The following is a 476,036-nucleotide window of genomic DNA, read 5'->3' on the forward strand; positions in this document are numbered from 1 at the left end:
GTGTCCTCTTGGCCATTCTTGTTAGGCTCCCTCCTAGGCCTGGAATCCAAACGGAGGTGAGAAATAGCCACCCACCTCCATGCTACTTCCCTTCTACTACTTTTCCAGGGGACTTCTGAGTCAACAGGCCCACAGGATACACAAAAAGAGTCCAAATGGAAACATTTTAATGGGTTTATGGGTTCTGAAGTGCCTTCTACACATCCGCCCGGTGACTGCTGATTTTGCGTGTGCTTGTGCTATAAGGTGCCTTTCTTTAATCCCCCCCCCCCCCAGAGTACTGGGATTATCAAGAGCCCCCTCCCTCTTGGCCTGAGGTGGTATCCTGGGTTTAAGGGACAGACTGGAGGAATGGGCAACAGGACTGGCTACCTCAGAGGCTCTGGAATAGGCGGACCCCAAACCCACCAACGGAAGGAAAGGTCAGGCACAGGCTGAAGGTGGTGGTGCCTCTTTAGCTGTGAGTCCAGAGGAGCAAGAAGAGGCCCACTTCAGCCCAAGTGACAATATTAGATCCTGTCCCCACCCTGATCACTGCCTCTTGGCACGGTGCCTCTTCCCAGTTCCTATATGATGGCAGCAGTGGCGGAGGCAGAAGCAGACTTATTTCTGATTGCAGTACAGATACATGGACACAATCATGGCAGCCAACTGGTAAGGAAAGAACAAGGAGAGATGTGGAGACATGATCAGGGTCCTGAGGATTTAGTCTCCTGCCCTACAGACACCCAGCTTGAAGCTCTTCCAGAGAGGCCTCAGAGATAGCCCTGACCCAGTGGGGATTTCCTGCCCCAACCTCCTCCTCAACCCCTTACCTCCAAGGCCCCAATTCCAGCTGCCACACCACCCACAGTGACTGCATTGGTTCTGATCTCATACAGAAGCTGATGGAAGCAGCCCTTGGGGGAGGAGAGACAGCATCTATAGTCAGCAGCTGCTCCCACCCTCATTCAGTGCTCTGAGGCCATTAAAGCAGCCCCCAAACTTCCAGGCCAGCCCATACCTCTACATTCATGTACTCAGCCTTCTCTCTGGTGCAGGATTCCATGACCGTGAAAGTTCTGTTAAAGCAACAGTATGGGGGAAAGGCGTCGTTCTCTGTTACATAGGGAGAGCCCTCAAAATCCGTGTAGTTGTTGAAGCCACAGCACTTGAGCTGCAGATGAGGAGAAGAGGGGGAGTCAGTGGGGCCTCGCTTCTTTCTCCTTGCCTCCGAAATCTCCCCAGCCCACCTTACCCCATCCATGGTGGAATTCCACACTTGGGTGAAGTCCTTCTGGGAACCATAGTCCTTCTTGATGGTGGGCACTATCAGCAGCGTCAGGAAGTTCTCAGCCTGGGTGGGGAAGGCTAGTGTTTAGGGCCTGGCAGAAAAGTGTGCTTGGGCCACAGCACACTTCTAGGGCTTTGCCCAGTTGTCCCCCTATCCCATCCCTACTCCTCACCATTGTGGTGTACACCAAAGCGACCACAGCAGCTGCAACCTCAGCAATGAAGATGAGGAGGAGGATGAAGAAGAACTGAGTGGGGAAGAGGGATCTGAGTTTTAGAGAGAGACAGTCCCTCATGCCTTCCTTGCCCTAACCCATCCCCCCATGAAAACAAGGCAGGGGCTCCCTTTGCTGAGGCCCCTGGAGTCTAGAGCAGGGTTTGGGGATCCCCAGGGCCTGGCATCAAGGGTAAGGGAATCCTGGGCCTTGATTACAGGCTTGTGGAGCTGGATTTGACATACCAACATGAGCGCACATTTGCTCTCAGTATGGGCGCCATAGCAGCCCAGGAAGCCAAGAGCAAAGAGCACAGCGCCAGCTGCAATGAGGAAGTAGCCCACGTTGACAAACTGCATGGCACTGGATGACAGTGGCCCGAAGATCTTCAGGAAGGATGATCCATCGACTGACACCCAAATGCCCACTGCCAACAGGGCCGCACCACACAGCTGGGGACAGACAGGCAGACTCTGAAACAGTGCTGTAAAGCAGCTCCCTACCACACAGTTAAGTCAGGAAGATGGGAGATGAGAAACTTCCCCCTAATTGGCTATGGAGTTTAAAAACTCATCCTGTAGGGAGAAAAAACAACCTTTAGAGTCAGAAAGGTGGGAGCTGGGACATCTATAGCCAGCACCAGGCTGCACACCTAGGCAGATATAAATGGGATCAGGGATTCTAGAAATAGCCACAGAGTAGGGGGAGGGGCACAGCTGCCAGGGTCCTGCCACATAGCTAGGAGTGAAAACAAGCAGGTGAACACCTCCCAGCCCCCCCATTTCTTTTCTGGGCTACAGGTGCCTGGAACACCTCTGTCCTCCGATAGGCAGAAACAGGGGTGTGGTAGCATTGAGCAAGCTCAACAGTCACCATAGCAACAGAGGTGTGGCTGAGGTTTACACCTCCTCCCAACCTTGGAGAGGGCGGTGGTAAGAAGGGATATCCACCCTAAGGCCCCATTTGGCTCCCCGCCATGACCAGCCTAGCCCTCTCCTTGCCACACAAGTGGAAACTGAGGCACGAGGCATCAGAGAGGGAGTACAGCCAGAGCTCTTAGAGGCTCCCTGGCCCAACCAACCCCTACCTCAGAGGAACTCCTGAGACCTAGACTGGGGATGAGGGTACTGCCCAGTTCCCACAGCTCTCAGAGCAAAGCCTTGCAGATCCAGAGCTTCAGTGGATGAATCAGACTGACCCCCACTCTGGTGCCCAGTCCCCACTCTGGCTACAGAAACTGAGGCTGTAATCAGCAGTGAGGTGGCAGACTGTGGCTGGATCCCAGGCATGTTTGCCCAAGGACAGACAACTGGGCTTCTAGCCTACAGGGTCAGATTTCAAGGAGTCTGAGGATTGCCCTGCCCAGTCTGGCCAGGCCTGGGCAACAGAGGCCAGAAACCTAACCGGATTTGCCTTTAACCCTCTCAGGCCACAGCCCCTGCTCTTCAAGTCTCTGGGATCTGGTTGCCTTCCTAAAATACCTGGATAAAGGCTAGTTCTCTGAAGCCAGAGGCAGCCCGAGGCACAGACCACATCAGAGTCACAGAGTTTACTCACCCCCAGCCCAATTTCTCCAAATTCATCTACACTTCATGTCTCCACTTCCTCACCTTTCATTCACTCCAACCGACTCTCATGTGGCTCTAAGGTCTCTGGTGACATCCTGTGCTTGGTCACGGGCCATATCCTCCTCGACTTCTCTGACATCTCGCTCTCATGGTTTGCTTCCTCCTGCTCTTTCTCCATTTGCTTCCTGGTGGCCATTCCTGCATAACCCTTATAAGCTGGGTTTCCTGGAGTTCACTCTTCCTGAGTGCTCTCACCCCTCCCATAGCTTCAGTGACCATCTATGGGCACATGACTGTTAAATACCCATGTCCGACCTGAGCAGCAACCCCAGTGGGTACACAGCTGCCTGTGGGAAATCCCTCAGGTTGCTCCTGCCAGAGACCTGGTCACCATCTCCAAGACCTCTGTCTCCCTTGCCCCTCCTTCGATCACTCAGCTGCCATCCAAAGGCTTTGTTCTTTGTCTACTTTGTCCATTTCTCCCCGTCTCTACCACCATCTCCAGGGTTCATGCCTCATTGCTCAGCTTCCTGAAACACGCCATATACATTCTGTTCCGGGTTTTCTGAACAATATCTGATTTCACTGCCTCTGGGCCTTTCTGCATGCTTTACAACGCCCTCACCCAGTGCAAATTCCCAGCCTCAGCTATTTCCTCCAAGACGTTTTCTCTGACCAGGAAGGGTTCAGGCTCCTCCTATGGGCTCCTATAGCCCCTATGTTAAGACCACATATACTTTGTCACAACTCTCTGCCTCTCTGGCCTTCTGGACCTGAGATCCCTGAGGTCAAAGAAAGGGCTTACTCGCCTGTGACCCTAGCCCTCAGCACAGAGCCTTAAGCGTTTGTTGAATGAATAAAGGCTGCTTGCAGCTGACCCTCTGGTCTAATGTCTCTGGGCCTTCTCTCCATTTGGCTCCCCACCATACAGAGACCACTGAATTTCCTTCTACACTAGGTGACCTTGGGCAAACCCCTTTTCCTCACTGGGGTCCCAGTGCCTGTTAGCTTACCCTGCCCTGCTCTAAGCCTGAGTTGAAGCTTCCTGGAAGGGAAGGGATGGTGTGGCAGCCAGGCTGCTACTGGGGTGAGGAGTCAGCATTTGGGGAGACATCAGTACCACACCTCATCGTAAGGGGAAGGTTGCAGGACAGAGTCTGGGCATAGCAATCTCCTATTCCCCAATTTGAGCTCTGCTCAGATTGAGACCCACTCCTATAGGGAATCCCCAAAGAGCCCAAACCCCTGTACTTACAAAGATGAGCATATTGAAGATGATCATGATGGTCTTAATGAAGCTGAAGCACTGCATGGTGGCTCCTGGGAGGCAAACATGTATGAGTTAGGACCTAGGCCCCCACACCACCTGCCTTCAACCTGAGCTGGCTCTGGTATTTGCAGACTGGTACACCAGACTCCAGCATCCTGGCCTCAGATCACCAAGTTTCCCTGCATCTGGACTCTGATACCTAAGGACTTTTCCCAGTTCCGATGCTGACACCCCTATCCCTCTGTGCTGCCCAGGTCCTCTACCAACACCTGACACTCTGAAATCCTAACACCCCAGATTCCTCCACTGGCACCCCAAGCCTGACTCCCACACAAAAGCGTCACTCAATGCCCTTCCCTGAAACCTGTATATCCTGGACACCCCCCGACCCCAAACCAGTCCTAGACATTTCCAGGATCCTCCCCATGGCCCTTCCAGCTCCTGAAACCTGTTTCCAGATTGATTTCACTTCACAGGATAGTTTCTACACTGTGCCATCACCTGTTCAGGGCTCTCAGTAGTGAGTTCTGAAAGAAGGATCTGCTGAGGCTCCAGAGGGGGCAACAGCTCCAGGGAACTGCCACTGAGTGGGCAGGCAGGGAGACGGAGCTGGCGCTCACAGCACTGCTCACCTGTGGGCGGGGCAGGCGCTTTAAAGGCCTTCTTCAGCCCGCCCGGCCCGCCCCCCCCCGCCCCACCCACAGCCAGTCAGCCTCCTCCTGCCCCTGCTGCCCTCTGCTGCCTGGTGCTCCATCCCCCACAGACACCGCTGCAGCTGGCCATCACCTGGCAACGCCAACCTAGGGTGACGCCCTTCCTGGTCTGAAGGAGAGAGAGGCCTGGGGGGTGAGCCAGGTGACCCCCAAGAACCGTGTGCCCATCACCACAGTAATGTGCAGATGCTTCTTCCCTTGCATCTGCTGATACATTCACACACACCCTATGTGCTCACAGGCACACACATCTGCCCAAGCTACACATTCACACACAGACACACACATAAACACCTCCTAGTGCTCACTAATACACACACACACACACACACACACTGAACTCTGTTTACAGCAATAGACAACAGAGCAACATCTGAGGTACATAAAGTCTCTTTCTCTCTCACACACACACACTCACACACACTTACACAAGCATGCCCACACATGCTTTCAAGGAAATGGCCAATGCTTGGCAGTTTCTGCCCCCTCCTCGGAGTAGCAAACGACTCCTACCTAGTCTTTTTCCCTCCACAAAACTTCTACTTCCCTGGGGGGAGGGTATAGCTCAGTGGTAGAGTGCATGCCTGGCATGCACGAGGTTCTGAGCTCATTCCCAAGTACTTCCACTAAAAATAAGTAAATAAACCTAATTACCTCCCCCTAAAAACCTTCAAATGCCCCATCTTTCTCCTCTCTGTGTTTTTCTCCCTCCCTACTCTCCTTTCTCTCCTGTCTTCCCTCAGCACTCTGTAGCCACCTCTTCCCTTCCTGCCAGCAGGGGGCACCATGGTCCCACAAAAGCACCACCCTCCCCCTCCCTCCAAAGCCCTGCAGCTCTGTAATCCCCATCATCACTAATCCTTCCGGGGCTGCTGGTCCTAGTTCCCATTCCAACACTCCTGATGTCAAGGTGCTGGGAAAGTTCTGCCTTTGAGTCACTCAGACCAAATGCTTGAATCTTGCTTCTGTTGCTTATTAACTGTGTGAACCTGGGGGCGTTTCTTAGACTTGGTTTTAAGCTGCTTTCCTGGTCTGTATAACAGAATAGTTATTGGGTTTCTGGGGTTTATTGGGTTTTAAAATGAGATTTTTCTCCCCATTCTGGGACATGAGAGAACGATCACAGAGTGAGGAGGTCAGAATAGGGAGAGTTACAGCTGGAGGGGATGTGGGATAGAAGAAGTAGATTTTTAAACAAGTTTTGCTTTTAGAAATGGAGGGAGGCAGCTGAAGAGACAGGAGAGAGAAGAAGGCTGTTAACACTAATATTTGTACAAATCATGTTTTAAATGCGTAACATATATTACAAGTTCTTTTCCCTCTTCACAACAATCCTGAGATAGATTCTCTTTTCATCTGCTTTTTTAAATATGGGGAAAAAGAGGCACAGAAGGTTAAGTGCCCATTTCTGAATGACTGAATGAATTCAATGGGCTTTGGACCTTCGCCATCCCACATCTGAATCCCAGCCGGCCTCTAATTGTGTGACTTCACCTAACTGAGCCTCAGTTTCCTTATACAGTTGATGGATATGTGCAGAACTGCAGAAGATTTGAGTCATCCAAGATGCACATTCTCAGCTGAGGCTGAACAAGAAACGCCCTGCCTTCATACGTGTGTTAGATAAACTTCACTCAGGCAAATGTTATGGTGCTATTGGCTGTGAATTCAATTTTTTTAAAAAGTTTTTTGGGAGGGATTCAGTTTACTTTTAGAGGCAGTACTGGGGATTGAACCCAGGACCCTTTGCATGCTAAGCGTGTGCTCTACCACTTGAGCTATACCCTCCCCCAGTGAACTCAATGTTAATGACAATAGTATATTTTCAATTAGGTGCCTTTAACAGAAACACCTAGAAAACTAGGTTATTGTTCAGTTGGTGAAAATGTGACCAGAGGCTAGTAGGAATCAACCCTGTATTTCTCTCCTAGGAGCACTGACTCAATATTTGCTAATTGAGTGTTTGTGGTGACTTTATTAGAACATAACTACCATGAATAATGAGAATCGACTGTATGTGAAAGAGAAATAGGATAGAATCTCCTTGTAGGGTTGTTGTGGGGTTAGATGAGATAATATTTGTAAAGTATTTGGCACTGTGTTTGGCTCATAGTAAGTACCCAACATTGTTAATACTGTGAATGTGGATGAGTGGGAGAGTGAGGGACTGATATTTCCCTACTCAGAATTCCTTTTCCCAAGGGGCCAAGCTGAGGTTTTTCTGGCTTTTGGGCTGGACCCATGGAGAGAATTGTGAGGCAGCCTGACCCCTGGGGAGGGGCTGAGGACCAGGACATGTAACAAAGAGCACCACCCTGTGTCAGACTCCATATGTCATAGAGGCCTCAGCTGCCTGGCCAGTAGCACCTTCAGGCAACTTACAGAAGCTCCCTGTGTCCATGGGGCCATCTCAGCTCATTCGTGCCCCTCGGCCCCGGGGCTTAAGTTCCTCCCACCGCAGGCCAGGTGTAGGTTGGCCTCGGCCCCGGTTTCCCAGGATGTTCAAGTGTAGCCGCAGAAAGTACCGGCAGAAACCCCAAGGCCCAGCTGCCACCACAACAGCGACCAATCTTGCCACCATGGCCACGGGTACTAACAGAACCCACACTGTCACCACCAGGGTGTGGATCCTTCCATCACAAGGTTAGCTGGGGTCCCTGAGCTGGGGGGGGTGCTGGAAGAACGGGGTCAGTGAAGGTTTCCCCACTGTAGTCCTGCACAGGCGCTCTAGGGGACATGCATCCTGTGAAATATCACCCCAAAGGCATAGTGGGCTCTTGGTGGCAGGCATCCCAAAGGCTGAGAGCCTTACTAAAGGGCGTACTGGCTGGGAGCAGAGGGCCTGGGGGAATGGGTAAATCTAAGAGCAGTGGAGCTTCCAGAACTGCTGCCTTCCTCACACTCTTCCTTCCCTCCTCAGTTCTCAGACACCTCTGTCAACCTGGCAGCTTTCTGATCCTTTAGAAATGCCCAGAAACCAGTCCAGAAGCTTGGCTGGCTCCGAACCTGCATCTCCTAGGGGCCATGGGTGGTGAACAGCAGACAAATACAATCATTTCTGCTCCAACTGCCTTACTCCACTCCAAGGTATTTCTAGCTGACTATGCAGGGTAGGAGGGCAGGGTTGGGGCTGAATGCTCCCAGGGACAGGCTTCAGTGACAGCAGCAGGCATCACAGTCAGACAGTAGAAGGACAGAACAAGGTCAGCAACACACACCATCTCTCCATCTTTGGCCTCAGCTTTTGAGCTGCCGTGTGAGGTAGGGGACTGTCCTGCCTTGCACACCCATCTGCATGGGGAAAAGGGTCTCTGTAGACATCTTGTGAGGTATAGGGGGCCAGGTCCTTGGGAGGGAGGTAGAAGCACAGATCAGCAAAGGATAGTGTGAAAGATTTCACTGATTCAGTGCAACCCATGAGTGCCGGAATGTGAGGTGTATGTGACTGTGTACCTGTGAGGTCAGTGTGTGAGAGACCAGGAATGGGAGTCTAAGCAGACAGGGGGCTGAGTGTGCCTCTGCAATCGAATGTGCCTCCATGGCCAGCTGTGTGTGTCAAGGTGTGTTTTGAGAGTATGAGTGGGCCAGAGAGAGAGGCCTCGGCTCCACAGAGAGGCATGAAGGTCAGGAGAGGGATGGGGGTGGCCTGAAGAGGAGAGGGTTAGCTTCTGAGGGGGGTGTACCACCATCAGTCCCTCAGCCGCTCTCCGAGGTCAGGATTTTTTCCCCAAGACTAACAGCTGAGCTGGGGTGTAGGGGTGAGGCGAGACTGAGTTAGAGTCCAGAAAGGGGGAGGGTGCTAAGCACTCAGGCCTGGGGATTTTCCATTTGGATTTCTGAGTGTGCGCCATGTGTCATCGGGTGTAACTGTGTTTCTGTGGGGTGTGTCTCCATGGAGTTGTGTCTAAGGGCAGGAAACATTGTGAGGGACTTTGTCTCTAAGGTGTCACTTTATGCATGAGTTAGTGTGTGTCCCAATGTCCCAAGATCTGGCTCCAGTTCCAGGGCTCACTTCCTTGAGGGGTGGGGGTGGGAGTGGATGCTGAGACCTGTGGCCTGGCCCCCTGGGGTCCAGGAAGCCTGTGAGGAGAAAATGAATTGTGTCTGCGTTTGTCTACTCCAAGGCTTGCCAAAGACTGGGACCTGAGAAGAAGGGGGAGTAGAGAATTCACGGACACATCGTGCCCAGTGCTGGTGGAGGATGAGCTGCCTCAGGGCAGGGGGAGTGCTTAACCTCAGTCAGAGCTGGAAGCTGGCTGGGCTAGTGCCCAAGGCCCATGGTGGGGCGGGGGTGCACGTATATGAAGACCCATGTCACAGTCCACAAACACACACAGATGTATAAATATAAGTGGACTCACATATAAATACACACATGCATACAAGTACATGCCTGTAACTAGAGATATGCACTGACACAAACGCACATAAACCTCCCCACATGACCCATGTAACAACACACATATGTGCCTACGAATGAACACGCACGGACACAAGCAGGCATGCACCTAGACACAGCACACAAGCAATACAGACAGACACATGCAATCATATTCACACAGACACACACACATGCAGACACACTCACCAGACTTCCCTGCCCCTGCAGCCCTGGGACCCAGAAGCCTCCCTCCCCTATATGAGTGAGTGTGTGTGTGTGTGTGTGTGTGTGTGTGTGTGTGTGTAGGCATGCACGCCCACAGTTGTGTCTGTGTGTTATCTGTGTGCGAGTGTGTGTGCATTTGTGTGTGTGTATGTGTGTGAGTGAGGGGGGTGCTAAGCTGTGGGAACCAGATGACATCATCTCTTCTGGCTATTTTTAGCTCCCTCTGCAATGACGGCTCCTCCACTGCCCCTCCCCCTCTAGGTTCCTAACTCTCCTCCCCCTTCAGGCTCCTAGAGGCAGCTGCAGCCAGGGGGCACCACTCCAGTCTAGGTGACCCTCTGGATGACTGAGTACAGTTCACTCTCTCCCACCCCAGCCAGAGCTCCCTGGAGGCTGAGAACACAGGGCTCCCAGGCTACAGGAGGGGGCTTGGGCTGTGTGGCAGCCCGGAGAAGGGGCCTGAGCTAGGTGAGCTGACCTGGCTGGTCTCCAGCTCCTAGGGTGCCTCTCCTTCTGCTTTTCACTGGGAAACTATGTCTCTGTCAGTAGTGCCTGCTATGCGCCAGAGAGGGTGCCAAGTTCTGGAGACAGAGCAGTGAGCAAGACAGTGGGAGTCCTTCCTGGGGGGCATTACAGCTCGGTGGGAGATAGACTTTACAAAGGTCCCCCAGGCACTGCACTCAATGGCGGCAGGGAGGGCTCTGATCGCTGGTAACGAGGGGACTTAGTCTGGAATGATGTTCTCTGTCTGTCTCCCATAGAGGTGACCTGAGGAAACCAGAGGGACATAGCCTCTTTACCTTGCACCTCTCGCCCCAACATCCACACCTCCGGAATTCCACAGAGCAGTGCCTCCTTGTCACACCCCATGCTGTGCTCCCAACCCAGAGCCAACCCACTACTGCTATTGAGGCCCACTGCTATTAGTGTCTCCCTTTTTTTGGAGCCTCCCCACAATTGATCCCTGTGAGGCCATCCAGTGTTTCGCATCCATAGATGAGAAAACTGAGGCCCACAGAGGGGGCAGTGCTGGACCACACCTCCCAGTGCTCAGGGAGCAGCCCGGGGGAGATGGCAGGCAGGTGGAGGAGGAAGTGGCAGTGGCACTGCTGCAGGAGGAAGAGGAGTGAGGTCAGGAGGAGGGCGGTGGCGGTAGGGGGGTGGCCTGAGAGGCTCATGTTAGGAGGATGGCTTCCTCTCTAGCCAGCCTTGGGCAACCACTGGAAAATCGGGTTTGGCAGCTTCAGCCAAGCTGCAGGGCCTGAGGAGGGGTCCAGACAGCACCTGGGAGGTGGCCTGGGGGCGGGCCCATCCTCTAGCAGACAGTCTGGCTGTTGGGGGAGCATTTTATAATACTGGCACCCTTTGGAGTGTGGGGAGAATAGCTCTGGGCTGAAGGCAGGAGCCTGGAGTTACAGTCCTGGTTCTGCCCCAAACCCTAGTGTGATCCTCGGAAAGTCCTGCCCCCTTTCTTGCCCTCAGTGGGCCCTCCCAGGAGGTGCTCTGGAAGATCAAGTTCCCCCGCCCCAACTCCTGCCCTCCATGTTTTCCTGGGAGTCTGACTGGGGCACGGGAACACAAAGTCAGTGGGTAGGGGCCACCCAGACAGCCCCTGGGGCGCCAGGCTGGAGGCCCCTTGTTACCGGTGGGTCAATGGCCGGAAGCCCAGCTCCAGCCCTACAATGCAGTACTGGTCACCCCGCCCTTGCCAGTGTGCCCTCACCCACACCCCCACTTCCTGCCTCTGTTCCTTCCTCACCTTCAGGGGAAGCTGCAGGGCTCCCTAGGGAGGCTCCCATATCTCCTCCACTGGCTCCCTGCCCCATGCTTAGCCCTCCCCCTTTTCTCATTTGGCCAGGCCAGTCTCCCAGTAAACTTTCTTTTCCGGGACCCTCAGGCAGGCCAGGGAGGAAAGGAAGCTGGGTGGGAGGGCTGTAAAGGAGCCTGCTTTTCCTGCTACCCCTACACACTGGAGCCCAAATGAGAGACTTGGGGGAGGTGGATGGACTGAATGCAGGGGCCTAGGACTGGGCTGCCCGGGCATATCCCACCCCTGGCAGCCCCAGGGGAGGTAAGAATGCTATCCTTCACTTATTCAGCCATCTTCTTCCTCTGCCTTCAGCAAATTCAGAGACAAGAGCCGAGACTTGCATCCTCTGGAAAACAAACGCAGAAACCCAGGCCAAGTGAATCCTGGTTGTTGTCACCATGTCAACGATAAATCCATGAAGCACAAAAATCATAAAATTCTAGATGCACACAATCCATGGTCACAGAATCTTAGCATCACAGAATTCTAGCATGGTGCAATTTGGATCGCAGAATCTTAGAAACATGGAATTCTGACATTACTGAGTTCAGATCACAAGGTTAGAGTATCTTTGAGTTGGAAGTCAAATTGGCTTGAGACGTCAATTGGTAAAAGGTGGATGTGTAAACCAGGGGATTCCCCACTGGGGACGGGCACGGAAGTTCTTACATAAACATGAAGGAGGAGGCAGAGCCTAAGACACATGAGCTTAGTTAGGGTGAGGTAGCACACTTGCAATAAACCAGACAGGAGACAGACCTCTTCCATAAGGACATATTCCTGGTTCCTGAAGATGAGGGGAGTGGGATGACAGTGGGGAGAGAAGGGGGAATTACATAAACAAAGAAAATATAACCTAAAAAAAAAAATCACTGAATAGCATAATACACTGGCCCCAATGACTCCAACTCCCCTGTGATTGGGGTTAACATCAGCCCAGGACATTTTCAAAGGCTAGTATGACTCCTTATCATATTGGAATGGCAGCCCATGGCTGGCTTTCTTTTTTTTTAATTGATCAGAAAGGTACCAAGCAAAATTGTCCATATACTACACTTTTCTCGGGGCTTCTGGGAGGAGCAGACTCTCTCCAAAGGGATGCTGAACCTTGAGCAACATGGTATACACCAAAACCTTCCTGTGGGGTAGGATTCAGGGCTTCCAGCAAGGTGGTGGTAGGCGACCTTGTGGAGGGCATCTGTCTGGGGTGGTGCCTACTGGGGGCAGGCATCTCCATGGAAGGAGCCAAGCTTGAGGCAGCACTTTGTATAGGGACCCTTGTCTGATTATGGGGTTGGTTACTCAGTAAACAACAGGGATATTTACTCAGCATTTCTGGGAAACTACTGCAAACTCAGGAACCCAGAAGAGGCAGCCCCTGAGAAAGGCAAATGCCAGGCCCTGCTGGGCATGGGAAATGGGTCAGTGTCAGCTAGAGATCCTCTTGCTTAGTTGCTTATCCTTGGACTCAGCCCTGACCTCTACCCACACTTCCACTTGCCTCCCTCTCCCTACTTGCCTGCTGTCGTACCTACCTGCACCTGCTGTGTGATCTTTGGCAAATTCTGTCCCCTCTCTAGGCCCCAAATTTCCTTTGCTCTCTTTTGAAATCTATCATTGGGTCCTAAGTGCAGCTTTTAGTATTTTGTAGTTCTGGTTTTGTCCCAATCAGTTCTAACTTAAGATATCTCTATTCTCAGCTTTCAGACAAAGTGTCTGGCAGCTTCAGGGAAGAATGTAGGGATTAGGGAAGAGAAATGATGCTCATACTTGGCATCCTGTACTTGTCAATGCCCACAACAGGTGTTTTTGTAAATCTTATACAATGCCCCCAACCACCCTGTGTATATAAATCATTGCTCCCATTTTATAGATGAAGGAACTGAGGCTCAGGGAGGGTAAGTGATGTGCCTAAGGTCACTCAGCTAGGGAGAAACAGACCTACAATCTCAACCAGGTCTGTCTTAATTCTGATGGCTGCGGTTTCGGATTAGCATTATTCTGTGTGACTTCAATGAGGAAAATGAAAGCCCAAGAATGGGAGTTTCAGGGAGAAGTGGTCCCTCTGGCCAGCTCTGAGAGGTGAGGAGTTCTACCTAGGGAGATTTGCAGTAAGGACTCACAGCCCATGTTGTGAAAAAAAAAGCTCAACTGAGGCGCCTTCCCTTGGGAATTCTGGGTATTTTCAGCTCAGATTGGAGATAGCTGGGCTGGGTTGGGTGTAAGGAGGCTGGACTGGAGAGTGGGGAGGTCCTGGTCTGGTCTTTAGAGTGTTGAGATGCTGCTGCCACTGTTCCTGGAGACAGTGTGTGTATGCTGGGGAGGGGCTGTGAATGAGACCTTCTTCACTTTCTAGAATGAGCTAGCCTCTGCCCCTTGAAGCTGGAGCTGTTGTCAGGCCTCTGGGACCTGGGGGAGGGGACCTTCCAGCTGGGAAAGTATTATGGTATGTTGGCACTTGACTCACTGCCTTGAGGTTCCCAGCAACTTTTGGATCCCTAACACTCAGCAACCTTGCACAACTGCCTCAGTAACCTGACTCAAAGGAGGGGGAAGGATTTCAGATGGACACCTGATCCTGGCCTGTCCAAGGCTGGGTCATCCTAGAAGGCTGGGAAATCAGGAAGTCACCGACTCACAGGGTCAAGACTGGAGGCACCACTTGGAAGGTCATCTCATCCAGATCCTTTACTATAAGGGTGAGGAAAGAGTTTGAGGTCCAGAGAGAAAACAAAACTTGCTAAAAATCTCACAGCAGTCACTGCTGTAACCAGCAAGTGCCAGGCACTCCACTTGACATGAGGTACACAGAGTTGAACTAGTCCTGGTCCTTGTTCTGGACAGCTTGCAGCCCAATGGGAAAAACAGGGTTGGTAGATGCACCAAGATAGGTGTCAGGGCTAATAAGAGAGATTCAGACTTTGTACACTCAGAGCTTAGAGAGGCAGGGGCACAGACCTCTACAGGCTTCATGCAAAATGTATAGGTGGAGTTAAAGCTGAACTTAAAGAAAGGAAAACATTTTAGCTGATGCAAAAAGGTAAGTCTTCCCTCACAGAGAAACAGCATGAGCAGCGGCCCAGAGGGGACAATGATTGGCTTTGTGGGATGAATGAGTAAGGCCGGCCCATGTGGCTGGAGTAGAAATCTGATGGGCAATAGTATAAACCAGGGTCAGGACTTGAGGTCAGGATTGTCTGTGCTCTGGGAATACTTAACAGTCACAGAAGTACAGGCCACAGGGACACGAGGGCCCAGAGGTGGCTGGTAGGGGGATCTGAGGAGACCATGGCTGGGAGATTCTTAGCAGTAGGGGTGGGGGCTGCCGCACTCCCACCACCCCAGGGCCCAGGCTGTTTCCTTTAACTCTAGACACACATATGCATTTAAAGCCTCTGTCCCCACCTCTCTCGACAGGACCCAGTCCCAGCCTGAGGTCGGGCCCAGCCAGGGAGGAGATTACACCCAGCTAGCTGCCTTCCCGCCCGGGTCTCCCAGCCAGTGCACACACCTCCTCCCTTCAGCAGCTTCCTTCGCACTCTCCTACTGCCCCCAACCCCGAACTGGGCGGGGACGGGAGAGGAACTTCCTCAACTTTGGGGTCTCGGCAGCTGCGAGCCCTCTCGGTGCTGTGATTCAAATAGGCTCCAGATTTATTCCCGGACGTCCTTCCCGTAAAGCGGGACGCACCCGGCGCCAGCGCTTGGCTGGATGTGCCTCCCCCAGCCTTGGCCGGAGGGCGCCGGGGCCTAAAACCCTTGGGGGTGGGGGTAGGGGTGGGGTGTGTGCCTTCCCCGCTATGGGGAGGGTGGAAGCCACCGAGAGCCCAACTAGGAGTGTGGTGGGTAGGAAGCACCTTGACCAGGTGGAACTCTGGTCTCGAGGTTTTTTGGTGGGGAGATTTGAAGGCTGGGGTAGGGAGCATGCTAAGCGCTGGAGACAGTGGGGTGGAAGACGAGGGGGAATACCCGGGCCTATGCGGGACAGCCCCAAGCCTGAGCGCGGCTTGGTCTCTGGACAGACCTGATTTGGACACTAAGAGCGAATTCAACCAATTACTCTGCTCGCTTGGCAGGGAAACCAAGCTGGAATTACACTTCGGAGGTCTGAGAGCCTCACTCACATCTAGTACTGGGGAGAGGACCGGGGATGGAGCCGAGCGGGAGAGGACATGAGGGAGTGGGGATGCTGTGTGCACTCCCAAGGTCTCCGGCTTCAGGAAATGCAACTGCAGGAATGGTGTGCAGCTATAGGAAATGTTGTCCAAATCAGCATATATATGTAGGCATAGGGAGATGGCATTTATTGAGTGCCTACTGTATGCCAGATCAAGGGTATTCAATAAACTGACAAAAAGAAGAGCGTGTCTTTGCTTTTTTCTTGTTACTTTTATAAACAGAAAAGGACAATAAGGCTCTTCTTATTGAAAAAAAAGTAAATAAACCTGGTTTTCAGTGCTGCTAGGCTACTCACTGTTTGGCCTTGGAAAATTTGCTTTAACTTCTACAAGCCTCAGTTTTATCTGTAAAACAAGAATAATAGGAGAACCTAGACCCAGGGATTGTTGTGAGGATTAAATGAGTTAAAAGAGCAAAGGTGCTGGAGCCGTGTTCAGCAAGTGGCAGCACTTAGCCTAGTCTGGGCGAGGGGGTGGGGGTGGGGAGCAGAAAGTCTTCTCGAAGAGTGGGAATCTGAGCTGAGTCTTAGACTGTGAGTGGCAGCTAGTCAGTGGAAGAGGGAAAAGAGAAGGCTGTTAATGACAGAGAGGACAGCATGAGTAAAAGCAGGCAGGTGAGAAACAAGACAGTGAATCCGGGGGAAACTACAAGGCAGGAGGCAGGGAGTGGAAAGAGATGAGGTTGGATGGGTAAGCTGGGGCCAGACTGGGGCAAGGTGGGGGTTCAAAGTTATTGAGGCTGGTTTCCTTTCTGAGAGCTGTTGAGGGGTTTTCAGCAAAGGCAGGAGGATACAGACCCTCTGGAAGGCAGTGTGGAGGCAAGGAGCTGTGAGGAGGATGACAATGGCATGAACTACACAGCACAGCAGCTGTGGGATGGAAAGAAATGGATGGATTTGGGAGGGGTAAGAGCGACAGAACTTGATGATAGATTGAATGGGAGGCATATCTTGATCTCCAACTGGGGTCTCTGGGGTGGTGTTATTCTCTGAGATGGGGATCAGGAAAAGTAACACATTTGAGGGGAACTTGAGTACGGTTTTGGACATGCCTGTGACCACACCCCTACACAGACCCTCAATAATTGGGGTCCTCTCGTCCCACCTGGCAATTACTTTGTCCATAAGATGGGAGGGGTATCATTAGCCACTGCTGGCTGTCTGTTCCCTGGCTGCGGCTGGCTGGAGGTCTGGGTGGGGAGGCTGGGGTGAGGGGGCTGCCACCACTGGGCTGGGCCTGGTGAGTGCTTCTTTGTGGTTCTGGGCTGCTAGGCAGTTTCTTTGGGCACAATCGTGTTATAGGAGCCTGAGGATTGGGTTGTCAGATTGTTCCCAAAGAGAATCACGGGATGGGGGCAGTGCTCTGTGCTGTGGAGATTACAGTGTCCATTTTACAGCTCAGGAAAATGAGGCTCAGGAATTGAGTAGCAGAACCTGGAAATGAATGAAGATTGCTGTGATGTCTTCTCATAATACCAACTACCACAACAACAGTGGTGACATTTGCTCTAAGAAGTGCAGGGAAAGCAGCAGAATCATGGCTTCTTGGGGGAGAAATGCAGTCTGGAGAGGTCATGGGGATTGGGGAAGGAGGCAGGGAAACCTTCCTGGAGGTGGTGCCATTTGTGTTGTCATAGCGGCATAATTTTGCTTTCTGTCTTCTCAGCCAGCAATCATTGCCAATCAGCCATTGCCTATAGTGAGGGAGACCTTTTCATCTGTGGGCCTCTAGGCAGAATGTGTCCACAGAGCCCAGAAAGTGGCAGCCTGGAATTCCTGCAGGCATTTCAGGCCTGAAATGGAGGCACTTCTGCCTCAGTCTCTGGCATCCATCAGCCTGAGCATCCCTTCTGCCCTGGCACTTCACTGGCAGCTGGAATCCCAGTGCCTATTCATTTTCATATCAGGGTTCAGCACGAGTTTATGTTCTGTTCCCTCATTTTGTTTTACTTAAAAAAAAAGTCATGTGATGAAGTGATGGATTCTTTCTCAGGGAGGAATGACAATTACAAGAAAAATTGATCTTTCTGTGGATCATTGGGGAAAAGTTATAAGGCATGAAAAACATTACTAACCTTCATCTGTCACTCATCAAGTGTTTTTACCCAGGTGTCCAAATTACTGACATGGGTGAAGGGGTGGCCACATTCTTAGGAGCTGAAAAGGGGTGACTTTCAAAAAAAAGTTTAAGTAGTATTTGCTCATTGTGGAAAATACAAGCAAGCAAAAAGGAAAAATAAAGCATCCATTAAGAGAAACACTGCTAACATTTTAATGGGCATATGTGGTTTTCTTCTACATGATTAATATACTGCATAGACAATTTTGTGTCTTGCTTTCTTATCCAACAAAATTATAAGGACTAGCCCATATATCATTTTAAAGTGTGTAAAAAAATTTTTAATGACTGAATAATCTTCTAGTATATGAGTTGCCATATTTTATTTTACCACCCCCCTCATCCTTAGATATATAGATTCCTTTCTCCCTTTTTTCTTTTTCTTTCTCTTTCTCTCTTTCTTTCTTTCTATGTTATAAAAATGATGAGATGAAAATCTTTGCATATACATCTTGATTCATATTTTGGGTTAGTTTCTTATAATTTTTTCTGGAAGTGGAATTACTGGATCAGAGGATCCAAATATTTTTAAGGATCTTGATATGTATTGCCAAAATACTTTTCAGAAATGTAGTGCCAATTACACTCCATCACTCTGATATAAATGTACCTGTCTTACAGCATAGCACTGAGTATTAATATAATTTGATAGGCAAAAACTGGAATCTCTCTTTCTGTTATTGTTGCTGAGAAGCTTCTTGGAGGCCATGACCTTGGAGACATGGGTCAAAGATTTGGTCCAATCTGACTGGTAAACTGCTCTACTGATCAGACTGTCTCCTTTACTACATTGGTGGTGTTTGGCCATTGTTGTGGATATCTATTGTTTTTAATTGCCTGGAATTCTCTCCTACTTTTGGTTATAGTCTCCCTATTTTCCTTTGGGAAAATTCCCCCCTCTGCTTTGGTCCCTGTGGTTCAAGTGGGCCTGCCCCACCCCCAAATTCCAGGGATGGGCATTGAGACCCTGGCCTGGACAATTGTCACAGTGATTGGTTTAGATGGGCATTTCACCCAAGTGGGGCAATGACAGCCTTTTGCTGGAACAACAGGGACATGGCCCTCTCTCCTTTTAGGGGGTCGGGAGTAGAAAGAGTGAAACTAAAGAATGTAGGCCTGGAGCTGGCTGGTAGCTGTCTTTGCCACTCAAGGGCAGAGCCCGCCTAAGACAGAAGTCAACTCTGGATAAGTGGTGCCAAGAAACAGAGAAAATGTACCTGGAGACTTTGAGCCTGGCTTTTCATTTACACAAGGCAACAAATCTTCCCCCCACCCCCTTTAAAGCCAGTTAGAACTAGATTTCTGTTATACGCGACTGAAAATGTCCTATGGTTTTGCATGATATTCAGAAAAGGCAAAAGTGCCTGAACTGTTACAGAATTATAGATTCTGAAGGTTGAAGGATCTTCACTATGTTTTCCATTCATGTTTCCATACATGCAAACCTCCAAGCATATTAGTTAGATATTAGCCAAGCCTCTGCTTGCATAATTCCAGGAATGGGGTACTCACTACTTTCAGAGGTAATCTGTCCCATCATTGGTGAGTCAACATCGAAGGAAAGTTTTTCTCCTCATGGACTGGAAGAACCAAATTACACCCCATGACTGAAACTAAGGCAAAGGATGGGAAGAATCTAATCTGATGACCCAAGTATTTTGGCCAAATCCTTGGCTTTAGAAAGAGAGAAGTTAAAGAGAGCTGAATTTGGGGGCAGAGCTTAAATGGTTTGAATAAGATAATGGATGTTTGTTTTTGCTTTCGATAATTTGGGGCCAGGAAGAGAGGGCTGGAGAGAAAGAAGAGAAAGGAAAGTCAAATAATACGTGGTAGTAGCAGAATAGCTTTTAAGAACACTAATGTCTAATGCTAAATTTGAGAGGTTTTCTGTGGTTATACTGTTACCTGAGAACAGATTCCTGCCTCATGCAGGAAAGAATTCAAGTGTGAGGCATAGTAAGGTGAAAGTAAGTTTATTCAGGGAGGTACACACTCCATAGACTGAGTGTGGTCTGTCTCATTCAGAAGGGAGAGTGGCTTAGGAGATACACATTCCATAGGCAGAATGTGGGCCATCTCAAAAGGCAAGAGGGAGAGGCCACAAGGTGTGGGATTGTTAGTTTTTATGAGCCTGGTAATTTCATATGCTAACGAGTGGGAGAATTATTCTATGTTGGAGAGGGGGCAGGGACTTCCAGGAATTGGGCCCTGCCTACCCTTTTGACCTTTTACAGTCAGCCTGGGAACTGTCATGGCACCTATGGGTGGGCCACGAGGCTCAAGTTCTACTGGAAGTTGAATCTTCCGCCATCTTAATGCTAACTAGTTTGTCCTGTCCTCAATGGCTGTGTCATTCCTTCAGTGGTTGTGCCCTGCCCCCTTCCCTCCTGTCTCAATACTAAGTTCCCTTGGTCCCATGAATTTTCAGTAAAGTCTGGTAACAAAGCCTCTGGTAAGCGATTATTTTTTATGTGTGTATGGTGGTTATGGAAAGGGTTGAGGACCAGGTGCAGGACAGGGATAATACACATGAGATGTAAGGCATTCTGATAAGCTAAATTCAGATAGTGGAAGCAGGGATTCAGAGACAGAGGTCATTAGGACAACATAATTTCCCTGGGGATTTTCAATAATCTTTGGGAATGGAGGTTTTGACCAATATTACCTGGTTCTTAAGAGGCAGAGAGAACTCCAGCTAACAACTGGATTGTACACATATTAACATGAGCTCAGCCTCCCTAATGCTTCCCCCATGATCAAAAGTATTTGCCTTTGAGGGCTATGAAGAGCAAGTGTATTTCCTTTGATCCATAAGACTATTAACTTTGTCATCTGGCTATGGAGTCAGAACTGGGTTTGAATCTGGGCTTTGCCCCTGACCAGCTGTGTGACTGTGGAATATATCATTTAGTGGGAAGAGACTGAAAATAAATAAATAAATACAATATGAGTATGACAGATAGAGATAAGTGCTACGGAGATAAAGCAAGTGAGAGGGAGATGAAATGCCACAGGGTTGGTTGGTTGCCATTTTATTTAAGGTGGACAGAGAAGGCCTAATTGACAATATGATATTTGATCAGAGACCCACTAGAAGGGAGGAAGCAAGCCCTGCCTATACTTTGGGGAAGAGTTTCAGGCAGAAGGTAGAGGCAGTGTAAAGGCTCTGAGGTGAGAGTATGTAAGACGTGTTTAAAGACCAACAAGGAGGCCAATGGCTGAAACAATGAATTTACCCTCTGAGCCTCAGTTTCTCCTTGAACAGACGCAGATGATAATAGTACCTGTATCACAGAATGTATACGATGAGTAAATGTGATAACGCTTAGCACAAGGCCCAGGCCTTGTAAGCTATTGTTATTAAAATGACAGCTAAGTCTTCCACCCTGTTGACCGTTCTTTTTTAAAATTTTTTTTAAATTAAAAAAATTGGGGGGTAGTTATTATGTTTATTTATTAATTTATTATTTTTTTTTAATGGAGGCACTGGAGATTGAACCCAGGGACCTTGTGCATGTGAAGCATGCATTCTACCACTGAGCTATACCCTCCCCACCTTGACCACTCTTTTTTGATAATGATTTGTGATTCTCTCTCCATCCCAGTTCTCTTCCTCTGATTCATGCTCTTGTTAAACTATAACCTATCTGCTGCAGTTTGCACATCAGACACTAATGATTACCAGCATTTACTATATGCCGCATACCAGGTTATAGGACTTTCTTAAGATGCTTTCTGTCCTATGGGACAGAGTAAATCTGTATATTAACAGCCACCATAAAAAGCAGAGCAGGCTCAAGAGAATAACCATCGAAGTGCTCTGGGAGTTTAAAGGTGGGAGTAGACCTCCCGGTGGAGGTGGCATTTGGGCTGACTTTTGAGGAAAGGATGGCGATGAGGTGGAGAGGCCATTCCAGGAAGAAAAAAAAGGTGTGAGCATGGGCACAGAGGCTGGCTTGCCAAAGTTACAGGTAGGGAAGGGGAAATTGCTTGGTATGGTACAAGCATAATGTGTTGGGAGTGGGGACCAGATTTTGTAGGGACTTGATTATCAAGTTGGGGATTTTGGACTTACTCTATAAATGACAGTGAGCCATCAAATACTTTTAGGCAGGAAATGATATCATCCACAATTGTGTTTTTGAATGATCTGTCTGGTTGCAGAGGAGGGTCAATAGGGACATGGGGGATGATGGGGGTACCGAGAGAGAACACTGTAACAGCTGCCCTGATAAGGCCTTAGGAATGAAGATGGAGAGAAAGGATGACCAAGATGCAGGGAGAAACAAGATGCTCTAACTGCTCTCTAAGGATCATTAGGGAGCATTTGGGAATTGCCCAAATACGGCTACAAGGAAACTGTGCTCTCAACTCTTCTGAAATTGGGCTTTGGGAGATTGAGGTCAGCTATTTTCAGTCCCACTCCACGGAAATACCTTTCAGAAAGGGGAGATGGACAGGGTAACATGTGTCTGCCCTGGGCACCTTCCTGTTTTGGCATTTGATAACTGCACGAAACTTCAACAGCTTGGGGCACTCTAGCTATCACTCTGTCCTTCAGGGATCAACTTTCTGAACAGGGATTTCTCCTGGCTCCCAGAGTGGCTTGCACTGAGAGATAGAGAATTATGGAGAACTGAGTTTTGGCCCTGAGGATGTCAGGTTTAAAGCTCTGTAAACCTGGAACAAATAATGCTGTGATTCCCACATAATCTTTTCAAAAGGCTGTTTTGACTTTCTAAGTGGTCTATCTAGCTGATGAAAGAAATCAAAGATCATTCAAAAGTTGATAATTTAGGGGAACCCAGAGATCTGCCATGCTGCCAATTCCTTTAAAAGAAGACAGCCAATCCAGAGACTAGGTTTCAGGATTTATGATACTAGTTGGCTGAATCCACAGCATTAGGAGGCAGGTGGCGGGGGAGGGGTTTTGGCCATAAACATGAGTGACCAGGAGCTTTCCCATTGACAGACAGCAAGGAATCCTGTGGGCTGACTTTGAGGTGGCGGGAAATGGAGGGAGAGGGCCCAGCAGATGATTATCATAAAAGCCCAGCTGAGCATTTTTCAGCTTCAAGCATTTTTACCCACATTGGCTAATTAACTGACAGTTTGTCCAAGTGGAGATGAGGGATGGTAGGAGACAGGGAGCTCATGCCTGATCACGCTTCCAGGGTCTGGAGGGGACTGATAACAAGACTGCAGTACTAGGGCCAGAGCGTTTGAGTGTTTGGACAGGGACTAATGGACAGGAGTTAATTGACAGGCTCTCGGGCCCATGTGCATGATGGTCAGCTGGTTTGTCTGAGACAGTGTGATAAATGCTCCATTCAGTCCAGGGGCAGTCACGGTCAGAGAAACCCAGTCAGACCCCGTTACTGATCTGATGACAAGTGCACGGGGTATTAGCTGCTTCACCACAGATGTCTTCTCTGGAGAACTGTCTCTGTGTCTCGGAGACTGAATCAGATTCTTCACGGTCAGAGATGTTACATATGACTTTTTTTAACAGGAAATTTTCACATCAGAACCCAGCTAGTGATTAATTCCTATTATTTACTATTTATTTTCTATAGGGAAAAACAGAAAGGACACACACATTTACAGAAATGGGTATGTTTTAACATAGCTCATAGTAATTCAGTGTACACATCTATAAGTTCACAGTTAAAAAATCACCTTAAAAATTTACATAAGTAAAATGTACTATTTGTGGTGTACATTTCTATGGGTTTAAACTTAATTGTAAATATATATAAGCACATATATATTTTAGGTTTTCTGGACATACAGTCTCTGTCTTAACTCTGCCTTTGGGATGCCAGAACATCCACAGATAATGCATAAATGAATAAGCATGACTTTATTTATGGACAGTGAAATTTGAATTTATATAATTTTCATGAAATGTTCTTTTTCCTTAATTCCATTTACAGCAATATGGATGGACCTAGAGATTATTATACTAAATGAAGTAAGTCAGACAAAGACAAATATCGTATAATATCACTCATATGTGGAATCTTAAAAAAATGACACAAATAAACTTCTTTACAAAACAGAAACAGACCCACAGACATAGAAAACAAACTTAAGGTTACCAAAGGGGAAAGGGAGGGAAAGGAGAGATAAATTAGGAGTTTGGGATTAGCAGATACAAACTACTATATATAGAATAGAAAAACAACAAAGTCCTACTGTATAACACAGGGAACTATGTCAATATGAAAAAGGATATATAGATATATCTATGTATAACTGAATCACTATGCTGTACACTAGAAACTAACACAAATAAACTATACTTCAATTAAAAAAATGTTTTCTTTTGATTTTTTTCTGCAATCATGAAAAAAATCTAAAAAACATTCTTAGCTTGTGGGCAATACACAGATAGGTGATGGGCTGAATTTTGCCCTTAGGCTGTCGTTTTCTGACCTCTGGTTTGTACCAGGGTTTCTCAACCTAGAACTATTGACATTTGGAGGCAGATAATTCTTTGCTGGGGGGTGCTGTCCTGTTGCACTGTAAAATGTTTAGCAGCATCCCTGGCCTCTTCTCACTAGATGCTGTTAGCATCCCCTTTCCCTTTGTGCTGTGACAACCAAAAATGTCTGCCATTGCCTAATATCCTATAGGGAACAGAATCACACCCAGTTAAGAACCACTGGCTTAGACGAATGCATACAGTCATTTCACCACCACAATCAAGATATAGAATAGTTTCATTATCCAAAAAAAAATTCCTCATACTACAGACTTCTAGTCCGCACCTCCCTCCATCCCAATCCCTGGCAGTCACTGTTTTCTATTCCTGTAATTTTGTATCTTCCAGAATAATATGTAAATGAAATCATAAAGCATGTAGCCTTTTGAGTTCAGGTTCTTTTGCTTAGCATAATGCATCAGAGATTCATTCATGTTGCATGTTGTTGAGTGTATCAGTAATTCATTCCTTTTTATTGCTGGGTAGTATTCAATTATATGGATATACCACAGTTTACCCATTCACCAGCAAAAGATATTTGTGTTGTTTCCAGTTTTTTTTGTGATTACAGATGTAATTGAATGTTTGTGTGCAGGTTTTTGTCTGAACATAAATCCTCATTTTTTATTAGGTAAATACATAGGAGTGGAATTTAGGGATCATATGGTGATTGTATGTTTAATTTTAAAATACATTGCCAAAAAGCATTCCATAGTGACTGATTATACAATTTTAAATTCCCACCAGCCATGTATGAGAGTTTCATTTGTTCCACATTCTCACCATCATGTGGTATTGTCAGGTTTTTTCAGGCATTGTAATAGGTATGTAGTAGTGTTTCACTGTGGTTTTAATTTGAATTTCCTTAATGATTAATGGTGTTGAGCATATTTTTATGTGCTATCTGTACATCATCTTTGGTGAAGTGTCTATATTTTCTTCCCATTTTTTATGAGGTGATTTGTTTTATTACTACTAAGTCCTTTATAAATTCTGGATGCAAGTCCTTCACTGGAGATGTAGTACTACAACTGCCAGTGACTGCTATACATGAGGACTTCGTGGTACAGATGAAAGCCCTAATGATGACCTTATAGGTTTAGGGAAATAAGTATGAGGGGAGACATTTCTGAGCCCCTAAAGGCAGAACACTGGAGGAAGCTGGGGGTGAGAGGGTTCCTGGCCAAGAAGAAATCCCAGCTATAGCTTTCCTAAGGTTGAAGAGCACCAGGGAAAGAGGGAATGGAGATGGGCCTGGAGTTTGAGCTGATTTTGACCCTCATAAGAGGAGCCCCAGCCAGGCAAAGAGCCCATCTTTGTCTTGTGGAGGGAGAATTCCAGAAAGAGAAGCAACCAAGAAAAGCACCAAGTACTACGCACTGCTTGATGGTGAACTCACAAGGAGCAAGCACCCAGGCCACTCTCCATGACAAAAATAGAATGGATCAGATGTGGTTTTGTTCTAGTACTGATTGTAAGGCTTGAGTTTCCTACAGGGCTTGTGGAGGTGATAGAAGAGGTGAAAAATCTGTGGTTATATGTTGGACCCTGGCAGTGTTCAGGAGAGGTAGGTACATCATAGGGGACAAGTCCAGACTCCTTAAAGTGTTTATTGGAAGCATGCAGGGGTGTTCTACCCTTAACCAGGTATGGAAGCCACAGGAAAATCAAGGCAAGGAAGAACCAAAAATTCCCATCCTTCCTGTTTCCATTCTGGGTCCCCTAAGTTAAAGCTTCAATTTGGAGGACTCCCAAAATTCAAAACATGGAAATAGAATATGTCTTGTGAAGGACCAAACTAGGAATAGTTTTCTCTCTCTACAAATGGGGTGTGACTTTGGGTAAGTAGCACAAGCTTGAAGTTGAAAACCAAGACCCTTTATAAAATAGTGCAGGAAGTCTATATTGTCTGAGAGTGATGATTTTTTTAGATCACCTTAAACACCTACTGATTAACTATCATCACTGGGTTCCATATCCCATAGATTCCCTTTTGCAATAGGGAAGGAAAAAAACAATCAGGTAAAATCTGAGTTTGTGTGGATTTCCTGGCTCTGAATGGGCAATCCAAAATAGTACAGCACACTGTGTTCCTTATACAGGATGGCTTAGCCACTTCCTATGGAGTGAATTGTTTCCAGAATTGGACGTCAGAGCAGGTATTATAAAATCCCTAAAAGCCCTATAAAATCCAGAGGATATAAACAATGTGGATTTTATCTGTCTTGTGTAGGTCTACCGATATGAAGGAACTGGGGTTTCAGGAACCCTTGTTACTACTGTTCAGGGGTTACTGGAGAAATGATTGGTCATTTGAGTTTATCTGAAGGTGTTTAGTTATTCATTTATATACAACATTTAAATATTCACTATGTATATATATTCACTATGCATTTATTCGTATTCTCTAAAACCTTGGAAAAGCATGAACAAGGGCTTTCAAGAACAGTGAACATATTTTTGTCTGTGCAGATTTTCTTTGGGAAACTGCCTTCTCCAGTTCTCAATCTATGTATCTTGGGTGCAGCTGACACTATACTCTGCTTCCAGGGGTGCCACATGACCTAGGCCCATCCAATTAGAGTGTTCTATCTAACTGGATTCAGTGATTGGTTCAGGGGTGAGTATGTGATCTGACCTAGGCCAATGAGAATCAACCCTCAGAATTTTTCTCTAATACGTGGAAAAACATCTAGCACTTTGCTAGATGGAGTTGCTAAGCAGGTGGAATGCAGGCCTGGGGCTGCTGGAATGCTCTCCTTGTTACCACTTGGTGAAACATCAGAGGGAAGAACTGAGAATGAATCTGGTTCCTGCTAGCTAAGCATTTCTACTTAGGTATGTTTATTTGGCTTAAGCTAGTTTTCTGTCACTTACAACTGAAAAAGTCATGCTAATACAATAGCGATACTAGACCACTTGGGAGGCTTTACAACTTGAGTAATTTTTTTGATCTTAGTTAAAGAGGATGAGAAGTAATGTCACATAGGAGGTAAGCACAGGCCATGAGAAGATCTCCATTATTAACAACTAGTCCCACCCACCAACTGTGAAAATCTAGAAACATTCATAATGTTTATGTTTATGAAAAACTCTTCCAAGATTGTAAAAGTTTCTTGTGTTCTAACCTGGCATTATTAGGATAGACTCAGAGCACCAATTCATAAGTTAGCTTAAAATCCGTAAGGAGTCAAGTCCCTTACTCCCTTGACCCTTTTTGGGAGTTTAAGGCCTTGGTAACTTTGCTGGGCTACTTAGTTCAGGATTGTCCTAGCAACTGCTGACCCACACTGATGTCAGTTTTGAGGGCATCAAAGTAGGTACTATGTTAGAAAAATGAAGAGAGTTTCTGTTACCTCAAGTCTGTCTGATAGTGAGATGCAACACTAGTACAAAAACAGAGTTCCTGGATCAAAAGTGGGAAATAACAGGTATGTTCTGAGAGAGAGTGTAGGTGTGTCTGGTGCTAGACTACATCTCACTTGCTCATGTGTTTCCCAGTGCTAGGCTGGTGGCTTCTGCTGACTGCCTGTTATCAATCTGTGAATGTGCTGATGGTTTCTCTTCACTAACTGTACTTAAAGGCCACAGAGAATCAGGCTCTGAGGTAGGTCTAGCAGGAAGCCTTGGATACCATGCTTATAGTCGCATTTGACTGTGTGGTCCAGGGCAGATCATTACTATCCTAAGTGTGAGTGTAGAGTTGGAGAGAAGAGTGATGGGCAGGACTGGAGCCAAATGTGTAGAGGGGTGTCTCCAAAGAAAATACCCAAAGCTTCCCAAGGGAGAAGACCAGAGCATCCTCCAAGAGAGATATGGCTTCAAGACTTGATTAATGAGGTTGTACAGAACATTTGACATTTTTGGCTCCCTAGCATCTGAACACCCTTCCTGTGTTGGAGGACTCCCAAATCAGATGGGAGGCAGGGCCCATAAATCCTGATATGATGTTGAGTATGGTGCCAGAAGATGCAAGAATGAAATAAAATGGTATTTGAGGATTTAGGGCTGCCCATGAACCTCAAAGCAGCTAACTGGAGATACAATACATAGGCTGAGAGTGGGAGATGAAAGTCACAGTGATTTACCACTGATGGGGAAGCCCATGAGAAAAGTTGCCTCCTTTCTTCTGGTCCACTTGGTAGGTATTAGGGTTCAAGAGGAAGCCTTCTCCAAGGCACTATTAGAGGCCCTCTGGGAAACAGAGAAAATTGGACAGTGGATCAGAGGATAAAGACAGCAGCCTTAGTTAGGATTCTTGGGTTGCAAGTAACAGAACCCAGTTGGGGCCTACTTAAATAAGCAAGGAATTCATATAAACAGTCTCTATTAGACCTGAGAAAGAGGGGCTCAAAACAGGGCCTAGAGGGCCCTGAGCCCACCTTTCCTCATAGAATGAGAAATCAGTGGAACCAAGGGAACTTACCCATTTAGAGTCTTCTCTTCCTTCTTTTAGACCATGTTCTTGGAATTCCTCACCCAAGTGACCTCAAACATGTTTCCAGGACCTGCACTGGGCTTTTACCCTGGATCTGTTAGTCTAAGAACAGACAGCATTGTCAATGTCAGTACCTTTACACACAAAGGGTGGTCAAAGACAGCTATTTGTAGAGGGGTGGATGGAAGAGGCTTGGACATGTGCACAAGGCTTCACAGCGCACGATGAAGCCAGAGGTGAGAAGAGATGGGAGTTAGAACTCTAAGGATCCATGAATTCTAAGTTTTAACCTAGTCTTCCAGCTTTGCATGAAAGTATACTTGGCAAGATAGAAGGATTGAATATATCATATTTAATGGTTTTTTCATTTGATTTATAACTTTTAAGTATTTTGACACATGGTATGTGGGCTTCCATTTATATTCTTGTCCTGGGCCTTACAAATGTTAGAGGTGGGGCTGACCTTAGAGCAGGGACAAAGCTGGGCACTAGGAGGCTATCAACTCAAGAAATTGACTACAGCTTGAGTCCTTTCCATTCTCTGCCCATACTGCTTTCAGGGCATTTTCTTCATACTTCTTTGGTCTTCTGAACACTGGCTTCCTTTGCAACTTGGCTCTCATGGTGGATGGGGGCCACAGCCAGCTCCAGAGATTCCATGCTATAAGTCCAAACACCTGGAGAGACCAGTTCTTGTTTTGGTTACTCTTTGCAAATATTTGTGAAAGAAATTTAGCTCAGCCTGTGTCCCATCAACTATGGCCGGGGCAAGGTCATGTACAAATTGAGAAGAGGAATGTCATGGTGAACTGGACAGAGGTATTAAAAGGTGTTCACTACAGTGGGGCAATTGACCAACCAGCTGGGTCATTGGTCCTTAACCCATAAACAGTACTCTTGTGGCTGGATAATCCACCCAGTGAGGTCCAGGGAATGAGTGAATCACCTGGAAAAGTAGAGGAGAAAAATGCTATCAATAAAGAGAAAATTTTCAGCCAGAAATGTTGTAATCTCTCTCATTTTGAAGTAAGCTGTGTTTTAGGGTGAGAATGTGCTGGTTACTTAACCTTTTGTACCTCCTAAACAACTCTCAGATCTACACAGGGCTCTCCATCTTTTGCCCATATTGTTCAGCAATGTTTTGTCTTCAAGTGTCTTTAGAGTTTGTCCCTTCAATTCACTCTGCAATTTCTAATGATTCTCAATACAAATCTGCCCCCGTTGCTCTGAGCATAAAGTATGCATTCTTTATCTTGGCTTACAAGGCTCTTCATGCTTACCTTGCAGCTTTATCCTTCACCATCCTTTATCTCCTTCAATCTTAGACCACTTGGCACTGTTTTCAGTGCCCCCAAGAGACACATGCTCTCCTCTGGGCCTTTGCACATGCTATTCTCTCTGTGGGCTTATATTCCCATCTGGTCCTGTCACCTAACTAGAAAAGGAAGCAGCTTAGTTACGATGATATTGAGGTGTTTTGAGGCTATCTAGTACGCATTTAGATAGACAGAAGGGATACTTTAAGAGGCTGATGAGGGTGCTACCCAGAGGTCAGAATGGGTGATCAGCTTTCAATTAGAGGAAAGATATGCTTCCTCAGAGAGGAAGGCAAGGAAGCAAGGATGGTACAAGTTTATAGGCTCTGGAGGGGATATAAGGAAGGGGGCGTTATGCCTGTTGGTCTCTGTGAAGTAAAAGGCAAAGTTACATTTACTGATCTGAGGGTGGAAGGTAGTCATTTGAGATAAGTGGTGAAGGTTTGGAATGTCAGAGGAAGCACATTTAGGATAAGTAACAGGAATCTCAATTATGACCAGGGACCAGGCCAGAGTGAAATTAGTAAACTTGGTTTTTCTTAACCTAAGCCCAGCTGCCTGAGTGTAAGAGCAAAAGGCACTTGTTTTGGTCTGGGATTTGGCTTTGGTAGGGTGAATTTTTTGGAAGAAGAAGACAGAGACAAAGTTCAAGGGAATAGGGAGAAAATTGTTAAAAAGACATACTTCGGGATAAGCCTGTGGTTCCTAGTACTGGTGCTAGTCTATGACAAAGTTTCAACAGTTCCAGCATCATATTTAAAGTGACTTACAGTCATTCCTTGGCAAGGAATGTCCTTTACTTTGAAGTTATATTCTGTCTATATCTTGATATTAAAATGTCTTTAAAATAAATTATGAGAAATGTGTTAGAACTGCCATAATGAATTACCACAAATGGGGTGAGTTAAAACAACAGAAATTTGTTCTCTCACAATTTTGGAGTTTAGAAATCCAAAGTCAAGTTGTTGGCAGGACTGATTCTTTCCAAAGACTCTGAGGGAGATTCTGCTCTATGCCCTTCTTGTAGCTTTTGGTGGCTGTAGGCAACTCTTGATGTTCTTTGGCTTGTACATGCAACACTCAAATTTCTGCCTCTGTCTTCACACTGCTGTCTCCTCTGTGTGTCTCAAATCTCCCTCTGCCTTTTTCCATAAAGACACCTATCTTTGGATCTAAGACTCACCCTAAATCCAGGATGATCTCATTTTAAGATCTTAATATTTGTAAAGACCACTTTCCCAAATAAAAGTCACATTCAGAGCTTCTGAAGGGTTAGGACTTAGACATATCTTTTAGGGGGACCACTATTCACTACAATGACGTTAGATGGTAATCATGTGATCATTTTCCCCCAATGCCTATGCTTCGGGAAAAAAAAAGTATGGGAGTGTTAGAGAGAGCTCTCTATTTGAGCTGAGATTTCAGAGTGGGAGCAATTCATGAGTATAGTATTATCTAGTTCTTGTCTTCAGAGTCCTGAGAGAATTCAGGAGAAACTTCAACCACAAGGCCCTGTATCAGGGTAGGACACTGAGCTAGATTTCTCCATTGCCCTGAAAAAGATGACAAGGGACACATTTGTGTTCATGGAACACAGCTAGGAGTCAGTCCTCCAAGAACAGAATCAGTGAGGAGTGTGAGGTTAAGACAGCAGTCTAGGAAGTCAGGAAGAGGCTAAGAAACAGAGCAAAGCTATTGGAGAAGATGGAGAGGGTAAACAGAGGGTGCTGTCTTGTCCCGATCTTTTGGCCTTAGGAGAGTCAGTCAGTCTAGAAGCACAACGGTCAGTGAAACTCTTATTACTCGTTCACATGAGTCTCCCTTACCGGATCATGGGCTCATCAAGGACAGAAATAGGGTCTTACTGAGTACTCAGCATAAACTCTAGACTATGAAAGGGGTTCAACTGAATGGAAAGAGCTTGTCATTTTGGATTGTTCTTTCCTTCGACCTTTAACATTTAATAAATCTACTCTAAGTGCAATTATCATATTATGTACTTGGTATATGTGATGATCAATTACATTTTTTTTGCTCACAATATGAAAAATATATTGCTTTTGAACTCTTAGTTCCTTATACTGGGAATACCTAAGGTGCCTTTACCTACACTTCCAGGACCTTAGGTGCCTTTACTTTGCCCTAACATTGCATAATTTAGAATTTCACATGTTGGTACTGAGATGGGAGAGATGGGATCCTAAGTGAAGTCTGTGGAATAATAGTGATTTTTCACTGAGTGCCTCTTTTGCAAGAAGCATAAGATGAGCAGGACACAAGGTAGTCCCTACCCTTGAATTAAAAGAAGGTCACTGTGGTTATATCATTTTTCAATCAAGTTCTCAGATCTGAAGACATAAATGACCAGGATTTTACACTCCATGCTTGAATTTCCTTACTCAAATGGTGATCTTTAAGCCCTAGAAGTTACATCATTTCCCCAGATTTCAAGGATGATGCCCATGCAGAGGTGTCTGGGGAGGCTGTAAAAGGCCTTTTCTTTTAGTATATAGATTTTATAAAAATATTTCTAAAGGATGCTTGTGATTTTATTGTTCATAGAAGGAAAGAAAATTGCTACTGGATTTTTTTTTAAACCAAAATTGTCCAATATGGGAACTGGACTGATTTTGCCCTCTAACAATGAAACATACTGGACAGTTTTTAGATTTGAGATGAGTGGAATTACAGGGAGATTACTGTACATTCCAGAAAGCAGGCATGAACTACAAATTGTTCCAAACTACTGAAATAATGACCACAGGAAGTAAGCATACTTTAAAGCCCTATATGGTGTTACATTTCAGAAATGAGCTGGGCTGGAAAATGAAACCAGCTTCTCTCCTCACTGCTGAGTTTTTCTGAATTTCCTACAAGCTGCTTGGAATTTTGCAAACAATTCACAGCTGATAAAATAAAAGGGCAGCAGAACTGAGTGTCTGTGGTGAAGACCTTAGAGGCGCCCAGCAGGAGAGAAGGATCACCGTCTGCCCCTTACAGTTCTGTAACTAAAAACTGTACAATTAAAATTTTTCTTTTTGTCCTTTTAAATAAATGGGAATCAGTTGAAGAACTACAGAAAGGATTATCAGGGTAACCTGAACTTAGGCTGCCCCAGAGCCTTCTTGGCAAGTTTAGTTTCTTCTTGTGACTTTTGTTTATTCACTCAAAGAACATTCCCTGGCTACCCACTGTGCACCAGGCCTGATGCTGGGCACTGATGATTTGAGGACACGCTCTCCACCTATGAGGAACTCCAAGAGCAAGAGGGGAAAGACAGACCTGGAAACAGACACTTTGAACACGGTGTGCTACATACAGGCTGTACAGAGGCTGGTACGGGGGCTGAGCGAGCACGGTCTCAGTGATTGGATGCACATACGTGGGGGTTTGTCACTTTATAGTGGAGGGTGTTGTGTGGAGAAATTTTCTACTGTTCTGAGAACTGCAGTCTTTCAGTATAGCTAGTTCTCAGGAGTGACAGGAAATACTGTGTGAGAAAAGACTGGAAAAGGAGGCAGGGGTTAAATCACCAAAGCCTTGAATGCCAGGCTAAGAGACTGAAACCCTACCCTGAGGGCAAATGGAAATACTGTGTGGTTTATACAAGGGAGTGACAATGTTCAGATTGCATATTTAGAACCATCACTCTAACTCTGTAGAATACGGATTGGAAGAGGCAAGGCAGGGAGATGATGAGGAGGCTGTTGCAGTCTCATTAAAAATAATGAGGGATGCTTTGGTGGTCTGATCTTTGTGGCAGCTTTCCATGAAACTTTTTCAGGCTTGGAGCTAATCATATGGATTGGAGAAACTGAGATGTAGAGACCATATGCAGAGAAATTTGGGGCAGCCCAAATATCACCTCCTCCAGGAAGCCTTTATTCAGCTGCATTGGGCAGAGATCATCCTGTCTTTGGGGCTCATGTAGTACTTTGTCAGTTTCTCTATTATAGCACTTATCACATGCTTGTAATTATTTATTCTTTTGTTGACCTCTCCTCTATCGACTCTGGACTCGATGTTAGGTACTTTGTCTTATTCATTTTTGTATCCCCAGTATTTGGAAGCATCAATAAACACTCACTAAGTGGATGAAGGGGAGAGGAAAGCTGCGTGGTGTAGTGGGAAAGGCACTGAACCGGCTGTTGGGACACAGGGCTCTAGTCCTGGCTCTGCTACTAAGTGGCTGCGTGACTTTGAATAAGTCTCCTCACTGCTCTGGATCTCAATTTCCTCATGTGTAAAATGAGAATAAAAATACAACCCTCCTCAGGGTTATAGAGATTAAATGAGGTAACAGAGCTCACCGGCTGCCTGCCCAGTTTGTGCCCTGCCCTCGGGAAACAGCCTCAACTATTGTTCCTGCCATTCAGCTCTCATTTGCTCTCTCTGTCCTGGTGAGAGCTGAGCTGAAAGCTGTTGCCCTGATGGAAGGGAAATTTGTGGCAGTGGCATAACCTACCGACCAGGTAGCCCCTGTGTTACTAGAAAGGCAGACATGAAAAAGAGGGCATCATGTTAAGCTAGAGAGAGACCTGCTTTTTTGGTGATCCCCAAAGCTGAAGGAGGACCCCAAGTGGGGAGATTTATATCATGTGCTGATGGGTAAGAGGAAGCCCTCAAACAGTGCCGCCTAAGCACAGGAATGCAACAGCATCTGGAGAAATGCCACTTCTATGAAAACCGCTCATTCATCTAATGTCGTAATTTCTCAGTGACTTGGGCTGATATAATTAACTCTACCGTAGTTTTCCAAGTTTTAAGAAAGATGTAGAGGAGAGGTAAAAATTGCAGATGATAAATAAAGGGAATATTATTCTGAAAAAAAAAAAAAAAAAGGAAAACCAAGATGTTTGACACTGCTATCTCAAAAAATACCTATCAATTCCCAGAGGAGTTGTCTTTCTAGAAGATCCACTAGCACTGCTCCTTTTTACATTGTAAAGGCAAACTTTTCCATCAAAACTTGATAAATCACCCAACTTATAAGGCATGTGGCTCCTAAACTCTGCAACTGATAATTTGTAGAGTTTTCTTGGAATCCCATTTATTAAGTGAGTTTATTTAGCTGCATGGACTTAGCCTTATCACAAGACAAGTGGTCAAGAGCAGATAATGAGAGAGGAAAAAAGAGGGGTATTGAGTTCACTGATCCTTACCCAAAGGCTAAAGCCAGTCCTGATGTTATAGCTAGTGACCTTAAAAAAATAATAAAAGTATGTTTCCATTTTGCAAGGCATTTGAAAAAAAATATTGTGCGCTCAGATGGCACCTTTAATCACGAAGAACTTCTGGCTGAGTTCCAGGCTGATTCTGCTGGCACAGAGAGCTCTGAGATCATACCCTATATTCAGTGCACAGAAGAAATATTTCATCCATCTCTAAAATAAAGAGGGGGAAATGGAGCATATTTGAACTGTTTCATAGCGAGACCAAACTAGGGTGAAAGTGAAGGACATCCTGTCCATTTGGAGTTACAGAAAAGTACTATTAATTCTAAGTACTTAAGTGCTTTTTTTTTCATTCTTAGAGTCTTTCACAATAAACTAAGAAGCTTTCATAAATATGAAGGCAATCTCCTATTTCACAGATACATAAATGAAGACAGATTTTGTGATTTACCTAAGGCTACTTTAAATTAAAAAAAGAAAGGAGGGAGACAAAGGGGGAAAAAAAACAACTCCCAGAGAAGCAGGTTGTGACCCAGGAGTTTGAGCTCTTAGAGCTGAATTTAATCCACGCCCAGGCCAAATATAATTCTCCAGGATGGAAATGATCCAGGGCACCAAAGCTAACATTCTCTACCTTTGCCAAAGAGCCTGAGGCGGTTTGGTGACAGGGAGTCAGAACTTCACTTCTCTTTCTCAACTGAAAGAAAGTGAGGCCAACATCCTATGACAGGCGCTTCTCATCATGGCAGGGCACTGGTTCAAGCCCATCTGAAGGAAGTGTGCTTCTCCTTGATTCATCGTTGCCTCTTGCATCACTGTTATTCTTTGGAGGCTTCCTATTCAAAGGTTTATTTGTTGGACAGTTGGGTCATACGATTTTAGGTGGCAAGGTTGAATCACACAGCTTTACTCCATGTGTCAGTCTCAAGCACTCTTTATATACTGAGCTGCTTCTTCACTACATTTCCTAAGGCCTTAGCGGTGGGAAAGGCCTGGGTGATTGCTCCATGTATTGGAAATTGAATTCCCACCACTAAATCATGAAAAGTGGTCCAAGCAAAAGCTGCTGTGGAAATCTGAAAGCCATTATCTTTTCCACACTTCCTCTCTTCACCTTCATTTTGTTTGGGAATGCACTGGGACTCCGGTGAACAAAAATAAACCAACTTGCCCTTGACTGTTCTGCTTTTTGAGTTATCAAATGTGAGTACTTCTGCCTCCCAGATACGGTAAAGTAAAGAGACTGCTGGGAAGCCAGCCACAAATTAGAGTTGTTCATCCAGCATCTTCGACCTAGAGGGATGGTTCAGGACATTCAAATTAATGTGCCCTGCCCCAAGTTGATTTGGCTTCTGAATCACACTTGGATTTCAAAAATGTGAGAAAGCAAGCATATAGGAATACTGATGTATTTTCTCAGCTCAACTCAGTCCATTCACTCTTCCTGGCTCTTTTTAATCTATGACTTTATATCTAGTTCGTACACATTTTGACTGTCTGCCCTCAGGAACTCTCAGCTCAGTCAGAGCACCTTTAAGGAAGGCAGAACCACTTTGGGAGGTGGAGGGTGAAACGTGGCAATTCTTCCATAGGTAGGTCAATACAGTAGAGCCACTGAGGGTAGGAGGTTTTGCTAGGGCTTAATCAAGGTTGTCAAGCCAAACACAATGGGCTTTGTTACTCCTGTGTAAAGAGGAAATGGAGCAGTTTTTGGCTTCCCCAGATTGTATTGTAGGGCATGCAGAATGGCAATTCCAGGCACAAACTTCATGAGACAGAAATCTGCTTTGGGCTATTCAGTGTCCCCCAGCAAGTTAATTATCAGTTTCTGAAATGCGTGGAAATATCCAGCATTTTCATATGGGAGTCTATCGTAGTTTTAAGCTGGGGCGGGGGAGGGACTGGGTGTTAACGTGTAAGGGGGTCTGTCAAGGAAACGGAATAGAGCTCTTTTGGCGAGGGAAACCAACACCTGTGATTCATCTCAGAAATCACACGCACACTGTAGTTGCAAGACATTTTCTTCTGGCTTGAGCACTGGAGCTGAGGGGCCTGCTGTGGCGCGCCACTGTTTATTTCAGGTGTGGGGAGTTCCTCTGGTTTCAGAAGTCCTGGGGTGGGACGCACAGAGGAACTGCGAAATGCCTCCTTAAGAAGTGCCTCACTGCTCAAGGGGAGAAGCCGCAACTGGGCTCAGGTAGCGGTCGGGGAAGGTTGCACGGGGGCATGGGCACATTCGCTCACTGAGCAGTAACGGTCCAGCAAGTCTGTTTGGGGACCTTTGCTTTATTTGACAACTTATCATGGGGGAGGAGGGTGGGGAGGGTTGTCCCAGCACTGGGAAGAGGTCTGCGGGGAAGGACTCTGAACGGGAACCTCCTATGGACCAGAATAGCGCGCGTCCCGCCAAGTGACAGCACGCGCCCCTCTTCCTCCCTCCCCTCCCCCGCGGCCAGTCTCCGGGCAGAGGTGTCTCGCGCCAGCCCGTCCTCCCCATCTCCTACACGACCGGGCGGACCGAGCTTCAGTGGGAGCCCCGCCTGTCTCCGGGCAGCTTGAGCCCCCGAGCGCTTGCCCAGCCTGTCAGTAACCGCCGTTTGCGCTTTCTTTCTTTCTTTCTTTTTTTTTTTTTTCCCTCTTCTTTTCTTTCCCCCTTCTGCCTTTGTCCCGCTTAGTAACTGGGCTCCGACCAATCGCTGCCTCACCGGCCGGCGCCGGCTGGCTCCTGATTGGCTCGCTTGGAGCGCGCAGCCGTCTCCCGCTCCTCCGCCGAAGCAAGGCAGACAAAAGACGCAGGCTCCAGGCTCCGGCAACCGGGCTCAGCCAATCACCAGCCACCTCATCCTCCTTTTTTTTTTTTTTCCCCCTCCTCCCACCTCGCTTCTGCCTCCCCGCCCCACTCGCGTGCTCCCGGCACTGACTCCTGGCGAGCGGCCAGCGCCCGGGCTTTACCATTCTGATTGAGGCTGGGGGGAGAAAGGATGGAGGGTTAGGAAACTGAGGACTAGGGAGCGGTGAGGAGAGTTGATAGCTGAGGTGTAGGACGGCTTTTTGCACAAACTCTCAGGCACCTGACAGAAGTCCCAACACTTCGAGGCGGAATAGAGCGGAAGGGGCAGTGGCGATGATGACTGTCCCCTCTGCCCGGCGCGGTTGGGTGGCGCCTCAGCAGGGGAGCGTGGGGGCGGGGAAGGGTGTCCCCCTCCGCGCCGTTAAAATGAAACTCTAGTGGCTGGAGTCAGGGCAGAGCGTGAGGGGAGCCGGCGCTGGCGCGTTTGCATACAGCTTGTCGGGAGCGCCCGGCCAAGCAGAGCTAACTGGACTCTCAGACGGGCCCCCCCATCCCGAGGCTGCAGCAGCTTCGGTTCCGAGCCCGACCGGAACGGAGCCCGAGTCCCAGCCCCTGAGGGGATCGCTCTCTGCTGACCAGTGGGACCCCGAAACTTGAACGCAATACCCAACCCCTTTTTTATGCTTTCCTTTGTCACTTCCCCACCTTTCTCCCAGCGCATTCTTTTTTTCTCCCTCTCCATTCTACCCCCGTCGAAGGACACAAAAGTGGCTTCCGCGGAAAGATTTGGAGGCGGTGGGAGTTTTTCTCTGGAGAGCTGCTGTGTCGAAGGGATTTTGGGGAAGCCGCTTTTAACACCTCTGCTCTCCGCCCCGCAAGCCTCTCTGTACCTCTCCGAGGGGAAAAGCCGGTAGATTGAACGTCCCGGGGGCATTTTGCTGGGTTCCGTAGGAGGAGCGGGGTGGACGACTCCGTCCTCGTCCTGCTAGTTGGCTGGACTTGTACCGGCCGTTGGAAACCCCGGAGTACATTTCTGAGTGGGACTTTTACAGATATATATTTTTAGATTTTCAAATAGCAGATAAAAAATATATATGCTTTCTATATATTTCCTGACGACCTGCCCCTGACAGCGCGATGTACAATACGGTGTGGAGTATGGACCGCGATGACGCAGACTGGCGGGAGGTGATGATGCCCTATTCGACAGAACTGATATTTTATATTGAAATGGATCCTCCAGGTACTTGGGGAAAAAAAAGAATCTTGTGATGGGTCTGATTTGTGTTTAACAACACCTTGGTGATGTTTTCAGGGCAGAAGTATTCTTGGATGCGCTAGGTTCGAGATGAGAGGCAGATTTGCAGTTAGAGCTGCAGTAAAACTGCTTCTGGTTTACACGTTTAAAGTTTGCAGTTAGGACCCCGATCCTATTGTCCTGTGAGGGTGGGGGTGGGAGCTGCGGTGGGGGTGGGAGGAGAGATCCGGTTTTTTTTTGTTTTTGTTTTTGTTTTTACTTCTTCGCCTTTGCTTGTCGTTCAGGTTTTTGTTGTGCCATGCACCCCCCCCCCCTTTTTTCTTTTTCAATTAAAGATTTTTCTACCAGCAAAGGATGCTTTTTATCCCAGTCTTGAAGTCTTTCTTTTGGGGGGAATTCTTTAAAGCTTGTCGTTTTATACGTTTGTCTGGTTTGGTTCGCTGTGTTTTACCTTCGTTAACTTCTGAAACTGGGTTGCCTGTGTGGTTATTCGTTTTAAGACCCCCTTTTTCTCTCACGGAAACCAAATGCCGGTTAGTGGTTTTCAGGGGTTGGGTGTTTTTATTCAGTCATGGCCTTAGTCTTAGATTTTTCTCCGAATAAAGTCGTTCAGAGAGATCTATGTGCACTATTTTATTACTCTTTAATTTATAGTGATTTAACTCAATTTATGGGATAGGGTTTAATGTAGCTTCAATTCTTATAGTAAAAAAGGAGGAACCTTTCTTTTTTGTGTGTGAATATATGTGATGTATACGTATATGTGATAGGTTTTCATACACATAATGTAAAGTATACATACACTGTATTTCTACTTTAGAGCTTTGTCTGAGACCCTTACAGACATTTTGTATATCTGATAGGAAAGGAAAAGGAAGGGAAAATGGAAAAGTTGGGTAATTTTTTTTCTTTAAGTCTACACCATTTTATGATTATTAGCTGTCCGATTTTCAAATCCTTTTTGCAATTATAGACAGTGATTTATGTAATGATTTTGAATAAGTAGAGGGCCTTTGTGACTTCTTATTTTTGTTGAGGATGAATTCGTTATGTCTTTTAAAAATGTGTTATAGCTAAGCGTACAGAATAAATTGTGTGTCATTGGGGAATCTCAGTTATCATAAGACTATGTATTTTTGGAAACGTTTGAAAGGATTTGAGCCCATGGAAGTGTAATGAACTATAACTGTCTCATAGAATATATGCAGAAATTATTTCCTGTGTCCTTGTGAGCGGTGAATTATCCTTTGTTTTTTTTTTCAATTAATCATAGAGTGTTAAATGATGCTGTATTAAAAACTAATACTAATATTGAATCAACCTTTTTCACTTTGAATGATCACTTCGAATTTTTTCTTTTCCCTTAATTTTGGAGCTTGCTTTATTTGCTTTTATAATCGTGCAATCCAGATGCAGCTTTTCTGTATTTCGCAAAGTTTGTTAAGATTTGCCACCCATCTATTGTGTGTATTTCCCCCTTTGTTTCCCCCTAATGGTAAAGCATCATTTCTATTAGATGCATTTGTCATTCATGTAAATGGAAATTTAGTACATCATTGGTTCCTCTCCTGTAAAAATTAAGGTTAATAATTCTAGATTTCTGTTACTATATGAATAGAATTATTTATATGCAAACTGCCTTAGAATCATACTGTATCATATAGTATCTTGCCTTGCAGACATACAAAGGGAATTTGTTGGGCGGTGAGGTGAGTGGGGAGGAGGGGAGAAAATGAAGGCACTAATGTTTGAAAAATATGGGCCTAGTAGAAATATTGGCCAAGTTGAGTTGAGTTGTCCAAAAATGATTTTAAGAAAAGTCGACTATTATAATTATGCAGTGATGTGAGTCTTAAAAGGTTGTACAGAAAATTCTGATCAAAACTTTGTGTGTTCCACTGAAATAAACTTTTGAGTTTAAAATGTTCATCCTTGAATGAAATTTTGCATACTGAGATTCTATTCAGAATATTGAAAGTATGCCTGTGCTGTTCTTTATTATCCATTTTGTGGCTTAATTTAGAATACAGTTAGCTATTCCTAACAGCTTTTTAAAAAGGAAGCACACTTGAGTATGCTGTGAAATTGTCTATGAAGTGAATAGTTTTTAATGTAAATAATGTGGAACAACAACCTTGTGTGATAAGTTTTGAACCATTTAAAACTAAGTAATTTATTAGTGAAGAGGTTGCAGGATATCTTGTATCTGTTTTTCCTAGTTCCTATCCCTTCAAGCTCTTATTATTTCTTGCCTGGATTGGTTTGATAGTGCACTAACTGTTCTCCCCTGTTTCTCCTCTGTCCAACCCACAGTATTATTAAAGTATCATCTGATGATTTACCTTATCATGACTTTAAAAAGTTTCCAATGGCTTCCGTTTGCCTACTGAAAAAAGCTTACCCTGTCATGTAAGTCCCTCTATTTTTCCAACCTTATTTTCCAGTCTTTCTTCCTCCTGGAGTCCATTACAAGTTCCTTGGAAGCTATTTTGTACTTGCTGTTCCTTGACTGTGTGCTTTTTCCTCTTCCTGCGATGCTTTTCACTTTGGATTGAAATCTTATATATATGTTAATGGCCCTGGTTAGATGCCTTCTTTGCCAGAATGTGTGTTCCCTGATCCTTTCTGTTAGAAGACGTCCTTCCTTCCTTTTCTCTTCCTCTTCTAGCACTTCTTAGATAGAACTTCTTCCATTATGTCTGGAGTAGCCTCTGCATTTATATACGTATACGTCCACCTTTGGAATTATCTTCCCACTAGATTATGAGCTTCTTAGCTTGCTTAGGGTCTTACAAGTAGTAGACAATTTAATAAATATTTGTTGAATTAATAAATACCTAAGGAGCATTGTTTCTTTCTAGCCTTTAAGTGCTTTTCTACTCACAATCCTTGGTCACCTCACTCCTTGACTATTGCGATAGCCTAGGACTGAATAACTTCTGTATTAGACAGTTGTTGTCTTAGGGTCCTTAACTGTAATATTAATGTTACAGTTTTAAAAATATGACTTTCATCTCAATTTTAGATTGAACTATAAATGCAAAGTTGTTGTCTATTATTGTTTTCAGCAGCTTCAAAAACTGTTTTTCAAAGGGGTTTTCCTCCAGCCTGTATTTTCAAAAACTACCATTACCATGCATCTTGAACGTTTCTAAAAACTGCATGGATTGCTACATCTATTGTAACTTACTGACAATGTAAGGATTGGATTCAGATGGGACTTTGATGTCTTAACTTTATGTATTTCCCAGAGATTTTGAAACTGTTTAGGTGAAACACAAACCTTTTTATTTTGGAAATGTTAAGATTATGGTACAGAGAATTGCTTATAAGCATCTTGATTAGTTCTGTTGTGATTTGGAAATCAGGATTATTCCATAACAGAACAGTTGCTGGATAAGCCTCTCAAAGAGCCCTGCCTTGGTATAGGAGCTGTTGGAGGATTATTAATGTACAACTGATCATAAACTCATGCCCAAAGCTTACAGATAGTGATCTCTTAGCTTGCATTTTAGTTTTGACATTGTTATTGTTTTTCTTTTGGAAAGATATAAGAAATGATTTCTTTTTTAATCTAATGGACTCAATTCTTTTCAAGATTGTAGACTTTTTTTGTTCTTATCAAGGCAAATTTCTGAAATTATCTGTAGGACAGTAACATCTCTTCAATGGTAATTAGAAAAATAAAAAATGTAATTGGCAAAACATACGTATAGGAAGGTCTAGAAAAGTGGCTCTCATTTTTTTTTTTTTTGGTCTCAGTACCCCTTTTATACTTATAAAAACTATTGAGTATCCCAATGAATTTCTGTTTAAGTGGGCTATATTTATTGATATTAACTATATTAGAATAAAACTGAGAAATTAAAAAATATTTAATTCACTTAGAAATAAACATTACATGTTAACATAACTTTTTCAAAGAAGAAAATAGCTATATTTTCTAAAAAAAAGTGAGAAGAATGACATCATTTTATGTTTTTGCAAGTAACTTTAATATCTGGCTTAATAGAAGACATAAATTGCCATGTCTGCTCCTGCATTCAGTCTGTTGAATCACAGGTCATACATAACCTCTGGAAAACTCCACCACACAGTTGTGAGAGAGTGGTAGTATAGAAGGCAAATAATGACTTAGTAACATTCTGAAAATATTTTTGACCTCCTGGACCCTCCGAAAAGGTCTTGGGGACCCTCAGGGGTCTCCTGGACTACACTTTGAGAGCTACTAGTTAAGTAGTTACCTGCTACATAGTTTGATGGCCAACTTAGTAGAGCATCTTCTGACTTTTTTGAAGCCAGATGAAAATGTTGTTTTGGGAAACTTACTTGCTTTGGCATACTTGGTATTTTCATCCTGGTAAAACTTAGATTAACATTGTAGTGGAGAAGTAGCATACTACCCTGTGGTTGGGGAAAATGTCTGTTGAGAAACACACTGAAGAAATAGGTCACCTGCCACTGTGTGGTCCTCACTGTTAGCAGGTTGGGCATTTTGCTTCTGTGGTTGAATTTTTCTTTATAACTTAACATCTGATGGGTTCATCTTATATAAATGCTTCTCCTGTGAATAGTAAGATATTTCTTTTATGAGCTAGGTGTCACTTTTTAATGATATTGTCGTATGGGACAAATGTGAATGTAATCAAGTGATGTAAAAGCCAAGCCAACCTTTTTCTGTATCTTATTGAAAAAGATTAGTCATTGCTTTCATTTAATATATTATAGTTTATAGTATATCCAACTATGTTTCATTAGAAGTATGGTGAGTCTTCACTTGATACTGCTTTTAAAATTTATTTTCATTATTGTTTTCATGCTGAATACCTTTATATTTTTCTTAGAATGTAGAAAAGATTGGACATGTTTATGATTGCCATACTTAACAAGGTAGATAGAAAATAATTACAAATATGTCTATGTGATATGATACAGTTTTTATTGATTTTAAAGGGGGATGCAGCCTAAATGTGGTACAAAGAGCACAGGCTTTGGAAACAGATGGTATGGATTCCAGAGCTAGCTTTGCTTCTTACCCTGCCCAAGGTTATATTGTTAGTACTTAAACCTCAGTGAGCATTTATTTTCTCTTTTGTAAATCTGGAACTAATACGTATGTTTCACAGTTGTTCTGGGCATAAGAAGTACTATATCAGTGTCTAGCACAGTGTTTGGCACATGGCGTGTATCCAGTTCACTGTAGCTTACATCTTAAAGCATATTGATAATATATAATTATATCAACTCTACTTCTTTGGATATTACTGCAGTCAAAACCTTTTGAGCTATCTTGCCCCGTTCTTTTCTTCATCCCTGACATTTAAACTGGGGCCATTCTGTTTTTGGAAGAGTTCTCTAGGGTCTTTTCTAGTTATAACACCTCATGAGTTTATGGAAATACCAATCTGAGTCATCTTTTCTTTTTAGTTTCTATTGCCCATGTTCCTCATCACCTCACATTTGAAGTGATTTGTAATGAAGATAATAGTTGCTAATATTTGTTTGAGTAGTTATTATAGACCAAGCACTATATTAGATGCTTTCATATGTACTGTTTCTTTTAGCCACACAGCAGCCTTATAAAATAGGCACTGTTATTACCCCACTTTACAGACAGGAAACTGAGACTTAAATGTGTTTAGTAGCTTATTCAGTGCCTCACAGCTAGCAAGCAGCAAAGCAGGTCTGGCTGCCTAACTCTAATGCCCAAGTTCTTAACCAGTCCCTCCTAACTGGTTGCTGTGTTTCTAATTTCTTCTTCCCCTCCCCCATAATTTTACCCTGAATTCTTCAGCCAGATTAATCCTACTAAAATGTTATTTTCATTGTCTTACCACTCTATTTAGAAATAATCAGCTTTCCATTTCTTTTAAGCAGAGGCCATATTCTTACATTTGACATACATGATCTTTAGTAATATGGTAATATGGTACCAGCATACATTTCCAGCCTAATTACTAATCTTCTATTCTCATTTCTCTTCTTGTCCAGTTCCTCAATATACTATGCTTATTTCTATCTCCAACTTTTTGCTAATGCTACTTCCTATGTTATATTAGGCCCATCTTACCCCTATCTTCAAATCAGGATGCTTTGCAAGTCCCCCTTCCTTCTTTTTTTCCTCTAAAAATTCTAGCACTGAGCATCCTAATTATCTAGGAGTATGGTGTGTTATTTTGACACAAAATCATATTATATTATGGCATTAATTATTTCATAAATAGAATTTATCTCCTCAACAAGAGAAGCTTCTTGGGGTCAAGCTATCATATTTCTTTTGTGGTTTTTTTTCCCTCTAAACACCCAGTGTCCAAATATTTTGTTAAATTTTAGGCCTGTGGACCCAAACAGCTTCATTTTGTGACTTGCTTCAAAATGTTGATATTATTTATTATTAATATGTGACCTTTAAACTTAGAAAGATAATATTCTAACAAAAGAAATAATGAAAACTGCAATAAATGTTATCAGCAAAATTCTGTGGTTTTGGGTAAAAGTCATTTTTGAAATTTTGAAGAATTAAAAGTAAGTAGTAAGTTTTTGAAAGTTTGTTAGGCTAGTTTTACACAGAATTGGGTTAAATGTATATTTAAGTTACCTAATGTGTTACTTTATGAATTAAATTTAGATTGCGTAGGGCTTGACTTGGGATAACAAGGTAAGGTCAGGCCATTTGAGCCTTATAAGATCAGTTTCTAAACTATTTGCCCATATATGGTATATTTTTTGTTCCTTGTGCATATTTGTAAGTTCATATAAAATGAGAGGGTTTAAAATTTTTTTAAATTTTTTTTTAAATAAAAGAGGTGGTAGGCCTGGTCCAGCCAGATTATACCATTTTGCACGTCTCATGTCAATATAAAAACTGCCCTGTGCCCTATGAATATGAGCCAACACAAAGCCAAAGTCAACATCATGATGTCATACCATCCACCATTATCTAGCCTTGGATTTCCTGTCTGATGTTCTGTTTGTGGACCAGACTACTTCTCTACTCCTGTGTAAGAGTATAGGGCAACAAGTTCAGAGCATGTACCTATTAATCTTAAATACTTACTGTTATAGTTTCTTTTTTTTAACTTATGAAAAAATAAATGCAATCATGAGTCAAAACTTAAAATTTGTATATGGATTGTTTTGGAGAAGTCCTTTTTGAAATGATTGTGCTAGAAAAATATTGCTGTAGAGTTTGTTCTTTTGTATGTATCCTTTTTAACTTTCTAGCTCTTCAACAGTCATTCAGTATGGTATAATTCAGGTTGAACTTCTAACATGTATTTGTAGAATTTACCACAAACTTTTTTTTTTGAGGTTAGTTCTGGGATATGTTTCATTAAAAAGTATGTAGTTAGTATGTCTTCAGCTGTAAGCAGCAGAACTTAATTCAAAATGGCTTAAGAAATAAGAAATTTTATCTTCTCATATAATAGGCTTCAGGGTTCGTTGATTATAGCAGTTCAACAAAGTCAGTAAAAACCTGTATTCTTTCCATTGCTCAATTCTGCTCTCTTTGGGATTAGCTTCCAGGCATCACATCTGTACACGACTTCTTAAAAAAAGAAGGTGTCTCTTCCTGTGCCGCGGTTTTCAGAAAAAGGAAACTTTCTCCAAAAACCTCTAGCAGACTTCTTTCACATCTTTTTGGCCAGAATTGTGTCATATGCCCATTCCTGAACCAATCACTAGTGTTTGCTATTGAACTGACCGTGTTCATGCCTGAATCTCAAATGGTGTTGACCTCTCCTGAGGCATTATATTGGGGAAGGATTCTATTAGGAAGGAAAAAGGAGGGGATGAATTCTAGGTAGACAAGCAACAGTGACCACTATGGAAAGTAATTTGGAGAACCATAGCTCTTTTCAAAATTTTTGTCTTTCTGTTTGGGAATAAAAAGAATTAGCGAGTTAATTTTTTTTCATTTGTAAAACTAAAATCTAATTAGTACAGTGATATATTATGAAACCCATTTTCATTTTCTAAATTAGAATTCACAGGGTCATATAGTGTTGAGAGTTAAATCTAAGAAGGCGCTTTCCTGTCTTTCTTATTGGTTGCTTATTAGGTGAGGAAGCTAACCTCTCGTTGACAGTTCCCTTATTTGAAGCATACATATAGGTGGTAAATGAGTGTGAGAGAACATTTTGCAAAACTATGAATTCCACATTTCAAAATTTAGTAAATTAAGTAAGTTTAGTAAATTAAACCTCAAACTTGTAGAATGATTTTGATTTGAATGGCTAGCCTTAAAAATTAGAACATTTAAAGCAACTTATAGATCATGTCTTTTAATTAAAATGTATTAAGTGTTTAGAAATTTACAGGCAATATAGTGGTGTTGTTAATAGAGGGGGCTCTGGAATCAGATTGCCTGAGTTCAGATTGTGCCTCTGCCACTTCCTAGCATATATCCTTGGGCAGTTTATTTATCTTTTCTATGTTTTGATTTCCTCACCTAAAAAATGGGGATGATGATTGTCCCTACTTCAGTAGGACTGCTGTGAGAATTTAGTAAATTAACAACTGTAAAGAACTTAACATGGTGCCCAGACCATGTTAAACACCCATAAATGTTTTTATTCATGTATATTAATTCATATTTTTCAGCAAATATATTATTGCCAGGCACTCTTCTGGGTATAGCACTGAGCAGACAGCAAAACTCCCTGTGTTCATGGAGTATACATTTTTATGGGAGGGGAGAGAGCAAAGAATAAACAAACACAAAAGTGAAATACATAGTGATAGTGGTAAACCATGTGGAGAAAAAGCAGAGAACAAAAATAGAGTGCTGGGTGAGGGAACTACTATTTTAAATAGGAGGACAGGGAGGGCCTGACCTAAAGCCTTTTAGACACGTGGGAGGTGTGAGGGCAGGGGAGTGTGCTTGGTAGAGGGAGTACTAGATGACTTACTCTGAGGCAGGAACATCTGTGTCTTGTACTGAGGGATCATCTAGGAGGCCAATGTGGCTGGAGTAGAGTGAGGGGAAAGTAGTAAGAAATGAAGACAAGTAATGGTGTGGATGGTGGGGAAACCATGTAGGACATTGTAAGAACTCTGGCTTTTGAAAGTTGACTGAGGAATGTAGCCAATATTTTGTAATAACTTAAATGGAGTATAACCTTTAAAAATTGTGAATCACTATGCGGTACACCTGTAACTTGTATACTACTGTATATCAACTCTACTTCAATTTAAAAAAAGAAAACTTGGCTGGGATGAGAAGCCATCTAAGTGTATTGAGCAGTGATGTATTATGATTCCTGGCTTAAAAGGATGTTTCTGGCTGCTGGTGGAAGTGGAGAGGTTAGGAGGCTACTGCAGTATACAAGCTGAGGGATGGTGGTGACTTGGACAAGAGTGGAAGCTGTGGAGGTGGTGAAGAGTGGTTGATTCTGAATATTATTACTGGTTATGTAGCCTGTCATTTCTACACTGACTCAATAATTTTATTTTCTAATTTCTTAGCTTCAAATATGCTTTAGTAATTGAAAGAGTTAACTTTTAAAATGATGTCAAAATATTTTTTGATGAATTTTTCTTTTTTGAAGTTATGATTTCTAATCTCTGACATCTGAGTGAAAGGCAGCATAATATGTGGCCTTAGTTATTTGATCAAGGCATATTCACGAGTTTCTTTGGTGAACATTATTGTATAAGTCTAGACTGTACTACAGTTTACTTCCAGAAGTAACTTCGAAAAGTATCGTAAGATTCTTAGTTTCTATGGTGGGCCATGAAGGGGAGAATGAATTAAAGAGAAGGAAGCCATGCGATATATGTTTCACTTTATGTGCTAAAGTTGTTGGTATTTTAGAATAATTAAAATATATTTGTGTTTTTGCTTATTAGTGGAGTGCTTAAGTGCTTGAGACATCGCTCTGAGATAGGGAAGTGTTTCTCACCTTTTAGGAGCTCTAGACCCAGGCTGCTTGGACCCTATCTACTTCTAGCTTGTGACCCTGGACGGTTTCCTGTCTGCAGAGCAGGGAGAAGAATATTAACCCCATTTTAGGGTTATTGTGAGAATTTCGTGAACTAGTACATGTAAGACACTTAGAGCAGATATCTGTTGTTGTCATTTTTATTATTATTTAGCTGAGATGCTTTGTGACATATCTCCTCTCTTCCATTCAAAGGAAGCACCAGTCTAACTTTTAAATTAAATTGGAAAGTAATTTAAATCTTTATTCCAGCTTCTCAAAAATGCCAAAGGGAATTATACTCATACCATATTGCGTTACTACTGAAAATCTGATTTCTTCATTTTTGATCAGTATCTTTGCATGGTTAATCCAAAACTTCCATCTCTCTTTCAAAACTTGCCAAACTCTCATAACAATTTGAACAGTGTCAGTGTTTTTATTTCTTTCCTCTCTTTCTCAAACTGATTAATTTCTCTTCCAGGAGTACCTGTTTCCCTTTAAACTCTCTTCTTTGCCAGTGTCACTACCCTGATATATATAATAAGGGCCAGGAACCAAGGGAGTAAAGAAACAAAGCTGTGAATACTCATACAGCAACGTATTTGATTTTGTCACACTTATCTGCCATAGAGGGTATATCATGTTTAGCTTTTAGGAAGAAGTCTGCTTAGGACAGTCAGGTGGTTCAGATCTGGTGTGGGACATTAGTTTAGGACTTGGGGTTAGTCTTTCTCCTGATAGTCATGAGCTCTAAGAGCAGCTGTCACATCTGTCTGACTGAGATTAACCTGGGCCTCTCTTTTGATTCCTAGGGGTCAATCTTGGGCATTTAGAGTAGAGTTGCCAGATGAAATGCCAGATAATATGTCCCATGAAATATTCTGGACATATTTATACTAAAAATTATTCATTGTTTATCTGAAATTCAGTTTTAACTGGATGTCTTGTATTTTTTATTTGCTAAATCTGGCGACCCTGACGTAGAGAATCTAGGCAGCTGACACTATTTCCTAGTCCATTCTCCCTATGGAGATGGATGTTTAGGGACAGAGGTGTGACTTGATGTAGCGGGTATCAGGATACCTTCTGTTTTGATAACAAAAAGTCCAACTCAAATTGGTTTAAACAAAGCATAATTTGATCAAGACTATGAGGCTTTGGCCCTATTTTTCTGCATTTTTTCTTGGCTCTCCACTATATCAGCTTTTTTTTTGCCCTGGCTTCCCTAGTAGTACAAGTGCCTTTGGCTCCTGGGACTACATGTTTCCTCAGTTGTAGGGGAGAAGAAGGATGCTTCTCACAGACATAATACAAAAATCCTGAGCTTGACTCTTAATTAGACTATTCCTGTGTTCCAAAGGATCACTGTCTTAAAATCTGGATTCCTTGAACTATTAATTGTAGTTTTCTCTGTCTAGACCAGTGGCTCATAAACTTGAGAGTGCATCAGAACCACCTGGAGGACTTGTAAAAACATAGTTTGCTAGGCATTAGGTTTTGGGTTGGGTTCTAAGAATTTGTAACAAGTTTCCAGATGTTACTGATTTGGCTGGTCAGCAAACCACATTTTGGGAACCACTGCTGTGTCAAATCAGGGCCTACTCTTGGAAGTGGGGAGAGGTCAGTCCGACATAAACTCCTTACCAGTGTGGGGAAGGAACAAGATATGTTTTCAGGAGATAATTACAGTGTCCACTGAAGAGAGTACTGCTTGCTGTTTTTTCGCTCGTCCAGCTTCCCTTCTCTCTTATTTAGGTAACAGCTTCCTGATTTTTCTCTTGGAACCATTTCTCCCCTTTTGCAGTTAGCGTGGGCTTAGGTAGAGTTGATCTAACCCATTGGCTTTAAGGGTAGGCACATGACCCAGGCCTGGCCAACAAGATCACTGCATTCACTTGGCCAGAGTGTTAATAGGGCAGTGATCTTTGTAATATAGTCAATGCACATTACTATACATTACTATTTATTGCCCTGGCTGGTGATATAAAGATGGCATAATCCCTGTCATTAGGAGCTAGACTATAATTAAGGAATACCCACATGTAAACAAATGTAGTACTTTATCACTCTCTCCCTTTCTCGTGGCTGTCGTCTAATAATCATCCATTATTTATTGTATCATCCCCCCTTATAATCCTTAACTACACTTATTAGTTGTTTAGTATCTGTAGTCCTCATTAGATTATAAATTCCATCAGGATAAGGACTGAATCCATAATTCACTGCTGGGTTTTAGTACCTAGCACTGTCTCTGGCACATAGGGGTACTCAGTAAATATTGGTTGAATAAATGTTTTAAGTATAGGAATAGAAAACTGTATAAACAGAAGAGGGAATGATTGGTTTACTGGTGGAGTCGTGGAGAGGTAACATCCTGGGTAAGTGCTCAGAGTTGGTAAAGCACCTTGGTGTATTTTGGGAACTTTAAGTAATTCAGTTTTGTTGAAAAATAGTTTGTGAGGTGGGAAGTGGTGGTGGATGAGTCTGGAGAGGGAGGTGAGGGCCAATTCATGAAAGACCCTGAATTCTACACTTATAGGTTGGATTTTATCCTATGAGCAGTTGGGGAGTCACTGACTGATTGGTTCCAAGTAGGGAAAAGAGTATATTGGCTGCAAAGTGAAAAATAGATTGGAGGAAAGCCAGATTGGAGAAGGTAAACTCGCTAGGAGGCTATTTCAGTACAGATGAAAGACGTTATGAAAGCCTGAGGTAAGGGGAAAAAAAAAGAAACATGGGGTTGGAGGTGAGACCCTGAGCAGAGAATTCATGTGGACTCATGGAGATTTTTACTACAAATTTAATTTTGTTTTAGCAACAGAGACATTGTATTAGCCAATCTTAACTACTAACTCACAGTTCTGTATCTATACTCACTTAATATTTATAACAGGAGATTGTATTTTTCTAATCGTTTAAAAATAAGTGAAAATGAATAAGACAGTTACTTAAAAAATAGAGTTGGTGGGACTTAGAGACTATCCTGAGAAAAATGAAAGAATCTAGAGTGACTTTTAGTTTTCTGACTTAGAAGGTGGTGGTACTGTAAACTAAGAGATGCAACTTAAGGAGGAAGGAAGATCAGGTTTGGATCATATTGAGAAAAGTATAAAGGTGTATTTTATTCTAGATACTCTTCTGATGGCTGGGAATATAGCAGTGAACAAAACAGTCCTTTATGCAGGAGGAGATACAACAATTAACAAATTAAGAAGTAAATATATAGTTACGTTAGGTGAAGATAAGGGCTATAGAGGAAAAAAACTACTAGCTCAGGGGGATGGCAGGCAGAGAAGGAATTGCTGTTTGACTTTGGGTAGTCAGAGGCAGCCTCACTGAGCTGGTGATTTAACCTTATTATTATAAAATAAAATACATGCTAATCAGTATATAAAACATAAATGTACAGTTTACTGTCTTCATATAAAGTGAACAACCTTGTTACCACCACCTAGAAAAAGATATTGAAGACAGCTAGCTTCCGAGAAACCAAAAGCATACCTCTTTCCAGTTATATCCCTCTTCTTCCTGTCAAGGTAACCATTGACTTGACTTTTATTGTAATTATGTCATCATTTTTCTCTATAGTTGTATTCTTAAATGATATATTTTAGTCTTGCCCCCTTTTTTGAATTTGAGATATATGGAATTATACCATATGTATTCTCTTGTATTTTTTGATCAGCATCAAGAGTCATCTATACTGTTTTCACCTAGCTGTAGTTTCTTCTTTTTTTTTGTTATTATATATTTCATTCTGTATCACAGTTTATTTCTACTGTTGATAGATATTTGGGTAGTTTCTATTTTGGCTGTTATGGACAATGCCACTATGAACATTTCTGCACACATGCCCTGTTTTACATCAGTGCATTTCTGAGTATATCTAGGATTCAGATTTCTGGTTTATAGAATATGTATATCTCAGCCCTTCCAGAGAATGCCATAGTATTTCTTTCTGTAACAGTATATAAGTTACTATACATGTACAACAACCCAAGGTATTGTCAGACATGTACATTTTTGCAAATCTCATAAGTTTGTAGTGGTACTTGTTGTTTAAATTTATTTACATTTCATTATTCCTGATGATACTGATCACCTTTTCATATGTTGGCCATTTGGTTATCCTCTTATAAAAAGCCTCTCTCTTTTGCCTATTTTTCTATTGGCTTGTTTATTTTTCTTTTTCTTATTGGTTTGTAGGATTACAGATTGTGGATGTCAGTCCTTGTCTTTTACATGTATTGCAAATATTCTCTCTTAAGGTGACATTTTGAGTAGAGATCTAAAGGAAGTGAAGGAGTGAGCTGTGGGGATAGCTGAATGAAGGTTATACAGGTAGAGGGAACAGCAGTGACATACAGATACCTTGAGGCAGGAGTATTTTTGAAATGTTGCAGAAGCAGCAAAGGTGCTTACCTGAGGTTGGAAAGGAGAAGGGAAAGACAATCTCAGAAAAAATGAAGCAAAATGAAAAAAACCTCATGGAGTAAGTGTTACTGGTAAAAATGTAGATTATAAAATCCACTCCTTGCTATTACTACAAATACATAAAAATAGAATATGGTGAAGGAAAAGAACTAGAATATGATCAAACTAAAACAATAATTTGATGAGATTGTGAATAATTTTTGTCCTAGATTTGTTATTATATATCAAAAACAATGTTAAAAGTACATTTTAAAAGAGAAAAGATTTATGAGTAGATACTACAGTTAAGTTTTAAAAAAATTAATATTCAGAAAGACAATCTTGGAGCTGCCTCTTACTCTCAGGCATTGATTAGTAGATACTCTCTGTTAGTTTCCTGTTGCTACCGTAACCAATTATCATAAATTTAGTGGCTTAAAACATTATTATCTCACAGTTCTGGAGGTCAAAAGGTCTTAAATCAAGGTGTTGACAGGTTGTATTCCTTTTGGAAGCACTAGAAAAGAATCCATTTTCTAGCCTTTTCCACCTTCTATAAGCTGCCTGCCTTCCTTGGCTCCTGGAACCTTACTTCATTTCAAAGCCAGTAGCATTGCATCTTCAAAACTCTCTCTCTCTCTCCCTGACCTCTGTCTCTGTTGTCATATCACCTTCTCTTGACTCTGATGTTCTTCCCTTCCTCTTATAGGGACCTTTGTGATTTCTTTAGCTCACTTGGATAATCCAAGATAATCTTCCCATGTCAATGTTCTTAACTTAATTACATCTACGTGTCCCTTTTGCCATGTAATGTAATATATTCACTGGTTCCAAGGATTGGGATGTTAGCATCCTTGGAGGGCCATAATTCTATCTACTGCAGACTCCAAATTTGAGAATAAAAATTTCACTAACCCTGTTTCTTAGGGTTTGATTAATGAAGAATTTGAAGTACAGATAAAAGGGAGAAGGCCCTTACTACTATCAGTGAAGGAGCTTGGTGAATGTCTTGTCTTAATTTTGAATATTCTACATCTGCAATAGAGGGCTAGCTTAGAGTTAGCCTTACCTGTAATGTGAGGAGTACCTGAAAGATTGCTGGAAAGTTTTACATCATATCTTCATATGATAGTTGATGCCTTGAGAGCAAAGAGGATAGTACTTTATTAGAAGATTGGTTTGAGTTTGGTCTGGTTAACAACCATGTGACACTGAACAGTCCTCATCTATAAAATGGGAGTAGTAATACTTAATTCACAAAGATTTTTTATAAAAATTATGAAATATATATATATATACACACATATACAAAAGTATACATATACATATAATGGAATAATTAGTATCTGGCATATATATAGCAGGTACTCACTTTTCTTGAAGGTCAGTGCTTTTGTGATACAATGACAGGGAGATGTTAGAGGCATTTAAGGTGAGAGGCTTGTGCTAGAGTTTTTGTTAGAGGCAGCTGCAACTGTCACTTTTTGGAAGCTACCTGACTCTAGTGTGTGCTTAGCTTTAAGGTCATGACGGGTAAAATTTGGGGAGAGAAACAATGGGTCAATATTTATAGCAATTGTGGCTGATCATCATTCTTTTTTATGGCTCATTTTACCTTCTTTGGGATATTTCAAAAAAGTTTTCTGTCTTAAGGCTTTTTTTTTCTTCCCTGCCTTCAATAAAATTCTGCTGCTGCTATTTCAGCATAATTATTCTTGGCTCTTCACTTCTTCTCTATGGTAAGCCTAAATGCTGATCATCTCATGCGTTAACAAATATTTATTGAGTGCCTTCTATCTGTGAGACACTCAGAACTGGAGACACAAAGATAAATAAGAAAATGTGTGTCTTCAAGGAGCTCACAGTTTTGGTACAGACAGGTCCACAGCTACACTGTAATGAATAAGCTTTGTATTAGAAGGTTGAGCAAAACTCTATGGAATCAGAGGAGGTAATGCTTACCTGGGCCTAAAAATGTGAGAGGAGGTTTCATGGAAAAAACTATGCATGACTTGAGTCTTAAAAAAATGTAGCTGGATAAGGGAATGTGGTGGGGGAGAGAGAGACAGACAGAGATGGGGGAGGGAGAGAGAGAGGGAGAGAAGGGAAAGGAAGGGAGAGGGTGGAAGCAAGGAAGGGAAAGAGAAAGAGAGGAATGACATTCTATGAGGTACAGGAAGCCACGTGTACAAAGGCAGGAGAGAGTGTTGTGTTTTTGAATGAGCTGCAGGTATTTTTGTGTGGCTAGGGTGAAAGGTGCCTGTGGAAGAGTAATAGGACAGTGAATTTTGTTAGAAGAGTCAGCAGGGACCAGACCTTAAAGGGCGTTGTATGCCTTACTGAAGAATTTGGACTTTATCCTATAGGTAGTGAACTCCTGTAACATAGTATGCTACAACACTGAGGTTAGATTCAAAACTCAAAAGCAGCAGGAAAGGTAGGAAAAGAAGGAGGTTGGTCTCTGGAAAGCCGAAGGGGAGATTTTCAAAAAGGGAAAAATGGCTATCAGTGTAAAACCTAAAGTGATTGTATGAAATAAAGATGGAAAAGTTTCTTCTGGACCTTGTTGAGAATATCTTAACAAGACATATATCTAGTGAATGAGGTAGAAATCAAATTACGGTAGATTGAACAGTGGATGAGAGGTGAGACTATAGAGATTACAAGCATAGACCGTTCTTAAAAAACTTGCTATGATGGAAATGTGAGACATAGCGAGAGATGTAGATCTGAGAAGCAATTTTTTTTAAGGATAGGAGAGTTGAATGTGTATTATATTTTGGTGGAGAAGATAAAGTAGAGATAAGGTTGAATATATGGGAGTGTGTGGTTTGATGGAACAGGAAAGTGGTGTGTTTGGAGGTGAGAGGGATTATTATTACCCCAGGGAAGGAGGAAAGATACCATTGTCTAAATAACACTGAGACGGGTTTGAAGAAGAATGTAAATTGGAAAATTAGGTGACATCAGATTTCTTTTTTCTGGTAGAGGGTAGTTTTGAGTTGGAGTAGCGACTGATCGCTGTGTGGGATGAAAAAGGTCACTGATCAGAGGCATATAAATGAGTTACTAATAGGGTAGTTAATGTCAGTTAAGATGGAGACTTACAAATTTGTAGTGGCACAAATTCCCAGCTCGTTGTGATTTTCTTCAGCGGAACACAGCAGTTGTGGTGTGGAAACAGAGGAAGCGGGTGGCTGGATAGATTCCCCATGGTTGAGAGATTTACTGGGCTGGTGTGGGCTACAAAAGATCAACAGGGAGCTGGGTAGAGATAATTGATAACAGAGTAGTTGATGCCCAACACTGAGGGAATAGTTGAGTAAATCCTGACACATTTGTATAAAAACTATTTTGTAGCTATTAAAACTTATGTTTATAAAATGCTTATTTTATAGTGTTAAGGTAATAAAAGTTCTGTATGTTGTACAAAGATTTAGTAATGATCAGCTAACAATCTAGGGATTGTCTTAGGCATAATGATGAAAAAATACTCTCAAAACCAAAAGAATATTGGTTATGTCTATTCACACATAGACAGTCAGTGAGATTACTATCTATCTCTGCTTTACAGGTAAAGAAAATGAGATTTCACAAAGGTGACTGTTCAGTCATAACTTTGGTGAATGGCAGAGAGATAACTATTATAGTACACATTGAATAGTTATTATGATAGGCATTGTTTTATTTAAGCAGTCTTATTTAATATTTTCTTCATATTTTTGCTCTAATTTTCATTTTTCAGTTAAGAAAACAGACTCAAGGAGAATAATATAGCAATAGATAACTATCAAAATGTGATACCAACAAGTGCTTTAAAAGTTCAAGAGAAGGGTGTGTGTTGTAGGCTAGGGTGGAAGAAGGTTATTTTGGAGTTGATGATATTTGAACTTGAACTGTGAAGGATAGTAGGATAGTTTTTTTTTAGATGGGGTGAGGGTCTCTTTGATTTACATTTTCCGTATAAAAAAAGGCTATGATAGTCTGGTCTATCATGTTTCTGGAGCCTTTTGCTCAGATAAGAAAAAATTATTATTTCTTATTTTTAATGAAAAGACCAAAGCTATCTGTAGATGTCATAAAGGGACTCAACACAATTTCTAGATCTCAAGTGCATCACATCTGAGATTGCTTTGGAAGGAATGGAAGAAATAATGGCTTACAACCAACTTTGCTACTTGATTAGTGAACACTTCCATAGGCCTTCTAGAATAGATTTCAAATATAGATATAAATCCGTCTATCTGTGTATCTGTCATAAGTTATTTTTTCCCTTACATAACCATTTGCATTTGAATATTATTTTTACTGTGGTTAATAGAAGAAAACACTTCATTTAAAACAACAATAGAAAGGCCACTGAAAATTAGTTTTTTAATGTTGAACTGAAGTGGTCAAAAGTAGGGACTTTTTAAGGGTAGTAGTTTAAATTTCCACTTATCTTTTTCTCCAGTCTAGATATTTTCCTGCTGTGGTTAATGGAAGAAACATTTGAATATAGAATGTTTTACATTAAGAAATCTTCAGGAACATATCAGAAAGGATTTAATAGGAATGACCTCATGTTACTCATAGTTAAAGTAGGGGTTGCGATGTGTGGATTTATTATTTATCAGTTTTTATATTTGGAGATGCCTGTAGATTTACAGACAGTAGATAACTACTGTCTGTAAATTTCTGTAAGAAGTAGTCGTCATTGTAATCTGTCTCATTTGTAGATCAAGTCGATATGTAATAGATTTTGGCTTCAAGTGAGTACCTGATTGTTTTTAACAGGGCTCATCTGGTAACTACAAAGAAGTAAAGATAAAACAGACAGTTTCATGAGCTATGGAAAGGTAGCTTAAATATGAAAGCACATTTTAAAAACTAAGAAAAACTTAACCAAAACTGACTTGAGAAGAAATTAAAAATCTTTATAGTCTTTTAACCATATAAGAAATTGAATTAGCGATTAAAAAAATCTACCTACCAAAACAATTCCAGGCCCATATAGTTTTTTTAAATCATGATTAAAAAAAAAGAACAAAATTTACCAGCTTAACCATTTTTAAGTGTATAGTTCAGTACGGTTAAACATACATTGTTGTAGAACGTATCTCTGGAACTTTTTCATCTTGCCAGTCTGAAATACAGTACCCATTAAACAAGAACCCCCTTTAACCTCCTCTCAGCACCTGGTGACCACCATTCTTTCTGTTTCTATGAATTTGACTGCTTTAGGTATCTCATATAAGTAGTAGTCATACAGTGTTTGTCTTTTTGTGACTGCATATTTCACTTAATATAATATCCTAAGGTTCATCTATGTTGTAACCTGTGACAGGTTTTCCTTCTTTTTTAAGGCTAATATTCCATGGCATGTATATGCCACATTTTGTTTGTCCATTTATCTGTCCTTGGACATTTGGGTTGCTTCTACTAGTGGTATTGTGAATAGTGCTGCTGTGAACCTGGATATCCAAATGTCTCTGTGAGACCTTGTTTTCAGTTCTTTTGGATATATACTCAAATTGGGATTGTTGGATCAAATGGTATTTTTAGTTTTATTTTTTTGAGGCACCTCCATACTGTTTTCCATAGTTGTTGGACCATTTTCCAATCCTACCAACAGTGCGCCAGGGTTCCAACTTCTCTAGATCCTCGCCAACACTTGTTATTTTATGTTTTTTTTAATAGTAGCCACGCCTAATCAGGCTCATGTAGTTTTGTCAGTGAGTTCTATCAAACATTCATGGATAATCATAACTTTAGATAAACTTCTTGAGTCTAGAAAAATAATTACAAATTTTTCTTTCTGGATATTTCATGTAAGTGGAATAATAAATTTTTGTCCCTTTGTGTCTGGCTTATTTCACTTAGCATAATGCTTTAAAATGTATCCATTTTTCAGAACTTCATTGTGTTTTATGGCTGAATAATATTTCATTATATATATATATATATTACTTTTTATATATCCATTGATCTGTTGGTGGACACGGGTTGTTTTCACAACAAATGTAATTTTAAAAAGATATAATTTATAATAGCAGCAGCAATAGCAACAACAACTTAAAAAGTACTTAGGAATAAAATCAACACAAGATGCACATGAGCTTTTATGGAGATTATAAAATTTTATTAAAAGACATTAGAGAAGATCTAAATAAATTGGGATACTGTATTGATGGACAGGAAGACTCAGTATCATATGTTAGTTCTTTCCAAATTAATTTATAAGTTCAATACAATTCTATTTAATATATTGATAGGATATTTCATATAACTTGACAAGCTTTGTCCAAAATTTATATAGGAGAGCAAACTGCCAATAAAAATTAGGAGAATTTACTCTTTCAGATAGCATGATTTATGAAGCCATAGTCATTAACAGTGTGATATTGGCACAGGATAGACCACAATGGAGCAGAATAGAGAGGCCAAAAACTGAACCCCTTCACATAAAGAAACTTAATATATGACAGTGAGAGCTTTGCAGATGAGTGAGGAAATATAAACTGACTAAACAATAAATGATAGTGGGACAATTGGATATCTAGATGGTACATAATAAAATGGAAATTCTATTTGCACCATATGTACAAGTAAGCGCCTAGCAATTAAAGATATAAACATGAAAAGCAAAAGTTTTAGAAAAAGTTTTGAAAGTTTTCCTTATTATAAAGGAAAATATAGATAAATATGTCTAGATCAAAATAAAAAAAATACAGTTATCAAAAGAAAACAGAAAATGAAAAATACCCTGTTATCTAGGAGAAAATGTTTGCAGAACATGTAACTAAAAAGAATTAACATCCAGATATAGAAAGAATATTTTACAAACCAATAACAATAATAGTAATAGAAAGATAGTGGATTGGTAAGTCAGAAGAAGAAACACAAATGAACTATTGACATGAAAAAGCCTTCAATATTCTTAGTTGTCATGGAAATGCAAATTAAAACCTCAATTAAATAATATACTCACCATTTTGGTGAGGATGTGGAATAATGGGAACTCTCACATACTGCTCTCATATACTGTGGAGAGTGGAGTATCCGTTGGGACTCCACTTTAGAGGATAATTTAGCAGTATCTGGTAGAGTATGTGCCCTAGGGAAACTTGAGTAGGCAGGCAAGAGATTGTACCTGCGTCAGTACAAGGAAGTTCATAACAACATTATTTGTTAAAGCAAAAAACTAGAAACTGCTCAAAAGCCTATCAATAATAGAATGAAAAAATTGTAGAATATTTATATAATGGTAGAGAACAGTGAAAATAACCATAGCTACACATATCAATATAAATGAATCTTAAAGACAATGCAGAGTAAAATGCTATGGAATGTTTCCTCCTTATGAAAGTCATAAAGAGACAAAATATTTAGGAGATGGAGCCCCTGGGGAAAGTAGTAAGGGAATTTGGGAGGGATGAAAAGCAGTGGCAGAAGAGGAAAAGTTTGTCAAGGAGCCAAAAGTGGAGAAGCCAGACATACAACTAAACATATCAGAACCAGGTAGTTTTTCTGTCATATATAAAATTGTGGTACCGGGTTGAAGGTAAGCCTTGAATTGAAACACATTATTCTCTCTGTGATTGGTCTCTGTGTGTATGTATTTTTATATTTCCTTTGCTATGAGGTTACAAAAGTTCTGATAAAAGTCTGTTTTAAATTGGGTGGAATTTAAAAAGTATCCTTGTTTGCCTTTTTCTCTTTTTTATTGAGGTATAATTCACATGCTATAATAGTCATCCTTTTAAAATATATAATTCATTGGCTTTTGGTATATTCACAAAGTTGTATGACCATCTAATCCCAGAACATTTTTATTATCCTTAAAAAAAAAACAAACCTTATAGCCATTAGCATTCTCCTTACTCCATTCTGCTTACTCCAGCCTGTGGCAACCACTGTTTACTTTCTGTCTCTGAATTTGCCTGTTCTGGACATTTCATATGAATGGCCTTTTGTGTTTGGCTTCTTTCGTATAGCAAAATGTTTTCGAGGTTTATCCATTTGTAGCATATGTCACTGCTTCATTTCTTTTTATGGCTGAATAATATTCCACTTTATGGAAATACCACATTTATTTATATGTTCATCGATTGATAGACATTTTTTCAGCTATTATGAAGAATGGTGCTATAAACATTCATGTGCAAAAATTTCAATTTTCAATTCTCTAGAGTGTATACCCAGGAGTGGAATTGCTGGGTCATATGGTAATTTTATGTTTAACTTTTTGAGGAACTACCAAACTGTTTTTCACAGTGGTTGCTGTAGGATTTTACATCCTTGCCAGCAGTGTATGAAGGTTTCACTTTTTCTACATCCTCACCAACATTTTTTGTTACCTGTCATTTTTAGTATAGCCATCCTATATGAAGGTAGTATCTCATTGTGGTTTTCATTTGCATTTCCTTAAGGACTAATGATGTTGAGCATTTTTCATGTGCTTATTGGACATTTGTAAATCTTCTTTGCTGAAATGTCTATTCAGTATTTAATTCTCTATGGGGGCTATTGTAAATAGAATTATTTTCTTAATTTCATTTTTTATTGTTAATTGCTAGGGCATAGGAATTCAGTTGACTTTTGTATATTGATCTTGTCTCCTGCAATTTTGCTGGGCTTGTTTTTTAGCTCTAATAGATTTTTGGTGTGTATATTCTTATAATCTTCTATATGCAAATAGAGATACAGTTTTACTTCTTCCTTTCCAGTCTGGATGCCTTTTATTTATTTCACTTCTTTAGATGCTCTGGCTAGAACCTCCTGTAGTGTTGAGCAGAAGTGACAAGAGAAAACATCCTTGTATTGTTTCTGTTCTTAGGGGAAAGCATCAGTCTTTCACCATTAAGTATCATGTTAGCTGTAGGTTTTTCATAGATGCCCTTTATCAAGTTGAGGAAAATCCCTTCTATTACTAGTTTGTTGAGTGTTTTTAACTTGAAAAAGTGATTTCGTCAGATACTTTTTCAGCATCTGTTGTGATGAACAAACCTTTGTTCTGTTAATTCTGTTAATGTGGTGTATTACATTGACCGATTTTTGTATGTTGACCCAACGTTGCATTCCCTGAATAAATCTCACTTGGTCACAGTGTATAATCTTTTGTATGGGTTGCTGGAGTTGGTTTGCTAGTATTTAGTTGAAGATTTTTATATCCATATTCCTAAAGAATATTGGTCTATAGTTTTCTTCTCTTGGGTTGTCTTTTTCTAATATTGGTATCAGGGTAATATTAGCCTCATAATGTGTTGGAAAGAGTTCCCTCCTTTGTTTTGCTACTCCCTTCAATGTCTAATCCTAGTTTTCTTCAGTTTTGTTGTCCACTTAAAAATATTAATGTTTTTTTTTGGTTCTGGTTATTTTTATGAACATCTAGAAATACTTTATGGTCTTCATAATTGCATTTAGCTTACTGATTGAGAATATGACTCATGGTACACAGGAAACTTAATGAAATATGCCTAGGATACTGTCTCTTGGAAGGCCAAATACAACAATAGGAGGAACTTTTAGATGTAATCATACATTTTATAGATAAGAAGACAAGAGAGTTTAAGAAGATTGTGCAAAGTTACATTGCTAGATTATGATCAAACCAGATTTTATTTTTGATCAGTAGCTTTCATTCATTAATGATTAATAATCTGTGAAAAGGATAGGTTTAAAAAAACTATTTCAGTTCCCTCTGTGTGTTTGTGAGCAGTACTAAAAAACAGTGTTCTATTTACTTGAATATGTCTAAAAGTTAACACATCATAATCACTTTCATAATCATAATGTCACAATCATTTTCCAACTGGAGAAGTTCTTGAAAATATAATGAACTCATTGCTATCAGGAGAATGATATTATTATTATTATTATTATTATTATTATTATTATTATTATTATTATTATTATCATTTTTTGAATCTTCAAAGCAGTTTAACTGAAGAAACTGCTGTTTACCTAAATTATATTGTATGAGTAGACAAAAAAAGGCAGTGTCAAATTGAAATCTGAAAGAACTCTGTCTCTATCTTGGGGGAAAGGCACAAAGGGAGGGGTAATCACATTACTATTTCAACCTAAATGTTTTAATTTTTAATTATTAATAAATGTTATTTCTCCTTATGAGTGATAAGGGGTTAATATTCAATGTATATAAACAGCTTATACAACTTGACATCAAATAAACAAACAACCCAATTAAAAAATGGACAGGGGTAGGGGAGTGGGAGACACAAACTATTGGGTGGAGGAAGATGGGCTATAAGGATGTATTGTGCAACACTGAGAATATAGTTGATATTTTGTAATAACTGTAAATGAAGTGTAACCTTTAAAAATTGTGTAACAAAATTTAAACATTAAAAGAATTAAGTGAATTAAGCCAGAAAGAGAAAGAAAAATACCATATGAGATTGCTCATATGTGGAATCTAAAAAAAAAGAACATAAATACAAAACAGAAACAGACTCATAGACATAGAATACAAACTTGTGGTTGCCAAGGGGGTAGACGGTGGAAAGGGACAGACTGGGATTTCAAAATTTGTAGATACTGACAGGCATATGCAGACTAGGTAAACAAGATTATACTGTATAGCACAGGGAAATACATACAAGATCTTGTGGTAGCTCACAGTGAAAAAAAATGCAACAATGAATATATGTATGTTCATGTGTAACAAAAATTTTGCTCTACACTGGAAATTGACACAACATTGTAAAATGACTATAATTCAATAAAAAAAATATAAAAAAACTCTTACTTCTCCCAGTTGTTGAAATCATTTTTTTTTTTTTTTGGTTGTGAGACATTCTTTTAGGAAAACATATTTTCAAAGGAAAAAATCAGCAATATAATTTTAGTGTTATTTAATAACATATATGTCTCCAAAGATAAGATCATAACTTCAATTTTGTTCAGCCAAGAAGCTCAACTAAAACTATCTGCTGGAAATTGCAGTTTTCTGTCTCAAAGTCAGTAACATACGATCCAAATTCTGTGTTATGATTGGCTGTTTTACTGTTCTCATTTAGAGATTAGTTTTGCCAGTAACATCTGATTTGGGATTGGGATTTAGCTCACAAAGCAGGTTGGTTTTTGGGACATAGGAAAGGGTCAGTGTTACTAATGAGCATGCTACAGAGAATCATTTCAGTGGAGAAAAATCATATTTGTCCATGCTTGAGCAAAATTGTTCTGTAATTCAGTGTTGCATGCAATAGTCTGTGAAGTCTGGATTTGAATGTGGCATCACACTGGTGCTGGGGGAAATTTTGTTTAATTACCATCTTTTAAAAAGAAGTTGGTTAAAGGTGTCAGTTGTTTTTCTTTTTTGAAAGACAAAATGGTTTTGTTTCTTTCTCTCTTCCTATATCCATAATTTTATTTTTAGGCTTTTTAAAAGCTGAAGATTTAATTTAAATAAAAATTTTTTCCTTTCCTCTGAAGATAGTTGTTTTTTCCCTCTGGATAGCCAGATCAACCAGTCATTTTTTTCTAGGCATTTTTCTGTATCTAAGGTTGTATCAACATCCAGGGTAGTTCTATTTCTTATTATTTTTATTTTTCTAAATTGAAATAGATTTGTGAGTTTAGGAACTGTATTTTAATAGAATTTAGTTTTATTACTTTTGTATTTAAAATCTTGTATAATTTCTTATTCACAAGTATATGCATCAGGAATTTTTCTCTTGATCCCTGGTTCCTTAGCAGTGGTTAGTAAAAATTGGTTTAATGTTTCCAGAAACTCAGAATACCTTTTTAATAAAATGGTCAATTAGAGTACCATGGTTAAAACTTTCTATTCGGGTAGTCAGAATTTATTACCAATGAGATATTTCAGGTTTGTCATGTGTCATTGATAAAATTGTTTGCCTTTTTATAACACTTAGGATTATGTATTTACTTACTATATAAACACAGTACCCTCAATACCATACAGCAAAAGTTTATATGAATGAAGCTTTTTTTAAACTGAGAATTTTTATGTCAAGGATATTTGTAGTAGATAGTATTTACTGTTTGGAGGGAAAATATTGAGAATTTTTTTTAAATGTGAGAGGTTGATGAAGATTTTAAGAGAGCATTGCACATTCCATTTTTACTTTTCAGTTGATTGATCAAAACCAGTATCTAGATTAAATGAACTAACTGTAAAAAGGAAACATGAGTTAGTAGTAGTTTCTTTATTTCTTCTTTTTCTTTACGAAATTAAAGATAGTTTCTGATGTACTAGTTCACCATCTCTAGTTATACTAAATTACCACAAGCAGCTGACTTAAACTAGAGGTGCTAGGAACTTTTTCCGTAATACAGAGATGATTGCTATTATGTTTCCCTTTTGGTTCTACCTATGTTACTTAGGTCTGGTTTAGTGATAACTGAAATATCTTGGGAATGCCTAATAAATATTTTTGGTGCCTACAAATGTCACTTTGGGGGGGGTACTTTTTTTCTCTACCCTCATAGTTTCAGTTGCTTGGAACTGCAAATTAAACTGACAAATGCAGATTAACAGGAGAAAAGATTTACTCATATATACGTAGGAGCGTCACAAAAGTGAAAACCCAAAGAAGCACTTAGGCTTGGGAGCTCGTATGCCATATTTCTTCTTTTCTTTTCTTTCCTTTTAAATTGAGCTATAATCGGCATGTAACATATTAGTTTCAGGTGTACAATATAGTGATTCAATATATATGTATATTGTAAAGTGATCACTATAATAAGTCTAGTTAAAATCTATCAACATATATAATTACAATTATTTTTCTCTTGATGGCTTTTAAAAACTATAGTCACCTTGCTGTACATTACATACCCAAGACTTATTTATTTTATAACTGCAAGTTTGTTCCTTTTCATACCTTCACTCACTTCACCCACCCTCCACCCCCTGCTTCTGGCCACCACCAGTCTATTCTCTGTATCTGGGAATTTTTTTTTCCAAGATTCTACATATAAGTGAGATCATATGTTATTTATCTTTCTCTGTCTTATTTCACTTAGCATAACACCCTCAAGGTCCATCCATGTTGTTGCAAATGGCAGGATTATCTTCTCTTTATGAGTGAATAATATTTCATTGTATATGTTTTCTATATCTATTCATTCATCAGTGGACACTTAGGTTGTTTCCATGTCTTGGCTATTGTAAACAATGCTACAATGAACGTGGGGGGCATATATCTTTTTGAGTTAGTGTCATTTTCTTTGGCTGTATACCCAGAAGTGTAGTTGCTGGTTCATACAGCAATTCTATTTTAATTCTTTAAGGAAGTTTCATATTGTTTTCCATAGTTGCTGTACCAATTTACATTCCCATCAACAGTGCCAAGGGTTTTCTTTTTTCCATATCCTCACCAACACTTGTTATTTCTTGTCTTTTTGATAATAGCCATTCTGACTGGTGTGAGGTGATGTCTCATAGTTTTGATCTGCATTTCCATGATAATTAGTGATGTTGAGCATCTTTTCATTTGGAAAAATGCCTATTCAGATCCTCTGCCCATTTTTTTTTTTTTTGGCTAGTGACTTGAATAAGTTCTTTATATATTTTGGATATTAACCTCTTATCAGATATATGATTTGCAAGTGTTTTCTCCCATTTGGTTGGTTGCATTTTCATTTTGTTGATGGTTTCCTTTGCTGTGCAAAAGCTTTTTAGTTTGATGTTATGCCACTTGTTTATTTTTGCTTTTGCTTTGGTATCAAATCCAAAAAATCATTGTCAAGACTGAGGTCAAGGAGCTTAGTTTCTGGTTCTTCTAGGAATTTTATGGTTTCAGCTCTTACATTCAAGTGTTTAATCCATTTTGAGTTGATTTTTGTGTATGGTGTAAAATGGTGTTCCAGTTTTATTCTTTTACATGTGGCTGTCCAGTTTTCTCAGCATCATTTATAGGAGAGACCGTATTTTTCCCTTTGTATGTTTTTGGTTCTTTAGTCATAAATTAATTGACCATATATGCATGGGTTTCTGTCTACGTTCTATATTTTGTTCCATTGATCTTTATGTCTGTTTTTATGCCAGTACCATACTGTTTTGATTACAGTAGTTTCAATGCAAGTTTTAGGATTGTTTGTTCTGTTTCTGTGAAAAACACCATTGGAATTTTGATAGGGATTGCATTGAACTGTAGATTGCTTTGGGTAGTATGAAAATTTTAGCAGTATGTTTTCCAGTCCATGACCATGGAATATCTTTCCACTTATTTGTGTCTTCTTTAATTTCTTTCATCAGTGCTTTATAGTTTTCAATGTAGAGATCTTTCATCTCATTGGTTAGTCTTATTCTTAGGTATTTTATTCTTTTCAATTCAGTTGTAATGGGATTGCTTTCTTAATTTTTCCTTCTAATGGTTTGTTATTAGTGTATAGAAGTACAACTGATTTTTGTATACTGATTTTGTATCTTGTAACTTTACTGAATTTGTTTATTGTAAGAGTTTTTTTGTGGGGAGTCTTTTTTTTTTAATGGAAGTGCTGAGGATTGAACTCAAGACCTTGTACATGGCACTCTTCCACCGAGCTATACCCACCCCCTCAGTTTTTAGGGTTTTCTATATGTAATATATTGTTAACTGCAAACAGAGACAGTTTTACTCCTTCCTGTCCAATTTGGATGCCTTTTATTTCTTTTTCTTGCCTAACTGCTCTGGCTAGGACTTTCAATACTATGTTGAGTAAAAATGATTAATAAAAGTTGTCTTGTCCCTGAGAAAACCTTTCAGTTTTTTAAGGGAAGTCTGAAATTAAGATTTTGATAATGGAATTCCATAATTTTTAAGTGTTGGCAAAATCAAAACACTATGGGAGTGGAGTTGGAGGGGAAATACTAATTGTAAGTTGAAAAACTACACAGTTCTGACAACTAAAATCAGCCTCGTGGACTGCCAGTTTGTGATGTCTTTGGTCTAGAGTGGTGGAATGAAGAAGCAACTGACCTGGGAAAATGAGTTTATAACAGATTTAGAAAGAATGGCCAGAGAGGTAGAAAAGGTATAGAGAAGTGTAGGATCTCAGATGCTGAGTAAAGAGGGTATTTCAAAAAGGAAGGACTTATTAACAGTATCAGATGCTGCAGATAAAGACTGAAGTGTCTACTGAATTTAGCAATGGGGTTACTGCCCTTGGCAAAAGCTGTTTTAGTGGAATTGTGAGGTTGGGAGGCAGGATTGCAGTGAATTCAGGAGGGAATTTAAGTGGAAACAAATGGTGTACAACTCTTTGAAAAAGCTTGGATATGAAGGAGAAAAGAGAACAGAAGTTATAGGATATGAGTTCTTAATCTGGGATTTATGGAACCCCTCATCAATATGATGTGCAGACTGTATGTGTATGTACATTTTTTCTGGAGAAAAGCTTTAAAGCTTTCATCACCTCTTCAAAAGAGTTTATAATCCCAAAGAACCACTTCTGTCAGGAGACGTGTAGTTTAGTGATTTGGGCATATTTACGAGCTTGTAGGAGAGGAGCCAGTAAAGCAGGAGAGAAGACTAGAAAGTAGGAATTAGGAATAGGGTATTGGGGAACTGTAGACCCTCCAGTGGTAAAAGTAGATGACAGCTAGGGCATTTGGTAGAGGGACTAATTTAGATAAGAAAGAAAAAGATGGGTTATAGATGCGTATATATTTATAGGTGAATGGCAGGAAACAGAAGTAGCTCTGTCTACAATATTTATTTTCTCTGTTATGCAGTAGGTGAAAAGGAGTCTACCAAAAAATGAGTGAAGAGAGGTGGAATATGATGTTTGAGGAAGGTGGAGAAGGTTTGAAATAGCCCTAGTGAAGGATGGGAAAGAGGGAAATCTAGGGAAAGATATTCGGATTGCATTGAAAGGTCTATATGTGATTGGAGATCATTACTAGTGAAACCAAACTGAAGATGGTGTCGCTTTTTTTCTCCTCTTGCAGCCTAAGGGCAGAGCAGAAAAAGCACAAAAATGGATTGAGCTATGGTTGGGGTCTTGCCAGGGAGGTGCAGTTAGGAGAATAAGAGGGACAAAAAAATGAAGGTATTGGTCGAGACAGAGAGTGAAGACCAATACTGGATAGAAAATAATGAGTTTGAGGAATTGGAAGTCTCATAGAGGTGAGAGAACAGGGGGAGTATTGGAGTAAGTGGGAAAGTTGTTGAGATAGAGGTCAGAGTATTTGTAGGATTAGGACTGGGGTCCTCATCCTAGTTTTTTTTAAAATCGGAATTACCAGTTGTGTTTAAAAAAGCACAGATGCCCAGGTCTCATTCTGGATTAACTGAATCAGAATCTCTAGGGAGTTGAACTGAGGCTTCTTCATTTAAAAAGTTCTACATATGATTTAAAGAAATTTACATATAGTAGAATTTACTCTTTTGGTGTATAATTCTATGAGTTTTGACAATGTATAGTGATGCCCTTTATTAGGATAGAGTAGATAAGAGGAGCAGGTTTGGCAGGGAAGGTACATTTGTTTTTGAACAGCATGTAATTTCTTCTTACACTAAAGATGCAGCTGTAGAGTTAAGATTATTACACTGAATTAACATTTTTTCCATCACTTTCTTAAGTCTAGATCAGGGACAGATATACTTTTTCTATAAAGAATCAGATAATAAATACTTTAGGCCTTGTAAGCCACATATGGTCTCTGTTGCTTGTTCTTTTTGTGTATATGTTTGTTTCTAACTATTTAAAAAATATAAACACCATTCTTTGTACTATACAAAAATATGCAGAGGGCCATAGTTTACTGACCCCCTGTTAGATAATCAGTGCAGCAATAAATCAAGCTCTGATTTGTAGTGTTTGCTGATTCTGGAAGTGTAAAAACTTCTGGAGCTGATTTCAAGCTACCAATGTAATATACTGAATGCAGGGTTTGAAAGAGATGTACAGTAGCACAAAGTATTTCTACTATATAGATAAAATAGATGTAAGTAACTTTAAACACATAATTAAATGAAATATTAATGAAATGTTGAATTTTGAGTTAAAATGTTAATATAATTTATTTAATTGTACATTTTTATGATTTAAATTTTAATAATGACTGTGCATAACAGTGGCTTGCAAAATCCCTGGAAATGTAACAGTCAGCTTTTGCTAACCTGTACAAGTTGGCTTTAACATGTCGTTGAACCTAAGGCTTAGAGAGGTAAGATAATTACCGTATCTAGTTTAAGTAGCAGAACCAGAATAAACTCTAGGTTTCTTTTAATTTAATTTTTATTTTTATTGAAGCAATTCAAGTTCATAGTTTAAAAAGTCAAAAGGTACTTCAAGCAGTTCTCTGCCTTACCCTCTCCATCCCCAATTTCTAATCTACAGAGGCAACACTTAACTCACAAACGTTTTCTTCTTGTTTTTACCTCCCTGTTTTTCATAATATGCTTATAGTACTATTTTACATTAAATTTTTTTGATAGTATTTATTCCCTGTAAGGAAGATGGGCATTTAGTTCTCTTATGCCACACACACTTTCCATATACCCATTTTCCAATATGTTTATATCACAATTATCATTGTTTCTTAAATTATCTTTTAGTATTTGCACTATTATGACTATGTAAATAGTGTTCAAGTCATTGGTATATTATGATTGTATTTCCTTTATTATATAATTTTTTAGAATTATTTGTTGCTTCAGTTTTTTAAACATTTGCTGGATTTTTTTTAATGTGCTTATGACAGTGTTATCTCCATATTCCTTTGACAGAACTTATAAAACTCATCTCAGTATGGTTAAACATCAGATAACCTATAATTTTCATTTTTTCCCCTTCAACATACCCCCTAAGTCACCCTTCATTCTCTTGCTAGAATCCCAGCTATATATTGTTTTCAGCTGTCATCCTGGTACTCCGGTAATCCTAGGGGTTGCTTTTGCTTCTTTCCTGTGTTGACATCCTTTTTTCTGAGTGTTACAGTGTCTCCTTTTCTAGGTTTATTTCGTTTTGGTAGAAGACATTGTTCAGGAGCTTCCTCAGAAAGGGTACTAAGAGATAAGTTGTCAGTTCTATCCTCATAATGTAATTGATAATTTGGCAAGATATATAATTCTATGTTGAAAAACCATTTTCCATCAGAACTTGAAGGTTCTTCTCCAATGTTGTTAATTTCTAGTATTGCTATTGAGGAATCCAAAGACATTCCAGGCCTTAGTCCTTTGTGGTGTCTTTTTTCCCCTCACTATGATAGATTTTAAGAACTTCTCTTTATTCCTGATGTGAAATTCCACAGAGACGTACCTTTGTGTGGGTCTTTTTATTTGTTGTTTTACATAGTCTGTGGGCACTTCTATTCTGGAAATGTATATTTTTCATTTCTGAGAATTTTTTCATGTATTATTTTGACTGTTCCTCTCTGCTTTCTGGAACTTGTGTTAACTCAGTGTTGTATCTTCTGGGTTTATCCTCTAATTTTCTTGTCTTTTCTCCTGTTTTTCATTGTTTTTTCTTTCTGTTCTGCTTCTCGAAAGATTTCCTCTGCTTTATCTGCCAGTTTATCAATTGAGTTTTTTTTTTAAAAAAAACCTTTATCATAGTTTAAATATGGGCTCTTGCCCTTTAATGTTACTTTATTATAAATCTTGGTGCTTCATAGATGCAGTATTTCCTTTTATATTTCTGATGTACTCTTTTGGTGTGTCTGTGAAATTTTCTTGAATTCTTTGCTTACTCCTAAGTTCCTTTTATTTGTTTGTGGTCTTCTTTCAATGTTGATGGCTTTCCTCATATGTCTCATGGTTTTTTGCTTTTGGTTTTTAAAATTGTGGTAAGTATACATAACATAAAATTTATCACTTTAACCACTTTTAAAGTTCTGTGACATTAAGTACATTCACATTGTTGTGCAACCATCCATCTCCAGAAGTTTTTCATTTTACCTAACTGAAATTCTGTATCCATTAAATACTAACTCCCCATTCCCCCTTCTACCTACCAGCCCCTGGCAACCATCATTCTACTTTTTGTTTCTATGAATATGAAAACTCTAGGTACCTTATATAAGAGGAATCATACGACATTTGTCCTTTTGTGACTGCCTTCTTTCTTTAAGTTTCTTCATGTCTTACTAATATGTCTTCAAGATTTGTCCATGTTATACCATGTCAGAATTTTCTTCCTTTTTTAAGGGTTTGTTTTTATTTAAGAATGAGACACTGAAAAGCTGATTTGAAGCTCCATGTAAGTGGGCAGGACATGTTAACTGGAGGCCTGCACTGAAAGGTGGTAAGATGATGAATATGTTTTTCATTGGTAACCCCCAAATATCCATATTTTGGGTCTTTATTTGGATCTTACCAGTTTCTCCAGAAAAGTCTCCCTTAATCCTGCCTAGGGGTGTAAGGTTGGTGGCTCAGTGTCACTGGGGTAGGGAAGTGGGTTGGGAAGTCTACTTGTTAGTAGACTTTTCTTTAATTCTGCTGTCTTAAATCAGGGACGTTCCCCTGGTCCCAGCTGTGCTTGGTGTTCCCTGAGCCCGTAGCCTCTGTGACTGTTTCTGTGGATTGATGAGTTGGCAGGCAGCCTTTGTCTAGGGTCGGGAACAGGTAGTTGTCCGGTTGCTTGAGGGCTAGGGGGAACTGGGGATCTTTCTATAGACTTTCAGCCAGTTCTCCTGTTTTGGCCGCATCCCTCAACCCTCCCTTCAGAGATACACTGTGCCTCCGAGTCTTGGTCTTTCCAGGGTATCATGTGTGAATCAGATTGCTTTTTACTTGACCTTCTCTCTTCAGGCTGAGGTTTCAGTTTTTGCACTCTGCCAAGACGCATTCATCTGGTTGCTCTTCCTGTATTAAAGTTTTGTTGCTGTCATCTGCTGTTGTTTTCTCTCTGATCTCTTTTGCCATTGTGTGTTTAGACCTGTAAAATACATATTTTATTGCAAATTTGAAGTGATTTATAGAGGGAGAGAAGAATCACATGTATGTAGCCTACTGTATTTTAGCTACTGCACTCTACTTGCCTAATTTTTTTTTAAACCCCATAGAAGCTTTTCAAAGAGAGACATCTGTAAGCTCCTTGCTACTCAGAGTTGGACCAGCAGCATTCGCATTACCTGGGAACTTGTTAGGAATGCAGAATTCCAGGCCCGAACCTATACCTAACAAAACATAGTCTACATTTTACAAGATCTGTAGGTGATTTACAAGCCCATTAAAGTGTGAAAAAAGCACTAGTCTAATTTCACTGTACTTGCTACAGTGCTTGACACATATTAGGTGTCTTCTGTTGGGCAATCAGAAATTAAGAAAAGACCCTGTGGTTAGAAATATATTTTGGGGGGATCAGAATATAGGTATTATTTGAATCTATGGGAGTAGATGAGAATATACATTAAAAAGAAGGCCAAGGAAATATCAGTTGTAAGGAATAGAAGGTTTTCTAGGAAAACTGAGAGCTAAGGAAGAACAGAGGCCTTGAGTACATGAGGTGTGGGAAAGTGAACAACCTTTCAGAGAGAGGCTACAAGGTTAGCTGTGTCCTTTAGGGAAAGCCAGATTTCAGAGAAGGCTTGCAAGAGGGAAAACACACTTTCTGGGAAGATATTCAAGTTGTAAAATAGTTTATTTAATTAGAATGTGGGGAATAATGATCTGGGGGGAAGCTCCAGAGTACTTACTGAAATGATCAGCAGTGAGAAGATGGTGTAATGGGGAGGCATCTCAGAGTAATATTGGAGTGAGAACACAGGAGATGACAGGTGGCTAAAATGAACTTCCACTGTTCCCACCTCATACTCCCATGTGCCAGGCATTAGAAAATTTTCTCTCTTGGACTTTCTTTCTTCTTCTCCCTCTTCCTCTTCTCCCCTTCCTCTTCTCCCCTTCCTCTTCTCCCTCTTCCTCTTCTCCCTCTTCCTTTTCACCCTCTTCCTTTTCTTCCTCTTCCTCCTCCTCTTCTTCCTCTTCCTCCTTTTCTTCTTTTTTTTGATATGCATGCTGTTCCTTTAGTTTGGGACACCACGTATCTTGTCTTCCTTGACTCTCTGGATTCAGTGCCCTTATTTTGTGCTCCATGGAACCTTATTCTTTCAGTCTCTCTTTTAAAAATTGAGTTATTAATCATATACCATAATATTCGCCCTTTTAAATATACTTTAAAATACTTTATCTTTTACTGTGTTTATCCACATTATAGTAATTGTATGTTTTATTTATTTGAATTGCTCACGGGACTGTCTTTTTTTTATTGAAGTATAGTCAGTTTACAATGTTGTATCAGTTTCTAGTGTACAGCACAATGCTTCAGTCAAATAGGAACATACATATATTCGTTTTCATATTCTTGGACTGACTGTCTTGCTACTAATCTAGCTTAGCACCTATAGCTAAAGCTAGTACTTACTGATTGCTGTGTGTCGTATGCTGTTTTAAGTTTATACATGTTAACTCATTTAATCCACGTAGGATGTAGACACTATTGTAACCTCATTTTATGGATGGAAGAAACAAAATCCTAGAATAAGTAGTTGCTCAGTCAGTATTTGTTGAATGAACACACTTTACTGAATGTGTACTGTGTCTAAGCACTGGGTTATATGTCTGGGTTACAGAATGAAGAAACTTTGTTCAGGGTTTCAGACAGATATTGGTTAAAACTTGACCTTGAAATGAGGGAAAGATAGCTGGCTCCTGGTTGTATGGTACATGGGATCAAAAGGCTTGAAGGCCCCTGACTCTGCTTGTATAAATAGAAGTTCCTCTTCTTATCCCAGTATAGACTGGAAACATACATTCAGGTATTGTTTTAGCTTTTTTTCCTTCTATTCTTATTTAAAGTCATCTTTCATAAAGTCAAATCCTAGCATAGACTGTGAGGGCTAATATCTGTCATTCTTCCCTGGTTTTAGTAAGTACCTGACTCTGATTCTTAATTTTAAAAATTAAATACTTTATTTGGAAATAATTTCAAACTTACAGAAAAGTTACAAAAATAAGAACCTCATGTATGTCCTTTACTTGAGTTCATTTGTTAACATTTTACTTTATTTGCTTTATCATTCATGCTCTCTTTATATAAAATAATACTGCTTTTTTCTGAACTATTTGAGAGTAAGTTACATTCATCTTGACCCTTTACCCCTGAATACCTCCATATGTATCTCCTCAGCGTAGTATTCCTGTACATACCACAGTACACTACAGTTATCAACTTCCATACATTTAACTTTGATATAATACTTTAATCTGCTCTTTGTACACTATTTGTAGATTATGACCAAAGAAATAATTTTTTACAGTGATGTAGTCCCTGAATACTTTTAGTTAAAAAAAATCAAAGTGAATTTTTGAAAGTTTTTGAAGTCTGAAAACATAACAGATTAAAATGAAAAAAGACTCATAAGCAATCATTTTTGTTGTTAAAACATACATAAAGGAAACATACATATATAAAGTGCTCTCCTGCGCTGCTCCCCACATTCCTGTTATATATACTATTGACACTTTGTGTATTCTTCCAGATGTTTTTATGCATATACATATACACACAAGCATATACCTATATACGTTTGTTCATATGTCTACATATTAATTAAAACTGAATTTAAAACACCGAATTTCTGTATAGCTAGTATTTTACAACTTGTAGTATAGTTTCTCAAAAATGGGAAGGGAAATACTGTTCATCACCTACTAAATAGAAGTAAATGTGATAGGTATTTATGGATACTTATTTAGGAAGTTATTTTCTCAGGTGCATTTATCACTCAGCACTGCAGTACTTATCCAGTTCAGGAGCTACTTTGTCATAGTAACCTATAAAGAAGAAGAATATGAAAACAAATATATGTATGTATATGTATGACTGAAACATTATGGTGTATACTAGAAATTGGCACAACACTGTAAACTGACTGTACTTCAATAAAAAAAGAACTACTTTGTCAAGGGGTCGAATGATAATTAATGTACCCTAATTAGCTTCTCCCTCAATATGTTCTACTTGACTTACTTAAAATGTATGTGACTTGTAATTTTTTTCCTTTATAATATCATAATCCAAAAGCAACATAGAGATACAAATCTGCTTATCTCCATGTAATAAGGAGGTTATGTAAGGTAAATTTTTACTTACTTTTGACCAGTAAATTCTATAATTTACACTTGGAGGGGGATCAACTGCTAGAGAAAGTAAAACATTTAGTTTGAAGACTCAGGTTAGTTTAAGTGAACTAAACTTGAACATGCTCATGATTTTAGGAATAATGAATTATCCTGAAATTTATCATTTTGGATTATATAGTCCATAAGAATAAAGACTGTGTCTGTTTAGTTCATTGCTATATTCCCAGTTTTTAGAACATAGGAGGTACTCAGTAAGTATTTGTTTGATATATGTATGGAGTAATGATAAGAATGTAGAAATAGGCCAGTATTTCATTCATTCTTGTGTTCTTTTAGCAACTTTGTGTAGGAACTGTTTGTAGTCATTTCATTCTTCTTGTATTTCTGCAGAGAAGAAAAGCAGGATACAAGGAGGTTCTGGGCAGTGTTCTGTAATAGATGTGAAATGGTCATTATATGTTTGTTGGTGGTAGAGCTGTCAGTGAACTATCATTTTCCATAAATAGCAGCTTCTGCATGCAGCCTGGTCAACTCAATTCAGTACAGAGCTCCTCCAAAGAAGGAATATAGACAGCAGCAAGTCTCTGTAGCTCCTTCTGGTGATTAGGGTGTAACCCTCCTGCTGATTCAAGGAGGCAAATTGGTTCTTGTTGGGCCCTGCTGGTCATGGCATTCAGTTCAGTAAGGAGCAGTTCTGAGAAGCTTAGTGGTTGAACTTTAAGTTTCCCCAGGAGGGGATCAGTCAGTCCTTTTGCTAGATTTCCATTACACTTTGCTTTTACTTTTATTATAGTATTTACCTCATTCTGCTGAGAATTATGGTCAGGTGTTTCTGTGCGTCCCTCTAGATTTCTTCTTATGAGTGCCTTGTCTTTGTATCTTCCATAGTTATAGCACAGTGCTTTTGTACAGGACAAGTTTAAACTGTTACTCTTCAAAAGTAAATAAGTAGAAGAGTTTTAAATTTTGCAAAATTGCAGTTCCAAGTGTAGCTACTTTTATAAGCCACATCAAATCCTCTTCAAACAAGATAGGTATAAATAAGTAGCCACTTAGGAAAAAAGCGTGGATTATAGCAAGCTTTCCCCCATCTAGGAATTTCAAAAGTCTGATGTTTGTTTTTTTCAAATAACAGCTTTATTGAGATACAACTCTTATACTATACAAGTCACCCACTTAAAGTGTATAATTCAATAGTTTATAGTATAATCACAGAGTTGTGCAACCACCACTACAGGCAATTTTGGAAGATTTTCATTACCCCCAAGAGAAACCCTGCATACATTAGCTGTCATTCCTTTTTCTTTTTTTAATTTGCCAACCCTAGGCAACCATTATTCTACTTTCTGTTCCTAGTTATTCCTGTTCTGGACAATGGAATCATATAATGTGTGGTCTTTCATGACTGGCTTCTTTCATTTAACCAGTATTTTCAAGGTTCATCTATGTTATAATGTATTTTATTCCTTTTTACTGCCTTGTAATATTCCATTGTAAAATATACCACATTTTATTTATTCATTCATCTTTGATGGATATTTGAGTTGTTTCCACTTTTTGAGTATTATAAATAATGCAGCTATGAACATTTATATACAAATTTTTGTATAGTTGTATGTTTTATTTCTCTTGAATATATAGTTAGGATTAAAATTGTTAGGATTAAAATATGGTGACTCTACATTTAACGTTTTGAGGAACTGCTAGACTTTTCCAAACAGTTGCATCATTTTACATTTCCATCAGCAGTGTGTAAGAGTTCCAATTTCTCCACATCCTCACCAACACTTGTTATTATCTGTCTTTTTGATTATAGTCATCCTTGTGGGTGTGCAGTGGTATCTCATTGTGGTTTTGCTTTTCATTTCCCTGATGGCTAATGATACTGAATATCTTTTCATGTGCTTTTTGGACATTTGTATATGTTCTTTGGAGAAATGTCTATTCAGATCCTTTGTCCATTTTTAAGTTGAGTAATTTGTCTTTTTGTTCTTAAGTTGCAAATGATCTTTATGTGTTCTAGATACAATTTTTTAAATCAGCTATATCATTTACAAATATTTTCTCCCATTCTGTGAGTTGGTCTTTTCACTTTCTTGATGCCGTCCTTTGAAGCACAAAAATTTTTAATTTTGATAAAATTCAAGTTTCTATTTCTTCTTTAGTTGTTTGTGCTTTTGGTGTCATGTCTAAGAAACCATTGCCTAATCCAAAGTCATGAAGATTTAAGTCTGTTTTCTTCTAAAAGTTTTATAGTTTGACTCTTAACGTTTAGGTCTTTGATCCATTTTGAGTTAATTTTTACATATGGTGTGAGATAGGGGTCCAACTACATTTTTATAATCACATTGTTTCCCCTTTTCCTGCAATATTATCTCTAATTTTTTGTTAATTAAAAACAAGTTTTTGAAACAATCTCAAACTTATAGAAAAGTTGCAAGTATAGTACAAATAACTTGATTTCTTGAACCATTGAGAAAGTAGGTTGCCAAAATGGCAGTCCGTGATGGCCATGTTTGTGTGTATTTCCCACAAACAAGAACATTCTCCTGCATAACCAGAATATCAGAAATACAACCATCAATATCAGAAAATTAACACTGATGAATTATTACCATCTTATTCTCAGATCCCATTCATGTTCTGTGCATTGTCCCAATAATGTCCTTTGTGACAAAAGGATCCAGTCCAGACTCACACATTGTATTTAATTGTCACAATTCTCTAGTCTTCTTCAAGCTGGAACAGTTCCTTAGTCTTTCTTGACTTTTATGACCTTGACATTTTTGGAGATTCCAAGCCTGTTATTTTGTAGAATGTCTCTAAGTTGTGATTTGTCTGATGTTTCCTCATGATTAGGTTCAGTTTCTGCATATTTGGCAGGTATGTCACAGAAGTGATGTTGTGTCCTTGGTGCATCCCTGTGGGGGCCCATGATTTCACCATTACTGTTGGTAGTAACTTTGATTACTTGATTAAGGTATGTTTGCTAGGTTTCTCCACTATTAGTCTTTTTACTTTTGTGAATTAATAAGCATTTTGTGGGAAGGTCTTTGAGATTATAATAAATCTTCCTCCCCAATAATGTTTCAGTTTTTTCATTTATTTGTTTATATCTGCACAGGCACATAGATTCCTGTTTTATTTAAGGGCTTATATTCCTCTCTTACTGTTGCTATTTGTATTGATGTTCTAATTGTTCCACATTTGGTAGTGGGAGCCCCTTCAAGCTGGCCTCTTTGTTTTTTTGTCATGACCCCTCATTCTTTGAGTACTTGCTTGCTTTTTGGCACAACATGATGTTCCAGGTTCATTTGGTACTTGCCCTACTTCACCCTCCCCATTTTCCCAAAGAGCCCTGGTTCCTTTTAGTAGAGAATGGCATTAGAAACCAAGATCTGGGTGCTAGGTGTGCATATTAGGACATTGCTGATCCCAGGACCTCTCAGGGGACAGAGCTAGGGAATAGTTGTATTTTCCATACGTACAGACATTTATATCCATCTGTCTGCCTATATGTTGAGTTTCATGAGTCAACGTCAGTAGCTGCAGTTGCAGTCCAAACCAGAGGGGTCGGTCCATTCTACTCTTTTTTTTAACCTTTCCATATTTGTAACTTCCTTCTTAGATTACGAGAAACGTAGCCCCTACTATCTGTAGTAGTTATACTTATTTGATCTGTCTCTCCGATATTTACCCAATCTGTTATAGTTATTGCTGCATTCCCTCTGCCCCCTCCCATCCCTACCCGATTAGGAAGTCTTTTCACCCTTATCTGGCTTTGCCCCACTGTGTTGGGATGCCCACTTCCTAGGACTGTGTCCTTGTTAGCTTGGTCTCCGACACTCCGTGCCACCTGGGCCGGGACCACTGCCCTTCCTCCTTCACTCAGCTTCACACCCCACACCAGGCTGCCCTCATGAAGAACCCCTCCTCATCCTGCTGGAGCTCTGAGATCCTTGCTGTGCTGCTACTTTTGTATCTGGACGTAGTCCTGCCTCACCTGCTTCGGGCTCTTATACTAACTCTTGGCCATCATGACCAGCCCCCACTTAGTGGCCTTTGGACTTAATTATTTGTGAAGGGGCTTCATGTTGTCTTTTGAGAGAAGTCTTTTTTCAAAATTAAAAGTTATAAGAGGGAAAAAACTCAAATAGCTTGAATATTTCATTTTTTTCAGGCATTTATTTGTAGAGGTCTAAAAGGATTCTTTCTTTGGCTAATATTTAACATTTAACATAAATAACACTTAATTTGATTTATAATTACTTGAATCTGAGTGTACATTCTTTAATGAGCTGTTCCTGACTGAGGAAATTAGAAAACAAATAATAATTCACATCTACAAAATAATATTCATTTCTCTTCTAGCTCTTCCACCAAAGCCACCTAAGCCAATGACTTCAGCTGTTACAAATGGAATGAAGGAGAGTTCTGTTTCTCTTCAGGATGCAGAATGGTACTGGGGGGATATTTCAAGGTAACTAGAATGCTATTATAATTGACTGCAGTTTTTAAAAAATTATGTTTGATATTAGTGGTTAAATGAAACGTATAAAATGCCCCACTAGTTGTTGATTAAAGATTACCATTTTAAAAATTGTGTATGAAAACCTTTCAAAAGTTTCTAAATGCTTTTAATCCCACAAAAAAGTGACAAGAAAATCTTTAAATTATGGTTGTGATTATTACTTTTAATACTGAGTAAATGAAAGTTGTACTTTGAAGATAGGTTTTAGGATAGTAATACTTATCAGTACTTAATTTCTTTACCTTTCTGTTTCAAAGGCAATGATTCTACAATCTTTGCATGCACAAGAATCAATAGGGTAAGGCCTAAGGATCTGCATTTATAATCTCCCCAGGTGATTTTTATGCACTCTTCACATACCTCATTTTGAGAAACAATGCTAGGACAGATTTGTTTCTTACGAGGTGGTTTTGGAAAATTTTGAACTAAAGAAGGAAAAAAATATATATGTAAATTTGAACATTGTATTTTCTTACTTTTAAAAGATCCTATTCATTTCTGCCAAATCAAATTCCAGGTTGATGCTGTATTCCTCAATATGCTTGTCCTTCTCTTTCTCTTACCTATTTTCTCTCATTAGTAAAGTAGCACTCATTTCTTTTTTTTCTTACCATTTTAACCATCTTTAAATGTACAGTTCAATGGCATAAAGTCTCATTTTCACATTGTTTTTCGTTCAGTTATCACTACCATCCATCTCTGGAACTCTTCCATCTTCCCAAAGTGAAGCTCTGTACCTATTTAACACTAACTCCCCTTTCCTTCTGTTCTCCCAGCCCCTGGCAACCACCATTCTACCTTCTCTTTTTATGAATTTAACTACTCTAGGCACCTCATATGAGTGGAATCATAGAATATTTGTCCTTTTGTTTGGCTTATTTCACTCAGCATAGTCTTCAAGGTTCATCCATGCTGTAGCATGTGTCATAATCTCCTTCCTTTTTAAAGCTGAATAATATTTCATTATATGTATATACCACATTTTTATTTATTCATTCATCTTGGACATTGGCTTTGATGAACATTTGGATTGTTTCCAGCTTTTGGCTATTGTGAACAGTGCTGTTTCGAATATTGGTGTGTAAATGTTTGTTCAAGTCCCTACTTTCAGTTCTTCAGGTATATACTCAGAAGTGGAATTTCTGGATCATACAGTAATTCTGTTTTAAATTTTTTGATGAAGACTTAATACATTTTATATAAAAATTGATCAGAAAATTTTTATTTTAACATTGTACAATAAAAGTATCTGTTATATTTAAATCCTACTTAAATTTATCTTTTAAGACCGTGTGGTTCTATAATTCAAGGTTCTTTTATACCCTACCATTTTCTTTGAGTATTCCAGTGTTATTCCTTAAAGTCCTAAACCAGCTCTGCAGAAGGAATTTGTTATCAGTGTAAATTCAAATTGGAGAGTTTTATATTGAAAGGTTGTGAACTGAGTGAATTATCCCCACTCTGATCTGACACAGCTGCCACTGTTGCTTAAACTTAATCTTTCTAAACAGCTGCTGTTTTTCCCTGAAACTCTGCAAGTTCATACCTGCCTAAGGAAGCCCTAAAGGCTTAGTGGAAACACTGTCCCCTACAGATAGTTGAAATCTGGAAGAGTTTAAAAATCAAATACCCTTCCTTAGATTACGTAACACTGAAAATCAAAACAGAAAGAATGTATCTAGAGGGAGGAACTAAATGCCTCTGATGGCCCCCATGATTCTGTAACCTTAGACGTACCCACCTCCCAACTAGTCTTAGTAATAATGTGTGAAGACAACACCCAACACTATGTTTTCTCATTTTTCCTATAATTCTGTTCTTCAGGGAGGAGGTAAATGACAAATTACGTGACATGCCAGATGGTACCTTCTTGGTCAGAGATGCCTCAACAAAAATGCAGGGAGATTATACTTTGACTTTGAGGTGAGTATATTTCAGCATTTTGGCTAGTAAGCATTATTATTTCTGGATATATAAAGATTCCTATCTTTTATTTAAATCTTTCAATATACATTTTTCATATTTTTATTTAATTTAGATACATAATTTTTAGTTGTTTGGCTAACTATACTTTTTCTATACATTAAGTATTTAAATGCCATATAAAAAGGCAACAGTTTTTATTTTTATGTGGCAGTAAAATGAAAAGGCTTAAAATCCCTAAATGTAAGGAAGTAAGAAGTATACTATTGACCTTTTAGTGCCGTAGAAGCCATGGGCACAGCATAAGATTATTAATGATATGTTAGGAATCTACCCTGTAATAACTCTGTTACTTTCCTCAATGTAGACCTCAGAGAGTAAAACTCAATGTAATTTAGGCTGATGAGGATATGTAGAAGATAAAGCAATTCTCAGCCTGTATCATGCCATCCATGTGTGTGTATTAGAATCTCCTAAGTGGTGGATGTATCACTTTTTATAAATTTACAAAGATGGGACATACACTTAAAATAGATTAGGAAAATTGCATTAGATATTTTCACATTTAATTTTAACAATTAACATAGCCTTTAGTACAATAAAGTCTTGTTATTTTTTTTAAAAAGAGACTATCTAAAGAAAAGAGTAATGATAACAGCAATAAAAACAACTTCCTTGTGCTAGGCATTTTACATGCAAGCTCTATTTACTCCTCACAACATCCTTATAAGGTATGTATTATTAATATTTTCATTTTATAAATGAGGCAACTGAAGCTTAACTTAGTTAAGAAACTTGTCCCGAAGTCATATAGCTAGTGAGTGGCAGAAGATGGCTTCAAATCCAGATTTAGCTGTCTCTTTGCTGCCTTTCAAGCCTAGTATCTTTAGGAAAAATAACCCCATATTTTATGCTAGAAATTTGGAGTTACTATATTAGTTTCTGGTAAAGACATTAAGAAGTTAATACCTTAGGACTTCAGTTGTACTGAGCAGTAATCAATGTTCTACAATGATTCATTCAACATAATTTTTTCCCATTCTAGTCAGGCTTCCATCTCTAGCATTCCACAGGGACTGCTAAACCAATGGCCTCCTCTCTCTCCTTACCTTACCTGACCTCTTAGCAGCATTAGTCATAGACACTTCTTTTTAGAAACAGTCTTCTCTTCTCTGTATTCATTGTCCCAAGGTGAGCTTGTCCTGTCCCATGACTTTAATAAATGACTAGATGGTGATGATTCATGAACCTCATCTCCAGCTCTCACCTCCCCAACTCCAGAGGCATCTATCCAGTCGCTGCTTAGATGACTAGAGGACATACTAATTTTAATACAGTCAGAGCAGAATTCTTGATTTCTAACCCTCACCCACCCAAACTGTTTCTCTTCTAGTCTTTCCTTTTTTCAGAAATAAAACCACCATCTCTACAGTTATTAAAGTCACAAATCTTTTTTCCTCTCTTTCCCTCACCCTCTGCCAACTCTACCTCCAAATCTACATTTGTAATCTCTTCATACTTCTCTGCCATCCAGATCTAAGCCACCGTCTTCTTGCTTGATCTTTCACAGTTACCTCCTAACAGTTTGGGGTGTGTAGAAAGTGGAGAGGAGGTTGCAGGATTAGGTAGCAGTAGGAACCAAGATATGGGGTGAGAAGGTATAGAACCCTGTTCTGTGAGATGCAGTCCCATTTGGCTAGAGGGTAACATTTGTAAGGAGGAAAAAGTGGTAGGGAATAGACGGTGGGAAAAGGGTCATGTTCAAGAGGGCCTTGAATTCTAAAATTTGGGATTTATATTTAATATTGTAGGTAGCCAGGGGAAACCATTGCATTTTATCAACAGGGAAGTTATATGATCAGACTATATTTGACTAGACAGAATAGAAGAGGATAGATACTAGTGAAGAATTAGAAGGCTATTATGACTTGAGAGCTAATGGTGATGCAGAATTGAATTTGTTCTTTTATCATTTATATGTATTGAGTGCCCACAGTGTCCTAGGAAAAGGAGATGAACAAGCCAGATGTGGTCTCTTGTCTATAGTATTTGTATTGGGGGGGGGTAGTAGTGAGGGAGAGGGAGACAAAATAAATACATGAAAAAAAATGAGGTAACTTCACAAAGTATGAAGTGCTATATAGGGAATACATAAGGTTATATGATAACAGAGTATTAGGAAAGGGAATTTCACATAGTTTTGAGAAAGAGGGCCTCTCTGACAATATGATCTCTGAGAACTGAAGGATTAGAAAGAGCCAGCCAGAAAAGTGTTTCAGGGACAGGTAAGAGAAATGCAAAGACACTGATTTTGGAAAGATTTGGTGGATCCAGTGAATACAGAGACTACTGTGGCTGGCTTACAGTGTGAACCACTGAGTGGTAGGAGGTGACGTTGAAAGTGGGAAGGAGACAGATGCAGAGAGCCTCATGAGCCATGGTGAGGAATCTGTGCAAAAAAAATTAATAAAGGGTTTTAAGCAGGGGAATGACTTATCAAAAGATTGAATACACTATTACCTAGGGAAGTGGCTCTAGGCACAAGATGAGGAATCAAAATAAGAGGCAATGTGGAGCTGAGAGCTAAGGGGAATTGATAACAGAATAGGTATGAGGTTGAGGGAGAGTTAAAAGTGACTGTGGTTTGAGCCTGCTGGCCTTAGAATGAATGTGCCACTTAGAGAAATAGGAGAGTCAGGAACAGTTGATTTTTAGCTGCTCCAGAACTTCTAGGTAAAAATATATCTAGAATACGGCAAAAAAAAAAAAAAAAAAAAAAAAAAAAAAAAAAGTAGGTTTAATGCTTAGGAAAGAGTACAGGGCCAGAAGAACATTCAGGTACCATCTACACAGAATAACTGGGACTTTAAGGGAAGAGTATATAGAGGGGAGAAAAGGATAGAGGCTGAAGGCAGAGCTTTTTAGGGAACTTGAAAACTGTGTTTAGCAGCAGGATGATGGCAGAGAAAGAGTGGTCTAAGAGGAAAAAGTAATGTCATACAAGCCATGGAGGATGAAATATTAAGAAGGAAGCAGGGGCAGGGGGAAAGAAGGGAGAGTGGACATTTCAGTCACTGCAAAGAATCTGAGTCTGGGATAGAAGGCAGAGTCTGAATTTGGTAAAAGTCATTGGTGACCCTCAAATGAGAGGAATGAGAGTGAAATTAGATTGCAGAGAATGGGTGATGAGGAAGTAGAGGTTTTTCAATTCAGTAACCATTTTTAAAATCAGTAAATAGTATTCATTGTAGAAAATCTGGATAGTTAACAAATCTTTAGGAATCTGATATATGCCAGGTATTGGGCCAGGTGCAAGGATATAAGAAGGAATAGCATGAGTCTTCTGTTCAAGAAGATTACAAGGAGGGAGGGTATAAATATGTAAATAAATAAACCGAATTTACTCCCCCCGAAGACAAAAAAACAAACTAAATAAATAAATAAATAAAATATTTTTTAAAAAGATTACAGGGAGGGAGAGACATAATTAAAAATTCAGCATTCTTCAGTTTCTTCATATCTTTACTTCCCTTTCTGCTCTGCTTAGAGTCCGTGGTCCTCTATTAAAATTACCCTTGTGAATGTATCCTCAACAAACTTGCTCCTCTCTCCCTTCATTGTAGTAACCTAACTATGTTCCAGCACTTACTAAATTCAACTCTCCATCTGTTTCTCACCCGTACCTGGGCAGCTGAATGTGGAGAAAAACACACCATGCTGACTGGCCTCACATTAAATTCGTGACTGCTAAGCTTAAATGGACATTTAGTATTGCCCAGCCGAATCTCTGCGTTTCTGCAATTCATTTGCTCTTTCACTTTTCCCAAGTGACAATTTCACATATTCTTTTTTTCTCTTCAAATCAACAACCTGTCTTCCCCCTTATAACTAAAGAAGTTGCTTCCTATTTCTCTGAGGACATGGTAGCAATTAGAAGAGATCTAATTCCCTCTTGCTGCTGTTGCTACAGCTGTCAATGTATTTGCACCTGAATGTGACTACTTTGCCTTTTCTCCTGTTCCAGTGGATGACTGGTCATGTCCTTGTGCAGGATCCACCTCTCTACTTGTGGACTGGATCCCATCCCATCCCTCTAACCTACTCAAGGACATCATTCTAGGAATTATCTTGTCCTTTCTTTGAGATGAACAGTTTTTGTCTCTCTACTGAGCCATTCCTATCAGTATATAAATATACTGTACTGTCTCCCATTTAAGAATAATACATAAGGAGAATTCCCTTGATGCTCTCTTTCCAGCTGCTTCCCTATTTCTCTGCTCCTGATTGCAGCAATATTCCTCTAGACAGTTGTCTGCAGGCATTTCTTCTTTTTCTTTTCTCATTCTCGTTAATCCATTCCAGTCAGCCTTCCATCCGTACCATTCCACTGAAACCATTTTGTCAAGATCACCTAGTGATCTCTACTTAGCCAAGCCCCAAGATCACTCTCCTGGTTGATCACTTCCTCTTTGTGAAATGCTTCTTAAAAAAGTTGTTTTTTAGGATACCACCCTCTTAGTTCTTTTACTTCATTACTTGCTCTCCATTGGTTTCCTTTGCTGGTTCTTCCTCATCTCCGTGATCACTAAACATTGGTGTACCCCAGGGCTTAGACCTTGGACCTCTTCTCTTGTTCAGCTATGCTCATCTTCAGATAACATCTGTAGGCTGACAACTCCTGATTTTATACATCTAGCCCAGACCTTTCTCCTGAACTTTAGACTCTCCAGGTAGGCTGCAGGATCATCTGCTCTTGGATGTTCACTAGGCATTTCAAACCTAACTTGTCTAAAACCAAAATGTTTTTTCCCCTTTAAACATGTTCTTTTTATATTTCCTTCTCCATTTCAATAAATGACAATTTCATTTTTCTAATTGCTTAAGATAAAAACCTTGAAATCATCTTTATCTTGTCTCTTTCTCTCACACCCATATCCAGGCCATCAGCACATCCTGTCAGCTCTCTCTTCAAAATATATTCAAGATCCACCATTTCTCAGTATCTTCACTGCTACTGCCCTTGTCTAAGACACCATCATGTCTTGCCTAGATTATTTTAAAAGTCTCCTAACTGATCTTTCTACTTCTATCCCTGCCCATTTTGAATGGTCTTATCTCAACCTAGCAGCTAGAATTAGCCTTTTAAATAACAGGATAAAGGGTATCATTCTGCTCTTGTATTGCCCCATCTTACTCTGTAAAAGCCAAAGCCATTACAGTGGCCTACAGGCTGTTGCATGATCTAAACTTTTGCATCTCTTTGTCTTCTGCTACTCTCCTTTTTGCTCCTTTAGCCCCAGCATCACTGGCCTCCTTGCTCTTCCTGGAACATACCACACATGCTTTTGTCTTAGGGGTTTGCACGTACTTTCCCCCTTCTGTCTAGAAAACTTTTCCTGAAGCTATCTGGTGTGCTAGCTCCCTCACTTTGTTTAGGGCTCTGCTAAGTGTCACCTGAACAGAGTGGTTTTCCTTGTGGTGCAACATACATAGAACAGTAATTTCTCCACCCCCAGAACTGTCTTGTCTTTCTACTCTGCTTTGTTTTTTTTTTCCCATAGGACTGATTACCATTTGATATATCTAGTTGTTTATTTTTATGTTTTATCTTGATGAGAATTCTTCATCCTCTTTATAAACTTTAAGACGGAGATATGTTCCCATGCTCCTAAACTGGAAGTTCCATGAGAGCATGGACTGTGCTTGGCTTGTTTATCACTATGTCCATTTGCCTCGTACAGTTCCTGGCACATAGTAGATGTTCAGTAAGTGTTTTTGAATGAATGAGTGCATTTTAGTTTTTCTTCAGCAGAGAGACCAGCTTGCATTTATTGTGAGTATATGTGTGGGTATACACATCTACAGAAACTGCATATGATTAGGTGTCCTTTCAATGTGCATTTTATAGGAATAGTTCTTCATCCATCTGCATGCTGACCATCTAAGCATTAAATTTAAATCAATCCATAGATTGAAACCTATTATGTTTGACCTTTCACAAATCCCAGTGTCTCATTTATCACGTGTAACGGCATGGCATAAAGAGATATAGAAGCATATTTTTCCCCCATTAAGTCTGCATGCTGCTATAAGAACAATTGAGTGGGAATGGTGCAGTATTTTTCTATTCTACAATGAATCAACCTGCTGTGGTTTTAGATTACACCTTATGGGACTTGCAAAACATTGCCATCTTAAGCTTTGGTTATAAATTATCTTTTAAGGGACCATTGGATGTGACTCAGTAAACAAAAGTGGTCTAAACTATTCAATCATCAAATTACATTCCATCTAATATAAACAGCTCTTCAAAAGCTGTACTTCGTAAAGAAGTTGAATGACAGTTGAGTGATTTAAATATTGTGATAGCTAAATAGTCATTTCCAAGAATTATAAGCAAATATAAATGAGAAAATAATGTAAGGTACTAAATTAATTACTCAGTTACAAATCATTCAGGAAGCTTAATTATGTTTGTACATTAACAATAAAACCTTGAGTGTTAAATGGATGTATGTGTGACAGATGTTTATCATATCCCATAGAGGTGGCTTCTGCATCCCTCCAAGGACACACAGCCATGTCTTTAGACCCTAAAGAGATTGTCTCTGTTCTTCCTGAAAAAGTGGATATAGAATTTAAATTAGGAAATTCATTTAGAAAATAAACAAAAGATACAGTTTGCTTCTGTTTTAGTTGTTTTTTTCAGTGATTATTTTTGCTAAATATTGTTGGTACTGAATGCTGTGTATATCTATAATAACCAAGATATTTTACAGGCAAAAGAAATAGTTGTAGAAATAATGTGATATTATATATACTTTTATACATATAATATATGCCTTTTCACCCAGTCTCATTAATATAGTTAAACTTGTTTATTATGTGACACTAAGCTTTCATCTCTCCATAGTGAAAGTACTACTTTAATAGAATTTTTTTGGGAAAAAAATCTATAGTTGTTGTCTTGTTGTTTACAGGAAGGGAGGCAATAATAAGCTAATAAAGATCTATCATCGAGATGGTAAATACGGCTTTTCTGATCCTCTGACATTTAATTCTGTGGTGGAGCTCATTAACCACTATCACCATGAATCTCTTGCTCAGTACAATCCCAAACTTGATGTGAAGCTGATGTACCCAGTGTCCAGATACCAACAGGTATGATTACAGAAGTTCTTGATGGTTCAGCAGCAAGTCATTATTTTATAACATCATTTGATTCTAATTTATGAGGTTATCAGTTAAAAAAAAAGAAATCTGGACTTTTAAAATTTCCTACTTAAAGATATTTTTGGAACTTATTTTGTGGCTAGTATTTCTTAATAGCTAGTTGCATATATTTATTAACTTAGTATAAAAATACTTCTGTGTATGTTTTCTATTTATACTTTATTATTAAATTTTTGAAGTATTCACTATTTTGATGTGATCTAAAGGTTTATCTTAGTGTTAACAAAAGGACTTAGTGCTATGTCTATGAGTCTATTTCTGTTCTGTATTTATGGTTTGTATGTTTGTTTTTTTAATTTTTTTTAGACGTAGAATACAGACTTGTGGTTGCCAAGGGGTGGGAAGAGATAGACTGGGATTTCAAAATTGTAGAATAGATAAACAAGATTATACTGTATAGCACAGGAAAATATACACAAGATCTTATGGTAGCTCACAGAGAAAGGAATGTGACAATGAATATATATGTTCATGTATAATTGAAAAATTGTGCTCTACACTGGAATTTGACACAACATTGTAAAACGATTATAAATTAATAAAAAAGTTTAAAAAAAAAAGGACTTAGTGCTTTTGCATGCTTGGTATTAATACAGTGGCTTAAGCTTACAGTAGAAATACAATTTAAAAATAAATGGATGTGGAAAAATCTCTGTTTCAGAATTGTTAACGTTCTTTATTTCTTTTGTTTACCTGTATAGGATCAATTGGTAAAAGAAGATAACATTGATGCAGTAGGTAAAAAACTGCAAGAATACCACTCTCAGTATCAGGAAAAGAGTAAAGAATATGACAGGCTATATGAAGAATACACCAGAACATCCCAGGTTAGTATATTTTTGTTGTTTGGGCCAATAAGTATGCAATAAGTATTACAGTTACATCAGATGTTCTATAATTTTATAATTTTCTATGATTCAGCTGACAATCTTTAGCTGTCTTAATATCTTAAACAGCCTTTTTGAGACTTTAATGATATAAATTCCTTTTGCATTCTAAGTGACTTTTTTATTGGTTAAGGATATAATTTATATCAGTAAGTATTAACTAAGATAAGATTTGACTGAAAGTGACAAATAATAAAACAACAAAGTCTTCAGTTAGAAATTTTTCTTTTATGCATAGGCAGTGAAGAGGTGTTATTTTAATTACACAATCATTAGGGTCTAGGGTTCTTCTGTCCTATGCTTTTTTATCTGTGGTAGTTGGTTTACTCCAGTATCAGCCATTACAGCCATATTCTAGCAAACAGGAAAGAATAGGAAGGAGAAAGGAACATGCCCTATTTTAAGGCTACTTCCTAGAAGAAGTATACACTGCTTCCATTTTCGTCCCGCCGGCTAGACAACCACAGATTACAACTAGCTGCAGAGGAGGCTGAGGAAACTAGTCTTTACTTGGTCAGGTTTGCTGAGCTAACATTTGGAAGTTTACTGAGGAAGAAGGAACAATAGTAATGGAAGTTGTGGGACCACTAGTAGTCTCAGTTACATAGTTTTTAGATCATAAACCTTAATGATCAATAATATTTTAAAAGTCACATTTGTGATGTAGAGCAAATTCTGAAGAATAATTTGGTTCTTTTCATAAAAGTGATTTTTCTTGGTTCTTTCCCTAGAACTGCTTTGATTCTTTTTTACTTATACTTGGATTGGTTTAAATTGCCCTGAGCTGTTACATAGTATATAAAAGGTGCTAAGAATTTTTATGAAGTTGCACATCTTCAGGAAATATTGTCTGTTGCAATATTTGGGTCAGTTGTGGCCTGAGAATGTATATTTAACTGGGTTTCTCATGTACATTCTTTGGAAACACAGATTATTACTTTAAATATCAAATGGTTTATAGAAGCATTAGTTTGTGTTGATTAGTCCTTGTTATAGTAGCATTAATCCGTTTTACTAAGTTCAAAGTGAATTCTCTGTGCAACAGCAACTTGCCTGAATTCTTTCTAGGAGGTAACAGTAATGGGTTTTTTTCCTGGTATTTGTTTTCTGTTGCATAAATTTCTCCTTTTCTCTTCAGTATATACTTTCTTTTGCTTCCTTTCAATTTAATTTGCTCTTCCTTTTCTAGCTTTTTTAAGGTAGAAATTTTGTTCATTGTTTTTAAAATTTCTTATTTTGCTTTCTCTTTCTGGCTTACTTTTACTTAGAATGACGATCTCCAGGTCCATCCATATTGCTGCAAATGGCATTATTTTACTCTTGTTTATGGCTGAGTAGTATTCCGTTGTATAAATATACCACATCTTCTTTATCCAGTTATCTGTTGATGGACATTTAGGTTGCTTCCATGTCTTGGCTATATTGTATATAGTGCTGCTATGAACATTGCGGTGCACGTATCTTTTTGAATTAGAGTTCCCTCCAGATATGCCCTAGAGTGGGATTGCTGGATCATATGGTAATTCTATTTTTAGTTATTTTGAGGATCTCCATACTGTTTTCCACAATGGCTGCACCAAACTACATGCCCACGAACAGTGTAGGAGGTTTCCCTTTTCCCCAAGCCTCTCCAGCATTTATCGTTTGTGGACTTTTGAATGATGGCCATTCTGCCTGGTGTGAGGTGATATCTCATTGTAGTTTTGATTTGCATTTCTCTGATAATTAGTGATACTGAGCATTTTTTCATGTGCCTATTGCTGTGTGTGTCTTCATTGGAGAATTGCTTGTTTAGGTCTTCTGCCCATTTTTGGGTTGGATTATTTTTTTGTTGTTAAGTTGTATGAGCTGTTTATATATTCTGGAAATTAAACCTTTGTCAGTCACATGATTTGCAGATTTTTTCTTCCACATCCTAGGGTATCATTTTGTTTTGCGTAGGTTATTGATTTTAGATCTTTTTTTTCCCCCCAATATAATTGTTTGCAGCTATAAATTTCCCTCAAGTATTGTTTTTACTATATCTCATGGACTTCAGTATGCTGTGTTTTAGTTCTTATTTATCTCAAGATATTTTCTAATTTCTCTTGTCATTTCTTCTTTGACCGTTGGTTAAGAACGTGTTGTTTAATTTCCACACATTTGTGGATTTTTTTTCGGTTTTCCTTCTGTTATTTATTTCTAGTTTCATTCCATTGTGATTTGAAAGTATATTTTGTACAACTTCAGTCTTTTAAAATGTATTATGATTTGTTTTGTGGCCTAATATGATCTGTCCTAGAGAATATTTCATATGTGCTTGAAAAGAATGTGTATTCTGTTGTTGTTGGGTAGTGTTCTGTATACGTTAGGTCTAACTGATTTATAGAGTTGTTCATATCCTCTATTTTCTTATTCATCTTTCGTCTGGTCATTTTAACCATTACTGAATGTGAGGTATTGAAGTCTACAACTGTTATTGTAGAACTGTTGAACTGTCTATTCCACTTTCAGTTCCATCAATTTTTACTTGATTTATTTTGAGGCTCTCTCATATATGTTTCTCTTTTTCTTCTTGTATTCCCATTGCATGTATGCTATACCTTTTGCAATTGTCCCAAAGTTCTTGGATATTCTGTTATTTTTTTTCAGTCTTCATTCTCTTTATTTTTCAGTTTTGGAGGTTTCTGTTGAGATACCCTTAAGCTCAGGGGTTGTTTCCTTAGCCATGTCAAGGTAGTAGTATTTCCATCTCTCTATATGTTGCCCATATGTTCTTGCATTCAGTCTGAGTTACCTATTAGAGTCCTTAGCATATTAGTCATAGTTATTTTAAATTCCTGTTCTGATAATTTCAACATCCCTGCCATGTTGTTTCTGATGCTTGATATGTCTCTTCAAATTGGTTTTTTGTGTGTGTGTGTGAGGGGGGTGGCTTTCAGTTGCTTTATGATTTTTTCTTTTTTTTAATTTTTTAATTTATTTTATTTATTTATTATTTTTTTAAATGGAAGTACTGGGGATTAAACCCAGGACCTGGTACATGCTAAGCATACACTCTAGCACTGAGCTATTACCCTCCCCCACCTATAATTTTTTCTTGATAGCTGGAAAGGGTGTACTGGGTAAAAAGAACTGCTGTAAACAGGCTTTTAGTAATGTGGTGTTGAGGTATTGGGGTGGGGAAGCATCCTATAGCCCTATTATTAGGTCTCAATCTTTTAGAGTCCTGTGCCTCTGGACTCTGAACTTCACAATGTTTCTCAGATTTTTTTCCTCCACCCTTAAGTGAGAGAGGATGGCTAGAGTTGGCTGGAGTTGGGTTATTTCCCTTTTCCCAGGTCAGCGAGGCTCTGATAGTACTGAAGGAGGCTAGGCTGTGGTTAACTAGCTTCTTCTGAGGTGAGGCCTTATTATGAAAGACAGAGTGCTCTGGCATACTTCAGAATGGTTCCTTTTCTCTTCTCACTGCTGGAAGCAAGAGGGGATTTTTCTTTGGAATTTGCTATGAGAACTTAGTTGAGCTCCTAGAAGTAAATCTCATAAAATTTGGGGAAACCCTCTATGACTGGGTCCCCTGGAGATTTTAACTGTCAGAGTTGTCTACACTGAGCCTCCAGCAGCCATTTGTCAGTTACAGTTAAATTTTCTGCCCTATTCTGGTTCCTGCAGAGGTTTCTGCTTTTGCATCTCTGCCATGTTGTAAGCCATGGTAATATGTATTCATCTGTCTGCCTCTCCAGCCTTGGGGACATCAGTTTGTCCTGTGTCCTAACCTCTCCTACAGATGCTGGAAGAGTAGTTGCTTTTTCAGTCTGTTCAGCTTTTTACTTGTTTTTTGGATGGAGTGGTGACTGCCAAGCTCCTACATGCAGATTTGGAAACAAGAAGTCTTGGCACATATGCTTATGATTGTTTTGTCTTCTTGATGTATTGAATCTTTATCAATAGGTAATGTCCTTATTTGTCTCTTTTAACCTCTTTTGACTTAAAATCTGTTTTGATAATAATATAGCCACCACAGTTCTCTTTAGGTTCCTATTTGCATGGGATATTTTTTCCATCCTTTTACTTTCAATGTTTTATGTCTTTGCATTTGAAGTGAGTCTTTTGTAGACAGCATATGGGTGGATCATGGTTTTGTTTTTTTTTTAATCTACCTGTGAGTTTCTCCCTTTTAGTTGGAGAGTTTAATCCATTTACAATTAAAATAATTACTGATTACTGATAAGAAAGGACTGACATCTGGCATTTATCTATGAGTTTTCTGTGTCTTATGTGTTTTTTATTCTTCAGTTCTTCCATTACTGGCTTTTTAAAATTCAGTTGATTTTTTTGGTAATGTACCTTTTTGATTTCCCACTTCTTTCCTTTTCTGTGTATTTTTTAGTTTTTTTAGTAGATGCCTTAGAGATTACAAGTAGCATCTCTTTTTTAGTATTTTTGAATATCTACTAATATCAAATAACCTAATTTGAGTAATACCAACTTACTATAAATAGGTTTTCAGTAGGGTATAAACACTGCTCCTGTGTGTCTTTATTCCTCCCCCCTTATATTTTTCTTGCCACTGATTACATTTTTACACATTGTATACCCATTAACACATATTTATAATTATTGTTTTATGCATTTGTGCTTTAAATCATCTAGAAAAAAAGGGGAGTTACAAACCAAAAGTACAGAAATACTGGTTTTTGTATTTACTTTTGCAGTTACCTTTACTTTTATTCTTCGTGTGGCTTTGAGTTACTGTCTAGTGTCCTCTTCATTTCTCACTGCTGGAGTCTCTCTAGCATTTCTTGTAGGGCAGGTCTGGTGATAACAGACTCCCTCAACTTTTGTTTATCCAGGCATACCTTAATTTTCCCTTCTTCATTCTTGAAGGATGGTACTGCTGGGTATAGAATTCTTGGCTGACGGGTTTTTTTTTTTTTTTTTCCTTTCAGGGCTTTAAATATGCCCACTGCCTTCTGGCCTCTATGGTTTCTGATGGGAAATCAGCTATTTTATTGAGGGTCTTCTGTATATGATGAGTTGTTTCTCTTTTTCTGCTTTCAAGATTGTCTTTGTGTTTTGACAATTTGACTGTAATATGAAATACTTGTTTTTTTTTTTAATGTCTTTGTCTGTAGTTTATAATTGTTATCTGTGAAAGGGTTAGTTGCTATGAGCTATTCCAGTATTTCTGTTCCTCTTGGTATCTTGTTTTGACCCTAGTATTTATGTTCTTGATTTTCCCAGCCCCAAAGCCCTTGATCTTACTTCTAGGCTAGTGTCTGTGGTGGGCAGTGTAAAGGTAGAGACTGCACAAGGAACCTCAGGACTGGAGGAGTTCATTAGAGGATATTGGCCTGTGAGGATTACAGGTTAGATATGAGATGTAGTGCTGATTGGGAAAAGGTTGGAGTTACAGTGGCCAGAGTGCTGTACTGGTCATTTTTCCTATGTGAGATTTTGATATCATTTTATTTTCAGGTTTTCTTTTATTCAGAATGATTTCAATAACCCTTTTTGATATTTATGCTGTGTCTGTAGGGTGCCTGTGTGTGTGTGCTTTTTTTTTTTTCCCACACATTTCAGTTTCTCTGTACTTCTTTACCTTGTCCAGATGAATTATCTGTGATGAGGCTAGTGTTTGAGGTAGACTGGGGAAAAAGTTACTGAGACTTCTTCAGATTGAATCAACATAAGTGGTCAACCTTGAGGGGGTGAAATTATCATACATACAGAGAAAATTATATAACTAATAAATAATTTTCAGAAATTATTTCAAAACTTTTTGATTTTTTTAAAGTGGAAAAGTTATATAAATATGTATTTTAAATTAAATGTAAATTATTGCTGAATTCTATATGAATTATGTCATACAAAGTAAAAGCCCCCATTCTCCAGAGGCAACTGCTGTTATTAAGTGCTTCTTAGGAATTCCTGACAAGCCCAGAAATGCTAGTGATGTAGTTTCAGGTAAAGAAGACAGCATTTAGAGTTGTGTGTGCAGCATGATTTCAGCTTTGGGTGGGCCCGCTCACCTGAAGGGAGAAGACTTTATAAAAATGTGCTGGGGAAAAAATATGCTGGGATGTTTTGGGTGATAGAATTAGAGAGATCTCGGAAAAATACAGTTAAAATAGAAAGAAGGAGGTACTAACAGAAATAATAATATGCATATATTATTCTAAAATAAAAATGGCCTTTTCTTTTTAACAAAATGGAATGAAATTATTCTATAACCATCAAAAAGACTAGGCAGTCTATATTTACTGATTTTTTAGTGATTTTTAAGGTATCTAAGTAAAAAAGTGAGGTAGCAAAATTTTATATGGTCATTTATGGTTAAAAAGAAAGAACTTGGGAGGTGATATGTTTATATGTCCTCAGAATATCTCTGGTGAGAAACTGATATAACCTCTGGGGAGGATAATTAAGGCAGTGAAAGTCCGGGAGTAGGGAATTTAATCTTCACTATTCTTTTATATTGTTTGATGTATTTTTTTTCCCCTCTATGTATGTATTACCTTCTTTAAAAATACAAAATTAACGGAATTGGAATTTAAGAGATTTATTTTCTAATCCTGGTTATGCTAAAAACTGGTTATGTCCCCTGAGAGAGTGTCTGTGCTTTAAGTTCCCATCTGTAAGATGGAGATACTAGCAACCACAGCTGTATTTGAGAGAGAGAGTGTGTGTGTGAGTGTGTGAGAGAGGGAGAGGGAGAGAGGGAGGAGGGAGAATCGGGTGAAAAAAGTTAGTACAACCGTCCAAAAACAATTATTGAATACCTACTGTAGGTTTGATACTTACTATGCCTGACTCTAGAAACACAGACGGAGAGATGAGGCCCTATTTTGCAAAAGCATGAAGTACTCTGGCAATATTTGTTAAATACAATGTGCATTAGTCAGAAAAGCATACTTTAATCCCTTTCCTCTGCATCAGATAAAACAATGATGGATGTCTGTAATTGTATGTGTATATTTATTTAAAGGGCAAGATATAACACTGTTTAATCTCACAAAGAATATTGAGTAAAAGATTCAAGAGTATATATATATGTGTGTATGTGTATAATGCGAGTCTGTTCATATAAGGTAAGAAAACCAAGTAAGTGTTAAACTTTTTTATTTTGGCTAGGAGCATCAAGTGGCCAAACCGTAAAGAGTAACAAGAAAATGATCATCGTAAAGGGCAGGACAGTGTTATTATCAAGGCAGGGGAGACGGAGGGGGAAAAGGCAGGGAGTTGTGATCCAGTAAAGATACGCAGGGGGTTTTTCTAAGTTTCTAGGGTGCTGGTAGTGAGTGTTCATTTTATAATAATTTGTTAAGCTGTGTATTTTTTATGCACTTACTATATTTCATGCTAAAAATGATACACATTAAAAGCCCATGGCTGTATGCAAAAACAGTATGAATATTTCTGTAGATCAGAGGTGGAAGTGAAGCCTATAATAATCATCATAAATGGAACTTCCAGATCTGGAAATAAGCAGAGACAGCTGATAGCTTGACCTCCCTGGTAGCTCCTTCTTAGCCTTTGCTGGTTTCTCCTCTTCGACTGTGATCCTCTTCTCTTTTCTAGTTAGTCTTTCGCTCTCTGGTGTCTCAGACAATCTTGTGACTTTACATACCATCTGTATTGCCAGTAACTCCCAAACTTATGTCTGGTTCTTCTAACTTCTTTTAACTCTAGACTCATACATCCAATGGCCTGTTCTTCAGCGTCACTTGGATGTTTAAATAGATATCTCAAACTTAACGTATTGAAAATAGAACTCTGATATTCCATCTCAGGGCTGTTCTACCTTCTCCTTCCCCATCTCAGTCGAGAGTTACCATGTCCCTTCTTCTTGCTCAGGCTAAAAGCTTTGAAGTCATTCTAGGCTCGCTTTTTTATACCTTGCGTCCAATCCATCAGGAACTCCTGTTAACTTTACCTTTAGAATACACCCAGAACCTACCCCTTCTTACCACCGTTAATGCCTTGATCTAAGCCGCTGTCGTTTTGTGCCTTGATTTGCCGCAGAAGCCTCCTAACTGGTCTGCTTGCCCTTATCCATGCTCCCCTCCTCTTGAGCAGTTCTCAGCATAGCAGCTGGGTGATGCTTGTGAAACGTAAGTAAGATCATAGCACTGTTTTGTTTCAAACCTATCTCTGGTTTCGCGTTTTACACAAAGTCAGAGTCCTTTCTACAATGCCCAGTGTGGTCTGTGCCCCTCTTCTTCTCTGACCTCATTCTTAGAACTCTTGTCCTCACTGTACTCCAGCCACACTAGCTTCCTTGCTGTTCCTCAAGTACATTTGACCTGTTTCCTACTTTTGAGTATTTGCACTAATTCCTTGCCTGAAACACTCACCTGCCCCAGATAATCACCTGGCTAACCCCCTCATCTCCTTCAGGGCTTTGCTCAAGTGTTGTCATCTCAGCAAGGCCTACCTGACAACTTCATTTAAAATTTCAACTCGTATTTCACTTCTCCTTCTCCATTCTACTTTTCTTTTTTCCATAATGTCTTACCTTCTAACAAACTATGTAATTTATTTGCTATTACTTTATATGTTATACCTGTTATTTATAGTCTACATAACCCCCTAAACTATAAATTCCAGGAGGGCAGAAATCTTTATTTTAAGCTTGTTCGCTTACGTTTCCCAAGTGCTTCAAATAATGCCTGGCATATAGTTAGTGTTCAGTTGTTTGTTGAATGAATTTTTACAAGATAATGAACCAAAGCACTCCACCCTTGTCAAGGGCCTTCTGAAGTCAGACTCATGGTATGAACTGAAAGCTCAGGGAGGGCTAACCCTCCTGTGAATAGAGGCTAGGAAAAATAGCCAAAGTTGCATATGGCTTTGGCTCATGTAGGGCTGCATTTCTGCTTTCTTGCCATGGCTGGAGAAAGCAGAGAAAGCTGCACATGCTGCAAACATGCTTCATAATACTGGGGACTTAACAGCAGAATACTAGTTCTGAGCAGCTGATATGAGACTGGGTTCTGGACTTGGAATCCCTGGTTGGGGAGCAGGGAATGGGGGTGAATAGAAGCAACCAAAAAAGCTAGAAGAGGACTAATTTCTCTGTGTGAGAATTGAGAGCAAGACTTGAGATGGGGCTGAGCAGAGAAGAGCCTTGGAGGCTTAAAGCTTTGGGAGGTGGGGGACAAGAGGAGGGATCCAGAGGGACCCAGTGATTAGCAGTGTAGGAGAGTTGCTGGGACTATAAGTGTTGAGGGGAAATTAAAGAATGGACCTCCTCTATTTCTGAGTGTTAGAGACCTCTGGTTTTTTTTTTTTTCCTGTGAAATCTTAGATAAAAATCTTGATTGGTTTGATGCAGTCAAATTCTTCCCAGAGAATGGGAAGAGATGGTGTATCCTGAGTCAGAGTTGGCACAGGGTGAGAACAGACTGCAAGTGGGGATATTTGACATCTGGATTACATTAATTAGGAGGAAAAGTGATAGGATTTAGTGATGGCTTGGAATTAGAGGCAGGAATTTGGCAATGAAATCCTTGGTGACCTTGGAAAGAGCAGTCTCTATGGAATGGAGAGTACAGAAGCCAGAATAGAGTGAGCTGCAGTACGAATGAGATACAAGGAAAGAGAGCTCATATAAACTCTTTTAACACTTAACTGTGACTGGAAGAGGATTTAGGGTTAAGGGGTATTTTTTCAAATGGTGTTACTAGAACTTGTTTGTACACTGATGAGAAAGAACCATTAGCCTGGGAGCGTGAATGAAGAGGGGCTAGCTGATGTGATGGAATGAAGTACCTGAGAAAGGAAGAAGAGGTGTGACCCAGAGCACATGGAGATAAAAGGGAAGAGAAAGGAGGGAAGGGGTGTAAAGACACGTAGGTTTATAGTTTTGGTGGTAGGTATAGTGGCATTATTTATGGGGGAGCAGCTGCTTTGGCAGTGATACCAAATACTTTTCCCTTTGCTGCCCTACCTACTGACACGTATACCAGTGTAAGTAAAGTCCAATTATTGGTGTTTTCTTTGATGATACAGGCCAGAACTTTGTTGGTAATTTCTAACCTTGCCAAGGGAGCTAAGACCCTCCACTCTAATTTGAGAGTTGTAGAATTTATAGCTTGATATTTAGATATGTGCATTCCAATAAAGCTTATAGGGCTCTTTGAGATATGTATGCTGTAACCTCAATTATATAACATCACAAGGTTCTAGTGTCCCTCATCTACTGGTGTCCCTTATGTTCCAGACCTACTGAGCTGTTGCTGATCCTGAACATCCACTGTTATTTCATGTAGATGCCTTGCCATCCGTGTGCAATGCTGAATTTTCTCCTCCTACCCCAGTTCTTTGAGATCTAGCTCAGATGTCGCCACCCCCTTGAAGCCTCTGTAAAGCAGTAACCAATTCAGCCCACTTTATTGCCAGTATCATGACATGAAACAAAGCCTTACTAGAGTTCAGAAATCTGTTTCACCTGTGTATTCTGAATCCTGGAGGGAAGGCTCCATGTCTTATGAATCTTTTACCACCAGGTGGTACTTTCTATATAGTAGATTCTCAGTAATCATTTGTTGAAATTAACCAGTGCTAAATAGTTGAGGAATTATCCCATAAGCACCAAAACTTTAAAAATTGTAAACATTCAGGATAGTAATCTTTCTAGACCTTTATACGTATTTCTTGACTTTCTGAAGTATACTGAACAAAATTTAACCCTCTCTGAAGATTTTAGGGGACTCTTGATTCAGTGCTAAAGTGCACAGATGCCCTCAGAGCTCACTGAAACGTGGAGGGCTGCTTACCTGGCGCTGACTGGCCTAGCCTCCTGGGCTTCTGCTTTGTGGAGTTTTTAGTGTTTCATCTTATTCGGCAACTGATGTTAGCCGTTATTCTTCCCCTTTTCACTTTCTGCTTATAATCAGATTAATCTACTGATGGATCTGTTTGGAAAATGACATGCTTTAGAAATGAAAGTAAGAGTAAATAGACTCTACAGGGCTCTTCTGGGAATAAGGGTTTGCACGCTGGCGCGTGGACTCCTCTGTGCTTTCTCTTCACTCCCTCAGTGCCTTTTGCGGGTCAGCACTACAGTAGTTACACAGGCAGAACTTTATCCTCGTCTTCAGGGTTCATCTCTCTTAGTAACTCAGAGGACTTTCTGGGGTTCTCAGCTATATTGCAGGTAATAGTTATTTTTCTTTTATTTTAGAGTTTGAATGATGTCTTTTGCAAAAAAGTAATAAGGGTAAGAGTTTAATAAAGGGCCTCATTTTAGCCCTCTTAATTTGATCTTATATGGAATTATAACTAGAACTGTAAGATTTGTTTTAAAAGATTAAGGTTTCAAAAAATAATGAAGTACATGTTTTTGTTTTTTCTCCTATAGGAAATCCAGATGAAGAGGACTGCAATTGAAGCTTTTAATGAAACAATTAAAATATTTGAAGAGCAGTGTCACACACAAGAACAACATAGCAAAGAATATATTGAGCGATTTCGGAGAGAGGGGAATGAAAAGGAAATTGAACGGTAAATCTACCTAATACCTCCAAGTGCATCAGTAAGACAAGACGTCTTTTCTTCTCCAGTGATCTCTGTCATGTCTGCTTTTACCCCGCCTCAAACTGCTGTATGGAATTACTTGCTGTTCACACTTAAAGCACCAAACTGACCCTCCTCACTTGTGCATTCTTTCTCCATCCTTAACTGTTGACCCCTGCTCATCTTTTGGGACTCAGCTGTAGATGTGACTTTTTCTCGAAAAATCTTCTCTGATTCCCTGGAGTAGTTTAGAAGCTTTTTGTCCCTACCTTCATAGTATCTGGTCCTGATCCCTCTTGTGACATTTACTGAGGGTCACACCCACGAAGTGCAAGCTTGTTGAGAGTAAGAATGCTGGCTTATTTTCCCTGATAGTTCCAGCACATATTATGGTGCCTGAGAGCACATAGTGCTCATGGAATAGTTGTTGAACTGAAAACCAACAACAGCAGTCTGAGAATAAATTGAAGGCAGAACAAGAGCATAGGCAGGAAGACTAGCCTGCTTGTTGCAGGTGACTGACTGCATCTTTGTGGTCATCAGGTTAAAAGATGGTAAAGGCCTGAACCAGAGCAATGGCAGGAAAGGAGACGGAGTTAACAGAAATGCTGAAGACTTGATGCCTGACAAGATATGGCAGGTGTGGGAGAAGCCAAAGATTATTCGTAGATTTCTGAAATGAGTGACTAAGCGATGGTATTATTCCCCAAAATGGGAAGTACATGAGGGGAGTTTGGAGTTGGTCCCAGTAAGTGTGAGGCTCCTGTGAGAACCCAGATAGACTTATCTGTGGGGCAGGCAGCTGGTTGTTTGGAACTCAGGGTACAGACAGGATCTGGGAAGCACATGTGTGTAGGTGATGGTAGATACTAAGGATGAGATTACATTGCACAGAGAGTGCGAGAGTGAGAAGCATGAGAAGTATTGGATCTCACAACTAAAGAGCCTTTATCAAAGCAAATTTAGTGAGGTATTAGAAGACTGAGCCAAATAACAGTGGGCTGAGAAGTAAAAAAAAGTACATAATAAAAATGAATCATATGTGTATGGAAAGCAAAATTATTTCTCATATTAGCACCAAAGTATTAGTGTACTTCTGTGTGCATAAGAATAGGATTAAGTGTAGTATAAGCAGTATGGCTTAAGGGTTAACCATTTACTAGCTGTGTGTCCTTGGGTGAGTTACTTAACTGGGCCTGTTTCTTCCTCCATAAAACTATGGATAAAACCTTGTTGAAATGCTGTGAGAATGAAGTAATACACACACACACATTCATGGTACAGAAAGGCATGTGTTTGTATCTTGACATATGAAATCAATAAATGACAATTATTAATAGTGAAGAAATAGAAAAGAACTTGTAGTTTAGTTGCAAAAGGAGGTAAAGCAGCATGATGAAATTTTAATAGTAATATAAAAACTATATATTATTGAGTGACAAATGAGTAATGTGGACACTTGTTGCCTTGGGGTTCAGAACACAGCAAAACTTGGTGTGCTGGGGAAGTTAGGGTCATCATCTCCTGAGGGCTTACCAAGATGTCCCAGACATTGTTTATTCCTTTTACATGTGTTACCACATTTAATTCACACAGTAACCCAGCTTTACTTGTTCAGTCATGGCTGAATCCAGGGCCCAAACAAGATCACCAGGATTCTCCTCATTCTCTGTCTTTTGTCTCAGTTTTTCTCTGTGTTGGTTTTGTCCTCAGGCAGGCTTTTCCTGTGAGGTAGTGGTACTGACTGCTGGGAGTGCTAGAATCACATGTTCATAATTTACCAATCCCAGTGGAAAGAGAGAATCTGTTTGCAATATTTCTAGCAAGAGTCCTAGAACTGACCCTCACTGGGTCAGTTTGGGTATTATTCCCATTCTTGAACAAGTTCCTGTGGCCTAAGGTAGGGATAGGAGGGAACGGAATGCTCTTACTGGCCAGCGTAGGCTGTGTATGTCTGTGATGGGGGCAGGACCCTCACCTGCAGGGAGCGTCAGGGTGCAGTACCAGGAGACTGGGAGTGGGTGTGCGCTGGGCAAAAACAACAGGTGTCCGCCACACTTAAGGAATTAGGACTATGTTCACACTAGAGAACGCTTCTGCTTGGTTCCTATGTTAGCCTTAATATGTCACATATTTTCACAGAATTATGATGAATTATGACAAATTGAAATCACGTCTGGGTGAGATTCATGATAGCAAAATGCGTCTAGAGCAGGATTTGAAGAAACAAGCTTTGGACAACCGGGAAATAGATAAAAAAATGAACAGTATCAAACCTGACCTGATCCAGCTGCGCAAGATCCGAGATCAGCACCTCGTGTGAGTGTTCTGGGCCTGTGTGGGAGGGAACCACCACCACCAATTTGTGCTGGCACCAGAGACGCTAGAGGTAGAAGAAGAGATTTGTAATTGAGAACTGGCCAATAAGATTGTAAGAGTTTAGGGAAGCAGTCTTGTTAGCTGCAGGGGTACCAGAGTCCACCTGAAGTCAAGTGTGGGGCCAATCAGAAGGTAGGACTGTAATCATATAGATGAACAAAGTGATAGAGCTTAAAAAGTACAGGTTAATGTTTGCCTAAAACACAAAACCTAGAATCTTTGCTACAGAGAAGCATAGAAACAGAAATTACCCCTCATGGGCACAGGCAAGGACACTGAGAATGGGGCCTACAAATAAGTACAGAGAACAAGCCATTAGAAGGGTTTTTATATTTAAGAAATAAAATCCTCCACTTAAGTAACAGGAATGTGTCTATAGCAGGTATGAAAGGTGGCGTACTGAGGAGTGATGGAAAACTATGTGATTTGGCTAGATATAATGATATATATAATATATATTACAAATAGATTGAAAAATATGTTATCAGAACAAGATGTGTGGATTCGATTTTTAAAAGGCTGGATGACTGCTTCATAGAAGGAGAGAATCCACAAGAAAGGAAAATATATTAGGTTTAGTTCTAGTGATGAATGGATGAAATATGTTTATGCCTGACTTTCATGCATGTAACACACTTAATTCAAACTCCTGGCAGGAGGAGACAGAGTGAAGACTTTGACGGGGTTTTCCATAGACTTCAGGGTTTCTTTGTGTGAGAAAGGAGGAAGGGATAAAGTAGAAGCTATGGGGTTGAAACAGTGACTGTTGTCAGTAAAGGAATTTAAGGTACAGTTTTGGGGCAAACAATTATAACTACACTATGCTGAGTAGTTTTTAGTAATCCTCTTCTCTAGAGATCTTTCAGTTTGCTATTGTGGCCAAAAAAAGTCAAGCAAGTACACAAAGCATACAGAAGAGCTTTGGAAACAAGGGAAGGAGGTGCCCTTGTCTAAAAGCAGGGTGTGTCTGCTCTTGGAATGCTTACGTGGTTCTGGTCACATAATGAAGCTGAAGAAAGGCCCCAGGAGGCTATACCACGGACCAAAGGAGTGAATGGAAGTACTCCTTTGCCTTGGGAAGCAATGAGATATTAAGAAACATATCATCCCAAGGTGCATGACTAAGTGGCAAACCAGACCTTGAAACTTCTTTAACAAGTTATGTGAGCTAAATAGAAGAGAGGTTAGGTAACATCATGGATGGTAAGCCATGACCTGCTCGTATCCTGCCAGGATGTTTAGGGAGACACAGAAAACCGTTACCTCTTTTGGAAGGGTTGCTTCAGGGAGGATTGTCCAGTGTCCCAGCGTCCGTGCTTTGGTGTTTCTAACAAAGACAGCGCTAGGACTGGTGGGCTTAGTCTGCTCTAATGCTGAAACTGTACAGTCGGTCCTGAAGGACAGAGGTTGTAAAATGTGTGCTACGTATGAACAGTGCTGTATGATACAGCATATGAGCCCTCTTTGGTCCTGTTTTGGACTTGGAATTGGTTGGAATTCTGCAGCACCAAACTGGAGATTGTCATTAGTTCCATCAAGCCCCCTTTGCTTGTAGATGTTCCCCTGACTTCTCACCGCAGAGCCCGTAAGGATTTTTTGAGATTCTCTTCTGAGATCCCAATGTGCTATTTTCTAGAATATCCTTAAATGCTTAGAGAATTTCATTTCTTAAATATAAAACCCCTTAAAATTCCTTTTCAAAAAAGGAATTTGGTTGTTCATTTGCAGTTCTTTTTCATCAGGAGTAGTGTTCATGATTACCCTTTTGGTTACAGATTCCCCAGTACATATTACTCAAAACTCATCATTAATACCCCTACCGTTTACTTTTATTGGTATTCATAAACCTAAATTTATAAGTTCAAAATAAAGAATAACTTGCCATAATAATATAGGGGTATTAATAATGAGTTTTGAGTAATATGTACTGGGAAATTTGTAAGCAAAGGGTTCTGTAGAGCGTGGTGTGTTCTGTTTTTTAAAACAACTTTATTGAGAGACAGTTTACATCCCATCACAATTCACCTATTTAAAGTGTATAATTCAGTATTTTTCAGTATATTCATAGATATATGTAACCATCAACATAGTCAATTTTGGAACATTTTCATCACCTTAAAAAGCAACCATGTACCCTTTTACCTGTCATCCCCCATCACCCTATTCCCTCCAGCCCTAAGCAGCCACTATTCTATTTTCTGTATTTATGGGTTTGCCTCTTCTGAACGTTTCATGTACATGGAATCATATGATACGCAATCTTTTAGGAGTAGCTTTTTTCACTCAGCATGTTTTCAAGGGTCATCCATGTATAGCCATATATCAGTACCTTATTCCTTTTTATGGCCAAATAATATTCCATTGTATGGATATACACTACATATTGTTTAACTCTCCATCAATTGATGGGCAGTTAGGTTGTTTCTGAATTTTGGATATTGTGAATAAGGCTGCTCTGAACGTTCATGTATAAGTTTTTGTATGGCCATAGATTTTCAGTTCTCCTGAGTATGTCAAGGAGTAGAATTGTTGCAGGGTCATGTGGTAACTCTGTTTAACTGTGGAACTGCCAGACTTTTACACAGTGGCTGCCCTATTTTACTTTTCCATCAGTGATGGTCTGGGTTTTTAGAGTAGTTAATCACTCTGTAATTTATCTCTTACAGCTTTACATTTTTCACAGTGAATTTTTTATTCAAAATGTCTTAGATTATCTCAATTTTATATAGGGAGTGTGAAGTTCTGTCCGTAAAACTTAATGCAAGACAAGTTGTAATCCTCTTTTTCTTTAAATTAAAATTAATTTATTCCCAGTTCCCACCTGCCTGGTTATAAAGGAAATATTTTATCTCGGTTTTAACTAAGACTTTCCTACCTTCTGTGAGCACACGCTTGCGCGCACGTGCACACACACTCACAGATCGTATAAGAATGTCATCCTGATGTAGTGCCAGGAACTAGTCTGTGGGGAGTACAGGTTTCTTGTCCCTCATCACTGCCATCATTGGGTGCTTCCTCTACCCCTAATCACTGGGTCCTGCCATCTGGTTAAATACCACTGTTCCATAAAATTCAGAGGTGCTCTTCAAAGTCATCTCCTTACTGGCTCCCAATGGACTCTGCTTCTTAAAACTTTGCCTTCCATCCAGGGTGCCTTGTGCTTGGGAACCCTTGTGCTAAAGAACCCCACCTAATTCTTTAGCCATGCTTTAGGGAAGCATAAATTCTCTTTCAGGACTGCCTCAGCTTCAAAGTGTTATTTTCTTATCCCTCTCTCTCAGGGACTGCCCAGTGTAATTCTTATTCTTGGACTGAAACACAAACTTTTTTTCTCTTGGAGGGGAGTAGTTGGGTTGAAGGACACCATATGTACATATTTTCCCCTCCTACATGCTGAGGTGGGGACTAGGTAAGGATATGCTAACACCAGCTAATTTTTTTCTCATATTTTTCTTAAGATAACTTTAATAAAGCTACAGGAGTAGTAGGTTTCCTATTTTTTAGAAGAGAATACTGAAGCATAAAGGAAGGCTGGTCAAGACCACACAATTTGTGTGTGACTGCAGCATGACTTAGTCTGGCCTGACTAATATGCTCTGAATTATTGCCATCCTAGAGTAGTCTGAGGTAGTGTGCCTTGGGAGTCCATCCATAGCCATGCCCTAAAATGTTATTATCAATGATTGGATGATCTTTAACAGCTGATCATTTTAGGATGACAAAAAGCTAGGAGGAGCAGCTGATAAGATAGATGATAAAATATCCAGGTCCAGAAAGATCCCAGGAGACTGAAACTGTGATCCAAACTGAATATCATAAAACTTAATTTGAATAAATGTTATCTTACAGCTCCAAAAAGTCAACTTTCCAAACGCAGAATTGGAGAAGCAGGATGGGGCAGCAGTGTGTATGAGGAATTCTGAAGGACATTACCATGTCAATAAATGTTAAGTGAAGGTACACATTGTGACTACAAAAGTTAGTTTAATCTTACATTAAAACATGTCCTAAATAAGCCACTAAAAGTCCTATTCTCTTATTCTGGCCAAACACTCCTTGAGTATAGAAGCCATCTTCTTTACCTGAGGATAATAGGTCCTGGAAAAAAGTCCACTTAAAGTTCATCCATTTCAAAGGATGGAATTTTCCATTTGCCCACACAATTTCTACTCTTCATCTTTTCCCCACCCTGCTCTGTGGCTAAGAAAATGAATCTATTTGCACTCTGACTTCTAATTAGTTGTGGCTATTTGGAGGCACTGGCAGGAGATGAGAGGGCAGAAGGGTGAAGTAAGAGTATTTGTTTTCCGGCTTCCTCCCTGGATGATGACTGTGAGGTGGCTGTGTCCCGTTCTCCACCAACGGTGGCACTCTCCATGTAGTACTCTCTGAGTTCAGGTCGCTGCTCTCTCCAGCTGACTGATTCCTCAATCCTAGGAGAGGTTATGGCTTCCCACTATTGCTAGACCCAGGGTATTGTATAATCCCTTGAGAGTTTCTCCAAAACCTCTCCAGACCTTTGTAAACAGTCAGCTCTCCTCAACTACCAGTTTGACTGTGCCGTCTGCTTCTAGCCAAGACCCTGACTGATAGAAATTAAGTAAAATGTCATAGTATGTAGTAAACAAAAAGACAGTTTGATTAGGGATTTTATTTTGAAAAATGAAACTGAACATAAGGAAAATAATTGTATCTTTTATGCACTGAATTTATGTTGTAACTTCAACTTTGTAACTTTTCTAGAATGAAATTAAAAAAAAAAAAAGACCACACAATTAGTAACAGAAGGAGAACTGGATGTTAGGTCTTTGATGCTTTGTTCAGGTTTTTCCCATAGAAGCTACTTCCATATGATCTAGGCATTACTCAATAGTAGTAAGTTAAATATGAATTAACATACTCACTAAAATTACTTGAGCGTTTTAAAAATTATTTTTAAAAGCCAGCCAGTTCCTAGCATTGCTAATAGATGTTTAAGGACTCAGAACTCTATAGTGGTAGATGAAGTTGCCTGTGTCAGAAGGCAGAGGCCATCGGAGATAAAGGGTGAACCAAAACATTCTTCTCTTTCTCCTGGCTTTCCCCGGGTGTCCCCACATCCCTTGTGGCAGGAGGGGAAGCTCAGTGTAAAGAGGTTAGTGGCTAAAAGAAAACGGGGACTTGAGAGAAAATGTGGTTGCAGTTTGTTTATTTTTCACCCAGTGTGCTTGTCTCTTTATTTAATAAAGGAAAGATCAGTTCTTCAAGGAGAGAAAATTTTGAATGATAAGAACGTTTAGATGAGGGTGTCTGGATATTTTGCTAAGAGAAGTGATGGTGTAGGAGGGGGTTTGTTATTAAATGAATTCTATCAAGATTGTATGTTAGCTGTTTTCCAGTTTCTGTAAACATAAAAATGAAATCCAGGTTAACTGAAGAACATGTCTTACTGAGAAAGGCTGTGTAACCTGTCTAGAAGAACAGACAGAAATTAGGTGTAATGCCAAGTTATCTAGTGTACTTTTGGGTCAGAGAGAAACAATGTGACCTTGGAGTTGACCCTGAAGATTTTGTTATAAGCACTCACCTACAAATATTTACTGACTACTTTCTGACTGACAGTAGATACTGACTGTTGAGTATCTACTATGTGCTGGCACTGATTCTAGCATTCGGAATAGCCAGGAACAGGACAGATGCCTTTCTTTAAAGCAGCTTATGTTTTAGTGGGGGTGGCAAACATAAACAAGTGAAAATATAAAACAATGAATTTTGTGCAAGTGCTGGGAAGATGATAAATTAAGGTAAAGTACAGACAGTGTGACTGGTGGACTGCCTAAGCAGGGAGAGTTAGGGTAGCCCTCCCTGAGGAGGTGCTGTTTCTGATGAGATCTGAACCTATCAAGAGCCTGGTTGGCAGACAGTGATGAGAGTTTTTATAACTTCACTCAAGTTTCAGACCATCGTCCATCTCAGTGGAACTAAATGTAATGATTTATATCATTTTACATCTAAATGTTGGTATATTTTAAAATACGATGATTTGCCTGGTGATGAAGTAAGTTTGTATTAATTATACAGGTTGCCACCCTGAATTTCTTGTGGTTTGCTTAGGTACGAAAGTAGACCTTGAAATTCTGTTTTAGAATTTTGAACTCAGTGTAGTAGGCCACAGAGGAGTTGCGTCTTCTGGGTGAGTAGAGATTGCAGATGTGACACCATGCTCACCTAACTAATGATTTCAGAAACAAGTGTCCCGTTGTATTTGAGTGCATATGGATGTGTGTGCTTGCAGTGATAGAACTTCCAGAAAAGGACAGTGAAGAGTGCGAGATGCCTGATTTCAGGTAGCTCTGTGTTTCTGCCTTTCTTCAGAAAGCTGAAGGAAAAGTAATGGAGAAACTAGTTTAGGGAAATCTCTGGCCACTCTTGGTGGGACTGTGGAAAATAAGAGGTTCCTGAACTTTGGAAGTTTGGTTAGCTTGGACGGGTCTACTTTGTCCAGGCAGAGTTTGCACGGATAGTGACATTGGTGTCTTCCCTCTGGCAGGTGGCTCAATCACAAAGGAGTGAGGCAGAAGCGTCTAAATGCCTGGCTGGGAATCAAGAATGAAGATGCTGATGAGTAAGTTCTTCTCTATACCTTTCTGTCAGAGGGCTTTGTTCCCAGTATAAGACGTGGGCCTTCTTAATACTGCTAAATGTTGGTTCTCTTTGTTACTGGAGGACATTGAATCAAGAACTTTGCATCTCTTTAAATTGAATTGCCTCAGGAGTTACCCAAAGGCACTTGAGCTCAGAGACCTCCTGCACTGGATGAAGCCTGGACACATAATAAGCATTGCTCATTCAGACGTTCATGTGTCAGCTTATTGTATGGGACATGTGAATTCTGTGCGTTCTGCATGATAGCAAATGATGAAGTTGTTAAAAAATATCCAAGTAATTGCAATTTCACTTTGTCATTTTGTAGTTAAGGATTTAGAAGAGAGTTTTATTCATGAATTTACTTTTAGATGTAAGCAACCTGATTCTTAGAATAATGTTTTAACATTTAATTTTTAGGACCTATTTTATCAATGAGGAAGATGAAAACCTGCCCCACTATGATGAGAAAACCTGGTTTGTTGAGGATATCAACCGAGTACAAGCAGAGGACTTGCTTTACGGGAAACCTGATGGTGCATTCTTAATTCGAGAGAGTAGCAAGAAAGGATGTTACGCTTGCTCTGTGGTGTAAGTATTCTCTGGGGCTATGACCTTTTGGAAACTGCCACATTGGTTAATAAGAAATCGACCCTCGTAAAATTCAGATCAAATCAATTGAAGTGCAGTGAAATGAGGACCCATGACTTTCTTAGACCATTAATATTTGTACAAAGAAAACAGTTACTTTAGGAGAAATATCATCTGAAATTATTTGGGGGATTGTAATTTAAATGGTAAGCAGATTAGGCCCTGCATTGTTGCTATTGGATTTCAGGTATCTGTGAAAAGTAATTTGAGGTCTTCAATTGAATCTTAATTCTTTAGTAGTCTCCTGCATGCCTAACTTGGCCTTCATTGTCAGATTAAGGAAGGCTCGATTAGAAGTAGAACTGTTTTTACTTCAGAAGGCAAACTATCTCAATTTTGTAAATAGTATTCTGTTGGGGTAGTGATAGAAGATGTTGGATGTTTTCGGTAAGAAGATCTTATAACTTTGTTTGGAAAAGTCTTATTTTCCTTTTTATTGGAAAGTGAAATTCTGGGGAAAACTAATCATTCCTCAGTCAGCTTTTGCCTAAGTGTTATGTGTATTTCCTTAAAAATGCAACTGTTTTCATTGACAAAGACCATGCTTAGAGTAGAGGTGTAGGAGGATGGTTATGAGAGCAAGCTTAGGTGCCAGATATACTGGATTCAAATCCTGACTCTACTACTCACCAAATGTGTCACCTAGGGTAAGTCACTTAACCTTTCTTTGCCTAGTTTTCTTATCTGTAAAATAAGGTTAATAATAATACTGTCTATTGCATGAGTTAATATATGTAATGTAATAGGCTTTGATCAGCACTGGAACGTGGAACGTGGTAAGTAAGTGTTATCTACTAATATTATGATAATGATGCTACTGATGGGCGTGGCAGGAGGCAAACAAAGATGACAGGATAATTTTGCCCTCAAAGAGGGCAAGTTGGTGAGGTCTGACAAAAGACATGCATATTAACAGAGTGCTCAGTGCTTTACATGGTCGTCTTGTCCTTAGTGGTCTATCTCTGTCATGCTGCAATCAGAGTTTGAACCCAACTTTACCTGGTTTCAAAGCCCATGTTTGTCTATTGCACCATGCTTTCTTCATTTCACAATTAATTATCCAAGGTAAATAGAATCACTGTGACATAGGTATCATTAGTAGGCTGTGTGCATGAAGAGCTAATTCTGATGGAGAAAGAGTGTTGGGAGACTTGGTGGATGAGGTGGCATTTGAGCTGGATTTTGAAAGGATGAGTAGTGGGGTATCTATGGGCAAAAACTGGGGGAGGAGTTGAAAAAGTACATTGGATTACTGTTATCCAAAGATAGAGCTACTTGAAACATTTCATTTCTCTCTGACCTGGGCTCAGATACTCAAGTTATCTGAATGGAAATGGCAGGAGGGAATGGTTCTTGCAGGATTTGAGATCTTTTTTTAAGAACAATAAAAAAGAAAGAAGGCAATAAGCCCGGTTCATTAGTCCCTCACTCTCATCCAGGTCATTGGGTGGCAGCCTGTGGGTTAAGGACTTGGCTGATTGTAGGAGCTGCCCAGCAGCTCAGCTAATTTCTGGGAGACCAAGGAGCAGCTTGAGTATCTTGGGGAGCTGTATTTTTATGTACATATATATGAATGTATGTGTAGTCGGTTTACAATGTTGTGTTAATGTCTAGAGTACAGCATAGTATCTGTTTTCTCCTTCCTTTAGCCACAGACTTTACCAGACTCAAGTCCAAAGCAGTGTGGATTTCTTTTGCCTATGAAAGCCAGCTGCAGTCATATATCATATTGGGGTTCACTTGGAGGATGGTTGAAAGCAAAAGAGCCTGGCATCACAAAGACTGCCACTTGTTTTCTAGTCACTCTAGCTACAAAAAGGCTGCCTACAGTGATTTCCCAATTTACTTAAGACATTTTCTGAAGTATAGATATGAATGAATAAGTTCAGTTTTTTAGGAGACTCTCATAGCAAAATTAAAATGATATGTAGCAGGAAGTCAAGGCATGGAACTCATTTGCTTTTCCATTTTAATTTCTGTTAATGATATCATAAAGAAGCCTCAGAAGAAATTGCTGAAGTCTACAGCCTTTTCTACAGCCAGCAATGCATGTATTCCATTAGGTTAGGGAGTCAGGTAGTGAGCACTGTGATCCTTATTGTTGTTGCCATTTGGGATAAGAAATTTGATTAGGGATAGAACAATTTAGACAAATCAACAAGGAAACAGAAGACTTGAACAACACTATAAAACAGCTATACCTAACAGACATGTCTAGGATACTCCATCTAACAACAGCAGAATAAACATTATTTTCAAGTGTACATGAAACATTATCCAGGATAGACCTCAGGTTAGGCCACAAGTCTCAATACATTTAAAAGTGTTGAAATCATATAAAATATGTTCTCTATAACCACAATGTAAAGACATTAGAAATTAAAAACAGAAGGAAATTTAGGAAATTCACAAATGTGGACAGTAAACAACACATTCCTAAATAACCAGTGGATCAAAAAAAGAAAACAAGGGAAATTAGAAAATACTTTTAGATGAGTTAAAAAAGTGAAACACAAAATGTCAAAACTTAACGGAATGCAGCTAAAGCAGTGCTAAGAAGGCCATTTATAACTGTAAACATTTATATTAAAAAAGAAGATCTCATATCAATAACCTAATCTTCTTCCACCTTAAGAAATTAGAAAAAGAAGAGCAAACTAAATCCAAGCAGGGAGAAGGAAGGGAACAGTAAATATTAGAACAGAAGTAAATAAAATAGAGATAAGGAAACAGTTGAGAAAATCGATGAAACCAGAATTTGAGATGAACAAAATTGACAGCTTCTGGCTGGACTCACACACACATTCCACACATATGAGAGAGAGAAGACACAAATTGCTAAAATCAGGATGAAAGAGGAGACACTACTCGTAATCCTTATGGAAATAAAAAAAGATAATGAGAGAATACTATAAATAATTACATGCCAACAAGTAAACAACCTAGATGAAATGGACAAATTCCTGGAAGCATGCAAACTACCAAAACCGACTTAAGGGGAACTAGAAAATCTGAATAGAACTATAACAAGTAAAGAAATTGAATTATTAATTTAAAAAACTACCTGCAAAGAAAAGCCCAGGTCCAGTCAGCTTCACTGGTGAATTCTACCAAATATTGTAAAAAGAATTAACACAAGTCCTTCACAAACTCTTCCAAAAAATAGGAGAGAACACTTCCCAATACATTTTATGAGGGTATATTTCTTATGACTGTAGACATAAAAATCTTTTAACAAAACACTAGCAGAGCAACTCCAGCAGCATATAAGAAGGATTTAAACCATGAGTAAGTAGAATTCATCCCAGGAACGCATGAGAAGTAGAATGTTAAAAAATTAATCAATGTAATACACCGTATTAATAGAATTAAGGACAAAAATCAGCTGACAATAATCTACTGGTTATTTCAGTAGATTCACAAAAAGTATTTGACAAAATTGAACACTCTTACATGTTAAAAGACACTGAACAAACTAGGTCTAGGAGGGCATTTCCGGCATTTCCTCAACCTGATAAAGGGTGTCTGTGAAAAACCCACAGCTAATATACTTGGTGGTAAAACATTGAATGCTTTCTCTTAAGATCAGGAAGAAAACAAGGATGTCTGCCCTCACCACTTCTAATCATTGTACAGAAGGTTCTGGCTAGGGCATTTAGGCAAGAAAAAGATATAAAAGGCATCCAGATTGGAAAGGAGGAAGTAAACTATTAGAGCTAGTAAATGAGTTCAGCAAGGTTGCAGGTTAGAAGATTAGGATACAAAAATCAGTTGTATTTCTATGTACTAGCAATAAACAATCTGAAAATGAGATGAAGAACACATGCTATTTATAATAGCATAAAAATGATTTTAAAATTTTAGGTTTAAAATAAAAGAAGTACAAGAGCTACAGTGAAAACTGTGAAATATCACTGAAAGAACTTAAAGAAAACCTAAATAAGTGGAAAGACATTCTGTGTTCATGGATCAAAAGACTTAATGTTAAGATGTTAGCACTTCCCAAATTGATCTACATGTTTGGTGTAATCCCTATCAAAAATTCCAGCTGGCTTTTTACAAAAATTGACAAGATGATCCTAAAATTCATATAAAAATGCAAGGGATCCAGAACAGCTAAAATAATCTTGAAAGAACAGAAAAAAGTTGAAATATACCTCCCAGTGAAAAAACTTCCAAGCAAGCTAGTAATCAAAATTGTGAGGTACTGACATAGATTAAACATGTAGATCAATGAATAGAATTGAGAGCCAAGAAATAAACCTTTACATTTACAGTTAGTTGGTTTTCAGCAAGGGTCTCAAGACCATTCAATGAGGAAAAAAATAGTTATTTTGACACATGGTGCTGGGACAGCTGGTGAGCCACATGCAAAAGAATGAGGTTAGACCCCTACCTCACACCATATATAAAAAATTAACTCAAAATGTATCATAGAACTAACATAAGAGCTAAAAGATAAAATACTTAGAGAAAACATAGGCATAAATCTTTGTGACTTTGGACTAGGCAGCATTCTTTTATACATGAAAAGCACAAATGACAGAATAAAAAATAGATAAATTGGACTTACTTGTCCCAAAGACTTGTCTGCATCAAAGGACACTATAAAAAAAGTGAAAAGGCAACCTCCAGAATGGGAGAAAATATTTGCAATCAAATATCTAAGCTACTAGTGTTTAATACATAAAGAACTCTTAACAGTAAAAAGGCAATTTAAAAATGGGCAAAGGATTCAAATAGACATTTGCTTAAAGAAGATATGTAAATGGTCAATAAGCATATGAAAAGATGCTCAACATCATTAGTCATTAGGGAACTCTAAATCAGAACCACAATGAGATACCAGAAGGATGACTATAATCCAAAAAGATGGACAATAGTAAGTGTGGCCAAGAATGTGGAAAAATTGGAATCCTCTAAACACCACTGGCAGGAATTTAAAATGGTGCAGCCACTTCAGAAAACAGTTTGGCAGTTTCTCAAAAAGTTAAACCATTTTACCATATGACTCAGCAGTTCCACACCTAGATACACATCCAAGAGAACTGAAACCATGTGTCCATACAAAAACTTGTTTATAAATATTCAGAGTAGCATTATTCATCATAGCCAAAAACTGGAAACAACCCAAGTGTCCATCAGTTGATGAATGGATAACCAAATTGTGGTATACCCATACAATGGAATATTGTTACTCAGTGGTGAGAAGAAATAAAGTATCAGTACATGCCTCCACACAGAAGAACTTTGAAAATGGTGTGCTAAGTGAAAGAAGCCAGACGGAAAAGATGGATCCTGTATGATTCCATGTGTGTGAAATGCCCAGAATAGACCGTTGAGACAGGAAGTAGGTTAGTTGTTGCCAGGGTCTAGAGGGAGGGACTGTTAACGGGTACCTTGTTTCTTTTTAGAGCGACGAAAATATTCTGGAATTAAATAGTGGTGATTGTTGCACAACCTTGTGAATGTTCTAAAAACCACTGATTTGTACACTTAAAAACTTTTTTTTTTGGTTTGTTCTGCCCCTCTCCAGTGCCTTCTGCCTAATGAAGACCCAGAGCTGAGTGATTAAAACACAGTCATCCATTTTAGCTCCACCAGGTTTTGGTGGGAGATGAAGCATATCCCTGTGACGAGTCTAAAAGTCTGTAAGGGGTGGGGGGACACAGGGGTGGGACATATATGAGCTTTGGTCGCCAGGAGACTTCTGCTTCTCTTTTGCAGAACATGGGGTCCATGCGTCTGCCGCCCTCCACCTTAACCCCTGTGCGTGTGTGTTGTGTTGTTGCAGCGCCGACGGGGAAGTGAAGCACTGTGTGATCTACAGCACTGCTCGGGGCTACGGCTTCGCGGAGCCCTACAACCTGTACGGCTCTCTGAAGGAGCTGGTGCTGCACTACCAGCACACGTCCCTGGTCCAGCACAACGACTCCCTCAACGTCAGGCTGGCCTACCCCGTCCACGCACAGATGCCCTCGCTCTGCAGATAAAGAGGGAGTGGGAAGAGAGGTGGCTCTCTAGCGTCTTTTCTACAGTTTTTATTAGACTATGAGGGCATTCTTTCTACGTAGACTGCTTGTTTTGCACAAGAAGTGATTCTGTGAATGTGAAGTGGAGAGGCCGAGCAGCAGCCGGCCAGGACGGGGCGCCAGGGGCCTGAGGCTCTCTGGGACTCAGCCGGGCCGCTGCGCTGACATAGGGAGCTGGAAGCAGAAGCGGTTTTTTTGAAAGCCTGTTTAATTGGGGTTTTTGTTTCGTTTAGCCAAGCACCCTCTACAGAACACATTAGGCCTGATGGGGGTGGGGGTTGTGTCTGGAAGCCTCTGAAGACTCCATGTCCTCTTTCCTGAGAGGTCGTGTTCCTTGGGGAGTGTGGTGGGCCGGGGCTCTGTCGGGAGCTCTGTTTTGATCTGGCAGTCTCTCCTAACATCCTCCCCAAAAGAAGGCAGATTCGGTTCTGTGGTAGAATGGCATCTGGTAAAAAAGACAACCAAAGGAAAATGGGGAGGCTTGGGACTTCATGTAAAGAATCTTAGTCAGGGGGATTAAAAAACTTTCAACTGAAGGTACTTAATTTCTTAACCAACGTAATTTAGGCATCAGCATCTCAGTAGCTCCTGCCTCTAAAGAAGCATTATGTTTAGAAACCAAATTGATCCCAGCAAAACAGTGATTGTTGCCAGACTAAGGTCTGATGGAACAAGGTGGCACTAGTATCTGAATGCACACTTCTGTACCAAAACTTGAAAATAAAAGGAAATTAGAATGTTAGTTTTAGCGAACACTAAAATTGGTCAGTGTAACTCCTTTTGCCCTGCCCTTGTTTCTCGGAGATAAGGACTAGTGTTCTTTTTGTGGGCTGGTGAGCTTTGAATCATAAAATGAAGTTGGTGCTTGTGTGGTGTTTCCATAGCCTAAAGAATGATCTGTTGTTTGAAACCTTTGTAACTTGTTTGTATGAGTAAAGAAAAGGTGCAATCCAGTGCTTTTAGATGGCTTGATATACCAAATAATGACATAGAACAACATTCTTATATGTGCTTCCCCAAGTTTAAAGGCCCTGCAAAAATAGTCAAGATGGTTTAATTACCCATCATCTCCTGTCGTTTCTGGGTAGGGCCCAGGGGAGCCGTAGGCGGCTAAGGCTGTAGCTGGAAGGGAGCCAGAGTGTGGCCAGGGACTTCAGTAAATCACAGACCCAGGGGCTCTGGTGTCCAGGGCAGGGGTCACACCGCATTACCCACGTGCTTCCATACAGTGGTTTTTGAAACTTTTGCAAGGAAAGGAAACGATGGCTTGGAGTTTAGACTGTTAGTTGAAGCCATTTGGAAGCTTTTCTCTTTGCCTTTTTTTGTGATCCTGCCATTAAGATGATGTGCACAGACTGTCCTCATGCTCCAGTGGCCCTGATTTTAGGCCAGGAATCTTCTGCTCCATGTAGTTTAAGCCTTCCAGCTGAGTGAAGCTAGGCGAATGGAGTTGGAGGCAGTATCTACTCCTACCTCCGTTATGCCCCACCCCCATCAGTCAACACTCATTTGACAAATAGAGTCCAGCTGCCTCTGAGCCAATCCTAGAACCATAATAGGCTCAGGGTGAGTCAGCTGTTTTGAGCCCAAAGCGGTGCAGTCAGGCATCCTGGCTGAGCTAGAGAAGCCAATAAGGTTTACAGCTGGGAAAGCTCTCGTTTGGGGGATGAAAGAAACACATTTTGCTTTCCCTGAGCACTTATCTTGGTGACAGGGTCTAGAATGGACCATGACATAGAAATAGTTGTAGATTTAAAAAATTGGGGAAAAACCTCCCGAGTTACTAACCCTGAGACTAGGAAGGGACGGGGCATATCTTTGGCTTTTCCTTGGTTACATTGCAGTTTCAGGATTGAGGCAGACAAATGAATCCCCCTCCAGCGTCACTGTTCGTTCCTAAGTCCTTAATTGATATTCAGCCAGCTGGATATCCCTTCCCCAAATTGCCAGGTTGAAATGTTGAACATTTTTCTGAATGATGCCAGACTGATTGCTACTAGGAACACCTGACGGCTTTGCACCTGGTGTTGAACCTGCTTAAGCAGCTAGATGCTCAAGATTGGGTGCGAGGAATCCCTTTTCTGGTACTAAAATTTAGTGTGTTCTGAATGTCTCTTTTAAAATAAGTGAAAATGAGAATGAGGACACACGCCTGTAACGTTGAGCTGGGTGTTGCTGTGGCAAGCAGGCATTGAGGGTGTGGAGGGAAAGAGCGAGCACCGTCTGCCATCCGCACTTGGGCTGGCTTGTGGAGAAGGGCTACTCTTAAGTCCTACATTCCTTTACTTTTATGTTTCTTTCCTATTTTTCGTTCTTGAATTTGTTGTTTTGTGGGAACTAAGACCTAGGGATCATTTGAGAAGTTGGAAAGTGTCTTTTCTGACTAGTTGCCCCATGATTTGCTTGATCCTGAGCCAGTGGAAATGGTATGGGGACCAGTCTACTAACCACTTGGAGGGGTATCCTGCAGCTCCTTTACTCCAGTCTTGGCAGTGAGTCTTGGCCTCCTTCGTCAGAATCTAGCTCTGTGTCCTATTCTGTAATCTGGGCCCTGGGATTCTCTCTTGGCATCTTAACTGCAGCCTCACTGAGGCAGGTAAAGGGACAGACCAAGACTAGAGGGGCTCATTGTTTTCCTGGCTAGAGAAGCTGACCACCAACATGGAAGTAGCTTGGAGCTGGATGGACACCGGTCCTAGGCCTATCTTTTCCAGGTTGAGCTTTCTTCACAGAACAATGCTCTGTCTCCATCTGGCCATAGATGTTAAACCTTGGCCATGGCTCAGGCCTGTATAGGCTAGCTGTGTCCCCACCACTGATTTGGCCAAGGTTGAGGACTTCCCAATAACACCCCTACCCTGTCTCCAAGCCCTGATGAGACCTTCCACTTACTTTGGACCTCATGTGCTTCGAAGAAGCTTTGAGTGCCAATGTGGCGTCTTCCATGGGTCTCCTCTTCTTGCGGCAAGGAACCAGCCTCATGGTCCTCTTCGGCCAAGAACTGCATCTGGAAAATTCCTGGTTTTTCAAGGTGGTTTCTGTTGCCAGTTAAGACTCCACAGTAGGTCTCTGTGAGGCTTCAGTGGCCTCAAAGCAGAGGGTCCAGATGGGGACCTGGCTGGGCCCTCTGCTATCAATTGCTCAGCCTTGCTCTCGCTCTAGCCACTTGTGACAACCTTGTTTCCTTAAAAATTCCAGCATGTGACTTTGGTGCCCTGTTGTTACTCGTGAAAAACCTATTCTTCTGTTGTCTTTGATGTAGTCAAAAAAATTCATGTAGTTACGTAAAATATCTGATTCACAAGGAAGCCAACTATATGTCTTGTGTTGGGACAGTTCATAATGTAGTTCCTAGACTACTTTTGCAAATTGTTCTTGTCACCAGATGTGTTCAGACATTGCTGTGCAGTTGTGGGGGAGGGTGGGGGGAAGGTGAGGGGAGATACTCTTTGGTCTTTTTGTTTTTTACCTTCCCCAAGAGGGGACAGTCTGGCCAACTTGCTCCAGTAATGCAATAAAGACATTGCAATAAAGCACTTTTTTTGTCCTCATGCTTTGGAGGGCTGGGCTGGGGGTTGGGGGTGGGGTGCAGAAGGAAGAGGAGTTGGGTGTTGAAAAGTCCTGAAACTCCCAAAGCACCAAAAGCTCAGTCCTGGGGCTGAATTGGGGCCATTAGAGGCTCTTTTCTGCCCCTGGAGAAGAAGCCAACCCTGTCACGCATGGTGCCAGCATCCTATCCACCAACACACAACACAGGGAGACTCAGAAACGATAACCCTGAGGCAGTTAAATCTGAGAGCTGTTTCCTCCTCACCCCATTCCTATTAGAAAGCTCAGTTTATTGAATCTCATCACATCTGTCTGCCTAGAAATGTGTTTGCACGTTCTGTTGTGGCAGTAAGGGAAGTGGGCTCAGGCTTATGGTCCATCCTCTTGTTGCCCCAGGCCCTCGTCACCCTCCAGCCACAGCACTCTGTTGAGGTTCCCAGGTGTTGGGAACATAATCAGCAAACGTGACCACCCCTGTGGGCACAGGGCATAGTGGTTCTCATCCTGGTGGTTCAGGCCCCACCCATGTGTGCACGGACTTACAAATCAGACTGGAGGCCAATAACCTATTGTTCTAAATGACCTTGCTTACGCCCTTCCTCTCCACTGTACTTTAGCTGCATAGCACCCCCAAGGCCACTGTTAGGAAGCATAGATAATGTCCCCTAATCCCAAGAGTTGTCTCCACTCTGCATGGGATGCTCAAACGCTTATCTCAGCCCATTCCTCTCTCCTGAATGCCACCTGGCTGGGTGTCTCCACTGAGGCCCTGGGTGTCCCCATAGGTACTACATGTTTTACTTTACAGAGAAAACATATGTTTGGCTATGAATTCCCTTATCTTTCTGTCACCAAACCTAAAACTGCCCTGTATTCACATAACTCCTCTCCCTCTCACCTGTTAAATTTCAAAAGGTAGCCCTCTTCCAACCAGAAGCCAGTCTTCCCGTCCACGAGCGTTTTGGATCCTATTTTCTCCCACCTTCTGTGAGTTTTTTGACTATAGTCTCCACTCAACTGGATGGTCCGCTGACATTGGAACGTGGTTGGATGTCTCACTCCACCTGCCCAATCTCTACTCAATCCTTTCTTCAAAGCCAAGCCCTTTGGAAAAACCATAAAGTTTGTATTTCCTTACATCCCAAGCATTTCAGTACAGGCCCCACCACTGCCTGAAGCTGCTCCCCTTGATGTGTTCAGTAACCAGCACTGTGACTGCTCTTCTCCACAAAAAGACTCTGCCACGGACTCCCTGACTCACTCACCTAGTCTCCTCCTACACCTCTGACTGCTCCTTTGCATTCTCCTGGACTCCTCTGGCCACCTTTTCACTTAGCCTTTTTCCCTGACAGCTTTATCCACATCCATGAATTCACCTACTATCTCTAGGCCAGTTAGATCCATCTTTGCTTTTCTTGCCCACACCTGTATTGGGAGGTACCTCATATTCAGCATATTGAATGCAGGGTCATTACCCAGCCCTGGTTCCCTTCCATTATTTCGTATTTCAGTGAACGGAAACACGTAATTCAACTGGTTATGTAAGTCAGAAATGCAGGCATCATTCTTGATACTTTTGGTTTCTGTCTACATAAAACCTACCACCAACCCACATCAATTTTACTTTCTAAGTATCAAAGACATCTCTTCTCTCCAACTTCAGTTTCACTATCTCTAACCGTAATCCTGAAAGGCCTCCCTTCTTTCATTCTTGCCCCCTCAAACCCATTTCATTATAGCAACCAGAGTCATCTTTTTAAAATGCAAATCTGAACTTGTGTAAAACCATTAAATAACTTTCAATTGCTCTTAATGGTAAATTAAAAAATACTTAAAATGGCCTGGCTTCTCCCAAGTTCAGGATCTCTTCCCCTACTTCAGTTACTCTTTAGTTGACTCTCTCCTCTCAACTAACCCCAGTATCTTGGACCTTTTCCTTTTTCCTTCTGCACATGTCCTCTGTACAATCCCCATCTATCCTCTGGCTTTAATTACCACGTACTTGCTGATGGCTGCCAGATCTGTGTCCAACTGCCTACACTTCCCCCTCTTCTGGGAAAACCTCCTCACTGCTGTCATCGTAGTTTAGACCACTATAATGGGTCACTACATCATGTTCCCTCTGGTCTGCTTACTCCACTTGAGCCTCCCTACACTGCAGCCACCGATCTTGCTAAAACATAAATCTGACTCTACCACTTCCCTGTAGACACTCCTTGCTCTGGTCAGGCTAATCTGGCAGTGTTTCTCACAGGAAGCACCACTGGTACCTGGGGCAGTGGCCCAGCATTACCGGGTGCTTAGCAGCTCTGTGCCTATTCCTCCCAACCTCCTAGGGGGGCACTTCCTCCCTCCCATGAACCGTTGCAAGATGTGCCCGCCCCTCCCCTTCACCTAAGTATGGTGCTTCCAACCAGATCCTGACATACATACGGGGCTCCCCCAGGAAACTAGTTAGTTACCTGTGTCCCAGTGTCCAGTACAGGCTGGCCAAGGATCTGCCTTCAGTGACTGAAGGAAGGAGGAAGTGAGTTCAAGAGGGGACTGCAAGGCTGAGGAGCCAGACATCCTGCTGGTTGGCTTTGCCACCATGGGGATGGCGCGCCCTCTGGTGGCCACAGCCTTCCCCATGCTGGGTGACGAAGAGCTGCAGGGTGCATGACATGCCCAGCCAGTGGCCCAGAGGCATTTCCATCTCTAGGCCTCTGGACACCTCTCCTTTGGACCTAGGCATTGGATCATGGGACAATTAGTGCAAGAGAACAGTTTGGCAAGTCCTGCATCACCATGGAGACACTCCACCCTACTCTGCTCCTGTGATGCCATCGCCTGATTCCTCCAGCAATGGTCCCCCAGGTGTCCTGCCCTCCCTTCCACATCACCTACCCACCCACCAAGGGCAGTTCCACCCAGTGGGGGCTGCCCACCTCAGCAATGTCCGTCTCCAGCACCAAGGCTTACCTGACAATAGACCAAGACAGGCTCACTGGCTACAAACATTAAGAAGTTATGATTAATACAGAAGGTAGTTCTCTATTTTCACTTCACCTGGCCTCTCAGTATTTTACCAAGTAACTTCTCCATTTAACTGTACTCTTGGATTTTTACTCTTCTGGTTGCTTCTTCTAAGTCTTCGTTCTTTGCTTTAAATGCTAGGGCTCCTCAATGTATTACTATTGATACACTGATGGCTCTCAAATTTCTATCTTCAGTCTAGATTTCCCTACTGAGTTCCAGACCCATGCACCCAGTCACCATCTGGATGTCCTACAAGCACCTCAAATTAAATACCCAAGTTCAACTCTTCACGTCCCTTTACCTCTTTTGCTCATTTTCTGGGTAAGAGGCACTCTAAGTTAGGAGAGAAATGTGGGTTCTGGAGGTAAGAGAAACCTAAATCCTAATCCTAGCTCTTCTCAAGCTGTATGACCTTGAGCATGTTAATATCTGAAAACCCGAGTTCCCTTATCCATAAAGCAGGAATATTAGTTGCTACATGGCCTCCTCTGATTCCCCATTACCTACAGAAAGTCTAAACTCCTGGAAGGTTATTAGATATGGCCCTCGTCTAACTCACTGGACCCATTTCCACTTTGAATCATTTTCGGCTCTGTGAATAAATCAGGTATGTGGTAAGTGCTGTACTCTTTGCCTGGGCATGCCCTTCTCACACTAATCCCCACTCCTGGAACCTAGCAAACTACTACGTATCCAGGTCCAAGCTCAGATGTCACAGTCTCTGAGAAGCCTGGCTGGCTTAGGTACCTTTCCCGTGACAGTGGAAACTGTCTTATCCTCAGCAGCAACACGGGACCTTGAGTTACATTTGTATTGACTGAAGGAAAGACGCAAGCAAGACACATTAAAGATGGTTTCCAAGAGCGTGTATTACACAGGTCTGAGTGCAAGAAATGGCAAACAACTGCTATGTTTGCTTTAAAAACTCATCGGGTGCCAATGCCAAGTCCTGATGCTTCTGAGGGCCCCCTGGGTCTCGGCCCTTCTGGAGTAGGCTGGGCCCAGACTCCTGGGTGAGGGGGCAGCTTTTGCATGGAACGTCCTGCCTCCTGTCACCTGAGGCATCAGGCACTTTGGTGATGCCCAGGGCTGGCTCCTCTTTCTCTCTTTGTGCACACTGAGGCTCCCATAGCCAGCTTTGGCTGGGAACCTCACAAAGTGGATGGGCCAGTCCAGGGGCACTGGGTGGCCATGACTTCCCCTCCTGTCTGGGAGACAGGTTTGTAGGGTGGACTGAAGTTGTGGCTTCCAAATCCTGGGAGCTGGCCAGCCCACCTTCTGCTGTTGCTCTTCTGCTTGGGGATGCCCTCTCAGGGCCCTTGATAAGGAATTTCCAGGACCATGGGCCCAGCTCTCCAGAAGTAGAGGCAGCGGAGCAACTGGTGGGGATGAGTCCTGAAGAGCTCGGACAAAGTGCTGTTAGTGCCTGGGTGTGGAGGTGCTGGGCCTTCCAGCAGCCTTCAGCGGGGATGGGGTCTGTGGGTCCAGCCCTACCCAGGCTGGGGGCTGATGACGAGGGGCTAGCAGCCTCTTCAAAGGCCTGTAGGATCCCAAGCCTCTTCTGGGGGACACTAGGGCCTTCCATTTTGGAAGATCCCAGTGTGACCCCTGTCAATAGGCCTGGGTCCCCTGGGCCCTGGCTCCTGCGGTCCCTGGGCAAGAAGGCATCCTCTTCCTCACCCTCTCTGGCTCCTCTGAGGGGTGGATCCTGGCCCACTTCTGGGTTAGGTACCAAGCTTGGCTCCTGTACACCTTGACTGTTCTCAGGCCCCTCATCAGTGTCATCCTCAGAAGAGTCGACCTCTCGGATGGCTTCTTGTTTCTGCAGTGACTCTCGCCGTTCAGCCCGGTCTTGGCGGAGGGTGCCTAGGGCCCACGAGGCAGCAGGCTGCAGCACTCCCTTCCCCGGCAGCGCCCCCTTCCCAGACAGCACACTCCTGGTCCCAACTACCTCCAGAGGGCTGACTTCCCTGGGTGGCAGTTCCTTCTTTAGCTCAGGGTGGGGCAGGTCAAGGCTATGTTTCCGAGAAGTGGCAAGCTTCTTCTCAGAAGCAGCAAGTGCAGCTGCTAGTTTCTCAGCTGACTGTACCCTCTTAAGTAGTGGTGAGCGGGGTGGCTCCGCGCTCTTGGGTCGGGAGAGTTGCCGGCCTAAGGGAGGCGACAAGTGAAGCTTGGTGGGGAAGGCCTGGGCTCCATGGCCAGACAGGGGTGATGGGGAACGCTGGGGTGAGGCTGCTGGTGGTGGAGAAGGGGTGTGGGCCAGGGGTGACAGCGGGATACTGCCCGCTGACTTGCGCCGTGGAGAGCGGTACTGGCGCTGGAGCTTGGGTGCCAGACCGTGCAGGGAGCTGGGCCGTGCGTGCCCGGAGCCGGCTGGAGAACTGGGCACGCTGGAGCTGGGGGAGCTGCTCTGTGATGAATTCCCCCCCACTATGCACAGACAGACAGACACACAGACAGAGGCAGAGCAGTTAGCTCTTAGAAGTAACTGAGGTACAAGACAGGGCTTAGCCCTGGAATGTCCCAGGATCATCAAGGTCACCCTATCAGTGAACCAGAGCCCAGGCTACAGAAATGAAGTCACCCTCCGCCCCTGTCACCTCCTCCCCAAGACTGCTGGACTTTCGGGGGTGGTTGGATGGGAGCTTCAACGTGGGACCAGTGGGAAGTACAAGGGCCCAGGACTTTCCTGTCTCCCAGGGGTTATCTCTGTGACCTGCAGGGAGCCCTTCGTACCTGAATGCACAGCATCAGGGGTCACCCGGTAGCCCTGAGTGGGAGATCGGGGGGAAAGGCTGTGGCTGTGTGTGGGAGAGCCTGGCCCACTCTCCCCTGATGACAAAGAACGGTTAAGGGAAGAAAGGCTGCGGCTGGTGTGGAGCAGGGAGGCCTGCTTGGTGATCTTCCGGAATAGGGAGCTCCTTTTTCTGCTGCAGAGATGAGAATCAAAGGCTGTCTGAGTTGGTGCCCAGGGCACAGGACACACTGGGCCCAGGGCCATGGTCCTCAGCACACACTAGCACCTAGGTGGCTCAGAGCTGAATCTGGCTCACCTTTCTTGCCCATCCTTGCCCCGGCTCCGCTTGCTCCTTCGGGCCATCTTAGCCTTGTAGCTGCCCTTCCGAGCTGGCCCCACTTTAATGGATGTGTTCTCCAGGGGAGTTGTTGAAATAGACACCTTGTTTCCACTCTGGGGAAAAGAACATGAGCCCAGGATAAGGCAGCTGCCATATTCTTGCCCCTGCCCCTCTCTCTGGGCATGGCTACCCTATAGCTCTAGCTTTTACCCCTGCCTCACCATATCTGAACCACAGACCTGTTTTCCCTCCTCAGATTAGGAAATGGCTCCAGCTGGAGCCCAAGTGGTTTGGGCTACAGACATCAGAGAAGAGACTCACATGCCTCCAGTCCTGCCCACAGCTCAGGGAGATCCCTGGGCCTCGGTCAGTGAGGGTGCTGCCTTCCAGTGAAAACCCTATGCTATGGCCACACCCAAGTTGTGTGTGTATGTGCCGTGTGAGTGCATCCAACTCACCCACTGCCCCATGGCCAGTCACAGACCCAGCAAGGCTGGGGTCATTCAGGGACAGGTGGCACACCCAGCACTGACCTTCAGGATTAGCTCCACCACCTCTGTGTGCACCAGCCCGTGCACAGGCTCCCCATTGACGTGGGTGATGAGGTCCCCCTGACGAAGCCCTGCATCACTGGCTGGACCTCCGTCCTCCACGTGCTGTCCCAGGGAAACAACAGTCCTCAGCTTGGAGCCTGAGCATGAAGTGTTGGGCCTAGTTCTGCTCATCAAGCTGTGACCCCACCCCCCATCTCCCACTCTTTGCCCCCTGAGGGTAATGTGGGCAGGGACAGACAGGCCCGAGTAATGGGAAGGAAGAGGAGTAATGAAGCTGGGAGACAATAGGTCTAGATGGCCAGACATACCCACACCATGTGGTGCACAGTGTAGACGTCTGAGTCACCCATGTAGACACGGATGGCCCTCAGGGTGAAGCCATACTTCTTGCCAGCTCGGTGGATGATGATGGGGGGCCTTGAGCTGCTGAGGGCTGGCAAGAAGTCTCTGCTTGGAGAAGAGTCCCTGGATGACGGGTTGGACGACTGGGAATGTGGGGACATGGGGCTGGCCAGTGGAGAGCAGGTGTGGTGCTCTGGAGAAGGAGAAGCCAGGTCTTAGTGGTGCTCCAGCCCAGCCCCAGTCTCGGCTGTTGACCCCACACAGCTCTAGTCACAGAGCCTTCCCAATGGCCTCTGAGCAGCAAAGCCCTCTCATGTGCCCAGACCCGCACAGGCCCCAGGAGGTGAGGGGATGGCAGCGTTTACTGTGTGTTTACGTCTATGTATCAGGGACCACATAAGCTCTTCATATGTGTTTAAATGTCACAATTATCCTATGAGCTACCATTATTAATATGCACATTTTCTGGTGAGGAACTTGAGTTTCAGAGGGGTTATGCAACTTCCTCAAGGTCAAAGGCCCTTTAGTGATGGAGACAGGATCTGAATATAGCCCTCTGCCTCTGAGCCTACACTCGTTACACAGTGCTGTCTGCCTTCCGGTGCACGCACCCACAACCTCAGACCCCAGTGCATGCCATTAGAGACTTCTAGTCTCTTACAGGGCCGCAGTGACACACTGTCTCCCGGACACCTGCTCAACACACAACACACAGACACACCTGCACGTGTAGCCCCCTGCCACAGGCCCACAGAGATTTCAAGGCTGTTCCTGTGGGTTTTATCTTAGTTCCCCGGGGGGCCTCACCCACAGGAATGAGGAGGGACAGGGCTGTGGCCGAGGCGGACTTGATCACTTTGTTGACGGGGCGAGCGGTGCGCTTTTCTATAGAGTCCCCAGAGAGCAGCCGGTGGCGGGCCCTGCGTACCGCCAGGTCACTGATGGCCTTGGCTGTGGCTCCCTCAGCCAGCTGTGGGGTCCCACGGCCTCCTTGAGTCTCCACAGCTGTGGGCCAAGTGAGCAGTGAGACCTGCAGTGCAGCTGAGCCTCCCCTCCCCGCTGTGTCCTCCAGCCTAGGCCCTCTGGGCACCTGCTGGTTCACACCTGGGCTGGAAGCACCGCTCTGGCCAAAAGGCTCTGCATCCAGCTTCAGCCGCCGCTCCACCAGCTGTTCAGGGGCAGGCGCGGGTCCCCTTTCTCCAGACGGGGGTGTCAGAAGCCATGCGCCCTCCTGCTGCTGCCTCCTGGGGGTGCCGCTGGCCTCCTCGGTGCCCTCAGGGAAGCGAGGTGCATCCAGGAGGCCTGAGCAGTGGCGTCGCACAGTCAGTGGAGGGCTCGAGTCACTCTCCGTGTGGGACGACTCTGACACCGACAGCCGCTTCCGTAAGCTGTGAGGCACAAGCCCAGGGGTGAGCTGGCCCGGCAGCCTCCCTCCTCCAGCCCAGGCTTCCTCAGGGGCTCACAGAGTTCTCCGTCCCAGAACCTTTCCCCTCAGACATCTCTCCAGGAGCCGGCCTCTCCCCACCACCTTCCTCCCGCCTGTCTGTGCTGCCCACCCTGGCCGAGCTCTGGGTGCTCACATCTCCGGGGAACCAATCACCCAGCCTCGGTCTCGGCCCCTCAGCCCTGCCAGGCCATCCGAGCGGTCCTCCTTCTCCTCGCTCAGGCTGCGCTTGGTGGGGGGCTGCGTCCGGCGCTCCTCGAGCAGGGAGAGCCGCTCCATGCTGCTGTACACCTGCCGGCACAGAAGACCTGCCAGGACGCCAATGACCACACCACCCGGGAGCGAAAAGGATCCTCGGCACCCGAAACCCACACATATGAGCTGGCTTTCCTCTTTTCTCCCCCATACGTACCAGTTGAATATTCCAGGAAACAGCTATTCCATGGGTCTGACCTGGCCTCTGCCCTGGCAACTCGTATGTCAGGGCCCTGAGTGATTCTAGAAGCATCTGTCATACGCAGGCCCAGCCCTTTTCTCCTCCTTCCCTAGAAGCAGCCCCATCACTTCCTCCGCAGGCGTGCCCCCAGCACATCCCTCAACAGTTCCTCTTCTCCCAATTCTCCAGCGGGGCCTGCCTCAGTCTCACCTTGCTGAACCTTGGGGAGCAGGAAGAAAACTGGCGGATCTCAAGGCAGCCATCCTCACTCACTTCCTCCTCGTCCTCCGAGTCCACATGGTGGTATCGCTCTGAGCGGGCTGGGTCAGACATACAGGACAGTCCCTTTTCAGAGGCCCTGATGGTGGCCTCCTTTGCCCCTACCAGACCTCAGAAGGGCCTGGAGAAGTTGTTCCCGATACCAAGTGCGGGGTGCACAGGTATTTATGGGCTCCTCCCCGTCCCACCACTGGCCTTACTGTCAAAGTAGCTGGTATCATCCTCCGACTCCAGCTGAGGAATAAATTCGGCCTTCTGGCGAAGAAGTCCTGTCCAGTCCAGACCAGTAAAGAATGGGTGCTGCTTCACCTCACAGGCACTGCCTGTGGACAGGGACGGTGTGGGAAAGGGGGGTGGGATGAGCTACAAGGAGTCCAGGCCAGCACGCCCAGTGAGAAACTAGGCCTCGAGGGCTGGGCCTGGGGGCCTCAGCTCCAGTATCTTCCTCTTCTGCCCAGGGAGCAGGGCCGAGTTTCAGGATCCAGAGGCACTGTCACACCGGGAGGTTATATGGACTCAGCCCTCCTCCTCCCTCTTCTAAGTGGTGAGAAAGGTGAGTGGGGCCTGTCCTACCTGTACCCAGTCTCTCCAGAGGGTTCTGGTGGAGCAGTTTAGACGTGAGGTCCTGAGCGTCCGGAGGCAGGGCATCATCCCCCTCGGGCCATACAATCTCATCTGAAGAGTCATTGGGGCAACAAGGAAAGGAGTAGGTGAAGGAAGGGTCTCAGAAGTTGTGGGCAGAGTGGGAAGATGGAGAAGAGGGTCCTACGATGTAAGAGTGGGGAAGCATAATGGGCCCAGCCCAGAGCCCATGAAAGCCTTGCCTGGGACCCACTCCGTTAAGTGGTATAGTTTCCTGTCCTTTTAGGGGGACCTCATACACCCTAGACCATGGCTTGCTCTTTGATCCAGGCTGGGTGCTGCAAAGCAGTGACCTCCCCTACTCTGATATCCAGCTCAACCTGCCATTATACTCCAGACACACGCACACTCACACATACACAGGGGATGCACATAAACACCACAGGTCCCCCCATGCACACATGCGGGACCATGAACACAGATCGAACAAGCACTACATGTGCACACATCTAAGAGGCGAGCAAATCAAACACACACACACGAATTCAGAAGAAGAGCTCATAAGCCTCATGGGTGCATGAGCAAATTATATATGTGGATCCAGATTCTGTCTCTCCAGTGGGCCAGAGGGATGGTACTTACCACTGATCACTTGCCCAAAGAGCTCCTCCGGAGTGTCTCCAAAGAAAGGGACGCAACCCACGAGGAACTCATACAGGATTATGCCCATGGCCCACCAGTCAACCGGCTTCCCATAGCCCTGACGCAGGATCACCTCAGGCGCGATGTACTCCGGGGTCCCGCATACCTGGGCAGAGATGTGGGCTGGCTCAGTATCCTGAGGCAGCGCACTGGCAAGGCGGAGGGAGGGGTAGGGCTGTTCCCACTTTGGAAGTAGAAAAGTCTCTGAGTGAAGACTCAGCTCACTCTGGTTAAAGAGCAGGAGCAACAGGAGCCCCAGGGTACCAGAGTTGGAACTGTTGGTGGGGTGACTTCAAGTACTTCCTAATTAACCGAGACATCTAATTCTAGCCTGGAGCCACCACTCTCTGAGCCTTCAATGCCTCCTGGCATCTGGTCCCCATTATTGGCCTCCGGCCTCCAGCCTCCTTAAGAACAAGCCCTACAGTCACATGACTACCGCAAGGACTTGTGAACTGTCACAATCTGAAACGGCAAATCGGGGAATGTCCAGAGGCTACTCTCAGGAAGCTGGGCCGCAGTCCAGTGGAAACTTGGGGCTGTGTTCCAAAGACAGGAGGCACTGGGAGAGCCGACAGTTATATGACCTATTTTCTCCAAACCCTGAGGAGGCAGATGATTTTGGATTTTATGGTCATGTGATTCTCATGGTCCACCCTACTTTGCAAATGTGCTGCCTATCTCAGTGTCTCTTTTGCCTGGAACCAAAAGGTGGAAAAGACAGGCACTCCCAGTCTTAACATCTAGCTGCAAGGTAAGCATGTGGCCCCTAGTCCTTATTCTGAGGCCTGGAATTCAACCCCCAAGGTCTCAACCATCCTTCTTACCTGCTTGTCCAGGAACTCCCGAGCATCCTTTTCAATGTGGCCCTCATATAAGTTTGTAGTCAGACTCATGAGGCCAATTTTAGAAAGGCCAAAGTCAGTGAGCTTGATGTGCCCCATGGATGTAATCAGCAGGCTGGAAAAACAGAGAAACAAAAGTATGGAGTTATTTCCTGGTTTTCCAAATGTGCTGATTTTAGTATATGCCCAATTTTTCCACTCAGGCATCTATCTACAGGGTGGGACAGAGACTGGGTAGCTTCATTAGGGAGAAAGGCAGCTATGAAGGAATAATAGCTCTGGCTGTGTGAGTACTGCATTCTGCACAAGCAACTAACCTGCCTTTTGCCCACCCCCCATTCATGTTTGTTTATTGCCCTCAACTGTGTTCTGCATGGGGGGGCAGGTGTCAGCTGGCTGAGGACAGACTTTCTTCCACAGAGCAATCAGCCTCATCCCAAGGCTCCAGCCACTCCCAGTCCCCTCTCCTCACCCGGGTGGCTCACAACACCCCAACTCAGGGAGAGGGGAAAGGGCACAGCAATCTTATTCCATGTTCATGGCTGGTCTTGGGAGGCTTGGCTGGGAGAAACTAGAAATGAGTTCTCATGGAGAAGGTCTCCTCCTTTTCACATACTCTGCCTCAGCCACTTCATTTTTGTGCTGAAGGTTTCACCCTGCCTTTATTCTGTGATTCCCAAACCAGTATCTCTGGCTCTGACGTCTTTTAGGAGCTCCACGCCTACTAACTGCCAGATGTCTTACAGGCCCCATGAACTCAATCTGTCCAGAACAGGGTCATGCCTCCTAACTGGTCCTCTTCTCAGTGAAAAGCAGTGATTTCTGTTACCTACTGAGCTCTGTGAGAAGTGCCTTACTGATTATTTATAAAAATACTCTGGCTCATGAAAGGTCTTACAGAGTAACTAACACAACAAAGGTAGGTATTATCGCCAAGAGGAGGAACACAGGCTCGGAGAGGTTTACTTAACAGACCCGAGCTCACAGAGTTAACGAGTGGTCCTCAGAACTCAGGTCTGTCTAATACCAAAGCCGCGTTCCATTTCAGAGGCTTATCACCACCAGCCCCAAGCTGGAAATCTGGAAGTTATCCCAGATTCCTGCTTCCCCAGCCCAACCTTATCGTTTCCTTTCCACTTCCTGAGACTATCCCTCTTGTCTCCATTCTGACTGTGTTCCGGTGCAAGCCTTACGATGCCCCTGCCAGACCTTGCTGGCAACGTTCTTCGCATTTGGGGTGGTCAGGGGCTAGAGGACCAAGCCTAGATGGACACCCACATGAGCACTGTTTCCTAGCAGCCATTCTGGGATAGATTCAAACATGCTGTGTCTGGCTCCATTCATCTAGAGACCTAGGAGGGAGACCTTGGACAAGGGACCAGAGAGTAGGCCTACTTGTCAGGCTTGAGGTCACGGTGCACGATGCCATAGTTGTGTAAGTACTCCAGGGCGAGCACGGTTTCTGCAAAGTACAGGCGCACCATGTCCACAGGCAGGGCCCCGATGTTCTTCAGCAGAGTGGCACAGTCCCCTCCTGCAACAAGCCCAGGCCACCATGAAGGAAGGACCCAGAGCCCTGCTGTAGATGCTCTAAGGGGCCCAGGGGAGACAGCCTCCCAGGATACCCTGGTTCTACAGACTGTGATCCAAGCCCCTTTGCTGCTGCTGTGGGTGGGACACACAGAGTGGAGGGAAGTAGGAGGGGAGGGGGCCTATCAGTGGCTCTCAGAGAGGGAGGGAACCCAGGCCTCCATGCCTGTAAGCTGACTTACAGGGATAGGACTGTTATTTTAGGATGGGAAGCCTGCTTATTGTAAACACATCTGGCTGAGACTTCAGAATTTGTTCATTTATTTCCTTCCTGTTGGCTCTTCTTCAGTTTTTCAGTAAAGTAACATTGTATACTCCCCACAGGTACCCAAAGAATTTAAAGGGGAGTTTTGTTCAGCTTCAACTTCAAGACTTAGGCAAAATATCCCTGGAAGCTGTACACAGCGCTGAGAAGGGGACAGGGAAGGACACTGGCAAAGCTGCTGCCCTCTCCAGAGCTGTGTCCAATGATACTCTTCTACTCCATCCCCAGAGCATCTTGTGTGGTCCTAAGGGCTGTCTCCTTCAAAAGCCATCAGCCAGGGCAATGGCTTTTCTTTCTTCTGAGGGCCTAAATGCAATCCTCTCAGCATCCATCCCTTGGCTTTGGTGGCTCTGCCACCTCCTTTGTTTCTGCCTGGCACCAGCAGTGGAAGCTATGCAGGCTTTGGGGTACAGGAATTACAGCTGTGGGACTGATGCACCCTGTCCCAGAGTGCCTCTCTCATTGCACCTGACAGGGGCAGCCTCATGGCAGCTCCTGCTCCAGAAGCCTTATCATAGGAGGGGCAGGGAGGCCTGTGCCCACTGCAGCCAAGTGGTCTCTGAGATCCTAAGGCAGAAACCAATGACAAAGACAGATTGGGAAGCTGGGCCCTGAAACTTCACCCCTATACAAAGCTGTAGGCCTCTGCTCAGACTGGGCCTTGGCCTCCATGGTAGGCCACGTTTCCCCTGGTACCTTCGACATACTCCATCACCATGCACAGGTGGCGCTTGGTCTCAAAGGAGCAGAACATGCTGACCACAAAGGGGTTCTCAGCAAAAGTCAGTATGTCTCGCTCCACGAAGGCCTGCTGGATCTGGTTCCGCAGGATCAGGTTCTGCTTGTTGATCTTTTTCATGGCAAAGCGCTGCCGGGTGGACTTGTGCCGCACCAGGAATACAGCCCTGGAAAACACAGCCCATCCCGCCCCACCACGGCCCTCAGTGCCTGAGTGGTCTCTACCATCCTGAGCCTGGATGGTCAAACTGCCTCTTCTCACACCTTATAAACGCACAGAACAAAGGAGCAGGGGGTACTTGTCAACGAGAGGGATCTGAGCCCCCTGCCCAGAGAGCTCTTCAATTTTCTGATATACAAGTCCTGAGGACACAGCTCAGCCCTTCCTCAGAGCTTAGAGAGAGGAGGAGTGCCACCAAGAGGAGAGGGACCCTGTCTGGGAAAGAGCTGTGCTCACATGTCAGAGGGAACTCAACTCTTGCCTCTCTAGGAGGCTTTGGGGAGGGAGAGGGTCCACCCTGAGGCATCTGCAGCCTGGAGGATCGGGCATCAGACATTTCTAGAAGGAAGAGCCCAAAGGCTGACTTGGCTCTAGTCTTGGCCACACCCTGGACCCTGCCTTTACCCATAAGCGCCATTGCTGATGAGCTTAATGGTTTCGAAGTCCTCTTCAGAGGGTGTCTTCTTAGATGTCAGAGAAGCCCCACGGCCCTAGGAGACACGGGAAAAGGCAGGAGGCAGGAATGCTTCTCAGAGCCCATGTGCTTAGGGAAGATATGACCCCAGCATCCGCTCAGCTCTTCGCCCTGCCGCAGCCTCCTGCTCATTCTTCCCCAGCAGCTGAATGAGTTCTCAGACAGTGTATGCAGCCACCCACTCCCCCATCCCTCCTTCAGACACACACAGGCCTCACAGCCCTCTGCCTCATAGGGCCCAGGCCCAGGACTTGGGCAGGAGCTCAGGATCTTACCTCAACTGAATCATCTGTCTCCGGTGTGTCAGGACTGTCATAGCTGCTTAACTGGGCCATTTCTAGAAACAAAGCAAGGACACAAGAGAAAAGCGAGCATGGCAATGTCAGACATCTCAGCAGTCCACTCGTATCACATGACAGGTGTGTGTAAGGTAGGCATTAATGCTTTCCGCATCAGTCTGGGAGGCAAACCCAGTCCTGCAGCTCTAGCCTTGGTGCAGGCACAGCTTTTGGGCTTATTTGCCAAGTAATATTGCCACTTCTATTTCTAGAAGTCCAGTGCCATTCAGAAGGTCTGGCAAATTCTATAAAGCTTCTCTCAAACTTGGGACAATGGAAAATAGGGCCTAAAGCTGGGCTATTGGTCCCCACCCTGCAGGCCAAGACACTGCTTTGCCAGATGGCGTCAGGAAGCAGGAAAGGCAGGAGTGGGACGCTAGAGACTAGGGACTTGGAAGCCCACCACTCATGAGGGGCTCAGTGTGAAGCCCCAAAGAATGGAGAGATCTTCTAAAGCCCTGAACAGGGACCACCCCAAAGACACAGGAAGACTTGTAAGGCGGCAGCAGGAGAAGCAAGCATGCAGAGGAGGGGACCATTTTTGAAAATGCGATTGTGGTCCTTTGTGTTGATCTCTTTTGACCTTAGGCTCTAAATCCAACCGAACTGGGCCCAAGGCAATCCAGTTTGGGTTATCTAAGGAGCGGCGGTTTTGTGACAGAGAACACAGAGTTCCACCATAACCCACAGGCTCCCGATGCTGTGTTGTATCCATGCCCAACTAAGCCTCTTCTCCAAGTGGCGTCCCTGCTGTTAGGGCTTGTAGGCTGTGGGGCCTCTTTGCAGCACCAGGCCGCATGCTCACCCTCTAGTGGATCCCGTGTGAGGCCCAGCTGGCTAACGATGTAGCGGGGAATGTCACATTTAATCCCTTGTCCCTCTTTGGCGTGGCCCTCAGCTGCTTCTAACAGGTGGTAGAACTCTTCAGGGTCAAACTCCTGTACCAGGGAGAGAGGTAGTCAGTGGTGAGAGCTATAAGCAAAGGCTGCTGGCCTCTCTGGTTTTACAGCATATACCCAGAGTGCGATGAACAAGACAACTTCCTCTTTGTGATGGACACCCCTACCCCTGAATCCTAAGAAACATCATGATACAGGGATCAGGAGAATGGGGACAAAGCTGCCTCACAGGTCACTTCCAGACTGGACATCCCAAGCATCTGCTGTCTTTATAGCAATAAGAGCCAGAGCTTTTGGTTTCAAGAGAGCTCAGCCTATTCACCTGGTCCAAAACCTTCCGCCAGACAGACATGGTACCGTCAGGTATGTCCCCGCACCCAGCACAGAAGGGCAGTCCTGGCGCAACCTCAATCACGTTTCACAGCCCTGGCGGTACACACACGCCTTCAGATATCTGCTGTGTGCTGGGGCTGGAGAGCCATGTGAACACAGCACAGAAGTCCTTGTCCGCTGGAGCAGGTAATAATGAGGGACCCACTTACTGAGTGTCTACTAAGTGACACACTCTGGGCTGAACCCTGATAATACCTGTGACCCTGGTGAGGAAATCAAGGCTCACAGATGCATGGACCTGTCCATGGCCACAGAGGTAGGAAGGAAAACGAGCACTCAAACCCAGGCCTGACTCCAAGCCCCTACTGAACAACAGACTTCACGTCTTGTGGGAGAGGACCCTGCTCAGCACAACCCCAGCCTCCTCTGCGTTCTTCACCTCTGGTCTCACTGTTTTGGAGAACTCTACCAATGTCTATTTGGATAAAATCTAAGCCAGACTGGAAGTCCTTTTACCTTCTTCTTCTTGTCTCTCAGTCTCTGCCTAGTCAGAATGTCTACCTCATAGCCCCGCTACCCACCTCCTCTTCTCTGCTCTCCCATCACTGTCCTAGCTTGGGGCGCTCGTCTCTCTCACGGGGGTCATGTTAAGCGCCTCTGCACTGATTTCCTGGCTCACCCTGCCTTCTTTTCCAATTCACTATGCAGGCTGCAGCCAGAGTATCTTCTTTAGGACTAAATCTGATGGAGTATTTACTACTCAGAAAGAAACAGGAACAAATTAGACACATGCAATAACATAATAATAACATGAATTACATGAACCTCAAGAAAATTATGCTGAGTGAAAGAAGTCAGAACATACTATGTGATTTAATTTATATGAAACTGTACAAAAGGCAAACTTATCCATTGTGAAAGAGCAGATACGTGGTTGCCCGGGAGTGGGAGGCAAGGTGGGAAGGGGAAAGGGACTGACTGAAAAGGCACTCAAGGGAACTTTTTGAGGTAAGAAAACGTTTTCCATCTCCACTGTGTGGTGATTATACAGGTGTCTATTTGTTAAAACTCATGGAACTGTATACTCAAAAGGGGTATATTTTATTATATGTAAATTATACCTTAATAAAGTTAGTTTAAAAAAGGTAAATCTGACCATGCCACATTCTCACCTAAACTTTCTGTCGGCTACAAGTGGCCAAAGATACATGCAAACTCCTGAGACAAGGGCCCAGCACTCCCCACGATCTCGCATGGCCTACCCCTACACCCGGGGTTTATCCCTCCTAACTCCTCAAACAGCCCCAGTACTCTATCAAACGCCGTTTCTCATGGCCCTCCCCTGGCAAACTCATAGTCATCCTTCAAATCACTGAATCAGCTTCACGTTCCCCAGGGCACGGAACGTCCGCCCTGAGGAGACTAGAGCACCTCCTTCACCACGTCCCTGTTGCACCTTGTACTTTCCTCAGCTGCAACACTTCTTGCAATATTGTAATTATTATTTACACATTTCCATGCCTTACACCTACAGCACTAAAAGACAAAAACCTAACTCTGCTACAGAGGTGGCATCGGGCCCCTGCTTTGTTCACATCTGGGTCTCCAGTGTCCAGCATGAAGTAGGTACTCAGTACAGTGTCGCTGAATGATCAACTGAAGAGAGGACTCAACCTGTGCGAATGAAACCGGCCTGTGCTCCTAACACGCAGGGCCCTCACTGGCCTGGGGCCTGCCCAGTGCGGCGTGGGCAGACTAATTCTGGTCCCTGACACCCGCCTCAGGGGCACCCACTTTTCCTCCCAGGGCCTCCTTGGTCTCCTGGTGTTGCGTGTCATATTTAAATAAGGACTTCAGCAGCAGAAATGGCCGTTTGGCTGTGGCAGAGTACTTCCTCCAGAACCCCCCATCCCCCCGCTCCCTGGCCTTCAGCACCCCCACCAATCTTCGCAGAGCCCACTCACCAGGCACTCCAGGAGGCGTGCTGGGCGGGCAATGACAATCATCAGCTTTTTCACCAGCTGCATCACAAAAGCCACTTCTGAACTCTCTGAGCGCTCGTGAGCCTGTAGAGAAGACAAAGGCTGCTTAAGCCATCCACGGCCCAGTGTGGCTGAGAGAAGCAGGACCGAGCTGGGCAGAGCTGACTCTAAGGACAGACACTGGAAGCACAGAGAGCTCTACAAAGCGAAGACTTTGGAGAGGGCCAGTGGCTGTGCGAGGGAGGAGGCTGCTCCACTTTAGAACACTACCTGACACCACGGGACGTCACACGGAGGCACAGCTTCACCTGCTCCTCCATCCAGCAGGCCACACTTACCCTCCGGGCCCCAGCTCAATGCGTGGCTCTCAGTGGAGCCTTCATGGACGTCACTTTCCACCACAAACAGACTGCAAGGGACAGAAAGACCTCAAAGCAAGGAGACTGATGCGACCAGAAGGGATTCGGAAAGATCACTCCAGCTGCAGTGTGGATGGAGCACTAGAGAGGGCAAGCCTAAAAGCAGGAAAACCCACGAACAAGCTACTGCAACAGTGCAGATGGGAAAGGCATAAATCAAGGCAGTAAGAATGGAGAGAAGTGAACAGACGGGGCCATTTCAGGGTAGCCCTGAGGGGTGAAAGAGGCAGGAGGAGAAGGATAAGTGCAACTACAATTTTAGGGAAATTTCATTTAAGCCATAAATGAAATAGGAAATTAAGAAGATAAGCAGTTGAGGTGAGGATAGGCAGAGAACATATTCCCTTTGGTTTTAAAGAAAAAGCAGGTAGGTGAAAAAGATAAGTTCCATTTTGGACTCACAGAGTTTGAGGTACCTATGCTAGATACTTTCTCAGGTATCTGCTCAGCCCAAGAGTCTTTCTCTTTTTTATAGAAACTGCTCTTGACTTCTGGAGCCACATTTGTATTGTGTGGCTGAACTTACCCCCCCACCTCCAATAGCTGACCAGAGTGGATTATTTTCCTAGGAACTTAAAAATGGATTGAAAGACAACTGTTAATATCAATGTGACAGGACTGTATAAGCCATCCTTGGGTGAAAAGGATGGTCTACCAAAGAGACAAAAGAAGCACAGAGGAAAACACCGATCAGAGAAGGCAGGCGAAGGCTTCCTGGGCCTTCCTGGGCTTTCTAGCTCTGGTCCCTTCTTAAAGCCTGGTTGCATTTCTGTCTTCAATTCTCTAAGACCCATCTTTTCAATTTTTATAATTAGTTTCACTTTCCTGCTTAAACTGCTCTGAGTTGGCTCTTTACTACTTGCAACAAGGAATACTAACCAAGGTGGGAAGTGGAGAAGGAGTCCAGTAAACAGCTGGGGGCACTGAACTCAGGAGAACAGGGCAGGAGGTGGAGGGGAAGCAGCCACAGGCAGGACCCTTAGTGGATGGATGACAACTGAAGACACGGGACCTCATGAGGCTGATCAGAGACCATGAAGAAAAGAGAAAAAGGGGCACAGATGCTCAGGAGGGTGCCCTGGGGAACACCAGCATTTACGAAAAGGAATTTGTGAAGGGTCAGCAAGACGGCAAGGCTGGAGAGAAGTGCCATGACAACCGGAGAAAACAGGTCAAGGAGAGGTACTCACTGTGTAAACCTCTGATAAGAGGTGAAGAAAGATGAGGACTGAAAGAAGTCAGAGGATTTGGCAACTTTGGCCTGAAACAGTTTTAGTGCAATAATGGGAGGGGAAAGTAGAAGGCAGAAGACTGATTAGTGAATAGGTTGTAAGGAAAGAAAAGTAGCAAATGAGGATCATTTAAAAAAATTGGTTGTCAAATGGAGAGGGGCTGGGCACTTGGTGTAATCTTGTTTATTCTTTTAAAACTTAGCCCGAATATCAACTCTGTGAAGCCCGTCTAAGTCCCCTGTCCCCAACACACACCACACACACACACAGACACACACACACACACACACACGAAGAACAAGAAAAAAGGGCTCCCTTGTCTACGTTCTCCTGGCTATTTGCTCACAGCACATGGTCCCAGCACGTCGTTTTATAACTGTCTGTCTCTACAGCTACACTGTAGGGCCTTGTAAGGCTATGTCTTTCCTTTTCTCTTCCCTCACGTACTACACCTAGTGTAGGTGCCTCTCACATAGCAGGCGTCAGTGTTTGTTGATTAAGCGTTTGAAAGTGTATGTTAGGCTCTTGAATAAGAAACCTGGGTATGGGTTCTAGCTCTGCTACTCAAGAAATGAGTTACCTTGGACTAACTTAGCCCCTTTAAGGTTTGGTTTCATCATCTGTTTATTTATAGAGTAAAATAACCATACCTTCCTAACAGTGTTGTTGTAAAGATTAAATTAGATAATGAGATAACACAGTGTCTAGCACGTATTAAGTGCTCTATAATTGATGTTTATTATTTTAAATGTAAATCTTACACCATTTTAAAATTTAAAACCATTCAATAATTCCCTATTGCCTTCATGATAAAATCTAACCTCCTCACAAGGCCCTCAGCCTTTGAGTCCTGAGCCCCACCCCAGGTCTAACTCTTCAAATTCACCTACCAATGTTTCCCTGCAGCCATTCTTCACTCTAGTCATGACACACTAATTCACCTGCAATTCCTGGAATGTACCAAGTTCCTCTGCACCGCTGAGAGGTTGCTCACATTGCTCCCTAGGTCTAGTGAACTCCTCCTACTCGTCAAGACAACTTTCCCTGAACTCTCCATGCAGAGTCAGCACATCCTCCTCTGTGCTCAGAACTGACCTCTATTTAGTGCTCATCAATTACACTTCTGTAATAAACAGAAGTGAGATCATTCATACAGAGTGCTCAGTGTGGGGTCTGGCACATGGCACACTTCAACGATAGCTGTTATTTTTACTTTAATACGTGTTGATGGGTCTGTAACTTCAGGAGTCAATAGCAAGTTCCTTGAGTCAGAACCTGCACTGACCTTTTTTTCTGCATTCCCAGGGCCAAGGAAATTAGGCAACAGAGGAATGCACTGGCTTCATGCTCAGTACTCTTCCTGCTGTGCCAAGTACCCTACCTAGGCAATGCCTCTGGGAAAATCCTGAAGGTTTTGGGGAAGGCTCTGATTTCAGTATTTCAGATCAATCTGAGAAATGCAAGCACTGCTGAAAGTCACTCTGGTTGATCCTTCACCTGCCTCAACCCTTGACTCCTATCCATTGTTGAACTGTTAAGAAAGTTATTCTTGAACAGAGGCAAACAGCTGTCAGTGATTTTCATAGGACTTTAGCTTTTTAAACTCATACTTCTACAATGTTTGAATTTAAGTATTACTTTTGAAATCAGAGAAAAACATTTTTGAGGAAGGAAGTAATTTTTCATCTGTAAATCAAAACCTTTCTCATTGTAACTCTTGTCCGCTGGGCTAGTACGCCTTTTAGGGGACAGAGAACAAGCTGCTACCTATTACATGAGAAATCTTCCAATATTTGACAGCAATAAACATTGTCACCTTTAGCTATTCCTTTGCTAGATTCAACTGTTTCCTAAATTAAAAAACAAAAGAAAACAAAAAAACCTTTCTGCTCCTAATTTCTAGACTGATACCCTGAGGCCCTGTTTGATCAGTAGCCTGGGCTCTCAGCTCACTTGGTCCCACACCAGTGTGAAGTCGTGAGTCTGGAGGCAACAGGGGTCTGGACTGGGAACTACTCTAGTGACACGCAGAGCCCTGGGGGAGACAACACGTCTCCTCTCCCCTAAACTGCGCTAGTGGTGTGATATGGGCAACTGTGATCCAAGTGGGAAGGCAAATGAACACTTTATTGGAGAGGCGGGAGGAAAGCCAACACTGGAGCACGAAGTGGTATGAAGCACTTGACCACCCCTAGATTACTCTGCCCGGAGATGTGTCACACTGGGGAGGATCAGGTCTCCAAGCACATCAGTCCCTACTAGGGAACTTCTCACCAGCAAACAGATAAGCCCGGAGTGCGATCCTTGGGCCTGCTTTCCCTTGGCTGAAGAGAAGCAGTCTGAAGGTTCTGCTTCCACCAAGCTTCTACTAGAAGAGAGCCCACTACAGCCACTGGGGCTACCTTCTGGCTTTGGGTTATAACTCTCCTAGTTATATATTTATGAATACTACTAATGTTGGCACCTCAGACAGAGTAACTGGACTTAGAAAAAGAAGGACCCACAGCACTGAGTTCTTCTGATACCAATCAGGCTTCTCTCAGTAATGCAGGGGCCTGAGGAAAAACCGACATCCACCAGCACCACACATGGGGTGTGCCCCACACCCCAGCAAGGAGGTGGCCAGCAGGCTAAGAAGGCTGGGAACACCATGAATGCCTTACTCTTAGCTTGGGACTCAAACCCCACCACTGTGTGGAGGATTCACCGGAGTTCCATCAGACACTCACATCTTGCAGAAGTTTTTCTAAATTCTCTTGAAGCTCGTAGAAGTAGTGTGAGGTAATGAGGCCACTCCGAGATTTATCCAGGCAGTCTCGGGCCATCTCAATCACCTGATGATGGATAAAGCTCAAGGTTCCATCTGCCAAGGGCAACACACTGTCTGGAGTGTTGGAGGAAATGAACTCTGCTAGATGCTCTTCCATTTGTGCGGTGGCCTGTGAATCAAAGTAGGACAAGTGACTCTTCCCCTCTAATCCAGCTCAGCTGGAGCTAAGCCTGAGGGCCTGGTAATAGCTTAAGGATGGGCTCCGTGATCCTCATTTCCTGATGCTGCATTTGGGGAACCTGATGACTGGAGATGTGAAAGATCACCTTCAATCAAGTTAAGACATTATAATCAAGGCCCCCTCTCTCCCAGCCTCGTCCACCTCCCCACTGCTGAAGGGGCACACTCTCCTGCTCTGCGCACAATGAGGTTCTGTTCCCGGCCTTCATCACGTGGCCTCACATCTCTGTCTGTTTATGCTGTTCCCTGTGTGTAGCTTTTTCACTCTGCCAAGCATGCCTGGCAAATTCCTCCAGATATCCTTTCTCTGGGGAGTGGAGAAACAGAGGATCTGTAAATATAGTCCCCAGACTCAAAGTCCTCTGCTGCCCCCCTCTTCTCCAGCAGTCTGGAAGCCCCTGTGCTGTATCCTTCTCCTCCTCCTCCCCTCCTAAATTGCCTCTCCACTGCCCCCACCCCCACCTCCGCCTCCGCCCTGTGCAGCTCCTGGCTTCCCACATGGGATGGCTGCAAGCAGCAACCTCAGAGGCATTACTAGTCTCCTTTAAAATGGACCCTTACCTTGGGGAATCTTTCTTTGTATACATGATTCATCATTATTATTTCACTGTCAAAGGAAACTGGTGACCGTCCAGGACTAAGTAAGAAAGAAACAATTGTGTTACATTAGTGCCATGGAACCACAGAGGAGAAAGATGCCCATCTCAGAGCCCCTGCCCGCCCGCTGTCTGCAGCAGCCACACACTTCCACCTTAAGGAGTGCTAAGTTCCAGAGCTCTCCTTGTTCCTGAAGCTGCCACCACACCTTGTTCTGCTCAAAATGGTGCCATCTTGAGCTAGGCTACCTTCCTGTAAGAGGCCTGGCCTTCACCAAGACCTCTGCCAGGGCCTGAAAAGGCCTAGAAAGGAGGAGACCATTCCTGAGGCCACTGGTGGCTCTTCCAGGATCACCTCCCTCAGAATAGGACTCTCTGGTCTTCTTTGTTTTTGGCCAGTGGGGTTGGGCATACCCTAGCACGTTCCAGGAATCAAATTATATCAAACCACCAATAAACAACCGAAGGGAAACGGTGTATATCTAACTTTTTCCAAACAAGCTACAGCCAATGAAGCTAACTTAGGCTCTCAACTGGGGGATGAAGGAGGCCAGTCCATTCTGTAGTGAATTATAAACCTGGGTCATCTAAATCTTCCCCTTTGGCCCATGTGTGGTTACATCCTCTTAACGGATTTCAAAGTTTGAGCCGCACAGCTGAATGGCTGTTTGGGTCCTGCCCAGGGTGGTGCCCTGACACGTGATTCCAGCTGAGCTAAGTTCGCACTGTTCCTCTCTGCCCCTTCTCCCTGCAGCGGGCCATGGTCTGCCTGCTGCATTAATGCACATCACCAACCATTTCAAGAGTAATCTTCAGGGAGTTCCCTGAGGTACTGTAGTCCTCTCAACCTCAAATGGCCTAAAAGGTGCCCCTGTTTCTGTGTGGACTGAGGGCACCAAGATTAGGCATTCCTCTATGTGAGACAAAGGCACTGGGCGCCATTCTCACTCATGTGTATGTCTGACCCTTTGACCTGCAGTCCCAGTCATTATCTTCATCAGTCTGAACTTGAACCAGTCTTTGTTGTCTGGCTCCATTCACTCCCTGACACTCAACAGTGCCAACATTACCTTGAGGGATTTCTTTCTAGGAGGCACCGTTCCTCTGGGCTCCCACCCTGAACATATTAGCCAACTTATTATTTCCCAGGGACCCTGGAAAGCTGAGCTCAGTTGTTAAAGCCATCCTCGTTTAAATCTTTACCTATTCCTTAACCTGGAATTTTGGCACAGATTTACCACCCAATGCCAAAGAGAAGAGCTGGTTTACTCTATGGAATCCACAGATAAATCAGCTGTTAAGGTTTGTATGGTTTGATGAGCCCAGGTGATTCAGGGAAATGAGACAGATTCAGATGGGCATATAGTTCTGCTTCTGAAATGGGCTTCGTCCCCGAGTCATCCACAAGTGTCTTCAGCAGCAACTTTTTAGTTGGCCTAGTTCACGTATCCTGGGCCTCCAGGTTCTCCAGCCAGGGAGCCATTAGAATGGATGGTACTATCCCTCTCCTTTCACTGAATGGAGTCCAAAGTACATTTCTACTGCCGACTACTTTCAAAGGGAAAAAACGTGACCACTTGACAGCACCTATCTCCTGGGGTGGCAGGTTGAGCTGTACTTGAAGCCAAAGGGCTTGAGCTTCACTGGGCTTGACTCATTCAAGCTATGCCCATGTGCCAGGCCAGGGGTTGGCAAACTGGCCCACAGACCAAATCTGGCCTGCTGCCTGCTTTGATAAATAATGTTTACATAATGTCTGCAGATGATTTTGGACAGAGTAAGTAGCTGCCAGAGATGGTATGGCCTACAAAGCCTAAATTATTCACTACCCTGCCCTTTATGGAGTAAGTTTGCTGACTCCCATGCTGTGCAGACAAGCTGAGCTCCACGGGTCCGGGGCTGTGCGCAGAGAGCACCCTCACCTGAGGCTGCGGGAGCGGGGCCGCAGGGCTGGGGACTGCCGGCCCTCCTCATCGGGCACACTCTCTGTGCTGAAATGCTTCGTCAGGAAGTGCAGCTCATCAGCTGTAGGCTGGAAGGGCAACTGGTGCAGCTTTTCCTGCGAGGAGCATGATGACTAGAGGGGACAAAGTTAAAGAGAGCAGTAAAGACACTCCGAGGCAGTCCAGGAGCGGAGAAGTTCTAAAAATGGTCAGCGGCTCCCCAGTCAGCACAAACCTGGCCAGCCCACAGCAGGCACCTTCCTCGCTCCCCCTTAAGCCTCCACTGTGCACCATCCCATTCATCTCCACCTTTCAGAGCCCTCAGTCCCAGCGAAGCCAAGATAATCTTGTCCTTCACAAGTCTTGCAGGGGGTCAGACCCAGACGTTCAGGAGGTGTGAGAGCTGCCTAATACCTAGAGAGCCTCCTTACATGGCAAGACACAGACGCTCTGCACGGACCCTTTGCCCTCAGTGAAGCTCTGGGCTAGTTGGAATGGCAATAATTAATAAATGACGCTTCCTGGCTTATTAGGAAATGTTCTAGGTATGCCCATCCTACAAATGACATCCCCGTAAGCTGTCCCTGCTACAACCTTGGGAGAGCCCCCGGGGTGGCTCAGCAATGTTTTCTTTTGGCTGTCACCCAGAGGGCCCCTGTGCTGAGGCTGTGAAGCCTGTGCCCAGGCACACGTGAAAGAAGAAAATCCAGCAGGGAAGAAAATTACTGTTAGCTCTGGAACCCAAAGATCAGATGCCCTGAAAACAATTAAGAATTCTAAACATGGCCCAGTGGCTGTGACTCCAGACAAGGGCCCACTGGAATCAAAAGAGAGCGTGTGAGGGAGTGAGCTACACTGGCATCCCACCATGGCCACCGCTGTGGCAGCCCGGCCAGCACCAGGATCGGTGAGTTCCCACTGCCCCGGACAAGATGGACAAGACGGGCTATGGCAGCAGGAGACCTAACATCACAGGCTCAATTTCTGTTCAGTAACGGAGGAAGGATCTGGGGTTTAAATATCTAAATCCATTTACAGTCAAAGCTGCAGTGCCACACTGAGAGAACTCTGTTGCCACTCATAAGTCTCAATACTAAGAAAGAATCAGAATTCTTTTTGACTAACAGTGCACTCTTCTCTCATGCAATGTTATGACACATAAAGTTGGAAATAGCTAGTGGAAGATTTCCACAGGGCTCTGCCTTGGTCACATTTTTATAAATGATTTCGGTGGAAATTACAAAAAAGTATCCTCACCCAACTCCAACTAACATGAAGAAAAATTGGTATTTTAAGATATTCCAATAAAATAAGCTGGAGCAATGTGTTGAGTCTATTAAAACTTACAGAACAGGAACATACACACATATCACAAAATATATGACTCTTACCTTGGGTCTGAAAAAAAATCACCTGTTGAGTAAAAGATTATGGGGAGGGGGTATTTACTAGGGAAAGACCGGAAGCTTAAGAGCTGCCAAAAACACCAGTGAGATCTTTGAATTAATTTAAGAGTAATATCTAGGTCAAGGGAGGAAATGATATTCCTCTACCTGCTTGGGATTTATGAATAAAGAGAAACTGAGCTGAGAAGCCCTGGAGAGGTGGAAGACAGGGGAATGCAGCCTGATTTTACATGGCTTGCAAAGCCTAAAATATGTACTATTTGGCCCTTTACAGAAAAAGTTTGCCATCCCTGTCATTCTGGCTTCATAAAAGCTGCTCAATGAGGAAAACTCATTTTAGGGTCAACTGTACATAGTGAATATTAGGACATCCATTGTGTTTTAGGCTAAAATCTCCTCTAAAAGAGACATAACTGGAAGCTTTAGAGACAGGCCCAAGTGTTTTGCTGATATACATCAAACTTGAATATCAAATAACACAAATCCTTCCCTTCTTTTTTTGAAAGGGAAAAAATGAAAGAGGAGGAGGAAGGTCTACCAGGTCTTTGGGACATGGGATGGGTTATCTGCTCTTGGCTGCAGTTCTAGAAATAAAATAGGAGAGCAAGGGAGCCATGCTTAGCCCAGTGCCCGGCCTCACTGGCAAAGCAGAATTCCATCCTCAAGGCCCTCCTCTGACTCCACTAGGACTAACTGATGCCCAGAAACATGCTGGTTAATTCTTTCCAAAGCTGTTAAGAGCCACCAGCTCCTTGCCCGACTCAGCCTCATCCTCAAGCAACCTCTTTGAGTTTAGCTTTGGAGGAAAAGTTGAGAACCATTTTGCAACACTGTAGGGACAGGGAGCAATAGCCTGTAGGGAAGTATTTCCTCAGGGTGAGGGAGGTATGGACACAGGTTTGGCTACTTACTGAGACGGTAGAGCTGGGAGTGTTGGTTCCATAGCCTGAAGAAGGCAAAGAGGCCAAAGACCAGCGCCGTCCATCAGTCCTACGTAAGACAAGAATGTTAGGCAGTTTCTACTGGGCCCCACCCTGAGCCCAGGACCTGCCTGTCTTCCCATCAGCTTTTTGGGGGGGCAGTTGGTTCACTGGTAGGCTCTTCCTTGTCTGAAGACAGAACTGCTTGGTCCAGAACATACTTTCACATCTCTCTCCTAAATGGGGCCTATTGCTGTGTGCTTTCCACGCAAAGAAAGACATCTCTGACTATAAAGGAGTCCATGACTTCAAATAAGAACATCTGCTACACAATACTATGGTTTTGGAATAAAAATCTTTATACTCTGAACTTATTCACTTTTAGCGATGACAGAGAACTCCAGCTAAAGGCATCATCACAAAGAGAGAACTGCCACTGAACTGCCATTTCCTTTTTTGAAGGCTCCATGTGAAGAGCCCTTTGGTGTTCCCCAGGCTACTGGATTGATAACCAGGAAGAAGTGGAACTACCATCTGATTCTGAGCGGGAATCAACAGATAGCAAATAGTCAAAGGCTACCCAGATCCACCAGGAACCATAAGTCCAGTCTTTGAGAATGTTTGCCGAAGAGTGACAGTGACCTTATGAAAGAGGAGTGAGGCGGCACAGCTGGAGCTGGACATGAGACTCTGGGGCAGGCTTCCTGATGCTTGTGAGAAGATACACCCTAAAGCTCTCATCCAAAATACCAGAGTTATCTGCTTTGCTACAGAGAAGAAAGGTCAAACATGTATCTGGTCACATGAATAAGTGATTCTTTCCTGGACTGTGGGATGTGTTATAACATAAGTGTTCTTTCTTGTGGAGCTTGGGGATATAGCCTGCTCTGGTTGAAATTAAAGAAAATACTCTCATGGGACCCACAGAACCTCAGATCATTAGCAATGGAAGACCTTTGGACATTAAGTTCAAAATTCTCAATCTTCAGGGAAAAAATCAAGACCCAGAGATCTGAGTGAATTGTTCCAGGCTTCACAGTTAAAGGGGGTGGGGGTGGCGGGCAAGGCAGGGAGAGGAAGAAGGAAAAAGAGGAGTCAATCTTGCCAGGGCTTCTCTTTTTGACGCACTCCTCCCCACCCCCACCAATACAAAGCAACCCTTCCTGCCATGTTCCGTAAGGGGACAGCCGGGGGTTCCATGCCACATGCACATGACTCAAACTTCATGCCACCCAGGCAGCCACTTCTGCTGGAACCTAGTCTCTGAGGCAAGAGATACCCAGGAGGCTGCTCAAACATGACAGACTCTCTGATCTGTTTGCTGGGTCCTGAGAGCCTGAGAGCTCTACACAAGAAAGCAAGTCAATCCCAGGAAAACAGAGTTCAGCAAAGATGGGACTAGTTTAACTCAGGGAGGCATTCCCCAAACCCTTGTCAAATAGGCTTTTCCGCAGGTGAGTCCTTCTCCTTTCTATAGTGATGGAAACCAATTGTGTCACAGCCATTTTTCCTTAAACTGAAGAGCGGGGGCTACTAGAGTCAGTAATGCTCCTATAGGATGCTTTGTTTCCTCTGCCTGGTCATCTCACTGGGCAACTGAGGAAAGTTGTGGGAATGAGGGTGACTTGTCCCTATACTCAGAAGCATGGAACTACTCAGCAATTCCTGCTTCTGAGCATAAGAGCACATAGCCTTGGTTCCAGCAGGTAGAGAGGGCTCCTTAGGACCTCTTTGTTAGATACAAAGGCCAAACGTTCATACCCACAGTCAGAGAAGACTCATCACAGCCAGTTCTCACCAAGCACAAAACCACAAACCATACTGTCTGGCCATGCATAGCAGTCTCCCAGCCCTCTTCCCCATCACATCCGCTATTACCTGTCCGCTCTGTGGCCATGGCTGTAGTGAAAAGACATACATTAAAGTGAGAATCAAAGGGAACCAGAAAGACTGATCTGTTTGACCTCTGGATTTTGGTCTAGTTTGGCAGAGGCAAACCTTCTGCTTAGGAATGTATGGAAGTTAGAAGTCAGACTGTAGGATCTAATGGGTCTATCCTTAGAGTTTCATTAAATCTGTCTTTTGTGTGATATTACAAATTAATGTGATGCTATAAAGCTCAACCCTGACTCCAGCGATAGGAAACACAATTCCTGAGTACCCTGTTTGGCAGGGTTGAAGTTCTCCTCCTTTCCCCCACCAATACCTAGCTGCTTTCCCTACTACGTCCGATAAGGGGACAGGGTTCTAGGTTCCATGCACATGACTCAAACTCCACGCCACCTAGCACAGACCTGTGTGGATCTCAGTGGTAACACCAGGCCCCAAACCCCAAGGTGGTCCTACTCCTAAAGCCCAGGGAATGAAGCAGACACAAGGGCACCAATGCAACATGCTATGCCCTCTGCCTGAGCTGGTCTACACACCTGTGTCCTCACACCCAACATGGCAGGCACCTTCTTACCCTTCAGGTCTTAGCTTAAAAGTCAGTCCTTCAGAGAGGCCTTACACGACCACCCAGTAAAGACTCTCCAGCCCTATTCCCTTCCTATGCTCTCTGGCAGCATCATGTCCTTTTCCTTTACAGTCATTTATCACTGTTTATAACTATGTATTTGTTTGCTTGTTCATTATTCTCCCCCACCACTCATTCAATCACTAAGCACCGACTGTTTATAATATAACAACAGACACAGCCTTCAGCATATTAAGGTGTATCTATTAAAGGTGCTTTGATTCTGGTTGAAAGGAGACAGAAAACAAACAAATAAGAAAATATAATCAGCCCTCTGTATCTGTGGGTTCCACATGTGCATATTCAATCAACCATGAATCAAAAATATTTGGAAAAAAAAATCCAGAAATTTCCAAAAAGCTAAACTTGAATTTGCCCCATGCCAGCAACTATTTACACTGTATTTAAAACTACTTACATAGCATTACATTGTATTAGATATTATAAGTAATCTAGAGATGACTGAAGGTATATGAGAGGATGTGCAAATACCATGCCATTTTATATAAGGGACTTGAACATCTGTGGATTTTGTATCCATGGGGGTCCTAGAACAAATCCCCTCTGGATACTGAGGAATGACTGTATCAGGTATTGAGAAGTACTCATTTAAAAATAAAACTAGATGATCTGCTGGAGAATGGTGAAGGGGCTCCTTCATATTGCATGATGAGGGAAGGTCTCTCTGGGCGACTGGCATTTAAGATGTGAAATGAAAAGCAAGAACAAATTTACTAAGCGAAGGCCTAAGGGAACAGCATTCCTTCAAAGGGAATAACAAGTACACAGATTCTACTAAGTCTACTAAGTTTCTAAAAAGTTAGTGCAATGTCTGTTTTGCTACCACTATGCAACTAAGTATCCAGCACAGTGCCTGTGCTTACAAGGTGCTCAGTAAATATTTACTGAATGAATGGGAAATGATTCAATGCCACTTACAGAGATTAGTCACAGGTCTTGCCCTCCCAGCTCAGACCTAATCTGAGGCTACAGTTCACACACAATCAAGGCAGGAAGTCTGGGATAAGTGAGATTTCCCAGCAGCACTGGAAAAACAGATGGATCCACCCAGTATATTCTTTACTGTAAGTATTACTACCTGGATCCTTGGTTAACTAACTGGAAGTTACACAGGGTAGGAGAGGTGAGTCCATGGGATGAACTCAGATGGTATTTGTTTTGAAGAAGGCAACTGGGTCAGGAGGGGCACCCAAGTCAGCCACCAAACCTCTCCCAACCTGTCCGTGTCTTTTTCAGCTACATAGAATCCTGGAGAGGAAGCGGGTGGATTTCTTCTGGGTTGTCATTTAAGTAGAGAGTTAATGCTATTTCAAGGAATCTGTTCCTTTTCTGTTACCGCTTTTAAAAAAGTAATCTGAGTAAAGAAACTCCTCTGGTCTCAAGCAGTATATATCATTCTCTATCCATTAAAGGCTTCAAATCTAGAGCCATGAATTTTCTGGACGTCTTAATGCCAAAGACTGACTCTAGTCAAGAATACTTTTTTAAAACAAAAATAAAAAATAAAATCAAAGAATATGAACTCTATCCAAGAAACAATTTTAGAGACGTTCTGAAAAGTAAATCATTTGTATATGAAGCCTTGGTACGTGGTTTGATGGACTCATGTCAGCCTGCTCAATACTTCTCCAGAGGCCAGGTGCTACCCTGGCAATGGGCTGAGCTATCAGCATTGCTTCCAGGTGCCAGAGCTAAGTTTTTTTCACTTCCAGAGAGGAGTGAAATGTGAGGAACACAAGCATGGCTCTGCAATGCACCAAATCCTTCTAAATTCACGGGAGGATAAGTGAAGACTCGGTGATCTCCTGATCCCCCTGAGGCATATATGGATCCTTCCAGCTCCCTGGAAATAGCTGAGTTGGAAAAGTAAGAGTACAACTTTGGGCCCTGCTGGGAGGAAAGCTCATTTTCTCATCGATCTCTCTAGGATAGCTCTCAACAAGAGTATAATGTTTTGGAACATACCCTCAGGAAACCAGGCACTTGTGCTTAGGATTATAAAAATAAATCTACCTCTAATATCTACTTGCCCATTTGAACATTCAAACACAAATACCTAGGGCATTTGGAAAGCAAAGCTTGAACAAGATAATTATGACCTGGGCAAGGAATGTAGGGAAAGAATTCTGATGGCTAGTAGACCAAGGTAACACACTTGGAAGGGCAGTGCCTCAGAGGAGGAAGCTACATTTAACTGACATTCATGCAAGTGCCACATATGTTCGTCACAGAGAAGTTTTTATCAGCTTACCTACGGGCAGGAACAAAGGAAAAGTGAGCAGGTGCATTTGGAGAGAAATTCCTGGGGCTGTCCAATGGACTGTTACCTGTGGACAGGGAAAGGAAAAGAAAGCCTCTGTGAATTTTGCTTCTGAGGAGGGTTGAGATGGGAAGAAATCTTCCCCAAGCATCAGCAATTAGCATATATGGTGATTTTTTCAGGCCCACCATCCATTTAATGATTCTCTCTTTGTGAAAGTTTGACAGCCCTGAGGTTTCTCCCATGTTCCCAAGCTGCCTGTAACCATCTGTGTTTCTCAGACATCTGTTCCAGATCCGGCAGCAGTTTGACGATTTCCTGCCCTTCTTAGGATTCGAGTCAAGTTAACCTGACTTTTTGAAGGCTCGAACTCATTCAGTGCAGATTGCATGGCCTAATGCTCTAACATTTCTCAAAGGGCAACAGGACCCCTGGTCTGAAAGTCTCTTGTACTTGTATCTCTGCACACTGCATCCAAGGGGCTAACTCAAATATGTGTGCTCAAGGGAAACTAAAGTTCTCAGGTGGGGACTTAGGATAGCAGTGCTCCTTAAAGTCTGTATACAGGCCCCCAAGTCTGCAAAGCATGCCAAGCCTCTCATGGTGTACGAATTATCTCCATCTCTTTATTAGTTTTCACATGTCCCCTGTAAGTTAAAAACTTACACCTCAGAAGCTTTGAACAAAACTGGGTACTTACCTTTACACTAGTCACAACAGTTCTCAAACCTAAGCCTGCCACACTTCTTTGGTCTAACTTCCTTCTGGGGGCTGCTATTTAGGAGCCCCTAGCTGGCAGAAGCTGTCAACGTGTCTCTCCCCAAAAGGCCATGTTGTAGTAAGCACCATACTCCATGATATGCTGACCATTCTACCTATCCCTGCCCACCTTCCCACTTCTAACAATGAAAAACAACTACATAACATGACTAAGTGGAATTTACTCCAGGTATTCAAATCTGTCCCAATATTTGAAAATCAATTAACATACCCTACCACAATGACAGACTAAACAGGAACAGCCACTTAATCACATCAACTGATACAGAAAAGGCATTTGACAGAATTTTAACACCCTTTCCTGATAAAAACTCTCAGCTAACTAAGAACAGAGGGGAACTTCATCTCCAGAAGGCATATTGATAACATCAGACTTCATGGTGAGAAATTGTATGCTTTCCTTCTAAGACTGAGAATAAGACAAGGGTGTCCCCTCTTACCACTCCTACTTACCATCATACCGGAAGTCCTACCTAGTACAGTAAGACAAGAAAAGGAAATAAAAGGTAAATAGATTGGGAAGGAAAATACAAAACTGTCTTTGTAGATGAGATGACTATGTAGAGATTAAATAATAAACCAAAAAAAAAAAAAATCACTCCTGGAACTAATTAGCAATTACAGCGAAGTCACAGGATACAAGATACATGGCTAATATACAAGTCAGTTGCTTTCCTTTCTACCAGCAATGAACAATTGGTAGCTGAAATAGAAAAACATAATATAATTAACATAAAATGAAATGTATATGAATGCATAAATCTAACAAAAAATAAATATGATCTATATGCTATAAACTATAAAACTCTGATGAAAGAAGTCAAAGATCTAAATAAATGAAATGATATTACATGTTCATAGATTGAAAGACTCAGTATTAAGATGCCAGTTCTTCCCAACCTGATCTATAAGATTCAATTTTAATCAAAATCCCAGCAAACTACTTGGTGAATACTGACAAACAGATCCTAAAGTTTGCATGGATAGGCAAAATAACCAGAAAAGCCAACACAACACTGAAGAGAAACAAAGTTGGAGGACTGACATTACTTGACTTCAAGACTCACTGTCCTGACCAGGACAGTGTAGCATTGGTGAAAGAACAGACACATAGATAATGGGACAGAACAGAGCACCCAGAGATAGACAAACACAACTATACTGTCAATTGATATATGACAAAGGTGCACAGGCAATTCAATGGAGAAAGAATAGTCTCTTCAACAAATGGTGCTAGAACAATTGGATGTCTGAATGGAAAAAGAATCTAGATACAACCTTTCACATAAATTAACTCAACATGGATCATGTAAATGATCCTAATGTAATATCTGCCTAAATGTAAAGCACAAAACTATCAACCTTCTAGAGGATAACACAGGAGGAAAGTAAAGCGACTGTGGCTTTGGCAGTGAATTCTTAGATATGAAACCAAAAGCACAATCAATGAAAAAAAAAATTAGTCAGTTGGACTCCATTAAAATTAAAAACTTCTGCTCTGCAAAAGACACTGTTAAGAGAATAAAAAGGACAAACCACAGACTGGAGAAAATATCTGCAAAACACATCTCTTGTAAAAGGTTTGTATCAAAAATGTATGGAGAACTTTTAAAACTTAACAATAAGAAAACAACCTAATTTTTAAAAGGGGAAAAGATTAGAACAGACATCTTACCAAAGAAGATATACAGATGGCAAACAAGCACATGAAAAGTTGCTGAACAACATCTGTCGCAGAGGATCACGAATTAAGAGCCACAATGGGCTACGCATACACATCTATTAGAATGGCTAAAAAACTGACAACAGCTCATGCGGACAAGGATGCAGAACAACAGGAACTCTTATTCATTATTGGTAGGAATGCAAAATGGTATAGCCACTTAGAAGACAGGCTGGCAATTTCTTACAATGCTACACATAGTTTTATTGTACAATTCTGTGACTGCACTCCTAAGTAATTACTCAATTGAATAGAAAACTTTTGTCCACACAAAAATTCGCACATAGATGCTTATAGCAGCTTTACTTATAACTGCCAAAACTTGGAAACAATCCATGTATCCCTTAGTAGGTGGGTGGATAAACTGTGGTACATCTAGACAATGGAATTATTCAGCACTAAAAAGAAATATATTATCAAGCCATAAAAAGATATGGAGGAAACTTAAAGCATATTACTAAGTGAAAGAAGCCAATCTGAAAAGACTGCGGGCTGTATGATACCAACTATATGACATTCTGGGAAAGGTAAAACTATGGAGACAGTAAAAAGATCAGTGGTTGCTTGGTGGGGAGAGGTGGGGAGATGAGGGACAAATAAGTGAGACGCTATGCACTTTTAGGGCAGTGAAGCTATTCTGTATCATACTGTAATAGTGGACACACATAACACATTTGTTAAAACCTACAGAACTTTACAACACAAAGAGTAAAGTATACAATTTAAAAATATCATTTATGAGGTTAGGGGATCCCCAAGAAGAATGTAGCCCATGATAAAATAATCTAACTATATTGTAAATATATGAAACAACTTCAATGAAGGCAATGGAAAGAAAAGTCCTGACTTTAGGAACAGAAATGAATGGAGGCTGTAAGACTAAAGGCAAAAGGAACTGCATATACAGACTCAACTCAAATCCATAAAGTTGTTTCCCATGGCAGCATGGGGTTAACAATTCTGATACTGGTATTGTAAATGGCCATCCATGAGTGAGGACGGAGGGGTATATGGGAAATCTTCTAGCAGATCTTAAGCTTCATTATACACCTACTGTAATATATTAGCATGGTAAATAACATGCCCACAGGCACCATGGCAGTCCCAAGGCTAGCCACAAAAGGTCAAAGAGTGGGAAATGGCCAACTTGGGAACCCCAGTCCCTTCCCCAGACTAGTTAGACTGGTCCTTCCCCTTATTTGCATTTGAAGCTACCAGAGCCCATAAAAATGGGCAACACTGCCCCTCACAGCTGCCCCCTCCTTCATTCGGAGACAGCCCGCACTCTGTCTATGGAGCACGTACCTACTTTTACTCTAATCTGAGCATCCAATCCCCACACCTCGTGGCCTTTCTCTTGCCTTTCAGTGTATCTCTCTGATAAATCTACCTTTACTCAACTGTGGCTCGCTCTTGAATTCTTTCTTGCTTGAAGCCAAGGACCCACACTTGGCAGGGCACATCCCAGGGCTCACCCGAAGCCTGGAACACGGCCCTGCTCATGCTCCACATTTGTTTTTCCTGCATCACTTATACAAAACTTTTTGAAGGTCCCTCCACACCATCTTACAAGCTATCAAAAAAATTCACCTGTAAGCTGCAATATGTTGCAGTATGCTGAAGGGAGATGGATGACTGAGGGTGTACAGTTGAACTCCACTCTTTGTTCATGATACATTATGTACAATTTAGGACACAGTCTGACAAATGGATCCAATGAAGGTACCTGTGTTGATCTATACCTAAATACTAGGAAAGCCTATATTAATTTTTATTTTTCATGATAAAAAATAAGCAAAAGTTTTTCTCTTTCCCCCCAACAACGGAGTGGATTATCTTTAGAGAACCACTTCAGTGAATGTTGCTATCTGAAAATTTTAAGTAGCAGAATGACAGATAAAAAGTGATATATCAGAAAAGACGTCCAGCTTCAAAATTTAGAATGGACTGGGTAGAAAGAGAAAAGAAGTTAGGGCGTTTCTTCAATAAGTCAAATGAAAGGTGATGGAAGCCTCCATAAAGCCATAACAGAGTCAGACTTTATTCACCCAGAGTTAATTTATAACAATTTCTAAATCAAAGGCTTTTTCTGAGTCAATGACCACTGTCTCTCCTCTGCTTTCCTATTTTGAACCCTTGGTGGCATCTACCAGAACTAAAGGCACTATATGGTCATCTTTATTACAGTGTCAATAAGCTAAGGACTTACTGATTTACCAGTTTTTTAGGTTTATACATTTGTTCACTAGAACTTTTTAGAGCTGGTTCACAATTCAACATCTTTTACACCCAATACGGCCAACATCAGAGAAAGGTAATGGCTTGCAAGTTATGGGGTAGTTGCCAGGACATAGCCAGAAACAGACCTGTATGTATGTGAATGTAATCTTTGGCAAAAAGCATCTGTGGTTTGGGGCATGTAACAATGGAGTCCCACCACCTGGAAGCTGATGAAATAATAAACAAGCCTTCCTCCCAACTAGCCAGGCTCCACTATACTTTTCAAAAGATTACTATTCTGATACTTGCTGGGTGTGCTGCAATTCAATTCTGACACCTACCACAGAGTTAGCACAGACCCAACAGGTTAAGGCCAAGGTTCTCAACAGAGGCCTCACTCCCCACCCTACCAACTAACCTTGGGAGGTAGAAGGTGCCTGTACTTCTGACTTACTGACTATAAATTCGGAGGTTTCCATGACTTCCCACTCCAGCTTTAATAATTTACTAGAACAACCGACAGAACTCAGAAAGGGTTGTATTTACTGACAGTTTTAATATAAAGGATGTACGTAGGCAAAGTCAGGAAAGGAATGCAGAGCTCCTGTGCCTCTTCCTTGTGGAATCTGGGCATGTCATCCTCCCAGCGCATAAATGTGTTCACCTACCAGGAAGTTCTACTCTGACCTTTGATGTCTACAGTTTTTATTGGAGTTTCACTAGATAGGCATGATTGACTAAACCACTGGCTACACAACTGAACTCAGTCTCCAGCTCCTATCCCCTCCCTAGGAGGTAGGGCTGGACCAAAGTTCCAACTTTCTAATTGTGTGGTTGGTTTTCCTGGTGACCATCGTCCATCCTGAAGCTATCTACAGAGGCACCTTGAGTAACCTCATTAACATAACAAAGACACCCTACTGTTGAGGAAATTTCAAAGTTTTAAGAAGTTGGAACTTGGAATAAAGACAAGAGAAATTGTTTATTATATAGATGCTAAAAAAAGTTCGTGCCACCCTTACTGTGCTTCCTCTATTTCTCTTTCTTAAAAAAGCCAAAAATTACTAATATGAAGATTGTGACAGAACAAAATCAATAATCTGAATTGGTCTTTGAGGGAAGATCAAGATGTTAGAAATTAACATTCTGAAGGAAATATTTAAATCAATCCTTTTTACTGACTTACATTCACAGTTCTGGCTTCAGAAAAATTCATCACTAGAACTTTTCCTTAAAAACAGCCAGAAATGGCTCAACAGGACAAAAAATCTGAGTTAAAAAAAAAGCCAGCAGCCCACAAAGCAGTTTAACAGTTGGAAGAAATACCTATTCAAAGACAAGTAATCATCCATCCCAGAGAAACAAGTTATAATAAAACATATAAACAAACAGAACTGGGAGTGGTCAGCTGACCTTGAACCAGTTGCTTCATTTACATGTTTAACTAGTTATAAAGGAGTATAATTTATACAGTCAGCACTTGTATAAATATCATCCAGATTAACAATGCCATCTTCCAAAATCCTTCTACATAATCTTTCCAATCAAAACCCCTCCCCTTTCCCAATAAAAGTAAACATTACGCTGACTTTTATGGCAATCATTCCCTTACAGCTTTACCAACTAAATATGCATCTCTAAATACTTGAGTTTAGTTTTTCTCAATTTAAAAAACTGAGATAATTCAGGTATGAATTTTATGCACTTTTGAAGTGCACAGTGTAGCGGTTTTAATACATTCACAAGTTGTGCAACCATCACCACTATCTACTTCCAGAACAGGCTTATCACTCAAAAAAGAAACTGTACCTGTCTCTCCTCATTCCACTCTTCCCCAAGCCCTTGGCAACCACTAATCTACTTTCTGTTTCTATGGAACTGCCTATTCTGGACATTTATTAGAAATGGAATCATACAACATGTGACCTTTTGTGCTTTAGTCTGTCTATTTTTAAACTTTACTGAAGAAAATGCCACTGATTTTGCAAAATGGATATACCGATTCATATTTCCACCAGTAGTGCTTAAGGGTTTCCATTTTTTCATAGATTCATTTACATTTGGTTTTGTCGTTTTAATATAAACCATGTTTGATGATCATATAATGGTATTTCACTGTGATTTTACTTTGTATTTCCATAATTGATAGTCAGATTGAAGTATCTTTTCATGTATTTATTGGCCATTTGGATTGCTTTTGTGAACTATGTGTTCAAGTCTCTTGGCCATTTTTCAACCATACTATTTTTAAATTTTACTGATTTGCTGGAGTTCTTTAAATGTTATGAATCAAAGCTCTTTGTCAGTTTTAAGTGTCATAATTACCTTCTCTCACTTTAAGACTTGCCTTTTCGTGGTATCTTTTGACGACTACGAATTCTTAATTTTAATGTAGTCAAATGTATTACTCTTCTCTATTAATGTCCTTTAAAAAAATTCCATTTATGTCCTTTTAAAAAAATAAGATATTCTACTGTATACGGTAAAAGTTTATTGTTTTGGTTTTCACATTTAAATCTACAATTCACATATATTAAATCATCATGTTGCATACTTGATATATTTTACAACTTTTTTACTTGACAATTACCTTAATGAAGCTGGAAAAAAATCTACAGTTCATCTGGTACTGAGTTTTGTGAAGTAAGAGCTAAGTTTTTTAACTGCTCCATATGGACATCTAATTGTCCCAGTGTCACTTCTGTGCCCATATATGTACTGATTTGTTCCTGGGATCTCCTTTCCCCTTCCCCTACATCTATTCTTCTGTTCAATATTCCTTATTTAAGTTAAGGGCATCATGGCTCACTAATCACCCAACCAGGAAATCTAGAGACAATCAGTTCTAATCCCTGCTGATATGACCTCATAAATTTTTCCATATTCATAATTTTTCTCCACTTCTAACACTCCCTAACATCTTGGCAATGACTATGGCCTCTTAACCTGTCTTCCAAATGCCAGCATATCTTTACTTTTATACTTCCAAGCACCCTGGACTTAGTATAGCTCTCCCCTGTGGACACAGCTTTCTGTGCAGCTCTCTCAAGTAATGACTGTTTGGTTCCACACATCCCTTTGTGTCGCTGGGCCTAGAGGTGGGGTAGGTATCCTGCTGACTCTTCGTGTTCTCTTCCAGGCACTCTCCAGCCCTACCTACTTATCCCTTGAAATCAAGACTAATATATTAATTTGCCCACATCAATGTCTAAAAGGCATCTCAAACTTAATGTAATAAGAGTTCCAAGGATCAGAGGTCCTGGAATCAAATGATTGGTTTTGGGGGGATGAAGTTTCTAGATGGCACAAGGTGGAAAGATTGGTTTAGTACTCAGAGAGCAGGAAGAATGAAACTAAAACTATGGGGACAAGGTCTAAAGTACAGGTATAGGGCATAAGTGACTGAGGCACTAAGGAGGAGAAGCTCACTGGAAGACAGGAATTCAAAGAACTGAAAGTCCTAAGAACTGAAAATATCTTCAACATAAGTGTATCAAAACGATCAAGAATAACAGAGGAGTCAGAACTGAAGAGTAGCAGTAAGTCAAGAACTAATATATTTACAGCTGCAATGATGGGTAGTAAGTGATATAATTTAATAAGATTCAAAGCTATGGGGCATTAGGAAGAAGAGAGGGAGAATAATGAAAAGACAAGGATGACATCTATTCTTCCTTTTAGGCCCACCAGTAGGAGGTCATTGGAGGGCTATAGATCGTGTTCTCACCCTTCTCTCTCCCAGGATTCCATCAGAACAAGACTGAACATACAGGAGATTTTGCTGATAATGGATTATGAATTCCAGAGGTACACTGGAAGAATTTCAAGAGTCAGAGAGTGATGAGAAAAGGGGTCAGAACAAAGAATGTTCAGAGATTTAAAGGAATTAAGAATGTAGGAGGTAGCAGGGGTGAATACCTGAGGGTTCCTGTGATGACTGATATAAACGGGGATACGGGATAATGAAACCACCCCTAGTGGATTCAAGACAGATAGAAGGAGGCTGCAAATGTTAGGGAGTAAACAGGAGTGATTACTAGGGACTGCTCTTGACCTTGGATGATAGGGGCTGAAGTCTCAAGGAAGATAAACTTTTAGTCCCATTGTATTAGTTTAAAATCAGATGATATGTAACAAACATCATATAAATATGCACACCCACTAGTCTGTTACTTATACAGTATATTCCATAACTTAGCAAGTTCATGCCTACATATGATTTCTATACAGTCTTTATACATACGTACAAAAAGAATATGAAGAAGGATGTTTGTTACGCTGACTGTAACAGTGAAAAATTGAAAACAATCTAAATATCTGAGCTAGTTACCAATTTAATACTTCTCAACTCCAAATTCATCCTTTAACACCTTCTCTGCCATAAGAGGGGAGAATTCCTTTAGGTATTTCCTTCATAGTGAACACAATGTTAAACTTTCCCAGTAGAGGGCGCTGGAGGGACACTGGAAGGAAGAGGCTCTGGCTGCCATCCCAGCAACTGCACTATCACTCAATAGTGTGGCAGTGAGGACAGGCAGGGGTGCTCGGACCTAATCACATGCTGGCAGCCTTGCATCCCTGACCTGACCAGGTGATCACCTTTCCACAGCCCTCTCTGCACGGATGCTGTATGTTCCAGACAAGCCCATACTCCGGCCCTGACACCCTCTGCTTGCCTGGTCCACTCCTGCAATTGTAGAGTTTGTCTTCCACGTTGTTCTGGAGGGATATAATATGCTCCATGCCTCCCACTCTCTGTGCAGGCCTGCATACTGGCTGATGTGCCACTGCTTGAGGGCTGCTTCCTGATTGCTCAGTGACTGTGGACCAGCTCTGGCCTGGGCAAACCAGCAAATATCTCCACCATCCAGTGGTCTACACACTAACACCTTCCCCAGCAAGGTCTGAGTCTAGTCCAGAGGAAGTACTGTCCAAACAGCCTTCCTACCAGGTTTGTTCTTTGCTGGGTACTTTCCCTCAGCTCTATGGCACACTTAGAGAGTTCTCTTACACATTAAAGTTACTTTTGTATTGTCATAGTTAATAATTCTATCAAATGTCACCTCTTTAAATCACTGTGTGACTTCTGTCTCCTGATTAGGCCCAGATTGACATAATGTCCATCAATAAGAAATAAATATGTTAATTGTTGTACAGTTTTACAGTGGAATACTCTATAGGCAATCAAAATAAATGAACTTTCTTCCCATTTCTGGTCTGGCACATAAGGAGTTTAGAGGTTGCTGCTTCATCCTAACAAGTTAAAAGCTAAACAAATCAAAACACAACTCTACTTAGATGTGTCAGAGAAGTGAAGTCCCAGGGCAAACCACTGCCCCCAAAATGAGAGAGAGACAGGCAGAGAGTATCAAAACTTAACACAGCAGAAACGCATGAGTAGAAACCTCCTGGGGAAACAGTGCCAATAGGAAAAGCTGAACTGTAACTGAAGAATTGCCAGAGGCTCAGTGTGCATGATTGCGAGTTTAAAAACTCCCAGGGGATACAGTCATAGAAAGGCCCCCACACTGTTTTGAGTTTTACCCACAGGAGTCCTACCAGGCCCTCACAGTGAATGTTTGAGAAAAATCACCTCAACCTTTCAGCAGCCACATGGGTAAAGGAACCATTGGGAAATATGCCAGAGCATTCTGTTCTTAACAAGGCATGCCTTCAGGAGAAACTATTTTACCAGAGCCTAACCTTCAGGGGTTTGATCAAAGCCTAACCTACCGGGGAGAGAGGAAATATACCTAATTCCAGCCCCCTCCAGCCGTATCCTATCTAAGGTTGGGCAGAACTAAGTCCAAGGCCACAGGCTCACAATAGACTGAGGACTACAGAACATTTCTCCTCCCGCAATACCTTACTACTAAAGGCCTATTTACTGTGATTCCTTTTATGTAGTACATCATGTATGCCTTTCAACCAAACTTACAAAGCATACTCAAAGGCAAAAAACACAGTCTGAAGAGACTGAACAAGCATCAGAACCAGAGTCAGATATGAAATTATCAGAGCAAGAATTTTTTTAAAAAACTATGATTAATATGCTAAGGGCTTTAATGGAAAAAGTAGACAACATGCAAGAACAGATGGATAATGAATGCAGAGACATGGAAATTCTAAGAAAGAATCAGAAATGCTAGAGGTTACACTGCTCAGAATGGCTATCATCAAAAAGTCTACAAATAATAAATAATGGAGAGAGGAGAAAAAGTAACCCTCCTACACTGTTGGTGGAAATGTAAATTGGTGCAGCCACTATGGAGAACAGTATGGAGGCTCCTTAAAAAAGTAAAAGTAGACTTACCCTATGATCCAGCAATCCCACTCCTTGGCATATATCCAGAAAAAATGAAAACTCTAATTTGAAAAGATATATACACCCCAATGTTCATAGCAGCACTACTTAAAATAGCCAAGACATGGAAGCAACCTAAATGTCCACTGGCAGATGAATGGATAAAGAAGATGCGGGGTGTGTGTGTGTGTGTGTGTGTGTGTGTGTGTGTAATGGAATATTACTCAGTCATAAGAAAGAATGAAATAATGCCATTTGCAGCAACATGGATGGACCTAGAGATTATTATACTAAGTGAAGTTAAGTCAGACAAAGACAAATACATGATATCACTTGTATGTGGAATCTAAAAATAATGATGCAAATGAACTTATTTGCATTGCAAAAATAGACTCACAAACATAGAAAACAATCTTATGGTTACCAAAGGGGAAGGAGAGGGGAGGGATAAATTAGGGGTTTGAGATTAACAGATACACACACGACTATATATAAAATAGATAAACAATGATGACCTATTGTATAGTACAGGGAACTATATTCAATATCTTGTAATAACCTATAATGGAAAAGAATCTGAAAAAAAAAATATATATATATATAAATCACTTTGCTGTACACCTGAAACAAACACAACACTGTAAATTAACCATACTCCAACTAAAAAAAGAAGAGAAATGCTAGAGGTCAAAAACACTATAACAGAATTAAGAATGTTTTTGAAAGGCTCATTAGTGGAACTGACAGAGTTGACCCTGAGGATATGACACTAGAAACTCCCAAAACAGAAAAGCAAAAAAAGAAAAGAAAAGACTTAAATTAATAGAACAGAATATCCAAGCACTGTGGAACAACTACAAAAGGTGTAACACATATGTAATGGGTATACCAGGAGAAGAAACAGAAAGAAATGGAAGAAATATTTGAAACAATAATGACTGAAAATTTCCTCAAATTAATGTCAGGCACCAAATCACAGATTTAGAAAACTCAGAGAACACCAATCAGGATTAAATCAAAAAACTACACCTAAGCACACTGTATTCAAACTTCAGAAGAATCAAAGATTATAAAAAAAAATCTTAGAAGAATTAGAGGGAAAAATACCTTACCTATAGAGGAGCAAAAGATAAGAATTATATCCTACTTTACTGACACCTCACAAACAAGATAGGTAAGAGGGAAAAAAAACCCTACGAACCTAAAATCCTGTAATCCTTCAAAAGTGAAAGAGAAACAAAGACTTTCTCAGGCAAAAATTGAGGGAATATGTTGCCAGTAGGCCTGCCTTACAAAGAATGTGAAAAGTTATGAGAAAGAAAATGATATAGGTCAGAAATTTGGATCTACATAAAGGAAGAGCAGTAGACAAGGAATAAGTGAAGGTAAAATTAAAACTTCGATCTTTCATATTCTTTTTTTATTGAAGTATTTAGTTTACAAGTATTTACAATGTTGTGTTAATTTCTGGTGTACAGCATAGTGATTCATTTATACATATATAATATATATATTCCTCTTCATATTCGTTTTCATTATAGGCCATTACAAGGTATTGAATATAGTTTCCTGTGCTATACAGTAGGACCCTGTTATCTATTTTATATACAGTAGTTAGTTGATCTTTCATATTCCTTGATTGATTTAACAGATAACAGTTTATTTGAAATAATAACAACAATGTATTTGATTATATATGCTTAGGTGTGTGTGTATATGCTTACGGATAAGTGAAATGAGTGCCTGCAATGATACAAAGAATAGGAGGGAGGAATGCAAAATATATTTTGTCATTATAAGGTATTTATGCTACCTGGGAAGCAATATAATGTTAGTTGAAAGTAGACTTAGATTAATTGTAAATGTATACTACAAATTCTAAAGAAAACTAATTCAAAAAGGAAAAGAGGAAAAGTAAAAGTAAAGTACAACTGATATGCTAAAAACAGAGAGAAAATGGAATCATACAAAATGCTCAATTAAAACCATGAGAAAAAGAACAGAAGACAAAAAGAGGAACGAAGATCACAGGCAACAAATGGAAAACAGTAGCAAATATGGCAGATACTAATCCAGCTATATCAATAGTCACCTTAAACATCAAATATCTAAATTAAAAGATAGAGATTATCACACAGATTTTAAAAAATGCCCCAATGTTGTTTACAAGGAAGTCATTTTTTAAATACAAAGACACATATAGATTAAAAGTAAATGAATAGAAAAAAATTAGAGAAAAAGATATCAAGGTAACACTAATCAAGAGAATGTGAGAGTAACTAAATTAATTTCAGAGAGCAGACTTCAGAGGAACAAAAATTAACAGGATAAAAAGGAGCATCACATAATGACAAAGGGGTCAATACTCCAAGAAGACATAATAATCCTTAATGTGTATGTGCCTAACAACAGAGATTCAAACTACATGAGGCAAAAAACTGTCAGAGCTGCAAGGAGAAATAGATGAATCCACAATTATAGTTGGAGACTTCAACACTCCTATATCCAGACTTGATAGATCCAGCAGGCAAAAAAAAATCAATAAGGACAGAGTCAAACTCTACAGCACCATCAATCAACTGAACATAATTGACATCTATAGATGACTTCATCCAATAACAGCAAAATACACATTCTTCTCAAGCTCACATGGAACACTCACCAACATAGACCACCTTTTGGGCCATAAAACACATCTTAACAAATTTAAAGGAAAAGAAATCATACAATCTGCTTTCAGATCACAAAGGAATTAAACTAGTAATCAATAACAGAAAGATAACAGAGAATACTCCAAAATATTTCGAGATTAAACAACACAGTTTAAAATAACACATGGGTCAAAGAAGAAATCTCAATGGAAATATTTCAAAACAATATAATTTTAAAATGTTTTGAACTAAATGAAAATGAAAATACAACTTATCAAAATGTATGGGATGCAACAAAATGTGGCTTAGAGAGAAATTTATAGTATTAAATGCATAGATTAGCAAAGAAAATCTAAAATTAATCATCTAAGCCCCCACCTTAAGAAACCAGAAAAACAGCAAATTAAATCCTACATATGTAGATGAAAAGAATTAATACTAGAGCAGAATTCAATAAAATTGAAAACAGGAAACCAAAAGAAGAAATGAATAAAACCAAAAACCTGTTCTTTGAAAAGATCAACAAAATGGGTATGCTTCTAGCCAGGCTGACTAAGAAAAAAAAGAGAAAAGACACAAATTACTAACATCAGAAATGAATGAGAAGACATTACTACAGATTCCATGGGCATTAAAAAGATAATAAAGGACTATTATGAACAACTATATGCCCACAAATCTGATAACATAGATTAAATACATCAATCACTTAAAAGACAAAATCTGCCAAAGCTCACACAAAAAGAAACAGACAATCTGTTAAGACATATCTATTAAATAAAGTTAATAATTAACAACCTTCCCAAACAGAAAGCACTGGGCCCAGACAGGTTCACTGGTGAACTCTACCAAAGATTCAACTCTCCACAATCTCCTACAGAAGATGGAAGCAGAGGGAATACACCCTAACTTACTCTATAAAGTCATCATTATCCTAATACTAAAACCAGGCAAAGACATTTTAAGAAAACTACAGACTAATATCTCTCATGAACACAGATGCAAAATCCTCAATAAAATATTAGCAAATTCAATCCAACAATGCATAAAAGGAATCATACACTGTAATTACGTAGGTTTTATCCCAAGTGTGCAAGGTTGATTAAACATTTGACAATCAATTAATGCAATCCATCATATTAACAGCTAAAGAAGCAAAATCAAATGCTCATACCAATAGATGCGGAAAAAGCGTTTGACAAAATACAAAACCCATTCATGTTAAAAAAAAAACAAAACAAACAAACAAAGAAAAAACAGCTCTCAGCCAATTAGGAACAGAAGGGAAGTTCCTCAACTTGATAAAGAACATGTACAAAAAACAAACAGTTAACATCATACTTAATGGTGACAAATCTAAAGCCTTCCTGCCAAGATGAGGAAAATGGCATGAATGTATCTTCTTACTGCTGTTTTTCAACATTATACTGGAAGTTCTAGCTAATGCAATAAGATAAGAAAAGGAAATAAAAGGTACACAGACTGGGAAGGGATAAAGTATAAACTGTCTTTGTTCACAGATGACATGATGCTTTATGTAGAAAATCTGAAAAAATCGACAAACTCCTAGAACTAATAATAAGTGATTATATCAAAGTTGCAGGATACAAAGTTAATGTACAAAAGACAGTATTTTACTATATGTCATCAATGAACAAGTGGAATTTGAAACAGCTCCTTCAGCAAAGGTGAGTTCCCTGGTCTGGCTCTCCTGGGATGTAACAATACATGTCTAGACCAAAATATATGGCTAAACTCAAATGAGGTCTTCTGCCTCATAATTTTCACATAATCCTTAGTCAGAAGCAAGTAAATCAGTCCTTATATTGCCTGGAAAAGCCCATATTTCAGATGGAGCAAAGCCTGACTGCATGAGGTCATTTGCTTTAATTCTAATAAGTGAAATCAATATCAACATGAAACAAATACCCCTCTTACTTTTGTTGACTCCTGTTCTAACAGAGGGAAAGTTATTAGAAGACCCAGGAGTCAGAAAACCATCTCTGTGAGTCCTAATTCTTGGGCATGGTAGGACAAAATGTTGATGTAGCCCTCTTTGACATGACTGGAGCCATAACACAGTCTTAACACACTAGTACAGAGGCGGTGAACCTAGAATATGTACAAGACCAAAAGGAATGTTGACAGGTCAAGGCGAAAAACAATGGAACACATTCTCCCATAGAAAGCATGACCATGAGCTCCGTATGCTTCAGTCAGCCAAGTGAAGTGACAATGTAATGTGTTGAACCGCACAAAGTGAGAAGTAGGAAAGAAACTGTTATTCCACCTTTCTTAATCTTCAAGCACTCACCTGTGTGGCCATGGAGTGGTGAGTGTGGCCGTGGTAGTGTAGGTGATGTACTAGAGGTCACAATCAAACTTTTGCGGTTACTTGTCCGACAACTGTAATGAAAACACAAATGTCAGTTATAACAGGGTCACATTATTGGCCCTCAGAACTTGTATGGCTAATGAAAAACAAAAGAAGGAAATCATTCCATAGGCTGAGCAGCATACTACTTTAAACTGAACTCAGTCGGCAATTACCGCTTGCACAGTGAGATATTATAATTCATTGTGTTCCACTCTGGAAGAGCCTTTGTCACTGTCTCGATTTTTCTCTTGTATTGCCACTGTGCCTTTCCAATGTGTTGGTTTTACTTCCCAAGCAAATATAAGGAGCTCCCTAAGCCCATGTCTTGAATGGTATCTAATGAAGAATGACTTTTGCAAACTTGATTTAGAAAAACAAAAAACGTAAGCCATAAATATTCTTATATCTCATAAAAATTAGTGTTCTCGTCATAAAAATGAAACTATTAACTTAATCTATGAAATTTGCTTTTTTTTAAAACTGCCTAATCGATGAATTGAGTAACATTCTCATTTCACCAAAAATTTCAGAACAGCTTGGGATCCTTCTATAAAGTTGAGTTTCTTTTACATGTTAATGCCTAAGGCTTTTTCTTGTGGCTAGAGAAAACCAAATCACGATGAAAAGCTACTTCATGCTACACCTGCTATTGAAAAGTGTGTATCAACTCACTCAAAAGTCAGCCCATCTTTTAAAGGCATTAGGGAAGCTTGTCACTTACAATCACCCAAATGAGTATTTACTGAACATCTACTATGAACCAGGGACTGCTCCAGATGCTAGGGAAGCAGTAGGGAACAAGAAAAAGTCTCTATTCTCAGACTGAAGTGCTATGAAGAAAGAGAAAGAACATTCAAGAATAGCAAAGAAGCTGAGGGTGGGAGGAGGAGAGAGTAACAGGAAAAGAAATAGGTTACACAGGCTTTGGGCACAGGCCATAGCCAGACTCTGCAGGGCTGGGAGGCTCCTGTGAAGAATTAATGGAAATGTGATAAGAAGCCACTGAAAGAATTGAGATCAATCTCAAGAACGAGATTCTGATTAGAAATGGTAAGTGCCTTTCCCTAAGAAACCATCAGGACTAATCTAATCAGGTCTTACACTCCTCATTACCTCAGTCACCCTCAATGTCCAAGCTCCTCATTCTCTAATTTGACAGTCTCCCTCTACTCCATGACCTTCAAAAAAAAAAAGCTTATAACTCTGTCATCAACAAATCCTATATCCTTAATTTCTTTTCTCAACATTCGCTTTAAATTCTAACTCTAATTAAAACCTTGCTATCCCCCAGCACACCACAGCCCTGGTGAAATCTCAACCCTTTAAACCCAACTTTCCATCTATTTCTCAACTGCACTTGGGCAGCTGAAGATGCTGAAGAATCATGCCGGCTGGTGTTTTATTTGTTTATGAAAATGAGTATCAAGTGAGTCCCTACTACATCTACGTAGAAAATGTGCTTTCTCTCCAAGACAACTACTTCACATCTTCTCTCCAAACTTCTTCCCCAAATCCTACCCTAATCTGCTGACTTTGCTTTTAATTCAATAGGGGTAAAAAGAAACAACACAGAAAGAAGTACCACATATTCGTGCTACAAAAATCTATTAGCCTAAATCTGCATGCATATATTGTACTCTCCCATCTGTAACAGCAGAAGCAAAAATCATGTTCCTATCAAATCCAACTCTCCCAACTCCCTATTCAAGAAGTCTTGCACTGCCTTCCTTCTCCAATGCCATGAATTTCTGCTTTCTACTGGTTGATTCTCATGATCATAAAAATATGCTGTCATTTTTCCCATCTTAAAAAAATTAAAATAAAGACTTTCATAGACCTCTCCCAACTTGCCTGTTTCTCTGCTTCCCTGTTTAGGAAAAATTCTATGTTAAGGATTCTGTACTTGTCACCTTCATACCCTCATTTCCTATTCTCTCGTTAGCCCACTCTGGATAGTCATCCCTGTCTTGCCTTTATCAAGGTCACCAATGACAATGGTCATCCTCAGTCCGTGTCTATGTAACCTCTCAACATCATTTGGCAGCTGTAACTTCCTCTTTAAAAAAAACAAATTGGGATATAATTTACATTCAATAAAATATACAGATCTTAAATGTTTTATTCAATGAGCCTTGACAATTATATACAACCATATAACAACATCCAAAACAAAAGACAAAACAATTCTATTACCCTAGAAAGCCCCCATGTGTCCCTTTCCAGCCACGCCCCTGTCCCCTAGCTATTTTCTTCTATCACCATAAATTAATTTCGTTTTGCTGGATTTCCTATATATAGAATTATATACTATGTATTTTTTGTTGTTGTTCAGCTTTCTTTCATTCAACCTAATATCTGTCTAACTCTTTTTGAGATACTTCTTTGTTTAAGTTTGTAGGACATGATGCTTTCTCGGTCTTCCTCTTATCTCACTAGCTGCTCACCTTTCATCTCTTTTGCTAATTTCTTCTCTTTCTGGCCTCTAAATCATTTAGTACTCTGGGGCTCAAATTTGAAACTTCTTTTCTTCTCTCCCTACACTCATTCCCTAAATGATTTTTTTCCAATATCACAGCTTTAAATCTATGATGCTGATGATACCCAGCTTTTTATTACCACCTCTGTGCTTCTGCCTCTGAATGTGAGACTCACATTCAAACATATACTTGACATCCCACCAGATGTTTAAAAGGCATCTCAAACTTAACATTTCCAAAACAGAGCTCATGAGTTTCCCTCTAACACCTGCTAACTCCTCCCTAAGTCGTGTCTATTTCACTACAGACACCACCATTCATCCAGATGCTCAGGGAAGAATGCATGAATCATCGTTGATTCTTCTCTTTTCTTCACGCCCACATCGAAAACAATCAGCAAGTAATGTGGATTATACCTTTAAAACATATCCTCTGTCCACACAATTCTCATTACCTTCATTAGTACTACTCCTCCCTCCTCCAGCTCAGGTCTATAAAGATTTCCAAATGGTCTTCTTTCCACTTTGGTTCTTTCTGCCCACCCCTCTGGCCCCACCAGTCTATTCTTCATCCATCAGCCAGAGTGATATTTTAAAAATTATAGATGACATCATGCAAATTTCTTCTAAAAAAACTCCCAGTAGCTTCCCATCACATTTGGAATATAATTCATACTCTTTACCATGGCCATTTGAAGAATCTATTTTTTCTTGAAGTTCTTAGGTAGGTTTTGTCTTTTGAGGTGTTTTTTTTTTTTTTAAGAGAAACATGCCTGTTTATTCAGCCCCTTGTTCTAAGGGCAAATAAGATCGAGTCTCAAGAATATAAACTCTAGGTCCTTTGGTTTTGAACATGAGAAATTTTACAGAGTGTACATATGAAGCCACATTAACCCTTAGACAGCTTACCCAGACGAAGGGAATTCTGAACAGAGAGACACCTCAAGGACTTCTGCACTTTCCTCCAGGACCCAATTCTACACATTCTTTAAGAAACATGAGCTCAGATGAGGTTTCTTGTGAACTCTCCTTTATTCTTCCAAGCAGGAAGAGGTCTTTACTTTCTCTGATCTCCTTTAGCACTTGTGGCTTCTACTGCTCACGGTCTTAGTGTCCGTGTACTTCAATAGAAATGAACAGAGCTTTGGAATTAGAAAATTTGTGTTTGAGATTGTTGTTTGACCTTGAGCGAGTCTCAGAAATTCAATTCTCAGGCTTTAGTGTTTTCAAATATAAATAAAGATAGTATAAACCTTATGTGTCATTCTGAACTCTTCCCTATTATGTGTCAAATCTTATTGGCTTTAACATCAAAATATATCCAAAATCTGATCGTTTCTCACTTCTTTCACCACTACCATTTTGGACCAGGCCACTATCATCTCCTATCTGAATTAACTGAAATAGCTTCCTCACTGGTATTCCTGCTTCCACTCTTGTTCCTCTATAACAGATTCTCAAAAAGACACCCTTTAAAATATAAATCAGTAAATACTGCCACTTCCAACCACGATAGAGTAACAAAGAAAAGATTCACCCTTTCACCTTAAACAACTAATAAGCTGGATTTTAAAAATGAAGCAGTTTTCAGACACTGGACAATAAGCAATGCAGGACAGTGATTGCTAGCAGAAGGGAAACAAAGAAAGTGAGTCCTAAAACTGCCTGAGCTTACTAACTGGAAAGATATCCCAACAACAGCACAAGGAGGAGCTGATCTGCACAGAACCTGGTGGTTAGGAAACTACCCACGAAAAGGAGCATGTGAACACCCTTTGGTGTCCACATAGGGTCAGGAATAGTTTGTGTTCCCACCAGCCAGAGGGGAAAAACCTGGTAATTCACAGGACATCAGCAAGGAAAAATTAGTCCCTAATGCTTATACGGTCCCACCTAACAAAGCTTAAAAGCAATCCTCAAATAGATCAAATTATTTCCAAGTAATTTAACTGCACCCCAGAATAAGGCTCAAAAACACTGCAAGCAAAAATATTACCAGCAATCATCAAGGTCAAATTCACAATGATTTGTATATAATATAAAACTACTAGGAGTGGAAAATATGACTCATAATGAGGAGGGAAAATCAACAGACCCAGACATGACAGATTTGGTACAACTAGAAGAGAATCATTAAAACCATTAGCATAAATATATTCTAAATTTTCAAAAAGGTATAGGAAAGAATGAGCATGTTAAGGAGAAATTATGGATAATATAAAAAATAGAACTTGTAGAGATTAAGTCTCAGGTGAAAACTAAACTGGATGGCATTAATAGGAAATAAGGTACTACAGAAGAACAGATTCATGAACCTAGACACAGCAAGAGAAACTATGCAAAATGAGACCCGGAAAAAGGAAATTTTAAATGGAAAGTGTAATAATGAGCTGTCAGACAACTTCAAGCAGACTACATGTATAATTAAAATCCCTGAAAGGGAGGAAGGAGAGACTGAAAAAAATATTTGAAGAAATAACTGCTGGAAAATTTCCAAATTTGATGATAATTATAGACTCACAGATCCAAGAGGATCAATGAACCCCAAGCACAAGAAACATGAAGAAAAGTACACCAAAGTACATCCTAATTAAATTACTTAAAACTGATGATAAAATCTTAAGAGCAGCCAGATAGAAAAATTACATACAAATGTCCATCAATAGATGACTGGATAAAGAAGATATGATATATGTCTCTGGCTCTGTCTCTCTCTGTCTCTCTCTGTCTCTCTCTCTCTCTCTCTCTCTCTCACACACACACACACACACACACACACACACACACACACAGGAATACTACTCAGCCATAAAAAAGAATAAAATAATGCCTTTTGCAGCAACATGGATGGACCTGGAGATCATCATTCTAAGTGAAGTAAGCCAGAAAGAAAAAGAAAAATGCCGTATATCACTTATATGTGGATCTTGAAAAAAGGACACAAATGAACTTTTCTACAAAACAGAAACAGGCTCACAGACGTAGAGAACAAACTTACAGTTACCAGGGATTAAAGGGAGTAGGAAGGAATAAACTGGGAATTCAAAAATTGCACCTCTTTGGGAATGATGGAAATGTTAGCTGTCTTGATTGTGATGGTGGTTTCATGGGTGTATACATCTATCAAAATTCATCAAATTGTACATCTGAAATATGTGTAGTTTACTGTACAGGAACCATTTCACAATAAAGGTGTTAAAAATTACATAACATACAGAAGAACAAAGATAACACTGATAACAGACTTCTATTTGGAAAAAGATGCAAGCCAGAAGACAGTGAAGAAACTGAAACTAGAACTCAATACCAAGCAAAAATATCTTTCAAAAAGGTAGTCCAATTAAAGATTTTTTTCAGACACACAAAAACTGACAAAATTCAGTATCCAAAGGCCTGCACTATAATAAATGTTAAACGAGGTCCTGCAGGCAGAAGAAACATGATACAGGTAGAAATCTGGACCAATACAAAGAAAAGCACTAGAAGTGGTAAATATGTGGGTAACTATAAAACATCTCTTTTTATTTTTAAAATCTCTTTTTGAGTTTTAAAGGAAATATAATAATTTACTGTGGAGTTTACAACATATGTAGATATAAAACGTAGAACACCCAGAGCAACAAGGCTGGGGGGAGAATGGAGGTAGACTGTTGTGAGGCTCTTACAGTAAATGTGAAGTGGTACACTACCACTTGAAAGTATCAGGCAAAATACTTTTACTTGAAAAGTTAAAATGTTATATTATAAACACTAAGGCAACTACCAAAAAAGAAAAGTGAGGAAATATAGTTAATAAGCCAAGAAAGGAAATAAAATGGAATCACAAAAAATACTCAATCTAAAAGAAGGCAGGAAAAGAATAAAGTGAGAACAAGTACAATCAGATCAAAAAGCAAACAAATAGCAAGATAATAGATTGAAATCCAGTTATACCAATAATCACATAAAATATAAATGTTCTAAATATATATTCAATTAACACAAGGACTATCAAACTGGATAAAATAGCAGGACCCAACTATACACTGTTTAATATTTGTGACAGCCCAAAACTGGAAACCACCTCAAATGTCCACTGACAGATGAAGGATAAACAAATCATAATATGTCCATACAATGGACTACTACTCAGCAATGAAAAGGAGCAAACTATTGATTCACGCAATAAATGAATCTCACAATAATTATGCTGAAAGCATACTGAATGATTCCATTCATATGAAAGTCAAGAAAATGCTAAATAATCTATAGACAACAGATTAATGGTCACCAACCAGAGGTAGGGGAGGTATTATGAGGCATGAGGAATTTGGGAGAGTTACAGATATATTTATTGTCTTGACTATACTAATGGTTTCAGAGATGCGTACATATATCAGAAGCCATCAAACTACATTTTAAACATGTACAACCTAGTATATTTCAATCATACTTCAATAAAGCTATACAAAATTTTAATGTAAACATTAAAGTCACTCTTCTGCTTAAACTTCTCCCTGTCTCACTGAGAGTAGAAGTCCATGTTCTTAAATCCAGCCTATGAGCTTTACATGCTCTTGATCTCCATCCCCTCTTTCCCTCTTACTCACTCTACCAGCCACATGGGCCTCCTCACTTTTCTGAGAACACACTGAGTGTGCCCATTGCCTCAGGGCCTTTAAAAAGGATACTTCCTTTGCCTGTCTCCCTCATGGCTTGCTTCCTCATCTCCTTCAGGTCTTTGCTCATGTACAATCTTCACAATGGATTTTCCCCTAATCATTCTATTTAAACTGGTAACCCCCTCCCTCCCAAACATACTCACCCTCTTTTCCCAATATATTTTCCTCTACAATACTTGCCACTATCTAACATACTATGTATTCTGCACATGTCTTCTGTTATCTCTCCTCCCATTAGGCTCTTAAGCTCTATGAGGTCAGGGGCTTGTGCATGCTTTATTTAGTAGTGTTTTCCTCAGTGCCTAGGACTCTGCCTGGCACATGGCAAGCTCTCAATAAATATCTGTTAAATCAAAGAATGGATGAGTATAACTTATTACAAAGATTTAATATAATAAAAGAGACTATTTGTACACCTGGCACTGTAAGTTATATCAAGCCATTATGTCTAAACTCCTTGTCTATGAAAATGAAGATCTCTTGAAACTGCAGGGACAGATAATTGATCTAATTTCATTTGCCATGATCTTATTTAAAATTTAAATTAAATCCAAATCACTAAAGATCATATTTCTAGGCCACATGCCTTTTTATGAAGGTACATATAATCTCACTTGGCAAATATGCAACAGCTGCCAGGGGAAAAAAAGGTCAGACATCCTGGTACAGTTGCCATGACTCAGCTAATATCCAAAACAAGGAACTGGCTAATTTTTCCATTTCAACAGGCAATGGCCATTTCCTCAGGATCTAGAAGATAAAGAGCATGTCTTCATTCTTTTATCCCAGAAGATGAAAGTACTGGATGTTTACAGAGTCAGCCACACTAATTCTCAGCTCATGGAAGGTAACCTGGAAACCCCCTAAGCTGATGCTCTGCTGCCTATTCCAAGGACTGGGTTACACCAGACTGCTGCCCTCTACAATGATAGTCACTTGGTCACTCAGAGCAAAGCCTGACATTTCATATTCCCACCATGGTCATCTTGGTGGATAGTGGGAGCAAAGACTAAGGCACTCTATGCAATCTCTGTGATATGTAGAATTGTGGCCATATTTGGAGAGTTCCCAGACTTCAAAAATGCCTCCTAGAGTACCAGTAGGTACTCTAATCTGAGCCTCTGCTCTGCTGGAGATGCCATCAATTTATTTAGGAAGTCCATTTCCCAGTCTGAAGGAATATAGATTATGGCATAGAATGCATGGTTGCACACTATTTAGGGTCTCCAACCTCCAACCTCCCAATCTGGGAAATCCAGGTGCTCCTAGGAATTAAGCACTCAGTAATTAACCGGCTAGCACTTGGCTACTTCCTTTCAGAATTTAGAATGAGGAAAAGACCACTTCTGTTTCATTAAGAGTGACCAATAAAATAGAGAAGACTCTGGGGTCATTTAAGGTCAAGAACTTCCAGACATGACTTTAGAGTAACAACCAGGATGACATCTCTGTAGAGACTGAGAAGCTAGAGTGGGATAATGCATGTTCTCTCAGTCAATAAAGGGTGCTGCTTGGAGATAAATCCATTATTTATCTCTTGCCTGGTTATTTCAACAGCCTCCTAACTAGTCTCTCTGGTTTACTTCTGTCTTCTATTCCCAGTCTGTTCTCAACACAAGCAGTCACAGTGATCTTTTTAAAGCATAAATCAGATGATTTTACTCATCTGCCCAAAACCTTCCGAAGGCTACTAATTTCATACAGGTACCAAACTACCAGGACTATTGCACTACTTGGAATGCCCTTCCCTTGGCTGTATAATAGCAAATATCCCTTACCTCCTCTAATGTCCCCTTCCAAATTTCCCTATGTAACACTGTGACCTGCTCCAACTTAATCCCCCTTACTCTATCTTTTTTTGGGGATGGCAGTTCTCCTAGGATTAATGAAGTATTTTTTAACCCCTACTTCATTGGTTTGGAAATTATACACTGTTTTATTTTCTTTTGTAAAAAACAGTAGTTATTATTATTAAACTTTTAACAAGCACTCTTGTCTTAACAAAGAGCAAGGTTAGCTAGCATCTCAACCTATCTGCTGAACATAATTAAAAGATCTTAAGTCCAATTTTCCCACCACTTCCAATTTACATGTTATTTGGTCCAGTCGTTCAGGTCTACCTTGCTTTTATATTGCCAAATTAGTAATTATTATTGTTTCATACAATAATTGCTTGCTTAGATTTACCCTTATTTTCCAGTTTCTTTGCTCAGCATTTCGTCTTGGATCTCACACCTTTCCTCTTTCTTCTTAGCAAATATTTCAGTGAGAATCTGATATTGGTAAACCTTCTTAATTTTATTGTTTGTCTGAAAATGGCTTTATATTTTCTCAGTTACTTCCAATGACAATCACACAGGTATGGAATTCTACAACCTCTTGTTGAGAGTAACTTTTTCTCAGTACCTTAAAGATACTTTGTCTTATGGCTCCTGTTACTGCTGTTGAGAAGCTTCCTTTTAAGATTGTTGCAGCTAATTTTTCTTTTCTCTCTGGTTGTTGCTTTTTTTTTTAACATAACTAATTTTAAGATATAATTCACATACCAGAGAAATTAACTTTTTAACTTATACAATTCAATGGTTTTTAGTACACTCACAAGGCTGTGCAACCAACACCACTAATTCCAGAACATTTTCATTACCCACAAAAGAACCCCTGTATCCATAGGTAATCACTCTCCATCCCCATATTTCCTATTCCCTCTTCCCAGGCAACCACCAAAGAATTTTATCTCTATGGAATTACTTATTTCTGAATATTTCATAGAAATGGAATCACACATTATGTGTCCTTGAGTCTGGTTTCTTTCACTTAGCATGTTTTCAAGATTCATCCATGTTGCAGTATTTATTAGTACTTCATTGCTTTCTATGGCTGAATAATGTGACTATACAACATTTTGTTTATCCATTCATAAATTGATTCGGCAGGTGAGTTGTTACACACTCCTTAGTGGATTCCGACTTCCATGACCACCGTCCTATCCATTCACAAATTGATGAACATTTTGGTTGTTTCTACTTTTCAGCTATTTAAAATGATGTTACTAAGAACTGGCATATTTGTGTGTACATTATGTTTTCAATTTTCTTAGGTAAACTTCCTTACTGAATTCATTTATTACAGATCTTTCAGCTTTTGTGGATTCTTCAGAGTTCTCTAGCTCCTTTCAAGATCTCTGTTTTTATGGTTTTGCAATTCTACTGCAATGTATCTAGATGGAGATTTACTTCTACCTATTGTGCTCCATGACGGTATTTTGTTTATTTCTAATCAATTCTGGAAGGTCTCAATCATCTATGAATATGACCTTTCCCCCATTTCTTTGTACTCTGTTGGACCTTCTTATTATATCCTCCGTATTTCTTAGCTCTCATTCATATTTTACATCATTCTATGTCTGTGTTGCACTTTAGACAAGATTTTACTAACGTCGTCCACAGCTCTACTATATAATCTGAATACTAAGTTTTCAAAGTCAATGTTGCAATGTATTTAATTCCTTTAATTCTAATTGGCATTTTTTCCCAAATATGCCTGATCTTTCTTTCTTAAATGTCTTTTGTCCTCTCATTTTTGTTTCATTCTTTTATATTTTTATTTATCTTAAATATACTTTTTTTTAGTCTTGATTCATAATGCTACTTTCTAAAGTTCTTAGGGGTCTAATTTTACTGTTTCTTTTTTCTACTCATTTTCACTTGTGGTGGATCTGTTTCCTTGTATGGTCTATAATTATGAACTGGAAACTCACTTTTAATGTGGCTTTATGGGAATCTTGCACTACCTGATTTGAGGGTGTGTCTTCAACAAAAATTCTGAGTTTGTTTCTGGCAGATTTGTCAGGGTTATTGACAACCTAGAATCAGCTCCTAGAACACACATAGAGCATAGGCTCCAAATTCAGCTGAATGAAGGCCTATAGTTTAAAATTCTCAAGGAGATATTTTTCTTTATTATTAAGAGCCTATTTAAAACCCAGATGAGACTTCAGAACTTCATTTTACCTCTCTGTGCCAGTGGGTAAACTGTTTTCCAAGTCCATTCCTACAGTGAGTAAAGTTCTCCGAGGGTCCTAATTATATGTGGGATCTCAATTCTACCCTAACCTAAGGTTATCCCTACCTAAAACAAGCCAAGGCCTCATCTTCTTCCCCCTAAAGGATATGCAGACTAATATACCTCCTCTCTGGCCTCCTTTCTTGGGAGTTCCAAAACTGGTTTCCACTGTTCAGCTGTTGGTTTCTCTCTTAAGATCCCTTGGGATTTTCCTCCCACTCTACTGAATTTACCTATGCATTTAAGACAAAAATCATAATAGCTAGTTTTATTAAGTGCTAACTGGGCACTGTTTAAAGCATTGCATGTACTATCTCATGCCCTATGAAGTAGGTACTATTATAATCTGCTTTGTACAGGGAGCCTGAAACACACAGAGGCTAAGTAGTTTTCCTTAAGTTAGAATAAGGTACCAACACTTTTTGAAAGTCTAATGTAACTTACATTCTCTTTGCCCTGGGACTTTCTTAATGTGGCGCTCCATCCCAAAGATGATTTAGAAGGTACATCTAGAAAAACAAGGGCATTATGCATAATCTAACTAACTTCAGGGAAAGAAAATGCGTGGGCAGATAGGATATGAAGAACCACCCTAGGTAAGGATCTACGGTGCAGCATGGTGACTGTGGTTAGTGATACTATATTATATACTTCAAAGTTGCTGTGAGAGTTGAGCTTTAATGTTCTCACCAACAATGACAAAACGGTAACTGTGTGAGGTGAAGTATGTACTAACTAACCTTATTGTGGTAAACATTTCACAATATGTATGTGTATCAAATGATCACATTGTACACCTTAAACTTACACAATGTTATATGTAAATTATGCCTCAGTAAAGCTGGAAAAAAAGAAAGGAAAAAAAAAAACTTCTTTAGGGACTGGAGTAGAACTTTGACACAGCCACAAATACTAGGGAGGAGATCTGTTATCGTAGAGGCTCAGCAAAGACTATGCTCTCACCAAATTCCTTAGTCATGGCAATCTTAGCTACCATCCTTACACCGACTCTAAATCAAGGTACAGCAAAAAACTCTTGATCAGGTAAAGAGGTACAGATTATCTCTATGCTGGCCAATCCTGGATCTTCATTGTGTTATAGAAGAAAAGACCACCAACAATGCAAAGGAAACACGATTCAGCTTCTAGCAGATTATAACAGCCAGGCCTGAAAGTCTCAGCAACATAGTCCTGCAACAATATCAACTTAGAGTGAAAAGAAATAAACTTACCTCTAGAGCTCAAATGCCAATGTACAAGGTACCACATGGATTTAATAGGCACAGAATGCTTGGAATGAATCAACAGTTTTAAAATAAAAAACAAAAGGAGAGGGGGTAACTGGCTAAATGTAAGCCAGTACAATCTCCTCCCCTGGAATCATGTGACATAGTGGGAAGTTTCCCTAACAGGGCAGCAGCACCATGCCCCCATTCCTGTTCTCAAGATAAAGAAAGTCAGATAATTCTGTCATTGGTGACTGTAGCTGATGTTCACAGAGCTCTAACTGAATGAATCTGGCAGAGAAATTTAAAAGCCCTAGAGGGGACACTGCTTAAGAATTTGTGTATTCTAAGCACATCTATATTTCCAGTACCCAGGATAGTGGCTGATAACACAGTTATTATTATTTGGATAACTAATGAATGGGAGAGAGTGGTCCTGTAATGCATTCTTAAAGCAGTGCATTTCTTGATAATCAAAGGAAAGTGGTCAGTGAGACTAAAGATTTTTTTTTTGAATGGAGTGCACCTCCACTGCAGAGGCTTTCCACCAACATGAGCCTCGGTAAAACAAAGCAGTCTAATGCTGTCTCTGATTACATACTGTTGGGTGGTTGTGGTATATTTGGTTTGTCTTTACTAGTTCCCATAGCTTCTGGATTTCTTTGGAAGTTCCAAATGATAAGCCCACTGCCAGGCTACATTTCCAGACCAGTTTCTTTGACAATTAGTGGTTAAAGGGAAATACAGAATATCTTGTAATTACTCCATAATGTTTGTCCAACATCCAGATTAAATCCTGCATTAGTAACAACCCTTCTTTTCTGTCTTCCTCCTCAGTAAACAGCCCAGCTGCCTGGCCTGTCCAAATTTCCATAATAGAGAAGATTAGAACATAATTCCATTTCTATGACATAGCCATGGATACAGAGTCTACTTTTAGGACCAAGCTCCCACTTCCAGCAGTCAAACCACTATATCCCAGTCATTTTTAATGACAGTTAATTGCAAGGTCCTATACCAGGCACTGGAAGGACTAAAAAATGTGCAAAATATAATCAATCTTGGCCTTCAGAGGTCCACAGCTGAAGAAACTTAGTTATGTGAGGGAAGAGAACTCAGGCAACAGGTGCCTTTTAAGAATCTGGGTGGCTATGCTCCACCGAAATGAAGGATTTGACTAAGAGAAGGGCAGAAGATCTGGGAAACTTATTAGAATCCACAGTGGACAGAGGTCAGAGGTATTGGTAATATCATAATGACAACTATGCAAGAGGACTAAAGAATAATCAGTTTAGGCTGGAGCAGAAGATGACAGAGTTCTAGAGTAATCCAGTGTGGTGGGCATGTGTGTGTGCACAGATGTGGATGATTAGATCATCTAATGCAACGTACTGAGAAGCATTTTGCAGCTCTGATAAAAATTTTGGAGATGAATAAATTAATTCTACATAGAATATAAAGCAAAGTAAAAGTGAGATAATTATTACCCTCAAGAAAACAAAAGGTTGTAAAAACAAACATAATGACAGCATACAATGATTCAATTAGAAATAAGTTATGAAGTCACAACTGACAATGAAATAGATAAAATAATTTTAAATGGTTACTTTTGAGAAGCAAGAATCAAGGATCATAAGAGTGGGGTAAAGGATATCTAGCTTTCTTTTATAAGCCTTAAAGAATTACTTGACTTTTGAAATTATGTCCATATATACAAAATAAAATTATATTTGAAATGTGAGTAGCTTACAGCTATGTAAAGTGAATAGAAAGGGGATGGCTGGGATAGAACATTTACCCAGGTAGAAGACATTTGTAGAAAGCAGTAACTAACAGTAGTAATTATACTGCATTTTAATTGGTACAATCATGGTTCAATTCTAAGCAGTAGTGGTATGTCTAAAGAAAACTAGCAAATGATCATGTCACACCTCTGCTCAAAATCCTCTGATAACTATGAGAGCCAAATAAATATCTAAACTAGTCACCAGCATGCCATTCAAGACCCTTCATGATACAGCTCCCTGTCCATTTGTCCTACCCATCATCACCTCCCCACAAATCCACCTTCCATCCACTTTACACCCCAATACTAAACAAACCCACACGATTATGTCTTCACTCGCTTGCACATGCTATTGTTTCTGCTTAAATACCCTTGCCTCAAATGTCTACCTGGCAAAAATATGTTAATTCTTCTCTACTCAGGAGTTTTCTTCTCTTCTAAAGCCTCGTGTTCTCCAGGGCAGAATTAAAGATTGGTTTCCATACACTGGCACTGAATTTTGTATAACTTTCCATTATAGAATTTATTATACATCTCCACAAGACTCCCACCACAAGTCAGCTAGCTCTACAGGAGAAAACTAACACACTCTCAAGGAACAAGTAATCTTTGTCTTAATGTAAAGTTGTGATAGAAAACAAAAATTTGGAAAGCTAAGTTACTTTATGACATTCATATAACTTTGATTAAAAGCCAGATAACAACAGCCTTAAAATTATAGGTCCATTTCCTTTATAAGCATACATGATTTAATTCTGTAAAATTTTAGCAAGTTTAAAAAAAAATCATGATCAAGTTGGTCTGCAAACCCCTAAGGGGCCCAGAGACCCTTTTTAGAAGGACTGCCATATCAAAACTATTTTCACAGAAAATGAAAGGAATGATTTGCCTTTTTCACTAGGTGACATTTGCAGTGATGTTACAATAGCAACAGTGGGTAAAACTTCTGGCACCTCACCACAAACGGAACCAAAATGTTCTATTAGTCAATTATATGTTTCACCATCACTCATTTGCAGTTAAAAAAAAAATTCTAGACTGACTCAGAATGTACTTGTCAACGGAATAAAAATTAGTAGTTTTATTAAATCTTGACTATCTTCTAAATACTCTGACAAAATACATATGTGTAAAATACTACTTAGTACTGAATTATCAAAGTACGATTGTCTTAAAGAAGACATGGGTGCTGTTGGTTGAGTCGTGAGCCATGTTTTACATGAACATCATTTTACAGTTATTCAGACTTTCTTGAAATGAACAAAACAAGTCTATCACTTTAAGGAAAACAACTGACTGTATTTGTTACCAATAAGAAAATTCGACCTTTTAAAAAATCAGAATTTTGAAAAACTTATATCATGAATTTGACAGCTTCCCAATATTTAGACTTTTCTGATGAGAGTGATGGTGATGTTAATGTTAGCAAATATGATTTTTTCATATCGAAATATATCAAGATTTGGAAAGAAAAAAGAGAGAAAGGTATTTGATAAAGTTTAATAGGATATAAAGGAAAACTCAAGAAAATAGAAAACAGAAGACATATTCTTAATTTTAAAGATCTTTACTCAAAATTTAAAGGAAAATTATTATAGTCAAGGGAGCAACTTTAAATATATTCCCTTTAAAGTCAAGAAAAAACATAAAGGCATCTGATCTCATTGCTACTCCTGAACTTAATTTCAGAATCTCTGAAAATACAAATAAAACTCAAAAAGCTGAGGATAGGATGGAAAGATATAAAATTGTTAGTACTTGCATATGTTAGTAATAACGTCATAGAAAACAAATTATTGTTTACAATAATAACCAAAACACTTTTAAAAATCTAATGCTAAGAAAGTCAGCCAATATAATCAATAATGGGAAGAAGAATTTCCACAGGTTAAAATTTAAGTAATAAAAATCTGAAAAAGACTTGCAAATACAGAACATTTTATATTATCAAAAATATAAATAACATTAAAAAATAAAAATTAATGAATCAAAACTGGGAGTAATGAAACAAGAACAGATGGATACGGAAAAACTTAATTAGATGTTTCATAAATTAAAATTGTACATGATCAATGGATGAAGAATACACACATACACACACACACACACACACACACACACACACAGAAGAATATTATTCAGCCATTAAAAAAATGAAATTTTGCCATTTGTGAAAATATGGATGGACCTTGAGGGCATTATGCTAAGTGAAATAAGTCAGACATAAAAAGATAAATACCACACAATATCACTTATATATGGAATCTAAAACAAACAAACAAATATATCTGTGCTTATGGATATAGAGAACAGACTGGTGGTTGCCTGAGGCAAGGGGTAGGGAGGAGGGGTGGGCAAAATGGACAAAGGGAGTCAAAAGGTATGAATCTCCAGTTATAAAACAAGTAAGTCATGGGGATTTAACATACAGCATGATGACTAGTTAATAAATACTTTACTGGCTATTTGAAAGTAGTTAGGAGAGGGAGTGGATTTTGAAAGTTCTCATTACAAGAAAAAAATTACAACCATGAATAGTGACAAATGTTAACTGGACTTAATGGGGTTGATCATTTTGTAATATATACAAATACTGAATCATTAAACTGTACACTTGAAACTAATACAATGTTCTGTCAATTATACCTCAATTAGATGAGGTAAATTTTAACATAACCAAAAAGAGAACTAGGGAAAGACAGTTAGAGACACAATGAATGGATGGCTACATTAACTTTTTTCCTGGACTCTGTTTAGGACCATAGAATAGAAGTCTAAAGACAGACTTTCAGCTCAAGAGGAAAAAACTGAAATATAATGAGCTTCACTATGAACCACAGACACTTCTTAACTGTCTAGTCCACTGTCCTGGTCTTTCTTCTTTACAAACTTCTTACAAACATTTAGACTAGGAAGGATATACCTCTTTCAAAAATAATAATTAGTAATCCAGAAGGAACCAGCACAAAATCTATACAAAGATACTATAAAAATTAACATCCAGAATATATAAATAACTCCTACAACTCAACAACAAAAAAATAAACAACACCAGATATTTAAATAAGCAAAGGACTCCAACAGACATTTTTCTGAAGAAGATACACAAACGGCCAAAAAGCACATGAAATGCTGCCCCACATCACTAATCATTAGGGAAATTAAAATCAAAACCACCTAAGATACCACTTCACACTCATTAGGATGGCTATTATAAACAACAACTACAAACGTAGAAAAGAACAAATGCTGGTTAGGATGTGGAGAAACTGGAACACTTACACATTGCTAGTGGGAATGTACTATGGTGTAGGTGTTGTAGAAAATAGTAACGGTGGGTCCTCAAAAAAATTAAACAAAAAATTACTGTACTATCTAGAAGCTCCACTTCTGGGCACATACTCAAAAGAACTGAAAGCAGTGACTGGATTATATACCTACACCATGTTCACATCAGCATTATTCACAACAGTCAAAAGGTGGAAGTTACCCAAGTGTCCAACAGATGAATGGATAAACAAAATGTGGTGTATATACATAATGGAATATTATTCAGCATAAAAAAGGAAGGGAATTCTGACACATGCTGGAACATGGATGAACTTTAAAGACATTATGCTAAGTGAAATAAGCCAATCACAAAAGAACAAATGTTTTATGATTCTACTTGTATTAAGTGCCTGAAGTAGTCAAATTCATAGACAAAGAAAACAGAATGGTGGTTGCCAGGGGCTGGGAGAGGAAGGAATGGTGAATAGTGTTTAATGGGTACAGAGTTTAAGGTTGGAAAGATGAAAACATTCTAAAAATGGATAGATGCCCAGGGGGGTGGAGGGTGGGAAGGGATAGACTGGGATTTCAAAATTGTAGAATAGATAAACAAGATTACACTGTATAGCACAGGGAAATATACACAAAATGTTATGATAACTCAGAGAGAAAAAAATGTGACAATGAGTGTGTATATGTCCATGAATGACTAAAAAATTGTGCTGAACACTGGAATTTGACACAACATTGTAAAATGATTATAAATCAATAAAAAATGTTAAAAAAAAAAAAAAGACTTAAAGCCTAAAAAAAAAATCTCATACATATAATAAAGCATGTTATTTTGAAAAAAAAATAAATAAATAAAAATGGATGGATGGGGTGATGGTTGCACAATAATGTGAATGTACTTAATGCCACAAAACTGTATACTTAAAAATAGTTAAAATGGCAAATCTTATGTTCTGTATATGTAACCACAATTAAAAATGAAAAAAAAATTTTTAAGCCATTAAGAAAGAGATAAGAAAAATAGAAGAAAAGGGAAAGAAAATGCAAAAGGATAAACCAATAAACAAATTTGGCAAAATCACAGGATACATGAATACATTAAAAACCAGCTGTATTGCTATATACTAGCAACAAACAATCTGAAAATGAAATAAGAAATAAGTCTACTCACAATGGCATTAGAAAGAGGAACAAATTTAACAAAAGAAGTGTAATATTTGTACACTGAAAATTACAAAATACTGCTGAGAGAAATTAGAGTTAAATAAATAGAGATATTCCACGTTCATCAATTAGAAGACTCAGTGTTGTTCAGGTGACAATGCTCTCCCAAAATGATCTATAAATTCAAAGCAATCATTATCAAAATTCCAGTGGGCTTTTTGTAGAAATTGACAAACTTGATCTTCAAATTTATGTGGAAACACAAAGCAACCAAAATGGACAAAACAATTTTGAAACAGAAGAATAAAACTGAAGGAATTACACTACCTGATTTCAAAACGGACTATAAAGTGGTATTATTTAAGACAGTGTGGACTTAACACAAGGATAGGCATATAAATTAATGGAACAGAAGTGAGAGTACAGAAATAAACTGTTAACACTTATGGTCAACTGATTCGAACAAAGGTGCCAAGATAATAAGGATAAGACAGCCTTTTAAAAATTATGCTGGAACAAATGGATAGCCACATCCAAAAAGAAGAAAACCTTTACCTTTACCTCATACCATACACAAAAATTAACTCAGATCAAAGATGTAAATTTAAGAACAAAAAGACCCATAAAACTTCTAGAGGAAAATAGAAGAAATTCTTTATATCCTTGGGTTAGACAAATAGTTCTTAGATACCATACCAAAAGCATGATTCATAAAAGAAAAAATTTAAAACTTTTGTACTTCAAAAGACTCCATCCAAGAAAATGGAAATACAAAGCACAGACTAGGAGAAACTATTGGCAAATCATGTATCTGATAAAGGACCTGTATCTAGAATACATAAAGAACTCAAAACTCAACCAGCAGACAAAGGAATCAAAAATTTTAATGAACAAAATAGTTGAATAGACAGTCCACCAAAAAATATACAAATGACTGATAATAACATGATAAAATGCTCAGATTATTGGTTACTAGGGAAATGCAAATTAAAAAGCACAATGAGCTACTATTACATACCCACTAGCATGGCTATAATCAAGAAGAAAGAATACCTACTGTTGGTGAAGATGTAGAAAAATGATCCCTCAAAAACTGCTGTTGGGTATATAAAATGATACAACTTAAAAAAAATAAGTATAAACTAATCATATAACACAATTCCATTCCCAGGACTTACCCAAGAGAAATAAAAACATTTGTCCACACAATGACATGCATGCAAATGTTCATTGCAACATTTACTCTTAATAGTCCCAAACTGGAAACAATCCAAATGTCCATCAACTGAAGAATGGACTAACAAAATGTGGCATATCCATACAATGGAACATTATTAAGCAATAAAAAGGAATGAACTACTGATGCACGCTACAAAATGGATGAATTACCTCAAAAACATGCTAAACACAAGAAGCCAGAAACAAAAAAAACTACAAAGAGTATGATTCCATTTATATGAAATGTTCAGAAACAGCAACTTTATACAACCAAAATCAGATCAGCAGTTGCCTAAGGCTGGGGAAAAGCCTAAGATTAACTGCAAATGGGCATGAGGAAACTTCTTGGATTATGGAAATATTCTAAATTTAGATTCTGGTGGTGACAGCATAATTTTATAAATTTAGTAAAAAAACCACTGGATAACTTACAATTAGTAAATTTTATAGTATGTAAATTATCTCTGTAGATTTACTTTTAAAGAACTATGCAGGCACCTGAGGCTGCGTCTGATGTAGCTAGTGGACCCAAGAATCCTCCCTCCTCCCATTCCTTTCTGAATAATTCAGTCCATAAGCCATTAGATGATGATAATGGTTGAGGCTGGGGGGAAGGCGCCTGGCATGGGATGTCACAGACTGATGAGAGTAAAAAGGTTGTCTGCTTGCAGAGAACAGTGGTATCAGTTTGGCACAGGGTGGTGGAGACCTAGCAAGGTAAGGGCATATATGCTGGCGGTCAGTGATTGTAAAGGGAGATCGGTTACACACAGTAAAAAATTATTAAATAAATATATTGAGGGTAATGAGAATCAGTTTTCTCACTACCAAAGAAAGAAGTTACAACTATGGAAATGGAAAAAACTAGAATAAACTAGAATTGGAAGTAGAGATGTCAGTGTTAGCTTATAGTTTTCAATATATAGAGATCAAGGAATTTTAAAAGATAAATGCATGTTACATGCTTACATTCTCTGGGAACAGTGAACCCAAATATCAGCAACCATGCCTACCATATGGTGGCTTTTAAATATCATTCTCCACTAAAAGGAATCATGTTCCTTAAACAAATGACTAACTTGAGGGCTAGGGCAGGGAGGGCCAAAATAAGCCAGTCAGAATCATCTTACTGGGCCAGAAAGAGGAAGTTCTAAAAGAACGATATAGACATGTCAAAAAGACAAGCCAGAATGAAGAGACTCCCCTTGACCTAATATAGTACAATCCAAGTATCAAAAAGCACGGTGTAATAATTCAGCCAAGGAACATAAATGGATACTAAAAACAGTGGGTTAAAATTTAATGAGGAATGGGGTAGTTACATAATTTCAATAACCTTCCTATAAAATATTTATTAATCACAAAGGGAAAAAGAGCAATCTTACAGGAGAGAAACCTAGCAGACACACCTTAATTAATAGATCAAAGTTAACTTCACAGTAATGAGACAAAACAAAAGCTTGTTATCACCTGATAAAACTCAATGAGAAGAACACACTATCCTTTTTGAAGAATAGTAATGCTCTGCCAAAGATGCTGAAGGGATCAGAATATGCCATCCCAAATATGCTACTTTGGTAAAAGGATTATTTTAAGTCAAAGATAACTGAGAATAAACAAGTGCAGAAAGAGTTCTCTGCCTTCTCCCTAACTGCCTAAAATCCAGCAAATTTCCTTTTAAGGAAGGCGTCCCTCTGTATCAGGGAGAAAAGAGCTATGATATATTTAACAGACCTTACTGAAATAACCCTTATCTTCCATTAGTTCCCCACAATTTATCATCCTTCCCCACAATTTATCAATTTAAGTCCAACCCTCTTTCCTTCGTTAAAAGGGCATATAGGCTTCTAAGGTTAACCACTTCTTTCAGTTTCTTTTCAGTGAACTCCCTTGAGTGTAAATACTAATAAAAATTTTATGCCTGTCTCTCACCTTCTTCACAGTCCCACTGTGCAGGTGCTATTGCTGCTCTTGTCAATATTTTCAGAAATGTTATTTTCTTTTAAGTGAAATTTTTAGCCTGCACATTGATGTCATGTGTTCCCTTTGTCTTTCAGACTCCAAGGCCCTCTCCCTTACGCCAAGAAGCCTTGGAGACTTTATTCTGGCTCTTTGGACTCTGTATACTTTAAATAATTTAACTACCCTTAATTACTTAGAGGGAAAAAAAGCTTTATGATTTTCATAACTTATTGTTGATTTTAATGGGTTGTTAATTTCAGTCCTGTAGCTTTGTTTTGTTTAGACAGGGCTGGGCAAGGAAAAAGAAAATAAAGACAACCATATTTAGCAGTGCAAAAAAGAAATTATATGCATTTTCACCTGTTGATCTGTCTTTTGTTGCAGGTCCCTGATCACCAAATTAAGACGAAAGAGGAAAAGTTTTTCCTCTCTAGCAATGCATAACCCAAATCCAATCCTGAGGAAATATCAGACAATCCTAAATTGAGGGACATTCTATCAAATAACTGCCCTGTAATTTTCAAAAGTGTCAAAGTTATAAAAGTTGAGAAAGACTAAAGAAATGTTCCAAATTTGGGGACAAAAAGAAACAATAAAATTATAACACAAGATCCTAGATTAAATACTTCCATTAAAAAACAGACATTACTAGGACATTTGGTAAAATACGAATTGAGTCTGTAAATTAGATGACAGTATTTATCAACACTAATTTCCTAATTTTAATGGCTGTATTGTAATTATGAAAATGTCTCTATAGGAAGCACATGCTAAAGTATTCTAGGGTGATGGGATTTGTCAGGAACTGTTTCTCAACTGGGTTAGGGCAAGGGTTGGCAACCTCTTTCCGTAAAGGGCCAGATAATAATAAATATTTTAGGCTTTGATGGCCATATGTTATCTCTGTCACATAGTCCTTTTTTTAAAAAAACATCCCTTCAGAAAGGTAAAATCCATTCTCAGCTTGTGGATTACACAAACACAAGTGGCAAACTACATTTGTTCCATGGGCTCTAGTTTGCTAACCACTGGTTTCAAGGGGTAGGGGACTCTTTGAACTATCCTTGCAGTTTTGAAATCACTTTTTTAAAATATTTCTGCTAAAGTCTAGAGCAATTGCCTGAAAAGTTCCAAGAATGGCTGTAATGGAGGTGAATAAGGCTGAAAGCTTTCTGGATAAAAAAGCATTCTCTCTTCCCCAAAGGAAAGAGACCTTGTAATAACCAACCAGCCTTTTTGTCTAGTATAACATCTTTCTCTCCATTCCCTTCTGCCTATAAAAGTCTCATTTTGTACAGATCCTCAAAGTTCATTTCCATATAAATTTTAGAATTATTTTTTCTATTTCTGTGAAAAATGTCCTGGGTAATTTGACAGGGCTCTCATTAAATCTGTAGATTGCTTTGGGTAGTATGGCCATTTTAACAATATTAATTCTTCGAATCCAAGACCATGGGATATCTTTTCATTTCTTTAAATCATCTTTCATTTCCTTTATCAATGTTTTATAGTTCTCAGCATATAAGTCTTTCACCTCCGGTGGTCAGGTTAATTCTTAAGTACTTTATATATTTTGATGTGATTTTAAAAGGGATTGTTTCTTTACTTTCCATTTTCAATATTTATTGTTAGTGTAAAGAAATGCAACAGGTTTCTGTAGGTTAACCTTGTAATCTGTTACCTTGCTGAATTTATTAATCAGCTCTAGTAGTTTTTGTGTGAAGTCCTTAAGGTTTTCAATCTATAGAATCATGTCTTCTGCATATAGTGACAATTTTACTTCTTCCCTTCCAATTTGGATCTCTTTTACTTCATTTTCTTGTCTGATTGCTATGGCTAAGACTTCCAATACTATGTTGAATAGCAGTTGTGAGAGTGTGCATCTTTGTCTTATTCTAGATTTTAGTGGAAAGGCTTTCAACTTTTCACCATTGACTATTATGCTGGCTGTGGGTTTGTCATAAATAGCTTTTATTATGTTGAGATATATTCCCTCTATACCTACTTTGGTAAGAGTTTTTATCATGAATGGATGCTGAATTTTATCAAATGCTTGAGATGATCTTGTGGTTTTTGTCCTTTATTTTGTTGACGTGGTGTATCGCATTGATTGATTTGCGATGTTGAACCACCCTTGTGACCCTGGAATGAATCTGACTTGATCATAGTGTATGACCTTTTTATGTGTTATTGGATTTGGTTTGACAATCTTTTGTTGAGAATTTTTGCATCTATATTCATGAAAGATATTGGTCTTTAATTTTCTTTTTTTGGTAGTGTCTTTGTCTGGTTTTGGTATCAGGGTGATGGTGGCTTCATAGAATGAGTGTGGGAGTATTGGTATAAGTTCTTTGTATGTTTGGTAGAATTCCCCAGTGAAGCCATCTAGTCCTGGACTTTTCTTTGTAGGGAGTTTTTTTAAATTACAGGTTCTGTTTCACTTCCAGTAATTTGTCTGTTCAAATTATCTATTTCTTCTTGATTCAGTTTTGGTAGACTGTATGTTTCTAGAAATTTGTCTGTTTCTTCTAGGTTGTCCACCTTGTTGTTGGCATATAATTATTCATAGTAGTCTCTTATTTTTTTTAATTTCTGTGATATCAGTTATAATTTCTCCTCTTTCATTCCTTATTTTATTTGTGTCTTCTCACTTTTCTTCTTGATGAGCCTAGCCAGAGGTTTGTCAATTCTATTTACTCTTTCAAAAAAACAGCTCTTGGTTTGACTGATTTTTTTCTATTGTTTTTTAAATCTCTATTTTATTTATTTCCTCCCTAATCTTTATTATTTCTTTCCTTCGGCTGACTTTAGGTTTTATTTGTTCTTCTTTTTCTAGTTCTTTTAAGTGGTAAGTTAGGTTGTTTATTTGAGATTTTTCTTGTTTTTTGAGGAAGGCCTATATCACTATAAACTTCCCTCTTAGGACTGCTTTTGTTGCATCCCATAGATTTTCGGTGATTGTGTTTTTATTATCACTTGTCTCAAGGGTTTTTTAAATTTCTCTTTTGATTTCATCATTGACCCATTGGCTGTTCAGTAGCATGTTGTTTAGTCTCCATGCAGTCACTTTTTTCTTGTTTCTCTTTCTGTGGTTGATTTCCAGTTTCATGCTGCTGTGGTCAGAAAAGATGCTTGAAATAATTTCTGTCCTCTTAACTTACTGAGGCTTGTTTTGTGTCCAAGTATGTGATCTATCCTAGAGAATGTTCCATGTGCACTTGAAAAGAATGTATATTCTGGGTTTTTTTGGATGTAATGTCCTGAATATCGAGTTCCTTTCTATCTGTCAGACTGGATTCTGCATGATTCATGAATAAGTCAACAGATCTTTAAAAATTAAAAAAAAAAAACAAAAAAAAGGGTGTATTCTTTCTCCACTACATGCTGGGGACTTTTCTACTGCCAACTTGGGCCTATTCTGTTCAGAGGGCCTAGTGTACAATTGAATGAAAAAAAAATGGAAGCATCCACATCAATTTCCTAGGAAAGGAAAATTAATTCCCTCCACATAAGAGTGGGAAATAAATTCTTGACCCTGAAGGAACATTTCAGTATAACTTTCTTTTTTAATGGAGGTACTAGGGATTGAACCCAGGACCTTGTGCATGCTAAGTACACACTCTAACACTGAACTATACCCTCCTCCCTTAGTATAACTTTTTTTAAGTTAGCTACTCTGAGACACCATTTCTCATCCAAGAGATTGGCAAAAATTCAAAAGTTTGACAATACATTCTGTTGGCAAGGTAGTGAACAAATATATATTCTCTTACACTGCTGGTGGAAATAAAATGATATAACCACTATAAAGGAAAATCTGACAACATGTAATAGAACTACATATGCATTTATTCTTTGACTCAGCATCCCCAATTCTAGTAATTTATCCTGAAGATACACCATGAAAATTAACTCTTCTATGCCAAGGATCATTGGAAATTATTTGTGTCTCTGATTCCTCCCCCTAGTGCGCTAGTTCCTCAACAGAAGGATTCTCTAAGTCCCAAATTTATCCTATCTACCAAGATCAGGAAAGGTACTGACCCTAGTTCCTGAGGCAATCAGGATCAGCACTGGCCCCTCCTATAGCATCGAGAGGCATGAAAGAGAAGCTGCTGCAAGAGCCACTCCCTCCAATGGAACTTAACAAATAACATTTATCTTTTGCAGCTGCCTGGCTGCTGAGTTCCTGCTACCTGAATCAGTTTTCACCTCTCAAAGAGCACCTACAGAATAAGAGTCTATATGACAAGCTGCCTGTCCCAGAATGACTACTAAGGAGCCAAAAGAGGAAGCCTCAGCTGAGCATTCAGTCAGCAGCTACTAAAATGGCAAGCCCCCAGGGCCTTCACACAGACAAAAAAATCTCCTGTTGCATTACTCTGGGTAAACAATCTTCATTACAAAGCAGTATTTATGAAACACTGACCAAGGAACTGGTGACACAGGTGTCAGGTTGAAGACCCAGGAAAGAGTCTACATAAGTTGACTTAAGAGTAAGTGTGCCTAACTATATCTTAGGGTAACAAATAGATAACAAGGAGGAAATAGCTTTCATGGAAGTATTGTAGCTAATAAATGGAAAAGGAAAGAGAATATAACCTTTTTTGCAAATTCCTAATAAAATAACAGATCTACGTGATAATTATCAATGACCACTACTATCAAAACAAGGGAGAGACTTGACATTACCTGTCTCCTAACAGCTGTACACTGCACCAACTATTAAGTATTCTTCCCCAAGTCCTCAAATCAAACCAGAATCAGATCAAGACTCCAGTTTACAGAAAATATAGAGGTCATAAGAACATGTTAAATAACTTCTCAGGGATGCAATCAGCAAAATCCAGAATGTGGGAAAGTCTACAAGGACAAACAACTCAGTTTCTTAAACAAATGAAATGTAAGAGAAAAAAAGAGGAAGAAAAACCTAGATTAAAAGACTTAAAAGCAGAGTGACCAGACACTCCAGTTCGTCCGTGACAGGCCAGGTTTATGCCTGCTGTCCCAATATAACTGTTAATAGAATCTTTTTTCATTATTAAAAATTTCCTAGTTTAGATAATAAATTATATGGACACCCTACCTAAGAGATATATTAATCAAATGAACTGTATTGGCATAGATTGGATATTGGTTCAAAAAATGAAATGTCATAAAACAGCTGAATGTTGACTGGATATTTGATGATATTGATAAACTATTATTGTCTTAGGTGTAATAATGGAATGCTTTTTTTTTTTTTTAAAGAGTCCTTACCTTCAGAGATACAAACTGAAATATTTACAGATGAAATGACATGGTCTGAGATTTGCTTTAAAATAATTGGGTGTAAGAGGAATAGGTGAGAAGCAGATGAGATACTATTGTCCATGAGTTGATAACATAGATACTGGGCAAGTAAGACTACTCTACTTTGGAATATTTTTGGTATTTTCCATAATACAACTTTTCAAAAGAAAAAATTTTCCAGTGAACAAAATTTTCCTACTTCTGAAAACAGAAATATCCTAGAAACCTTCAGCTTCCTGCTCTTAATTCAAAAGCAAGACTTTGACACCTTGCCAAATAGAACTATATGTTTATTCAGAGTCACTGAATCCAGGATCTGTGAATAATTCTCTGCCATACAAAGTTTCCTGAGGTTAAGTCACAGCTAGCATTCTTCATTACTTTATTAAAAAGTAATAATTCCATTAAAAAAAAAAAAAGTACCTTCCTTTACCTAACAAGAGAATCACATCCACATATACTCTCAAGTTATTCTTTCCCTTACAGAGGAGGGGAGGAAAAATGAAACACCTTAAACTTGTGTTGATGGACTTTTCCCACTGCCAAAAATGGCCCCCCCAAAAGAATGTAATTCAGAATGTTTCTTGTTTTAGTCTATGTCTCAGTGTGCCCAAGAGGTCAGTTTATAGCAGCAACAGTTAGTGTGCCTGCGTGAGAGGGCAGGAGAGCACCCAGCTGTCACTGCCTTAACTTCACCAATATCAAAGCCTCCATGAGTGGTACACAATGGTAAGTGATACGCAGAGCTACCCATGGGAAAGCAAGAATCTGAGAGAACTAATGGAAGCTAAAGGAAAATTAATGGAAGCAAAATGAAGTGTGAGGATCAGCAAAATGTGGATATTCGAACAAAGACAGCAGCAAAATAAGTGCCATACCAGCCTGGGGAGTATTCTGAAGAATTTTACATGTATTGACTCATCTAATCCTTATAGCGACACTCGAAGTGCTACTAATGTTTAATGACATAGAAAACTGAGACAGAAAGAAGTGAAGTGATTTGCCTACAATAGGGTCAGGATAAGAACAAGTTCTGGAGATGTTCCACTTTTAGATTTACTTGGAAAAGCAGTTGTTTAAAAAAAGACAGATAAGAAAAGCAGGTGTTCGTAAAATGAAAATAGTGCTTTCTCTTTGGCAGGAAACAATCTTGACACTACCAAAAAGGGGTTTCAAAGGCTGCCCAGTTTTGGAGGAGGCCCAAAGGAACACCTGTCCTTTGCCATAAAAGTCTACAGAAAGCCTCTCACACATGTGATACAGGAGAGGCCAGAGGGCTGAATTAGTATTGGCTGCAAACTTCAATAATGAACTTCTTGTTGCTGAAGATATTCAATGAAAGGCTGAATAGTTTGTTTTTTTTTTTTAACTAGAGATTGTATGAAAAAAAATCCTAAGCAATAGGGAGTATGCTAGAGCTAGAACTCTTCCAATATAAAGATCACTCTAATGAGGATTTCTTGCTACATTTTATAGCCAATGCAGTTTTAGTCTTCAATTCAAAACTGAATCAAAACCTAAGCCATTCTATGTTCCAGAAAGTTGCCAACACCAAACTTCTATCCCCAGGAGTTCTAAAGCTGGACTGGTTATTTAGCCAAAGACAGACCTGCCTCCTCTCTCTAGGGACATCAACTACACCATAGACCATATCTAGTATTCCTTCAGATAGGGTTATGTCAACAATACCCATGTCTAGTGTCAATCAGCAGGCTGAAATCATATTATAAGAAGATGTACAAGTCGATCATAGATTTGAGGTTAATTAATTCAACCCAAATCAAATCATACATATTATGCCTCTTAAGGTTGATCATACTCATCCAAGACACTTAAGAGATAGCTAGCATCAAGGCCTGTCTATAACAGACCCATCCTTTCTGTTCCTTTCCTTTCAAGGAACAGACAGAAATGTAGTATGCAGTTAAGGTGGGCATCATATTAAAAATCTGTCTTGACCGTCCTTTAAATTACTATGGACAATAATTTATAAGGTTCTAAGAACATCACTAAGATGCAGTCAATAAAGATGGTTAAGATTCTGGGCAGGGCCAGTTCTAACTACAATCTCGAGCCCTTTTGGGCAACACAATCAAAAGCCTCCGTAGCTGTATTAATTTGCTAGGGCTGTCACGTCAAAGTACTACAGATTGGGTGGCTTAAGCAAAAGACATTCATTTCCTCCCAGTTCTCAAGACTACAAGGTATGAGCAGAGTTGGTTTCTTCTGAGGCTTCATTCCCTGGCTTGTAAATGGCTGTCTTCTCCCTCTGTGTCTGTGCCCTAATCCCCTCTTCTTATAAGGATACCAGTCATATTAGTGCCCACCCCAATGACCTTATTTAACCTTAATTACCTCTGTAAATGATCAGTTTCCTCATCTGCAAAACGAGCATAACAACAATCCCTACCTCACAGAATCGGTGTGAGGACTGAATGATCTAAATGGTTAGAATGGTACCCAGGAGCTATTAAGTCCTCAGAATTTGTTTACTTATTAACTAAATACACAACAGCATGTTTCATCAGACATATTACAGTAGAGTTAGGGTTAAGACCAGATACTGGAGTAAGGTTCTTTGGGGCTGAATGCCAGTTTCTGTTGCTTATTAATAACTTCCTTCACCTCTCTGTACCATAGTGCCTTCATCGATAAAAGAGATTTACTTGAATTATCCACTTTGTCAATAAAATGGACTTGTACTATCATCTCATTGGATTATTTTGGCGATTAGAAAAGTGCTTAGTACACAGTAAATACTCAGCTAATATTACCTATTCTTATTCTTCAGTTGTTTCATTTCTCAACTTTTGACTAAACAAGATAAAACAATTAAAATAGAGTCTATCCTGATTCTACTATCTCTATCTAACATATGAATCAGTCAACCAATGATCTCATGAGGCAATTCTTCACTTCTGATGATAGAAGTATGAGTTCAAAATGTTAGAATATTGTATTTCTGCTTCCTGCCATGGTGGGGAAATGTCCAACTGCTTTTGGATGTTGCATGGAAGGGAAATATACAAAGTAAGCCCTAAAACTGAACCAAAGTAAGTCCCAAGATTGCCCAGCCAACCACCTATAGAACATGCCTATGAAGCAACACAGGAAGCAGTTACCCAAAAAGAGCCCAGCAGTCTCCCTTAGTTGAGGAAGCAAAATTGAGAATTTGAGGAGGCTAAAGTGACTAGAATTTGGAAGGCAGAGTACCAGGAAAGAGAGAGCTACACAGAGAGCTCAGCAGGGGATTCTCTGGAGTTTTCAGTGCCTATCAGTGAAGTAGGAAAGAAAACTATCCAAGAAATGTGTAGGTAGTACACTCCTCAGAGCTCACATAGGGCCTGAAATAGATAATGTTCCCACCAGTGATGCATGGGCATTGAGTAGAGCGCTCACAAAGTACTGCCTCCATATTAAGGAAAAATTAGCCCAAATGCTGCTCTGGGCCCATCTAACAAAGCCTAATAGTAATCCTCAAAAGGATCAAACTATTTCCAGATAATTTAACTGTATCCCAGAACAAAATTCAAAAACGTTTAAAGAAATACAGAGGGGAGGGTATAACTCAGTGGCAGAGTGTATGCTTAGCATGCACAACATCCTGGGTTCAATCCCGTTTCTCCATTAAAAATAAGTAAATAAATAAATAAATAAGCAAGCCTAATTGGTCCCCCTCCCCCAAAAAAACTAAAGAAAAAAAAAACCTAAAAAATTACAAACATAGTCAGCCAACAACAAGGTAAAATCATCTTGCTGTATCACTGAACTAGTACTCTGCATGGGAGAGATATAAGAGAAGAACAGAATGAAACACTTACATAGTGACCAGACATGTGAACAAGTATAGGGGGGAAAAATAAGAAATTAAAAAGCTGTCAAGCCTAAAGCTGTATGACATTGCTTCAGATTGTGTCTTAGACAATCTAAGTTAGACTATATCTTCTAACTATAACCAGAGTGATCCTTTTCATCTAAATCAGATCATGACATTCTTCTGCTCTAAACCCTTCAACAGCTTCTCATCTTACTCAACATAAAAATAAGAATCCTTATAAAGGCTTTAAAATCCTACTTCATCTGGCGCCCCACTACATCTCAGACCTCACTTCCCACCTCTCACCACCTAATTCATTCCCCACAAGCTTCACTGACTCTACCGCACAAAGAGCACACAAGCAAGCTCTTAGATCAGGCCTCTGGCATTGTTGCCTCTGCCTGAAACGCCCTTCCTTCAGACATCTCTCTTCTGGCTCCGTGTTTTCCTTCAGGTCCTTGCTCATATGTCAACTTATCACTGAGGACCTCCCTGGCCATCTTATATGAAATGTCACATTCCCTATTCCCCTTATCCTACTATATTTTCTCAGTATCACTTATGTCCACCTGTTATATATTTACTCACTAACTTGTCTCCCTCCCAGAATTTAAGCTCCCTGAGGGCAGGGACTTTACCTTTTTACCACTCTGTTATCACTGTCCTTCACATCTAAAACAGTGCCCAGTATATAGTATGTACTCAAATAATGTTGAACATAAGAAAAAGAGGATAGAAAGAAATAGGGAGACAGTTATTTTCAGCAACCTGAGCACATCACCTAACCTGTCTTGGAATCAAATTTTCCTGTTGTGTAAAACATGGGTTTGGGCTATTTAACCTTCAGAGAGCTCTAGCATTCTATCATGCTATGACTCTCCTATGGGGTGGCTGCAGGGCTGTCCAACGGTCAAGACGGCCGCACTGATATGCTATACTACTAACTACTGATATGCTATGCTACTTTCTCCCTATTCTGAATGTAGCAGAGATCTGTGAAATTCCTTCCACACAGGGCCATGACTTTCATTCAGTTTCTCCTCATTATTAAGGAGAAAGGCTTAGGTTTTACCTATTAGGCAAGAAGCAATCTCCATGGCCCATGTTCACATCACAGGTTTCCTTACCTCCACTGCAGTGAGCGGCTGGAACAGGGACTGCCAGGACTGCTATGGGCGTGTGTGTTCAGGAAAAAGGCAAGAGGAGAAGCAGCAAGAGCACATTCAGCACTAAATGGGGCTTTAGTGAAGGACGGGGTTGGAGTCGATGTGGGTGAAAGCATGTGCCGGTTTACTTCAGATCCTCGGCAAAAAGCAGAGATTCTGACAAAGTAGTACAGTAGGAAAAAAGAGTCAGTGATCATTTCTCAGTCAAAAAGAAACATATTCAAAGTGCGTTAGTTTATGCAAGAGGCTCAGAAAAATAAGTGGTCAAAAATCATTCTCAAATATCACACCCAGTACCAATGTTGGCATAAAAAGACCATTGAAATTAAACTTAATCCACAGAGTTAAAATAAAAAATTTAAGCTTTGGTTTTTCAGAGTATTTATATTGGCTTCTGGGAAACTATTGTAACTACAATAGTTACAATTTACTACAACTCATCAATTAGCAAACAATAGGGAATACTTTGTGTTCAATGACTAAACTTTCCTAGAGAAATGTGTATGTCCATAAAAATAAAACATTCTTTTTTAAAATTGAAGTATAGTCGGTTCACAATGTCATGTTAATTTCTTGTGTACAGAATAGTAATTCAGTTATACATATATGTATATATTCCTTTTCATATTCTTTTTCATTATAGGCTATTACAAGATACTGAATATAGCTCCCTGTGCTATATAGTAGGGCCTTGTTATTTATCTATTTTATATATAGTAGTTAATATCTGCAAATCCTGGACTCTCAATTTATCCCTTCATCCTCCCCTTCCCCCACCAGTAAGCATAAGTTTTTTTCTATGTCTGTGAGTCTGTTTCTAAAGAACAAAACATTCTTAATAGTTTATAAATTGTTAGCTTATATCAATAATAACATCAAGTTATTTAGCTAGCCTTTGCCTAATGAGTATACCAAATTAAATCACTTCCCTACTTACTATACATAAATTTTGCTTCTATTTTGTTTTCTAGGCTACTTTTTTCCCCTAAAAGCAATCCAACCATCTTAATGTGTTAAATCCAAAAGAAGACTATTAAGTAAGTAAGATCATTAGACTGAAAACAGTTGATGAATATGTATCTTCATTTTGTTGATCATTTACAGACATGACACAGATGATGAAAATAACTGACAGATGCACAGCATTTAATTTGCTATAGTAGTGGCATATCTTTTTATACAAATTGCATATTTAAGTATAATATTTTATTTCTAAGATTAAAAAAATTAAGTATCATATAAGCACCTATTTAAAAGTGATGCTAGTTTTCTGTATTGTTTTGTTGCCTGTTTGTATATGGTGACATTCTACTTGTGTTTAATTACAAATATTCAAAGGAAATCTCTACCTTCCTACTTATTATTCCTCTAGCTGGCTTCAGGATATTTCTCAGTTAAGTACACAATATGAAGATATAAAAGACAGGAAAGTGGACAGCAGACAACTATTTGCAATTACAGGCATGCCCAAATTTCCACAAATTAAACATACCTCAAAAAATTACAAGAAGTAAAAATATTAATTTTGGATTATTTTTCACTTTCAAAAAGAATTATCACTTTTCTAAAGAACTCTAAATTCTAAAGAATTTTTAAAAAATCATCTCCCTAGTTCAGATGAGCCTCGAACAATGTGAAGGTTAAGGGTACCAACTTTCCCAACAGTTGAAAATCCACATCCAAGGTTCTGCATCTGCGGATTCAACTGCACATCATGCAGTACTATAGCACGTATTTGCTGAAAAAAATCTGTGGTATAAGAAGACCTGTGTTGTTCAAAGGTATATATAAGCTGGAGCTAATCAGAACATACAATAAGACACTTAGTTCTTATTAACCTGAATAATATTGCTTGTATAAAATTTTGGAGTCTTATCACATAAAATGAGGCTTAGCCATTTGATGAATATATAATTAGGATTATTAAAAAAAAACTATGAAAACCAAATCTCATTCCCTTTTTGCTCCTAATTACCACTCTGCAAACTGATTATATTCTGGGGCTAGAGTCTAAAAAAGATTGAAAAAGGAAAGGTGATTTATAAACTACTTCCTAGCTCCTCAGAGTTTTCCTAATCCAAATTCAAAGTCACTAAAACAGATACAATGATTACAATTACCAGTGCACCAATGTTCAGAAAGCATGAATTTTAACCACACATATTTTCCTAAGCTACAAACTTAATTAAAACTTTCCAGTTTTGCTCAGAAGTTATCTTTACTTTAAATGACACTTTAGTTGACGAAGCTTCTTTTTTGTGGTCATTTCCTTTTTAGTTTTAGTATGGGAATAAACCATTTTTTTTTTTTAACAGTGTGCTAAGCCTTCCAATTATGTACTTCAAACAAGTCTGATTTTCCAAGGTTTGGTAGAATCAACAATTCAATCAATGAGCAATCACTAGCACTGAAGGGCAAGGGCCCAAAGGAAGCCCACTGACAAAGTCTGCCCATTTGAGCAGCTATGTCTCTTTGTGAAGGCACTAATGTTCAGGGGGCGAAAATCTGAAGTGCACTCCCTCTGCCCTGTGAACTACAGCAAAGGCAGTTCAAGACAGATCACTGAGACTACTATATATAACACGGATAAACAACAAGTTCATAATGTATAGCACAGGGAAATATATCCAATGGGGGGAGGGTGTAGCTCAAGTGGTAGAGCGCATGCTTAGCATGCATAAGTTCCTGGGTTCAATCCCCAGTACCTCCTCTAAAAATAAATAAATAGACCTAATTACCTCCCCCCAACCAAAAAAATATATATCCAATATTTTGTAGTAACCTATAATGAAAAAGAAAATGAAAAGGAATACATGTATGTATACGCATGACTGAAGCATAATGCTGTACACCAGAAATTGACACAACATTGTAAACTGACTACGCTTCAACAAAAAATTCAATTCGATTAAATTAAGAAAGATCACTGAGGAGGAATGAACTCTAGGATACTTCTTTCCCTGGTTCCCTAATTTGCTAATCAGTTCACTCAGCACTTCTTCATTAAATAAGCCTGAGCAGCTCTTAGGAAAACCACTCTGATGTGGAAGTCTTCTTCCATTCCCCAGCTTTGAAATCCTTATCGAAGAATTATTTCTATGTAGTCAACATAGAAGTAAAATTCAGGTCACATCCTAAACGGCTCAGGCTTGGATCAGCAAGGGCAGATCTGAGGTCCTGAGATGACAGGCCAGGGGTAGAAATACAATACCCTCTCTAGTTAAAGGAGGAGATACTTTAATTTCCATTTGTTTCTCACATTCATTGGGCTTTGACACTAACTTTAAATACACACTTGTTTGTAAGACAGGAAAAAATGATCTTCATTATTAACCCAGCTCCCCAAGTACCTAAGAACCCCTAAAAGACATCTTTTATGCCTCTGCCAGGGACCACTGTTTTGACCTTCAATTTATGAAGCCAGCTCAGCCCTCTTCCAGACAGGCATCTCCAAACCAGAGTCTTTATCCAAGCAAATGAAGGTGTGTTAGTTGGCATCAGTTCTTTTCCTGACACCTGCCAGTTTCCACTCAGAGACCCCAGCCTCCTTACTGAATCCGCAGGCATGGTGCTCCCAGTCTCTCTCTCCTCCGTTTCATCATTTTCCTGGCTACTCAAGCTTTTGCCCTCTCACACTTGGAGTCTTGGCAGGAAGTTCTCTCACACAAGGGGTATGTAGTCATAAGCCAAAGGAAACTTACAAAGTTCCCAAACTTAAGAGAAAAATTAAAGCACTTTTTTTCAAAAACATAATATCCAGAACCCCTTAAAAAAGACCTAAGAGCCCAGGAGGCAGCAGTGAAGCAGAATGAGAAGTCCCAGATCCCAAATGAATCAGCTGTCCTCTGATCTGCCTGACATCATTCACACTCAGCCTGTAACAAATCAGAGCCCCAGGGAGCACCTTGTTCTCCTCAGTGACAAGTACCTCCCCCACAAATCAGTTGCAACCTCCAACCCTGAGGCCTGGCAACAGTGAAAACGCTGGCAGAAACTGCACATACCAACTTGAAAACTCACACTGGGACAGAAATACTATTAACTCAGGAGGCGTGGGCCAGGCTAAAACAGCTGTTGCAGTGGGCAGGGGACTGGAAGAAAGCATAATAAGGATCTCAAATCAGTAAATAATGTGCTAAGAATACGTAAGCATTTATGCAACATTATTCATTCTCAAACCCAGGCCTGGTGGAGGATTATAGTCCTCATGTTAGGGCTCAGAGCATAGTCATTATTCAAATCTGAATCGGTAAACACTGTACACCTTCTCTAGACGAAATTCAACATCATTTGTAATTCAATTTCTATTACTCTAATCACTTAAATAATCTTTCAGTAAGAAAAGCCATAGGGACGTTAAGAAAACAAAGCCCAGAAACTATTTAGTTTAATTTCATCCAGTAAGTATCACTGAAATCATTTATACGGTAGATGTTACACAAGGTTAAGGTGAGATAAGCTGCAGAAGAATCCTAAAAGAGGGTAAGTTTGTACGCTTTGGTTTCCGCATCTGCAGAATGAAAATAATTAAGGTACCTAATAAGTAGATTGTGGCAAAGATTAATATGTGTAAAACAGAAAAGCACCTCACAGAGCAGAAGTGCTATGGGATTGTTAGCTCTTACTGTAGTCTTGCCCTCCAGGAGTGCAAGCTCCCAATCTGAAAGAAGAGGTAGGTGCAAACATATAAGAAACCACCTGACAAAAGCAGCCTAGCCTGAAGAAAGCCAATTGATCAAATAAACTATTGAGTTAAACACTGACAGCTAAGGGAGCTAAGAGCAAGCAAAAGTCTTGGTCCTCTGCTTCAGAGCACTTGCCAGCTCTGAGGGGCTCCTCTCATTCATTTCGATGACAAAGTATGTCAAATGTTTTTCTAGGGTAACATTCAAAGGATTAATTCATACTCCAACCAGTGCTTTTTCAACTGCAGGTCACAATTCTTTAGTGAGTCATGAAATCAATTTAGGAGTTGGGCCCAACATTTTCTTAAAAGAGAAATAGAATAGAAAAATACCAGAGTGCTTCACACATAGTAAGGGTAAGAATTACTTTGTGAAATTTGTGCGTTTGTGACATCTATTACTGAAATATGTATAAATATACAAGTGCCAGCATGTGTGATGAGTTGCCATGTAAAAACCATTTATTATTAGGGATCACAGTCTAAGAAATTTGAAAGCCGCTGTTCTAATTACCCAAGCAAACTCACCCCACCTGGTAGCTACAGACACTTTCCGTCTCCAGGTACCAGCCCAATCACTCGGCTCTCACAGCTCCTTTACAGAATCCCCTGTTCTCTACAACGAAAATGGAAACACTCTCAGAAATCTAGCACCTCTCAACAAGTACTGAGTCCCACTTTGGCAAAGTCTCGAGATGAAAACAGGGTCAGTCACAAAAGCGCACTCTCCCACAACTAACAGACCAGACGCTCGTCTACCCCACCCCAAGCCAAGGCCATGTAGTTAAGGCCAGGCCCTAAATTTCTAACCAATACTCTCTGTTTTCTAATACCCAAGCCCAGGTTACTGAATGATGATGAGGATGATGAGGATGATGAAGATGATGATGATGATGATGATGATGATAGGAATAATAACAGCATGTATATCCTAGGGCTCTGACGAGGACTACTTGGTTATTATGTGTAGAGTGCTAAGAATAGAATCTAGTAAATAGTTATTACTTACAAGTGTTGGTTGCTGATATGTCATTATTATTAACATCATTTTTCATCCAAGAAATGCAAGTTAAAACCACAATGAGACACCACTACACATTCACTTTGACTGGCTAAAATTTAACGTCTTACCATAACAAGTATTAGTATGGATGTGGGCCAACTAGAGATCTCAATAGCACTGAAAAGATATATAATTTATAGCCACTACAGAGAATTATGTGTGGTGGTTGGTTTTTTTTTTTAACAAACTTTTACATTTATCATTTATGACTTGACAGGAATGAGGGAAGGGCAAAAACAAAACAAAACAAAATAAAACCCAAATCTAAGTTTGGCTGTTTGGCTGTTTCACTTTTTAAAAGATTAAAAGTATTTTAGCCAAAAGAATTTTCACATAGCAGATACAATGAAAGGGATATTTCAATAAAATAAATAAAAGGAAATTTAGGCAAGAAAATGGAAAAAGTAAATTGCATGATGTATTTGTTTTCTATTGCATAACAAATTACCATAAACATAGCCACTTAAAACAACAAAGTTTCTGTGAATCAAGAATTAAAGCACAGCTTATCTAGATCCTCTGCTTAAAGTCTCAAAGCCTGCAATCCTGTGTCACCTGGGTTGCATTCTTAAATGGAGGTTTGGCTAGGGAAGAATCTGCCTCTAAACTCAATCAGGTAGTTAGCTGAATTCACTTCCTTGTGGCTATCGGGCTGAGGGCCCTAGGTGCTTGCTAGATATCAATCGGGAGCCACCCTCAGCTCACAGAAGCTATGTGTCATAGTTCCTTGCCATGAGGGCTTTCCAGCCAGCAGCCACATTCTCACGGAGTCCTCAGGCCAGAGATGGAGAGTAGGGAGGGGGAAGAGGAGGGGAGGGAGAAGGGGAGAGCCACAAGAACTCTCCAGTCTCTCTTTCTCTTCTAAGGACACTAATTCCATCTGGGTGCCCTACCTTTGGGATTTCAACTAATCTAATTATCTCTCAGACATTTTAAAATGCTTATTTATTGATTCATTTGAAGAGAGCAATGATAAACACATTAAATGTTAATATCACCTTAGTATTACTATAAAATTAAATCTGATCTGACAATCCCCTAAGAACTGTCCTCAAGTAAAGCATGAATAGGTTCCAGAATATGAAGCAGAATAATGAAGAACAAAATTTGGAAAGTGATTTTGTTTGCCATGGTTTATAACACCATACCATGAGTCTGAAAAGCGATGAACTGGTTAAAATCTTAGCCAAGTTTGTTCAGTTTTGATGGGCCAGTCTCTCTGGTTAACTGTTTTATTGCCTTCACCTACCCTGTTAAAAGGTTATTCTTTTTTTCTGTGTAATATGCCCAGTAGCAAATATTTTGTTTCTTACTAGAATAACTTTCTTCTGCTTTATGTTGGCATACTAAGTACTTAATTATTTAAGAAAACAAACAAAGGTTCCTCATAAAAAAGCTGAGGTTATTGTGTTACCATCTATTTTTAAATGTTTTATTGTTACCTTGGCTAAGTAACTAGGTATTGTTTCTCAAGCACCAATACTCCTATCTTTGTGTTTTCACTAACAACTCTTTGAAGTTTTGCCTTCTCAAAATCAGATCCTCAATATAGAAAACAGTAAAATAAAACATGCAGTATATTTTTACTACCTAAAACTATCTTTGTGATATCTCAGAACATTCCTGCAAAAATCACAAAGAAGTGTTGTTCCACATTTTTAGAGAGATACCAGAAATAATTTGGCTTATTTTATATTTTACTATTGATGAGTTTCAGGGGAAAAGCTGTCAAATCAGGTACTCAGCTTTCCCTAGTTTAAATTTGTACAGCTAAATGCTACGAATATAAATATTCTGGAAAATGTATTATTATGAGAAGTTCCTAGAGATTTGTCAATGCCCTTGTTATCCATAATGAGCTCCTGTTTGAGTCCTGATGGTGTTTTGCCAGATTTTAGGAAATAACAGTTTAGTGTTTTCAGTCTTAAGCTTACTTGGTAAAAGCCTTATTTTAAAAATTTGGATCTAGCATTTTCTAGGTCAACGGAGTTTTATAAAAATATGAATGTCAAGCACTTACTCCAGACTTAGTAAATCTTTTTACTTGTTATCCTTAATTTAGTCTTGGTTAATACGCTCTTTGCCATAAGATTATTATGTTATATATCAAGAATTTTTTCCCTGTAAAAATTATGTTCATCCATGTTTTATAAATCAGATGTATTATTGACTATCTTCTTTGAAAAAACTCTTAGAGACATTTTGCTAAAACATTTTTGAATTGGCTTTATTATTCTTATTTTGCATGGTACAGAAACAACTTAATTTCCTTGTTAGTTGCATTATTCTTGTTATAAACTCTTATCAGACCTTTAACATTTAAAAATTATCAGTAATAAACCGACCACAGCTATTTCAAATCTCTGTCTTCTACTCTTCTACAGAGATTTTGTTTTTACACTGATGCTAGTTTGAAGGCTCTACAATCAACTAGAAGCCAAAGTCTTGTGTTTTCAACAGAGGATTGTCTCACAGTCTCACGGAAAAGGACTGCAGCAGGTATTTCAAACTACTGACGCTCCAAAGAACAGACTCTTGGGTACACAGGCTTCTGATGCCATCACTTGGACAACTGGAAAACTTTCAGACCATTCCAGTGGACTGAGTCAGAATTTCCAGACCTCTTTTTAGTCAAGAGGCAGACTACTAATCTAAGATCCAGCGAAATACGAACTAATTACACAAGACTGAATGAACTAATGATGGATGACCACAGTTATTTGTTTGGAATATTGTCTTAATGTCTATTTTCTGGATATATAAGGAAGTCCACTCTCTTTCATCTTAAGCTATCTCAACCCTTAACAATTTGCTTTTATAAAATAAAACATTCTGGAATCATATCTGATTCTCCTCCCAACAAGATTTGAGAAGGTGTTACTGAATTTCCTCAGTGAACCCCCTTAAAATGTAATTGTAAAAAATGGTTATGCAAACAAAGGTTTGCCTGAAATGTCGTATCTGAGAAATAGACTTATTTCATCAGGTATAACAAGCTACTTTTAAAGAACTGTGGTTGACTTTTGGGAGCCAATACTTACAAACCTCTCCTAGGAAAACTGGCCTGGTACCAGATTTTACAGCATCCAGCCTTATATGTGGTAAGGAAGGTCACTTCCTAGCAGGCTCAGGACCCTTAGAACATTTTAAGGACCTTGAGAAGAGCAGAATTCACCCAAATTTACAGGTACTACAGATCAAATCTGATAGAGTATTTTAAGCTTAGCTTTCCAGCCTCAAAATATAAATGAGAGGTTTTTTATAAAATTCCCAGCAAAGCAAACTTAAGAAGGCCTAAAAGATATTGCTACCCCTACGTAAATAACTAGGCCAAACTTAATGAGACCAACTGTGTTTCATGATCAAGAATAATATTTGAGATTGCATTAATCAAAAGGAAAGGAGAGACTGTAAGGAAACTTGGTATAAGTAAAGAAATGAAAAAAAGATAATAATCTTCAAATGGAAAACTATGTAGGAAAAAAAACTTTAAAAAAAACTAAAAAAAATTTTTTTAAGGTGGGGAGGATATAACTCAAGTTTGAGATCCTGGGTTCAATTCCCAGTACCTCCTCTAAAAATAAATAAATAAATAAACCTAATTATGTCCCTCCCCTCCCTCAAAAAAAAAAAAAAAAAAAAGAAAAGAAAAAACCAAAAACTATTATTTAGAGAATAAATTATTTGATTGTAGCCTTTTATTGCCTTTGTGCTATTTCACAGCTCTCTAAGTTACAGACAACCGATAGCAATGCAGAATAGTTCTTGTCTACAGATATGCAAATAAATTCTGTATAGCAGAGGTTCAACTGACCTCCGTTCTCCCCATAGAAAAATCCAGTTTTGTAATCATTTTATAAATTCATTTCAACATTTCTTTACAATATAAAAATTTGTGCTTCTTTCACTTCTCCTTTGAACAGGCTGCAACATCTACCAGGTATACTCATTAATAATAATTAAGTTAATTAAGTATTAATAAATTATTTAACATATTTATCTTCTAAATCAATGGCTTCACACAAAATTTTTGTAATCTGTTATTATGAAAATATATTCCTCAAGATAGGATGATAGAACATACTGTATTTCATAGTTTCTTAGCTTTACTTAAACTCTTAAATATTTAATCTCCATTTGTATTCTTGTCCCAGGTCAGACAAATGTTAGGAATGGGCCTAAGTGGCTGCCTATTATGTGCTAAACTCTATACTAGGCCCTAGGGATAGAGTATTGTACCACATAACATGATGGCCTTGACCACACTGATGGAGTTTACCATCTGCTATGGACTGACTTGTGTCTCCTCAAAATCCGTATGTTAAAGCTCTAACCCTCAGTGAGACTGTATTTGGAGACAGGATCTTCAAGAGATAATTAAGGTTAAATGAGGTCATAAGAGTGGGGCCCTAATCTGACAGGACTGGTGACCTTATAAAAGGAAGATCTCCATCCTTTCTCCCTCTCTCTCTCTCTCTCTCTCTCTCTCTCTCTCTCTCTCTCTCTCTCTCTCTCTCTCACACACACACACACACACACACACACACACACACACACACACGAAAGGTCATGTGAGCACACAGTGAGAGTGGCTATCTGCAAGCTAGGAGGAGAGTCCTCTCTAGAACCCGACTAGGCCAGCACCTTGATCTCTGACATCCAGCCTCCAGAACTATGAGAAAATACTGTTTAAGCCCCTAGCCTACGGTATTTTGTTATGGCAGCCCAAGCAGACTGATAGACAACCCAATAAGAGAAGACAGACAAGTAATTATTTTAAGTTGCTGTAAGAACCAAGAAGGAAAAGTACAGAGTTGAAGGAAAGTATATTCTTGGAAATTCAACTTAGTCTAGGGACAGCAAGGTATGGGTGAGATCAGAAAAGCCTTTCATATGGAAGTGAGATGTAAGCTGAAATTTGAAGGATAAGCAGGAGCTAGCAAGGTACAGATAAAAAAAAGAACATTCTAGGTACAAAGAAATAAAGAGACAAAGACAGGAACCAGATGGTGCAGACTGTTTCGCAGGTCTCATCAAGAGTTTCAGGTGTGATCCTAAGAATAATAGAAAAAATGCACGCAATGAATTTAAATTAACATCTAATAATCAAATTTGCACTTTCAGAAGCTTTTTTCTATCTATTATACAATGGATGGGTGGACTGAGGGTAAACAATGCTAGTCAAAGAAAGACTGGTTAGGAAACTACAGCAGTAGCAGAGCCAAGAGATTTCAATGGCGTGAATGATATGGACATATCAGTGGTAGCTGAAAGTAGAGGAAATTAAGAGATATCCGACAGGCATAACAGAAAGGAGTTGGTGTGAGGAAGAGGAAGGTAACAAGATATATCTAAGTTTTCCATCTTGAAGAAGTGGCATCATTTAGTAAGCTAGAGAATAAGAGAGAAGTAGGTGGTTGAGAAAGACAGTGACTTCGATTTTATAAATGCTAAAGGTGAGCTGTCTCTGAGGTATGCAAGTACATTATAGTGAACTGGTTGATAGATGCAAGATCAAGAGATAAATGTGAAGATGATCAGCACAATAATAGCTATTTTCAACATAACAGTAACAAATGGGCAGGTTCTCACAGATTTTCAATCTTCAGGTCCTATATCCACATACTTAAGGCTCACTGACAAAACATGTCCATTTTTTCAAACAACAAAATACTTCCTGCTGGGAAATTGATAATGACCATTGCTCACCCCTGGCAACCTCTGCCAATCCCTGCCTTCCCACTGGAGAGGTAGAAAACCTAAGTGATACCATTTCCCATATAAACCTAATTTTAAAAAAGACTATTAAATGTAACACAAAGATATCACTCCAGGCTTCACAGTCCTTGCAAGTACCAAAATGTCCTAATTTTCAAAGTCCACAGAGAAACTAAAGCCTTCTGTCATGCACCACTGACACCACACAAAGGATTTACTATGTGTAGCAGGTGGTATCTCTTTATAGCACATTCTCCAGAAGCATTTATCCAGGCAAATACCACCAAGTTGCATCACAGGGGGAAAGTACATGACAATGTTTCACATGTCTGTTTCGCAGGGGCAAAGTCTGACACATCAAATCCTTGAGCCCCAGGAACTCCTCCCTGCCCACTGCCTATCATTGCAGACACCTGACATTTACATTCAACCAATACCTGATGTCCAAGTCCATTTCCAAATGAGTAGGCCAACACTGCAAAAAGATAACTATCCCTTTAAGGACTCTAAAGGCCACCAATAGCAACATGCACACTCACATGCGCACGCGTGTGTGTGCGAGCGCACGCGTGTGTGTGCGAACGCACACACAAAAAACCCCCACACTGTAGCTACCTCTTCACTCCTACAGTCCATTCCTTACCTCCACTGACTACTCACAACCCCAAAGAAATAAAGGAAAGACATTTCAAGAAATAAAACAATTACATTTCAAGAAATAAAACAATAATCAGAAAAGCTTACCTTTCTGAGTGACTAGAAACATAAACACTATTTACATTGAGCTCCTAAGTGTAGGGCCGAGGTATTGATGCTGAAATTCAAACAAATAAACAAGAAATCTATTTGAAAGGCATTGCTAACAGGAAGTCCCCTCCACACAGCTGGGCAAGGGAAGCCAGTCAGAGCTATTTCGACTGAGAAAAAGCAAAATACATACTCCTATGGCTTGGGTAAAAATGTACAAGGAATTTTAGAACTTCATTTTCTTTCAATTCTTTTTCCATATTTTGCACACTTTAAACAAAGTTATTAACTCCTCTAGGTCTGATATTCTAGACTAGATTTTTTTAATGCATTAAAAAAAATCCAGATGAGTTTAAATATGAAATAGCTTTCTAAAAATGAAAACAATTTGATTTCAGGAAGCTACATCTAAAATAAATGATATGAGCCAGACCGAAGGAACTTTCATAACAAAGTTGCCCCAACAGAGCCGTTATGGCAGGCCTGGATATTCTCATTCCTCATATTGGAATTCAGTTGCTCCCTTCCCTAATGTGACCAAAGTTAACCACGAATATCCTGTGGCTTTAAGGCAAACTAATGTTCATTTATCTTCGTTTAGAATGGTACTAATTTGTTTTTCTGAAGCATTTACAGCTTCTAACAAGTAATTATGGACTGCTAATAATAAAAACAATAATATACAACTACCGTTTTTTCAAAGTCTACTTAGAAACAGGCATTCCACTAAACTCTGTAATAAGAACAAATAGTTGAGTGCTTGACTGAAGGCACTATGTCATACACTTCACATACATAATCTTTTATAAATAAAATGAGGTAACTGAGGCCACTGTGGACAAACTGTCAACACTCCTGTCCAAAGACAATACCTCCACACATGTACCTAGATGGCCCCCATTGTTGTTTACTCAAGAATTTTCCGCAATTGTTCCTTTCTCTCCTGCATCAACTTTTCCTTCACTGTCGGATAATTTCACTGATATACTAATTTGATGCAATCTCTCCCATTTATGTTTTTAAAGAGGGAAAAAAATACCCAATCCTTTTCCAGCTATCACCTGATTTCTATGATCTTCTTTCAGCAAATCACTTAGAAATAATATCATATACTCACTAATTCCTCCCCAAAATATCAGAAAAGGAGCAAGAACAATTAAGTTAAATTCTATATACCCTTCACTTAGATTTAACAAGTCTTGACATTCTGCTACATTTGCTTTTTTTCTCTCCCTTCTCTTTCCTTTTCCTTCTCTCTTCCTCTCCCCGTCCCCCTACTTTTTAATAATTAGAGAAACCATTGAAAGTCAGTTAAAAAAATCAAAACACATGTTCTCTCAAATACTTCCATAATTAACGTCCTTGGCCCACAAACAAGGAAAATCCACTATGTCACACTAAGGAAGTTTAACACTGGCACATTATTATCTAATAAAAGTCCATATTCAAATTTCCTTAATCGTCCCAATAATGTCCTTCAAATATTTCTTAAAATCCAGGATCCAACTGAGAATCAATCAAGAATTACATTGATTCACCAAGTCTATTTGTCTCTAATAATCTAGAATACACTTTAGTCTTGTTGGTCTGTGATCTTTTACAACTTCACTATTTTTCAAGAATTCAGGCCAGTAGTTCTACAGATTACCTCCTCAATTTGAACTTCTCTGCTTGTTTCTTCATATATTAGATTGAGGTTAAACATATTTAACACAAATAGTGCATAGGTAATAATGTCTCCTATTCTGTCTTAAAGCCATTCAAATCAGGCTTTGGACTCACCTCTCTTCAGATTCACTTGCCAAGGTCACCAACTGGGTCTTCCCTGTTGCTAAACCCAAAGATCAATTCTTAGTTGCCCATCTTACATAGCCTGTCAGCAGTATTTGACACACTTTCTTCTGGAAACACCACTTTCTTGGTTTTCTTGCAACCTCACCTGGCTGTTTCTTCTCAGTCTTCTTTATTGACAGATTCTCCTTATCTCCTAACCAGTAAATATTGAAGTGTCCCAGGGCTCAGTCCTTAGATCTCTTCTAACTAGATTCACTCACTTACCAGGTCAGTGCTTCTTAAAATAGCTGTGGTGAAGGACCAAGTGAAACTTTTAAATCGATTGCAAACCATTGCAAAATACAATAAATATAAAATAACAGAAAAATGATCAAATGCTTTAACGGTCACAACATCAAATTGCTTACTCTAAATTTCTGTATTTAACTCATGGCAAACTGGTAACAAACAGTTCACTGACCATCATGAGTTCACTAGTCAGCTGACCACATTTTAACAGTATTTCAGTAGTTTATCTCATCCAGTCTCATAGCTTTAAATTTCACCTATATGCTGTCAATCCCTAAATGTTTATCTCCAGATGAGGTCTCAACCTTAATCCCCAGATTCATATATTCAATTGCCTTATCAACACTCCTTATTGGATGTCAAGCAAGCACCAAAGTTCTGATTCCTCCAACAACCCTCATCCTACTCCTTCCAAGATCAAAAATAACAACTAAAAAACCTCTGCTCCTCCATATTCTCTATCTTGCTCAGTAAATGGCAACCATATCCACCTATCTACTCAGTCCTAAAACCTAACCATAACCCTCAATTCCTCCTTCTCTCATACACCAAAATTAACTGTCAACAAATATTGTCAGTTATCCTTTCAAAATACATCTAGAATTCAAACACTTTTCTTTTGTAATGGTTTCCTCACTTACTTTCTAGCCTGCACTCCTGCTCTCCCTACAGTGTGAGCAACCAGTGACCTTGTTAAAACCTAAGACAATTATTCACAGAAAAAGAAAAGGTGTTTCAACAAGTGGTGCTAGGATAAGCTATGTACATTCAAAAGAATGAAATCAGTGATAGTCATTCTGACAGGTGTGAGGTGTTATCTCATTGTGGTTTGGATTTGTATTTCCATGATTAGCAATGTTGAGCATCTTTTCATGTGCCTATCTGCGATCTGCATTTCCTCTTTGGAAAAATACCTACTTAGTTCTTCTGCCCACTTTTTTGTTTTGTTATTTTCAGGTTTTATTGCTTTGTGATATGTGAATGTAACTGCGAATTCTGCTTTTTGAAATCTAGTTTTTTTGGTTTGTTTTTTCCTTTTTCGGTTTTATTAGGTAGAATTACTACAGCTCGACTGCACATACACATTATATTGCATGTAAATACATATATACGATGTACTGCATATTTTTTACATATATGTACTGATTGTTGTTTCTATCTTCTGCCCACTTTTTAATCGGGTTGTTTATTTTGATATTGAGTTGTATGAACTGTTTATATATGTTGCATATTAATCCCTGATCAGTCAGATCATTTGCAAATATTTTTTCCCATTTAGTAGACTGTCATTTTGTTTTGTCTATGGTTTCTTTTGCTATGCAAAAGCTTTTAAGTGTTGTCAAGAATGCGGAGAAAAGGGAACCCTGATACACTGTTGGTGGGAATGTAAATTGGTGCAGCCACAGTGGAAAACAGTGTGCAGCTTTCTCAAAAAAACAAAAATATAACTACCTATGACCCAGCAATTCCACTTCTTGGTATATATCGGGAAAAAAAAAAACTAATTCAAAAACATACATGCACCCCCATTTTCCTAGCAGCATTAGTTACAATTGCCAAGCTATAAAAAGCAACCTATGTCCATCAAGAGATGAACGGATAAAGAAGATGTGGTACATATATACACAATGGAATACTAGTTTTGCCATTTGCAATGACATAGATGGACTTGGAGGGCATTAAGCTAAGTGAAATAAGACAGAGAAAGACAAATACTATTGATATCACTTACATGTGGAATCTAAAAAATAAAACAAATGAGTGAATATAACAAAAAAGCAGACAACACAGATGTAGAGAACAAACTAGTGGTTACTGGATGAGGGGAGCAATATAGGTTGGGGGAGTGGGAGACACAAACTATTGGGTGTAAGATAGGCTACAGGGATATATTGTACAACATGGAATAGAGCCAATATTTTGTAATAACTGTAAATGGAGTGTAACCTTTAAAAATTGTATAAAAAAGTAAAAAAAAAAAAAAGTCAGAACCTTACCTTACACCACATATAAAAATTAACTAATTATAAATCAAAGACCTAAAGTAAGACCTAATGCCATAAAACCCTTAAAAGGAAACAAAGATAAATCACACTCTCATTCTGTTTTCTTAGATTCTGTCTATTTGGCATCCATTAACTGCTGGCCAAACTAACAACCAAACTTGTTCACAACTCCTCTGCAATCCCGCTTTTGCAGGAATGCAAAAATCCTGTTACAAACCCTCCAACCAATCCTGAGTCCATATCCCCATCCACCACCTTTATCAAATTCTCACACATCAAGCCAGTATTTCCCCTGCCCTATATCACTAAGGGCCAAGTACCACGTAACTGAAGACCATGCCCGTAGCCCAGAACCCACCAACATTATTCAAAGTAGTCAATCCTGAACTATTTACCTTGCCCTGCTTTGCCTTTCTTGTGGAAATCCAGGTATATACCCAGAACTGGAATTGCTAGATCATATGATAGCTCTATTTTCAGTTTTTTTTGAGGACGCTCCGTACTGTTTTCCATAGTGGTTGCACCAACTTACATTTCCATCAACAGTGTATGACGGTTCCCTTTTCTCCACACCCTTTCCAACACTTGTTATTTGTAAAACTTTTGATGGCCCTTCTGACAGATTTGAGGTGATATTGTGATTCTGATTTGCATGTCTCTAATAATTAGTGATGTTAAGCATTTCTTCATATAAAGATGTCCATTATTTAAAAAAAGAAAAATAACAAGTGTTGGCTAGGATGGAGAAATTGGATCCCTGGTGTATTATGGCATATTGCTAGTAGGAATATAGAATGGTGCAGCTGCTGTGGAAAGCAGTATGGTGGTTCCTGAAAAAGTTAAGGAATCATTATATGATTCAGCAATTCTACTTCTTGATATCTACCCAAAATAATTGAAAGCAAGGACTCAAACAGGTTCTTGTAAACCCATGTTCATAATAGCAGCCATCACTCACAATGTCCACTGAAAGACAATGGATAAACAAAATATGTACATACACACAATGGAATATTACTTTGCCTTGAAAAGGAATGAAGTACTGACACACGCTAAAACATGGATGAATCTTGAAAACATTATGCTAAGTAAAAGAAGCCAGACACAAGAGGCCTCATATTATTTAATTCCATTTATATGTAACATTCAGAACAGGCAAATCTATTTAGACAGAAAGCAGATTAGTGGTTACCAAGGACTTAGAGGGAATGTGAAATAGGGGAATGACTGCAAAAGAATAGGGGGTTTCTTTTTGAGTGTTAAAAATATTCTGAATTAAGAGTGGTAATGATTGTAAAACCCTGTGAATACATTAAAAATTAGTGAATTGTATACTCTTAAATAAAAACCCTTTGACAAATCACATCATTTCTCTGCTTAAAACTACCCACTGACTTTCTGTTCCAATTAGTATAAAATGCAAAGTCCTTTCTGTGGCCTACAAGGCACTACAAAATCCAACCCCTGTCTCATTTTCTTCTACATCCCTCTACCCCAACACCATTATTCACTCACCAACAGCCACTCTAGACTCCTTGCTGTGCTTCAACATGCCAAGCATGTTCCCACCTCAGGACCTTAGCACATGCTGTATCCCTATATAGAATGCTCTTGCCCAACATATATGTCAACATCACTCATTCCAGACTCCTGTTCTCTAATAAAACATCATCTTAATGAGAAGACTCCTAGAAGATACAACTTAAAATTTCAATCTCTGCCCCACAAAAACACATACCTTCACATCTCTTCATTTGATTTTATTTTTCATAGCACTCACTATCATGACATACCATACATGCTTTTGTCTGTCTGTCTCTTGAATAGAAAAGAAGTTCCATGAGAATAGGAACTTTGTCTGCTAAAACACTACTGTAGCTCCAGTGTCTAGAACAGTGCCTCCACATAATAAGAACTGAATAAATATAGTATAACGGATGCACAGATGGATGGATTAATTTTTAATTAATTCATTTATTTAATGGCAGTACTAGGAATTGAACCCAGGACCTGTGTATGCTAAGCAGGCGCTCTACCACTGAGCTATACCAACCCTCTGGATGGATTAATTTGAACAAATGAACAAATGGAGGCAAAAAGGCAAACAGAAATACAGTAACTTGTTTTACGAAAAAATACCTAGTAAATGGTAGTAGAGAGACTCAACCCAAGTCAGCCTGACTCTCACCCCAGGCTCTTCACTTCTGTGCTACCATTCCACTACTAATTTGGAGACATTGGAGGAATTACTTGTTGGGTGGAAGGGTATGTATTTTATATAACAGTAAGATATCACGTATATCCAAAAATCCATTTTTTAGTCCCTGTCCATTTTAATGCAACTACCACATTACAATTGAAAAGCATAAGAAGTGAGAGCCTCCAAAATTATTAACTTCATCGATTTTATATTGCTCAGCTATTATCAAAATCATGCTAATTAAATGAACCTGGCTCTCTTCTCAAAAGACAAGAACACCAAAGTAGCTGCCAACCCCAAGTTTGTCTGTACCCACAAAGTATACTAGAGAGAATATGCCAAAGGAAATAGACTTTTATACCTGGTAGGCATACAGCAGGATCTGCTCTTGCAAGAGCCATTCTAGGGCAGAAACATACAGGGATATAATACTCCTCTCCTTCTGACCAAGACTCAGAAGACAATTATAATAACTTTTAAAACTTTCCAGACTAGGCTACAAGGACAAGAAACAATGGGGTAAACAATAAGTCACTCATTTTATTGACATCAGTTTCTCTACACCTACTACAAACTTTTAAGTATTAATTAAACTTATTCAAGCAACTTATGCTTTGTGGTTCTTACCTTCCTGACTTCTCTGTTGCAGTGACTAAGTCATACCTTGTCTCCTACTGCACCCTTCCTACAAAGACTTGCCCAGCTCTCTGCAGAAGAGGTACCATGGAGCTTCAATTATCTGAGGAGATGATTAAGCATAGATGGGTAAGCCAGTCCCCTCTTCTTACAAGTGAGGCAATTCAGGCCCAGAAATGATAGTTCCTGTTGAAACCACACATAACTTGCTAGTGACAAAGCCTAGATTAGTATCCATGCTTCCCGGCTTCCTTCCAGAATAAAACTCTTTCTACTCCTCCAATATCAAAGATAAAAAAATGTATTGTTTGTACTGAGGAACCTACTTAATCCTAATTCCTTAAAAGACAGGAATGTATCTTAATGAACCTTATAACCTCAGAACTTAGATCAGTGCCCAACACAGTAGGTATCTGTATGTATTTACTGAATGATCAATTGTTTAAATCTGAGTTACTTTATTTAAAAGTATTTATTTCTGATCCTCATTAATTATTTAAAGGTAGTTAGACTAGGCCTAACTTCAGCTACCACAAAAATAACCAAGAAATTCCTCTAGCTTAAAACTAAATTGATCCCCAAATTCCTGTAGTTTCAAATAAAAGTCATTTTCACAGGATATCCCTCTTTCTCAGCAAACTCCATTCATTAGAGGCACACATTCCTGGAAGAAGCTACCTGACTCAGACCTTAATTCATTTCATCTAATCTTTCTTTTTTGAAAATAGAAAGGGTTTATTAGGTTACACTGCAGTAGACAACAGTGGGCCACGCAGACGAGAGGTGCCTGTGTGAGCCCATTTCACCTAATCTTAAGCAAAGGCAAATCTCAGAGAACTTCCAAATAAAGGGAAGCAAAAGAAAATAAGGCCGGAAATAATAGGAAAGTGACCAAGTACAAATATTTGCTGAACATGACGCTGAAAAGCCAGTCCATTTCAATTATGTACTCAGTTATCACTCTTTTAAGGGTCCTGGTAGTGCCTTTACCCAGTTTTCAAAAGACTCAGGACACTTGAGAACCTAGAATTGAGACCCACTGCTAAAACTGAATTTAAAGATAGAAATATGGCTCTTAAATAATAAAATATATCCCAATTTTACCTAATATATTTACAAGAATTCTGAAACTAATACACCTTAAAATTAAAAAATGAAGCACTATGATATATATTAAGTGATCTTTCCAATAGTGGTAAGAAAAAAGAAAAACAGGTATCATGATCTTCATTTTATAGATAAGGCAACTGATGTTCAAAGAGATGAAGTGATTCATTCAAGTTACAAATCTAATTAAGTGACATAGCCAAAACTGAACCCTAGGAGTTTTCTGACTTATAACTTCAGTCTCTTCGTATCAAATCACAGTGAGCTTTCATAAAGCAGTCAGAAAAACTTTACAAAAATTTCAGAGAACAACTTAATCACTAGAGCATTTTTTCAAAACAAAATCCTAGAAAGATAGTAACAGAATTACCATGAGTTTCATGGTAATTTTTAAACACATTTGATGTATACATAAAGTATACTTAATAAATTTATATAAATAGTATTGTGTCCTCCTCTGTAATTACATCTCATAAATTTCTGTAAGGAAACATTTTGAAGCCATTGTTTTATCATAGCCCTATTTCCTAATGTTCCCCAAATTTGGCTTCTTAGCAAAATCATGGTGAGTGTGGGTGCAGGTGCATAAAAATAATACAGGATCTTGGGCCCCAACATGTGCTGGTAAACAAGCTGCTGGACAACAAGCAGCTAGAAAAGAAGCCACTCCTAAATTTCAATGAGCTTAAAATATTGTATTCACACTTACTTGCTTAAAATGCACATGCTTGCTTTGTTCTAATGTTTTACACAGTAGATGAAATTTTTGGTGAGCAATCCTGACATTGACCATAAGGGCACAAAGGAGGGCAGATATTTCGTTAGAGTGAAACAATGAACAGTCTTGGAAAGCCAGATCACCCATTAACAGAACTTTGTTCTGGCATGAAAGCATGCTGTTGAATCCAGGGGAAGTATTTGCTATCTTGAGATGTCCGGAGGCAATGGTAGGATAGACTCAGAAATTTTGCATACCCCCAGGAGGGTGATTGTTCCTGGAAGGGATGGGCCTGAAATTAATCAGTTAACCAGCAAGCAGAACTTAGTGCTTATTGCATGGAATATCTAAAGCCCCACCTCTTTGATCGCATTTTTTTCTGAGCTGTATACTCCTAATAAATATGATGTTGACCAGGCTCTAGACCCACGAGATCTTGAGTCCCCTGGTCCCATCTTTGTTCTTTACTTTGTCTCTTTGTTTCTTAAGTCTTGCATCACACGTCCTCAGACAGGATCCTGAGCTGAGCTGGAAGCAGCAAACATGGAGACTCTAATCCAAGTTCCGAATCTGCATTTTAACTGCTTATTATTATTTAAATGATTGTTTTTAATCTGTATAATATGTATTCTAAAGGATTCTGATTAGCCAAAATTGTAGTACTGCCCCAAAAGAATTCTTAAGAGAAAAAGCAGGCCAAGAAAATAGAAGAAATTAAAATCTAGGGACAAAGTTATTCAGGAATCTCCCCTAGCCCTAAAGCCAGAATAGAACAAACAGGTGAAAGGTAGCCCTACTCCAAGTATGAACCCAAACCTAGTTTCTGCCTTTGCCCCAACTTGTCAGAAAAGTTGGCCTCTCCCTAGTACCATGTATGGAACAGATGTAGATACCAAGAATTTCAATTTTAATGCTCTCAAAAAGCTTGAGTCCACTAAAACTCAGTAAGCCCCAAAACACAAGTATAAGACTGTGACTGTATTTAAGTGGCAGCTTTTTCCCAAATGCTAGGCAAAAATTGACACAGAGAAGAGGATTTGAGGTGGGGAAAAATGAGGAAGAGGGGAGGAGCTGACCTAGAGAGAGAAGTTGGCTGGTTAATTGGCTTCAAAGGCCCAGACAGGAGTCCACACACACACACACACACACAAAACCACTTATAAATGGGATTCCTCCAAGTGATACTGAGAGCATCCCCAGGAGGGATTCCTAATCATAATCATCATCTACTTACAAGCTGCCTCTTCTTGGAAGGCTCAACTCCTTCTGAAAAACAAAACACAAACACAAGTTAGACAGAAATAAGGACCCATCTAAGTCCTACAGGTCTGCACTAAATGTCCTAGGAGAATTACATTATCTTAATAATGGCAAAGACTAAATATTTCTAAATAATAACCTTTCCCTTTGTCTCTTAAATTTTAGTGAAATAATGAGTAGTTAAGTTAACTATCACCTCCTCGCTCTTTCCCAAAAGGGAAGAATACTTGTAACATTTTCCCCACTAGATGGAACCAACTTATCAGTGTACATTCCAGGCACTCACTGGGCCAGACACCAACTGCTACTGAATTATAAAGGATTCATATCATTAGAGTCAGGAATGAAATGTAAATTTTTTTAATTAGAAAATATTTTAGACAAATAAAGAAGTATAGAAAATAATATAAAAAAGAGATGACTATTCACAACACTGGCACGAGAATAACTCTTACAATAACAGTTGAGCTCCTGTGATTTGCTTTCCAAATGTATCAAGTCCAACCTTCCACTTAGTCCCCACTTAATAACTATTCTTAAATTTTGGGGTTTTTTTCCATCTGTGTCTTTATTTTTTCTTACATATATATTCATAAATAATTATTAGTACTGTTTTACATGTTTTTAAATTATATACTTAAAATATTATATATATTCATCTGCTGACATCAATCTACATTATAATTAGGAGATTCACCCATGTGGTTATAGTTCACTTTAGTTCATATACCTATAGAATAGTCCAGTCTGTAAATTTTTATATTTATTTATCCATTCTCCAGTAAATGGAAACTATTTTCTGTTTCTCTTCTCCATCAAAACAATGCTCTTATAAACATGCTTGTACTTGTCTCCTTATGCACAGGTATAAAATGTTTCCTGGAAGTATACACTGAGATGTGGCCTGCAACTGACAAGTCGTTAAGCATCAGAAATTGCTCCCAAAATGATCATACCAATTTACCCTCCCCCTCCAACACTTCCTGAGAGTTCTCCTTCCCAGAACTGCCTCCTAAACTCCTGACATTTATAATCAATTGCCTACTCAACATCTCAAATTTAACGTGTCCAAACTGAACTTGTTCTTGCCACCAAATTGACTACAATTACGGCCTTACTTCATCTCAGATGATGGTAATTCTATTCTTTCAGTTGTTCAGACCAAAATGCTGGACTCCTGCTTTTCATTTACCCCATGTCCCATCCAACAAGAATTCTTAATGGGTTTGAATCTAAAATACAGCCAGAATATAACCATTTTTCACTATCTCCAAAGACATATATGCTTACAATCTTTTAAACAAAAACTTTGGATTTAGTCATGTTTTAGAAATCAGAACTGGGGGAGGTAGTAACTAATATAATAGCACATATATTATGTAACACTTTCAACAAAGACTGATGCATCAACAAAATACATTAAACACATTAAAATTTCTCCAGTAAAATGTATGATAGCCACAATAAATGTGATAAAAACTCTAAAGAGTGCCAGTTCAGTTTTGTCACCAGGAAGAGTTCAAGTTAGGTCAAGTTTTACTGCTAAATGAGTTACAGAAAAATCTCTTCGTTTTTGCTATTGCAGTCTAAGCCACATGGTCTCACCCCAGCCTCTCAACTGTCTCCGAACTGGAACCCTATTCCTGCTTCCACTCTTATCCCTTTATGGTCTTTCTATTCTCAACATAACAGAGTGATCCTTTTAAAGGTCAGTTAGATGACAACACTCCTGCTCAAAACCCTGGAATTCAGAATGAAACATTTCAAACGTAGAAAATACAGAAAAGTTTAAAGACCTGTACAGTGAACATCCATATACACACACACAGCCCAGACTATACCACTGTTAACATTTTGTGGTATTTTCTTTATCACATATATAGCCATCTACCCACCCATTTTTTAATGCATCTCAAAGTAGACTGTAGACATCAGTATATATTTCACCATGTATATCATTAACCAGAATTCAGTATTTGTTTACAATTTTTCACATTGGTTTTTTTTAAGGTAAATTTGCAAACACTGAGCTGCAGAAATCTTAGGCGTACCAATTGATAAGTATGATAAATGCATACACTAAGGTAACCCAGATCCCTGTCAAAACATAGAACATGTCCATCAATACAGAAAGTTTCATCAAGTTCTTTCTTGGTAAATTCACCCCCCAAAAAACACTATTCCCTTACCCCAAGTAAATACTATTCCCATTTTTTCACCATAGATTAGTTTTGCTTGCTTCCAAAGTTCATATGAATGGGATTATCCAAGTATGAATCCTTTCATATAAGGCTTCTTTCACTTAGCATAGTGTTTTAGAAATTTATCCATGTTGTTTCATATTACAGTAGCAATATAGCCAATCATATTAATATACCACAGTTTATTTATCCTCTCTCTTACTAATAGACATTTGGGTTATTTCCACTTTCGAGCTATTAACATTCCTGTACAAGTCTTTTAATAGGTCCATATCTCATTTGTCTTGGGTAAATACCTAAGAGTGTAACTGTTGGGTTATAGGATAGGTGTATGTTTAGTTTTATAAGAAACTACCAGATCTTTTTCCAAAGTGATTATACCATATTACAGTTCCATTAACAATGTATGAGAGTTTTAACTGCTCCACATTCTAGCTAATTTAGGTTACACTCACTAATAATATAAGAACTGCTCTACATTCATACCAAAATATGACATCAGTATTTTAAATTTTAGCCGTTCTAGTGAGTGTGATCATCTTATTGTGGTTTTATCTGCATTTCTCTGATGACTAATGATGTTCAGCATCTTGTCATGTGCTCTTTAGCCATCAGTACCTATTTATGAAGTATCTTAAAATACTTTGCCTCTTTTATAACTGGACTATTTATTTTTTTATCATTGAGTTGTAAGAGTTCTTCATATATTCTAGATACAAGTCCTTTGTTAGATACTTTCCTGGGTATTTCTCTCCCAGTCTGTGCCTTGCTACTGAAATTATAAAGTGGTATCTTTTGACAAGCAAGTTTTTTATTTTGATCAAGGGTCAATTTGTCAATTTTTTTTTTACAGTTAATGATTTCAGTATCCTATCTAACAAAAATATGCCCATGATAAGAACACAAAAATACTTTCCTATATTTTATTTCTAGATGCTTTATGGTTTTAGCCTTTATGTTTAGGTCTATGATTCATTTTGAATTAACTCTGCAGTAATATGTGAGATGGGGTTAAGGCTCATTTTTTTCCCACAAGGACATTCACTGATTCCAGCACCGTATATTGAAAACACTATCTTTTCCCCAACAGATTGCTTTGGCATCTCTGTTGAAAATCAAACCATAAATAGAATGGTCTACTTATGCCTCTCTACTGTACTCTATTGTTCTCTTTCTTCACCCAATGCCAGCACCACATTTTCTTGATTATGTAGCTTTATATCAAGTATTGAAGTCAGATCATGTGGCCCTTCAACTTTGTTCTTTTTCAAGATTGCTTTGGATATTCTAGATTCTTTACATTTGCATATAAATTTTAGACCTGCTTTAATCACTCTCAGCAATGTTTCATAGTCTTCAGCAAAAAGATCTTGTCCTTTTATTGGTAAGCTTACATCTAAGATATTTTTGAAGCTATTGTAAATGAAATCTTTATTTCATTTCCCAATTGCCTGCTTCTAGTATAGGAATGCAATCAATTTTTGCATATTGACTATATATCCTACAACTTAAATTCATTATTAGTTGTAATGACTGTTTTGCAGATTCCTTAGGATTTTTCTGTATAAACAAACATGTTCTCTAGAAACAAAGAGTTTTATTTCTTTCCACTTGCTAGGACTGTTTGTGGTAGACATCCTCGCCTTGTTTTTCATTTGATCATGGGGGGAAAGAGTTCAACACTTTACTACTAAAAATGATGTTAGCTGTAGCCTTTTCATAAACAACTTTTATCAAATTGATAAAGTTCCTTTCTATTCCTAATTTGTTTAGAGTTTTTATCATTAGTGGGTATTGATTTTGCCAAGTACTTTCTCTGCATATATACTAAAATAATCATATGGTTTTTCTCCTCTATTCTGTTAATGTGGTGAATTACAGTGATTGATTTTTCCAATATTAGACTAATCTTGCATTTCTGGGTTAAACCCAACATTCTCAAATACACTGTTAGATTATCTTCACTAATATTTTATTAATGATTTTTGCACTTATGTTGATAAGGGATAATGGTCTCCAATTTTCTTTTATTATAATGTCTTTGTCAGATTTTGGTATCACAATTATGCCAGTCTCCTAAAACTGGCCAAAACATGTTCCCGCTTCCTCTATTTTCTGAAAGAGTTTATGTAAGATTGGTGTTATATCACAAATAAAATCATCTAGGGTCTGAGCGCTTTTATTTAGAATGTTTGCCTCTATGTTAATAAATAAATTGGACTATTTACTTTTTCTTCTCAAACTGTCCTTGTCAGTTTTGGCATTACGGTTATACTCTCCTCATAAAATGTGCCAGGAGAGTGTGTTCTCTTTTTCTATTTTCTGAAACAATCTATGTAAAACTGGGAATATCATTCTTTGAACCTACATGATACAGTTCTGGCTTCTTGAATAGTTTATATAGATCACATGAGATGGACTATATTTGAAGGCAACAATAATAAACAAAGACTCTGTAAAATCCATGTGTGCCCCTCTTTGAACCCCTTTTACACAAGGAAATGCATCCATGGAAATCATCCCTTCTGTATTCCTTACTGACTCCTTGCACCTGTGCAAAAGCCTGCATTTGCAGGATGGGTGCCCAGGGCTCCAGATCAGTACATTCTGTGCCAAGCTTTCTGGTACCATAAAGACAGACTTAAGGCAAAGTGGAACAAGAAGCGGTCTCCAATCAGATAAAGGTAGTTCAAGGAACAATGACTTCCCAGTCTTCCCTTTTCCAGGGAATATTCATAGCAAGCTCAGGAAGAAAGCTGCACAATCAGGAAATCTGGCTGAGGTAAGAAGAGCACACACTTAGGCAAGTAACTATAAATTCTCTGGCTCGTCATTTTCCCTTAGGAACTAGGATGGTAATATCTGACAACACAACATCAGAAGAAGCCTGTCCCATTCGGCCGCCTCTAATCTACTAGTCATCTCTTGACTCTCCGTATTCTTCACGATTTCTGCTTAGCATTCTGAGTACATTCAAGTCTATCCCACCTTGAGATAAGAAAAAAATTTCCACTCTTTTGTCTTGGCCGCTGACATGCCATTTAGACTAAGGAAGACCTGGGAACTTGGTCATGTGAGCCACGGCCACATAGACAAACACCGGAAGCACCGGGAGGCTGGGGTAATGCTGGTGGCATGCATCACCACAGGATCAACATCAACATATATCACCCAGGATACTCTGGGAAAGTTGGTATGAGGCATTATCACTTAAAGAGGAACCAGAGCTTCTGCTCAACTGTCAATCTTGATAAATTGTGGCCCCTGTCAGTGAGCAGACACAAGTAAACGCTGCCAAGAGCAAGACTAGAGTGGCTTCTATCACTGACATGGTGCAATCGGGCTACTACAAAGTTCTGGGGAAGGGAAAGCTCCCTGAACAGCCTGTCATCGTGAAGGCCAAATTCTTCAGCAGAAGAGCTGAGGAAAAGATTAAGGGTGTGGATGGGGCCTGTGTCCTGGTAGCTTGAATCCTATGGTGGGAGATTCATTATGTTATCAAGTGGATGGGAGGGGGGGAGAGAGGGAGAGAAAAAGCGAGGGAGGGAAGGAAAGAGAAAAAATTTTCCTTTAGTTACTAAACACCCCTCTTCAACTACTGCCAATTCTATTTTCTTTTCACAGCCACACTTCTTTAATGAGCTGTCCACATTCACTGCCTCCAATGTCTCACCTCCTATTTTCTTCAACACACTGCAGATATCCTCAGACCTTACTACCCGACTTGAGCCATTCTTGCCAGGTTACCAGTGGTCTCCACATAAAGAAGCCCCACTGCATTTTCAGTCCACCATTTCTTTTTGGGTTTTGACTGCTCAGCAGCATCTTGACCATATCATTCATTCTTCTGTCTTGAAAGACTGTTCTATCCACGAAACAACATTCTCCTGTTTTATGTTTTATCACCACTTAAACACCTTTGCAGGCTCTTCCTTCATCACCTTAGATGCTTACAAGTTGACTGTCCTTAAAGCTCTGCCTGGAAACTCTCCTCTCTACACACATCTTACAGACGACACCCATATTTGTATCTTCATCCCAGATCTCTCTTCAACTATATAGTTGTATACAGTCTTATATACAATCACCTTGACCTCAATATGTCTGAAAACTCAACTTATCTTTCTATTCAATCTTGTTCCTTCTCTGTTTTCCATTTTGGTGATGGTACCTCCAAACCCAGTCATTCTTGATTCTTCAAGTTCTCTCACCCAACTATTCATCAAGTCTTGCTGATGCTACCTCAAAATATCTATCTTCAATCTGTCAATTTCACTTTATCTCCACTGCCATGTCCCCTAGTCCAAGTCAGCATCACCCTATAACATTCTCCTAACTGATGTCACTCTAATTTAGCTTTGTTCCCCTTGATTCCTAAAGTTACATGAATGTAAATATCAAGTAATAAGTATCTATTTTCTAAATGATAATATATGAGTTTAATAAGTGCTGCAGTCAAAAATACCTTTTTAAAATGCAAAACTAATTGGGTGATTTCTCTTCTTAGAAGTCCTCAATGAATAGTCTGAAATCCTTTCTGTAGCCTACAGAGCACTACCTAGCTGCTACTGCCTACCTCTCTAGCGTCATTTGCACAATTCTCCAGTCTTGTTGGAGTTTCGATCTTTCAGAGGGCTTCATGGGTATTGTCCTCTCTGCCTGGAATAGTTTTCCTTTGTTCTCTTTATACATTCTTGGACCTTAGCTTAAAACTCATTTCCTCTGGGAAGAGCTCCCTACACATAGTTTCCCCAGCCTTCCTCTATATAATTCCAACAATTTACTGTAATTAGTTGCTTAATTTTCTGTTTTCTGGGGCTGACTGTCAGCTAGAGGAGCAGAGATCAGTATTGCTCATCTCTGACATTACTAGCAACCAGCACAATACTTGACCTAATAGGTACCAAATGAATGATGAATAAATTAATGAATCAATAACATAAGTAAATAATACTTAACTATTATCACTATCATCATTATAAGGCTCATAATAGGGTCTTGCTCATTTGGAGTTATGGTGATGAAAATTGTCAACTGCAATTAGGTTAGAAAAAGAGGCGTAATTTACTGGAGAAAGGATATACTCTTCTATCACTTATGTTATTTACTGACATTCTTCAGGCTGGTTGCTATTTCACGATCGTCAAGAAAAAAAAATGCTTTCAGGAGAGGGGGAAAAAATTACTAAGGAAATCCACTTTTATACCATTTACTAAGTGGCCTTAGAAGGACCATTATTCCCCAAATACAAGCATCTACTCAGCTCTGGCAGCAAGCAATCTGCTGGGATGCATAAAAAACTCCCTTTCCTGTGTAGCAAATGTACCATTACTACTGCTCTGGGCATCATGGTGTTTTAACTCCACTTGTTCACACCTGAGTGCGAGTGTATCTCGAGGTCAGGAGCCAAAGGGGAAATCAGTATATATGTAGCTATGGTGCTCCTATGAAACTCAAATGTGTTTCACTCCTCTTGCTCCATTAAATTCATATGTCATCACCCTGAGAACAGGGCCCCATGACAGAGTATTTACATTATACAATAATATTAAGAAACATGGGAAAAGAGTACAAAATTTGAAGTTTAGAAAACCAGGCTCATATTATGTCTCAATAACATATAACTTGTGTGGCCTAGGATTTCACCTACTTCTAAGGCTTGTATATAGTACTTATAAAGGTCAAATAAAACAACGTATATGAAAGTATTTTGTTCTGTAAATTGTGACACGGATGACATGTGTTGTTCTCATAAGAGTCTGAAGAACAGTAAAAACAGCATGATGATCCTACATGGCATAAAGAACTCAAGGCTCAGAGTCAAAAAAGAAAAAAAAATTAAACACAGTTCTACTACTTACTCTGCTCATAAATCCCAGTCAGTTATTAAACTTTTCTTAATCTTACTTTTCTTATTTGCACACCTGAGATAAAAATACTTACTTCGCCTATTTCATGCAAGTTGTCCCAAGGCTAGAATAAGAAAATACATTTAAAAGCTTAAGGTTTTCATATAAAAAGATGCTCCATATCATATGTATCAAGGAAATGTAAATCAAAATAATAATAGGATAGCACTACACATCTATAGGAATGGCCAAAATCTGGAACACTGACAACATGAAATGCTGGTGAGGACATGGAGCAACAGGAACTCTCATACATTGCTGGTGGGAATGCACAATGGTACAGCCACTTTGGAAGATAGTTTGGCAGCGTCTTACAAAACCAAACATACTCTTATTCTACATATTTGTGCTCCTTGGTATTTACCTGAAGGAGCTGAAAACTTATACCCACACAAAAACCTGCACACAGAGGTTTACAGCAGCTTTATACATAATTGCCAAAACTTCAGAACAATTAAGATATCCTTCAGCAGGTAAATGGATAAATAAACTGTGGTACCTCCAGACAATGGAGTATTATTCAATAGTAAAAAGAACTGAGCTATCGAGCCATGAAGAGGTATGGAGGAAAGTTAAATGCGTATTACTAAGTGAAAGAAGCCAATCCGGAAAGGCTACATTCTGTATGATTCCAACTATGTAACATACCAGAAGAGGTAAAACATGGACCCAGTAAAAAGATAAGTGGTTGCCAGGGGTGGGGGCAGGGGGAGATGGACAGCTAGACCACAGAGGAATTTTAGGGCAGTGCAAATACTCTATATGATATTACAATAATAAATATGTGTCATTATACATTTATTCCAACCCACAGAATGTGTATGAATCCTAAAGTAAAGGTGAGGGTATAGCTCAGTGATAGAGTGCGTGCCTAGCATGCACAAGGTCCTGCGTTCAATCCCCAGTGCCTCTATTTAAAATAAATAAACCTAATTACCTGCCCCCTATCAAAAAAAAAAAACAACCCAAAAAATTTTTTAAAAATAAAAAAGCAAAATAAAGTGAACTAAGGCCTTTGGGTAGTGATGATGTGCCAAAGTAGGTTCTTTCTTAGTAAAAAAAAACAAAAAAAAACTGTACCATTCTGGTAAGTGATACTGATAACAGGGGAGGCCATGCATGTGTCGGAGCAAGGAGTATATGGCAAATATCTGTACCTTTCTCTCAGTTTTGTTGTAAACCTAAAACTGCTCTTAAAAAAATATAAAGTCAAGTCTTAAAAAAAAAAAACCTCTCCCATCCCCACAAAAGGAAAGTTTAGGGTTTAGATTATCATTAATAATAAGGAGTTGCATTTTTCTAATCTGACCCACCTTGCTCCATTGAGCAGCAAGGCTCAATGGCTAATGTATGAATTGCTATTCTCCAAATACTAACTGTGCTCCCAAAACTCAAGGATATATTGTTTAGAGTCTCTAAAATTGCATTATTACCATTGTGGATCCCTCAAATTGACATACTTTGACACTGTCTGCTGAAAATGGTATTTCCTTTTTTTCTCAAACTACATTCTGAAGTTGCAAAGAAAGCTGTATATACTAAATTCTAGAGAAATAACCGTTCACTCCCTTTCACTTGTCCATAAAACAAACTTTTAAAGACATACATACAAAATAAAATGGTGCTGTTCATATGAGGAATCACTGTCTACGTGCATTACTCATTATTCACAATGACTAAACCCATAAAATATTTCCAAAGAAAAAACAAAGGCCAAGTGTCCAAAGGCAATAACTACTACCCCCACAAGTAAATATGCAAGCCAAGAGTCACAAGGCTGGTGTTTGTCTTTTATATCAACAGCCTGGAGATGACTGGGTCAAAGCTATCTCTGCCTGAGGCAGATTCCATCCTGAGCACATTTTCTATTTGAATTCTCACTTTATTTATGTATTCATTCACTCCTTTTCCACTGAGTAGCAGCACTCTTCCAGAAAAGGAAATTAACAGGCTCCAAGAAACATAACTTTCCACTCCACCGAAAGTGGACAGAGTTGGGTTTTGGAAATAACTTTTCAATTAACATGTAAAAGCAAGGTGTGGGGGCAGGGTTGTGTGTGTGCGTGCAGAAGTGGGGCATTCTCCACCACTGAAAGACTAGATATCTCTTTATAGAGCTTGTATTAAACCCATACAGTGTGACTAAAGTAAATAACACTGTTTGGCGTGGGAGTAGGAGTGGAGAACAAAACTAGGGCCCACTCAATCCATTCCTGATGACAATACCATCCTGTATTTCAGTGTCCCATTGGATGAAAGAAGACAACAAATACTTTGAAACTACTTACTGAAATACACTATAAATGCAGAAAAATGCACATAAGTATATAACTCAAATTTTCACAAACTGAACACACTAGTGTAACCAACAGTCAGATTTTTAAAAAATGAATTATTACTATCAATCCAGAAGCATCCTCACACCCCCTCTTCCAGTCACTACCTACACTCCCCAGGAAAATTACCATCTTGATTTCTAAACCTTATAGATCAGTTTTGCTGCTCTGGCACTTTCTTTACATGGAATAGAGAGAATATATTCTTCAGTGTCTAGCACTTGTGTTCAATGTACATCTAATCCAAATCCCAGAGGGCAAATGGTAAATGCAGATGTTACAATATTTGAAGAGATAATGGCTAAGAAGTTTCCAAAATTGGTAACAAAAATGAATACATATATATAGGAAGCATAACATACCCCAAGTAGGATTAATTTTTTAAAAATCCAGACAAGGTAAATGATAGTAATACTGAAAAACATCAAAGCAAAAAAAATCTTAAGAGCCACAGATTAAAATCCATAACCTTCAGTGGAATAACAATTTGAGTATCAGTATATTTCTCAGTAGTAATGATGGAAACCAAAAGATAGCTGAATAACATGTACAAAGTGCAAGAGAAAATGACTATCAACATAAAATTGTGTACCTATACAAACTATCTTTCATGGTCAAAATCATTTAAAACAAAGGCATTTAAATAAATATAAGCATTTATTACCAACATACCTATATTAAAGAAATGTCTAAATGATGTACTTTAGGAAGAAGAAAAATGATCCCAGGAGGAAATCTAAGACCCAAAAAGAATTACTGAGCAAGAAAACTAGTAAACATACTCTTAGTAAGTACCGACTACATACAACAATAAATAGAGATACCTAATTTGAGTAATTTTCTTTAAAGGAAAGAATTAAAATACTAGATAAAAATAGCATGTAAGTTTGGAAGGAGTGATGAGAAGGAAAGTCCTTGTGTTGTTCAGGAGGGGGTTAAAATCTGAATTTGTTCTAACTCATCAGTAGAGTTAGAAAAATCAAATAAAAACACAAACCAAAAAACTCTACCAATATTTTTAAATGGCAAAAAAGAAAAGGAGCAGTAAGGCATGGAGGTACAGGACATGGAATATAAGAAATAATACAGCAGAAACAAGTTCGGATGTATCAGTTACCCCTAAAAATCTTCACACACAGGTTAATCAGTATTGACAGGGAAAAAAAAAACCCTACTGCACGCCATTTGCAACAGACACAGCAAAAGCAAAATTGCCTGGAAAGGTTAAAATACAGAGATAGTTGGTTTTAGAAAAACTAACAAAACAGATAAACTTCTACTACTGATCATGAAAAAAGGAAAGTATGAACACCCAATATCAGAAATACGAAGAAGGATATAAGAACAGATTCAGCAAAGGTTGTTAAAAAGGTAAAAAAATAAAATAAATATTTTTTCTCAATAAACAGACAAAATGAAAAAACTTCAATACATACCTTACCAAAACTACCTGAAGATAAAACAGGAAGCTTAGATTAAATATATGACCACTTTTTAAAAACTGTGAATCACAGATAATGCCTGAATTGGGTTTAAACCCAAAATTCAAGAGTGGTTATATAATAGAAAAAAATGTTATAAACCTCACATAAATTAATAAGGGAGAGGGTATATATAGCTCAGTGGTAGAGTGTGTGCCTGGCATGCATGAGGTCCTGGGTACAATCCCCAGTACCTTTATTAAATAAAAAAACAAACCTAATTACCTCTCCACCCCCCAAAAAAGTTAAAAAAATTAATTAATGTAGAAAAAATACTATAATCTCAAATTATATAGAAAGGAAACACATCAAGCAAGTACCAACTTATTAAAAAAAAATAACAGCAGAGAATCGAGGGAACAGAGATCTTCAAGACATTAAAAAAAGAAAAGGGGAAAAACTAAAAATGACAGAGATCTTTAGATTGAAACATAAATGCTGCAAACTCAAATACTTTCACGGGCCAAAAGTATTATAACATAGTTCATCAAATCTGAAAAACTATTAATTTCAGGCGATGCCATTATTTTTGGTATCGGGAAAATTTTTTTAAAGCAGAACAAAATAATCACTGCCAATTAAAACATAACACACTATCAAAAGTAGCACACCACAATTTCAGAGCTGTTAAAAAGTAGAAAGAGGGGAGCCTTAGAAATGATGGAATGGGAAATGGGAAAGGGTTGGCAAGGACTATATTCGTCAATTTTTCTTGAAATCTCCAAAATTAGCCAAATAAAACTACAGGAACTGGTTTGCAGACCTCCAAATTGTGATCCTGATTCACACAGGAGAATACAAGAATCTAATTCAGAGATGATAAGGGACTGAAATTTTAGAATATCTTCAGATTTCTAAGCGAAACAACTCCATGAACAAAAATATGTGGGGCTTAGGGAAAAGATGTTGTTAAAATAGAGCAAAGTCCAGGAAGCAAGAGAACTCTAAAGATCTGAAGCTGTCTCGATTATCCTTTTCTGCAGACATGCTGAAATTCTCCAAGACAGCTGCTACATGGGGATGATGATCAAAAGGTTGACAGGTAGAGAAAGAGGAGAATGACACTCAAGAATGGGAAAATACCAGAAAAGATGAATAAATGTGGAAAAAATAAACTAAAAAAGAAGTCTGGTTTGGCTGTAACATAGAATATGAGTATACTACAGAGAGAGAGAGAGAAAAGAAGGTACGTGAATAAATCACTCAATTTTCAAAGCCATCTAATTTACTGACATGATGAAAATATTTAGTGGTACTAAGGACTGATGATACAAATTGCAGTTTTTCTTTATTTTTCTTTATCAAACGTCCCACAGAAAGAATAACAAAATTAAGAATATCAGGAGGAAGTCATTAGGTTACATGTTAATTCATAAGTAGTTATCTTTTTGAAAATGAAGTAACTTTCAAAAAGAATGTTTGATAGAAATAGACTTACAGATATAGAGAACTTATGATTACCAGGGGTTAAAGAGGGTAGAAACAGATAAACTGGGAATTCAAAAACTACCCCTCTTGAAGAGTCATGGAAATGTTAGCTATCTTGATTGTGGTGGTGGTTTCATGGGTGTCTATGTCTAACAAAATTCATCAAATTGTACATCTGAAATATGTGTAGTTTGCTGTACAGGAACCATACCACAACAAAGGTGCTAAAAAAAAAAAGAATGTTTGAAATCTAGCTGGTTCTTGAAGATTTTGTTTTTAAGGATGAAAATCTAAACTGAACTGGGTTTTCTACAATGCTCATAATTTATTAGGATAGTCATCATTTTCAAAATTACAAAGCACTCTCAAGAAAGCTTTGTCAACAATAATACTTCACAGTATGCACTATGCTTTCATATGTTTTCCAAAATAATTAAGTACCCCTGAATGATGGCACTTTTAAGCACGTTCACTTTTGAACATCAAAGGCAGAAAAGCAGGGAAGAACCATTACATGGTTTTGCCTGAAGGCAATAATTTTATCAGCACAGTATATTCTCAGTTCAGAATCTGGGCTCTTATACAATGAAGACCAATTACTTTGTCTGCCTTATAGGCAAATACTTAATGTGGAAATGATGGCACTAACACAGTTGATAATAAAATTTTGTTTATGGTGACTAGTCAGTTGGCCTTTCAAAGTTAAAATAAAATAATCCCCCATAAAGTTGACTGGAAAATAGGGCAAATATAAAAGCACCTTCTTCCATTCACAAGGAACTGCAACCTCAAATATGCCTCACTGTAGATGCTCCAAAAGCAGCAGTAGGATAAGAGCCAATTTTTATCATATGGAAGACCCAAACCTCAACTGCTCTTCAAGTAAAATGATGTCAATTCCTACACAGGGTGGAGACTCCTCCAGTTTAAAGGAAAAATGCTCACACGTAGTCTCCCCAATGTCTAAAAGGACCTAGGGATGCTGCTGAAGCATGTGAATGTGCAGGCTAAAACCACAAAAGATCTTTTTCTAATAAGTAAGAAGCCAGCTTGAGAAAGAGGCAATATACTGCAGAGAACCTGAGCAAAAGACTCTAGATTACTCAACTATGAAAGCTATCATCCAACCTCTGGACTTCCATATTTGTGAGCCAATACATTTCTTTAATATTTAAGCCACTCAGAGTCAAATCTTCTGTTACTTTCATTTCACAGTATCTTCAACTATATACATCTGTAGCCCAGATTTTTACAAGTTGTCTGTCCTTGAGGAGGTTACTGATCTTCTCATATCTGAAAAAATGCCAATCAGAAAATCCCCCACTGCCTCTACTGCAATCACGCCCTTCCAATCCATTAGATTTTCTTGTCTTCTGGGCCACAATTGTCTCATAGTTGGTTCTCCTGCTGTAGCCCTTGCCTCTAGTCTACTCTCAACATGACAGTGGAATACAGAAAGGGAGGCACTGATACACTCATTAACATATACGCACCAATACAGGAGCACCTAAATATACAAAGTAAATTCTAACAGACATAAAAGTAGAAACTGATAATAATACAGTAATAGTAGGGGGCTTTAATACCCCAGTTACATCAATGGACAGATCAGCCAGACAGAAAATCAACAAGGCAACAGTGGTCTTGAATGACACAACAGACCAGTTGGATTTAATGAATATCTACAGGACATTACATCCAAAAACATTCTTTTCAAGTGCACATGGAATGTTCTCCAGGATAGATCACTTGTTAGGCCAGAAAATGAGACTTAACCAATTTAAGATGATAGAAATTATATCAAGCACTTTTTCTGACCACAACAGTATGAAACTAGAAACCAATTACAGAAAGAAAATAGAGAAAAGAACAGACATGTGGAGACTAAACAACATGCTGCTAAAAAGCCAATAGGTAAATGAAGAAATCAAAGAGAAATCAGAAAACACCTCAAGACAAATGAAAATGGAAACACAATACTCCAAAAGCTATGGGATGCAGCAAAAGCAGTTCTAAGAAGGAAGTTTATGGCAATGTGGGCCTTCCGCAAGAAAAAAAATCCCAACCTACTACTGGAAGGAATTAGGAAGAGAAGAAATAAACAAGGCCAAAGTCAACAAAAGGAAGGAAATAATAAAGATCAGTGAGGAAATAAACAGAGATAAAAAGTCCAATCGAAAAGTTCAATGAAAGCAAGGGCTGGTTTTTTTGAAAAGATAAACAAAATTGATAAACCTTAGCCAGCTCATTAAGAAAAGAGAGAGGACCCAAATAAAACAAAATAAGAAACAAAAGAGGAGAAATAACAGATACCACAGAGATACAAAAATAAAAATCAAAAGCTAATACTACAGTTATATGCCAAATTGGACAACCTAAAAGAAATGGACAAATTTCTAGAAATATTCAAACTGCCAAGACTGAATCAAAAAGAAACAGATAATTTGAACAGACTAATCACTAGTAGTGAAATCGAATTTGTAAAAAGAAAAGAAAACAAAAACAAAAACAAAAAAACATACAAAAAAAAACTCCTAGCAAACAAAAATCCAGGACCAGAGAGTTTCACAGGAGAATTCTACCAAACATAAAGAACTAATATCTATCCATCTCAAACTTTTCCAAAAAACTGGAGAAGACAGAACACTCCCAAATTCATTCTACAAGGGACAATTACCCAGATACCAAAATCAGACAAAGACACTACTGGAAAAAAAAAAAAAAGGAAAGAAAATTACAGGCCAATATCTTTGATAAATATAGATGTAAAAGTCCTCAATAAAACATTAGCAAACCAAATGTAACAATATATAAAAAGGACTACACACCATAATCAAGTTGGATTTATTCCAGGGACATAAGGATGGTTCAATATATGCAAATCTTTTAATATGATACACTGCAACAAAAGGAAGGATAAAAATCGCATGATCATGCCAATAAATGTAGAAAAAGCATTTGACAAAATTCAACATCCATTAATAATAAAAACTCATGCCAAAGAGGTAACATATCTCAACATAAAGGAGGCCATTTGTGACAAAGCCACAGTAAACGTCATACTCAAAAGTGAAAAGTTGAAATGAAAGCCTTTCCTCTAAGTTCAGGAACAAGACAGGGATGCCCACTCTTGCCACTTCTATTTAACATAGTAATGGAAGTCCTGGTCACAGTAATCAGACTGAAAAAAGAAATAAAAGGCATCCAAATTGGAAGAGAAGAAGTAAAACCATCACTATTTGCAGGTGACATATTTTATATAGAAAACCCTAAAGTCTCCACCAAAATTCTATTAGGACCACAAAATGAATTCAGCAAAGTTGCAGGACATACCATTAATATTCAGAAATCTGTTGCATTTCTATATGCTAATAATGAAACATCAGAAAGAGAAAGTAAAAAAAGAAAAAAAAAATCCCATTTAAAATTACACCAAAAAGAATTTAAATACCTAGGAACAAACTTAACCAAAGAGGTAGAATATCATACTCTGAAAACTATAAAACATTAATTAAGGAAACCGAAGATGATACAAAGAAATGGAAAGCTATCCTGTGCGCCTGGATTGGAAGAATCAACTCTGTTAAAATGGCCATGTAACCCAAAGCAATCTACAGATTTCATGCAATCCCTATCAAAATAACCATTTTTCATAGAACTAGAACAAATAACCCTAAAATTATATGGAACCACAAAAGACCTCAGACTGCCAAAGCAATCTTGAGAAAATAGAATAAAGGTGGAGGTATAACCCTCCCAGGCTTCAGGCTATGCTACAAAGCTATAGTAGTCAAAACAGTATGGTATTAACACAAAAACAGATACATAGCTCAATAGTACAGAATAGAGAGCCCAGGAATAAACCCATACACCTACGGTCAATTAATCTATGACAAAGGAATAAGAATATACAATGGAGGACAGTGTCTTCAATATATGATGCTGGGAAAACTGGACAGCTACATGTAAAACAATGAGATTAGAACATTTCCTCACACGCTATATACGAAAATAAACTCAAAATGGATTAAAGATCTAAATGCAAGACCTGAAACCTTAAAACTCCTAGAAGAGAACATAGGTAGAACACTCTCTGACATAAATTGTAGCAATATTTTTTTTGGATCTGTCTCTTAAGGCAAAAGAAATAAAAGCAAAAATAAACACATGGGACCTAAACTTGAAAGCGCTTTCGCACAGCAAAGGAAGCCACTGACAAAATGAAACGACAACCTATGGAATGGGAGAAAATATTTGCAAATGACTGATAAGGAGTTAATATCCAAAATATATGAACAGCTTATACAACTCAATATCAAAAACACAAACAACTCAATCAAAAATTAGGAAAGACAGATATTTTTCCAAAGAAGACATACTGACTGCTAACAGGCACATGAAAAAATGTGCAGGATCACTGATCATTAGAGAAATGCAAATCAAGACAACAATGAGATATCATCTCAGACCTGTCAGAATGGCTATCATCAAAAAGTCTACAAATAACAAGTGTTGGAGAGGATGTAGAGAAAAGGGAACCCTCATTTACTGTTGGTGGTAATGTAAATTTGTGTAGCCACTATGGAACACAGCATAGAAATTCCTCAAAAAACTAAAAATAGAACTACCATATGATCAATCAATTCCACTCCTGGGTATAGGGTATATATCTGGAAAAAACAAAAACATTAATTTGAAAATATACATGCACCTCAATATTCATAGCAGCACTATTTATAATAGCCAAGATATGGAAGCAAACCAAGTGTCCATCAACAGACAAATGGATAAAGATGTGGTGTATATGTGTGTCTATATACACATATACACACACAATGGAACATTACTCAGTCACAAAAAAAGAATGAAATTCTGCCATTTGCAGCAATGTGGATGGACCTAAAGAATATCACACTTTGTGAAATAACTCAGACAGACAAATACTGTATGATATCACTTATACATGGAATCTAAAAAATAATACAAATGAATGTATATACAAAACAGAAACAGACTCAGATACAGAAAACAAATTTGTGGTTACCAAAGGGGAGAGGGAAACGGGGAGGGACAAATTAGGAGTCTGGAATTAACAGAGACAAACTATTACGTGTAAAATATATCTGCAACAAGGATACATTGTATAGTACAGGGAATTACAGTCATTATTTTGTAGTAACTTTTAACGGAGTATAACCTGTAAAAATACTGAATCACTCACTATGCTGTACACCTGAAACTAAGATCATGTTGTAAATCAACTATACTTCAATTAAAAAAAATATTTTTTAAGGAAGGCATTGAGAGTTTTTCAAAATTTGACCATGCTTATTATATAGCTAGAATGCGGCAGAACTGTAATTTCACCCATCTTCTGTTCCTTCTTTAAATTTGCCTATGCCTGAAAATGCAGATAATACCTACTTGTCATCAACGTCATGAAGCCTGATTGAGATAACGTATAATCTAACAATGTAGGAGACAGAACAGGCACACAATGAACGCACCATTTACTATACTGACACCTCCCAGGAAACCTGGCAAAGAAAGGTGGAGGATCAAAGTAGGCTGCATCTTGGTTGATTTTCTGGAAAATTTTCAGGAAGTCTAACTTATTCACCAAAAAGCTGTTACTAGAGCCCAGACATTCATTTGACTTTTTCTAAATGTTCTAATCTGAGATTACTCGTACCACTGGGTACACTTTAGCATTTGTGTGTTTATGTACATAAATCTAACTTCTAAAGTTTTACAAAACAATTTACCTGTTTAAAACAAACAATCTAAACTGCTTTTCAAGCACTACTTCTCTTTCAAAATGCTCCATTGTAGTCTTCTGGAGAATAAACTTGAAAGTAATTTTTTTTTTAATGGGGAGAGGGAAAGGAGGCTGTAAGAAAACACTTTCCAGTGCTATGTAATCTGGCAATTTGGAACTCCTGCTGGAGAGAAACAAAGACTCGAGAGGAAGGGCATCAGAAAACAGGGCAGCAGATACTAGTGACTGACTGAGTCACTGGAGAGAAAATAAACTGATTTAACACAAAACAGGCACAATAATTGAAAATATTTCCCATTTATCAAGCAGAATTCCCTTTATGAATCCTGGCAACTAGAGAGAAATAAAGATATAAATAGGCAATGCAATTAAATGTGCTTAAAGAGCTGGCCATTTTTCATTAACAGCTACTTGAACATACATCACTATTTATGAGGTCTTCTGAGTACTTTCTAACTATTTCTCAAAATACTCCAAGACATCAAATAACGAATCTCATGGAACCAATTATTGTAAAAGGAGAAATCAAAATAAGGCATTGACTTTGAAAGTCTGGTCATACTGGACAACTGCTGAAGATTCAGTGTGTGCACCCAGTAGGCTCTGAATGTGTAAATGCCATTAACAAGAAGCACAAATAAGAACAACTACAAATACCATAACTTGTTTAAATTTTACCAATCCTATACATTTTCTTTCCGAGCACTTTAGAGAAACCAAAACAATGTTAATTCAGGTTTATTAAAAAGACCCTAGGTACTTTGTCAAAAAAAGTGCTTAACAAATATCAAACAAACAAAAAAATAAGAGAACCAGCAACATTTCATGACAAGAGCTTCACAGGTTGACTGATTGGCTCAGTGTTTTATTATACTGAAATCTTTACTATGTCAATTCTTAAAACATTCAGTGATGAACTAAATGAAGCTGGCTTGTTCTTTATCAATAAGACTAACACAGGATGATCTACTTTACAAAGTAAAAAAAAAAATTAACCATGAAATTTCAAAGAGTTGTAGTATATACTCTTTTATTGCTAAAGGTACTCATTAAAACTCAAAGGCTGTCTACCAGTCTATTTTCCTCTCATTGTTATATCACATTTACCTCTTCGTGTGCCAATTATCCAAAACTTAAGGAGGAAAAGGCTACAAAAACAGGTGTCAGATACATGGCTATCACATAGGGTATATGGTATATATGTAGGCACATATTATATACATGTATAAAGTGATAATTTAGAAAAGTTCTTAAAACTATGTGTAGAGTCAAACATATATTACACATATATATGACTTTATTAAGGGAGGGATAGGTGGGGAGACAGGCAGAGTGGTCAAGAACAGAGTATGTTTGCTGTAAACAATCTGTCAGCAATAATGTCTGGTGTCCAAAACTAGGCATGCATCCTGCATAGGTCTGATTTAATTGCTCCGCTCAATATAATGGAAGTAAACCCAGGCAGCATTCTTTTTCCTATCAAAGTAGAAAGGTCTTAGGCGATTTCTCTAATTATAACTATACATAATGGAATAAAGATGAACTTAGTAGCATTCTACCCTGCCTGCCTCAAGTGATTTAAATAAAATTAAATCAGTCTGTGCAATACATTTTCAATAGACAGAGGAAGGAGATCAGTAAAAGGCTTTCTGTTACTCACCTGTAACCCTCTCCTTTGTAGAATACTGGAATCATCCATAATAGATAGCAGACAAGAAAAACCACTCTCCGGAGTCAACTACTAGTGACTACTTGCTTACTGCTGGGTGAAGAGGCAGACAATCAATCCCACTCTCTCTGCTGTGCCTACTAACCACCGCTCCACTAAACCAGCTCTCTCTCGGTCCAGCGTGAGTAGACAATCACTGCCTCACATCAGAGCCACGTCTTTCTTCACAGCAGTCCAGATAAATCTCATCTGAATTACCACCAAAGGGGGGGGGGTGCTTTTCATATTTGTTTTTCTCTTCCACACATACCCCTTTGGTTGAAAACATCTGAAGTACTAAGAAAAGGACAAAGGTCCCAGAAAAAAATTCCAATCTTTAATATCCTGACTTCACTGCTTATTAAAAAGGTTTGGCAAACAAAACAAGAGAGTCTCCACCTACAGCTACTAAGCGTATAAAATCCATGTCACGTTTTCCTTTCCAAAAACAAAATCACTCCACAAATGTTTTTTAAAAGATAACAATTTTTCAGAAATACAAAAAAAAAACATATTCTGATGCTATCCTGCAGGCTTAGGCTGACATAAAACCAGTTATTGTTTTGACTAAGGCGGCAAAATTCCTTTCATCCTTTGTATAGACAAAGCAAATGTCAGATTCTTTCGATACTGTCACAGACTCTTTTGTTTCTTTATCTCTAGATACACTGGTCTTCACTTCTTGGGCAGTCAGGAAAGCCTCTTTCTTCAGGAGCTTAGATCATTGCTAAGGTCAGTTTCCCTGCTCTTTCATGTCCTGGAGGGGGCTTGTGCACGTGTGGTGAGTTCTGAGCATGGACGAACTCATTCATCTATTCATTGCTGGTAGTACTGTCACAGGAAGAGCTCCCCATTTCCCATTCCATCAGACTTCTAAAAGGGCACAGCATGAAAAAATCTAGTTTTACCCAGGCTTTAATAATCTCAAAATCGTTTCTTCGGTCACTGGCTGCCATTTTCAAAAAAAGACTTCAGCCAAGTTTAAAGATGCTTCTAGTCTCTTAATTTATAACTTAAATATATATACACATACATATAAATATTCAGAGTTCAGGAGTGAAAGTCAGCTCTCATGATTTTGTTATTTAAACACTCCATAAGCAATGTTTTAACTTTCCAATTTTACAGTAATTGCCAGAATCCTAGTAAACACAGGGGAAAAGCAAGGCAAGTTAGTGATTTTTCTAGGTCGCAAAAGAACTGTTCGCAAAGGCAGCACTATATTCTTCAGAAGAGGCTTAAATACATTATCTACCAATTCACAATTATTTTTCTTCAAACTATAGGACATGCTGCATAAATTATTCACTTCCCAAAAGATTTCAGGAGACATTAATCCAAATTTCCTAATTTGACAAATAAAGGTATGCATAAAGCATCCTGAATCAGGCTGTTACACTCTCTAAGAAGTAAATATAGCAATAACTATACAACAGATTCAGTCTGCACCCAACAAGGAGGAAAAGCTGCCCCTCTTATAATATGGCAGCTGCACCCAACAGTGTGGGGCTTGAAGGAAGGTCTATAAACAAAATCTTTTTCTTGTCTTCTTACAACTGCTTCTAGTCACAAGAGCGAGACACACTGCTGAAAACAGCACAGAAAGCAGGATACATCTCTCTTTCATTCAGCAAAAAACTTCTGATCCTTAGCACAACCAGTGTGGTCTTTCATTGTGAGAGCTAATAAATCCACATCTCCATGGACTCCTTCCATCTGCTGTTTTAAACAACTAATGGCTGGATTATGTCTATGGGGAAAACAAGCATAAGACCCGAACAGACAGCTGATTTGCATAGGGTGTGCTACCCACTGAATGAATATCTGCAAAGTCACAGGCTTTTAAAGCTACAGAACCTATCAAAACAGATTTTATTAACTAACAAATAAAACACATTTATCAGCAGAGAGGAAGTCGGAGTGAACCTCTAGTCCATCTATCCCTATAGAAATATAAATGGTGCATTCTGATAAACCGTTTAGGCCAGAGAGTCAAAATTCAAACTCTTCATTCATTTACTAATTTAGGAATCATTTATTATGCTAAGCACTGAGATGAGCATGGGGGGAAATTACCAAAATTAACATTACCCATAAACTAATAATTCTATTCTAGAAGAGCTCAAATCCAATGGAGAAGCCAAATAAAAACAAGTAATTATGATATAATGGGAAAATTATGACAAAGCACTAAAGGAGTGTCAAAGAGAGCTCAATTCATTACACTGGGAAATCTACAAAAAAGGTTTCCAGTGGTAGTGCCATCTGGTCACTGAAACTAATGTTATAGAATTCTCAGTCCTTGGCCAAGACAGTCTCCATTACCTAAAGTGTATATAGCTTAAAAATCTTCAACCAGTCCTCACTAACTAAAAAATTGAGTAACAAACTCCTCCCCCTGGCATTCAATGCACCCCATAACACAGAAACAATAGATTCTTCTGCACTGTTACCTTGCTGTAACCTTAGCCTTCCAGTGAGAAAGAACAATGCATCATTTCCTGAACAGATCCCCTCCTTCTTCTCCATTTTATATTCTTTGTCATGAGACAGGAATACAATCATTTACCTCACAGGACTGCTGAAAGGAATAATTTAAACAACATATACCAATGCTTCTTAACCCTTTTCAGTATTTCTAATGACAAAGTAGAATGCACCCTGCCCAAAATTTCCTGCTACAACCTGGCTTCTTTAAAGGCTCATGGTTTGTTTGTTTTTTAATTTGCATTCCTTTTTATTGAAGTATAGTCAGTTTACAATGTTGTGTCAATTTCTGGTGTACTGCATAATGTTTCAATTATACATATACAAACATATATTCTTTTTCATATTCTTTTTCATTATAGGTTACTACAAGATATTGAATATAGTTCCCTATGCTATACAGTATAAACTTGTTTATCTATTTTATATATAGTTGTTAGTATCTGCAAATCCTGAACTCCCAATTTAACCCTTCCCATCCCCATTCCCCCAGTACCATAAGTTTGTTCTCTATGTTTGTGAGTCTGTTTCTGTTTTGTAAGTAAATTCATTTGTGTCTTTTTTTTATTCCACATATAAGTGATATCATACAGCATTTTTCTTTCTCCTTCTGGCTTACTTCACTTAGTATGATAATCTCTAGGCCCATCCATGTTGCTGTAAATGGCACTGTTCTTTTTTATGGCAGAGTAGTATTCCATTGTGTGTGTGTGTGTGTGTGTGTGTGTGTGTGTGTGTGTATCACATCTTCTTTAGCCAATCATCTGTCAATAGACATTTAGGTTGTTTTCATGTCTTGGCTATTGTAAATAGTGCTGCTGTGAACACTGGGGTGCTTGTACCTTTTCAAATTATATTTGTTTTGAATTATATTTGTTTTATTTTGTTTTTATTTTTTAAGGTTGCAAATCATTGATCATTTTTTAACACCTTTATTGTGGTTTGATTTCTGTACAGTAAACTACACATATTTCAGATGTACAATTTGATGAATTTTGATAGATGCATATACCAATGAAACTATCACCACAATCAAGATAGCTAACATTTCCATCACTCCCCAACAGGTGCAATTTTTGAATTACCAATTTATGCCTTCCCACCCCCTTCAACCACTGGTAACCTAAGTTTGTTCTCTATGTCTGTGAGTCTGTTTCTGTTTTGTAGATAAGTTCATTTGTGTCTTTTTTTTAGCTTCCATATATAAGTAATATCATATGGTATTTTTCTATTTCTGACTTACTTCACTTAGAATGACAATCTCCAGGTCCATCCATGTAGCTGCAAATGGTATTGTTTTATTCTTTTTTATGGCTGAGTAGTATTTCATTGTGTGTGTGTGTGTGTGTGTGTGTGTGTGTGTGTGTATGTGTGTGTGTACACACAGCTTCTTTATCCAGTCATCTGTCAATGGATATTTGGGTTGTTTTCATGTCTTGGCTATTGTAAATAGTGCTGCTGTGAACATTAGGGTGCATGTGTCTCTGAATTATATACCCAGAAGTGGGGTTGCTGGATCATATAGTGAGTCTATTTTTAGTTTTTTAAGGAATCTCCAAACTGTTCTCCACAGTGGCTGCACCAATTTACATTCCCACCAACAACAGTGTAGGAGGGTTCCTTTTTCTCCACACCCTCCGCAGCATTTATCGTTTGTGGACTTTTCAATGATGGCCATTCTAACTCACGTGAGGAGATATCTCATTGTAGTTCTGACTTGCATTTCTCTAACAATTAGTCATGCTGAGCATCTTTTCATGTGCTTGTTGGCCATGTGGATGTCTTCTCTGAGAGATGTCCATTAGGTTTTCTGCCCATTTTTCAACTGGGTTGCTTGCTTTTGTTTTTTGGGGTTTGTTTTTTTTTTTGATATTAAGGTGAATGAGCTTCAAGCATCTTTTCTGACCACAAACACTGTGAGATTGGAAATCAACTATAAGAAAAAAACTGCAAAAACCACAAACACATGGAGGCTAAACAATATGCAATTAAACAACCAATGGATCACTGAAGAAATCAAAGAATACCTAGAGACAAATGAAAATGAAAGCACAATGATCCAAAACCTCTGGGACAGCAAAAGCAGTTGGAAGAGGGAAGTTTATAGCAATACAAGCTTACCTCAGGAAACAAAAACAATCTCAAATAAACAACCTAATCTCACACCTAAGGCAACCAGAGGAATAAGAACAAACAAAACCCAAAGGTAGTAGGAAAAAAGAAATCATAATGATTAGAGGAAAAATAAATGAAAGAGACTTAAAAAACAATAGAAAAGATCAATTAAACTAAAAGCTGATTCTTTGAAAAGATAAAACTGATAAACCTTTAGTCAGATTCCTCAAGAAGAAAAGAGGGCCCAAATCAATAAAATCAGAAATGAAAAAGGAAAAGTTACAACCGATACCACAGAAATACAAAGGATCATAAGAGGTTACTATGAGCAACTATTAGACCAATAAAATGGACAACCCAGAAGAAATGGACAAATTCTTAGAAAGGCACAATCTTCCAAGACTGAACCAGGAAAAAACAGAAAATTTGAACAGACAAATTACCAGTACTGAAATTGAATTAGTAATTTAAAAACTCCCAACAAACGAAAGTTCGGGACCAGATGGCTTCAAAGGGAAATTCTACCACACATTTAGGGAATGGTTAATGCCTATCCTTCTGAAACTATTCCAAAAGATTGCAGAGGAAATAACATTTCCAAACTCATTCTATGAGGCCTCCATCACCTTGATACCAAAACTAGACAAAGATATCATGACAAAAGAAAATTACAGGCCAAAATCACTTATGAATATATGTAAAAATCCTTAACAAAATACTAGCAAACTAACTCCAATAATACATTAAAAGGATCATACAACATGGTCAAGTGGGATTTATCCCACAGATACAAGGATTTTTCAATACCCACAAATCAATCAATGTAATATAACACATTAACAAACTGAAGAATAAAAACCATATGATCATCTCAATATGCAGAAAAAGCTTTTGATAAAATTCAACATCCATTTATGATAAAAACACTCAGAAGGTGGGCACAGAGGGAACATACCTCAATGTAATAAAGGCCATATATGACAAACCCTCAGCTAACATCATACTCAATGGTGAAAAGCTGAAAGTATTTCCTCTAAGATCAGGAACAAGACAAGGATGCCCACTCTCACCACTTTTATTCAACATAGCTTTGAAAGTACTAGCCATAGCAATCAGAGAAAAAAAAGAAGTAAAAGGATTCCAAATTAGAAAAGAAATGAAACTGTCACTGTTTGAAGATGACATGATACTATACATAGGAAATCCTAACAATGCTACCAGAAAACTATTAGAGCTCATCAATGAATCTGGTAAAGGATTACAGGATACAAAATTATTACACAGAAATAAGTTGCATTTCTATACACTAACAACAAAATATCAGAAAAAGAATTAAGGAAACAACCCCATTTGCCATCACATCAAAAATAATAAAATATCCAGAAATAAACCTGCCTAAGGAGACAAAAGACCTGTATTCCAGAAACTGTAAGATGCTGATGAAAGAAACTGAACATGACACAAACAGATGGAAAGGAATACCATGTTCCTGCGCTGGAAGAATCAACATTGTTAGAACGGCCATACTACCCAAGGCAATCCACAGATTCAATGCAACCCCTATAAAATTATCAATGGCATCTTTCACAGAACTAGAAAAAAAAAATTTAATTTGTATGGAAACACAAAAGATCCTGAATAGCCAAAATAATCTTAAGAAAAGAAAAATGGAGCGGAGGAATCAGAATCCCTGACCTCAGACTATATTACAAAACTACAGTAATCAAAAGAGTTTGGTACTGGCAGAAAACAGACATGTAGATCAATGGTATAGGATAGAAAGCTCAGAAATAAACCCACCTATGGTCAATTAATCTATGACAAAGGAGGCAAGAATATACAAAATAGAAAAGAAGTCTCTTCAGTTAGTTGGGAAAACTAGACAGATACATGTAAAATAATGAAATTAGCACATTCTCTAATACCACATACAAAAATAAACTCAAAATGGATTAAAGACCTAAATACTATAAAACTCATAGAGGAAAACATAGGGAGAACACTATTTGACATAAACTGCAGCAACATTTTTTTTTCAATCTGTCAGTAATGGAAATAAAAGCAAAAATAAGCAAATGGGACCTAATTAAACTTACAAGCTTTTGAATAGCAAAGGAAACCACAAACAAAATGAAAAAACAACCTAGGGAATGGGAGAAACTATTTTCAAATGGTAAAACCAACAAGGGATTAATTTCCAAAATATACAAATGGCACATACAGCTTAATAACAAAAACACAAACAACCCAATAAAAAAAATAGGCAGAAGACCTAAACAGACATTTCCCTAAAGAAGACATACAGATGGCCAATGGGCACATGAAAAGATGCTTAACATTGCTAATTATTAGAGAAATGCAAATTAAAACTGCAACGATGTGTCACCACACACTGGTCAGGATGGCCATCATTAAGAAGTCTACAAATAATAAATGCTGACAAGGATGTGGAGAAAAAGGAAACCCCCTCCCCCATGCTGTTGGTGGGAATGTAGTTTGGTGCAGCCACTATGGAGAACAGTACGGTGATTCCTTAAAAAACTAAAAATAGAGTTATTATATGATCTAGCAATCCCACTCCTAGGCACATATCCAGAGAAAACTCTAATTCCAAAAGATACATACATCCCAATGTTCACAGCAGTACTATTTAAAACAGCCAAGACATGGAAGCAACCTAAATGTCCATGGACAGATGAATGGATAAAGAAGATATAATGTGTGTATATACATATATACATACACAATGTAATATTACTCAGCCATAAAAAAGAATTAAATAATGCCACTGGCAGCAACATGGATGGACTTAGAGATTATATTAAGTGAAGTAAATCAGACAGTGAAAGACAAATATCATATGATGATACTTATATTTGGAATCTAAAAAAAAAAGATACAAGTGAACTAATTTACAAACTGGAAATAAGACTCACAGACAGAAAACAAACTATGGTTACCAAAGGGAAAAGGAGTGGGGGATAAGTTAGGAGTCTGGAATTGACATATATACACATTACTATATATAAAATAAACAATAAGAACCTACTGTATAGCACAGGGAACTATATACAATGTCTTGTAATAACCTATAATGGAAAAGAATCTGAAAAAGAATATATATATGTATGTATAACTGAATTACTCTGCTGTAAACCTCAAACTAAGACAACATTGTAAATCAACTATACTTCAATTTAAAAAGCATTTTTTAAAACATGTATTTTCTGTAAAAATGACTGAAACAAAAAACATTTTTACAAAATTCTAAGACTTATATCTAAGTCCAAACACACCAGGAGCTACTGAAGAATTATTACTCTAACTTTCAATTTCCTTTTTGGTTTTAACAAGTGGGGATTCTCTTTTCTTTTGCTGTGCTCAGCTATGGGGTTCTGCTGTATTTTTTTAGAGTATATTTTATCTAGCATTTCTATGCATTTGGACCAAGAGGAGGACTCTTCAGTTTTAGGTTAGTCCATCATATTGCTAGAAGTTCTCTATTAACTCTTTAACTCTAGTATTCTGACACCCATCCCTACATTCCTGAATTTAATACACCCTACTACATGAGTTATTTTTATAAGGAGCACAAATTACCTTCAAACATTATTTAATCTAATAAATATTATGTTAGCAGTCAAAACAGTTCCCATAGGTTAGGTTAAAATCTTATTAATTGATTTAATTAATCAAACTATTCATTAAAATATTCCTCTTACAGATGAATTCTTACATCTCACAAATGAATATTACAGAATGGTTCTAAGTCTTTAAAATCCCAAAACTAAAAGAAGTGTCCTAATGTTGCAGAATGGTCCAAATAAGGAAGACTCAAAGACAGTTTGCACCAGATATTATAAAGAACAAAATCTTCCATCACTTCTGATCTGCCCTTTCACCAATTAGAGCAGTCAGGACATTAGAGAACAAGGCAAAAAACAGAAATCCTCAAGTATGCCATGACAGTCTGCACAGATTATTTTAATAAAATGCCTTTAATACATAAAATTCAAAACCTCACCAAATACAGAGCCAGACCCTGCACAAGTTGCCAATGGTAAAGATGCAAATAAATGCTCTTAAATGCTATGAAGAAAACAATGTGTGATGCAGGAAGAATAATTATATCTATAATTATAATTATAAAACTTCGAAGAGATTCAGTCACGAAAAGATCAGGCAAAAATTTATCAGTTGTAGCGAAAATAAACTGCAAAGGTTTTGTGGTGGGAACGTTCATTATCTAGAAAGAAGACTAACACTAATGGAATAGTAAGAAGGGCTTACTGTATAAGATAACTTCAGAGAAGTAGGCAGGGACCAGATCATACAGTAACTTGCTAGACCCATGAGAAGTTTAAAGTTTATTGTTCATGTAATAGGAAACCACTGGGTAATTTTAAGCAAGAGAATGACATAACCTGACACACTTCTTTTTTTTAATATACTACTTTCTAAAAACTTGTTCAAAAAATTTTTAAGTACTGACTACTTTGTGGAAAATGATCTGTAAGGAGGTCAAGAGAGTGCAAAGAAATAAAATAAGAAGCTACTGGAACAGTTCAGACTAGAGAAATGGAGGCCTGGACTGGGGTTCTAGCAATAGAGCTTGGCAGGGTGGGGGAGAAGGGAAGTACACAGATTAAGAATGTATCCTATACAAAAAGTCAACTAGATTAGCTCTTGGACTGATCAGGAGGTGGAAAAAGAGAACTATCAAAGATGGCATTTTTACCAAGACTGGGGCACCATTTACAAGATGCAGACACTAGAGAAGGAACAAGTCTATCATTCTGACACGTTAAAATTCCACCCTCCTCACTAATTTGCCTCTAAAAAGTAACAAATGGTTTTCCTACATCCCATATTCACTAGTAGCAACCTTCAAATGGTGGAACCCAACCACTTCTTTCTTCTTGAGAAGAGTATTACTTTCTAACTCTTCAATATGTAAAACCTGTCTGGAAAGCTGACTAAGTCAGTGTTAGGTGCATCTGACTGAGGAAGGATAGGAAATACTTTGTGAGCTTCCTAAGCATCAGAGTGAAAACATGAAGAAATGGCCATTCTAGCATTGACAGCTCTTGTGATACAAATCGTATAGTTTTCTTCAAATTGTATTACCTTTTTCATTACTAAGTGAAATATCTTCCTTTCTGCTTTCAAAGACTCAAGCCCATGGTAGGAACAGAAAAACATGCCTAACTAGAATTTTGTCTGTGTCTTTTTCTGTTTCGTACAAAAATGCATTAGTGTCTTCTATTCAGATATTGCTGGTGGAAGGTAAACTATTAAAAACAATAACACCTATTAAAAAATATGCATATAACTTTTGATCCAGCAACCCCATTTTAGAGGATCTATTTTAGAGAAAGAGAAGCATCAATATTTAAGGATACATGAATATGGATATTTATTACAGCATGTTTAGTTCCTATAGCATGCTGAGAAGAAATGGTGAAAAACTGTTGAATAGTGGTTTTTAGTATTCCCTTAAAACCTTGAGTTTCCCACATCTCAGTGGTTCCCAAACTCTGCTGCACATCACAGTCAATGTGAGCTTTAAAAAATCCTGATCTCCAGGTCACCCCCACTACCAATTAAATTTGAATGTCTGGGATTGGAAGCCAGGAATCAGTATATTAAAGATTTCTAGATGATTTCAATGTTTTTTGCAATAAAATTTGGGAACCAATACTTAATCTGTTTAAAAGAAGTCCACCGTTCTGAGGCCCCTCTGTTTAGGGTTGCTGGGTTTAGCAAATAAAAATACAGAATTCCCAGTTAAATTTAACCTGCTGTAACATTCCATTCTTCTTGTCTGGTTTTAGATGAGAAAAGGGAGTTGTTAAGAGAATATGGAAGGAGAGATTTCTCTATAATTTCTCAACAAAAGTGGTTCAAGTGAAAATAAGAGAGAAATTTCCCAGATACAGTGATTACAAAATAAGGAGAAACATCATCAGAGAGATTCAGAGCATTTACTCTGCAAAAAGAGAGATCTGGATTCAAACCATACTTTTATCATGAACCATTTGTGTGAACTTGGGTAAGTTGCCCTCTTTTAAATCTCCATTTCTTCAACTTAGACACTGACTAATTATAACTATTTCAAAGGGTTGGTATAAGGATCAAATAAACTAATGCATTTCAAATACTCAGCATAGTCCCTAGCACATAGGATGTATTTAACAAATGTCATTATTTTTAACCATGTGTAAGTGAGCCTTTCAAAACTGGCCCTGCTGTAAGAAATGCTGCTTCATGCAGAAATACTAATGTCTCCAATAAATTACTCCTAAGAGAAGGATATAACTATACTTCAGTTAATCTGACTGTTTATGTAAGTAGGCAAATACCAAGTAGAATAACACCATGTATGAATCTAAAAGAGTTTTTAAAAATATATTTTAAGCACAAAGAGGATTTTGCATCCTATGACCAAAGTATGTATTATTCTTTTCCATGAAACTAATATTCTAAAACGCCAATGGGCCATGCTTTTCACTGACATCAGTAATTGTGCTGCTGAAGGAAAACAGCTGAGGCCCTTTAACACAATGCAGCTAAAAAACTGCCATCATAAGCTTGTAGTGAGAACTAGTATCGTTCAGAGCAATAAGGCTGGATTAGCTGCCCCTCAATTCCTTTAACGGGCATAACATAGCAATTTATATTAGCATTCATAATCAGGAAACTAAACTAAACAACTGTAAGACACAATAAAATGTCTCATAAAATTTTTTTCCATTAGACAGAGATGCTCTTAATCCCAGCATTTTGATATGCAGCTCAAATGTCACTGTACAGAAAACATGACTGCAATTCCATACAGTCATACCAGGTAAACAAAACACCCAGATGCATTCATTTGTAGCAAAATACATTTTAAATGCTATGATTCTTCTTTGATAGTACTGATCTAACTTTAATCATTCATTGCCATTTATAGCTATACAATTGTGTCAATGCTGATTTATAATTATATACATATTCCTTTAAAAATATATTAGTATCTGTCACTCTCCTGAGGGTCTAGATTCCACAAGGACAAGAATTATGTCTGTTTTTTTCACCCCTGTACCTTCCATACAACCTAGACAGAAATACTAAACATTTGCTAAAGGTTACCAAATGAACAGGAGGAAGAGGAGTCAATTCTTACCACTCATTAAGAGAAATTATATGATTTGTTTCAATATAAATCTTCCTATTCATAATTAATTCTCCAGGCATTTTCATTGAAAGCATAGTGGCAAGCATCTTTTTACCCCATTTAATACTACTAGTCTACAGAAAAATTATAATCAAGGACAACATACATAGAAGAAAACTAATTTGTTGAAAGGACTAGTTTTCTTCTTTAAATACAGAAATATAAAACATTCACAAATCGATTATACTGCTTAACAAGAACAAGAAACTTAACCTCCTAATCACACTGAATGACACATAATGGAACAGTTACTGAAAATTCAAGACTCAACAGCAGTTTCTCTCCCTCCCTTATAACATCTTTTGCTCTGCACTGTTCACTACATGTCTCTCTTTGTCCTGAAAGCCTGAGATCGTGCTAAGCACAAAGACTATATCTCATTCTTCTCTGTGCACCCAGCACAACTGGCACAGGTGAGTCCAAAAAGGTTTATTAAATTCAGAAAGATATGATCCCTATCCTAGAAGAGATCATCATCTAACAGAAGAGTGGTTCCCCTAAAGGTTTATCTGTTTTTAATCTTTCCACGTTCTCTCCAGGTGAACTCATCCACACTCATAGTTTCAACTACCATTTTCACACTGATGATTTTTTTGCCCCTTGAAGCCTGATCTCCAGCACACATTTCCTGAGCTCTAAACAAAATTGCTTACTGACCAACTGTATGAATAGCATTTAGGTCCCTCAAATTAGACATGGCCAAACAGAGCTCTTTTTTTCACTCCCTAGATCTGTCCTGGCTCCTTTATTCTTGGGTTTGTTTTGTTTGTTTGTTTGTTTGATTAATGAAATCATTCTGTGGGATCTATCAAGTCTTTGTAATTATAAGAATAATCATTGGCGGCTTCTAAGCAGGTGATAACTATTATATCTCTAGTTTCAGGAAAAAAAATCTGAACTATATTTCATAAATAAGCCAAGTAAGAAAAGGAATCAGAATAAGGATACACAAAGTGGGAAAAGGTGAAAGAAACAACTGATGAGGAAAGCAAGAGACGTACACAAGGAGTAGAGAACATGGGCAAACACAAAGACCCGCACTCAGTCAAAAACGCTCTCTGAGCACTTAACATACACTGATCTCCCTCCCTGTCCCTCTCCATCCCTCTCCCCCTCAACCACCTCCCACATTTTTATCTGAAAACAATCTTTTGACTCTAGTCATCACCTCTACCAAAAAGACTCCCTCTACCCATTTCTCCACAGTGCCCTAATCAAACTTTTCAACCATTTTGATACTCCTCAGTGGCTCCCCACTACCTAAAAATGAGGTCCAAATGCCTCCCTTAACATCTAGCCTCCCTTGCTCTTTAATCCAATCTACCCAACCTACTGTTCATAACTTCATGTACCACTTCACTCTCTCCCTTAGGCTCCATGAAGATGGGGACCATGTCTGTTTTATTTAAAGATGGAGCCAGCACTAGGCATAGTGACTACCACACAGTATGAGTACGTCAACTCTATGCTCCAGCCAAAACGAACTACTTGCTATTTCTAGGATTTTAGACAATCATACCTTTATTTCATGTTCCTTACTCCAGAAAGTCCTCCTTCCTGCCCAAACCTATTCATGTCTAAATCTTACTTATCTTTCCAGATCTGGCTCAAACACTATATCTTCCATGAAATTTTCCTTCAGTCCCTAGAAGTTATTTATTGCCTCATAGACAACTCCTAACATCCTTTGATTATTTCTAATCTTCCTTTAAAATCCAGCTCAAGCATTATCATTATTAAGCTTTTAATTTCCATCCATATTCAGAAGGGATCACTGCTTCTTGTGTCCAAACTATGCCTCATGCAGTTTTCTATTATAACAATTATACTGTAATTATTATTTAGTTCTCTGAGAACAAGGACAATGTCTTATATATCTTATTTTCTCCACCATTCACCCTAAATCCTGACACCCCATGGTCACTAGAAACATTTTTGATGAATGAATAAAAATCCAGACAATATGTGGATATAGTATTTCTCAATCTATGGTATAGATGAGATTTAGGAAGGAAACTTAAAGCCCAGAGATACCATAACCCTAATATAAAGGCAAATCTAAATATTATCCTTAAAATTATAATTATACTTACATTACCTCCTTTTTATAGCTCTCTGCCTAGAGAATGGTTACCAACTTTGGTCAATCTACCTCCAACTTTACAACAATCTATAGAGCAAGATTATTTCCCAGGTTCTGCAACAGAGGAATACATGTCTCTATGTAATAAACAGCTTAGGCTGAAATTTGCAAATTAGCTTCATATGGAACCAACTAGACTACCACAGGTTCAGTTTACCCTATCAGTGCTTGTGTTATTACTAAGATGCTTATTATATATACATTCCATATGTTAAGCAGTGATGGAAAATTTTAAGTCTACAATTCTCCCTCATTTAACACAGTAATAAATCTCACACACACACACACACACACACACACACACAACTTGTGTGCACACCCAACCATGGGTTCCTGTCATTTTATGTGGTACAAAACAATTTTGCAAGTATGGGGATATAAGATGGACATTCTAGGCAGTTTTTTTTTTAACTGCCTGAGTAAACTGCTAAATGTATTCACAAACAGAAAATACGAATCAGGAAATTCTGAGGCAAAGAAAAGACAGAAGAGAGTTATATTAATCTTGGGAGAAGTACAGAAAAACAAAACAGAGAGGGGTAGCTTAAGAGCTATGTGTCTTACTCTTTTTTTTTTTTATCACCCATAGCTCCCAGCATAATACTTAATAAAACGGCCACATAAATAACATTAACTGAATAAAAATTATTAAAATAAGATACACTACAAGGAGGTAACAGGCCAAGAAAATAGAGCCCAGCTCTTTCCATTGGCTTTATGTGCCATGAAAAACAGGATGTGGCAGAAGCAACGTTAACCTCTGGGTAAAAGGCAAGTAATGCCAGTTTCTGGGCAAAAAAATGGTAGAGGAAAAGATGGCACAGTCTCAAGTACTGTGAAATGACCTGAAGTTAATTACACGTAAAACAATCTTCAACCCTGACCACTAAAGTAAATCTGGGGAGTTACCTTTCACCATTTCTATAAGCCCTTCAAAAGCTCCCTTTATCAGGGACCCCCAAGACCACCCTGAGGTTCAACAATTCTCTAGGACTCATAAGACTCTGCATATACTTGTACTCATGACTAAAACTTATTACAGCAAAAGGATACAAAAGAAAATCAGCAAAGGGAAAAGGTGCATGGGGCAAAGCCCAGAGGAAACCAGGGCAAGCTTTGAAGAGTTCTCTCCCAGTGGAGTCACAAAGGACACATTTAATTCCTCCAGCAACAAATTTTGACGACATGCTTGGAATGCTGCCTAACCAGTGAAGTTCATCAGATTCAGTGCTCAAAGTTTTTACTGAAGCTGGTTACATAGGCACACTCTGCCAACTACATACCAAAAGTCCAGGCTTCTGGTAAAGTAGGTATTCACATTGTACAGTCCAAGCACAGTCAGTCACTCTTATTATTTAGGGGAAGTTTTATCTGTGTAAGAAACAGTTTACTATCCAAGTTCCCAGAAGCTCACCAAGGGCTAATCTTGCATGCAGGCCTTTTTAAGGATAGCAGTCTCAGGACTTGTTAACTCTTTTCTGCACACTACTCTTTCTTAACATTCCTCTTTTAAGGCTACCAGTCTGCACATGCTTGAACCAGTCTTGTACTCTAGACAGTCTATAGATAAGAAAATTGTGACACTAAAGGAATTGCATTTCCAGAGAAACACATCAAGCAAGCTTAAAAATAGGCACCCCAAGGGAATTTACGACAGGCTTTCTTTGCCAGATGTCAGCACCCCGATGAACAAAATGGCCCAAGAGAACTCCCAGCCAGATCCTTTTATCTATATGGATGATTCCAGCATGAACTCTCAGGATGATTCACATACCAGTTGGTCCTAAGAAATGGAAGAAGCACCAAGGATGCACCTCATTCACCGAAACCCAGCACAAAGAGTTGGAGGCTCTGTTTAGCTGCAACATGTTTCCAGATAAAAATCTCCAGAGAAAACTTGCTTTAAAACTCAACCTACTAGACTCAACCCGGTAAAGACTGGGTTCAGGAATCAGTGGTTCAAAATGAGGAAACAGCAGCAGCAGCAACAAAAATCGCTGAAGCCACCAAACCAGATCCTTCCAGCCAAGAATGTGCCAACAGCATCACAAGTCCTCATTTTTCCCCGTACGGTTTCAGATTTCTGTAGCTCCCTCTTCACCTCAGCCCTTAGGCCTTTTCAGTTGGGCAGGGGACTCTATCCTCACTGAGAGTCCTACCAGTGATGTCCAAATCCAAGATCCTCAGTTGGAGAGGCCAGCGGCCTCCGTTCCTGCTTTATACTCTGATGCCTATGATACAGCCCAAGTGGAAATGTACAGCTTTCCTGATGAAGATGAGATAGCCAGCTCTTCTTTCCACTCTCTATATCAGTATCTCTCACCAACAAGGCCCAGTTAGAATAGAGTTCCTCTCTTAGAATCTTTGCTGGTCCAGCTGTACATTTATCTCCTGGGCAAACCTGGTTCAGTATGACAAGCTGGAGCTTTGCAGCCAGTCTACAGCCTGAAAGAACCTACAATTCCAGAACCCCTCCAGTAGCAAGATAGACTCTGGATTTCTCTGATTAAAGTACTAATAAATGTCAGGCAGTATTTTTTAAAAAAAGAAAATTGCAAAAATGGGGAATGACAACTCTGATCAAAATACTAATAAATGTCAGATAGTATTAAAAAAAGGAAAAGGAAAACCACAAAAATGGGGAATGACAACTCACTTGGAAGCTAAAAAAAAAAAGACTTGGGTCAAACACCATAAGTAAACAATTTTTAGAAAAACTGATTTTCACGTAACCTTCACTGATCCAACTACTGCATACAAACAGTAAATATTATGTTAGATGGCTGTTGCAGGGAACAGTGGATAGAGGGAAATTTTTGTAATAAACAAATCCTGCTATCAGGAAGCATACAGTCTAGTGATGGATAGGATCTTCTACCAAGATTCCCAGCAATATTTACAAATGTAAACCCAATGAGAAAAAAGAAAAGAGACATGTTCATGGAGAGAAGGGGTTTGAAAACACCCTTCATAACTTTTACAATAGAAGTTATTCAGAATTTTAGAGACTAAGTGTCAAAAGAACAAGAATATCAGAACACTCAAAACCAATTCATTTTGCAAATGCTTTCAGAGATTCCACTACATGCTGTTCATTGTGCCATGCTCTGGAATCAAAGTGTAAAGAGATGCAACTGCTCAAAGCTAGTAGATGAGAAAAGATTTGCACAATAATAATATTAGCATCTAATATTTCCTAGAGTTTACTATGTACCAAGCACTGTTCTAAGAACTTTACAAATACAAATTCATATAACACTTAGAACAAAAAGAGAATAACTATTTTAGACATTTTTATTCCTATTGGACAAAGAAGGAAAAGCATTACAGTGAAGTTAAGTAATTTGCACAAAACTAAGCATCTTCTAACAGTGGTAACTGGTTTAAACACTCAATCTTCATTCACACTCTTAGAGTCCACCACCTATATATATAGTAATAAACTTTGTATAAAGTCTAATTGTGGCACAAATAAGGTTAAACAATTCTGTTCAGGATAGGGGAGTCACAGAAGTCTTCACAATGGAGGGAATCATTGAGCTGGATCTTAAAGGATGTACAGAAGTTGACTGCAAATCTAAGCAAAAGGAACAATGTATGCAATTCCATATAAGAGTCTAGGAGTCATTATCAAGTCCTCTAATTTCCCATTTGAAAATGAAATTTATTAAATGAAAGGTTTCCAGAATATTCCAGCAAATTTGCTATTTGCTACTATATCTTATTCTTTTAAAAAACATTTTTACATATACAAATTTAAAATTAAGATGCAGTAAATGCTATATTTACATGTATTTTAATGAACCAGAGAACTGTGGAATAGAATTTCTGAACTACAAGAGATGGTTTCTGGGATGAAGACAATCTCAAAAATAGGTTTATGAAAAAAAGAATTAACAGTGCTTTGAATAAAACTGCATTATTTAACATAAAGTAATTCATAGTCAAAACTATGTATAAATAAGTTCAATGTTTAAAATATTTGCAAGGTGTACAGGATATCATCCATTTGCCCCCCCCCAGATCATCTACTATACCCCCAAATGCAGAATCATTATAACTATGTCAACAGGTATCCTTACCCTCTTCTGTCCAGATGATATCAGCCAATAGGTAGCACCAGCAGGAGGTAGGAGAAAGAAAAGAGGGTAAGGAAGAGTCAGGGAGATTCATTCTCCTGGGTTGGTCGCTGTAGGGTTGTGTTAGGCAGGCTGCATCCCACTACCACGAGTCATGCCCACTGTCAGGTCACCTTCTATACACAGCCTCCTCTGTCTCCAAATTCCAAAGGTCAATTCCTCCCCTCACACTTTCAGGCCTAGGATTGGTAACAGCACCAAGTGATTGTTAAGAAGAAGGTACTGTGTATATGTTGCCATTTCACTAAGTCCTGTCTATATCTCTTTATTATATTATAATCTGTCTGTTCTGTTTCCAGCCAGAACCCTAACTAATATGTGGAATAAAATTAAATGCATTTTCATTTTTATTTGTCTACTCTAAAGAGGAGAAATTCCTTTCAACTCAAAGAAAAAATTTTTTGTAATCAAAACCAAGTAAAACTTTCCCTAAATGTAATCCTGATCAAAATCTTCAATATCTGAATAGTGGAGAAAAGTGAGTATCAATAAATTCAGAAAAAAAAAAAAAGCAATTCAAATTATCCAACTTGCCAAAGACTTTCCACTTACTTACAAGTCTTGAAATAGACCTGAGTCAGACCCAGTTTTGAATTTCTGCTCTAACATTCACTAACTATCCTAGAGCAAAGTACTTGAATTTGTTCTGTTCATTGTTGTATGCAGGCACCCAGTACACCAGTGATACATAGTGGGCACTTTCTAAATATCTGTGGAATGAATGGACAAATGAACAAATCTCTGCAGGCATTAATTTCCTCACATGTAAAATAGGATAATGTTGATTACCTCACAATGTTCCTGAGAAAACAAAAGAGAATATATGTAAGAGAACATACAGGTGTAGGGTCTAGGAAGTATGAGTTCTCTATTCCCAGATCAAATATCTCTAATAATTCTGTTTACATGACAGAATGTATCAATATCAGTACTTTTCAATCTTTCCTCAGCACTGTTCATTATACCCATACATAGCAATACACGATTATTAATGGTCCAATTAAAGGACCTTCTTTGGGGAGAGGGAGGATTCGGTTTATTCATTTATTAATTTATTTAAATGGAGGTACTGGGGATTGAACCCAGGACCTCATGCATGCTAAGCACCCACCCTAACACTGAGCTATACCCTCCCCCACTTAAAGGATCTTTTGTACAAGATTTAAAACAACAACAACAACAAAAAGAACAAAAGCTGTAGCTGTAAGTTTTAACTGGTGATTTAATAATACTTTTCTACATATATGACACTTTATCAAAAACTTGCATAAACATCCAATCCAAGAGCACAAGATATCCTTCTATTTCTCTGTATCATCTTCAATTTCCTTCATCAATGTTTTACAGTTTTCAGAGTATAGGTAACCTCCTTGGTTAAGTTTATTTCTAGGTATTTTGTTGTTTTTGATGAAACTGAATTGTTTATGTCAGCTATAAAATTCTGGTTTTTGAAATGAAAAAAGAAAAGTGAATGAAGGGCCGCAAATGGCAAAATATCCTTCTTTCTTATGGGTGAGTTGTATTCCATTATGATATATATGCTGCATCTTCCTTATCCATTCATCTATTGATGTGCACTTAGAATATTTCCATATCTTGGCAATTATAAATAATGTTGCTGCTAATAGCGGGGTGTATGTATCTTTCTGAATTCTTATTTTGTAGTTGGCTTTATTCCTTTGATAACTAGGTAAGTTTAAAAAGCTAAAGCTCTAAACATTCTTAGAAACAATGAACAATACATACATGTAAATTTTTAAAAATATGTGCAGTATATTGTGTATATGTATTTACATGCAATATATTGTATATGTGCAATCAAATTGTAACAATTCTACCTAATAAAACTGAAAAAAAAACTTTATGTATAAACATTCTATCATGTATTATAACCCTCAACAAATACAATAAGATGGCTTTCAATAGTCCTAATCAATCAATCAATTTATCTAAAAATTTATTTAATTTTAAATGCTTCTTAAAAATATGGAAGCTACGATTTTTAAGGCTATGCACCTTAAATTCTTTACAAACCATCACAGAAGAGATGATAAAACATGTTTAATAATCCAACACAAAATTAAGCTCTGTATTTGTTCAGGCAAAAGAATTAGCCTATTCTTTTACATTCCTATTAAGGATGCCTTTGAGAATAAGCAACTAGGTTAATAACCTGTTCAATCTAATGAAAATCTCCCAACTTCTAAAAAACCTCTTATGAAGCATTATTCTTATACCTTTGAAAAGACACTAGGTGGCATTAGAAACATGCTCCTCTTACACAAAAGAACCAAGAGTGGAAAGAACAGTAATTCTCAAATCAATACAATAGGCAGTGACTACACTTTTTAATCTAAACTCCCGTAATTCTTACTAAATTAAACACTTCACTATTTTATACTACTTGACTTTTCACATATAAATTGTTCACACTCCCCTACATTCCTTCTCATTCTCTGTACTTTCTTGCATGATGATTTAATCCACAGCTTCCAAATCTCTATCTATAGCTCTAAAATTGATCTCCTTTATTCTAGATGTCTATCCTAACTCTAAAAGGATAGATAGCAAGTGTGTATCCACACACGAAAGAATGAAGTTGGACCCCCACCACCACTTTGCACCATATACAAAAATTAACTCAAAATGGATCAGTTTGTCCCTATCCCATTAAAAATAAATACTCAAGGGCAAAATTTTTTCTTTTTCCCAAGTCAAAATTTTTCCCAATTATGGCTTGTGCTTTTAGTGTTCCAAGAAACCTATCCTCACCCAAAATCATGAAGATTTTCTCCTGTTTTCCTCTATATGTTTAATGACTTTGGCTTTTATATTTGGTCAATTATCCATTTCAAGTTAATTTTTTGTATACAGCATGGGGTAAGAATCAAGGTTCATTTTTTCCCCATGTAAACTGTTCTAGCACCATTTATTGAAATGACTATTTTTTCCCCATTAAATTACCTTGGCACATTTGTCTATTTCTAAACTTTCTATTCTGTTCTAGTGATCTGTGTCTACCTTTACAATAATATCACAATGTCTTAATTACTGTACCTTTACAGAAACTCATAAAATCAAGTTGGGTGAGTCCTCCAACTTTGGTCTTCTTTTTCAGTATTGTTTTGCTTATTCTAGACCCTCTGCTTTTCAATATAAAATTGAAATAATCTTGTCACTTTCCAAAAAGACTGCTTGGGTTACACTTACCATACACTCCAGTAATCTCATTCCTAGGCATTTACCCAGAAGAAATGAAAGCAAAAGTCCACACAAACACTTGTACACGAACTTTCACAGCAGCTTCCTCCGTAACAGGCAAAAATTAGAAACAATCAAAATGATCATCAACCAGTGAGTGGAAAAACAAAGTCTAAAATACCCATGTCGATGGAATACTGTCAACAGTAAAAAGGAACTCCTGATTCTCAAAACAACATGGATGAATCTCAAAACCATTATGCTAAGTTAAAGAAGTCAAACACAAAAGATTACAAACTGTATGATTCCATTTATATGACATTCTGGAAAAGACAAAAACCACAATGACAGAAGGCAAGTCAATGGTTGCCAAGGGCTGGATCTCGGGGAAAAGAACAGACTACATAGGGAAATAAGGGAACATTTTAGGGAGACAGAAATTTCCATATCATGATTTTCTATATTTATATCATGATTGTGGTGATGGTGACACAATTGTATACACCTGTGAAAACTTATCAAATTGTATACTTAAAATGGGTAAACTTTATTCTATGTAAATTAAACCTCAATAAAACTAATTAAGAGACAGATATAAATATCTCCAACTTTTACAGTAAAAATGCAAAGCTACAGCTGCAGAAAGGTAAGATTGAAAGGGGAAGTTGCTAAGTTTGTGATCTCTGTAACACAGAAGTAGGCAAAGCAGGTATCTATGGGTGTTTTTCTTTGAAGTCACATGTGAAAATTAAAGAATAATCATAATAGTTAAGAACAATGGGAAAAGGTTCTAAGTAGTATCTTGGATTTCTAATTCCTTTAAAAGCATACACCATATCTGCCACCTCAAAAAAATTCTGAAATTCTTTTTCAAATGCTCATGAATTGTTTTATTTGTTTTGTTTTTGAATTCTGAAATATTTTTAAGTTAAAAATACAATAATAATCAAAGCCACAATGAGATACCACTTAATACCTGCCGGGATAGCTACAATTAGAGGGAAAAAAAACAGAAAATAACATTATTGGAAAATATATAGGAAAAAAATGAAACCCTCACACATTGCAGGCAGAGATGCAAAATGATGCAGCCACTGTGGAAAACAGCTTATTGGTGCCTCAAAAAATTAAACAGAATTACCAAATGATTCAGCAATTCTACTCCTAGGTTGGAATATACCCAAAGTAATTGAAACCAGGAACTCAAATAAATATTTGCACATGAATGCTCTCAGCAACATTATTCATAATAACCAAAAGGTAAAACCAAATGTCCATCAACTGATGAATGGATAAGCAAAATGTGGTATATCCATTTGATGGGGTTTTATTCAGCTATAAAAAGGGATAAAGAACTGATACATGCTCCAATATGGATAAACCTCAAAAACATTATGCTAAGTTAAAGAAGCCAGATACAAAAGATCACATACTGTATGATTCTATTATAAGAAATATCCAAAATAGGTAATCCATAGAGACATAATACAGATTGGTAGTTACCAGGACTGGGATGAAGGTAAAATGGAGTGACTGCTTAATGAATAAGGGTTTTCCTTTTAGGGTAATTAAAGTGTCTTAGAACTTGACTTGAATTCAAACTTCAATCCAGTTTTGATTTTTGGCTTTTCAAAGAACTTTCCTCTCTGTTAAATCTCATTTTGCTGATTCTTCTTTTTTTTTTTTTTTTTTTTTAATGGCAGCATTGGGGATTGTACACAGGACCTCGTGCATGCTAAGCACATGCTCTACCACTGAGCTATACCCTCCCCACTGCTGGTTCTTCTTGAACCATCATTTCTGTATGTGAAGCCCTGACTGAATTTAACATTCAACATGGGAAATGTGCCGTCGGCATATGTGATAAGCATTTCTTCAGTACCTTTATCTAATAAACTGATAAAAATGACAATTAAGACAAGGACAAGAATAGAGGTCTGTGTGACATCATTTCAGGCTGGTACTGACACATTAAATCAACCTTCTTTTGTGGACATTATATTTCAAACAAGTATTAATCTAACCAGCTGTAACATTAGCAAAGGTATTCCAGAAAGTTCTTTATTCCTTTAATGAGTAATTATACATTGCTTACTACATACCAGATACAATGTTACACATCAACTAGGAACATGATGATAGAAAGAGTCATTACTTGCATATGATCATTTCCTATAAAGGCATCATTCCTGTAAAGGCCACATCTGTCAATAAATTAAAGAAAGAATCTCAAAAGTATATTTGGAGAATTAGTCAAATCCTGTCAATTAACATTCTTGTGATTTACATCCCTCCTATTAAAATGTCAATATTCGGTACAATTCACTGAATAGGCCAAGCTCAGTATAAATTACATGAATCCAATAGGCTGATTTCAGAGAAAAAGCATCCAAGCCTAATCTTTCCATCTGTGATCTCTGTCTAATTCCATTCCCAATTTGCTAATGTCAATGAAAACTCATCTACTCACTAATTACTAATTACTGTATTTTATAATAACACTATAGGAAGCTATGCAAAGATTTTAAACATTGATGCTGGATAAATATTAACCAAATAAAAAATTTGGAAGATAAAGCTAATAGAAAAAAAGTAAGAAGAGACATAATCAGATTTGTGTTTTTCAAAGAATAGGCTTTAGAGTAGAGAGTAGTTGAAAAGGAGGAAGACTGAATACAGCGTTAACAGTAATGAGGCCCTGGTAATGACCTAAAAGACTGCAAGTGTGGCTTAGACTGGGTCACATCTGTGGTGGGAAAAAAAGTAGGCCACTTAGAGATGATAGAAGCTAGGACTTGCTCAGTGATTGAACGCGGAGAGAGTAAGGGCAAAGGAAGAGTCAAAACAGACTTCCAGGTCTCTGGTTTTGGACTAACTGGAGCAGGAGGAATGGGGCAGGGGAGGTGCTGGTGCTATTTAACAAGACAGAGAACAACCAAGGAAGATCTGGTTTAGGGGACTAGAGAGGCAGAATAAATAGATGGAGTGAGTGTTAGACATGCTGATATGGTTAAATGGATTTATGTCAGAAATACAGAAGACAAATATCAAAGTTGCAGATACTACTTATGAGATATTCATGAGAAAGCAAAGCATGAATTAACCTTATTTTAAAGATGATTGATATATTTATATATATACACACATACATATATATACACACACATACAGCTAAAATCTAGTATATATATACATATATGTATACATTAGGTATTATATGTATTATATAAATATATGTATATATGTGTATACACATATTTTAAGATGAATACTTAATCTTGGACAAGATGTCATCTAAGTTTTTCCCCATCCCTAGGAACATACAATACAGCAATATGATTGTATGATCCTTTTTATACATGCCCTGGAAACTACAAACTGGAATCGTGGTTTCTACGTATAAGGGTAAATTGGGCCTTCAGAAAAATCCTCTCAATAGATACTAGGAAATAAGGGAGCAGTCCAAAAATCTCCTCATAAACACATATCACCCAGATGTCCTCAAATTAAAATATGTACTACATTAAAGGTTTTGGCTATCCATTCTCCAGACTCTGGTCAAATCCAACTTGCTGCAAATTACCTCCCCAATAATTGTATCTAACACAATTCTTGTCCCCTTTTAGTTACTTTTTAAGTCATAATTAACATTTCATTAAATGTTATGTTTTGTTATTTTTAATTTTTTTTGTTGTTGTTATATGTGAATTGTGTTGACCCAATACTTCTCTGGAGGCTGTGTCTATGGACTCTATATAGCCATAACTCTATTAGCAATGAGAATATTTTGTAGGACAGATTTTTCAGAAATGTCACAGCCAGAAACTGGAGTGGCATCAAGGTATATTCCAGTGTAAATTAAGTCAAAGCAGGAAAAGATATTCAATACTATCAAATGTGCACCAAACATAAAATATCCAACTGGAAATCCTTGGGTAGGAGAATGGAAAGGAAGGAACTAGTCTGTTACCATCATTAAGTAAACAGCTCAGGAAAGAAAGGCACAGTAGGAAATAAAAGGCAGATCCCTAGGAAGAAAGAAGTAACTGGATTCAGGTCTAAAGAAGCAATTTTTTTTTACAAATCCATATATAAAAAAGATAAATAACACAATTTTTTAAATGGGCAGAATATGAATATACATTTCCTCAAGGAAGATATATAAATGGCCAATAATCACATGAAAAGATGCCCAATGTTATTAGTCATTAGGAAAATGCAAATCAAAACCACAGATACCACTTTGGACCTACTAGGATGGCTAAAATCAAAGACAGACAATAGCAAATGTTGATAAAGATGTAAGGAAATCAAAACCCTTATACACTTCAATTTATCAAACACTGTTATGTTTAATCAAACAGAGTGTTACCATCAACCCAGTAATTCCACTCCTAGGTATATACCCCAAAAAAATTAAAACTGTCAGTAAGAAAATTATAAACAAATGTTCACAGCAGCATTATTCATAATAGTCTAAAGAAAGAAACAATCCAAATGTCTACCAACTGACAAATAGACAAAATGTGGCATATCCATACAATGGAACATTATTCAGCAGGAAAAAGGAATGGTGTGCTGATACATGTTACACAAGAGATGAACCCTGAAAACATCATGCTAAGTGAAAAAGCCATTCACAAAAGGCCACATTATAGGATTCAATTTATATGAAATGTATGGTACAGGTAAATCTATGGAAGCAGAAAGTAGATTAGCGGTTACATAGGGCTAGGGGGATGTGACGATAAGGAGGTGATAGCTGAAAGGTACAGGAATTCTTCCTGAAGTGATAAAAATGTTCTAAAATTGATTCCAGTAAATGGTTCCATGTATCTATGAATATACTAAAAATAACTTAATTGTACAATGTAAGTGAATTTTCTCATATGTGATTTATATCTGAATAAGCTTTAAAAAAAAAAAGTAATTCAGGAATACTCTACTTCAGTTGGCCTAGGCTAGGACTTAAGCAAACTCAGTCCAAGAATTTCCTCTGCAACAAACCACCTTAAAGTGAAACATTCAGCTTTGCCTTAGTGGCAGCAGTTCTCAAAAGGGTGCATGCTCTAAGATGGTATAATGCTTTAAAGAAAATACGGATGCCTGGGACCACCCCAGACCCATTGGATCAAAATCTCTATGATGGTACATGGATCATCTTTTTTTTTTTAAACATTCCAGAGGTTATAAGAGGAGAGAGGCAGAGCTTTAACAGACATGCTGAGAACAAGTGGGGAAATTTGAATATGATTTTATCTTAAATTCATGTTAAACTTCTTAAATCTGATGATACAGGTGACTTGAAGAACACAGGGGTTAGGGGTGCTGACATTGCCACAGCCCTCCCCATCTCCCACACAGTGGAAAATACACTTATAACTTTACTGTTGGCCCCCCCATCCACAGTTTCGTTTCCAAGGATTCAACCAACCATGGATGGTGGTATTAGTGGTACTAACACTTACAGTTGGGAAAAATCCATATATATAGGTGGATCTACTCAGTTCAAATGCATGTTGTTCAAAGGGCCACTATATACTAAGGTTATTTAGGAGATTGTCCTTGATTTTAGGAAATAATTCTTAGGGGTGAGGTAGCATAATGTCTGTGACTTGCTTTGAAATCTTCAGGAAAAAATATATACACACATACACAGACAAAACAAATGTGTCAAAATGTAAATTTACAACCAAACTGGTCACTCTAAGTAAGCTTATGTACAGGTATTCATTGTACCATTCTTTGCATTTTTCTGTAGGTTTGATATTTTCAAAACAAACAGTTGGGGAAATTTCACAAATGACCCTGATTCTCCTTGTGGCCTAGAAGTCACAAACTTCAGGTCATATGAGGAAACCTTTTGATCCAAAAATTAATTTCTCACCTTCTGTAAGAAGACATCTTCCCCTACCCCACTTTCCAGGACGAACAAATGGACAAAGCTTTCTATTCCTTATATGCCAACCCAAAAGATTTATGGTCCCAAAGAGTAGGTGAGTTTATATTTTAATAGGAACAAACTTCTGTTATTGTACCCTGCAAATTACTAGTGTGCCTTGTCCTACAAGAGTGTGAAATCAGCAGAAAGTCAATGGGTACCTTAAGTAAAGAGGCAGGACCACTGAGGGTAAAAGGGTACAAAATGCAATAAACAGGCAGAAAACAACCTGCCCAGACTACACAGCTTAACCTTTGTTAGGTCCAGTATATCATACAAAGCCTAGAAAAGACTCTTCCTTCATCCAGTATATATTGAAGTGTCTACAATGTGCAAAAACGTGTTCCCTTATCCTAAATATGTACACCACAAAGCTGTACACAGAAGCAACACAACTTCACAAGATTTAGAATAATTTCTATAAGGAAGCTCTTTCTCAGGAAATTTATTCATTAAAGTTACAATCATACTGAATCTTTTTCTTGACTCTCACTATATAACCAGTGCCAGTGACAGCATGACAGAGTAATCAGAATATAGTCTATTAAATTCCATTCTTTTCCATACTTGGCTTTGAGAAATTAAACTACCCAAACCCTAAAAATGAAAACAACAGATGTGGCAATGACAAATGACAAGCAAGGATCTGTTCATGGAGCAAGGGACTATCTTTAGTAACACTTACCAAGCCAGCAGTAAGAGAAGGTGCAGACTGTCCGAGGGACTGATTCCTCATTCGAACCAGGTTTGATGCTTCCCCTGAAGACTGCCAAGTCACCTGTCCCACACTGCTATGTACACTGCTGGACAAGGGGAGCAGCTGCTTACCTTCAAACACAAGGTTTGAAAAGTCAATAAATTATTAATTAATGAATAAAAAAGACAGTGATAGCAAGTAGATTAAAAGTACATTGATCCAATGACTGAAACATTATGTTGTTCACCAGAAATTGACACAACATTGTAAACTGACTATACTACAATAACAAAAAATAAAAACAAAGCCCAACAACAACAAAAAAAGTACATTGATCCAAAACAACATGAAGTCTGTCCACAACCATTTTGAATCTGTAGCCCTCTAAAAATTCCAACTTTGTTGTTGGTGGTGAGAATTGCATGTGGAATACTGAACTGAACTGACCATTTTAAATTGTCTGTAATATCCACCAACATTCCAAGCCCCAATCCTGACACCCAACCTAGCAGGCTAGGGGTTTTCCAGTCCCTTTCAACCTACTTAGTTTCTTAATGCACTAACAGTGGAGCTGACAGCTTCTCCCAGCCAAGTTTGCCCCTGAGGTTTCCAGAAGACAAACACTGAATCTATACTGTTCTTACCAGACTCCATGTGTTCAGCCCAAGTTGAATGACTGCCTTAATCCCATTGAAAGACTATAGAAAATCACTAAAAAAGATTGAGCATCTAGAACTGTAATGACTTTGTAGCTGAGGTTCAAGTCCCATCTCAACTCCTTCCTCCTGATCTAATCAAAACAAATGTGGTCATGTCATTCCCGTCCTTAAAAAACCTCTAATGACTCTCTATTGTTTAAAGAATTAGAGTAAATTTTTAAAAAAGATTATCTATCTTCCTGGCCTCATCTCCTTCCACTCTTTTCATACCCATTCACTCACTGAACTTCAGTGTCTGCCCTGCACATTCACCTGGCTTGACCTTGATCACCAATTCACTTGAAACCCTCTTCTTCCTGGCAAAATCCTATTTGTCATGGAGATAACCCACTTTTATAAACAGGTGTAAGCAAAAAGAGTTTGGGTTTTCTTTTTCCTATAACATTTCCTTTTACTGCAAAGAAAATGTGATGCAACTGATTTGGAGGGCAATTTGGCAAAATCTATTACAATTTTAGGAATTGTAGGAATGCAGTATAAAGGAAAAAGAAAAAAAAGCAGACCAGAATGTTCACCTTAGCAATGCTTATCATGAAAAAATTGGAAATAAGATAAATGATCATCACAAGTTAAAGAAATTATAGTATCTCCACATAATGAAATACTGAACCCATTAAAAATAATGCAGCAGCTCAACATGTAGTTAAGAGAAAAATGTTCAACATTTCCTGTTGAAGGAAAATAGCAGACAAGAAGCGTACCACATATAACCCCAATTTGACTTTTAAATTAAAGTCTACATATATTTATACAAGATTTCACATATATATTTAAATATAATGGAGTATATTTAAGTGGTTTGGAGGGAGGAAGACAGAAGAAAGTAAAGACTAAGAAGGACTTTTCACTTTGACATGATGCTTTTGTACTCAATTTTTTTTATACCTGGCATATTTCACATTTTTTTTAAATGGGAAATTCTTGGTGCTTTTTAGTAAGTGTGGTGAGGAGAGTTCAAATCACAGCATAAAAGAACTTGTTTAAGTGAATTAATGCAGTCTGTAGTTAGTATATCATATAGCAGTATTATTCAATTAGGGAAATTAATCAGAAACATGCAATTTTTTAAAAAAAATCTAGTTATCTTTCAAGTCCGCTCTTAAATGCATGCTTTAAAGAGAAGTTTTTCCATAAAACCCTTCACAAAAGATAGTAATAGGGGTTCTCTACTCAAAACTTCCAAAAGCCCAAAGCAAAGTAGAGCTTGCCTGGCTTCTTTCCTTCCTTCCGCAAATGTTGCCAAGCTCTCCAGATGATCTGCCTATAGATGAGGATCTCTGTAAGCTAAAGGAAAGCTAGCTTGTTAACTTCCCCTATCCACATATACACAGGTTAGTATCACATTTCTATCTGTCTTCAAAATAAGGGCCTGCTGGGGAAAGAGGCTTACACAACAGCAGAAGAAATCAGTTTGGACATATACTAGTCAGGGCTTGAAGCATACCAAGAATTTGCAAAGAACGTGAGGGAAAAAAACAACGTAAAACAGAAGGAACAATATGAACAAATGGAGCAAACTAGCCCTTTAGTAAATAAAAACTCAGAAAAAAAGAAAACCTAAAAATTTTAATTGTGTTTCTTACAATGATTCAAGAGGATATTGTAAGAAATACTCCCAGTTAAAGAGGATTGACTGAGCACATACTTGTATCTTTTGTCCCCCAGGAAACTCCATTAAAATGAAAATAAAGAAGCAAAATACATAAACAAATAAAAGCTATAACCAGAGAGAGGAAGAGAAACACAGACAAACAAACAGATGCACATGCATACTACAAGGGAATGAACAAAATTTTGGGAAAATCTGACGAGGTATTGGTGATACAGCGGTTAGAATAGCTGTCTTCCAAAACTGTGAGAAAATCTAAAGCAGAAAGGTATCTCATAACCAATGGAACTGGACAAAGAAAGGCACAAGGTATAAAAAGCAGAGAGGAGGTTGCAGTTAAATGGGGTATCAGGCTGCCCTGCAAAATCTCAGGTAAGTTCAGTACTCAGAAATGCAAGATACCTAAGAGGACATAAAGTAAGACACAAAGCTGAAAGCAGATTAACTGAAAATCTATAGACATAACAAACAAACACAACCACATTCCCACACTGTACCACCCAGTACTAGGCAACTACCTTACAGGATTTAAGAGATTTAGCATCTCAGAGCAAGGCTATGGATTTTGGTTATTAGGTGCTCAAAGGAAAAAAAGTTGATTGAGAAACAAAAGAAAACTTAAGAAAAAAAATTTTAATCCAAACATCAAAAATCTACTTACTCATAGAGAATTAGATGATAAACGCATCCTTAAAAGAAGAGCAGAACACTATGGAAAAAACAATTAAACAAGAAATAGCTCTATGTGATTAAATGCATGACTGACAAAATTAAAATTTCAATAGATGAGTGAGAAGATAAAGCCATGGCAATAACCCTGAAAAGGAACAAAAATTAAAAGAAACTAAACTGTTTAGGCCAAGGAATGTAATAGGATTATATTTGCTTCTCTAGCTGAAGTCAGATGGATTCTCTTTTTTCCATACTCTACTGATTGCTTAAAACGATGTCACATTTTAATTGCTTCCTGTTGGATGTGACTTCCTTGTGTTAATTATTCCCCCTTGAATATTTTAAGACTTTTCTATGGAGGAGGTGGGGAGGCACTATGGACTTTGGAATGGGTTTTGGAAATAGGAGAAAAAAGAAAATCAAAAGAAGCAAAGTTTGTGAAGTCTAAAGAAGTGAGCGGAGAGCAAAAATCATATTGAAACTGAATAAGCAGTGATAGTGGTCAATCAAGGAATATCTAGCAGGCTCAGGAGGTCAGCATTCACAGATGCCATGAGGAAGTAGTAAAGAAAGCAAGACAGCCTTACCCACAAGTGCTCTCTATGGAAGAAGCTGTCAAGATGCCAGGTCAGCTGATACACCCTTAAATATGAACACAGTCCCACAATTCTTAAAAAACAAAACTGGATACTTACCTGACAAAGAACCAGCCAGGCTTCCTCTCCGTAACTTACAGTCATCCTGACTAAGTTGCCGTTGAAGTTTAGCTTTTCCAGTGGATGAAAATATGTCAGGATTACTGAGCTTCCTGAAGAGCAGAGGACTAAGTCCAGTTATCACATCCTTCAAAGAGAAAAAGGTAAAACTTAAGTCTCTAATGGCTTTTCTGAAAGTATAAGAACTTTATTTTAAATAGTTCTACAATATTCATTACAGTTAAAAAGAGCCAACATCTTATATTTCCTGTTCAACAGCTAAAGCCAGAAACACATTTCTTAGTTAGAGCTGTACGGGCATGCTGTAAATGATGTAGGACATTGATTATAAGATGACAAAGGAAAAATAAGGGATGAGATTCACAAGGTGACACAGTAAGGCATTTTGACAGGAATATATTATTCATAATGAGTATATTATTTACTTTTTTCCATTTATTCACACTTTCTATATCCAGTAAAGCATATTTTATTTTTTTAATTATAAATAATGGACCTTCCTTTACCTGTTATACAAAGCTAGAAATACCTCTAACATTCAATTAACAATAAAATAAAACTTAAGAGCTTTCTTTATATGTCTATAATAGGAGCTAACTACATGTTTTCAATGAAAAGGCATAACAGAACAATGGAGAAAATACAGACAATATGAAATATGAAGAATTGATAGTACCTCCTTCCCCTTTGCCTTTATTCTAGTCTAGCCCATCCCACCCCATCCCAATGCCTCTTCCTCCTTACTCAGTAAGCATCATCAAGATGTAGACATTTTGAAGAAAACACTCACCCAATTAGCAGCATTACAAGAGAAAATACTTTGAAAAAAAAAAAAAATAAGGCAAATGAGGCCTATCTTTTATATTCCAATGAAAGAAGCTACAACAAACACAGGTAAGTAGCTCATCAAACTGACCTGGACAGTACAAAGACAAAATAAGAAGCATAATGAGAAATAACTGAAACTATGCTACCTGCCACTTGAAAAACAAAACTCAAGTAACTGGTACCATGGAAATACTAAAAGCAAAAAAAGGGGGAAATAAATGGAAAAAAAAAAGTCTAATTCCTTAAGAAATGCTTTAAAAAAAAAAAACCCTCTAGGGTCACATGCTATGAATTGGTGGGTTCACACACAGGAAAGTATAAATATTGGTTGCTAGTAGCAACCAGAATATAATTTACAACACCCAAGCACAAAAAGAAGAGTGAAGTTGATGAAAAATAACTGAAGAGAAGAGGAAAAAGTGTTTTTAAAATTGTTAGTAAATGGATAAAAGGATAAAAAGAGATATTTAGACACTATACCATTAAAGCAATTGATGTGTCGAGGCAACTGTAACAGGAGTGAGCAGGGAGAAAGGGGAATTGGAAGAGTAGTTAGTGCAAAAAGAAAAGGCAACAAGGAAGCAGGCTATGTTCCCACCAACTAATGTGTCCAGGATGAAATAGTACCTATGCATCAAGGAGAAACCCTGGATAAAGTAGGGTTTGGGCACTAACGCAGGTAACCCACCAAAAAGAGCTGGCCATTCACAAAAGCAACACCCCAGCAAGAAGCTGTGGGTGGAGGGAAGTGAGGAGACCTTGGAAGATATCAAGATATAATATCCCAAATGAAGGCAATACGAGAAGGAAATATCCAAAAATAACTTACAAGGGAGCTACACAGAGAGCCAGCACATGGATGCCTGCTACACTGTATGGATGAACAATTAGTCCCAGCCAGAAAAGGAGCAACAACCAACAGAGGATTAGATCAGCACCAATTAAAAGAGAGTCTTATCCTCTTCATTCTTCCTATTCCCTATCATAAGATACCAAAGAAAAGAAGCCAGAAAACAGAGGAGAAGAGAAATGAAAGCAGATCATGACCCTTCTTATTCCAAGTCTCTTATTCCAAAGTCAAAACTTTGGAAAAGGAAGGAAATACAAATAAAATTGGAAATGAAATTTAACTTTTTAAGCCAGGACATCTTTTTAGCTTTTACTGAAGTATTATTACTCATTTCAGAAAAGCACATATACCTAAGCATAATAACTCAATGAATTTTCACAAGTTAAACATATCCATGTAACCAGCATCAAGACTAAAAAAAACAAAACAAACAAACAAAAAACAACCACATAAACAAGCATCCCAGAAAGCCCCCTGTGCTCCCTTCCAGTCTCTACACTCCAGTCTCTACTCTAACTACTATCCAGGCTTCTAACAGAATAGTTTATATAAATGGAATCACTCTATATGAACTGCTCTGTGTCTTGCTTTTTTTGCTCAGCTAGAACGGACTTTTTAAAATAGCAAAACATTATTGAATTAACCCAGGATTCATTCAGAGACAGGATAAGAGAATGAAGCAAATAAGACAGAACCACATATAGCCTAAGAGAGAAAGAAAAAGGGCATGGGAAGAGGAACCTCTTACTAACTTCCAAAGTAACTTCTTGCAGTTTTCTAGTTCCCATTTCTAGTCACTTACGAGGGCCAGACAAACTACATGTTTTCAGGCTCAATGGGATACCACTGTACCCTTATAATAAGCTCTTCCTTTCTGCTTAAACTGGATCAAATTGGTTTCCTTCTTTTCTACAATCAAATGATTCTTCAGCAAAATAGGGGGTGAAGGGAGGGGAAGGAGCCAAGGATGACTTCCAGGTTTCTGGCTTGGGTAGTATGCTTATCAAGTCAGGGAATACAGGAGGAGAAACAAGCTTACAAATAAAACATCGTTATGGCAATATTAGCCTAACTATAAATTACAAAAATTCTCCAATAACTATTAGGGGAACTATAAACAGTTAACATGAAGAAAAGAAAACAAAGGAGACATGAATAACTCTCTTCAACTACATGAGGGCTATCTCCTACATTATAAGAAAGTCAACTTCTTACTTCAGAGGCCAGAACTAGAACTACTGGGTAAAAATAACAGAAGGAGAAGTAGGTTTAATTGGAAGGAAGAACTGTTTAGCAGTGAATAGGCCATCTTAAAAGGAACAGACTGTGCCACATACTGAAAAAGTAAGGCAAAAGGTGGTCTAAAGCATTGATTCTCAAAATGTGGTCCCCAGACCAGCCACATCTGCATCACCTGTGAACTTGTTAGAAATACAGCTTCTCGGGCCCCACGCAGATCTACTAAATCAGAAATTCTAGGGGAGGGGGCCAGCAATCTGTGTTTTAATAAGCCTTCCAGGTGATTCTGAAGCACACTAAAGTTTGAGAACCACCAGACTAAATCAAAAACTTCAGTATGATACCACCAACACACAGATATGTTGATCAGCTGTGAAGATTGTGTCACAAGTAATTTGAAATTGATAATAAAGTACTCAAGTTTGCAGCCAGTTTACTTTCTTAATTAAATGAAAACAGGTTCTTGGTAAATACTACAATAAAGTCAGTTCACTTATGTTACAATATTCTTTCTTTAGTGAAATTTTCTAAAGGCAGAATTACAGCTTGCATGCCAGAAATTACACATGAAATGTATTTACCTATCACAGCAATATTTAACAATAACATATCTAATGTATGACATGTAAACAACTGTCTGTAAGAAAAGGTTGAAAACTGCCTGACTACACAATCTCTATATGCTCCTTCCAACTTAAGAGCTTACTGCTTTCTCTTTTAATTCAGAGTACTGAGTTGTGGCTATTTTGCCTATAGCTCTGGGAGTCGTCAAGAGTCCTCCTTCTCTTAGTCAGAACCAAACACAACACCAAAGCAAATCTCAGGTTAAACTTGCCCACAAGGCTTGTATTGTGTTTATACTGTATCATGTTATTAAAGATAAGATTAGAAGTAGGCAAAGGAGTCACAGCTGAAAGCAGCAGTCTACACACTAAAAACCTGCCTATCATGCTAAAAACGTGGGCTCTCATTAGGAGTTGTCTCATCTCATATGACTGGTAATCAGAGAGATGAGAATTCTATACCCTGTTGAAAGAAAAGAACTGTCAACCCAGAAGATATACCCAGGGAAAATGACCTTCACAAATAAGAATAATTGAGAGAATTTATTGACAGGAGACCTATCTTAAAAGAATAGCTAAAGAAAGTTCTCTAACCAGAAAGGAAATGATACAAGAAGAAACTTTAGGGAGAGAAGCAAGATGGTGGAGTAGAAGGACACTCGTAGCTCACCTTTTCCCACAAATACACCAAAACTCACATCTACAGACCCACTCAGCCAACCAGAGCACCTGCCCAACTTCGACAGAACATCGCCCTCTTCGAAAGACAAAGACGCCAAAAATCTGGTAGGAGAAAAGAAAGAAAGAAAGAAAGAAGAAAAAACAATACAGTGTGGGACCGATCCCTCAGGGAGGGAGCGGCAAAGGAGGACTAGAGCTCGTTTGCTGGGTCTCCCTCCTCCAACAGAGAGGCCAATGGGACGGAGGGGGAGCCTCCAAGGCTCAGATCTGCCCCGAACACCCCTTGACCACAGAACTAAGTTAAACGGACACAAAGGGTCCCCACGACACCCAGCCCGAGACACGAGCCGGCAGCTGGGGCTGGGACAGGCCACCGGAGCCAGGCAGAGGACTGGGGCGGCTGCACTAAGGCAGCCCCGGGGGACTGCAGGGGGCTGTGCACCGTGGCTGGGAGGGGATACGGAATAGAACAACCTCGGCCCCCCATAAATTGTGAAAAAAACAAAGCAACACGGCTGGTGTGCCCTGGGGGGAGGGGCGCCATAGCCTTTGTCTCCTCAGACCCATGGCACCATTACTGGCGCATCTCGTGAGAAGAGAGGCAGGGCGTAGCCACAGCCGACATCTCTTCCTGTGCGCAGCACCCTGGTGGGGGTGGGGCCGAGCCCTGAATCCGCACCCGGGGGCTCTGCAACCTTCTAGGAAGGACTGAGACTTGTTTACAGCCCGAAGCAGATAGGCTCTTTCTGCCCTGGCACCTCAGAGAACTCATGCCTCCAAGACAAACAAGGAGCTGAGATTTGGCACAGAGCAGGGGCAGGGCTGTTCCGCGGTCTTCCCCCAGCCCGCCTACAGAGCGCTGACCCATGCGGAGCAGGCAGCTGCACAGAGCAGCGGAGTGACCCGCGCCAGACGGTGGGCAGCCATTCCGCCTTCCTGGCAGGAACGCAGCACCTGACCACCTGCCTCGCCTGAGCACAGTCACAGTGCTGGGAGTGACCCACCCACCCACCGGCCACAGTGCCAGAGAGATATGAGCAATATGAAGAAGCAGAGGAACTACTCCCAATTAAAAGATCAAGAGAAATCCTCTGAAAGCACGATCAAGGAAATAGACATTGATGGCCTACTAGATCAAGATTTCAAAAAAGGAGTGATCAAAGTACTGAAGGAACTAAAAGAAATAGTGTTTAGAGATATAAAATATGTCAAAAATGAAATAGAAGCTATAAAGAAGAACCAAGTAGAATTAGTAAACTCATTTGCTGAGATGAGAGCTGACCTAAAGGCTGGGCAAAGCAGACTAGATAATGCAGAGGAACGAATAAGTGACCTAGAAGACAGGACAACAGAAAGCACCCAATCAGAACAGCTGAGAGAAAAACAAATAAAAAATAATGAAAACAACATAAGGGACCTATGGGATAATATAAAGCATGCCAATCTTCGCATAATAGGGGTTCCAGAAGGGGAAGAAAAAACAAAGGGGATTGAAAAGGTATTTGAAGAAATCATGACTGAAAATTTCCCAAACCTAAAGAAGGAATCAGATATCCAAGTACAGGAGGCTCAGAGGGTCCCAAACAGGAAGAACCCAAACAGACCCACACCAAGACATATTATAATCAAGATGGCTAGAATCAAGGATAAAGAAATTATCCTAAAGGCAGCAAGAGAAAAACAAAGAGTGAATTACAAGGGAACCCCCATAAGGCTCTCAGATGATTTCTCTACACAAACACTACAGGCCAGAAGGGAGTGACAAGATATATTCAAAGTCCTGAACGAAAAAAAGATGCAGCCTAGGATACTCTATCCTTTAGAATAGGAAGAGAGATAAAGAACTTCACAGACAAGCAAAAACTAAAACAGTTTAGCAACACTAAACCCATGCTGAAAGAAATACTGACAGGTCTACTCTAAATAGAAAAGAAGCAAGATGCTACAAAAATGAGAAGCTCATAATTGGAAAGGTGATAACTAACATGAATTACAAATAGAATAAACACAAAATTGTAAAAGAAGACATCTAAATCATTAAGAGTGGCAGAGGGAAGCAAGGAAAGCCACTGTGGAAAACAGTATGGAGATTCCTCAAAAGACTAGGAACAGACTTACGATATGACCCAGGAATCCCGCTCCTGGGCATATATCCAGAAGGAACCCTACTTCAAAATGACACCTGCACCCCATTGTTCATAGTAGCACTATTTACAATAGCCAAGACATGGAAACAGCCTAAATGTCCATCAACAGATGACTGGATAAAGAAGAGGTGGTATATTTATACAATGGAATACTATTCAGCCATAAAAACCGACAACATAACGCCATTTGCAGCAACATGGATGTTCCTGGAGAATGTCATTCTAAGTGAAGTAAGCCAGAAAGAGAAAGAAAAATACCATATGAGATCACTTATATGTGGAATATAAAATACATACATACATACATACATACATACATACATACATACATACAAAAAAGAAACAGACTCATAGAATACAAACTTGTGGTTGCCAAGGGGGCGGGGGGTGGGAAGGGACAGACTGGGATTTTAAAATGTAGAATAGATAAACAAGATTATACTGTATAGCACAGGGAAATATATACAAGATTTTGTGGTAGCTCACAGCAAAAAAAAAATGTGACAATGAATATATATATGTTCATGTATAACTGAAAAATTGTGTTCTACACTGGAATTTGACATAACATTGTAAAATGACTATTACTCAATAAAAAAATGTTAAAAATAAAAAAAAAAGAAGAAACTTTAGGAAGAGATAAAGAACACAGTAAGTAAAAATGCAGATAAATACATCAGGCTTTCCTTCTATAGCATACTATTTAAAAATTTACTAAAGTTATTTATGCTACACAATATGAATCAGAATCAGATAAACTCAATGAGGTGAAAGAGCTCAAGAAAGAATTAGAAATAAAAGAAACATCAGTTAAGAAACAAAGACTAAAGTTGAAGGAACATAAGAGAGAATACACACAAGAAATAATGCCTTAAGAGATACAGAAGATAAAATAATGTCTTAAGAGACAGAAGATTCTTTTTGGGGGGACATATCACTTAGTGTAAAGCACAAAACTTTTTAAAAGTGAAAGTATAAATTGAAGAAAAAACCTTTTTTTTAATAAAGAAAAAAAGTTTGAGAGAAAATGATATACTGAAAAGAGGCAAAGAATCCAACATACAGCTAATAGAAGTCCCTGCAAAGGAAAAATCAAAGCAAGGCAAAAGAATACTAAAAATATAATTCAATAACTTTTCTCAAATTAAAAAAAAAAATTAAAACTACATACTAAAAGAGCACACCATGTACATGAGCTATAAATCCAAAATGACACACCAAGATATATTTTAGTAAAACTACTGGACTTGAACAAACAAACAAAAAAATCCTTTCAGTATTAAGAAAAAACACACGTGACCTATAAGAAAAACTTAGACCATTATCAGACTATAACAATAATTCTTTATGCCAGAAGAAAAACAGGGTTACATATATAAGATACTCAAGGAAAGACAGTATGAGCCCAGGATTTTATATCCAGGAAACTAACCTTCAAGGTAAAGGGCACAGGCAAAATGTTATCAATATAAAATAATGCGGGGAATATTGTTCCAACAGTCCTTCCTAAGGAATCTACTAGAGAACAAGCTACATACAATCAGAATAACTAGAGAGATATCAACAGGGTGATTAGCATTAGTCATTTATAGAATTATAAATAAGTGTTCATTAAAAGGAGACAGTATAGTATATAATAGCTATATGATCTCACAATGTAGATAGAGGTCAACCACAAAACAGCATATACAAAAAAATTTTATAACAGTTTTCATTAAGCATTGGTGGTAGTATGTTAGTATTGCCACTAGAGACTTATATAGTTAACATATGATAAAGCAAATTAGTAATTCCTGGATATTCTAATTCTATCATTCTCTGACTCTTTGGGAACATGATTCTTGGTATGAAAGAGAAGGGATACTACTGTAATATATGGGAGATGAAGTTAAAACAAAACAAAACAAAACAAAACTCTGTAGTCCTCTGTAGTAAATATCAATGTTAATTGCCAAGGTAGTTTTTATTATATATATTTCTTAACTCTATCCACTGAAAAGTCAAAGGAACAATGACCAACTTAATAGTAATGAGTGTCCTTAGAATCTAGACTGCAGTTGTTCTGAAATACCATTTCCCATTAAAAGAAACCAGGAGATCTTAGAGAAACAGTCAATTCCAGTCTAAGGTGGAAAATGAACCTGAAACTGTAGAGATAGCAAGAAAACTAACAAAATGATTAGGATCAGGTCAAAAATTGCTAAGGAACCAATTTGAAGAGTCTCTTCCTAGACAACAACAGGACAATTTGAGCCTCAATTAGTATAAGAAAACACATCGAATATGGGTGGGTTGAGACGTATCAAGTACATTTAAATGCATGACTCTACACTGAAAGAAAAAAAAAAAACTAACTGATCTCCATCTGAGGATGACAGGAAGCCAATTCATTACCTTAAAAATCAGGTAAATAAAAGGAAAGAATCAGGCCATTCTTATATGAACTATACCAATGAGAACCAAACAGTAGATGAAGAGAAACATCTTAAAATGTTATGCCAGCTAATAAATGAAAACAAAATGACAGAATTACATCACTGTTTTGCAACTCCATATTAGTGAATCTCAGCACTGAGCACTAACAACTGTTAAAATCAAAGAGCAAAAAGCAGACATCATGTGCCTCCTGTTGAAAGGATACAGTTCCACCCATAATCTTGCCCAAGGAATTGAAGTTGATTAAGCCTCTGTATGCAGCTGTAATATGCAGGAAATACAGAAGATATAGAAACATTTAGAAATGCACCATAGCTATGCAATCTAGACTGTGGGAAATTATAGATCATATGCCCCCAAGGTTTTTCAACATATAAATTTTAAGGAAAAGGAAGAGATGGAAGGAAAATCTATAAAGTAAAAAAGACACATCTAGTTTTTCAAATGGGCAAGACTAAATTGTAATGTCCTGGATGGAAACTTATAAAGAAATGTAAGGAAATGATTACTTTTTAAGTCAGAGATTACTTTTGGAGGGAGGGAGGGACTGTGACTGGGATGGGGCATAATGAGAGGAGTTTGTAGAATGGGTGACAAAATTCTTTTTCTTGACCTGGGTAATGGTTATAAGGGTGTTCATCTTATAATACTTCATTAAACTATACATTCGCTTTGACTGCTTTTCTATATTTGTATTTTACAATAAACAAGATAAATAGGAAAAAAGGAGGAAAGAAAGAAGAAAAATCACAAAACGAGTGGTCTGCTACAAAAGTAAGGGAATATTTTGCTACACATAAAGTTACAGCAGTGACAAAGAACCTAACAAGAAACATAGAAACAAATATTTAGTGAGATCCAAAATAAGCTAGGCATTGTAAATCTTAATTTAACCATAAAAACAACACTGCACCATAGACATTCTTAACTTCACTTCAAATTCAACCTACTAAATTACTAAGAGAATTCAAACCTAGTCCAAAGTATGCTTTTTCTCTATATTATATTTAAATATTAATAAAGAACTCACAAAAATCAATAAAGAAAATAAAAAGTCTGTAAGAAAAACAAGAAGGCACTATATAAATAAGGAAGTCACATAAGACAAAAATTGCAAATACACAATAAATCTATGAAAAGATTCTCAGGCTTACTAGTAATCAGGAATGTATTTAAAGTACTGAGATGCCATCTAAACCTGGCAAACTAACAACAAGTAATAACTTTAGAATACTAAGGGTCGGCAAGGACAAAGGGAAGCATCATTGGTCGAAGTACAAACTGGTATAATCACTGTAGAAAGCTATCTGGCAATAATATCCAGCAAGAGAAACTCTTGCACATGTACACAAGGAGGTAAGTACAAGGATATTTACTGCAGCACTACAATACGGAAAATGGAAATAACCTAAGGGCCCATTACTGTAATAAATTGTTTATATATTATACAAAGTAGTCATTCAAATGAATGCTACAAAGCAGTTAAAAATTAATGAAATTAATCTAAATGTATTAACATAAAATAGACCAAGTTGGCCAAACTTCAGCTGGTAGGCCATATCCAACCCATAGCCCATTTATGCCTGGCCAGGAAGCTATAGCTTTTACATGTGTAATAGCTGGAAAACAAATCAATAGAACAATATTTTGTAAAATATTATTCTAAATATGAAGAATATGAAAATTACATGAAATTCTAATTTTCGTGTCTATATTTATTGCAATATAGCAAAGATCACTTATTAACAGATTGTCTTAGGTATGCTATCATGCTACAACAGCAGAGTTTAGTATGTAGTTGTGAAAGAGTATGACAAATCCTAAAATATTTACCTGTTCCTTTATAGAAAAAGTCTGCTGATCCATGTCATACAATTCTCAAAAGTAATGTTCAGTGAAAAAGGGTATAAGAGAATAAAAGGATACATACGGTAATACATAATTTATATTTACAAACAGTGCTACATCTTGCTTATGGATAAATATCTTTAGTACAATACTAAATGAATTATAGTAATTAATTTTTTTTCCACTAATGCAACATTTTAATACACATCTTCTTCAGGACAATGGTTTCCTCCTGGGGTAGGGGTGGGATGGGACAGGATGCTAACAGTACCTGTAACATTTTACTTCTCTAGAAATAAAATCTAAAGTGAAACAATAAACATCTGTTAAATCTAGGTAGTGAGTACATAGGTGTCTAATGTATTTTCCTATAAATCTGTAATATTTCATAATTAAACTCTTTTCTAAAATGCAAAGCAAGAATTTAAATTGGCAAAAATGACTAGCAAGTCAGAATCTAATTTTTTTCCTTGTGGTAACAGAACTGCTATAAATCTATAGATGATACAGACATACAAGAGCCAATACTTTCTTTAAGATACTCGAAGCCTTCATTTAAAGAAAGGGATAGGAAGGAATATTTGCTTTAAAGTATAAAAGAGAAAATTTAGCAGAGAAAACTATTAAGGTACAAGTTTTGCACAAAATCAAAAAGCCAATGAAAGTACAGAAATACAAATCCAATCTTAATTCCAAATCTATAAATCGCTGTTTATCGCTCTAGAAGTAATATGATAGTTAAAATGAAAGCATCTTCTACTTTTTAAGAGCATAGCCTTTGGAGCCAAAGCTCTTCTGGGCTCTATCAGTTACTACTTAGGTACAATATCAAATCACAAGCAGCAACAACAACAAAAAATAGATAAATTGTACTTCATCAAAATTTTAAAAATTTGTGCATTGAAGGACACTAGCCAGAAAGTGAGAGACAATCCACTAAATGGGAGAAAATATCTGCATATCAAATATCAGATATATCTGAGTCTGGCATCCAGAATAAATATAGAACCCTTAACAATTCAACAGTAAACAATCCAGTTTAAAAACAGGCAAAGGCTTTGAATAGACATTTCTATGAAGAAGATACACAAATGGTCAATAAGCACATAAAAAGATGCTCAACATCATTAGCCTATAGGGAAATGCAAATCAAAAGCACTATGAGGTATCATTTATAACCACTAGGATGGCTAAATTTTTTAAAAATGGAAAGTAACAAGTGTTAACAAGGTCACAGACAAACTAGAACCCTCATAAATTACTAGTGGGAATGTTAAAATGGTACACCCATTGTGGAAAACAGTTTGGCAATACCTCAAAAAGTTAAACAAAGAATTTGAATGATCCAGCAATTCCACTCCTGTATATAGAAACAAAATATTGAAAAATAAGTGTACAAACAAAATCTTGAACACAAATATTCTCAGCAGCACTACTATAATCAACAGAAGGTAGAAATAACCCAAATGCCAAAAACTTGATGACTGAAAAAACAAAATGTGGTATACCCGTAAAATGGACTATTACTCAGCCATAAAAAGGAATAGTATACTGATATTTGCTACAATGTAGACGAATCTCAAAAACATTATGCTAAGTGAAAGAAGTCAGACATAAAAGGCCACATATTGTATGATTCCATTTATATGAAATGTCCACAGTCCATGAAGACAGAAAACAGATTAGTGGTTGCCAGGGACTGTGAGAAGGAGGAAATGGGGAGTGATTACTGGGGTGATGAAAATGTTCTGGAACTAGAAGTGATAATGGTTGTACAATATTTGAATGTTCTAAATGTTACTAATTATAAATTTTATGTTAAGTGTATTTTACCATAATTTTTGTTTGAAGTCAAAGCACATGCAGAGGTAGGCTCTCTAGGGCCACACTTCCTTTTAAAGTGAGAACAGCTGAGACCCACCCACCTTTCTCACTGGCTTCTGTTGGCTTCCTTCTGGCTTTTTTCCTCTTCCACATGGCTGGGCTGACAAAGTGAGAAATGCCTATGGAGGGCTCTCACTAGCTACCAAGACCTGAAAGAGTGTGGGGGTCACCAGAGACTAGCTCGGCCATGGACAGAAGAAAACAAGCCTTTCCAGATCTCCTAGGTATTCTCAGAAAAAGGCTTTTACATGCATTCAAAATAGTTATTACTCAAAACTCTGTAAGCCTACAAGAAATGAAGGGCACTAGCTTCAAGGCAGTCTATACCCAAAATAAGAAGATTTCTACATAGTTCTAGGTGAGGACTATATTAGGGTTTGAGGGCTGTGGCAAGGACTAGCTAGATGTCAACCAAATATGATTCACCTTCATTCAAGTACATCTAGATATTTCCCAGCCCTCTAGCAGTTAGACATGGCCCTATGATTGAACGCTGGCAACAAAATTTGGTGGCAGAGATTAAGCCCATCAACAACTCCCACAAGGTCCCCCAGTTGCCTCAGGTAGCCTTAAAAGCCATGTGTACAATATGGTAGAGCCTCCATTAGTCTGGCTTCTTTAGAATGTATTTGTTACAGCAACTAGTGTTCTTAAATATAAAAGACTAGTGTGAAAGCTGGTTTAAAAAAAAAAAAAAAGTCCCTTTCTCTTACTAGTCAAAGGCAGGACTCATTTCCTGGGATTACCTGAAAAAAATCATCTTGGTATCATCCCTCTGAAATAACTTAAAGACTCTTTTAAAATTAATACCAACTATTCTTAAACTCTTTTGTCTTTAAAACACTACTGAAGGCCTCAAATAGTTATAAAAATCAGAAAGCCTGACATTATTATATTACTCCTGCTTTGCTGAAATATAGGCAGAGAAACTATGTGGCTTCTTAATCTCCCAACAAATTTAGGGTAGAAGGATTTGTGCACCTGCTACCCAGGTTCACCCTTAGGAAGTATTCTATTACATTAAAAACGGTACAACTAAATGATATCACAGAGTTTTAAAATGTGGTTTCCTTGGCCTGAATTTGTTCTTAATTACATTCTAAAACCTAGGGAGACTATAATATCCTCAAGGCCAGTTACTTAATAAAGAAATCTGTAAGTTTCCCTAAAGGGAAAAATGCACAAATTAAAGCTGCCTTTTCAAGCTGAACAAAGTAAAAGAACAGTTCAATAACACTAACAAATCAAAGGTCAAGACATATCTTTTTCTATTACATTTCTTTCTAAAAACAGATGAGAACATGGGAAAATGTGAACTCTATATTCACACATTCTATGCATATACCCTAAAAATATGATAATTAACTGTTACTGAGTGCTCACTGGTATAAGGCTTTATAATAAGTATTTAACACAGATTAATTTATTAAATCCTAACAATAAACCAATGAATTATCCCATTACATATATACGGGATAATTAAAGCTTAGAGAATTTAAATAACTTGCATCGGGTCACAGAGTTGGAATCTGAGGTCGGAGAATGACAATCACTATACTCACGAAGTATTTATTTAGTACCTTCTATATATAATTCTAGAAGCTGGAGATACAGCAGTGAGGAAAAACAGACCCAAATTCCTTCATGAACCACATATTCTGACGTGTGAGAATGACAAAAAACAACAAATATGTGACACTAACAGGTGAATGAAGGTCATGAATAAAAAGAGGGAAAGGGAATAACTATGAATGTTACTTTAAAAAGTTGGTCAAGGAAGGCCTCTTTGAGGAAATGATATCTGAACAGAGAGAGACCTAAATCAAATGAGGAAGCCAGCCATATAGATATATCTGGAAAAAGAACACCTCAGGTAGAGAAAACTACCAAGAGTAGAAGTCCTCAAATAATAATTTTTAAAATGTCCTCAGGCAGGAGCATGCTTAATATATCTGGAGACCCTCAAGGCAGCCAGTGTGACCAGAGTTCAGCAACAAAAGGCAGTGCAAAGGAAATGAGGTCAGAGAAGGATAAGAGGCATATCATGTACAATCTTACAGGACAAAGCAAGCACTTTTGATTCTGGTCTAAAGTGTGATGGAAAGCCATTGTAGGGTTTTGAGTAGGGGGTGACAAACTTTGATTTTAGCTTTTACAGGATGCCGATCTTGCTATGTGCCAATTATCATGGAGGGGTGGGCAGGGGGCAAAAGAATAGAATCAGGAAGATAGGCTAGGAGACTTCTACAGTAATCCAGATGAAAGATAATAGAGGCTAAGATTAGGGTAGTGATGGAACTAAGTAGGGAAAAGTCTCATGCAATCTGAATGTAGCACCAACCAGACCTGATGGGCTGATTGTGGACTATGAGGTTAACAAAAGAGTCAAAAACATCCAAGTTTGGCTCTGAGTAAATAAGTCAATGGTAGTGTCATTTACTGACATGGGAGAGAGTGGGGAAGAAGCAGAATGGGAAGTGAAAAACAGGGTTTGGCTTTGGACACATTAAGTTTGAGAGATCTATTATTTTTCCAAATAGAAATGTTACATACACAACTGAAAATAGGACTTAGAGCTCAGAAGAAAGGTCAAGACTAGAGAAATAAACATGGGAATCAGCAGCAAACAGACGGAATGTACAGCAATACAATCTGATGAGGTCATAACAAGAGGGAGAATAGACTGCAGAAGTAGATTAAAGACTGAACGCTTTGAAGCACCAGTAAGAGAGGGAGAAAACCAAGAGAGCATGGTCCCAGAAGCCAAATGACAAAATGATCAACCATGTCAAAAGCAACAGGTCAAGTGTGATGAAAACTGAAAACTGGCCACTAGGTTTGGCCAATGATGAACTTGACATAAATGTTTCAGTGGAATGATGGAGATAAAAGCTGGACTGGAAATGGGTTCAAGAAAGAATGAGAGGAAATCAAAGAAGATACTGACAACTCTTCCAAGTAGCTGTGTTATCAAGACACACATTCTTCTACTCGTAGGCAATTATTTCATATCCCTTGTTCTTTTGCCTGAATTACTGCAAGAGCCTCCTAACTGGTCTCTCTGCTTCCACATACCCGTTAGGTCAACGCTTTAAATAGAGTAGCCAAATAGATGGGATTAAAATGAATGTCAGATCCTGTGATTCCTCTGCTCAAAACTCTCCAATGGCTCCACATCTCATTCAACATAAAAGTTAAAATCCTTACAATTGCATTTAAAACCCTCTCCACGATCCAGCCCTCCTCTCCCCACCTTTCCCCTGTGCGCTTATCTACTATTCTTCCTCTTACTCATGCTACTCCAGCCACACTTGGCCTGCCTGGTGTTCCTTAAACACAAATTTTAGAAGTGGAGGTATACTTTTAGCCCAAGGTGCTTCCTATTCCTTCTACCAAATATATTCTTCCCCTAGGTAATCTAAATGCCTCAATTTTTTACATCCTTCAGGTTTTATTCAAACATCCCACTCCAAAGAGATGCCTTTCCTGATAATGCTATTTAAAACCATAAAATCCTGTATCATTCTATATCCCCCTTCTCTGATTTATTTTCTTCATAGTATCTATCACCATGTAACATACTACATCATATTTTACTTATTTATTGTATTATCTGACTCCCTCTACTAGAATGGAAACTTTACGAAAGGAGGGTTTGTTGTCTGACTTTTTTTTACTGCTGTAATCCCAGCGGTACTTAAAACAAAACAAAACCTTGTTGAATCAAAGAACGACTGAATGAGGGGAAATGTAGGGTTAGTGAAGTTTTTTTTTAAGATGGAAAATATTATAGCACACTTGTATGTTGATGAGAATCACCAACAGAAAAGAAATGAATGATTCAGGAGTAGGAAGGAATAATTTCAAGAATAAAACTCTTAATCAGATGTAGCAGTTGGCCTCAGATCAGAGAAGGAAGATTATCCATATTATCCATAGCAATAGGAGAGAGTACAAAGAATGTGGGTACAGATATAGGTAGGCTGGGTGATTTGAAATGGGAGCTTGTAGAAGTTCTCTTCTGATTATCTTTGTTTTTTCTTCACTGAAACAGGAAGCAAGGACATTAACTGAGAATAAAGAGGACAAATAGAGTGCTGGTAGTTTGAGGAGAGAGAAAGGTTAAACTATCATTTAAGAATGAATAAACAAGTTCACACTGTATAGGACAGGGAACTATATTCAATATCTTGTAGTAACTTATGGTGAAAAAGAATATGAAAATGAATATATGTATGTTCATGTATGACTGAAGCACTATGCTGTACACCAGAAATTGACAACACGTAGACTGACTATACTTCAATAAAAATATATATACCCCCCCAAAAAAGAACAAACAAAATTAAAACGAAGTAGGGGGAAAAAATGAATGAACAGACTAGGAAAAATATCATAGGACTGACTATCAGTGCTGAGACACCTTAAGTTTATGACCACAAATTTAGGTGTCAGCATGGTTGTTTTTCTCCAGCCACATTCAGCTGCTTAGACACAGGTGCAGAACAGGTAGAGTTGGCATAATCATGGCTGGAATTCTGTGAAGCAGGTGTGATAGAAGGTACACATATGCATAGGGGTAATTATGATAGCCCATGAAATGTTAAGTTGGATAAGGAGGAAAGTAAGGGCACACGGTGACACCCAATGAAACGATGGTTAAAACAACAACAACAACAACAACAAACTAGAGGTTCCAAAGAGCCTGAACAATTTTTGGAGAGGAAATCCTAAAAGGTACATAAGCTAGAGAAACAGAAAATGAAGTGAAGATCAGAGTGTGACAAGCTCAAAACTAAGATTTCAAAGGAGGAACAATTATTGGTAAAGATGAAATACACCTAATGAACATGGAATTAGAAGGCTCAGGTTGATCTCAATTTGCCCCAATTATTTACTGTACTTCCAGTGTACACACGGCTGTAGTACAGAGAAGAGAAAAAGAGTTTGGTAGTTAACAATGAGGTACAATGCTGATACAAAACTGTGGTCATCTATGTCTCATCAACAATGCATTTTGTGTAAGCCTTTACTCCCAATAACATCTAGCCTTTGTTCTCCCTTGAAGACTCTTTCCTCTTGACCCAACAAACTGGTTTTCAAACCCATTTGGAACCTCATGGATGTGTATTAATGATGAAAAACAGCCAACACCTACTGATGAAAAGTAATAACTACCAAGATAATAGGGATTTCACCAAGAAAGTACAAAGCTAGGAGGCAAATTTAGCAGAGAACCACACAGCAGCTAAGACCAGCAATGAAGGGGACATAATGATTGCCATGTTAAGCTGCCTCTGATAGTCCTAACCACAAGTCATCATGAGTAACTGGGGTGGAAGAAGCTTTTAGGTTGATCTTAGGCTAAGGGACACCCAGTAAAACAAAGATGAGAAAAATATGTAAACAGATGTGTCCTACCCTCATCAGTGAATACTGTCCAACCTGCTTGCTTCAACCATCCCAGGCTCTCTGCTCCCAGTACCTTTGACAAAATCAAGTCTTCCAAAGCTAACAGGTTTTCAGGAATTGGCCCTTATTCTTATTACTTCTGGATAAGAGGAGAGAGTGGGCTAATAAACATTGTGTATTGAAAAGTCAGAAAAATTCTCAAATGCCCATGTCTCAGTCACCATGTCCACATTCTGTCCTACATACACACTTACCAGAGTAGTCCAGCTAAAAAACAAGACCATCCTGCTCCCCTACTTTCTACACTTCTATGTAGTACTAAAGACCTTCTATCATCTAGGCTCCTTTGGTCTCTTAACTCATCAATCTATGCCTTCAAGTTCAAATTCCAACACTAAACTGATTACCCTTCCCTACACAATACATGCAACTTTCCCTCCGTGTGCCTTCTGCCCTGTGCTTTTGCCAATGTACTAACATTACGGTGCAGAAGAGAGAGCAGATACTGATTTCCATGAAAATAATCTTGCAAATTCCTTAATGGTGCTGAGGGAATTATAGAAACTAAAATTGAACTTGATCTTCCTCCATCTTCAAAAATGTCTCATTTCCTTTACTTATCTATTTCCATCTTACTACCATTATTATTCAAGCCACCCAAATTAAAAATATTTGAATCATTTTCTATTCATTCATTCATTCAATAAATAATTACTTAACATCTATTGTGACAAAGCCCTTGACTATGCATTATCGTAGATAAAATGATGATGTAGTTCCTACACTCAGTAATTTACAACTTAAAAGCAGAAATGAAATAATATAAAATGAATACAGAAGGATATTTACTACAGCCCCATCAAGGATCCTCTAAGGATCCTACAAGGAAAAACAACTTCACAGAACAGCTTCTGTGGCATGAGTTATGCCTGGAAGCTTGAGTAGAATTTTAATGGGTGAAGTCAGAGAAGAAAGACCTTTTCAGATGGATGATTAATTAAAATAAATATATGAAAATGCCTAAGTAGTAAACAAATACTTACTGAATGCCCATTATGTAGCAGTTAAAACATGAAAGGCTGGTAAAGGATGAATGAGCCTCTGGGGAGTTTCTTCTCTGATAAAAGACTGACAATCAATTAGGATATTGCTGAGCAAATATCTGTTTCAAGTGCCAGCACATATCTATGTTTCTACTAAATATTCAGACTAATAACTATGCTTCAAATACCATAGTAGGTCCTAGAAATACAATAGTAAATGAAACAGTCTGGGCCTCAAAGAACTCAATAATGAGGGAGAGTAAAGCAATTTTAGTAAGATCTGCTACAATGGAGACAAAGCAAAGTCCTGGGAACCAAGAGAAGGGGCCTCTAACTCTGATTCTAATAAAAAGTGATAAGTATCAAATAGACCTTGAATGTCAAGAACTTCAAACTTTATTCTGTGGGTATTAAGAAGCTAATGAAAGTTTCTGAAGATTAAAAAAAAAATGAAATGATCATTTAACAGATATTTATCTATCACTGGAACTCAGGTAGACAATGAGTTCCAATCTTTTTTTTAATTAGAATGCAGAATAGATTAGAGGTTAAAAGACTAAAAGCAGAGTAAATACAGTTAAAGTATTACAACAACCAAAACAAAAGTTTATAAATGCTGAATTAAGGTGCTGACAGTGAGAATAAAGATTGGAAAGATGTTATGAAGATAGAATCAGCAGAATCTGGATAAGGGGGTCAAGGGAGAGGGAAAAGTCAAAAACCATGGATATAATTTCAAGTTTGATGCACAGAGTGTAATGGCTTCATGGTGTAAATGTATCTCCAAATCATTAAGTTGTATGTATTAAATATGTATAGCCTTTTGTATGTCAATCATACCTTAATTAAGTGTTTTTAAAAACAATAATAATAATAATAATTTCAAGTTTGATGACAAGAAAAAGAAAAGATACAGGTAGAAGCACATTTCAAAGGAGACATAATGGGTTCTATTTCAATGATACAGTAAACCACTGACCTAGAGATCCTAGTCCTGCACCCTGTTCAGAACTTACTCGTAAATACCAGCGTAGTATAACGTAACAAGAATTGCTCCATGTCATGAGAAATGGAGAACAAAGTCTTTTGTAAGCGGTAGATGCTTGATAATCAGCTAGGTTCTTACTCCCTGACCGAATGGAATTCATCCAGCCTCATAACATATACAACTGAAATTTTTACCTTTTCAGAATCAAGTAATTTCAAGTTATGAACTTCCAAGAACACCATCAAATTATAAAGATCACAAGTGTTAAGATCACAAATGCTAAGAGTCTATGATGGAAATGTTAAGTCCAGAAATGGATATGTAGAGCTAAGGAAAGAGATCAGGCCTAGAGACTCAGATAACTCTACAAAAAGGTTCTGTGACACAACACCATGAACAAAGAGAACTACAGACCTTGTCACACGTCCTAAGAACCTGCCATGAATAGGGTAAACCTGCTAGAAAACAAAGTACAATTAAAGAAAAAGCTAAGGACAGAGGCCATATCCTCAAGGAACATTTAAGGAATAGGAGGAGAAAACAGAAAAAAGACATCCAAGAAGCAGTCAGAGAAATAGGAGTGGAATGAATGTTATGACAAACAAATAGTTCACAGAGGTCAGTGAGGATGAGGACTAGGGGAGGGCTATCAGATTTAGTCATTTAAAGGTCCCTGGGACTGCTACATATCTCTCTCTGAAACTCTTTCACAATGAAAATTTTTTGAAATTAGTCATGCAGTATTTTTTCGTTAAAAAAGAAAATTTAGTATCCATTATGGTACATCCACACAGTGGAAAACTACACAGCAATGAAAAAGAACAAACTTTTTCTACAAGCAACAACAGAGATGAATCTCATAGACATAACTTAAAAGAATCTAGTCACAAAAGAGTACAAACTGTATGATTCCATTTATATGAAGTTCAAGAAGAGGCAAAACTAACCCATGATGATAGAGGCTGGGAGAGTGCTTACTTCTGAAGTTGGTTATACCTGGGAGAAAACACAAAGGGGTATTCTGGGGTACTGGAAATGTTCTATATCTTGATCTCAGAAGTCATCATACAGGTGTATTCATTCTGTAAAAATTCATGGGCTGAATGAATCTTTGGTTTGCACACGTTAAGTCACATCTCAATTAAAAAGTAAATAAATAAACACACAGAGTTATTGTTGATCATGAAGACATCCGTTTGGGAAGAGTTTACGTATAGAAGCCAAACCATAATGAGGAATGTATACAAGGCGAAGAATCTGAGACAGTGAATAAAAACACATTTTTCAAGAAGGTTCTGGTAAGCAGATGAGATAACAAAGCAGCTTAGGTAGCTTATACAATCCAGGGAAATTGTGTTATTTTGTTTTTATATGAGGTATAAAACAAAGAAAATAACATACATAACAACCGCCTACAGCAGATCAGAGGGAAAGAAATCAATGACATAAAGAGAGCGAATAACCTCAGAAGAGGAGGAAAACTCCTTTCTCTGAGATTGAAACAAAGGCTAGTAAACACAGAAATCCTGACATGGAGAAGAGAGAGAAATCAAGTAACCCTGAACTCTTTTGTGGACCATACAATAAGGTCAACTGGACCAGGTAAATTGAGTCAGGAAAGGATCTGGGCTTTAAGTACATTTTAAAATGTTTCAAAGAGGAACTGCGGAGAATACAAAAGACAAGGATAAGGGGGGGAAATGACAGCAAGAGGACAATGCTCAGTGGCCTGAAAGCAAATGCAGAGGTAGCCAATGGTGCAGTCCACTCAGGACTGGGTGCAGAATATATGATAAAAGAACAAAAAGGGGGAAAAAATCCAAGTGCTAACATGTGCATCATTGAAGCTATAAAATAAAGAATGATGTCTAAGGAAAATACTTGTTTAACATATGGGGAAGAGACAGGAGACCTAAAAGAAGTCTTGAAAGATCCAGAAAGTCACAGTAAGTCACTAGGAGAGTGTGCAAAAGGAAAGATGTCACTAGAGTTCATTACTGTAGAACATTTATCTGTAAATCCCATAAGATCAAGGACCACATATTCTCCTTTCACTGAACGTCCTACAGCTGCTAGCGACAGCTTCTCCTCCCTGATAAAACTGACCTTTACCCCTTACTTCCAAGTACACCTATACTTGACTAATAAATTATGTAAACACATCCTGTCCATTCAGAAACTCCATGAAATTTTTACACTTCTTTCTATCTGTGGTTCCTCACTAAGGTGTTTTAAGTGGTAAACTCCTAGAAGGCTATATCCATGAATTGTCTGTCCACAGTTTTGAGTTTGGGATTGCACACATGCAACCCCAAAGCACATGTTTTAAAAGCACGTTTTTAAAAGTGCTTTTTGGTGAAATGGATCCTTACTGAAGAGAACCTTAACAATGATTCTGAACATACTCCTACAAGACTATAAATGATGGCCAAATCAGAGAATGCTTAGGAATGACACCCGTTTTCACAACTGTCAAGACGATCTCTAAGAAATAGGATAACATTTACTATATCACATTGACTGCCCCTACCTTACACTATTTAGCCCTCTGGATAACTCCTCCATACTCCTTTAGTAAGCCTTTGCGCTTCACTTACTCGCAGCCCACATTCCAGGGTCCCTTCTTCCCATCCAGAACCCCTGACCTGAAACACCCATAGGACCATTTTTCATGCCCCTACTCCTGCATTTCCCATTCAACCCCAGGCCATCACTTCCATTTCTCCACTCCCCATTTTTCTGCCTCTCCAGACCTCCCATTCCTCCGGCCTAACTACTCAGTCCCCACCCCTTCAACGCCCCAGCCCAATTCTTCCCGCCTGAGACCCCCCTCCCCCATCGTTCCCATTCAGGCTCCACTCCCTATCCTTCTCCTTCCCGACCCCAGCCCGCCCTACCTGCTCCTTGACTTCGGGCCCTGCGGGCCCGGTCCGCTCCTCCAGTCGCTGCCTCCCGGGCGGCGCTCGCCGGCGCGGGGGTAGAGGCTGGGGCTGGGGCAGCTCTGCCGCCCGCTGAGCCCCATCCTCCCGGCGGGCGGCCGGCGGCGGCGGCGGCGGCGGTCGGTCGCGGCAGCGGCTCCGCTTCATTTCTGTGGCTGGGCCCCGCCTGCTTCAGGGCCGCGACTGTCCCGGCCCCGCACGGCCCGGGGTCGCAGCGTTGCCGCGCCAACCACCGCCCGCGGCCACCATGGCCGGGCGGGCGCCCGAAGCCACCGACCCCAGCCCGCAGCGCCTCCGCGCTTCCTGGGACCTCAAGCGCCGCGGTCTCCTCGGTGCTCCTTACGGAGGCGGCAGCATCGCCGCAGCCTAGTCTCCCACCCGGCACACGCTCGGCCGGCTACCAGCCGCCGGCTCCACCGCCAGCCAGCCGCCGCCGCCGCCGCCGCCGCCGCCGGCTCCACAGCCAGCCGCCCGCCAGCCCTCCAGCCCGCCAGCCTCCGGCCGGGCCCCGCCCCTCCCTTCCCCTCGCGCGCGCGCACCGGGAGCCCGCCCGCCACCTCCGGTCGCGCGCGGCATCCCGCGCACGCGCCGGCGAACGGTCGCGAGAGACCCGCCCGTGGCTCCACAGCGCGGTGCCGATAGCGCAGGCGGCAGGGTTGGAAGGAGAACGGAAGGGGGCGGGGCCCCGGCGCGCCGCCTGCTGCTGCGGACACTCATTGATTCTTTCATTCATCCATTCATGAAACCTTGTGCCCCGCCAAGCTAAAAGCTGGGGATCCAAAGCTGAATTAGAACCGATCAGCGTCCTTACAGAACTAGGTGGAGAGGGACTAGGAGCAGTAAGGAGACAAAATATACAACTAATGAACAGAACACAACCGTATGCCTTTTTGTTGAGCACCTGCCAACCTAATCTTCACATTGCACTTTGGAGGCAGGTCTGCTCTTGCTCCCGTTTCAGATAAGAAGACAGGTGAAGTAACATGCACCAGGTCACTGAGCAAACCAGACACGATTCAAATTCTGGCTCTTCTGTCCCTTTCCACTGTTTTCCTGCTGCTTCCAGAAAGTAAGTCAGGGCATGGAAAGTCCTATAAAAGAGGAAGAGATGATGGATTCCTATAGGGGGAAGGGTGAGACAAAAAGTCTTCCGAAACATCCGCATGATTCCCCTCTGACAATGAAGTCATCATGTTATAGTCCAGTCCAGCCTGGCCACAGCAAATCCAGCTGCAGCCTGGGCAGCTCGGCCTGCCACTTTCAGTGACTCATCTGCTCAACAACGTGGCTGTAGCTCAGCCCTGTCTGGCCTCCTTATTCTGGCTTCAGCTGGTCTGTCACAGAATCGTATTTTTCCTCTTTTGACTTGACCAGTGTTCTTTCTACAGAAGACTTTCCTGGAGGCTTCATCCATTTTTTTCTAGGCCTCCTCTCTGAACTCTTTCTGAGAGGTAGTAATAGCTAACATCATAGTCAGCCGACTGGATATCAGACACTGCATTCAATTCACATATATGCAAACAAGAGGTAAGTTGTATAACTTCCAGTTTACAGTTGAGGAAATTGAGGTTCAAGTTACATAACATGCTCACTATGACACAGCTAATAAGTGCAGAGCCAGGACTCAAACCAAGGTCTGTCAGATACCAGAGCCTACACACACAACCAGTTTACAGTCTATCATCAGCTGTTCCCATATTCCCTGTTTCAGTTTCTCACCACCATCCCCCCAGTTGCCTCAGCCAGAAACCTGGAAGTCATCCTAGACTCCTTCCTTCCCCTCTTCCGTAACCTTATCATCTCTCGAATCTGTCTCCTCTTTCCACCCGACTGGCACCACCTCAAGGCAAGTCTTATATTCTCTCACCTCCTTGACTGGGTAAGGTTTCTAACTCATTCACTTATATTCAGTCCCTTTCTCTTCAAACCCAACCTCCAAAAGCCTTTACAAGAATCTTTATATGACACGTTACACACTTGTTCTAAACAGTTAAATAGATTTCCATGACCCTCAAGATGAAGTCTAAACTTGCTACAGTCTCTACCTAACTCACCTTCTCTTATTAATCCCTACTGTAGCAACTATTTATAGTTATATCAACTGTTTATAGTTCCCTGCATGTACAGACTCTGCCATGTACTTGGTTACAAATAACAGAAACAAACTCTGATCATCTTAAGCCTAAGGGGGAAACTGGCAGGAAACAAGGATCCTCTCTATAACGCACATCAGGGACATTTTCAGGACACTGCTGTCATCACCACTCCCAAACCACCACCAGACAATGTGCTATGCTGCTGCCACATACCTCTGCAAATGGATTCTAACCATTTCTTCATAGTTGCATCACCTTTCCAGATTCACAGTCTCTGGCAGGAGAATCCACTGACTCAACCTTGGCAACTTAGGGACAAGAATTCCATTCTAACCTCTTAACTACCACTATAGGGACTGGGAATGTCAGTGTGACACACAGACTCTAAGGTTGCCCTCATGATTCACCTCCTCCCCAGTGTTTATGCCTTTGTGTGACCCCTCCCCTTGAGGTGGGTAAGACCTGTGACTTGCTTCTAATTCATATAATATAGCAAAGGTGATGTGATATCGCTGCCATAATTACATTTCATTATATAAGACTCTGTCTTCCTAGCAGACTCATTCTCATTCTCACTCTCCTAATGACCATGAAGAAGCAAGCTACCATGTTTTGAACTGCCTAGGGAGAGGGCCATGTAGCAGGAAATAGCAGGTAACCTCTAGGAGCTATGAGCAGCCTCTGATCCAAGAGCCAGAAAAAAAAAAAAAAAAAATCCCCAAAGTGCTCTGTCCTACAACCACAAGAAAATTAATTCTACCAACAACTTGAGTGAACTTGGAAACAGAATCTTCTCCAGTTGAGTCTCCAGATGAGTATATAACCCAGCCATATCTGGACTCTTGATCCACAGGAACTGTGAGATAAATGTGTGTTATTTTAAGCTGGTAAGTTTGTGGTTACTGATTACCCAGTAATAGAAAACTAATACAGCCAGATACTGATTTTCTCAGCCTCTTATCAGTCAGAGATGGCCATGTGACACAATCTGGCCTGGATCCACTCTGACCCCTATTCTCCCAAACTTTATAAATGACAAGCAAATTTTTTCAGTTGCTCAGTCCCAAACCTCACAATGATCCTTGAGTATTCTCTTTCTCACACACTTCACATCAATTCCACTAGCAAATCCTATGCAAATTAACAGGCTATTCCAATTATCTGGGAGAGAGGTGATGATGACAAGTGCTAAGAAAGTAACAGTGGTGATAGAAGAAAGTGAATGAATTTTAGAGAGACTCAGAAAGTAGAAACAACAGGTCCTGTTGCCTGCATCTGGGTAGAGAGAAGGAGAAAAGATTTGAGAATGATTTCCAAGTTTCTGGCTCAGACAGCTGATATAGGGAACTGTGAAGAAGAAATCTGAATAGATGATGATTGTTTTAGATGTGTTTGCTCTTAAGCACCAATGAGATACCTGAGTGAAGCTGTACAGTAAGCTATTAGTTAAATTGGTTTAGAGCTCAGAATTGAGGGCTACCAGTGGTGAGATGTGTAACAAATATAAACTTTTCAGTAATCTTAGAGTGTAAATGTGACACTATCTCTTTTCTTTTTTCTAGTTAGTCAGTCAGTTCCCTCATGTGATATTATCAGGAAGTCTAGTATCATCTCCTCCTTAATTATCTAAGAACTCTAAAGTTTCTGTATATCCTGAAAGGTAAGTATGGCAGATACCTATTGTTATATAACAAACCATCCCAATATTTGTGGCTCAAAACAACAACCATTTATTTAGCTGGCAATTCTGTGGGTCAACTGGGTGGTTTTTATGGCCTGGGCCAGTTTAGCTGACCACTGCTTGGCTTGCAAATATGTCTGCAGTTAGCTGAGGATTGGCTGGCATGGCCTTTCTCAGACATCTGGCAGTTTTCAAGCTATTGGCCCTAGCAATGGGGGCAACTAAGTCACATATCTTTCATCATTCAGCAGGCTAGCTTGAATTTCTTCACATGGCAGCGGTAATAGGGGTCCCAAGAGCAGAAAAAAGGCAACAAGCCTCAATGTGAAAGCACTTTTCAAGTCTTCCTTGGTGTCACATTGGCAATTGTGTCATTGCCAAAGCAAGTCAGATCACAAAGCAAGTCAGCATGGGAAGGGACTACAGTTACATGGCAAGAGGAATTGATTCAAAGAAGGGAAGAATTTGTAGCCATCTTTGAAATCTACTTCAGGAAAATCAGTACAATTTTCATAGTCAAGTCCAGCTAGAATTAGATTATTCCATTAGTATCATTGCTTCCCCAGACCATGTTATAGACTGAATGTTTCTGTCCCCCACAAAATTCCTATATTGAAGACCTAACCTACCATGTGGCTATATTTGGAGATGGGGCTGCTAAGGAAGTAATTACAGTTACAGGAAGTCATAAGGATGGGGACTTGATCCAATGGGATTATTATCCTTATTAGAAGAGACACCAGAGAGAGAGTGCCTGTTCTCCCCTACCTGACAAGCACAATAGGGTGTGTGACTCTCTAGTGAGAAGGTGGCCATCTACAAACCAGGAAGAGAGCTCTCACCAGAAACCAAATCAGCTAGAATATTGATCTTGGACTTTTAGCCTCCAGGATCATGAGAAAATAAATTTCTGTTGTTTATGCCAACTAATCTATAGTATTTTGTTGTGGCAGCCCAAGCAGACTAACACAGACCACATCACAGGGTCCTCCCAAACCAACCAAGATTTTTTGACAAAGGACAATTCCATTCCCTTGGTGCCAAGCTCAACCAAATATGCCCAGGCCAGAGTTCCCACAAATAAACTCTTAGTCCTGTACCTTTTCAGATCCTATACATGGCACAGTCAATTTTCTTTTTTTTTTTTTTTCTTAAAACATTTGATAGTTTAAATTTAATCATGATGCTTCTTTTCTTAAAAGTCTTTTTCAGAGCCAGGGAAGATTTTTATTATCTTTTATTTTTATTTTTTAAATTTACATATATATACTGTTCATTGAGCACAGTCAATTTTCAGGGAAACAAGCAGTCCCAGGACAAGTTTCCTAAGGAGCCCACACCATAGGAACCTGCAGTTTTTTCTCCAAGGATTCCTTATTACAATTATGGCAAAAATGGATACTTGTTCCCAGTATCCATTCTTCCCTTTTTATATTATTGGACACATGCCACCTAGAATAGAGATAAATTTTCCAGGCTTCTTTGTGGCTAAGTGTAGCCATGTGACTAAGTTCTGGCCAATGAGCTGTGAGCATAAGTGATGAGTGCAATTTTTGAATTATGCTCTTAAGGGGAAAAAGCATGTCTTCCCTTTCTTCTTTCCTCCCTTCTTCCAGCCTGTTGCTTGGAAAGTGGTTATGGTAGTAATCGATCTTGGACCACAGGGATGAGATAATATCTAAGGGATGACAATGCAACAGTGAAGAAAGTTCCAAGATAAACTCCTGGAGCAGAGCTGAAATCCTTGCCCTCTGTAGTATTACGTGAAAGAGAAATACTCCTTTATCTTGTCACTGTAATTTTGGGTGTCTGTTACATGTAACCAAATCTCCATCATTATTACTTAATATGGTGATTTCTAGTACCTGTTTTGGTAGAGCTGATGGATCCAAATGTAATCTTGGGTAGGGAACCAGCAACAGATGGAAACTGAAGCCATATTAAATACATTACTATACACATGGTGATAAGGGAAACAGGAATCTCAGGGAAATCCAAGACTAAAAGTACAACTGGCCTCAGGGAATTTTGAACTGGAAGCATCTCTGGGGCCCTCAGCAGCAGGAGTGCAGGGCATTTTACTCCATGCTCTGTTATTACCATGACTAAGTTTCTCTCTTGATCTCTGTCTTAATTCGTATGTCTTTTTGCTTTTCATTCAAGAGTCAATCAGCTTTTCTACCCTCAGTTCTGTATTATTGCTTTATAGCATCACTTCTATCTATATTTTCTACTTAGCCAAAATTTTGTCTTGATCATGGCCTCTTCTGTATTAATTGGCTTCTCTATGCAATTTTTAAAACTTCATTTCTTGCTTCTAATATCTGATTCATTCTCTACTTCTTAGTTCATTTGCCTAAGGATGAGAAGCTAATTGGCTAAACTTTACCTTTCAGATTACTTTAATAGCTGCTGGATAATCTGCACATTAGTTAGGGGTACCTTCTTGCTCTAATCAGCAATGTCTAGGAATTGGGAAGATGGTGTCGATTGGTACAGAACCTGATTGCCTGGGACAATCCCTTGATAGAGGTATGGTAGGGATAATTTTCCATGAAGGTAGATGGTACATTTGTCTGAAACTATGAATAACATGTCTTGGACAGATATATTGGAGGGGAATAAAAGCAGAGACCAGAAATCCCTTAGAAGTCTATTACAAATGAATAAATAAAAGTGATCAGGTACCTGTCAGAGTTTTATAGTAGTAAATCTAGAGAGGAAGGAACAGATTGAAGAAACATTATGCTGTATAATCTACAGGACTTGATAAACAGCCAGATGCAATGGATGAATCAGGGATGATCTTCAGAATTGTGATTTAAATAGCCTTGTGGTTGGTGATGTCTTTCACTGTCCTAGAGAATACTGAAGGAAGAGCAAGTTTCATAATTTTGTTCACTCATTTATTCACACACTCAACAGGTATTTGTTTAATCTTGCATGGAAGAGAAATATTGAGCAAATGCACTCACAGATGTTACAAGAAGTGCAATTTTGGAACTTGTTGATTTTGTGGCACCTACGAGATAAACAAGATGGCTGTATGGGTCTAAATTTCAGGGAAAGCTCTCAGTCAGATATACATATGACAGAATGAAAATTACTTTCAAGCAAATGCTCACAACCTCCTCTCCCACCCCTGAGTCTTCCCCTGGCCAAGAGAGTTCTATAGATGCCAAGATGCTCCTTTGGGCTTTGGGAATGTAGGATAAAGATAATGATAAATAGGGAAAATAATTAAAGGGATGAAAGAAGTAGAGCTTAGTTCAAAATGCTACGTTGCTCTACATGGGAAGGAGCTGTAAGAGGAGAGGAAAGGCTTTTGCATAGCTAAGAATACCATCTACAAAATGAAAAGACAACCTACAGAATGGGAAAAAAATATTTGCAAATGATACGACTGACAGGGGAATAATTTCCAAAATATCCAAATGGCTCATACACCCTGATATCAAAAAAAAACAAGCAACTCAATCAAAAAATGGACAGAAGACCTAAACAGCCATCTCTCCAAAGAAGATATACAAATTGCCAACAAGCACATGAAAGGATGCTCAATAGTGCTAATTGTTAGAGAAATGCAAATCAAAACTACAATGAGATATCACCTCACACCAGTTAGAATGGCCATCATTAAAAAGTCTACAAACAATGCTGGAGAGGGTGTGGAGAAAAAGGAACCCTCTTACACTGTTGGTGGGAATGTAAACTGGTACAGCCACTATCTGGAGGACAGTATGGAGGTTCCTTAAAACACTAAAAATATGATCTAACAATCCCACTCTTGGGCATATATCCAGAATAATTCAAAAAAGACACATGCACCTTAATGTTCACAGCAGCACTATTTACAATAGCCAAGACATGGAAACAATGCAAATGTCCATCAATAAATGACTGGATAAAGAAGATGTGGTGTATATATTATGTATGTATATATACACAATAGAATACTACTCAGCCATAAAAAGAATAAAATAATGCCATTTGGAGCAACATAGCTGGACCTGGAGATCATCATTCTAAGTGAAGTAAGCCAGAAAAAGAAATAAAAGTGCCATATGATATTGCTTATATGTGGAATCTAAAAAAAAAAAACAAAAAACATACACAATGAACTTATATACAAAACAGACACAGACTCATAGACATAAAGAACAAACTTATGGTTACCCGGGGGGTAAAGGGGATGGGAAGGGGTAAATTGGGAATTAGAAAATTGCACCTCTTGGGGTTTGATGGAAATGGTAGCTATCTTGAGTGTGGTAGTGGTCTCGTGGATGTATACCTCTATCAAAATTCATCAGATTGTACATCTAAAATATGTGTCATTTATTGTACAGAAAGCATACCATGGTAAAGGTGTTTTTTTTTTTTTAATAAAAAAGAGAGAGAGGAAAAGGAGGAAGGTAGAAGACAAGAAAGGAAGATGAGAGAAGAAAAGAAAGCTGTGTGGGTGGGTGGGAGCAGTTTACTGGTGTGTGAAGGAAGTGGGTAGGAGAGGAAGACTATTGTAACGAATGTTGCTACGAATCCTCTTCTCAGTTCCCAAGCAATTTCTGTTAAGGACTTGTGTCATTTTGAAGTTTTTTTGGTGGCTGAACTGTGAACTTCTCTAATTATGGTTTCATGCAGAGATTGAGCCATAGTGCCCTCCCTCAATCATGAAGGATTGCTTAAAAATTTGGGAGCATTTGATGGAGATTGAAGTTTTTGGTACATATATAGATATGAACACTCAGGGTATGTGACTGGAATAAAAATGGTTAAAAGAAAAAAAAAGATGAAGAGTCTAGTATGGAGCCCAAAATTTAAGGTAAGGAACATAGGTGAAAATTCGGTTAAAGAAAAGTGAGGAAGCCTATAGCTTTTAAAAGCATCTTAAATTCACAGACACTCCATCATTGCAAACATAAGGCAGCTTCAGACTAAAGTAACTGTGAGCATTATAAATTCAGAGCACAATATAAATGTTGTAATCTGTGGCAATGTGAAATAATAAATATATAATAGATGCTGGGAAATAGGTAAATAAATTTGATTTCATTATTTTTTACTATTGGGAGAGCAAAATATGTTGTTTAAAGGTAATAAATAATAGAGACATAAGCTTACTTGAAGGTTCTTTTAAGGTACATAGGTAATTTCTCAGAAAATTTTTAAAATAATGTTTGTCATTAACTGAAATTACATATTAAAGGAAAAGGTAAGGAAGTGAGAAGTGGAAGAATAGTATTTCATCATTTCTGAGAGCAGAGAGTTAATAGATAAAGTATCAAGAAATATAAAAAAATAAAGGTAAACACTGGGAGGACTAAAAACTAACTACAAACTTCCAAGTTAGCAGAAGGTACATGCACAAAATAAAACAAAGCAAATACAAACAATGTAGTAGGGATTAAAAAAAAAAAGGTCATCATCTTAAAATAAAACAAAATATTCTTGACTCTTCAGAACAGAAATAAACTCAGAGATCATCAGGAGCAGAGCTACTCCAAGTGTGGTCCTTGAACCTGAGCCAGTTGGCAAACTGTTACTGGTCTATAAAGCAATATGTAAAGGAACTGAGAGCAAGCTCTTAAAACACATTTATAGCAGTTTGGCAGAATAATTTTGTGTCTGTGAATCTAATAATAAAAAAATTGTGTATGTGTGTGTTATTTCATTTTTTCTAGCTGTTTTGATTGCATTTCACAAAAATATGAGTCTATGCAATCAAAAAAAATTTTTTTTAATCTCAGGTAGTTGAGAAGCACTGGTCTAGAGCAGCAGTCAGAACAACATCCCCTGGGAACTTGTTAGAAATGCAAATTTATCGAGTTCCCCTTATTTTAGACATTGTGCTGGGAAAGACTCTCTGAAAAAAATCACATTTATGCTAATCTGATAGATGAGTGGACATCAGCCAGGTGAATATCTCCAGAACTCATGCTCCTTATATTTTACTATGTTATCTTCATTTATTCCTGAATTCATTCGTTTAACAAACATTCACAGAGTGCCTACTACATGGCAGGACTTATTCCTGTCAAGCAAACTGAAATGAACATGATCCTTGGCCCTAACGAAATTGTAGTCTATGGGGGATTTCAACTTTTATAGAGGTTTAAGTCTATGTCTCAAATTTCTATTAAGTTCTGCTTTCTATTCTTCAGTTAGTAAGCCAGTCCCAGACAGTTCCGACAACTGTTGCACTATAGAATTTTTCAAGTTGGGTAAAGCTCTCTATCCAACAGTAGTGTCTCTCTGTCTCTCTCTCTCTCTCTAGCTCTAGTTTCCTAAACATTTCGCTAGACCCATCAGCAAATTCTTGAAATGGTTGACTCTCCCCTTCATGAAAAGTAACTTTCTTCTGTAGGCTTGAACATTCTGGGTTTACCTCCTACCTCTTTTATCATTCCTTCTCAGTCTCTTTATGATGTCTCCTCCTTTACCTAATTTTTAACTGTTGGCATTCTTCAGAGCTCTGTCTTGAATCTCCTACTTTTCTTACTCAAAATATTTTCTTTAGGTAATCATAAATTCCTATGACAAAATGCCATCTATAATGCTGCTGAGTTTCAAATTTATAAGTTTAGCTCAGATATATTTTCTGAGCTCTTTACTACTTGACATATTCACTTTGATGTGTCTCAGGCATATTTCACAAACATGCCCTTAATGGCCTTTCTATCCTTCTTACTCAGCTTGAATATCAGGGTCTTTCATATTTACATGCTTGCATATATCATTCACTCTTTTGTCCCTCTCTCATTTTGGTATATTCTTTTGGCAAAACCAAAACTCTGGTTAAACCCAAATCTGTGCCTCCACCTTGTATGTAATGTTGCAGCTAAACAGGGCTGGAGAAAATACACGACCATGCGAGAAAGTGATAACTATAAATTTTCTGTGGGCCTTATTGTCGCCCAACAATCACACTGTATGTCCTTACTTCATTCACTCTCCCCTCTCCTAGATGACTATTTCATAACTTCTTACCAAATCCCCCATTATCTCCCATCCTCATGCTCAAATAACATTCTACTTCAGAAGACAACTTCCATAGAATCCCACCATCACATCTTCTGACCTGCCAACATCTGTGGTCACATATTTTGTTTTTCTGTCTGTTATCATAGATGAGTTATCTATGTTCTTATCTAAAACCAACACCTCCACTTACACAATAATTTCATTTTCTATGATTTACTCAAGAATATCACTCCAGAAATGCTGCCCTCTCTCTCCAATATCATAATTTCCCTCTCCCTCCTGGATCATTCCATCAATATACTTAAAGTTTCTCTTGTCCTCACTTTGGCCATCAGCTACTTCTAATAATTTTTGCTCCTCTGTGTAACAAAAATTTTAAGAATATTTGTCTGTATGCACTCTCTCCAATCCCTCCCCTCCATCCTATTTTTAAGTCTTTTTATTATAAAATTTTATAAATATACAAAAAAATTGAGAGAATAATATAATGAATCCCCATGTACCCACTTAAAACATTCTACAGTTATGGATATTTACCATATTTGCCTCATCTTATCTTTATTTCTTTTTGTTGCTGCAGTATTTTAGAGCAAATCTCTGATAGTATGTCATGTCAGCTTTATTCACATGTATTTCTAAACAAACAGGAAAATTTCTTTAACCACAACAACATTACAATACAAAATTAACAATAGTCCTTAAAATTACTTGATATCTGATCCATCCAAAACAACCCAATAAAAAAAGTGGCAGAAGACCTAAATAGAAATTTCTCCAAAGAAGACATGCAGATGGCCAAGAAGCAAATGAAAAGATGCTTAACATTGCTAATTATTAGAGAAATGCAAATCAAAGCTACAATGAGTTACCACCTCACACCAGTCAAAATGGCCATCATCAAAAAGTCTACAAAAAATAAATGCTGGAAAAAGTGTGAAGAAAATGAAAACCCCTACACGGTTAGTGGGAATGTAAATTAGTGCAGCCACTAAGGAGAATAGTATGGAGGTTTCTTAAAGAGTTAAAAATAGAGTTACCACATAATCCAGTAATCCCACTCCTGGGCATATATCCAGAGAAAACTCTAACTCAAAAAGATATATGCACCCCAATGTTCACAGCAGCACTATTTACAGTAGCCAAGACATGAAACCAACCTAAATGTCCATGTACAGATGAATGGATAAAGAAGATGTAGTATATAAATACAATGGGTTATTACTCAGCCATAAAAAAGAATGAAATAGTGCCATTTGCAGCAACATGGATGGACCTCGAGATTATCATACTAAGTGAAGTATGTCAGGGAAAGACAAGTATCATATATCACATATGTGGAATCTAAAAAATGATACAAATGAACTTATTTGCAAACCAAAAACAGACTCACGGACATAGATAACAAAATTATGTTTACCAAAGGGGAAAGGCAGGGGGAAGGATAAATTGGGAATTTGGGATTAACAGATACACACTACTATGTATAAAATAGATAAACAACAAGGACCTACTGTATAGCACAGGGAACCATATTCAATACCTTGTAATAACCTATAATGAAAAAGAATCTGAAAAAGTAAATGTGTAACTGAATCACTTTGCTGTATACCTGAAACATGGTAAATAAACTATACTTCAATAAAAAAGAAATATATCCTGAGAATAAATGGAAGAATCTGCCTAGGAGAGTTCATGCTCTAGTCTCCGTATTTTGGTATTCAGATGGAGAAAGTATAGTCTCTCCCAATTTCAGTTACATATTTTCCTCAGAAAACAAGCTCAAACATAAAACTTCTTATCAGCTACTCTTCCATATACGTAATAAATTAAAAATTTTATTTTTATGTACTCTTCTTGAAAAAAAAGTATATAATTTAGTATAAGTGTGTATTCCAGCAAAAAATAAAAAGAAATCTCCCCCAAAAGAGGAGGATATGGGAAGAAACAGATGACTATTATAAAAGTACGATAAAAATAAATATCAAGATTTGTTTATACAGTAGGGCTAAAATGCAATTGTTCAAAATAGAGTAAGAAGTCAAGAGCTAAAATGGAGTGAATTTCATACAAATGATAAAATGCTTATGAAGACAAAAAATCTTATTGATATTGTGAAGTAACTTTCCTAAAGTAATAGGGAAGCTAGTTTCTTAACTCAAAAAGAAGAAAAGAAAGGCTATTAGAATCTCTGGAAAAACATAAAACCATGGTCCAAAGATGAAACAAGTTAAAAATATAGCCTATGTTGTAGCAATCTATGGCAAATAGAGTAAGGAAATCCGTTTAGCCTTGACACTTCTATTTTTACTGTTAACATTTTATAATTTTGAGGTTAGAGTTTTAAAAATCCTAACAGACTTTGTAAACTTCAGCCATTACTAATCATGCTAGTCTCAAATCCATTTCTTGCCTTTCTTCTACCTTCTTCTATCCTACAGAGGATTGGGTTATCAAATTATATTTCTAAAATTCCCTAGCCTGGTTACTTTTGGTTAGTGGGAGAGATTTTGGAGGACCTCTGTTTCAGGCAGCATCTCCAACACTGACTGTGTCTTTTCCATGGTTCCAGGTCTTAGCAGAGTCCCTTCCTCTCTATCTCAGCTCCCACAGTGCTGTCCTTCCCCGTTAGTGGTCCCATCTCATAGGCTGTATTAACACCACCCCCTCCTCTGATCCTCCAGACCTAGAAATGATAGAGGTTTCCTACTGTTGCTAATTTCTGAGTTGCTTATCCATCCTTTGTTTTACTTCAGGTCCATTTATAACGAGGGACCTATGTTAAATTCCTTCTATTTAAGTATTAGCATGGGCTCTGTTACTCCAACAGGACCCTGACAGATACAATTCATTTAAGTAGTGTGTATAAACCATGAGAATTAATACCACTCAATCATGCATCAAAGGACAAGAAAGGCGAGCACTGAGACTAAAGAGCTCCTGGAGAAGTAAGTTAAATAGGGGTTTTACCATATAGTTTTCTGTGGAATCCCAGGGGGGTGGACTATCTCCCCTAATATGAATCACTCTCCCTCAGTATTCAATCATAAATTCTATGACTACCTGTTGAATATCTGTTCATGCTATATCCTGAGCAAAACACAAAAATGAACTAGACATGATACTCATATTCAAGGATCTCAACCACATATCACTTACATGTGGAAACTAAAATCTGACACAGATGAACTTGTTTATGAAACAGAAACAGACTCACAGACATAAAAGAAACTTACGATTACCAAGGGGGAAAGAAGGTTAGGGATAAATTAGGAGTTTGGGATTCGCAGATAAAAAATGCTAGATATAAAATAGATAAACAACAAGGTCCTACTGTAAAGCACATAGGACTATGTTCAATATCCTGTAATAAACTATAATGCAAAAGAATATATGTCTATAATTGAATCACTTTGCTGTACATTAGAAGCTAACATAACGTAAATCAAATATACTTCAATAAAAAAGTTTTTTTAAAGGATCTCAGAGTCTAACATAAGAAATAAAATATATAAGTGATCAGAATGAGGCAACACTGTTGAATGAGGACTCAAAGGAAAAAAAAGATCAATTCCAGCTGGAGGTACAGGAAGAACCTCAAGAAAGAGATGCAAGTTGAAGAAAACCTTGAACTATTTTGATATTGAGAGATCATGGATAAAACGGCATGAACAAAAGAGTGGACTTGGAAAAATGTAGGTGGTCTATAGTGATGGTAAGTATTTTATTTGGGTTTTTTGTTGTGTTTTTTTGATGGTAAGTATTTTAGTTTGACTAGTGCAGCATGTGAATAGAAGTAGTGAGAATATAGATGGAAAGGTAGACAATCTCAGAGAAATATAGATAGAAAGCCAAATCTCAGAAACCCTTTGAATACCAAGTTTACTCCAGGGTAGCCATTGCTAAAAGTTTTGTGTGCTTGCAAACTTTTTTCTATGCACAGAAAATTGTATATCCTGATACTTTTACTTATCATTATCTATTGAGCATTTTACATGTCATTAAATAGTTCTCTAAAACGTTTTTAATGGCAGTTCACAATCTACTGTACAAAAAAAAAATGTACATTGACTCAACCATCCCCTTAGTTGTAAAGCTATGATAAGCTTTTGGATGCAAGTAATTGAAACCCACCTGAGTCAGCTTAAGGGAAAAATATAAGCTGTTATAAGAATACTGTGTTTCTCAGAATGAAGAGGCAGGAATACAGAAAGCAACTAGAATGTGCAATGTAATGTTTTGGGAATCTTTTGCCTCTGTCTCTTATTTCTGCTACTCTCCACAACTCTGCCTCATTCTCCTCTCTCTGCAGACTGGTGCTCTCTGTTCTTCAGTCCACCTGGAGGATAATAGCCTTGACCTAGTTCCTGAATATTTACATTCCTTCCATTCAGCCCTAAACCAGAACTCCTAGGTAAAAAAGACAATATAATTGACCTACTTTGCTCAGGTGTCTACCCTGGTCCAATGAACAGTGGCCAATGGATCAAGGTCCCACTTCTGAGGCTGAAGTCAGGAGAGTGGTGACATGAATAGGTCCCTCTATTCTCAGAGGAGGGTGAATCACTGTAAGCTGAGAATATATCCCAAAAGATGGCTGCTATGGCCTCTATATGTCAATTTCTTTTCCTAGAATGGACAGGTAACTGAAATCATCAGGTCAAATGATATGAGCATTTTAAAGCCAATTGCTTTCCAGAAGGATCATCAACCTACACTTTCACCTGCAGTGACTGGAAGTTCCTGCTTGCCCACACCCGTCTGAGAAAATGGAGGCTAATTTGAAAGAGAAAACATACCTCGCTGTTGTTTTATTTTGTGGGTTTTTTTTTTTTTTAAATCACTGGAGAGGCTGAACATTTTCTCTGATGTTTATAGACTAGTGCTTACTCAGGACAGGGCAGAGCTGTATGTGGTTTCTTTCATTTTCCTTGGTGAAGATAGTGAAGATTCTCCCCAACAGGGCTGATAAGACAGATGAATGGATGAGGCCTCTGCAGCTGTTACGCAAATGTCTGTATTTCTTCCAGGTTCCCCAAACCTGATCTCTAGCCACTTTTGTCTCCTGCCTGGTTTTACTCACTGCTGTGCCACCAGTTTTCCCAGCTCTTCCCTTTTCCCTAGGAGCCATAGCTGTGTTTGGATAGAAGTACTGGGCTGTCCAGGTCTCCTAGCTCTGTCTTCTGGAAAATCGAGATTCATGGAGAAAGTTCAGAAGTCCCCATTAGCAGGAGTCAACACTGTAGCAATCTATACTGCAGCACAGAAGCTGGGCACTTACACGTGGTACCAGAACCATCTATCTAAAGAACTTTACTGTGCTGACCCTGTAGATGGAGCCTGCAATGCATGATGACTGAGAATTCATTCTGTTGCCCTGAATCTCTCCGCGAGGTTTCACCCATCTTACCCACAGCCTCCAGTGCACAATTCTGTCATTGCATTTGGCATATTGTGTTGTTGTTATCTGTGTCAATGTCTTTTTCTTCCCTAAACTATCAACTCCTTGAGGACAGAGATTATGTCTTCTTGTTTACTTCTGTGTCTTTAGTTCTATGAAACTCCTCTGCTAGGCTCACTCTGCCAGCATTTCCTCAGATCTCCATAGCTGGGGAGAATAAAAAATAGAGACTATAGGTAGAGTAGAAGCCCAAGAAGGACCATTTGTTCTACAAAATATTTAAGGCCTAAAAGATGTTTGACTTAGGATGAACTTACAAGGATTACGGTGAAGGAAAACCGACATTTTAAAAACACCTACTAAGTGCTAGGCATTTGTATTATCCAGTACTCTTCCAGTCACTTGGTTTCTCTCCTATAGCTGTCAGGTTCCCTGCACTCTCTAGGCTCTTGCTTATAGGCAAGAGGGTGGCCGGCAGCCCCAGGCTTACATTATCTCAGGTAAGACCCCACAACCAAAATGAAGAGGGATTCTCTCCTATATACAGATTAAGCCAAGAAAGGACTCTGACTAGCTCTACTTTGGTCCCATGTCCCCTGTGGACCAATCACTGATCCAGAGAGATGGAATACTATGACAAGCCATGGCTAAGTTATGTTCCTATGACAAAAGAGCGAGGGGGATGGAAAAGCTTCCTGAATAGCCAAGATCATTAGTTACCAGGGCTAAAAGGTGCTGGAGTCAATTGTCTGCCTGGGGAAACTCTCCTTTAACACTCTATCCACTATACTATGACAGCCTTCTTGCTTCCTGAGGAGACGGACTCAAAGATCTTAAGGGGCCCTTTCAAATTTCTGGTTGAGAAAGGGCATACACTTTTAGCCAAGCCTTGAAAGTTGGGTGTGATCTAAAATAATCCAGAGAACTGGATAGTCAGCAAATCTTGGTGAATCTGATCCCACAGCTTAGTCTTCAGGGATAATGTTGAGACAGATAGAAAATTTCAGGTCCAGGCAGATTCTTTATCAGTCCCCAAGCAACTGAGGTTGTTTTGAGACCAAAACATAGTCACCTCATTTATTTGACCTACTTCATTCCCAGTCCTCCTTCACTAAATGATGACTTGACCCTTTAAACTCACTCCTCCTCTAGCCATTTCTCCACTTGCTTTTTAAAAGAGACTAGTTATTGAAATTCATTCATCTATTCCTTCAAAAATAATTTATTAAACACCATCTATGTATCAGGACTACACTAGGCAGCTTTAAAAACTTTAAGAATAGAAGGCCTGTAAAGGGTTGAATCTGCAAATGTCAGCCTGACCAGATCAATTCTTCTATTGAGTCCTTTCTGACCCTTCCTGACTCTCAGGTCTGCAAAACACTGAGCAAGGCAGGTGTCACTGACCAGGTGTGGTTTCCAGGTGTCCTGATCTATCCCTTTTCTGATTCAGTCTCAAGAGGAATACAGGACACATTTTTCAATCAAACAAATAAATTAATAGACCTATATAAACAATTAGGGAGTTGGAAAATATATGGCTGGATTTGGGGAGGGGGTGGCGTGGAGTATAACTGACTTCACACATATACACATATGTGCTCAATTTGCACCTTGACCCAAGGCTGGATGGTTTTGACTTCACCAGCTATCCATGCAGTCAGCAATTTTCTGTCTCTGTAACTTAGAAACAGCACCAGTAGCAACGTAGGCCAAAGAACAAGGTCAACTGCTCAAGGGTGTCTCTGAGAACTATGACTTCTTAGTAAAGCTGAAGAAATAGTCTCCCTGGGCTTCCTCATCTCTGCTCTGTTCTGTTGTCGGGGAAAGGTATAAACTCAATTTTCCCAGGCTAGAGTAAGCCACCCTTCAGCCACAATACTTTCTGAGTAATAACAGCTGATAAGAGTTAAGAGGTCTCAGGTGCTTTTAAAGGGCATACAGCACCCTTTGGTATCTCCCCAGAGCTCAGCTTGGACTCTCAAGCCTGCCCTTGCTCTGAATATGACAGGAGTACAAATGGCACTGGTTGACCAGCCACACAGCTACATCTTCTAGGGTGAAAACTTTGACCTGTCAAAACCTTATAAAGATAGATAGATAGGAAAGATTACTCCTAAGCTTCATGTGCTACAAGATAAAATCTTCCCTTAAGCCTCAGGGTGAATAAAAGGAAGACTAGGCAGGAATGCTGTATATAGCCAATATAGCTTTGTTTAGAAAATCCAGGCATTTAATGATGATGAAGGGAGACTGAGACAAATCTGCAGGAAAGACAAATGAATAGCCGAAGTAGCCTCTTAGATGCCCAGTGGCCATTGCATGCAGAGCTGGCAAAGAAGCTGAGTCAAGAAAGGAAAAGTAGACATCGAACTGAGGTCTCGTCTTGTATAGGGAAGTCTCTAGATGAATTGCCATAACGTGCTGTATTAAGTCAATACATATTTTGATAGAGACTGCAAGTCTATGACCCAGGTGGAAAGTTATAATCACTTAAGTGTCCAGGAGATGGAAACTCTGCAGACCAGACTCAGGCTGATCGGGACAGCACAGATTATGTCCAGTGCATTCTGTGGAGTAATTCAGAGTTTGAATGGGAATGGATATCTTTGGGTGAAGAGAACGGACTATTATTTGTGAGACAGATGGTCTAATATCATGTTAGTCTCTGTGTTTATTTCCTGTGTTACCATCAAGCCTTTAGTAAAGTCACTTTGAAAGCTGCAGCCTTATATCACCATGCTGGTGAGATTAAAGGCAACATTATGATGCTGCAACCCCTCTGTTTCCACATTCAAAGCTCCCACCCAGGAGCAGCTATAAATAGCCCCTTAGCTTTGCATCAAGCTCAGATGTGCTAAACCGCAGGACAGATACAGCCAGAAGGTAACATGTCACTTTTCTTCTCTGACACTCAGTTCCCTCCTCTTGCAGGTGTAGCACAATGTCCCAGCTAAATCTAAGCTGAATTCAGAGTCTGGATTGTGGTAGAATTAGCGGCCTAGTGTGCACTCTTTGTGCATGAGTTAACAAACAAGAGGCAGTTCCTGGGGAGACAGGGAAAATGAACAGAGACACTGTCAGGGACTTATCCCTGAATATGCCAGAGTGACTGACCTCCTTGGAGTGGGTGCCTTAATCTGAATTCCCCTAGAAACAGACCCTGAGACAGGATTCAAGAGCAAGTAGTTTATTAGGTGGTGCAAGAAACACATAGGAAACTGAGGAATGAGAAAGGGAAGGGAAGGTGGTCAATAAAGAACAGATGATCAAAGCAGCTGTTATTATAGTTGACTGGAGCTTAATCCCATAGAGGAACTGTAAGAAATTGTAGAGTTTGCTTACCAAGGGTGAGGAATTGGGGTTTATATACACCAATTCCCATCAATCATTGGTTGAGGACTGCTCCAGGGGATGTTAATTCCCACTCTTGCCACTGCACTTCCAGCCTGCCAGATATAGGGGTTGTGTGACCTTCAGGCAGGGACACAAATGCAGGCAGGTGGAAGTCTGTTAGTAGGCACTTAATGATAAGGCCCAAAGGTGAAGGACAGGGCACCGACAGCATCTGTTGTAAACAGGCTGCAGCATGGTGTGCATCAAGTCTTCGTGAGACTTAGGGTATGTTTGGGGAAATTCTGGGGCCCCGGTATCAAAGTTAGGGAGCTGATAATTCCCCTTTTCTCTCCTCTACTGCAAACTACAGTGCCAAGGTCAGAGCTGGAGGATGCCTATGCCTGCTGGAGAATTCTGGCAGGGGTGCCAGGCAATGGGAAGTTTCCCTTAAAGAGGTGGCTGGTCTAAGAATGCAAACAATTTCCCTTGATTCCTATGAGACATGACTGAGTACTTCTTGGAATATCTGGGGGTACTTTTGAGGAGGACTGAGGCAAATGAAGGCTAAATATCATTGTGATTAATATTATGATGGCTTCTTTTGAACCCATAATCTGGTGAGGTCTGGAATATTCTAGTTGCACAGAACTGTGGGGAAATTCCATGAGATGGCATATACAAAGGAGCTAGGGCAGTACTGAACACAGAGGCACATTCAATAAAAGGCAACTTTTTGTTACTTTTGTGATCTGAGTGAAATGGGTCATCAAAGGCAGAAAAGGCACATCCCTCAGAATGCCAAGTCCTTCTTTGTATAAAGCTCTTACATGTCTGTCTCAGACTTTGGGGAGTAAATGAGACTCAGAGCCACTTTCCCGACTCCATCTAGACCTTCTGCCCTAAGGTATTTGTGTCAGTGTGTACTTGTGTCAGTATGTGTGATCACATAAATGTGCATGTCTCTGTGTATGTAAATGATGTATGTGCAATGTACATTTGTTACTGTGGGCATGTGTGTCAGTCTGTGAGGGTTAAAGAGTGGTACTCTTTATTGCCCTGCTCTCCTCTGCAACTTGCACCAAGCCCAGTGGTCTCCCCTTCAAAGCTACTCTGTGATCCTGGATCTGCGAGAAATTAAAGGAGCAAATTATTTAGGCAGCCCTTACTCTTGGGGGCAGCCCCCTTGAGACTGAGTGGTGAGCTAAATAGATGATTGGTGGTCCAGCCAGGCACAGCCCAGGGCAGAGCCTAAAGAACACATTTGTGAGCGTGAGCAGGGGAAGCAGAGACAGGAAGCAGAGAAAGCAGAGAGAGGTGAAGACAGGAGTGGGATAGGGCAGCTCAAAAACGGGAGCCAAGGGCCAAGAGCTGAGAAGCTCTTTTCTCTGATATACAGGATCCTGGTAATGATTTTCTAACCCCTTATCTCAGGAGGCCCAGATTGGCCAGGCAGAACTTCCTGGACAGTTCGTGTTCAATGCCAGCCCAACCTGAAGCATAGCCAAGTTACAAAACAAACTGTTTGGATGAAGGCAGAAACTCAGTTTGGCTTCCCTGGGACCCAGCACAGCAGCCAGAGTCTGAGCAGAGGCGTGTTTCATGTGCAGGAAATCCACTAGCCACTTTGGCCATACAGGAAGCAATCGTCCTCATAATAACAGTGTCGTGTGTTTGCACAGGGACAAACAGTTTATGAGGCCTGTTAACTGTGTTATCTCATTTGAGACTCTTTGGTCCTTTTGGAGTCAGTGTCATATCCGTTTTATAGAAGAAGTGATGTAAGCTTAGAGGTTAAGTGATTTCCCCATGGTCATACATACAACTGGTTAGTGAAACAGCTAGGTTTGGAATTCAGGTTTGTCTGCCTCCAAAGCCAAAAAATTCTGTCTCTTCTGTTTCCTTTCCTAAATTGGTCTCTTAATGTTCCCTTCCTGGAGACATATAGGAGCCTCTGGAAAAACAAGGATCCACTTTATTGGGGCCCTATAAAACCCAGGAGCCTGGTTGCTCACAAGCAGATAGGGTCTTCAGCTCGGGTACATGGTGCTCTTCCTGCCAATACTCACTGGGAACCTTGTATGAGCTGGGATAGAGGGAACCTGGATGCAGAATGTCTCAGGAGGTATCCAGCTGTGTTAGAAACCTTGCCCAGTATGCGCTTGGTTCAGCTGGGACACAGAAAAAGCAGAAATGTCTCCAGGGCTCTTCCACTGGAATCAGTACAAGCCCCTCGGCCTCAGGAAGAGACCTGGATGCCCTAGGTTTTGGGGTATGAAAATAGCAATTTTCTCCTAGAAGATTCTCAGATTACTAAAAAGATTAATCCTAATTAATGGGGGAATAAATTAATTGAGTCTGTTCCTCTGCATTTCTTTGTACTTTTTGTTATTCTACTATTCAGTGAGCTTACTATTTCACTTACTACTTCTGGGAAGAAACGACGTAGCAGACCAAAAAGTTGTTTCTTAGCTTTTGAGAATTAAAACCTTAGGCTAGGAGTGCACATGATGTAAGAGCAAACTTCTGTGGCAAAGACTAGCCTGGAGTACACTGAGGTGAAGGAGAATAGGTGAGGGGAAGAAAAAAGAATAGAGGAGGGGTTGAACCTGAACTGGACTGATAGGGGTGGTTATGACAGAAACTTTGATTTTAGAGGGAATTCAAGCACAAAGTAAACCTTGCAACCTTTTCTAGGTAGAGGCCACAAAGGCAGAAAGCCCTAGGGTGGAGATGGCTGGGTGGTCTTCCTAGGCAAACAAATCAGAGGCCACCTCCCATAGTTCCCTGCTAAGTGTAGGAAGGGACAGTAGGAAGAGTCTTGTGCTCCCAAGAGTGGCATAGAAGTGATAAATGATTACAGAAAACCCCAAGTTTCTTGAGGCTCCAGCAAGTTACAAGACCAATAGAATGATCCTGGGTCCCTGAATGGAGTAGGAAAGTGATATTAAAGAGCTGAACCTCAAGGGGCCAGGGTGATCAGAATGATGAACGACCCACAGTGATCCGCATGCCTCCACAAATATAAAACAACACATGCACAGCAGGTGCACAAGGTTATTTTCACTGTGATAATATTTCTATTAGCAAAAATTTGGAGGGGCAAATGCCATTAATGGGAAACTGCTTGAATAAATTATATCCCCACAATGGGGTATATTCTGCAGCAGTTAAAAAAAATGAGGTTGATATACTAATTCCACTTCTGGATATATACTCAAAAGAATTGAAAGCAAGGATTTAAATAGATATATGTAGATCCATGGTCATAGCAGCATTATTCACAATAACCAAAAGGTGAAAGAAACCCAAGTGTCTGTTGACAGTTGAATGATTAAACAAAATGTGATATATTCATGCAGTGGAATAGTATTCCACCTTAAAAAGGAAGGAAATTCTGACACAGGCTACAACATGGATGCACCTTGATGACACTATGCTAAGTGAAATAAACCAGTCATAAAGGGACAAATATTGTATGATTCCACTTAAAAAGGTACCTAGAGTAGTCAACTTCATAGAGACAGAGAGTAGAATGATGGTTTCCAGGGATGAGGGGAGAGGGAATGGGTAGCTATTCTTTAATAGGTACAGAGTAAAGCGTTCCAGTTGGACAATATTAAAAATTTCTGGAGATGGATGCTCAACAATGTGAATGTACTTAATGCCACTGAATGGTGCAATTCTAAATGGTTTAAATAGTACATTTTATGCATATTTTACCACAATAAAAAAAATTTACTTTAGGATGTCATCTCCATGACATATTAAGGGAAAAAAGCAAGGTACATTCCAAATAGGACATGCAGATGGCCAACAGGTACATGAAAAGATGCTCTCAACATAGCTAATCATCAGGGAACTGCAAATCAAAAACTAAATACAACTATATTTGGAAGGCACTTAATATTTCTTACTGATGGGGTGTATAATCAAACAGCTTGGAATATACTATCCTCTATATATACCTTTTTTGCTCTGTTATCAAAAGCTATCTTGTTTGAGACCCCAAATCTTTGTTCTTAGCAATATTAATATTTACTTATATATTTTATTCTATAATATACATTGTTAGGTTCAAATTGCATTACCAGTACTACTACCAATAAAGGGTGTGTTAATGAAGGAATTACCTTTGTGAACAAATGGGGCTCAATACTACTGAGAACCTTCTGAGGAAACACCTAGAACAGTCCCATCCAGATGCTGGGGTGTTTATCCATTGACTCCCATTCCTCACTATCTAGAACTACCCCTAGATTTTTAAATCCCAGCATTTCTATCACACCCTTGAGTGGATAAGCATGCACTGGAACTGTTTACTTTGGGTGAAAAAGCAGGCATAAGAGGAGATGGTACAGGACATTCATAGGATCTACAACAGGTTATTGATTTCAGGTGCTTTCAAAACACAGAGCTGGGAAATACATATTTTTTAAAAAACAGAATTAATATTAATATTTTCAATTCAAAGTGAACATTCTTGGGCTTTATATTTACCTTTTAATTTTATATTGTATCGCCTTTCTCTTATACTGAAAATCTTTCTGAGTGAGCTTTGATAGTTAATGTATTTCAAAAAGTTATACATTTCATCTAAGCTGTTAAGAATTTTGCATAAAGTTGTTCATAGTGTCTCCTTATTATGTTCATAATGTCTATGGGATCTGGAGTGATGGCTTCTTTCTCATCCCTGATATTGGTAATTTATGTCTTCTCTTTTTTGCCTGATCTCTTTGCCTAAAGTGGTATCAGTTCTATTGATCTTCTTAAATAAGCAGTTCTAGTTTCATCAATTTTCTATTTTGTATTTCTCTTTTTTATTTTATTGATTTTATGCTCTTATTTTAATTATTTTCTTTCTTCTGCTTACTTTAGGTTTAATTGGTTTTCTTTTCCTACTTTCTTAAGATGGAAATCTGGGTCATTGAGCACTTTTCTCTTTTCCAATACACACATTTAGTGCTATAACCTTCCCCATATGCACTGCTTTACCTGTATCTCACACATGTTGATATGCTGTGTTTTCATTTTCATTAAGTCCAAATTGTTTTCTAATTTCCCTTTTGAGTTCTTTTTGAATCATGTGTTATTTAGAACTGAATTAGTTAGCAAGTGATAGAGAATTTTCTAGATTATTTCTATTGATTTCTAACTTAATTTTATGTATGGTCAGAGAACATATTTTGTATGATAAGAATCATTTTACATTCATTGAAACTTGTTTTAAAGTCCAGAATATAGTATATCTTGGTAAATATTCAACATGCACATGAAAACAACATCTATTTGCTGATCTATATTCTGTTGATTATAAGGTTCTATAAATGTCAGTTAGGTCAAGTGTGTTGATAGTGTTGTTCTTGGCTTCTTTGAGACTATGTAAATGTCCTGTTCTCCAACATATTTTTACTCAGGATACACATGCCATCAATGTCAGAGCCAATGAGAACTGACAAGGGTTTCAGTGTAGTCTTATGAGCTCCAGATTGTGCTTCTGGCCATTATTTTTCCAGCCTTTTTTCTCTCTGTTTCATTTTGGCTAGTTTCTATTGCTATGTCTTCAGGTTAACTGATTTGCATATCTAATCTGCTGTTAATCTCATCTAATGTATTTTTTAAATTTCTTCTTTTTTTTTTCGCCTCTAGAAGTTTATTGGGACTTAAAAATATATATATATCTTCCATGTTTCTCTGTAACAAGCTCATGCTTCCTTCAACCTTTTTGAACATATGAAATGTAGTTACAATAAGTTTAATGTCCATGCCTATTTATTCTATCATTTGTGTCACTTCTGAATCTGTTGTCTACTGATTGATTTTTCTCCTCATTATGGGTTATTTTCTTTGCTTCTTTGTATAACTGGTAATTTTTGGTTGGATGTGTTACTTTGTCAACTGTTGCCTGTTGGATATTTTTTGTATTCCTATAAGTGTTCTTGAGCTTTGTTCCAAGAAACAGTTTGATCCTTTCAAGACTTGCTTAGTTTTGTTAAGTGGGACCAGAGCAACTTTTAGTCCAGGGCTAATTTTGCTACACAACTGAAGCAATACTCTACTAAGTATGCTACCTGATGACCTGCACTGGCTTTTGGGGACATGACATGTTTCTGGACTACCTGAGGCCAGAATTTTTCCACCCGCCTCCCCAAGAGTTGGATAGTTTTCTTATGCACATGTACTGATCAGTACTTAGATAAAAATTTGAGGTGAACCTTCTGAAGATCTCCAAATTGCTCTTTTTCAGCTCTCTTGTCTCTCTTGGTAGTGTACCCTGAAAATTCTATTGGCCTCCTTAGATTCTCAACTTTGTCTCCTCAACTCAAGAAGATGCTGAACTCTGGGTTCTCCCTCCTTGAACTGTGTCAGGAAATGCTCTCCATGAAATAAACTGGAGCAATTATAGAGCTCACCTCATTTGTTCCCCTTCTCTCAAGGATCACTCTCTTGTTCTGCCTGTTTTCCAACATCTGAAAAATGTTATTTCTTATATTTTGTTCAATTTTTAAAATTATTTTTATGCCACAGGGTAAATTATAGTTGGAAACAAAAGTCTATGAGAAGATGCTTTGAGACTATGGAGATGTCCTGTTCTCCAACATATTTTCACTCAGTGGTTTTAGCATCAATTGATTAATCTTATTTATATCATTTATTGCTATGATGGTTGAAAAATAATTATGTAACTGAACAGGACTCTATGGTGCCTTTCCGGGGCAGATCCTTCCCCTATGTGCTCTGCTTTAGCTCCTCTCTGAAGTCCTCAGATAACAGTATCTGATGCACATTTCCTTAGTTGTTTTACAGGTGTAAAAAAACCCACCAAATGGAAGATGTTAACCATTTGATGACCATGAGCACATAGCCCCCAGGCCTCCTGGAGCCTAAGGATTCCTAACATTAACCCCTGTGACATCACCATGTTACCTCACCATCAACCAATCAGAGAATTGCGCATGAACTGATCACATACCCTGTGACCCCCCTCCCTCACTTGACCTTTAAAATTGTTTTGCTGAAACCTTTTGGGGAGTTTGGGGTTTTAGAGCATGAGCCACACGTCCTCCTTGTTTTGGTGCCTTTACAATAAATGCTGCATTTTTTCACCACAACCTGGCATCAGTAGATTGGTTTTACTGCATGCGGGGGAGCAAACCCAAGATTGGTTCGGTAACAATGATTTCCTATCTATTATTCTTTCTACATTTATTAGTTGGCCTGTTACCATGAAAAGTAGCTTTCCCTTTTCCCTCCTTCATGTGTGTATTTAGGTATTTAGTTACTATGGTGGACAGACTCTAGGGTGACCCCCATGATCCTTGCCTCCTGATTTTTTTTTCTCATTCAGCCATTTTTTAATTTACAGTTTGTGTTTAATGCAAATCAATTCTATAACATGAGAAGTTACTATGAATCAAAGCACAATATACAATCCAAAATAGATGTACAGCATTCAGGTATGAAACGAAAGGGAATGTTCATTCATATGCACAGTAGCTTGAGATCTGTTGGATATGGTTGTTCCAGTATAGGTTTCTAAAGATGGGAAATAAATGACTTAGGTTATCAAGACTACTGTGGCCATATTAGATATCAGAACATCAAAACATCAGTGTGTGACCATGCGAGCAAAAGACTTAAGGGATTGTCTATTTTTAAAAAGGTTTCTGTGCATCGATTGCCTCCTGATGTTAATACCTTATATGATCCCTTCCCTTTGAATGTGCTGTGACCTGTAACTTGCTTCTAACCAATAGAATACAGCAAAGGTGATTATATGTACATGGTTATCTGTGTGTGATTACATTACATTAGATGGTAACTATCTTGCTTGGAGACTATCTTTTCTTTGCTGATTTGGAAGAAACAAGCTGCCATGTTGTGAGCTGCCATATGGAGAAGGACACCTGGCAAAAAGCTGAGGGTGGCCTCCTGCTGACATGCTGACACCCAGCAAGAAACAGAGGCCCTCAGTCTAGCTCCCTGCAAGGAACTGAATGCTGCCAACAACTAATCAAGTTTGGAAGTAAATTCCTACTCAGTCGAATCTTAGATAGCTGGCAGCCTTGGTAAACAAACTGATTATTACTTTTTGAGATCCTGAAACAGAGGATCAACTAAGCCATGCCCCAGTTCCTGATTCTCTGAGAGTATGAGATAACAATGTGTGTTGTTTTAAGCCAGTAAAATCATATTATAGTTACATAGCAATAGATAGCTAATACAGTTACTTAGTTATTCACATCTTTTAGTACCAGGACTGAAAGGACTTGTGGGTCTTTTTCCTAATTATCTTTTTAAACTATAATATCCATTAAAATCGAGTATATAAATTGAATTACACTTAGAAGTAGATCTCTAAATTACTGTTTCATAAGATATTAAATCAAAAATTTTAAGAAGAATGAAGCCTATTCTGTCTTATTGCTCTCAACAAAAGTTAAAACATTTTTATACTGTTAAAATGAAAACTATTTTAGAAAATTTTTTATGCCATATTTATATAATCCTTTAATTTTATAGTTTGTGCTATATACAATTTACACAAAAGTAAATACACCTATATTTGGAAGGCATTTAATATATCTTACTGATGGGGTGTATAATTAAACAGCTTGGAAATACTGTCTTTATATATACCTTTTTACTCTATTATCAAAAGCTATCTTTTTGTTTTAAACCCCAAAGCCTTCAGGTTTTAACTCTATTCAGTACAGTAGTTCTCATCCCTCGCTGCACATTCGAATCTTGCAGTTACTTTTTAGAACATAAGCAGCGTGTGCCCTACCCCAAACCCATTTAATCAGCATCCCTGGAGGTTAGGCGTGGTTTTGTTTTAACTCCTCAGGTTATTCTAATGAGCAGCCAGAGTTGAGAACTACCACCCTTGAAATAGGCAGTTGTCTTTGAAAAGTACTTTGTGAAAAAAAAGACCCAGTTGGAAAAACATCCTGTTTGAGGTGTGATTCTCTGGCTAAACCCAACTCCTGGAAGCCCTGAAACTGACCCCTAGAGGAAATACAATTCAGATCACAAGATGTTCAGCCAGCATTCGTCTCTCTTCTCTTAACCAAAATAAAGCCATGCATAGTAGATAAAGGTCAAAACCAATATATCTTAGATGGAGAGTGGTCCTCAACCAAGAAGATTCAAGAAGTTTTCAATTTTGAGGTAAATAAGGGCACTGGTGGACTGTGACCTTTGAGTTCAGTTCTCTTCTCGTGTGTAAATAGGCTACTTTCCCTATCCTTTGATTCTCTGTTGTTTGGCTTGCCAAATTAATATTTACAATGACTCTGCAGAATAACAGAGCACTTCTGGACTGGGCACCAAAAAGAAGCAGTAGGTACTTCCTATACCTTGATGATACTCCTTTCCTTCCATAATTGTCTTCCTAAAGGGAACGCTGGGATGTTTTCTATCTTCCTTGCATTTCACTGTTATATGTTTCTTTGGCTAATGTAAGAAATTCTGTTTTGTCTCTGTCTCTGGTCAAATTTTCTATTCAAACCTAAAAGCAAGCTCTTTTATCAAACCATCTTTCTTCCCCATTCCTCATTTCCAGCTCAAACTTTTATTTCTCAGGAGAAATGAAAAAAATAAAAACACAAACAATAGTGAGCTTCTGATTAATAAATTCAATCTATATGAAATAGACTGCTTAGTTGGAAAGTCTCCATTCTCTAGTCTTCAACATAACCATCTGAGGAAAATAGTGATATTATCCAAACTGTGTACTAACAACTCAAAATCGTTTTTAAAATGATATATAACAGTATAATAGTAACAATTAACTCCCTCTCTTGCCTAGATTGTGGTATCTAAATACAATTTCTCATTAAAAAGGATTTAGAGTTTCTTGGATAAGTGGCTGATTCCCAGGCCTGAGATAAGAAATGTCAAGATGAGCCAGAAATATCTTGTTGTGCCTGAACGCAAGGAAATTATCAAAGACTTCTGCTGGTGTGTCAAATTGATACAGGAGCCAACTAGAAAGGGAATTCCCCTTAGCCAAAGATAGTATAAATTGAGTATCAAAAAGAATAATGACTTCAATGAGTTGAACTAAATTAACTAATAAAAATCTATAATTTCATTTTGAAACTAAAATGAACTTTTTTGGTTACGTTTGGAGGGTGCTAGGACATTGAATCATTACTCTGAAAATTGATAAGTGATAATATGCCTCAAGCTTCTATCCTGTCTTAACTCTGCTGACTATGCTTTCGGGTAACCAAAGAGATGATGTGGGAAAGTTCTTTATGGAAGAATCACTGCTAATAAGTGAATGATGGAGGAGTGATAGAATTTTTAAAATCAACATTTTGCAACCTGTAATGAACGAATGGATTTGGCAATTACCTAGGTAACCTTACATGATTTAATCACGTCAACTCTAAGAGACAGGCAGATTATTATTTCTATTTAACTGATTATTAATCTATTTTACTGATATTATTATTGTTATTGTTATTATTACTTCTGATTATTTCTATTTTACTGATAAGGTTGAGTAAGTTTCCCAAATGTGCATTGACAGTAAGTTATATAGCAAGATTTCAACCCAGGCACCCTGAATCTGGCTTGTACTCTTAAATACTTCATTATATTTCTTCTTGAAGATAATAGCAAGCTAGTGAAGAATTTTAATCAAGAGTCTGATACAATCCTACTTATAGGGAGGTTTCTCTGACTTATAGGTGAAGGATGGATTGGATCAGGGATACACTTGAGGAAGAAAGAGTAAAACGTTATTCACTCATTCATTCATCTAATAAATATTTATTGAGCATCTTCCATGTGCTAGCCATTGTTCTAGGTACCAAGAGTACAAAAATGGTAAAACAGAGAAAAATACCTGCACTCATGGAGTTTATGTTTGGGTATGGGAAGATATAAACACATAAATAAGTAATACTTATAGCATATCAGATGATAAGTGCTATGGAGAGAAATACAGATAGGAATTGGGAAAAAGAGTTCTGGGAGAAGTGTTATAATTTAAAGTAGGATAGTCATGATGGCCTCAATGAGAAGGTAAGATTAAAAACAAAATATCTGAAGGGATGAGACATGAAAGTATCCTAAGGAAGAATAATCCAGGCAAATGCAAACCCCAAAATAGAAGTGTGCCTATAGTATGGAAGAATAGTAAGGAAGCCAGAGAAGTTAAAAGCAGAGTGAATGCAGGGAAGAGCCATAGATGAGATCAAATAAGGAGGCAGATCCTGTAGGGTCTTTTGGCCAATTGAACACTGACTTTTTCTCTAGGTGAAATGGAAAGCCCCTGGAGAGTTCTGAACACAAGAATGACGTAATCAAAAATTTTAAATATGAGAGCTTTATTGAGTTATAATTCACATGCCATAAAATTTACCCTTTTATAGTGTATAATTCAATAGTTGCACAACCATCATCATTACCTAACTTTAAAATGTTTTTATTATCCTGAAAAGAAACCATGTACCCATTAACAGTCACTCCCTTCTTACTCCCTCCCTTCAACTCCTTGTAATAAGGAATCTATTTCTAGCTCCTCAAATTTACCTATTCTGGATATTTCATATAAATGGAACAATACAATATGTGGACTTTAGTAAGATTCTTTCTTCTAGCATCTTTTCAAATTTCATCTGTGCTGTAGCATATATTGGTACTCCATTCTTTTTTAATTGACAAGTCATATTTCTTTTCATAGATACACTACATTTTATTTATCTATTTATCAGTTGATGATCATTTGGGTTGTTCCTATTTTGTGGCTACTTGAATAAAGCTCCTTTGACTATTCCTGCGCAAGTTTTTGTGTAGACACATGGTTTCATTTCTCTTGAGTATATATCTGGGAGTGGAATTATAAGGTCATGTGGTAACTCTACGTTTAATTTTGAGGGGAACTGCCAAACTGTTTCCCATAGTAGCTGCACTATTTTACAATCCCATCAGCAAAGAATGAATGTTTCAATATCTTTATACCCTCACCCACACTTTCTATTGTACATCTCTTATTTTAGCCATCCTAATGAGTGTGAAGTGTTAGCTTATTGAGTTTTGATTTTCCTGATAACTAATGATGTTGAGCATCTTTTCATGTGTTAATAGGTCATTTATATAACTTCTTTGGAGAATGTAAAATCAAATCCTTTGCTCATTAAAAACAAAAGGACTTTTTAAGAACAGATTAAGGCTTACAGAAAAATGGAGAAGATTGAACAGAGAGTTTCATATACCCAGCATCCAGCTTCCCCTATTAAGAACATCTTATATTAGTAAGGTAAATTTGTTACAATTAATTAACCAACATTGATACATTGTTATTATTTACCAAATTCCTTCCCCCCCCCCCAGATTTTCTTAGTTTTTACCCCATGTCCTTTTTTGTTTCAGGAAAATATCCAGGATACTATAATACATTTAGTTGTCATGTTTTCTTAGACTATGACAGCTTCTCAGACTTTCCTTGTTTTGATGACCTTGACAGTTTTGATGAATACTGTTCAGATATTTTATAGGATACCCTTCTACTGGAATTTGCCTGATGTGTTTTTCACAATTAGACTGAAGTTGTGGCTTTGGGGAGGAAGATCACAGAGGTAAAGTGCTGTTTTTGTCACCTTATATCAAAGATATATACAATTGATGTAAATTATGACTATTGACCTTTGCCCATTTTGAATTGTGCTGTCTTTTTATTTTTGGGTTGTTAGAGTTCTTTAATATACTGAATATAAGTTCCTTACCAGATGTATGATTTGCACAAATTTTCTCCCATTCTTTATTTGTCTTTCACTTTCTTAATGGCATCCTTTGTGGCACAACAGCTTTTAATTTTGGTGAAGTCCAAATATCTATTTTTCTTTTGACACTTGTGCTTTTCGTGTTGTATCTAAGAAGCCATTACCTAACCCAAAGTCATGAAAATTTATACCTACGTTTTCTTTTACAATGTTATAGCTTTGGCTCTTATATTTATGTCTTTGATTCATTTGAGCTAATTTTTGTATATGGTATGTGGGAGGGGTCCATCTTCATTCTTTTGCATGTAGTAACCAGGTATCCCAGCACCATTTATTGAAAAGGTTTTTCTTTTCCCTTTGACTTGTCTTGGCATCACTGTTGAAAATCAATTGACCATACAATTATACTCCAATTAAAAATAAAATGCATAGACACTGGGAGGAAATGCATAAAAATGCTAATGGTGGTTATCTCTGGGGAAGTTGGGGTTATGGGTAATTGCTGTTTTTTACTTTCTGCTTTTATGTATTTCTAGTTTCTGCAGTGAACATATATTGCTTGTAAAATTAGAAAGAAAGCAATAAATGTCATTAAAAATGAAAAAAGAAACAAAAAAGAAAGTCAACTGACCATAGACACGAGAGTTTATTTCTGAAATCTCCATTTTATTCATTTATCTATATGTCTATCCATATGCTAGTTCCACACTGTCTTAGTTACTGTAACTTTGTAGTAGATTTTGAAATTGGAAAATGTAAGCCCTCCAAATTTGTTTTTCTTTTTAAAAATTTGTTTAGCTATTCTAGGTCCCTTAAATTCCATATGAATTTTAGGATCAGACAGTTGATTTTCGCAAAGTAACCAGCAGGGATTCTGATAGAGATGTCATTGATTCTGAGATCAGTTTTGGGAGTATTGCCATCTTAACAAGTTAAGTTCTTTTGATCCATGAACACAGAATGTCTTTCCATTTATTTAACTCTCCTTCAATTTCTTTCAACCGTGTTTTGTAGTTTCAGTTATACTCTCATACCTCTTTTGTTAACTCTACTCCTAAGTATTTTATTATTTTGATGCTATTATAAATGGAATTGCTTAATTTCATTTTGTTCATTTCTAGTGTATGAAAATCCAATTGATTTTTGTACATTGATCTTGTATTCAGCAATCTAGCCAAATTCAGTTATTAGTTCTAATAGTTTTTTTGTGTGGATTTTTTATACAAGATCATGTCGTTTACAATGGAAACTGTTTTACTTCTTCCTTTCCAGTTTGGATGCCTTTTTCTTTCTTAATTTCCCTGATTAAACTTCCAGCACAATGTTGAATAGAAGTAGTGGGAGCAGACATCTTTATCTTATTCCTGATCTTAGGAAGAAAGTATTTAGTCTTTCACTCCCAAGTATAATGTTAGCTGTGGGGCTTTTTGTAGATTCCCTTTATCAGATAAGCAGCATTCCCTTCTATTTCTAATTTGTTGTGTGTTTTTACCATGAAAAGATACCTTATGTTTTAAATGGATCATTTTGCTTGCTCTGTAGAGAACAGACTGGAGTGGAGCAAGGTCTAAAACAGGGAGACTGCTTAGGGTGCTAATGATGTAATCTGGGTGAGAGATGATGGTGGCTTGCAGTTTTCCAGGCAAAACATGATGAAGGAGGGTGGAACTAACCAAATGGTAATCAGAATGTAACAAGAGATAGTAAGAGAATAGAATTGATAGAACTTTGTGACAATTTAATGTGATATTGGGCAGAGCACACACTGTTTCAGATCTTCTTTACTAGGCTGGGACAACCATCCCTCAGCTGCTACAGGATGGGTGTTGGTTGATAGTGGCTCACATCTGCACTTCTATTGACAATTAGCTGCCTCATCCAGAGCTATCTGGAAGATTAAATGACTCCTATCCCTGTGGAAACCAAAGACTAACTTATGTGAGAGTATAAAATCTATACCTAAAGGTACTATATATTACAAAGATTCTGATCCTTGAACTGCCCTGTGGGAGTGCAAAGCTCTTTGGCATGATGAATTCAGTTATTAATGGAAGCCATATATTAAGCTGTTGAGATTGACTATGATAATTGATCCCAGAAGTTTACGAAAGCAATTTGCTAAAGGACTTTGGAGACAATGAAAATACTTGTGGTTAGAAAATAAAGGAAAACAAGTCTCCAGAAATTATGTTAGTTTACAGGGTGATGGATATAATTTATATCTCAATGGTGGTGAGTTACATGACTTTATGCTTGTGATAGATACAGGATTGTGCCTCACAGACTTTCAACAACAGGAAACATAATTGACAAAGGGCCCTACCTGCTGGGCCCAGAAATCCATTACCATATTTGAATTCATGCTACATTTCAGTGGACTGTTTTCAGACAATGACTGGGCACAGCAAGGATACCAAAATAGGTCTATAGTGAAAGGTCCTTAGAAGGTCAACTTTAGCTCAAAGACTCCCAAAGGCCTTGCTTGCTAATCTTTCCTTAGACTTCCTAGCATTCAAGGACACTCTTAACCTTTTTTTCTTCTCTTTTGCACTCAGGATCAGGCTTGCATTGTGATCAGAGAGCTCTCCCAGCCTTTCCTGGCTCCCTTCTCACTTCTGTTACAAGTGTTGTCCTAAAAAAAAAAAAAAAAAAAAGTCCTTGCATGTTTAATCGCATAGTGGCAATAGTGGCATCTGTTTTAAGGATAAGCTGGACTAATATAATACATTTGTCAAAACTTGTAACTATAGACTCAAAAAGTTAGTATTCGTTCATGAAATACTCAAGAGAGTCAATAAATTTAGGGGTTAAAAGCATAACAAATACCATATGTGTTAAGGATTATCATCCTCATTATTAGTTGTAGTAGTACTAACAGTAGTAGTTGTAGATGGATTAAAAGGGAACTTCCATTACCTGATAAAAAGATACTTACCAAAAAAACTACAGCTAACATTATATTTAATGGTAAAATATTATTTAAAAGCAGGACCTGTGGAAGGATACTGGATATTATTACTATTTTTATTTTATTAATAATTTATAAGTGCTAATAGTTACCAGGTACTAAGTTCTTTACATATGTTAAATTTAATCCTTACAACAACTGTATGAAGAACAGTAATTAGACATAGTTTAACTTGAGATTCTGAGTTACAAGAAAAGTTAAATATATTGCCCAAGGTCTCAGAGTTTGATTTTGGACTTAGGTATTTGGCTCCAAAGTCTATGCAATAATTCCTACACTACTCTGAATCTGCAATCAACCTTACACTGGAGATCTTAGCTGGCTGAGTAAGGTAAGAAAAATAAATGTAAGGTATAAGGGTTTGGAAAGAAAGAAGCAAAACTGTCATATGTGCAGATGATATGATTATTCACACACAAAAATCCAAAAACCCCTACAGATGATTTTTGTTTAACAAGGGAATTCAGCAATGGTGTTGTCCATAAAATCAACATGCAGAAGTGAATTGCACTTTTGTACCCCAAGAAACCTAAAGTATAATCCTTAGAAAGATATAATTAACAATAGCACAAAGATAAAAGTACTCAGGAATAAATTTAATAAAAGATAGATAAGACCCTTATGAATAAAATTTTAAAACTTTAAATTTCTAAAATTTAATTTTATTAGTGGACAAAAATATTCAATATTATAAAGATGTTAATTCTCTCCAACTTGTCCCATAGGTTTATTGAAATTCTAATACAACTCCCACACCTCCCCTGCTTGTATGTATATGCGTGTGAAACTTGACAGGCTGGTTCTAAAATGTATATGGAAGAATCAAGAGTGCCAGGAATAGCCAAGACACCTCTGAAGAAGAACAAGATGGGGAAAGTTGATTTACCAGATATCAAGACTTATTATAAAACTATAGTAATTAAAGCAGTAGGGCATATATGAGTAGATCAATGGAACTGAATAGAGATTTGATTCCAGCCTAAACGGAAACATAATATGGGAGAGAGCTATCATTGCAGATTAATGAGAAATCTGAACTATTCAATGAATAATGTTGTGACAATTGGTTACACATATGGAAAAACAAAATAATAAATTGGATCTCTATCCCAATCCACACACAAAAATAGATTCTTAGTTACTTAAAGAATTAAATGTGAAAAGAGACATTATAATGTTACGGAAACGACAGGCCAGTCAAGAAACAAGCACCACTCGGAGGGTTGGAGTACTCAGATGTATTACGCCGGCGGGCTCAGAGGGGCTTCTGCTCCGAACCTCTGAGCACCTCCAAGACGTGTGCATGAGGTTTTATAGGGTAAAGTACAAGCTTGGGGTATTCGGCCAATAGGCATGGAACAGCTTTAGCAGCATTATCATCACAAAAGTGGAGGCGGGGAGGCAGCAAACCAACATTCCAAAGCCAGATATGTATCTTTGAAAACCCAGCTGGCTAGCAAAAAACATGAACAGCAAACCAACACTAATTAACCTAGATTTACAAGTTAGTCTAGCAGAACTCAGATCAGTATTCCAATACTTAGATTTGTGAGTTATCTTGTTAGCCCAGCCCAGCCTCTCCTTCACATTCCTAGACTTGTGAGTTATCTTGTTAGACCAGCCCGGTTTTTCCTTTACAATAACATTTTTAGAAGAAAATATAAGATAATATCTTTATGACATTGGGGAGGGGGAGAATTTCTTAAGCAACACACCAAAAGTACAAAACATAAATAAATAGGCTGATAAACTGGTAAAATTATAAACTTTGGTTCATCAAAAAAGACAGTGAGTGTGGGGGGGTATTTCTCAGTGGTAGACCGCATATTTAACATGCACGAGGTCCTGGGTTCAATCCCCAGTTACCTCCATTTAAAAAAAAAAAAAGACAATTAATAATAAAAAATTGAGATCATGTGTAAACAAAAAACCTCCTAAATATCAATAAAAATTCAATTGAGAACTGAAGAAATAACTGGATAGCCATTATACACAAAAAGAAACTTTATTAGTCTATGTATTAGTTTGCTTTGACTGCCATAACAAAATACCATAAGCTAGATGGCTTAAACAACAGAAATTTATTTCTCACAGTTCCGGAGGCTGGGAAATCTGAGATCAGGTTACCAGCAAGGTAGGTTTCATTCTGAGTCTTCTCTCTTGTCTTGTAGGCGGCCACCATATCCCCGTATGTTCACATGATCTCTTCTTTATGTGAATGGGGGCTAGATGGACACCTTCTCACTAGATAGCCAGATGGCCTTCTATTATGCATGTGTACATACGATGGGGGAGAGAAAGCATCCTCTGATGTCTCTTCTTATGAGGGCACTAATCCCTTATAAGGGCCCCATCCTCATGACTTCATTTAACCCTAACTACCTTCCCAAAACCCTATGTCCAAATACCATTACATTGGAGGGTTAGAACTTTAACATATGAATTTGGGGGAGAACAAAATTCAGTCCAAAGCAGCTTATAAACATCTTTTTACTGCCTGATCTCATTAATAATCAGGGAATTAAATTATAATAAAAATGAAATATCATTTTACACTCATCAGATTATACAAAATTGAAACATCCGATGATACTAGGTGTTGGCAAGGATGTGGAGCCAGGGAACTCTCATTCACTACTGGTGAAAATGTAAATTGGAAAAAAGAGTTTGGGAAAGAAGTATTTTCTAGTGAAACTGAAGATGCACATATCCTATGTTCCAACAATTCTGCTCTTAGGTATATACTCTAAAGCACTAGTTTTCAAATTGCTGGGTGCAATCCAATAGTTAATCATAAAGTTAATTTTAGTGATGGTGAAGTATAACTTTCTAAACAAACAAGAATATTGAAATGATTTTGCTAACAGAGGCAAAAGTGGTTTAATATCCTATATGTCAATAAAATATAATATTTGGGGTTATCTTTTCTTCAAGGTGGACAAGAATTATTTTAAACATTATCAGTTTTATTGTAAAATATATTTGTCAGTAGGAAGTCAGAGGTCCCTATGGATTCAGATCCTTCCAGCCTCTTCTAGACAATGCCCAGGCTTACACTGAAAGGGCAGCCATTAATCTCTTTGCTCATTTCCAAGTCTTCAACAATTTTTCCTGACAATGGTTCCCTTTTAGCATTTTTCAGTAATGAAATTGAAAAGAAGGAACAGAAATCCAGTGCATTGATAGAGGTGTATAAGCATAGTGTTGGGGCCCAGGGTAGGCTGCCCCAAAATGTGCTTCAATGGCATATTGATTATTTCGAATTAAAGTTACTTAAGAGAGAGGCAAAGCCAGGACACTCCCACCCTCCTTTCTATCTCCCTGAAAGCAGGAAATAAATCTCTCATCTGAAAGATCCACTTCCTGCATCTGAAGGTAGAAGGACACTCATCTCCAGAAACAGGGAATTCAGGCCGACAAGCCTACATAAACAAACCTTTCACGTCCTTTCATTTACTACCCCAAACCCAAACTCTTTAGATCCTTCACTAATTGAGTATCCAAAACCTAGTTGCTTTGGTCAATTCCTCATACATTTATTGCTTCTCTGTCTGAAAAGTATAAAAGCTGCCTGCTTTGGCCACTTCTTAGGTCCCATTTCTTAGACTTCCCTGCAAATGATTAAAATGTGTTTTTTTTTTCTCCTGTTAATCTGTTTTGTGTCAATTTTATTATTAGTTCAGCTACAAGAACTCAAGATGGGTAGAGGGAGAAATTCCCCCCTCCCCGACAATAGTTTTGTGAGCTTTTTCTTTCAAATAGGTTTATCTATCTGTGGTGCATATGTGGTATTATTGCGTTTGATGTACAACGTTATTGTTCACGGTGGGCTGGGGTCAGAAAGTTTGAAAGCAATTTTAAAATGCGTGAAAACAAGTGAATGTTTTGAGTTGTCCCTTTGCTCAAAGCAGGCAACCACTCACAGTGCGGGGCCCAGTCAGGCAGAGACTCAGAAAGCGATCTGTATGAACCAAAAGGAATAGACAAGAGCCCGGCCGAGGGTTCGTCCGTGTCTTTCATTAGCACTGAGGTTCGCTGGCTGCCTGGGACGCCACAAGAATCGAGAGGCGGTAGGCGGAGTGGAAAGCCGAGCCGGCCAGCTCCAGCAGGCGGGAGCTTAGGCTGGCCGCTGGGCCACTGCCCGCGGGGAGTCAAGCACAAGACTGGCGCCGGGGCAGCTTGGCACCCGCAGCAGCAGCTTGGCACCCGCAGCGGCCGCCACCCGCGAGCGGAAGAGCAGTGCGCACGCGCAGGCCTCCTGGCCGCCGGCTGGGAGAGGCCCCTACAGCAGGCGCGGCTTCTCCTCCAGCCCTCCGCCCCGTCACCCGGCCGCGTTTCCCCCGCCCCCTCCGCGCGCCGGCTGGTCGCGACTGCGCGCGCAGCGCCTGCCTGAGCTGGCGCCCGCTGGAAGGGGAAGCGGCGGGTAAGAAGGCCCTGCGCCGGGGGCATCTATGACGGGGTTGGGAATTTCCTCTTCGGCTCTCTTCGACTCTCAGGACCCTGGAGGAGGAGAGTGAGAGGAGCTTTTGAAACCGGCTTTCTCCTGCCGCTCAGGCGTGCCTTTGATAAAGGGATTTCGCCCTCATCTGAGCTTCATCTAGTCCGGTTCGCTCCTGCCTCTCCTCTCCCCGTCAATCCCCCGCCCCCGGGGGGAATCCGAAGGCCGAACTCTGCCGGCTGCTGTCACCAGGCGTGTCTGAGGTGCCTTCTCCGCCGTTCGGGTAGCGCCCCCGAATGTTTATGCGCCTTTAGTGTCGCAGTAGCCTAGGGATAGCTCTCCACGTCCAACCCCTAGTTAGCTTCCAGATGCTCTAGGCAGTGGATTCAAGGCCGCTAAACATAGGTCCTCTTTACTTCCTTTGGGCGTTTCCACCGGTTCCTAATAATCTACCTTTAAAGTTTGTGTCTCTTGGGCACGTCCCTTACATCCCTATGCAGTGTGCCTGAATTATGCTGTCTCCTTTTGGAAATAGGCTTACACCACGTGCCGCCTTTTGGAAGGAAGTACTCCACTGGCAGTGGGATAGTATCAGCAGTTACTAAGAAGCGTGGTAATAGAGTAGGATTTCAGCTGTCTCCCACCCGTTGGACATTCAATAACTTCTTTTTTTTTTTTTTTAATATAAGCAGGAGGCAGCGTTTTAGCTCAGTGGCTGTGCTTCATGCCCTGAATTTGGGGGCAGAGGAGGTACCTTGTAATTAAACAAACCACTGGGGTGTAAAATCTGCTGAGAGGAAGCAATCTAAAACAGAAAAGCCTGACAGCCATGCCATGTTTAATAATATCTGAAGGTCAAATTTCTATGTAGAGACAAAAACACTGTTAGCTCTTATATGCCAATTAAATGTAACATGTTGACATTCTGTAGATGCTGATGTGAAGTTTTAGCAGCTACCTCGGAACTTTTCAATCTACTTTCTCAATAAGTTAATTCCTAGATAATCATGATAGTCAGTTTAGTTATTTTTACTTTGATAAGTGTGACTAAATGCTATAAACTTAACCACTTTTTTCTAACATGAGCCCACACTATTTCTGTCAGTCTTAATACCAATTCTCCTTGATGCTTAAATGACAAACCTTACTCAGATTTCCCATGTGCTTCATCTCTAGATCTCTTATATTAATGGATCTCATGGTTTCTTTATTCAAAAATTAACTTAGATTTATCCCTTTGATTCTCATTGTCGAGGCTAGAAGGCTGTTTCCTAGGACTTTGCTACTGCTTAGCTCATCCCCCTGAAGACTCAAGTAACAGTTCTGAGATATGACGATTGTCATGTTTATTCTCTATAAAACTAACGGCTCACGTCCAAATTTCTGTGCTTGCACTTCAAAGCCCTTTCTCTATAACCTGGCTTAATAATCCCCATGCACATGATATGGTGGGAAAAACCCAGGATTTAAAGTAAGAAGATCTGGTGTGGAAAGATTACCAGAGTTAAACAAAACCTAAGCCATTATTGTTATTTCTCATTGTACTCATTTATTTCACAAACATTTGAAAACCTATTATGTGTTAGATACTGGTGTGACAGCTGTGAAAGACAGTCCCTGCCCTAAGGAATTAAACTTTCAGTGTGTGTGTGTGTGTGTGTGTGTGTGTAGGGAGTAGGGCAGTAAAATGTCTGACAAGGTAGAGTGTGATATAGGCTGTAAAATAGGTAAGGTTAAGGTGAGCACCAAACCCAGAGAAGAGAGAAACAGGGAAGGGTTCCTGGAGGAAATTATATTTGAACAGAGTTCTGAATTATAACAAAGATCCAGAAGGAAAAGGTGGAGAAAGGTGCCATTGAAAGAGATGCTTTTAGAGAACTGCTAGTTGTTAGGTTTTGTTGGAGTATTAAATTCAAAGAGGATTAGAGGATGTAGGACTGGATAGGTGGACAGAGGTGATATTTGAAGGGCTTTGTGTGCTAAGGGAAGTGTACAAATTGAAGGATTCTAAGCAGACAGTTGGCCTGATCATAATTGCCTTTTGAAAGTTCATTTTGGCTGCCATGTGTGCTGCTTTACTGCAGTGTACAAAAATTTCTTTCTGCCTTTGTGCCTTTCCTTGTTTTCTTTACTCCACCTAGAAGGATTTATGCTGTCTACTCGTACCTTAATACACTACGTATCACTCCAGTGTCTAGTTTAGGTCCCATTTCAGCTGTGAAGCATCATCTTATTTTTTAGGCCCTATTATTCTCTTCTCTGAATCCCTGTTAGGAATAGTACCACACAGTTTAGTACTTGTTTCATGTTCATAAATAGATCATTATCTCCTTGAGGATAGCAAATGTTTCATATGTATATGAATAGAAGACATATTAAACATAAAAATGTGTTGCTTAGACTTTCTCTCTCTCTTTTTTTTTTTTCAGGGTAGGACCAGACTATGGGCAACAGTCCTTTTAGTTAATCTATCATCATCATGGCTAATGAGGGTTGTGCCAAGGCTGGTGATAGTCCTTTTTCATCCGATAAACATGCTCAACTCATCTTGGCCCAGATCAATAAAATGAGGAATGGCCAGCATTTCTGTGATGTGCAGCTACAGGTTGGAAAGGAAACTTTTAAAGTTCATCGGCTTGTTTTGGCTGCCAGTAGTCCTTACTTTGCAGCTTTGTTCACTGGGGGAATGAAAGAGTCCTCAAAAGATGTTGTACAGATTCTAGGAATTGAAGCTGGAATCTTTCAAATACTTCTAGATTTCATTTACACAGGTATGTTACGTGAGCCATAGCTTTGAGCAAAGAATGATGCAACCACTCATCCACTGCTACGGGATTATAAATTGTTTTAATTTATATGGGAAGTACTTTGACAGTATGTTATTATGAGTCTTCAAAAATTCATCTCTTTTGACCCAATATTCCTTTTCTAGGGATCCTAAGGAAGTAATTAGTGATGCAGGTGGATATATTTGTTTATTGTAACATTATAAGAGTATACAACTGAATACATTCTTATTGTCCCTCAGTAGATTATATGGTTAAATAAATTAAGGTACACATATATATATAAAATGGAATAATTTTTAGATCTCGCAAATTATATATGTTCACACACATATATATACTATCATGGAGGAATGTTTACAATATATTTAATGAAAAAATCCTGATCTAAATACCAGCCCACTTTTGTAAAAAAAAAAAAAAATTTGTGTATTTGTGCACAGGAAAAAGACCAGAATATTGACAAGTGTTTATCTCTACATGATGGAATATGGAAGATTCTTATTTTTCCCTTTTTTGTGTTTTTTTCCCTCAAAATGTTTATAATCAGCACGTGTTGATTTAATTACAATTTTTATTTTCAAAGAGTTTTTATGACGTTAGAAAATGCACACGAAAACTATAAAGTGTAAGTCTTATATGTAGCATAAATATACATGGAAGAAAGACTTGAAAGAGATACACTAAAGTGTCAACATAGTGTATGTCTCCATATGGGAAAATATGTGATTTTCATTTTTATACTTTTCTGCCTTAAAGTTTTTTTTTCTGTAGTAAATATATATTACCCTTATGATCATGAGAAAATGTTTGAAAACAAAGACTATGTTTTTTTAGTCTAGTTTTGAGACTACACCATGTCCTCTGTAAAGGACTACTTTGCAGGAGATAGTTATATGGCCTGATAAATTATTGTTTATTTAACATATGTTATTTAAACTGGGAAAATGACAAAAGATGATTTCTTTGTGTTGTTTCATATTCCTTTTTGGAAAATTTTGGGAAATAACTTAATTTGGGATTGTAAAAATGATTTATCTACTGAAAGGAATGAAGCTCTGCCTGTTGACTAGTGTACAAATTAACACTGAGGGGTTCTTGATTCACTTTTCTGTTTAACTTGTGTGAGCTGGTTAAGTTGCTTCATAAATACCCCACTTCTCTTATTTGCAAAGTATAAGTTAATGCAGATTAATCCAATGGAATTAATGTTGAGATCCATAAAAACAGAAGAAATGTCACAAGTTGTTTATTCTGCCTCTGTTGTCTGATAGTAGCAACAAGAGATAATTAGTGAAAGAGAATGTTCATGTCATCATGTCCATATTGCTGGTGATTACCACATCCATCAAAGAAATAAAAAGTGGTAAAACCTAGAGAAATGCGAGCTACTGAGCATACCTGGGGGGAAATAACATTGTAGAGTACTGATATTTAAGGCTAAAATTAATGATTAACAGTTAAGAATAACATTCGGCTGCAATTAAAAGATATAAAATGGCTTTACAAGATAGTAGGTTATTTTTCCACAAAAATAAATCCATAGTAGCCATCCCAAGGCTGATATGGTGGCTTCATGATGTCATTAGTGTCCCATTAATCTTCCAGCACTTTGCTCCACTGTCTATAGCTTGTAGCTTCTAATCATGATCACTGAACTCTAGCTAGTGGAATGAGGAAGAGGGAAAGATAAAAGAGCCTGCAAGCTGAGTCTGACCCTTTTTAAGCTTTTCTGGAATCCCTCCCCAGTAACTGCTACCTGTATCCTCTTGGTGAAACTCAGTCAAAAATTCACCCCTAACTGCAAGGGAGGCTGAGAAACGTAATTTTCAGCAGGGCAAAATCACCACCCACGACAAAATCAAGGTTTTTTTTTTTAGTAGAGATTAAAAAAAAATGAATATTGGGTATTTACTAGACAGGGAACTTTGTAGTCTTGGATAAAATTAGTTCTCGAAAAACATGTTCCTTGATTTTCATTGTAAGAGCATTTCGTATTTTGGGATGGGGGCGGCAAAACCAATTATTCTGTCAGTCTCTCCTTTGAACATTCTTTATTAACTATTCACAATTCTAATAGGTCTTAACAGATAACTTCTCACCTTAGATTTTTTCTTTTTTTTTTTTTTTACATACTTTATTATTTGTTTACTTTTTAATGGAGGTATCTCATGCGTGCCAAGTACACACCCTACCACTGAGCTATACCCTCCCCACTTAGACTTTTTATGCACTTCACTTAGAATCAAATGACCTGGGTTTGTGATCTAGCTCTGCCACTAATCAGCAATGTGATACAAGGCATGTCATTTAACTATAGTCAATTATTCATTTATTCTTTCAGCAGATATATATGAGTACTTTTTTTGAGCTAGGCACTGGGGATATGACAGTAAACAAGACAGGCATGGCCTCTGCCTTCACAGAGTTGTATAGGTAATGCAAAGTTAAGTATTTGCAAAATAGAAATGAGCCTGTGAGAGCCTCATTCTCCTTATTCATAAAGTGTGGATAGTAGCACTTTATAATTCATGTAAATTTCATTAGAATTTAAATTAGATCAATTTTAACGTAAAAGTGCATTTTATAATCTATAAAGCCATATTAAGCTGTAGGACATTCTTTTTGTTGCTCTCAGGTAACTCTTGGCTTTATCCAGTAGCAATCATTCAGTCCCCTTCCATTATAACCCATAAGCTTCTCTTCTCCAAATTTGTACTAATTCTCATTTCATTCAGTTAAGTCTTATCTCGGTTTTCTCTGCAGCCACTACCATTAACTCCAATGGTGGATTCCATTTCCTATACTTTTGGTAAAACTTGTGTTTGCATTCAACAAGTCATATTTTTCCTCTCACCGTAATGTCTCATTTATAACAAATTTCTTGAGCACCTAGTGTGTGCTAAGTGTTAGGAACAGGGAAAGGGCAAGCCTTGCCCCAACAGACTTTATAAATCTACGTGGGAATACAAACTTTAGACAGACAGTTTAGTTGAATGTTATCAAAGGGATAAAGGGAAAGTATGAAATTGAATGGAGAATTTATCCTTATTAGATAGGAGAATTATGGTGGGTTTTTTTTTTCCTTTTAAATATAATTGACTATTTGATGTCTTTCCAAAGTCATTATGTAAATAAATGAAAGTGAAGCCCTCTGGAAAGAGATTGGTATATACAGTAACTTAAATGTTAAATGTTTAATATCTTCTCATATGTTATAGGCTCTTGATTATATCTGATATCAACAGTTAACATTAATATGGCACTTTATTATAGTTGAGGATAGGAACCCTGTCTTACTCTCCCCAGTGCCTCAGTAAAATGTTAGATGCATATATCCTTATGTTAAAAGCATGGACTTTGATGTTACTCCCTGCCCTGCATCTCACTTAACCATGAGACATGAGGGCATGTTACTTTAACTTTCTGTTTTCTTAATAAGAAAATAAAGGGGGGAAAACCCTACTATATGGAGTTGTAGTGAGGGTTAAGTAAATGTATAAGGCAATTAATGCCGCACCTGGCTCAGTGTAAGTATTCCATGAATGTTAGGTATCATCATTTAAGTTTTGCACTTTCTACAAATTCTTTGTTTCTTTTTTACTTAGCATCTGTCTACTCAACAAACCCTAAGCTATCAGTGGAATCAGGTATAATGTGATTTGATTATGTTAAGTATTTGTTTTCTTTTATTGGTTATTTTGTTTTCCTACTTCCCTAGGTATAGTGAACATAGGAGTGAATAATGTCCAGGAGTTGATTGTTGCAGCAGATATGCTACAGTTGACTGAAGTTGTCAGTCTTTGCTGTGAATTTCTGAAAGGACAAATTGATCCACTGAACTGCATTGGGATCTTTCAGTTCTCTGAGCAAATTGCCTGCCATGATCTTTTGGAATTTACAGAAAACTACATTCATGTTCATTTCTTGGAGGTTCATAGTGGGGAAGAGTTCCTGGCACTTACAAAAGATCAGCTGATTAAAATTTTGCGAAGTGAAGAGCTTAGCATCGAGGATGAATACCAGGTCTTCTTAGCTGCAATGCAGTGGATTCTGAAAGATCTGGGAAAGAGAAGAAAACATGTGGTGGAAGTGCTAGACCCAATTCGATTCCCTTTATTACCTCCTCAGAGGCTTTTAAAGTATATAGAAGGTAATTTTTTGTGGTGGTTGTTGTGTGTTAAATTAGTCAATTAATTATCCAGTGGCCTTTTCCCTGTTTGAAATGTGATAGTGTTTTCATTTTTCAGTTCAATAGCAGACATTTATTGAATGATTACTATATGCAAGATACAACTTTAGTGTTTTGTGAGTAGATAGTAGTATTTCAGTATTTCTACCCATTATTTTAATCAAATCCATATGTATCTTTCTTGAAATTAAATACTAAGGGGGTAAAATTACTGACAGATCTAAAATAACACTGCTATTTTTGGCAGTACTAATTATTTTAGGGTAAGATTTCCTCATGCCACTCTGAAAAATTCAACAAAACCTAACATCTGGGAGAAAATATATATGCTAAAAACAAAAACAGAACTCAATAAATCCTATAAGCCCTCTCATTATAAAATGAATTTTATGTTGATATAATATAAAGCTTTTATGTAGCCTTTGAATAATTTTTAGGTTCTAAACTTTGAATATACTTCTCACTGTAGTATAAAATATATTTTAGATATTTATTAGAAATATGATAATATTTAAATTTATTTTAAAAAACGACTTTGGACGTGGTTTCAAGATTTGAAGCTTTTACTCTTGTCACACACTGAAATTTTAGGATGTTACTGAATCACAAGTGATTTTATTATGAATTTAAATATGATATTAGCATTAAAGGTGTAATTCTGTGAAGGAATTATATTTAATGTGAATTTTTAGTTTTTTCTACTCTTAATAGTGTTAACAGAATTTTGTAGGATTTTCTGAGTGATAACTTGTACTAGTGTGTATACAGTCAATTCTCATCATTCACGGTACGTATACTCTATAAAGTTGCCAGGAGCCCTGAATTCGCAAATACTGAGCCATTGTTCCTAGGGAAAATGCAGGGTAAGTTCTTATAAGCCTCCGGTCACAACATTTTTGTCAACTGATCAATACATGACCTTGTTTTCTGTGTGTATCTGTCAAAACCACCTTATTTGATATATATTGTTGATTCATTAACATTGAGCTCATGGCCAATAGCACTGTAACTCAAACCTGAATGAAGCCTAACACATGCATTTTCTCAGTAAGGCACATCACAGCCTTCTTGTACGTATGAACACTAGACAGCACTTTAGCAGTATGCTTAGGGGCTATTTTAAACATAGAAAAACCAACAAAATGCACAAAAATGTGAAAACCATGGCTCTAAATAGTGTGAAGAGGACACTTGTTTACAGTATGAGAGCTGAAAGAGGAAGGTAGAATGTCATCTCTTTCAGTCTCACCTGGGAACAAGCATGTTAGGTGATTCAAATTTTTTGTCACTCTGTAGCATGTCTGCAAACCACCAGAAGAGCGCCATGAGTATTGATTTGGGTTACAAATACATTTTAGTGGATAAATGTGTTCACAAATAAGGAATCCACAAATAATGAGGACTAACTATATTTAAATGCTAAAACAAGAAGAGAGAAATTATCCAGACACATATTTGCATGCATTATGTGAGAATTTAGGAGCGGGCCAAAGGTTTTCATGGTTGAGTTTTCTTTTCCCAAGTGTTACAGAGTACTAAAGGGAAGTCCTTCTGCTAGAAGCAAAGGAAGGTTCCCTAGAATTGGGGCATGTTTTCCTTCAGTTTTTTAGTGTTATAGCATTCAAGTCTTGCACTGCCCGATAGTTACCACTCAAAGGTATTTCACTGAAGTAAAACTGCATTCCAAAGGAGAAGTAAATGAAGGATTTTTTTAAATGGTAACCTTAATATTTTTCAACCTTGATACTTTTTCTCTTTGATCATATTGGGAGAAAAGATAGGGAATTTGTGCAGAAAAATAATGAGACTCTACCACAAAATTCATAAAGGGAGCAAGACTTACTTGAAATGGTTAAATTGTGAAATGTGTAGGTTTTTCCCATGGTGTATATTTTTGTGTTTACCACTGGTGATGAAAGAATAGAGATCTGCTAAGGCTGAGGGTCCTTGCTTGGGGGCCTGGGTTCCGAGCTCTCTCTTGTAAGATCCTATTATTGATCAGGACCTCCTTAACCCAGCCAAGAATGTATCTCATGATAATGTTTTTCGGATTTAGGGAGAAAGCTTAGCGACAGTCCCTTGGTAGCATACGTGGTGCCTTTGTGCAAATTAGAAAATAGTGCCCTTTCACAGGGGCCAGGTCTTACAGCTTGCCAAGTGGGACACAAGTTAGCTTTCATCCCCAATTCATCTTTTCAGCTAAGTACCCTTCAGCAGAATAACCTACCCAGTCATGCTCAAAGTCATTTTAGGAGATGGACGTCATCTCACTCGAATTTTTTGCATCCCACTTTGACTGTCATTTTCAAGGTTTATGAAATAATTTTATATCCTTTTGTTATTAGGTTGTAAGTATAGAATTTGGTGGCTATTTTATTTTCTCTTTTTGTTAGAAAGTTGTGATACTGTTTTACTTAGGCATCTTTATTTAGAGATTCTCATATATATGTTTTCAAATTGGATCTTGTGAAGCATATTTTTAAAAAGTCTTTGATAAAAGAAAAGTATATTCTTTAGTAGAAATGAGGAAAATATTTGTTATTGTAGAAAACGAACACCACTGTTTGATGATGAGTTTTTATTTTTTGATTGATAAATGTATTTCACTTTTATGGAAACATGTCTTTTTAATATTAGTTAAAAGTTGATTAAAACACTGTTTTTTTAAACATTGCTTTAGGAGTATCTGATTTTAATCTTCGTGTTGCATTGCAAACACTTTTGAAAGAGTACTGTGAGGTATGCAAATCTCCCAAAGAGAACAAATTTTGTAGTTTTCTGCAGACATCTAAGGTTCGACCTCGGAAGAAAGCGAGAAAGTACCTCTATGCAGTAGGTGAGAACCTTTTAAAAAGTAATCAAAATTATCTTTATTTTCAGGATCAAAACCTTTTAATATTTTAGTTGTTACTATACATGTCAGAATATGTAGGTATGTCAAGTAGGCATTTAATTTCACATACAGGCTGCAGATTTATAAATTGTGTTTATATAATACTTTGGAAACATCTAAGAATAGCTATTTATTTGACATCTATTATTCTGTGACCTATATATTTAGGTTGTCAGATACCAAATTATTGTCACATAACTGCCTTAGAAATACTGCTTTAAAAGTTAAATCTTTGACTTCTAATGAGAAATAGGAAAATAAATCTCAAACATTTTAACTATTCATAGTGTCTTAGATGGTCACTAGGGATGATAGGAACTAGTGGTCTTCAAAGCGTGGGTGTGCAAGACAATCCATAGGAGTATCAGATGAACATATTACAGCTTTTCCATTTTTATTTAAAAAAACCAGTATTTGTTATATACAATAGACAGATTTTCCAGATTTATGTACATAAGATAATTTATATATAACAGTTTTATAATATAATTTATAGTGTGAATGTTAATTGTGTGTGTAATTGTATATATACTGAAATATATAAATATGTAATTTTTGAGTGCTTGCTAAGTTTTTTTAAATGGTAGGATGTGCAGTCAAACAATGATTTCAACTCATTATTTTTAATTGAAAAAGATATTAATAGAAGTCACAATGAAACTTTTAAGAAGACAGATAACCAGCTCCTAGATTTGTTTTATCTAACGTTCAGTTATAGCCAAGACCAGGTGGTGAACATTGTGGTTGACCTCATTGCATTTAAGCCATAATCTTTCAAGACTTGGTACATTTAAGAATAATATATGTATATATGGCAGGCTGTAAAGCACTTATTCCTTGCTATGAAATAGTTATATTGAATGTCTAGATGTAGAGAGCTAGATTTTTCTTGTTACTGCCATTTCCATGTTTAGCAGTAAGGGACTTGCTGTGTACTTCCTTTCCTTCCTTTATTCAGGTGGATATACTCGGTTGCAGGGGGGTCGTTGGAGTGATAGCAGAGCCCTCAGTTGTGTAGAACGTTTTGACACCTTTAGCCAGTACTGGACCACTGTATCTTCACTTCATCAGGCTCGATGTGGATTGGGAGTAGCAGTTCTAGGAGGGATGGTTTATGCAATTGGAGGTAAAAATCAAAATGTCTTATTTCCCTTATTAGTCTCTAGCTATAAGTTGGTTACATTCTTATATGTCTTATGTGTATTGCTAGCTACCATTCAGTATATGTAGATATAGTTGTGCTTAATAAGTATTTATTGAATAAATGAATGAATGAAAAAAGGAAATACCAAGATGTTGAATATTTCATACCAGAAGGATACTATAATTTATTACAAGGCAGAATACTTAGGTTTGGTTTTAATGAAGTTATTTATAAAATGTGGCACCAAAATTTAGGTCAATATTTGTGATAAAAATTTTTTTTTAATTCAGAAAGCTGTATAACGAATCATTTTTAATTATGTCCAAGTAATCTGGACAGTGGGATATATAAAATCTATGTCAGCTAGACAATGGGATATATTTCTTGATTGAAATCACTGTGTTTTCTGAAACTATTATTATGAATTTTAAAATGATTAATGAATAAAATTAAATAAAGAGAATTTGACTGTTAGAGGAAAATAATTGTCAGAGAGGGATCTAAAGAGAAATAAATTTTAACATGCCTGATATCAATATTGACTTCTGAAAAATTTGTCTTTTATAGCAACCGGCCTGGGTAAATCATCTGTAACCTTTACAGCAATTTTTTTGCTCTATTTCTGTGGGTCAGCCTAAAACACTGAAAGCTGTATATCGAAAATCTTATTATTAGGGGGTAGGTATAGCTTAGTGGTAGAGCACATGCTTAACATGCACAAGGTCCTGGGTTCAGTCCCCTGTACCTCCATTTAAATAAATAAATATTTTTAAAAATATTATTCTCCAACTATGATAGTATCAGTTTAAAATGAAAGAGGCAATATTTGATTTTTATAGTTTGGAAGGAACATAATTGTCACTCAAAAGCTGTTTATTAAATCAATAAATGTCATGGTCCATCTGAAAATCCTAACAAATTAGTTTTGAGCAGTAACCTTCTGTCAGCATAAAGATCATTAGTCTATATAATCTTTGGCTAGACCTCTAATAGTTCTTTTTATGTACACTTTGGCAATTATAGATAGTTTCATTGTGTGAACTCTCCTATTTAACCTAGGGTCACAGTGTCTTGTGTGACACTTGCATATGTATATATATATATCCTTTTTCCAGATACCATGGAAGTACCAATGGGAGCACTTCGAAAATGCTATGACTTTGCTAGCTTTTATTAGTACTATCAACATTACTATCTTAACATATCTTAATATATCCTTAATATACACTTTAAAAATAATTTTTATTACCAAAGTAATTCGGGTTTGTTGTAGAAAATTTTGCTAAAACTGATACATATGAAAAAGAAAATAAAAATCACCCATACTATAATCACAGTACCACCCAGAGATAATCATAGTGTTTGGTTTGTTTCCTTCTAGATACATACATTTCTGGGTTAATATTCTAAGTATGAGATTTAAAAATTAAGATATAGTTCACATACCATAAAATTCACCATTGAAAGTGTGCACTTCAGTGGTTTTTATTATATTCACAAAATGTGTAGCAATCACCACTAATTCCAGAACATTTTCACCACTGCAAAAAGCCACTCTTATCATTTAGGGAAAATTTTATATGAGTGTAGAGAACTGTTTACTAGCCATGTTCCCAGACTCCAGGCAAGGGTCAACCTTGCAAGCAGGTCTTTCTAAGGATAGGCAATGTCAGGCCTCCTATGTTAACTCTTTTCTGGACAGTAGGAGTTTTGTATACATTCAGGATTCTGGGCCCTCATAAAGTTATATGTGCTGCAAATATCTTTTCCTACTCTTCTGCTTCATCTTTTACTCTCTTTATGGTATCTTTTGATAAAATAGATTATTTTAAATTTTAATGTAGCCAAATCATTATATTTTTCCCTATATTGTTAGTGTTTCTTGTATCTTTTTTGAAGAAATCCTTGCCTACTCCAAAGTCATGAGGATATAAATCTTTATTGTTTTCTAAAACTTTATAGTTTTGCCATTTACACTTAATGTCTGTAATGCACCTGTAATTATGTTTTTATAGATAGTATGAGCAACGAACCAGCTTCATTTTTTCCCACATATATGTAACCAATTCCCAGCATAAAAGATTTTTGTTTCCCCACTGCTCTGCCTTGTAAACTGTGTCATATACCAAGTCATCATATATGTGTGGATCTGTTTCTAGAATTTCTGTTCCATTGGTCTCTCTGTCTATGCCTATCTTAATTACTGTAGCTCTATTTTAAGTCTGATAAACTTATTTGATAGGGCAGTTTCTCCTTATTATTCTTTTTGGGAGGGCTTGGCTATTCTAGGCCTTTTATACTTCCATATAAATTTTAGAATCAATTCATTAAATCTGTTTTTGAAAATAATGCTGTATGATTCCACTTACATGAGATACTTGGAGTAGTCAAAATCAAAAAGACAGAAAATATAATGGTGGTTGCCAGGGGTTGGGGGAGGAGAGAATGGAGAGTTATTGTGTAATAGGTATAGAGTTTCAGTTTTATGAGAGAAGAATTATGGGAATGGATGGTTGTGATGGCTGTACAACGGTGTGAATGTCTTTGACATCACTGAACTGTACATTTTAAAACAGTTAAGGTGGTAAATTTTATGTTATGTATATTTTAACGCAGTAAAAACAAGAAAGGGTTTTTAAATTGGGATTTTGTTAAATCTATAAATAAATTTGGGGATAATCATCTTTACATTGACTCATAATTCATGAACATGATATATTTGCCCATTTATTTAGATATTCCTAAGTTTATAAATTTTATCCATAAAGATCTTATATAATCTTTGATTAGATTTACTCCTAGGTATAGTATATTTTAAAATTCTATTTTAAGTGATATTTAAACATTTATTTTCACTTTCTGTTTGTTGCTAGATAAACAATGCATTAAAACTGAAATTGTCCCAGGACCAGCTATCCAAACTATGAAAATATGGAAGTGTCAAAATACAAATTGTATCCTCAAAAACTACATAGATTGGGTGGTAGAATTAGAAATAGATAATAGGAAAATTATGCTTTTGCTTCATTAAGTGGGCTTTAATAAATGACAATGCTATGGATTCAAAATAACACTTTGTGGGCAGTGAATTGTAGTGAATAATATAAAATCAGACATTATTGTTGAATTTCTGACAACACAAAATGCTACTGAATATTGTATTATGGTTCTAGGCTATTAATATTACTAAACCTTCTCATATGTGTCTCTTTTACTTAACTCAGGTGAAAAGGATTCAATGATTTTTGACTGTACTGAATGCTATGATCCAGTTACTAAACAGTGGACAACTGTAGCTTCAATGAATCACCCCCGCTGTGGCTTGGGAGTGTGTGTGTGTTATGGAGCTATCTATGCTTTGGGTAATTATGTTGTTCAATTTAAGGATATCTAACGTTATTTAAATTTTTAGTCAAATTCTGCTTACTTTTGAAATTTCCCTCCCTTCCCTAAAGAAACTTGTGTCTTTTCAGCTTAAATTCTTATTCTCAAAATTGTATTACTTCAGAAATATTATCAAGTATGGAGTTCTCCGAAGGAGATGGAGATAAAATACAGATGAGATGTCTAATGAAGCACTCTAACTGATTAAAAGTTAAATCTCATAATTATGATAATCATTTTGCATTCGCAGAAGTTGTTTCAAAAAGTAATTTTGTAAAATATCGTATTTCCTATGCAGTATGTTGCAGTTTTTGTTTTTGTTTTGTTTTTTAAAATCTCTTGTGAAACCTAGGCAGAGAGTTAAAGGACTCAACTTCTACCCACAGTCAGATTCTAACTTTTTATGTGATGTTGGACAAATAACCTCTCTGGTCTATGTGATAATTATCCATAATATAAGTTGTCAGATTAGATGTTTTCTAAGGTGTTTTTCATAAATAAGATCCTTTATCTCCAAAATAACATTTTTCTCTTTGGTTTCAGGTGGTTGGGTTGGAGCTGAGATCGGGAACACCATTGAACGATTTGATCCTGATGAAAATAAATGGGAAGTAGTTGGCAACATGGCTATGTCACGCTATTACTTTGGGTGTTGTGAAATGCAAGGTAATTGCTCTTATAAAATATTTTCCCTTAAAATATATTTTTTAAAAAACTGTATTTGAGGCTTTATTTTCACAAAAGTATGTTTTATGTCTGTTGGTATTGAATAATACCACTAACGTTTTAGAAGCTATGCTTTTAACCTCTTACATGTTTATTTCTGTATTTCCAGAGTAATCTTTTTTTTCCCAACATAAACAAAGCTAGAATTAAAAATTCCAGATGGGCGAAAATGCCTAACTAGCAAAATAAGCATTTGAACTGCCATCCATTATTGTCATTTTTTTCTCCCACATAGACCTTAGTATTTCTAAGTAGAAAGAGATTATCCAAAACAATCTTGACAGTGTCATAGGCTTCTTCAGTGTTTTTTTATAGGGTACATTGTGATTCAGTCCACAGAGAATATAATGCTATGACAGATTTGGAAAATGTACTGCATATTAAAATGGTATACAGGCATTATTTTAATTGTCTACTATACCCTGAGAGGTAATTAGTAATCACTGTCTAATAGAACCTGATTCTCTGTCCAGAGTTGGAGATCAGATTTATATGTACCTATAGAGTAGGAAGCAGTCTGCCCATTGTGACACTGTGACAACTCAGCCTGCTCTGTTCCTAGCCCAGGTTCTTTTTGCCTTATGAGTACCTTCTCAGGTTTCCACTAGCATCTGAATGCTCAAGGTACACGATGCAGACTATATTCTATTATTTAACATTATAGTATTCTCTAGTTGTTTTATATTTATTATTTTTATCTTCCTATCTAAAATCATAGACCTAGAGAGGCATCTTGGAGATTATTTCAATCCCTTTATTTATAGATGAGAAAGCTGAAGATTAGAATGCTGTGAGTTGTCTTTTGTCGTAGTTGGTTACTGACAAAGCTGCAGCAGAACCCAGGTTTACTAACATTTAGCTCATGTCTCTTAAACATTTCAAGTCAAATTCTCTGTAAATTACAGTCTATTGTACTGTACTATACTTGATACCTTAATCTAGCCATAAACTGTTCTAATTCAGTTCTCTACTTTATGTTCGGTTAGGATGACAGATTGTCACCAGACAGGGTCATGTCATTCCCAGTTTAAGTGCATCACATTTTTTAAGGGGGGAAAAAAATCCCTGTGCCCTTCCTTTTTTTACCTATACATGGTAGCAGTGGATCTGGAACTTGAGATCATCAGGCAGACAATAAGATTGGAAATCTTTGACAAGTTGTTTCGTTATAGCATCATTAAGTTCTTTGAAAATTCAATGCCACTTTAAATTCATACCCCTAATTCTTTATAACATGCTTAAATGTGAGCTGTGATAAACTAGACAGACAGAAGTCAGTTTTTTCTCTTGAAATAGTATTGTAAACTCTACATTAAGTGTAGTATCAGATAGCAAACTTAAATTACAACTATTACTTTTTATAATTACTTATATCCTATTTTCTATAGCATCTGAGCAAAAATATTCCATTTCCAGGTTTAATTTATGTAATTGGGGGCATCAGCAATGAAGGAATAGAACTGCGTTCTTTTGAAGTTTATGATCCACTTTCCAAACGTTGGTCTCCACTTCCTCCAATGGGAACCAGAAGAGCATACCTTGGGGTGGCTGCACTCAATGACTGCATCTATTCTGTTGGAGGGTGGAATGAGACACAGGATGCTCTTCATACTGTAGAAAAATATTCCTTTGAAGAGGTAGGTTGGATGATTTCAATTCTTTAGTATCCTGTTATTCTTTTAAAGTCTGTAAAATCTGTAGTGCTGTGAATTCTTTCATTCATGATATTACTTGTAGGTCTTTTTCCTTCTTTTTTTCTTTTCAAAGAACCAACTTTTGGTGTCATTGATTGTGTTTTTCCTATAGATTGTCCATATTCTGTTTCATTGATTTATGTTCCAATATTTTTCCTTTCTTCTATTTGTTTTGGGTTCAATTTGCTCTTCTTTTTCTAGATTCTTAAAGTAGGAACTTAGATGATTGATTTTAGACCTTTTTCTAGATTGTAAACCTTTAAAGCTATAAACTGTTTTCAAACACTAGTTTAACTGGATCCCACACATTTTGATATATTGTATTTTATTTAGCATTTGTCTCAAGACATCTCTGATTTCCCTGGGAATTTCTTCTTTGACCAATGGGTTGTTAGAAGTATTTTATTTAATTTCCAGATATTTGGAGATTCCAAGATATCTTTATGTTATTGGTTTAATATGACTCCATTGTGATCAAAGAGCATATTTTATATGATTTCTGTCTTGGTAAATCTTTCATGTGCACCTAAAAAGAGTTTTAATTCTTCTGTTGTTGAGAGCAGTGTTCTATAAATGTCAATTAGGTCAAGTTGGTTAATATTCAGGTCTTCCCTAGTCTTTCTAATTTATCCAGTTGTTTTGTCAGTTACTAAGAAAGAAGTGCTGAAATCTCGATCTGTAGTTACGGATTTGTCTGTTTCTCCTTTCATTCTTGTCAGGTTTTGCTTCACATATTTTGAATCTCTGTTATTAAGTGTGTATCATTGATTATTATGTCTTCTTGATGAATTGATCTTTTTATAGTCATGAAATGTTTTTCTTTATCTCTGGTAATATTCTTTGTTCTGAAGGCTACTTTGACATTAATATAACCATGAATGGAGCTAAGCTATCTTTTGATTAGTATTTACATTGTATATCTTTTTCTTTCCTTCTACTTTAAATTTGTGTCTTTAAAAACTACATCTCTTGTAAGATAACACATGGTTGTGTTCTGTTTTTTCCTCCAGTTTGACAATCTCTGATTTTGAAATGGGGTCTTTAGAATTTTTATTATTTAATACATATGATATACTTACAGATGTGGTTGGTTTTTAGACTCCTATTTGGCTGTTTTTCTGTTTGTACAATCTATCCTTGTTTTTTCTCTTTTTGTCTTTATGTTGATTGTTTTAGTATTCCATTTTATCTCTTTTGTCCAGTTAGCTTTATCTCTTCACGCTTTTTTTTAGTGGTTGCTTTTGGGTTTGCATTATGTCTTATAGATATTTTAATATATCACATCTGCCTTCAAATAATATCATACAACTTTACTGTTATTGTAAGAAATTACAAAAGCATACTTACATTTCCCCCTCCCAATCTTTGTGCTATTGTTATATATTTTACTTCTATATATGTTGTAAACCCCACAGTCTATTGTTATCTTTGCTTAAACAGTCAATTATATTTAAAATAAATTTTAATGAGAAAGTTCATCATAATTATGCATACATTTACCATTTCTAGTTCTATTAATTGTGTAGAGAACTGAGTTTCTATCTCATATCATTTTCTCTTAGCCTGAGGAACTTCGTCTAATATTTCTTTTAGTGCTGGTCTGCTGGCAATGATGCTCTAAGCTTTCGTTTTCTGAAACTTTTTTTCCACCAATGATATTTTGCTGAGTGTAGAATTTTAGATTTTTCTTGGTCTTTCCCCTATCACCTTAAAATTGTAGTTTAATTATCTTCCTGCATTGTTTCTGATGGGAAGTCAGTAGTCATTCTTATCCTTGATCCCTCCAAAATGTAATGTTTTTTTTTCCTTTGACAGCTTTTAAGATTTTTCTCTTTATCATTTCACTTTATCAAATTACTGGGTGTCTTGTTTGGGTTTTGTGTTTAAACTGCTTGGAATTCATTGAACTTCTTGAATCTGTGGAATAATAATTTGCATCAAATTGGAATGTTTTCAGTCTTACTTCTTCAAATGTTCTTGTTCTATCTGGGACTTCAGTAACATGCATGTAAGACCACTTGATATTGTTCCAGAGCTGACTGAGGATCTGTTAATATTTTCCCATCTTTTTTCCTCTGTGCTTCACTTTGTTGGTTTTTATTTCCAGCTTTATTGACGTATAATTGACAAAAATTGTATGTATTAAGGTGTACAGTGCATTGTTTGATATATGTATACATTATGAAATTATTACCACTCTCAAGCTAATTAACATACCCATCACTTCACATAGTTCCCTTTTCCTTTTTGTGTGTGTGTGTGTGGTAAGAGCTCTTAAGATCTGCCTTCTTAGTAGATTTCAAGTATATGATATAGTATGATTAACTGTAGTCACTATGCTCTACATTAGATCATTAGAACTTATTCATCCTGCATAAATGAAACTTCTCTGTGCTTCAGTTTGGATAATTTCTCTTGCTATGTCTTAAAGTTCATTAATCTTCTGAAGTGTCTAAATTTTTAATTTAAAGTGTCTAATCCCATTTAGGGACATTTTCATCTCAGATACTGTGTTTTTTAGCTCTAGAAGATCTTTTTGGTTGTTGTTTTTTTAAATGTCTTCCATTTCTCTCCTCATCATGTTCATGTTTTCCTTTAGATCCTTGAATGTATTTATAATGTCTGTTTTAAAGTTCTTGTCTGCTAGTTCTATTATTTGTCACTTTTGGATCTGTATCTGGCTTGAGTCATATTTTCCATGCTTCTTCACATTTCTAGTAACTTTTGATTAGATGCTGGACATTGTCAATGTTATGTTGCTGAGTATTTGGATTTTGTTTTCTTTGTATAAAAAGTGTTGAGTTTATTTTTGATAAGTAGTTAAATTATCTCCAATTCAATTGATTCCTTTGAGACTTGTTTTTAAGCTTTATAGGGAAGGTCTAGAAGGTCTGGGTCCTTTAGGTATAGTTTAGCTCTACTACCAAAGTATGGTCCTTCTTGACTCTCTACTGAATGTCCTAGCTGTTCAGCAAAGTCTCTTCATTTTGGATGGTCAAAACTAGAATTTCATCCAGCCTTGTGTAAGCTCTGAGAATTATTCAGCTTACAACTCCTCAAAAGCAAAACCGCTTTTCTGCTCCCAATACTTACGATACCAAAAGTGTGGGTTTTCTACACAAAGATCTTCTCTAATTCTCTGTGGACACAAACTGAGTGTCCTACGGGTCAGTTCAGTTCTGACACTAACTATCCCACAGGCTAAGGGTTCAGTCTTACAATACTGCCCCTCACTTTAGACACCAGTCTCAAGTAGTAGGCCCTCAGGTTAACCACTGATTTGGTTACACAGTCTGACTTGACTACAGATTGGGGGTTCCCATGATCCCTTCCTGAGGTTCATTAGTTTGCTTTAACAGCTTATATAACTCAGGAAAACATTTTACTTACTATTACCAGTTTATTATAGAGAATATTATATATTATTATAATATAGAAGAATAGAATATATAATATAATATAAGAATATAATTGTTCTATTCTGTATTCTTATATATAAATGAATAGCCAGATGAAGAGGTACATAAGCCAAGATCCAGAAGGGTCTCAAGTGCAGGTTTCTGTCCCTCTGGAGTTTGGGGTGTCACCTTCCTAGCATGTGGTTGTCATTACCAACTCAGAAGCACTCCAACCCCCCCTCCATAGTTTAGTGGGTTTTATGGAGGCTTCATCACATAGGCATGATCAATTATTAATTCAGCCTCCAGCCTCTCTCCCCTTCCTGGATGATAGGGGGTGGGACTGAATGTTCCAAGCTTCTATTCCTGGCTTGGTTTTTCTGGTAAAAGGTCCCCATTCTAACGCTATACAGGATCCCACCAAGAGTTGCCTCATTATAAAAAATTCCTATCACCCAGGAAATTCCAGGGGTTGTAGGAGTCCTGTGTCAAGACCTGGGGTCAGCAACCAAATATGTATTTATTAATTGTGTCACATCCTCTTATTAGTTCTTTGACTGTTCTCATGGAGTCTCATGCCTGCAAAGATTAGGGGTATTCAGCCAAAGATACAAGGGAACTTCTGTCCTCTGGCACTCTTCCTTGGAAATCTCAGCTGCATCAACCTCTCTAAACTCTGATCTCTGTCTCCTAAATCAGTGTATGGTCATGCTCTGCTTGTGATCCCCTTCCCTGTACTGCTATTCAGAAAGCCCTCCAGGCAGAAAGCCTGGATGACCATGGAGCTCACCTTGTTTCTTTTTCTGAATCACAGTTTTTCATTGCCTGTTGTCCATTATCTGGGGACTTTATTTCATATGTTTTGTCCAGTTTTCTAGGTGTTTATGGCAGGAGGGCAAGTTTGGTAACAATTACTCTGTCATGACTGAAAGTGGAAATCCCTCCTGTGTCCATCCTTTCAACATGATCCCATCATTCATTGAGCATTTCTTTACTTTCTGGCATAATAAAATATTTCAAGTGCAAGAAAGCTTATACTTCTCTAATCTAGTTCTAGAATCAGCCATTTCTCCAAGAAGCTCCAGTTCCTCTTAGTGAAGGACAATATTTAGAAACCAAGATTAGACACTCAGAGTATTCACTGCTACTGGGATATTGCTGCTTCTAGACACTTTCAGTAAATAGAGCTAGAAAATATATGTATGTATATACATGTATGTATTCACACACATATTCATTTGTAAATATTTATCTGTGCATATATAAAACCATAAGTTCACTATGATAATGCCAGTTCCAGTACATCTCAGCTTCTTTCAGGCCTTCCTCCTTTCCATGTTTGTAAATACCTTTTCTGTCAGCTAAAAACTTGGCTCTCATTATTCTCAATATATTTACTACTTTGTTCATTCAATTTACTTATTGTTAAATGATCTCTATTTATAGATAACATGATCTTACATATAGAAAATCCTAAGGAATCCACAAAAACATATTAGAGTATGAGTGTTGTAAGGGTTCAGGATATAAGATGAATAGACAAAAATCATTTGAATTTCAATACACTAGCAATGAAAAATCTGAACATGAAATTAGAAAACCAGTTTACATGCAAGATCATGTTATCTATAAATAGAGATCATTTTACTTTCTCCTTTCCAATCTGGCTTTTATTTCATTTTCTTTTCTAATTTTCCTGGCTAGAACCTTCAGTACAATGTTGAATAGAAATGGCAAAAGTGGAATTCTTGTTTTGTTGTAAAGCATGATTTTGACTCTTATTTCTGACAAATTTCAAACTTTGGTGATATTTCAGGTTCCTTCACTTACTGTGTGGGAATATAGCAAGTGAACCTTTTTGAGGGCACTTTCTCTTGCTAATGTTTCTATATGGCTAGAAATGAATAGAGATTTTTGCTTCAAAGTAAGTGCTTATCTGTTTTGAATTACTTTGGTTTTTCATGCATAAATCTGAAATTTATTTTTATTTACTATCTACTAAAGTCCTTCATTGCAGATTCAAACCCTATAGATAATGTAAAACATGTTTCTGGTTTTATAGAGTTTATTTTGATGTGACAGAATAAAAAACAAACTGTAATTCTAATACACTGATAGGAATGAAAGATAAACACTATTGGATGAGCCCCATGATCCCCTTATCTTGTCCAGAGCTATTTTTGTAGTGAAGCAAAGGTTAGTTCTCCCTAATGATAAACATGACCCCAACATCCTGATTTATCTTAACCAGCTATAGATATTTTTGTGACTATATCTATCTTTAAAAGTATGAGTAAGCAACAAGGTCCTACTGTATAGCACAGGGAACTATATTCAGTATCTTATAGAACCTATAATGAAAAAGAATGTGAAGGGGTGAGGGTATAGCTCAAAGTGGTAGAGCACATGCTTAGTATGCACGAGGTCTTGGGTTCAATCCCCAGTACCTCCTCTAAAAAAAAAAGGTAAACAAACAAACCTAATTACCTCCCCTCCCCAAAAAAATTTTTTAAAAAAGAATGTGAAAAACAATATATATGTATATGTATAACTGAATCACTGTGCTGTACACAAAAGACTAACACACTTACTATAGTTGTAAATCGACTATATTTCAATTTTAAAAGTATGAGTATTTTTTCAGCTATGTCAACTTTGTGATGTGTTTTGTAATTTCAGATATTCAAATAGCCTTTAAATTTAATTTGGTCCTTCAATTTCAAAGGATTGTCCCTGGTTTTAGTATTTCAGAATTTCATGTAAGTTTAGATCAGCAAACATTCATTGTCTGTAATGTGCTGGTGCTTGCTGTACTGGGTACTGAGGTGTGAAGCTCATTAAGTCTCTGTCCTCAAAAAGTTCACTCTCTATCATTGATGAGTAATCAGTGTTTCTCTTTTATGATTTTATAAACTTTGTTCATCTTATGCTTTCTTTTCAGATTCTTTTCTCTACCTGGATACTTGCTCTTTTCTCTCTTGATTATTTCTCAAGATCTTTCGTTAGCTTTCCTGTTCTCTGGGTATAGACATTTTCCCTGGAGTAGGACGTTATGAGTCATTTCGCCTCTAGCAGCTTTTTGAAATTTCTTCAGTGAGCAGTGTGTACCAGGAATTAGCGAACTTTCTCCTAAAGGGCCAGATCGTAAATAGTTTAGGCTTTGTGGGCCACATACAGTCTCTTCTTTTGGCATATTCTTTTTTGTTTTTTAAATAACCTTTTAATATGGAAAGATCACTCTTAGTTTGTAGGCTTACAAAAATAGGCTCTAGTTTCCAATCCCTGATCTATACTAACTTTCTGAAACTATGTTTTGTATATCACAAACTTCACTAGATAGTCCTTGAAAGAAGGATTCCATGTTCAAATAAATTTGGCCAGTGTTGTCTACTATATCATACTCTTGGAGATTTATAAGGCTTATTATATTAAAGATTTTTAAAAGCCCTTTTGTAAGCTTTTTTCTCCTTAGAGCTCTGTGGATTTGTGTGTGTTGTATGTGTTTGGATTACCTACTTGTAGTTCACAGAACTAGCTTCTCAATTCCTGCCTATATAGAATTTTTAGATTATCTCCTGGTGATCATAATTTACAATCAATCACAGACATGTTTTTCATTACTTTCCTCCAAATTTACTCATTTGTCTACACCTACTAAAATTTTTAGTTAAAAACGTTTTGTATACTTATATGATTGGATTGTGAGTTTGAAATTTAAACATGTAAAAAGAACCTGGGTATCTGACTTCTCAGCCCTTTTCTCTACTGTCATGTTATGACACTGCTAACTTCTTTTTTCTCTTAACAAGGAAAAGTGGGTTGAAGTTGCTTCAATGAAAGTGCCTAGAGCAGGCATGTGTGTTGTGGCAGTCAACGGACTTCTGTATGTTTCTGGAGGTCGATCTTCTAGCCATGATTTCTTGGCCCCAGGTACCTTGGACTCAGTTGAAGTTTATAACCCTCATTCAGATACGTGGACAGAAATTGGTAACATGATCACCAGTCGCTGTGAAGGAGGTATTGCTGTACTGTGAAACAGAAAGCGTAAGAGAGCACAAGAAACATTTTGAAAATACAAGATCTGACCTGTTGCAATCACACTTGTATTTGGTGATCAGACCCTTTCATTCTATTGAGTTTTTTGTGAATTGGGTAGATAAATGACTGAAGAATGATTTTTTTTTTAATTTGAGTAAGAAGTGATATGGAATATGTCCTAAATTAATAAAGAGCTCACACAAATTTGCCAAGCTTACCAATATAAATTCTGTTTATGCTCTAGAATTGTCCAGTTAGGGGTAGAGTTCTATTTGTAAAATAACAATTTGCTAGGAGCTTCTTGGCAAATAGTCCCTTTAGCTGCTTCTCCAGTACAGTTCGTGCTGGAATGTGACCCTTATGTGATGTAAAAATGTCAATGAAACACTTTTAAAATGTCTGTATATTCATGATTCAATCCAGAGCACATTTTTCCATGGCCATAGTTTACCCTACAGAGAAAAGCCAATGAAACAACTTCCTACTTTTATTTTAATCCAGGAGTTTTCACTAGCCTCAAACTTATTGGCAGTAGTTATATGGGAAATATCTAGCTATTTATATAGATAGCTAAGTTTTTGCTTGTTGATAACAACATAAAAAAAAATCTTTTGCTCACTTATGTTTTTGTGTTGATGCTGGAATGCAAGTGAGGTATTAATAGGAGGTTCTTAGTGACAGTCTTTTATTGCGATAGGATGATGTAATGGATGATAGAGCCCAGATGGTTGTATGCACCTATTTTCTAAATAGTCACCAAAAGTATCTGTTTGGCTTTGGGAAGAGGGAGTTTTATTAGATTATCAAGTTTCGTGAAGCTTATTTGTACTTGAGCAAGTCTAAGTGTGAGCTTACTACAAAGCTGCTGCCTGGCTTGGAGAAGATGGAATTCTAGGTACCTGTAAAACTTTTTATAGACCCTAACTCATAAGTGTCAGTTGAAAAGGCTGATCCAAAACTGCTTCTCAGAACTTCTCATTTTCCCCTGGAGAAGCATTCTAAAGAATTGTTCTCTGTCCAGTTCTGAGAGGAAGATTCTTCATATACATTCATTACTTTTAAGTTATTTCTACTAGTCAGCTGGAGCCACATGTATTAAAGGTTGTATACATTAAGGTTTACCTAGCTGTTCAGGATTTGATTTGCATATTCCTGACTTCCCCTTTTCTTTAGTGAAGTCCTTCAGTATATTGTTACAAGCATCAGCAGCTTATTTAGATAGAAAACCTTCGGTAAGCATTAAAGACTCAGGTAGCACTCACATCCAAAATATTTGGATTAATCCACAAGGATACTTTCTTTCATAACTTAATCATATGCGTATATTAAGAAAAGCTTATGTAGTACAAAGCTCTGTGTCCCTTTCTTTGGGATACCCTGAAAGTCTACAGATGCCTGGTTGAGATCTGTAAAATGTCAAGGAATGACGTATCATGATAATTTGTAAACTATTTAGGCTCTAACTCATGTGCCTTTAATATTTCTAGTTATAGAGAATCTTCATTCTGGTTCAAAAGAGATTTACAAATTTTCCTATAATTTAATTTTCATTATTGCCTGGTGCCAACCTAAAATGGGATATGAAGGGAGGCTGCTTTGTACTGCTTTGACAAAAGTGTAATCAAGACAATCAGTGTTTGGGCTTAATAAACCCAGACAATCCCTAAAAACAGGTAATTGTAAATATGCTTATTTCCTAGGTAATGACAGTTTGTTTTAAAAAGAATGTACTAATAAAGTATCCTGATTTTTTTTTTTTTTTTGCTTTTCCTTGTATTACTTAACTTAGTTTATTATCAGCATTCCTGGATTATCAAACTGTAGTAGAATTGCTCAGGTTTTTTAGTGTATTTTAATTTGAGGCACTTGCACATTTAGTTTTACATTTAATTCTGTTTTCTGAGCAACTATTAACATGATATTCCTCCAAAATATTTAACAATTCAATATGCTTCTAAATATCCTGTCCACTGTTCTTAAAATCAAATGTACTTTAAAATCATAATGTAATTAATTTGCAAAATGCATTTACCTGCATTTGTTTAGTGAAATTGGGCAATTAGCCTAAAAATATGACTTGCTCCTATCCTGAAAGATAATGAATTTGAGATCAGAGAAAAGTTTTAAATTTGTATCGTCCTTATGCAGTTTAGGAGAAGCAAAGAAGTAGGCTTCCTCACTGAAACACTTAATCTGATAAAGATCTTTTGAAGAATATGAGCTTGCTTTCTTTCAGTATTCAATATCAATATCAGTAAACTATTCTGTCCATTTGTAAAGAAGGATCATGTGATTTCAGCCACAGGCTTTAGCTGGTAAGCTTCTCTAATGATCGGAACAAGCTGTAGCTCTATAGTGTTATATTTGTTTTCTAGGGCTGCTTTAACAATGCACCACAGAAATTTAAACAACAGAATTTTTGTCTCACAGTTTTGGAAGCCTAAGTCTGAAATCGAGGTGTTGGTGGAGTTGATTCCTTCTAAGGTGTAACTAAGGAGGGATCTGTTCCAGGCTTCTCTTTGGCATGTAGATGATGGTCTTCATGTTCACACGGTATTCTAACTACTTGTTTATCTCTAAATTTTCCCTTGTTATAAGAACACAGGTAATATTACATTACAGCCTACCCTTATGACCTCATTTTAACCTTATTACCTCTGTAAAGACCCTATCTACAAGTAAGGTCACATTCTGAGATACTGGGGATTAGAACTTGAATGGACAATTCAACCTGTAACAGGTGTGTAAGAAAGTAAACAGGTTACCACTTTAGATTCTGATCTCTTCACAGCCAAGAATCACTAAAGTGGAAATCATATGTATATAATTCACTTATGAAATTTAAGTTACCTAATATTTGAATACATATACAAAGATAACACATACCAGGTGATATATTTGTATTCTTACAACATTTGAAATGTTTTCCCTTTTTTATGAGACTCAGCATCTCAAGAGACTAGGTTTTCAAGTTAGAATTCAAGGTGTTGCTTTTGTTGTTTTAAAAAAGCTTCTCCGTGAGTTAAATTTGTAATACTAGATGGTCCAACTCATTAGAACATTAAGATGGCTCCAGCTTGACTAGTTTCCTACTTGTATGTAGTAATGGCTTTATTCTTTTAAATATTTTTGACCTGCTGGTTTGGAGGTAAGTTGCATCTATACTCTGCCAAATAGCTGATAAAAACTGGAAAATGTGTCAGGCTTTTCTTTGAACATGGCTTCCCCTTGTGACATTGCTCCCTACTGACTTCAGAGCCACAGATCTTTTCAGCTCATATACCTAGGTTATACCAGGTAAAATGAGCTTGGAAATGCACTTCCCAGGGGCAAGTGCAGTGACCGCTCCACTGGAGCCACTGGAACAACCTATTATTTTCAGACCCTCACAGATACAAAATTTTCCTCTTAAAAAGTTGTGTGTGTGTGTATGTGTTTTCAGTGATCTTAAAGCTCTAACAAAAAGGATTTTTCATCTTTTTTATTTTACATTTTTCAAAACAACAAAAACATTGAAATTATTAACTGGCTGACTATTTAATTCATAAAAAGATAATGAGAACTGTAACCTAATGACATGAAAAGGCATTGTTAGGGATTTTCAAGCTGTTTCTCAGTGATTCCTGTAAAGATTTCTAGAAATGAAAACTAATTTGTGAAGAATAAATTACCATTGGTGAGGGAAAAAAAGAGCTAAACAGGAGAAGGAGGAAAAGGTGATGCCAAAACACAACCTTACAAGGTTTCTAGCCAACATCCTAACGTCATCTACAGAGTTTTATATTTATTCTGTTCGCCCAGGTCTCTTGGGTCCTTTCTCTGGATAAATATCTTTAACTAGTAAAGTTATTACAAATGAAAGAAAGGCCACTAAAGTGGCTACTATCCTCAGGGCTTTGAACCAATTGGGATAATGTGGCAAGAGAAAAAGTTCACTGTGTAATGCTATTGCCAAACCTATTATTACTGTGACTATAGCTTCACTGAGTCTCTCAGAAATAAAGAAGGCAAACCATGAAAACACAACAGGAGTGAAACTATTAGCTAAATTGAGGAAGTCTGGCTTGGCTGGACTACCTTCTAGCAAAGCAAAACCCCATCTGATCCCTCCCAAGAAAGATAGGAAACTGGCTCCATAAGCCATCTGAGTAAAAGCTAATATGGGGCTGTAAGTCTTTGTCATCACCATGACCAGTGGTGGAGCAACGAAGGGGATTAGTCCTGCCAGAGTTATGTATAACGCTGGCTTTGGGCTGTCAGGCAGGTAACTGATAGTGCGTGGTGGCCTGGCTGGAAATACTGCTTGCTTTTGCTTCTTCTTAAAGCTGCACCGGGACGTATGATAATACTGTGTTTTGCTCATATACACTGGAAATGATGAGAGAAGCCAAGTCCTTGGAAACAAAGGGGAAAAGTTCTGCTGGAGACATGCCTTGACAGAAAGTATGTTTATTCTTCTGCTGGCTCCTAGTCTGACTGTAGAAGGATACTTCAGAATCTGTAGAGAAAATAAAACCAAAAGACAAAAAACAGATTAAAAAGAAAATCACCAAATGTCTTAATCCCAATCTGAAACAATACAATAACAATCTGCTTTCTGTTAACACACTGAACTTAAAGAAAGATTGAGCTACAGGGTGATGTTGTTATTGCTGGCAAAGACTATCAAACAGCTATACGATATGCAAAAGAAACTACTGAATAGAAACCCGTGATAAGTTTCCGCCTACCACTAATCTTATCCTATGAGAGAAATAACTGAAGGAGAAACAGGTAAAAACTAGTTCTTTAGTTTTTGGCATTCTCAACTGCCTCTTCTATTTATAAACTGCAAAAGAAGTGGCACTAACTACTGTGGCAATGCTATTTTATGTAGAAAAAATTAAGCTTTAGACACTATACTATTCATAGCTTCATGCCTTCCTACGCTGTCTCTGCCAGAATTCTAGCTTACCACTTTTTTATCTAGGGAACGTATCTTTCAAAATTCAGCTTGAAGCTTTCTCCAGTCTGATTTAATGCTTCTATATGTAAGTACCCTATGCACACTTCCATCATAATCTCACAGTAAATTAAAATCATGTTTACTTGTCTGTCTCAGTAGACTCGAGAGCCAGGATCATATTTTTTCTTTGCCTGAAAAAAAAAATCCCCAGTGCTTTTCACGGTACATGGCCAAATCAATAACCTTTCCTGTTGATTCTGTGCTTTAGTGAGCAGATTCCATACTTCAACTGATGAACAGATCAACAGTAACTCAAAAAATGTTGAACAAAAAAATGAAAGTCATTTAAGAATCTTGGTGATTACTCAGAATGCTAGGAATGATTCCATCTTGAGGCCTTTTTCCTTTTGTCTAGAATGTTCTTTGAGCTGCCTGCAAGGCTCATCCCCTCACTTCTGACCACCCTGTTTATAAGTGCAGTCCTTAAGTCTGCTGTTCCCTATTCCCCTTCCCTGAGCTATAGTCCTCCAAAGCACTCACCACTTGACAAATTAAATATTTCACTTGTATTTTATCCACTTCCCTGGAACAACCGGAATGTAAAAGGGTAAGGATTTTTGTCTTCTTTTTCACTGTTAGTGAAATTTCACTATTAGTTACAAAGCAATGCCTGGAAAGTAGTGCTCAAATATTTGCTGAATAAACCAACCTTTGAAGGTGCTTGAAAAAACTGCTGGATGAAGTGAAGCATACTGGGTCCCACTGAAAGTCTTGCTAAGGAAGATGCCAGGACGTTCTGATTAATGTATTTTTACAGCTAAGTGGAAAGGCTGAATCAGAAGCATGTTGCTGTGTACAAAACAAGATGTCAATTTTCTTTTATACATAATTTTTTAAAGTAGTAAGTAGGAGGAATTTCTTCTATATAACAGTTTCCTTTGAGAATAATCATTAATGTTTTCAAAAAAATCAGTAAAACATTAAGTAAACAGATCCTTTTCTTCTCTGAACCTTTCTTTTAGCTTTTGCTGTTTGATGTAGCAGAAAGAATAATTCACAGAGACAATAGACCTGGATTTTACAACTACTTCCATGTTTCCCAGCTGTGTGACCTTAGGTAAATTGCTTCATTGAAGTACCAGCTTTATTGTCTTAAACACTGAAAGTCATAGCTTCTCTGTTCTTTTTTCCCCTTAGTTATCTATTTTGTGGCTTAGGAGTTTACAGCTCAAAATAATGATAGCAGCAGCCAATACAATTTAGCTGTGAACCAGGCACTGTAACCAGGTGTTTTACATGCACTAATTCATTTAATACAATTACCTCATCAACTTGGTGCTGAGAGACAGAAGACTGTTAAGTAAGAGTGCAGACTTTGGAGTCAAACAATGTGGATTGGAAACCTGGCTCCACCACGTATTAGCTATGTGACCTTGGGCAAATATATTAACCTGGCTAAGGTGGAGTTCACTCACCTATAAAGCCTATAGTAACTACATAAGGTCACTGTAAAAACAAAAGTTAATACATGTAAAGAGCTGAGAAATGTCCCTAATACAAAGTAGGCATTCAAAATATACTATTATTCCCACCTTACACAATGTAAGCAGCTAGTAAATGGATGAGTGAGAATGTGAATCCAACTGTCATGTTTTTGAGTCTCATTCTTAACCACGAGAATGAAGTGTCTAAAAATCCAAAACACAGTTCCTGCTTAATCTAAATATTAAGTGAACTAATTTCTTATCACAGATCTTAGGGCTGGGTCGAGAAATTCTGTATACCAGCTAGTCAAATCCTGTGTAACAGCCAGTCAACGTCTTCATTCTATATATAAGGAAGCAAGTAGACGTTAAGTTATCCACCTCTAAGTAGATGTTAGATGACATCCACATCCACCTCCGGACTCCCAGACACATATCCGCATGGCCGCGTAAGGGACTTCAAGACCACCCCATTAAAAAAGTTCAACCTTCCGAACTCCCTGTGCACTGTGACATGTGCTTTCCAACTCAGGAGTATTAAAGTGAAAAAGAGACAGCTTAAAGCCCTGGGAATGGCAACTGGTGAGGGAATTAAAGACAAAGAGCTAAGGGTTAATCTGCTCAGTTTAGGTGAAAATGCTCAGTATTTCCACTGCCCCAAATGAAAGTTTCAAGCTGTAAACCTCAGAGCCGACAACAGGGAAAAGGGGGCGGAGTCTGGACGCAAAGATCCTCGGGAAACTGTCCAACAGTTTCTCGGGCTTCAGTTTACTCCTAACCCTCTATACCCACCCTTCCCAAGCTGCACCAGTGGCAGCAGCCCTGCTACTTACTTGCCAGCGTCGCGCGGAGAGGTGGAAAACTAAGCTGCAAGAATAGCCCGGCACTCTGGAAAAGGCACTTCCGGCAGATGGGGTCAGATGCCCCCCCCCCACTTCCTGAGAGCCGAAAAAAATGAGTTCGGGTGGGGACTCAACCACCGCTAACTGGTTCCCACACCGGGTTTTTCTGTCAGGTATTTCTTTAAAATCAAGTGGAAGCCGGCTTTTTGAAGTTTGTAGAGTTCCTGAACAGTTCTTGCCTTTCTATTCCAGGTTTCCCAGCCAGCCCAGCGAAATATGACCCGCAGAGTTCGGGAAGGTAGAGTGCAACTACTGAAACAATTTCAGTGATGGTGGTGGAGGAAGGTAGGAGCGATTTGGAGTCTAGGCCAAGTATGACTTGGCCAAATTGCTTGCCATCTCTGGAACTCATTTTTTACTTTGCATAATAACAGGGTTTCTAGGATCTCACTCCTTATTAGGACCCTGAACTACTAATACTATTTAAGAAAAAGAAAAAAACTTTCCACTTCATTCTTTCTGCTGGGACCAGGAAACTTCATTAAGAAATAAAGAGCATAAGGGGCGGGACTTTCACTGCCATGAAAGGTGTGGTGATAAGAGCCTTGGGCTTGAAGGTGACCCGGAAGTTAGATCATTCCTCCTGTCACCTTCTGCTTTAACTTTTATTTGTAGGTTGTGTGACCTTGAGCAAGTCCTTTCCTTTCGCTGGGCCTCCATTTCAGTATGTCAAAGGAAACATTATCAGGCAATTTGCGCGTCATTCTAAAGTCAATAGGAGAGTCCAAGGGGCCCACGCTAGCCAGTTCCTCCATTCCTCTGGATTCCAGGTAGTCTAGCTTTCCGATTGCGGGTCATCATATGGCTTAGCTTCCTGTGCAGAATTGGCTCACAGCGAATTCTTCCTAATAGTAACCCCTTCTAGTTTACTTTTATTTCCATCTCTTGTCATGGCAGCGCCGCCCCTTCCCGTCGTGCGATACCCAATGAGACTTTCGGTCGGAGAAACAGCTTCTCCGCCCTGGCACAGGAGCAGGCTCTGGCCAGAAACCCGCGCGGCACTGGGACAGGGGCATGACGCCAGCGGTCAGGCGGAACTACCACTCCCAGCGGGTAGCGCGTCGGGCCCAGCAGCGCAGGCCTCTAGAGCCCAGTCGTGTGGCCCGTTGGGGGCTGGAGTCTTAACGACGCGCGTGAAGGAAGGAAGGAGACGAAGGTGGGAAGGGGTCGGAAAGCAGACCAGCCCACGAAACTGCTGTTAGTACTCGTAGAAGTAGTTGGGGGACGCATGCTTTCTCAGAGGTGGGGTTTGGGGAGGTGCAGAACGAAGGGGCGGGGAAAAACGGGTACACACATACACACCCACTCACACGCACCCGGCCCTAGTGCCGTGCAAGGGGATTTGAGGGGGAGTACCAAACTCGGCTCGTCTCCGCCTCTGAGGCGGCGCGAGGAGAGAGAGTTCAACTGTGCAGAGGGGCGGGGGCGACCAAGTGCCGCCGAAAGCCGTGATGGAGGCGGCTGGGGGCGGGGAAGGCAATAACTGCCGTTCACGGGGCGGAACGTTGGCGGCGTGTGGCGCCTGCAGGGTCACCGGAACAGGGCTCATGCGCGTGCGCTCTTGTGGGCGGTGCGAGTGGGTGGGCGTGTGTGAGGCGGGGTCAGGTGGGGGCAGGGCCGGACTGGTCGTAGCTCCTCCCCCTCCAGCGCTCTGCCCCTCCTGGGCCTTGTGGGCCGGGCAGCCATTTTGGAAAGAGCTTTGTTATGGTTGTGGGCTCTACACCTCTGCCGATCAGGAAGCTGGGGACGCGCCCCTCAGACGCCGCATCTTGTCTGGAGCTGTAGCTCCGCCGCTGCCCGGTGAGTGGGAGTTCCGGACAACGGGGCAGTAGGGTTATCTTGAGTCGTCCGGCGCGGGGCTCCGCCTGGTGCCTAACCGGCCGGCTGCTCAAACAAGTTGAAGGGGGCTCTCACACAGGTGGTTGGGTGTAGGTCGGCCTGGGGACCGAGCGCAGAGCCCACGGGTCGTGTGATTGGGACGGGGCACCGTTCCCGGCACGTGGAGCTTTGCACCCGAGCGTCACCGCGACTTGCCAGAGCGCTCCTACTTCAACTTTGGTCTTCGGGTCGGAACGCTCACCTGCGACTCTCTGGCTCCTCTCCAGGCGTTCCGGCTTGGTGGTGGTTGAGTAGCTTGGCTTATGTTTCTTTTTCTTTCCTTAAATTAGAGCCAAGGGCTTTTGTTATCCAGTGATGGGACACCTAATGAAAAAAGAATCTAAGTCAAATGGTTAAATGTTGGGTATTTGAGGGAAAAAGAAGAGCTTTAACTTCCTCCGCTCTCCCCCCTCCCCAGCCTTCCAGTTCCCCTTCGTAGCGAGGGGTTTTCGTTTTTCAGACGGTCTCTCCCCCACCTACCAGCCCCCACCCCCACCCCAGAAGAAAAGCTGGTCAATCTTGAAGTGTTCTAAAGAGAATTTGTTTCTATTTAATGTCTACCTCTCCCCACCCCCGTGAAATTCAGAAGAAAGACTGAATCTAAAATGGCTGTAGCTTGGGGAAGTGCCCCGAGCTCGGTAAATTAAATACATTAACATGTCTTGAATTCTTAGTTATTTCTCTTAAGGGAATGATAACTGGATCTTTTGATCTTCTTGCAGTTGGTGTCTTATCTTGAAGAGTCCCTGCTAGGTAAAAACAAAGGTGAGGCTAAAGAAGTTTGCTTACTCCGAAAGTTTACATAAGAGTGGGTGCGGTTTTGTTTTGTTTTTTTGGTAGTTGCTTATAGTTTTGAAATTGTGCTGTGGTGTTAATTTTATCAGGCAGCTTTGTGCTCTGAGGTTGATTTGTCATGTTTTTTGAAATACTTGCTCTTAACGTTAATATTTACCGCTAATCAGGAAAAAACAGAGTTAATGGTGGCTCATGTTTTACTGTACTTACAGAAGTCACGTTCAGTGGAAATCCCATCCAAGTTATTGGTAGTCTTCAGTAGACTTAGATTTATAGTTTGGTGGACTGCTGGCATTTTCTAATGTCTTTTATGTGTAATACCTGAAAGAAAATCAGAGTGCTGTTTGAGATATTTATTAGGAGAGTGTAAGGCAACAAGTGAAAACAAACTTTAGATATGGAGTGACTTGATTGTTGTGCCCTTTCAAACAAAAGGCTGTCTTTTTGTTTGCTGCTTTTTTGTTTTTAGCATTAGATCCAGAAGTTTAACTGAAAACAAAAAGACATAGAATAGAAACCTAAAACAGTTAACTTCAGTATTTGGGAAAATGTCTGAGTTTCAATTTGCAACCTGTCTAAAAGATAAAATAATAAAATGCTAATTGTCAGTGAGAACTTTGGAATTAATAGTTAAATAAACTTGTTATCTTGCTTCCCTAGGGAGTCAGTTTCAATTTAGGTCTCTACATTCCTTCAATACAAAAGTTTGCTTTTGTCCATTCCCCTAGGATTTTTGTCGTTCTTAAATTATTTTGGTGGTTTTACAAGACAGACATTTGAAGTACTTTACAGAAATTACAAGTCATTTGCTTTGTGTTTTGCCGTTGTTCACTATTGGACCCATAAACTTGGATGGGACCTTATTACTCTGATTTGTTGGGGTGTTGCTAAAAACAGATTGTGCGTATTGATATAAATATTTTCTAGTTGATTTTGAATACTATCTTATCAGAGCTCTTGAAATTGGGGTGGAGTGGAATGTTAGAAAGCCATTTTTATTTCGAATGAATTCAACTAACCAGTTTTCTCGTCAGTGGCTGTTTGACACATTTCTGTTTATAATTTTTAAATGATCAGTTAAAGATAAAACATAATTTTGAATCATACTTCAGAAGATTGCATATCTTTGTTTTATGACTGAATTGTATGCACTTAATAACAGTAATAACTCTAATGTACTAGGGGCTGACTTTTGCTTGAAGTGCTTTATGTTTAATAATTTATTTCTATGAGGTAGATAATTGTTTTATCCCTGTTTTTTAGTTGAGGAAAATAAGTCCAGAGATTCATCCAGCTAGTAGATAGCAGATCCTGTGTTTAAACCTAAGCAATCTGTTTCCAAGTCACTGTGTGCAGCCTTTAACCATGAAAATAAAAGTAATACTATTGGAAAGATGAGATGCAAAACATTTTTTTAAGTATCCCAACTGAAAAGTGGTCCATGGAAAAGGCAAATTTTGGTGCTGTATGCATTTATGGTTTTTTAAGGGGGTCAAATCTAGGTGATGCATAGAAAAACATACTACTTCATAAGTGGCTATAGTTGCCATTGTCTAGAATTAAATGTGTTTGTGCTGAGACTTAGCTGCCCAAGTCAACTTTTTTTGCCAACTCCAAAATCAGGCTCCAGTTTTTATTTATTTCCCACTGGTCTGCTCAAAACAAAACTGGCTACTCAAACTTAAAATAGTTCAGTGAGAGAAGCTGAACTTCTTTTGTCCACAGGTATATGTATCTTAACTAATGAGGTAAAATATTGCTTGTGTTATGTAAGTTTAATTTTTACAGGCGATTACAAATATACTGGGCAAATATTTAAGGAGTCTAATAGGTTTTTCTTTACTAAAGCAAATAATCAGCCTTTAATTCATCTGTTGGAAAAATTATTTTTCATTTTTCAGACAAAACAGCTCCATCATGATTTTAAGAAATACTTTCTTTTAAGAAATGCTATAGGCTATACTATGGTGCTAGTTCCACTGTGTTTAAGTGCTACGAATACCTAGTGACTAAAACATTTCTGCCACCTAAGAACTTAGTTTAACAGATAAGCACAAAAATTTTCACAGGGTAGCAACATTAGAAAGCTGTCTTTCTTGAAGGAGCTGATTTTTAGCATGCTCATTAAGTTTACCTTCCCTTTCTATGATAAAACTACTTTGCCTTATATTAACTGGAGTCAGGCTAGAGAATCACCAACGTGAAAAAGTTTCAGTACACTTTTCAGAGCAGTAGGTCTACTTGTGTGGAATACGTTTTGTTTGATTGTTTTCAGAAAAAATCGAATTCATTTAAATTCGGCTATACTTTAAATTTAGATTGCAAACTCTTATTTCTGCTGATTGTAAGTTTAAACTGCACTATATAAAAAAATCCTCTACTGAATCATTACTATCCTTGAAGTATACAAGTATGTTGAAAAGATGGTTTGGGGGTTCTTTGGTTAGTTAATTAAAAGGTAGAACTATTGCAGTGTTACAGCTATGTGTTTTTTAACTTTGCTTTTTAATTAGTCTTACCAGGTATGATGGGAAGGGGAGTGGGAACCATTTATTGTGGACTTCATAAACTAGAGGTTGTAGTAGAGTGCAAAATATGTGATCTCATTATTCCTTAAAACACTTGTTTGGAATAGGTGATATTAAGCCTTCTATGAGTGAGTGTACAGAGGATCCAAGAAGTTAAGTAATTTGCATAACGTAATGAGAGGTGGGGATTCAGACAGCTTCCTTTCATTCCAAAGCCCAGTTTTCACCACATCATGTAGAGAGATGGCATGGTATGGTAGTTAAATGGGCAGCAACTTTATAGCCTGGGTCTGAATCTCAGCATTGCCACTTCATAGTTTTATGACCTTCATGGAGTTTTAGCTAAGATTTTTGCCTGTTTCTTCCTCTGTTAAATGGGGATAATAGTACCTTCTCTTAGGGTTATTGTGGTAAACAAATGAATACAGTGCTTAATACAATACCTGACTGTTGTAAATGCTTCATAACTGTTAAGTAAATTGTTTGAAATTGTCTTTAATGAACATCCTTTTAACAGTTGAGTGAAATTCAGTGAAATCTGAACAGATTTTTGCACGTAGAACTTTTGGGGGCTTTGTGTTTCCTTTTTCTAGATATTACTTTTCTGTTGACTTCTCGTTTATTTCAAGGTCCAGGTCCCACACACTGAATTAATTGACTGATATTCTTTCAAGCCTCTTAGTTTGTATGTTTCTTTTGGTTTTTTTTCTTGCACTTTGTTGAAGAAACCAGGTCTTTGTCCTGATTTTCTGTAAATTGGTATTTTTTTTTTCCTGGTTTGTTCAGTGATTTTCATCTATATCATTTTCTCACAATTTCTCTATTGAGCAGTATAGAGTAATTGTATTAGTTATTTTCTCTCGATATGCTTGTAAAATGGAGTGTTTGTTTGGTTCTGTGTCCAATTCAGTATTAACTTTTCTAGGTAGTTTGTTTCTTGTCCTTTTTTTTTTTTTTTCCCTACCTAGTATTTATTTATTGTATTAAAAATTTGAGCTAAATGTGCTGGGCTTGCAGTGGTTTTGTTTTCTAGTTTTGGTTACTAGTGAATGGTTTTCTCAGCCTACTTGATCTAAAGATTCCTTTTCTCAAAACTGCATCTTTTTTCTATTGTTTAGCCCCCCAACCCCCAACTTTTAAGCATTTTATTCTTAACATTTATTGTGTACTCAATATAGACCAGGACTCCCTCCTCCTCCTCCGTTTTTTTGTTTTTTGTTTTTAAATTTCCCTGGGGAAAACATCCAGGCACTATTCAGAACACTTTACATATATTCACTCATTTAATTGTCAAGTTGCCAACAATTTCCAAATTACAGATAAGGATTTGAAGTGAAAAGAGGTGAAGTGTCTTGTCTATAGTCACAGAGTATATGGTAGAGCCAGCTTGATCCAGAGTCTGCTCTTCTAACTTAAAAGTAATGTTTGGATTAGAAGCTGGGTTTGTTCTTGAAAAGAGATTTTTAGATATGCTTGTGAGTAAAATGAAGGTAAAGTAAAAATGTATATTTTGCGATATATTAGTCACTACTTTTAAATTTCTCAAGTATAAAAACTATATCGTTTTTAAAATGTAACAAATAGCCTATGTACTTATAGTCAGAGGAAATTGAAGCCTTTCAGGGCCCCTGTAGCTGCAAATATTTGATAAAACTTATCACTACTGAGTGGCTTGTTTGTAGTGTAGTTTATTCAGTGACTTTTGGAGCAAATGGTACAGAAACAATTTTCACTGGTTCCAAAACCTTATAGTCTCAGATACTTGCGTGAATCTAATTCAGTTAGTTATCTGAATTTCACAGCCAGAATTTAATCTGTCAGATTGCTTCAGGTGATAAATGTACTTTTGTAACATAGTGTGCTTATTTGAAACCATTGTGATTCAAATTAATTCCATTTCTGTCAGGATAGTGTATAGGTATGGTTGTAACAAGTGCTTGTAACCTTTGAATTGCAGTTGGGAAGGAGATACCTGAGAAAGGTTATAAATTTTACTCTTGAAAAATTTTGTACTTTGTGAAATTATTTTAAGGAAATTCTTTTTTTCTTGAAAATGAATCAGAAGTCACAGTGATTAAAGCTTATTGCTAATGGGAAGACAGACAAGCTTCCTGTATTGGACATTTTACTAATTGAGCTTTAAAGAGGTCCTTTGTTGTTTATTTTGTTTGTTTTCCATTTTTAACCCTACTTCACCGTGGCCTTTTTTGAATCTTACTAGGAAAGGAAGCTGCAAATGAAATGTAACTTGTATGCATACACACATACACTTTCTGTCCTGGACCCCTGGTAACCATGACCCAAACTGTGCCAGTCAAATACGCTTGATTGGGGACTTGAATCTGGAGTGAGAGATAGAAAGGAGCAAGGACAGTTTAGAATTAATTCCATTGGGTGGTGGCAGTGGCAGTGCATCGGGCAGTTTCCTAAGAGACTCTTGCTGTGGTATAACCTTGGTTGGTGGTTTGACTATTTAGCTTTACTTGATTTTTATAGGTTTGCCAAATCATTCATTCTCTGAACTCCCAGTATCCTGCTGATAAATTCCTTTTCTACTTAATCTACGTAAATAGAGTTTGTTTTTTTTTCAACCAAGGACTCTGATCTGTAAAATTGACTAATAAAACTGCCCCTTCCAGAAGATACAGTTACTGCCTCTATTTAGGGTAGTCTCCTAACTCATAAAGTGAAAAATTGCCATGAATGTCTTTTTTAAAGACAATCTTAGACAAGAATTTTCCCTTTTATCCACTCCCAGTTGTTAAAAGCAGTAGTTCTTAACCTTTGAAAACTTATCTGGGGTAAAGCCTGGGCACCATAAGTTTATTAAAGCTCTCTGTGTGATTCTGTTTTTTAATAATTCTTTTATTATTGCAAAAGCAGTATATGTGCTGTGTAGAATATTAAGGTATATAGATATGGAAAAATAAAAACTTGACATTCCTATCATCCAGAAATCACTACTGTTAACAACTTTTGGTGCATTTTCCCCAGAGCTTTCTCTAAGTACATGTATGTAGGTTTTTATTTTTATTTTACTAAAATGAGATCAGTTTACAGCTTGCTTTTTTAATCTGTGATGCCCACACTCCATGTGTGTAAATGTTCATTTCTTCCAATGTCCAGGTGCTACTCCGATTTTCCTAACTGATCCTAAAATATGTTTGTTACAGCTGGCTATCCAAACTAGCATCTGATCCAGAACCTTGTGCCATATAACACTTTAATTTCCGTATATCTCTTTAATCATGCTTAGTCCTTATTTTTCAGTGACACTGACTTTGAGAATGGACTGGTTGTCCTGAGAATAGTTTTGTACAGTTGAATTCTTGTATCATTTAGTTTGTTCCTTTCATTCATGTATTTTTCTCTGAAAGTTCACAGCAGAAAACTTGATGGATATACATCTAAACATTTTGGCTAGAATATATCATAGCTCTATCTCATTTTGCATCGTATCATAAAACACATAATACCTACTAATAGGTTGACCTATTTTAGTAATGCTAAGGTTGATCCTTGAATTAAGATGATGATAGCCCAATCTATATGTTAAACAGTGTGTCTTCCCCCTTTCAACAATAAACTAATTTGTGTGATGTTGGTCGCTTACCAATCGTTGTTATAATTTTTTTAAAACACAGCTTTATTTAGATAATTTACATAACATGAAACTTACCTGCTTTAAATGTACAGTTTTAATGATTGGTTGTTTTTTTTTTATTAAAGTATTTTCACAGAGTTGTACAACCATTGCCACTATCTAATTTTAGGACATTTTCATCACCCCAAAAAGAGATCCCATAAACCATAGTACTCATCTTCTCAGCCCTCTGCAGCCACTAATCTACTTTCCGTCCCTGGATTTGCCTACTGTGGACATTACATATAAATACAGTATGTGGTCTTTTTTTGTCTGGCTTCCAGTCACTTGGCATAATGTCTTTAATGTTCATAGGTATAGTAGTATCAATATTTCATTCATTTTTGTTGCTGTATAATATTCTGTTGTATGTATATATCACATTTTGTTTTTCGTTTCATCAGTTGATGGGCATTTGGGTTGTTGCCTCTTCAGCTATTACGAATAATCCTGCTATGAACACTCATGTCCACATTTTTGTGTGCACATATTAAGTCTTTCTTGCATCATTCTAGGAGTGGAACTGCTGGATTATATAGTAACTCTGTTTAACTTTAAGAAACTGTTTTCCAAAGTGGCTGCACCATTATACTATACACCATACTGTATATGATGGTTTCATTTTTCTCCATATCCTCAGCAATACCTGTTATTGTCTGTCTTTTTGGTTATAGCCATCCTAGTGAGTGTGAAATGGTATCTCATTGTGGTTTTGATTTGCATTTCCCTCATAACTAATGATCTTAAGCATCTTTTCTGTGCTTATTGGTTACTTGTGTGTCTTGAGAAGTGTCTTTTCAGATCATTTGCCCACTTTTTAATTGGATTATTTGTCTTTTTGTTGAATTGTGCAAGTACTTTTTTAAAATCCAGGTGTAATCAACACACAACTTACTACTTTCAGTTGTATAAGATAGTGACTTGACAGTTATATATTGCAAGATAATTACCACAGTAAGTTTAGTTAAAACCTCTCACTGTGTAGTTAGATTTTTTTTTCTTGTGATGAGAACTTTTAAGATCTACTCTATTAGCAACTCTCAAATATACAATACAGTATAATTAACTAGAGTCACCATGCTGTACATTACATTCCCATGTCTTATTTATTTTATAATTGGAAGTTTATGCCTTTTGACAGATTTCACCCATCCCACCTCTGGCAAGTCACCAGTCTGTTCTCTGTATATGACCTTGGTGGGTTTTTTTAGATTCCACATATAAATGAGTTCATACGGAACTTGTCTCTGTCTTATTTCGTTTAGCATATTACCCTCAAGGTCCATCTGTATTACTGCAAATGGCAAAATTTCTTTCTTTCTTATGGCTGAATATTCCATTGTGTATGTCTATATATGTATGTATGTATGTGTATACACACCACATTTTATTTAGTCATTTATACATAGATGGACACTTAGGTTGTTTCTATATCTTGTCTATTGTAATAATGCTTCAGTGAATATGGGAGTACATATATCTTTTCAAGTTTTCCATTTCCTTTGGATAAACACCCAGAAGTGGAATTGCTGGATCATATGGTAATTATATTTTTAATTCTTTGAGGAACCTCCATACTGTTTTCCATAGTGGCTGCTCCAGTTTACATTCCTATCAACAGTGCACAACAGTGCACATTCCCTTTTCTCTACATCCTTGCCAATACTTATTTCTTGTCCTGTTGATGGTAGCCATTCTAATAGATATGAGGTGATATCTTATTTTGATTTCATTTATTTTAAATACAATTTCCCTTATCAGATATATAATATATAAATCTTTCCTCTCAGTCTGGCTTGTCCTTTCACTTTTCTTGATGGTGTCTTTTGAAGCACGTTTTTAATTTTGATGAAGTCCAATATATCATTCACCTAACCTAAGATCGTGATTTACTCCTGTGTTTACTTTTATTATGCTCAGGCCTTTGATCCACTTGGAGTTAATTTTTGTATGTGGTGTAAGATATGAGTCCACATTCAAAAAAAAATTTTTTACCAGTGGACATTCACTTATCATGGCACCATGTTTTAAAAAGAAAGACAATTTTTCCCCATTGATACATCTTTTTTTATATATATATATATATATATATATTTGAAGTATAGTCAGTTTACAATGTTGTGTCAATTTCTGGTGTACAGCACAATACTTCAGTTGTATAGGAACATACATACATTCATTTTCATATTCTTTTTACCATATGTTACTATAAGATATTGAATGTCGTTCCCTGTGCTATACAGTATAAACTTGTTTAAATTGTTTCTTTTTTTGGTTGTGGGTGAGGAATTAGGTTTATTTATTTGTTTTTAATGGAGGTCCTGGGGATTGAACCCAGGACCTTGTGCTACCACTTGAGCTATACACCCCCCCACTGATGTATCTTGGATTTCTTCTTGAAAATCAGTTGACCATTCTTACGTTTATTTCTTGGTTTATTTCTTGGTTTATTTCTTGGTTCTGCTCCATTGGTCTCTATGTCTATACTTATGCCAGCAGAATTCAACCCCTTTATATATTCCTCTTTGATTGCATAGCCTTGAGTCTTTCATTCTGAATTTGGTATTGATAATTCTCTTGCATTTTAAAATGATTTTGCTTTATATGACTATATCCCAAAATTGATAGTGTTATTCATTTCTAAAACTTTATGTAGTATCATATAGTTTTTAACTTCTACTATTTTTAAATTCTGCTTTGTGAGAGTCATTCATTTTGCTTACATGTATCTCATGTAATCATTTCCTGCTATATAGCATTGTGCAGATATACCATAATTTAGTCATTCTATTGGTGGACATTTAGGTAATTTAGTTTTTTTGCCTACTATATGCAGTTCTGTAGCAAACATTCTTATATATTTTGTCTTATCTTCATGTGTGATAAAGGTTGGTGGGTCATGGAGGTTTCATTTCAACTTTGTATTTTTCGAAGTGTTTTCCAAAGTGGTTTTGTGGGTTACACTCACACCAGCAATATATGAGAATTTCTTGTTGCTTTATATTTTTATCAACACTTGATAGTTTAGGATTTGTTTTTGCCATTTGGTAGGTATGAAATATTATCTCATGATTTGACTCAGGTTTTAGAAGTATGAATTTAGGAGTAGTTCAGGGTAATATTTTAAGTAGTGCTTTATTTATAATACTTCAGAACACTTCATTATCACATGCATATCTCTTATGGGCAGGGTAATATGTTAAATATCCAGCTATATTTTTTGACAGAAATAACTTTGTTGTCATTGAGTTTGTACTAAAAATAATTTTTTTTTTGTTTGTTGGGTCCTAGTTATATAATAGCAAACTTCACTTATTGATATTAATAACCATGCTGTTAAGTATTTTCTTGACAGACATGTTATAATGGAAAAAATCTTAAAGGTGAATTATATCCCCTTTGGTTCATTGAAAGACATGCTCATATTTCATGTCCTTTAGAAGTTCTTAGATAGGAATTTGTTTCCTCTGAAATGAAAAATTAATAATACCAGGGTAGAGTATGACTTTGGGCTCTTTCCTGTGATGAAGTATCAACATGAGGATTAAAAATAAATTAAGCAGGGTACCAGAACCCTGGAGTTCTCCTTATTGAGGACTTGGGGGGAAAACTGATACACAGTTAGAAAATGAATATAGACTACTGTAGGGTTCCTCGGTCCTTTAGAGGAAGTGAAAGTGGTAAACATTTAAACCTAATCATGAGATTTGGAAAGAAAACATTAGGGCCAGTGAATATCTGAAGATATACAAAGTTAATAGTCTTGGACTCTGCAGTTTAAGGAATAAGGAATGTTTAAGAAGAGCTCTTAAGAACAGATAAAGGAGATGCTAAATTGATGGAGTTGTCAGCATCTCTTTAAAAAGAAATTACTAGTTAATGGTCATCCTGTCTGTACTAAGAGATTATCCCATTTGTTATTAATCCCTACCAAGCATAGGGGAAATAAATACATAAACAGGTAAATATAGTGCATTGTGATGAATGCTTGAGTATAGATATGTGTGTGATATAATGCTTCCTGAAGTAGGAATTTATTTAAGTCAGTCACTTAGAGGTGAGAACTGAAGACTTGAAAATGAATGAGATAGTGAAGAGATTCCAGAGAAATTGGAAAAGTGCTTGATCAAAGCTTGTAGGTAGCCATTATATCTACAGAGCAAAAGGAAAAGAGAAAAGAAGTAATCACAGTGGAGGGAGAAGACTAGGATCTCTTGGTGCAATGGTTGCCACTCATGCTGTTCTCCGACAAAGGATTTCACCAGCCCTTTTGTGAATATTATTATTGTAAGGATGCCAACTTCCCTCACTCCCTAAGGTGAGTTGTCCTTTCCCCTGAGATTTGTCTTTTATGGCATTATTGCCTCTTCTTTTATGAAATGATAGTAATAGGATTTTTTTTCAATATTCTACTAATCCAAATAAAATTGCTAACCTGTATCAGCCCTTGAAACATATTTTGAGATTTTATAGTTTGTGTAGTACAAGCCTGAAAACTTCTGGTCTAATGATGTAATGTCATGGAAACCAGTAGAATTTTAATATGGGATTGGTCCAGAAACATAAACAATGTAAGCCGTTGTGGGTGGTAATTCATAAGTTACTGAACTTTGGAAGTGTATTGGTCAGGGTTCTTGTGGAGACCAAAAATGTTTGAAAGTATGGTTTTATGTGAACCACAGTCAGTTACATGGATAATGAACAGCCTAAGTAAAAGTTAGTTGGATTTGACTGAGATTGGAGTTTGGGAGTTGGGTACAGGTCGTGGAGAGAAGAGCCAGAGTTGAGGGAGTAATAATGATGGACTGGGTAATTTAAACTACAGAACTCTGTGAACTAGTCTCACTTTAAATTCATGATAGCTTACAGGTATAGACCCTTTTTGTGCTGGGAAACTACTCTATCTCCTTAGTTTGTTCACTCTGCAGCTCCCATTTCATACCCTAACTTCTCAAACCTGTAACTCCCTCCCTTCCCCCTCCTACCCATCCTCAGTTTTAGCTGAAGGTCTTCTACTTGATTGAGAGGATGGAAGCAGTTGGGATAGACATTTTAAACTCTCATTGCAGTAGTACTCAGGTACTCAGCCTTCCCAGCTGTGTCATAAATGAAATATGTGCAGACCTACTGAAGGCTGATCTCTGCTGTTGCATCAGCTCTCACTGCTCTTCACCTACTCAAGGACATTGTTTTAGCAAGTTTCTGCATCATCAGTTGCATCTGGTTTTTCTTTACTGGTTCAGTCCCATCAATGTACCAAAAACACTTCTTTTAACCACGCATCTTCTAGCCACTATCCCATTTCCTGGTTCTACAGCAACACTCCTCAAAAGAAATGTCTCTACTTGCAATCTACAATTTCTTGCCTTTACACCCTCTACAATCAGGCTTTCACTACTGTCCCCATCCAACAAGGTCACTGATAACTTCCATATTGCTAAATTCAATGGTCGGTTCTCAGTCTTCCATCTCATTTGATGGCTTTTGATATAGTTGGTCATTCCTACTTTCTTGAAGTACATTTCTGCTTAGCTTCTGAGTTCCCATGCTGTCCTGGTTTTCTAGTATACCAAAATTCCTCTGTCTACATTCACTTCTTTGGTAAACTCATCTAGGTCCATGGATTTAATTGAAATTTCTGTTTCCAGTCTATACCTCTACTGTAGATTCATATCTAGCTGCCTACTTTATATCTCCACTTAGATGTCTGATAGGCACTAAAAAGTTAACATGTTCAAAAAGAGTTTCTTTGTCATTATTTGTGGAATCTACAGTGTAGTAGAATTACTAGAATTTAGCAAAACGGCTTGATACAATTTATACCAGTAGTAAACTGTATTATCATTTAAAGGAAATAACAGAATAGCATAAAAATATATATCTTTTTTAAAGACTTATTTCTAAATACTTTATAAGATCTTTTGGGAGAAAATTTTAAAACTTTATTTAAGGATGTTAAAGAATACATAAATAAGATAGTGACCATGCTCATGATTTAGAAGGTATATCATAAAAACGTTGGTTCTCACTTACTGATTTAGATTGATTCATTGCCATTCCAAGAAGTGTCATAACTGTCTCCTACCCCCAATTTGACATACTTGTTTTAAAATTGATATGAAAGAGCAGAGTGCCAAAACAGCCAAGGCCTTCAATAAACTGTATGTTTTTGGAGAGGCTTTGCTGTACTATATATCAAGATATTATAAAGCCATTAATAGTTAAGACACACATGGTTGTAGTGTAGGAATAGATAAATAGACCTATGGAACAGAAGTTTGGAAACAGACCCATACATATATAGAAACAATTTTATAATTGAGCTAGCTTTATAAACCAGTGGAGAAAGAATGGTTTCAGGACAATTAATTGCTCACATGGTAAAAAATGAATTTGGACCTGGATCTCATACCAAATACATATCAGCTCCAACTGATTGATGCCTTAAATATGAAAGGCAAAATGATAAAACTAAGAAGATAACATATGTAAATTCTTTGAACCTTAGAGAAGAAAGGCTTCTATACATTAGATGCAAAAATATAAACCATAAAGGAAATGATCAACGGCTTTGATTACATTTAAGATGAGAACTTGTGTTCATCACAAGACAACCCAGTGAAGTTGGCAAAGATATTTGCAACACCTGTAATCAGAGGATTGGGGTCTATTTTATTTTCTTACTTCAAATAAAAGAAAGACCAGAGACCAAAAGAATAGTAAAAAGATGAGAAAAGATATTTTACCAAAAAAGGAAACACAAAGAGATGGTAAATAGATTAAAAGATACAAAGACTGCAGTAGGTCATTTTGTAACCACCAACAGATACCTGGCTTGGTGAGGGTGTGGAGCAAATGGAACTCTTAAAATAGCCACTGCTGGTGGTATTAACTGTGACCTGATTGGAAAGCACTATAGAATTACCTTGTGAAATTGAAGATGTACTACCTGTTAGCAGTTCCTTCATTGATGTATTTACTCATTCAGCAAATATTTATTGAGTACCTACTGTGCTAGACCAGTGCTCTTTGTGCCTTGGTTCAGTGGGAGACAAAAATAAATGATACAGGTGATCAGTGCTATAGGAAAATGTTACTTACTTAGAATGAAAACAGTTCAGTAACAGATCACTTTCTATTTTTTCACCTTTTATGGATATAAGTTCTAAGAATGTTATATATGGTTTGTAAATCAGTGCCACTCAGTTCTTTGAATCCTTTGAGAGTTACTTACCAAAAATTAATAAGCAGTCCATCATCAAAACCTATGAGAACTAGGTTATATACCCGTTTTTAATTCTGTGATGTACACAGATCATAAACTACCCGATCTATGAAATGATGTTACAGTCATTAGATTTCTCAGTTTCTAGGGGGTACACCCAAAAGCCTTTATCAAAGAAGGCTTATCAAGTGACTAAATTATATCTATTACTCTTGTAGTTAATTAAACACCTTGTTTATGAAACCAAAATTAAGCAAGATTGGTTAAAAATTAGACATTACATCTTTTGGGTTTTCCCATAGGTAATCAAAAAAACATTGGAGCCAAATAGTGGCATTATAGAGGTAACTTGAATTATTGTATATAGTATAGATAGAATAGAAATCTCATTTCATGGTTGAAGGTGTGCTTATAGTTATGCTTTTGACAGAATTAAAATGGTATGTCAACATCTGAGAGGGAGAAATTACTTGAATTGATTTTTTTGCTGTTTACAAGTTTAGGGCATTATATCCTATTTATTATTTTCTTTTATTGAAGTATAGTCAGTTTACAATGTTGTGTTAATTTCTGGTATACCTTTTCCCTTATGTTATTATTATTACTTTTTTACTGAAGTCTAGTTGTAGGGCATTACATCCTAGATTGCATTTCAGGAACCATTGTCTCACCTAATATGTAGATAAGTGTTCTGTTTTTAAGGATCCAATTTATTTTGCTGGGAACTTTTTAATTTTATTTATTATTTTTTTAACTTTTTTATTGATTTATAATCATTTTACAATGTTGTGTCAAATTCCAGTGTTCAGCACAATTTTTCAGTCATACGTGGACATATACACACTCATTGTCACATTTTTTTCTCTGTGAGCTACCATAACGCTTTGTGTATATTTCCCTGTGCTGTACAGTATAATCTTGTTCATCTATTCTACAATTTTGAAATCCCAGTCTATCCCTTCCCACCCTCTGCCTCTCTGGCAACCACAAGTCTGTATTCTCTGTCTATGAGTCTATTTCTGTCCTTTATTTACGCTTTGTTTTTGTTTGTTTGTTTGTTTGTTTTTTAGATTCCACATATGAGCGATCTCATATGGTATTTTTCTTTCTCTTTCTGGCTTACTTCACTTAGAATGACATTCTCCAGGAGCATCCATGTTGCTGCAAATGGCATTATGTTGTCGGTTTTTATGGCTGAGTAGTATTCCATTGTATAAATATACCACATCTTCTTTATCCAGTCACCTGTTGATGGACATTTAGGCTTAAATGTCCATTAACATTAGGTTTCCATGTTTTGGCTATTGTAAATAGTGCTGCTATGAACATTGGGGTGCAGGTGTCATCCTGGAGTAGGGTTCCTTCTGGATACAAGCCCAGGAGTGGAATTCCTGGGTCATATGGTAAGTCTATTCCAAGTCTTTTGAGGAATCTCCACACTGTTTTCCATAGTGGCTGCACCAAACTGCATTTGCTGGGAACTTTTTAAAGTAGTAGAACTCACAAAGAGTCTTTTAAAATTAGTCAAATGATTATATGGAAGGAATGAGTAAATGTTCAGTGAAATACTTGATATATGACAGTGAACCAAAGATTTTCACTTAAGAAAAAATGAATATAGATTTATGGTATCAAATCTTTCAACAAAAGTTCTTTAAAACGTTTCATGTCTTGAATAACTATTCAAGAAAATGTAAATCCCCAACATATGTTTAATATGTTCCCTTTTCATATTTTCAAACTTTATAATATGTTCCTTTTATTCAGAGATGTAATGTTGATCTCTTGGAATTAAATTTTGAGGATCTTTTTACCCTCAATAACTTGGAATCATGCCACACATATAACTGGCACATATTCTTAGTGCAGGTAGGACACAGTCTTAGGCACGACTGAATGAGTCCTCTCTGAGCTTCACAGTGGATTGGCATTTCCCAAAATGCTTCACCAGGAGCATTGCTACAATTCTGTCACCTAAATGTAATAATGCTCTATACCTTACTCACAACCTTTGTGCTCTCATCATACTTGCTCTCAGAAACATTCTTTGATATTAGTAAGGGGACCAGGAAGTGAGGTCATTAAACAAAAATTGTCATCACTCCTGTCTCTACAAGAGGAACACTCCAACATGAATCAAAAGACTTCATTAAAAAAAAAATACTCTTGGGGTAGCACACCATAGTAAGAAGGGTGAGAAGGAGAAGAGTACTTGGTGAACCATCCCTGGGAAAGAGGATGGGAAAGAACCAACATGATGTCTTGACCACAGGTGCCTTCTTACGCAGACCAGTTTCAGAGAAGTGAGCATACAAAAGTGGAAGGCAGGAAAGTTCCTTTCAAATTCCACTTACCGTTTTAGCCAAGATCACTTGGGTTAAGCCTGATAACCTTTTGCAGAAATAACCTCTTCTGGCTTCTTTGCTTTCCTTTTCCTAGACTAGCTGTGGATATGGCACGTCCTTGGCGCTTAATGGCTCAGCAGTATGTGTTTTGAATTATTTTTCCGTATGATGGAGTTGGGTTTATGGATCATGTTCTTTAAAGTATTGTTACGGCTAAGGACATGAGATTGTAATTTTAAGATTGGGAACCATGTTCTTACCAGCCACATTTTATTATATGCTTTTTTTCTTATCATAAAAAGGTTTAATTTTTCAAGTTTTCCAGTTTTGCCTGGAAACTAGTCTCAGCTAACACAAATAAACAAATAATGAGAGAAATACAGAAAGACCAAAAAAAGTATATGTACACACACACACATACATATATATTTAACATCCCTATTCAGTATGCTTGCTCTATAAGACTTTAAGGAATTTGTTTTTCTGTTGGAATCATTTCATGACTGGAGAGGAACAACCACAGTGTAATTCAGAAAGCAGTGAAGTTAGAAGACTTGTGTTTCAGGCATGACCTAGCTGCTTATTAGATGTGTTACCTTGGGTAAGTCCCTTAACATTTTAGAGGCTGCTTCAGTTTTTTCTTGTTGTTAATCTTTGAAATGGGGGGCTAACCTGGCATCAGAGGGAGAAAGGAAGGAAGGATAAGATGTATATTAGGAGTTGCATAAGTCAGTGTTTTAATTAAGACTTCTTCCAGAATAGGACTAAGTAACTCAACTGGCTTTGTATTTAGTTTCACCCATCCTTTGACTAAGAATCAATTAAGAAGTAATATGCTCATTTTTATATTTGTTGGTTTGTTAATCTTCAAAGCAACATGGGAAGTAGCACAGTTTTCATTTTAGTAGTAAAGAAATGGAGTTACCCATCAAATTTTAGAATTAAAAGGACAGATAAATATCCATTAGAGTTGTGGGGGAAATTAAATTTACTGTGAACTGAGGAATAAGTGGGGGAGTGAGAAAATGAAGATACTAAGAGTACAATGCTCTCTATAGAAGTTTTGTTAAGACTGAAGGGAAATGAACATAAATACCTAGAGGGAAATTCAGACTTCAGGAATGGGTTTTGTTTAAAGTTGGGGGAGATGTGGGTGTCAGTTTTTTTGTTAACTGAATGAAACCAGTGTAGATAGAGGTTGGAGTTACCAGGACTGGTGGGTGTATTGGATTGTGGAGAAAATGAGTTACTGAGATCAAGAACACACAGGTGAAGTGAAGTGGTAATGGGAGCCTAAAGTAGAGGAGATTGAGATAAGGCCCTTGGCAGGGACATCCTCTTCTAGCCGCTTAATTGTAAAGTATAAAATTAGGTCATATTGTGAAGTATCTTGTAGATTGCCAGGCATACATGAAGTAGCCAGTAAGTCATAGGATTTGAAAAGCTAAAATATTCAACAAATGTTTCTAAATGATTGACTGTATCAAGTATTCAAATAGGCAGTTCTGTTATGCATGTTGCACGGAGAGATCAAAACACTTAGATAAAACCTGGAAAAGAATGTTCAATATAAAGCATTGTTTATGTTTAATATTGACCATTTCTATTAGTTTAACAACTACTTATACTTTTTTAAACTGTGCCAAAATACACAAAAGATTTACCATTGTAATCATTTTAAAAATGTACAGTTTGGTGGCATTAAGTTCATTCACAGTGTTTTGCAACCATCATCACTGTCAAGTTCCAGAACTTTTTCATTATCCCAAACATAAACCTCAAATGTGTTAAGCAGTCACATTCCCTCCCCCAACCACTGGTAACCACTAACCTGTTCTTTGTCCCAGTGGATTGGATATTTCATTTAAATAGTATCATGTAATATGTGTTTTGCATATTTGGCACAATATTTTCAAGGTTCATCCTTGTAACATGTATCGGCACTTCATTCCTTTTCATAGCTGAATAATATTCTCCTGTATGTATGCACCACATTTTGCATATCTATTCATCTGTTGATGGGCATTTGGGTTGCTTCTACTTGTGGCTGTTGTGAATAAAGCTGCTGTGAACACTCACAGGTTTTTGTGTGGACATGGTGTTTTCATTTCTCTTGGCTGCATACTTTGGCATAGTAATGTTAGGTCATATGCTAACTCTGTTTAACTTTTTGAGGAACCACCAGCTATTTTCTGTAGCAGTTGCACCATTTTACATTTCTGCCAGCAATGTATGAGAGTTCCAATTTTTCTGCATCCTTACTTTATTATAATTTGTAAAAATTAGTTCATTAAACCTTTTAATCCTTACTACATGCAAGGCACCATGCTAGATGCTATGTGAGTTTCAAAGAAGGGCAGAGCAGGATTCTAGAAGCAGTAAGTTTTTGGTCTGCTGGAAGTTAGGATCAACATTTATAACTACCCTGGAAGGAGCAAGTGTTAAGTGCACTAGAAGGCACAATTAAAGTACCTTGAGGATTTCAGGGAGGGAGGTTACTTGTGGGGAAAGGCTTATTTTTTGACTATCAGACCAAGGAACTTAAATCCTATTCTGTACTTGGTAGAAAGCCAGAAAACTTGAGCAGGGTAGTGATACCATTTGAATTTGGACTTAAGAAAAAAGATCTGCAGCCAAGAGTAAAGACTGAGGCAAAGGGTGGAAGAGACTAGTAAGTAGTGCCTATGAAACCATATTTTTTATTGGAGAGTAATTGGAACCTGGAGTGGCAAATAGAAACGGAAGCTAAGGAATAGAATAGACAAGACTTGGAAACTCTTGTATAAATCTTTATAGTCTCGTTAGATCTCATCTCTTCTTCTGATTTTAAGCACCATCTACCAAACACTAACAGTTCCCAAAATTTTATCTCCAGAACAGACTTCTCTGAGCTCCAGATCACATACTAGACATCTTGTATTTAACATTTTTAAAATCTTGATTCCCTCCCCTCCCCTATCTAGTCTTGCAGTGTTTCTCTTTAAAGTTCTAAGAGAGTTTTGAGCTCAAAATTTCTCAGTAGTTAAGCAAAAGCCCCCCTCAAATTAGTCACTTTATAAAAATAACCATGGCCCCAAAGGCATCATAAAGAACTTTATAAAATTTTATTAAAAGTTACAAAAATTCATAGAGCAAAACAGTTTCATTACAAAAGCATTTGACTAAGAAGATAAAACAAAATGCCTATAGTTCCACCATTCTAGTAAACCATTATTGACTTTAGTTTTGGCCAGTTGGCACTTTGCCATGTTTCACTTTAGTCTTTTGCTTCTAGAATAGGAATTTCTTTTTCCTTTATCTTTCCTCTTTCTTCATTTCCCATTTGTCATTCATCTCCCCACCACATATATACACAGACACTCTTACATAGCTTGACATTCTAGTATATTGGGCGTGGTTAATAAGCGGTTATGGGATATAATACAGCTTTAGAACTTTGATACTAGTAGCAAAGCATTGCCAGATAATATTCCCTCTGCAATCACTGCCTCAGCTGGGACTATGCTAGAGAAATGTGGGATTAAATGGTGACTGAAAAAAATGGTGCAGGTAAATTGGAAGTGCCTAGTGGGGTTTGTAAGGGGGAACTGTTTATGTTTTTGATTTGAGGTATTTTCCTTCGTGTCTGACAGTTTTATAACCTGATGGGTGATTCATCTCCCTACCTTGAATTTTAGATTCTCTGTGGTTTAAACCAGAATTCTTACAACAAAAAGTATGCAACAAACAGTTAATTATGTCTTTTCCAGAAGAAAGCTTGATTTAATTGATTTTTTCCGTAAGAACTTATTACAGGGGCACTGTCATCATATACTAGGTGTTGCAGGTGTAGACCTATATAAAAACAACCCTAAATTACGCTAAAGGAACGATACCAGTCAGGATTTACTCCCTATATCAATGAGTAATGTGATGAGCATCTATCTAGTTACACAAGCTAGAAATCAGAGTATGAGCTTATATTTCTTCCTTATCCCCCATATCTCATGAGTTATGAAGTCCTGCTTATTTTATTCTTATTTTTATGAATTGACTTCTTTTAATGTGTTGATATTAAAAGCTGGTCTTCCCAGTGTGTGTCTTGGAATTAGTATTAATTTTTAAAGATCTCTGGACTGGACCACAGAACCATTATCAAGGGATTATCCTTGAACTAGCTATTCTTTGTGCAGGCTGGCCTCTAACTTCAGGCCTGGACCAGGGTGCTAACCAGCCCATCCTGTCCCAGCTCACTGATGAGGCCACCTCTTTGCTGCCCGAGAGACCAAATTACAAGCTGTCAGCTTTTCTTTTTCACCTGGTACCCTTTTGGAAGGGGGAGCTTTCTGACTCATATTTAAATGTCCATGGTATATATAATAATATATACAGGTCTATTCAAGTTTTCTATTATTGTGTCACTTTCGCCAATTCATAGAATTGTATCTAGTTTACTATTTTCATATATTAGCATATGATTGATCATAATGTTTTGCTCATAACATTTCTTAATATGTTGTGTTTATTTTTTCTTTTTCATGCTATTTTATTTGTATTTTTTCCCCAAGCAGCTTTACCAGAGAGAAAGAAAAATACCATTTGATAAAATGGGATCTAAAAAAATGACACAAATGAACTTATTTACAAAACAAACAGACTCACAGCCATAGAAAACAAACTTATGGTTACCAGTGGGGGAAAAATGGGGTGGAGGAATAAATTGAGAGCTCAGGATTTGCAGATACTGACTACTGTATATAATATAGATAAATAGTAGAGTCCTACTGTATAGCACAGGGAACTGTATTCAGTATCTTGTAATAGCCTATAATGAAAAAGAATATGAAAAGGAATATGTATGTAACTGAATCACTTTGCTGTACAACAAAAATTAACATTGTAAACTGATAGTACATCAATTAAAAAATCCTACTTAACATTTTTTAAATATATATTTTATTTATTTTGTTTGTGTGGTTTGTTTTTGAGGGGGTAATTAAGTTTATTTATTAAGTTGCTTTTTAACTGAGATACTGGGGATTGAACCCAGGATCTCATGCGCGAAGCATGTGCTCTAACCACTGAGCTGTAACACCCTCAATTTTTTTTTTTCTTTTCATTATCTTTATTTTTTCTGAACTTTTTTTTGCTTCTGTCCTTTCTGTATCTTTAGGTTTGCTTAATTACTCTTTTCCTATTGTGATAAAAATGCTTATTAGGTCAGTTTGGATTTAGTCCTGGTTTTTTTTTTAAGTTGTTTATAAAGCTTATTGTCCATTAAGTACTGCTCTGGCAAATTTATTCATAGTGCAAATTTATTCATAGTGTTTTTTGTCATTCTGTGTAAGTACTTTGAAATTTTCTTTATCGTTGTCTCATTTCTCTCATGGTAAGAAATCTGACTCCCATTTTTCCTTAATATTTTTTACTTTTTGATCGGATCCCAGTATGTAACCAATCTCCATTTTTCACCTCCTCCCTTGCATGGAATCTTTTCTGACCACATCAAGGTTGTAACAGTGTCTCAGTACTAGGGCAGACCAATGCAGAGTGTGGGAGCCTGAAGTGGAATGAGGAGGACATCATGGCAGAGGGGCAAGGCCAAAGTACATTGAGGGCTTCCATGCAGCAAGAGTTTTGACTCAGACCTTTATTTAGTTGAGCATTTGACCATGTCTTATTTTAGCAACTGTATTAAATAATGATTTTGCCTCTTGTGATACAGTTGTTTTGTTTTTTCATTTATAGTAATAGATTCCAGTGGCCTTTTAAATGAGTGGATAATGATGGGAGTGGATCCAAAATAATAAGTGACTTCTCTACGAAAGCAGAAGAGTCTTATTACCTTCCATTAACTCAGCTTATCTTCGGGAAGGAGCAGAACAAGTGAAATACAAAAAACTGAAGAGAAGAAAACCTCACTTTGGAACTTTGTCCTTGACTGTTTCTTAAGCCCTGTCTTTCTACTTGTTTTAATTTTGCTGTGAATTTATAAATTTTGAAGACCAAAGAAATAGAAAATACATTTGGGAGCTTTATACCAAGAAATTTGGCTTGAAAGCTGCTATTTGGAGGGAAAAGCGTATCAAATTCCTGTCTGTTTTTTTTTTAAGGTTTCTTATGTCATTAGATTTTGAAGGATAAGACAAATATAAATACATATCTGCACAATATTTTTAGCAGCTGTGTAAAAATAATGAGATTTGTAAATTAAGGGCTTTGTAACGTGGATGTTTTGCTACTGGAGTTGACTGCTCAGAAGATCTTTCATAGCTCTTCAGTGTTTTATTTTTGATCTATCAATTCGATGACATTATTTGCCCACACAGATGTCCACCTGTCTTTCTAAGCTATGACCTTGTTATGAACAGTGTTTGCACTCACTGTGCAAATGTCCACATATTATCTATTTAAGCAACGTCATAGTGCCATCACTCAAGGAAGTTGAATGAGGTGAACATTGATATAGCTCTTTCCCCTTCCCCCCATTTTTTAAATGTAACAAATACTTTTTATATTCCCCTCCCCCTTCCCCTTTCCCCTTCCCCCTTTTGGAAACGTGTCAGGAGCTAGATAGTTTAAGATGAGCAGTTAAAGGGATTGAGAGAGTAATCCACACAGAGCCTGGCTTCTTTGTGCTTCATCAAAAGGCGTGCTGCTGGCCAGCCTAATCAAGTACCCTTTTAACAAGAAAACCTCGTGGGAAATCCAGCTGGCAGACTCAAGGAGTTCAGGAAACAGGACCACAGAGGTTACACTCTGGGGTAAGTATTCTGTGTCTACTGTGGGAGAGCACTGTGTGTGTATATGTATTATGGAAAATATCTGCTGCTTTCTGATGTATTCTGGAGGCTATCAGTAGGGTGATTTGGAGATGCCAGTGGGTCTCTCAGGGAAACTGATGCTAGTTTGAAGAAATTAATATGAACTGAATAGAAAAACTCTTGAGAGGTTGTATCTTCCTTCCCTAGGAAGATGTTTTCTATTGCTTTTGCCTAAAGTTACCTGAGTACCTGAAGCAGATTAATCTCTTATCATTAGTATTTGTAGTTTTAAGTAGTTGTTTATTCTTCAGGTTCTTCTGCTGTAACAGAAGAATTCATTAGCTGCTTTCATATAACCTTCCCTATCTGTGTTCCATCCTTCAGTTTATTTGTTTTTCATGGTCATATATTCACAGACTGTTGCTTTTATTTAGAACTTCTTTGAGGTATGGGGCCTAATGAATAGTCTAGAAAGGCTCAGAGAGCGGGTCTTTCTGTAAAAAGGGGACCCTTAAAATAATCACAGATGCCTTTACACATTGCTGTCAGGTTTTCTTGGAAGAGTAAGTGATTTAAGTTTTCTCATTTTCAGATCCTGGCCATGAGGTTGGATGCCTCACCTTGTTGAAAAGAGACACTGGACCTAAATGGCGCAGCATGACTTTGTTCCTGCTTGGCTAAATTTCTCAACACCACAGTCAGCTAAGGTACTGTCCTCTATTCCTAGTAACTATCCAAATACCAGTTCTTTTCATCCCCATGTTGCCTATGACCTCTGTTTTACAGTTTAGTTAACAGAGGTTTTTTTGTGTGTATTCAGCCTTGCCTGAGGATCTTGAATATGTTTTTATAAAGTTAACTTTCTTTTAATAGGGTATAAATAATTAGGCAGTCCATGTCAGTGTGTGCCCTACTACCTCCAGGTGTCCTGTTTTTTTCCGTTACATGCTAAGCTTTTCTCATTTTCTCATGCTAAGCACACTTAAGACTTCCTATATTAGCTGCAGAACACTTTGGTTTGGGGGGAGAAGGACCTTCGCAATGAATGCACATTTGTCCAAAGAAGATAAATTTTTCTTAATCAAACATCTTGCTTTGCTTTTCCTATTGCAAGATTAACTTAATGTCTTTTTAAGAGTAAAGTTCTAGAGCTTATTCTTTTTGGATATTAACAAGGTTTTTCTCCCCTCATGCAAATAAATAATTGAAGTTGTTGCCTTTTCTCCCCATTAGCTCAGTTAATGATTGAATATGTAACCTTTCTAACTCAGAGAACAGTGGTATCCATAATTCTGGCCCATATGTTCAAAATGGGGGTTTCTGCCACTGTTACTACTTGTTTTCTGAAAGCCTGGTGCAAAATCCAAGATACTGAGAGAGACATATGTATATCTACTTATCTGTTTGCTTCTCCATACTTTATCATCTTAGTCACCTACAGCCACCTTTGAAAAACACGAACACCTACCCCGAGGAGATGGTAGATTTGGAGTAAGCCGTCGTCGACATAATTCCTCTGATGGCTTTTTTAACAATGGACCTCTACGAACGACAGGAGGTAAGCTTTGCCCAACTACTGTGACTCTATTTAAGCTACTCAGAGCAAGCCCAGGCTGAAGGTACATGACCATAATCTTAGAATAAAGATTGTTTGTAAACATAATGCTCACGTAGATCCTCCAGTAGTCATTACTCAACTATGCTGGCTTTCCAAGTCTAACATTCTTATGTTCTCTTGAGTCATTTATTCAGTGGAAGAACTCATATAGAAATTACATTAAAGTAAAAAGAAAAATGTAACTTGTGATTTCTTTTTTTGTGGGCTTAATCTTTTATTATAAAGGTCCCCTGAAGGGCTTTTGGCAGTACTATAAATTAGATTGGGAAGCATCTGGCCCAGTTGTTTCTGAACTTCCAGAAAACAAACAATCTCTAATGTGTTATTTTTCATTACCGTTTTAGATTCCTGGCACCAGCCCTCCCTGTTCCGCCATGACTCTGTGGACTCCAGTGTCTCTAAGGGAGCATATGCTGGAATCACAGGGAACCTGTCTGGTTGGCACAGCTCTTCCCGAGGTCATGATGGCATGAGCCAGCGTAGTGGGGGTGGCACAGGGAACCATCGCCACTGGAATGGCAGCTTCCACTCCCGGAAAGGCTGTACCTTTCAGGAAAAGCCACCTACAGAGATTAGGGAAGAAAAGAAAGAAGACAAGGTGGAAAAGTTGCAGTTTGAAGAGGAAGACTTTGTGAGTATGAGGGTTTAGTTGTGTGGTTAAAACCTAACAAATAATTCTTAATTAAGACCCTGTTAGTAAAGAGAACATTTCAGAAAATACTAAAAGAGGGAGTCCTTAAGTTCAGATTTTTATTGTTTTAAGGAAGGACAGGAAAGGAGTTGATTAATATGAAGATGATGACTAAAATTCTTATGTAACTTTTATCAAATCTTTGTTTTTCACCTTTATGCTTTTGAAACTTTTTTTAAAAATCTTATTATTTTTCTTTTAAGTTTTATAAGTTTCAGTATTCAGATATTTTTATTTAAAATGTAGTCTTGCATGTTAAGTTTTCTTTCTCCAGCTATCATAAGAGGGTTTTTTTCCCCTTTGATCATGCAGTTAGGAGTATTTTAGCTATTGCCTGTATATTCAGTAAAACTTGATGCAATTGTATATTAAATTACATGCCTTTTGACCTCTTAAGTCAAAAGTAGTTTTTGTGCACCTTTAAAAATGATAACAATGATATTACCATTATTAATGATATATTTTATTTAACCAAGTATGTCCAAATTATTATATTAACATATAATCTGTATCTTTAAATTACTGAGATATTTACGTTGTTTGTTGTACTAGGTCTTCACAATCCTTTGTGTATTCTATACTTGTAACACATCTTAATACAGACTACACGCATTCCATGCACAGCGATACATGTTGGGTAATGGCAATCATATAAAATAGTGCAGCTTTAGTTATTTTTAAGTAGCACATTAGAAAAGCCAGTCACTTCAATGACAGCCATTTTACTATGTTAACAAAGCCAACTGAAGAGTCAAATTTAGACATCAGCCCCTCTTATCCTAAGTTTAACAAATGACCTAGGGGTCCTTAAATGTTATTTATTAATGTAAATGCCTACCCCTAGGTGCCTATCCTTCAAAAATTTATTCGTGGAAAGGTCTATAATGTACTGACATATGAAATATTTGTCCAGAATGTCCTAGATTCAGTAGTCTAGAAATTATGATGACACTAAATTATAATTTTGATTATTTATTCAATAAACGTATAAGTAATTCCAGGAAAGACCAGTGGGAGTGATTAAGAAATAAAAATCTCTGTTCATCACACTTTGAGAACTTAGTGAATTCCTCATCAAACTAGCAACAACAAGAAAGTTTAATTGTATTCTTATTAGAAAATGAATTTTTTTACTTTTATTAAGTGAACCTACTATAATTATAATTTATATCTGACCTGAATGTTTATTTAAGATACATCTTGTATTATGACCATAGCCAGCTATTTAGAAAACAAATTTGGGACTCTCTAATTGTTTTAGTTTCTTACATGCCTCAGTTAGAAAAAGACTATAAGAAGTAAGAAGTGGTGTGGCATAAAGTGGAAGTTACTTAAGAGTACCTTTTAAACTAGGTACTATACTACTGATTGACATGGTTTGATAAGGTCTCTTAGTTCTTGGGCATTCCCAGAAAAATGAATTGACAATGGAAAGAAAAATGTTAAGGCAGCATCTGTGTTCACCTGCTAAATGACTTAAAAGGAAGTTTGCTGTCAAATCAAACCTGAACAAGGTCAGTAAGGGCAAGTTTATTTTGCATTTATGTTTCTATAAAATATTCTAAGTGTACTTGAAAGTATGGAGAAAAAAGCAAGTGTGCACATCACCTAGCTTTGTGAAATACTGACATTTTTGCCAAATATGCTCTGTCTGGGCCATTCTTTTACAAAAGAGATAAGATACTGGAGATACAGTTGAAGCTTTCCTAACCTATTCTCCTGACTTTCCACTGGAAGTAATAACCATCTTGATTTTAGTGTTTTATCTTGCTTGTGCATGTTTTGATAGATTTCTATTCTATGAATGTATCCATAAACAATCTATAATGTCATATATATCATTCATATATCAAACGATACAGTATTTTCATCTTTATATGAATGGTATCATATTTTAATTCTCTTTATTTGCTCAAAATTGTTTGAGATTTGTAGTGATGCATAGGGCTCTAGATCAAGTGGTTCTCAATCCAGGAGCAAGTTTGCCTCTGTCAGGGCATATTTGACAATATCTAGAGAAATTTTGGTTGTCACAACTAGGGATAGCATTATTGGCATCTAGTATGTAGAGATCAGGAGTGTTGGTAAACATCTGCAATGCAGAGGACAGCCCCATAAAAAAGGATTAACCAGCCCAAAATGTCAGTAGTTGCTCTATATCTTACCCACTATAGTATAGTGAGTATTCTGTTGTGAGAATGTACTAGGTTTATTTATCCATTTTCCTGTTGACAGACATTTAGGTTGTTAAGGATCTTGTTTTGGAGGATAAATCTAAAGGACTGGAACCATTGTATTGGAACTGGAGAAGGAAGAGTCAAAAATAAGATTTCTTTGCAAAGTAAATTGATGAATAAGTAATTAATTTGAAAAGGAAAAACAGAAGGAGCAGAATTGGAAGGTAGCAGATAATGAAGTCTTGGTACCAAGACTTGGTGAGATCAGAGGTATGCACATGGAAGTTGAGATTTATGGATGGACAGTCACCTGAGTAGAGTAATCTATTCAGAGAGGAGGCCTAGAGCAGAACCTGTGGAGTAGCAGTAAGGGAGAATTAAGTACTTGGTTGAAGAAGAACGGGGTATGAAGAAAGAATAGTTAAAAATAACAAATAAAAGGTATTTGGGGGCATAATTGTTTACAGTGGGTTTTCTATATTATTTTTTCCTATACATTGTATAATTAGAAAGTTATTTTTTGTTTTAAAATAGTATTCGTTTAATGTAATTAACAGTCCTGTATTGGTACATTGGACAAGTATAATAACCCTAATTCTTCCTGAGTTGTTAGATGGATAGTAATACCTACCTTGAAACATTGTAGTGAGGAATAAAGATCACATACATTGAATGATGTGAGATGTTTACCACAGACCTTGACATATTTAGGTTTTAAAATGGTAGCTGTAATTAAATGTGGGAGAGAGCTTTGTATTTGGCAGTTTGATGTGACTTTCCAAGGATTAGAGAATGAATTGGCAATGAGTAGTACACTGTTCCCTGGGGAAAGAGGAGCCAGGTGTGAGGGTAGAGTCTTGTAGGACTGAGAGACTTTAATGTAACCTGAGGAGTAGGTAATCTGTGGAGAGAAGGGATTCTGAGAGGATAGCAACAGTGTAGCCTTATCTTTGAGTGTTCCCAGTTCTCCAATAAAAGCAGAGTTTGGGAGTAGTATTAGGATTTTACTCTCACTTCTTATATTTAGTATTGTGCTGGAGATCCTGCCAAGTGCAGTAAGGCAAGAAAAAGAAATAAAATGCATACAAATTAAAAGGAAGAAATGAAAGTGTCTATTCACAGGTGACATGATTATTTACATAGTAAATCCTAAGGACTCTATACAGAATTAACAAAATTTCAGAATATAAAGTCAATATTAAAAAATTATATTTTTTATATACAGTTGACCCTTGAACAACATGGGTTTGAACTACTGGTGTTCATTTATGTGCAGATTTTTTTCAGTAGTGAATACTGTGGTATGATCCCCAGTTGATTGACTCCACAGATACAAAACCACAGCTTATATGTATATGGAAGGCCAACTATAATTTATACTTGGATTTTCCACTGTGCTGAGGGTTGGTGCCCCTAACCCCTGTGTGGTTCGATGGTCAGCTGCACTAGCAACAAGCAGTTGGGAAATGGAGTTTTATAAAATATCTTTTGTATTTAAAAAAAAAAAAAAACTTTAAAAACTGCCTAGGACTAAATTTAACAGAAGATGTGAGAGACATCAATAGTGAACCACAAAATATGGCCAAGAGAAATTATCTAAATAAAAGGAGAGAGATACCGTTTTGAATGGAAGGCTTTGAAATGGAAGACTCCCATGGTCAGCACGTCAACTCTATAGATTGTGCACAACCACAACCAACATGCTTTCTTGTATAAAATGACAAAATTATTCTAAAATTTATATTGAAATAAAAAGACATATATCTAAAGCAATCTTGAAAAAGAACAAAGTTGGAGGACTTATACTACCTAACTTGAAGACTTTGTATAAAGGTACAGTAGTCAAAATAATGTCACATTATTGTAAGAATAGAGTGATAGTGGGGCAGAATAGAGAGCCCAAAAATAAAACCTACATTTATATGGCCATTTGATTTTCAACAAAGGTACCAAAGCAGGCCAAGGGAAAAAAGAAATGTGTTTTTAACAAATGGTGCCGAAACAACACACACACATATATCTGCCTCTGCCACATAGCATACCAAAAAGAGAGAGAGAATTTGAGATGGATTATAGACCTAAATGTATGGCCTAAAATGAAGAAAACTTGGGAGAATATCTTTCTAGCATAGGAGATTAAAAAAATTTCTTTGGACGCAGGAAGCAATAACCATAAAGGAAAAACATTGATAAATCAGACTTCATAAAAATTTAAAGCTTCTACTCATTTCACAGAGAAAATATTTGCAAAACATAGATTTGAAAAGGGACCTGTACCCATAATATGAATAACTCTTAAAACTCAATTTTTAAAAAATGAACAAGATTTGAACAATATCACAAAGGCAGATGTACGAACGGTCAGTAGGCACTTTTAAAAATTGGTGTCATTAGTCATAAGGGAAATGTGGAACTGCAAATTAAGACCACTGTGAAATACTGCTGACACCCACCACAATGACTGATACTTAAAAGTCTGAAAACACTCAACTTTGGTGACATTTTTTGAGCACTTGGAACTTTGATACATTGTTAATAGGAGTGTAGCACAACCATTTTGGGAAAAAGAATGTCTGGCAGTCTCTTATAAAACTAAACATAAATCTACCCTGTGACCCACCACTTCCACTTCTAGGTATTTACTAAAGAGAAATGAAAGTATATGTTTGTTTATTGTAATTTTATTCTTAACAAGCCAAAACTGGAAACAACTGAAATGTCTGTCATAGCAGGAATAGAAAAATTGTGGTGTAATCATGTAATGGACTACTTACTCAGTAATAAAAAAGAATGACTGATAGAACAATGTAATGAATTTCAGTGAAACCTTACACAAAAGGGTACATACTGTATGATTCCAATTGTATGACATTCTACAACAGGCAAATCTGTGGTGGGAAAGAAAAAACAATGATTGCCTGTGTGGAGTGGAGATTGACTGGGAAAGGGCATTAGGAAACTTGCTGATGGTAGGAAGTACTTTTTATCTTTGTAGAGGTTGGGAGGTGTAAGTATTTTTAAAACCTCATGGAATGGTATACTTAGTATTGGTGCATTTCATTGTATGTAAGCTTTAGTTGATTTAAAAAATAGATTAACATCAACAATCATGGAACAAACATATCTACAAGCCTTCTGATGTGAAGCATTGAGAATCCAATACCACCCCCATAAATTCCTTCCCAAAATTCATAACCTGAATCTAACCATGGGGAAAAATCACACAAACTTCAAATTGAGGTTTCTATAAAGAATTACAAAAGATTCTACAGAGTATAATTCAAGTATAATTCAAGAATAATTTCATGAAATACAATAAGATTTGAAGCCACAAATTGAAAGAACAGCCAGAACATGCAATACTTAGTCTTATGAAATACTAGACTCAAAGCAAAAAAGAAAAGTATCTTGGGCATCCTGACATAAAGAACAAATGACTTATAAAAGAAAGAAAATTAGATACACTCTGACAACACAAGTCAGTGCAGTAACAATTTCAATACTCAAAATGTGAACCAAGGATTTTATGCTCTGTCAAATTTCATTTATAAAGGTCACAGACAAATACCATTGTGTAAGAACAACATTTTATTAACCATATTTGTGGTATGATACTGATATTGTTATTCTGAGGCTATTGTAATACGGAATAAAGCAATTGAAGATCATACTCTACGCCTTGTGTCCTTAAAAACCAGGATTCTTTGTGTAGAGGAATGGAAATACAGATAAAAAATAGAAGATGTTTGGTAAAAACCCCAAGGCACTCAATTTGAATTGGAAATACCAATAAGAAATCGTGAGGTCATTTTCATCTTTGAAAATGTGTTTGTCTATATATATATTTCCAGGCTCTGTCCACTGAAAAGTCCTAAAAGCAATGACCAATGCCATAACAATGAGTGTCCCTAGTGCCCAAATTATGATCTTGAGATGCTATTTCTGGTCAGGATATTTAAAGATAAGCTTGGAATATTTTGTCAAACTACATAGCAAAGAAGTAATTAAAGACCATTAGAGTTGTATCAAAAGTATTCAGAAACTAAATTGAAGAGGTCCTCACTGGCCAAACTTGGGATATTTCATTCATCAATTAAGGGGTAATAACTTCAAGTGTTTGAATCACATCAAATATGATTAAATCTTTAAGTTCACGATGATACCTCACCTTAGAAGTTTGGGTTGGGACACTAGTGGCATTCTCACACCCCGTATACAATTAATAACTTAATAACTAAGTCCAGGCATGTATTTGGTCTTTTCCATATGAATTATACCACTGAGTCACCAAATAGATGAGAGGAAGTTCCTTTTTATGGACATACACTAACTTGTAAAGAAAGAATGATAAAATATATGATCGTTGTTTTGTAGCTTGTAGTTAGTTGATAGTTTAAGGCTGTGAGCCTCAGTGTCCGCTAACATCACAAAAATGAGCACAGCCAGACGTTAGGTGTCTCCTAAGGAAAGAACACAAAACCAGCGAGTAGTTACCTAGCCAAAATAAAAGGGGGGAAGGGGATCCTATCGCCTCTAGAACCAATGACCAATTTTGTAGGAAATGCAGAGGTATAAAATGTTTTTAGCGAAACCTGTAAATTAAGAGATGATTTTTGGAAACAAAACCTATAGTTTGAGGGATACACGCTTGGGTGGTAAAAGAGAAGTGATGGTCACCAGAAGTTAGGAGACTGGTTATTTTTAGAGAGGGGGGAAGGATTTTTTTTTTTCAATGAGGCTTATAAATTGTTTCTGTTTTGGCTGGTAATATTCTGTTGCTTAAGTTGAGTGATGATTACAAGAAATTTTTGCCCATTTGTTTTATGCAGCTTTCTGTATCTATGTTATATTTTACTGTTTTTAAAAAATCAGTGGAAAGGGATTGAAGATGCCAACTAAATGGGGGCAGTGTTTCTGAAAATACTAGGTGTAATGTGACTAAGAACATAGGGCTACAAAAACAAGAAGACATAGCTTTTATCCATATAGACACCTACTGTCTGTCCTGTTCCATCTAGAAGAGTGTATTTACTTGTCCATTTTCTGTCACTGATCTGTTCATTTATATAATGAGTTAATAGTTCACTTTGTGTCTGTGCTTGTTCTATGCTAGTGGGTCTCCCCTTGACTGGTTGAAAATACATCCCTGCTGGGGCCCCACTCCTGGAGATTTTGATTCAGAAGCTCTGTAGTGGAGTCTGGGCATCTACTTTTTGTTTAATGTCCCACAGTCAGTTGTGCTAAAAAGCCATTTTCCTCCTCTGTACTAGATTGTAAAGTTTGGGTTTAGACACCAGTATCATTCTCACACCCTCTATACAGTTAGTTATTAAGTCCAGCCTATTGCCCTTAACACTTCTCCATCCTTCCCGTCATCTTTTCCTGTACTCCTGTTGCCTTCCTTACTCTCCTGGACTATGGAATTGGTCTCCTAATAGTCTCTTAGTTGATATTTAAACCTCTGAAATACATCCTTCAAGCTCCTACCAAACTTGTAAACTAGTGATAGGATCATGTTAACTCTACATGAGGGATGGATCCTCATACCTAAAGAATAAAATCCAATCTGCCTTAAAAATACTCCACAATCTGGCTCTTAACCTACTTTGCCAGGCATCTCTTTCCCCAAAGAAGGATCCTCTCCTTCTCTAGTACTAATGCTGAACTGTTCATAGATCTCTGAATATTCTATTCTCTTCATGTTTTTCCTGTCTTGGTGTTCATTGAGCATTCTGTTCCTGGAATCACCCATTTTCCAGCTTTGAAATTCATCTTTAAGGACTCTTCTTAATAATCACCTCTAGTGAAGCCTTTCCTGATAGCACTTCTCTTTCTAGTAGAATCGACGTTTCCCTTAGTACTACTTCTTCACTAATGAGAATTTTTAACATAGCCTCTATAACCTTTTATTGTATTTATTTGTCTACAAGTTTATCTTTGTAGTGAAACTGTGATCCTTGTGGGAATAAGGGTTCTTCTTAATTATCTTAATTCCCTTTGTATTCCTAGCACAGTCCCTGGTACATGGTGTGCCTCTGCCCTAAAACAGTCTTATTAGAACTGCTGTGAATACTGTATATTTCACTGACCAGATTTGTCCTCCTTAAATCTGAAAAAAGTGATCCACTTCCTTGTTCATTCAGTTTTCTATGCCTCCTTATTTGGCGTTCATATCCTATAGGAAGATGAGAACTTGCATATTTAGTCTGTTTATTTAAAAATTTTTTTAAATCTTCTTATATTAAAGGAAATGAAACCCAAGAGAGTCTGAGATTAATATAAGACCTACTGATTTGGCAATTCAGTATCTTCTGTTTATTTGTTAATTTTGAATACAGTGTTAAATAAGTGCTGCTGATATATAATTCTTTGATAGGTTTCATGGTGAAGGCTACTTTGCAAAAAGTGCCAAAAGTGCCAAAATGAATAGCTTCCTGTATCAACCATTAATTTAGCCTTTTTTTCCTAGCCTTCTTTGAATCCAGAAGCTGGCAAACAGAATCAGCCATGCAGACCTATTGGAACCCCTTCTGGAGTGTGGGGTAGGTAGATTTTGCCATTTTAAAGGCACAACTTTAAATTTTTCTTAGCAGGGAGAGGAGCAAAAATTCTTTACCTCTTTTTGTTTGTTTATTTCTTGTTTCTCATCTCATCCATTTGCACATGGTATTAGCTCTTATTTCCCCTGCAAAATACCATTGATACGTAATGGTAGTGAAGTCAGAATGCAGACAATTGAGAGTTTGTAGAGCCCTGAATTTGGAAGCAGATATTAAGCAAAGGGAGAATAATATAATATGTTCATAAGAAGTAGTTTTAATTAGTAATTAGTAGTTAACATTGCTAATTTGCTGGTAACAATTAAATTTCAAGGTGTTTCTATTTCATCTCCTAAATGTTTGGTAGAAATACCAATATATTCTTAAGCATTCTTTCATGTTACTAAATAAATACTCTTCTAAAAATGTTCTTTGAAAGGCTGTATAATATTATATCCTACAGACCATTTTGTTCAACCAGAGTCCAGTTGCTGAATTTGGGGGGTTTTCTGTTGTTTTTGGCAATTATAAATTCTTGTAGTATAGGGCAAGGAGAAACATATATAAATACACACATATGTATATGTTGGAAATAACTAGCTTACAAAAAATCAAAAGACAAATCAATGTGTTTCGAACCGAGCCTAATCCTGTGGCATTAGGATCTTTGGCATTTATAGATTGGACTGCCCTAGTCCCTACCTTAGACGTGTTCAGCAACCATGAATCTTACTGGGAAGGCCTTAACATATCTGAATACTAGGTTTGGACCTCAGTTACAGGATTAAGGGCAGTTGCTGTACCGTTTCCTCTTTGTTGATGGCGTATAGCATTGCTCTAGTTTGCCTTAGAAGGTCCCATGGCAGACGCCTTTCTCCAATTTCCTCATCTCTCGCCATTCCCATGCTGACAGGAGTTGCCACCCTTGGATATATTCTTGTTTGGTCTATGCCTGAGTGATCACACCATACACTAGACATGTTATGCCCCTGAAAGACTGCTAACATCTTCGGGCTTTTTGGTTGATTATGAATTTAGAACCAAGTGCTTCAGATGCTGCCTTTTTTCCTATTGTTTCTGAGTAGTGTCACTTTTGAAAAGTATTTGTCATGTTCAGACTAGGAAATGTTTGTCCCTTAGTCTCAGCTGTCAGCTGTTCGTTGAAAATAAGGCCTTTGTATGACCTGTGCTTCATGTTAACCAATAGGTTTGACATTGTTTTATCTTTCCACCATTGTATTTCACAGAAAACCCACCGAGTGCCAAGCAGCCCTCCAAAATGCTAGTCATCAAAAAAGTTTCCAAAGAAGATCCTGCTGCTGCTTTCTCTGCAGCATTCACCTCACCAGGATCTCACCATGCAAATGGAAACAAATCGTCAACCATGGTTCCAAGTGTCTATAAGAACCTGGTTCCTAAGCCTGTACCACCTCCTTCTAAGGTATGATTTGGAATCAGTATAAGAATCTTATAAAGCAGAAGTTGGGGAATAAATCAGAAAATTTTTCAGTAATTTTTTCCTGTTGAGTCATTCACCAGATATTCATTCAGTATCATTAAGTTATATGCATAGTATTGTACTGCCTCCAAACTCTGCTGCTGCCAACTGTATTTTTGTAGGCCTCTCATATTCATTAGGTTCATCTCATAAACCTACTTCTCCTCATTTGCTGTTTTCATTATAACATCAACATCCATTTGATCACTTAGCTGAATATCATGGCTGCTGCTTTCTTCTTCCTCGTTACTCATTCCCCTCTACCAGGCAGTTACAAAGTCCCTGTCAGTTTTTCCCTCTTTGATGTCCTATGCCCTTGTCATCTCACATTTACTATTGTAGTGTACTCTTCTGTTTCCTCATTTCTCCATAATGTTGTCCTCAGAGCTGCCAGAATGATTATCCTAAAACAGTTTGAATATATCACATCCTTTCCCATTAAATCCCTTCAGTTATTTAAAACCATCTATATAGCAGGGGTTGGTAAACTTTGTCTGTAAAGAGCCAGATAATAGGTATTTTAGACTTTGCTGGTCACATATGACATATGATCTTTTTGAAACTTTTTCTTTTTTTTCCAACCCTTTAAAAATGTGAAAAACCATTAGTTCCTGGGCCATACAAAATAGGCTTTGGTCCAGTTTGGGCCCGTGGGTTATAACTTAGCAACCCCTGATCTTATAATGTCCAGACTCCTTAGTGGTGGCATGTATAATTCTTTATAGTCTAAGCCCAGTCTATCTTTTACATTTTACTGCTCTTTCTTTATCTTACCTGGGAAATTATCCTTCAAGTTTATGTCATCCTCTCTGTGAATCCTTTTCTATCTCATACATCTAAAGTTCTAATTAAGCTTTGTATCTCTGATTGAATAGCACTCTGTCCCTTATCACAATATTTATAATAATACTTTATTGCATCTATTTCTTCATTTGGTTGTAATCTCCTTAAGGACTTTAGGTCCTTTTCATATTTGTATCCCTAGCACCCTCACAAAAGCACATGATAATTGCTTGAATCAATTCCAGCCACTGCAAGGAAACAAACAGAATTTACTGTTATTGAGGGGAAAAAAGAACACAGTATTAATTCCCTTTTCTCTGTGCACAAGCACTTTGGTGAACAAAGAAGTATGACATTGGTCCTGACCCTCCCATGAGCTGAAAGTCTAATTGAGATGACAGGCTATAACAATATAAGGTCATGTGATTGTGTATGAAATAAAATAACAACAGATCCTAAAACAAATCTTGAACAGATATGGAATAACTAAATTAATTAAACACTATTTATTTACACAGTTCAGAGGAGCAAGGTCAGCTTAGACTATGACCATCAAGGAAAATTTTACGAAAAAACTATAATTTGAAATCATCTTTGGAGGATGGTCCAGATTTGGATGTGCAGGAAAATGTCTGGAGAACATTGCTAATTAGAAGAGGTAGTTATATAAAAAGTTCTGGAAACAAAACACTAGACATATTTGAGGGATAGTGAATGAACCATTTTAATTCCTCCTAGTAGCACTGGAGAGATACCAGGACTAAGGGTTATTATTCTAGTTATAATGAAGTTCTCGGAGTAGATAGAATCTCTAAGGGAAAGAGGATAGAAAAATGGGAAAATTAGACTTAGGGACATATTTAATATTCCATAAATAGGTAAATAACAGTGTAATCAGTAGGACTGAGAAATTGTGATTCAGACATAGAAAAAAAGGTATGTCACCACAGAAATCGAGGTGGGTGAGTTTAAGATAGCAGCCAGAGTTGTTAGCACTTGTCAATTGCTGCTGTTAAGTTGAAGGAATAACTGAAAAAACGGGACCTTAGGAGTTGGAAAGGTTTTGGTGACATTTCATTTGAGGTTTTAGGAGAGTACATTTAGGGCTGCAAAACAAGATTTCAGAGAATTCAGGAATTATGTGGGTGAAAGTGGTGGTAGTGGCACCTTTGACAGTAAACAGAAACAGAATATAGGTGGTATAGAGTTAAGTGAAAGGATGGAGAAAATCTGTAGCTAGAAGCCCCTAGGGACAACTTGAAAGATCATTAAAAGGATCATGACCCAAGAAGAAATGAGTGGGAATAAACTGATTGACAAGTGGAATTATTTTTGAAAGGGGTTTAGGATAATATTTGTTCCTCCAATGTAGAAGGAAAAGAATGTGAATTCAAGTCAAGAGAGCAACTACTATAGAGAGAAGCAGTGTAGCATGGTAATTAACAGCAGGGCTTTGAGGCAGACAGATTTCACTTCGCTCCCTCTTCTTGATAATAAGACCTTGGATTTGGACAAGTTTCTAACATTCTAAGTCTCAATTTTATCATCTATAAAATGGAGGTAATAGTACCTATCTTTTAAGGGGTTTTGAGGAGTAAGAAAATTTTATGAAGTATTTAAAACTACCATATAGTAAGTGGTAATAAATGGAAGTTATTATCAAATGCCAGCACATTTGTTTTGTTCTATTCCTTTAGAGTTTTCATAAGTGTTACTTCATTTGAAATGTCTCCGGGCATTCTGTCAACCTATAGAAGAAGAGGGTACATGAGTGAGACAGCGTCATATCCTAAAGGGCTTCACAAGGAAGGATAAAAGGATAAAACTCATAACACAGAGCTTAAAATCTGTCTAGTCCTATTGTATGGAAATGATTTGAGGATTGAACAAAAAAGGAAAGCTAATGTAAAGTTTGCTATAAACCGTCCTTGTAAAAGATAGTAAAGCCTGAACAGGGATGATGCAAGTGGGTAGAGGAGGGAGGAAATGATGGCACACAGTGGGAAGCAAATCAGACGGAGGAAGAAAACAGGACACAGAGCATTCTTCCCCAGGAAACTGGGATAACTTTGGAACCATTTCACTGGAGGTAGAGAAGAGAGAAAGAAGAGTTATCAGGAAAAGTTCAGGAAAAGTTGATGAGAGTGGTTCTGGGACCCTTGAATGTGAGATGTTAAAGGAAGGAAGAGATGAGATAACTAGTAGGCAAATGTCGGTTTATCTGTTCATTCATTTTCTCTAGGTGTTCAACAGTTATTACACATTGAGTATCTGTGTACTAAAAGCTGTATGTCACTAGAGGTACAAAATAATCTCAGAGTTGCTGTCTAGTGAAGAGACGGATATAAATATAATTGTACTCCTCTGCATGCTCTGCCTGGAGAGAGTCCTCAGAGTCTTTACAGATAAGGTCATTATATGAACTAGGTTTTGAAGGGGCCAAGAAAAGAGATCTGCCATCTGTTGACATCTTACTATGTTCCAGGATATTCACTAGGCTTTTTACATATAACATTTACTCTAAGCCTAGAGTGTGGAAAATTGTGTAATCTGAGATTACATCACTAATAAAGTTATAGGTTTGTCTGACTTCAAACCAGGGTTGTTTCCACTGCCCCAGAATGCTTCCCATCTTGAAGGATTAGAAGGAGAGAGAAGGATGAGAATTCAGGTTTTAGAGTCAGACTTCATGCTACTCTTTAGAAAGTACTTGGAATATAGTACTGGCATATCCCAAGTAGTCATTAAATGGTAGTTTAAAAACAGTAGGAGTTTATTAGGGAGCAAGTAGGTGAGGCATTCCAGGCAAAGGAATTATGTGTTACCTAAAAAAAATAGGGAAGTAAAACATGCCATGTTTGGAAAAGACAAGTGATTAAATATGGCTAGTAGTTGGGAAGTGGTGGAGGGAAGTAAGACTAAAGCCAAATGATGAAGGTTTTTATAAAAGCTCAGGTGAGAGTTTAGGGGTCATATTATCTGCATGATTTTAACAATTTCAATGATTAAACAGTTACACATAACTAGTTTTTCTAATGAAGTTTACCTAGTAACATGTTACAGCAGAGGAGCACTGAGGCTAGATCCCTGGAGTATGCCTCCATCCGCTGAAGAGACTGGAAGGAATTCAGGAAGTGAGAAGAGAGTGAAGCATCAGGGAATTGAGAAGGAAAAGAGGGACAGGTTCAAAAAAGATGGAAGTATACACAAGATCTTATGGTAGCTTACAGAGAAAAAAATGTAACAATATATATATGTTCATGTATAACTGAAAAATTGTGCTCTACACTGGAATTTGACACAACATTGTAAAATGATTATAAATCAATAAAAAATGTTTAAAAAAAAAGATGGATAATCAGTAATCTCTCATTCCACCAAAACAGATTTTTTTAAAGCTAGCCTTGTAATATGAGGACAAGATTTTTGCTTATTTATTGAAAGAGCTGTCATATTAAAATAGGGACAGAGGTGAGTACTGTGGGGAATTAAATAGTAATAATGAGCAGGTGAAAGACAGCAGATACTGACTTATGCAGCAAAGTTCGACAATAAAAGGATGGCAATATGAGGGAAAATAAATCTTTGGTTTTCTTCTCCCCTTGGCTTCAGTAAAGTGGCTTAGCATGTTTATAGATAAAATGGAAGAAGAGGAGAGAAGATTAGAGATACAAAGGAGAAATAATTGATAAGTTCACAAAGGAATGAGAATAAACAGATGTAGAAGAGGGGGAGCTATCAAAGGAATTTGAGATGCAAAGGAGGAAATTGGGGAAAGATTGGATCCAATGACTTCCAACTTCTCAGTCCAGTATGAGAAGGCAAGATTATTTGAGGTGGAGAGTTGGGATTGATTTGGAATTCAGAGGAAAGGACAGGGTATTTTAGAAAGAAAACAGTGGTTTATACGTGGTTTGCTTTAGTGGATTTCTTTTTTTTCCCCCCTTTATTTTATGTATTTATTTGTTTATTATTGAAGTATAATTGCTGTACAATATATAATAGTTACAAGTGAACAATATAGTGATTCATAATTTTTAAAGGTTATATTCCATTTATAGTTACTGTTAAATACTGGCTATAATCCATGTGTTACACAATATATCCTCGTAGCTTCTTTTATACATAATAGTTTGTACCTCACTTTAGTGGTTTCTACTATAATTCCTATAATAAAGGGGGCCCAGGGCATAATTGTTTTCTCTAGTGAGCAGCCAGCTATCTAACATAGTGCTTGAGTTACTGAAAATTAAGTTGGAATAAAGTTGGGCAGAGATGTAGGTATCCTGTTGCATGTAACACTGTCTGGTAAACCTGTCGTGCTGCTGTGGCGGAAACTCAGCTGTTTCTGTGCCCTGAGATGGCAAAGGTAAAAGAAAGACAAGGCATCTGGTGACCCTCTGCAGCTCTGGGAAACTATCATCTTTGATATTTAGCCTGAATAAGCTGCCATCTTTAGTTTTCATCAGTGCAAGAAAAAATTTAATCTTTATTCCAGTTGGGGTGTTGTCTCTTATCTGCTTGCATGTTCTTTTTGGAGGCATTGTGGAAAACAGTATTGCATACCAGTTGAGTAACCTTGGAAAATTACATAACTTTCTTAATTTCAGTGTAATTCTCTGTAAAAAGACATAATACCTGATTGGGTTAAGAATTCAGTAAAGTACTGTGGCAGGCATCCAGTACATGGTAGATACTCTGTTAGGTTCATTCCTTTCCTAAAGCCTGTCATACCTTCTTTAATAACAAGAAAGAAATTCTTTTCACTCGGATCATTCCTTTGTACTGGAGGTCTCTTGGTTCTGATTGTTTCATTCTGGAGAAGCAGACCTTTTTTTTTACTTGCTTCAGACTCACTCCATTGACGTGCCTCATCTTCCCTGTTCTCCTCAGACAGAGTGATTGGCTCAGAAAAAAATGGAGTATACCAGTTAAACTTTGCTGCCCTCATGCTTGGGACCAGGGCCCACAAGGCTAAGCAAAAGAAGGGCCTCTGGATTAAAAACCAGGATTGCCTAGACACTTACATTGCCCACTGTGACCTGGATCTAGCTTCCTGCCATGAAATTCCTGAGAAGAGTGATTTTTCTATTGTGCTTTTTCAGGGAGGGTGGTTGAAGAGAGTGAGGAGAAGATGTCAGGATTATATCAAATGTTAACAAACACACCATAAAAGAAGCCATTTAGGGGTCAAGTTTAGAAAAGTGCTGTGTATTATATCTGCCTCTAAAATTCACATACACAGTTAAATGCTTTCAGAAATAACACAGTAAAGAAACCTGTGGTTGAACTTTATTCAGTTTAGCATCTCCCAAGCTTACTGGACTAGAGTTCTCTTTTTAAGAATTACCTATTAATATCCCATGGCTATTATGGTTCCTGTCTGCCTTTTTCCTTGAAGGTTGTATACCTCCCAAATATATTGAGACAGGCAAGCTCTGGGAACTCATTCCCACATAACATTCCACTCTTTGCTTGATGATCTTACAAGCTGAGCTTTTGTCTGCATGCTGTTCTGACTGATTTATTTTCTCCCCATGTAGCCCAGTGCCTGGAAAGCTAACAGAATGGAACACAAATCAGGATCCCTTTCCTCTAGCCGGGAGTCTGCTTTTACCAGTCCGATCTCTGTTATCAAACCGGTAGTACTGGCTGGTGGCACAGTTTTAAGTTCTCCCAAAGAGGTGAGTGAGGATAAAGCCGAGCAGCCTTTTCTAAAGGTGCTGTTTCCCACTGACATAAATTGACATACGCAGTGTGACACCTATAGCTCTAGCTCCATTTCCTTTGTAGCTGTGCTTAGCTCACAGTCATTTCTTTACTGGTGGTTCCCATTAGCATCCAGAGATGGTCCGTAGCCAGGGCGGGGTCTGGGGGTGTAGTTGCCCTGTGGTAGACCAGTGTTGGCCTGTGCTGGCGTTATGCTGGCATCTGTAGAAAGATCAAAGAGGTGCTATATAAGCCATCTAGTCTTAACTGTAAAAACCCTGCAAAGCTAAAATCTGTTTAAATGAAAAGAATTGGGGGTTTTTTGGTAAAAGAGTGATAAATAGGCTACCAGATTCTGAAAATCAGTGACATGTAGAAATGACCTAGAGCATCCCAGTACTTAACTCTTTGCTATCAGGAGCAACCTATTTGTGGTATTTGCCCAGAGTCCCTCCAGCACCACTCCTCCAATTGAGATCAGCTCTTCTCGTCTGACCAAGTTGACCCGCAGAACTACCGACAGGAAGAGCGAGTTCCTGAAGACTCTGAAGGATGACCGGAATGGAGACTTCTCAGAGAGCAGAGACTGTGAGAAGCTGGAGGATGTAAGAGCATAGGGTTTGGTGGGGCATCATTAAGTATTTTTCTGTGTTATATATATGTGCTTTTTGTTCTTAAGGGAGAAAGATGTAGCACATTTTTTAAATGTACAGAGATTTGTCTGTAGGAGTAACAGCCTGTGATAAAGTGAATTCAATCCTTTGGTCAGCATATTTCAAAATTAGGCTTATTTCAATAATTGCCTTGAGACTTGATGCTCTTAAACAGGGCAGCACTGCTTAAGTCTTGAATTGGATGCTGTAAGAAGTTGGTTAATAACTGAATCTTCTCAGGATTATATTAAATCATAATATAAGAAAATCTGACAAACAAAACCATAAAACAAGAGTTTTTGTTGTTTTGGGGGGGGTGCAAATATCCTGCAACAGAAACGTTAGAGTTTCCAGTCCAAGGAGTTAATGACAGCTCATTGGTATTACCAGGAAACTTGCAAACTTTTGATCACCTTGGACTTAGGGTAATTATGCTCCTGTAGGCTTCCCATCCACATTCTAGTTAGGGAAAGGACAGCCAAAAACCTGAAAAAGAATGTACCTTTTAAAATGCTTTCTTAAAAGCCCACACTACAATTTCCATTTACACTCTTATTGACCAACTGTCAAATAGCCACTCTTAGCTGCAAGGGAGTCTAGGAAAGTGAACTCTAAAAGCTGAGAGCATTGGTTCCTTAATTCAAACCAGTGAGGAAGAATAGAAAATTGATACCACATGGGCATCGAGTAGCATCTGCCACAGTTGACATGACCTGAAGTTAAGATAGTAGCCAGGTGGTATCCTTGGGAAATCTGAGCAAGGTGAGCAGTTTCTCATTTTTAAAAGGGAAAAACCTTTGGGCTGAGGTTTTCTTCTAGAAAACACTTTCCTGGGTTCTGACTCCTTAATCTTGTAGATTGCTTATCTTGCCCTAAAGGATCATTAAACCAAATGTATTCTTCCTTTCCTTAACACAGTTGGAGGACAATAGCACACCTGAACCAAAGGAGAATGAAGAGGAGGGCTGTCATCAAAATGGTCTTGCTCTCCCAGTAGAAGAGGAAGGGGAGGTCCTCTCTCACTCTCTGGAAGCAGAGCACAGGTAAGTGAGGATCAGATCACAAGGAATGCTGTGTATGGCCTACAAGGAGTTTGAACATACTTAAGAGGACATTTCAGAGTCCAGCATACAGAGAGAAGTGCCCATAGCACCACAGTTTCTGTGTGTATGCTGTGGGTTGGCCTATTGCCCGCTGGGCATGCCATGACACACTCAGCCAGCTTTTTCACTCTATCCTTTCTAAGGCCTTCTTGTAGTTTAGCTTCAGACTCAGTTAATGGCTCTAGTTGGAAGTGGGGAGTGGGGTGAGACCTGTTTCCTAGAACTGTTTTCATGGCCCCTTGGCCTCTCCTGACCTAAGTGATCAAGGTACCTCAAGATTCCTTTAAGGGGCCTTGGGAGTCATGAGGCCCCCAGGTCTGGAGCTTGTTCTTTAAACAAGGGCCTTGAACACAGAGCCAGCCAAGCTGCCTGGGCAACTGGACGGCAGATGGAGCCTGCAAAGTATGGCAGTACCTTCCTGAAAGGAGGCTCCTGTCCACAGGAACTTTAAAAGGGGTCAGCAAGATCACATCATTATGAGGGGAGCCCACAATGCCATGAAAGTAAAAGATACATGTGGCTCTGTGCTAATTTGCTCACAAGAGACAGTGAAATTTCTTTCGTCTGTGGGACAGTTTGACTCTTCTTTATCCTGTCTTATTTTCTGCTGCTTCTACTGCCTCTTCTCTGTACCTCTTGTGCTCTGGAAAGAACAACTGTGAGATTCTCCCATTTAATTCCAGGCACCAAGTAGCCATAATAAAAGCTTATCCAACTGGGAAGAAAAGACAAACCCAAGTTTCTTCTTTAACATCTAAGTGGGTACCACTGCCCCTGGGCTCTAGAAAGTTGTGGGGTTCCCACTTAGGCTTAAAGGTACCATATTTTCTTTGTCTGGCCTGCCTGCACCAGGTTATTGAAAGCAATGGGATGGCAGGAGTATCCTGAAAATGACGAGAATTGCCTTCCCCTCACAGAGGATGAGCTCAAAGAGTTCCATATGAAGACAGAGCAGGTACGTCATACATAAACTTTTCCTGGGGACCAGTTAATGACTAGGAGAGAAAGGAGTCAGGACAGTCGTTGCCCTTGAGGAGCCCCAGTTTAGGGTGAGAGAAGGACCTTGAAAAAGAAAACATTTAGTTGCCATTGTAGAAATACAGAGGAACATCTCATTCTCCATAGGGATCTCCAGTGGTAGATAAAAAAAAGAGGTCCGTAGTTAGCAGATTGCAGAAAGTAGTGTGTTAAGAACCACAGCGCTGTGTTCTGAGGCTCGGTCTCTAGGGAAGGAGGCTGAGCCGCCTCTGCTTGCAGCCCCGTGGTTTCCCTCTAGTCCTCTGGCCAGAGCCAGGAAGCCAGGTAGCCTATTTGAATTTCTTTGACAAATGCTTAGATTCTTTCTCTGAGTAAAACACTGCCAGACCCCAAGGTTTACAGCCACGAACAAGACAAATGGGGTCTCTACATACCTCGCAGAACTTGCGTTCTGGTAGTATGTACTTAAAGCATAAATAACAGTGGTGCTAAGTCCTAAGTACAGGCTGACATAAAGACTTCACTACTCAGAACTCTGTTCCCCCATCATACCACCTGAGAACTTGTAGACATAGGCAATCTCAAACCCTACCCAGACATTACTGAATCAGTCTGCATTTTCAGGAGAGTATTAGATGATTCATTTGCACATTGCAGTTTGAAAAGCACTCCTGTGAGAAATCTTCAATTTCTTGGAAAGGTCCCCCTCTACATTCTGCCTAGAGATGAATTGAGGATTGGTCTTTCCCAGGTCCCGTGGGCCAGTGTAGTTACTGATGGTTGTCCTTTTTCTTTCTTTCCCATGCCAACCACAGCTGAGAAGAAATGGCTTTGGGAAGAATGGCTTCTTGCAGAGCCGAAGTTCCAGCCTGTTCTCCCCTTGGAGAAGCACTTGTAAAGCAGAGTTTGAGGACTTGGACACGGAAACCAGTAGCAGTGAAACATCTGATGACGATGCCTGGAAGTAGGCATATAAATGCTTACAGTTAAATCTGACCCAGTAAACTCAGCTTGTGTGTTTAGGGATTATACAGAAGCAATCGTTCTATTCCTTTTCCTTTTCTTATGTTGTTGTTAAATACTTTGTGCAGAAGGCAAATAATCATATCCCAAAGAGAGAGCGATTGGCTTGTTTAGCTTTTGTTGTTGTTGTTCTTCCCTGTTAGCTGCTTAGTAGAGAGACCTTTGTGTGGTGGGAAAGATTTTTAACACACACACATACACACAGTATATACGGGGCGATGCACAGGTGGGAGCTGGCAGTGCAGAGGGGAGGAGACACTGGTCTGCAGCAACAGCTTCTACTACCAGCCCTTGGGGCACTCACCCCTGTGCTCAAGCAATCATTGTCAATGACAAAGTGACTATTGAAATTATAATTGTATTAAATTAATGCTAATAATTTGGATATTTTATTTTATTTTTGGCTGCTCGGGTAACATTAGCCCTTAACCAAGTATATGTGGTTTTTTGGTTTTTTTTTTTTTTTCTTTCTTTTTTTTCCTTTCTGGGTACAGCTGTAAAATATTTGGATATAGGAAATGTTGTGTTATTCTTGCAGCCTTGATATTCAGGGTGGATTGTAAAATATAAATTTTTGTGAGATTTCAAAGATTAAGATTATTTTGATAACATTATTTACAGATTTAAAAGATGTGGTTATCACAGGTCTGTTGAGGGGGAAAACTACTGCATAAAATAACTAACTTGGAATAAATATTTTGCATCAATTTGGATTGTCTTGTGTAAGAAGTATATTTTCTTTAAAATTAGATGAATGGATTCTTTTTTAGGGGAATTACTACTTTTTGAGGGCTGAGGGAAATCTAAATTCAGATGCGCCTGTTTCTCGTTTTAGCAGATAGTTTTTTGATGCAGAAAAGCTGTGCAATAAACTACCAGTAATAAAGTCACAAACCCAAATTTCCTTCCTGAAACTTGTTTTTCACTGCCCATGTATTTACCAGTGTGCCTATTTTAAGGAAGCCTGTGCCTCAGTTTTCTTGCTAAATAAGAACAGAGAAGGGGACAAGTGTGAGCCAGTGCTGGCTGGGTGAACAGTGAAGGAAGCAGGTTTTTTTTTTTTTTCTCAACTCAACAAATACTTCCTAAGCTCTTGTGTGTCCGAGGCATTGTGCAAGGCCCTGGCGATGCAAAGAGTGCCTGGCCCAACAGGGAAGAGAAGAAACAATTATATTGAAAATGAAACCTTAGGCCAAGATCTGATGGACAATTAGAAATTTAACAACAGATACTGACACTGGCACTCTTTGGCCATCCCTACAGCACGTGGTCCCTAGTGGATATGGAAGCCCAAGATCATCCCTTAGTGGGAGTTATAAGCAGAGGAGTAACAGGCCTGACCACTTGTTAGATAACTAACTTAAGAGTGTGGGCTCCAGAAGGGGAGTGGAAGCTAGAGGCAGAGAAACCAGCATATTTGCTAGATTCTAAAGGCTAGGAAGGCAGAGATCCTACGTGCCATAATGTACTGTAGTCTCTCCTGCTATTGGTATGAGCATTTGCTGTGTGAACTATGGAAATGATGGTTGAGAAGGATCTATTTTAAGACATTTTATGTACTAATGAGAAAACTTGCCAGTTATGACACTCTGTGAATTGTAAATCCTGATGACACTGTTAACATATGAAAAAATGTGCATCTTAAAATCAGTGAAATAGAGGATGAGAGGTATAGCTCGGGTAGAGCACGTACTTGGCATGCATGAGGTCCTGGATTTCAATAAGGGAAAAATAACAAAGATAATAAAATTTGGAAGTAAGTTACCAAAGTATAAACTGGAAATGAGAAGTAGGTTGAGATAGAAATATCCTGTTTGGCCTTGGGCTTTGCCACTTAATAGTTTTCTCAGAACAAATTTCTAAAAAGGTACCCCTTTTCTCACTTAGAATTGAACTGAACTGAGATTACATACTTTGAAATACTTTGTAACCTGCTGCTTGGTCTTAATACACCTGGGTGGTGGGGCTGGGGGACAGGACCTACCAGTCTTGTTTAAAAAGGGGAACTTACTTAGAAACATAGGGCTAGGTCAGAAGCTCCAAGTCAGAAGCTCCTGCCTCTACTGGATTCACATACTTGGGGAGATGGCGGGAGATTGGCCAGCAGGAAACGGGCCTACATGGCCCCTGGCCAGTCTTGAGTGAAGAGGTACCTTTCAGTATTTGATTCCCTCTTCTGATAGATTCATTGTGTTCTCCCAGAAATTTTATTCCTTGGACTGTGCTGATTATCTTCCCTCTAGTCAGAAGGGGGGAAGAAACAACAACAGGAAATCAGGGAATGGGAGCTACTTGGTTACACAAAAGATGTGGTTGCTTCCAGAGATGCCTGGTGCACGGAAAAGCTTTTCAATCTAGGGTAAAGACATGGTTTCCAGGCAGAATGCCATTCTCCTCTCCCAAGTATTCCTTGGAATGGAGAATGACACTAACTTGGGTTACATCCACTTGGGTAAAACAAGAATGAATAAGATGACACTTCCCTGCCAGCGGCTACCAAATGACCAAAATGTAGTATGTGATACCAGCTCAGGCTAGGAGGTAGGTGATCCCCTTTATTCATAGAGGCAGAGAAACCAAGTGTTAGACACTTGTCCATGCTCATGCAATAAGGTGGAACAGACTGACATTTTTTCAAGCCAGGGACACCTCCCTAGGTGACCAAGCCTTCCCGCCCATTCTCCAGACCTGCCCAGACCTGTAGTTGTTGCCCAGGAAGCTAAGGCTCCTCCCCAAACATAAACTTGATTATATATACCTGGTAAACCTGGGCTTTCCTCTCTGCCTTTGGCTTTGTCTGTTCCATCCTCTTCTCCCTTTCCCTTGCCCTCTGTTCTGTCTTCTGCAGGTCTTGGCTGGTGTCGGGAAAGAGATCCCATCCCATGGCCTCCCACTCTAGGGAGCCAGGGCTCCTGCCCTGTAGATCCTGTGACATGGTTTTCCGTTCCTGGGCCCTGTTGGCCACTCACACTCAGCGCTTCTGCATTGGCCGTCTGACCCGGGAGGTGACAGTTGGAGCACAGCCCTCAATAACTACTGAACCACAGGTATCCGCGGTCAGGGCCCCTCCATGGCCGTGAGTGTATATTGAAGTGACTCTGACCCTCAAGATTCCTCAGCCCATACCCTGTCCCCAGGCCCAAGAACACCAGAGCCTCCCAGACGAGGCGGCCAGTAAATCGGCCCTGAAGAGGCTAACAGAGGAGGTACACCTGGCTTTCCCCGCGGGGTCAAAACCGAGAATCCTCCCCAAACCTATAGATCATGCGTGGGTCAGATTACCCCAACACAGAAATTGCAGGTTACTGTCATCTCCAGGTGCAGCGGCTACGGCTGTTCCTGCAGGAAATGCCATTCTGGATAACAGAGGTACCCAGAGGGTTACAGGGGCCCTGGAGGGGTTCAGAGGCTCCGACTGGGGGTCCCACCTACAAGGCTGCTGAGAGCCCCGACCAGCGGCTGCGGTCTCTGCACTGGACGCATGCAAGGCGCATGGCAGACTCGGAGGCACAGAGCCGGGCCCTGGAGCGACGCGGCGAGGGTGAGGGGAAAGAGGGGTACTAGGGACCTGCCTTGCCCTCCCCCTTGTCTGGAGGTTGTCCCGGACCCATTCTGACTTGATCCCTTATCCCCTCAGAACTGAGACGTCGCCTCCAAGGTTTGGCCCGGACCCGGGACGGGAAGTCACGCCTATTTTGCCTGGAGCGGGAGCTTCGAGAACTCCGGGCAGAGGCCGGGCGAACGCGGGGAGCTCTAGAAGTATTAGGGGCGCACGTTCAGCAGCTGCAGGCCAAGCCCGGGTGAGACCCGCGCGCGGGTCCCGGGAGCGCCGCGCAGCCGGCCTGCGGAGGGCGGGGCCGGTGCGGAAGGGGCGGGGCCTGGCGGGGCGAGACGCGTGAGACGTAAGTCCGGGCGCTTCCTGGAGCCCGCGCGAGTGTGAGGTCAGGAAGGGGCGGGGCCGGACGTCTGGGCCCTTGACGCCGTCTTCGCGCGGGCTGCCCCAACCCCAGGACCCGGCTGAACTCCTTGGGAGAGGCGGAACTGTGTTGTTCGGCGCTACAGGCCAACCCAGGGACTCTGGCTGCGGAGATCGGGTAAGGCCTGGGCCCCGGGACTGGCACGGGGCGAAGCACTGATAGATCCTGGGAAAACGCTGCTGCCTTCTGGTCTCCTACTCCCTAGGGCCTTGCGTGCGGCCTACATTCGAGGCGGGGGCCGGGACGCCGGCGTTCTGGGCTGGATGTGGCAGTTGCAAGTGGAGGCGTCAGCTCTGGAGCTTCGGCGATCGCGGACCCGTAGGGGTGAACGGGAGGGGGCCAACCGAGGGGGCCTGTCGGAAGTGGTGGCCTGGGAGGAGAAAAGGGCGGCAAGGGAGGGCGTCTTTGGCATGGGAACCACATAAGCAAAAGCCCGAGGTAGAAGACTGGTCTTTGTGACGATGGCCTAGAATGTTAGCCAAATCCAAGTTTATCCAGTGAGTCCTAAGGCTGGAGAGCTGCCCAGAAGTGGACCGCTTGTCACGAAAGGTCAGAGGTAACAGTTCAGACTTGTTCATCGCAGGAAGACGGACAGGTGCCATGTCGAAGGAGCTTCTAGTAGTGGAAGCTGAAAACCAGCGCCTGGAGGCAGAAATCCTGGCTTTGCAGATGCAGAGGGGCGCAGGCCGGGTGCCCTGGGGTCAGTGAGCACCGCAGTTCCACCCTGCCTACCTCTCCCCAGCAGACCAGGCTCAGAGGAAGTGGTTGGAGGGACCATGCACGGGGGGAATGAGACCGTGTTCACGCACCTCTCCAGGTGTCCGTGTGGATACAGTTCTTGGGGGAGGGGCATCTTAGCCCAGTTTCTTGCTGCATCCTGTTCATAGGCATTCTACTCTTCCTCTGCACGTAGGGCCAGGGGAGCTGAGACTTGTGGCCAATCCCAGCCCACACCTGAGAAGGAGGGAAGATTCCCCAAGCCTCCAGCCGCCAGTGGCTCCACCGCTGCCACCGCTTTCAAACTCCACAGGCGCCTTATTCTGGGGTGGCGCCGAAAAGGCTGTGAGGACCCAGGGTTTGGGGTGGGGACAGTTCTCTTCTGTGCAGTTTGGGGAGCTTAGACACCTTGGAGGTTTTCTGGAGGAATTAACTACTCTTCCCCCGCAGCCGCAGCTTCCTGGTGCCATGACCAGGAACCTAGGCCTGGATCCACACTTCCTCCTGCCCACAACTGATGTTCTGGGCCCTGCACCTTACGACCCTGGGTGAGGCCTCCTCCCTCATTTGACATCCGCTGTGACTTGGTCACCACTGCTGGTTAAGAAGACCCACTATGGCCAGTTAGGGTGGGGGAACTGGCTGGAGGAGTTGGGTGTGTGTTTAAGTGCACTTGAGACTTGCGTTTCCTAGGGCTGGCCTTGTCATTTTCTATGACTTCCTGCGGGGCCTTGAGGCTTCTTGGATTTGGGTGCAACTAAAGACTGGCTTGGCCCGAGATGGACAGAATACAGGAGGGACCACAACGTTGCCCCCAGCCCTTTGCTTGCCCCCACCTCCAGCTCCTGGGCCCATGGGCAACTGTGCCATCCTTGCCAGCAGGCAGCCTATACCCAGGTTAGTAGATAGGGATTATGACATTGGTGCTTTTTGCCACAGTTGAGGCTTGTCCTTCATTCTGCTAGATTTTCTCATCTGTATACAGGGCCACTGGCTCAAAGGGCCAAGTCCAAGGAATGGAGTATAGCCACTTCTGGCTCCTGATACCTCTTTTTGGTTGTTCTAGACTACCACCCTCACCATCAGTATCCTTGGTCTGTGAGCTCCAGGCCTGGCATTGGCTGGCATGGGCTAAGGCACCACAGCCAAAGGCCTGGGCCTCACTGATGCTATTTGACAAGGATCAGAGGGTGCTAAGTGGTCACTGGCGGCTCCCACTTAGGGCCCTTCCTCTGGACCCCAGCCTTAGCCTTGGGCAGCTGAATGGGATTCCCCAGGTGAGTGGTGGAGGATGGGGACTGGGTCTATGCGTCCAAGGTGCAGATGCAGTAGTACCATGTCACCTCTCCCCAGGTGGGTCAGGCTGAGCTCTTTCTGCGGCTGGTGAATGCAAGAGATGCAAGTGTCCAGACCCTGGCAGAGATCAATCCAGCAAACGCCCACAAGTACCAGTACCCACCTCTGGTGAGGGCCCAACTAGAGCTAGAGGCACCACGGGTATGGTTGCTGTGGTTAATAGCCAGTGTTTGTTGACCACAATGTGCCAAGCCACTACTGAATGTTTTCTGTGAATCAAATCATGTGACCCTCACATATTGTTACATAAGCACTACTGTGTAAACAGATACGGAAATGAGAGCACGTTAACTTGGTTCACAGTAAGCAGTTGAGACTCTTTTAAGGTAGTCTGACTCCAGTAATTGTGCTCTTAACCTCTACATAAACTTTTTGCTAAAGATCTGCCTTCTTGCTTGTTCCACAGGTGTCCAGCTCATCTTCACTGGAAGCCAGCTCTTTTGCCCCAGCAGCTGGCTTTGTAGATCCCCCTCCACCTGAAGAGCCCCTCAGTGGCAGTCAAATATAAAGAGATGAGGGTTGGGGCCCTCACCATGGCTTTGACCCACCCCCACTGGCTTCCTGAGTCCAGGAGAAAGTGGGTATGAGTAGCTTCGCGTGCACAGGACTAGGGCCTAGTCTCAGACCTGCAGCTTCACAACGCCAGGTTCTGACAGATCTGGAAGCAAATAGCAGATGTGAGTGTAAAACATGAGCTCCAACCACAGCTACTTCCGCCAAGTACTTGGCCTTTACTATTCTCCTTGTTTTTAAAAAAAAAAAAAAATTGATGTGAGGATTAAATAAGTATGTCAGGTATTTGCAGTACTGCCTGGCATATAAGTGTTTTGAAAGGTGACACAGGGAGTCTTTCATCCCAGCTAAAGGAACCTGATAAACTCATTCCCACCTGTTTTTTGCTGAAGCCAGTCTTGCTGCCCATTTTAATTCAAATCCAGGCTTTTCTTCAGGACATCCTCTAGGAAGCTTTCCAGGTTCTCAGTCCCCATAAAATAGGGAGCTCCTGTAGCCTTATGTATTTACAGATGAGGGCAGGGCCCCAAACCAGTGTTATTCCCAAATTGGCCCAGGGTGGGGTGGAGTGGGGGTTGGGGGGGTGGGCCACTGAGGCCGTCACAGGTGAAACCTAGGAGAAATGTCTTATTGGGCCTGGTCCTAGACCCCAGTGTCGACCAAAGGTCAAAGGCCTGGTACTCAACTATGCCAAAACTGGTATGGCATGACCACCCCACCCCCACCCCCCAAAAAGCCCCAGGACTGACCTGGAACGCACAATACAAGGGCACCTGTAGGAAGAGGGTTCAAATCCAAAGACTGCAGCCATGAGTTATAGTAACCAGCCCAGAAAAACCCCATTTTCTCGCTCTAGAAAACAAAATATAAACTCTGAAAAATAGGGTAGACATGAGGGTCAGCAGAGCGTCCTCTGCCTCCAACGCTGGATATTCAAACTGCAGGTTCTAACCTGTCTGTCCAGTGCAGCAAAGTAGCCCTGTGAATGTCAAAATCATTAAAGCCCCTTAGGTAGTATTGGAATTTGGATCCGAATACTGCCTGGTGTACAGCAGTTTCTTAAAGGTCAGGTCAGAGGCAAGGGTCTGACACTAGCCCTGCACCCTGGACATTGGTGTGGGCCCAGGGGATGACTGTAGTACCAGTGCCCTAAGCACCAGCACCCTTAGACTGGGCAGCCAAAACTGCTGAGTCATTTTCCACCTTTCAATTGAAATGCTCCAGGCAGCCCAGGATCCCACTCTAAGATCTTTAAACACAAGTCCAGAGACAGATCTTTTTTAGCATTTTTATTTAAGAAGTCAAAACTGCAGACAGGTAACAATCCCAAGTGTTGATATTTTCTGTACAGAAAGGTTGAAATGTAACAAATACGTAACTCAACAAACCAGTCTCCCCACAGATTCTTCCAGCCACATCCAAACCGTCCATCACAGTCAGTCCCTTAGCTGCTTTCAAACTAGGAAGCTCAATTCTCTACAATTAAGTTTTCTTCAAGGATTTCTCCCCCTTCCCCTGCCCCAAATTTTCTTCAGAGTTCTTTTTTCAGGACAGGATTATGGCCCCAGTTGGGGAACAAATGGATAAAAGACAGGTGCCATCCAAAGCCTGGCTTGGAAGCTTTTACCATCTCACAGTCAAAGTCCATCAATAGTAGCACCAAGGAGCAAGATTTTCACCAAGTTTTTGTAGCCCCCATCCAGGGACAGCACCACTCAAAAAGTTTGCAAGACAGCTGGGTTCAGTTGAGTATTTTTTTTTTCAGTTGAGTATTTATAATGGAAAAATATATAGCACCAACTGGAAGACAAAGGGCCTACAGCCACACTTGATTTGATCACCTCCACATAAGACAGACAGGAATTTGGATTAGAACTTCCAATACAGAGATCAGTACACAAGGGAGGGGAGGGGAGACAAAAAAACCTTTGGCCACTATATAAAACCCAGAGTGCTCCAAGGCACAGATTTAGCCAGTATTTAAGGGGAAAAAAAATCATCAAAGCCTCAACCTTTGCTTACAGTCTTTATTGAAGTTATACAAAAAGAATCCCCCAAAAGTGAAAAAATACATTATATACAAAAACACTTTCCCTTGGGAGGAAGGCTGCTCCCTCTCTTAACATGCAGCGCCTTCAACTGTAGCTCCGGCCTCCACTGTCCCCTCCACCGCTGCCCGGCTTTCAGCCTGATTCTCAGCCTGGAAGATAAACAGGGAGCCTAGGCATAAGTGACCCTAGTTTAAGCCATTCTATTTTATACAAATGAGCAGGCCTCAGAGGAAGTAAACACAGATCCCTTAAACTCTGCTTTGCTCCCTATACTAAACAAGCAGTGACCACAAAGTGTAAGGCCATTTCCTAAATTCTCTGTAACAGGGCTTACAGAGTCAGTGTTCACATATTACATGTAAAGAGGAGCAAGCACAGGTGACCAAGTGGTCTTACCAAGTAAATGTCTTCTCATACATCCACTTGTCAATGAGACAGCCTACATTTCATAACCAAACTGTTTCCCACACAACCTCAGTTTTTATGAGGGTTGCACTCAAGCAGTCTAAACAGGCTCATGGTGGGGAACATGCACTTGGGAAGACTGTTTCCCAGGCTCTGAGGACAAGGGGAAATGAGGCAAGAGTGCAGACCCTGCTTAACTGCCCACCTCCTCCTCCATGTTTTCCGAAACTTCAGTTCCACTGGAGACAGCATCCCCACTGCCTCCATTCACCTCCAGCTCTTGTTTGGCTTTCTTTGCATCATCTTTCCGGGGACTCTCTTCCTCTGGTTTCCTCTAAAGATATAATTGATTGTGAAGGCTTCACAAATGTGCTTAATGTTTTTCAAAGGACAACTATAAGGCAATTCCTTAACACCCGCCTCTTCCCTATGGTGCAGAGACCCTGAACACCAGGATTCCCAGCTTTAAGGGTCTCCTTAGCCACAATCTAACCGCTGTGGAATAAACTGGTCTGCCGCAACACACTAGTTCAGCCTCTTTTAATGGAAGGGTGGGGTGGGGGTGAGGAGTAGGTCTGAACAGCTAACCATCAAGTTTGAATTCCTACATTTGAGTCAAGAAACAAAGCAGGAGTTAAGGCTCTCCCACAAGAGAAAAAAGCTTTTGCAACCAGAGACAGACTGTTGCTGAATGACTACAGTCAAAGAAAACCTGCCAGCTTCCTAAGTTGGGCTGATCTGAGCAGTCCTCCACAACAGCTTTCCTGGTAGCCTTTGGGCTAACAGAGGACAGAAGAATTTTGCTAGAAGATGATCATTCAATCTAGAACTATCTTCATTCAAATCCTCAACACCTTTGCAAAATGAATCTTATTACACCAACTATTAGTGTTAATAGGAAAGATATTTCTCATGTATCATTTGGAGGAAAAAAAACTGTAGGAAGACAGAAACTGGAGATTTACCTTCTTTCTGACAAGGTGGGAAATATCAGTTACACAATTTGACGAGGAAGCACCATCTGCTGGCTTTCTACTAGCAATCTGACAAAAAGGAAATCTTTGTTAGCAATGTACCACTATATATGAGACGAAAGACTGAGGCCTAATATTAAGAGACAAAAATCACCTGCATACCCACCATGGAGACTGACGAGCCCCCTCCACTAGGAGTGAAACCTGAAGTAGAGCTCTCCACCTGCATGAGATGACAAACCCAAATGGGTCTCGGATAGAGCCCACCAGGTCACCCACATACAAGCAACTGATTTAAGACCTCAAAAGTGGCCCCCATATAGTAACATCACTCACCCCCTCTACCCACACCCACCACACCACACCACACCACACCCAGGGAAGAGTGTAGATAATAAACTAAATCCTCCATATCCTATCATCCCCTACTGGATAGAAAGCTCCCTAAGGTTCTGGCAGCCAAAAGCAGAGGCAGGCAATCTGGGTTTAAGAGAGATTTTTAACATCCAGAACTATTATCCCTATCTTATAGATGAGAAAGGCAAAGAAATGTTAAGTAACCCACAATCACACATAACAATTCAAACCCACAGTCTGGCTCCAGAGCATATCCTCTTAAGCATTATACTACTGGACAGGCATAAGCAGATGTGACCTGGAGGTCACATTCCCTCTGACCTCCAACTCCCTGGAAACCAAGTCATGAGTAAGATTCCTAACAAAAGGAATACTGTTAATGCCGTGATAAAGGGCCTTCAACAATATTGAACATGTTATCAAAATTTTAAGAGGAAATCAAACCAACCAGAGTTGCTTTCAGAGCCAATTCAGCAACATTCCCACTATGCTGGGACTCCTTTGCATCTTCTATCTTCTCTCTAATTTCAGGTAGCAGTTCCTTCAGCTCCTCAATTTCTTTCTCATATTCAGTAGATGATCCCTCAGTTTCCTTCATCTGCTCATTCAGTACAGCTACAAAGAACAGGCTGCAGTGATCAGTCATAGATACCACAAAAGGAGCCATTTTTTTTTAACTGTCCATCAAAATCATCATGAAAATAGCTAATGCTCACTCACCCATTCTCTTCTCAATGACTTCAATAGATTTGCTAAACTGTGCCACTGCCTCATCATACTGAGAGTTGTACCCATAGGCCAAGCCCAGCTGGTAGTGGGTCTCTGCAAGGAGACGATCATGGGCTTCCAGGTACTGCTCCTGCAGGTTTAGGCAAGCCTGGAACTCCTCCACAGCTTGGACGTAATTCTCTAATGAAGAGAAAAATAGCAAGCAAATGGACATTTAATATATGGTACTCCTGAATTTCAGACCACTCTGCAGGAATGCTCCCCCCTATCTTGTATTTCATTTTCCTTTGTAGCATCTCCAAGACCCTTGACTAAAAAACATGAAAATGACTTAAAAAACCCTGAGACTTTCAGACTAGCTTTTAGAGACTGTTCACTGATCTAAGAACCTATGTCCACTAAAAGCTGACTGCCCACAGTTTACGATCAATTGAGCTGGATTTTAAGGAATTAGAGGAAGATTAAGGTGGGGGCCTGGGGGTGTCTTAGGAAAGCGTAAAATGAAAATGTATTACCAGATTCAACACTAACTTCTCCAAGTTTAAGATGTGCCTGTGCAGCATAAAGCTGAGCTTCTTTCGTGTCTTGCCTAAAAGAAGGAAAGATGATCAGAAACCTTAATAGCATTTGTCCAACCCTAACTGCTTTGTTTTCAACCACAAAGCTCCCAACCTAAGCCTAGAAGCACCAAGAATTTTACCTTTTAAAAATGATCTTTGCTAAATCCAGCATATCCCAGGCAAGCTCTAGGTTCCCAATCTCCTCCTCTTCATTTTCTTGAAGAGACTAAAGTATATCCAAATCATTGGTATTAGGCAGGAGTACAAGACAGGCATCTTTCGATTATAAATCTAAATGTATAATGTAGTATGCTTGGTGGGGGAAGAAAAACTGATATAGGATACAAAATTCAGATCTCCCCAAACCTACGGAATGGATCCCTACAAAGTCTACCCCAAATCATCACTTTATGTCAGTGACAGCAGCAATATGTTGTATCCTGTCCCAACCAACAGGATCCCTGGGATCAAATAGACCTGTCTGCTCTCGGCAAGAATAAAGGGTCCCAAATCCCTAACCAAGAAACATCTGTAATAATCATGCCTACACTAGCAAGCCACAGTCATGCAATAAGGAAGCAGACAGTGATACTGAACAAATAATTCACCTTGTTTTCAAGAATTGAATCATTTGGTGTTTCTTCAGCCTTGTCATTTTCTTTATCTTCCTCTTCTGAGCCCTCGGTTTCTGCAAGCAAAAATTCTTCAGTTTTGAGAATACTAAGGATACTATCTGACTAGATTCCAAAAAACATCTGACAAATAACTCAGGTTCTGAGGTAGGACAGGCCAGATCCTAAGCTAAATTAGTTAACATTTGAACTGGATATAAATGTAACAGTAGTTAACAGTCTAATTCAAGTCTAATCCAGACTTAGACTGTATAATTTTATAGTGTCTATGGTTCAGACCTTCAACGATCAACAGGCTGTTTCTCTTCTAAAAGTCAACCTGGATCATTCAGATTAAGACAGATTAGCAACTGACTCTTATTCACTGGCTAGAAGCTCCCATCCATTCAGCCAGACGCAGCTGGAGACCTCAGCCAGTGTCCCTGTTGTCTTTAAAACAGTTAAGATAATACTAATACACTAATAAGGCCAAGAAATTTCCAAAAGTTAAATTACTCCAGTCCTTTAGGAGCAAGAATGCTCAAGAGACTAGCTTTCCCACAACAGAGCTGTGGCGAGAAAAGCATAGCCCTTACCAACTCTCACCAATGAGCATGCCGCACACTCCAGCCAGCTCTAGCATGTACAGAATTTGAGTGAGCAGTACCAGTTATTTTACTTAGTACCATGGTAAAATCTGCAGCCATATATCAGCACTGTATTTCATCATATTGACAAACACAAGCTAACTGCCTGCGAGGATAGGCTGCTGATAAATAGCTCTACACACCACTTAAAATTCAAAATGTCAAGTGGTTAATAAAATGGGCTTTGGGAGTACAAACAATTCATGAACTGGGTATAATGTGCCTACCTCTGCCATCTTTCATTAAGCATTTTTAACACCAGAAAAAGAGCTCAAACATTGCTACTATGGGAATGTAAGCATGGAAATTAGGCCTTAGGGTCACGAAGTCAAGTTAAAGGACTTTTATTTGTCTACCAATACTGCTTTAGGATGAGAACAGGCACAGAAAACAAACCAACCTCGTTTTATCAAGTGCCTCCCCTTTCTCCTGATGACCATGTAATTTAGTGCTTCTGAAATATAAATACCCACCAGCACACAATTATCTTTCCATGCCCAAATTTCAAAGTGGTTTGTATACTTAGTTCCCTGATGTTAGACTAGATGAGTGGTTTTATTGACTGACAATGAAGCCCATCCTCCAGCAGAATGTGTAAGACAGGTGAAGCAGATTTATGTATTTCTCATAGTACTCAAAAAAAAAAATTTTATCTTCTAAATTTGCAGGAAAAATTGACAAAAGTGTTAATCTGTATTCTACTTTGTTATCTGGTATCTGTTCCTACTTGTACCAAAATGCTAGAAAGTGACATCTAATTTGGCATAAAATATAGTTATTTGGAGTTTTACATCAAATTTTTAAATTAAAATTCTTACAGTGGTCTCAGAAAAATGCTGTTTTTCTCTTGAAGAATCTGCACTACCATCATGGAATGGTAGAGAAGGAGCTAAGTTAATGGGAAAGCCATCACTTTAAAACAATACTTTCCAACCTGGTAACTTGTACCCAGGTATTAACAGGAATGCACTGACAGGCCTCAGTAAAGAGATCAGTTAAAATACTTACGAGGGGAGGGTATGGCTCAAGTGGTAGAGCGCATGCTTAGCATGCACAAGGTCCTGGGTTCAATCCCTAGTACCTCCTCTAAAAATAAATAAACCTAATTATCTCCCTCTACCCTCCCCATAAATCACTCTTCAAGAAAAAAATTTTTTGAATTTCTAAGTTTCTTTGAAGATGGAATCTTTTTTGTAGTATGCCTATTACCATCCTTCAGAGAAAGGGGAAACAATGTTTTATACCATTTCAACTGAACTTGTAGCCTTTAAAACAATATGGGCAGAGTTGTGCAAGCCAGAAGAATGACCCTTAAAGGCCAAGTAAAGGCAATCGGCTGATTCTCTGGTTATTCTAGCACTCCCACAGGATAAAGGCAGGAACCACTTCAGACTGACCAGTGCAGCGCATCTGAGCATGCATGGCTAAGCTTCAGGTCAATATTAAAATTCGTTCACGTACCAAACATATCTAGCGTGACAATTAGAAAATAATAGGATTATCTTTTTTAGGGATATGGAGAGCTCAAGAGGTATCAAGAAATGGGATTTTAAAAGAAAACCTCCTGTAAAATTTCTACAGGCTATTGATACCACGTAAAATTCTGGTAAGAGGTGGGTTAAGGGAGGGGGTGAGTTGCCTTCCTCAGTGTGAGGTATCTGGGGAAGAACAATACATTCAAGTCAGATCGAGGGTTGGATTCCAGTACTATGACCTACTGTTTGGCCCTAAACAAGTCATGTAACCCCTAAGCCTCAATTTCCTCATCACTGTAACTTGAGTAATACTACCTACACAATACTGTATTTTGGGATCAAAAGTAATACATGTAAGAGAGCTCCAACAATGTTAACTGTGACTCAACTGAACAGTTTCTGAACAAAATGTGGAGAAATACGACATCTCTGCTGTAGTTTATTATTCAAAGTCCAACTTAAGAGCCAGGAGAGCTTTTTACTATGCTAGCTCACTATCATTAAAGATCAAGACATGGGAGTTGTTTTTTTAAATTGAGGATTTCAGTTCTGTGCTTTTTCCATAAAGATCTCCTAAAGCCCAATAAGCAATCCAATGGTGCTACTACTTAGCCAATTCACTTCTGGTACCATGCCTGTGCTGGCTGGAGAACAGGGACTTGCACATAGGTAGAAGAAAGTTTACCAGAGTGAGCTACAAATACTGATAATGGGTTGTTGAAAATCTAACACTTAAGAGAACTCTTGAAGTAGTCTGTCAATTACATGAAGTAACAATGATTAATTGGAATATACCTGTGGTTATTGATACCGTTAGATGCATCTTACAGACAGCAGAATCCTCAAATGATAGTACAACTCAAGTCAGACGTGCCAATTATGTAGTCACTAATTAGAGGCTTATACATCTTGATGAAATTGAATCACAATTAGACTAGTAATACTGTACAAAGCATCCACACTTTATTATGTTCTAAGTAACAAAAAATTCAGTTTAGCAGCCAAAGCAAGCATAAAATGAGGGAGGAAAGCAGCAAGAGGGCTTAATGGTTAAGTTTTCTGTTATCTTTTTGAGGGGGCTAATTTAACTAATGCAAATAAGCCTCTAAACACTTCCTATGACTAAAAGCTACCAGAAATTTACCAGGAAGTTACCAGAATTCTTTCACTCTGGTGACAGAACATTCAAGGGTTAACTGCCTTCATTTAAATGGCATGCCTGCTTAAGTGTACCAATTCAGTGGATTCTACTGCTCTAATCCTGCTTCCTGAAGCAGAGAAAAAGGAATCATGTGAACAGTAAATTTTAAAAAAATCCAGAGGCATGCAAGTGAACATCCATTCAGCATTCTCTGCCAGCCTAGTCGACTATTTCCCTACCTACCACACACCCCCACCCACCTTTATTGGCTAGTATGGTGCAACAAGTTACTGATAGCTAGCCAAGTCTCAGAAATCACAGAAAGGCCTATTTTGCAGTTAGTAAAAGCGTTAGTTCATAAGCCAGCTAAAGAAGACTTGCTTTTTGAGTTAACTTGCTCAACTTATCACAACCTTCTTAAACTATCCCCATTTTCACTTAGCCCTTTCCTAATCCAAAGGCAGACGGAAAATCCTGAATGGAAGGCTGACTTTTACCCATGATTAGTGAGTCAAATCCAGAATGTACTCCACCCACTGAAGCTCTTGCATGTCCCGGTTACCTTCACCCTCTTTCATCTGTTCTTCTTTCTCTTGTGTTTCTTCATTAGCAGCTATCTTAACTTTGTCTTCAGGGGATTTCTCAGTAGCCCCCTGGGCTACCTCAGTCTTAACCCCATCTCCAGCTGCCTCAGATTCTTGTATAGACAGCTTAGTCTCCTCCTGGCTAGGAACCAACTCTGCCCTGACCTTCTCCTCTAGTCCTGGGCCATCTTCTATTTCTGTCAGTCCTTCTGCATTAGTCTGTGGTTCAGTGGGAGTATGATCCCCTGCAGCTGACAGTCCATTGACTGCACCACCCTTAGGGAAAACTGTGGTCTCCTGCCCAGGCTTCTCAGAAACTTCTGATCCAGCTTCTGCAGCTGAGGCCTCTGCAGCCTCTGCTGACTCTTCAACAGGAGGCAACTCTTGCCCTATCAACTGCTCAAGAGCAGCCTTTCCTGGCTCATCTTCAGAGGCAGCAGCTACCTGCTCCTTTGGCTCATCCCCACCCACATCCACTGGCTTGACTGCTTCTATCTCCACTACAGTGCCCTGCTTTTCTAGAGTCACAACAGGCTGCTCTTCTGAAGCTTCTTTTGGCTTCTCCTCCTTTATGCTCACAATTACTTTTCCCTGACCCCCTTTGACTCTGCACTCTTCGTGGACGTCAGTTCCAGTAACTGATTTTCCTTCCTCAGCATCTGGTACTTCCTGTTCTGGCTTCTCAGAAGTGACTTCATCTTCAATCAGTCCTTCTGGTGCTGCTGCTCCTTTTGCCTCTTCAGTGGTTTCAGGTAACTGATCTGAAGTTGATTCAGCTCTTTCCTGTAGTTCCTCTGCAGGCTCACTTACATCCATATCTTCTCTTCCACCCTTTTCCATTTCAGTCTCTTGTTCTTCATCCATTTCGGGCTTTACCAGAGAATTGTCTTCTGTTTTTTTGGCTTCTTTTTCTCCCATGGCGTCATAAACCTGTTCTCTCAACTCTTCCCTTGCTTCCTCTACATGGTTAAAGAACATGAAGCATAAACATGTCTTCGAGTTTAATGATAAAGACATAAATGGAAACTAAAAATACATTCCCTTTAAACCCTCAAACAGCCTGGCTTAAGTTTTAGCAGACAGCCTACAAATTATCTGCCCCCTTGAGAAAAGCAAAGGGAAAGTCCCAGCTAGCAGAGCAACTTATTGCAAAAGAAACCCAAGCTCCTTAAATGAGGTATCATTTTACTTGAGCATTCTGAGTATCAGTTAGGTAAGAGATGCCAAGCTTCATCCTCCTCTCAACATTATAGACCTCCAACGATATGTAAAACTCTAGTAGCCAAACTCAGCTTAGAAATTAGCATTTAATTTTCTTAGACACCAAAAAGTGTAAAAGGGCTCCAAAAGCACTGCTATTAAAATAACTGAGCTTCAGAGACTTTTAAAAATTTACATCAGAAAAATATTCAAGGTTGTTGTAATACTTAAAACATCAATAATAACCAGATTTATTGGGGGAATTAAGTTATCCTCTTACAAAAGCCTGCTGTCAGTTTCAGTAATCAGCTACCTCCCCTGCAATCTCCACCAGATGCAGGTGTCACCCCAGGAGAAACCATCCAGGATAAGGAGAGCCCTATTTCCATCACTTGTACGCAAGAAATAAACGTCGCGTCTCTTAAATGTCACATGCAACTCCACATACCATCTATGTTATCATTATTTTCTACCAGAGATTCTTCTTCTGCTTTTTCTCCTTCCTCCTCTTCCACATGCACACCTTCCAGGGCATTTCCCAACACACCATTCTCCATTCTAGCAGAACAAAAGGAGAAAGCACTAAAGGTATCATGGCCAGTACCTAACAATCTTTGTAAGACACAAACTGTAGTCCTGTATTATAAAAGCAATAGAAGAGTAAGCAAGTACAGAGAATATAGACTATAAGCACTCATGGAAGAAAAGCAATGATCAAAACTTCTAATATAAATTAAAGCTAAAAGAGCACTGAAGGAAATAAGCATACCCTTTATCCAGCCACCTGAAAAAGCACTGATAACTCTTATCAAAAGAATAAGATTAATAATATTCCCTTTACAACAGGGCCATAATATTCCCAAACTTCTCATCTACCCACATTTCTCTAGATGGCCAAAAACATCTGGCAAGATTTTCATGATAAATCATCAGAATGCCCTAAAAAAATTAGAAAACTTCCCAGAACTGAGATTAAACAAATCACAGAGTATGTGCTAATTTGTGTAACCTCGATATATTTCATTCTGGTTAATAAATTCTGGTGGAAAATATACAACAACTTTCCAGCAGTTAAGACCACTCTTGAGTCTTATTTTAAGACATTCTCACATTCCAGTGTTTTCAAATTGTCCTTCATTCATTCAGTCCTTGTTACAGATGATTGTTTTGGCCTAGCTGAGAGTGCTTTTAAACGTTCTCTCTCTAAACTGGACTTCGGCAAATTATTGACCATTCACTAATCAAAAGATCTCTGCTTCTAATGGCCCTGAAACTCAAAACCTAAGTACAACTTTATACTCTTTGCATCAAGTGCCTTTCAAACCTTCCATCAATATTTCATCTTCTTTCTAATCCCGCAGTAAAACCAGTCTCACTTAGCTCATGTGAAACCTCAAAGCTGGTCAACAATCTTAGCAAATAAAGAAATTTAAGTTTTAAATAGACGATTAAAGTGATACAAAATATCCTACTTATAAATTTGGCTTGAAAGACATACCTTGCCAACTCCAGAAGTGATTTCCCATAGAAAAAGAAGGCTTCTCCACACTCATTAGCTGTCTCTCCATACTTCTTACCTCTACAAAGAGAATAAACAGCTAAGATCTGAATTAACATCTAATCTAAAACATTTTTTTCCTAGTTCTTTAGTTATAAAATGACATTTCTTCCATAATATGTCCATATAGGAAACCAATACTCCCTCTCGCCCTCAAGTCAAGGCCCAAGGGACTTTAAAAAACAATGAAGTTATTGTTGCCTGTTCTTCCATCTATATACTATATATTATAATTATATGTTTAGATGTAGAATATACATTATATAATTAGAACACAATATTCTAAAAGACATCAATTTGCTACAGTTATAGTATATTATCTAAGAGCCAAACTACATTAATAGGTATTTCTCCTGATACAAGATAGGGGTCAGTATAGGCCAGAATATTGTTAAAAGTTAGAGGTCCTTTGGCTGAGAACTAAAGGATGAGCAAGGTCCATGGAAAGGCACCATGAGTTAAGAGCATGTTCTCTGGAGCCAGACTGCCTGGGTCCAAATTCTGCCTCTAACTTTTAACCTTAAGTCAAGTTCCTGAATCTCACAGTGCCTTAGTTTTCCCATCTGTAAAACAGAAATGTCAAGAACCACTCAGGTATAACTGAAAAATTGTGCTCTACACTGGAATTTACAACATTGTAAAATGATTATAAATCAATAAAAAAAGTTTAAAAAAAAAAGAACCACTCAGAGCTGTTTAAGAACTAAGTGAGTTAATGTATATAAAATCATTTAAAACAATGCTTAGAAATACAGATAGGACTATATATATATATACACACACATATATATATAAATTTTAGCTACTAGTATCTAGACAGGGAAGGAGGGAAAAAAATTGCAGAAGTGTAATAAATGGGAAGGAGGTATGTTATGTGGAGTAAAGAGACGAGCTTTCATGGAGAAAAGGACTGGCAGAAATCATGCCAAGTCAGACCAACTAACAGCCCAAGAGTCCAGAGAGAGTAAACAGAGAAACTAAGCAGAAAGTATTGTGATAACGGTCATTTTTAAGGGTAGTCTAGTAGATTAGAATAATGCATCTCAAATTTCCCTCCTAAGCACCTAACAGCAGGACACTGAGTACTGATCTCTCCACGATCTGGAAGGAATAAGCTAAGAAGTGGGTTTCTATGTGCTAAATCTTAAAAACTTAGATTTTAACATTTTACACTGTAAGATAACCATGCATTTTTATATAAAAATACCTAAATACTTAGCATACCACTGAATACCAGAGCCTCAGCTCTTCAGGCCCAGGTAATTATGAAAAGGCCAAAGGCCAGTAATCAGAAAAGAGATTATTGCAGACATCCAGGAATAAGATTCTGTTCTAGAGGGAGTAAGGGTTGGGAAAAGAATGGACTAACAATATGACCCTGACTGACTGAACAGAAGGAATTTGAAGAAGCCAAAGGCTTTTAATCAGTGAGGTGAGCCTCAAACCTGAAACCCTGCTTTATTTTAAACATATCTTTTATAAGGAAGACTTCAACTCAGCTATATATAATATAATCAACTAATTACATGGAAGCATGACTGACTTCAACTGCAATTGGTAATAGTATCTTAGAGGAAATTAGCTCAAACTGAATCATAGGCTGAAAGGCTACTGCTTCAAGATTTAATGTGTACTTTCTCTCAGCATACAGAATACATTAAAGTCTTTAGTTAAATCACTTATGAGGCACTAAAGATAAACTGTGCCCCCAAGACACAGATATATATATATGGTCACCTAGTGGTTAACTACCAATGTTCAAGCAGTGCAGCAGATAACAAAAGTGTGAAGAATTTATGAAAAATGCTGTGCTTATAATAGCATTAGTGGTAGGATGACCAACCATCATGGCCTACTTGGGACTAAGGAGTTTCCTGGGACACAGAACTTCGAGTGTTAAAATTGGAAAAGTTCCAGAACCAGGACAAGTTGGTCACCCTAATTAGTGGTGACCAGAAAATTACCTTAACCCAGAAAAATAAAAGGCTGAAATTGGTCAGTGATATGTAGGTTTCATAGTTATAGGAATAAACTCATACATGAAAAACTGTTAATCTTTTAAATCCCTCCCTCTTCATTCTTTTTTCCCATAAAACAACTTTTTAATGACTCAAGTTTATTAGGAACATATCACATCATAGCAAAACTCAGTACTTACAAAAGACTAGCTGCTTCCTGGAAGGCATTGACAGCTGCTGGAATATCCCCCATCACCAGATGTTTCTGTCCTAAACCCAATAGTTTCTTAGCTTCACTATCCACATCCAGACTGCAAGAAAAAGATGAAACTTTTTTTGAATACCTGCTACATTTAAATCATAATAGTTTCTTTAATGCCTTTAAACTGCAGTATATTCCAAGAATAACCCTCTAAAAAGATTATGTGAATGTATGTTTAGGACCAATCCTGAGCAGTACTTCTCCCACCCAAAAATGAGACTGACTCAAATTATTAGGTATTATTTGTAGAAGACATAGCTTAAATAACCAAGATAACAAGGAAATTTAAGACCACAAAATGAAAAACAAAAACCCCTAAAAAACTTACTCTAAACAACAACAAAAAAGTCAGATACTCTGCAGAAGGATTACACAGAATTTAGAACAGTAATTTTCAGCCTCAGTGAGCTTAAGAATTATCAGGAAGCTTTTCCAAAACACTCATACACTCAAAGTTGACAGATAAACGCTAGGGATGCAATGTAGGCATTTACCTTTCGGATAAGCTTTCTAGTTCATTGTTATGCTTACCTCTGGTTAAGAACTATGGTCACATCAAGATGGGGAAGTTACATGGAAATACATGTGGGCTCAATATAAATCTTTTAAACTAGAAAAACAACAAAATTGAAAATGGCAACCCTATAAAAGAGATCTAAATCAGTAGAAGTATTCAAAGAATAGGTTAGCACTTGCCAGGCATGTTGTATGTTGTGCACTAAGTGCAGAATTTAAGAAGCAGGATTAAATAATTTTCTATTTTAATATTTTAATCAAATGCAAAAAATCTGAAGATCTCATCAGGACTCCATACTTTAAATTAGACAAGTACTTTAATATTCAGTTTTGTTATCTATTAAAAATGAAACAAACTGCCCTCAAGTTATATAACTTTTAGTTTATGTTTCAGATATAAATCTAATTGCACCATGTACATAATCTTACCTCTCCACTTTATCTGCAGAGGTAGAAGGAGCAGGAGCATCTTCTTCAATTCTGTAATCAAAATTAAGGAGAAAAAAGTAAAAATGGAGGCTATTTTAAGAAAATTAAACAAATTAAGAAAAATGTAAGACAGGGCAGGGTATAGTGGTAGAGTGCATACTTAGCATGCACAAGGTCCTGGGTTCAATCCCCAGTACCTCCATTGAAAACAAATAAATAAATAAACCTAACTACCTCCACCCCACAAAGGAGCTACCATTTATTTATTAAATGCCCACTGTGATATTAAGATCTATGTAATATTTACTTACATTATGAAATTTAAGCCTTACTCATTCAAATAACTGTTAAATGTTTATTTGCTAATTATGAAATATATACTACAATGAACAAGACAATCACATCCTAGCACTGAGTTTATGATCAGATGGAAGAGAATGCATTATTTCTGTTATAATACAATATATGCAATCCTAAAAAATCTCATTCTGCAAACTGCCCACTAAAAATAGTTTGTTTTTTTTAAAAAGGAAGAAGCAAAGATTCCCAGATTATTTCTTTGAAAAATCCTAATAAATACCCTTAAAATATTTCATAGCGGCATTTACTGTAAAAGTCTAGAAACAGTGACCAACTCAGCAGCAATGAGTACCCCCTAGCACCTAGACTGTGCTCCTGAAAATCCATTTCCCACCAAAAGGAACCAAGACAAAGAACTGATTCTAAACCAAGGCAGGGGAAGTACAAAGGTGAATCTGGGATCATTTCATACCAGAAAAGGACAAAACTTATTACTTAGGGTCATATCTACTCATAGTCATGCCAAAAGGAATTAAAAAGCAAATATGGAGAATCCAAGGAAAAGCACAGGAAGAGTTCTTTGTAATATTTTTGCAATTTCTCTATAAATTCGATGTTCCATAGTAACTTACAAAAATATTACAAAAGCACACTTAGGAGCCAACCTCAGTAAAATCCCACTGGCCAAAAGAAGGGACAATATGAGCATCAGCATAGATAATAACTACAATTGACTGGGAAAACTCCAATTATGTTTAAATCCATCCATGAGTTCTCAATGACACAAACAAAAAACTCATTAGTCAACTTTGGAGAATAACAGGAGACTACTGCATTATTTTGTAAATTGATAAATAAAGGGAAAGAAGAATCTACTATTTCTTTATAATACAATTAAACCTTAGGTAGGTTTAAAGACAGGGCTGACCTAAGTTATTACTAAGGAACCCTACAGATTGACACCATTCACTTGGTATTAATTTAAATCCTTGCCATTTTTACCTGCTCCATCATTTTACCTATATCCCAAAGGCAATATTTAGCTAAGTAAGGGCATATATCATTTATAAATGTGCCCCCAAAGCATACTAAAGCTGAAATCAGAACTGAGAATGCTGTTAGCTGTGATAAATTGGAGAAAAGAAAATAACAGTGGGAAAAGAGGAAACTTTATCACTGAGTACCAACACTTCAGAAGCAGTAAATCAGAATTAGAATACATACAGCAAAAAAGCTAGAGATGAGAACAAAAGAATCTATAGGAAATAAAAAGGCTTTCCTACACAGACATTACTGAAAACTCCCCAAAAGATTAAAACATACGAATAGAACTGAATTGATTAATTCTTCACATCTGAACTTTCTTAGTCATACCAAATTTATGAAAATAGGTGTGATATATGCAATATGGATGAAACAAATGAACAAAAAATAGTTTACTCAATCCAATAAATATATTAATTCAAAAAAATTAAAGTCAATAGACATTTTAGTACCTACCATTTGCTAAGAATTGGAGACAGTCTCCAACAAAAGTTAAGGCAGAAGGGACAACTTGTTTAGAAGCACAGAGAAAGGCAGAGAAGATTAAATGACAGGTGAGGACTAATGATATTGGAGTCTAAGACCTAGAATGCTTTAGAGATAAAAAGTTGCCAGTTACTTTCAACAGGATCCAAAATCTTTGCTCCTAATTCTTTTGTGAATATTGTATTAGTCTACAAGCTTGATGAAAAGCCCTGAGGAATTGGGGGGAGAGGTGCAAGAGGAATGGGGTTTGAAAATAAGCAGAGACTTCATAGAGCTATAGGGATGAAGGACAATTTCCAGGAATCTGCATTTCTAATAACTTTCTAGGTGATGCTGCTCCTGCTGGTTTGGGGACCACACTGTAAGAAACAACTGAATTAGAACAAAAATTATAAACTGAATTTTGTGTCGTATCTGAGCCACAGGCATGTTTACCCAGTTATTTTTTAATGTTAATTATAATAACTACATCTAAAACTATGAAGATATCACATAAAAACAGGATTTCTGCTTCTCTTGAAAAGTCATTATGTAAACTATGAAACCAGAAAAGTACTAGAGAAAACCAGGGGAGAATTACTTTGTAACTTATCTGGAAAGGGTTTTTAAAATCAGAATCATGTAAATGTTCATTGACAGATGAGGATAAAGAAGATGTGACATACACACATGTATGCACACAAAATGGGATTAGTCATAAAAAAGGAATAAAATAATGCCACCTCCAGCAACATGGATGGACCTAGAGATTATCATGTAAGTCAGACAGAGTAAGACAAATATCATATGATATCTCTTCTATGTGGAATCTTTAAAAAAGACATAAATGAACTTATTTACAAACCAGAAATAGACCCACAGACATAGAAAACAAACTATGGTTACCAAAGGGGAAAGGGGTGGGGTGGAGGGATAAATTTGGAGTTTGGGATTAACATATACACACTAATATACATAAAATAGATAAACAAGGACCTACTGTATAGCACAGGGAACTATATTAAATATCTTGTAATAACCTATAATGGAAAAGAATCTGAAAAACTATATACGTATAACTGAATCACTTTACTGTACACTTGAAATTAATAGAACATTGTAAATCAACTATACTTCAATTTAAAAAACTCAGAAATCATGAAAGATTGATAAATTCTACTCCATGAAATTCATTTCACAAAAGGTTAACTTAGCAAATATATACAGAATCTTAAAATCAACAGGAAAAAAGGTCTAATAGTAAAAGATTAAAGGATATAAACACATTTACAGAAAATGAAACACAAACAAATCAACCATTTGAATACCTGCTCATGCTCATTCCTAAGAGAAACATAGATTTACAATGAGAAAGTATTTTTTACCCATCAAACGGGCAAAGACAAGGATGTAAGAGAAACAGGTGCTCCCATATATTGCTAATAGAAGTTTAAATTCACAAAACCTCTAAGATCTATTTTGGCAGTAATCTATCACTCTTTGATCCATAAATTCCACTTGTAAAAATTTATCCTATAGATATACTAGTCCATGGTTTACAAGGTTATCACTGAAGCACTGTTTGTAATAAATACTGGGAAGAATTCAAACATCCATCAATAGGGAACCTGTTATGAGATAGCCACAGTACAGAATACAATGCAGCCATTAAAAAAAACTAAGGAAACTATGCCCTAGTAAGGAAAGGCAACTGTTCTGATGAGGAATGACCTCTAAGATATATTGCTAAGTGTTCAAAAATGTATCAAGGGTGCTACATTTATACAACAACGTAGAATTAGTAACTACGTACAATTTGCTTATATACACATAAGGTATTGTTGAGGGATACTTAATATATTACTAACACTGGTGGACTCAGAAAAACTGTGTGACTAGGGAACAAGGACTGAAGGGACATTTCACTATACTTACCCTTCTGGATTTTGAATCAGGATGTTATTTGCTAATCAAAAAAAAAAAAAAACAATTACAGTATTTTTTAAATGTCAGAAATTCTGCCAATATGGCCTACATTCTCCTGTAATCAGCTGAAGTTGAACAGTGACTGCCCACTTTAAGGGAGAATTCACTACAATCCCCACCACCACTTCACTTTTTCCTATATGGCCCTCTAGGCTTTACATTTCTAAGCCCAGCTACAGAACACCAAACTACTAAATATTGGTGACTGTTTAGAAATTAAAAAGAGAGGAGGAGCCTAGAATTTTTATTTCTGGGGTTGGAAAACTGAGTACTATCCAACTAAAGTAAGATACAAGAACAGAATTCATTAGTGAAAACTGGGGGTTACATAGTAAGCATTGGTTTTGAGATGCTTATGGAACACCTAAACAGGTAACATTCAATAGGCAAATCAGAGCAAATGTTAGACTGCCAGAGATAGCAGTGCCTATTACATTCTCACTTTATCTTCTCACCAAAAAAAAAAAAAAAAATCTTGTGGCAGGTGGCAGTATTCCTATTTTCCAAAGAAGCAACTTACCCAATTATACAGATGACTGAGTAACATACATGACCCCATAACTCATACTATATTCCAATTGCCTGTTGACTTTCTGTATTCCCCAACAAGATTAAGATCTAAGGAAAGAAACCATGTCTGTCTTATCCTAGCTGTATCTTAGCACCAAAGCACAAAGCCTGGCACCTAATATTTGTCAAAATAAGTGACCAATTCTGAATCACTATGGTAGGATTAAGGACAAGTAACTTTGCCACATAGCATGTGAAGTGCCTTAGTTTCCTCAACTGTTATTAACAATATCTATCTCATACAGCATTTTTGGGGAAAATTAAATGAGAAAGTTCACAAAGTGCTTAGTTCAGTTCTTGGCACAAAGAATGAACAGATTCTAGCAAGCATTAAAAACGAAAAAACAGAGATAGAAGAAACAGAAGTAACATCAAAGGAAAACAAAATTAAGGAGGGAGTATCTAGAATGGGATGCAGCAAAAAGGTTAAGAATTAGAAAGCTAAGTATGGTAAGGACTAATCTAGCATTTAAACAATCAGTGAATACCTTTAGCAATGTTATTTAAATGACATGAAGGGAAAGAAACCAGATTGAGGCAGGTTGAACAAATGTGTATATTCTCAGAACACACCTGTCCAATTAGATTGTGAACAGGAACTGAGAGCTTATTTGTATCTCTAAGTCCTAACATTAAGATACATATTAAATACATTTGTTAAATTCATAAGGAAACAAGGGAAAAAACAGAATAGGAATGCAGACTCGGGAAGAAGCAAAGAACACAGATATCTAACAGAGAAAATGTTTTTAAACATTAGGATGCTTGAATGCAGAGGAGACAATGCTATTTGAGGGGAAGGAGCGGAAACACCAAGAGACCAAATAAGTAGTTGCTGGAAGACAACTAGATGGTAGGGAGGACGTGGATGCAAATCTCCAATTTTATCTTAAAATGGGGTTTTTTTTTGTTTTTGTTTTTTAACAAAAACCCTCAGTCTGCAAAGAAAGTATTCTATTCAGGCTCTTCTTCTGGAAAACTTTTAAGTTCCACAAGGTCTCAACTTCTTGTTGAGCCATCTATTCTCTGTCGGCTACAGCAGTTCAATGAACATTTGAACAAAACAGTATTGACCAGTCTCTAAATTCTTGGCCTCAAATATAAAACAAGGACAACACTGGCAATCCAGCTACATTCCTTAGAATATGTCTTCCAAGTCCCCCCAAAAACTACTTCTCTCCTCAAATCTCCCACACCATATTCCACTCCCGCCTTACTTCTAAAGCAGATCTTGCCTCATTACTTCACTGAGCAAACAGAAACAATCAGGAAGTCTCTTTTCCTCAACCACTGAAACTACCAACCTGCTTGCATCTGTACCCACATTCTCTGCTATCCCTATTTCCATGAATGAAGTTTCCCTGCTAGAAACTTCATATAGCTGGCCCTTTGTTATTCATATCTCATTGAAGCCATCCTGACCACCCAATCTAAAATAACCACCCAGTTACCTCATATTACCTTAAAATAGGGTTAAGTTCAGTTATCTGCATAGCACTTTATCACTGATATTCTCTAATCTTTATTTATGGTCTCTATTCCAGTAGTGGAAGCTCCATTTGAGAGCAGAGATCTCTACTAGTCTCCTTAACCAGAGCTTCTAGTAAATAAAGCAAATGCTCAATAAATATAGGGTAAATAGGCTGCCATCCTCTCTTGTATAAGCCCACCATCTGCACTCTTGGAGGTGTACTTTTGCTTTGCCAATAAAATCTTTAAAATCTTAAGTACACAACACTTTTGTTTCCCATCTGAATTCTTCTCTTTCCAAAGAGACAAGAACTGAGGACTTTCCCTTTTGGGGTAACACCTTCTTGGTGTCAAGACTCGGATCATAGCAACCTCAGATTGCAGATTGCCCACTTTCTTGCTTCCAGGTCCCAAACCAACCAGAGGGCTCAAACTGACTGCTTGGACTGCGGAGATCCCAGGTCTGGACGGGAAGCCAATAGTTCATCCCTGCTGGGACTCCCTGGGCTGCATCTTGGCCAACTGGGACTGTTTTGATCTACAAACTCTATAAAGAAAATAACATATTCCTCTGTAATGTTGCTTGGCCACAGTACCAACTTCTCTGCAAGGAAGTGTGGCCGGTAAAAAGGAGCATAAATTCAACCACCTTGTTCCAGCTTCATCTCTTCTGCAAAAGACAAGGCAAATGGTTTGAAATACCATGAAAAAATATAAAATGTGCTTTTAACTAGAAGGAAAGAAAACTGTTTCACAAACTTTTCCTAAAAGAATTTTAGCTAACTTGTAGAATCTCCTTCACTACCACCACCATTTTACAAATGGGAAAACTGAGGTCCACTGCAGCAGCAGAAATAGAATCCAGTTTTCCTGACTCTAAGTCATCATAGAAATTTAGCATCATCTGTCATCCTCCCTATTAAGTTTCAAGGTATATTTACAAATAAATACAAGTATAATGGGGAGGGTATAGTGCATGCCTAGCATGCACGAAATCCTGGGTTCAATCCCAGTACCTCCATTAAAAATAAACAAACAAGCCTAATTACCTCCCCTCCACAAAAAAAAATTTAAGAAAATGTTTTTTAAACACAAGTTTAACATCCACCTACAACACAACGGATGAGGTGATTTGTATTCATACAATGGACTACTATACAGCAGAAAGAAATTACTAGAACAATATGTGATGTGGATGATTCTCATAATGTTGAGTGTAAAAGGCCAGATGTAACTATATACTGTACATATAAAGTTCAAAAACAGACTAATCTGTAATTTTGGAAGTCAGATAGGGAAAGTGTGACTAAGGTGGGGGGCTTCTGTGTAGTGTTGTGTTTCTAATTTCCCTTTGTGAAATTTCATTCAACTGTACCTTTAGCATTTGTGCATTTTGTAGTATGCTATATTTCAATAAAATGTACTGGAAAAGTAGCAGGTAAAAAAATTTTTTTAAAGTTCAATGATTTGCTTTGCACTTTTACACTTTAACCCATCTTTTTAAAAAAAAAAACTAAAATTAAAGAGCAGGCTTTACAATCAATAAGATACTTGAGTCAGGACCTGGCTTCCTTCCGCCAACTAAAATTTACACTGCAGATTTAAATGAGAAAAACAAAAACAAGGAATCTTCGCTGTTCTTGAGATGTTTATCTGCAAATTTTATTATTTTCTGCAAATTCCAATGTATACTCAACCTTGTTACTAACTTGAGACTAAGGGTTAGCAAGTAGAGAATTATAAATCTTTTGCCTGAGTGACCCAAACATTAATCTACTTTTCTTTCCCCTAGAAGGAAAAATGTTTCTCTTTCTTTGAAAATCCATTTTATTTTGTTCATCCTATAGTTATTATCTTCTTTTGGTGTGATAAAACACGTAACATAAAATTTACCATCTTAATCATATTTAAGTATACAATTCTGCAGTGTTAAGTATGTTCACATTGGTGTAAAACAGATCTCCAGAACTCTTTCATTTTGCAAATCTAAAACTCTATACCCAAAGAACAGTAATTCCCCTCTTCTCCCTCCCACCCAGCTGTTAGTAACCATCATTTTACTTTCTATTTCTATGATTTTGACTACTTTAGATACCTCACATAACTGGAATCATACAGTATGCCTTTTTGTCTCCAGTTTATTTCACTTAGCATAATATCCTCAAGGTTCATCCATGTTGTACCATGTCAGAATTTCCTTCCTTCTTGTCAGAATAGCCATCATTAAAAAGTCTACAAATTAATAAATGCTGGAGAGTGTGGAGAAAAAGGAACCCTCCTACACCGTTGGTGGGACTATAAATTGGTGCAGCCACTATGGAGGACAGTATGGAGGTTCCTTAAAGAACTAAAAATAGACTTACCATATGATCCAGCAATCCCACTCCTGGGTATATATCTGGAGAAAACTAATTCAAAAAGACAAATGCACCCCAGTGTTCACAGTAGCACTATTTACAATAGCCACGACATGGAAACAACTTAAATGTCCATTGGTAAGTGAATGGATAGAGAAGACATTACACTTACACACACACACACACACACACACACACACACATATGTATATAATAAAGAAGTGGTGGTATATAGACACAGTGGATTACTCAGCCATAAAAAAGAATGAAAACTGCCATTTGCAGCAACATGAATGGACCCAGAGATTATCATTAAGTGAAATCAGAGAAAGACAAATTGTGTATCATTTTTATGTGGAATCTTAAAAAAAAAAAAAAAAACACCCACATTTTATTTACAAATCAAAAACAGATTCACAGACATAGAAAACAAACTATGGTTACCAAAGGGGAAAGTGGGGAGGGATAAACTAGGAGTTTGGAATTAACACATACACATTACTATATATAAAATAAACAAGGATATTCTGTATAGCACAGGGAACTATACTCAATTTCTTGTAATAAGCTATAATGGAAAAGAATCTGAAAATATATGTATATATATGTGTATGTGTGTGTATATATACATGTACGTATGAATAACTGAATCTCTTTGCTGTACACCTGAAACTAACATTGCAAGTCAAACTACACTTCAATAAATAAGATTTTTTAAAAGGATTTCCTTCCTTAATGCTGAATAATCTTCAACTGTGTGTGCTTTTGTATATTTTGCTTATCCATTCATTCATCAATGGGGTATTTCAGCTGCTTCTACCTCTTGTCTATTGTGACTAGTACTGCTATGAACGTGGTGTACCAAAAAAAAAATCTCTTCAAGACCCTGTTTTCTTGCTGGGTCATATGATAGTTCTATTTGTAATTTTTTTGAGTAATCTCCATACTGTTTTCCATAGCAATTGCACCATTTTACAATCTCGCCAACAGTGAAAAAGAGTCCCAATTTCTCCACATCCTTGCTAACACTTGTAATATTATGGCTTTTTGAAAGTAGCCATCCTAATGGGTGTTGAGATAATATTGTGGTTTTGATTTGCATTTCTTTGATTAGTGATGTTGAACATACTTTTATATGGTTGGCCATTCGTATATAATCTTTGGAGAAATGTCTATTCAAGTCTTTGCTCATTTTTAAACCAAATGATTTGACTTTTTTGAGTTGTCATTCATGCTTCTAGCTCTTAACCCCTTACCAGATATATGATTTGTAAATATCTTTTCCCATTTCATGTTGCCTTTTCCCTGTTGACTGTACCCTTTGATGCACAAAAGTTGTAAGTTTGATGTAATCTTACTTTTCTATTTCTACTTTTGCTGCCTGTGCTTTTGGTATCACATCCAAAAAACTACTGCTAAGGCGAATATCATGGAGCTTTTTACTTGTGCTTTCTTGTAGGAGTTTTATAGTTTCAGGTCTCACATTCAGGTCTTTAATCCATTTCCAGCTCATTTTTGTATATGGTGTAAGATGAAGGTCCAACTCTTCATTCTTTTGCATGTGTATATCCAGTGTATTTCCCAACACCATTTGTTGAAAAGACTTTCCTTACCTCAAGATAATTTGATCATATGCAAGGGTTTATTTTTGGGCTTTCTATTATATGCCACTATTCTATTTGCCTATCTTTATGCCAGTACCACACTGTTGTGATTACTATAGCTCTGTAATACTTTGAAATTAGGAAGTGAGTCCTCCACTTTGTTCTTATTCAAAATTTCTTTTGGCTATTTGGGGTCCCTAGAAATTTCTTATAAATTTTAGGATGAATTTTTCTATTTCTGTGAAAAATGTCATTGAGTTTTTTTTAAACTGAAGTATAGTTGACTTACAATGTTGTTAGTTTCTGGTGTACAGCATAATTCAGTTATACATATATATCCTTTTTCATATTTTTTATTATAGGTTATTACAAGATATTGGGTATAGTCCTGTATGCTATACAGAACGATCTTATTGTTTATTTTATATAAATTAGTCTGTATCTGGCTATTGAGATTTTGATAGAAATTGTGTTGAATTCATACATCTTAGTAATATTAAGCATTTCAATCCATGAACATGAGATATCTTTCCATTGATTTGTGTCTTTAATCTCTTAGCAATGTTTTGTAGTTTTTAGTGTATAAACTTCCACCTCCTTGGTCAGGCTTATTAAGTACTTTATTCTTATGATACTACTATAAATGGAATTGTTTCCTTTTCAGATTGTTCATTATTAGCGTATAGAAACACAACTGATTTCTGTGTTGATTTAGTATCCTGCAATTGTGCCAAATATGTTTATTAATTCTAATAGTTTCTTTTGTGTAATCTTTAGGGTGAACCTCAGTTTTTAAAGTGGTAAGTGAAGACTAGTTTTGGACATGCATATTAAGGTTATCAAAGTTAATGGGTGTGACAATGAGTAAACTGTCTTGAGAGTACAAGATCATACTCATCTTATTCAGGAATAATTTTGATATACTTAATCCTTTTATTTTTCTGCCCTATCTTTCCCCCTCACCTCAAAAGCACCTTGAGATTATCAAATATCAGACTTTTATATCTAAAACAATCTTCTAAGAACAATGTTTTACCAATAGAGATTCTTTTCTCATTTACACATTTGAGCTAATGTATTCGCCTAACTCCTCCACCCCACCAAAAATCAGGTCCACAAGTATGCTGGCTAAATCTTTCACGCAAATACATTCTAGTTAGTGACATTAGTTCATCATAAATCCATGAAGCTAACTCACAAGAAACTATCAATTTTACTTTAAACAGCAAACTACTAAGAACCAAAATAAGCCTCAAACCAACACAACCGAACCATCCACTTATGGAAATAAAAATAACAAACCCCAGAACTTTAAGGATTATTGAGCTAAACTACTTTATTTTTATTTTCTCTCTCTTCTAAAGCAACAAATAAGTATTCAGGAATTATTGTAAGACAGCTAAACTAATATTCAATGCATCACGTAAGACTTCTAAGCTTTCTCATTCCTCCTTACCACTACAGTATAAATTGCTATATTCTTTATCTTTTGTAACATAAACAAAAATGTTAAGAACTAGTTAGAACGCTAATGAGGACAAGGGCTGACTTAGCATTTAGACAATCACTGACAACCTTCAGCAACGTTGTTAAAATGGTATGAGGAAAGAAAAGCCAAAATGAAGCTTTTTACAGACGACAAAACTGTGGCCTATCATTCACTATTTAAGCAACGAAAGTGGTATCAAAATCAACTCTGAACTGAGGTTTATTTCTCTTTTTTCTCTCTACTGGTTTGGAAGTTATTCCTTTTATTCCTTCAATTATACTTAAATTATAATGTGCCTTCTTATGAGAGTTTAAAAGCAAGTCATTTTCTTTACCCTCCCCCTTAAACATCTTAGACGGTTTACCTCTCAATACCCCCAGCAACTTAACTGAATGCTGCCTTTATTGTTCTCTCCAACCAGCTAGTTAGGTTTTCATGCAATTTTCTCTCAACTAAACTTTCTTTTGGGGTCGGGGGAGTGGTAAGTAATGAGAATACAAACTTTAAATACTGATGTTCAGCTCAGACTCTGCCACTTAATACTACGGAAACTATTTCTTGTTTCTTCGAATGAACTGTTTCCCTTCACTGTTCAAAAAGTACCTTATGTCTGAGAGGCACTGCGCCGCTTTCAAAGCAGTCATGTCTTCTACCATTCCCTCCAAGTGGAAGGTAGAATCCAAGAGGGATTCTACCAATCCCTCTATTACACTTCAGCGCATAATACTTCCAATTTTCTTAGCAACCAAACACTGCTGTAAGTGAGGAGACCGCAACGCAGCGCTAGATGCTCCGCATCCCGATAAAGGCCCCCAGAAGTAGCCAAGTCTCTGGGCAACACTCCCAAAGTCTAAAAAGAATCACGATGCTCTTCACCACAGGAAAAAGAAATGGGGCTCGCTAAGGGTAGAAGGGTACCAGGTGAGCGAGGAGACAGCGCGGAACAAGACTCATCGTTCCCCGCCGCGGAAGTCCGAGCGGCTCTGCGAGCCGCGCTGTTCCAAACAATGGAGTTTTCCCGCCTCCTCAGGGCCCCGCCCCCTGCTCAAGGGCCGGCTGAGAAACGAACGCACGAGCGCACAACCCCGCCCCCGAAAGGCCCCGCCCACTCCGACCCACCGGTCCAGCCTCCTTCCTCGTGCAGGGTTGTATTTTTTTTTTTGGCGCCAAATCTCTGCTGGTTTATTTTCCCGAGTTGTTTGGGGATTCTACCAGAGGAGTAGGCCAGGAGTGCGGGAACCGCAGGGCGTAAAGGCAAACCCGCGCGCCCAGGCCCCGCCTCCCCGCCGATAGCCCCGGGCCGGGGAGGAAGGAGAGGGGCAGGCGATGGAGACAGCCGCCGCTGCCCCCGGCAAGATGGCGACCGCGAAAAGCAGGGCAGGGGGCGCCAGCCGACCGGCGTTACTGCTAATGAGAGAGGCTCTCTGCAAGAAGTGGGCTTCTCCAGTGTCCAGGCCTCCCCGAACAGCGACGGTTGTTCATTGGGAGGCCCGTCTTCCCACCCTCCGGTCTGTCCCTCCAGGGTAGCCTCCGTCCACCACCCCCTCCCTGCGGACTGGCCAGTGCCTCAAGCTCTCCACGGTCCAGCTTACTTTTCGGCGGAAACCAGCTCCGCGGCGATGGCGGCAGTGGCTGTGGACTCTGCGGCCATCGTTCCCCTGAGGTGGTGGACCAGCGGACGGAATAGAGCCTGTGAAAAAAACAGGGAATTTGGGACGCCAGAGACTTACTCAGGGACAAAAAATGGCAGATTGGAGACCCCGCGCGGCTGGGCCCTCTTATATAGCAGGGCCTTTCGCCCCGCCTATCCACTTCCGGATCCTCCCCCTGGAGTTTAAAGGGCCAGGACTCAGCCCCAGTCCAGCCCAAGGACAATCCCCGCCCTAACCGTCTTGATTCTGTGGGGTACCTTACCTTCCTGGCCTGCCTCCTCGAAAAAAGCAACTTCCTATTTCTCTAGCAAGTCGAGTCAGAATTAGAATCTTGACACTACAACTGCTGACTGGACGTCTGCCAGGGGCTTTCAGAGAAGAGAAAGCTAGTGCTGCTCTACATGTTTGGAGCGAGCAGCCGAGGGTCACTTTCCAGCCCGGATACTCAGAGAGGTAACTGAGACTTTCTGTCCGTCCTCTCAGTCGTAACGGATGGACACGAAAGAGCCAAGCTCTGGTATAGCAGCTACGACTAAAACTGATCTCGGTGAGGGACGCGTGGCTCTGAGCCTCAGCAACAACTGACGCAAGAAAATGCTGTCCCAAGATTGGCCACCGCCGAAACTACCGCGCTTGATTCAAAGCTCAAGGCTGTGGCGGGACACGGGTAGCCCCTCCCTCTGGACCCGCCCTCTTCAACTAGCCCAATCCGCTGACGCCATCCTCGTAGGCCCTACTCAGACTCTAAATCTGACTAGCTTAATTCTCCCAGCTTTTTACTTCCGCTCCAAGCTACGATTTAGCCTTCGTTCGTCCACTGCGTGCGGGGGCACTGTGCTTTAAAGCTATTAGCCGTCTTACTTAATCATAACAGCAACGCTACTAATGACAATGGTATTGAGAGCTCCATTTGGTAGAAAAAGAAACCAAGGTTCAGAGAGGGTGTGACTTGCTCAGAAAGTTGCAAAACAAGTCGTTTATTGAAAGCAATGTGCCTCATTTCCTGCAACTGGCCGAGCGGAAGATAATTGGCAGGCTGAAATGGTTACATTTCTTCACACACGGAGCATCATCCATTGCTTTCCACCAATGGCCTTGCCTGCAGTGATCAGAACAGGGATTTTATTTCTGTTCAGTTTTAGGCATCCTGGGAAAGATTCCTGGGGAGGATTCTTATTCCAGTCTGTCAAGACTTAGGCAGTTTGAGATCTTTGAAGGTAAAGATCTGGACCTGAAAATGCCAATTCCTGTAGCAAACAGACGTAGGCTCCTCCGTTTTTAGCTAGGTGACCTGAGCTAAGTCATGTAAATTTATAAGATTAAATGTAAAATAGGGACAATATTAGTGATCCACCCTTTAAGGATATTGTGAAAATTAGAGGTAATGCTTGCTTCAGTAATCAGCACTATGCCTGGCTCATGCTAACCATTTACTAAATGACTACCACAGTCTGATAACACCGTGAGTGGAGGTTTGGGCTCCAGGGAAGGGAGATCTCCCCAGAATAGGGCCCGAGAAATCCAGTTCAGAAACTTGTGTGACCCACTCATTCATTAAGCTAATATTCACTGAGCAAGTATAATATGCAAGGCTTTGAACTAGCACCTAAGGACAAAAGACATGGTCTCTGTCTTTGAGGAACTCAGCCTTATAAAAACGTATGTTTAAAATGGATTTTAAATCCAGCCACTACTTTCAGTTTTTACTACCACTACTCAGATCCAAGCCTAGCCACTATCATCTCTTGCCTGTACTGCTACATAACTTCTGGTCTCTGCTTAACCCTCTCCAGAAAAATATTTTTAAAGTGTAAATCATTCTCCTTGAATAGATTTCCATTACTCTTAGAAGAAATTTTGAGCTCCTTTTCGTTACCTACAAAGTCTCACATGATCTGGCTCCAATCCACTGTCCAAATTCATCTCATACTGCTCCCCTTCCTTCACCATACTCCTACCACACTGATAAAGGTAAAACTGGCAAGATCATACAGAATGGGAAAGGAAGCAATAGCAACAAAATTTTAAAAGCTGGAAAAGAGATGGACAAGTAGTAACTGATATAGCAGACTAAGAAAGGAGACTCCCAATGGGGAAAGCCAAAAAGCAGCTAGATTGACAACAGAGAAACTACCAAAGGCTCATGAATTGGTTGCAGGAGGTACCTCTAAGAGTAGCGGGGAAGACAGGGATGAAAAAAGCAGGTTAGGTTGATTTTTTTTTTTTTCCACGTAGAGGAAAGTGCAAACGCAGTCCCCCAGTACCACAAATTATGTGGTCGAGTTTCCCGCATTTGGAGAAATTGCAAAATCAGCACATCCGGAGTGCAATGGATAAGCCTCGCCTGGGAAAACCACCTTTGTGATCATGGTATCTCCTCAGCAGGTAAGTATAGATTGAGAAATTTTCAGAGGCAGTTAGACCCTCTAAATCTTCTCCCCGAAACAAATGTAAAACTGGAAGTTTACTTTTTGGAGAGAGTAAAACAGAAAGGACGTTGAACTGAATGAGAGTCAAAGGTAGAAGAGGTATATTGAAAAGAAAGGGAATAAATAAATGATTATGTACAAAATGTTGAGACCTTGTGACAGCCTGCTGGTTGTCTCCCAATATCTATTTTTCTCTTCTATAGTAGTGATAGAACCCTGATTTTTATTTATTCATGTATTTTTGTTAGTGCATAGCCACTAGAATAAACCCCTTGGAGCTAAAAGTCCTCACATGATGACATTCTGGTCAATGGAAAGTGAACAGAAGCAATGTGTACAACTTTGTGTAGACAAATCAAAGGTAAAGGCCCTGCCTCTCAGAAGATGTAGTGGTGAATTAACTTGGACCATGTCAATTAGGGTGATGTACCAGGAATGACAAAGCAGTAAAATGCCTAGGTTCCTAGCATCACAGAGCCACCATAGCAGCTCTGGGTTGCTTACTACAAAAATGTAACATAAGAGCGAAATAAACTTCTTAGATATAGCCGTCATATATCAAGCAACAACTATAAGAATCACAGAAGAAACAGAGATAAATCAACAACTGTACTTGAAATTTTTTCTTATGTCACTCAGAAAAGCATTGCAACAAGCAGACAAAAAATTAAGCCAGAGCTAGAGAAGACATGACTAATATTATTAATATGCTCTAGTGACTAAATATATATAGAAATCTATGCACAGAAAAGTAGCAAATACACATTATATCCAAACATCATAGATCTTTACAAAAATGGGCCCTGTATTAGGCCACAAAGAAAGCCTCAAAACATTCTGAACAGTCATTATCATATACATTATCTTCTCCAACCATAAAGCTTTGGTGCATTGGAAATGAACATTTATATATTGTATAAATAATATAATAGCCCTTGGATTAAAAAAATCATGAAGGAAATTGAGAAATGCTTAGAACTGAGTGATAATGAACACACTACATGTCAGAATTCATAGGACACAGATAAAGCTGTATTCAGATGAAGAATTACAGCTTTCAAAAAATTTTATCAGGAAACAAACAAAAATGACCTAAGAACTGAACTAATGAAGTTAGAAAAAGAGCAACAGAGAAATCTCAAAAAAGATGGAAGGACATTAGAAAAATAGGGCAGAAATCAAGTGAGAGAAAAGATTAATGACACTAGAAACTGGTTCTTTGAATATTCTTTGAATTTTCTAAATATAGATATAGAAAAATATATAGATAGCAAATGCAAAATAGAAAATGCAGAAGAAATAACTATAGAAACCATAGACACAATTTTTAAATAATTGTATTATTAATAATTATATGCTAATAAATTTGAAAACCCAATGGAGAGATCCTAGAAAAAAATCAAAGTGCCAAAATTGGCACAAGAAGAAACAGAGACCTTAAGGAGACTGATTAATAATAAACATTTGAAAACGGTAGTCAGATTTCCCAGCATTCCTCCCAGATGGTTTTATAGGTGAGGTTAACACATTTACAAGAAATATTTCCAGACAGAAAAAAAGCAAAAATTTTTCTAAGATAGTAATAGAACCCTGATTTTTATTAATAAGATTTAGGGAAGACTTCCAGTTAAAGATAGTGGGTTGAACACATACATGTACAGACAGAAAAAAAAAAAAACAAAACCTAATGTAGTCTTGATTCCAACAATAGGAAAATATAAAAACCAAAGTTACAAGCCTCTTTCTTTTGTGAACATCGTTGAATACATCCTAAATAAAATATTAGCTGACTGTACTAATTAGGTCAGGGAAATTTTTCTATGGTAGCAAGTAATCCCAAAACATCAATGGCTTCATTCAATAAGGTTCAGTTTCCAGTCATACCATATTTCATCTCAGGGCAGCTGGAGGCTTTGCTCTATGTCATCCTCACTCTGGGTCTCAAGCTGATGAAACAGCAACCATAAATAATATAGCGTATTGCTTGTTAGTATTTCAGAGGGAAAGAAAATGTTGGAACTCACATTTGCTCTGTTAATATCTCTGGAATACTAGAGTAAAGCTTGAATGCAAAAAGTGACACCCTGGATCTCCACAAATAGAGATCATCTATCTCTGTTGTGGCAAAATTGAATGGCTCTTGACCTTATGATCATAGCTCACGGTGATGTCACACTCTTGTCAACACAAGTTATTAAACTATAAAGCCAATTAGAAAGAAACATCGCAGGGGAGGGTATAGCGCAGTGGTAGAGTGCACGCCTAGCATGCATGAGGTCTCTAGGTTCAATCCCTAGTACTTCCTCTGGAAAAAAAAAAAAAAACAGATAAATAAACCTAATTACCTCCCCTCTCCCAAAAAAAGAAACATCCCTAAAATTAAAGAAACAGTCTTGATTCTCTACTCCATCAGAGAAAAATAACTGATTAATTCAGATAGAGCCTGGATGTAAGGAAATGAAACAGAATGAGATTTAAATGTCATTAAATGTGGATTACTTATCTTGGCAAAAATATATACTCTCCATGTATTTATTATACTACCTCAGGCTATATGTAATATATAAAAGTCATATTGTATAAAACAACCTATTAAAATCTTGAAAGGCCAAAAGCCCAAGAGGTAATGAAACAAAACAAAGACACATAACTGTATGAGCACATTTATAGCTTCATGAATATACAAATGCCAAAGTGTAGCTGATCCTCAAAGAGGAAAATCAACAGAATTTGTCATGAACATTCTAGAAGTTAACATCTCAACCGAATAAAGAGATCTGCAATGTTTTAATGCTTTTGATAAGTATCAGGACTTGTTCATAGATATTTTCCTGGACAAATATTATGACCTGTTTCAACTGTATGTTATCAGTTATCAGGCCCCTTTCTCCAAGTATCGTTTTTAAGTTTGTCAGACTTTGACTACAAGTTTCCCTTTCCTTCCTCTACAGAATATCACAAGGTCATATTTTCCCTAGAGTGTGAGACAGACCCTCCTCCCTTGCAGACCACAAGGCAGTTTCTGAAAGGGGTCTTGGATTGTACTTGTGTATGTAGAATTTAGATGTAAGGGACTGGAATGTGGTAGTGCTAGCCTCTAGCTGGTGAGCACTCTTTCTTCCTTCACAATATAGCCTTATAAAGGCAAGTCTCATTTTAAAATCTGAGTCTATGGTCTTTTACTCAAAACAATAATTATATAAAGAATCCATTTTGCAAAAGTACTTAAGGACTTCATAGTTTTCCCAAAGGACCTTCCTTTATACTTTCATATTCTAAACGTCTTCTTTTGAAGTCTAGTGTCCTCATCTTTGCTTTTCTTTTTCAGTTAACTGTCGACCCTCACTTTTCAATGGTTTTGGTATGTGTTAATTTCCCCAAAATCACTTTCATTGCTTCATAAAGTATTGTATCTTTTGCAAGATTTGCAATTCCACTTTGCAGTGGGTGTGCATTGTACTGCCCAGTGATTAGACAAAGATGTCAATAAAGAAATGCTGATGTTAGCAGAGATGTTTGACTCACTTAAAATAATTCTTAAGTAGTCAATTTGTAAGTGAATTATTTGATGTTATGACAACTTTCGCTTCCTAATATGAGCTGAATTATGTCCTCACCCCCAAATTCATATGCTTAAGTACTAACCTCCAGTACATCAGAATGTGACTGTATATGGAGACAGGGTCTTCAAAGAGGTACTTAAGTTAAAATGAGATCATTAGGATGGGCCCTAATCCAATATGACTGCCTTATAAGAAATTTGGATACAGATGCATAGAGAGGGAAGATAATGTAAAGAGAGGGAGATGTCCATCTACAAGCCTGAGAGAGGCCTGGAACAAACCCTTCCTCCACATTGCTCAGAAGGAACCAATCCCGCTGACACTTTGCCCTCAGACTTTTAACTTCCATAACTGTGAGAAAATAAATTTCTGTTGTTTAAGTCACCCATTCTGTGGTACCGTTATGGCAGCCCTAGGAAACTATTTAATACACTTCATACTCACACTTCCTCATAACTGTGGAAACTTGATCACGGAAGAACATAAGGGAGCTATGCAGTATATAGCACCTGGGGAGGGTGAGACCAGGAAAGATGTTCCAGAGGAAGTGAAAGCTAAACTGAATGTTTAAGTAATACATATTCACCCCACAGTGGGCTAAGAGGCAGATTGTTCCAAGTAGAATAGACCAGAGACAAGACTAGCTTCCAACATGCCCACCTCCAACCACTTTTTATCCCTCTAATCCATTTCCCCACAGTACCAGTGCTGTGCGCAAATCATGCCACATTACTGCTGCTCAAAACTCTTCCATGGCTTCCTGCTGGATTCAAGGTAAAAAAACCTAAAACCTTAACCCAGTCTTCTAAGCCATCTATCCCCAGGCCCCTACCTTATTCCAGCATCATTTCATGCCATTCCACCACCCCCACTCACTTTCAGTTTGTCACACTTCTTTCGGTTTTTCTAACAGTTTCAAGGCTTTCCCCCCAACTGATCCAATTTGCATGGAACACTATTCCCACTCCCACCTCTTTTAACTAATTAATCCCTACTTATCCTTCAGATCTGAGCCAATTAAATCAGTAGCCTTCTCGCTCTGTGCTTTTTCATAGCACTTCTTCCAACTGTAATTAAACTAATTACACAATTACTTAGTCTGTCTCAAGTAAACTGTAGCGACCTGTGTGTCTTGGTTATAGCTATGTCCCCAGGGTCTAGCATTGTGCGTAACCATATAAATACCCAATGAACATTTGCTGAATGAAGAGCAATGGTCTGCCTAGAAAACTAAAATGAGTTTTGTGTGACTGGAATTGAGGGATTTTTCCAAAAACCCTCCTAAAAATCTCAGTAGCCTCTGATGGGACCGTAAAATATATAAGATAGAACCTTAGGTGCAGAGCGACAAGCTTTGGGGCTGACTCTGCCTCCTTCAGGTAACCTATGCACACTGACCATAGAGGAAAAGCTCCTACCCACCTTTCCTGATCCTGCAAGCTGGGACTCCCAAACTTCTGAATGTAAATTTTTTGGCTCTTTATATTCATAAACCTAGGTACTGACATGAGGGGTTGGGCTGAAGGCAGAAATTCAAGGCTCATACCCAGCAGTGCCAAGAAACCACAGGACTCTGCCCTGATCTCAATCTTTAAGTGACCAATTTTTGGCATTCTCACTAAGACTACTTTGAGGCAGCATGCAGTGCTAAGAACTGCCACTAGATGGCACTACTCTGCCAACATACCTAATTTAGGAAAGTAAACAGGAAAATTCAGCTACACCCTGGTTTCTCCAGAGCCAAGAAAGATAAGGGAGTTTGGGCTCAGGGCAGGTCGCACCGAGCATCACTAAGAGAAACAGTTTCCATCTCAGGTCTGACCAGACAAATAAGCAAGTAGCATGGATGTTCCAATGGCTTTATTAACTCCCTTTCTAGGGATGGCAGGACTTTGTAGCTGGAGAGCTGAAAAGCCAGGAAGCCGTGGTCTCAATATGGGTCGTTAAAGGGGTACAGAGGGTGCCCTGCATCTCTCTGGACCTTCTTCCCATCCACCTGGAAAGAGAGACAGATGACTCCATTAGCAGGAGCTGACATTCCAGAGACCCAGGGCATCTTTCCCCAAATCTTCCTTAACAACCTCACCTGTGTGCAGCATTATTCCAGATAGCAGTGACAGGGCCCTGGCCTCACAAAATGCCACAGTATCAACAGCATTTCAGCACCAAACCCACAGCCTGGTACACAGCTGACCCTGCCCCTAAGAGTTTGTGGTCTCAGCTGGGATTCAGAACTATTTATTTCCCTATGTGCAGCAGACGTCAGCTCAACCTCAGCTCCTCAACAAGGCTCCCCACATTTGTATCATTTACTGAGAGATCACTACATGTCAGGAACTTGGATCATTTTAAACATGGGAAGCTGAAGCTTGGGGAAGTTACATAACTTGTTCTAGGTTACATCGAAAGGCAGGACTGGAACTCACAGGCTATATGGCTTATCCCTGAGCCAAAGTACTCCTGCGAGCTCATTAAAGAAAACAGAGCTCCTTGTATCCAGGGCAGCAATCCTACCAATAACAACACCCTGCCACTCCTCTGACCAGCAAGGTCGAGGCCAGAATCCCACCCCAGATTTCACATTCCCTGTCTCTGGAGGGTGATACATACTCACCGTAAGCATTGGCACAATGAATCGCAAATTTTTATTCAGGGCATCCAGCTGCTTCATCTCCTCCGGGCTAAAGGTGAAGTCAAACACCTGGGGATGGGAGGTAGGGGTCAGGAAAGCCAGTTTTGCGGGTGGAAGTTGGGGTTCCAGAACACTGCCTTCTTAGCCAGGCAAAGTCAGGGCCAGACTGAGTCCCAGTGGGCTAAAGAAGACAGGACAGACATATCACCAAGTACCTGGATGTTCTGAAGGATACGGGAAGGTGTGACACTCTTGGGGATGCAGATGACTTTCCGCTGGACCTGCCACCTAAGGTGGGGGATTGAAGTAGACAAGGAAATGGAATCAGTACTCTTAAGTGTTTTTTGTTTTTGTTTTTGTTTTTTTTTTGTCCTCTGTGCAGCCTTCTCTAAGCTCCTGGAGCCCCTGAGCCCCACTGAAATGAGGAACACGCCTCAGTGTAACCTCTACCCAGATCACATAGCAAGATTCTCAGCTTCATCCAGGCATTTGGATAAGGAACCTCTCAACCCTTGCCTCCCAGGAGCCCTCTCCCTGACCTTATCATCTTTCCCCAAGATTGCTCGCACCTGAGCAGGATCTGAGCTGGAGACCGGCCATACTTTTCAGCCAGTGCCAGGACCACTGGCTCCTCCAGCAGGACGGGCTCACCAGGATCACGCCAAGCACGATCAGAGGAGCCCAGAGGGCTATAAGCAGTCACCTCCAGGCCACGTGCTTGGCAGTGGGCAATGAGCTCGTTCTGAGCCAGGTATGGGTGGCATTCCACCTAAGCCAAGAAACAACCCATCACCATGGGGAGACCACACCCAGACACGCACATCTTGACCCCCCACTTCCCCTCAACCTGCTTTTCTCACTCTCAGTTTTCCACTGTCCATTCCATTTACCTTCCCACACTTCAATGGCCTTTTTTATGCAGAGGATTTCTGCACCAACACTTCTAACAACTTTCTAGCTATCCCCATGAGTGGACCCATCATCTGCTCACTCATGCTTTTGCACATACCCCCGACCCCAAAGCAACTGATCTGCTTTGCTGTGCTCACCTGCAGGACAGCTGGGCGCACAGAGGCCACACTGAGCACATCATCAATCTGCCGACTGTTGAAGTTGGACAGGCCCAGTGCCCGCACCAGCCCTTTAGCCACCAGTGCCTCCAGAGCCTTCCAGGTCTCCTTGTAGTGGGTGGAGTCATAGCGGATAGTCCCATCGGCATTCTTAGGGAAGGGGTTGTCTCCCCGCCTGAGTGAAAGACAGCCCCCCAAGAGTGGCACAAATGCCAGGCTCCTGCCTACCCACCCATCCAGCCATACGCCAAAGCCCAGAAAGGGGAAAGGGCCAAGAAAGAGAAACAAGCATGGTTTTTTCATTCTTCTAGGTCATGACCTAAGTGTTAACCCTACATGGAATGCCCATTTTCCCTCTTCTTCCTAGACACAGATCATATCCTCTCTCCTCTGGCAAGTCTTCCTTTCTCCTTGGGGAGTTGCACGCCCCTGCAGCCTTCGTCAAGCACAGGACACAGGGCCAGTGGTCAGCTTCTCTCACATCCTCCTGGGGAGCTTATTCTTTACTGCAACCCTAGCACAGCAGAAGCTAGTACATTTCCTAAGTGTAAAGGCAGCAGCAGGAAGGACCACCCATGCACACCCTAGGATACACACCATGTGAGGCTGCACTCCTTTTTCTGTAGCTAAACTCCTGGCTGCAGCAGCAGCAGAAAAGGTTGAGTTCCCATGGCAAGCTCCTCCCTCAGTACGCCACACAGATGAGTGTACCTCCCCTGCTCTGCTACTGTGACTTACAAAAAGTTACTAACACGACTCCCCCAACCCTTGGCTCCCTGGATGAAGATCCCAGCAAGGCTCACTCAAAGGCATGAGGCCAGTGCATCAGGTACAGGTCCAAATACTCCAGTTGGAGGTCAGCCAGCGTCTTCCGGAGGGCAGGCTCCACATCCTCAGGGTGGTGCTTCGTGTTCCACAGCTTGGAAGTCACAAACAGCTCCTCCCGAGGCACCGCCTGGTGCAGGGGGCAGGATCCAGAGTGAGAAGAGCCAAAGGCACCCAATCCCATTCACCCTCACCTCTGGGAAAGGAATTAGAAGGAAACTGATGCAAGTTCCCTCCAGCCTGGCCTCAGCACCAGCCTCTGAGTTTTCTCACCTCACCCCTCTGTAGCCCAGTCCTCACCTTGCCAGGTCCCACATTCTCCTTCAGGGCCTCCCCGATCTCAGTCTCATTGCCGTAGACAGCAGCACAGTCAATGTGGCGGTAGCCTACACTCAGGGCATACTTAATAGCTTCTTTTACCTGCCAGGTAAGAAAAGCAGAACTTTTAGATCTATTGGTCTAGACCAGAAACTGCCTTCCTGAGGGTCACTGATGAGGGAAGGGGGCAGGAAGTTACCACTGCAGTCATCCATGCAGTGGAGGTGAGAAGATGGAAGGTGGCTCTAGTCTAGGGAACCAGAAGACCCCAAAACCTTTGTCCCCACCCCCACTAACCTCCAAGGTTCCTTCCTACCCAAGCCGTATCAGCAGGGCCCCACAAAAAATTAACATGTTCCCAGCTAGATGCTCAGGTGGGTGGATACACTGACAGAGGACAGAAGACAGAAGTATAGGTCATAGAGACAGGTCCCCAGCCCCGAGGAGTTGGTTCGGGAAACATGATACGTACAAAAATAATTCCTAGGCCAAGGCCACAGGGAGAGAGAACTTCATTGAGCCATGCAGACCAAGAGAGCTCAGGCGAGCAGAAGAGGTGAGACAGAAAATTAAGGAAGGCAGAGAAGTGAGATGGAAGCTGGGTTCAAAGACCTACATCAGGAGAGAAGAAAGCAGGTACCAAGGAGCACAGGTCAGTCTGTTAAAAACCAGACTAGAAACATGGTGTCAGGAGCAGAACCAAGGGTACCAAGCCCTTGCCATTCAAGGTCCCCATTTAGGCGCAGCTCTTACTATCCAGACATACGCCTCTCAGACCTGGCCCTACGGCTGCTGCTCCATCCCCATCCCTATTCCCTCCATCCCTACTCCGCATCTTGGCCCTGATTCTGGCCACCACCTCCTGCCTCCAGCACCAGGCTCCTGGGCAGCTGCGAGAAGGAAAGCAAAGGGAAAAAAGGGCAGAGATCATCCAACCACACCGCAAAGCCCAGCCTAAATCCCGGAGAGAAGAGGCCATTCTCTCTGCCAGAGTTCCTCACAAACGTCTCTAAACTCTGACTCAGATTTCAAGGACAAGGAACAAGCCCTGAGGAGATGCTCTACCCGTGGTGGGAGCTGAATCTTTACCCATGTCAACCTGGGAAAGCAGGTGTCCACTCCCAGGCTCCCCTAGGCTGGAAAGGTCTACGCCAGGGTCACTAAACTCCAGCTAGCAGCTGCCTTTTGTTCTTTTCAGCCCATGAGCTAAGAACAATTTTTGTATTTTTAAATAGGTACATAAGTACATAATCACCTCCATTTTGCAACTTTGTCCAATAAAATCTAAATTATTAACCATCTGGTTCTTTAAGAAAAAGTTTGCTGACCTTCACCCTACATTGTTGCCCTGGTTATTCTTCAAACCCTAACACCTGCTGAGTGCCTACCTCAGGACCGAGCACCATGGAAAGGCCAGGTCTCAAGGAGCCCAGTGTGGGATAGGAAACATGATCACATCACAAGGTGACAACTGGCATTTTAGGGGTCAGCATAGGGCCAGACACAGAGGGGTCCCACGTCTTCACAGCACTCAGTGCAGATCCAGCTAGGGAAAGGGTTCCTTCCTATATCCTAGGCCCTACTGGGCCCCTCAGCCCCTCCTCTGAATCAGCTGGGGAAGCCAAGTGCTCACTGCTGGTCCCTTCTTCCCTTGTTTCTTCCCTCTGCCCTCCAGGCTCATCCCCACGTGACATGAAGTACAGGGGTGGGGCTACCAGGGAGAATGCATGGGCCCTCCCCCAAAGAGTGCCTTTTCCCTAGCAGAGGAGCAAGAAGTCCTTCCTCTTCCCCCATCCCTCACCTGGCCAGGCTGGCTCTTCCAGGTGCCCAGTCCAATCAGGGGCATCTTCTGCCCAGTGTGCAGGAGGACATAAGTCGCCATTGACCCCTGAAACACAGAAGAGAAGAGAATGGTGTGGGAGTCAGTGCTGCTGCTTGGGCGTCGGCTACCTACTGGTCAAGACTCCTATAAAACATGGGAGGTAAAGGGGGCACAGAGGTGACAGGAGAACAAACACACGGTCATGTGTACGTGCCTGTGAACAGAGGCAGCTGAGACAGGAGCCTAGAAACAACCTCGCCAGTAACTCCCGGATAAACACTAACCGGACCTCCAGTCTGGCCGGCCTTCCCTCTAGCAGGCTAAAGGTCTGTGTTAACGTGCTCCAGTATCGAAAAACAGGCAGACGGCTCCCCAGAAGTACCCAGCCTTGGCTGTATAAGGTCTCAAGCCAGCGTAAGACAAGCAAAGGCCATTATGAGACAAAGTGAGACCGAGTGACAGAATAGGCTCGGGAAAGGGTCCCTTCTCTGAGGATGAAATGAACATTCCCAGGAGGCTGTCAGAACTACAGAGACTCTCTGGAGTCCCTGTCACAGAGATCTGCTCTGCCATGCTGCTGGGCCAGATTAGGGTCTTACCCAGGAAGATGCCATTTTTTAGATGGAAAAAACCAGCTCAGAGCTAAGTAGCAGAGCCAACGAGTCAAGGAGAAGCTAATGGAAAAAGGCAAGAAAAGGCAAACACAGGCCTATAAAACTCATGTGCCGTGCCTCACAGCAGACACACATACTCTGTGCTACACGTAACAGCAAGGGACTTCTGTAGGGCAAGGACCAGGGAATACTGATACTGGCTTTTAAAAGTGAGTTAGACTTTCCCAAGAGTCAAGGAGAAAAATCTTCCCAGGAAGGGGAACTAGACACAGGACTTCAGTACAGTAGAAAGCAGTAAATTACAGATATGAGAAAATTTTCAACTGAACAAAGCAGGTGGGTAATTGGAGCAACCTCCTTTGGAGAGCTATGAAGATCAGAAGTCTCCAAATGGCCCAAGAATATGCATTCAGTCAGCAAACGATGAATGGTCCAGGCTTCGTGCTAGACCCAGGAGACACACATATTCAAACAGAGTGCCTGCCTTCCTGATGGGGGAAGGTAGAGGATATCGACACAATGCATGAAAGACCAAAATCTATGCAAATGTGGCAAGAAAGGAGTAACCCAGCTAGGATGGCTTCCTGGAGGTGACATCTGAGTCAAGCCTTCATGAACAGGAGTTAGTCAAGTGAAGGTAAAAGAGAAAGCATGTTCCCCCCAAGAACCAATAAGGTAGGAACAACCTTCCCCTTGATCTCATCAGTACCACAAATACTGCTCTCTCAGGACTGATTTCATTGCCAACTTTAATATCATAACCTTTATTTCCAGGTTCTGAAAAGACATCAAGAATATTACGGTAATGCAGGTAATAGGACAAGTTGCAAGTATAACCAACACACCAAAATTGTCTTTCCTAATACTTCTGATTCAGGAAGAATTTCATAGTCTAGCATAACCTTGCGGAGACCACACTTTCTGCTAAAACAAAAACAAAAACGTTCAATCTAAGCAGCAAACCACAGACCGCTGAGGGCGACACTCTTTGTTACCAAACTTCCCAGGGACACAGACTGCCCAAGGATCAGGCAAGCATGTCTGGACTTCACAGGAAGAACTAGCCTGCCAGCTGCCACCAGGGTCTGTGGTTGCTTTCCTGGGCTTGATCCCCAACCAGTGACCTTTTGGCCTCTCCCAGATTTACCAGAACACAAGTGAGGCTCTGAAATTACACCTGAGCTGAATATGGGAACAAACACCCGGCCTAAGGGGAAAAGGAAGAAGAAACCTGATGCTTGCCTCTCCCTTTCTTTTGCTGGTGAAACTGAAAATCAAAAAGGCTAAGGCTTGGGGGGAGGGGATCATCCAGGTAGAAACATCTAACAAAGGCCTGCAAAGAAGAGCTCCAACGAATAAAATGGAGGGCAGAAGACAGATGTTTTTCTTAAGGACAGGAAGTTACCCTCTGCCAGCTCTAGTTTTCCTCATCTTCTGCCTGAAGCAATGGCCTTCCAGCCAAGCCCTGCATTAATAGGCTCTGAGCTTGTCAAGAACTGCCTCACTGGACCTCTGGCAGTACTCAAACACCCTCATGTTATCTTGGGAGAGGTTCTAGATGGAAAAGAGAGAAGCTGGGTGCACATGCGGAGGGGGACAAGATGGTAACATCAGGACTCAGGTTTTATTATTCCCAAGTCAGTGCCTAGATTCCTTCGCTCTGGGGCTCAGTCTTTCCTTCTTGGAGGAGGGCTCAATGGTTGCTGCCTGGATGCAGGAAACTCGAAAGCACAGGAAGAAGAGGAAGCAGTATTTCCATGACTGTTTCCTGGCTGCATGGGCCCTTCCTCTGCCTCCCTTAAAAGTTGGTGTCCCTCAGCGTTCTGTTCCCAATCCCTTCTCACTCCTTAGTTAAGCTCGTGTCTTCAGTTATTACCTTAAGCACTAATTCTTCCTACCCCAGTCTGTACATTTACCTCCTTCTGGACATCTCCACCAGTATGCCCTATAAGTACCTGAGACTCAAAATGTGCAAAACTGTACTTATCAAATCCAGCAACAGAGCACAGAGGAAACAGTTCAAGCTCTGCCGTTGCTTGCATCCCAGCTCTGGAGCTACTACAGCTAAAGCACTCTGCGCAGTGCCTGACCCATGCTCTTCTTGCTGTATACCACAGACTCAAGGCCCTGGAGGACAAGTATTAAAGCAAACCAAACAACAGGTTCACAGATAATCCATGAGGGTCTTAAAAAAGCCATCTAAAGAAAGTATTTCAGTTTATTTGAGGCATTTCTGAGTATTATCAGATTAGGGTTTTGACAGGTGATGGGGAGGAGAATGTATCTTCTCCTGTACTTAAAAGAAGACAGCATGGAAAACCACCTTAAATATGTAATGGTGGCTAAGATTTGATCTATCTGGCTGCACTAAAAATCCTATCAATATTTGTAAATATTAAAAAAAAATAAAACCACTTGCTCTAAACTGTAATGTAAAATCTTAAGATTGCAGTAACACTTCCTGTACTTCTTGAGGTATTCCAAAAGAATTTTAAAACATATACTTCCTAAATCTTTACCCATCCCACCCAGATTCAACTCTTAAGATCACTGTTCTGGCTGTGACCACCCCTACCAGACCCAGGGATCTCTCTGCTTCCTGTGCAGCCCCTCTCCCCACAAAGCATTCACCAAATACGACCATGCGACTCTAAGGCTCTAACTCTTCCAGTTGTGCTTCTGTACTCTCAGTATAAAGTCCAGACTCCTTAGTAATACCCTTAATAACCTGGCTCCCTCTTCCCTCATTTCTCCACCCCTTCATTTCAGACTCCATGTTCCAGATTTGGCAGAATCAGCCACCACTTACTTGACTCCAGGCCTGGGCACACTTTCCTTCCCCAAGTCCCACCCTTGCCTGGCTAACAGCAGGTTACCCTTCAGCTAGCACTTTAAATTTCTGGCTCCTCCCACGTACTGATAGCTTGTGCACATCACTGCATTTGTTTGTTCATTTAAGTCTCCCCAACAAATCTAGGTACTCCTTGAGGTCTGGGCCTACCACCTGTCTAAACTCCTCACTCATAGATAGCCTGCCTCCCCATGCCAGCACCCCCACCAACAGAGGCAAATGGGGAAGGTCTTGACAGCTGAAGCGGCATTTGATAAAGTCATCACCTTCTTCCTTTACTTCTTGGATAACCTGGAAAGAATCATCTCTGGAAAATATAGCACTTTACCATCTTCAGTTAAAAAAAAAAAATCCCAGTGGCTCCAGAAAAGATGATACTGGGATTGCTCTTGTGTTACAGATAAAAAAACTGAGACCTTGAGAAAAGTAACAAAACTGGTAAGAAACATCAAGACTCTTCTAGGGAGGTCCTGCAGTCCTGAGTACCGACTGGCTGAAGGGAAGCGTTAATAAGTAGCAGCCCCATCCGGTGAAGGTTCAGATTCCAGTCTCATTTTAACAGAGCACTGGAACAACAGGAAAACATGTGACGTCTTTCCCAAACCCAAGGTGGAAAACGTGCCTAAGCAAGCGAACCTACCCCTCTCCTGCCACTTCTGAGAAGTATCTCTGCAATTCCACAGAAAAGCTAGAGTTCCTAGAAAAATTGTGTTGATGGGCAAACAAAATGAAGATGGCAACTAAAACTTACAGATAATATGTACCGGGTGCCTTAAGAGCTTTATCTCATTTAATTCTCGCTAATTCTGATGTAGGAACTGATTTTACAGCTGAGAAAACTGAGGTCCAGAGAAACGGAGACCTTGTCCAAGATCACACACCGAATAACAGGAAGAGTTCAAATCCTAAACAGAATCTGGTCGCCTCTAGAGCCTCTGCTCTTTGCACTATCCCGGGGGCAGACATCTCTGTAGTGAAGGTTCGAGGCCAACTCCACTGCGAAAAAGATGCGGCAGCAGAGGAGAAACTCACCTCGGCACAAGCACAGAACGTAAACAGCGAGGTGTGGTCTCTCGGTTCAGTCCTGTGCCCTGCTGGCGACCCAGTGGGCCTCAGCTTGTGGGATTCGTGGGCAGCAGGGAAACCCGCCTGAGGCTGGAGGCAGGGACTCGGCTCTAGACGCGCGGAGATGATGAAGCTCCGCCCGGAAGTGGGGGCGGGGGCCGGGCATCACGCGCAATGGTGGACCCCGCCCCTGCGCCCAGAAAGAAGCTGGGGTATGGAAGCTAAAGCTGGGCGGCTACACCATCCCTTCCCCAGGACGCTGGTGGGTGGACTGGCCGGAGCTGGTACACGCTCCACCACGCGGGTTTCGAGAACTCGCGGGCTGAGTGAAGCCCGCGCAGCGGCCACGTGGGCGGCCCTGGGGGCGGGGCCGGGCTGCGCCTCTGCCTGGCCCACATTGCACCGCGCGCCGCAGTTAGGCCGCTCTGGGCGGCAGCTGCTCCTGCTCCTGCTCCTGCAGGAGGGAGGAGGGGCCGGGTGTCACGTAGCGGTGTCTTGTGCCCGTGGCTCTCCCTCCGGATTCACAGCCCTAGCTCTCTTTACATTCTCTTCCTTAGAGTCGGGTTGGCCGAGTTCCCTGAATCTACCTAAACTGGTCCTATTACTTCGCCAGGCAAACAGGCCTAGAGAGCAGCCGGAATACAAAGGTTGATTGTAACAGGGAAGACCTCAAGTCTATAGGTTTCAAGAAATAAAAATTCATAATCCCTGTATCGGGACAGTGGACCCTGGCCAGGCATTTTTGTGCCACACACGATGCTAGACTCTATAAACATGAGTATGTTGAATCTTTACAACACCCCTGGAAGGGAATGTTCATTTTTATTTTATTTACTGTAAGCCTTTCTATTGAAGTATAGCATATATAAAGAAAAATTCACAAATCTTAAACGTTCAACTGAGTTTTTGTTTTTTGCAATGTAGCCACCATCCAGATGAAGATACAAATGTTACCAACACACTTGAAGCTTCCTGTGAGGAAGGTATTCAGGCTCTGTTTTACAGATTGTGCAAACTCAGAAAGTACCTTGCTGAGTCACACAGCTATTAAGTGACAGTTCTGAGATTTGAAATTGTGCTTGACCTTTGAACTGAAAGTTGTCTTGAATTTATGTGTTTTCCTTGGTGGAAGTGGGCAAGAAATAGGCTTGTCCTAGTGTAGCTAGGCCTTTCTCTCCCCTCACCTCTGTCTCCCCAACTCCTCTGTACTCCCCCAGGGCCACTCTGCCTCATCTTTTTGAGACAGGAAGAAAGAGGGCAGGGCACAACCATTAAAGTAATGACCCAGCAATTGAAGATAGGATGAAAATGTTTAAAACCTGACTAGGTGCAAGATTCAACTTCCAATAGACCTTGAGCCTCATTACACGCGTGTCGTAACACATTAGCATGCTAAGTGACGCACCAACAGGCAGTTCTGACGCTGGCCATAAAAGGCCAAAAGTGGGCAGTGGCCCAATTCCTGGGAATCCCTGCTTCTCCAAAGTAGTTGGAATAATCCTCCTACTTGTTAACATGTGAAATTCGCAAGTCCATAAAAACTAACAACCGCATACCTCAAGGTCCCTCCCTCCCCCCTCCTTCCCCTCCCTCCTTCGCTATCACACTCTCTCTCTCTCTCTCACTGCTGCACTCACGTCTTTGGAGTGTATCTACTTTTATTTTAAACTAAACACCACCACACCTCTTGACCTCTTACCTTTTGAGATGGCCCACATTCTGCCTATGGAATGTGTATCCCCTAAGCCACTCTCACTTTCCAAGATGACCCCCATTTCCCAGGGCCTCTTTTGCCTTCTGAGACTGTTACAGAAACAACAGGCCAGCCAAGAAACAAGCACCACTCGGAGGGTTGGAGTACTCAGATTTATTACGCTGGCGGGCTCAGAGGGGCTTCTGCTCCGAAGCTCTGAGCACCTCCAAGACATGCACATGAGGTTTTATAGGGTTAATTACAAGTATGGGGCTATTAGCCAATAAGGCTCAAACAACAAAAAGCAAGGAATCAGTACACTGGAGCTTATCAATTCGGAACAGATCATGTTACTGACACTTGTTGAGCTTGGATTTACGAGTTAGCTTGTTAGCCCAGTAAACTGACACTAAACTTCAGATTTACGAGTTAGCTTGTTAGCCCAGTAAACTGACACTAAACTTCAGATTTACGAGTTAGCCCAGCAGAACTTAGATCAGTAAACCGACACTTATTACACTTAGATTTGTGACTTAGCTTGTTAGCCCAGCTGGGCTTTTCCTTCACAAGACAGCTTGCATTCTATCTATGGAGTGTATATCTCCCTGAATAAACTTGCTTTCATTTTACTGTGGCTCATTTTTAAAGTCTTTCCTGCGCAAAGCCAAGGATCCTCATTTGATAGTATGCATCCCAAGAATTTGCCTGAGCCCTGGAATATGGCCATCCTCTCGTGCCCCATGTTCCTGTAACATCTTTTCATACCCTGGATTACTCCCCACTGTCTCCCCAGTAGGCGTGGTGTCTGTTGTGGGACACAGTGGGCCAGAGTACAAGCAATAAAAGAATTTACCAAAGGCAAAGGATGAGAATAGAAGGACAGTGTATTAGGTTACACTGTCATTAACAGCAATGGGCCAGATGAGAGGAGCCTGTATGAGCACCGAAGGTCAGTTGTTGAGATCTTTTATGGGTAAGGAGTTGATGAACACAATGGGTTGGGGGATGCATGCATGCACAATTTTCCGGTTGTAGGTGAGGTAAGAAGTTTAAGGTCGGTGAAGGGGCGACGGGGTTTATGACTCTGATAAGGTGAGCTGAAACGAACCACCCTGAGCTATTGTGAAATTAGGCATTACCTAAGGCTATTAGTTTGTTGGGCAAACACACTGCCCAGTAAAGAATGTACTTTATCTTTTGAGGGATCGCAGGCAGACATCTGAGAGCCGAGGGATGGGAGTTGTTGGACTTTGAAGGATGCCAGTTGGCCCCACAGTGTCCTGATGGACTAAATGTCCAACATTTCACACCGTCAGTCCTCATAAAGACACTCAGATTCCAGCTTATGTGATCAGAATTTAGGATCTCTCAAACTCGTTTTAGCCTAGAGAGACCACTGTAAGCAGATAGGGTAGGAGAGAAAGAGAACTATTATACCAGAAAAACTGGGTTCACATCTTGGTGGTTATCAAGCTGAAAGACACAACCAAGCCAAAGATCAGAAAAAGGAAGAATTTATTATTATTTTTAGCAAGTAAGGAGAACAGCAGGGATCTTTCCCAAAGTACTGTCTCCCCAACAGCAAAACTGGGGAAGTTTTTTTTTTTTAATGGAGGTACTGGAGATTGAACCCAATACCTTGTGCATGCTAGGCATGTGCTCTAACATTGAGCTATTCCTTCCCCCACCACTGAGCTATTTGCCCCTCCCCCCAAAATTGGAGAAAATTGAAGCTAAAGGTACAAGCATCTTCATGAAGGGGCTTGAGTGGTAGACAGAGTCCAACCTTTAGTTGATAGAAATCACAAGGGTCAGAAAAGGTCAACATCATCTTCCTTTAGGTTCTAGTTGATCTGATGGTTGAGTACTTCAGGCTAATCTTTAAGTTGAAACAGAATTGGAGTCTTTACAACTGATACACATCTTTGCTGTAGTCACTTCTCTTGCCTGATAAGTTTGTTTCAGCATTCTTTTGTTCCCTTAAGATCACTAACTACTGAGACCTGTTCCTGGACAAGCACTGTGGCCAGGCTTAGATCACAAAATGGCTTAAGCCAAAAATGACCCTTACATCATCTCCTGCTCCCTCTAATGGAGTCCCCCTCCTTTTTATTTTTTCTTAATTTTTTTTTGCTAACACTGACTTTAATAGTCTACAACCAGGTGATGACCTTGCCAACTGATGAACTGTTGAGTCATTTTTGTAACCCATCCCTCTCCTTCCCCAGCTCTGGGCCTTTTGCTCTCAATTCTGGCCACTGGGGTTGTTACATGCAAGGTACAACCCTATCCCTCAAAGAGTTTCAGAGCAAAAGTCACCAAATTGGTGGTGTATTGTCTTCTCAAATAGATTGAGCACATACCACCCCTTTCACAATCATCCTCCTCCCATTTAAAACAGACAAACCTCCCAGCCAGTTCTTAGGGTCCTTCCCACCCACCACCATGTAAAAACCTTAAGGTCACTAAACAAAATTTATCAGAGAAATGCAAATTAAAACTACAATGACTTTTCACATCACAGATCATTAGGTAAGTCTATTTTTAATTTTTTAAGGAGCCTCCAACCCGTTTTCCACAGTGGCTGCACCAAACTACATTCCTACCAACAGCATAGGAGGGTTCCCTTTTCTCCACATCCTCTCTAGTGTTATTGTTTGTGGACTTTTTAATGAGGGCCATTCTGACTGGTGTGAGGTGATACCTCATTGTAGTTTTGATTTGCATTTCTCTGATAATTAGCACTATTGAACATCTTTTCATGTGCCTATTGGCAGTCAGTATGTCTTTATTGAATGTTCTTTCTTTTTCTATTTAATTCTTGTACCTGTGCATGAATATTATGTATTTTCAGAATGAACAGAGTTCAACATCAATTCCATTCTTTTTTTTTTTTTTTAGCAGTTTCTGGTTGGAACATCAATTCCATTCTTATTTTTCATTTATATAGATACAAATGACACCAAG

The 476,036-nt window shown here is 39.0% G+C and overlaps 10 protein-coding genes, 2 long non-coding RNA genes, 1 other non-coding gene and 2 pseudogenes across 37 annotated transcripts; 8 read left to right on the forward strand and 7 right to left on the reverse strand.

Moving 5' to 3' along the window:
* Positions 1 to 145: 145 nt before the first annotated feature.
* Positions 146 to 4,960, reverse strand: TSPAN1 (tetraspanin 1). The gene is made up of 8 exons (XM_010984684.3): positions 4,827 to 4,960; positions 4,311 to 4,375; positions 1,733 to 1,939; positions 1,446 to 1,520; positions 1,238 to 1,336; positions 1,004 to 1,156; positions 816 to 899; positions 146 to 651 (listed from the first exon to the last, which is right to left on the reverse strand). The coding sequence occupies exons 2-8, from the start codon at positions 4,365 to 4,367 to the stop codon at positions 604 to 606; spliced, it is 723 nt and encodes a 240-aa protein (XP_010982986.1). The 5' UTR covers positions 4,368 to 4,375; positions 4,827 to 4,960; the 3' UTR covers positions 146 to 603.
* Positions 4,961 to 7,382: 2,422 nt separating this feature from the next.
* P3R3URF (PIK3R3 upstream open reading frame) lies at positions 7,383 to 8,105 on the forward strand. Its single transcript, XM_031465046.1, has 2 exons — positions 7,383 to 7,681; positions 7,959 to 8,105. Exons 1-2 carry the CDS (start codon positions 7,438 to 7,440, stop codon positions 8,000 to 8,002), a joined length of 288 nt encoding a protein of 95 aa, XP_031320906.1. The 5' UTR covers positions 7,383 to 7,437; the 3' UTR covers positions 8,003 to 8,105.
* A 29,158-nt stretch (positions 8,106 to 37,263) lies between these two features.
* On the forward strand, positions 37,264 to 121,886 carry PIK3R3 (phosphoinositide-3-kinase regulatory subunit 3). Of its 3 annotated transcripts, XM_010984683.3 has the most exons (11): positions 37,264 to 37,361; positions 39,089 to 39,198; positions 80,963 to 81,071; positions 82,947 to 83,045; positions 90,026 to 90,206; positions 90,980 to 91,105; positions 102,510 to 102,652; positions 104,807 to 104,983; positions 111,573 to 111,647; positions 112,088 to 112,258; positions 118,113 to 121,886. In XM_010984683.3, the coding sequence occupies exons 2-11, from the start codon at positions 39,093 to 39,095 to the stop codon at positions 118,309 to 118,311; spliced, it is 1,386 nt and encodes a 461-aa protein (XP_010982985.1). In that variant the 5' UTR covers positions 37,264 to 37,361; positions 39,089 to 39,092; the 3' UTR covers positions 118,312 to 121,886. The 3 variants fall into 3 exon arrangements, with proteins under 3 accessions (XP_010982985.1, XP_010982984.1, XP_064349696.1); XM_010984682.3 differs by lacking the exon at positions 37,264 to 37,361 and having other exon boundaries at positions 38,386 to 39,198; XM_064493626.1 differs by lacking the exons at positions 37,264 to 37,361; positions 39,089 to 39,198; positions 80,963 to 81,071 and adding an exon at positions 81,377 to 81,456.
* Positions 118,557 to 122,784, reverse strand: LOC135322879 (uncharacterized). Its single transcript, XR_010383858.1, has 2 exons — positions 121,243 to 122,784; positions 118,557 to 118,795 (listed from the first exon to the last, which is right to left on the reverse strand). It is a non-coding gene; the product is annotated as an uncharacterized LOC135322879 (long non-coding RNA).
* Positions 122,785 to 125,768: 2,984 nt separating this feature from the next.
* On the reverse strand, positions 125,769 to 300,508 carry MAST2 (microtubule associated serine/threonine kinase 2). 8 transcript variants are annotated; one of them, XM_031465043.2, is made up of 30 exons: positions 300,045 to 300,508; positions 277,208 to 277,355; positions 273,501 to 273,643; positions 224,703 to 224,734; positions 170,333 to 170,424; positions 154,332 to 154,407; positions 151,423 to 151,443; positions 149,536 to 149,614; positions 147,198 to 147,352; positions 145,241 to 145,316; positions 144,399 to 144,608; positions 140,001 to 140,102; positions 137,610 to 137,742; positions 136,742 to 136,803; positions 136,397 to 136,482; positions 135,730 to 135,938; positions 134,574 to 134,712; positions 133,161 to 133,293; positions 132,274 to 132,439; positions 131,623 to 131,724; positions 131,250 to 131,372; positions 130,981 to 131,090; positions 130,471 to 130,625; positions 129,995 to 130,278; positions 129,698 to 129,895; positions 128,857 to 129,083; positions 128,528 to 128,650; positions 127,971 to 128,107; positions 127,654 to 127,847; positions 125,769 to 127,065 (listed from the first exon to the last, which is right to left on the reverse strand). In XM_031465043.2, the coding sequence occupies exons 1-30, from the start codon at positions 300,231 to 300,233 to the stop codon at positions 125,825 to 125,827; spliced, it is 5,145 nt and encodes a 1,714-aa protein (XP_031320903.1). In that variant the 5' UTR covers positions 300,234 to 300,508; the 3' UTR covers positions 125,769 to 125,824. The 8 variants fall into 8 exon arrangements, with proteins under 8 accessions (XP_031320903.1, XP_031320898.1, XP_031320901.1 ...); XM_031465038.2 differs by having other exon boundaries at positions 125,769 to 127,347; positions 300,045 to 300,507; XM_031465041.2 differs by lacking the exon at positions 129,698 to 129,895 and having other exon boundaries at positions 125,769 to 127,347.
* On the forward strand, positions 229,905 to 230,399 carry LOC105090861 (large ribosomal subunit protein uL15-like; annotated as a pseudogene).
* Positions 256,991 to 261,874, forward strand: LOC105090922 (arginine-fifty homeobox-like; annotated as a pseudogene).
* A 39,093-nt stretch (positions 300,509 to 339,601) lies between the features above and the next one.
* IPP (intracisternal A particle-promoted polypeptide) lies at positions 339,602 to 365,727 on the forward strand. 3 transcript variants are annotated; one of them, XM_010982236.3, is made up of 9 exons: positions 339,602 to 339,700; positions 342,145 to 342,486; positions 346,223 to 346,654; positions 349,374 to 349,529; positions 350,545 to 350,712; positions 353,955 to 354,092; positions 354,658 to 354,780; positions 356,257 to 356,477; positions 363,742 to 365,727. In XM_010982236.3, the coding sequence occupies exons 2-9, from the start codon at positions 342,195 to 342,197 to the stop codon at positions 363,964 to 363,966; spliced, it is 1,755 nt and encodes a 584-aa protein (XP_010980538.1). In that variant the 5' UTR covers positions 339,602 to 339,700; positions 342,145 to 342,194; the 3' UTR covers positions 363,967 to 365,727. The 3 variants fall into 3 exon arrangements, with proteins under 3 accessions (XP_010980538.1, XP_064349697.1, XP_010980539.1); XM_064493627.1 differs by lacking the exon at positions 339,602 to 339,700 and adding an exon at positions 339,722 to 339,998; XM_010982237.3 differs by lacking the exon at positions 339,602 to 339,700 and adding an exon at positions 339,722 to 339,978.
* A 1,709-nt stretch (positions 365,728 to 367,436) lies between these two features.
* On the reverse strand, positions 367,437 to 371,338 carry TMEM69 (transmembrane protein 69). Of its 2 annotated transcripts, none has more exons than XM_010982238.3 (3): positions 371,233 to 371,338; positions 369,625 to 369,764; positions 367,437 to 368,468 (listed from the first exon to the last, which is right to left on the reverse strand). In XM_010982238.3, the coding sequence occupies exons 2-3, from the start codon at positions 369,664 to 369,666 to the stop codon at positions 367,755 to 367,757; spliced, it is 756 nt and encodes a 251-aa protein (XP_010980540.2). In that variant the 5' UTR covers positions 369,667 to 369,764; positions 371,233 to 371,338; the 3' UTR covers positions 367,437 to 367,754. The 2 variants fall into 2 exon arrangements, with proteins under 2 accessions (XP_010980540.2, XP_031320897.1); XM_031465037.2 differs by lacking the exon at positions 371,233 to 371,338 and adding an exon at positions 370,700 to 371,187.
* Positions 371,339 to 371,469: 131 nt separating this feature from the next.
* On the forward strand, positions 371,470 to 419,943 carry GPBP1L1 (GC-rich promoter binding protein 1 like 1). 6 transcript variants are annotated; one of them, XM_010982240.3, is made up of 13 exons: positions 372,484 to 372,498; positions 373,902 to 373,944; positions 395,443 to 396,458; positions 397,051 to 397,165; positions 397,890 to 398,016; positions 398,421 to 398,707; positions 407,414 to 407,486; positions 408,731 to 408,924; positions 415,308 to 415,448; positions 415,920 to 416,078; positions 417,045 to 417,169; positions 418,082 to 418,184; positions 419,023 to 419,943. In XM_010982240.3, exons 4-13 carry the CDS (start codon positions 397,106 to 397,108, stop codon positions 419,173 to 419,175), a joined length of 1,422 nt encoding a protein of 473 aa, XP_010980542.1. In that variant the 5' UTR covers positions 372,484 to 372,498; positions 373,902 to 373,944; positions 395,443 to 396,458; positions 397,051 to 397,105; the 3' UTR covers positions 419,176 to 419,943. The 6 variants fall into 6 exon arrangements, with proteins under 6 accessions (XP_010980545.1, XP_031320896.1, XP_010980544.1 ...); XM_010982239.3 differs by lacking the exon at positions 372,484 to 372,498 and adding an exon at positions 372,952 to 373,101; XM_010982243.3 differs by lacking the exons at positions 372,484 to 372,498; positions 373,902 to 373,944 and adding an exon at positions 371,470 to 371,586.
* A 1,682-nt stretch (positions 419,944 to 421,625) lies between these two features.
* CCDC17 (coiled-coil domain containing 17) lies at positions 421,626 to 428,770 on the forward strand. Of its 3 annotated transcripts, none has more exons than XM_031465029.2 (12): positions 421,633 to 422,277; positions 422,350 to 422,436; positions 422,549 to 422,771; positions 422,868 to 423,030; positions 423,241 to 423,324; positions 423,413 to 423,531; positions 423,791 to 423,907; positions 424,121 to 424,472; positions 424,618 to 424,821; positions 424,991 to 425,201; positions 425,278 to 425,421; positions 425,687 to 428,770. In XM_031465029.2, exons 1-12 carry the CDS (start codon positions 422,113 to 422,115, stop codon positions 425,786 to 425,788), a joined length of 1,971 nt encoding a protein of 656 aa, XP_031320889.1. In that variant the 5' UTR covers positions 421,633 to 422,112; the 3' UTR covers positions 425,789 to 428,770. The 3 variants fall into 3 exon arrangements, with proteins under 3 accessions (XP_031320891.1, XP_031320889.1, XP_031320890.1); XM_031465030.2 differs by having other exon boundaries at positions 421,642 to 422,277; positions 425,278 to 425,388; XM_031465031.2 differs by lacking the exons at positions 424,991 to 425,201; positions 425,278 to 425,421 and having other exon boundaries at positions 421,626 to 422,277.
* On the reverse strand, positions 427,807 to 454,296 carry NASP (nuclear autoantigenic sperm protein). Of its 5 annotated transcripts, none has more exons than XM_010982249.3 (15): positions 454,128 to 454,295; positions 441,251 to 441,301; positions 440,244 to 440,354; positions 438,026 to 438,106; positions 436,976 to 437,085; positions 435,306 to 436,286; positions 431,478 to 431,557; positions 431,010 to 431,095; positions 430,825 to 430,898; positions 430,301 to 430,489; positions 430,029 to 430,195; positions 429,390 to 429,446; positions 429,215 to 429,292; positions 428,455 to 428,583; positions 427,807 to 427,993 (listed from the first exon to the last, which is right to left on the reverse strand). In XM_010982249.3, exons 1-15 carry the CDS (start codon positions 454,184 to 454,186, stop codon positions 427,913 to 427,915), a joined length of 2,334 nt encoding a protein of 777 aa, XP_010980551.1. In that variant the 5' UTR covers positions 454,187 to 454,295; the 3' UTR covers positions 427,807 to 427,912. The 5 variants fall into 5 exon arrangements, with proteins under 5 accessions (XP_010980551.1, XP_010980550.1, XP_031320888.1 ...); XM_010982248.3 differs by having other exon boundaries at positions 429,378 to 429,446; XM_031465028.2 differs by lacking the exon at positions 428,455 to 428,583 and having other exon boundaries at positions 454,128 to 454,296.
* Positions 454,297 to 456,016: 1,720 nt separating this feature from the next.
* Positions 456,017 to 464,811, forward strand: LOC135322880 (uncharacterized). The gene is made up of 3 exons (XR_010383859.1): positions 456,017 to 456,572; positions 460,880 to 460,953; positions 463,194 to 464,811. It is a non-coding gene; the product is annotated as an uncharacterized LOC135322880 (long non-coding RNA).
* LOC116157013 (U1 spliceosomal RNA) lies at positions 456,420 to 456,580 on the reverse strand. Its single transcript, XR_004140978.1, has one exon. It is a non-coding gene; the product is annotated as a U1 spliceosomal RNA (small nuclear RNA).
* On the reverse strand, positions 462,025 to 471,528 carry AKR1A1 (aldo-keto reductase family 1 member A1). Of its 2 annotated transcripts, none has more exons than XM_010982251.3 (9): positions 471,344 to 471,528; positions 466,826 to 466,912; positions 465,007 to 465,126; positions 464,685 to 464,836; positions 463,861 to 464,056; positions 463,381 to 463,580; positions 463,027 to 463,099; positions 462,794 to 462,880; positions 462,025 to 462,175 (listed from the first exon to the last, which is right to left on the reverse strand). In XM_010982251.3, exons 2-9 carry the CDS (start codon positions 466,904 to 466,906, stop codon positions 462,110 to 462,112), a joined length of 975 nt encoding a protein of 324 aa, XP_010980553.1. In that variant the 5' UTR covers positions 466,907 to 466,912; positions 471,344 to 471,528; the 3' UTR covers positions 462,025 to 462,109. The 2 variants fall into 2 exon arrangements, with proteins under 2 accessions (XP_010980553.1, XP_064349698.1); XM_064493628.1 differs by lacking the exon at positions 471,344 to 471,528 and adding an exon at positions 470,270 to 470,290.
* Between the last annotated feature and the right edge of the window lie 4,508 nt (positions 471,529 to 476,036).

This window comes from Camelus dromedarius, chromosome 14 (assembly GCF_036321535.1).
Source record: "Camelus dromedarius isolate mCamDro1 chromosome 14, mCamDro1.pat, whole genome shotgun sequence".
Classification (NCBI taxonomy): Eukaryota; Metazoa; Chordata; class Mammalia; order Artiodactyla; family Camelidae; genus Camelus; species Camelus dromedarius.

Coding starts and splice junctions, on each gene's coding strand:
- CCDC17 (XM_031465029.2), top strand. CDS start 422,113: ATGGCCTCCCACTCTAGGGAGCCAGGGCTCCTGCCCTGTAGATCCTGT. Junction 424,822..424,990: donor AGCAGGCAGCCTATACCCAG/GTTAGTAGATAG, acceptor TGGTTGTTCTAG/ACTACCACCCTCACCATCAG. Junction 425,202..425,277: donor AGCTGAATGGGATTCCCCAG/GTGAGTGGTGGA, acceptor ACCTCTCCCCAG/GTGGGTCAGGCTGAGCTCTT.
- AKR1A1 (XM_010982251.3), bottom strand. CDS start 466,906: ATGGCGACTTATGTCCTCCTGCACACTGGGCAGAAGATGCCCCTGATT. Junction 464,837..465,006: donor AGAATGTGGGACCTGGCAAG/GTGAGGACTGGG, acceptor CCCCTGCACCAG/GCGGTGCCTCGGGAGGAGCT. Junction 462,176..462,793: donor TCATTGTGCCAATGCTTACG/GTGAGTATGTAT, acceptor CTCTCTTTCCAG/GTGGATGGGAAGAAGGTCCA.
- IPP (XM_010982236.3), top strand. CDS start 342,195: ATGGCTAATGAGGGTTGTGCCAAGGCTGGTGATAGTCCTTTTTCATCC. Junction 342,487..346,222: donor TCTAGATTTCATTTACACAG/GTATGTTACGTG, acceptor CTACTTCCCTAG/GTATAGTGAACATAGGAGTG. Junction 346,655..349,373: donor GCTTTTAAAGTATATAGAAG/GTAATTTTTTGT, acceptor ACATTGCTTTAG/GAGTATCTGATTTTAATCTT.
- PIK3R3 (XM_010984683.3), top strand. CDS start 39,093: ATGTACAATACGGTGTGGAGTATGGACCGCGATGACGCAGACTGGCGG. Junction 83,046..90,025: donor GATTATACTTTGACTTTGAG/GTGAGTATATTT, acceptor TGTTGTTTACAG/GAAGGGAGGCAATAATAAGC. Junction 102,653..104,806: donor AATGAAAAGGAAATTGAACG/GTAAATCTACCT, acceptor ATATTTTCACAG/AATTATGATGAATTATGACA.
- MAST2 (XM_031465038.2), bottom strand. CDS start 300,233: ATGAAGCGGAGCCGCTGCCGCGACCGACCGCCGCCGCCGCCGCCGCCG. Junction 136,483..136,741: donor AGACAGATGATTCAGTTGAG/GTAAGATCCTGA, acceptor CGTGTCTCCTAG/GGCCGTGGGGCTTCTCTGAC. Junction 131,373..131,622: donor TCTGGAGAGACTGGGTACAG/GTAGGACAGGCC, acceptor CCCTGTCCACAG/GCAGTGCCTGTGAGGTGAAG.
- NASP (XM_010982248.3), bottom strand. CDS start 454,186: ATGGCCGCAGAGTCCACAGCCACTGCCGCCATCGCCGCGGAGCTGGTT. Junction 441,302..454,127: donor GAGCTGGTTTCCGCCGAAAA/GTAAGCTGGACC, acceptor TTTTGATTACAG/AATTGAAGAAGATGCTCCTG. Junction 430,899..431,009: donor GCAAAGATCATTTTTAAAAG/GTAAAATTCTTG, acceptor TCCTTCTTTTAG/GCAAGACACGAAAGAAGCTC.
- P3R3URF (XM_031465046.1), top strand. CDS start 7,438: ATGGGGCCATCTCAGCTCATTCGTGCCCCTCGGCCCCGGGGCTTAAGT. Junction 7,682..7,958: donor GTGGATCCTTCCATCACAAG/GTTAGCTGGGGT, acceptor TTCCCTCCTCAG/TTCTCAGACACCTCTGTCAA.
- TSPAN1 (XM_010984684.3), bottom strand. CDS start 4,367: ATGCAGTGCTTCAGCTTCATTAAGACCATCATGATCATCTTCAATATG. Junction 1,940..4,310: donor TCTTCAATATGCTCATCTTT/GTAAGTACAGGG, acceptor GTCTGTCCCCAG/CTGTGTGGTGCGGCCCTGTT. Junction 900..1,003: donor CTGAGTACATGAATGTAGAG/GTATGGGCTGGC, acceptor TCCTCCCCCAAG/GGCTGCTTCCATCAGCTTCT.
- GPBP1L1 (XM_010982243.3), top strand. CDS start 397,106: ATGGCGCAGCATGACTTTGTTCCTGCTTGGCTAAATTTCTCAACACCA. Junction 407,487..408,730: donor AACCCCTTCTGGAGTGTGGG/GTAGGTAGATTT, acceptor TGTATTTCACAG/AAAACCCACCGAGTGCCAAG. Junction 416,079..417,044: donor ACTGTGAGAAGCTGGAGGAT/GTAAGAGCATAG, acceptor TCCTTAACACAG/TTGGAGGACAATAGCACACC.
- TMEM69 (XM_010982238.3), bottom strand. CDS start 369,666: ATGCTTCACTTCATCCAGCAGTTTTTTCAAGCACCTTCAAAG. Junction 368,469..369,624: donor TTTTTCAAGCACCTTCAAAG/GTTGGTTTATTC, acceptor TTTTCTCTACAG/ATTCTGAAGTATCCTTCTAC.